Source organism: Talpa occidentalis, unplaced genomic scaffold (genome assembly GCF_014898055.3).
Source record: "Talpa occidentalis isolate TD23 unplaced genomic scaffold, MPIMG_talOcc4v2.1 talOcc4.8, whole genome shotgun sequence".
Classification (NCBI taxonomy): Eukaryota; Metazoa; Chordata; class Mammalia; order Eulipotyphla; family Talpidae; genus Talpa; species Talpa occidentalis.
The window spans coordinates 19,415,323-19,856,134 of NW_023605194.1; the positions used below are offsets into that span (position 1 = coordinate 19,415,323).

At 44.6% G+C, this 440,812-nt stretch overlaps 13 protein-coding genes and 1 pseudogene across 41 annotated transcripts in view; 8 read left to right on the forward strand and 6 right to left on the reverse strand.

Moving 5' to 3' along the window:
- Positions 1-49,146, reverse strand: part of GBF1 (golgi brefeldin A resistant guanine nucleotide exchange factor 1) — a 115,137-nt gene extending 65,991 nt beyond the window's left edge. For 12 of the 13 annotated variants that reach the window (XM_037496032.2, XM_037496031.1, XM_037496029.1 and 9 more), the window contains exons 1-3: positions 48,894-49,146; positions 38,209-38,314; positions 36,180-36,246 (exon numbers count right to left, since the gene is read on the reverse strand). In XM_037496032.2, coding sequence (XP_037351929.1) covers positions 36,180-36,246; positions 38,209-38,304 — 163 coding nt within the window. In that variant the 5' untranslated portion in view covers positions 38,305-38,314; positions 48,894-49,146. Of the gene's footprint in view, positions 1-36,179; positions 36,247-38,208; positions 38,315-44,640; positions 44,997-48,893 lie in introns of those variants that run through there. The other variant, XM_037496023.2, reaches the window with a different exon arrangement.
- Positions 49,147-61,588: 12,442 nt separating this feature from the next.
- On the forward strand, positions 61,589-63,150 carry PITX3 (paired like homeodomain 3). Its single transcript, XM_037497362.2, has 3 exons — positions 61,589-61,706; positions 61,866-62,068; positions 62,558-63,150. The coding sequence occupies exons 1-3, from the start codon at positions 61,589-61,591 to the stop codon at positions 63,143-63,145; spliced, it is 909 nt and encodes a 302-aa protein (XP_037353259.1). The 3' UTR covers positions 63,146-63,150.
- Positions 63,151-63,852: 702 nt separating this feature from the next.
- ELOVL3 (ELOVL fatty acid elongase 3) lies at positions 63,853-66,965 on the reverse strand. The gene is made up of 4 exons (XM_037496541.1): positions 66,712-66,965; positions 65,776-65,907; positions 65,067-65,218; positions 63,853-64,811 (listed from the first exon to the last, which is right to left on the reverse strand). Exons 1-4 carry the CDS (start codon positions 66,810-66,812, stop codon positions 64,384-64,386), a joined length of 813 nt encoding a protein of 270 aa, XP_037352438.1. The 5' UTR covers positions 66,813-66,965; the 3' UTR covers positions 63,853-64,383.
- Positions 66,966-98,305: 31,340 nt separating this feature from the next.
- On the reverse strand, positions 98,306-108,522 carry NOLC1 (nucleolar and coiled-body phosphoprotein 1). Of its 3 annotated transcripts, none has more exons than XM_037496633.2 (13): positions 108,329-108,521; positions 104,990-105,045; positions 104,761-104,897; positions 104,528-104,655; positions 103,597-103,768; positions 102,503-102,630; positions 102,242-102,380; positions 101,806-101,934; positions 101,526-101,636; positions 100,737-101,411; positions 100,480-100,586; positions 100,213-100,305; positions 98,306-100,044 (listed from the first exon to the last, which is right to left on the reverse strand). In XM_037496633.2, the coding sequence occupies exons 1-13, from the start codon at positions 108,446-108,448 to the stop codon at positions 99,886-99,888; spliced, it is 2,154 nt and encodes a 717-aa protein (XP_037352530.1). In that variant the 5' UTR covers positions 108,449-108,521; the 3' UTR covers positions 98,306-99,885. The 3 variants fall into 3 exon arrangements, with proteins under 3 accessions (XP_037352530.1, XP_037352528.1, XP_037352531.1); XM_037496631.2 differs by having other exon boundaries at positions 104,761-104,900; XM_037496634.2 differs by lacking the exon at positions 98,306-100,044 and adding an exon at positions 100,051-100,117 and having other exon boundaries at positions 104,761-104,900; positions 108,329-108,522.
- Positions 108,523-109,451: 929 nt separating this feature from the next.
- PPRC1 (PPARG related coactivator 1) lies at positions 109,452-126,909 on the reverse strand. 5 transcript variants are annotated; one of them, XM_037496274.2, is made up of 14 exons: positions 126,748-126,909; positions 121,884-122,072; positions 121,199-121,345; positions 120,977-121,078; positions 118,010-120,866; positions 115,966-116,019; positions 115,085-115,142; positions 114,249-114,316; positions 112,624-113,341; positions 111,494-111,652; positions 111,321-111,387; positions 111,083-111,204; positions 110,767-110,918; positions 109,452-110,504 (listed from the first exon to the last, which is right to left on the reverse strand). In XM_037496274.2, exons 1-14 carry the CDS (start codon positions 126,898-126,900, stop codon positions 110,401-110,403), a joined length of 4,950 nt encoding a protein of 1,649 aa, XP_037352171.1. In that variant the 5' UTR covers positions 126,901-126,909; the 3' UTR covers positions 109,452-110,400. The 5 variants fall into 5 exon arrangements, with proteins under 5 accessions (XP_037352171.1, XP_037352172.1, XP_037352170.1 ...); XM_037496275.2 differs by having other exon boundaries at positions 111,321-111,381; positions 114,249-114,319; XM_037496273.2 differs by having other exon boundaries at positions 114,249-114,319.
- A 10,735-nt stretch (positions 126,910-137,644) lies between these two features.
- On the forward strand, positions 137,645-150,020 carry LDB1 (LIM domain binding 1). 3 transcript variants are annotated; one of them, XM_037495950.2, is made up of 11 exons: positions 137,645-137,740; positions 145,521-145,623; positions 145,754-145,798; positions 145,918-145,993; positions 146,089-146,191; positions 146,361-146,533; positions 147,002-147,124; positions 147,909-147,992; positions 148,084-148,207; positions 148,394-148,536; positions 149,252-150,020. In XM_037495950.2, the coding sequence occupies exons 1-11, from the start codon at positions 137,716-137,718 to the stop codon at positions 149,480-149,482; spliced, it is 1,230 nt and encodes a 409-aa protein (XP_037351847.1). In that variant the 5' UTR covers positions 137,645-137,715; the 3' UTR covers positions 149,483-150,020. The 3 variants fall into 3 exon arrangements, with proteins under 3 accessions (XP_037351847.1, XP_037351845.1, XP_037351846.1); XM_037495948.2 differs by having other exon boundaries at positions 137,668-137,740; positions 148,394-148,542; XM_037495949.2 differs by lacking the exon at positions 137,645-137,740 and adding an exon at positions 142,911-142,984 and having other exon boundaries at positions 148,394-148,542.
- Positions 150,021-169,357: 19,337 nt separating this feature from the next.
- HPS6 (HPS6 biogenesis of lysosomal organelles complex 2 subunit 3) lies at positions 169,358-172,867 on the reverse strand. The gene has a single exon (XM_037495874.2). The coding sequence runs from the start codon at positions 172,865-172,867 to the stop codon at positions 170,456-170,458; it is 2,412 nt and encodes an 803-aa protein (XP_037351771.1). The 3' UTR covers positions 169,358-170,455.
- Positions 172,868-174,401: 1,534 nt separating this feature from the next.
- Positions 174,402-370,638, forward strand: ARMH3 (armadillo like helical domain containing 3). 3 transcript variants are annotated; one of them, XM_054690559.1, is made up of 27 exons: positions 184,491-184,606; positions 187,185-187,490; positions 187,714-187,826; positions 190,466-190,522; positions 190,630-190,776; positions 193,651-193,758; positions 196,412-196,504; positions 197,261-197,335; positions 197,456-197,542; positions 203,231-203,287; positions 205,294-205,337; positions 206,952-207,012; positions 209,041-209,087; positions 209,603-209,678; positions 212,084-212,177; positions 216,877-216,978; positions 220,502-220,560; positions 222,315-222,380; positions 223,202-223,271; positions 225,248-225,308; positions 240,186-240,274; positions 268,228-268,310; positions 269,227-269,353; positions 282,056-282,131; positions 334,518-334,596; positions 365,447-365,563; positions 367,955-370,638. In XM_054690559.1, the coding sequence occupies exons 2-27, from the start codon at positions 187,319-187,321 to the stop codon at positions 368,045-368,047; spliced, it is 2,253 nt and encodes a 750-aa protein (XP_054546534.1). In that variant the 5' UTR covers positions 184,491-184,606; positions 187,185-187,318; the 3' UTR covers positions 368,048-370,638. The 3 variants fall into 3 exon arrangements, with proteins under 3 accessions (XP_037353302.1, XP_037353303.1, XP_054546534.1); XM_037497405.2 differs by lacking the exons at positions 184,491-184,606; positions 187,185-187,490 and adding an exon at positions 174,402-174,485; XM_037497406.2 differs by lacking the exons at positions 184,491-184,606; positions 187,185-187,490 and adding an exon at positions 178,192-178,457.
- Positions 237,230-238,400, reverse strand: LOC119233382 (spermine synthase-like; annotated as a pseudogene).
- Positions 338,261-338,654, forward strand: LOC119234461 (60S ribosomal protein L39). The gene has a single exon (XM_037497407.2). The coding sequence runs from the start codon at positions 338,335-338,337 to the stop codon at positions 338,488-338,490; it is 156 nt and encodes a 51-aa protein (XP_037353304.1). The 5' UTR covers positions 338,261-338,334; the 3' UTR covers positions 338,491-338,654.
- A 639-nt stretch (positions 370,639-371,277) lies between the features above and the next one.
- On the forward strand, positions 371,278-390,090 carry KCNIP2 (potassium voltage-gated channel interacting protein 2). 6 transcript variants are annotated; one of them, XM_054690225.1, is made up of 10 exons: positions 371,523-371,595; positions 384,993-385,088; positions 385,959-386,057; positions 386,696-386,820; positions 387,359-387,428; positions 387,593-387,663; positions 387,761-387,868; positions 388,038-388,142; positions 388,271-388,333; positions 388,642-389,568. In XM_054690225.1, exons 1-10 carry the CDS (start codon positions 371,523-371,525, stop codon positions 388,687-388,689), a joined length of 858 nt encoding a protein of 285 aa, XP_054546200.1. In that variant the 3' UTR covers positions 388,690-389,568. The 6 variants fall into 6 exon arrangements, with proteins under 6 accessions (XP_037352225.1, XP_054546200.1, XP_037352220.1 ...); XM_037496323.2 differs by lacking the exons at positions 384,993-385,088; positions 385,959-386,057 and adding an exon at positions 387,142-387,240 and having other exon boundaries at positions 389,528-390,090; XM_037496326.2 differs by lacking the exons at positions 384,993-385,088; positions 385,959-386,057 and adding an exon at positions 387,142-387,240.
- Positions 390,091-395,051: 4,961 nt separating this feature from the next.
- Positions 395,052-423,383, forward strand: OGA (O-GlcNAcase). The gene is made up of 16 exons (XM_037495599.2): positions 395,052-395,746; positions 399,755-399,806; positions 400,270-400,367; positions 403,151-403,281; positions 404,883-405,054; positions 406,845-406,943; positions 408,729-409,013; positions 411,882-412,040; positions 412,448-413,061; positions 414,947-415,121; positions 418,176-418,261; positions 419,214-419,318; positions 420,315-420,400; positions 420,676-420,868; positions 421,746-421,905; positions 422,935-423,383. Exons 1-16 carry the CDS (start codon positions 395,548-395,550, stop codon positions 423,069-423,071), a joined length of 2,751 nt encoding a protein of 916 aa, XP_037351496.1. The 5' UTR covers positions 395,052-395,547; the 3' UTR covers positions 423,072-423,383.
- A 2,560-nt stretch (positions 423,384-425,943) lies between these two features.
- NPM3 (nucleophosmin/nucleoplasmin 3) lies at positions 425,944-427,975 on the forward strand. Its single transcript, XM_037495601.2, has 6 exons — positions 425,944-426,083; positions 426,403-426,488; positions 426,707-426,826; positions 426,931-427,024; positions 427,393-427,514; positions 427,604-427,975. Exons 1-5 carry the CDS (start codon positions 425,966-425,968, stop codon positions 427,503-427,505), a joined length of 531 nt encoding a protein of 176 aa, XP_037351498.1. The 5' UTR covers positions 425,944-425,965; the 3' UTR covers positions 427,506-427,514; positions 427,604-427,975.
- Positions 427,976-433,246: 5,271 nt separating this feature from the next.
- FGF8 (fibroblast growth factor 8) lies at positions 433,247-438,833 on the forward strand. 2 transcript variants are annotated; one of them, XM_037496310.2, is made up of 5 exons: positions 433,248-433,284; positions 433,816-433,902; positions 434,127-434,307; positions 437,372-437,478; positions 438,331-438,833. In XM_037496310.2, exons 3-5 carry the CDS (start codon positions 434,283-434,285, stop codon positions 438,619-438,621), a joined length of 423 nt encoding a protein of 140 aa, XP_037352207.2. In that variant the 5' UTR covers positions 433,248-433,284; positions 433,816-433,902; positions 434,127-434,282; the 3' UTR covers positions 438,622-438,833. The 2 variants fall into 2 exon arrangements, with proteins under 2 accessions (XP_037352210.2, XP_037352207.2); XM_037496313.2 differs by lacking the exon at positions 433,816-433,902 and having other exon boundaries at positions 433,247-433,284; positions 434,160-434,307.
- The last annotated feature ends 1,979 nt before the right edge of the window (positions 438,834-440,812 follow it).

Consider the following 440,812-nt stretch of genomic DNA (forward strand, 5'->3'; position numbering starts at 1 on the left):
TTCCTTGACAATGGTCTTGGGGTGACTTTTTGGATTTGACTCCAAAAACAAAGTCAGTAATAGCAAACATAAACAGGGAAATTGTAGACCTCCTCTTGACATTTAATTTTAATGATCTTATACTCATTTCCCCAAAGGCTACTTTATTAGTAGTGACTAAAATAATATATACGTTGCATACATAGATTTAGCATTTACTATTTCAACAATTTAAGAGTGACCTTGAAGATTCAAGACAAATCATAGTTAAAAACTTTTCTGACACAGAAGTTTGAATCCTATTTTTAGGCTAATTTGTAGCAGTAAATTATTTAGCTAATGAATGAGTATGGCATCAGCATCTGCAAATTTAAGTCCTCCCTCTTCTTTTTTAGGAAAGCTTTAAGTTGAAATACATAACACCATTAAATGTATAGCTCAATGATCAGGACAAACTTAAACCATTACATAAGTGACACCCAGATCAAGATGCAGAACATTATCGGAACCAAGAAGTCCCTATTATAACTCCTTCCAGTCAAAAACCCTCCAAAGGTAACCATTATCATCACTTCTAATACTACTGATTTATTTTGCATAATCAATACAAAGTCTTCAAATATATACAGGGTACCATGCCATATGGATTCCTTTATGACAGCTTCTTTTGCTCAATACTGCATTAGAAAAATTCAGCTTTGTTGCAATACATTGTATTTCACTAATTTATCTTGGTGTATAGAATTCCATTGTGAGAATACACCACATTTCACTTATACATTTTATTTTTGATAAATTGGGTAGTTTTCCCCATCTTTTGCCTTCCATGAATAGTGCTGCTATAAATATTCTTATGTACATCTTTTGGTAAAGGTATATATTATGAATGTCTGTCAGGTATATCCCTGGATATGCAATTGCTGGTTAACAGGATATGGACACTATCAGTTCATTTTAGCCATCCTGCTCTATGTGTAGTAGTATTCTGTTGTGGCTTTAAATTTCTTTATTGATTAGTGAATCTGAGTACCTTTTCTTTGTTTACTAACTATTCAGATATCTTCTTTTTTGTGAGGTGTCCAAGTCTTTTACCCATTTTTCTGTTGGAAAATCTACCCTTTTCTTATTGATTTATACAAGTTCTTACAGGTATTTTTTTTCATTTGCCAAGTTTCATGATTTGTGAATATCACTAGAAATATTCCTCTCAAAAATCAGGAATTTATTGTATTTCATACATCTCTCTAATTCTCTGGATAATACAAAACCCCAATTAAGTTTGTATTTTTTTTTTAAGATTTATTTATGTATTTATACAAGCACTGGGGTATAGGCCAGAGGTGCAGGAGGGTGAGAGAATTCACCAGAGACAGAGCATGGAGCAGAACAGTCAGAAGGACCGAAATACACTGCTGAGGGGAGCAGCAGGCGAGACAGGAGAGGTCTGCCACACCATGTGGGAATCGCCCTGGCTAGCCAGGAATTGAACTGGCGTTGCAGAGGCTGTGGACAGCTTCACAGCACTGCGCTCAACCCACTGTGCCACCGGGGAGGCCCCTTGTATTCTGTTTTTTTTTTTTTTTTTTTAAAGATTTATTTATTTATTTATACAAGCACTGGGTACAGTCAGAAGTGCAGGAGGGTGAAAGAATTCACCAGAGCCAAAGCGGGGAGCAGAGCAGGCAGAAGGACGGAAGTACACTGCTGAGGGGAGCAGCGGGCGGCAGGGGAGGTCTGCGCTCCATGTGGGACCCTCCTCCAGTGGCCGGGGAGCAGCCGGGGATTGAACCGGCGCTGCAGAGGCTGCGGGCAGCTTCACAACCCAGCGCTCAACTGCTGCGCCACTAGGGAGGCCCTGTATTCTGTTTTTTAACCTGCAGTTCCAACCTCCAATTCTGTCACCCTGAAGACCTTGGCACCTAAGAATAGTAGGGAGCACTAAAGTGCCAGGTCCCAATAAGAGTTGTAAATCATCTTCCCAATATAACATGGATAAATTGTGGGGACAGAGAAAGAGAGAAAGCAATACTTTTCCTGGGATGAAAGCCCCTATGGCACATAGGCCTGATTAGTAAATGGAAATTCTAGATAGCCCCTGAATAGAATCCTTTTCCACCTTTCAAATAATTTACAGCTTAATGTCAGCTAAACTTAGTAACTCCTCCGATTTGTCCATGGCAAGAAGATTCTTGGCTGGCTTTCCATGGTCATTATAGGCCTTCTCATAGATTCCTGAAATATGATGTGGCCATCAAAATGTCAGCACTTACCTGCTACCCACACTCTGGATACATGGTTCAGTACTCAGTTCAGTGACTGATAACATGAGGAAACAAGACCAGCTTCAGATATGACTCAAGAATAGACACCTGGTAGTGCTCATGTTCTTGATAATATAATCTGATAATGAGTATAATGACTAATTCTCTGACCACATCAAGTGACAGTCCCTCAGTTAAAGAAGCAACATTAATAAGAGCATCCAAATAGTGAAACAGCAGTAATTCTGCCAATGAAAACCCCCATGCTCAGAAAACTTCAATGATATATCACTTCTGATGAAAATAAAATTTGAGTTGTAAGGAAAGAAGTATTCATCCAGTCCACTTACTACCCCATAGTGTGTGTATGTGTATATAAAGAAACTGAAGTCAAGAGAAGTTAAGTCATTTACCCAAGATTATACACTAATTATGACAAAGCCCAGTTTATATCACAAGTGTTCAGATTTCGAGTCAGTTTGCTTTTCTTATTTTTTTTTTTAAAGATTTATTTATTCATTTATTTATGCAAGCACTGGGTACAGTCAGAAGCGCGGGAGGGTGAGAGAATTCACCAGAGCCAGAGCGGGGAGCAGAGCAGGCAGAAGGATCGAAGTACACTGTTGAGGGGAGCAGCGGGCAGCAGGAGAGGTCTGCGCGCCATGTGGGACCCTCCTCCAGTGGCCGGGGAGCAGCCGGGGATCGAACTGGCGCTGCAGAGGCCGCAGGCAGCTTCGCAACCCAGCGCTCAACCGCTGCGCCACGAGGGAGGCCCTCAGGTTGCTTTTCATTGTATCTTGTGGCCTTTCTCAGCTGGCAGTTGAGGCTCTCTACAACATATATCCAATCTACCTATCACCCTTCACTCCCACTAGATTTCTTGTTCTTCTTTAAACCCTGTGCTGTCCAATTTCCATCCTTTTGACAGGAACGATTCTCCTTTCAGCCTTTATTGTCCAGAAGTATGCGACATTCATTAAGTGTAATTATGTTTATATTCCACACAGCAACTAAGTATATGGTATATATTCAATTACCAAAATGACTCTTTAGGAGAGAAACATAGTTCAAAGGACTTTGACTTCAATAGCTGGGAGAGAGATTAGAAGTGGAGTGGTATCTCTTCATACTATTTTACTGAGGGGACAAAATTTAAACCTAACACTTCCTCAGGTGTGTGGAATCTAGAATACAAATTCAAAAGAAAGGGAAGTCTTAACACTTAAGCTGGAAAGAGAAACTAGGGATCAGAGGATAGTGTCACCATTTTATAGGTAAAACAAAATGAAGCAGAGAAAGATAAAGTTCCTTGCCCAAGTTCACCGACTTAGAACATAAAGATTCTGATGAAATATGAATCTTCTCCCCAGAACATCATTTTAGAACATCAGAGGTTCTGATGAAATATGGATCTTCTCCCCAGAGGAGAATTTTAGGCGATTGATATATCTCCTGAAGTCATTTCCTAGACCCCAGATCAGAATGTCTAATCTCAATCCTTCTTGAACCAATCTCTCGTATAAAATTTTATAAATTTATTTACAATCACATAAGGAAGAACCTTTTCATATACCTTATTCCAATTTGAAAACTACGTTCCTAAATTCTTTCAATATTCCAAGACTGGGAATATGCTTTTTATTTTACGTTATCCTTCTTTGAATATTTCAGGCTTTTAAAATTTATATATATATATATATATATATATATATATATATATATATGTATATATTTGATGCTGCAACCAGAATTACATATGGTATTCAAGATGTTGACAGGTTATAATTTTGTTTTCAAAATCCTATAGGATGAGGCCTACAGGATTGTAAAGATCTCTTTTTTCCATATAGCAAACAAGAAGCCAAAATGTTCAGAGAATAGTCTATATTCTTCTCTGACCCTTTCTGGGTCAGAAGATAGACTACAAAGGTCAATAAATCTTAAATATTTTCCCCTAAGTATATATTAGCTTAAACTTAAATCTCTGTCCCAAAACAGATGAATGGATCAAGAAGATGTGGTATATACACAATGGAATACTATTCAGCAATCAAAAAAGATAAACTCATGCCATTTGCAGCAAATTGGATGGAGCTAAATGGGATTATAGTCAGTGAAATAAGTCAGAAGGAAAAAAAATGGATGGTATCACTTATAGGAGGAATATACAGAAACTAATTTAGTGTCCAAAAAAGACAAAACTTGCAAGCTGACCATAGATCTAAGGCATATAGCAGGTGAGGGAGAGGGAGAAAGGTCAAAACAGGGGAGGGAAAAGCACAAAGGATCATGACAGTTTACAGGTGATGTGGTGGTGGGAGATGAACAACGAAATGAACAACAATGTAAGAAAATTTAAAAGTTTAATTGAAAAAAATAGATCGAAGACCAAAATAGCTAAACTCTTAAACTCTTAAAAGAAAACACAGGTGTAAAACTTACAGGATTTCTCAACATTAGCACTAATATTAGTTTGAGCCAGATAGTTCTTTGTTATGAAAGACTATTCTGTAAATTGTAGTATATTTAGCAACATCCCTCCTGACATCTACCCTCTGTACAAGTAGCACACATCCTTCCCAATGCTGACAGTCAAAATTGCCTCAATATAATATATTGCCAGATTTCCTCTGGGAAGCAAAATCGCCCATTCCTTTAGAAAAAATTAAGCGCCTTAGCCTCTTTCCCTGCAAAAGTATAAATGTCTGTGTCATGACAACCTGAATGGTTATTTGTTTAGTAGGTGAAATCTAAGAATTCTTCAAAAAAGTCATTACATACTCCATAATCCAAAGTGCAAAGTACCAAAAGTCCCATTTTGAAAAGTTCTTAGTCCACTCCTTCCATTAAAACATTACAGATCATATGACAATGGTAACAGATTTATTCAGATATCATTGGCATGCCATATAATTCACCCCTTTAAAGTGTACAATTCAACATTTTCAGTATATTCAGTTTTGAAACCAAGGTACAGATCTTCTTTTTTTTATTTTATTTATTTATTTTTTAAGATTTATTTATTTATTTATACAAGCACTGAGTACAGTCAGAAGCGAAGGAGGGTGAGAGAATTCACCAGAGCCAGAGCGGGGAGCAGAGCAGGCAGAAGGACTGCAGTACACTCTGAGGGGAGCAGCGGGCGGCAGGAAAGGTCTGCGCGTCATGTGGGACCCTCCTCCAGTGGCCGGGGAGCAGCCGGGGATCGAACTGGTGCTGCAGAGGCTGTGGGCAGCTTCGCAACCCAGCGCTCAACGGCAGCGCCACCGGGGAGGCCCCCAGATCTTTATTTTAAATCATTGTCCTAATCAACTTTTCAGCATAACTACTAAAAAATGAAAACTAAAATCAAAATCAAAGCAAAACAACTGGCTATTACCTTGGCATTTTCTTCTCATAACCTAGAAAGGAGTAATGTTCATCATAGCAATCAATAACAGCCACATATATAAAGTGAGACAGGCTACAAAAGAAACAAATTGAATGTTAGAACTCTCCTTGAAATGTATTATTATTGCAAAAAAGAAATTAGGAAAAAATAAGTCACTGCTACACCAAAGCCTGTACCAAGAACCCAAAATTCCTTTTTCATTTTCTTGCTTCCTGAAATCCAGGGTTATTTGCTAAAATGAGTGTAATTCACAGACCAGAAAGTGCTAGTAAGACTAGTAACTATTACAAGCAAGTATTGTAAGGTCAGAATCTTTTTTACTACCAATATAACTTGTTTTGACTCAGATTCTGAGCTCTTGTATAAGACAATCAACCTATGTGATGGAAAGGTCAAAGTTTCACTTAGAGCCTCTTTTTCACTGCTAGTACAATTACAATGCCACTTTGACCTTAACTTTTTTTTAGCTCCTGAATAATGCTTCTCCTGCTGCTGTCACTGTCTAATCCAAAGACTGGCTGGCAGGAAGAAATGGCTCTGGAAGCCACAGCTGTTATACAGACCAGCTACCATCTTCCAAGTAGGAGGATCACATCCAGCTCCTCCTTTGATCAGACCACTCAATCAAAATTTCAGATTTAATCTGAAGCTAGTGAAAGAAGTTATGGCTTCTGAGACCAAAACTATTTACCTGAAGAATAAAATCAAGGGAACTGTACATGTAGCCAGAAAGGAAGCCAGCTGCAAGATACTCCAGAAATACTAGGCCTAATCTTCCCCTGCCTCCCAGAAGATCTCAAGTCCCTTGCCAAGTCATGTGAAAACAAATACTCTGACTCACGGTTACTCATTTTTCTCACTGTTTACTGACTGTACCCATGCAGATGGTGTGAAAGTTTATTCCATCTTCCTTTCAATGAATGTCACTATATTTAATATCATACTTTTAATGATAAAAATAACAATAATAAAACAACCATTTAGTCACTGTGTTCTATATACCAGGTACCCTGATAAACACTTTACCTTATTTTTATTTTCACAATGATCTTATAAGAAAGGTTTTACTACTATTCCACTTTTTATATTTGTTTTGAAAAATTTGCAGTAAATTGGCATTTTACACATATTGTTCTATGAGTTTTAATATCTGAACAGAATTATGTGACCACTACCCTCAATGAGGAGACACAATACTCCACCACCTCAAACATTCCCTCTAGTACCCCTCTTTATGGCTGCACCCTCTCTCCACCTAACTCCTGGCAATCATAATTTGTTCCTTGTCTCCACAGTTTTGCCTTTTCCAAAATGTCATATAATTGGAATTATTCCCTCAGCACAACAGCTTTGAGATCCATCCAAGTTGTTGTATCAATAATTTATTCCTTCTTATTGCTGACTGGTATCCCTTACTTTCCTGGTTTTAGAGATGAGGTTTTAGAGATAAGGCAGATGAGGCTCAGAAAGATTAGGTAATCTGCTCAAGGTCACGAAGGTAACTGCCAGTATCCAAACCCAGGTCTCTGGGGTTCTAGACTCCCTCCTTTTAATCACTATGCTATACACTGTCCCTGATTAACCTAGGATCTCAGAAGAGGAGTCCAATATCCTGATTTAAACATGAAGGGTTCTTTTGGAAAAACAGAATAAAGAAGCTTTATATTTACCAAATAAACGGCTGAGAATAGTTTGTCAAGACTTCTATCAATAATTCAAAAATTCTTTTTTTTTAAAAAAGATTTATTTATTTATACAAACACTGGGGTACAGGTCAGAGGCGCGGGAGGGCAAGAGAATTCACCTGAGACAGAGCAGGGAGCAGAACAGGCAGAAGGACTGAAACACACTGCTGAGGGGAGCAGCGGGTGCGACAGGAGAGGTCTGCTGTGCCATGTGGGAATCTCCCTGGCCAGCCGGAATCGAACCAGTGCTGCAGAGGCTGCGGACAGCTCCACAGCACAGCGCTCAAGTGGCTGCGCCACCAGGGAGGCCCTAAATTTTTAATGGAACATGATATGGAGGCCCAAAATTCTTAATGGAACATAACATGGTGATAAAAGCAAAAGCTATACTAGGTGAAACAGGTTTAGGTTGTGAATCCCAGTTCTGGCACTTACGAAGTATATGACCTTATACAAGTTCTTCACTTTCCGAAAACTCAATTTTCTATTCTATTAAATGGGAATAATATTAAGCTGAAATATTCTTGGAAGGGTTAAATGAAATGATAAAGTTCCTGATACACTGCCACCAAAAGTCAATAAAGTCATGTCAAACAAAATAACTAATAAATACGTCATTATTTATTAAGCTCTGAAAGATGTATGTCATTTCTTTGACTACAAGGAACATATACTCTAATTAAAAAGATAAACATATTTTCCTAAAAATAAAATTAATGCCATCATATAATATGATGCCAAATTGTATGGCTGGATCTATAAATATGGTATAAATATTTGACTTCTAGTCTAGAACATTCCCTAGACATAGGACAGAGTCTTTGCTAGTCAATATCTAGAATGCATTCTAAAAATTACTGGTTCTGGGCCTCCCTGGTGGGGCAATGGGTTAAGCACTGCACTATGATGCAATCTGGTGACTCTGCAGCATGAGTTCAGACTCTGCAGCCCCGGCCGGCCAGGGAGAGACCCACATGGCGAGGCAGACGGCTCCTGTCTCAACCGCTGCTTCCTCCAGCAGTGCATTTTGGTCAGTCTGCCTGTTCTGTTCCCCACTCTGTCTCTGGTGGATCCTCTCACCCCCCACATCTCTGGCCTGTACCCTAGCTCTTGTATGCATAAATAAATCTTAAAAAATAAAATAAAAATTATTGGTTCCAACTCTTTCATTCCAGGTATTTGTATCAATTTCAAAATGGTAAGGATTTATCCTAATAATTTTTAATACCCGAGAGGAAAATAATGCACAAATCTCTGAGTTCTGTGACACTTGATATATGTTTGGCTTAATAAAATTTTCAGGTTTTTAGAAAAACAGGGTTACTAAACTAAATATAAAAAAACCTCAATTATCTGCCCAAGGAATTCTGTAAGATCATTTCCTTCTCTCATGTCTCTTTTTGGTGTAAGTAGGAAAATATATTAAACAGAAATAGGGCAGGAATTTTAAAAAAGGGGAGCAGGGAGGAAGAGAATAAGCCAGAATTGTGGAAAGACTATTAAAATTTATCTCCAAGAGTTATTCTACTTTCTTCTTTCTATAAATCCCCTTCCTTTATCTGATGTTTACTATGTGAATCTTTGCCAATAAAGAAATAGTTATTTGAAAGTCATCTCAGGTTTATTAAGCTTTTAAATTAAGCATGTAAATAAAATATATATGAAGTAGGGCCTCCCCTGGCGGCGCAGCAGTTGAGCGCTGGGCTGCTAAGCTGCCTGCAGTCTCTGCAGCGCCGGTTTGATCCCCGGCCAGCAGGTGAGGGTCCCACATGGCTCACAGACCTCTTCTGCCACCCGCTGCTCCCCTCAGCAGTGTACTTCTTCGTCAGTCTGCCTGTTCTGCTCCCTGCTCTGGCTCTGGTGAATTCTCTCACCCTCCCACGCTTCTGACTGTACCCAGTGCTTGTGTAAATAAATAAATAAATCTTTAAAAAAAAAAAAAATATATATATATATATATGAAGTAAAACTGCCCAAATCCTTGTTTTTCAGTTGGAGCTGGGAGCAAAATCTAGTAACATAACAGCTCCACAGCAAAGCACCATACCAAGGCTCTATCACAGCTATTTAGCAACACAGTCCCCATAGTAGAACAGTCTGTACATCTATGCTGCTGTCTCAGTGCTTTGAACTTGAAGAAAACAGCTATTTTTTTTTTTAAAGTTAAAGTCCACACATAGCAGTAGTTTTTAGTGGGTGTGAAATCCCACTTGGGTCTCAAACAAAACCAAGAGGTTCATTTTTCTAGTCCTGACTCAGCTAGTTTTATGCTTATAACTTGACTAAGTCCTACAATTCCTGATCATTCTAAAAAATATAACCATCCCTAGCCTGGATTTCCAAGAGACTTTAAGGCTGAATTTCTTATCCCCAACACAAAAAAGAAAAAAACAAATCTCTAGACAATGTTCTAAAAACAAACAGCTAAGTTAGGAAATTGTCAGGCAAAACCCTAACACTTTTTTCTTATTTAAGTCACTTAGGCAATTGTTCATAAGCAGCAATGCAGATAGAACCAGGAGATCTAAGTTCTAGCTTTCCCCATGGATAAACTGCACAGCCATGGTCAAATTATAATCACTCTCTGCTTCAGTTTCTTCTGTGAAATTGAGAAGGCTAGAAAAGAATGAGAAATCACAAACAGAAAGCTAGGTAAAAAGTGTGAGCTATGTGGGGTTCACATATGTGGGGTCTGTTTGTTTGTTTGGTATATGCTGTTTCATTTTTTATAGCAATAAATTTATTGAGAATAATTGAAACTTCATTTTGAATGACATGCTATTATTATAAATAACATTATAAAATATAAGCAAATATTTACTTAACTGAGTATACAAATAAATATTTAACAGAAAATACTAAATAGGGGCTTCCCTGGTGGCTCAGGGGTTAAGTCTCAGTGCTCTCATGCTATCGCCACTACCTCCTGAGTTCGATCCCTGGCTACGGAGCTAACCCACACATGGTGCAGCAAATCTTTCCTGTCTTGCCCACTGCTCCCCTTAGCAGTCTATTTCAGTAGATCTGTCTGTCCTGCTCCCCACTCTGTCTCTGGTGAACCTTTTCACCCCCTGCACCTCTGGCCTATACCCCAGTTCTTGTATGCATAAATAAATAAAAACAATCTTAAAAAAAAGAATATAATAAATTACAATGATAACAAATATTTAACTGAATAATCTATTAAGAACTTTAAAAAAACCCTAACAGAACAGGCTTTATTACACAAACTTTAAAACCAGCCCTTGAGGGGCCTACCCGGTGGCGCAGCGGTTGAGCGCTGGGTTGCGAAGCTGCCTGCGGCCTCTGCAGCGCCGGTTCGATCCCCGGCTGCTCCCCTGACACCGGAGGAGGGTCCCACATGGCGCGCAGACCTCTCCTGCCTCTCCTGCCGCCCGCTGCACCCTCAGCAGTGTGCTTCGGTCCTTCTGCCTGCTCTGCTCCCTGCTCTGACTCTGGTGAATTCTCTCACCCTCCCGCGCTTCTGACTGTACCCAGTGCATGTATAAACAAACAAATAAATAAATAAATAAAACATGCCTCTATTAAAAAAAAAACAAACACTTAAAAAAAAAAAAAAAAAAAAAAAAAAAAACCAGTCCTTGGGCCTCCCCGGTGGCGCAGTGGTTGAGCGCTGGGTTGCGAAGCTGCCCGCGGCCTCTGCGGTGCCGGTTCGATCCCCGGCTGCTCCCCGGCCACCAGAGGAGGGTCCCACATGGTGCGCAGACCTCTCCTGCCACCCGCTGCTCCCCTCAGCAGTGTACTTCCGTCCTTCTGCCTGCTCTGCTCCCCACTCTGGCTCTGGTGAATTCTCTCACCCTCCCGCGCTTCTGACTGTACCCAGTGCATGTATAAACAAACAAACAAACAAATATAATAAATAAATAAATAAAAACATGCCTATACCTCTATAAAAAAAAAACTATAAAAAAAAAAAAAAAAAAAAAAAAAAAAAAAAAAACCAGTCCTTGAAAGCTAACCATAGATTTGCAGCTTTCAGAGGGAGAAAGGGATGGATGAAAAGGGGAGGAACATATGGACTATGGTGAAGCACTAGAAACACGCTGATGGTGGGAAGTTGCAGTGACTATACCTAAGGGGGGAAATCCTATACTGCCAAAATATCAGCACACATGTAAAACAGTGTGTGCTTCAACAACAATAACTTAAATTTAATTAATTAATTAAAATAGACAAAAAACACACAAAGAATTGCCTTTGTTCTAACCTATTCCAGGTTCTGTTCCTCCTCATTTGAATACTCCTCTGCCAGGGGAGAGAAGGTTCTAAACCAGATAATTCTTTTTATATTTTTTAACATTATGAAAAATTTCAAAATTATATAAAAGTAACAGACTAGTATAATGAATTCCCATGTACCTAACCTAAACATATCTTAAATAATTAGTAACTCAGGGCTAATTTTGTTTTTTCATTATCCCCTCCTATTCCCACATTATTTGGAAGCAAATTATGCACATCATATCATCTAATTTATCGTGAACATAATAACTATGCCATTATCATTCATCTAAAGTAGTATACTATTTTAGTAAAAAAGAGTGTTCTATTTAAAGCTATTCAAATTCTATAATTAACATAAATATGTTTTATATTGTATTTGTTTGAATGAATCAGGATGTAAACAAGGTCCAAGAGTCTTCTAAAAGAGATGAAAGATGTTGCTGCTGGAGAGTAGCATATAATGGAAAAGGAACATATTGGGTATTGATTGCTACTCCACATCCTCACACCTACCTTACAGGATTGTTGCAGTTAGTTTAACAGATATATTTATGTATCTTCATGTAGATTAATAGTAAAATGTAAGATATATTAATGAGTGAAAAAATTAAACCAAAATAAAACTTGTTCATGTCTAAGAACTATGGAAAATTTTAAGAGATACCAAGCTCTTAGAATCATTCAACTTAGAACTAAATGGTCATTACAAAATTACATGACAGGTTTGAAACAGTAGATCTGAAACCTGACCTAACTGGACAATAGAAATATAAAGGAAAATTATGTAGTTAAACTACTTCAAAATGCATAGAAGCAAAGACTATTTATATTTTCTTCTTTAAGTTACCCTCTATAATATTCCAATATAAAAATTTTTATTACAAATGACATGTAACACATTCATATAGAATAAAATCTCTCTGAACCTATTTCCGACCGTGTGTGAGAGGATAATGGACCCAAAGAATCCTAGAACTTTAGGGGGGTTAGAGATCATCTAACTTACTTTTCTCATTTTAGAGAAGAAAATTGAGAGCCCAGAGAGAACACTAGAAACTAGGACCTTAGAGAAAGTCCTAGGAATCTGGGTCTCTAACTCTATGCAGAGAATGATTGGACATGGCAGTCTGTAATAGATTTTTTAAAAGGACCTTGGTCAATGGTGAGGAGAATGACACATGCATGGTCACCAGCTTCCCTTTCACGTCCTAGGCATGGAACTATGACAAAGGGATATAGCGCCTTTCACGCTTTAGAATTTCACTTTCTAACTTAGATACCATGGTCTAGTTAAATTCCCAAATTCACACTTTTTTACTCAGTCATCTCATTCCCACAAAAATGAGAAAACAAAAAGCAGAACTGACTAGTATCAGTATATTTCACTTTTCTGAGAGCTGAAAACAGTAACATTTTCTCCAGAACCCTAATGTCTCCTTTTTTCATGGCCAACCAATAAATAATTTGAGGAAGACAATAAAAATGACCTAATTCCTATTTCAAAGGACAAAGCTAAACCTTAGGTTATTTATAGGTTTTGTGTCAGCCTTGTCCTCATCTCCCCTCCTTATACCTTGGTTAGCCTTGTCTTCACAGAGAGAGGATCCCATGCATACTCTGAGCCAAAGGCTCTCACAGGATCTCTCATTTCTACACTCCAAATGCAAATAAACTAGTTCATGCCCAAGCACCTCTCTTATAAGCATCAAAAATATTACTACCGACCCCAGGTTTCAAATAGCCCACAGTCATATGGGGAAAAAACATACTGGCAATAAACATGAGGATTAAAAAAAACAAAATTATCCAAATATGAAAGGAGCTGATCTAAATCTGAAGGGACACTATCCAATTTCTGTCAAATAAGTGGCCAAGAGTTAAGAATAGGTAATTCATATAGAAATAAACTTCAAATAGTAAAACACTTGAGAAAATGCTAGTAATTAAAGAAATGGAAAAAACAAATAATAAAGGTGCCATCTTGTCAAATAATTAGGAAAATTAAAAAGAAATTAGAAAATTCAATGTAAGATATAACAGAGCTATAAAACTCAGTCTTTCTATGAGTAGGACCTCTTTCATGAAAATACTCAGAAAGAAAAACAATTTTATCAGTATAAAGATGATTAAAGTTGTACTACATATAACAACTTAAAAATTTTAAAAGAATAAAGCATGGCCTTCTAATTTTTTTTTTTAAGATTTATTTATTTATACATACAAGAGCTGGGGTACAGACCAGAGATGCAGGAGGTGAGAGGATCCACCAGAGACAGCGTAGGGAACAGAACAGACAGACCGACCGAAACACTGTGAGGGGAGCGGCGGGCGAGATAGGAGAGGTCTACTGCGCCATGTGGGTTTCTCCCTGGCTGGCTGGGGATCGAACTTGTGCCACAGAGGCTGCGAAGTGCCCCATAGTATGGTGCTTAACCCCTTGCACCACCAGGGAGGCCCAGGCCTTCTAATTTTTATAGCACCATAATAATGATAAATATATAGGCAAATGCATGAAAATTTTGTATTAAATTATGCTAAATGAACAAAAGGAATCAAAAAAGCATGGTATATTAAGCTATTTAAATTATGTACATATAATGATAAAAACTAGAGGAGGTCAGAAAGTTAGGTAAATAGTGATTTTATGGTAAAAAGTTTTCCTGTTCTTGTTTAACTGTTTTGTTACTCTTGTTTTCACTCTTTTATAGATGTAAACACAATTTTGGATCCCCTGTGATTCTGTATATCCCAAGGCAAAAAAAGGATCCACTGGAATTTCCCAGGTGAATTTTCTACTAGGGAAGTCAGTGACAACAGGTCTAAGACCAGAGTTGATTCACTGCTTTAGCTGTTTCGTAGGGAGCCAAAGTTACTCTGCAATTTTTAAGAAAATAAACTAATTCTCCATTTTAACCCCCAAGAGTTGTACAAGTTCAATTTCATTACAGAGATTTCTGTTATTAGGTACAGAATTTAATATATACCAAGGTAGGGGGAAGAGAGCAATGTACAGCATAGCTCACATAGTCACCAAACAGATAGTGTCCCTGGTTAGCTTTAGATTCAACCTGTATATTCTTCCTCACTGTGCCTATATATTTGCTTATTCTGGACAGTGAAGAACAGCAAATAGCTCCTCAAGCTCTTTTCTAACTGGTATCTAAAGAACCAGATGAATCCATCAAGTTACAGACAAGTAATTTAGTTTTCAAATATTTCCCAGGCACAAGGCCTCTCTCTCCATTTCAGAGCTCCTGGATAGAATCCAAGAAGAGCTCATATCATTACATATTTATGTGTGGAAGATTCATGGTGGCCCCGTAACTGGCCACTCTAGCCCATTTGCACCAAGTTTTAGAGACCAGTGGTAAACAGGTGGAGAAAGCACAAAGGATTACTGAATCCAACTGCCTTCACTTGGATTCTCATGAGGAGAGGGCTCCTTGGACCAGCTGCTATCCACATCCCCTGAACAGAAGAGAAGGAGAGAACGGGGAAAGAAAGAGAAGGGGGGGAGGGGGGAAGATGGGAGAAGGAAAAAGGATCAGGAGAAGGAACGACTATGTTTAACTGGCTTATTTTAGGAAAAGAGTGTTTTCATCAGCAATTAAGGCAACGGGAGAGAAAGAGATTCACATGTTGAAGTGATATTTACCATCTACATCCTGGATAATTTCAGAAACATGATGGTTTGGGAAAAGGCAGAGAGAAAGAGAGCTGAATGAAGAGAACACAATTATTCGGGGGGGGGGAATAAATCTTTAAGACCAAGTGCATATCGGAGTATTTCCAATTAACTTCTTGTGAAGTCAGCTTACATCATGACCCTCCAACGATAATGAATACAACAACCTTTGTGCAACCCTCTCACAGATTGCATAAAGAGTTGGTCTGGGTGACCTATAAATTATGGCAGAAGTGCCGGTAAGTTAATTCTGTGATTACAACAGAAAAGAGTATGACCTCTGCTCTCTTTCTTGGATCATTTGCCTATGGGAAGCCAACTGTCATGTTGTTAGCTTCCTATGGTGAGGTCCACACTGTAAGGACTGAGACCTCTCTCTCTGAACAATAGCCTGTAAGAAACTGAGGCTTCTTGGCCTCCCTGGTGGTGCAGGGGTTAAAGTCTCAGATGATAGCTGTCAAGCTATCATCAGCCACTGCGGCCTGAGTTCCAGCCACTGTGGCCTGAGTTTGATACTTAGCCAAGGAGCTAACCCACATGGCCCAGCAGATCTCTCCTGTCTCACCACCTGCTCCCCTCAGCAGTATATTTCAGTAGATCCACCTGTTCTGCTCCCCACTCTGTCTCTGGTGAATCCTCTCACCCTGCACCTCTGGCCTGTACCCTAGTTCTTATATGCATAAACAAATCAAAGCAAATCTTTAAAAGAAACTGAGTCTTCTTACCAGTAATCACATAAGTGAGCTGGAAATGGATCCTACAACCCAGTTCAACCCTGACTTTGAATGTCTGCATCCCTCACTGATATTCTGAGAGACCCTAAGCCAGAACCATCTAGGCTAATTGATTCCTAGATCCCTGATCTTCAGAAACTATGTGAAATTAAAAAAAAAAATTAAGCTGCTAAGTTTCATGTTACGTAGTACAGATAACATAATAATATAACATCAAACTAAACAAGTTTGATGGGAACTGTACCATACTTTATATACTGGTGAGGAAAAGAATCATCTTCAAATTAAAAGTGGTCTACTGCCCAAGATATCACTAAAAGCTAAGTAAGGCTAAAGGAGGGACTCTATCAAAGAAAATGACTTGTCCTTCTCTTCCAACATTAATCTTAGAATTGGTATCATCTAAGAGGACCCATCAGAAGAGTTCAACACTGTTCCTTTCCTCCCACTAATTATGTTATCTAGCATACAGCCATAGACATGAGATTAGTAAGGGTAGGTTTCACTAGCAAGACACTATGAGAGTTTTATTCCATATCAGAATAGTCAAGGGTTAAAGTTGAGACAGCAAACTTATCCTCAGAGATATATGCCTGGCACTAAGCTGAGATTCACAAGATTCTCCCTGAGTTTTCCTTACCTCTAAATGCTGGGATGACTGATACTCACTGAATGCCGATATTTGTATGAATAAAAATGAAGGGATTTAGCAAATCTTGTTCCTGCACACAGTTGTCAAAAAAAATCTGACCTTTACAACAGGAAAAAGAGAGAGGATTTAAAGATTTAAAGAAGAGGCAGTGACTGTCTGATATATAACAAACCTTTGAAAAATTATGAAGCAGTGAAAATCCCCTACAGGTCCCAACAAAATGTGTCCAATTTGCATTCCAGCAAAGCTTTCCATACATACCATTTGGCTCCTGTATGTACTTCCAGGCAAATAAATCCGAGGAATAATCCCACTGGGACCTATGTCTGATCCTTAATATATTACTGCTCCACAACTCTAGACCAGGCTCCACAAACTGCCTTTTTGGTTTCAAATAACTAAATCAAAGTCATCCGGATAAGCTTTGAAAACAGGGAATGTGAGGAGTGGTTTAATGAATGTTACAACTCAACCTATTACAGACCACAGTACATTATTGGGAGAAAAAGGGGGGAAAAAACTCACACTTTTACATTCCCAAATCTCTCATGACCAAATCCAAACACACCTGTCATTCAATCACACCTGACGATAAAGCCTTATTCAAAGCCTGACTTTGATCAAATGGTTAAGATGCACTTGCAAACCTACACAACCGTGGTGGGGAGGGGGAAGAGTGAAGTGGGAGGGAGTAAAAGTCAAGACTATAAACTGGTCCAAACTCATTTTTTAAAAGGCAATTAATAGAAGGATTAAACATTGAAATGTATTGATTTAAAAATAACAAAAAAAAATTACAGTAGCAATATACAATTTTTCTAAAAGTTAAAAAAATCTACCATCCAACACATAAAATGCAAAGAACAGAGTTAAGAAAAAAAGGAAAGCTATATTTATAGAGAAAACTAGAAGCTCAAGCATTTTGTCATAGAGAAAACTAGAAATACAATCATCTAAGATACCAGCTAGCATCAATACACGCACACACACACACACACACACACACAGAGTAGAAATTGATGGACTAAAAAAGAAAAGGTAAAGAAAAGTTAAATAGGAACTCAATAATTTGACATAAGACTTTAAAATAAGAAAACATGGGCCTCCCTCATGGCCTAGAGGTTAAGTCTCAGCACTGTCAACACGATGGCCTGGATTCTGAGGCTGATCTCCAGTCAGAGAGCTGACCCACATATGGCACAGCAGACCTCTTCTACCTCGCCCACTGCTCCCCTTAGCAGTGTATTTCAGTAAATCCACCTGCTCTATTCCCCACTCTGTCTCTGTTGAATCCTCTCACTGCCCCCTACCCCCCGCACTTCTGGGCCACACCCCAATTCTTCTATGCAAAAATATACAAAATCTTACAGAAAAAAAAAAACCCTGCCAGATAGCAAAAAATGCAAACATCAGAATTTTAATATCTATACATAATGTCATGTAAGTAATAAAGGAATCAATGTATAAAAAATATCAGTCACTTATTAGGAATTAGCATTAACCAGCAAGTTATTCAGCAAACAGGAAAATAAGCTGGCAACCTGCAAACAAAGTGAGCCTCCTGTATAGGCAGCAAGACCCATAACACTGCCTGCTCCAGGATTATGATTGCAGATGAAACCAGAAATACTGTCATTTAAAGAACCAAAGGGTAATGGACACTTTTTTTTTTTTTTTTTTTTTTTTTTTTTTGGTAAGGTAGATTTCCTCTAGGCAACCCTTGTCAGTTGTTATCACTGCACTCATTTTTCAGCAAAAAAGCTAGAACCTCATTACCTTGTAAGTCCCAGAAGAGCCATCCAGCTACTTCAAAAGAAGCATGTTAGGAGATCCACAGAAGGTATTTTATCATCAAACTCCTAAACAATTTCAAAAGCATTTAAAGCTATTTGAAACATACGCACACACGCACACACACACACACACACACAACCACAACATCAAAAAACAAACCAGAAAATAACAAGTGTTGATGAGAATGTGGAAAAACTAGAACCCTCACGCATTGCTGTTGGGACTGTAAAATGATTCAGTTGCTGTAGTAAACCATTTGGCAGTTTCTCAAAATTTAAAGTGAATTACCACATTACCCAGCAATTCCACTCCCTGGTATATATCCAAAGAATTAAAAATAGGTGCTCAAATATATACATACACATATATTCCTACCAGCACGTTTACAATAGCTAAAAGGTGGAAATAGCCCACCTGGATAAATGGAAAAACAAATTGTGGTATATACATATAATGGAATAATAAAGAACCATAAAAAGTATTAAAATATTGATTTATACTACAATAAGTATAAACCTCTAAAACACTATGCTAAGTGAAAGAAACCAAACACAAAAGGTCATGTATTACATGATAGCATTTATATTAAATATTGAGAATAGGTAAATCCATATCAAATTGGTAGTTGGGGATAAGAGAGACCAGGAAGCAACTACTTAATGGGAGCAGGGTTTCCTTTTGGGGTGATAAAAATGTTTTGGAACTAGGTGCCTCCCTGGTGGCACAGGGGTTAAAGATAGCGCTATCAAGCTATCATCAGCCTCTGTGGCCTGAGTTCACTCCCTGACCAGGGAACTAACCCACATGTTGCAGCAGACCTCTCCTGTCTCACCCGCTGCTCCCCTCAGCAGTGTATTTCAGTAGATCTGCCTGTTCTGCTCCCCACTGTCTGGCAAATTCTCTCACAGCCTGCACCTCTGGCCTACACTCCAGTTCTTGCATGCATGCATAAATAAAAATAAATCTTAAAAAAATAATATAAGCTCTTCTGGAAAACCATAAACAACTTCCAGTTAAATCTTGTGTTATCTCCTTCTATAGCTTTTTCCAGAGATAAGCAATCACCTTGTGTGGTAGTGCAAAGAGCTCACTTTGGATTCTTGCAAAAGTGCAGTACACCTGGTAGCTTTCTGTTCTGTCAGTGAGCAAACTTCCACTTCCATTGAAGGCTTACAGAATCTGAGTTTCTTCAGCTGGCCACAAAGTCCTTTAAGAAACTATATCTACTGAGATCTCATGAAGATTTTACATTATTCAAGACCATAGTAAGGAACTTTCCCCTCCTTCATCATAGCTCACTGTTGTCAAGAGACAAGTACTTCAGTGACTTATATCTTGGATTCTGAACAAGAGATCCTCTTCCAGTCTTTTCCCTTACATAAAGACAGTTTCAGTCTCACCAATGATAGGATTTTCTGGTAGAAGCATTCTGAATCATCATTCTTCATACTATCATTTTCTCTTTCAAATTGTTGAAGCAAAAGCATTTTCAGAGTATGAGATCCATTCTGTGACGTTTAATACCTATTCTATTGCCATCTTTACTTCTTTTTTTTAAAGATTTATTTATTTATACAAGAACTGGGGTACAGGCCAGATGCACGGGAGGGTGAGAGGATTCACCAGAGACAGAGCAGGGAACAGAACAGGCAGACTGACTGAAATACACTGCTGAGGGAAGCAGCGGGTGAGACAGGAGAGGTCTGCTGTGCCGTGTGGGATTCTCGCCAGCCAGCCAGCCAGGATCAGACCTGTGCTGCAGAGGCTGTGGACAGCTTCACAGCGCTGCGCTCAACCACCTGCGCCACCAGGGGAGGCCCATCATCTTTACTTCTATCAAAAACCTCCCATCCTGGGGCCTCCCTGGTGGCGCAAGTGGTTAAGCACCGCTCTATGAAGCAATCGGTGGCCTCTGCTGCACGAGTTCAATCCCTAGCCAGGCAGGGAGCAACCCACATGGCAAGGCAGACTTCTCCTGTCTCCCCGCTGCTCCCCTCTACAGTGTATTTCAGTCAGTCAGCCTGTTCTGTTCCCCACTCTGTCTCTGGTGAATCTTCTCACCCCCCACATCTCTGACCTGTACCTCAGCTCTTGTATGCATAAATAAATCTTAAAAAAATATTTTATTTATTTATGCATACAAGAGCTGGGGTACAGGCCAGAGTTGTGAGGGGTGAGAGGACCCACCAGAGACAGAGTGGGGAACAGAACAGGCAGACTGATTGAAATACACTGCTGAGGGAAGCAGTGGGTGAGACAGGAGAGGTCTACTGCGCCATGTGGGTTGCTCCCTGACTGGCCAGGGATCAAACTCGTGCTGCAGAGCTGCAGATTGCTTCATAGTACCATGCTTAACCCCTTGCGCCACCAGGGAGGCCCAAGATTTTACTCAGCTTTTTACCCAGCCTCCTTTTGGGAAAAAATCAGGCTATTTTAGCCTCAGACTTAACCAAAGAGGGTAACATTTACTTACTACCAAGGAGGCCCAAACTAGCCTCTATGCTCACAGCTATGCATAATAAAGCATAAACTGAGAACTATCCCCTTTCCCATTAATTAAAAAAATAAACTACTGGGGCCTCCCCTGGTGGCAAAGCGGTTGAGTGCTGGGCTGCGATGCTGCCTGCAGCCTCTGCAGTGCCGGTTCAATCCCTGGCCACCAGCGAGGGTCCCACATGGTGTGCAGACCTCTCCTGCCACGCCCGCTGCTCCCCTCAGCAGTGTATTTAGTCAGTCTGCCTGTTCTGTTCCCTGCTCTGGCTCTGGTGAATTCTCTCACCCTCCCGCTGCCATGTCCATTGCTCCCCTCAGCAGTGTATTTAGTCAGTCTGCCTGTTCTGTTCCCTGCTCTGGCTCTGGTAAATTCTCTCACCCTCCCGCACTTCTGACTGTACCCAGTGCTTGTATAAATAAATAAATAAATCTTTTTAAAAAATAAATAAAACTACTTCAATAAAAATGGTTGCTAATGATATCAACAAACTGTTTGCCCTCCGTTAGCTTACATTGGAACACTTTAAAAGTTACCCGAACCCAAGCAAAATCTTCATAACTACTTCTCTAGGCAAGAGGTGCTCTTTCCTCCCTTAAGATCTGATGGTTGGTATCCAAATACTTTCCATCTTCCTGAGATGATCTTTTAATAGTATCTAGGATCATCAGTAACATACTACTCTACCTCCTCTCACGCCTCCTCCTCACTCATCTTCTGGTTAGAGTGTACAGACTAAGTTGTTGACATATCTTGCCGGATTTTTAATTTTTCTATTACCTCTTAGCACTACAGAATCTAACTTGGGCAGAACCATCCTAGACACTAGAACTAAAATTCTCACGTGCATTCTTCCCAGATAGTTACCTGCATATGTACTATAAATAGCCTGACTGTGTCAGTGTGTATGCCATGGTTTTAGGGCTTCATGTTGAAGCCAGATAGCTAACAAGAGGAACCAGGGAACAGCTTGTAGTCTGCCGCTAGAGAAGCCGGCCCACTGGACAGATAACCCAGGATTCTCTGAAATTAGCTCCTTTGTTAGTCATAGCCAAATCACAAAGAGAAAGGGTGTTCCCCATAGGATTATAAATAAAATAATAATGCTAATTTACATTCAAATAAAAAAGAAAGGTTCAGAGACAAGTAAATTTATATTCACTTCAGTCTCATCCTTCTGCAAATGATTCACCTGAAGGTTAATAATAATTTGCCCTCATCCACACAAAAAGCAAACAAATAGTAACTTCACTATCTTTTTCCAAATCATAATCACATTTAATTTATTTTTTAAAGATTATTTTTATTTATTTATGCATATAAGAATGGGGGTGTAGGCCAGAGATGCAAGGGGAGAGAGGATTCACCAGAGAAAGAATGGGGAATAGAACAGGGATTTACTGAAATACACTGCTGAGGGGAGCAGCAGGCAAGACAGGAGAGGTCTGCTGTACTATATGTGGGTCAGCATCTTGGCCCAAATAGCACTCAGGCCTCAGCAGTGATAGCACAGAGACTTAACACCTACAACACCAGGGAGGCCCTCATAATCACATTTTAATGAAAGCTTTTACCAACTGTGAAACCTTGATCCTAACCTGAGGAGAGTCTGAGTTTTATCTGTTAAAGGGGGATAAAATCCATTTTATGGGTTGTTATGAAACTTAAATGAAAAAAAATATGCAAACTGTCAAAGTCAAGAGGAGCCTAAAGAGACATGACAACAAAATGTAATGTGGTATCTTGGATGGGACCCTGGAACAAAGAAAGACCATCAGGTAAAAACTAAGAAAATCTGAATAAACTACAAACTTTAATATAATATACCAATATTGGATCATTAATTGTGATAAATGTAAAATGTTAATAACAGGGAAAACTTGGTGTGGGCTATATGGGAATTTCTTTACAACTTCTCTAGAAATCTAAACCTACTCCAAAATAAAAATGCTATTTAAAGGAGAAAAAAAATTATGCAAAAGCACTTTATAAACTCTAAAGTTCTAGTCAACTGTAAAATACTGCTAATTTAATAGGCTTAATCTTTTATGTAGATTATTGGTAGGTAGGCAGCCATCTTATGTAGGTCAGATAACAGAGATTACTGAAGAGTTCATTTTGATGTAGAAGAATCTAGCCCCCAGGAACAGTCCAGCTGTTTCCTGCCAGCTGGCACCTCATGTCTGACTTTCAATAGAGTTGATTTTCTTTGTATAATTATTTTGTCTCTAAACCTATACATTTTATTAAAAGAATTGCTATTTAAAAAAAAAAAACAACAACAAGCTCTATGCAGGTATGCACTTTAAGCCTGCAAAGAGTGAACTATAAGGCATTGGTATGCCTATTTATTAGGTCCAGTTCCTAACTGATCTTTTACTCTCAACTTCAAATGTAGAAACAGACAGATACCCAAAGATAAAATACAGCAAATGGACCCAACCACTGCCAACTCCTGTTATGCCCTGGAAAAAAAAAAGAAGAAAGCAAGAGTCCCAGAAGTTCAGGAAATTGTTTCTCAGACGAAAGACAACACTTCCTTTCCCAGAACAATCCATCTCCCACACTGACATCCTGCTCCTGCTATATTTACCCAACCCAAATCTGCCGATGATATACTTCCAGCTGCATTCATGCCACATGGTCCTGTCACTCAGCCACAGCACTCAGAGGGGAATCTGTCCAGAGGACAGAGCCTAGAAATCACTACACACTAATCCATGCTTCCTCTACCAGTAGCCTTCAGAGTAAAGTGAGACAAAATACGGACAGTATTACTCCGTTTATTTTGGAAATGACTGGAGAGACAAGAGGTATTTCATTTTATATAGTTGCTAATTTTAACTGCTCTCATGGTAGCCAATGGAGGAGCCTGAACAAGGGGTTCAAACAGGTTAAAAATAGCTGTTAATATTAGTTGGCCAAAAAGTATCACTAATGGCCTCTTCTACCCCAATTTGCGAGGATCAAGTTTTCAAATCATCTTATTACAAAGTAAACCCTTCAGTATGGGAGGATGGATCAAAGGAGTCAAGATTGGGAGCATTTCATTAACCTAACTTCACCCTATCTCATAGAACACTTTACTGAAATGGAAAAGTCCTAAATATTGGAATGGATAGAGGTAAATTTTAGTACTGACTCCCATTTTTCTATTTTTGCAGTCCCATATTCTTGATTCTTCCTTTCCACTCTTACCCCCATTCCAAGTCCTTGTCTTTAGCTTCTTTATGTTCATTCCTCTTTACTTTTTTGTCTCTCTATTAGCCTTTCTTATCTCTTTTTCTCCCTCAACAAAACCTAACTGATAAGGCTTTCATTAGTTATGTCATATTATTAGACTATTATCCACAGTAATAACAAAAAACCTTAGACTCTATAGTAATACCTTTTTCTCTCTGCCTCTTCTTACAGAGGCTCACTCATGCCTATTGATAAGGTCCTTCAAAGAAAGAAAAGACAAAGCAAAAATGCAGAAAGATAAGCAGGAAAAAGAGGAAAGGGTGACAGTAAAGAAGAATGGGGAAATGCTTTTTTAACCTTTTCTCTTAAAGCTCCTTGATGATGGGCATTTCCAAACTACAGATTTTAAAAAACTTAAGTTCTTAATGAACTCAATCAGGCTTGAGAATAAAAGCTGAAATATGATGAATTAACACTGCGACCCCACTTATTAAAGGAGGAGAGAAAAAAGGTAATCAGCTTTACATGTATGTTTCCAGTCTTACTTAGAAGAGAAGCATTTGGCAGTTCTCCTTCCAGCTCACCTGTGACTATGCAGGTGTTTCTCTTTTTTCCTTTCTCCTTTTCCTAATAAACCGGTCCTTTTAGAATGTAAAAAAAAAAAAAAAATGGGGGCCTCCCCTGGTGGCACAGCAGTTGAGCGCTGGGTTGCGAGGTTGCCCGCAGCTTCTGCAGCGCCGGTTGGATTCCCAGCCACCAGCGAGAGTCCCACAAAAATAAATAAATAAATAAAATGTAAAAAGAGAGAGAGAGAGAGAGAGAGAGAAGCATTTATGCTGTTGACAGAATGGGAAACAAATTCCACTGGCCAATAATGCCATATTCTAGGAAATTACCAACCCCTTGGTCAAGCCTCAGTGAGATACTTTTTTTTTCCTCCAATTTTCAAAACTCTTTTTAGTTAATAGGTTTTGTTTTGTTTTTTAAGTAGCACCACCAATGTCATAAAGAAACACAGATCTTTAGGGCACACAATTATGTTTCTTAAAAAGAAGAGAAACTTGGGGCCTCCCTGGTGGCGCAAGGGGTTAAGCACCACACTATGAAGCAATCTGCAGCCTCTGCAGCACAAGTTCAATCCCCAGCCAGGGAGCAACCCACACGGCATGGCAGACCTCTCCAATATGCCCGCCGCTCCCCTCAGCAGTGTATTTCAGTCAGTCTGCCTGTTCTGTTCCCTACTCTGTCTCTGGTGAATCCCCTCACCCCCCCGCCCCCGCATCTCTGGCCTGTACCCCAGCTCTTGTATGCATAAATAAATAAATCTATAAAAAAAAAAAAAGAAGAGAAACTTGACACAAGCAAATTAGGAAGATAGTTTATGTCCTTTAAGAACATGTATCTTAAGCAACTACTCAAAAGCTACTACTCAAAAGCAACTACTCAAAAGCTATAACTCAAAAATGGTTCAGGTAAAAATCACCAAATGTGTGATAAATGTAATGAGGAACAATATAAGGTCTTAGAGTGTCTCCCCACAGACTGCTTTTGAGTTCCACCGGGAAATAGTGTCTATCCAGTGGAAAAAAAACAAGGTAACGTCTTAGGTAATCAAAATAATAACACAAACGAAGGCTAGCTCCATGTGTGATATCAGAAGGGCACTCTATCAGTAATGGCATACAGATTCATGCCAGACATGCATAACCTTAATCTTACCATAAAGAAACATTAAACAAACCCAAAATGAAGGAAATTCTCTTCAAAAAAAAAAAAGTCTGAAGAAGACTAAAGAAACATGACAACTAAATGCAGTATGTGATCCTTGACTGAAGGGGAGGAAATTTATTACTGGGACAATAATCATTGTTCTCGGGCCTCCCCTGGTGGTGCAGCGGTTGAGCGCTGGGCTGCGAAGCTGCCTCTGCAGTGCCAGTTCAATCCCTGGCCTCTGGGTGAGGGTCCCACATGGCACGCAGGCCTCTCCTGACACGTCCGCTGGTCCCCTCAGCAGTGTATTTCGTCAGTCTGCCTGTTCTGTTCCCCGCTCTGGCTCTCACCATCCCAAGCTTCTGACTGTACCCAGTGCTTGTATAAATAAATAAATAAATAAATCCTTTAAAAAAAAAAAATCATTGTTCTCACCAATGTACCTTAACAAATTAGAATGTAAATAGAAAAATACTGTGTCAATGAATGTTTAATTTCTTGAATTTGATAACAGTACTAAGATTATATAAGAGAATATTCTTGTTCTTAGGAAATATACATTAAGTATTAAGAGGTAAAAGAGGTTATGATATATATAGCCTACTTTCAAATGCTTTAGAAAGAAATTTTATACATATATATATATATATATATGTGCACAGAGAGAAAGAATAAAGGCAAGTAGCAAATGGGTACATAGGACACCTCTATACTATTCTTGCAATGTTTCTATAAGTTTGAAATTATTTCAAAATAAAAAAAACTTTTTAAATTCACCATCAGTTGACCTGATTAAATGACTTGATACCAATTAGATAAAGATGAAATGGGGAGCAACTCACACTCTAGCACTAAAACAACTTTGGGTAGTGGAATGAACCAACTTTTTCTTTCTCTTTAAAACTTTTGAAGGAAGAATATTACCGACATAGTTTCCCACTCTCTGCCTCTGTTATTGCATGCACACAACCTAGTTTTGTTGGCTTCTGAGCATGTAGCTTACCTAGGACTACTCACGACCCTGGCAAAATCTCCCATTCTCTACTAAGTACAGCCTCTGCTCATTTCCTTCCTTATAGAGAAGCTAGAGAACAGAATGAGTCTTTAAAACCTCTGAAATGTGACTGATTAAGATGCTAATCTTGGGCTCACTTGGGAGGATTAATGAGTCATATTTGGATTCTGGCAACAGAAATCCATTTTCCCTTGACTATTTTTCCCACAATGCTTCAGTCCAGGTGAGCATAACCAAGAACTTCTCTTCCTAAGCAAGAGGGAACCAAGGTCTGCTGCCAGAGTCACAAAACTCTGGTCACAAAAAGTTTTTGGCTATAGTCGGTATTAATGATGTATCTTGGATGTAGGAAAAAGATCAAAGGAGAAAGAATTGCATTTTAAAATCAGAACACATTAAGATATCAAGCAAATGATAAGTGATCTATTTTTACTCCAAATCCTATCCAGAGTTACATGGGCTTTATACTTTTTCCTCACATGAGACCCCAGGGCTAAAGACAAAGGGTTGCTGCTAGAAACACTCATGTTATTTTTGCTATAGAAAAGGACTCTCCTCACTCTTTTAGCATCTTTACTAAATAGTCATTAAAATCTATGTTCATGCTGCTAGACTTTAAGATCGTAACAGCTGCGCCAGAAGTCCAAAGCCAAAAGGACTCCAGTGCAAAACTTAATTTTATTAGAAAAGGCAATATCGTCTACGGCCATACCACCCTGAACGCGCCCGATCGTCTGATCTCAGAAGCTAAGCAGGGTCAGGCCTGGTTAGTACTTGGATGGGAGAAAAGGCAATATCAACAACCATTGCTATCTTATTCTATGGTACAGTTTTAGTCAATTCAGTTCTGAGATGTATAGACTAATTAATCAAAGGTAAATGTAAATGGACTAATCAAGTCTTAAGATATCCAAGGCCCTGAAGCAGACAATGAAGTTGCCATGTACTTGGTCACTGTCAGGCAGCTAAAATTAGGCTAGAGGGTGGGGTTGCGCTGACAGTGCAAACACCCCTGCTGTTCTTCTAACCATCCTAAAACTTCTTTCAGCACACCAATGCATACAATTTCCTCAGATCACATGTGAAAGCTAAGCAAACTTCAGTGCATGGTTATCCACTCAAATTCTAGAGTTTCTCAAAATCACCAGCCCGCAGGACCCTAAATGTTATGAAGACAAGTTATCAGTCTTCATAGAATGTTAACAGTGTTTTTAGAATATTATCAGTCTCCTTGAAACTAGATCTCTACTGGGGCCTTAGTGGTGGTGCAGGGATTAAGTCTCAGCGCTATCAAGCTATTACTAGCCAATGCAGCATGAGTTCAATCCCTGGCCAGGGAGCTAACCTACAAAAGGGACAGCAGACCTCTCCTGTCTCGCCCGCTGCTCCCCTCAACAGTGTATTTCAGTAGATCTGTCTGTTCTGTTCCCCACTCTGTCTCAGGGGATCCTCTCACCCCCTGCATCTCTGGTCTGTACCCCAGCTCTTGCTTTAACTATTCTTTTAAAATTTTTAAGTTGTTATATATAGTACAACTTTAATCATGGCGCGACAGACCTCTCCTGCTGCCCACTGCTCCCCTCAGAGTGTATTTTGTCAGTCTGCCTGTTCTGTTCCCCGCTCTGACTCTGGTGAATTCTCTCACCCTCCTGCGCTTCTGACTGTACCCAGTGCGTGTATAAATAAATAAATAAATCTTTTTAAAAAATAAAATAAAATACAAGAAATATATATAGAGAGAGGAACAAGTTTAAATGTTACCATAAGGGTGCAAACAACCAGAATGTAGAACATTCTAAGATAAATGGCCTGGTCTTTTCAAAAGTCAATGAATGCCATAAGGGAAAAAAGGAGGGGAGAAAACTTATATTAGATTTTAAAAGTCTAAAGTATAACTAATGTAATGAAATAAGAATTTTACATTAATTTTGGCTTAAAAAACTAGCCACAGTTGGGGCCTCCCCTGGTGGCGCAGCGGTTGAGTGCTGGGCTGCAAAGCTGCCCACAGCCTCTGCAGCACAGGTTCAATCCCCAGCCGCCGGCGAAGGTCCCACATGGTGCAACAGACCTCTCCTGCCGCGCCCGCTGCTCCCCTCAGCAGTGTATTTCATCAGTCTGCCTGTTCTGTTCCCCGCTCTGGTGAATTCTCTCACCCTCCCGCACTTCTGACTGTACCCAGTGCTCGTATAAATAAATAAATAAATCTTAAAAAAAAAAAAACTAGCTACAGCAACAGAACTGCGTATTAATTAGTATTGGTAAATTATTGTTAAGTTTCTTAGGTATGATATTGGTACCATAATTTTGTAGGAGAATGTCCTTATTTAGGATGTATGCTCAAGTATTAAGGATGAAATGTCAACATGTCTGCACTTATTTTCAAATGATTCATGAAAAACTACATATAATGAAATATATGTGAACACTTCACAAATATATAAAGAAGCAAATATGACTAAATTAGTAATTTTGACTTAAGTATGAAATATAGGTGCTCACTGTAGATTCAGGTTTTGGTATGTTTGAAATCTTTCATAATAAAAAATTGAGGGAAAATGCTACATGACCCTTTCAAATAATAATCACAATCCACTAATGAAATATAACTCGCAGTTTGAAAGATATCACTAGTCCATGGTAGAGTAGTCATAATTTAATTAATCTTAGTTCTGACTTAACTATCAATTTTGAACCAGTTTTCTTAAAAGTATTGCTTGCCCAAAGAGAACAATGAACCTTCATGAAAAGGCTCATGTGGAATGAGGTGTTTTTATTCTGTAATCCCTTGAAATGATTCTCCCAAGTTTTATATATTTTTTGCCAATAATAATTCACTTTACTTGAAAAGGAGGAATAATCAGTAGAAAAAAATCCCACCAGTGTCAAGGAATTTCATTTGTCCTTTTACTTTTAGGCGATTTTCTCTATCACAGATAACATTGATATCCTTTTGATCCTTTCCCCACTCCACCCTCAATTAATGTCCCCAATTACCCTATGCTTTCAGTTCCCAAGCTGCTTTCCAGGACACCTGGAAGTAAGCTGCATGGCTGACTGCAAAAAATTCTTTGCTTCCACATTACATCTGGCCCTGCCTTTCCACCAAATGAAATGCCAATTTATTGCCCTCTGATGTACAGTCTATCGGGCCTCTTTGGAGGTCCCTACTTCACAATGGGCCAGAAACCCAAGGCAATAATGTGAGTTCCACAAATGGGCAAGTAATCGCTCAATAAGCGTGGGACAAGGAAGGTCAGTTGTGATGTGTGCACATGTGGCAGCCCTTCACAACTCAACCTACAGGGTAACAATGATAACAGAAGACTGGTGTTAAGAAGAGGCATGCAATGAGAAGTCAACCAGGAGTGCTTGTCCATTAAGTTCTTCAGGATCTCCAAAGACCAAAGTAAAGAAACAAATGCCTCAAAACTGCTAAGAACCATCTTATCTCCTGGTTTCCGAAGCAAAACTGAGAGCTTATGGTAGTTACTGCTCTCCATCTACCACCCTTTTTTAATGAGATGATCTGAGTTGGAATCATCTAACATTCATTTTGCTCTGTACCTAGCTCTGTCTTTTAATAAGTGCCAACAAAGAAAAGACAAATATACTCATCTGTACCACAAACATATCCAATATCGTTTTAAAATTAAGGTGATCAATTAAGTATCTTTGAGCATGGAGAAATGATTAGAGGGAGGGGGGCAAAGCTTTGACAAATAACACTTCACTGTCTTTCCTAATCAAAACTGCACATTGAATTTCAAACATTTGGCTTCTTTTGAACCCCTACTGGCACTTGCCCTGAGTTTGAGTGGGTGGAAAAGAAGAAAGGGACTCTGCCCGCCTTCTTGTTAAAAACAAAGCAGCAGCTGTCTTTCCCTCTTTTTACTCATCGGACTGCTGTCATAGCAAGTGGGGTGTATACCCAGAGAAAAATGTCAGGCCTCAAGAGGTAGCTATGCTAAAGAGGACAATGGCAATGAGAGCAATACCAGCAACTTTGACACCTGCCACTGTCACACTGTTCCCTAACCTCTACCAGAAAGAAATTAGGTTCCTTTCCCTCTGCTTTCGAAAATCAAGCTATTAAGATGTCCTTTTTTCCACAGTCCCCTTTCAAACACATGTAGTGAAAAATGTGCCAGATGATTAATTTCTATGGCTAAGAGTATTTGAACATTAAGGAGAGAAAAAGGGAGAGCTGAGTACACAAGAAGCCAGACTATACAGAGTCACTTCTTCTCAAGAAAGCTTTCATTTTCTAAACTGAAGGCAAACAAATATTTGGAAGAACACCTTGATTTCAAAATGTCAAGTGAAGAGGGTTCATATTATTTAGGGAAGGTCCCAATAAAAAGAAATGACAAAGTAAAGTCATTAGGACATAGGCCTGTGGGAGGCCTATATTTATATGTTATTTATATATTCCTGGGGCAAGAGAGTAACCTTTATTTCCTCTGTCAAATCTAAGGCCACTCAAGTTACAAAGATTCTAAAGTGCCAAAGTTAATCTGAAAAATTCAAGTCACATCCTAATGTGTTGTTCAACAGTCTTCCATTGTGGCCTAAGGGTTAAGTCTCACTGCTATCACCACTGCAGCCTGAATTAGGGCTACCCGGCCAGGGATCTAACCCACATATGGTGCAGCAGACCTCTCCTTAGCAGTGTATTTCAATAAATCCACCTATTCTGCTCCCCACTCTGTCTCTAGTGACTCTTCTCACTCCCTGCACCTCTGGCCTACACCCCAGTTCTATGCATGAATAAATAAACCTTATTTTAAAAAAGCTAACATAGTCTTATATTTCATTAGAGAACAACAAAGTAAAAAGGGCACAGGAAATAGACACTATATAAGTATAACCAACCTTGTCTCTTCCAACACTCTGCCCATTATATGAATTTTTCTGCCAAAGTTTAGTCTCTTTCTTTCAATCTCTGAGTAAGGCCTCTACTGGAATGAGCTCACACGCTCATTCCAAGTGAGACAAAACTAATGACTCATTCAACCTTCCTTTTTTGATATATATTGCTTACTTTACTATTCCCTAAACTATAGGTTCCTGTAGAAAAAAAAAATGAAAGTATGTATTCAATCAGTATGGGGGCTAACTCTAGCAAAAAAAGTTTTTTTAAATAATGTAGACTTAAATAATGTAGACTCAAATAATGTAGACTTAAAAAGACTCAATGTTTTTCCTGACTGTTACTAAAAGCTCTTTTCCTTGTAACTCCCATCTTCCAATTGAAACACATTAAACTTGAGGTCTCAGGTATCCTTGAACAATTTCACTTTTACCTAAAAGGCTATTTCTAAAAGGCCTAGGCCAGACAAGTGTTTAGTCATAGTTCTTCCCAGGTTGGTTTTCAGAATCTGTTTAAATGTTCTCTGCAAACCTCTGGAGGTTATGTGGATTCAAACCTCCTAGCTCAGACTCTGAATTCACAAAGCTTGAGACAGACAGTACCCTTACAGGTGTGTTTGTCCAGGATAAACTATATTTAAATAAACTCCTGATACATTCACTTTCTCTTGGCACCTGCTTCTCCCTCTTAAACTCAAGCACACTATATCTTACTGTCCAGGTAAGCTCAATAAAGAAATACCCTATCCCTCAGAGTTACTCTGTGCAAGTTTAAAGACCAAGACCAAGGAGCCAAGGAGGCAGGCAGCCTAAATCTGGTGGCAGATAACCATACCAAAACATCACTAATCACTAATTAGAGCCCCTTCTACAAAGCTCTACTGGATGAAGGGTACTAAGGTTTAAAAGGACTTGTCTAGTCTGAGAACAAAGAGATCAAAGACCACATACCATGCCAGCTAGGATTCTTCTAAACTGTCTACTGTCTTCAGAGCAGTATCAAGTAACCTGATATTTTACTTTCTCTTCTATCCCCCTATCCTATGCCACAGACCTTACCACAGAGTCTAGCTATGAGCTTAATGATAACTCCAATATGCAAGAGCCCCTATAAGAGCTCTATAAGGATAAAAGGAAACATATCTTTGCAGTCTAAACTCATGGCAGGACTTAGGCAGAGGTAAGGGAGAGACAGTGGTCCTTCTGCCCCTAAGGCCAGGACATCCCAGTCGTGCAGGCAGCACAGAGTTAACTACCCACCCGCTTTGAGAAGCACAAAGGTACATCACTGCAACATGCCTAACATTTACATTGCCTCTCTCTGCTCATTAAACAGGTTTTGGTTAAATAATGAACAAACTGTATTACAGACTCCGATGAGAATTCCAAAATTATAAATCAACTGGGAAAGCCCAAAGGGGCAGACAGACAGGGAGGGGGGAGAAGGATAATATTGACTAATATAAAGGGCGCAGCTTGACAGTGGATATTCCTGCCACACCTGATCAAACACACTCCGTGGGGGGAGGGGAAAGACAGCAAGAGAGGGGAGATGGGACAAGACAGCCTGAAATTTGCATCCGGAAAAGATTAAAACGGATTCTTTGGGGATAGAGAAAATACATAATATATATTACTATAAATGCAAAACTGTACTAAAAGCTAACTCAAATGTCAAAGATTACAGCTTGAATAAATTTAAATATAAAAGCCATGTGCTTCCTTGAGTTAATGAGAGAGACATAAAAGGACAAACTGGGCCAGGAGACTGAACAGAGCCTTATGCTGCCTTTGCTGGGTAATGGGTTCAAAGCACAGCAGTAACTACAAGGGCTTCCTCCATAGCTCTGAGTCCTGAGAAAGAACTGGTGAAGCCTATCATTTTTCCATCTTACATTTACTGTTTTTTTAAATTAAGACATAATTCATATGCCATAAAATTCACCCTTTTAAAATGTACAATTCAATAGTTTTTAGTATATTCAAAAATTGTACAATCATCACCAGAACATTTGATCATCACAAAAAAGAAACCCTGTACCCATCAGCAATCACTCCTTGACAACAGCCAATGAAACCCCCATTTCCAACAATGATATTCTTACCAACAAATTAAGCAGTGTAGAAAATGCAAACAGCCTTGAGACCAAGCCCAAGTCAGCTTCATGAAGTAAACTGAGTAGAATCCTGCCATACCTACTCCAATCTAAGTACTACACCATTCCCAGTCACAAAGCATGGGCAGTTCCTTTAGTTTCTCTCTCCAAGTTCAAAATCCTTTCCCAGCCTTCCACCATTAACAGGCTTCCAAGAAAGCAGTCCTCCTGACACTGCCAATCAGAAAAAAATCTGTTTGTTCAGTAAAAGAAATAAGAAATCAGTCATGGATTACAGAGTCCAGGACCACAGGGGCAGTTGCCCCATAAACCTGCTCCTAAAAGCCAGCATTGTGAGGGTGTGTGGGTGTAGGTCAAAACTAATCAGAATATCATGAAATGCTCTATTTTGGGTTCATTCTGCCATTTTCTCAAGCAGGTAATATGCTAAAATCCAAGAACAATGAGACAACATAGGCACCTTTCAACATCTGCCACAGCTACCGGTCTCTGGAAAACACTAGCCCCTTCTTCCTTGTTCCAGTGAAACAGGAGCCAACACCCAGTTATGCTCCTAGTACCAGTGAGAGAACTAGCCCTCAGTACATTCTGGTTTTATTAGTTTCAAGCAGCAAATAAACTGTATTCCTAACCAAGGATGTAAGAAAATTAGGCAGTAGACTCAATTTTGATAGCTCTTAAATGGTCTAGGGACCACAAGTCCTGGACTGCACCACTTACCACTTACACGGTCTCTGAATTGAAATACTGGGACATGTCTGGATATAGAAAATGAATGTGGGTTATAGACTAGATTGCAAACAGGCAATGTGGCTGTCAGGATAGCATTAACATCTCAGCTTAACTTGTTTAATTCTCTTAGTATCTCTTAAAAAGGTAGTACACTAAATTCTTGCCCCCAAAAAGAGTTGTAAATTTCTATTCATTACATTTTCTTTCTGGAATATGTGAGCTTTATCTGTTAAGTTAAAAAAAAAAAAAGAGGAAAAAACAACTGTGCAAGCAGTCAACTTTCTACAGAAACCAAATCACTTACAGTACAGGTCATAAAATAAAAACATGCCAAGTTGTAGCACTAGCCCTGCGAACTAGTTAACAACCAATTCCTCTACACTTGATCCTTCTTAACAAACATTTCCAACACTTTTCAATTGAGTGAAATTTGCTCCTTTAAAGAAAATATATAGGGAATTTTCCTTAAATAGCTTCAGTCGAAATAGTCAAATAGCTTATGAAAAGTAAAAAGGATTTTTTTCTGTATTTCTCACAAAAGAAATTTGTTTTGTTTATTTGGTTTGCAAAACATAAAATATATTACAGTTGTGGTCCTATATATGTTCTAGCTAAAACCATACGTGGGATGAACACTGTAAAAATCCTTTACGGTCAACAGAGAAACACAGCTCACAGGATTTCCTTATCTCCCCCATTGAAATACAATGCTGTGACTGCCTCCTTCCCTAACATACATGTATACATAATGTAAGACACTTTCTGTGTAATTCTCTAATTGTATGAATAGAAGCAATACAGAACAGGACACTGAACCAGCATTAGGGTATTGAATTCTAGTTTTGGCTTCATCTTCTTAGAGTTTAAGTGTGACACCTGTTAAACCACTTAAAATCTTTCTGGCTTCAACTTTATTCATGAAAAAGAGAATATATGCCATGTCTCCCTCACGGGATTTTATAAGGTTCAATAAGGTAATAAATGTGAAAGTGGCTTTAGGAATTCTCAACACAAAAATTTTATATAAGGTTATTATAAGGAAAACAAGGGGAAAGGGACAAAAATATTCCGGGAATATATGAAGGAAGAGTCAGGGAGATGCATTATAAAGATATAAGGTCCTAGAAGCAACAATTACTTTCTATAAGGGAAGGGTTTTTGCCGCAAGTACTAAATACTCCACTTGTATCACCAACAACCTACCTCATGGCAATTATGATGAAGAGAAAGTAGTTCAAACCAAAAAAAAAAAAACAAAAAACTGGCTTATAATTTACACAATGAAAGATGCTTATAATTGTATAAACACTGATTCCCCACTAAGATGGGACACTCTACGAGGAATCCTAAGGAAAGGATAAAAGCAATACAATAACCAGGGACAAACTATTCCCATGGGTCAAATGTGGCTTGCAGTCTCCTTTTCTAGAGAAAATGTTATGTATTACTCATTTGTTTAGGTATTATCTATGTCTGCTTTTGAGCTACAATGGCAGAACCTAAAATATTTAGAAATATAAACCTAAAATATTTACTATATAATCCTTTATAGAGAAGTTTATACACCCACATGCAATAAATCAAACATATGGCTTTTTTCTGTCAGGACAAATTCTACATAGATGTGGGGACTCACCTGTTATATTGTTTAAAACCTCCTTTAGATGACTAAAACTATGCAACAGGGGATCCCGTTCTTCATCCTGTAACAAATAGGTTAAAAGAAAGTTATTATTTGGGTGGGAATTGTATAGGGACTATAACCAATGAAAATGCAAATATTGTGCAAAAATGAAAAATGATGTAAAAGTATATAAAATAAAAAATAATAATAAGGGCCTCCCCGGTGGCGCAGCGGTTGAGCGCTGGGTTGCGAAGCCTCTGCGGCCTCTGCGGCGCCGGTTCGATCCCCGGCTGCTCCCCAGCCACCGCAGGAGGGTCCCACATGGTGCGCAGACCTCTCCTGCCGCCCGCTGTTCCCCTCAGCAGTGTACTTCGGTCCTTCTGCCTGCTCTGCTCCCCGCTCTGGCTCTGGTGAATTCTCTCACCCTCCCGCGCTTCTGACTGTACCCAGTGCATGTATAAACAAACAAACAAACAAACAAACAAATAAATAAATAAAAATTCATGCCTCTTAAAAAATAATAATAATAATAATAATAAAATATAGAACATCCCAAAAAAAAGTCATTATTGAGCCAAAGAGGAAAAAGGAAATAAAGAATAGATTAGGGTGCTTCCTAAATCAAACTAGACAATCTACTAAGTTCCTTCTGAGGAAAAGAAAATTAACCTATTCTATAATCTCTTATTTTATAGGAGTATTGCCCAAAATAGTAAATCCTGGAATACTAATCTACACCATGACCACAGCACTCAGCTACTATAAACTAGCAGATCTTTTATAATTGTCTGGTGTGAATGACACAGAGGCATTATTAATGGAATTAATGCTCTTATAAAAGAGACCCAGGAGAGTTACCTTGCCCCTTCCACCATATAGGATACAATGAGAAGGCTGAGACCCGGAAATGCCACTCTCCTGGCATCCTGATCTCAAACTCGCAGCCTCCAGAACTGTGAGAAATAAATTTCTGTTGTTTATAAGCAACCTGGTCTACAGTATTTTGTTATAGCACCCCAAACAGACTAAGACATGTATACTATTCTATCTTGTCTTCTTCATACTCATTAATGTAACTACATGTATTCATTTCAAAGACAAACCTGACTCCACTCTTACTCCTAAAACAATCAATTTTATAAATGAACATAAGATACACACACACACACCAAGTTGGAAATATTTAAACTTGCATATACAAATGTGATAAAAATTATTTTATACAACTGTTCAGAAAAATATCTCCGTACATACACATGCAACAAAAAAGTCAGTCTTATAATAGGCAAGTTTTGTTATTTCTCTGATTGGTAAGATAGGCTGGTTCTATACACGGAACTTTGCTGAACTCCCAATTGTACCATCAACAAATCACCTTCCATGTAGCAATAACTAAGCTCACCTTAAATAAATTTAATACCAATTATTACCCTAAGGAATTAGAAGATAAGGAATTCTTTGACTTTTTCAGACATATAAAAGAAGTCTCAAGTACTAGCTTACGTTGTTTAAAAAAACAGTTAAAAGAATTGTATCATCTTTTGGATCCCAGAGGGAAGAAAAGCAGCCTAAAAATTTGATGCTACTAGGATAAAACAGAAGGGTCCTTGACATCAAGAATAACTCTGGGGCCTCCCCAGTGGCGCAGCGGTTGAGCGTTGGGTTGCAAAGCTGCCCGCAGCCTCTGCAGCGCCGGTTCAATCCCCGGCTGCTCCCCGGCCACTGGAGGAGGGTCCCACATGGTGTGCAGACCTCTCCTGCCGCCCGCTGCTCCCCTCAGCAGTGTGCTCGGTCCTTCTGCCTGTTCTGCTCCCTGCTCTGGCTCTGGTGAATTCTCTCACCCTCCTGAGCTTCTGACTGTACCCAGTGCTTGTATAAATAAAACAAACAAACAAACAAATAAATAAATAAATCTTAAAAAAAAAAGAATAACTCTGAATTCCTACTATTATCATTATTGCTGGTAAAATGATTACTGTTTAACCATGTAGCAAATCCTCTACAACTCAATGACCAAGCTAGCTACCTATCCCCAACTTACCAGAGGAGTATGGGTGCTCCATCGGGCATTTCGTTTGATGGCCCCAACCACGATATTAATCTCTCCTTGAATGATGTAAATATTCTTATCCACCATCCTGGAAAACCTAACAAAACAGTTCAAACTTTTGTCACTATTTGGTTACCCAGAGTAAAATCATGCTTAAATCAGTACCTGATAAGATTAGAATTATATTTAACCATTCAGTACCAGGATTTCCCACCTATAATACTTAGATGGGATAAAATTCACCTTATGATATGAATCCAAACACTTGGCTCTCCTAGAGGCCTCTAGAAGTTCAAGATACAACTCAAAAAGCATCAATCCAGAAAATTTCTTAAGGTACCTCAAGAATCACTAGCAAGAAAGGCAAATTCTTCAAAGTCAATGATTCTGGGGACAAAGACTGTCTCCAAAGTCTCTCCTGTGAGGGTTCGGGTATGAACATCTATCTGTGCTGCAAGTTCATTGTTTTAGATATATTTCAGGTCTTCCCATTTTTTGTTATCCACTCAATAAAGTAATAAAGAAGATTCAAATTAAAAGAAAAGAATAACGGTTGTTAGAAAAATAGCCTTGTTCAACCACAGTTACAATGTCAACTTGTAGACTGCATCCATTCTACCAAGTCAGTTCCAGAAAACTGGAGAGTAGCAGTGATACATACAACCTTTGAAAAGTTCTGAAAATTCAAGTTTCTCTGCTTTATAGCAGAAAATCTCTAATAAGTAGATGGAAAGCTACTAGTTTCTATATGAGACTGAAATAAAGCTAAAATATTACTTTGGTATTTTAAGTACTACCAACTCTACTACCACATAATTTTATTTGCTGCCTAGAACAGCACTTAGAAAAGATATTTCTCCTCCTAGGTGAAAATATAAAAAAAACAGAATTTCTTCTTGCCACAGAGAAAACCCTAGAAGCACATGAAGACAATGTTACCACTTTCCATGACTCTTCAGAAAGACAAAATTTTAAAAGCAGAATGAAAGAGTAGTGGGGCAGATGGGCCTCCCCGGTGGCGCAGCGGTTGCGCGCTGGGTTGCGAAGCTGCCCGCGGCCTCTGCGGCGCCAGTTCGATCCCCGGCTGCTCCCCGGCCACCAGAGGAGGGTCCCACATGGCGCGCAGACCTCTCCTGCCGCCCGCTGCTCCCCTCAGCAGTGTACTTCGGTCCTTCTGCCTGCTCTGCTCCCTGCTCTGGCTCTGGTGAATTCTCTCACCCTCCCGCGCTTCTGACTGTACCCAGTGCATGTATAAACAAAACAAACAAATAAATAAATAAAACATGACTCTATTTAAAAAAAAAAAAAAAAAAAGAGTAGTGGGGCAGAATATGTAGTTAAATATTTGGCTTAGGCTTAAGAAAAGTTAAAACAGTAAGGATATGTGGACAAGGGAAGAAGGAATTCCAGAAATATTTACTAATTAAGCAATTTCTATGCATAAGGCATCTTTCAGAGTACTAAGGATACAAAGCAAGTAAGAAAGGGAAAGAGTTCTCATTTATACTGTGGAATGTAGGAAAAAAAATGTAGTATATAACTGTATGTTACCATTTATGTAAAACCAACCAACCTGCCCTACACAAAATAATTTTGTTTTTAAAAATGTATGATAGGGCCTCCCTGGTGGCGCAGCAGGTTGAGGGCCGTGCTGTGAAGCTGTCCGCAGCCTTTGCAGCGCCGGTTTGATTCCTGGCCAGTCAGGGAGATCCCCACATGGCACGGCAGACCTCTCCTGCCTCGCCTGCTGCTCCCCTCAGCAGTGTCTTCGGTCTGTCTGTCTGTTCTGCTCCCCGCTCTGTCTCTGGTGAATCCTCTCACCCTCCCGCGCCTCTGACCTGTACCCCAGTTCTTGTATAGATAAATAAAAAATCTTTTAAAAAAATTAAAACATAAAAATATTACATAATATTTATGTAAAACCAACCAGCCCACTCTAGGCAGAATAATTTTTTAATATATATTTATTACACAGTATAGCATAAAAAGTAACATAACAGTAAGCATTCAGATTCATAGCACAACTGATGACTGTGTCCTCCCTAACATATCCTCCTTTTTCATCCATCCTAATCTAAATCTAATGTTTATTAAGCTTTTACATAGCTTTATCATTTGCTTCATTGATATGTATGTTTAAGTAATATATAGTATTATGCTCCATATTTTCACACTTTATATTACTAATATCATATTGTATATATTCTTCTGTTTGTAAGTCATCCATGTTGTTAAGTATACTTAGTATATTTTGTACAGGCATATATATATATATATATATATATATGTAAACATAGACTAACAAGTCTAGGCAGATGTACCCCAATCCAATAACTAGTTATATATAAACAAGGCACTGTGAAGTCAGGGTACAATTAAAGGATACTTTAACATTACCTATAATGTTTAATTTTTTTCTAAGAAAAATATATTTTATACTATCAAAAACAATCAAAAATTAATAATGATGAAAGAGGTGATATATAATTTCTGCCCTTGAGGCAATTAAATAGTTTAGTGGAATCTAAAAGAAATCTGAGATATAGCCAGAGAGGTAGAGAAAATAATACACTCCAGGGCCTCCCTGGAGGCGCGAGGAGTTAAGCACTGCATTATGAAGCAATCCCCAGCTGGCCAGGGAGCAATCCACATGGAGTGGCAGACCTCTCCTGACTTGCCTGCTGCTCCCCTCAGCAGTGTGTTTCAGTCAGTCTGCCTGTTCTGCTCCCCACTGTCTCTGGTGAATCCTCTCACTCCCTACATCTCTGGCCTGTACCCCAGCTATTGTATGCATAAATAAATAAATCTTTAAAAAAAAATAATAACACACTCCAAAAAAGTAAGATGTATGAAAAATACTATATATGATAAAGGAAGAAAGAACTGGCAAAAATTTTATCAAGACCCCTAATACTTTCTACAATCCTCAAGGGGGTCCAGTATAAGGCAACATTTATTTTGAGGACAATTTATGTATTTTTTAAATTTTTTTTAAAGATTTATTTATACAAGCACTGGGTACAGTCAGAAGTGCAGGAGGGTGAGAGGATTCACCAGAGCCAGAGCAGGGAACAGAACAGGCAGACTGACAAAGTACACTGCTGAGGGGAGCAGCGGGAACAGCAGGAGAGGTCTGCGTGCCATGTGGGATCCTCGACGGGGGCCGGGGATCCAACCAGCACTGCAAAGGCTGCGGGTAGCTTCGCAGCCCAGTGCTCAACCGCTGCACCACCGGGGAGGCCCTATGTATTTATTTCTAAAAGATTTATTTATTTATATTTATTTATGCATACAAGAGCTGGGGTGTAGGTCAGAGGTATGGGGTGGGTTTGGGGAGGGGGGAAGGATTCACCAGAGACAGAGTGGGGAGCAGAACAGGCAGATTGACTGAAATACACTGCTAAGGGGAGCAGCAGGCGAGACAGGAGAGGTCTGCTGTGCCATGTAGGTGACCACCCTGGCCGGGGATCAAACTCGGTTGCAGTGGCTGCACATAGCTTCATAGTGCTGAGACAACCCCTTGCACCACCAGGGAGGTCCCCCTATTTTAAGGACAATATAAAGAAACAATGAAGTTAGTCTCAGAAGTATCTGATTTCGAGATGCTCTAGGCATTTCAAGATGCTCTTCCAGAAAGGAGAAGAACCAAGACCTAAAAAAAGGTAAACAAGAAGAACTTAAAGAAATAGAAGAAAATAATATAAAATCTACAGTATTACATTATTTAGGCAAGCTATATGTGCTCTAGATGTCTGGAAGAATTTAAAAGAGGGCCTCCCTGGTGGAGCAGGAGTTAAAGTTTCAGTGCTATCAAGCTATCACCAGCCACTACAGACATGAGTTCATTCCCAGCCAGGAAGCTTAACCCACATGGTGCAGCAGACCTCTCCTGTCTCTCCTGCTGCTACCTTTAGCAGTGTATTTCAATAGATCCGCCTATTCTGCTCCCCACTCTGTCTCTGGTGAATCCTCTCACCCCCCGCACTGCACCTCTGGCCTACACCCCAGTTCTTGTTGCATAAATAAATAAAAATAAATCTTTAATTAAAAAAAACTGTAAGGAGAGAATGGCAAAATTAAAAAACTTATAGATGGGAAAATTTAGTATGTATTTAGGAGATCATGACTATCTTCAGACTGACAGGACATTTATTCTAGGGAAAAAATAGGTAGGTTAGAAAAGCAAATGTGGGGGCACCTATCATGGAAGGCCTTCAATACACAGCTTTTAATCAGTTTATCTATAGATATAGAATACCTATCATTGTAAAAAAAAAAAAAAAAAAAAAAAAAAACTTGGGCATGGAGGCCTGGAGGGAAACACTATAAAAAAGAACATCTAATTTCTATTTCAAAAACCAAGAGAATGAAAAAAAAAAAAAAAAAAAAACACCACCACCCATACTGAAAACAAAACAATACTGGACTACAAACTGCAAACAGTACCTATGGGACCCAGTTGAGACCTAATAGGCTCTATAAGCTATTTGGAAGCCTTCCTGGGAGAGATAAATTTTGAACTGGGATTCCTACCAAAGTAATCAACCTAACAATTGATCAGAATTCATTAGGCACCAAAAGCTAATAAATTTCTAAGATACCAAAAACCTAGCGGAAAAATAAACCAAAACACTGTTTTAAGCTTTTCTAACATAAGAAATATCTAGGGAATGAAGGAGAATTATTTTCAAGGACTATGCAAAGATGCCTAATCTCACTTCAGGACTCAGCATTTGCCTCACCACCCTGGGAATCTTCCAAGGGATCTGTCATTCAACTTCAAAGACTATTCACTTCATTATCATTATTCAATAGGAAATTCTGAAGCACTCGCAGTGTGATCACAAAATCCTTCAGGGTCCTCATATAAGTATGATAGAAACCTAAAAAGTTTATCTTATATCAGAAATATCATGAGAAGAACAACCAAGTAGATACCAACTAACAACCCCAGCTAGATATGCTACTGGCCCAGAGATCTGAGCAATGCTTATCACTTGAAAGCACTGTCTGTTTAAAGATGGTTCAAATATTCCCATGGTGCTTTTCAGCATCCCAGTTACTCATCCCAAAAGGATCTAAAGAGGAGTTACTACATCAACTAGCAATTCCCTCTAGATCTAAACAAAAGCAGGAGAAACAGAAATAATAAACTGATATCTTACTACATGGAACACCATATAAGTATGAAAAACAAAACTTGAAAACTTTCCTTAGAAGATAATATATGAGAATATTTTCATAATATCAGCATAGGGGAGAAGCAACTAAACAGGAAACTAAAAGTGCCAGCCATAAAAAAAAAAAAAAAGGTAAACTAAACCATGTTACAACCATCCATAATATAAAATATTAAATAAAAACTCTAATAGACATATAAACCCTCCACCAACTTGGCAAAAGACATGAATAGGCATTTCACAGAATAGGAAATGTAAATGACAAATAAGTATATGAAAAGACTATTCACTTCATTATCAAGAAAATTATAAAATAAGACTGTAATAAGATAACATTTTACCAAAATAGCACAAAAATTTTAATCTGACACTAAGTTGGTAAAAATTTAGGCCAAGCAGCTAGTATGTAAACTGCTATAATTCAGTAGGATAACAATTTGGCATTATCTTGGAAAGTTGAAGAACTTCACATCCTATATCTCAGTAATTCCACTACTAAGACTATACTGCACAGAAATAAAATTTTTACAGTGGTTGGGGTGAAGGTTGGGGGAGGAGGGAGGGTTGTAACTAACATTTTGTTAGTTTTAGCTTTAGTTTTGGTGATGTTCTGTTTTTTTAAGCCAGGTAGTGGGGCCTCCCTGGTGGCACAAGGGGTTAAGTCTCAGTACAATCAAACTAACACCAGCCACTGCAGCAAGAGTTCCATGGCAGCAGCATGAGTTCGATCCCCTGCCAGGGAGCTAACCCATATGGCACAGCAGATCTCTTCTATCTCTTGTGCTGCTCCCCTCAGCGGTTTATTTTGGTAGATCTGCCTATTCTGCTCCCCACTCTGTCTCTGCTGAATCCTCCACCCCCTGCACCTCTGGCCTACACCCCAGTTCTTGTATCCATACATAAATAAAAATAAATCTTTGACCAAAAAAAGCCACGTAGGGAGCAAATGATGCCTCATATATGCTATATTTATTCTTTGTATGCATAAAACAGAGCATTAAAAGTTCCTTCTTTTTAAAGTCATGGTCTTTGATGCCTCTTTGCCAGTGTAGATGCTGCTCCCTTTCTGTTTTGAGTATTTTTTCCCTACTTTTGACCACCAGGTAAACCCTTACTCACCCCATCCAAAAACCCAAGAGAAAATAGAAATACCACAGTGGCTACAGGAACAAGCTTCCAAGTCAAAACAGATTTGAGCTCTCATTCTTTTACTATCCATATGTCTTAGCCATGTTTTCTTTACCTCTCTTAATCCCAGTTTAGTTCTCCACTGTACAATCCATGTGTTGTGAGGCCTAGAAAAGATGCCTGTAAAGCACCTAGCATGATATGCGGGATATTAAAACAAACAAGCAAACAACAACAACAAAATGTTAGCTGTTATTATGATGCCTGCATTGTGAAGTCTTCCCTAGCTAATCCACTGCCTCAAAGAGGATTAGTACTCCTTTTCTGTTACCCCATAACTCTGCATAGCTTTATTTAAATAAATACTAACTCGTAATTTTGTATTTCGTCTGTCCCTCCAAGAGTCTATGGAAGAGACTATGATTTATTTATCATTTTATTCCCAATGCCTGACACACAATAAGAAAAAATAATAAATATTGAATGAAGAAATAAATGAACTAACATCAAAAATGACACGTCAGTACTGGTGCAGCTCACTTCATCCTCTTGGGAGAACGATCACTTCCTGGAAGACCAGGACTCTTACTCAAGGCAGGTAAACCTCTTGTCTTCCTATATAGGTCTTCCTATATCTATTTCTCTGCCAAAAGTTACAAACCTTCTATACAGGGACACACTATAAACAAAAAGAACCCACATTTACCCACCAGTCAAATCACAATGCTTCCATTTCACATCTATCTTCCTGAAGTTTTCTCATATGCTATTTGCATGTTCACATTTCATCTGTGAAATGTATAATCCTTTAAAGAATCAATTGTTAATATATGTGTATGTGTCTTATTTTCTTTGGTTTTAAATAGTTGTAATTAGTACATCATTGTTCAAGCTATTTTTCTTAATTACTTTTAAACTTGTCCTTAGCCAGTAAGAAATTAGATTCTCCACAGGCAAAGACTCAGGGTTTTCAGCTTTTATTTGTTTTTCATGGTGCTTTGGTGTCTAGTACAGAGCCAAGGGAGCTGAATGACCCTCAATTGACCTTTCCAAGGTTTATCTTCACTGAATCTCAACATCCCAGAAAAGCACTAAAAATGCATGGCTTATAAGGTTTCCGGAGGTGGCCAAGAAACCATAGTTCTGTGCTGTATAGAGAGTGCTCAAGAATTATTGAACTAGTAAACAACTTACTGGGCTCAAGAAATTTACTCAAAGGGTGGAGGTAAGAGAAAGTCAATCCAGGAAAAAAAGCTGGTGCCTGACAGGGCATGACTGAAAAATCCTCCCAAACTCAATAATCAGATGACCAGTATTCCTCAACTCTGCCATGCCACCTCCTCCCTCCATGGAGATTACAAATCTATCCCAATAACTATATGCAAGGTGAGCCAATGAGATAGGTTCAAAACTGTCCAGAGATGTCCTTTCTGCCAACTTGGAGGTGAAAAATGAAACAAGGCTTCTCTCTTTCTCATCTTTTAACCACTCAGGGTACCCTAATAATTGGTAGAGTAGGACAAAGATAAAAAGTTAGTCTGTGTGATTATACATAGAAAACCACAGTGACTATGTCTCATAAGGCCTACTCATCTTGTAAGTCAGGGGTCACAATTCACTGTAATCAGAAAAAATCTAATGCACAAATTTTGTTCTGCTTACAAAAGATTGTTATTTTTAACTAGCAATTTAAAAACACAATGATCTGAATTTGCAGCTTCTCTGGAAAAATAAGAAGACTGTTGTACTATGCCCACATTCCACCTGGCTCACTTCACTTACTTACATTACCTGATGATACGCAAACATTTGAGCTTGCAGTCTCTCACAACAAAATCATTTCTATGATCACTTCCACCATGACCAAGATTCTAAATCACTTCACTGTTATATTTTCATTTAATTAAACAACTGCTATTGAATGTTGTATAACACTGAATATAAAGAAAAAGAGGAACAATGAAAGCTAAACAGCTGCCAATTACATTGTCACAGCTCTTGCAGCCTAAGGGTAAAATAAACCTCCCTTCCACTCAACTCCATCACACTGAACTACTGAACCACTAGACAGATTGTGATCAATCAAAAGAAGTGACTTAAAAGGCTAGGATGATCCTTCCAATGAGTATTGTATAAATGCAGTGGGTCTTCTCAAATGCAGGAGCTGTGTCTTTTTCCCAACTCCTTATATTAGCCAGTCTAAGTGTTCTGTTAATGAAGTTATTATTTTAAAATGGTAGTCATCTTGACTTCTTGAACAAAGAGAAATGAAATAGTGGAAACTCTGAGAACTTCAAAATTCAACAGGGATTGTTGACCAGCTGGTCATGAAGAGGTGTGTCTACAGCCTGAGTTCCCACTGTGCCAATGAGCACCACTGTTAAGATCAGAACATAATGTCTGTCTATAGCCACCTTTGAAAAGAAGTTCCAACAAGTCTTGTAAGGAAGAATTATTTTTCTGATTTGGAGTAGGGGTTAGAGGTGAAAAATTATTTTGATGCAGAAAAGTAAAGAAAGGCAAAATCTTTGATGCCTGAATCACTTCCAGGCCCAATTGAAAGGATGTTAAATTGGTCACAATAGTTACACAAGGACTATGTGGCCTATTATGCAAATCATATCAACTTAACACAGCATATCAACCCTGATGAGCATGGCAGGTCCACGAAACCTGGATACTTCTTGGGCTATGTCATATCAGAAGGCATTTTAAACTACTTTTTGGGAATTTGGCAACTTAGATCAGCAAGTTAAAATGCAAATTGTTTCCTGTACCATTTCTACCCCACTTATTTTATTTCTTATTTGTTTGTTTGTTTGTTTGTTTTTAAATACTTAGGGAAGGGGGTCCTTATCCCAGTTATTTTAAATAAAAAAAATACAAACAATAAATGCTGTCCCCCATCAACACACAATTTTAGAAGAGCAAAGGGCAATATGTAGGAAGAAAGTTAGATACTCTTGATCCTAGTTTTCCCTTCTAACATGAAGTTTTCACCCTCCTATTACTACTTAACCATGCAAAAGTCCTGACTACCAGGCCGCAAGTCAGAATCACATACTAAAACTAATCCTAGTTATAAATTAAAATTTTTGAGTGTCCACTGTTAGCTGAAAGGCATTAAGATGATACTGCTTTATCCCTACTACATGCTCTAGATAGGCTCCTATGCATACATGCTACTGCTTTGAAGTTGTGCAAAAACTGAGTAAAACAATCACTAAATACATCTATCCATTTGTAGATAGCTCTCCTCCACCAGGGCCAGAGGAGTACCTGAACTTAAAAATATACGCATTTCTTTGGTGTGCATTAAAAAACTCTATATTCACTATTCCCCATTTCTAAAGGCACTCTTTACCCTTGGGGGACTTTTATAGTTTCACAATACAGCAGTTTATCAAAGGTCATGACAGTGTCATAAACTACACTCTTTGGGGTTATGTTCCATCATTTACTCTGCTACATGATCCTACCACTTTTTAATTGGGTGAACTCTCCTAGGACTTTTATCCAGTAAAAACAATAGGCCAATAGTACCAAACCTCACCAGTATTCAAATTCCTCTCTGCTCTTGGCTAAACATGTCATAATAGAGTGGTTTTCTTATGATTGGACCTCATCTCCTTAGACCAAGTGAAGAGAAGATCTGGATAAGAAATGTCAACCAAAAACACACACCAATAAAAACACACAAAAAAAAACCATACAATACACCAGGAGAATGTCTGTAAGACCATATAAAATGGGCTCGAAGATAAGTCCAGTGTTTACATACAGACCCAGACCTGCAGCAAAGCTGCCCTGTAAGAGGAAAGCTTTCTCATAACCCAGATTCCTCCATTACTGGCCTCAGTCTTTCCACACCTCTTCTCACTATTTGAGGCTAAGTTGCAGTAGTTCATCATCCAGTATTAATGATTCAGCTGTCACACAGAAGCGGACGCTCTACAGAATCTGCCGAGACTCTCACATCTAAGGTCTAAAAAGCAAGCCTGAAAAATAAATACAGTGCTCTTAAGGTTTGCTTTCGATTCTTAAGGTGCTCTTTCGATTACAAAAAGCTGCAAAGAGAGGAGCTGACGGCTAGGTTAAACCAGGGAATACAAGAAGGATTCCGGCAGCCGAACAGGATCATAAATCAGAGTTGAAGTCGCCCCTTCTGCGCCAGGGGCCTGACCTTTGCACCCTGCACGCCTCCCAGCTTTCCCCCACCCCGCTCGTCCCGCCACGACAATCTCTCCCTTGTCATATTCCGGCCCCTGCGTCCTCATCCCACCCCGGCTCGTACAATTTAAGAGCCCTTCTCCCCTTATTCAGGGCGGCCTTCACGTCACTGGAACTCTAAGAAGAGACTTCGCTGACCTGTCAGCGGATCCAAAATGGCGGGGCCTAGTCCCAGGACCAGCAGCCACAGCTCATGACAGCCCGGGTCCCGAAGCCGACTCCGAATAGCCCTCCCGATTCTGGTGGCAGGTGGGATAAGGGAAGGAGCTCGCTTCCTGGAAGTTAAGGCCAAAGCCAGGGGCCACACAGTCGGCCGGGAACAGTGGGCCGGAACGGGCGGTGAAGCCGGCTACCTTCCCTGTCAGCTCACTGACGTGGTAACTCGACTCAGTCTAGCCCGCTGCCTGGTAACTGCGCGAGCCCCGCCGCGCACAGCCAATCATAACTGCGCACCGGGAAAGTGGCATTCCATCTACCCAATCAAAGAAAGAAACTGGCTTTGGGAGGCGGGTAGTACCCAAGTGGGCGAGATTACCAGGGAAAGAAAAGGTAGGTAGGGGACAACCAATGGGTACGAGGATTAGATGATTGACAGTTTTACAAGCCAATTAAAAAGCGAAAAATTGTACTGGGCGGTTGGAGAGGCGGAGTTTGATAGAGTTCGGTTGCAGTGCGCAAACTTGGCCGTGGCTGCTGGGCATTATGGGGAGGAAAGCTATGATTTGCTGCGAAGGGGGCGGGGTCCCTTTTGAGAGTTGAGCGGGCGACCCTGCTTCGCGTACATACCACCCTTTCTATACACTATCAAAGTCTGCTAGGCGATCATTTATTTTCGAGGCAGCTCTGAGCTCCCTCCATCCTAGAATCAGTCCCACAATCTAATTAACTACTCCTGCCCCACCCTCCCACCTGTCTGCGCGATTTGGCTTCTCATAGTTGTGTCTGTCCCATAGCCATACTAAATCTGTTCCTGCATCTTGTGTCCCATTCCTAACATGCAGAAATAGAGAAAATGAGAAGTGTAGTTCAGGTCTCTTCACTTTACAGAGCAGGAAACTGAATCCTGGAGCAGCAAACCCAGAAGTCCTCATACCCAGTTCAGCTGTCTTTTTCACTGTCCCTCACTACCTCTTATACCTTATTTTATCAGACGGTGACTCCCAACTCAGTCCCCCACACGAAACCGTGGACACTTTATATCCACCTGGAAAAAACTAACCACAGGGGTTAGTCCACATCATCAGTGACAGAAAATTGAAGACTTTCCTTTTTTGCTTTATAAATGCTAGGATGGTTGAGAGCTAGATGCCCGTGTCAGTTTTCACTCTCCTCCTCCCAGCTGCCTCTCCTTTTGCAAGAGACTATAGAGGTTGCTAGGATATTTAGAATTTCCTAGAAGTGAGTGTGTAGGATAAGGACAGGAGAATGAGTTTTCCTCTTGCAGACTGAATGGTGGAATTTTCAGTTTGTCTACTGGAATAGAGCCCAGGTGTCCTTAACGACCTGGAGAGATCGCTGGGAGGCAGTGAAAAAAAGAGACCAACTCTCTCCCCATTTCCTCCCACTTATAGATAACCAGAGAAGTTCCATACTTACCAAGAGAGGACAAGCCCCCCAAGAGAGGACCAGGCTCCCCCAACCCCCCAAAAGAGGACCAGACCCCCCCAGGCCCCCAGAGTGAGGACCAGCCCCCCATGGGGCACAGATGTGGCACCCAGTGCTGGATGGGCAGCAGCCCTGGCTTCAGGATGGCCGGCCGTCCCCACGGGGCATGGCCTGGGCAAGCCAAGAATGCAGATTGACAGGTGAACTGCCCAGGCCTCTGAGAAGTGCCCAAACCAAGTCCTGAGAGCCTCCTTTAGTTTTGAGGGATGGAGGGGATAGGGTGGTAGGTTACCTGTCCAAGGTCACTCAGTGATGATGCAGTGCATAAAATGCTTAGACTGAGGCTTTGATGCTTTGTTTCATCCCAAACTGTTTTGTCCACAAAGCCACCTTCCTTGGTGGAGAGAGGAAAGTGGGGAGGGAATGGAAGATAGCAGAGAAAAGAATGAGAAAGATATAAGGAAAAAAAGAGTAGAGAGAAAAAAAGAAATTAGTCTTTCAAAGTGACAGAAGAATGAGGAGAGGGACAAACAGCCGAAACAAAGCAGCAGAAGAGAAAGAAGAAAGACATGGGGGAATTGGAACAGAGACAATGGGTAGAGACAGCGACAAGTGAAGAATTCAGCAAAACTTGAGCGAGCGGCAACAATTTCTGAGTTCTGAGACCCAAAGGCCTCTCCAGGCCATACGCACTTCCACCTGACCCCCTGGAGAGCTTCTACCGACACGGGCGGCTCCCAGGTCTTACGTCGCCGCGGGCGGGTCCGGCCTCTGCGGGTCACCAGGCCGATTCTATTCTCGCCGGCTCGGCTCTGCTGAAAGGATCTTGCTGGAGCGCGGTTTCAGCCACGTGGGAGGGGCGTGGCCCGGCTGTTGAGGAAAGCCTCCGATTGGCCAGGGGGCGGGCTTCTTGGCTTCTGGACCCCTCCTCTGAAGGCGGGGCCTGAAGATTCACAGCTGGAAAGGGTGGAGCCCAGGCCGCGCAGCTGGAAGGGGGCGGACCCCGACGCGCGAGGCTCGCTGCTGCGGGCTGGGGGCGCCCTGGGCTGCCATAAAGTGAATGGGCGCTGGCGGGGGGTGGCAGACCGCGGCGAGGCTCATTCGCTCCCTCTGCAAGTCCGGGAGCTCCCGAGCGGAGCGGCGTCCGGGCGCAGGGGGGCGGCCCCCACCCCGGCCGGCCGGGTGCCCGGCCCCTGGCCCCTGCCTGCCCTCCAGACTGCGGCCGCTGTCGCCGCCGCGGGGAGTTTGCCTACTGCGGGACTCACTGTGAGTGCTTGACCGTGCGGGGGACGGGGGCTGAAGGGGTTGAGGGGTATGGTCGGACTTCGCGAACCCTAAAACGGAGTCTGGGGCGGCTGAACTTGGGAACGGCACTTGGGGGACAAGTGGAGACGGGAATGGAGGACTACACACCCGGGGCCAGGACTTGGGAAAGGGAAACTTAGCTACCGGACTCGGGAGACAGAGAAAGGGGAGACTCGGGGAATCTGAAGGGAGACCAAAAGAAGACAGCAGGACAGGGTCTCCGTGAAGTAGGGGTTAGAGAGAATCAGGGGAACCAGGACCAGAAAGCGCCCTGGAATCCGGGGACGCGGGACAGGCAGCCAGAGAGTGAAAGGGGTTGGCGAGTCCCTGGGCAGCTGGGAGAGCTGAAGGCGGCCGCCCAGCATGGGGACAGTTGGGGCACCCAACGCCCCTCTCGGCTGGTTCTCAGATTCCAGACGCTGGGAGCAGGGGTGCGTCTGGTTCTTTTCCCAGCTGCTTCGCAGTTGGGATGTGAGCTGAGTTGTGAGAGCCCGGACGTTACCGGGTCTGACGGCCGCTGAGCCGGAGGCAGCGTCCAGGCTAAGCAGCAGGAGTGACCAGGCGGCAGGTCAGGCGTGTCTGGCTTGGGATGTCAGGGCCGGGATGGGTCCCAGTCTGGAGCCGCCTCCGAATCAGACGGAATGTCCGCAGCTCACCGCGCTCAGAGCGGACAGAATGTCCGGGGCAGAGAGGTGGGTCTCTCAGGCGCTGTCAGGCAGCAGCGAACAGAATGTCCCTGGCTGAGTGGCATGTCCATCTACCCAGCAGCGCCTGCCCAGCTGCTGCGTGCCTGGTGGGCTTTGCTATAGTGGGTCCCCTCGAAACCCAGCTCGCACTTTATAAACTTGCTTCTGTTCCTAGGGGCTGTGGAGGACAGGAGCAGGGAGTAAGAGTAAAGTCTGTAACTTGGGCCTTGGGGTGGAGTGGCACTGGCAGACATTCCCTCTCCAATCCAGACTAGACCGCAGCATCTTCCAGACTTACAGAATAAGATTATGATGCAAGAAAGTCAATGGTGGGATTATTACTGGAAATCAAGGCCAGGAAAGGAGGAGCCCAGCACAAGCCCCTGATGGCCCTAGTTTCTTCACAAACTTCGAGTCAACTCCTCACTGCGATACAGCTGGCCAGACAACCCCCTGACTCCGTGGTTGGGTGTCAGCAGGATAAAGAATGCTTCCCTCAGGGGCCCAGAGCCCAGGCCTGAAGAGAAAACTGCAGCCCTTTACCAAACCCTATGGTCTTGTTTCCATGTTTGCTTCCTTACCTCCACCAGCCCCAAAGCCTGGTGATTGAGAAGTAGGAAGGAGAAACAAACACAATCCAGATTCTAGAGTCCAACATGGGGCCTATATGATTCATCAAGTCTGGTTGGAAAGGATGTGTCAGCTCTCTCCAATTGCTCCATTTGCTTTCCCTGTGGCTGGGGGAGGGCCCTGATTTCTCTGGATTCACTTGAGGACCACCCACCCACCCACCAACTCGTTAGGGATCCAGTTAAGCTGAAGGGAACAAAGTAGAGGAAACTATCTCAGTCTATGCTAAGTGAACAGAACAAGCTTGTTGGAGACTAAGTTTTCATGGGGATAAGTGCAAGATGATGTGCACTTGTGCTTAGAATGAGTAATCTGAACAAGTAGTTCTCAACCTTTCTCATCTTCCACCTATGAATGATATGCAATGCTATTCCCTACTCCCCCTCCTCAAGTCCTTGATTTTAAAGTTTGCTTATCCTCAGCTAGGACATTGTTCCTCAACCTTTTTGTCCCTTGTTCCCTTTTGATAAATACAGAATCACACTCCAAGCTACCCCCTCCACATTCTGATACCCTTTACAGGGGCTTATGTTTCCATTGTCTCTGAAAATCTGAAATTGTGGATGAAATGAAAAGTTATGTGTGAAGAAAGGAATAGGGAAGGCATTACAGATAGTCCCCTAAAGACCTTAGCCCAAAGTTCTGCTTTTGCCAAAAGGTGAAAGGAACATTATAATGAAGATGACTGGAAACAAAAGACAGACCCTCTTTCCACCCTTGCATAAAACCATGGAGCTGAGTGCACGCCTGGTCACCGGCTCTTAGAATGTCAGGGGCCTAGAGAAGGGTCAGAGAGTGGCCAGAGACCGCAAATTTCAAAGTTGAAGTCCTGTGGAAGATGAGATAGGATGGAAACCCACAAAATAATGAAAGGCTAGAAAAGCAGAAGACTTAATTGCTTCCCCAACCCTGAAACCGGAGATGAGGGGCCTCTTAGAACTGGAGCAATGCAAGTCATGATAAATAGGAAAATACACCTTGGCACACAGTGGGCAGCAAACTTCCAGAACTCATTTCCAGAGAGGTGGTAGAGGCAGGAAGTAGAAATGGAATCCTTCAGGGCTTCAGAGGATCAGAGCTGTCAGAGCCACAAATGGCTGCTGGGGTGGCGGGGGCGAGGAGTGGAAGGAGCTGGATTTGAAACTCTTCAATCTGTGTAACCTTGAATGGGCTGCTCATTCCTGCCACTCAAGGTTTTGTAAGAGTTAAATCATATATATGAAAGCCTTTTGCAAAGGAAGAAGCACCACAGAAATAAGAAACGTTATCGCTATTATTATGCCCAAACTGTAGGTCCCCTGTACCACAGAGTCTTAATTTGGAAGGGTGGAATTTCAAATCTTTGACTGGCCAGATAGCATCCCTGATTCAGCCACAGAAAGCTTCTCAATGACAGATAAGACATCCTATCCCAGCCTTCAGAAGCCAGCCGTTACTCTTGCCCCTCTCTGAGAAGACTTCTAGGGAACTTCCCAAATGTGTAACCCATCTACCAGGCCAAATATCCTGATCGGATCCCTGCCTGCCTCCTCCTCAAAGATGTAAATATGGGCCCAGGACCTATGTCCAGGAAGGGAGGGCAAGGGAAGCAGGCTGGAGGGTGCGTGTGAGAGAATGGAACCACTCAAATCTTGTATTTTACATTCACTCTAGTGGGGAAAGAAGAGGGCAGCTAACCTGAAGGATCCATTAGGTCCTGAGCTTTGGGATTTGCTGGAGTGTCTAGTCCATGGTCATTGACTATGGGCTAAAGTCAATGACCAAAATAAGTGTGACGGGGAAGGGAAAAAAAAAAAAAGAGATAAAGAGCTGCTGTTGAAATTCTTTCTCCACTCCTTTTCCATTGTCCTCCCTGGACCTTCTTTATTTTATACATCACAGTTAATAGTTTCCTCTTTCCTCTTCCCTGCCCAATCCATCCGCTCACCACTGCCAAATAAAGGTTCCCCAAAATGCATTTATGTCATTCCCCTACCTATAAGCCTCTAGTGACTCCTACTGCTAGAAGCCGTGCTTCTCAATAGAGAGGTGGGGCAGGAGAGGGCAAGATGGGAGAGGGAGGAGCATGAGCCCGCGGGATAAACACGCAGGTCTTCCTGGTGTGGTGATGTCACTTGAAGATGTCATTTGGACGTTTGGAGAAAAAACTTTATTTTTATATTAAAATAGACATAACTTAAGTATCGACTATAATGCAAAATGTGCCTCTGTTTTTAACATAAAACTGGAGATCTCAAAGAATTTACATATTGGGTGGCAGCTATTTCAGGTTGTGCCCCTAATTTTCCAGGGGGACATTGTCTCTTACTAGTCTTAGGGTGGTATTTTTTCCCTCAAAAAACTGTAGCCCAGATGACGTCAAATCTGTACCATCACCCTGTGCCCCTCATTGAGACCATCAGTCTGACTTGTTTGTTTTTTTTTTTTAAAGATTTATTTATTTATGCATACAAGAGCTGGGGTACAGGCCAGGAGTGGTAGTGAGAGGATTCACCAGAGACAGAGTGGGGAGCAGAACAGGCAGATCTACTGAAATATAGTGCTGAGGGGAGCAGCGGGTGAGACAGGAGAGGTCTGCTGTGCCATGTGGGTCACCACCATGGCTGGGGATCGAACTCATGCTACAGTGGCTGTGGATAACATCATGGTGCTGTGACTTAACCCCTTGTGCCACCAGGGAGGCCCCCAGCCTGACTTGTTATTCTCTGATGATCTCCCATTGCTCACATGAAGACCCTGGTCAAGACCCCTGTTGCCCTTTGAACCTGCCACCTCATTCCTAACAGGACTCTATTATTTAGGAGACTCTGAGCCTTCTCTGCTTCTCTGATTCCAACTTCATCCCGGCTACATTCTCTGAGCCCCAAAACTTGATATCACCTTACATGGGCTTCCAGCTCTCTGATCTCCCACAATGCAAGATTCAAGCCCATGCAGCCCACTCGTCCAACCTGTGCTCTGATTGCCTCCCTAAACTGCTCTCCTAGAAGTTAGAAGAGTGCCTTATTCTTGGGCATCTCTCTGACTTAGCACCTTAGCTTTCTGAAAAAAAAAAAAAGGGAGGGTCCATTTCTCTGATCCCTGATTTACCCCTTGATAAATTAAGTGCATCTAATCATTGCTGCCTTCATCTGAGTCTTAGGATTTCCTCTTGGGGATGTAAGTCATGTCTACAGCTGTCTCCATTTGTTCCCATTTGCTCACTGCAGTTCAGCAGAACAGACAGTTTGAGTGTTAAACATCCCTACTGAACATGAGGCCATGTGCACTTAAGGATCCCACTTCATTTTCAGGTTTAGTGGATGACTCTTTTAATTTAGGACCCTGTTTTACACCTGTTCCCCACCTTGCTGCTTGCTGCTTGCTGAGCTGAGCTGTGCCATGTATCAGCATTACAAGTCTACCCTCTCTTATCTTCCTCCTTGCGTATTTGGTATAATTAAGAAGAAGGTTTTTTCTGCTTCAGTTCCAGGTATACCTCCTGCCTTGGTCATTATTACTGCAACTACTTGGGGGCTCTCTCGCTGTGGCCCTGGTTTACCCCTTGGCTTCAGGACAAAAGTGGGCCCACATGGCAATTGCCTTCTTGACAATTTTTTGTGTCCCTTAGAAATAATGACTCCCCACTGTGGTTTTTCTGGTCTGTAATAGTCTCTCCTCTCACCTGAATATATCTTAGATGTTTTATTCTTACTGCAATCTATGACAGTTTCCTGGAATTCCAGTCTGTATTTCAGTCAGAGAATACCTTCCTAGAGCTGGGATTGCCTTCTGATCCCTGACTCCCTGGAGCCTGGGCCATTCATCCCCAGCAGAGTATGTTAGAAAGGCTGAGTGTGAGGCAGGCAGCCCCTGCCAGAGCTGGACTCAGCACCACTCTTATTGACTCTCTTTGACTCGGCTCTCTTGACTCTCTTTGGCCCGGCCTTTTGTATTCCTACCAACATCAACCAGACCTGTAGCTTCCAGGCCTATTCCTTGTCCCTGTCCACTGAGTAAGGCAAACTCATTGGCCTCAGGCCCAACTCCCCAGCTTCCTGACCTCCAGCAGTTTTGGGGGAGCTTAATCCTCAGCCAGCCAGTCTCCATCTCAAATAACAGCTTGGCGCCCCCAGCCTCTGCCTGACCAGCCCACCAGAACAAAAGTCTGCTAGAGGACAATGCCCCCACCCTATATCTCTCTATTGCTTGCCTAGCTTTAGTGTTCTTGCATATACTCTTCAGTTTCACAGTCAGAACCCTTCTCAACCTCATCACCTCTCTAGTTACTAATCCAGTCAAGAGCCAGAAGACTTCATTTTTTCCTTTACCAGTTCCTGGTCCTCAAAGTAACTCTCAACTTGTCTTATTCTGTATTTTGCTATTACCTTATTGACATAAAGCATTCTCCTTTATGTTCAGGACAAAGTACATCTGCATGCCTCTCTAAAATACAGTATACTCCCCTTTATTCACCAGAGTAATTTGTCACTGGAAGGTATAAGGGCTTGAGAGGTGAACTACTCTAGTAAGGACAAAAAATAAAGATGAAATGTTATTTACCTGTGTCCTAGTGCCTTGCTCAATGTCCAGCTCATAAAAGGTGCCAAACAAACATCTGTCAATGAAGGAGCAAAAGAATACTTGGATAGCATTTTACCCCTACCCATTTTTACATGTTATGTTTTAGTTTAATGTTAAAACAATAACTGACCATAACCTGAGAAGGGATTATAATCTCCTGAGAGATGAAGAAACATGGCCAGAGAGGTAAATTAATTTGCCAAGTATACACAGCTAGTAAATTGGGGAGTTAGGACATGGCCATAGAACTTTTTATTCTAAACTTAATTCATTTTTTTGATAACAAACACTAATTTATCGTACAAATGCTAAAACCTTAGCACTTCAATGCAAAATTATAATGATGTTGCATGCTACAGAATGCTTTTTTAACAAACTGTGAAACATCATCTTACAATAGATCCCATACAAAACACTGCATATAACCCCCTCATAAAATGTGAAGGGTGTAGTTCATATTTATAATTTAGCTAAAAAATAACATCAATCAATTGAACAACCAAAATGATCGGCTACTTGTACTCTGAGTTATCTAATATTTCTTATTATTGATTTATTGCCATTCTCATTCTTTTCTTTCCTTCTTTTTTCAGTTTTCTTCCCTTCTTCCTCATTTCAATTTTCCAATATACTGCTTGTTAACAGCTAGCATACCTTGATCTTTAACGAAATTATAGCCAGATTCTTTGGGCTATACCATATTGTTTCTCTAAGAGGGGCCTGGACAGTTGCTGTCCCTTCTACCACCACCCCCGTCCTCTTGTCCTCCTCCTCCAGCATTCTCCTGCCTTCTCTCCACTCAATTAAACAGCACCCCCCACCCCAGCAGCCACTGAGTACAGTCTGCTCCCCTGGCCCCTTTGGCCTCCTCCTCCCCCACAGAGTCCTTAGTTCCTGAGACTGAGAGCTGAAGTTCAGAGGGGCCAGGAAAGGGAGGGGGAGGGTAATGGCTAGCTCCAAAACAGCCCAGGCAGCTGTCCCTGTCACAGAGAGAGGAGACTGTGTGACAGTGTATGTCTGTCTGCCTGAATGTGGGAACACATGTGTGGGAGAGTGTGTGTTTGTATGCCTCTAGCTCCAAGTCCAAGTGCTTATTTTGTCTGAGAGGGGGCCCGAGTGTGATTGCATGCGTGTCTGTCTGTCTCTGGAACACTCAGCCTGAGTTCTGCTTTCTCGGCCCATCTTTTACTCTGGACTTTCTCCTCACTCTGCCTCCCTCTGCTGAAATAAAGGGTGAAACCAAGACACAGGTATGGAATGCTGGGGGAAGGGGAGTTTGGAAAAATGAGTCTGAAGGCAAAGCAGACTGGAAGGATGAATGGAAATGGTGGGATTTTGCTTTCTCCACAAGCAAACCCAGCTGTTCTTCTTTTCCCAGGTCTATGTTGTTCCTGTGGCCTCTGGAGAAATCAGGGACATGGTTTGCATTTTGAGGGTATTTTGGGTATGAATTAAGAGGAGACTTCAGAGCACCCCTTTCCAGCTTTCAATTCTAAGCCTTCTCATCTATTCGGGAAGAGCTTCTATCCAGGTTGCCTCAGGTCCCTCCCAAGGGCTCCTGCCTTCTATTGGAGCATTATTGGGCCAGCCCTATATCTGACCTCAGACCTGGAAGGAGAGGTAAGCTGACCCCTCTGACCTGACTTCTTCCCTTCCTTCTCTGGTTCCCTTTAACCCTGTTTCTCAACCCTAGGAAAAGGTTCAAGGTCTAGTCCCCTCTGCCTGTGGAAAGAATAAGGACTGTGTCTCAACCTCCTATATCCACTCTGTCCCACCCCCAATCTCACTTTGCTGGGGGGGGGCAGCTGTCATCTCTGAGCTAGTTGAAGGGGGCATTACCATGAGCAAATACAGGCCATTACTCATCTGTGCCTCCCTGAGAAAGGCTCCTAATAAATTCAGAGCAGCCAAGTGACACACATCTCAATCTAGGCTAATCCGCTACATTAATGCCACCCCACATGGCAAGCATTAAGTCTCTGCTAATGGGGAAGAGATGGTGGAGGCAGATGGGCCCCTCCCACCCAGCTCTTAACCCCTGTTCCTCTGTCCCTCCCCTCCTCTAACCAAGGGGCATCCAGAATTCTTGAATCCCACGAATGCCCTTTCTGTACTTCCTACCCTACCTCAGAGGGGGCTTGGGACAGCCAACAGGAAAGGGGAGGCCTGAAGAGAGACCCAAGCAGGCTCCTGGGCAATGTCAGGTGACATTTAGAATATGGAGTAAAGGTAGCAAGATGGTTTTAAAAAGTTCACATCAGCTGCCAGGGCTGATCCTTGATGGGTGCCTGTATGATAGTGGAGCAATGAGTGGTGAAAGGTGATGTGTGTCTGGACGTGCATAGAAGCAGGCAGGGCCTGAATGCCGAGTGATTTCAAACTTGGTTGTTTTTTTTTTTTTTTAAAGATTTATTTATTTTTTTATTTATTTATACAAACACTGGGTGCAGTCAGAAGCGCGGGAGGGTGAGAGAATTCACCAGAGTCAGAGCTGGGAGCAGAGCAGGCAGAAGGACCGAAGCACACTGCTGAGGGGAGCAGCGGGCGGCAGGAGAGGTGTGCACACCATGTGGGACCCTCCTCCGGTGTCAGGGGAGCAGCCGGGGATCGAACAGGCGCTGCAGAGGCTGCAGGCAGCTTTGCAACCCAGCACTCAACCACTGCGCCACCGGGAAGGCCCTCAAACTTGTTTTTATCCTGGAATGCTTTCTTCAAATGAGATCTCTCCAGAAAGCATAAAGAAAACAGAAAAAAGCAGGGCTGCCCTAGCTGAAGCTGACCCAAGTAAGACCTATCTAGAGTTCTATCCCTGCAGCTAGCCCTCAGTTAGACAGACCTGGTTCAAATTCCAGGGCTTACAAGATCTGTTACCTTAATTAATTTACTTCAAGTCTCAGTTTCCTCATCTGAAAAGGGGTGATAACACTTATTTTTTTTTCTTTTCTTTCTTTAGGTTTATTTATGCATACAAGAGCTGGGGTGTAGGATAGCGGTATTGGGGGGTGTGTGTTAGAGGATTCACCAGAGACAGAGTGGGGAGCAGAACAGGCAGATTGACTGACTGAAACACACTGCTGAGGGGAACAGCAGGTGAGACAGAAGAGGTCTTCTGTGCCTTGTGGGTAGCTCCCTGGCCGGGGATTGAACTTGTGCTGCAGTGACTGCCGATAGCTACACAGTGCTGAGACTTAACCCCTTGCACCACCAGAGAGACTTTATTTTGATGCATTCTTGTGATGGGAGCAATAATGAGGTGAAGGGACATGTGAGCACTAATAACTGATAACAATGACTAGCCTTATGAGAAAAATATTATTCCTGGTTCAAAAATCAAATATGTCCTAAGGAACATGAATAATAAATTGGGGCTGTGTCTCAGGTGTGTTTAGTTGAAGGGTAACTATGAGTTTATTAGGATATTGGGCATTCATGTGAAAGGAATTGACGTTTTTGAGAATTTGGTATAAGGGATGTAGTCTGCAACAGTGTGGTTTTCATAAATTCAATAAATATCCATTGAACATCAGCTGTTCATCAGACACAGGTGTAGGTACCTAACAGTAAAAAAAAAAAAAAAAACACACATGTGCACATAAACCTATGAGTATACACCTTTTCCTCCTTAGGCTGTTGTTTCCCTATTCTATCCAAGGGTACCCCACACAGGGGTAGCTTTACTTTTTTTAAATTTTATTTATTTATGCATGAAAGAGCTGGGGTGTAGGCCAGAGGTGGGGTGTGTGTGAGAGAGACAGATTGGGGAGCAGAACAGGCAGATCTACTGAAATACACTGCCGATGGGGAACAGCAGGAGAGATAGGAGAGGTCTCCTGTCCCATGTGGGTTAATTCCCTGGCCCAGGATAGGGATCCAACTTGTGCTGTCCCTTGCGCCACCAGGGAGGCCCAGGGGTAGCTTTATAGCCACGATTAAGAAAGGTGCAGTGATCTTGTGGAGAAACACTCCTGGGAACAGGCTAATCCTGAGATTTCTATTCCCATTGACTTGGTCTGTGTCTTCTCTTCCCTCCTAAGGCCTTCCTCCATGGAGTTCGGCCTGCTCAGCGAGGCGGAGGCCCGCAGCCCTGCCCTCTCCTTATCAGATGGGGGCACTCCCCACCCCCCTCTTCCAGAACACGGCTGCAAGGGCCAAGAGCACAGCGGTGAGTTTGCTCCCTTCTGGGGTGGTGGTGGTGAAGATAAGCTCAATTCCTATTGTGGGTGGCACCGGGAGCGGAAGCCGGGGTGAGAGTGAGGGATCGGTGAAGAAGAATTCGCTCGGGACTGGGCGCCCTGTTACCTGTGCCTACCCGGGCCCCCAGACTCGGAGAAGGCCTCGGCTTCGCTGCCGGGTGGCTCCCCGGAGGATGGCTCCCTGAAAAAGAAGCAGCGGCGTCAGCGCACCCACTTCACCAGCCAGCAGCTGCAGGAGCTGGAGGCGACCTTCCAGAGGAACCGCTACCCCGACATGAGCACCCGGGAAGAGATCGCCGTGTGGACCAACCTCACCGAGGCCCGCGTGCGGGTACGACCGTCCCAGGCCCGCCCCCGCACCCCACCCGAGCCTCCCTCCCGCGGATCGCTCGGCGAGTGTCTGAGGAGCTAGCAGCCTGGGGCTTTGCCTTGCTCGCCCAACACCCGGACCCAACACCCAAAGTCCCGCGTGGCCAACTTTCCACCAACCTCCACCTTCTGCCCCTATCACTCTAGGCCGCCTTTCTACGCCCCTGACATTGCCTCTCTGCCCCCCCCCGACCCCGTCCTACTGTGTCCCCCCACACCCTGACACCACTGGCGCCATCCCGCCGCCCCCGCGTCAGTTCCCCGCCTGCGCGTCTTCCCCCGCCCGCCGCTCCCGGCTGCGCGCATTCGCGTCTCCGGACGCCTCATCTTGGGGCTCTCCCGCGGGGCCCGGGCTGGGGCCGGGTGGCCCACCCCCCGTCACCCTGACCGGGCCCTGACCCCCACCCCACCCCCACGCTGGGCCCTGACAGCCTTTCTCCCGCGCCCGCAGGTGTGGTTCAAGAACCGGCGCGCCAAGTGGCGAAAGCGCGAGCGCAGCCAACAGGCCGAGCTGTGCAAGGGCGGCTTCGCAGCGCCGCTCGGGGGGCTGGTGCCGCCCTACGAGGAGGTGTACCCCGGGTACTCGTACGGCAACTGGCCACCCAAGGCCCTGGGCCCACCGCTCGCCGCCAAGACCTTCCCGTTCGCCTTCAATTCGGTCAACGTGGGGCCCCTGGCTTCACAGCCCGTCTTCTCGCCGCCCAGCTCCATCGCCGCGTCCATGGTGCCCTCGGCTGCGGCTGCCCCGGGCACCGTGCCCGGGCCGGGGGCCCTGCAGGGCCTGGGCGGAGCGCCCCCCGGGCTGGCTCCGGCCGCGGTGTCCTCCGGGACCGTGTCGTGCCCTTACGCCTCCGCCGCCGCAGCAGCAGCAGCAGCCGCCTCCGCCCCCTACGTATATCGGGACCCGTGTAACTCGAGTTTGGCCAGCCTGAGGCTCAAGGCCAAGCAGCACGCCTCCTTTAGCTACCCCGCGGTGCCCGGGCCGCCCCCGGCCGCCAACCTCAGTCCGTGTCAGTACGCCGTGGAGCGGCCGGTATGAGCAGCCCCGCCCGTCGACCATCCCCGAGGGCGGGGGCGACAGTTCACAGCCTCCCCGGACTGGGGTCTTCTGGAATGGCTTGCCCCCGACCCAGGGTCCGGGAGGGGCGCGGGGGCAGGCGCGGGCTGGAGCGGGCTCAGGAGACAGCCTCCCCGCTCCCGGCCCTGAGGGAGGGGACTGGGCGCAAAACACAGTCCGCCCCCCTGCGACTAACTAAGGCCAGGAACAGGGACCAGCTCCCCGGGGGCCAACTCACCCTTGGCCTACCCCGCCTTCTCCAGATTCCCTCTCCCCCGTTTTCAAAGATAAATGAAATAAACGTGCGCGGACTGTCAAAGGCCTGATGATTCAGAGTTGCGGTTGAGCCTCTCCCTCAGCCTCTCCCATGACTCAAGGAGAGTTGGATGTACATGGACTGGGAAGAGGTGCGGGTTCAGGCTTCTAGAACTTCAGTCCCCCCCAACTCCCGCAACACCAGAATGAGGGAGTCCGGGGATTGCTGGAGTTAAGGGGCGCACGTGAGGGTGCGTTTTTTGCTTCCGGCAAGGCTACTAGCTACTCGGTGGCGTCGGCCAAAGCTGGTGCTGCGGTGCCACCTCGTGGTCTCAGGGAGGAAAAGCAGAAGATCTAGTCTCACGAGCAAGGAAGCCTGCGACCTTAGATGAGTCACTCCGCCTTTCTACATCTGTTTCTCACTGTTCCTATGAGGGGCTTGGTCCTCTAACAGCAATAAAATTCTGGTCTGTAAAAGACATTTATGAAGTGCCTACCAGGCCTAGGATTCTTATTGAGTGTCTGTGTGTGTGCTTCTCATCCTTCCACACACCCTCTGCAGTCTCTCAGCACTCCTCATCCCACTGCAAGCAGTCCTTTCCCGTCATAGCAGTCCTCTTCTTCTCCCACCCTCAAAAGTTCAAAAATATTGTTGTAATCTTTAATTTAAAAAATAGAGCAAGAAGAAGGAAGACTTCTGGATAGAAATATAAATAACTCGGCTCTGGGGATCCCTCTCAGTCCACCCTGGGCCCTCACATTAAAAGCAGTAACATCTAAATACTAGATCACATGCTCATCCCAGAGATGTTGCTTCTTCTCTGTCATAATTTCCTGCCATCTTGGGGCACACATCCGGTGGGGAAGCCATGCAGGGAGGCACTCTAGTCATTCTCCCAAACCCAGGCTCAGCCCTTTCCGGCCCTGGGGAGGAAAGAGCCCAGGGCGCCTTTTCTTCCAACCCTTCACTGACTCTTGGTCTTGGCTCTGTTCTTGGGCTTTATGTATGTTCTGATGAAGAAGTGGGCAAAGAGGACAAAATAGGTTGCATACAAAATGAAGGACCAGAAGACATCTTTCTCTGTGGTGTGGCATCCCTGTTTGTCTCTCCAGAGGTAAGCCAGGATGCTAGTAATGACTCCCACGACCATCTGCAGGATCTGCAGGCTGGTGATAAACATGGGAAATTTCTGGGGGCAGTTCACTTTGGCAGCCCTGAGAGTGTAGTAGGTATACATGATGGCATGCACGCCATAGTTCATGGTCATGAAACAGCCACCAGCAGGCATCTTGCTCTTGAATGCAAAGCTGGTGTACAATAGTACTGTGCTGTGGTGGTACCAGTGCACAAAGATGAGAGGCCGCTTACGGAGGATGATGAAGGCTGTGTCTCCTGGAAGATAGAGAGTCACAGCTAGCACACCATCCAGTGTTGGGATCACCCTTCATACTGGATGTGGAGGAAGTGGGGGATTCTCAGGGTGGGAAGAGGGGTCTTTGTGGCAGAGAATCTCACCCAAGGGGCTTGGGTGAAAGGTGCTATTAGGACCCAGCGGTGATAGGATTATCCATGTGGTGGGTGAGTGGAGGGGCTCTGAGGAGAGATGCAGTTCACCCTGCAGCAAATAAACAAAGCCTTGCCACTCACCAAGTTCAATGATCTTGCTGAGAACAAAGAGGCTAGACCAGAATCTGATTATGGAATTCTCGGCGAAGACAGAGAAGCACACAGATTGCTCTGGGCCCTCCATATGTATCAGGAGCCACATAAAGCCCCATGTCCTTACTGTCGCCAGGATACTGAAATGGAACAAAAGGAAAAGTGTGTAAGACTCATCCCATCCTTTCAACCTGGTCAGGTCACTGTCCCAAGCTCCTCCCCTTCCCCATTTTGGGGGGGGTGGGGGAGATGAATCACAACTTCTGAGACCCTAGGGTCAATCCAACCAGCAGTGTAGAGGAAAAGAGGATGGAGAAAGACCAGGAAACACAGGAGGATGGGAAACTTGAGTCAGAGAATAGGAAGTTATTAGAAGGTCTTGGGAGAGGTTGTTTGGCACGGGGAGTATTAAGTGTAAGGAAATTTGTTGGAAGTACACAGATTCCTTGAGCACAAGAGAACTCACTAGAGTAGAGACTGCCAGCATGGGAAAGAAGAAAAGCAGGATAATAGCGGTAGAAGATGGAAATAGGGAAGGTGGGTTAGAGCTGAGATAATAGGATAGGAAGACAGTTGTAGGGCAACTTGAGAGTTGATGCAATTGAGGCTTCTAGAAAGCTTTAAGGAATCGAATGAGGGTCTGACATCTACAGATAAGCAGGTGTGGGGGAGGTGAGGCAGGGCGGGGGCATCTTACCTGAAGATGGCAAGGCTGAAAGACCAAAGGATGAGAGGCCTCTGCAGGTTGAAGCCCTTCCGTGCCTTCATGTAGTTCTGCCCCACAAAAATGAGCAGCAGGTAGATCACAACTACTGGGCATGAGACTGACCTAGCAGGCAGAAGCCAGAGGGGCATGGGTTCATGAGTTGGTGCTAGTTAGAGAAATGCCCACTCATCTTCCCAGGTAAGTGTTCTGGAGTCCCAGCTGGTACTAGCTGTGTGACCTTGGGAAAACTGCTTCCTCCACTAAACATCAGTTTCCTTATTTGTAAAAGGGAACTAATTCTCCTCTCCTGGCAGTGTTAATGTATATAAAGTTAGGACAAGAACTCTGTCCAAAGTATGTGAGATTACTGCTGTCTCTGTGGGGTTGAGGTTGGGATTAGGCCTGTGACTGGAAGCAACCCAGAGCCGGGGTTGTAAGAAAGTGGCAATAGCTTTTCCCGGCTGAGTTATGATGAACTGGCAACGAAGTCAATGCACACTCTGAGGAACTTGAAGGCAAAGCCAGAGAACAGGAGGAAATATCTGAAGAGCAACCCGGTTTTGCCTCCTTCACAGCAGGATGCTGAAGCATTTGGGAACAAAGTGATAAATGTGAAGGACCGTCTGCCACAGAGGACAGAAAAGAGTCCTCTATAAGGTAGGCAGGAGCAGGAGTTCAAATCAACCCCATTCCTCAGCGACCAGTTCTCACTACACTCTTAACCTTTGGTTTTTGTCTCCTCCCACTTTCCTCTCTCCACCCACTCATTTCTGCCTTTCTTTCTTCCAGATACAGTCTCTTTCAGCGCCACACTACTCGCACCTTCGACAACCAGAATGCGGAAAGCTATTTAAGAAAATCATTGCAGGTAGACAGTGTGGCCTCCGTTTCACAGCCGTCCTCTACCTCCCCTTCCCCAGGTCTCACCAGTATTTCTCCAAAAGGGGCCTCATGTCCTGCAGCAGCTCGAAGTCGTAAGGCTGCAATAGCCGCTCCATTTCCTCTGACAAATTCCTGGCTGTGGCCATTTCGCCCTGCAAAGGTCGAGGTCGCAAGCTTGGGGAATTTGGCGAGAGGTTAAGGAACCTAAGGATGGAGCGAAGCTTGGAGCAGGACCGAATAGACCCAGGGCCAAAGGCACTCCCGGGCTGCGGGAGGACAGTTAGGTTCAGGCACGTGGGCTGCAGTCCTGGCAGCTTCACAGACGCCGCCCTGCAGTATATAGGGCAGAACCGTGAAGCCCGCGGCCGGGATAGCTCGCAGCCCCCTCCCCGCGGGGGGCGTTCATCCAATCTGGACCAATATTCGCCCCTGCCCCGCCCCTGAGCCTCGCACGCCCCGCCCCAAGTGCCCTTGTAGGCGCTCGCCACGCCCACTTCCTCTTCTTTTTCCTCCCGAAAGGCTACGCTTAGACTTTCACCTGCTTGGCTCAGCCACTCCCGACTTGCCAGGTGCCGGACAAGTCATCGTGCCCCTGGCACTGCTAACCATAGCCTTTACCTCAGTTGCTTTAATCATGACCAAATGGCGATGAGGAAAAAGTGGTGTCCTCAGCCTCTGGTGGCAACCAGAGGGAGTGACTTCAGTTTCCTGCTTCCCTGCAATCCCGAAAAAACCCAGGCCTGGGATGAGCATGAACTAGACTGGGCAAAGGGTACAGAAAAGCCTCCCCTTATGCTCATCTGCCGCCAGCTGCTGTGGTTGTTGGTGGAAGGGAGATGAGTATTAATGAATTTTACTGTTGAGTTTGTTGATGTTGATGTTTGGGGAGGTGATGGTTGTGACTGTTGTGGTTTCTTTACAGCTTCCTGAATTCCTGAACTGCTCCAATCAGTCACCCAGTAATAATTCTTGGGAAAGAAATGGGGTCACCTTCTGGGTTTGGGATTATTGCTTTCAGGTATCTGGAAGACACCCTAGGGTTTACCCAGGGTGAGATCCCAATGCATCTCTTCCACCAGTCTGCGCTTGTCTAAATAGTCTACTTTTTCCTTGCCTATGTCCACAGCCACAAAGAAATAAATATTTTAAGGTCTTACTTGTCTGTCCTTATTTCCCACCTAAGTTTTGTGGAAGTGAGGGAGGTACACAAAGCTTGAGTCAGTTTGAGATCATCTGGGGGCTGGCAAACAAGTATTAAGAGAAATAAGTATAAAACCAAGATGTGGCTATAAATGGTCATGTGTGGTGAGGTGCACAGGCTCTGGAGCCAGAGGACCCAGGTAGGAATCCCAGCTCCACTTCGGGAACCTCAGCCAGGAAGGGTGGGAAGTCCTGTCCACAAGATCTAAATGCCTCTCAAGTGCATCCTTTTGTCTCTGTAACTCATTACCTCTCACTCACTTACCACAGCTACCACCTCAATCGCATTAACTGGTTGCAGCACATTCTGTTTCTGTCTTTATTGTGTTAGAATAAGAAAAGAAAAAAAAAAGAATCAGAAAAGAATTTCTAGCCTGCCTGATGGTAAGATTCCTGAACCCCAACCCCAGAGATTGGTAGGTGGTCCCCAACTGTACTTTGAAAATCACCACTATCTGTCCTCTCTTCCAGAAGACCATCCAACTGAATTGTATTGTGCTGCTTTCCTTCTTAAACTCCTTAAATGGCTCTTGATAGTTCAATCAGTAGCCTCACCTTTAGGTGATCAACACATTTCATGGGTGAATGAGTAAATGAAGGAATGAATATTATAAGAATAATACAACCTAGATGTTTTAAGACACACCCCAGGTCCACTCTCAGGTGATTTTAGGGAAGTCATCTAACCACTCTGAGGCTTTAATCCTTGAATCAATAAATGGAGTCATTCCTGCCTGCCTGCCTCACAAGATTGGGGTCAGATAATATCAATGCAAGGATATTGTTGACTAGCAGCATGGAAATGTCAACGTGAATCATTTTGGAAGGTTTACAAATGCATATGGAAATGCATGTAGTTTATATGCTCTTTCCCTGTGAAATTTAATGGTATGAAAAAACAAAAACAAAAAAAGCAATTTAATGGTATGATTTGGGGGAGGGGTACATGGAAGAGGTAAAGAGGGAAAAAAATCTCCAGAATTTATTTCCTAGGGAAAACATTGCATGATCCTTGGACTTAGTCTGGGATACCCAATTACATATAAGTTCCTCTCACAACATGGTATTTCCTTCAATGAAAGTTTATAATTATTCCATTATTTTTGTCGTTTATTGATCAATGCCTGTTTCCCCACTAGACCTTGAGCTCCATACATGCAGGGAATATGTCTATTTTTTTCAACATCATTCTCCTAACACTGGACACATAATAAATGCTTGGGTAACATTTGTTGCATGAGCAATTAATTGAATGGGTGAAATTCTCAGCCTATAAGAAACAGTTTTAGTTTCTTCGGGATGACCACACCAAGCTAGTCAGTCTTTTGTGCTGTCACAGTTTTCTTTTTGTTTTTCCCTGATATTCAGTCCTCTTACAAGTCTCAGCATAAGGGAAGAAGAGGTGGTAAGCATAGGTATGTGAGTAGATGGGTAAGTCAGGGCATGGCTTTGGAAGTTTATAAGACACTAGTCACATGTATTATTAGGTATCAAGTAGCTGCCTGCCATTTTTGTGAGTTCTCAACCCAGCTCCTCTCCCCCGTTCCAATTGTCTGTTGGACATCTCCACCAGCATGCTCTGCAAAACATATTGCAAACAAAATTTATTAACTTCCTCCAAAATAGGCTCTTTTTAACAGCCACCACTTAACATCCCAGGCTAGAAATTGCAAGAACGTGTTTTATTCTCCCACATGACACAAAACCCTGTCATTTCTTTCAGAGGTCACGAAGTCACCAGAATGCCTCTATTTAATTCTATCTCTGCCACTCACTAGCTAGGATAATACATCATCAAAGATCTCTTGTCCTGGGGCCTCCCTGGGTGGCGCAGCGGTTGAGTGCTGGGCTGCGAAGCTGCCCGCAGCCTCTGCAGCGCTGGTTCAATCCTCGGCCACCGGCGAGGGTCCCACATGGGGCGCAGTCCTCTCCTCCGCGCCCGCTGCTCCCCTCATCCATCTGCCTGTTCTGCTCTCCGCTCTGACTCTGGTGAATTCTCTCACCCTCCCACGCTTCTGACTGTACCCAGTGCTTGTATAAATAAATAAAAAAAAAAAATTAAAAAAAAAAAAAGATCTCTTGTCCTCAGCTTTCTCATCTGTACAATAGGGATAATATTCACTTCAAGAATATTTATGAGGATTAAGTGAGATTGTGTGTATATATATATATATATATATATATAAAGAATTTTATTCAAGGTAAAATGTCAAGGAGACATCAGCAATTACCCCAAAAGGTGAATTTGTACACATTTCAACTTCTTTTTAATAAAACTTAACTAAATTAATTTATTTTATAAAGACTTATTTATATATACATATAAGAACTGGGGTGTAAGCCAGAGGTGCAGGGGGTGAGAGGATTCACTAGAGAGAGTGGGGAGCAGAACAGGTGGATCTACTGAAATTCACTGCTGAGGGGAGCAGTGGGTGAGACAGGAGAGGTCCACTACGCCATGTGGGTTAGCTGCCTGGCCGGGAATCAAACTCATGCCACAGTGGCTGGTGATAGCTTGATAGCACTGTCTTGAACTCCTGTACCACCCAGGAGGCCCCCAACTAAATTAATTTAAAAGGAAAGCCATGGCAGCTGAGGGAAACAGCACCAAGCGTGAGTTTCGCTTGCTGCAGGAATGCCCTCCTCTTCCCACACACAGCCCTGCATCCTCAAAACAGGCATCATCCAGCACCTTGCTCAGTGAGATATGAACCACTCCTGAGGGAGGTCTGCTGGGAATTGTTGCTGTTTCCCAAAGAAAGAATCCAAGCCCACTCTTCTTCAGGCTTCGTTAAGCCAGGTATGCACAAAAGAAACTTTTTCATTGTTGGCATTTCTTCCAGTAATATTGCCCATCAACAAGTTGAATGCAACCAGTGCTCCTGTCTCCTCCACAGTGGCTTTAATACTAGTGCTCATAATTATTTTCTCATTGATAATGACCTCCTTCATGACATACTGTTTCCACACGCAGAGGCTGAAAGGTTACAAGCTGTGAAGAGCCCAGCAAGAGTGTTAGAGAGCTCAGGAGAAAAATCTATTTCATAGCATTCCTGATCTCACTTCCTAAAAATGCAGTAAAGTGACAAGTGAAGTCACCATCCATGACAAAGGAAGATAAAATAAGATGACAAGAAATGACACAACATGAAGACATTGTACATAAAATAGTAAATGGTGAAATAAATGAAGTAAAACCTTGGGCAACAAAGTGACATATGGTAAAATGATATAAAGTTAAAAGACAGGAAAAGAATGGCAATTGTACAATGAATTATGAAAACAGATTTTTGTGTTGTAGCTGATCTGTTAATCAAGCTGTTCATTATTTGAAAATTGCCTACAGTTTTAGTAAAGGTTATAAGCAACATGGTGGTAGGTTTATTTTCGAATCTCATTGGTGATGGTGATGGTTGGTGATGGTGGGGTAAAGCAAAACAAAGCCATCACATATTTGACATCTACATTTTATTTACAGTTCATCTTTGATTTAGTGGTGGGTGTGAGTTAATAGAAGTTCTGTACTGCTCACTTACTTATCAAGAGTGGGCAGAAGAATACAGACGAATTTTGTTTAACATCAGACTTATGAGTGGTGGTTTATTTCTTGGCTGCTAATATTTTTTTTTTTTTTAAATTTTCTAGAGGCATGTCTTATTTATTTATTTATTATTTGTTTGTTTGTTTTTGGTTTATACATGCACTGGGTACAGTCAGAAGCGCGGGAGGGTGAGAGAATTCACCAGAGCCAGAGCAGGGAGCAGAGCAGGCAGAAGGACCGAAGTACACTGCTGAGGGGAGCAGCGGGCGGCAGGAGAGGTCTGCGCGCCATGTGGGACCCTCCTCTGGTGGCCGGGGAACAGCCGGGGATCGAACCGGCGCCGCAGAGGCCGCGGGCAGCTTCGCAACCCAGCGCTCAACCGCTGCGCCACCGGGGAGGCCCGGCTGCTAATATTTTTCATGAAGATGGGAAAAAGAAAGACTATGTAATGGTAACACATGTAACTGATATTATATATACTCACTATAACAAAATAAATAAATGTATTGAAATGTAGGCAATATATGTTTTTAGAAAAGAGGGTAGAGGGAAAGAAAAACAACTCCCAAACGACCAATTAATCCATTTCCCTGAAGTTTTGATTAAGCTATGGCTGGCTTGAAATTAATATTAATTAATATCGTATATGTTTGAAGCAGAATTATTTTTAGGTGATAGTGCTGTGCGTATACCTGTTTTGGCAAAAACAAAAGGGTTGTTATAAACCCTAATATGATTACGGAATTGAGGCAACTAAAGAGGAATGGAGGATGATTGTGAACAAGAGGGAGGAGACCTAGTAGTCTAGGGTCAAGGACTAGGGGCCCTTTCATGGGGGTGTGTGGTGGTGACATATATCTAAGGAGTGTGAACCCATTCCCCTAAAGCAATATAGCTTTGTAAGCCAATCTCAATAAATAAATATTTTAAAGGGTCATTATAATATAAATGAGACCATTTTAAAGAGTAGTTGTTATTTTAGTAGTGCTGACATTTGAAATATGATATTTTCCTGGATTTTGTAAATTAAATATATTAAATGATATAGCTGAATTACAGGAGGAGGAAGAAAAACCGTGATCTAGAGATTAGTTGCACAATAATGGTAAATATACTTGGCATGACTATTTGTACACTGAAGTTTTGTATTATGTGTATTTTACCAGAATTTTAAAAAATGTTAAAAGGAAAGCCATGAAATGGGAATGTTATTTTAAGTTGGACTGATAAAGAGTAATGTGCATACCACATAAAAAGTTTATTCTTGGCCTCCCTGGTGGCTTAGGGGTTAAAGACACAGCACTATAAAACTATCCCCAACCATTACAGCATGAGTGCGATCCCTGACCAGGTTGCTGACCCATGTGAGTTAGCAGACCTCTCCTCTCTTGCCAGCTCCTCCCCTCAGCAGTATGTTTCAGAAGCTCCACCTGTTCTGCTCTCTACTCTGTCTCTGGTGAATTCTCTCACCACGCCCACCCCCACACCTCTGGCCTACACCCCAGTTCTTATATGCATAAATAAATAAATCTTTTTTTTAAGGTTTATTTATTTACTTATATAAGCACTGGGTACAGTCAGAAGCACGGGAGGGTGAGAGAATTCACTAGAGCCAGAGCAGGGAACAGAGTAGGCAAACCGACGAAATACACTGCTGAGGGGGGCAGAAGGCGGCAGCAGAGATCTGCGCGCCATGTGGGACCCTCGCCCGCAGGCAGCCTGGGATCCAACCAGCGCTGAAGAGGCTGCGGGCAGCTTCGCAGGCCAGCGCTCAACCGCTGCGCCACCAAGGGAGGCCCAATAAATAAATCTTTTTTAAAAAAGTTTATTCTTAGTCCTATCTCTGATTCTTGGTGAGTGGCTAATACACAAACAGGTTTATCTTACTCATTTCAATTCCTATAGCTACCTCTCATTTGCAGCCAGAAAGATCTTTCTAAAACACTTATCAGCTCATGTCATGCCTCTTTGAGAACCAAAAAAGTCTTTAGGCCTCAGATTCCAAATTTGTTCCTGACTCTTCCTTCCCAGCCACTGTGTTCCACCATTCCACATTGTAGCTATAACAGTCATAACTCCATAACGCAAGTACTATGTTTTTGTTTATTTTCTCAAATTGTATTAACCCGCCAATTATTTTCATAACTACGTAATTTGAGGAGTATGACTTCACATCTCCACATTTACATGTCCTTCAAAGCTCCAGTGTCAATGCCCTATCACTTCCCTGTGCTCCCATCTCCTCTGGCATCAGGCATATTACTCACAGAGTCTAAGAATGGTTTTTTTGTTATTTATATTCTGCAAATGAGCAAAACCACCTAATAACTATCTTTCACCTTCTGACTTATTTCTCTTAGCATAATCATCTCAAGATCCATGCACTTTGTCTCAAAAGGCATTGCATCTTTTTAAATAGATGAGTAGTATCCCATTCAGTATATATTCCACAATTTCTTTAATTGTTTGTTGATGAGCATTTAGGTTGATTCCATGACTTAGCTATTATGTATAATGCTGCTATGAACACAGGAGAGCATAAATATTTTTATATTAGGGTTTTCATTTCTTTGGGTAAATAACTAGTAATAGTATTGCTGTATTATATGGTATTTTGATTTTTTTTTTGAGAAATCTACATACTTTTTTTCATAGTGGCTGCTTCAAACAACCACCAACCATGAATGAGTATTCCTTTTCCCCCCACATTCTTGCAACATTTGTTTCCAGTATTTTTGATGTAGGCCATTCTTATAGGGCTAAGGCGATATCTTCATGGGGTTTTGATTTGCATTTCACCTATGACAAGTGATGTTGAGCATTTTTTTCATGTATCTGTAGGTCATCTGAATATTTTTATGTTTTTAACCCTTTTACTTCTCTCCACATTGTTCCTTCACCCTAGATATATTTTTCTCAACTGGGCAAATCTCACTCATTGTTCAACTCTAGCTCTAAAAGAACTTGCCCTGCAAAAGTCTAATGTGTTTTAGAGAGGGTAAACCTCCTTTGTCTTCATGATTTTGCCCAAATTATCTGCTGGTATTGCACTTCTACTGCAGAAATTGTCACTTTTTTTTCTTTATTGGTCATATTTTCTATGCTATTCTATTCAAATGGTTGTTTTTCTTAGGCCACTAATGCTTGAGGGTAGCACACAGGCCTTGGCACACAATATGACTGTGGCTGTGAATTGAATAGGCACCTAAGAGGTAATACAAATAATAAAAATGTACATAAAAAAAGGACTCAACTTCCTTAGTAATTAGAGAAAGGCAAATTAAAGACTGTATGTACAGTATGGTCCCAATTAACAGTTATTAAACTGAGTAAAAATTAAATACCCAACGCTGATCAAAGCTTTGAGAAACAGATACACTGACACCTGGCTTGTGGCCAGGTAAGTTGACATAATCCTTTAGAAACACACAAAGGTAACACTTAGTAAGAGCCAACTAGTATACTTTGACCCAGTCCCCATCTAGGAATTAAAAACAGCGAAATAGGCAAAAAGAAAACATATTTGTATGTATTAAAATAATTATATCAGTGGGACTTAATAGAGAACTGGCAACCCACTAGTGGTTAAGTTACTGTCTATTAACATTACAGGACAGCTTGTAGCTACCAGAAGATAGAGAAACGTGAAAGCATGTTTGCAAAATAATGTGAAAGAAAACATTTAAAACTGCATCTACCCCATTTATTCCCTCAGTTATCCAAAAGTGATCATGCCCCAAAAAATTGAATTAGAAAAGAAGCACTAAAGTGTGAAATCATTTGATTGGGGTGGATGAGATTAAAAAAAAATTAGAACTGGGCCTCCCCGGTGGCACAGTGGGTTGAGCACAGCACTGTGCAGAAGCTGTCCGCAGCCTCTGCAGCACGGGTTTGATTCCCGGGCAGTCAGGGAGAGTCCCACATGGCGTGGCAGACCTCTCCTGTCGCGCCCACTGCTCCCCTCAGCAGTGCTTTCGGTCTCTCTGCCTGTTCTGCTTCCCACGCTGTCTCTGGTGAATCCTCTCACCCTCCCGTGCCTCTGGCCTGTACCCCAGCTATTGTATAAATAAAAAATAAATCTTAAAAAAAATTAGAACTACTTAAAATTTTCACTCATGGTATTTTTATTTTTTTAAAGATTGATTTATTTATGCATACAAGAACTGGGGTAAGGCCAGAGGTACGGGGCGGTGAGAGGATACACCATAGACAGAGTGGGGGACAGAGCAGGTGGACAGACTGAAATACACTGCTGAGGGGAATAGCGAGCAAAACAGGAGAGGTCTGCTGCACCATGTGGGTCACCACCCTGGCCGTTTGGGGAATCGAACTCATGCTGTGGTGGTGTGGATAGCTTCACAGTGCTGGGTCTTAACCCCTTGCAACACCAGGGAGGTCCACACTCATGGTATTTTTATTTAATCTATTTTTATGTTTTATTTTTACATTCCCCATACAATTGCACCCCCCTTATTTTGGCCCCAGTCTCTCCTTTCCCCGCCCCTCGCGCCATAGTGTGTCTCTGGTTTATAGTTGTTTGTTGATACTTTCTTATAGTTATTCTTTTTCTTGGTCCCTTATTTAGGTTTTCTAGATTCCTGCTATGAGTGAGACTCATGGTATTTTTAAATTGATATCATATAATTTTGGAATGCTAAACATTCAGGGAATTACACTTTTCATGAAACAGGAGTTGCTCAGGATATTAAGCTGTTAAGTAAAGATTTCTCCAACTGAGAAGAAAAATGTCTAGGTAGAGGGAAAAACATGGAAAGTGGTAAAGGCGAGGGGTTGAAAACCTAAAAACATAGTACTTGTGTTATGAAGTTGTGACTTTCCCATTATGTTATGTAAAAACATAAGTGTAGGATGTGAGGGTGTACATATAAAATGATCTTAAATTCATAGAATAAAAATGTGGGAGAAATGTAGATAAAGAATATTTGCAACTTTTTGTAAATTAAAAAATATGAACAAAAACTACATAAAGAACAAGTATCGGGAGTAAATACCCCAAATGCTAATTGAGTTTGTCTCCAGTTGGTGAAATAATAGTCAATTTAAAAATTATTTTTCTAGGGGCCTCCCCGGTGGCGCAGCGGTTGAGCGCTGGGTTGTGAAGCTGCCCGCAGCCTCTGCAGCACCGGATCAATCCCCGGCTGCTCCCCGGCCACCGGAGGAGGGTCCCACATGGCGCGCAGACCTCTCCTGCCGCCCGCTGCTCCCCTCAGCAGTGTACTTTGGTCCTTCTGCCTGCTCTGCTCCCCGCTCTGGCTCTGGTGAATTCTCTCACCCTCCCGCGCTTCTGACTGTACCCAGTGCCTGTTTAATAAATAAATCTTTTTTTTTTTAATTATTTTTCTAGTTAGTCAATTTTCAAAACTAATAATGAATGTACTGGAATTCCTTGGTTTCAAGTCTCTCTTAACAATTGGCTCCTCTACTTCCACCTGTCCTTTTCCAAGGTCCTGCTATCCCCTACCAGACTCTCTCCTTCCACCAGTATGACCACTGTCTTGGTTTTGCTTCTATATTCCTGCCTGTGCCTTGCTGATTCTTCCCATAATTAACACCTCTTTAATGTTATTGTTCCTTAAAGTCCTGTCCCTGTCCCTTATACTTTCTTGCTTGATACTCTTTCTTTTTTAAAAATTTATTTTATTTATGCAAAAACTGGGGTACAGTCCAGAGGCACATGAGGGTGAAAGGATTCACCAGAGACAGAGTGGGGAGCAGAATAGGCAGGCGGACCAAAAGCACTGCTGAGGTGAGCAGCGGGCAAGACAGGAAAGGTCTGTTGTGCCATATGGGTTAGCTCCCTGGCCAGGGATCAAACTCATGCTGCAGTGGCTGCCAATACTTCATAGTGCTGAGACTTAACCCCTTGAGCCACCATGGAGGCCCATGATATTCTTTACAAAAAAAAAAAAAGATTTATTTATGCGTACAAGAACTGGGGTATAGGCCAGAGATGTGGGGATTGAGAGGATTCACCTTAGACAGAGTGGGAAGCAGAACAGGTGGATCTACTGAAATACACTGCTGAGGAGAGCAGCAGGAAAGACAGGAGAGGTCTGCTGTGCCATATGGGTCAGCTCCCTGGCTGGGGATTAAACTCATGATGCAGTGGCTGGCGAAAACTTGATAGCGCTGACACTTTAATCTCTTCATCACCAGGGAGGCCCTCTTGCCTGGTATTCTTTCCAACTTTATACTCTTTCCTAGAGAGCTAGTTCTCTCATAACTATCTAGTAAATGTGATTAAATGATAGCAAATGCTTATCTTCTTTCTGGACCTCTCTTCTCTATTCTTGCTCATATTTCCAGCTACCTATTGTTCTATTCACCTGGCTGACCTTAGTTATAGATAGCTCATACTCATTGTGTGGAAACCCAGTTCACCTTCCTCCCATACCTGTTCTTTTGCTGATTTCCTTATTTTAATTAAGGTCATTACCAGATTCCTAGGCTCCTAGGCAGGAGCCAGGAATCCTGCATTCCTAATTTGCAAGGTCTGGTACAAAATAAAAATGTAAGGTCCCTCACTCAAAAATTATTAAGAATTTCAAGGTGATAACAATGGTACATCAAATCAAGTGCAGGGCACTTCTAAGTGTGGGGTTCTGTGTAGGTGCACAAGTTGCACAGCCATAAAGTCAGCCTCTCCTCTAGGTCTAAATCTTTAATTCCTGTTTCTCCTGTAATCTGGTTTGGTTGATAGGGTAGAGGGTGAATCTACTTATGAAAAAAAGGATGGAAGAATTCCTTTGAACAGTTGGGTATGAAAGAAAACAAGTACAGTTTGGACCTATGAATATAAGGTGTCAGTGCAACATCCACGTCAGAGAATACAATAGCCATTTGTCTAGAACCCAGAGACAGGGTATCACTGAACTGCTGCCTATGGATGAAATTGCATAGCAAGAGAATGTCAAGTAGGCATTTTCTTTTTTTTTTTTTTTCAAGTAGGCATTTTCAAAGTGAGGTCATGGACCATTTACTCTGTAACCTCCAGGTTATTAAAAATGAATCCTCCAGTGCCCATCCCTGATGGGGTGGGCAGAATCAGGCCTCTGATCCTGAATGCATCTGGAGATGAGTAATATTTGGGAATCATAGCTTTCTGGGGGATTCTTATACTCATTTGAGTTTGAGAACTTTTTTTTTTTTTTTTGTGGGACCCTCGCATGTGGCCGGGGATTGAACCCGCACTGCAGAGGCTGCAGGCAGCCTCACAACCCAGCGCTCAACCGCTGCGCCACCAGGGGAGGCCCAGAGTTTGAGAACTGTTGATGTGAGTGAGGAGACTGAAGAAGCTACAACCCCTGGAAAAATATCAATGTATAATGTAGCGGCTTTTATAATTTTTTGATTGAGACAAACATGGAAAAGTATGTTTTCTATTTTAATGTTATACATAAACATGTACTTGAAATAAAAATGTCCAAAATATACATACCTTAGTATTTTATATCTGATAACCTTATTCTATTGCATGTCATTATTTTAAAATGCCTATTATAACCAACTAATAGGCTGTATTCTATAATTTGGAAAACACTGATTTCAGAAATTAACAGAGGGAGAAGGTATTGGTAGAAAAAAATGAATCTAAACTCTCTAAAGGGCCTCCCTGGTGGCACAGGGGGTTGAGCACAGTGCTGTGAAGCTGTCCACAGCCTCTGCGGTGCTGGTTCAATTCCCGGCCGGCCAGGGAGAATCCCACATGGTGAGGCAGACCTCTCCTGTCTTGCCTGCTGCTCCATCTGCCTGTTCTGCTCCCTGCTCTGTCTCTGGTGAACCCTCTCACCCTCCCGTGACTCTGGCCTGTACCCCAGCTCTTGTATAAATAAAATAAATCTTTAAAAAAAAATAAATGAAAACTCTACAGATTCTTCAGAGTCTACGCTGTCACATTTCAAAGCTTTTGACAAACAACCTGTGAGTGAGTGATCTTTGAAGAACTCCCAGTGCTTGATACACAGTAAATGTGACTGGATAGAAAATTCATGGATATAGTGGTTCTGCCATCCTCCCAGCCCTTCTACATGTTCACCAACTCCGAAGCACTAGTGATTTTTGTGTTTTACTTGTTTTTTTTTAATTGGAGTAATATTGTATTATAACATTATGTAAGTTTCAGGTGTACAGCATTAAAAATCAACATGTGCATATACTACATTAAGTATACCACTAAAAGTCCAGTTCCCACTTCACCATACAAAGAACCCCATTTACTATATTTGCCCATTCCCATATCCCTTCCCTTCTGGTAACCACTAGTTAGTCTTACAGTCTAAAAAGTGGTTTTTGTTTTATTTAGTTCATTAGTTTGTTTGGTTTCTTTATATATTACATATGAGCGAAATCATACGATGTTTCTCTGTCTGATTTATTTCACCAAGCAAAATACCCTCTAGTAACATCCACATTGTTGCAAATGGCAGAGTTTTGTTTCTGTAATAGCTGAGTAGTGTTCCACTGTGCACACATGTGTGTGCATGCCACATCTTCATTCACTCATCTGTCAATGGGCACTTAAGTTGTTTTCCAGGTTTTGGGTATTGTAAATAACACTGCAATAAACATGAGGGTGCATATATTTGTTTCAATTAGTGTTTTTGTATTTTTTTGGTAAATACCCTGAAGAGGGTATTTGGTAAATATCCCTGAAGAGGGATAACTGCATCATATGGAATTTCTATTTTTAGTTTTTTTAAGAATTGCTATACTGCTTTCCATAATGCCTATAATAATTTACAATCCCACCAACAGTGTACAGTGTTCCCTTCTCTTCATAGTCTTCCAAACCTTGTTGTTCCTTATCATTTGATAAGTTATTCTCGCAGGTGTGAGGTGATATCTCATTGCTGCTTGGATTTTTCTTCTTTTTAGGAATATCAAGTCTATCTCAAATTTATATTTAAAAATCACATATAGGGCCTCCCCTTGTGGCGCAGGTGGTTGAGTGCCGCACTGTGAAGCTGTCCGCAGCCTCTGCAGCACCGATTCGATCCCGGCTAGCTGGTGAGGGGCCCACATGACACAGCAGACCTCTCCTGTCTTGCCCGCTGCTCCCCTCAACAGTGTATTTCATCAGTCTGCCTGTTCTGTTCCCCGCTCTGTCTCTGGTGAATCCTCTCACCTTCCCGTACATCTGGCCTGTACCCCAGTTCTTGTATGCATAAATAAATAAATCTTTAAAAAAAATCATGTATAACTCTTCTAATATTTTCTGAATTCATATGTATAAATGGGGTGGAGTCGGACTCTAACATTTTTTTAAAGATTTATTTATTTATGCATACAAGAACTGGGGTACAGGCCAGATGTGTGGGAGGGGTTGAGAGGATTCATCAGAGACAGAGTGGGGAACAGAGCAGGTAGACTGACTGAAATACACTGCTGAGGGGAGCAGCAGGCGAGACAGGAGAGGTCTGCCACACCATGTGGGTAGCTCTCTGGCTGGTGGGGATCAAACTTGTGCTGCAGAGGCTGCAGATAGCTTCACAGTGCTGTGCTTAAACCCTTGTGCCACCAGGGAGGTCCTCTAACATTATTTTTTTATAAAAGACCAAGTCCCAACATCATATATTACTCCATTCCGTTTAAAATAACATCTTTATTGTAAACTAAATATCTATAGCCACTTGAAACTTTTTCTGGAATGTGTCTAGATTTATCTGGAAGGATTTTGTATCTGACACTAAAATATATTAAATTATGATAGCTTTAGAGATTGTTTTCATATATAATAGAACCCATTCCCTTTTGTTGCCATTTTTCAAAATTTTCTTGACTCTCCTTACAAATTCACCCTGTGAAATAAACATTAGAATTAGTTGAATTCTGGGCCTCCCCGGTGGCGCAGCGGTTGAGCGCTGGGTTGCGAAGCTGCCCGCGGCCTCTGCGGCGCCGGTTCGATCCCCGGCTGCTCCCCGGCCACCGGAGGAGGATCCCACATGGCGCGCAGACCTCTCCTGCCGCCCGCTGCTCCCCTCAGCAGTGTACTTCGGCCCTTCTGCCTGCTCTGCTCCCCACTCTGGCTCTGGTGAATTCTCTCACCCTCCCGCGCTTCTGACTGTACCCAGTGCATGTATAAACAAAACAAACAAATATAATAAATAAATAAATAAAAACATGCCTCTATAAAAAAAAAAAAAAAAGAATTAGTTGAATTCTATACAATATGCAATTTTGTTTTTCTCCCAGTTTTTTTAATATTAAATAAAAAAATGGAAAGAATAGTAACATGAACACCTATGCACTCTTTATCCAAATCCACCAGTTGTTAACATTTGCTTTATTGCTTTATTTACCAGCAATTACATTCCAGTTGTTAAAAAGAATAAGACAAACTAGAGTGTCAATACATTGTAGGTGAGATTGCAAAATGATATGGACACTTGGGAAATTGTTTGGCAGTGTCTTATAAAATTAAACATAGAGCAATAACACATCTATCCTAATTACCTTATGACCCAGAAACCTTAAATATTTACCCAATAACAATGTGCACGTGTGCCTACACAAAGACTGGATACACAATAAGTTGCTGCCCAAAAACACATAAAGAAATCACTGGCATGCAAATTTTTCAAGCTGCATTATTCACAATAGGCCCAAACTGGAACAACCCAAATATTGGTCAACTGGTAATTGAATAAACTATTATAAAACACTACTCTGTGTGCTAAAAAGAAATGCATTATTGATGTGTACAAGAACATGGATTAATCTCAAAAATATTATGCTAAGGGAAAGAAGTCCAACTCAAAATACTACAAATTCTATGATGCCATTTGTCTGAGATTGTAGAAAAGGAAAAGCTGCTGTGGGTGAAAGCAGGTCCGTAGTAATAAGCATAGAGCTAGGTGTTAGGGAAGGAAATTGGTTGCAAAGGGGAACAAAAAGGGAACTTTTTAGGGTGACAGAAACATTTTATATCTTAATTGTGGTGATGGTTACATGACTGTGTATACAATTGCTAAATTTAAATGTACAGTTCAAATTAATTAATCTCACTTTATGAAAATTATACCAAGTGTATAAATAAACTGTAGTGGGAGCAATCTTTTAAAAAAAAGAATTAAGCAACTCAGTAAATGAAAAACTCTCCAATATACATTGTTATTTTTAAAAAAAAAAGATACATTGCTATGACTTATATTTGTACAAGGAAAAAATGTCTGCATTTATAATTGCATAGAATATCAGGGAAGTGGGGCCTCCCTGGTGGTGCAAGGGGTTACAGCACTATGAAGCTATCTCCAGTTACTGCAGCATGAGTGCGATCCCTGGCCCTGGAGGTGACCCATATATAAAAATAAATAATAAATAAATAATAAAAAATAAATATAAAAATAAATAAATCTTAAAAAAAGACTATCAGGAAAGTCTAAGAAGTTAGTAATCGGGCACTCTATGGGAAGGCAAATTGAGTAGTTGCGAGAAGTGGTAAGATTTTTTACCTTTTGGGAATTTTTTCTGTGTGTAAATATTACCTATTAAGAAACCACTATAATAAAATAAGACAGGCATAAAAATAAACTGAATTTACATCAGAATTTTTTTTTAAGATTTATTTATACAAGAACTGGGGTACAGGCCAGAGGTGTGGGGGGACAGGTGTGAGAGGATTCACCTGAGACAGCAGATTGACTGAAATACACTGCTGAGGGGAGCAGCAGGCAAGACAGGAGAGGTCTGCTGCACCATGCGGGTGGCTCCCTGGCCGGGCGGGGATGGAACTAGTGCTGCAGAGGCTGCGGACAGCTTCACAGCACTGCGCTCAAGCACCTGTGCCACCAGGGAGGCCCTACATCAGAATTTTAAGAAGAGAACTATGCCTCAAATTTTAGACTCAAATTTAGTGAACTAGGTTGTACCAGTTACAGGAACATATTGATAATTTTTTAATATAATACTAATACAACTAACATTTATTGAGTTTTGCCATGTGTCAGGCATTGGTTTAAGAATTTAATAACAATAATTTAAGGCATACAGAAGTTATCTGACTGAGACTGTACAACTAACTAGAGTGTGAACAGCTATAGGATGTCTGGGTCCTTCCAGCATGGAAAATGAAGTAGTTATCTGCTTCTTGTGGAGTAAAGTGTGATAAGAAAGAAAGAGTATTTATTGTGCTGGCCACACCCACTCAAAGGGTCTTGGTCTGAAAGGCTGGGCTGATACAACTAACAGCCCCAGAGGATGGGTCCAGGGTCCCAAAACCTAAGTATCATGTTGTGGGACGAAAGCCAAATCAGAGTTCTCTATGGAACCAAAGGGAAAGAAGCCAGCCTGGATATTAAGAGTTTCTAGTCTGACCCAGGAAAGCCTGCAGTACCTGGAATATAATCCGTAGTATATTGACAACACCTCGATTCAGATGATCTGCCACCTAGCAGGGATGTAGATTTGATGTGTGCCTTTCAGTAGCTGGAAAATCCAGGGTGTGAGAGGCATTCAGGGAAAAGAGTGAAAATGAGGAAATAGTTGGGGGTATAAGCGGTACAAGGTCGGTGATGGAGAAATCTCCCCAATGTGACTTGAAGGTCAGAATTAGGCACAGGGGGACAGCTGCCACATGTAATAAGGTGTTGCTTCAGTAACCCAGACACCTGAATACTTCTATGATCTGTTGTTCTCAATTATCTCCAAATCATCTGTATGAAAGGGTGATTTAAGCCAGTGTTTGCATCTGACATTTCACCTATCACACTCCCTGGTTATCTAGATCTTTCCTAGGATAATTTCAAGAACCTCTATTTTTATTGCTCCATTGGAACACCCTATTTTTCCAATTCCTCTGTGGAAATTAACCAATCCCCCTCCCAACTTCTCTCTTGGATAACTGAGAGGTTGGAGAAGAGTCAATTTGATCCCCAAGACTGGGAGATAGGTGGATTTGTGCACTGATCAGCTTGTTCCAACCACTTTGGAGCTTCAGTCTATAGCTGGACTATAACTAGTCCATACTATAACTACAAATTGTGTGAGTCTGAATCTTGTGACTTTTTCCTAGGCTATGTCCTGTCTCACCCAATTTATGAGAACTTTTCTGAGAGCCAGGGTCCATGTCTGTCACACCACTTAAATGAACAAAATCTCCAGCCTCTACCTCCAAATATATCCACTGGTCTTTCCACTACCTCCACCCTGATCCAAGAGAGGAAACTGATAGCACACTGAAATTAAATAATTCTAGAAAGTTTAGTAAAGTTTAACAGTTTAGTAAAGGTTTTATTAAGCCAGCAAACCACTCTAGGGTAATACAAGTTCACTAATGTGACCATTATACCTATCTGAGGGGTGAGGGAGGGAAGCTTTTACTAGAATACAGAAAGAATTTTGTGGAGAAATTTGTCTGACAGGAACTATGATTTTTCATCAGTGACTATAGATAGCCACAGCAACCCTACAGATTGGGAGCCCAGGGAATACCCTGGTCTCATTCTCCTTTCACTTTCTGATCTCTTGTCATTGCTCCACATTAACCAAATCTCCACAATAGCTAAGTTCAACCCTATGCCAGAGGGTTCACTAATTATATTCAGAATGGGGCCTCTCTGGTGGCACAGGGGCTAAAGTCTCAGCGATATGGCCAGCCACTAAAGCATGAGTTTGATCCCTCCTAGGGAGCTGACCCACATGGTGCAGCAGACCTCTCCTGTCTCACCCACTGCTCCCCTCAGCAGTGTATTTCAGTAGATCCACCTGTTCTGCTCTCCTTTCTGTTTCTGGTGAATCCTCTCACTCCCTGCACCTCTGGCCTATACCCACATTCTTGTATGCATAAATAAAAATAAACCTTTTTTAAAAAAAAAAAAGAATAACCTTTGCACTTTGAACGACACCAACAAAAAGAGACAATCCATGTAAAAAAAGAAAATATGTGCAAGTCCTATATTTGATAAGGGATTTGTTTCAAGGCTATATAAGTCTTCCCACTTAACCGCCAAAAAATAACCTAGTAAAAATGGGCAAAGGATCTGAACAGACAATTCTCCAAAGAAAATATACAACTGGGGCCTCCCTGGGGGCGCAAGGGTTTGTCTCAGCACTATGAAGCTATCCACAGCCACCGAAGCACTGAGTTCCATCCATGACCAGGGAGATAACCCACATGGCACAGCAGACCTCTATTGTCTCGCCATTGCTCCCCTCAGCAGTGTATTTCAATCAATCTGCCTGTTTTGCTCCCCACTCTGTCTGGTGAATTCTCTCAACTGCCTCCCCGACATGGACTACATCCCATAGTGTATGCATAAATAAAATCTTTAAAAAAACAAAAATTTGCTTCACAATTAAGAGGGAAGGAATTTTCTCTTTTATAAATTTCTGTCATTGAATACATCACCTTCAAAAAGAATATTGAATCCAACATATACATAAAATAATAAAAATGGTCTTTATGCTTTATAGATCTGTAAATCAGCTTTGAATATGAAGGAGGAATGCTTGCCTTCCACATTCTTGAAAGACAAACATAGGTTGAGTTTTAAAGTGTTCTGAGAATGAAGTGTTAAGATGCCGTTTTTGTAAGAAAGATCAAACTTACCTGAGAAGGAAGGAACTAAGAGTTAATTCATAAATTCTAAGTATACTGCTAAATAGAGAAATTGAGAAAGTGCTGAATGGAATATTTCACTTTTTAAAGAATGGACTCACTAGTTCTGACCTTTCCAAAACAAACAAACAAACAAAAAAATACCAAAACGAGGCAGCAGCAGGTCTATATTATTTTGACAGTGGCCTGTCTGGCATTAGGACAGACAGGAGCTCTGGAGGGCAACATTGTGTGCCTAGACTCCAGCCAAATTATGTCTTATAGCTAACAGTCAAAATACTACTGTGTTGATTTATTATTCACATGTAAGTTACCTAGTACAAATTAACTAAGAACATTGTTTTAAAGGTTGAGTTGACAAAATGGATTAAACAACTAGACATAAAAACTGAAACCATAAAATATACAGAAGAAAATATAGGTGAAACACTACATGAAATACACCTCAGTAACATCTTTAAAGACACATCACCCAAAGTAAAGATAGTGAAAGGATAAACAGCTGGGACTACATCAAATTAAAGAGGTTTTGTACAGCAAAAGAGACATTAATCAAACAAAGAGACAGCCCACTGATTGGGAGAAAAATTTTGCACACAATACTAATGATAAGGGACTGATAACAAACAGCTACAAAAAGCTGAGGAGACAACAAAAATAAACAACCCAGTCAAAAAATGGGCAGAAGAGCTAAAAAGAAACTTCTCCAAAGAGGAAAAGCAAATGGCCAACAGGCATATGAAGAAGTGTTCAGCATCACTTGTAATCAGGGAAATGCAAATCAAAACTACAATGAGATAACATATTACACCAGTGAGAATGGCACATATTAAAAAAACTAGCAACAACAAATGTTGGCGAGGATGTGGAGAAAAAGGAACTCCACTACACTGCTGGTGGGAGTGCAAACTGGAGCAACCCGCTATGGAGAGCTGTGTGGAGGTTCCTCAATCTGCTAAAGATGGAGCTTCCATATGATCCAGCAATTCCACTCCTAGGTATCTACCCAAAGGACACAAAAACATTAATCCAAAAGGACACCTGCACCCCTATGTTTATTGCAGCACTATTTACAATAGGTAAGCTAGGGAAAGAACCCAAATGCCCAAAAATAGATGACTGGGTCAAGAAGATGTGGTATATATACACAATGGAATATTACTCAGCAATCAAAAAAGATAAACTCATGCCATTTGCAGCAACATGGATGGAGCTGGAAGGAATCATGCTCAGTGAAATAAGCCAGAAAGAGGGCCTCCCTGGTGGTGCAAGGGGTTAGGATGCAATCTATGAAGCTCACTGCAGCCACTACAGCACAAGCTTGATCCCTGGCCAGGGTGGTGACCCACATGGCGCAGCAAACCTCTCCTGACTCGCCCGCTGCTTCCCTCAGCAGTGTATTTCAGTAGATCTGCCTGTTCTGTTCCCTACTCTGTCTCTGGTGAATCCTCTCACCCCACAAAACTGACCTGTACCCCAGTTCTTGTATGCATAAATAAATAAATCTTTAAAAAAAAATAAGCCAGAAAGAAAAAGAAAAATGTCGGATGGTCTCACTTAGATGTAGAGGATCCAAATAAGGGATCAGAAAAAAAAAATAATTATAACAAAGTAAAATCAAACTCAACAGGCATCTATAAACTAGAGACATTCTGCAGTGGGGGAGAAGGGAGTAGGATCAAAACAGAGCTGGGAAGAGCAAAAGGGACCATGGTGATATTTCACGGGTGAACTGAGATGAAAATGCATACATTGGGCCTCCCCGGTGGCGCAGCGGGTGAGCGCTGGGTTGCGAAGCTGCCCGCCAGCCTCTGCAGCACCGGTTCGATCCCCGGCTGCTCCCGGCCACCGTGTGAGGGTCCCACAGGTCTTGCAGACCTCTCCTGCCGCCCGCTCCCCTCAGCAGTGTACCTCGGTTCTTCTGCCTGCTCTGCTCCACGCTCTGGCTCTGGTGAATTCTCTCACCCTCCTGCGCTTCTGACTGTACCCAGTGCTTGTATAAATAAATAAAAATAAATCTTTAAAAAAAAAAAAATGCATACATTGCACAAAAATGAAAAATGATGTAAAAATATATAAAATTAAAAAAAGGTTTAGTTGAATACCTTTTAAAGGGTTAAACTCTGAAAAGATTACAATGCTCCTTCCCATTTCTACACAAATAAAAATAAAAACACTAAATGCTGAATTAAGAAATTTCAACAAAGTTGATTTTCTCCAAGATGATAGATATATCAATGTAAAGAATATAAAATTAGGGCCTCCCTGGTGATGTAATGGGTTAAGCATCAGCACTATGAAGCATTCTGCAGCCACTGCAGTGTGAGTTCTATCCCTGGCCAAGGAGTTAACCCATATGGCATCGCAGACCTCTCCTGCCTTGCCAGCCACTCCCCTCAGCAGTGTCTTTCAGTCAGTCTGCCTGTTCTGTTTCCCACTCTGTCTCTGGTGAATTCCCTCATCCCCAGCACCTCTGGCCTACACCCCAGCTCTTGTATGCACAAATAAAATCTTTTTAAAAAAAGAATATAAAATTATTTTTAAAAAAGGTGTTTCAGGGCCTCCCCTGGTGGCACAAGCAGTTGAGCACTGCGTTGTGAAGCTGTCTGCAGTCTCTACAGCGCCGGTTCAATACCGGCCAGCCAGCGAGGGTCCCAAATGACGCGCAGACCTCTCCTGTCTCACCCGCTGCTCCCCTCAGCAGTGTATTTCATCAGTCTGCCTGTTCTGTTCCCCACTCTGGCTCTGGTGAATCCTCTCGTCCTCCCACGCATCTGGCCTGTACCCCAGTTCTTGTATAAATAAATATATAAATCTTTAAAAAAAATTAAAAAAATAAAATTACATCCTATATATGTACCAATTTTCATTTACTTATTTTATGAGTTTAAGAACTGGGGTGTAGGTCAAAGGTAAAGGGGCGGGTGAGAGGATTCACCAGAGTCAGAGTGGGAAACGGAACAGTTGCATCTACTGAAATACACTGCTGAGGGGAGCAGCGGCTGAGACAGGAGATGTCTGCTGCGCCTTGTGGGTCAGCTCTCTGGCCAGGGATCAGAATTGGTGCTGCAGTGGCTGCCAATAGCTTCATTGCGCTGCCTTTAACCCCTGAACCACCAGGGAGGCCCCAATTTTTATTTATTTATGTATTAGTGAGGCTGAGTCTTTTTATATTTGGCTACTGTTATTTCATTTTCTGCCATCTATTCATGTCTTTTTTATATATTCAGAAGGGCAGTTTATAATAAAAGGGGAAGGAAAGTAAAGGATGCTTGCACAGACACAAGTAGGGAGAAAGAACTGCCCCTTAAGGGACAGGCTTGTTAAAAGAGAGACCTGGGTAATCACAGTAGGACAGTTTTAGGAGAGCTACCTTCCTCTACAGCTTTGCAAAGAGAGAGGACTGGTGAAGCGAAACACTTGCATAGTCTCGGGCGGGCAAGAGAACTGCTGCTTCTATTCATGTCTCCGTGTAATTTTTTTTTAAAGATTTATTTATTTTTATTTATTTATTTATACAAGCACTGGGTACAGTAAGAAGCGCGGGAGGGTGAGAGAATTCACCAGAGCCAGAGTGGGGAGCAGAGCAGGCAGAGGGACCGAAGTACACTGCTGAGGGGAGCAGCGGGCGGCAGGAGAGGTCTGCGCACCATGCGGGACCCTCCTCTGGTGGCTGGGGAGCAGCCTGGGATCGAACCGGCGCTGCAGAGGCTGCGGGCAGCTTCGCAACCCAGCACTCAACCGCTGCGCCACCGGGGAGGCCCCTCTCCTTGTAATTTTTAAAGGATTGTTTTTATTTTTCTTTTCTTCAATTTTTCTTTTATGATAGGGAAATATTTTCCAATATGCCTTCTGTCTTTTGATTTTTTTTTTCACCCCTGGGATGATGTTTTACATTTTTTCTGTAGTTTGCTTATCTGTTCTTTAGCTCCTCATGGCTTAATCATTTGCTATTATGCTTAGAAAGGTATTTTCCATTCAAATATTGTAAAAAATATTCACACTTTATCTTTAAATTTTAACTCTATTTGAAATGTTTATTTTGGTATAACAAGTGACATAGTCCTTCAAATCTTGCTGGTAATTCTGTAAAATGTGCAACCACCTTGAAAAATAGTGTGACAGTTCTTCAAAATGATAAATAATTAGTATATAATGCAACAAGTCCACAACTAGGTAAATAACCAAGATAAATGAAAATTTAACAATCTGTCATAATCCAACTCCAGGATGCCACTGAATGGATTACAAAGAATTACAATGTAATTACAAAAGTACAATATTTATTATTTTGAAGTATAAATGGTCTAACAACCTCATTTAAAAGTACTTAAAAAATAGGCCAAAAATCAATAAAGATATAAAAGACTTGAACATTATTAAACAACTTGTTCTAATTGACATTTATAGAACATTCCACCACCAACACCAGAATACACATTCTTTTCAAGTGTATGTGGAATGGCTACTAAGATAGACTATATTCTGGGCCATAAAACAAATCTCAATAAGTATAGAAAGGGCCTCCCCGGTGGCGCAGCGGCTGGTTTGATCCCCAGCAACCAGCGAGGGTCCCACATGGCACACAGACCTCTCCTGCAGTGCCCACTGCTCCCCTCAGCAGTGTATTTCCTCAGTCTGCCTGTTCTGCTCCCTGCTCTGGCTCTGGTGAATTCTCTCACCCTCCCGCGCTTCTGACTGTACCCAGTGCTTGTATAAATAAATAAATAAATAAATAAATAAATAAATCTTTTAAAAAATAAATAAATATAGAAGGACAGAGCAGTGACAGGGAGCTAGTAACAGTAAGATGTTACCACACTTGGGCAAAAACATATTCAGGATCCCCGAATGAAAAAGTCTGTTAAGTAGACAGCCTGGAGGGAAGCAGTGACCTTTGACTTGAGAACACAATAGGTTGGGAGCTAGGAAAAATAAATACCTGTCAATCCCTTCTGGCATTGATCAAAGGAATGTCCCAGAAACAACCAGAAGCCAAAGGGCACAGAGTCCAATGATGTCAGTCCTAGAGGTTAAACTCCCCAGATAAAAAACTATTGGGAAAAGGTGGAAAGTACTGGGAGGGGGCAAATAGAAGATATCTGGTATATCTGACTAAATGAAAAGTAAGCTTTCTGATCATCAAAATGTACAATAAAAAAAAGTAAGGCAAGACACAGAATCAGAGAAAATAGTTACACAACATAAAACCAACAAAGAAATTGGGGCCTTCCTGGTGGCGCAAGGGTTAAGACGCAAACTATGACACTATCCACAGCGCAGCAGACCTCTCCTGACTTGCCCACTGCCCCCTCAGCAGTGTATTTCAGTAGATGTGACTGTTCTGTTCCCTACTCTGTCTCTGGTGAATCCTCTCACCCCTCACACCTCTGGACTATACCCCAGTTCTTGTATACATAAATAAATAAATCTTAAAAAGAATGACTATAAAATGTTTTTAAAAAGAAAAGAAAAAGAAAGTTATCATAAATAACTGACTTTCAGAATTTCACATATGATAGAGTATAATTTACTGAGTTGGAGAAGACTAGAGAAGGTAGAAATTTGGGGGGAAAGGTGAGTTGAGAGAGGAGTTAAGTTTTCACTATGTTGATGTGTCTGAGACACCCTAGTTCAGATGTCCCCAAATATGAGGGCATTAGACTTGGGTCCACCTCCGCATTGCTCCAATCCTCAGGCTTCCTGCCAATTAAAGGTCCTCTACCTATACTCTTGTTCCACTGTTGCCTTGAGGTCTCTAAAGACAGCGATGTTGATCTCATTCCTTTAGACTCCTACAAGTAAACTTGCTGAGGGGCACTACAGCTTTCACTGCCAGATGACTAGTGTTACAAAGACTGTTTCAGCAATTCTGCAAAATTGTCATGAAATACACTGTGTTATTTAAGTCTATGTAATAAGGATCTGTATGATAATTTATTTTAGAATGAGCACCAACAGGAAAAGTGGTGTCTCCATATGCTTCCTTATCTTTTGGGAATAATTACCTCGCCCATTATATTTCCCCATTGCCTTAACCGCCAGGAAGTTCTGACCTAATTGAATGTTCAATGTCAATAATTATATCAACCTAAATTTATGACGGCTACTTCTTCCTTTTCCCCTCTACAACATAATTTTAAATCTATTTTTAGTTTAATGGCTTTCCTATACATCAAATTGTGAGATGCTTCAAATACCTCTTCGAAATGGCACTTAAAAATTAAGTACTATGTGTCAGTACTTTATATTAGTTATCTATAATTTAAAAAAAACAATTTTGCAAAATAATCTCCATTTTATAGCAACTTTAGTACGATGGTAAGGGCATGGATTCTGGAGAGCAACTGCTTGAATTCAAATCCCAGCTCTCCTTATGTAGATTTGGAGAAGTAACAAAACTCCTTTCTGCCTTATTTTCCTTATCTGTGAAGTATGGGTAATAATACTTAACTCACACAGTTGTTATAAGGAGTAAATGAGATGTTTGGTAAGTTTATAGTGCCTGGCTTGTTGTAAATACTTAATAAAAGCTGGTTATTATTATTATTATTTACATATAAGGAATCTAGGATAAAATTAACAGAGTACCACAGTCAAGTATCACACAACTAGCAGTGCTCAGAGTCAAATACAGGAACATTTGATCCTTTCTGTTGCACTCTGCTGCCTAACAGAAGAAATGAAGCAAAGAAATTAAACTTTCTAGAACTTTCCAGTCTTTGTTTTCCTGGTTAGTTATATGCTCCTGGGACTGCCTTCCTGCTTTCACTTTACCCCTCCAGAACCCTGGAGATCTTGCTTGGGTTTGCAAAGGTAAGATGTGGTTTCCCTCTGCTAATAACCTGGGAATACTACAGTCATCCCTACTTCTGGTCTTATATTTCCCAGAATGCCCTTTGTTCCATCCATTCTTCTTCCCACCATTCTTCTTCCAGTTTACTTCCCCCACATCATCTGTACCAGGTAAGCACTGCACCCTCATTTGAAAAAAAAAAAAGCAAACTTTGTAAAGACCTCCCTGGTGGTGCCAGGGGTTAAGATGCAGCACTATGAAGCTAGCCACAGTCACTGGAGCATGAGTTCGATCCCCAGCCAAGGAGGTGACCCATATGGTGCAGCAGACCCCTCCTGTCTCACTCGCTGCTCCCCTCAGCAGTGTATTTCAGACAATCCACCTGTTCTGCTCCCCACTCTGTCTCTAGTGAATCCTCTCACTTCCCCACATCTCTGGCCTGTACCCCAGCTCTTGTATGCATAAATAAATAATTAAAAAAAAAAAAGCGAAGTTCGTATTGTAAAATACAAGCACAAATGTACAGCTTAATGAATTATTCTAAAACACTGTTTAATTCAATAATATATTGCCCACACCCTACTACCTCACTTTATGCCATTTCTCAGTTATAATTACCTCCCACTTAAGGTAACCTGTGTTCTAGTTTTTATGGTAATCATGTCCTTCTTTGTATTTTTATTATCTAAATACGCATCCTTAAATAGTATAGTTTAATTTTGCCTGATTTTGAATGCTATATTCACAGGCTCACATTGGGCATTCTTTTGTATATGTTAATATAAATTGTCAATTGCGAAATAATCAGGCTGTAACCAAGAAGGCATTTATTTGAGAACAGAAATCATGACCTGGGTCCACAGCCAAGGTGTAGTCTACCTGGGATCGGGGAATAAATAGCAAAGACTTTCAAAGGTCAAATAGGGGAATGGTCTGGCTTTGGGTCATTTGTTTTGGAACTTTTGAATTAGTTCAAATCCAGAAAGCTCAATAATATGGGATCTTTTGTAATAATCGGCAAATGATCTCCTGTTTCCTTCCTAAGGAGATAAGAAGGAGTTGTTATCTTCCCTAGTTGCAGTAAGAAGAAAATAGGAAGTTGTTTTTTCACAGTTGCTGATAAGGAGAAACAGGGAATTACTGAGTCAGTTTGCATTCAGCAATTCACTCAGAATTTTCAACATGGCAATTAGAGAAAAGATGGAGTCTATCTGATTCATAGTAGGTTCTACAAAATACAACTTTTTTTCTTTCAGCTTAGTATTGCTTGTCAATGTGACTGTTGTTGAATGTATTTGCAGTTTGTTCATTCTGATTGCTACATACTATCTCATTGCATGAAACTAGCATCCATTCTGGGGAAGGACACTTTCTACTTTGTTGATTATAATAAAGAATGTTGTGCATGAATATTATTTAATGTCTCCTGAGGCACATATACATTAATTTCCCCACTCCTATCCCACAGAGTAGAACTTCTATGTCAATTTATTTGTGTATGTTCATTTTTTTAAAGTTTTTTTTTTTTCCCCTGGCACTTCATTTATTTACAGGAACATATGTTGGGAAACAATCTCAATGAAAACTCCAGGAAATAGTCCAATAGAGTTCCCATATACATAAACTGTTACAGTGATCAATGAATCAATGGGCATGTACATTTCTTGAGATAATGTTATTCCAGCTTGAATAGAAACTATGAATGATGGGCCTACCCGGTGGTGCAGCGGGTTGAGCACCGTGTTGTGAAGCTGTCCGCAGCCTCTTCAGCACGGGTTCAATTCCCAGCAGGTCGGGGAGAAACCCACATGGCGTGGCAGACATCTCCTGCCTCGTCCGCTGCTCCCCTCAGCAGTGCCTTCAGTCCATCTGCCTGTTCTGCTCCCCGCTCTGTCTCTGGTGAATTCTTTCACCCTCCCACACCTCTGATCTGTACCCCAGTTCTTGTATAAATAAAAAATCTTTAAAGAAAAAAGAAAATATGAATGAAATGATCTAGTGTGCCTGTAGCATAGAATGGTACAATTACTCGGCATTGAATGGACTACTACATGGCAGTGAAAACATGAGCCTCTGCTACAGCCAACCCTGTGGATCATCTTGCCCACGTATTGTTGGGTGAATGAGCCTCTACTTCACTTGGAACGCCCACACCATCTTGTTGCAGCAGGACTCTCGGGTGGTGCTGCCACCGTGAGTCTCGTCCTCGCCTGTCAAGGCTCCCCCAAGACTTAGAGTGAAGTCCGGGTCTGGGCTGAGGACACGGACCAGGCTGCCTCCCTCCAGGGCTACGGAGCTGAGTGTCCCTGTCAGAAAGAGGTGCTGTGGGGACATTTCACAAGGAGACCTGAGGCGTTGGGGGTGGCAGGTGACCTGGGAGGCAGTGGGAACAGCAGGGAATCTCCATTCCCGTTCCCTCTATCTGGCCTTGCCTGTGCAGTGAGCACTGGGGTCGGAGCACACGGCCGGAACCTCCTAGGTGGTACCACAGGGGCCCAGCAGGCTGCCCCTAATTGGGGTCAGGGTTGAGGCCAGGAACCCTTCTTTAAGTTGTTTTTTTTTTAATTTATTTATGCATACAAGACCTGGGATGTAGGCCAGGGGTGCTGGGGTGAGAGGATTCACAAGAGACAGAGTGGGGAACAGAACAGAGAGGTCTGCTGTACCTTGTGTGTCAGATCCCTGGTGGGGGAAAAGGGGGAGCTCCAACTCATGGGGCAATGACTTGATAGTGCTGTGACTTTAACCACTGCACCACCAGAGAGACCCCTCCATATGTCATTTTTAAAAAATGGCAAAATGTTTTCCAAATTGGTTGTATCAATTTACAATCCCACCAGTAGTGTACAAGAATTAACAGCGGGGCCCCAATGTGATGGCATGTGGGTGGGGCCTTGGGGAGGTAATTGGGATTAGCTGAGGTCATGAGGATGGAGTCCCCATGATGGGATAAGTGCCTTTATGAAGTGACCAGAGAACTTGCTTTTCTGTGCCTCCAATGTCAGTTGAGGACACAGCAAGAAGTTGTCTGCAAGCCAGGAAAAGATCTCTCATCAGGAACCAAATAGGCCTGCATCTACATCCTCAACTTAGCAGACTCCAGAACTGTGAGAAATAAATTTGTTGTCTAAGCCACCCAGTCCATGGAATTTTGTTATAGTAGCCTGAACAGATGAGGAACTGACATATTTTTTAAAAGCTTCCCATTGACTTTAGGTTGAAGATTGAAATCTTAAACACGCCTTCCAAAGGTTTTGCATCGGGTCCCTACCGATTTCTTTAGCCTCCTCTTACACAGCTCTCCTTGCTCTTTCAGGTACATGTCTTTTTTCAGTTTGGGATCTCCATTATACTCCCTCCCACCAAAGACACATGCTATTCCAGCTAGAAAATACATAGTCCTGCTCATCCTGCACCCTCGTATTCACTTAACCCTCACCTTCTCTCAACTAAAATATTACTTTCTCACTGAAGATTTCTATTACTGTAGTGATGATATATCCTGGCTTGCCTAGTATAGTCTGTTATGACTGTTTGTCAAAAGCTGAATTGCTATCAAAAGCAACCCAGTTTAGATGATAAATTATTAATACATGGTCATTCTGTGAGGAAGTCCCAACGCCACGAGTCACAAGCTGCTGCCATTATATGTTCTCCTGGCTCTTTGCACCTTGCCTTCATCGTACTTCTCATTTATTTGAGATTAATCTTTGCCTCTCATTTGACTGGGTTAACTGTGAGCACTAGAACTGTGTCTATTTTTCTGTTCCTCAACATTGCCCACAGAATCACATATTATGGCACTGAATCACACATGTGGCACTGATTTATGGATAAATTCCTATTATGGCAAACTAATTTACTGAAATACTCCCTACTCCTTCCATTCTCCAGCCCACTTCCAAGGTGTAAGCCTGGAATTTGTTCTCAATCCTGAGGTAAGAGGGAAGTGTGCTGGGAGAAGACGGGAAGACAGTGGAGAATGCCAGGACTTTGGAGCTCAGATTTAAATTTTCCATTAATGGGGGCATGTGGCTAGCTGCCCTTTTCAGGAAACCAGAGCCCTGTAGGACCTGGGGGTAAGGCTGAGAGTTTGGGTGCCATGGTAAATACCAGGATTCCTCTACAAGCAATAGTATCTGCTACTGAGTTTCAAGTAACAGGTCACCTCTCACAGGTAACAAGGACAGGCTATAGGTCAGAAGGGCCTTCCCTCGCCACTCTCCAGAATTTGGTATCTCAAATGAGGGCCTATGTGTTATTCACCTGTATCCAAAGCCTCACAGCAGGTTCTCCATGTTTCTTGAACTGGATTAAGAAATTTGGCTTCGGGCCTCCCCGGTGGCGCAGTGGTTGAGCACTGGGCTGCAAAGCTGCCCACAACCTCTGCAGCACTGGTTCAATCCCCGGCCACCAGCGAGAGTCCCACATGGCACGCAGACCTCTCCTGCGACGCCTGCTGCTCCCCTCAGCAGTGTGTTTCATCGGTCTGTCTGTTCTGCTCCCCGCTCTGGCTCTGGTGAATTCTCTCTCACCCTCCCACACTTCTGACTGTACCCAGTGCTTGTATAAATTAATAAATAAATCTAAAAAAAAAAAAAAAATTCAGCTTCAACTAGTCTTGCTTATTAGCGCCTGCACAGCAGGCAAGAGCACCACCTACTGGTGTCTCTAGTAACTGCAGACAGCTTATGCAGGTTGTGCCAGGGGAGGAATGAGAATTCAGTATTAACTTTACCATCCTGGCAGCTGAATTGTTGACAAAAGCACTGCTTTGGACTGTCAATCCCCAAAGATAATCAGGTGAACAAAAGAAAGTACTAATTCCTGACTAGGGTACAAAAGACCATTGCCATTGAACACTTAGTCTTAACATTACCTTGACCCTACCTCCCAAACACCCTCCACTTGAATCACCTGAAGGGCATCTTCTCCACTGGAAAATGTCTCCTTACACGGTATGTGCCTTCCTCATACCTCCTGGCATACACCACACACACACACACACACAGAGAGTGTGAGGTGTGGGGAAAGCACATACACATGTGTATGTATGTATCATATTCAGCTTTACAAGGCCAAAGGAAAAAGGCCTGTTAAAGTAAACAAGCAAACAAGATTAGGAAGGTTTATAAAAATGCAAAAGAAAAAACCACAACTTCAAACAATAAGCAGTTTACAAAGCATTTATCTATTTTAAGGAGTAATGTGTGACCTCCCTGGTAGTGCAAGGGTTTACTAGCCACTGCGTTTGATCCCCTGCCCGCCAGGGAACAGTACATATGGCGCAACAGACCTCTCCTGTCTCCACTGCTCTCAAAAGCTCCCAGGGGCTTTTTTTCTACTTTGGGGTACCTTTCCTCTGCCCTACTTTGCCTCATCGCCCCCTTTTGTCTCCCAGAGGTATAAGGCGACCACAAGCACGTTCTTTCCCACACCTCTCCTGTGGCTGCCAGCTCATGCCTGCCAGCTCTGTGGCCGTCAGCCTTTGCCCACTAGCACCACCCTCCTTCAAAGTGCGAAGGGTTCAGACTCACAATAAAAATCCCAAGACACAGTATAAACCAGCAGTTTATTGTTTTGTAGTTGTTTAATTTTTACCATGCAGACTGAAATACCTATGTCAGCATGAATAGCACATTTTCTTCCCAGAGGCAGTTACAAGGAAAACTCAGTTATTATCAGGTTATTCAGAGAGTATGGAATTCATACCAAGGAAGCTAATCTTAAGACCAGATACCTCATCCATGAAGATAGAGCACACCTTCCCACCACAGGGACAGCCCCGCTTCCAGAGTTGGGGGACTATTTCCTCCACATTTTGCTTTGGCTAAGTACTGCCAACTGTTGTCTCCTACAGCTTTACAATCAGCCAGGTTGGCCTAAGAGTCCCATCTCTGCTCATTTGTTTGTTACCCTCCCTATCGCTGACAGTCAAGGTTCTAAAGAGGGCACATCAATTGCTCCCATATACCAACTACAAAACACAATATTCCCCTTAATATGCTCTCCCAATCCCTCTCAAGTTTTACTGATAATATACTTTGTAAAGGCTCTTCCCACCTCTATTAGCACATACATAGGTTACCTCTCAATTCACCTGACTATTGTAACCTAACTCCTACTGAAAAATTGAGGTTTTTAGTTTTTTTTTTCATTAACTTTTTTTCTTAAGTATTGATTTACAACCATTTAGGAGTTAATGAGACCAGTTTTGTGTCACCACTCCTACCAAGACAGAAATATCAAGTGATATGTGCTTTTCAGATTAAATTAACACAACTTTGTACTCTAAAATGTACCAAAAAAAAAAAAAGGAAAAAGTGTAGTCCTCAATTTAGTACTCAACACTAGCTAAGTGTCAAGTCATTAAAAAATCTCTGAACGATAGAAAAGTTTGCTTTCAAATTACAAAAAACCAAATGTGTTGCTGACATACAATGGTAAAATTACAGAAAATAAGCTATTCAAACAGACCCATGACATTCGCACCATACCAGAATTTTGCCTACAATAAAACAGTGACCAAAAAAAGTAGGTAAACCCATGCTGGCTGAAAACTTCAGTCTTAGAGCCAAGGAACGAGTGCATGCTTCACAGACATATGTATTAACCATTCTTCACCCCCTCACCAGGGCTCTGAGAGGTAGGAGGAATGAAGTGTGGATCTGTGTACTCACATAGGCAGAATTCACCAGTTAGACAAATCCATACAGGTGACCTTTACTATGTCTTGAGCAACAGCTAAGATTTTATCTGTGGGAACCCACTTCTAAAAAATCACAACAAAAATCAACAGGAAATGATTTAATATAAAATATACAAATTTCTCAGTATGAGGACTTCCAATGAATAGGGAGAGGGGGTGACAACTAAAATGAATTTTCTTAAAAAAAAACACAACATTCCCCTTGCCTTATCCTTGTTACTTAACACTCAAAACCAAATCTGTACAAAACTACAGAACACAGAAAAAGACCAGAGATGTTATGATGCAATGTTCTCAGACCTATTCTAAATTGCTGTCCTCACCAACACTCTCCCCTAACAGCTGGGAAAGTAAGTGGTCTCAGGTATTCACCCCTGCTTCGAGGGCAGAGTGCCAGGTCACTCGCTGTCAAACTTAATGGAATTGACCTGGACAGAGATGGAGCCTCCCCGGTAGCTACCCCGCTTCTTCTTGGTTTTCTCATGCCGGAAGGATTTGCCTTTGGTGAACTTCAGAACCTGATTGGCTCGCTCTCCCCAGTCTCCGGCTGCACCTCGCTGGTAAGTAGAGAGAAGTGGTTAACAGACATCACCAGGATCCTGTTACTTTCTTCTTCCTGTTCAAGGCAACCTGAACCCAGAGAACTTCTCATCAACCTGAGCGAAAAGCTGCCCTTTCTTCCACCACCCGCTCCCCCTCCAGCATGAACACCCCTCTCTCTTTACCTTGGCATCAAAGGAGTTATCTGCTACTCGGGCATCCACCTCAATTTCCTCCTCCCTGATCCTTCGGAATGGGGATGATGCCCTTTTTTCTCCCTAGAGAATGAAGGAGGAAATTAAAGATGGAGGAATGGCCACTTAACAGAAAAGCCCTCTGAACTACAAATATATGCACATGTGCCAAGCCAGGCAGACAGCAGTCAAGATGATTCCAGATTTTCCTTTCTACTCTTCAAAGGCTAGCTCCTTAGAGAAAAAGAGACAACTTACTTTCTTCCTTTTTGGAAATGTGTTGGGGGTCTGAAGCTTTATCTTCTTGGCGTGAGGAGTCTCCACCTCCTTGGTAGCCTCATTCTGCTTCCGCTTCTTCCCTGAACCTACAAGAAGGCAGACTCAGAAGACCAGGTTCCGTTTGTTCCTCCCAGGCTCTCATACTGAGAGCCTGCAACTAGAAGCCTAGTCATGCGCCTCCTCCCTCAACCCATCCTGATTGAGGAAGACAAACCCTAGGTTCTTTGGATACAGACCTGGCTTGGAAACTGCCACCGTTGCCTTTTTCTTTTCTTCCTCCTCTTCCTCACTGTCTCTATCTGCTTTTCCATTCTGAGCAGTCAGCACAGAAGTACCATTGGTCTTGGGGGTTTGTAGTCTTGGGGTGCCCTTGCCTTTGGGCTTCTCCTCCTCCTCCTCCTCACTGGAGTCATCAGAGGAAGAACTGCTGTCACTCTCAGCCTTTACTTTCTTTGTGGAGGCTGGTTTGGATGGAGTTATAGTTCCTGCTGCCTTCTGTGGCTTCTTTTTAGCTGGAGATTTAGATGTCTTCTCTTCTTCCTCTTCTTCGCTGCTGGAGCTATCTGAATCAGAGCTGCTATTCTCACCACCCTGAGGGGCCTGTTTGGCAGGCAGAGATGGAGCTGCTTTGGCTGTCACCTTAGGGGTAGTCTTAGGGGTGGCCACAGTCTTCTTTGTCTCCACCTCCTCCTCACTAGAACTGCTCTCCTCCTCACTGGAGCTGCTATCAGCCTTTCTAGTCAGAGGCTTCTGGCCACTGCCTGCAGTCTGCTTGGGAGTTATGGATGGTTTAGCTGCAAGCTGCTTAGGTTTAGCTGCAAGCTGCTTAGAAGTGGCAGCTGGTTTACTTGAAGGACTCTTAGTAGTAATGACTGCCTTGGCAGGAGCTTCATCCTCAGAACTGTCTGAGTCTAGACAGAAAGGACAGAATGAACAGCTACCCAATCAGACTGAGAGGAACCCCGGGAGTAACCTACTCAAGGAAGCGAGTATCCCACTGCCCTGAGGGCCGCCAAATGCCTTACCTGAGCTGTCCGAAGAGCTCTCTGCTGCCTTCTTTGCTGGAACTGGTTTAGCAGTTGCTTTTGTGGTGCCTGCCTTAGCTGGGGGTTTTGTTTCTTCTTCAGAACTTGAATCTGGAGAGAACCGATGGCATTGGGTTGGATAGAGTCCTAACCCAACCAAGAGCAATTTAAAAAAGGATGTGAAGCCCTGTCTTGTTTCAGTGAAAAACATCAACAGAAGAATTTTTGTCTTCTTTATTCCACACACACCCAGGCCCCCTTACCACTGGGGGGGACTCACCAGACTCATCACTGCTGTCCTCACTGCTCTCCACAGGCTGGTTCTTCTCTGCAGCTTTTTTGGGAGCCTGGGTTCCAAGGGACTTCTTGGGTGGGGGAACAGAAGGCGGGGGTACTGAACTATAGGGTCCTGTTTAAAAGGACAATATAGCAGTCTTAAAATATATACACAATTTCTTTGATACCACCCCCTCTGAGAAATGGGAGCTTAATTCCCTTCCCTTGAATTGCTGACACGTTTCCAAAAAACAGAATATAGTAGAATATGGACTCACTTCCCAATCTAGGTTATAAAAGGCAATTCAGCTTTCTACTTTCCCTGGAGACGTTAGCTGTCATAGTGGCTCCACAGAGAAGTCCACATGGTGAATGCAGAGCTTCTCCCACAACCTGGCAGTGGTCACACAGTCAGGTAGGTTGACTCCCTATGCAGTCACCTGGCTTTTTCTTCACAGGTTTTTTCTGCTCTTCTTCTTCTTCCTCACTGGAGGAGTCCTCACTGCTGGAACTCTTTTGGGCAGGGACAGCAGCTGCTTTCACTGGGGCCTTGGCTACAACTTGCTTTTTAGGTACAGCCTGCATCACACCAAGAAAATCAGTAAATATAGGAAATTGCTGACCCAACCAATCCTGCCAGGAAAAGGAGACATTCTCCTTCCCCCGTCACCTTTTCCCTGGTAGAGGTTTATAGCCCAGACCTTCTTAGCGGTGGCTGCTGCCTTCTCCTCCTCTGAGTCATCACTACTGCTGCTGCTGCTGCTGCTGCTGCTGCTGCTGCTAGCTGCTTTGCCATTGGCTACTTTGGGTGCTGCCCGAGCTGGAGTACCTAAGAAAAAAAGAATTCATGTATAGTGTATCAAAGAACTAAAGGACAATAAAGGGGGCCTCTCTGGTGCCACAAGAATTAAGTTTTAGCACTATGAAGCTATCCTCAGCCACTGCAACATGAATTCAATCCCTGGCCAGGGATGTGACCCACATGGCGCAACAGACCTCTCCTGTTTTGCCTGCTGCTCCCCTTAGCAGTGATCCGCCTGTTCTGCTTCCCACTGTCTCTGGAGAATCCTCTCACCTCCCCAGGACCCCCCGTACCTCTGGCCTGCACCCCAGCTCTTGTATGAATAAATCTTTAATTAAAAAAAATTAAATGTACCATAAAAATTGCCTTTCCATTAGCTCAGAATATAGGAGTCTATCAATTATCTTGCCTTTAGAACCAGCATGAAGGAAAACTGGTGGTTTACTATGGCAAATGAGGACTTTCCTTTCCAATTCTAAGAATATATAAAAACTATCTCTTAAGAAGTGATACATTGCAAATAATTTAAATATGTTCTCTGAAGTCTTTCACTCTAACTTCCATTCCGAGAAGCTCCTAAAAATCATAACGTAACCTTCATGACTAGACAATTATAAAAGAAAATCTTCATTTATTCTATGGAATGAATGTAGAGGGAGTGGAGAAGAAAAAATGGTAGCAAAAGACACAAAGAACGCATGTATAAATGGTCACAGTAGAATGGGATTGTGGGTCTATAAAACGTCTGTGAAATGTAACTAAAAATGCCAAATTGATAGCGTTTTCCTTTGCTACAGACCATTTCTCTAGTTAGTAGCCCTTAATTGTTTTTTTTTTACTTATTAGTAAAAAGCTTTTTAAAAGGAAAAAAAAACTAATACCCTCTAGTTCAACAACCAGTGCCATTTTAGCCCCGTGCTGAATGAGCAATTTAAACACCAGTCCCCAGGAAACCTGGTCCCCACTCTGGCCTCTCAGCACCAGAAACAGTACCTGGTTTGGGCGGGGCTTTTGCCTGAGCTTTAGCTGTCACAGGTGTTGTCTTTGGCTTCTGGTTCTTTGGTGCCTCATCCTCTGAACTTGAGTCAGAATCAGAATCAGAACTCTCAGCTGCCTTATTCTTAGGAGGAACTTTGACCACCTTGGCTTGGGGCTTAACTACTTTCTGTAAGAAAACAAAGAGAAAAATCAACTGCATCCAGAGACCCAAAGGGCTCCTTTTATTCTTAGGGGTTAATAAAAAGCTAGAGAAAGCTAATAGAGAAAAAGCAACAAGCTCTTAAAAAAAAAAAAGTCACCCTTTTGAGATACTGGTCCTGTTCCTGTCATTCCCTGCCAAGAGTCCCTAACACCTACAAAACACACTCTTCTCTTAAAAATGAGTTTCTCATTGAGCCTCCCTGGTGGCGCAGGCGGTTGAGTGCAGCTCTGTGAACCTGTCCGCAGCCTTTGCAATGCTGGTTCAATCCCTGCCGGCAGCAGAACAACCCACATGGCACGGCAGACCTCTCCTGTCTCGCCCGCTGCTCCCTTCAGCAGTGTATTTCGGTTGGTCTGCCTGTTCGCTCTGTCTCTGGTGAATTCGCTCACCCTCCTGCAAATCTGGCCTGTATCCCGGTTCTTGTATAAATAAAATAAATCTTTAAAAAAAAAAAAAAAGTTTCTCATTTTCCCAGAGAAACTCACCACCCCATGGAAGCAGATTGGGATGAATTTCCTTTAGATTGAGAGTCCAACTCCAACTGCACATATGCTTTCCAGACTTCACACTTCCATCGTTTCTCTATAAGTTCCCAAATTTTCTTCCCCACAATCACCTTTTGAATACCCACCACCATCTCTTGGTCATAAACTAAAAGATCAGACCTTAGGTTTCCTCTTTCCAATTCCTTAAGGACCCCCTTTCCTTCCCAAAGCTGCAAACCTGAACAGGCTTTTTCCTTTTGTCCTCTTCCTCCTCATCACTGGATTCTTCACTACTGCTGCTCTCAGATGGTTTGACTGCACCCTTTCCAACATGCTGAGGCAGATTGGTCCGCTTGGCAGGTATAGCTGAACAAAAGCACAGGCCCCTGAGTAAGAATCAGCCATGTGGTACAGGCAGGTTATAAATCCTTTTCCTGGAACCACTAGCCCCAATTCCCTGCTTGGCCTTACCAGCTTTCTTAGCTGGAGGCCCTTGAGCATTTTCTTCCTCACTGCTGTCTTCACTGCTATCACTGGAGGAGGTCTTCTTAGCCTTCTTAGCCACAGGTCCGTTTGCTTGTAACTTCCGCTTTGGGGCCTTGGGGGACCTGCTGAGGTATATGAGCTCAGAAGATCCCAAACCAAACATAACCCAATCCACCTGGGAAAATACAGTCACAGTGGTACAGGGAGGGCTTACTTGAGCCAGAAGCTATAGATGTCCAAGAGAGAAGAGGCATTGGCATCCTGCTGGGTCTATAGAAGAAAAGAGAAGGAGCTGAGTAAGAAAACTTTATCCTGGTTATTCTAAGGTCGATCAAATTTTGTGTTATTCTCTCACTCAGTAAAAGCGATACACGGGCCTCCCCGGTAGCGCAGCGGGTTGAGTGCCACACTGTGAAGCTGTCCGCAGCCTCTGCAGCACTGGTTCGATTCCTGGCCGGCCAGGGCGATACCCACACAGCGCCGCAGACCTCTCCTGCCTCGCCTACTGCTCCCCTCAGCAGTGCCTTCGTCCGCCTGCCTGTTCTGCTCCCTGCTCTGTCTCCGGTGAATTCTCTCACCTTCCCGCACCTCTAGCCTGTACCCCAACTCTTGTATAAATAAATAAATCTTTTAAAAAAAGAAAAAAAAATGGGAAAAATTGGCCTCCCCAGTGGCGCAGCGGTTGAGCACCGCACTGCAAAGCTGTCCACAGCCTCCACAGCACCGGTTCGATTCCCTACCGGCCAGGGAGAAACCCACATGGAGCAGCAGACCTCTCCTGCCTCGCCCACTGCTCCCCTTAGCAGTGTCTTCAATCCGTCTGCCTGTTCTGCTTCCTGCTGTCTTTGGTGGATTCTCTCACCCTCCTGTGCTTCTGACCTATACCCCAATTCTTGTATAAATAAATAAATAAATATTTAAAAAAGGGGTGGGAATTATTTTTTTTTTAAGATTTATTTTTATTTATTTATACAAGCACTGGGTACAGTCAGAAGTGCAGGAGGGTGAGAGAATTTAGCAGAGCCAGAGCGGGGAGCAGAGCAGGCAGAAGGACCGAAGTACACTGCTGAGGGGAGCAGCCGGCGGCAGGAGAGGTCTGCACGCCATGTGGGACCCCCTCCAGCCACCGGGGATCGAACTGGTGCTGCAGAGGCTGCGGGCAGCTTTGCAACCCAACGCTCAACTGCTGCGCCACCGGGGAGGCCCGGGAATTATTTTTTTTAAAAGATTTATTTATGCTTACAAGAGCTGGGATTCAGGCCAGAGGTGTGGGGGGGGCGAGAGGATTCACCACAGACAGAGTGGGGAACAGAACAGGCAGATTGACCAAAGTACACTGTTGTGGCTTCTTTTTAGCTGGAGATTTAGCGGAGGGGAGCAGTGGACGAGTCAGGAAAGGTCTGCTGCACCATGTGGGCAACAGCTCCCTGGCCAGCCAGGGAATCGAACTCGTGTTGGAGAGGCTGCTGCAGACAGCTTCATAGGTTGCGTCTTAACCCCTTGTGCCACCAGGGAGGCCCGGGAAAAATTATTAAAAAAAAAAAAGGCAATACACTTTGCCATGCTCTCTTTGGTATAAATGTTAGTTTCGGGCCTCCCTGGTGGCGCAGTGGTTGAGCGCTGTGTTGCAAAGCTGCCCGCAGCCTCTGCAACACCGGTTTGATCCCCGGCTGCTCCCCAGCCACCGGAGGAGGGTCCCACATGGCGCGCAGACCTCTCCTGCCGCCCGCTGCTCCCCTCAGCAGTGTATTTCTCAGTCTGCCTGTTCTGTTCCCCGCTCTGGCTCTGGTGAATTCTCTCACCCTCCGGTGCTTCTGACTGTACCCAGTGCTTGTATAAATAAATAAATAAATCTTTTAAAAAAAAAAAATGTTAGTTTCAAAAGACTTTTTTTTTGCATAAATTAGGAGATAAACATTTTTTAATGTATTTCCCAATTTTAGGTATAAAAAACTTGGGTAATTCCTATACATTTTGGCATCTTCTACTCCACCAATCCTATTAACAAAGCCTTTAGTGCTTAAAAAAAAAAAGAGAGCATTTTCTTTGCTTTAGCAAAGTATTATCTAGGACTTACCCTCATCCATGAAGCATTTATACAAGAGGGTGTTTGTACAATGTGGTTTATAATACCAAATCATTGGAAATCAGTGCCCAACAAAGATCGGTAAAAAGGTTATGTCATATATTCAATGCAAAACTGCTTTCAGCTATTAATCACACTTACAGATTGATGCCCAAAAATGGCGAGACATTAATTACAGTGCACTCAGTGTGGATGTGACACTCACCTCTGCCAGTTATTACCATGTGATCCTAAGCAAATTAATCTTCCTAAGATTTTTTTCTCTATAAAATGGAGGTAATACTATACACCTTATTAAGTTGTTGAGATGGTAAGTGATGATGCCTATGAAGGGGTTGGCATCTGGAAACAGTATTTGGCTGCTTAGTAAGACTTCCACAAAGATTAGCTTTTGTAACAAAAAAGAATCCTAAATATGAAAGGCTTAATTCCATCCAGCTCATTGTGGAAATACTTATAAATCAATTCAAAACAGTTACATTATGAAAAGAATTCTATTAAATCGCCTGGCAGACTATCCCAAGTTTTCTGAGGTTGATCTAATTCTCTCCTTTTGCAGCCCGGTTCTGTCATAAAAGAAAAGTCTATCTTCTTAGTCAAAGACTTTTTAATATAATACTGTCAAAGACCACTATTCTGCTCTGCCTTCTCTCAAGTAGTTTTCCCACATAGTCATGTCGACTTTTCTTGAGATGTAGATTCCAAACCGTTCACATGACTGCTTATCTTTCTTTCACTGTGTTTGGAATACCCTAGACTACCATAACTATAACAGCTTTCACTTACTGAAGCTTCCTGAGCAAGTAACTGGGATTATGGCTTTGATTATGTTACTGAAACTCACAAAATCCTATAAAGTGGTTGAAGACACCCCTGTATAAGCAGAAACAGACCTAGAGAGGTCGCAAGGTGCCCCGTCCCAAACCTAGATTTGATTAGTCAAAGATCAACGATCCAAGCTCACTACCATGCTGGCTTGGTAGAGCTACGAAGCTCAATCCTGCTTCAGTATTAACTAAAAGCAGAAACCTCTCTCTCCACCCTTTACTAACGAAAATCCCAACCTTCACTTCCAAAGCAATGTTATTTATGTTCAAATGCCGGGTAATTTAATCTTTACATCAGTCAACGTAAAGCCCAAGGAAGGAACCAGGAGCCTCCCAAAGCTCATGTGGGACTCAGCGCTCCCTCCTCGCCTTACTCCGTCAGCCACGTGACCTGGGCCACGAGGGTCCCACGCTACCGCCGCCGCGGTGCCACTCACCAAAAAAAGCAAGGGGACACACCTCCGTTAAGAGGAGGTGCCGACTCCAAGCACTCTCCGGTCACAGCAGCAGCTCGCACAAAGCCGCCGCCAACAGTGGGCTGGCGGACCCCGCGGACCTGGCCGCCAGGAAACCTGGGCATATCAGGGCCCGAGACCTTCAGTTATTCCCCCCAGTCCGTGAACCCAAGCCCGGGACTCACAGCGCCTGTTGCCTTGGCGAACTTATTGGCCACCTCCGACAGCTGGTTATCGCGTAGAAAGCCGAGCACGAGGGGATACAGGTCGCTGGGAACCACGCGGCGCAAGCCGGCGTCCGCCATCCTCCGGGCAATACACGTCACTACCGTCGCCGACGCGCACGACTCAGGAAAGCCAGGAACCGGGAGGTGGGGCGGGTCCGTGACGCCATCGCGCACGGCGGAAGGGGCGGGCATACCCTATAGGGCAGTCCCGCCTCCACCGCGCCGACCGGGTCAAGGCGAATTCTATAAGCTCTTTCCGGTCCCAGGAGTGTCGCCATTTTGGTGAGGGCGGAGCCCGCTGTCCGCCACTTAGTGAAGGCGGAGCCCTGACGTCAGGGGTCACGCCCCCCGTCGTGGCGGGAAAACGCCGGCCTTCCCGCGCCCCAGCTGAAATTTGGATTCCCGAGTAGTGAGCGAGCCTCCTGACCAAATCATCTCTCTTGACCGCCCACAATGGCGTGGCCAGTGGATTTCCCAGACCTCATCATCCCTACCTCCTGCACCCAGGGAGGCCCTATCTTAACATCCTCCAGACCCCACTGCAGAGGACCCTCAGATTCTCCGTGGTTAGTGGGGTGTGGATCCCCACAATTGCCTCTCCCTCAATCATGACTTACCCCCACTTCAGCGTTGATAAGTTCCATGAAGAGTAATCTGAATGATCCAGGAGCAATCTCTTCAACCCACATTTCTAAAATAGCCCTTTTATTTCCTGGGTAGAATTCAACCACAATGTTAACTCTGCCTATGGGAGAACTAGAAAACCCAACTGCTGCCTCCCTTTGTATCAATACCCAGACCTGCCAATTTCAGTTCTATAGTATTTCAGCTCACATTCGCAGGCAGCAACCCCTTTAGTACTACCCACTACTCCCCGACTACTTGGTCTCTCAGGAAGGGTGAGGATCCTTTTAGGGGACATAACTCCTTTGCCTTTCTCAACACAGGCACTCCCCTCTATAAGCGCCTATGTCTCCCTCTCAAAGAGTTTTAGCAATGCATTTATTCTTTAAAATCTAAGCACCTGTGTGCCAAGCCCTGCGTTCATACTAAAACAATGCATGTACACACAAGCCTCAGTTTAGGAAACCCTTATTTGGTACACGTGAGCTTCCTCTAGGTCTCTGATATTAGAATTCCTTCCTGGGATGCCAGCATTTCCTTGTTTGATATGCAGAATCTCAGGCCCTGGCCCACCAGTCAGACTCCGCATTATATAAAGAACTCTAGATAATTCAATGCCCTTTTTATTTTTTTAAAAAGATTTATTTATTTATGCATACAAGAAATGTGGTACAGAGGTGTGAGGGTAAGAGGATTCACAAGAGACAGAGTGGGAAACAGAACAGGCAGACTGACTGAAATACACTGCTGAGGGGAGCAATGGGCAAGTCAGGAGAGGTCTGCTGCTCCATGTGGGTAGCTCCCTGGCCAGGGATCAAACTCGTGCTGCAGTGGCTGTGGAGAGCTTCATAGGTTGCATCTTAACCCCTTGAGCCACCAAGGAGGCCCCCTTCAATGCCCTTTTAAAGTTTGAGAAGAACTGCCCAAGAGTACTGATTTCACTGACAACACACTATTAAAGAGCCAAGTTTCAAACCCAGAAGGATTCTGCACCTTGACAGGAGAGGTCCTAGGAACTCAATGGAGGTATGCATGTTCTTGATTGTGTCCAGAGAGGCAAAGTGATGTGCCTAGCACTAGCACCATAGAAAGAAGCACAGCAGCACTTGGGAGTTCTTTCTAGTTCATGTTTATTAGTCTGCATAGTGACTTAGATGTTCCAAACACTGGGGGAACCCCACAGCCCCATCCATGTTACATAGGAATGCAAATTAATGTTTCAATGCCTGCTATAAAAAAGAAATACCCCTGTAAAAAAATCTGATTTAACACATTTTTTTTATTTCACTTTTTTCCATTTCTTTATAAAACAGTCATCTCCTCACTAGCAGCTCTCCCCGAGTGGGGGAGGGGGGCGGAGGCTGGGCACCTCCAAAGAAAAGGGAGAGGGGGAGAAGGGCCCAGGGTTACCTCCTGAGGTTCTTCTGGGCCTGTTTCAATAATGTGTCAAAGTCAAGGGAATCAAATTTGCTCTTTACAGGAGCAGGGTCAAAGTCTTCCCGGTTGGAGTCTATAAGGGTAGAAAAAGACAAACAAAGTCTCTGACCACACTTCCCAACCACAGGGTCCTCATGTGGCCAGCCATCTCCCATCCCAATAATCGATGGAGCTAAAATTGCCCTGATTTTAAGTCAGATAGGAAAGTCCCCACTTCTCTCATCCCTCCCCCTAGGTTCTTCTTATGTTAGATGAAGACAAGTCTGCCTTGACCCACTCCCACTCTCAACAGTCTGGGAACCCTTCTGGGGAAAGGTGGTATACCCTCCACTCACCAAGATCAGAATAGCTTCTCTTGCAGAACTGCCTGCGGCCCCCAAAGCAGAGATCAAAGGGCTGTTCATCTGCCTGCCTCAGCTTGTGACCACTCTCGATGGCTGCAAATGCTTCCTCAGCATAGCGGTAAGTGACGAAGCCATAGTTGTCACTGGTGGGGAGGGTGAGGCAGGGGCTATCATGGCTATCTAGGCACATGCCAGGTTACAGAAAGAAATTCCCCAAGTGGCCAACCCTCTGCAGCAATGAAGGTATGTCACATTGCCCAGCACACCTGAGCAAAAAGTCCATTCTAACCTTAGGGTTCAATCTTACCCTTGGACACGGAAGTGGATAGTGCACTCCTCAATCTCTCCAAAAACAGAGAACCTCTGTTTCAGCTCTGACCGAGTCATGCGACCAGGTATCTTCCCAATGAAGACCACTCTTCTCTCTTCCTATGTTGAGTCAAGAAAAATCCACACACCATGAGCCTAGGCAACAGCCTCAGACGGCTCCCTGAGCTTATTGCTCAGAGGCAAGTCCCCTCTCCTCCCAGGACCCTGTAACTCACTATTGCACGCTCCTTCTGCAGCACTCTCTGCCTTTGGTAATGGTCATGTGAACGGTAAGAGCTGTACCTGACAAGAAAGGGTGTCATCAGTCACCAAGACATTAGACAACTCAAGTTTCAGACTCTCAGGCACTTGCGTCCCAGATGCACTGGCTCCCTGAACATGTACTTACCGCCGTCTCCTGTCACTTCTCCGGCAGGGAGATGGAGAGCGAGACCGGCTTCGGGAACTGGATGAGGAGGATGAGGAAGAGGAAGAGGAGGAAGAGGAGGAAGTGGAGGAGGAGGAGGAAGAACATCTTCGGGATCGCCCAGAGGAACTGCAACTAGACCTGAAGAATGAAGGGACATGCAATAATGCTGGAAGTGGAGCAGCTATTTTCCACTTACCTCACCTTGGTCTCTGCCACCCCAACCCTCATCAGGAAGTTCAAGACCAAAAGCAAAGCTGAGGAAGTCTACAAGAACTCTTCACAGATAATCAAACTGAAGTTCTCACAAACTTTAGATGTATCTGGAATGTCTTAACTGTTTGGGCACAGATCATAATTATTTTCAATTATGCAATCAAAAAAATTGAAAAAAGTATCTACCACATCAGAAAGAAGAAAAATAAATGGAGACTCACAAAGACAAAGAGCTGGGTTCTAGGTCTGACAACTAGTAGGGTGGCCAGGCCTGGATCTCCAGGTTCCTGGCTCCCCTAACATGTCTCAAAGGAATGCTTATGACCATGGCATAAAGGGGACATGACTGCACTAAACCTACAATACAGGCAATTAATGAAGATATGCTTCACTGTCAAAAAACAAGAATTCTTCACTAAGTGGAAAATTTGGGTCTGTCACTAAGAAAAAGGTACTACCAAAAAAGAGGTGAGGCCACAATAAGCTCAAAAGCAAATGCCCCAGATTCTTTCCTCAACAAGATTAAAGGACTGTTTGTCATTAACAGCCCCCTATCCTATCTTCCTACACCACCAGTACAGTAACAAAAATGAGGACTGGCACACTATGCAAAAGAATCAACATGGTCAAGATCAAACCCTAGTAGTCTCCCCAACACAGGTCTCAAGGAAGCAGGAGACCTCAGGGATACCCCAAGTTCCAACAGGGAATAGAAACTATCTTCTCAAGTCTGTTGCCTCAATGATCTAGGAAAGAGAAAGAAGATAAAAGCCAAAAACAGAAATAGAAGCCTTAGTGCCTGAAAGTATCAAATTCACAAAAGTTCTCAAAGAAAATCAGAGAAGAGTACATGAACTTCCTAAGTGGAGAGGACCTAACAAGCCCTCAGAGCTCACCTTCGCCACCTCTTGTGTGGGGGGGAGAGGGACCTGGACCGAGATCGGGATGAGGAAGACGACGATGAGGATGAGGAAGAAGATGCTTCGCTGGTCCTGTTGGACCCAGAGTTGACAGAACGGCTGCTGCGGCCACGGCGGCCCTGCCAGCCCCGGCCTGAGGGGCTGGCTGACCTGCAGGCTTTTCGGTAACAGCGCATTGACCGCTGCTTGGCTGAGGGCTCAGAGGGAGTCCTAGTGTCATTCCGGCAGGGCGAGGCCTCAGGGGACATCAAGGCAGACGGGGCAAGGCAAGGGGTGGAGGGATCTGCCTGTTCACTGCTAGTCCTGTAATCAAGTGGCTCCTGGGAGACAGCTGTGCGTGAAAGCATTGGGGCAGCTGGGCCCAGGGACAAGACAGGTTTGATGGTTATGTCCTGATGGCGTTTGACGTTCCATCGGGAGCCCACCTCTGGAATGACTAGGGCAGGCATCTTTTTGGGGGGTGTCCTGCTCCGGACACAATAGTCATGGTCCCCAGAGCCCACATGGATTGGACTAGGGCCATGGACCCCTTCTTGGAGGCGGGTTGCAGCTGGATGTTTGGCCTCTGTAACTCCTTCAGGCTTCAGGGTTCCCTCCTGGGCGGTGGACTTAGGAGATTTGGCTTTGGCCAGCAGTGAGACAGCAGCCAGGGGCTTCCATAACTGGTGGGGAGGGGTAGCTGGTGGGGTGAGCCCTGTGAGGGGAGGGAGGGTTGAGACAGCAGGATGAGATCTGATTCTATACTTCTACACACTCTGTCTATAGGCTCCAGGGCCCCACCTCATCTCCCAAAGTACCCCAACAATGGTCAACAGCCCAACTTGCCCCCACTAACTCTTCACTATTCATTTTCCAAGTTCCCCACCTTGTGGACCAACAATAGGAACCCAGCTAGACCAGGGTCCTCCTAAAGCTATCAATCTCACTGCCCAAACCCAGTGGGTGACCAGGTGCTGTCTGGTCTACTCCATTCTTAAACCCACCCCTCTACCCAGGCTGCACATGGCCTGGACTCATGTAATCATCTCCTGATGGTCTCCTACCTTGGGCTGTATACCTATCCACTTTCTTCTACATTCTTGCCAGTGAGGGCACCCAAAAAAACAATTTGATAAAGCTTTCTCAACTGTTTCTTCAATGTACAGGATAAAATCCAAACATGGCTTAACATGGTGTTCAAAGTTCCCCAAATCTGACCTCCTACTTACCACTCCAACTTTATCTTTCACTTTAACTCTCTGCCCACCACCCTTTTCAGCCATGAACTCCAGCCAAACCAAACCTCTCAATTCCCCAAAACATATCAGACTAGCTTTATTTCTTTAGTTCACTCGAGCTGTTCCATTTACCTAGAATGCCCACCCTCTAAGTCTACCTGACCTCAGAGTGTCCCTCTTCAGGCCAGCATGTATCACTCAGGCTTCTTTCTGATACTTAACACGCTCATCTTTTGTACATCTGCCCCTGGACTGTGAGAACCTCAAGGGTGAGGATCAGATCTGTATACCCCCAACATCTGCACACACTTAGTACAGAACAGGCGCTACAAACATTTGCTGCATAAACTCATCAAAGGCACAGTTTCCCCACCCGGAACCCACCTGCCACGTTGGCCAGTTCTGGGGCTTGTAACCGGTCTAGGGGTCTCTTCTCCTGGGGAGTGTCAACGCTGCTGGCAGGGGAAAAGGGAAAGCCTGGTTCATTGCCTCCTCAATATCTTGTTTATCTGCTTTCCTCACAGAGCAATGGGAGAGGGGTACGTGCAGAGAGGACTGAGATGCACAAACGGCCCCTATCATTCTCCTCCAGCACAAAAGGGGACTTAGTGTAGGTTAGGTCTCACTCAGCTCTGCTCAATTCCAGGAGGCAGGTCGACCTTGAATACTCCTCACCTCCTTCAAGCCAGTGCCTTGTCTGCCCAGCTCAAACCAACCCAAAATCAATGTAGAGGGCAACATGCGTGGCAGAACAGGATGGGATACCATGAACATGAAAAATGAAAAAAGGTCACTGAGGGCTGGGAGACTGGGGAACAAGCAGCTCCAGGGTGCCTGTATCGTCTTAAGAGTCAATGGAGCCCTAACCATGAAAATCTCGCCCGACTTTATTATATGTCATCACCACCACTGAAAAAGCTTAGTTTACAAAATGAAAGAAAGAAATCCCTAAATGCATGACTTTCACAGAAGGTAAAAAGCATCTTCAGGACATTTGGAATTCCAGACTGAAATCAGCTAGAGGATGGTATAAGTCCTTCTACCTCACTATCCAAGACAGTGCCCACTAGTGATGGGCAGAGCAGGGGATGGGAAAGAGGGAAAGAGTCTAGAACTGACTAAACATCCCTGTGATAGAGGCATCCAGTTGATCGTCCTGGAGCACCAGCCGGCTGCTGACCAACAGCTGTAGGGTAACTCACTCATGTCTCCATACTTACCCTGAGTTTCCTACAGCCAAGTTGTCAGCAGGAGCCGGGGGAGGGCACTCCTTTTTGGCTGCAAAGAAATCATATTAGTTTAAAGCCCAACCAGATGTTCCAGACTGAAGAGGTACAGAAGAACGGGCTTTGAGACCCAAAGGGGGAAAATCCTCTTTGCCTATATATTCACTGGGATATCCAGCGATCCTTTCTCTTCCAACAAGTACCCAGATGCTATTTTCAGTAACTATTATACAGTCTCTTCTGCTCAGAAACATCCACACTTTTCACTGAATCTGAGACAAGAGTCCAAACTTCCAAGTCTGGCATTCAGGTTTCTACATGATCCATCTAACTCATTTCCTAGTCTCATTGCCTACTCTTGTGCTGCACTTATATTTTACTAAGTCTATGGGTTTTTCTCCTCAATTAGACTATAATCTGTTCAGAACAGGATACTCGTTCTCCACTGCACCGAGACCCATTGCTAGGTGCTGTACTGAGAAAACCATCCACTGCCTTCCAAACATACCACACACAATCCTTCCTATATTCATGCCTTTATACACCACATATGAACTCTCTTGATCAAGTCCTGTCTTTTTTAAGGTCTAGCTTGAGAGTTAGTTCCCTCTAGAAAAATGTCTCCAAGCAACAAAACCAACTTGGATCTCCATGTCCATCTACTTTTTCACATTTCCTGCCATACTGCGCCACCACCCTCCCCTTGACTAGTCACAGGTGAATCTTGTCTCCCATTCCAATTAGGGGGCTGCTCTAGTCACTGAGACTGCACTTCTCCATCCCCTCCCAGCCCTGGTTTAAACAATTTTAAGGGTTGGGCCCACAGGACAGATTAACAGAAAAAGGTTGGAGCAAAGCTACCCAGGTTCCCTCACCTTCTGACTTCTCAAACTGCTCCAGCAGACTGGACAGGTCTGATGCCTCAATTCCTGTGGAAGCACACAACACAAGATTAAAAACGAAGGCCAGGGCCTCCCTGGTGGCGCAGGGGTTACCGCAGGGTTTGTTAAAGTCTCAGCACTATCATGCTATCACCAGCCACTGTGGCATGAGTTCAATCCCCGCCAGGAAGCTGACCCACATGGCACAGCAGACCTCTCCTATCTCCCCCACTGCTCCCCTCAGCAGTGTATTCAATAGATCCACCTATTCTGCGCCCAACTCTATCTCTGGTGAATCCTCTCACCCCTCCCCCCACACCTCTGGTCTACAACCCAGTTCTTGTATGCATAAATAGATCAGAATAAATCTTTAAAAAAAAAAAAAAGGGCCTCCCTGGTGGCGCAGGCAGTTGAGCACCACACCATGAAGCTGTTTGCAACGTAGCCTCTGCAGCGCGGGTTCAATCCCGGCCAGCCAGCGAGAATCCCACATGGCACAGCAGACCTCTCCTGCCTCACCCACTGCTCCCCTCAGCAGTGTATTTCACCAGTCTGCCTGTTCTGTTCCCCGCTCTGTCTCTGGTGAATCCTCTCACCCTCCCACAAATCTGGCCTGTACCCCAGTTCTTGTTAAAATAAAATAAATCTTTAAAAAAAAAACAAAAACACCACGGGGCCTCCCTGGTGGCACAAGGGGTTACACACAGCACTATGAAGCTAACCACAGCCATTGAAGCACAAGTTCGATCCCCGACCAGAGAGGCGACCCACATGGCGCAGCAGACCTCTCCTGACTCAGTTTATTTCGATCAGTCTGCCTGTTCTGTGCCTCCCCGCTACACCTCTGGCCTGTACCCCGGTTCTTATATACATGAATAAATAAATTTAAAAAAAAAAAAAAAAAACAGGGGGCCTCCCTGGTGGCACAGCGGTTGAGCGCTGGGTTGCAAAACTGCCGCAAAGGCTGGTGGCCTAGGGGTTAAGTCTCAGCACTACCACCACAAAGGCCCTCTGCTGTGGCCTGAGTTCTATCCCAGGCCAGGGAATTGACCCACACAGCACAGTAGACCTCTCCTGTTTCACCCGCTGCTCCCCTCAGCAGTGTATTCTGTGGGTCTGCCTGTTCTCCCCACTCTTTCTCTAGTGAATCCTCTCTCACACACACCCCCACACATACCTCTGTACCTCAGTTCTTCTACACCAAAATAAAATCTTTTAAAAAATTACATCATAAAAAAATAAAGGGGCCTCCCTGGTGGTGCAGCGATTGAGAGCTGGGTTGCGAAGCTGCCCGCAGCCTCTGCAGCGCCGGTTCAATCCCCGGCCACCAGGTGAAAGTCCCACATGGTGCGCAGACCTCTCCTGCCACCCGCTGCTCCCCTCAGCAGTATACTTCGTCACTCTGCCTGCTCTGCTCTCCGCTCTGACTCTGGTGAATTTTCTCACCCTCCCACGCTTCTGACTGTACCCAGTGCTTGTATAAATAAATAAATCTTTATAAATAAATAAATAAATAATAAAAACCAGGTCCAGACAGTTCTGCCTGCTTGTGTCTATGCAAGCATCATTTACTTTTCTTTTCCTTTTTGTAATAAACCTGTCCTTTTGGAAATTAAAAAATAAAAATAAAAAGATAAAAACCAGGACCTATCAACTGAAATCACAAGTCCCAAGAAGTCCCAAAGCACCTCACTTCTCCCTTTATGCTCCACCTGCCCAATACACTAAGTAAACCAGGACCATAACACGAAGCAGGAAGGACTCCTACAAACCCAGACCTTCACCAATCAAGGACCCTCCCAAGAGGGCCTCCCCTGGTGGCGCAGCGGTTAAGCACTGGGCTGCGAGGCTGCCTGCAGCCTCTGCAGCGCCAGTTTGCTCTCCGGCTGCTGGCAAGGGTCCCACCCCCACCCAAAAAAAAAAACAAAAGAACCCTCCCAGGAAATCCAAGAAAAGCCAACCCCATCAAGGTGGTTTTTCCTCCCCTAACACTTATCAACTAACCCATGTTCACACAATTGAACTGTGTGGCACTTACCAATCTCACTGATGAAAGCCTGCACAACGTCCTCAGCACCCTGAGGACGTGGAGTAGGCAGAAAGGACAGTTTCCTTAGACGGGCTGGGTGGATAGCAGGCAGCTTAGGGACAGTGCCCTGCCTTGGTGTAGGTGTGGAAAAAGCCTTGGCAACAGGAGACAGGGGCTTCTCCCTGGGCCTGATCTCCTGGGTCTCAGGTTTTAGCCTCTCTGACTCAGACTCCTCAACAGTCACATTCTCAGCAGACTGACATGGTGAAGCCTTGATCCGGGGGCTTTGCACCGGGGAGGACACCTTGTGTTTCATATGGGGAGATGTGGTTATTGGCTTGACCTCCACCTTCGTGGGCTCGATCTGTGGCACTACCTGGCCAGCTGACTCAAGACTGAGGGGAGGAGCCATCGGCCCAGGAATTACACTTTCAGAAGGGCCTGGTGTGATGCTGTTGGGTTCAGTCTTGGCTGAGGGAATAGCCCCAACAGAGGTTAGAGGCAAAGGAGGTGGAGGTGCAGTAGGCCAGAATGAAGGGTGTTGTGGCCCTGGGCCCCATCCTAAGGGCCCATAGGTACAGCTGGAGCTGTAAGGTGGGACTGGGGCAGGAGGGGGTACCCAAGGCACGTTGCAAGTGGGAGGCACAGCATATGTGCCAGGAGTACCAGACACTAGGGGCACTGTTGGTGGAGGAGGCAGGCAAGGATAGCCAGAAGGGGATACAGAGGGATAACAAGGCCAAGGTGGCACAGGGGCATAGAGAGTATAGGGATCAGGTGGCACTGGCCCCATAGACACTGGAAGTCTAGGAGGCTGCAAGGGAGGTGGGGGCAGACTGGGGGCCCCTTGTCCATTTGTGGTAAGGGGCAGCATAGGGGTCATGCCCAGACCACCTGGGGTAAAAGGCAGAGTAGTGGGCCTTGGGTAGGACATGGGCTGTACAGTAGAAGGTGGAAGTCTTGCTGGCAGTGGCATCTCTTGGGACGGCACCTGCTCAGTGGGAGTTGAAGCCACAGATTTGCTTGCAGGTGGCTCAGGACTAGGAGAAGCAGGGCTGGGACCCACAGGTATGAAGCAAGCTTCAGGAGGAGCCTCAGGGCTTCTTTGCAGAGCTGTCTTCTTGGCTGGGGCTGGTGGGATGACAAGACATGGGATGTCTGCCAGTCCTTTGGGAGTCTCTGGGAGACTGGGCCACTTCCCAGCTGGAGGATGGGAACTCTTCTCTTCTGCCTCTGCTTGGCGCTGCTGCCTTCGCCGCCAGTACTCAGATAGGCTAAGAGGCCGAGGTCTGGCTTCCTGAATTGAGGCACTGCTACTACTATCCACCTTTAGAGGACCCAAGACCTCCTTGACTTCAGGGATGATGGCCTTTGAGGGATCTGAAGACTCTGACTTCAGAGCTGATACTGCACCACGTCTTGGATCGGTTGGCCTAGACTTCACTAGCACAGGGTCAGCTAGAGCTGGGTCATCAGGAACAGAGTCAATTGGTGCTGGGATAGCTGGCACAGGGTCCACTGGTGGCAAATCATCTGCGATGGGAACAACTGCAGGGTCAACTATTTCCGAGTCAGCCAGGACTGGGTCTGCTGGGAGAGGGTCAACGAGCTTTGAGTTGGCTGAAGCAAGGTCAACCAATGCAGGGTCAACAGGTACAGAGTCATCAAGAACAGGATCAACTGCAACGGGACCAGCTTCAGAGTCAAGTGGCATGATGCTGGTGCGAGAAGAGTCACCCAATGAGAGATGCACTGGAACAGATTTGACTTGGATGGTGTCAACTAGGTTTGGATAGAGGTCTAGAGGACTTTCCTTAGCAGGACTAGCTTTTCCAGCACTATTTTCCAAGTTCCCAGAGCTAGGCTTTTCCAAAGCAGCTGCCCAGGCTCGAGCCCACGCCCGGGGCTTCCCTCTACTGCGGGGAGGCCCAACCTCTCTTTTAAGTTCCTCCTGAGGCAAGTTGCTTGCCTGAGAGTTCACCTCTGTAGCCACTTTAGATTGCCCACGAGAGGATGATCTCAGCCTCCTGACATAGCCTTCTGCACAGGTTGCTGGCTGCTCCTTGCTTTTCTTCCTCCTGCCCTTTCGAGCTCTCTGGGAACTCAGCACTGCATTATCCGGTGGGTTCTGAGGCCCTTTGGGCAGCACTGGCTCCGTGACCTCTCTGGGCTCCAACAAGCAGGCTGACTCGAACTTTACCTCTGACTCCAGGGACAACCCGTCTTTCTCAGGGCAAAGGGCTTCCTTGGGCCCAGCAGCCTCTGTTTCTGACTCTAGTGTAGGCATGAGCAGCTGCAAGGCTGGGCTGGTTGCTAGCGAGTCATCCAGGAGCACAGGCTGGGGTCCAGGAGGGATCTGCCGCACCACAACCGGGATCTCCAGGTCATTGCCAGCTGTAGCTGCCTGGCCTACAATCTCTAGTACCACACAATCCTCAGGCAGTGTCAAATCATCCGGCTGTTCCTGAAGCTCATCCTGGAGTGATGTCAGGTTGGTGAGGTTGGGCAGGCAATATGGGTGCATGGCCCGCACCAGCTCACTCAGGGAGGAGATGCTCTCGTCCCCAGCTGCCTGCACTGCCACCTGTGCTGCTACTGTTTTATCTTCTTCCTCGGGGCAAGCCAGGTGCATGGGAAAGTCTGGGATGCTGCTCACAGAGTTGTCAAGCTCCCCAGCAAGCATCTGGCCACTGAAGCTGGCCACCTCCTCCTCTTCTTCCCCATCACTACGCTGCTGGGGAGGAGGGGATTGGCCCCAGCGGGGTCTCGATCTTGGAGGTCTCCAGCTAGGAAGCTTGGGGGAAGAGGTCTCCAAAAAGGAGGGTGGAGAGAAGTCCCAAGGGGGATCTGCAAGAGCCATCTCAACCTGTAGGAGAGAAACCACAGAAATTTTCTTGAGCAATCTATTTTTTCAGACCTGTCCCCACATGGTCCTCCCTCCTAGAATTTCCTTAAGGCTCTCTAGGGTAGACTTACCCCATTCATTCTACTACTGCCTGTGCTGGGCCCCAATGGATCAACAGGTGTTATGAGGTCACGTTCTGGTGGTGTCCGGGAGAGGGTGAGCAGCTTGTGCAGCTGAAAGGGAGAAAAAGACCTGAAATGAGTTTGTGCTTCAGAACTATGCAAATAATCCCAGGTATGTAGTTCTAACCTTTGTACCAACTGCGCATTCCCTGCCCCTAATCCCACACTCACAGAGGTGCCCTCTCGAGGTGACACAAGCAGCTCCGAGTCAGGAATGCTGTCAAACGGAGACAGGTTCTCAGAATCTGCATTATCCAAGATCTCCGTCAGAGCCGTGAGCAGAGACACTTCATTCTGGTCTTCCAAAGATAACATGCTCTGCTCCAGAAAGAACAGGAAAGTGTGACCGACATCCCTAATGACATAATGGACAACTGAAAAGGACTGCATGCCAAGCAAAATCAGTCTCCCAGGCACAGTTCAGCTCAACTGCCAGAGAGAGATTTGAGTACCAGGAGGCATGAGTTACAATCACATTTGCTACCACCCACGATCTGTCTGGTGTCAACACTGAATTCAAAGTTTGTTTCATACACTCCACCTACCCTCAGGTAATGTGGGATACTCAGGAGACAACCTTTGACTAGACTGGAATTGAGCTCAGACATCAGAACCCTCTGGACATGTAAGTTAAGGACACAGGCAAGGAGAAAGGCCCTGGACTATAGTCCAATCCGACCAAGGCATCCTTACGTGGGCTATAACCTGGCAGCCTACAACCCAACTCTCATCTAGAGGAAAAAAACATACTTTCAGGTCTTTGGTCAGGTATGCAAGACCATCAGATCTGGGAGAGTATTGCCACTGAGTCAGAGCCTCCCAAGCCTGAACACCTCCAAGTCCAGCCCCAGTTCACCTCTCCAAGGCTCCCAAAATCTTCAATGAGGGAGATGAGGGAGGCATCCATGTAACTCTGCATGGTCTCCAGCAACGTCTCATCTTGCAGCATCAGCCCCTCTGTTTCCAGGTCCTTGTCCTTCAAACAGGGTCCCAGTCGAGACAGACTGACAAAGCCAGAATCGCCCCCCTCCTCATGTAGCAGCACCTGAGGAAAAGGCGAGAAAGGTCAGAAGGGCACGGCAAAGGTGGTAGGACATAGACCCTCTGAGGTAGCTGACTGATATACTTCCGAAACCAGGGCCAAGCCCTACACCAATGGGCCCAGACTGAGCAGGAACTCCACCATAACCAAACCGTTGCATGTGCTGGGTAGAGAGATGTACAACCACTAGCAAAAGTCCCAACCAGGATGGCAGTATTCAAGGACTCTATCCAGAAACAATCAGAGCCACAGGAAATTATTAAGCTGGGGAGTAAAAGGGGCCTCCCTGGTGGCGCAAGGGGTTAAGACGCAACCTATGAAGCTATCCACAGCCTCTGCAGCATGAGTTCGATCCCCAGCCAGGGAGCTACCCTCATGGCGCAGCGGACCTCTCCTGATTCGCCTGCTGCTTCCCTCAGCAGTGTATGTCAGTCAATCCAGCTGTTCTGTTTCCCATTCTGTTTCTGGTGAATCCTCTCAACTGTCCCCCACCCACCCCCACACACACACACCCCTCTGGCCTGTACCCCAGTGCCTGTATCCATAAATAAGTAAATCTTTAAAAAATAAATAAACTGGGGAGTAAAAAATTCAAAATGATCAAGGTTGCTCAAAGAGCCATCTGCTTGGCATGGTAAAAATAGGTTGTCTAAGGGGCACAGCACAAGAAAGAAGGTCAGCAAAAGCAAGCAATTTCATCTACAACCACCTCACCTCCCCACAAATCTTGCTCAGAGCTCTCTTCTCTTCTTGGCTCAACTCCTACTTCTTCACAAAGACACCCCAGGCTTCTCCAGCCCATGCTACTATCGCCTCACACCCTTGAATTATTTATATTTCTATACCACCAGCTTTTCTGACAATGGTATCCTGTCCCCATCCCACCTTATAACATTCCTTGCATCATTACTAACACTAGATTCCAAGTTCCTTTGGGGTAAATAACCCTTTGTATCTATTAGCTTATATTCTTTTTGGTCTTGTAAGGATTTAAAACTACTTAAACTGGGGCCTCCCTGGTGGTGCAAGGGGTTAAGTCTCAGCACTTTGAAGATATCCACAGCCTCTGCAGCACAAGTTCAATCCCCAGCCAGGGAGGTGACCACATGGCGCAGCAGACCTCTCCTGTCTGGCCCACTGCTCCCCTGAGCAGTATATTTCAGTCAATCCACCTCTTCTGTTGCCCACTCTATCTCTGGTGAATCCTCTCACCCCCTGGGACCATGCCTCTGGCCTATTACCCAGTGCTTATATGTATAAGTAAATCCTTTTTTTAAAAAAATAATAAACCTTTAAAAAAAAAAACTACTTAAACTTCCTGGTTACCCATGATACCAAGCACGATGTCTTACACACAGTTGATATTCACTGTTTCACACTTTAATTTTGAAAGCCTACAGTGTACCACACAAACTCTCAATGGTAGTCCCAACAGGAGAGTCTCTTCCTTTATCCCCACCAGGTGAGAGCAAAAGAGAAAGCTTGATTCTGTAGATGGAGGCAACACCCCACCACTCCCCTGAGAACTAGCAATGTCTTCAGCCTTGTCAAGCAGGGAGGCTCCAGTCCAGGCCTGTCAAAAGTGTGGGCGTGGGTAGGGCCAGAAGTCGCTGGAATGGAGCTGGTAAGGCCAGAGCCACAGCTCTCTCCTCTCCAGAGACAGAAGATGCAAAGGCCTGAGAACAGGAACAACAAGCAACTCCTCCCTTAACCCCCTTCTGCAGCAAAGGGAAACTACACCACTTCCAAGAGAAAAAAAAAAAAAGACAACAGGTGTGACTATGTACCCACACACACCCTCCTAATCAAGTTGAGGAGTTCTGATGCCCAGGGAGAAAAAAAGGCAAGATAGGGACACTTGCAGAGGCTAGGTCCACCAAAAATGTGAAAGGTGGCAGGTTTTAGGCACTAACTCCTCCCAAGCCTTCACAGTCCTGTAATTACAACAAGCAGCTGCTGAATAGTACCTGGCTCAGCAAATCCTGGGTAAGCAAGAAGACTGCATCTCAACATGCCTGCCACCTACCCGGCTCAGCTACTAGACCAGAATCTCAAGACAACGCACAGCTCTAAAAAGCACTCATCACCACCTCCACCAGGCAGGAACTTAAACCTCAGAGACACCCCTCTCTTCACCTTACCTCACTTATCCCTCAATCCCCAACAGCACAACTCCCAAGTTGTCTCCTTGAGTGGAGATAGCTAAAAGTACCAAGATCATGTAGGGGCTAAGACCAGGCTTAAAGTGATCCAGCCAGCACCTCTAACTTCAACCTCCCAAATGGCTTTTTCCAGATCCAATCTTATCCACGAGGATTAAAATCAGCTAAGACTTTTTTAAAAATATTTTTGTTTGCTTATGCATACAAGAACTGGAGTGTAGGCCAGAAGTGCGGGGGTTAGAAGATTCACCAGAGACAGAGTGGGGAGCAGAACAAGCAGATCTACTGAAATACATTTCTGAGGGGAGCAGCGGGCCAGACAGGAGAAGACTGCTGCCGATGTAGGTTAGCTCCTTACTTGGGGAACTAACTCATGCCTCATGCCACAGTGGCTGATGATAGCTTGGTAGCGCTGAGACTTAACCCCTGCGCCACCAGGGAGGCCCAGGCAAAACTTTTAAAAATACTTACCTGATCACTCTGGTGACCCTCCCTAAATTCCTTCAATGGCATTTTAGCATCAGGTTTAAACCCTTAAAATGGCTTACAGGGGTCCTGGTCTTCCTCACCATATTCTTCTGCTCATCTGTATTCCCTTTCAGCACTCTATGCCTGGCTCTCTACACACTATAAAAATACAATTAACCATACAGGTCTCTTCATTTCTCCAATAAACGATATTCTCTCCCACTTCAAGATCTTCGAGTAGTATTCCCTCTGATGAAAGCCCCCACCCCCAGACTTCCAATCTCATCTTAAACTGTTCCCTCACGGATCCTGCAAAGTAATACAAATTTGATTATTACTACTGATTATAACCCAAAATCCTTTTGGTCCATATTATTTATTAACTATCCTGATAAAAACATAAGAAGGAACTGTGTGTGGTCTACCATAGTATCCCCTGTGCCTGAACATAATGGTATCTCACACACCCATCTTTTTGTGGGGAAGTGGGTCATCTCTCCATGAGACCCACTACAACTCCAAATAGCCACCTAACTTGATTTGGAGCTGGATCATGCATCCTTCCTGCATCTCCCTCAAAGGTTGGATAGTAACAGCCCCACAACATGAGCTGAAAGAGGGAAGAAGGGGTGGGCAGCTCCCAAGTACCAGAAGCCATTCTCTCCTGGAAAGGGCTTGGAGGTTTGGATTGGTCTGTTAGAACTCACATTACCTAGCAGGTGGCAGCCCACCAACTCCCACCTAGAAACCCCTTCCCTCCTTGCACCAAAATACTTTCAAGGTTATTTGCTTAAGAGAGATAACAGTTCAAACTATGCCCTGCCCATGTCCATTCTGGGTGGAAACTTCTAAGAATGGGACATAACATTTTGTAAGTACAGAGAACTGAAAGCCAAGAAAGTATCTGACAGAAAGAACTCACTCCCATCCAATAAATATTCAATTAGCCTAGAATAGCTCTCAAATAGCCTCCAACTTTTCCCATCCCCAGCAAAAATTCCTGAGAGCCTTAAACACCGACCATCTCAGTTTTCATGTGAGTTCACAGAAGCAGGTCTTAGCTGCCTCCTCAAAAGTGGGGTTGGAGTAAACAGAGAGGGACGGAGAGAAGATTCCCTTTTCCTTACTTAAACTTGTCCCATGTATATGTTGACACTGCCCATGCCCCCTGAATCACGAATGAGGCAGGACTGCAGGCAACCGAAATGCCAGTGCCAGTGACTCACAACCCACCCCAAGCCGGTCAGACAGAAGCCGCCACAGCCCTTCAACCTCAGTCCTCTACCCTTCCCAACACACTCCGTGATCCGCAGGAAAAGACTCCCCGCACATCTGGAAAGTCCTTCACCATCTGCTGTCGAGAGGCGCTGTGGACCAAACTAGGAGGAAAAAACTCCAAGATTCCGGGCAAAGTTGACTAGCAGCCCCTACCTTCTGTACCGGCCAGGGAACCGCAGCCCAGGCCGGAGATGGCGGGACCGGTCGGGACACACCCAGTTCCCAGCAGTGCGGCCCCAGCGCCCGCACGAGATGCCGGACAGCCTGGGGCGGGAGCCACGTGGACATACCCTCCCCGCCCCCACGTGGACCCGCGGCCCGACCCCCCCACCCCAGGCCAACCCACGTGGGTGCCGGAGCCGCCTTGAGGGGGAGGGGAAGCAGACAAGTTCTCCCGGGAAAATCTCCCCCCTCACCCCACGTGGCTCCGAAGCAGCACTGCGGCTCTGGGTTAGGAGTACCCCGACTCTAAATCTCATAGGGAGGTCTTCAGCCCTCGACTCCAAGTCCGTATCCCTGACTCCCTCCGGCGGGCCATGTTTCCGACACCCGGCTCTGCCCCTCCGGCGTTACCGAGGAACAGCCAGAGGGACCTGCCTCTGTCCACCTCTCCCTAAGCAAACGGCCCAGATCTACTGGGCCCAACCCGTCTCCCGCTACCACCCGGCATCGATTCCCGAGCGCTTCCTCCCTTTGCTGTGGCGTCCACGTGTCACCGCCCGGCACACGCCGCTTTGCTGCCAGCTGCGGGCCGCCCGCCAGCCTCTCACCTGCTCCCCGGCGCTCACCGCGCCAACAGTCCCATGCTGCGCTTGGCTCCGACTCCCCCAGCCGCTGCCGCGGACTCCACCGCCAGGGTCTGGGCAGGGACCCCCACTCGGAGGCGGCGGGACTCCGTCTCTCCGTCCCCGGCGCGCCGCCATCTTGGCCCCTGAACACCCAGCGCAGCTCTGATCGCCGGCGCCGCCTCGCCCAGCCGATTGTGGGAGGATAACTACAATTCCCGAAAGGCATTGCAAAACTACGGCTCACAGGAGGCCAAGCGGCGGGACCTTCTCGCGCCCGAAAAGCGCGCCCTGGCCTCGCAAGGTAGTCTGGGAGTAGTAGTTCCTTTACGCAGAGACCCATATTCTAGGCAAACTAAAACGTTTAGTTTTGTGTTGCGCTGAGGGGGGGCCTACCTAGGGAGTGCTAGGTAGTAAGACCCACATCTTTTATTTTCCTAATTTGTGCAAGTGTCGGAAGGCCCCTTTTGTATGAAGTTCTACCTGTGATGCATTCCTTTCACTTTTTCCAAGTGGGCCTGTGTTTTGAAACAGCACACCCTAGTGGCAGTGGCACTCCAGGGGCTAACCCTCACCTACTCTCACACTGCGGCACTACTTCGAGCATAATCTTAAAACACTGCATTCTGTCTCTCTCTCTCTCTATCTCTATCTCTTTTGTTTATATTTTACTTATTTATTTTCTCCCACCACCATCTCTTTTTTAATTTTTTAATTAAAAAAAAAAAAAAACATTCTCCACGTCTCTCCGAGCTTCAGAAACTCATGCTGGTTTTTTATTACCAAACGTGTTACTTGCTACTCTACATCGCCTTGTTGTCCCCCCAAAAACAACAGGTGTTCTCCTGCCTTTGTTTTTCAGCCCGGAATCCTCGAACCTTGACACATCTTGCATGCCACAGTATATCCACGAAAGCCCTTTTACGCATCCAAGCAAATTGTAATCTCTAATTCTTTTTTTTTTTAAATATTTTTTATAGAGGCATGTTTTATTTATTTATTTGTTTGTTTATACATGCACTGGGTACAGTCAGAAGCACGGGAGGGTGAGAGAATTCACCAGAGCCAGAGCAGGGAGCAGAGCAGGCAGAAGGAACGAAGTACACTGCTGAGGGGAGCAGCGGGCGGCAGGAGAGGTCTGCGCGCCACGCAGGACCCTCCTCCGGTGGCCGGGGAGCAGCCGGGGATCTAACCGGCTGTACGGAGGCCGCGGGCAGCTTCGCAACCCAGCGCTTAACCGCTGCACCACCAGGGAGGCCCCTCTCTCTATTTCTACAGTCCATTACGATCTCTACTATTTTTTAATTTGCCATTCAAAAGCAATTCATTTTCCTATTAAAACAATTATTGCAGGGCCTCCCCGGTGGCGCAGCGGTTGAGCTTTGGGTTGCGAAGCTGCCCGCATTCTCTGTATCGCCGGTTCGATCCCTGGCTGCTCCCCGGCCACTGGAGGAGGGTCCCACATGGCACGCAGACCTCTCCTGCCGCCCGCTGCTCCCCTCAGCAGTGTACTTCGGTCCTTCTGCCTGCTCTGCTCCCCGCTCTGGCTCTGGTGAATTCTCTCACCTCCCGCCCTTCTGACTGTACCCACTGCTTGTATAAATAAATAAATAAATAAATAAATAAATAAATAAATAAATAAATAAATAAATCTTAGGGGGAAAAAATAATTCTTTAAAAAAATAATAAAACAATTATTGCAAAAGTTTAAAAATTAGATCAAAGAGTACAAAACTATAAAGTAAAAGATATACTTAGCCTGCAAATTCCATTTCTACTCCCCAGATTTAATACTTGTCACCTTTGGTGTGTATTCCACCACACTTTTTTTTTTTAAAGATTGATTTATTTATGCATACAAGAACTGTGGTACAAGCCAGAGGTGCGGGGGAGTGAGAGGATTCACCAGAGACAGAGTGGGGAACAGAACAGGCAGATTGACTGAAATACAGTGCTGAGGGGGGCAGTGGGAGAGACAGGAGCTGTCTGCTGCACCATGTGGGTAGCTCCCTGGCTGGGGATTGAACTCCTGCTGCAGATAGCTTCATAGGTTGCGCCTTAACCCCCCGCGACACCAGGGAAGCCCCACACTTTTTTTTTTAAGATTTATTTATTTATGCATACAAGAACTGGGGTATAGGCCAGAGGTGGAAGCTAAGAGGATTCACCAGAAACAGAATGGGGAACAGAACAGGTGGATTGCCTGAAATACACTGCTGAGGGGAGCAGAGGGTAATACAGGAGAGGTCTGTTGCGCCATGTGGGTGAGTTCCCTGGTCAGGGATTGAACTCATGCAGCAGTGACTGCTGATAGCTTCATGGTGCTGAGATGTACCCCTTGCGCCACCAAAGAGGCCCCCTGACACTTTTTCTATGCATATAAAAATGTATAGAGGGGGTCTCCCTGGTGGCACAAGGGGTTAAGGCGCAACCTATGAATCTATCTGCAACCACTGCAGCATGAGTTCTATCCCCGGCCAGGGAGCTACCCATATGGCACAGCAGACTCTCCTGTTTCACCCACTGCTTCCCTTAGCAGTGTTTCAGTTAATCTGCCTATTATGCTCTCCATTCTGTCTCTGATAAATCCTCTCACTGCCCCCAGCACCTCTGGCCTACACCCCAGCTCTTGTATGCATGAACAAATAAATAAATAAAATCTTTTTAAAAATAATTATAATTTCAGAGAGCTATAAGTTCTATCAGAAAATAAATGATGAATTGGAGAATGTAAAAGCTAAGAGGAGGAGGGCTTCCCCGGTGGCGCAGCGGTTGAGCGCTGGGTTGCAAAGCTGCCTGCGGCCTCTGCCGTACCGGTTCGATCCCTGGCTGCTCCCCGGCCACTGGAGGAGGGTCCCACATGGCGCGCAGACCTCTCCTGCCGCCCGCTGCTCCCCTCAGCAGTGTACTTCGGTCCTTCTGCCTGCTCTGCTCCCTGCTCTGGCTCTGGTGAATTCTCTCACCCTCCCGCGCTTCTGACTGTACCCAGTGCATGTATAAACAAACAAATAAATAAATAAATAAATAAAACATGCCTCTTAAAAAAAAAAAAATTAAAAAAAAAAAAAAAAGCTAAGAGGAAAGAATTTCGTATGGTGTGATGACATAAGGCCTCTGAAAAGGACATATTTAAGTAAGACTTGAATTACAATGAAGACCTAGTCATACAGAGAGCATTTTGTTGTTAAAAACAACCAGTGCAAAGGTTCTGAAGAGCTCAGAAGCAGATTCTCCAGCCCCAATCAAACTTTTTAAGATTTATTTATTTATGCATACAAGAACTGGGGTACAGGCCAAAGGTGTGGGGGGTGAGAGGATTCACCAGAGACAGAGTGGGAAACAGAACAGGCAGACTGACCCAAGTACATTGCTGAAGGAAGTAGCAGGCAAATCAGGAGAGGTCTGCTGCGCCATGAGGGTTGCTCCCTGGCTGGCAGGGGATCAAACTCACCTTGCAGAGGCTGTGGACAATTTCTTAGGTTGCATCTTAACCCTTGCACCACCAGGGAGGCCCCCCAGTCAAACTTTTAAGTGACTTCAGACCTGGAGGATAGCTGGACCTTGTGAGAGATCCTGAGTGAGAACGACCAACTAAGCCACTGCTAGATTCCTGACCCTCAGATATTAAATGAGATAATAAAAAATTGTTATTTTAAAATGCTAAATTTGCACACCTGAAACTTTTTTTAAGACTTATTTTTTTTATTTATGCATATAAGAACTAGGGTGTAGGGGCCTCCCTGATGGTGCAAGGGGTTAAGCACAGCACTATGATGCTATCTACAGCCTCTGCAGCACCAGTTTGATCCCCCAGCTGGCCAAGAAGCTAACCACATAGCTCAGCAGACCTCTCCTATCTCACCCGCTGGTCCCCTCAGCAGTGTATTTCAGTAGATCCGCCTGTTCGGTTCCCCACTCTGTCTCTGAGGAATCCTCTCACTCGCCTGCACCTCTGTCCTGTACCCCAGTTCTTGTATGCATAAATAAATCTTTAAAAAAAAAAAAGTAGGGTATAGACTGAAGGTACAGGAGAGGGGTGAGAGGATTCACCAAAGACAGAGTGGAGACTAGAACTGGCAGATTGACTGAAATACACTGCTAAGGGTGTAACAGGGTGGTGCCCAGGAAAAGGGGAGGTTCCAGGTTCCTTGCCCCACCCAAAGGAGGGTAGAGCTGAGCAAGCAAGAGAGGAAGCTGGAGAGGAAACTGAGGAAGGGAGGAAGATGGATGGAGAGCAAGAAAGAGACCTGAAGGAGTTACATGGAGCAGACAGATATGTGAAGAAATTGCGCTTGCTTCTTTGTCTGGAATGGTTGAGACAGATGTGAGAGACCCCCGTGAGGAGGTTAACAATGGTAGCTTTTATCTTGATTTTGCTCTTTTCCTCCCAGACTTGTTTGACTGTTTCTGACCCTGTTCTATGGGTCCCCAACAGAAGGTACTTTGGGCTTGTGGCAGGCTTTTGGACTTTGCTTTGGGCCAATCCTGTCTGGCTGGACTTATACCCATGAGGGGATGGGTAACTTGGGGTGCTTGATTTAGAAACTACATTCTTTGTCTTGTCTGTGTTGTTCACTAATTGTGTTAAAGTTCCTTTCCATTAAAGGCCTTGTATGTTTTGTCTTGATGCGGTGGATGGCAGAACCTATTTAGAGTGGGCAGGTTTGGGGGTTCTGGCGTGCCCCTCTCCCTGCCCTGTAATAAGGGGAGCAGTACTGAGACAGGAGAGGTCTGCTGTGCCATGTGGGTTAGCTCCCTGGCTGGGGATAGAACTCAGGCAGCAGTGGCTGGTGATATCTTGATAGCACAAGACTTAACCCCTGCACCACCAGGGAAACCAATAAATTTGCACACCTGAAACTTTTATAATGTTATGCAGTGTTAAATAAAAATTTTTAAACAAAAATTAAGTAAAATGCTAACTTCGAGGCCAACTTGTTAAGTGGTAATAATACCCCCAGATTGCAGTTTTCTTTCCGGGAAACTGCAGCCCTTCACAAAATAAAATCTCCCTTTTAGTCTTTTATTTGTAGCCTTAACAACCCACATTTGAAGAATGTTTTACAGTCCACAATTTGGTGTCACATACCAATGCATCCTTGCAGCATTCCTAGAAGAATTAGAAAAATGGGGAATGATCCCCTACCACTGAGAAAGAAAATGAGGTTAAATAAGGGTTAAACCACTTGCCTAAGGGCACACAGCCAGTAGGTTGTTTTCTTGAGTCCTTAGTTCCAAGATATTAAATAATAGCTTAGGGAAAGAGATGAATGAGTGGGTTTCACCCAGTTGGTGGGAATGCTCTGGAAGGCAGGGACTCTTTTAGAAGAAAACTTATTGGCAGGCCTAAGAGTTGCCTGAGGAACTTTGCAGATTTCTAGATGCTCTCCTGCTCCAGATTTGAGTTCCTCCTTCTAAGGGTGGGGTCTTCGCCTTTTTATCAGGTCCTGGGAGTTACTTAAACTCTTTGAGAAGTTAACTATGTTAGCAGAGAAAGGAATGTTGATGGTAAAAGGTGATGATGATGGCGAATGGACAAGAAGGAAGGGAAGACCTCCCTGGTGGCACAGGGGTTAAAGTCTCAGTTATCAAGATATAGCCAGCAACTGTGGCAGGAGATCGATCCCCAGCCAAGGAGCTGACTCACATGGAGCAGCTGCTACTGCTCCTCTCAGCAGTGTATTTCAGTGGATCCGCCTGTTCTGCTCCCCACTCTCTCTCTGGTGAATCCTTTCCCACCGGCACCTCTGGCCTACACCCCAGTTCTTGTATGCATAAATAAATTAATCTTTAAAACAAAAGAAGCGAGGGCCCTTCTTTTTTGTGATGGGCCTGGGGAAGATAAATCCTCTATGAATTCTTTTAATGGGCCTCCCTGGTGGTGTTAGGGGGAAATGATGTCCTGAGTTAATCCCATGCAGGCTTTGTGGACCCCACCCCCACTCCAGACTAAAGCCATCAAGACATTGGGAAAGACAAATCCCATCACCACCAAAGGGAGGGTGGCTGGGACCTGAGGGTGGAGTTGGGCAGCCAGGTTGGATATAAAAACCAAACACGTGGGCCTTGGGGTCTCTCTGGCTCGTGATTGTTCGCCTCCTGGCTTCACTGCTCCTGGCTGGCGGCCAACTCTGAGAGCGCCATTTTGGGATTCCTGATCGGTGGATTGGGTAGAACTCATTTAAAACTTTGTCTCCCACTTTTCTCCCAGAGCTGTACATTTCCTCATTTCCCCTTCCCTTGTAAATAAACCTTTTATTAACCTTTCACGTGTGCCTGCAGTAGAGCATTGATAAGTCCTTTTAAGCGCGCGGGTGAGGACCCACAGTCAGGCACCCCGTTTTGTATCGGGGTTGCTCTACAACAGTGGCACAAGGGGTTAGGCACAGCACTGTGAAGCTATCCACAGCCTCTTCGGGTCAAGTTCGAGAGTTTGACTTCTATCCCAGGCTGGCCGGGGAGCTACCCACATGGCACAGCAGACTGCTCCCCTCAGCAGTGTATTTCAGTCAGTCTGCCTGTTCTGTTCCCAACTCTGTCTCTGGTGAATCCTTTCACCCCCCCATACCTCTGCCCGTACACCGGTTCTTGCATGCATAAGTAAATAAATAAATCTTTTTTTAAAAAAAGAATTCTTATAATCATTTTATGGAAGTTATAGGACACACATTAGGTTCCAAATACCCTGGACATAGCCCAGCCAGGAACACAACCATAAACAAGACATGGAGCATTTACTATCTGGTTGGAAAAAGATTCACCCTTCAGGGGCCTCCCTGGTGGTGAAAGGGGTTAAGAAGCAACCTATGAAGCTATCTGCAGCCACTGCAGCACGAGTGAGTTCAGTCCCAGCCAGGGAGCTACCCACATGGCGCAGCAGACCTCTCCTGTCTTGCCTGCTGCTCCCCTCAGCAGTGTATTTCAGTAAATCTGCCAGTTCTGCCCCCTCCACTGTCTCTGGTGAATCCTCTTATCCTATCCCCTGCACCTCTGGCCTGTATCCCAGTTGTTCTTTGCAAAAATAATAAAATCTTTTTTAAAAATGGTTAATTTATGTTATGATTTTATCTCAAAAAGATAAAAAAAGACCTAGAGTTCTGAGTGCTTGTATTAATCTGCGCAAATCGGCTCAGACTGCCACCTGGACACAGTCGTTAAAGACCTTTGCAGAAACTCACAGCTTCCCTGCCATATCCCACGTCTACTTGATAGGTGTCTGTGATTTTGCTGCCCAATCTTGCCTGCACCACAATTTCCAGAGCTGTTTTGAAGATGTTCTCTTCTTCCCCAGACCTGGTCCATATTATAAGGCATGAGAAAGAGCACTAGGTCAAATACTTGTTAACTCTGTAAGTTTGGACAAATCTCTTCACCTCCCCAAGCCGGGTTTCCTCAAAGAGCCAAAGCTACTTACCTTAATTATCCATTCAATAGTATTGTGGGGGCCTCCCTGGTGGCACAGGGGTTAAAGACACAGTGCTATCAAGCTATGGCTAGCCACTGCAACATGAGTTCACTCCCAGGCCAGGGAGCTAACCCACATGGTGCAGCAGACCTCTCCTGTCTTGCCTGCTGCTCCCCTCAGCAGTGTATTTCAGTAGATCTGCCTGTTTTCTCTCTGGTGAGTCCTCTCACTGCCCCCCACACCTCTGGCCTATACCCCAGTTCTTGTATGCATAAATAAACACACTTTTAAAAAAACCAGTAAGGCCTCCCTGGTGGTGCAGGTGGTTTAGTGAAGCACTGTGAAGCTGTCCACAGCCTCTGCAGGGTTCGATCTTGGCCTGCTGGTGAGACTCCCACATGGAGTGACAGACCTCTCCTGTCTTGCCCGCTGCTCCCCTCATCATTTGTATTTCGTCAGTCTGCCTGTTCTGTTTCCCACTCTGTCTCTGGTGAATCCTCTCACCCTCCCACACATCTGGCCTGTACTCCCTTCTTGTATAAATAAATAAATTGTAAAAAACAAAACCAGTATTGTGATGGTAATTCCTAAAGGAAACATGGTCACTGGTCACTAGCTCTGCTTAGTGGAAGTGGGAGGAGGAACTTCCCCAAGGAGGTGAACTGAGGTTTGAAGGAGACATTAACTAGGCATTTAGGCAAAGAAGAGGAAGTATATATTACAGATGCGTTCAAATTTATTAACTTCCCTGAATCTCAGTTTTCTTGCTTCTTCATTGATGATAATAGAAACTTCTTCCAAAGGACCTCAGGAAAAGTAAATGAGATCTCAGATGTGAAACACCGAGCACCCAGCATCTGGCCTATAGCGTATGCTCAACAAATGCTAATTTTCTTCTTACTTGTCTTCACCTTGCATTACATGTGTAATCTAGGAGAAGGGAACCTCAGATTCAGAGATGGCAAAGGCCCCTCTGGGATGGGTAGTAATAATCCCTTTGTCCACCCAGGTGATTGGTGATCACCAGGGAATCTGACCAAACTAGTTGTTTGGAATGAGTGGCCTTAGGGGTAGGTAGTCACAGGATTGGGGGAAGGCAGATTCATGGACAGTCCAGTGAAAGGGGTCAAGACAGGTATTCCCTCTCCTCTATGCTGTTGTTAATCCTGCAGTCAATCCAGCCCCTACTGACATTCTTGAAATAACAGATAACCTCAAGGAAAGTGGCTAATACATAGTCAGTAGACTACAGACTACATGGTGGCATTGGGCTAGGTAACCCAGCATGCTGAGTCTCCTCTGAGACTTGCACCAAGATGTAATTACAGAGGGTAAAGCTCAAACTAAGAGGGGGACGTGGTTGGTCTCAGGTTAGTTAGGGGCAAAGCTGGAATTCAAACCCAGGTATCCAAAGTGCCAGGCCTATTGCTTAGGTTCCCTTTACTCCCTCTAATGCTGATCACTGTCTTGGGAATTGAGAGGAAAAGGTGCACACTGACAGGGGGTGCTGCCAAGGGAAAACTAGAGTGAATGTGGGATTGCAAAGCAGTCCTCTGCCCCCCACTCTGGGGGTGGAGCGCTCCACAAAGAGGTTGGGAATGCTGGAGTAATGGGTGGCCATGTACACAACTCCCCTCCCCCACACTCTTACACCTGGGGGTGGGTCCCCATCCTTTGCAGGACCCTTTTTGCAACCCTGACTCTGCATCTTCCCATCATTTTGTGCTCCCTCAGCAAAAGTTAAGATGGAGAAAAGGGGTCTCATAAACACTTCAGTCTCTACATCTGTAATTCTCCCCCAACTAATCAAGCCAGCTGTGCAGACTTTGGGCCAGAGTGAGGGAACCTTCCCAACCAAACCCCTCCTAAGTAACAAAGGGAAGAAGGAAGCCCCTACCGGGTGGTCTGGGCTACCTGCTCTAGGGAGGGGACAACAGCCCTTGTCCCCAGCCTCCTCCCCTGGAGCCTACCCAGAAGCATAAGGAAAAGAAGTTAGAAGCTGGGGACCCCCCCCAAGAAGGGAGGGGGCCAGCTTGCTTTTCCAGACGGCTCCACTCCCCTTCCTTCTCCCTGCTAATAGGTATTTCCTGTTTATGAGCTGCTAAGGCTGGGCTTTTGGGAAGGGATAGAGAGGGCCCCTGCCCCCCTTCTCGGGGCTGGGTTGGGGAGTCCTTGAGGAGTGCCTGAAGGTCGGGAGGACGCAGTGTTCTCTGAGGACCTAGTGTTGCTTACAGTGACCATCCAGGTCGACTCCCACGTCCCGTCCCCCAGACCACGACCTCAACCCTTATAGATAGTGGGCATTTAAGTGGTCTGCTTTCTGTTCTCCCCTTCTGCCTGGTCTCCGAGGCCCTCAAAGGAGAGCAGCTTTCAGGCTGGGTGGCGGGAGGGTCAGACTGGATGGAAAAAGGGGGAAGGGAGCAGTGAAGTGTCTTGACCGATGAGTCAGAGCCTGCAAGGGGGAATGATGGCCTGCGGATACCCCCTTCCCCAGTCCAGCCAGGCCCTTATTCCGACGCTCCCTCCCCCAAGCAAAACGCAGATCCCAGACCCTTAGGCGGGGGAGGGCGGGGACCCCACATAATTAACCCTTTTAGGTCTAGTCCCAACAGGTTTAGCAGGCACGGGAAGAGTGATTAATTTAGGGAGGGGTGAGTTGAGGGGTTGCAACAAGAATTAGGGTAGTACTTCTTTTCCCCAGCCTAGTTGGGGCGTGAGCCCGCAGCAAGGGGCTTCCTAAACGTGGGCTCTCAGCACAGAGAGCCAGGGGGGTCGGCCGTCCCTTTCTCTCCGGAGCGCGGCCGGGGGTGGAGAGAGCTACACCTCACAGCCCACCCTAGCTCCGCCTCCCCCAGTCCGGGCTCCCGCTCCGGCTAATCGACGCTCCCAGCTCGGCGGCGCCGGGAGAACCGGCCCCGAGCGCGCGGCTCGCCCTCCCCCCGGGGTCTCGGCCCCCGGCTCCCGTCGCCTTTTTAGAAGCTGCGTCACACGCTGGCCATTCCCTGACCGCCGCCGGCCCCTCGCCGCCCGCCCGCCGCGCGGCGCACGCACGTCGCCGCTCGCGACGCGCTCGCCCGGGTCACTTTGACACGGCTCTCCCCTCCCACTCGCAGGCGATTAGCATATTAATAAAGCCCGGCCCAGCCCGGCAGGAGCCGGAGAGCGGGCGCCGCGGAGCCAGCGCGAGGAGCGAGCTGAGGGGGCGCGGGGGGAGAGGGGGCGCGCGGCGGCGCCGGCGGCGGGGAGGGGGCGGGAGCGCACAGACACGCACACGCACACGCGCACACGCGGACACCCGCGCCGGGGACGCACACCCGCGCGCACACACGCAGAGCCGCTCGCTGCCCGCCTGGCTTCCTTCCTGTCTGCTCGGCGCCTGACAGGCCCCTCGCTGCAGCCAGGGGCGCCCGCACCGGGCCGAGGCCGGGCCGGGCCGGCGGCGAGGGCAGCAGGGGCCGCGGGCGGCGGCTGCGGCTCATGCCCGGCCTGTCCCCGCGCGGGGCGGGCACCGTGACTCGGCTGGGCCCCCAGCGGCGGGCGATGTGAAGATGTCAGTGGGCTGTGCCTGTCCTGGTGAGTAGAGCGCGGCACCCGGCCCCTCCCTCTCTAGCCCTCCCCGCAGATACCTCACCCCTTGTTTGGGTAGTACTGGGGGGGGGGCGTCGTCGATGGCCTGGCGGAGGTCGGGGGCTGTAGGGGCCATGAGGGGCCTCAGTCTGAGGGTTTTCCCCAACTGTGTAAATGCGTAGCAGCCCAGAGGCCGCGAAGGGGGGGTGTGCTGGGGTTCGCGTATGTTTTGGGGGGGGAGGCTAGTTGGGAAAGGTTGGGGGGGCTGAAATTCCCAGAATTCCAGGGTGTTAGCCAATCAGAAGTGACTCTGGACTTTTGACCCCCCCCTCAGGTCATCATAGAGTTGTGATTGGATGGTTTGGGGTGCCCCCCCCTTATCTGCTGCCTGTTCCCTCTTAAATATCCTGTGACACCTCCCTCCGGGTTGTTTCTGAGGACCGTGTTTGCGGGGGGGGGGGGGGGGCAGGGATTGCTTGGGGCCCATCTTGCCCCCCTCCAAATTTTTCTGCCTGTTGCCAGGGAAGGTTGGCCCTCCTGTGGGACTGGAGATACTCCTGGGGGGGGCGCAGATAATTGGGCCCTTGGGTCTGGCATCTCCACCCTAGTGGGAGGGGGAATGTGGCAACTTGGAAATGAAGTGATTTGTGAGAGTTGAGTTGAGGGGATCAAGGTTTGACCCTCAGTGAGAACTTCAGCTCCGAGCCCTACCTCCCCCAAACAGGCATCAGCTCTTGCCAGTGACAGCCTAGGTCTGAGTTCTTTTCTGGGGAGGCGGAAGCCTCTACCTCACTGCCAGGAGGAGTACCAGGTGTCCAGAGAGGTCTTCTCTGAAGAAGGGCCTTAACACTGCATATCCCCAAGTCCAGGACCCTGGATCCTGCAGTTGTTTGTAGAACCCCTGGAGTTCCTTTTCTTCTGAAAGTGGGTGTCCTGAATCTCGTCTGGTTTGGAATTTTTGCCCTGTTCTAGATAGCCTGTTCTCTGGAGACCCATACCCCACAACTGGACCTCCGCCCCCTTCAAATGGGCACAAAATCCCCAAGGGAAGCCACTGTCAGCTTCCTTGAAAATCATGTGACACAGGCCAAGCTGGGCTGGGCACACACTTAAAGTACCTACTGAGACTGATGTTTAAGGGGCATGGGGCTCAGAGAGAGGTTAGTGGAGCCTGAGTATTCTGGAATATCTGGGTGTGGGAACCCCTGGCTCCTGCTGCAGGGTGGGGAGAAGAGGAGGGGAAAGAATTTGCCAAGCTGGAATCCTGCCTGGTCCCATCATTCCTCCTCCTAGCTTGGTGTGCACATTTGTGTGTGTAGTTTCTCCTTTATAACTAACTGCCCCATGCTGAGTACCCTGTTCAGATCCAGCCATGCTCTGAGTCCACCCCATGGCGCTGATCCTCCATTACCCCGTGGAGCAGAGCAGAAACTAAGGTTCTGAATAAGCTAGAGGGCTGAGTCTTACCTTTTGATTCTTGGTTTCTACGAATAGTGGGTAGGAGGTGGGTATGGAGGGATTGTCAGGCTGGAGGTAGATGAAAGATTGGCCCTTAAGTTGCACCAGGGAGCCTGGGCCAGTGGAGAAGAGAGGAAGTTTCCCCCTCAGTCACTATGGGAGCGGCGTGGGGACAGGAAAAGGACCCATGACCAGGGGTGTGTGTGGGGGGCGCAACTTTAATCAGTGCCCCGGAAGGCATGTTCCTTTTGTGTGTCTGGTGGCCTGGTTGCCCATGAGGGGGCAAACGATGCCTAAGTGTGGGGAGTCTTTTTCTCCGTGAATGTGAAGAATTTGTGGATTGATACCATACCACAGACATGGACAGAGGTTAGACTTCAAGGAGAACCACATGGGGAGGGACTTGAGAGTGGCCTGGGGGTGGGGAATGGTAGGAGTTGGAGTGAGGGAGGCTTGTGTAAGTGGCTGGGAGCACATGAGTGAACACAAGGGTCTCCTGGCAGCGTGTACAGTTGACGCCCAGAGACCACCCCCCAACCTTGAGCGGCCCTGGGGTGGGGGCCCCAGGCACCCTGGCAGGCTGCCTGCCTGCTGCCTGCTGCCTGTCTGAGTCTCTCCTTTGTGCTCTGCTGTCTCCCGGCTCCTCCTCCCCCAGCCCAGCAGAGACAGCACATGCCCCACACATGTGACTGAGGGAAGCCAGAGCACACGCAGACCCATACACATGCACACGCGGAAGGAAACACCACAAGATACACACGTAAATGCACACCCAGCTCCCATAGTGCTCCTCTGGTGGGGAATCGCTTCTCGGGCTTTGCTCTGGAGCAAGGAAGACCTCTGCGAAAGGGCATCACCCTGGGCAGGTTGCTGAGGGGGCCAGGACCTGGCTGGGGCAGCATGTGGCTCAGAAGGGTTAAGGCAGGGAGGAGTAGGGGGAGGGGAAGAGGCAGCAGTGGTGGCGGCTGGGAGCCAGGAGAGGAGGATGGCAGAGCGCCAGGCCAACGGGAGGCCGGGCACAGACAAAGGAAGGGGGGCAGGCACACTGGAGGCCTGGGTCAGGGAGCCCCAGGGGCCGGGCAGGGGGCAATACTGGTACCTTATCCCGTGGGCTGAGGCAGGCTGCTGCCCTTCAGTGTTCCCACCTTCAGGAGGGGTACTTCCTTTTTCTTTCCCTTATCACCTTTGTCATTCTTTGCTGCTCCCTGCTCTCCCCTACACCCCCAACTTTAGGGTCTTCTAACTCAGACTTGCTCTGCTTAACTGGACCGCAGTCCCTGAGCAATTGGGGAAATTAAGTCAGAACTGAGAAGTGCATTCTTGCTAGAGAAGGGCGTCTGGGAGCAGGCCATTTTGAATGCTATGTCAGAGTTTTGATACCTCTTGGTACTTAAACACTTCTACCCAAAATTTGAAGAGACAGACTGTGTGCAGGTTTTTGAGCTCTGTGCTGGGGGCAGAAGCCAGAGCACACTCCCCTCCCCCTCCCCTAAGTAGACAGTCATTGGGGCAGGAGTAGCCTCTCCTCAGAGGAGAAAGGGAATAGGATTGGCTGCAGTGCCCCAGGGCTGGGCATCTATTGAGTTGTCTAGGGACCCTGTGTCACTGAGATCTGTTCCAGTTAGGGTAATATTTGACCCAGTGTGTTGTATGGATCTCCTCAAGTACTGCCTATGAATGCACTTTGGAAAGTTTAAAGGCATAAAACAAATGACGGGAATCGCCGTCAGTAGGGGAGGAGTGTGGTTAATTCTAAAATTGGGCTGTAAATTTGGGGGTCATTGGGAACTGCTCAAGTCCTGGTGGTAGGCAGTGTGTTGCAGGCTGAATGTCATGGATTTCAATGTGTTTGTGAAGCTGGGGTGTATCACATGACCAAGCTGTCATGGAGAATGCTGCTCGTTTCAGGCAGGGTGGTTTATGGGTAAGACTCTGGGTAGCAAATGGTCAGGCTGTGTATGTCACAGGTTCAGGGAATATATGCTGTTTTGCTGTGTTTACTAGGTTCAGGGCTCATGCATGTCACAGGTCCCAGTGGGTATGGAATTCAGGGTCTGACATAGATTGTGTGTATGTGTGTGTATGTGTGTGTGTCTGTCTGTCTGTCCTCAGTTTGGGTTTATTTAGGGATTAAGGTATGTTACAGGTTGAAGTGTGTATCAGGTACTGATTTCTCTTAAAGTGGGATGTTATTTATGTGTGGCGGTTGGTCCTAGAACAAGGTGTGATATTATTACAGTCAACTGGTGTGTATGCCATGAGAAATCCTGTTGTGGACTGTTTGTAAATATGATGGGGGGGGCACAGAGAATAGGGAGCAAAGACTCAAGTTGCATAGAAGTTAATCTGTGAGCCCTTACCCACCCCCTATCCCTTCTCCCCCGCCCCCCAATCCCTTCTTCCCCTCAGGGTTAGTGTGTCTCTCTCTTGTATATAGGCCCGACCCCAGTAACCACATACCTTTTTCCCTGGGATGGGGGAGGATTAAGCAGCAACTAGACCTCTTCAGGGAGCCCTTGGATGGACAAAACCCTTCCCCCGCTCTGACAGCCCCTCTTTGCCCATCACCCACGTGTCTCTCCAGTGGTGGTGGCGGGGAAGGGAGCTTCTGCTTAGACCTGTATAAGACAGGCCTTAGAACTTAACTGGGCTGGGGACTGGGAGCCTGGAGTGTCCCCCTCTACCTCCAGTGTGTTTACAGACTGAAGTCAGAGTGTTCTCTGTCTAAAACAACCCCCTGGAGCCTCCCCTCAGCTGCTCTGGGATTTTTACCAGGGGCTGAGCCCAGGGTGTCTGCCTAGGCTGGCCTTCACCCTGACAGATCCACAGGGGTGAGGAGATGTGGGGTAGGTTTGGGAGGTGGTTTGAAGATATGGGAGAGTCTCCCAAGGAGAGCCTCTTCCTGCATCCCTGCCTGTGGTTTTGGCTCCCCTGTTTACCCTTGAGCACCACACCTGGGGCTGGGGGCGTTCCAAGTCCTGGCCCCCACAGGTCTCCCCTCTCTCCCGGCCTCACGAACCGGATCTGTTGTGTCTCCATCTCTCAGTCCCCTGTCTCTCCCTGTCTCTGTCTCTCTTTTGTTTTTCTCAGCAGCCCTCCCAGCCTGCCTGCCGCTCTCCCTCCCTCCCTCTCCCTCTTCCTCTTTCCTCGCAGGGAGGGGGCGGGGCCGGTGGGGGCAGCTCCACCCTCCGCCCGCCCTGGGGCCTCATTCTGAGAGAGGCTCGGAGAGAGCGAGCGGGGAGGGAGAGAAAGGGAGAAAAGGAAGGGAGCCGGCGGGCGCTGCGTGTGTCTGTGTGTGTGCGCGCGCGTGTGTGAGTGAGTGTGAGTGCCGGGCCCTGCCTCTCCCGGTGCCCAGCAGAGGAGCCCGGTGGCCTGGGGAGGGCGGGCGGGCTGCTTGGAGGCAGAGGCAGCAAGAGGCGGCGGCGGGGAGAGCCGAGGAGGAGGAGGAGAGAGGAAAGAGCGGAGCAGCCATTGTTGAGGGAAACCTTGCAAACAAAGAAGGCTCCGGACTCCCCGCGGCCCCCCGCCCCCCAGGCCGGCCCCCTGGCCCCAGGCCCCCGGCCCAGTGGCCTTTGTAACTTTCCCCCGGGGCTGTGGCCGCCGCGGGGCGGGCGCAGGCGGTGCGTGTGAGTCTTTGTGCGGCCGGCAGAGTGGGGCTTTCAGCCAGGCCTGCCTGTCCCACTTGGGACATGAGCGGCTGAAGTTGCCCCCCCCAAGTCCTCAACCCTGCCAGGGCCCCTCTGGGCATCCAGCTGCTCCCCACATCTCTCCTGGCCCCCTCAGTTCTCCCAGGTAAGTCTGAGCACCCTGCAAGTCTGTTGGGGGTGGGTGGAATGTCCTGGGCCTGGTTCAGGCCTGGTATGATGGCTGCGGAGAGGTGCCCTAGCTCAGAGGCCCGAGCGCCCCGGCCTGCTGACCTATGATCTTCCCCCAGAGGGAGGGGCCTTGCCCTCTGGTCAGGCTGGTTACCATGGAAATGCCCAGCTGGAGGTGTGCCCCTCCACCCTAGGATGCAGCTTCATCCTGAGAAACTTTACTAGTTCTGGGCTCTTCCTCTAGTCTTGCCCTTCCGAAGGACTCCGATTGCTAAAGGTGGGAGGGGGCCTCTGTCTGCCTCCAGGACTGGATGATACGTCTTTTCACCCCCACCCCCACCTTGCTCCCTCTACCCCTGCTGCTGGGGACGACAGCAACAGGGACAGATGGTCTGGGTGATGTTCCCTCCCCTTCTCTTTTCACTCCTGAGCCCTTGGGCTGGGGCTACTGGGAGTTGCTATGGCTCTGGAGAGATGCTCAGTTTGTTTGCGTCCATTCACTGGAGATGTAAGTAGAGGTCCCAGAGCTTTGGACTTTCGCTCCTCAGAACAGCCCCAGGCTGTGTTCTGAGAGGAATGGAAGCTCTGAAACTTTTTTTCAGAATGAGAGTAGAACCCAGGTGTCCTGCTGCGCCCTTCTTTTTTAGAGTCCTGAACTGACACATTCTTTGAAGGACCCTTGGTGTGTGTGTGGGGGGAACAGGGGCAGTGATACTTTTGAGGAAAGGATTGGCCTCCTTAGGATGAGAGCCAGGTCTGATAATCCAGATTCTTGGGTTTGTTGCCTAAGCCTGGCATCTTGGGCTGTGTGAGCTTTGGCTTCCTATGTCACCTTAGCCTACCTTGTCTGGGGAGTGGGCAGACTTGGGGACTGGGTGGGACTGTCTCTTTACTGAGGGCACAGGCTGCTCATTCAGTCCAGACTGGCGTGTCAAGTCTGTGCTGCTCTGGGAACATGTGGACATGGCCTGTGAGAGCTCATGCATGGGGTGAGGGCCTGTTGTGGGCACCCTGATCCTGCCTGGGGCTGCTGGGTTCCAACCCTTGGCAGGCATGTTGGGGCGAGCTGAGGGTGGAAGCCTGCTAGGCAGGATGAGACACACGCGTGTGCAGGCACACACAGGCTCTGACTCTTGGCACCTTCAGGGACTGTGTAGTATAGGCCCCTCTGGGACCCTCCTTTTGCCCAAATTGTGAGGAGTGGGCCCTAGGGAGAGAATTAAATGACACATGTTGGCACAGGGTCTTCCTTTGTCTCTTCCCTTAAGGAACAAAATAGATTTTGTATGTAAATAGGGGAGGGGGCTCAGATACAGCCAAACCATTACTCTCCTAAATACAAGCAAGTTTTGGGGACCTGAGGAAGCAAATATAAATGGGGTCAGTACCTTTGGAGCTGTGACTCCGTTTCCCCTTCCTGGCAGGGAAGGGGAAAATAGACTTGTGGGGATACCTGGCTTATACCTAACTATGACTGTAGCTCTTCTTCCAGTCACAAAGAAGTACACCAGGAACTGCGCTGTGGAGTGAGGTGGGAGAAGGCACACATACCCGCATGCGTAGATACACACAGGCAGAGACCTCTGTCTAGTGTCCACTTGCCTCCTAGACTGAGCCCCCTGGCCCCTGGGCTCCTTCTCAGGCTTCCTACTTTCTACTTGTAAGTAGAGTGGGATCCAGTGGAGGCCTGTGTACCTCCCTTACCCTCTGCAGGTCTCAGAAATGAGTGAGGTTTGGGGTTTCTGATTTGGAGACAATACTGTACCCTCGGTGGGTGTGGGGGAGGGGGTTGAGCTGATAAGGGGGATGGCCGTTGTTGGGGGAGGCTAAAGGCACAACTGGTTATCTAGTGGGCGGCACTCACCCCCCTTTATCTTTCTATCCCCTGCCTACCCTCCTTGGACCCTGGGAGTGGAGGAGGGGCAGGGACTTGGCAAAACCCCCTTTTTCTCCTCCTATACCTTGGTTTCCAGAGGGCAACAGAGAGCTAGAAATTGTAGGACATAGGCATCAGAAGATCTGGGCTCAAGCCCTAGCTCTGCCAGTTAGCTAGTTCTATGATTTTGGCAAGTCCCCTTGAGCTTTCAGTTACCCTAGCTGGACACAAAAATGGGAATGCTATGACTGACCCTGCCACGTCACAAGGTGGTGACAATTACACAAAATGACATGGATGAAAAGGAGTTTATCACAATTAAATTCTGGGGTTTGGATATTTATTTATTCTGTGGTATTGACGTATTGACATTTTTTCCAAACTTCACTTCCTCTTCTATCATGCAAGTCTCAGCCACAGGAAGAAATGGGATTCTAGGTATTAGGACTGAGTACTTTTAGTTTCTCAATAATACAAGATTGGAGCCAGATTTAGAAACGGAGATAGACACTTCCTAGGTCATTCTCTTCCCCTGCTCTACTCCCTGGGCTCCGTAAGACGGGATCCCAGTCTAGCTGGCTATTAGGAAAGCCTCCCAAGAGGGCCTCAAGGAACCCCTTCTTCCTTTCCTTTCTAGGTTGTTCCTCAAAGTCATTCAAGCTGTACTCGCCGAAGGAGCCCCCGAACGGCAACGCCTTCCCCCCCTTCCATCCCGGCACCATGCTAGATCGGGATGTGGGGTGAGTCTCATGTCCTCTTCCCATCCCTTCTCCAGATGGGATGGGATCCTGTTGGAAAAAGGGAGGGAGTGGTACCCTCTGATAATTCCTGTCTTCCACCACCATTCTCATAGCCTCTTCCCTTACACAGCCCGACTCCCATGTACCCGCCTACATATCTGGAGCCTGGGATTGGGTAAGTGGAGTCCAGGGGGGAGGAAGGTGCTTTCCATTATATGAGTGAAGGCAGAAGCTTGGGGGGGAGGGGGCGGAGGGGCTCTGCTTCTACTGAGCTCCCTCCCTCACTTCCCCCAGGAGGCATACACCATATGGCAACCAAACTGACTACAGAATATTTGAGCTTAACAAACGGCTTCAAAACTGGACAGAGGTATGGCCAGGCCAAGGGGCTTGGAGGGGAGGTCCATCTGGGCACCCCTGTAGGATGTCTTCAGGCATATTTATAACCATCCCTGTGCTCCCTAGGAGTGTGACAATCTCTGGTGGGATGCTTTCACAACTGAGTTCTTTGAGGATGATGCCATGTTAACCATTACTTTCTGCCTGGAGGATGGACCAAAGAGATACAGTGAGTGACTTCTGGGGGTCCTGTGAATTCTGCTGTGAGAGTATATACCTACCATGTCCTAAGATCTGGGAATGGGTATTTGTCCTAGGGAATCTGGCTTGGTAGGGCTGGCATCTGCCTGAACCCTTTTGAATCCTTCTGATCTGAAGAATTTGTCTAATCTCTACAGCCATTGGCCGGACCCTGATCCCACGCTACTTTCGCAGCATCTTTGAGGGGGGTGCTACGGAGCTGTACTATGTACTTAAGCACCCCAAGGAGGCATTCCACAGCAACTTTGTGTCTCTCGACTGTGACCAGGGCAGCATGGTGACCCAGCATGGCAAACCCATGTTCACCCAGGTCAGCAACCCAACTGGATGTGGAATGCTGAAGCACTGGATTTGCTTCCCCTTCTTGCTCCCAAAATGTACTCTGCTCTTCCCCGGGGAGCATAATGGGAAATGGCAAATGAGAAGGGAGGGCAGGCATGCTTTCACATTCATAAACATTTATTGAGTTTTCCGGGCCCCAGGGGTACATCAGTGAACAGGAGCTTGCCCTCATAGAGCTTATAGCAGATGAGAGTGTCACTACCTACATGAGGAGAGGCTGACAATCTATTAAGCATTTCTGGTGTGTGTGTGAGAGAGACAGACAGACAGATAGATAGGTATGTGAGGGGCTAGTCTGTCAGTTTTGCACCCAGATTTTTGTGCAGGTGGCAGAAGTATGTGTGATGGGATAGTTATGAGCATGTAAGGGGAATTGTAGCAGGCACACTTTCAGGTATGTTGGGGAGGGGCAGAGTTGTAACAAGCTTGTCTTCAGGTGTGTGTGGAGGGCCGGTTATACCTGGAATTCATGTTCGATGACATGATGCGGATAAAGACGTGGCACTTCAGCATCCGGCAGCACCGGGAACTCATCCCCCGCAGCATCCTTGCCATGCATGTGAGTTGTGGGCAGATCCAAGACCTAGAGTGAGCCAGTGGGAAGGGTGGAAAAAAGTATCCCTTTCCTGAGACTTTAGACAGAGGCTTAGCTTTCTCCTTCTGAAGACTGGGTCTAATAATAGCCTGTCTTTTCTCAAGAATGTCATGATGTGGGTCTCCCTGGTGGTGCAGGGGTTAAAAGCACTATCATGCTGTTGCCAGCTATTGCCTAGCATGAGTTCGCTCTCAGGCCAGGGAGCTAACCCACGTGGTATAGCAGACCTCTCCGGTCTCTCCCGCTGATTCCCTCAGCAGTGTATTTCAGTCAATCCACCTGTTCTGTTCCCCACTCTGTTTGTGGTGAATTCTCACCCCCTGCACCTCTGGCCTACATCCCAGTTCTTGTAAGAATAAATAAATCAAAATAAATCTTAAAAAAAAAAAAGTCATGGGCCTCCCCTGGTAGCGCAGGTGGTTGAGCGCCGCACTGTGAAGCTGTCCGCAGCCTCTGCAGCGCCGGTTCGATCCCGGCCGGCCAGCGAGGGTCCCACATGGCGAAGCAGACCTCTCCTGTCTCTCCGGCTGCTCCCCGCAGCAGTGTATTTCGTCAGTCTGTCTGTTCTGTTCCCCGCTCTGTCTCTGGTGAATCCTCTCACCCTCCCACACCTCTGACCTATATCCCGGTTCTTGTATAAATAAATAAATAAATCTTTTTAAAAAAAAAAAATCATTACGCTTGGGTGATAGGACAGGTGAGCAGATTCAACCCAGTTGCTGGTATTCTTACCTTTCTCCCCTTCTAGGCCCAGGACCCCCAGATGTTGGATCAGCTCTCCAAAAACATCACCCGGTGTGGGCTGTCCAATTCCACTCTCAACTACCTCCGAGTGAGTCTTCAGCCACTCAGTTTCTACCCCATCCCATTGGTCTAAGCTCCACATCTCTCTCCTGACAAGCCACCTCCTGGTCTACCCCTAGCTCTGTGTGATACTCGAGCCCATGCAGGAGCTCATGTCCCGCCACAAGACCTACAGCCTCAGCCCCCGTGACTGCCTCAAGACCTGCCTTTTTCAGAAGTGGCAGCGCATGGTAGCGCCCCCCGGTGAGTGCCTTTCACCTGCTCTTACAGCCATCTGATGCGGTATCTCTCTCTCCTATGAGAAGTCCTTCTTCGCTTTCGGGTCTGCAAGATTGGGATCAGGGTAGGGTCAGGTTCTTTAGGAGCCAGAATGGGGAACAAGGGTCCTAGGGTTCTGCCCCCCACCTGAGTCTCCTTTCCCTGGCATAGCGGAGCCCGCACGGCAGCAGCCCAGCAAACGGCGGAAACGGAAGATGTCAGGGGGCAGCACCATGAGCTCGGGGGGTGGCAACACCAACAACAGCAACAGCAAGAAGAAAAGCCCAGCCAGCACCTTCGCCCTCTCCAGCCAGGTACCTGTAAGCATCTCGGCTTTCTTCTCTCTTCTGGGCTGCCCCACTGCTGCCCCCGACCCTTGACCCTGTCCCAGCCTGAGCTCACTAGCAGGCATAGAAGCAAAGAGATTTTCCCAGTGTATTCTGCAGCATGGGCTGACTCCTGTCACTGATGAGAGTCCTTGTCAGTCACATGCATGGCTGTGATCACACAGACTCAGACACGTGACAAGGTAGGATATATAAGTGACAGAGATAGCCATGAGAACATACAGACGGACAGGACAGACAGCTTGTAGACACCAGCCCGTCAGAGACATGCACTCACACTGATAGAGGAACACACAGACTTGAATATGTGCAAATCTAGAGTACATGCATATGCACTTGCACACACGTGTCCCCTTTGTGTTTTTGATTGCTCCTTCTCTTTACATGTGGACAAAGTTTAGGAGCCCCCTAAAATTTAGGGGAGATAGGACTAGAGAGAGCTAGGGGAATAGATGGACTTCTCCCAGAATCTAGTGCATATGGGTTAAAGACTACAGTCCTTCAGTGGGAAGAATTCCAGGGGCTAAGAGTGTCAGAGGAGTTGGGATTTTTAATTTGGGTATAAGGAGGGGTTGGGGGTGTTGAGTTACCTGGGTGGGTATTGGGGCTCTGGGGGTATCTGCCGCCCAGGGCTGGGCGAGCCCCTGCCCCGATTATGTTTGGGGACCTCCGCCACTCTCAGGATGTGATGGTGGTGGGGGAGCCCACCCTGATGGGCGGGGAGTTCGGGGACGAGGACGAGAGGCTCATCACCCGGCTGGAGAACACCCAGTTTGACGCGGCCAACGGCATTGACGACGAGGACAGCTTTAACAACTCCCCTGCCCTGGGCGCCAACAGCCCCTGGAACAGCAAGCCTCCATCCAGCCAAGAGAGCAAATCAGAGAACCCCACGTCACAGGCCTCCCAATAGAGGCCTCACCACGGCCACCCAGCGCTCTGCCTGCCTGCCCCACCCCTCGCAGCCCCAGGGAGCAGAAGACAGAATGAAGAGACTGAGCATCTATCTATAGTGGGCAGCCTCCATCTACCCACTTCAGGGAGGAACTGGACTCTCTGGGGGCAGGTGCCAAGATTTGCCCCCCAGTGGCCCTGGGCTGGGCCTGGCCTCTGCAGAGCCTTTTGGGGGAAGGGGTTACTCATGTGGATGCCTATGTGGACCCTGGTCCTCTGAGAAGTGTCCTGGCCGCCCCCCAGGGCATTTGCCTCCATCTTCCCAGGTTCTGGGTTCTCCATCCTCCTGACTCCACCCCCTTCCAGCCTGGGGTTGTCTATACCCACAGCCCTTAGGGACTTAAGGTATGGGGCTTGGTTGAGTGCCCCTCCCTCAAACCTTCCCCCTAGGTGGCTGGTAGTAGAGGGGTAAAGCTCTGGGCTTCTCCCTTCTGCCACCTATCCCAGCTCCAAGTTTTTAAAAAAATAATATTATTAAAAATGTAAGTTAAAAAAAACATGTCCCCCCTTTGCCCCTTATTAAAAGTCCAGCTACCTCCCTAATTGGCAGATGTGGGGGGGGGGTGTCTTAGGGCCCAGGTGGAGGGGAGAATGGGAGGGCAGGGGTTATACATACAATTTTATACAGTTTGAGAGCTTCAGACCAAGGAGACACTTTGCCATCTCTTTCCTTTTCCTCTGGGGAGACAAGCTGGGGATGGTATCCCGTGGGGTAGAGGGCAATTGATGACCTTCCCTTGATGACAGCCCCTTGCCGTTGTCTCTGTCTCCCCCATTCTCCAGAACTCTGGCCTGCCCTCCTAGTGCTTGTGACTCCCTCTTGTCCCAGCCCCCAACACCCTTCTCTCCATGGTGTGTATATTCTCTCCTAGAGCAGCTGTCCTGGATAGGGGGAGGGGAAGGCTCTTTCCCTTAGGGAGTATGGAAGGAAGGGAACAGCCATTGTTTGTCACTGTGTTTTTTGTTTTGTTTAGGTTGGGCAGGCATGGGATGGGGAGGGTTTCATCCACTCTCTCCAGTACTCTTCCTCCAGCCACTCAAACTGCACATCTGTCCCCCCTCTTCCTCACCCCTTCCTCAGTGGCAGGCATGGAGCCCCTGAGGATGCCCCAGCTCTAAGCCCACCAGGGAGCAATAAGGCCTCTGTCCTCCAGCTGAATTAGTCTTCATCTCCCATTATCCTTCCCTTTCCTAGAAGGGAGGGAGTGACAACCAGGATCCTCAGCTCCATTTCACAGTTGGACCCACGGAGGCACCAAGCCCAGGGTGATGCTAAGAGCAGGGTCCCATGTATCTGGGCCCAGCTCTGTGGTTTCGCTGCCTTTTCCTGTGGTCAGTTCCAGAAGTGTTAGCACCACCTCTCCCCACCCTTCCTTCTGGATTCTGGGGTTCCTCTGTGCCCTGTTTCCTCCACTCCAGCTACCACTGTTAGAAGGGGATTGTGTCAGGAGCTGAGGGAAGGGGTGGGAAAGATGGATGTCCACCCCCAACTGTAATGCCTTTTTTTTTCCCTTTGCCATTTGAGTCATGTATGGTACCAATCAATAAAGAGACTTTTTGGTTTGAGAGTGTCCTGGTTGGTTATTGATGCCTAATAATGATTCGGTCCAAGGAATGTTTTCCTCCTCCTTCCTACAGTCCTTAAAACCAGTCATTGGGGGAGGAGGTATGAATTGAACTCCCTTTCACTCTTATGGTGTTCGTCCTCAGGTATCCCAAGCTCAACCGCCTCCCTCAAAAGTTTATTTTCCAGCCTACCCTCATGCTACCACTGTTGTTCCTTACTCCAAAGGGTCATAGTATTGATAGACAGGCAGGGTTCCTGGAATAGACAGCCTTACCTTACCCTGTTAGGGGAGGGGTTGGGGTAAAGGCCCCTGCCTAGGAGGGGACTTGGATTGGAGGAGCTTGGGCTTTTTGAATGCCTGGGGTACTGCTGTTTTTGTCAGTGGGTCTTGCACCCCTACCCAGCCCCAGACTACCAAGCCAGCTGAGATATCTGGTATAAGATGCCTAGACCTGCAAGTAAAAGAACAGCAGGATTGTGTCTCCTCCCTGATTTGATAGGATCATGGAGGGAGGAGGGTACCTTAAGCTCCACATAAAAATGAGGAATAGGATACTTTCCAGATTCCTTAATGTATAGTGATTACTATAGTTCCTGACCCCACTCCATTAGAGAAGATTGGCAAGATCAGAAGCCTTGCTGTGATTGGAGATGGGGTCTTAGCACCTATATAGCCTCCTACCTAACTTCCCTCACAGCTTCAAACCATTCTCCTACTCAGATCTCTGGATGAGAAGTAAGATCTCAGACCTGTACCTATAACACTCACCTCTCCAGCTGAAGGGACTACATGTCTCTCCCCATCATCCATGAAATTACCTTGTCCCAATTCTGCTGCTAGCCCAGCCCCTTTTCATTGCTCCAGAGCCTCAGGAATCCAAAAAACCAAAACCTCCATTTGTACATGTACACACACAAACACACACACACACACACACACACACACACTGCAGGCTTGACCTCACTGAAGGACATTTACCAGCCAGCTGCTACCACCAAGTCACCCTGGGAGTGCTGAGTGGTAACACCTGCAGTGAGTTTGGCACTGGCTTTCTAGTGTACATCTAGCCTCATTACTTTATTATTTATTTATTTATTTTTAAAGATTTATTTATTTATACAAGAACCAAGGTAGAGGACAGATGTGCGTGAGGTTGAGAGGATTCACCAGAGACTAGAGTAGGGAACAGAACAGGCAGACTGAGGAAATACACTGCTGAGGGGAGCAGTGGGCACGACAGGAGAGGTCTGCTGCGCCATGTGGGATTCTTGCCAACTGGCCGGGATCGAACCTGCTCTGCAGAAGCTGTGGACAGCTTCACAGTGCGGTGCTCAACCACCTGTGCCACCAGGGAGGCCCTAGCCTTATTACTTTACTGTGTCCCAATGTATGTGTATATGACTGTTGAGCTGAGAGAGGCCTTGGGGGTGTATGTGTGTGTGTGTGTGTGTGTGTGTGTGTGTGTAAGGGAGCATACATGTGTAAACATGTACTTGGGCTTGTAAACATGTTTATGTATGTGTCTTGGTGAATTCATTTAATCAGCTAGTGTTCATTGAGCCCTTTCCAGGTACCAGGCCCTATTCTAGCTCCTGGTGATACAATGTTGAACAAAGAGAAGGCCTGACTGCTGGGTGAGTAGGGGTGTGCATCAGTCGGGGTGTGTTATTGAATGCCTGGTCTGCAGGTGCAATTGCATTGGGTTGTGGGATGCTGGGAAGTGGTGTCACTGAATTGGACTTGTGTGGTTCATAGCTTTTGTGTTTTAGAAGAGGCAGATGTCAAGGGAAGGGGTAGACTGACAGGCCTGATCTCTCCCTTGCCTGGATGAGGGAGTGGGCCTGAGAGACAGGGGAACCCATTTTTTTTAACTCAGGAAGTATAGTGGCCAGCAACTTCCTCTGGAGCCCCAGATCTGGTTCCTCCCTGTTTGCCCCAGCAGCCCTTCTGGGGAAGGCCCTTTTGTCAGGAGGAATTGCTGAGGTCAGGGAAGGGAGAGATACTTTTAGGTCCTCATGTCTTCTATTTCTAGGTGCAGTTGAGGATCCAGGGTGCTAAGGAACTTGTGTCAGTGTAGCTGTGTATCTCACACAAGCCCTGAACCCCAAAGCTTCTGCTAGGCCTGACTTCAGCTCCTTCCCTGTGTTTCCTATCCCAGGCCAGTCCAGCATGATCTCCAACTGGTACCCCAAAAGTGAGACTCCATCCTAAAATATGTCCAGTTCAGTGTGACCTCCAACCCCTCTCACTACAGTGAAAAGTTCTAAGTGCCCTCCTAGATCCTTTGCCCATCCCTTTTTTCACAAATTAGGTATTATCTTGGGGTTTGGAAGAAGTAGAGGTGAAGGTATGGGATTAGGAGTTACAGCCTGGGTAAAGAAGGAAAGGGCCCAGGATGAGGGTCAGGAGGCTCTCTGGAATTGCTTAGGTGTATTCTAGGCTAGGCAGAAAGGAAAGGGATGTGTAAAAGTTCTGAGTCAGCAGCCCCCTAATCCTTGACTAAATTTCAAAGATACTTGTTTTGTCCCTACTCATCCTCGCTCCCTAGTACCCACCATGCTTATAACAACTCAGGCCACAGACCCATTCTCTTCTAGCCCATTGCTGAGGATCCTCCCCACCCCTCTCTGAGGGCTTTGATGAAGCTAAACAGGAAATGGGTGGGAGACTACACACCCTGCAGTTCTTAGCCTGGCAAGTGGGGGAAGCTGAATGGGAATGGAAGCTGAACCACTCCTCCAGATTCTTCCTGCAGCCTCAGAAGAGGCCATTTCCCCATTGATTTTTGGACTCTTTCTGAGGTAACTAAACCCTGGATAATTCCCCTCCCTGCTGCCCCACCTCAGTGCCAGCAGCTCACCTCTCAGGAAGAAAAACTACAGTCTTGGGGCAGTTCTTGTCTCAAAACTATTCACCTGTGTCTATGCAGGTGTCTCTTAGCAAAAGTTTTCCTTTCAAATGCAGCCCCAGCAACAGCTCTATATGCAGGCCTCTTTTCTCCCTTTCCTAATAAACCAATCCTTTCAAATGCAGGAAAGAAAAAAAAAAAAGGAAGAGAGGCAGCCTTGGAAAAAGTCTCAGAGAGGGTAGGGGTAGAAAAATCTTTTCCCCATAACCCCCAAGCAAGTAAGGCTGCCTGCAGGAGCTATTCATGATTTCTTTCCCTTGCCTTTAAGGGTGCACAGATATAAACTCATCATAACCTTTGTTCATGAAGCATTCTTATCATTTTCCATGCTTAGCATGCATTTATTTACTTATAATACTACCATAAGAAATCAACATGAAAGCTAGGAGCTTGGCAATAACTGAAATCTATGTGGTCTATCCCTATCTCCTTCTTCTCCCAAGGAATCCATTATTATTGCATTTATTTATTTATTTATCTTTTTAGATTTATTTATTTATACTTACAAGAGCTGGGGTACAGGCCAGAGGTGGGGGTGGGGGGTGAGAGGATTCACCAGAGACAGAGCGGGGAACAGAAGCAGATCGACCAAAGTACACTGCTGAGGGGAGTAGCGGACAAGACAGGAGAGGTCTGCCTCACCATGTGGGTTTCTCCCTTGCCAGCTGGGAATTGAACTCATGCTGCAGAGGCTGTGGATTGCTTCATACCCCTTGCAACGCCAGGGAAGCCCTTAAATTTTTATTTTTGAATTTTAGTCTTTTTTTTTTTTTTAAGATTTATTTATTTATGCATATAAGAGCTGGGGTATAGGCCAGAGGTGTGGGGGAGAGGATTCACCAGAGAGAGTGGGGAACAGAACAGGCAGATTGACCGAAGTACACTGCTGAGGGGAGCAGCGGCCAAGTCAGGAGAGGTCCGCTGCACCATGTAGGTAGCTTGCTGGCTGGGGATAGAACTCGCGCTGCAGTGGCTAGGGACAACTTCACAGGTTGTATTTTAACCCCTTGCACTACCAGGGAGGCCCTTACTATTTTTTTTTTTCTTCAAAGATTCATTTATGCATACAAGAGCTAGAGTGTAGGCCAGAGATGTGGTGGGTGAGAGGATTCACCAGAGACAGAGTGGGGAGCAGAACAGGCAGAGCTCCTGAAATACACTGCTGAGAGGAGCAGCAGGTGGTACAGGAGAGGTCCTCTGTGCCATGTGGGTTAGCCCCCTGACTGTAGTGGCTGGCAGTAGCTTAACAGCACTGTGTCTTTAACCCCTTCACCACCAGGGAGGCCCTATGACTTGCTATTTTTATTTTTATTTATTTTTTTAAAGAGTTATTTATTTATACAAGCACCGGTACAGTTAGAAGCGCGGGAGGGTGAGAGAACTCACCAGAGCCAGAGTGGAGAACAGAACAGGCAGAAGAACTGAAGTACACTGCTAAGGGGAGCAGCGGGCGCAGCAGGAGAGGTCTGAGCACCGTCTGGGCCCCTGGCCACCGCAGCCCCGCAGCCCAGCGCTCAACCGCTGTGCCACCAGGGGTGGCCAGATATTTTTATTTAATATTGTATTACTAAGGTTCATATTGTTATATATTGTTTCAGTTCATTAATTTTGAAAGCTATATAGCATTCCATTGCATGTTCTTCATCCTCTTGTCACAGGACATTTGGGTTGTTTCTAGGTTTTTGCTGTCATAAAGAGCACATCTGTGAACTTTTATCCCTGCAGACTTATATATTTAGGTATGATCTCTGCAAAGTTATGTCCCTAGTTATGATGCCCAATGCTGAGGGCCTTTACTCTAGCAGAGGCTCTAGGGATAACTTGAATTAACATTCACATCCTTATTGAGTATTTGCTATTTAAACTGCTTTATCCATTCATTCATTCAACCAATAAGGCAACATTTATTGAGCTTCTATAACATGCCAGGAGTTGGAAATTGAACAGTGAGCAAGGCAACACAGCATATACAGTTGGGAAGGGAAACAAATATTAAATAAAGGGTCACATACATAAACAATTATAATTTATGATTTAACTAGATAATGCAGGATAAATATATAATAAGGAGACCTAGTTTAAACTGGTGAGTTAAGGAAGTCCTCTTTGAGGAAATGATATATCTGTTAAGACTTGAAGGATGAAGAATTAGGCAAAAAGAATGGGGAAGATTTCAGGTAGAGGAAATAGGTGCTCAAGCTGGGAAGTGCTTGGTCTGTTGGAATAAAAGAATACCAGTGGCTTCTGAGCCTAGTGAGCAAGGGAAAATGGTATCAGGAAAGAGAAAGGGTAAGGCCAGATGGGACAACGCCATGGTGTCGATGTTGGTAATGATGTTGGTGATGATGACAGCAGTTGACATTCACTATCCACCAGGTAGTGTAAGAAATCCTTTATATTGATGGCCTCATTAAAAGCTGATCACACTTGGTGCTGTAGGTACTATTATTATCTCTCATTAACAGAAAAGCTAAGGAAATTAACTCAGGGTCAGAAAGGTCAGCAACTTGCCCAAGATCACAGAGCCAGCAAGGATTTTGAATGTCATCCAAATGTAATATGCTGTCACTTGATCTAAGGCTTGTCCCTCTCCTTCAGAAATCCTAAGAGCAGGGGAAAGGCAGATCTGACCACAATTTGAGTAAGAAGCACACATCAGGGAACATTAGAAGTCTGCATGGTGCTACAGAGAGGTATTTGTTTTGACCAAGAGATCTGGAAGACTTCTTGCTAAAGGTAAAATTGGTTGTGGTTGTTGAAAGGAGGTGATTTTGGCAAGAACCAACAGGTATTCCAGGCAGAGGGATAGTTTTAGGGAAGGTATTCAAACACGAGGGGCCAGGCAAAAAATAATTGGGTGAGAGTTTATAGCAGCAAAGGATATACTGTGGGGGTTTGGGATGGGGAGTGAAGGAATGGTGGGTACTTTGCTAGATGAGAGAGAAGGAATCAGTAAGACTCCCCTGTGCTATCTTAAACTGTAGAGCATTTTGAATGACAGATTGAAAAATTTAGGCTTAATTTCATAGAGCGTGAGAAGCCACTACCAGTTTTTGAAAAGAGAAGTAACCTAGTCAGATCTCTTTTATTTTTTATTATTTTTTTAAATATTTATTTATTTATTTATACAAGCAGTGGGTACAGTCAGAAGCACGGGAGAGTGAGAGGATTCACCAGAGTCAGAGCGGGGAGCAGAACAGGCAGAAGGACCGAAGTACACTGCTGAGGGGAGCAGCGGGCGGCAGGAGAGGTCTGCGCGCCATGTGGGACTCTCCTCCGGTGGCCAGGGAGCAGCCAGGGATCGAACCGGCGTTGCAGAGGCTGCAGGCAGCTTCGCAACCCAGCGCTCAACCACTGCGCCACCGGGGAGGCCCTAGTCAGATCTCTTTTAAAATACTATTAGTTTTCCTTCTTTAAGAATAGACCAAATGATTGATGAAATTGGTGCTGCAGGTAGGCCAGCACAAAGGCTAGGAGGTCCTGGAACGGGAGACCAAGGTGGTTGACTTCAATTCTGTTGAGGCTTCAATAGCAGTTGGGGCTAGGGATGGGGCCTCAGCCAGGGTCAGGGGCTGGGGCTGAGGTGGAGGGTTGCCTCCGCCTGGGTTGCCTGGTCAAAGATATGAAGATCAAGGTAATTGGGATGGACTTTTTTTTTTCCTTGGGGCTGTCCCTCAAGGACAAGGTTTTGAAGATTACATCAAGCAAAAGCAAAGGCCCCTTGGCCAAAGGGCCAAGTTCAAGATATGGTCCTTATCCAGGATAACAACGGACATGACTGTCTGGGTGTTAAGTGCTCCAAGGAAGTAGCCACTGCCACCATCTGGGCCAAGCTTCCCATTGTTCCTGTGCAGGGAAACTACTAGGGGAGCAAGATTAGCAAGCCCCACACCTTTCCTTGCAAGGTGACTAGTGCTACTCCTCTGTGCTGGTATGGCTCACTCCAGGGACACTGGCTTCATTTCGGCCACCCCTGTGCCCAAGAAGCTGCTGCTGCTGGCCAGTATCAGTGCTGCTACACCTCATGACCAAGGGTTGCACTGACACCCAGGGCAACTTTGCCACAACTACCTTTATTTTTTTTTTTAAGATTTATTTATGGGCCTCCCTGGTGGTGCAGTGGTTGAGCGCTGGGCTGCGAGGCTGTCCACAGCCTCTGCAGCGCCGGTTTGATCCCTGACCACCAACGAGGGTCCCACATGGTGCGACAGACCTCTCCTGTTGCGCCTGCTGCTCCCCTCAGCGGTGTACTTCGGTCCTTCGGCCTGTTCTGTTCCCCGCTCTGGCTCTGGTGAATTCTCCCACCCTCCCGTGCTTCTGACTATACCCAGTGCTTGTATAAATAAATAAATAAAAATCTTTAAAATAAAAAAAAAATTATTTATGCATACAAGAACTGGGGTACAGGCCAGAGGTGTGGGGGGTGAGAGGATTCACCAGAGACAGAGTGGGGAGCAGTACAGACAGACTGACCAAAATACATTGCTGAGAGGAGCAGTGGGCGAGACAGGAGAGGTTTGCTGCGCCATGTGGGTAGCTCTCTAGCCTGCGGGGATTGAACTCATGCTGCAGAGGCTGCTGATAGCTTCACAGAGCTGTGCTTAACCCCTTGTGCCACCAGGGAGGCCCCCACAACCACCTTTAATGCCACCTCCAAGACCTACAGCAATCTCATCCTTGACCTCTGGATAGAGACCAAGTTCATTTGATCTCCTTATCAGGAATTCACTGACCATCTTGTAAAGACCCACACCAGAATCTCAGTGCAGGTCTTCCGGTGGCATAGGGGTTAAAGTCTCAGCACTATCAAGCTATCGCCAGCCACTGCAGCATGAGTTCAATTCCCAGCCAGAGAGCTAATCCACATGGCGTAGTAGACCTCTCCTGTCTTACCCGCTGCTCCCCTCAGCAGTGTATTTTAGTCAAACCTCCTGTTCTGCTCCTCACTCTGTCTCTGGTGAATCCTCTTCCCACCGCACCTCTGGCCTGTACCCCAGTTCTTGTATTCATAAATAAATAAATCTTTAAGAAAGAAAAGAAAAAAAAAGAAAAAATATCTATTTAGATCCTTTGACTATATTTCAATTATTAAGAGTTTTATTTATTTTTTTAATCTTTATGCATACAAGAACTGGGGTGCAGGCCAGAGGTGCAGGGGGTGAGAAGATTCACCAGAGAGAGAGTGGGGAACAGAATAGGCAGACTGACTGAAATACACTGCTGAGGGGAGCAGCAGGTGAGACACGAGAGGTCTGCTGTGCCATGTGGGTAGCTCCCCGGCGGGTCAGGGATTGAGCTTATGTTGCAGAGGCTGTGGATAACTCACAGTGCTGTGCTTAATCCCTTGCACCACCAGAGAGGCCCTATTAAGAGTTTTAAATACAAGTCTTTTATTGGATATATGATTTGAAAATATTTTACATTCTGTGGCATTGTATTTTCACTTTTTGGAGAGTATCCTTGGAAACACAAGCATTTTTAACTTTGATAAAGTTCAAATTATCTATTTTTTTCTTTGTTGTTTATGCTTTGGTGTTCTTGGTAAAGTTTGTATTAAAGAATAACATACATATCTTAAATGCATAATTTGATAACTTTTTCTGTAACCAGCACTGTGATCAAGGAGCAGAACAGGATCCATTCCAGAAGTCCTCCTCATACTCCTTCTCAATCATTTTTCCCCGTCTAAGTGTAACTGCTGTCCTGATTTTTAACACCATGACTGATTTTGCCTGTTTTTTAAAATATATAAGTGGAATCATGTTGATGAGGCAAGCTTTTCAGTGATCCTACCCAAACTTAGGAAGGCTGTGAAGAAGCTCACACACTTTGAGTAAACTAATCTCTCAGAAAAGCAATTTGTATTAAGGTGCACAAATTTTGACCCACTAATTTCATTTCTGGGAATCACAGCATCACTTGTAATATAGAAAATGTGGAAACTCCAGAACATGATGCATGGGAAAAGACTTGATTGGCCATAGGACTCCTTAACAACAGAATGTTACAGAGTCACCAAAATGATGTTTACCAAGAGCTTAAAAATATGAAAAAGAAATCATTGTGAATGTTAAGTGAAAGGATAACATAAAAAATTATACACAATGATTTTTGTAGGCAATTATGTATTTGACTATAATTATGTAAAAGGGTCTATGTACTGAAAAAATTACATGGGAAGAAAGTACAAAGGTGGTAATAGGATAATTGGATTCTAGGTTTTTTCTTCTCTTTGCCTTTTTTCAAATTTCCTTTAATATACTCTTGTGACTTTGTAACTCAAATACTAACCACAAAATTGAATCTTGGGCGGGGGGCTGGGGGGAGTAATAGCAGGAACATGAATTAAGGTATTTATTGTAGAATTGGGGAGAGAAAAAGGGGGACAGGTACAAGTTGGCTTCTTACTGACTCCTGTGGAGTGAGTGGGTGGCAAGTCTGGAAGGCAATGCTGAGGTTTGGAGAAACTGGGAGGACACTGGCTCCATGGACCCAGGAGTAATCACAGAACAGTGGTTCAGAGCAAAGGCTATTGGTATATTCACCCAACCACTAATAGGTGGGTATCCTTGAACAAGTTATCAAACCTCCTTGAAGCTGTTTCCCCATCTCTAAAGTGGGGATAATGATAACACCTCTTTTGTGGGACTATTAGGAGGATGAATTGTCATAGAGAGAATTTAGAAAGTCTGGGCCTCCTTGGTGGCACAGGGGTTAAAGTCTCAGTGCTATCAAGCTATTGCCAGCCACAGCAACATGAGCTGGATCCCCAGCCAGTTTGCTGACCCACAAGGGGCAGCAGACTCTCCTGTCTCTCCTGCTGCTCCCCTCAGCAGTGTATTTCAGTAGCTCCACCTGTTCTGCTCCCCACTCTGTCCCTAGTGAATCCTCTCACCCCCTGCACCTCTGGCCTACACCCCAGTTCTTGTATGCATAAATAAATAAAAATAGATCCCCTTTTTTTTTTTTTAAAGAAAGTTCCTGGTACAGAATAAGTTTTCAATATTTTCTGTTGTGACATGCCTAGCAACCCTGAGAGATCAGGGGCTAGGACCTCTCTATCTCCAACCACCTGTCAGGCCAGAAATAGTTCCTCTGCCTCCCCAGCCCCAGCCACTCTCTGCTAGAAGGTTGCCCCAGGGGATGCTCCAAAGCCCACAGGAGTGGGTAGTGGGACAAGTGGGAAGATTGCAGTAAAGGAATGGGATAGAGTTAGGAACTATGAAATTGCAAATTAAGAAGGCCAATGTAGCTATAAAGCAAAGGCTCTGGAGCACCCCGTCAGAGCACTCCCATGCCAGGTCAGTATCAGGATGCTTTTTTGGTAATGTAAAAGATGGGGCCAGAAATTGCCCCCTTTGCCCAATAGGTGCCTATTCATTGAGTCAACTTGGCCTCACCACTCTGTTTCGTCTCTTACCTACACCTAGATGTTCTGAGAACATAAAAAACAAGAACAACAGGGACTCCCTGGTGGTGCAAGAGGTTAAGATGCAACCTATGAAGCTGTCCGCAGCCACTGCAGCATGAGTTCAATCCCTGGCCAGGAGCAACCCACATGGCGCAGCAGACCTCTCCTGACTTGCCCGCTGCTCCCCTCAGCAGTGTATTTCAGTTGATCTGCCTGTTCTGTTCCTCACTCTGTCTCTGGTGAATCCTCTCACCCCCTGTACCTCTGACCTGTACCCCAGTTCTTGTATGCATAAATAAATAAATCTTAAAACAAAACAAAACAAAACCAACAAGGACAACAGTGGGACATGCACAAGAAGATAAGGGGAGCTCTGTCTGTAGGTCTGGCCTCCCGAGACCTTCCCTGTGACCAACCCCTCTGCCCTGCACACACAGGAGGTAGGAAGAGAGAGTAGCTACCGAATGTCTGGCTGAAGTCTATGACCACATGCCCTCCATAGCCCTCCCAGATCTTGAAATTTGAGGCTGGCTACATAACTAGCCTGGTGTTTGCCTTCATTTTTGGTTGGGTGCTCTTCCTGTCTGGTGTCAGCCTGTGTGCCTGCTGCCTGTGTGCGCTGCCATGGTTATTAGTTCCATCAGTTCAGTTCCCAGCACCACCTGCCCCCCTCCCTCCCAGCTGACTTCCTTCTGGTTGTGACCAGTCTTCTGAAGGTCGTCCTTTCCCTACCCAGTTCCCACTTCTCTTGTCAGAAAGCTGGTTGCTCAGGCTGGGAGCCACCTCTGTTTCCTCAGGAAAGAAATAACATGTACAACCTTTGCTCCTTCCTTAAGTCCATCCTGCAGGCACTGAGAGAACACAATGCTTATTCCACCCCTGGGAATTTCCCTTTGGGCCCCTGGCTCACAGCTCCCCGGCCCCCAGTGTAGAATCCCAGCCTCCCAGAGTGCCTGTGGTCACACCCAGGGGAGTGTCTGATTCCAGGCATCACAGTCCTAGATACAACAGGACACCCCAGCTCATCCCACCTCATTTCTTTTTCCTTTTCCCTAGGGATTATTTTTTTGGGGGGGGAACTCCTTTTTATCAGACTTTCCCTTACTCCTGATACCTGACCCTTCTCCCTCTACATCTTAGGACATGGATATAGACACCATCTATGGATGGAAGCCTGACAGAAAAATCCAATCCAGCCTGTTGGGTGAGATGGAAACAGCTGGAAGTGAGCCTAGGAGTGGTGTCATCTTGTCTCCCCCAGAATTTGGGCATTTGTTAGGGATCACCATGTGGCTTATTCATGGGCACCTCTTGTGTGGTTTTTTTTTTTTTTTAAGATTTATTTGTGCATCCAAGAACTGGGGTACAGGCCAGAGGTGTGTGTGTGTGTGGGGGGGGTGGTGAGAAGATTCACCAGAGACAGAATAGGGAACAGAACAGGCAGACTGAAATACACTGCTGAGGGCCTCCCCGGTGGCGCAGCGGTTGAGCGCTGGGTTGCGAAGCTGCCCGCAGCCTCTGGAGCGCAAGTTCGATCCCCGGTTGCTCCCCGGCCACCGGAGGAGGGGAGGAGGGTCCCACATGGCACGCAGACCTCGGTCTTTCTGCCTGCTCTGTTCCCCACTTTGGCTCTGGTTGGGTTCTCTCACCCTCCCGCACTGCTGACTGTACCCAGTGCTTGTATGTATAAATAAATAAATAAATAATCTTTAAGGAAAAAAAAGAAGAAAAACACTGCTGAGGGGAGCAGCAGGCGGAGTCAGGAAAGGTCTGCTGTGCTCTGTGGGTTGCTCCCTGGTCGGCCAGGGATTGAACTCTTGCTGCAGAGGCTGTGATAGCTTCATAGGTTGTGTCTTAACCCCTTGTGCCACCAGAGAGGCCCTGTTGTGTCTTTTTCTAATACCCCAAAGCAGTTCTCCAATATCAGCTAGGTGTCCTACCATTCAACTCAATTGTGACAATCTACCTGGAGGAAAGCATCAGATTTCATAAGGGTTCAAGCCTAGAAGACTGCCCTTCCCCCACCCCACAACACACACCAATTGCAAACCCTGACTTCTACCTGTGCTTTTGACTGGCTATAATTAGCGGTTCCTGACATCCCCTCCTCTGTTCGATTAATTTGTCAGAATGGCTTACAGAAACTCAGGAAACCAATTTACTTACTAGATTAGCAGTTTACCACAAAGGATATTAAAAAATGTGAATGAATAGCCAGATGAAGAGATATACAGGGCGAGGTCCTGAAGTGTCCCAAATACAGGAGCTTGGAGTGTGCTGCCCTCATGGCCCCTGTGTTGTTGATAAATTCTGGTTCACCAACCTGTAAGCTCTCCAAACCCCTTCCTTTTGGGTTTTTATGGAGGTTTCATTACAAAGGCATGATCTGTTAAATCATTGGTCATTGGTGATTGATTTAACCTCCAGTCCTTTTGCCAGGAGGTCATGGCATAGGACTGAAAATTCCAACCCTCTAATCCATGGTTGGTCCCCCAGGCAAGGAGCCCCCATCCTTAGGTGCTCTCCAGAAGTTACCTCATTAACATGGTCCATGTGGTTGAAAGGGGATTGTTATGACCATCAAGATACCTTTTCACCTCTCTCTCTTTTTTTTTTTTTTTTCTTTTCACCTCTCTTAACACTTAGGAAATTCCAAGGATTTTAGGAGCTCTGGCCAGAAATGGGAATGAGGAAGACCAAATATACATATTTCTTTTTTTGTTTGTTTGTTTACACATGCACTGGGTACAGTGAGAAGCGCAGGAGGGTGAGAGAATTCACCAGAGCCAGAGCAGGGAGCAGAGCAGGCAGAAGGACCGAAGTACACTGCTGAGGGGAGCAGCAGGCGGCAGGAGAGGTCTGTGCGCCATGTGGGACCCTCCTCTGGTGGCTCGGGAGCAGCTGGGGATCAAACCGGCGCCGCAGAGGCCGCGGGCAGCTTCGCAACCCAGTGCTCAACCGCTGCGCCACCGGGGAGGCCCTATACATATCTCTTAATAAAATCATGATATAACCAAAAGCTCTTGCCAGAATCTTTGAATGAGCTGACTGGGAGTAAGAGGAAAGGGTTTGGGGCATGGCTATGGGTAGATGGCTAAAAGCAGACTCAGGAGAAAGCAGGCCCCCATTGATAAAGTCAGGACCCCTCCCTTGGAAGAACAAATCTTGGGAGGCAGGCACAACTACTAGGTTTGAATCTTTCTTCAACTTCACCATGTTATCGGCACATTTAACTTAGAATTGGTACAGCTATGTGCATTGAGCAAAGATCCATTCCGTTTTATTATTTATTTATTTTTTTAAAGATTTATTTATTCATACAAGAACTGGGGTACAGGCCAGAGGTGTGGGGGGTGAGAGGATTCACCAGAGACAGAGGGGGGAGCAGAACAGGCAGATCGACTGAAATACATTGCTGAGGGGAGCAGTGGGCGAGCTGGGAGAAGTATGCTGTGCCATGTGGGTTGCTCCTGGCCGGGGATCGAACTCATGCTGCAGTGGCTGCGGACAGCTTCATAGCTTGCATGGTAACCCCTTGCACCACCAGAGAGGCCCAATCCATTCCATTTTAAACAGCTGGTAGTGTGAGAAGGGAGATGGCATCTCAGTTGTACTAAGTAGCAGTTCAATGATTCAAGTATTTTTCATACAGGTTGGACCCTTAAAGCAAGTCAACTTGCAATTCTGGTGCTCAACCATTAAAACAGCAATTGGTTCCAAACTGGCTGAGCTGGGCTTACTGAGTAATTGGCTCTACTTTATTTTATGGTTGATATAAAGCATTTTCACATTTGGATTGCTTTCAATTTTTTTTTTTTTTTTTTTAAACTATTTTTTTTTTTTATAGAGGCATGCTTTATTTATTTGTTTGCTGGTTTGTTTGTTTGTTTTGTTTATACATGCACTGGGTACAGTCAGAAGCGCGGGAGGGTGAGAGAATTCACCAGAGCCAGAGCGGGGAGCAGAGCAGGCAGAAGGACCGAAGGACACTGCTGAGGGGAGCAGCGGGCGGCAGGAGAGGTCTGCGCGCCATGTGGGACCCTCCTCCGGTGGCCGGGGAGCAGCCGGGGATCGAACCGGCACCGCACCGCAGAGGCCGCGCGCAGCTTCGCAACCCAGCGCTCAACCGCTGCGCCACCGGGGAGGCCCTGCTTTCAATTTTTGACCTATGCATTGACTTCAGAACCTAACCCCTATCTAAGGTATAATTCTGCTCTACTTGCTTTGTAGTCTTTTCTAAGTCATTTAACCTCTGAGCCTCAGTTTCCTCCCTTGTAAAACAGAATTAGCAAAAGTGCCCTTAGAGATTTCTACGGTTCCTATCAATACCCTCAAAGTTTTATACGCAGGATTTACAACTTACAAGTAATTTTTCCCCCACATTAATCTTCTTTTTTAGTCCTCAAAACTATCCTATAAGGTTAATACTGTTATTATCTTCCCTGTTCATGGCTGAAGAAATTGTGACTCACAGAGGTTAAGACAGTTACCTAAGGTTACATAGCCAATAGGTGGTGAAGGCAGGCTTAAGTCTTGTGAATCCAGTGAGCCTCCAGGTACACTTCTAACAGTTCAAATGCATAAAAACTTAGAGAGGTACGCCAGACTCTTTATGATGGGAGAGACCCTGTTTCCAGCCTGGGCCCTAAGAGTCTTTCTTTTTTTTTTTTGTGGGACCCTTGCCGGTGCCCGGGGAATGAAGCGGCGCTGCAGAGGCTGCGGGCAGCCTCGTAGCCATGTCTTTCACCTGAGACAGACATACAAATGGTTTCAGGGAAGGGATTGGCGTTGCCAAAATCCAGACCACTATTCTCTATGGAACAATATAGAGAGTTGGTGTCCAATTCGTGTTAGGATTTGAAGGAGAGTTTCTGCCTCCACAAGGCAAGGGAGGCAAGCAAAGCACATGGCCCTCATTCTTTGCCCACTGCCTTTTTTTCTTCCTCAAGTTCCCAGATGTTAATGAAGTGATATCATTGTTAAATACTTTTTTGAAAGTGACCCCATGTGATCATGAACAAAGTGTAACTGTTCCCAAGGATGGGAGGAGTCTTAACATGGTGGTGACGCTATCAGGGTTAAGCCCTTAGAAGAGTCCTCTTATCAATCCCTGGCCGTGTTTTCTCCTTTCTTGCAAGGACGTATCCATTCAGTCATGTTCTTTTCTTTCCCACTCTTTGAGTTCTCTTATTGAACTGGAATTCCTGCAAGTGCAAGTTGCTGCAAGTTTCAAGAGCCTCAGCCTTTTGTCTGTCTACCCAAGCAATCTGTGGGACTCCTCATACCTCTAGACTGGATACTGAGTAGGGCATCAACTTTCCCACACCTCTTTGCCTCCCCGATTAAGATTTTCCTCAAGACAAAATTGCATGCCATTTTACCTTTCAAAGGTTTTACAGTTAGTTAATCATTATGAAGAAAGAGATCCAATGTTACCAAGTCACCAATCTGGGAAAGGCTTGAAAATTTCAGAAACCTGGTCCAAGGAATAAAAGGGCAATCAGCCCTTTCTCTTTCTCTTCTTCTCTTAGCCCTGGCCTGGAGACACCACCTTAGTTGGGCCAAATTATCCAGGTCAGGTTGGTAGCTGAGGCAGAGTTTTCTTCTGGGTGATACCATTCTAGGTGATACCATCTAGGATTCCTTACCCACCTCATGATTTTGCTTCCTGAATTCTATCCTAACCTCATTGTCCTTCTCTTTAAGAGAACCTTACTTTACCACTCCCAGAGGATTCCCCAATCCTTCAAGAAATGGGCTAAAGCCTGTGCATGTTTGCCTGTTTTAATGGATGGAGTTGGTGGTGACAAAACTAACCACCAGGGGGAGCCTGTGTCTAAGAGACTGAGTGGGGGCCTGCAAGGCACTCAGGAATTTCTTTTTTTTTTTTTTTTTTAAAGATTTATTTATTTTTATACAAGAACTGGGTACAGGCCAGAAGCATGGAAGGGTGAGAGGATTCACCAGACAGAGCAGGGAGCATAACGGGCAGACTGAACTGAAATACACTGCTAAGTGGAGCAGCGGGCGAGACAGGAGAGGTCTGCTGCACCATGTGTGTTTATCCCTGGCTGGCCGGGAATCAAACTTGTGCTGCAGAAGCTGCAGACAGCTTCACAGCGCTGGGCTCAACCTGCTGCGCCACCGGGGAGGCCCAATTCAGGTATTTCCTTATGGTCTTTCTAAGGCAGTAAGGGTGCCATGCATTTCAGTTTGGGTTCTGCCTACCAGGCTGGAAGTCTAGATCTGCTCTCTCTCTACACTGACTCTCTCCCTTTTTTCCTGATAAACCAGGTCAGTGTGAACCAAATTATGGTGCATATGGCACAGTATGGAATATTTCCAAAGGATGAGTTTCCTGACAGCCATAGTCAAAGTGGCGATCAATCCTCCAGAACCTGACCTTACCCCACAATCCCCACTAGCCCTGGCTACCCATCTCTGACCTAGAACCTCACCCAACCCACGGTTTCTCACCCCTTCTCTTCTCCTTTGGGGATCAATGGGTCCTGGGGAGTAGCAATTAAGTCCATCCCTCATCCCACCCCCTCTACTCTCAAGATGTCCCTGGCTATGCTGAGTAGCTTCCCACCTTCCCACCAGGCCCTAGGTAGCCTGGTTCTTTCCTCAGATCCAGCTGACCTATTTCCATCAATTTCAAGGTCTGGATCAACTAAACAATGAGTCTGGCCTATGGGAAAAAGGAAGAAAGCCAGAAATTCCTAAAGTACAGAGACTTTTCCTTTGGGGGTCACAAGTATCTACATCTGTAATCATAATTGAACCTACTATGAAGCTAGTATTGTGGACCAGCCCCGGCCAAGCTTGAAGGCTACTCTCATTCCCCCAAAAAACTAAGGACCTGTCCATACTCCCATAGGAGCCTAAGGGAACACCTTAAGCCTAGGATGAGGCCAAGAAGGATCAAAGCTGCAGGTCCCAGCTGAGGACAAAGCTGAGTAGCAGTCCTTATCTTGGTCCCAAGTTTTGGACAAGGGGTAGTTGGGGACCTAGAATGATGCTGAGTAGCAGCGTCCAGGGTTTCATCAATGCCCAGGTTGAGGGGTCATTTGGGTAGAAGTAGGCATAGGGCCAAGGCCTCTTCAGAGGTAGTCCTGCTGATTAAATCCAGATAAGCAGAAATCTGGAGACACTCTTGTTTCTTGGCCTAGGGAGTCAGCAAGAATGTGGCTGCTGCAGCCCAGCTACAGTGACACTTGTTACTGAGTTAGAGAGCTCTGCAGGTAGCTGTCCTGTCTGTGCAAATCTCCTACACCAGGGGCTATTCTAGAAATCCTGGGGAGACAGGCATGGGCCCCGGGCCCAACTCAATTTACAGAAGAGTCCTGGGAAAAGGAACAGAGAGAGGCTCTGCAGACGCCCTCCTCACAACAGGTTGGAGAAAGTTAACACTGAGACAGGTATGAAGAGTACATTCCAGGGCCTCCCCGGTGGCGCAGCAGTTGAGCGCTGGGTTGCGAAGCTGCCTGCGGCCTCTGCGGCGCCGGTTCGATCCCTGGCTGCTCCCCGGCCACCGGAGGAGGGTCCCACATGGCGCACAGACCTCTCCTGCCGCCTGCTGCTCCCCTCAGCAGTGTGCCTCGGTCCTTCTGCCTGCTCTGCTCCCCGCTCTGGCTCTGGTGAATTCTCTCACCCTCCCGTGCTTCTGACTGTACCCAGTGCATGTATAAACAACACAAACAAACAAATAAATAAAAAATAAAACATGCCTCTATTAAAAAAAAAAAAAAAGAGTACATTCCAGCCTAGGTGTGCAATAGCTATTAGGCTATACAGTGAGGTGGTTTGAGTCTTAGGGCTGCTACTATCTAGCTGATCTCAGTTAAGTAATTTTTCTAAATCTCAACTTTCTCATCTGTAAAATGGGGATAATATTAATACTTTCCCAGTGAGCTTTTTATTTTTTTTTTAAGATTTATTTATTTATGTATACAAGAACTTGGGCACAGGCCAGAGACGTGCAGGCTAAGAGGACTCACCAGAGACAGAGTGGGGAACAGAACAGGCAGACTGACCGAAATACACTGCTGAGGGGAGCAGTGGGTAAGTCAGGAGAAGTCTGCTGTGTCATGTGGGCAGCTCCCTGGCTGGCTGGGGATCAAATTCGTGCTACAGTGGCTAGTGATAGCTTCATAGGTTGCGTCCCAACCCCTTGCACCACCAGGGAGGCCCAACCTAGTGGGGTTTTTAGAAGCATAAAATGAGGGATAACACAGACTAGCAGGGTACTTGGCACACTGAATAATCCTAAGTGTTAACTGTTTTTATTTTTGAAAGTAGCCACATTAGCCAACAGATCCAGATTCAACCATCCTTTCACTCACATCACTCTGAAAACCTCAGCTATTCAAGAAACACCCACAACCTGTATATATGTCTGGAATGTTTTCCAACACCAACAACCAAATTTCTGTGGACAACTAACCAGGTGTCTTACAAGTCAGTTCTGACACTACCTGGAGTTAGCACTGACTCCACAGGTTAGGGGCTCAGTCCCAGGACTGCCCCCACTTCTAATGCCGGTCATTAGTACTTCCGACTGACTGGTATAAATTGGGAGGTCCCATGGTTCCCCCCTCAGATTTGATAATTTGCTAGAATAGCTCACAGAACACAGGGAAATACTTTACTTACTTTTGCTGGTTTATTAGAAAGCTTATACAACTCGGAAGCAAGCAGACTGAAGAGATTGAACATTCCAACCCTCCCATTACTCGGTATTTCTGGTGACCAGCCCCACCCAGAGGTGATCTAGGGGCCCTACCCTAAGTCACCTCATTTGCATAAATGCAGGTGTGATCTTATGGGTCTCTTAGGAATAACAAGATACTCCTAACACTCAGGAAATTCCCAGTGCTTTAGAAGCAAATATATTTATTGTATTACAATATTTTAAATTAAAATTTATTGTATTACAATTTTTTATATTGCTCCAGAAGAGAAGAATATTGCACACACAGCCCATTTTGGGCCTCTCCAACTCCTAGATACACTTTCCTGATCACTATGTCTTAGAAATGATTTTCAGCCTGAGTCAGTCACACAGTGGCCCTGTCCTGATGGTGCCCAGGCCTCCACGCCTGGATGATCTGATACCTGAAGGGTAGTCATAGGACCCCGAGGTGGGGTGGGGGGTGGAGAGCCTAAGTCCCATAGGATGTCCTCATATAGGCTTAGAACTGGGCCAGAGGGCTGTCCTTGAGCTGCAGTCTGGTCCAGCAGGGCTCTCAGCAAGCCCACAGTGAGAGAGGGCTCTGCCCCAGGTTCAGGGAATGGGGTTGGGGGTCCCAACTCATCTGGGAGATGTGTCCGAAGTAGAAGCAGGAGTTCAGCAGGAGCTAGGTCTGGTGGGCACAGGCGGCAAAGAAGGGGGAGGTGAGCATCAAGACGGCGGTGCCGGGCAAATTCAGCCAACAGTAGTTCGAAGATCTCACTTCGAAGGAAGGGGCTAGAAGGGCCGAGAGCCAGGCCGGCCTCTAAAGCCCGCTCCCACTGCTCCTTTTGCACCAGCTGCCTAATGGCTTGGAGCACAGCTTTAGGCCGTCCACTGCCCAAGAGTAGCTCCAGCTCCAATGCCTCAGGCCTGGTCCCCTCTTCACCTAGTACTGCCAAGGCTCGGCGATACAGGGGCAGCCCTGGGCTTCCTGCCCCCCAGCCAGGCCCACCCTGCTGCTGTGCCAGTTCCACAAAGGGTGGCAACCACTGTGGCTCCAGCTGGCAGAGGCATTGGCACAGCAGTTCAAAAAGGGGCAGTGTCCCATTGGGTGGTTCTTTTTCAGCTGCTGTACCACCTAGTACCTTCTTCCACACATCAGGGGGAGCCTGGGACCTCAGCCTGCCATTCCCATCTGGCTGGAGCTGCAAGACCCTGAGGATGGCACCCCAGGCTGCTGTAGGAAGGACCTGGAAAATGGCATTGAGCTGAGCCAGCTGTTCTCCCATCAGTTCCGTCCTCAGCAGACGGGCCACTTCATGCTCTGCCAGCTCAGTCCAGCCAGCCTCCTCATCATCCCCAGCCACTAGCTGGGCTTTGAGCTGCTCTAAGCCCCGGTAATCCCGAAGCTCAGCTCTCAGCGTGGTCAATAGTGTAGATGGGGACACATGACCCTGGAGGATGGAGGCCAAGGCCTGAGGCGCCCGGAATGTGCTGTTGTGTCTCAGTTCATCTGGGGTGAGCTGAGCACCCCAGAGGCTCCGCCGCTGATAGTACTTGCAGGCCTCCTCAAACACCAGGTCCTCAGCTGAAGGCAACTCAAGGCCCTGTGGGACTTCCCAGACTACTCCAAAGAGACCTAAGGCTGAAAGCAAAGGAAGACATCCTCGGGTCTCCAGCTCTTTCTCAGCCTCCACGCCAGGGACTGGGGGTTCCAGCAAATGTACCCGGTCTGTATTTAGGACCTTCCTCTCCAGCAGTTGCCCGCTGCCCATGTCCAGCAGTTCCAACGTGGAGCCCAACACACAGGCCAGAGTGCCATGAAATGTTCCCAGTGCCGCAGACCCTGCCAGGCCTACAGGTGCCTCCTGCAGGGTGCCTACAAGCCGGATACCACCATGGGATTGCACCAGTCTCACAGTGCCTCTGAAGTCAAGCAACAGAAGGCCTTGTGCAGTTGGGGCCCAGGTATGTACAGTTAATGGCTTCCTGGGGGACAGCAGCCCAGGAAGGCCTCGAAGTAGGGTCCGGAAGTCCCAAGTGTCTCCTCGTCTGGCATTCAGGCTCTTACTGTGGGAGAGGCCAAGACAAGGAGCAGCCACGGTCACCTTGCCCTTGCCTGGGCTCCAGATGAGTAGAATGTGGGCCACTCCTGGCCAGGTGGTGGCAGGGGGCACCAGAAAGAGGTCCTTGCGGGAGGCCAGCAGCTCGAAAGGAGGGCAGTGGTGCAGCAGAATGTGTGTGAGGCCCAGGTTGGCTCCGGCCTCCCGGCAGGGCTCCAGGGTCCTGATGCACACGCAGTAGCTGAAAGCAGGGGCGGGCTGCCCCAGCCGGCCCTCAGCACCAGCCTGCCGCTCCTCACACCACACCAGCCGGCCTCGGGGCGCGGCCACCGCCACCACGCGGGCTCCGCCGCCGGGACACAGCTCGGTGCTTTGCAGCAGCCGCCAGCCAGGCCCCACGCCGGTGCCCCACACCTCGGCTAGGCCACTCTCCCACACCAGGACCAGGGCGGGGCGCACGGGCCACGGCAGGAAGAAGGCGTCCAGCGGCGAGGGGTGGCCGGCCGGCCAGGCACGCTCTAGCTCCGTGTCGGCTCCACGCACCGCGACCAGCAGCTGCGGGGCCGGCGCTCCCGGGGGTCGCAGCAGCAGCAGGTGGCGGCCGTCCGGGCTGCAGCGGACTCGGATGGCTGGGTCCCCAGCCAGCAACTCCCGGAGCCGGGCCGCGCCGCTGAAGTTGCTCAGGTCCGAGAGCAGGCGCAGAGTCCCCGCGCGCTTCATGGTGTCGCCGGCGCGGGAGCTCGCCCAGGGCCGGCCGCCCCGTGGGGCTCCGCTCCGCTCTCCGTCCCGTCCCGGTCCCCGCGGCTGGTTGAGAGCTGGACTGAGACTTCCGTCCCCTGCCGATGAGGTGGGCGGAGGCCGGGTCGGAGAGTCCGCTCCGCCCGTCCCGGAGCTCCGGCTTGCCGGGCGCGCACGCCTCGCTGCCGGGACACCGCCCTCCAGGGGAGGAGCTGCCGCGAGCCTCGCGGGGGAGGAGCCCCCGGCCCGCCCGAGGCTTTGGGCGTGGTGGACTCGCTGCCCAGGACTCCGGAAGCGGTGGAGGGTCCCGGAGGATGGTCTCTGGAAATGGGGTTCCAGTGCCCCCGAGCCCTGGACTGAGCGTGCCTGTCAGAGACACACCTCACTCTCTCACCCCTGCTTGTTCATTCGTTGGTTCATGAAATATTTATTGAACACCTACTAAGTGCTAATCTCTGAATAGACCCTGAGCAAAATAGAAAACCTCCATTTTGTGGTGATGATAATGCAGGGGAAAACAATAATAGCCAATACTTCCATTGTACTTAATGTGAGTCACCTACCCCAGCCCTTTTTACAGATAAGGAAAATGAAGCACCGAGAGACGAAGTAAATTGGCTGAGATCATACAGCCATTAATTAAGTGGGTACAGTAGAGGTGGGATTTCAACTACAGGCTCAACAAAGGTTTGTTAAAAAGAAATCAGGTATGGGAAAAGTGTTCTTTCGGCTGGACGGGAGGCTTTTAATTGGTGTTCAGGAACTATTAGGGTTCACTTCTAGATGCCTTCCTCTTGGGCATTCTCACTCATTTTTATTCTATTAGGGGTCAATTTTTTGCCACCAATCATGTTTTAAGCTACTGTGTCAGCAGACAAGGAAAAAAATCTTCCAAGAAATAATTGTAACATCTGGGTTAAGTCCTCCTTCTTGATAAATCTGGATTAAAACTTTCACTTCTTACTAATTCTAGATTAGACACCCCCATCTGTGAACAAGAACTTTACTTACACACACACACACACACACACCCTGCTCAGCATATAATTTTTAATCTTCCATTTTGCATGTGAGAAAACCGAGACTCAGAGAGGTTACTTACGAGAAGTTAACATAGCTTTACACGGTGCTTTGCATATAATACATATTTAAATTAATGGATTTATTTCCAATCTATCACTTACAAAGTTTGCAAAGAGCGTGGAACATATGTTTTCCCAAACTTTTCCAGTGTTTCTAGAGGATACATTTATTCCTAGAAGTAGAATTGTTGAGCTCAAAGACTGTGCTATGGTTTAAGAAGCCGCTACCGCCGCTTGCATCCAGTAGGCCCGCAATAGGTTTCTGTCGCTAATTTCTCTCTCGCGGTGCATTTCGGGATTTGTAGTCTTTGCGCTGCTTTCTGGGAATCGTGGTCTAAGTCAGCCTCAGGAAGCGGCCGTGGGCGAACTACGACCAGGCGGGCTTTAGGACCCGGCGGGGCACGGCGGGCCGGCGGGGTCGGGAGGGCGTCCGCGAGCCCGGGCTGTGCGGCGTCGGTGGCGTCGGGAGCGAGCGGGCCCGGAGCGGCGCGGGTAGTGGAGGAGGAACCCGGGGCTCGGTAAGCGGTGCCGGCCCGGGCGGGTGCCCGAAGCCGGCCAACCTCAGCAGGCCCTGCCAGACTAGGCCTCGGCCCTGAGGCGGCTCCTGGGGGCGGGCCTGTGCGCTTCTGGGGACGACGGGGTTGATGGGGGTGACGGGGTGGTGGGGTGGGGTGGGGAGAGGGAGGGGGGGAATGCTGAAGAGGGCAGAGGCTGCGTGCCTCCAGGAGGCTGGGCCTGGGGCGGCGGAGCGGGGCTAGAAGTGGGGAGCGCTTTCAGTTGCTGGTGCGGTTGTGCCCCTTCCGCTCCCGGTCCCTGTGGGGCCCTCCTGGCCACCGAAGTGCTGACCTTTGACTCCTGCTGGGACCTGACCCGGCTCCTCCCGCGGGCTCGAGACCTGCTCCTCCTAGGTTGTTGGCGCCCCTGGGTGCCCTTTTGTCCCTCCTAGCCGGGGTTTGGGGCGTGGGCCAGACCTCAGAGCAGGGCTGGGGCGAGGCCGGTCGTCCATAGTCAGCAGGTGTTCCGGAAGGGTCCCCACCCTGTCCCTCTTTTCAGTCTCTAATGCATGGGCTTCTGAGTCCCCTTCACGCGGAATGAATGAAACTGCCGTATTTTCTCGGGGTTACTAGGTGGTAGCCTGGGGAACGACGTAGTTAGCATACGGGTGTCGGGAAGGAAAAAAGAGTAAAAACTGGTTCCATGGGGAAGGTGTGTTGTCAGAAGCTGAGCAGGACTGTCCCTGAGGTATTGGAAAGTAGAAACTTGGGCCGGGCCCATATAAATGTTTCTTGAATATCAGATCCTTCCCAATTCTTCTTCTCCAGAAAAAGTTTTGAGCTTCTTTGTTTGTTATTCTGAGCTCTCAGTGGCTTTGTAAACGGAGGTAAATATAGTTGTGTCCCTGCCCTTAACTTAGCACAAGTTCATTGGAATTATTTTGGGTGTGCCTTTGATTGATTTTTGTGTGCACAGTACTTCCAAAGTGAAGACTTTCTGCATATCATGATTAATATCAGTAATCAGCCGAGGGAAAGGTAGGCCCCTGTTATTAGCATTGTAAAAAAAAATCCCACTCGCAAATAGGAGAACCTTTTAGACTTTCATTGGATGTGTAGGCATTAATATTTCGTTCACTTGTTCAGCATTTATATGATAATAATAAAACTCCTTGAAAACTCAACAGATTTGACATGAAAGTTGGAATTTCATATAGAGTCATATTCAGAAATCCATAAAATTTGGAGAAAATAGCCAAATAAATTGATCTAGGATATATGAGGGTAACATTTATTCAACATACATTTATTGAGCACATAACTATGTAACTGGCAGTGGGGTTAGAAATGAGTGTCTTTCCTCAAGGACACTGGAGAGACATAGTCCTGTGAAAATAGTAGTATTGTCTGTAACAGAATCTATAAAAGGAATGTGTACAGTGTGATGGGAAAATCAGGGAAATCTTCACAGGAGGAGATACTTAAGTTGAGTTTGAAGAATGAGTAGGAGCTTGCCCAAGTAAGGAAGGGCATTTGGAGAGAACAGCATGCACAAAGGCATTGTGAAAGTGTGAGAAAGAAAAGAACATGATTTTAAGTGTCAAGTTTGTCCAAAACAGGATATGCAGTGGGGAAATTGCCAGGAGGTAAGACTAGAAAGAGAGTAGGGAGCCATTGGAGCTTTTTATGTTAGGTAGTGACAGAGTGCAGATTTTTTTTTTAGGTGAACACCTCAGTGTTTATTCACATGCTTCGTTTTCTCTCTCTTTAAGATTTATTTATGCATACAAGAACTGGGGCATAGGCCAGAGGTGCTGTGGATGGGGTGGGGGGGTGGTGTGAGAGGATTCACCAGAGACAGAGGGGAACAGAACAGGCAGACTGACTGAAATACACTGCTGAGGGGAGCAGCGGACAAGACAAGAGAGGTCAGCTGTGCCATTTGGGTCAACTCCCTTGCCAGGGATCAAACTCGTGCTGCAATGGCTGGCGATAGCTTGATAGTGGTGACTTTAACTCCTGCGCCACCAGGGAGGCCCCATTTTCTCTTTTAAGATTCAGAGTTGTTCAAATTAAATCTTTCTGCTAATGTTACGACATATGCCTAAAGAAGGAAAAAAGAAAGACTTAAAATCAGGAAAAGGGAGAAGAGATTGAAAATCACCATGTTACTCCATAACTGTAAAGAAATGAAAAATGAGACAGTGAGACAGAGTTGATGCAGTTGATTGAGAGTCTGAATAAAGTATGGGTTTGGGAATGAAGAGGAAGAGAATGGATTTTAGAAAGATTTCTGAGATATATGCAACAGGACTAGTGGCTGGGGATAGAGAATGGGCTGAGATTTCTAATTTAAGAAATTGGGTGAGTGGGCTTTTTGTGGAATAGGCTATGTGTTAGAAAAAGTAGAGCAGATTTTTTGAGGGATTGGAGTTGTTATGGAAGGAGGTATAGAGGGAGATAGTCTGGTATGCTGAGGCCAGATGTGTGTGTGGAGATGTTAGTAGGCACCTGGAAGTAAGGAGACCTGGTAAGTTTGACATCTCTTCTGACCAAAGCTCTGAGTAAATGAAGGCATATATGAAAAAAAATCCTAAAAGAATGTTTATTTTGCTTGTTTCTAAGGAAGTATCAGAATATACACTTCTTTCAATTTGACAGCGAACACCTCAAGGCAGGAACCATACTTAAAAATGTTGGTCCTCTTTTTTTTTTTTAAATTTTTTATTTATTTATTTTTTAATAGAGGCATGTTTTTATTTATTTGTTTATTTGTTTGTTTTGTTTATTTGTACATGCACGGGGTACAGTCAGAAGCGCGGGAGGGTGAGAGAATTCACAAGAGCCGGGAGCAGAGCAGGCAGAAGGACTGAAGTACACTGCTGAGGGGAGCAGCGGGCGGCAGGAGAGGTCTGCGCGCCATGTGGGACCCTCCTCTGGTGGCTGGGTAGCAGCCGGGGATCGAACTGGCGCTGCAGGGGCTGCGGGCAGCTTCGCAACCCAGCGCTCAACCGCTGGGCCACTGGGGAGGCCTGGTCCTCTTTTTTTTTTTTTAATATTTATTTATACATACAAGAACTGGGATATAGGCCAGAGGTCAGGGGGTGAGAGGATTCACTAGAGACAGAGTAGGGAGCAGAACAGGTGGATTAACTGAAATACACTGCTGAGGGGCAGAGCAGGTGAGACAGGAGAGGTCTACTGAGCCATGTGGGTCACTGCTTTGGCCTGGTATTGAACAGTGGCTGTGGATAGCTTCATAGTGCTGAGACTTAACCCCGTGAGCCACCAGGGAGGCCCCTGTTGGTCCTCTTTGTCTTACATTTCCCCATGTAATTATAAGGCCTTGATAAGTTATTAAACTAGCAGGAAATCAATTTATTTTGCGATGTTGCAGTTACCCTTTGGGCTTTCTTTAAGAAGATTATGGGAGGGGCCTCCGTGGTGGTGCAAGGGGTTAAGACACAACCTATGAAGCTGTCTGAAGCCTCTCCAACACAACTTCGATTCCCCGGCCAGCCAGGGAGCAGTTGCCCACATGGCGCAGTAGACCTCTCCTGACTCACCCGCTGCTCCCCTCAGCAGTGTACTTCGGTCAATCTGCCTCTCTGTCAATCTGTTCCCCACTCTGTCTCTGGTGAATCCTCTCACCACCCGCACCTCTGGCCTAAACCCCCGCTCTTGTATGCATAAATAAATAAATCTTTAAAAAAAAAAGATTGTGGGAGCCTGTCTTAATTTGCATTTTATACTTAGTTGGTATTCATGAGGGTTGTCTGGTTCCACAGGAAGGACATGGAGAAGATGTGCGTGACTTGTGCAGCTTGCACAAGTTCTGGGCTTGAGCAGGAGACAGTATTAATTTACAAGCGTCTCCTGCTCATTGAGAAGAGGATCTTACAATGACTTCTCATTCTGGGAGATGTCAGAAAAAAAGTGATTTTTCAATCAGAGTTTCCTGAAATCCTTTCACTTTGGAGTTGGTCTCTTCTGGAGGTACAAGTGCATTTTCTTCTTGTGTAAAATAATTTGAAAGGAATCCGAGCTAGTCGTCGTTGTTTAAACCTCTTCATCTGTATTATTATTTTGTGAAAGTAGGCAGACTTAGAATATCTTCTTTGAAGTTAGTTCACCTCTAGTAGGTACAGACTACTTCGATACCTAAAGCTAAGACTGGGAAATACCTGGTTTTGCTGCTCACTGCTTAGTGTTGGAAAGTCCCTCAAGTACTTCCACTTTCAAATAGAGACTAAACACCCACCCTAGGTGAGTACTGTCCAGAGCACACAAGAGATGGATGCTGCCTTGTAGTGATTCATGTGCTTACTGAACCAGATGGGTCTGTCCTAGCACCTAGAAACTAGGGATAGTGTTTGTCAGATGATGTCCTGAGTTGACTGACTTCTCTTGGATAAATTGGGAATGTTGACATTATGGCTATTAGTTTGGATTTCTCATAGGATGTTAACTGAAGCTAGAATTTTAATGTTACCAACTCATTTCTTTTTTTCACTAACCGGACAGTCTGATAGGGAGAAGGGCTACCAGTGAGAAAGATTTAGTGACTTGACTTAGCAGCTGTGTTACTTTGGGCAAAGTAAAATTAGGATAATAGTACCTACTTCATCTGGGATTATTGTAATGATTAAATAGAGCATATTTAAAGCACTTAGAACAATATGAAATATATAGTATGTACTCAGTATTATGATTTATTATTATATAGCATTGTGAGTGGGAAACTGAGGCTGTGCTATGAATGGTTTAGAGGAATGAGTGATGAGTCCATCCCCAGGAACTACAAAAATAAAAGTGATAGAACAAGAGGAGGGTGGCCTGTCCTGGAGTTCTCCATGAAAGGAATTTAGAGAGTGGTTTCAAGAATTTAGGTTCCACTCTATTTTCACTTTGGAGATATAAAGGACTTGGCATGTCTAGCAGTAAAAGTCCACTAAAATGAAAAGGAGCTAGAGGCTTATATTAGAGTTAGCCTGTGGGGTGGGCTTGGGGGAACCTGTGCCCCATACTATTGAGAGAAGCTGTGGCAAGGAACCATATGGAGCAGTGAGCTAAACCCTTTGGGCCTTCAGAAAGGAAGAGACATATTAGGAGATATTGTGAAAAAAGAATGGTTAGAGTGTGGAAGTTGAAATAGCCTGCATTCTCTTAAATGCTTATGAGTCTAGTATTTACCTCCAGGGAGTGTACTATATTTTCCAGAAGAATTTAGGCAACTGATAACTTCTGATTAAAGGTTAAAAACAACAACAGGGCCTCCCCGGTGGCGCAGCGGTTGAGCGCTGGGTTGCGAAGCTGCGCGCGGCCTCTGAGGCGCCGGTTCGATCCCCGGCTGTTCCCGGCCACCGGAGGAGGGTCCCACATGGCGCGCAGACCTCTCCTGCCGCCCGCTGCTCCCCTCAGCAGTGTACTTCGGTCCTTCTGCCTGCTCTGCTCCCAGCTCTGGCTCTGGTGAATTCTCTCACCCTCCCGCGCTTCTGACTGTACCCAGTGCATGTATAAACAAAACAAACAAACCAGCAAACAAATAAATAAAGCATGCCTCTATAAAAAAAAAAAAAAAAAAAATAAAAAAAAAATAAAAAAAAAAAATAAAAACAACAACAACCCTTGCATCTAGAGGAATTACAGAATTTTAGGACAATCAGGTTTTTTTTTTTTTTTTTTTTTTTATAGAGGCATGCTTTATTTATTTGTTTGCTGGTTTGTTTGTTTGTTTTGTTTATACATGCACTGGGTACAGTCAGAAGCACGGGAGGGTGGGAGAATTTACCAGAGCCAGAGCGGGGAGCAGAGCAGGCAGAAGGACCGAAGTACACTGCTGAGGGGAGCAGCGGGCGGCAGGAGAGGTCTGCGCGCCATGTGGGACCCTCCTCTGGTGGCCGGGGAGCAGCCGGGGATCGAACCGGCGCCGCAGAGGCCGCGCGCAGCTTCGCAACCCAGCGCTCAACCGCTGCGCCACCAGGGAGGCCCAGGACAATCAGGTTTTGATGCTGTTTCTGGCTTTTTAAATGTATTGCCTCCTCTTGAGTTTTAGATGAGTGGCTTGTGACCAGACAATGGTGATGTTTGACTCAGCCACAACTCCTGGACAGATAAGAATTTTCATTTCCTTCACTAGGAAAGATTACTATAATCCATTTACTTTGTAGTGATCTTTTGTAGATGGACTAACTGTGGTTAAGATCCTAAGGGAAGGAGAAACAATGTTTTTTTTTTTTTTTTTAAAGATTTATTTATTTTTAAGAAATTTATTTATGCATACAAGAACTGGGGTATAGGCCAGTGGTGCGGCGGTAAGGGTGAGAGGATTCACAGAGTAGGGGACAGAACAGGCAGACTAACTGAAATACACTGCTGGGGGGAGCAGTTTGGGAGACAGGAGCAGTCTGCTGTGCGATGTGGATAGCTCCCTGGCGGGCCAGGGATCGAACTTGTGCTGCAGAGACTACGGATAGCTTCACAGTGCTGTGCTTAATCCCTTGTGCCACCAGAGAGGCCCCAGTGGTGAGTTTTAATGTGGACAGTTTTAATGTGGGGGTAGTTGAGGGTTATGCTAGTGTCTTTTCTAGAGACTGCAGAAGTTTTATTTATCCTATCAAATCATCATCTGTCCAGATGCTCATTTCCTTTGAAAGACATGTTTAAGGCTTGGATGAGTACTTTTCAAACTTCAGTGAGTATCAGAATTACTTGAGTGTAGGGTTTCTCAGCCTTGGCATAAGTGACATATTGGGCCAGATAATTATTTGTTGTGGAGATTCTCCTGTGAATTGTAGGATATTTAGTAGCATCCCTGGACTCTACCCAGTAGATGCCAGTAATATCCTCGTTTCCTAGTTGTGACAACCAAAAATGTCTAGTGGGACAGTGATAAATGTCCTGTGTGAGGCAAAATTGCCCCCGTTGAGAACTTGACCTGGATGACTATTAAAAATGTAGACCCCCTAGACCTTATCTTAAAAAATCTGTTTCTGTGGGGGTAGGAGGCTTAAACAGTTAAATTTTCAGGAGACATCCCAGGAGATTCTGAGACCAGTAATCATAGCTTTGCAGTGGGAAAGCTTAGCCTCTCCTAAGCTGAGCTCTGTGCAGACATACTTGACTTGCTCTGTTTCCTCTGTCTTTCGTGCTTTACAGTATCTTTCCCCTCATTATCAAATTTAGGGGGTAAATAATCTCAGAGCACTGACTGGGCTCAATTAAAATAATATCAATTAAATCCTGTAGTGGATATTAGTCTTTTGTTCTGTTTTTTTCTCAGGTCCGGATGTTATTTCTTGACATTTTGATAATAACCATTCTAACCTGTGTGAGGTGAAATCTCGTAATTTTGATTTGCATTTCCCTAATGATTAAGCTATATAGAGTATCTTTTCATGTGTCTGTTGGCTATTTGTATATCTTCTTTGGTGAAAAGTCTGTTTAGATCTCTGTCCTTTTTAAAATCAGGTTGTATCTTTTTTGTTGTGGGTTGTACAAGATGTTTATATATTTTGGGTATAAACTATTTGTAAATATATGGTTTGCAAATATATTCTCCCATTCAGTAGGCTGCCTTTTTGTTTTAACAATGATTTATTTTGCTGTGCAGAAACTTTTTAGTTTGCTGTATTTATAGCTCCATTTATTTATATTCTGTTTTGTTTCTCTGGGAATCCATAAAGACATCACTAAACTGATGTCAAAGATCTTTTTGCCTGTGCTATCTTATGCATACAAGAATTGGGGTACAGGCTAGAGGTGTGGGGCGGGGGCAGTGAGAGGATTCATCAGAGACAGAGTAGGGAGCAGAACAGGTGGATCTACTGAAATACACTTTGCGGGGAGCAGTGGGCGAGTCAGGGGAGGTCTGCTGGTATCGAACTTGTGCTGCAGAGGCAGCAGATAGCTTCACAGAGCTGTGCTTAACCCCTTGTGCCGCCAGGGAGGCTCCAAAGGGAAAAGCTTTGTGAAAAGAAACACCTGCATAGTTATAGGCATGCAGGAGAGCTGCCTTTCTCAGGATTGTTTTGGTTATTCGAGGTCTTTTGGTTTTATGTCAATTTTAGGATTTTTTGGGTTCTGTTTCTGTGAATAATGCCATTGAGATCTTAATAGGGATTGTATTAAATCTGTTTATTGCTTAGGTAATATTGCCATTTTGGTAACATCAACCCTCTGATCTGTGAGCACAGAATGTCTTTCCAGTTCTTTGTGTTCATTTTCTTTCATAGTGCTTTATAGTTTTCAATGTACAAAATCCAAGACTTTTTACAAATTAACTGTAGTTACCCTGGAAGTTGGAGTGCATTTCTGTTAAATTAATTTTCTGATACTGGAGTTGGCATGTATTGTGTTCAAGAAGGCAATACAGGGGCCTCCCTCGTGGCGCAAAGCATTAAGTCGCAGAACTATGAAGCTATTCGCAGGCACTGCAGCATGAGTTTGATCCCCAGCCAAGGAGGCGACCCACATGGCGCAGCAGACCTCTCCTGTCTGCCCTCTGCTCCCCTCAGCAGTGTATTTCAGTCAGTCTGCCTGTTATGCTCCCCACTCTGTCTCTGGTGAATCCTCTCACCCCCCCCCCCCCCCGCACCTCTGGCCTCTACCCCAGTTCTTGTATGCATAAATAAATAAATCTTAAAAAAAAATAAAAATATAATAAAGAAGGCAATACAATAAATTAATGGCTCAGTGCAAGTTGCATTCTTTGTGTATTAGACATGGAAGAGTTTTGCTTTAGGTTTAAAAAATATTGATATTTGGGTACTTTGTCCTCTAGAATTGTGAAGTGATGTACATTTAAGAAGTATATGGTTAGGACTTCCCTGGTGGTGCAGCGGGTTGAACGCTGCGCTGTGAAGCTGCCCATAGCCTCTGCAGTGCGGGTTTGATTCCCAGCCAGCCAGGGAGAAACCCACATGGCGTGGCAGACCTCTTCTGCCTCACCCACTGCTCCCCTCAGCAGTGTCTTTGGTCTGTCTGCCTGTTGTGCTCCTCGTTCTGTCTCTGGTGAATTCTCTCACCCTCCAGTGCCTCTGACTGTACCCCAGTTCTTGTATAAATAAATCTTTTTTTTTAAAAAGCCTTAAAAAAAAGAAGTATATGGTTAGACTGCTTTAAGATATAGTTCTTTTTTTTTTTTTTTTTAAATAGAGGCATGTTTTATTTATTTATTTATTTGTTTGTTTGTTTTGTTTATACATGCACTGGGTACAGTCAGAAGCGCCGGAGGGTGAGAGAATTCACCAGAGCCAGAGCGGGGAGCAGAGCAGGCAGAAGGACCGGAGTACACTGCTGAGGGGAGCAGCGGGCGGCAGGAGAGGTCTGCGCGCCATGTGGGACCCTCCTCTGGTGGCCGGGGAGCAGCTGGGGATCGAACCGGCGCCGCAGAGGCTGCGGGCAGCTTCGCAACCCAGCGCTCAACCGCTGCGCCACCGGGGAGGCCCAAGATATAGTTCTTGAAAAGTTGTATGACTTGGATCTTTCAGAGAGAAGTTGTGCTGCAAGTCATGGGACCAGCAGTCCCTGAGGTTTAGGAACAAAAGACTTTATTGATTTACCATTCAGTTAGGGGGATTTAGAACCATTCCTAAGTTTAATGGTAGATGAAATTAGTATTGAAAAGTCGCCTAATTCTTATTTATTTATTTATTTTTAAAGATTTATTTATTTATGCATATAAGAACTGGGGTACAGGCCAGAGGTGCAGGGGTTGAGAGGATTCCCCAGAGACAGTGGGGAGTAGAGCAGGCAGATCTACTGAAATACACTGCTGAGGGGAGCAGCGGCCAGACAGGAGAGGTCAGCTGCACCATGTGGGTCACCTCCCTGGCCAGGGATCAAACTCATGCTGAGTGGCTGTGGATAGCTTCATAGTGCTGCTCCTTAACCCCTTGCGCCACCAGGGAGGCCCCATCTCATTCTTTTTTATACTTTGTCTACTATGTCTCATTTCTGAGAAACTGTGTTAACACCTAAGATAAATGACCTTTCTATGGGATTACAGTGATCTGTATTTGCTTCTTTACCAGAAAAAATTAAAAAACCTTGTCAGCAGAGATCATGGCATGTAATAGAATGCTGCTTTCTTTTCTTCCATTATGCCTAACTGCTCCTCAGCTGCTGATCATTCTCTCTGCAAGGTAGGATTGTGAAAGTTGAAGAAAGGACTAGGGGTATGTAAACATGCTTTACTCACATTATGGATGTCCTGCAATTTACTGTTCTACCACTCAGATATTTTGCTTTCAAATTTAGGAGTGCAAGCTTAAGTTCTGAGACACTCCCTCTCCAAAAAAATTAATTAAATAAAATAAGCTTTTGTAAGAGTTCAACACTTCTCCCAGTCCACCACCCTGGAAACACTCTTTTTGGCCATGTTCTATGCTTCGAAGTGTTGGCTAAAGGAGACACTATGTAGTCAGTGTGTGGTCACATTTCAGACAGCTTGGGTGGTAAATTCCAGTTGCCTGAGATGATGACAGAGTAATGAGTTGATGCCCTTGGTTGAATCCGGCCCCCCGCCCCCCCCCCCACTCCAAGTGGAAGTAGAATGATGGAAATTTGGTACTTTGGATTGGAATCGTTTTCCCTTACTAGCCTATTCCTTTTTGCTTATTAGAAAGTATTGATTCTGAAATAGAGAAAGTGAGTTTATTAGATTTGAGTTGGGCATTGATTAGCCGTAATCCAATTATAAATCCTCTGAGGAGGATGTTTGTAAACATGCTTTCCCATCCAGGAACCTCGTTCCTGCTATTCCCCTAATCAACTGGTTGAAGCTGAGCACACAAAGATCTATATGCACTAAGCTTAGAATTGCATTGCTTTTGATTTATTTTAATAGGGTCCTCTTGATTTCCAATTTATTTTCCCTCGATAAGGACATCTTCCTCTTGACAATCTATTTAAAAAACACAGCAGTATTTTGAATGGAGGGTGTATTTCATGCTTTGAGGCAAAGCCATGATCAGTATAGTGTAAATTGCCCAAAAGAATCTTCTCTTTGTTAATTTTTCCTTTGGTTTTCTCTGGACTGTAATAGAATTTGAGGACTTAGTGAGGCCTCAATAGAGATGTCTGTCTTTATTTTTAAGTCAGACCTACGGCTTTTTTTTTTAAACACCTTCCCTCTCCCATATTTCAGAATCATTCAATGATGAGCATACACTGAGCATTATCTTGAGCCAAGTGCTTATAAGAAAAAAAATATAAGATGTAGTTCCTGTGCTAAAGATGCTTAATCTCTGGTGGTGAAATTTCCTGTTTTGGTATTTACTCAAAGATGAATCTCCTTTTTGGCTATATATACTCAAGAAAATCAATGTTTGAGATTAATCTTTTGTATTATTGGATGTATCTACTCTTTAAACAAAATTTTGATTTATTTTTCTAAAGATTTATGTATTTATACATATAAGAACTGGGGTACAGGCCAGAGTTGGAGGGGTGAGAGGATTCACCTTCACCAGAGACAGAGTAGGGAACAGTATAAGCAGATCGACTGAAATACACTGCTGAGGGGAGCAGCAGGTGAGTCAGGAGAGGTCTGCTGTGCCATGTGGGTAGCTCGCTGGCTGGGGATCAAAACTGTGCTGAGGTGGGTATGGCATGCTTCATAGGTTGTGGCTTAATCCCTTGAGTCACCAGGGAGGCCCAAAATTTTGATATTTTTTAAAGATTTATTTATGGATACAAGAGCTGGGGTGTAGGCTAGAGGTGTGGAGAGGTGAGAGGATCATCAGAGACAGAGTGGGGAGCAGAATAGGTAGATCTACTGAAATACACTGCTGAGGTGAGACAGGTGAGACAGGAGAGTTCTGCTGAGCCATGTGGGTTAGCTCCCTGGCAGACATTGTATGGCTAGTGATAGCTTGATAGCACCCCAGCTCTTGTGACTTAACCCTTTGTGCCACCAGAGAGGCCCCCAAATTTTGATTTTTGATTAGAAATAAAGTTTCCCAAAACTCATTGAACACAGTTAATTAATTTATTTTTTATTTTTTAATTTTTAAAAAAGATTTATTTATTTATTTGTACAAGCACTGGGTACAGTCAGAAGCGTGGGAGGTGAGAGAATTCACCAGAGCCAGAGCGGGGAACAGAACAGGCAGCCTGATGAAATACACTGCTGAGGGGAGCAGCAGGCATGGCAGGAGAGGTCTGTGACGCCATGTGGGACCCTTGCCAGTGGCCAGTGGCCGGGGATCAAACCAGCACTATGGAGGCTGCGGGCAGCTTCGCAGCCCAGTGCTCAACTGCTGCGCCATCAGGGGAGGCCCTGAACAAGGTTAATTTAAACTGTTGTTTTAGATATTTCTGGAAGTAAATGCAGGCTTCTTGCAACCCCTCATACTTGCCATTGCATGAGATTAGGTTTCACAACTAGACACTAGGCTATAGAGAGAGAAATTTTGTCAGTAATAGAAAGACTCTAGAAAGCAAGGTAAATGGTGTAAATCCATAGGGAAGACCTGTGGCATTGCTAGTTCACAATTGAAAAAAATGAGAATTCCTTGAACCAAGATAGGAAATTTTGGGCATGATTCATGGAACTGTTTTGATATAAAATTGAAAAATACACAAGTTTGATCTGCAATAGTGTTAGATATATATATAATTAAATTTGAAAAGAATATATTGTTATATTCAGTTATTTTGAAATCAAATTTAATTTTTGACCATTTTAACTGTTGTTTTCTGCCTTGGGTCTCTTTCTAGAGGAATTTTTGAAGACAGTCAAGTGCAGTGTGATTTATGAGGCAGTGAAGGCCAAGTACTTCGCTGTGACGAGGAACTACTTTCTTTGGGGAAATCAATGGAGCACATCAGTCTGTAGCACACTTCCTGCCTTAATGGTCCTAAGCTCGATCAATACATGGAATTTAACTTCACCATCAGTCTATGGGCAGTGTGTGCTTTGTGGCCTTCCTCCCATCAGCCTCAAATATATAGCCAGATCCATTATAGATGAAGCTAGTTATACTTTCCTGCTTGGTTTTGGCTCTTCTTTAAGCCATTCCACTGGTATGTTCTAAGGACGTAAAATGTGTTATGCTGTAGGCCAAGTAATGATTTAAACCTTGGTTTACCTGATGGGGAGGGGGTATTGGAACGAGGCAGAAGCCCTGTAGCACAGTTATTTATCATTTTTTCTTCCTGAAAAATTTCCTATTGAGAAGTATTTTAATAGACTCTCCAGAATGCTTTGAGAGCATTTCTCGCACTGACTGTGACTTTCTTTTCACAGATTCTCTAACCATGGCACAGGTAGAGAAACGAGGGGGGTTGCTCCGGAAGTCCTCAGCCTCCAAAAAACCCCTCAAGGAGAAAGTAGTGCTGATGTATGATGAGATCTTTATGGTAAGGCCTGAAGCCCAGACTTTCTGTACAGCCTGACTCCTTAGTTTCTTGTTCCAAAATGAGAAATAATGTCACCTCTGCCTATTCCCTTCCAGTTCTTCAGAGGGTAAGGTAGAGGAAATGAGGGTGAGAATAAGCTGTCTCCTGGTAGGAATTATGATCATGTGTTAATTAATATAGATTATTACTATATTATTATTATTTGCCATGAGCTGGGTAAACAGGTAAAAGGAGAGGGAAGCTTTTTGGAATATTGTTAAACAATCTCTTATCTTCCTAATGATCTGACTCAAGGACCTTCTATTACAGATTTCCCTTGCAGTTCTTTTGCCCCTAGAATTCTGTGATTCAGATATTTTAAAAAAATGCACTGTTACGTTTCAAGTTGTTAGTAGACAGAACAATTGCTCAGTTAAACCATCTCATTCTTTATGTAAGATAATTGAGGAATTATTAGCAGTTGAATTGGGGATTTTTTTGGGCTCTTCATAGAACTGTGGATTGACCATGGTCCAATACTGTGTTTTAAAATTTACCCTTTTGTGGAAATTAATTAGGTACCATGCCAGGGTACTTGCCTTCTAAAATTCTGGTCATAAGTAGTACGTGTAAAACAGAATGATACAAAGAGCATTGAGGTCCTACTGGCATTATTCTAAGTATATCACTGAATACATTAACTCAATTCTTTATTTTTTTAAAAGATTTATTTATTTATTTATTTATACAAGCACTGGGTACAGTCAGAAGCATGGGAGGATGAGAGAATTCACCAGAGCCTGAGTGGGGAGCAGAGCAGGCAGAAGGACCGAAGTACACTGCTGAGGGGAGCAGCGGGCGGCAGGAGAGGTCTGCACGCCATGTGGGATCCTCCTCTGGTGGCCTGGGAGCAGCCGGGGATCGAACTGGCACTGCAGAGGCTGCGGGCAGCTTAGCAACCCAGCGCTCAACCGCTACACCACCAGGGAGGCCCCTCAATTCTTTTTTTTAAGATTTATTTTTAAAATTTATTTATCATACAAGAACTGGGGTATAGGCCAGAGGTGTGGGGGGATGAGAGGATTCATCAAGACCGAATGGGGAGCAGAACAGACAAATCTACTGAAATACACTGCTCAGGGGAGCAGAGGTCTGCTGCACCATGTGGGTCACCTCCCTGACCGGGGATCGAACTCATGCTGCAGTGGCTGGTGATAGCTTGATAGTGCTGAGGCTTAACCCCCTGCGGCACCAGGGAGGTCCCATTAACTCTTTTCTTTTTTATTTATTTATTTATTAATTTATTTGTTTGTTTTGTTTATACATGCACTGGGTACAGTCAGAAGCGCGGGAGGGTGAGAGAATTCACCAGAGCCAGAGCAGGCAGCAGAGCAGGCAGAAGGACCGAAGTACACTGCTGAGGGGAGCAGCGGGCGGCAGGAGAGGTCTGCGCACCATGTGGGACCCTCCTCTGGTGGCCAGGGAGCAGCCTGGGATCGAACCGGCGCCGCAGAGGCTGCGGGCAGCTTCGCAACCCAGCGCTCAACCACTGCGCCACCGGGGAGGCCCCCCATTAACTCTTAATTCTGACAAGAATGCTACATGTGCTATGTAGAAGAACATTTTACAAATGAGGAAACTGGGGATCACCACTGGAAGGTGATGGAACTATGACTTGAACCCTGGCGTCTGGATCTAAAATACTTTGTTCAACTTTGCCACATGACCCAGAATAAATGGATTAAGTAAAACATCTAACTTGGCAAGTATTAGAAGTAGAATTTGACATGCTGAAAATTAATACAGGTCGGTATAGGTGGCTATTCAGAGAAAATGAGTAATACTAGGATCCTTTTAGGGCTATTTCTGTGTTAAATAAGATTGATGTACATATGATTCCTGCTTGAGTGAGCTTTGAGGATGGGAAGTGCCTGTTCCGTTGGTCTCTAGACCCCCCCCCCAAAGATTTATTTATTTATTTGTTTATTTATGCAAGTACTGGGTACTGTCTCGTGGGAGGGTGGGAGAATTCACCAGAGCCAGAGCGGGGAGCAGAGCAGGCAGAAGGACCGAAGTACACTGCTGAGGGGAGCAGCGGGCTGCAGGAGAGGTCTGGGCGCCATGTGGGACCCTCCTCCGGTGGCTGGGGAGCACCTGGGGATCGAACCGGCGCTGCAGAGGCCGCGGGGAGCTTCGCAACCCAGCGCTCAACTGCTGCGCCACCTGGGAGGCCCCCCAATATAGCAGTTTAAAACGACCAAGTATTTTCAAAGTTAATTTTGAAAGATAAGATTGATTATATGTGATTATGTGCCCCTTTTAAATGTATTCTTTTTTTTTTTTAAGATTTATTTATTTATATAAGCACTGGGTATAGTCAGAAGCGCGGGAGGGTGAGAATTCACCAGAGCCAGAGCGGGGAACAGAACAGGCAGACTGATGAAGTACACTGCTGAGGGGAGCAGCAGGCGGCAGGAGAGGTCTGCGTGCCATGTGGGACCCTTGCCCGGTGGCTGGGGATCGAACTGGCACTGCAGAGGCTGCAGGCAGCTTCACAACCCAGCGCTCAACTGCTGCGCCACCGGGGAGACCCTTTAAGTGTATTCTTAATGTTTTGGTGTTTGCTGGGGATGTTTAACCTGCTTATCTTCTGGTTTCAGACAGAGGACCCTAGTAAATGCAGTCCTCGATTTTGGGAGGAGCTCTTCCTCATGAAGGTAAGACTTGGTGGCATCAGTGAGTTTTCCTGGTAGCTGAGATTGCCTCCTTAGCTGTTCTAAGTGCTACTAAAAATGCACTCAGGTCCTTATTGTTTCCTTGGTAGGTGAATTTAGAGTACCTAGAAGGCAAGCTGGAATCTCTCGATGGGGAGGAGTTAATGAAGATCAAGGACAATATCAATTGCTTATTTCAACACTGCATACAGGCTCTTGGAGAGGAACATCCAATTCGAGTTGTCAATGCATTGCAGGTACAAGGCTGGGAGACTGGGGAACCTTGTTTAATAGGAGGAAGGAATTATAATACATCTGTTGGAATCTGAGGAACCTAGAATTTCCCCAACGCATGAGGGTTTTTTTTTTCAAGATTTATTTTTATTTATTTATGCATACAAGAACTGTTGTGTAGGCCAGAGATACGGGGCAGGGGTGGGGGTAGTGAGAGGATTCACCAGAGACAGTGCGGGGAGCAGAACAGGCAGATCCACTGAAATACACTGGAGAGCAGTGGGTGAGATGGGAGAGGTCCTCTGCGCCATGTGGGTTGTTCCCTGGCTGGAGATCAAACTGGAGTGGGTGACCTTAGCTTGATAGTTCTGAGACCTAACCCCTTGTGCCACCAGGAAGGCCCTGCAGGAGGATTTTAAAAAATTTTTTAATTTTAAAGATTTATTTAGGGGGCTCCCCGGTGGCGCAGCGGGTTGAGCGCAGTGTTGTGAAGCTGTCTGCAGCCTTTGCAGCACCAGTTTGATTCCCGGCTGGCCAGGGAGATTCCCACATGACGTGGCAGACCTCTCCTGTCACACCCGCTGCTTCCTGCCTGTTGTGCTCCCCACTCTGTCTCTGGTGAATCCTCTCACCCTCCTGTGCCTCTGGCCTGTACCCTATCTCTTGTATAAAAATAAATAAATCTTTAAAAAAAAAGATTTATTTATTTATGCATACAAGAACTGGGATACAGGTGAGAGGATTCACCAGAGACAGAGCGGGGAACAGAACAAGCAGACTGGCTGAAATACACTGCTGAGGGGAACAGCGGGCAAGACAGGAGAGGTCTGCTGCACCATGTGGATAGCTTCCTGGCCAGGGATCGAACTAGTGCTACAGTGGCTGCGAATAGCTTTATAGGTTGCGTCTTAACCCCTTGCGCCACCAGGAAGGCTTTTTTTCTGTATTTTTTAAAGTAATCTGAAGTGGCACAGCCACGTTAGTTCCTGGTTAAACAAAGTAATACTTATAGTAACAGTCTTGTCCATTTGTATAATTTGATCTAATGCCAAGGCAGATTTTTTGATAGAATACTTATTATTACTTGAGGAAAGGAAGAGAGAGAGTAGAAACTAAAGCAGGGATGTGTCATCTATAGCATAAATTTGAAGAGATTCTTATTATTGTAATTTCTTTTTAAATCAGGAATTCTTAATCTCAGACTTCAGAGGGTTTTTTACTCCCTAAAATTATGTGTAATATTGTCTGTGCATATGTACATTTTTTTATGGAGAGAGGGTGTTTGTCAGATTCTCAAAAGGGTCTGTAACTCTAAAAACATTTAAGAATTTGTATTGTAAATGCTAAGCGGCATGATTATGGTGAGGATTCCTTCAGTGACTGTTTCTTGAATTACTGTTTTATGTGCCACGTGATATGGGGATGATTGATAGATTTTTGAAGGGAAAGACTGAAAGTTTCATTCAATACTTTAGTGTATGAACAGTGTCTGGCAAATAGTCAGCACTGTAGAAATCAATTTTTGTTGAATGGATGATAAACCAAAATTTACGGAGTTTATTGTCTAGCAGCCTTAGATTGGGCTGAATGCCTAAGGCAGTGATTGAAAAATGCATGACAGCATAAAGGATTTATTGGAACTTTTGGTAAATTGGGTTTAAGTTTCTAATTTACTTGACATGCAAATTACTTCTTGAGCCCCAGTTTTCTCATCTTTAGAATATAGAAATTACCTCTTGAGCTGAAGCCCTAGAAAGAAGGACCATACTTATCCTGGAGCCTTGTTATTCTTTGCTATAGTAAGTTCCACATTTTGAGCTCCAAAGTTATAGGGGTGCATTGAAAGTTGGAAATTGCACTTCCGTTTATTGCAGTGGTTCACGTTGGAGACACGAATTGTAAGCTGCTTATTAGTTCAGTGGAAATAAATTGACATGAAGTCATTTGGTGACCCATAAAAATGTAGTACATTATTGTAATAACTGATATACTTACTGAGCTTTAACAAAGTTTCAGGGCCTATTTCTAAGTGCTTTACAGCATTAAGTTACATTCACATGGTCCTCAAAACATCCTGATGAGATGGGTGCAATTGTCATCATTCCCATTTTATAGATGAGAAAACTGAGTGATTGAAGATAATTTTTTCAAGCTATTAAGTAGTGAATGGGGATTGTGTGAATTTTTTTTTTAAAGATTTATTTATTTATTTATACAAGCACTGGGTACAGTCAGAAGTGTGGGAGGGTGAGAGAATTCGCCAGAGCAGGGAGCAGAACAGGCAGACTGACGAAATACACTGCTGAGGGGAGCAGTGGGCGTGGCAGGAGAGGTCTGCGCGCCATGTGGGACCCTCGCCGGTGGCCGGGGATTGAACCGGCGCTGCAGAGGCTGCCGGCAGCTTCTCAGCCCAGTGCTCAACTGCTGCACACCACTGGGGAGGCCCAAGGGGATTGTGCGAATTTAAGATTTGAAGAAATTAGTTGTTATATAGGGACTTCAAATTTGTAGTTATTAAAATAACTATTAGAAATGATAAACTGTGAGTCCTAAAATATATTTAAATAAAGGAAAACTCCACCAGTCCCGTGATTCAAACTCAAGATTTATTTATTTTTCTTTTTTAATATTATTTTCTAGTCTTTGTCTGTAGTGCAATTTTTTAAGAGGATGGCCAAAACCAACGAAAGGATGATGATAGTTTTAGTTGTTATTTTGCTTATAGTTTCTGAATTTTGCACATATTAAGACTTAAACTGTGTTTTGGAGCTCAGAATAGTGGAACAATTGAATGTCAGTAAGAAGGAGTTTCTGAAATTGCAATGTGAGGCTATAGGTCCAGTGCCCTCATTTTGAGACTTCTTTTCTAGAAAGAATTCTTTCTTTCTTCTCTGCAGACCTTGTGTGCACTCATTCGAGGAGTCCATCAGAAAAATAAGTCTACTTCTGGGTTTGACATTATCAACATGCTAATGGGCTTCGACAAGGCGGAGCTGTGTATGAAGGTGAGGTATAAGCTGCAGTTGTGCATGTGATGGTTGCTTCTGACAGCAGTTTAAGGATATCATCTGCAGACAGACATAATAGAAGATTTAGACTCATAGAGATAGATGGTTGAATCTAGCCTTGAATTTGGTTTTTATTTTACAGATTTGATTTATCTAAGTAAAGGAAAATTTGAAATTCAAATTTGAATTGAAGTACCCTTTCCCTGCAGGATAAAGATTAGCAGTTTATTTTATAATTTATAATATGTAATCATGTGTTCTTTCATATATTTATGAATTAAATAACAAATTAATAAACAGGGTTACTTTAATTTTAAATGTTGGGCTTGCTTATATAACACAATGACTTTTATTTTTGTTGTTGTTGTTAGTTGATTTCTTTTATTAACCCATATGCAATTACTTGTCTTCTGGTTTGTTGAAACAAAGGTCAAACAACATTTGCCACAATAATGTTTGTCAGAACGGCTGCCCATAAAAATGCTAACACCACATTCCTGTGATGGGCACTTCTGATGAAGGCAACTGATTTTACCATTCTCATCCACCATATGTCAGGACAGCCAGCTTAACCTTTTTTCTCTTACATTTATTTTCCTTGGGAGTGGTGTGAGACTATTTTCTCAGCACCACCACACAGCCTTAATATAAGATGAAACTCCTGTTTCTTCCTCATTCATTCCCTGTAAGAGTGGGGCACGTGTCTTTATAGTTCCTTAAGCTGGAAACCCAGGAGTCCTCCTTGACTCTTTCCTCTCCCTTATGTTTCTTATCCAGACGGTCACCAATCTCAGTTAATTTTACCTCAGCTCGTAATTCTCATATCTGTCTTTTTCCCCCCCCAACTGTCAATATCCCCATTATCTCTTACTTGAACTATTGCAGTGATGCCTTCATTCAGTCTTCTGACAAACATTTGTTTAGTTCCTATATGCCAGGCACTGGGGATACAGAGGTAAATAAAACATGGCAACTATCCTCAGAAAATTGATAGATTAGTCTTCATTTGTCTCCTTCCCTCCAAGCACCCTCTTTAAATATATCATCTGTACTGACACCACACTTACACTCAAATCTTTTCTGCTTTTAAAACCCCTCATTAGTTTCCTATCACTAACAGGATAAAGACCAAATCCCATAGTTAACCTTATAAAACTTTAATGATCTGTTCTCTGTTTACTTCAGCAGCCTCATCTCACCACTATGCCTTACTCTGTCCTTCCATATTAACAAGCTACTTGTGTTCCAGTTTCATACCTAGGACTGTTTCATCCCTCATATGTCTTTGATCATGTTAATGCCTATCTAGAATTCCTCTCCTCCTCAAATTTTAGTTAACTCTTACTGTTTTTCAATATATGATCCACACTGAGGAGTCCTGGAATTCGTGACTTCTTTGCTAATTCCCTTCCTTTGTGTGTGTTTCTGTCATAGAAGCCATTGAATGAAAGCTATACTTATTTTACCCTCTCAATGGGCTAAAAATACCCTGAGAGAATTGGTGAACAGTAAAGGTCATTGTCTTATTTTTTTCTTAAATGCTTTGAAAGCACAATAGTTAGCATATAGTGAGCCTATGTACTCGTTGAATTGAACTGAATAGTTTATTTTGAATCTTCATTTGCTCTTCCAGCATGTTAAATCCTTATTCTCCATTTATTCTCCCCCTTCATTAATGTAAAATACTTCTTTTCTTCCTACTTCCATTGTAGTTTCTAAGGGTTTCATCTTTTAATTACTTTGGGTCTATCAGTTGCTAGTAAAAATGATAAACTCCAATCACACTATTTAGTAGCATTGACCAGATGGACATGAACAAGCTTTGCTGGACAGTGCATATGGCCAGTAATATGATACTGTCTCTTTGTTGTCTATTCAGTGTACCTGTATCAAATGATATCTTCTCCTTATCAAATAATGAAATATATCTACAGTCATTTAATTATTATTATTAACCTTGAACTTACCCATTTATTTAATTTATTTTAAATTCATTTAATCAAATTTTAATTATTCTATTATTTATTTATCTTTTTAAACTTATGTACTTTGATTTAACCAATATTATTGTTATTTCATTCTAACCTAAATGAAATAACAGTCTCTTATCCTCATATAAAGGATGAAAGACTGCAAGCACTCATTTGGTAGGGTAGTGAATTCTTTATTGTTCTATGCAGTTGTTGTAAAGAACGTCCCCAAATAACCAGACTTTGATGTCTGTCTTTTCTCTCTGTAATCTTTTTTTTAGATTTTTTAAAATTTATGCATACAAGAACTGGGGTGTAGACCAGAGGTGTTGGGGGTGAGAGGATTCACCAAAGACAGAATGAGGAGCAGAACAGGCAGATCTGAGGGTAGCAGCGGGTAAGACAGGAGAGGTCTACTGTGCCATGTGGGTCAGCTCCCTGGCCGGGGATCAAACTCACACTGCAGTGGCTGGGGATAGCTTGATAGCACTGAGACTTAACTCCTGCGCCACTAGGGAGACCCTCTCTTTCTAATCTTGCAAGGCCTAGACCTCAGGGAATGATGGTTCTTTTATTGTGTGCTGCTCACATTACCCTGTGTAACATAACCCAGAGTTGGACAAAGACATAATGGAGGTGTTATTTGATACAGTTTAATACTTAACTGTTCTCTTTCTCAGAACCTGATGGAGAGTTTGGATTCATTGCTTTGTGCAGAAGGCTCTGAAAGTCTGAAGAGTTTATGCCTGAAACTTCTCCTTTGCTTAGTGACTGTAAGTGACCCAGCCGTAGGTTTCTTTTGTCAAGGATATTAACTGACAGTGGGGACAAACTTATTTGAATGTTTTGGGCCAAAGTTAGAAAGTAAAACAAAATTCTTTACTGGGGCATTAAATGTGTGGAGGAAGAAAATTAGTTACATGGGTTTTCACTTCCTGGAAGTTGTTCTCTGGGGCAGCTGCTGGCATTTTAACCTGTAGGATCTGTGGTATTTATCACTTTAGAAGTGCCATTCCTGGAGAACTGCTCTTTTCTGGATTGTCAGATTTGTCCCTTCTCCTCTGGTCTTGCTTGGAAATAGTTTTTGTGATACTGAATATTTTTTACTTATTTCTGATTTTGATTACAGAAGTGGAAGCTGGCCTATGCCTTCCTATGGGAGGAGGGCAGGGTGTTTATGCCCGTCAGGTAGTGCCCTTTCTCTGCTACCACTCCAGGACTTCTGGGTCATAAACTGCTTCCTTTGCATTGGAGGAATGAAACCTAAGAAGCTGTTGAGCAAATGCTTTTGTGAGGGTCTGAGAAAAACATGAGACATTCAATGATTAGGAAGTTTTGTATGTTGATTTTCTACTCTTCCAGTGTCTGTCTGTAAGACTCTGTTGCTGGCTTCAGAGGTGCTAATGGAAGATTTAGTATCTGGTAGAATGTTTTAACATTTCTGTTTCTTTTATATGCTAGGGAAGAGATATACATGAGCTATCAGAGTGCCTCTGTGTAGACTTTAAAAAGCCTTTTATTGCATTCAGGTGACAGATAACATCAGCCAAAACACTATCCTGGAGTATGTAATGATCAACAGTATATTTGAAGCAATTTTACAGGTAGGCCAATTACCTAGTCACTTCTTTCACGTTTGGGTAAACCACCTCCATAATTTTCTCTATCTGCATTTCCAGGAACTAGGAGTTAGCAGTCTCATACATTATTGGTTCTTATTACAGATACTCTCCCATCCCCCAAGTCGTCGGGAGCATGGGTATGATGCTGTTGTCCTCTTGGCTTTGCTGGTAAACTATAGAAAATATGAGGTAAGTTGGTCCCTTAGTGAACTTTTGTTACTTGCTATAATCTTTTCAGTGCAGCCACTCATAGAGGACTTTGCTTAGTGTGAAGACATGTTTCTAGTAAATGATATATAGGTCATCTTTGATATACCAAATTCTGCAAATCCTATATTTAATGCAAAGGATGTAGCTGTTTAAAGGATTCCTGTGCTGCAACTTCTAATAAAATGAGCAAATGTCCCTTAATATAGTAGTTTCTAAACCTGAGGATTATTATTAGAATCACCTAGGAACTTTTTTTTTTTTTTTTTTTTTTTTATAGAGGCATGCTTTATTTATTTGTTTGCTGGTTTGTTTGTTTGTTTTGTTTATACATGCACTGGGTACAGTCAGAAGCGCGGGAGGGTGAGAGAATTCACCAGAGCCAGAGCGGGGAGCAGAGCAGGCAGAAGGACCGAAGCACACTGCTGAGGGGAGCAGCGGGCGGCAGGAGAGGTCTGCGCGCCATGTGGGACCCTCCTCCGGTGGCCGGGAACAGCTGGGGATCGAACCGGCGCTGCAGAGGCCGCGGGCAGCTTCGCAACCCAGCGCTCAACCGCTGCGCCACCGGGGAGGCCCGGAACTTTTTTTTTTTTAAGATTTATTTATTTATGCATACAAGAACTGAGGTACGGGGGTGTGAGAGAATTCAAGGAGAGTGGGGAGCAGAACACGCAGATGTACCGAAACACACTGGTAGGCAGCGGGCGACACAGGAGAGGTCGATCTCGCCATGTAGGCCAGCTCCCTAACCGTCTGGGGTTGAACTTGTGCTGCAGTGGCTGGCAATACCCTGACAGCTCTGTCTTTAACCCCTGCACCACCAGGGAGGCCCACCGCTTAGGAACTTTTTAAAAAGAAGAAATCTCTGGGCTTTACACTTAATACACTGAATCAGAATCTCTGGGCGGGGACCTGGGAATCTAGTTTTTGTTTTTTAGCCTTTTTTTGGATGTTATGATCCCCTGTTGAGTATCATGATTAGCTAAGATTGGGAACCACCTCATGCATCTGTTTCGGAATATTGGACTTTCAGATGTTGCAATTCTTAGCAAGTTCACCTATGTAAGTGTCTCTTTTGATCTGGGGCCTTTTTCTGATTTTAATGGAAGATCGAAGACAAAACCTTATCAGTTCTCCAGTTCTCTTTGCCCTGAGTTAACCAAGGGCAGATTTATAGGTTTTTGAGATGAAGAACAGGACTCAGAGATTTATACTTGGGTTGGTGTGATTCTTTTCAATAGTCAAAAAAGAAAGGAGCTGCCGGGGGATATCAGGAGCCTCACTGAGGGTTGTTTTGGAGGAAAAGGGAACCCTGAACCTATAGCTCAGGAACTGTGTTGGGCAGCCTGGCTTTCTCACTTCATAAGTAGCAGTGCTGTGAGAGGTGGGCCAGGTGGAGGGAGGATTTTCATTTTTGAGCTTTTGGATTTTCATTAAGTTATTAAGAAAAAAATTTTTTTTTTTACTCAATGATTTTTGACGTGATTTCTAGCCAGGTTAAGTGGTAGGTTAAAAGTAAATCTGGGGCCTCCCCGGTGGTGCAGCAGTTGAGCGCTGGGTTGTGAAGCTGCCCCCAGCCTCTGCAGTGCCGGTTCGTCCCCAGCCATGGGCGAGGGTCCCACATGGCGCGTGGGCCTCTCCTGCCACCCGCTGCTCCCCTCAGCAGTGTACTTCGGTCCTTCTGCCTGCTCTGCTCCCCACTCTGGCTCTGGTGAATTCTCTCGCCCTCCTGCGCTTCTGACTGTGCCCAGTGCTTGTATAAATAAATAAATAAATCTTTAAAAAAAAAAAAGTAAATCTGAAGCCTATTCTTTTTTTTTTTTTTAAAGATTTATTTATTTATGCATACAAGAGCTGGGCTACAAGCCAGAGATGCAGGGGGTGGGAGGATTCACCAGAGACATAGTGGGAAACAGAACAGGCAGAATGACTAAAATACACTGCTGAGGGGAGCAGCACGCGAGACAGGAGAGATCTGCTTTGCTATATGGTTCACTCTGGCCAGGCAGGGATTGAACTCGTGCTGCAGAGGCTGCAGATTGCTTCATAGTGCAGTGCTTAACCCCTTGCGCCACCAAGGAGGCCGTGAAGCCTATTCTTAAGGAGGTTTATGAAAGAAGGGGAGAATGTGAGAGAAGAGTACTTAACAAGTATATGTGGAACACTATTAATGTGTTATAAATCTCAGAAGCTGATTGCTTTCATTGTTTTGGAACAACTGGCAAATAGAGCTACTAATAAATATGTAATTTATAACCAAGACCTGTTTGACTGGTGATCCAGAGAGGTTGGCATGGTAGCTGTTTTGATCTCTGTCATGTGTACTAGCCTCTGGGGTCTTATTACAAGATCAAGAAAAATAGCGGAGGAAAAAATGCTGAAGATAGTTAAAAAGAGTTGAGTTATATGTGATAGGAAAGTGCCATCATCAGTAATGAATACTTTCAGAACATTCTGCTGGGTGCAGGACTCTCTGAGGCAATGGTTTGGCTTCTCTAAATGTGACCTGAACCCTGCTCAACCAGGGCTCTCTGACATGTCAGCCTGAAAAATTGGACATTGCTAAGGAACTCGAGAAAATCATATTTCTGGGGTGAAGTATGTATCTCCAGTCTGTCAGAAGTCCCAGAAGAATTAATATAGTAGGCAAGGACAAGCTGGTGGGCATAATTTATCTGGGCTTTACAGTTTTTCATATAAGTCATTCACCAGAAACCATTAAGGAAACCTGGTGGCATGGAACAGGAAGGTTTTTGACAGGAACATGTGGAATTTTGCATGACCATAGGAAAACCAAAAGCTAGTGACGCTTTATGCAAACTACTTTGAGATGGTATGTGCTAGTGAGAATAGTTTTCCAGATGCCACCATGGCCAATCCCATCACCAGTGGGATAGGTTGTAACCTTTCTAGAAAGGTGCAGAGGACACTAGACAGGCTAGGTGCCGAACTGCAGTGATGGCAAATAAGGTTTTGGACTTAAGGAATGGAAATGATGGGAAGATGTCACATAGTAAGTACAGATAGTTCCTCCTTACTTCAAATAATGCATTTTGTTTAATCCTTTCAGCTAAAGAAATAGAGTGAGGCAAAAGAAAAAAAAAAGTCTAGGGGAGAGCAATATAAAGGCTAATTATGGTTTTAGAGGAAATAAAGGCTAGACAGGACACTAACAGAATGATTTTGTGAAGACTCACAAGATCTGTCTTATGGATGAAAAATAGATTGCCTCCAGCTTTAAAACATGACCAACAACACATATAGTGTTAAGGAAAATCAGCGTTTGGTAGAGTAGACTATTTCATAGCCTTGAGATCCCGGCTGTCTAGGTTGGCCAAGTCTCCTGAGATGAAGTGGCTCAGTCCCCAATTGCTGCCCTGGCCATGACATTTTCCAGGAATTACAAAATTGTTTTTTGTGTCCAGTTGCAAGTTGTTTCTTTCGTCTCCTTTTTTTCCACACAAAGAGCTTCCTTTGAATGTGGTAAATACCACTACTTGTTATTGAACCTTTACCATTTGTCAAGTACTGTGCTAAGGATTTTATGTCTTATTTCATTTAAGTCTCATAGCAACCCCAAAGAAGAAAATAGTATCCTCTTTTTACAGATGGGGAAATTGAGCCTAGATTAATCAGTGTGCCTAACTCATCACAGTAAGCAGTGGAGTTAGAACTGAAACCCTCACTTTTAGCCACTTTGCTTTTTTCCTCAGCTGCTGCTAAAGCACAGGCTATTTGGTAATCAGATGACTCTTATTACCTACAAAGTCACCTTTTATGAAAGTGACTTTCAAAAATTATGCCAGGAAGCAGTAGCCTGCTTCTAGTGTTCTCACTGTGATGACACCTTACTCCTGGTTTTCTTTACCAAGGATCTACTTGAATTGGATCTTGTTTAAAGTCTGTAACATCAGCACAGTTATTCTCTTGGTTATAGGAAGATGTGTTGAGAGCTGTCCTCTCTTAGGTCAATTGACAAATTGGGTGGATTGTATGTATCTCCTTAGAGTTGTATTGTAGAAACGTTATAAACATTTGGACTGCTAAGAAAGCAAAACTGTCTCTTTCTCTATTCCCAATTGGTATTCGAAAGATGCACTCCGAAACTTGATTAAATAAGGTCTATGTGGGGGGTTAGCCTTTCAGTTGAGTTTCCAACTTTCTCAGTAATGAGTTTTCTTGGTTGCTGTAAAAACTACCAATCTGAGAACTATTGTTCCTTGCTTCCCTTGGGTTAGAATTGGTGTCTGATCTAGATCAGATCTTTGCTCACATCCCATGGGTGGTGTTTTCAAGGTGAGCAGTTTATTGGTTCTCATCCCACTGGTAGGAGATGGCCCAACTGCTTAATGAGTTTAAATATGTGTCCATTTCCATATGCTGCCCAGCTGAGATGGGTCTGGAAAAACTCAAGAAATCTTCCAATGCTATAAGTGATGGGACAATCATTAAATCCCAGTGTCCTGACCAGATTGTAGTTTGGGTAATTAACATCCTTTTTTTTTCAGTTCCCCTGCAGTGTTATTTGGGAATCGGATCCATAAATGGCCTCTCTGGCTGTTAAGCAGCTGCCACTTTCCACCCCCAAGGTGGCTTTGTTTTACGGGTGGGTGACTCAGTCCTTGCATATAGTTTGTGGAATGGTGTGGTTAGGGAGCCTTTGGGATGAGAGTGTAAGTTAGCAATTAATAAATTTGTGCCCTATGGCAAAGAAGCTTTTATGTTGCCCAAAGGACAACTGTCCCCATGGGGGACAAATTATTGGTAGGACAGGACAAAGTAAGTTTTGTGTTCACATCTTAGAAACAAATAAGAGGGAAAGATGGGAAAAGTGACAGACATAGGTCTGACCCTGATTTAGCTTAGAGGAAAATGCAAGTGGGACAAAACTCTGTGTGTGTGTGTGTGTGTGTTATTGTATGTTTATGCATGCATGCCCATGCTTGGGGAATGCCCATGTACACTGAGAGATTTACTGGAATCAGCTGGCAAAATGGGTTTGCCTGGGTATTAGGAGCATCACTATAGAGAGAGCCTTAAAGAAACTTTTTTTTAAAAGATTTATTTATTTATTTATACAAGAACCGGGGTACAGGCCAGTGGTGGGAGGGTGAGAGGATTCACCAGAGACAGAGCAGGGAACAGAACAGGCAGACTGATGAAATATACTGCTGAGGGGAGCAGCGGGCACAACAGGAGAGGTCTGCAGCACCATGTGGGACCCTTGCCCCCGGCCGGGATTGAACTGGCTTTGCAGAGGCTGTGGACAGCTTCACAGTGCGGTGCTCAACCGCCTGCGCCACCAGGGGAGGCCCGAAAATTTTTTTTTTTTTATTTATTTTATGCATACAAGAGCAGGGGTACAGGCCAGAGATGCAGGGGGTGGGAGGATTTACCGGAAACAGAGCGGGGAGCAGAACAAGCAGACTGAGTGAAATACACTGCTGAGGGGAGCAGTGGGCGAGACAGGAGAGGTCTGCTGTGCCATGTGGATTTCTCCCTGGCCAGCCAGGGATCGAACTCATGCTGCAGAGGCTGTGGATTGCTTCATGGTGTGGTGCTTAACCCCTTGCACCACCAGGGAGGCCCAAGAAACATTTTTGTTAACACTGTTTTAATTAATGTGTTCTTACGCCATACTTACCTTGAGTCTCTCTTCTTGCTTAACAGTCTGTGAATCCATATATTGTGAAGCTGTCTATTGTAGATGATGAGGCCACCCTCAATGTGAGTATCTGGATCCTTGTGTATTGTTTTAATTGCTTGCACTTGGTGGCCTTACTTTCAGTGGACATTTAGAACAGAGAGCAGAGAGCTATTGTATGCAATTCATCTAGCTATAAAGAGGGAGTCAATCAATATTTTTTTTTTTAATTTATCTGTTTATTTATGCATACAAGAGCTGGAGTGTAGGCCAGAGGTGTGGGGGCAGGGTGTGTGTGTGAGAGGATTTACCAGAGACAGAGTGGGGAGCAGAACAGATGGATCTACTGAAATACACTGCTGAGGGGAACAGCTGGCGAGACAGGAGAGGACTACTGTGCCATGTGGGTTAGTTCCCTGGCTGGGGATCAAACTCATGGTGCAGTGGGTGCAGAGAGCTTCATAGTGCTGAGTCTTAACCCCTTGTGCCACCAGGGAGGCCCCACAACTGCTTTATCTTCTATCTTTCATCATGTAAGGAATGTTTGAGTGATTGCTCATCATGATGAAGTGATTGGTTATTTTTTATGTTATAGTGTGTTGAGATTGATTATTCTATAGTCAATAAATTACATTTGCAAGAATAAGAATTAGATAATAATTCACCACCATGTACACTTTAATATCTTGTAATTTTTAAGTCAAGTATACTTCAACAAAGCTGAAATTTAAAAAAAGGAGAGAAGCCCTCAATGACCAAATGCTGGGAGGTATTTTTTTTTTAAGATTTATTTATTTATGCATACAAGAACTGGGGTACAGGCCAGAGGCATGGGAGGGTGAGAGAATCACCAGAGACAGAGTGTGGAACAGAACAGGTAGACGACTGAAATTCACTGCTGTGGGGAGCAGCGGGCGAGTCAGGACAGGTCTGCTGTGCCATGTGGGTAGCACCTTGGTAGGGGATTGAATTCGTGCTGCAGTGGCTGGGGACAGCTTCATAGGTTGCTTCTTAACCCCTTGTGCCACCAGGGAGGCCAAGATACCTTTTTTAAAAAAAATTAAATATTTATTTATTTATTTATACAAGCAGGGTACAATCAGTCAGAAGCGCGGGAGGGTGAGAGAATTCACCAGAGCCAGAGCAGGGAACAGAACAGGCAGACTGATGAAATACACTGCTGAGGGGAGCAGCAGGCGCAGCAGGAGAGGTCTGTCGCGCCATGTGGGACCCTTGCCTGCGGCTGGGGATGGAACTGGCGCTGCAGAGGCTGCGGGCAGCTTCACAGCCCATCGCTCAACCGCTGAGCCACCAGGGGAGGCCCCAAGATACCTTTTTGTAGCACTAACCAGATGATATTTATAGCCTGACTTGGAGCAACTGAAACATGGTTGATGATATATATCTACTATATATACCTTTGAGAATTTGGGAAATAGAATCTAATTTCTGAATACTGAGAGGAAGAAGAGGAGCAGGTATCTGGCTTTATTCTCTTTTCATCTTACCTTCTTCTGTCTTCTAATTTCCTTTATAAAAAAAAGCACATGTAATTCATCTTGTGGCCTTAACTGATCTTGGTGTTATGCTTAGCAGGTTCTCAAGGAAAAGTTGATAATTACTTTAACCTTTATTGAATGATTCTTCAGTTATTCTCGTTTTTACCTGTGGCCTGAAAGAGAGTGACTTGTCTATATGCATCTTCATTTAGCATGGGACTCATTGTCACTTTTATTGAGGCTGTTTTAGAGACAGATGAGAGCTTTTTATTTGATTATTCTAGCTCAAGCTTGTCTTTTGAGGTGAAAATAATCCCAGTGAAATTGTCAGTGATCTGCCTGGTCTTGTTTTATCCCTTGTTACTTTATTTTGATTACATCTGGAAACATGAAGTAAGATAATTATATTAAAGAAATATTTCAACAGAAGTTCCTTTTGATGCTTTGACTTTGTTTCCCAGGATTTCTGTCCTTGTTGCCCACTTTTCAGGTAGAACTTCTTGGGCTTGGATCATGGGAATATAACAGTGTTTTCCCTGCTCTACTCATTGCTTCACTATTTTACTTGTGGTATCTTTTTTCTTTTCTAGGGAATGGGGCTTGTGATTGCTCAGGCTTTATCTGAGTACAATAGGTAAGTTCACATTTCCAGAAGGAAAGGATCAACTTTTCATTTTAATTGGTTGAGTAGGAGCAGGTGTGCACAGTTCCTAGGTCAACTTCTCTTACCTATCCTATTAGTACAGCTGCTGGCAGATGTATTTGCTCTGGCTTGGCTTGATGACTTTAGCAGGGGTTGTTTCTAATACCAAGGGGAAAGTTGCTACGAGGTTAAACTTTTGTTTAAGCAGTTAGGCTTATTCTTTTGCAACCTTTGATATTTTATTGCTGAGCATTTTAATTAGTTTTCTAGCTACAAGTATGCTCTTCCATTTAGCCCAGTGTATCGTACAAATATCATTTTCTTTTTTTTTTTTAAGATTTATTTATTTATGCATGCAAAAGCTGGGGTACAGGCCAGAGATGTGGGGGGTGAGAGGATTCACCAGAGACAGAGTGGGGAACAGAACAGGCCAAATGACTGAAATACACTGCTGAGGAGAGCAGTGGGCGAGACAGGAGAGGTCTGCTTCGCCATGTGGGTTGCTCTCTCGCCGGCAGGGGATCTAACTCGTGCTGCAGAGGCTGCAGATAGCTTCATAGTGCGGTGCTTAGCCCCTTGCGCCACCAGGGAGGCCCTCAAATATAATTTTCTATGTAAAAAGGTTGTGAAGCACTGCTTTTTTGTGCACTAAAAATAGGAGAAAACATACTGAATTAATTCTTGTTCGACAGATGCTTCTTTTTCATCAGAAATGAACTGCAACTTACCAGCATTCATGTCTATTCTTTTTTTTTTAAATATTTATTTATTTATTTATATAAGCACTGGGTACAGTCAGAAGCGCGGGAGGGTGAGAGAATTCACCAGAGCCAGAGCAGGGAACAGAACAGGCAGACTGACGAAGTACACTGCTGAGGGGAGCAGCGGGCGGCAGGAGAGGTCTGCATGCCATGTGGGACCCTTGCCGGTGGCCGGGGATCGAACCGGCGCTGCAGAGGCTGCGGGCAGCTTCGCAGCCCAGCGTGCTCAACTGCTGCGCCACCAGGGGAGGCCCGTTCATGTCTGTTCTTGAGACTCTCTTCAGTGATGCTTGCTTTTTCTCGTTATGGATGGGGAAGAATCTGGTATTCAGTGAATGGAAACCAGAAATGTTTCTAGTCCTGGCAATGGCCAGGCAGGATCTTTCTTGCTCCTCTCCAGACTTCCCTCACACACAGTTGGGTGTTGGAATTTCAGATCTTCCCATTGCCACAAATAGTTCACAAATTTCTCTCCTCTTCCTTCAAAAACAAATAAGATTTTCACTGTTAGAGCCTTAAAGTAATTTCACTGCCACACTTTTCAAGTAATAGTCTGTTTAGGAAATAAGTGGATCAGCCATATGTTAGAGCAGTTTCACACTTTTGCAGTTTGCTTTCTAAGTCTCTCCCAAAGTAGCCAGACATTTTGGGTACACACTACCTCAAGAGCAGATGGGTGTCTCTTAGCTTGCAGGGGAAATGACAGTGGCTGGATTGTCATAATGCTTTTGTTTTCTGGAGCAATTGAATTCTATGAATACCCTGCCCTGACTACTTCGAATCCTGAGGACAAAGACATACTTGATAATTAATAGTAAAGTTCAATTTAGTTATTTTTGTTCAGGCAGTATAAAGACAAAGAAGAAGAACACCAGAGCGGTTTTTTCTCTGCTTTAACAAATATGGTAAGTCCTACTTGTTTTTCCTCTTCTGCTCAGAAATATGTGAGTCTGCAGGGGTAGACAAATCTAGACTTAAGTCCAGATGTCTGAGGTGATGGCTTGATGAAGGGTGAGAGGCTGCTCAGAGCATCCTTTTTTGAGAACTGTATCTCTAAGTGGTTTCCAAACCCAAGTGAAATAGGGGAAAGGAGAGCTCTGGTTTCTCTGGGATTAAATTTTTCAAGTTAATCAGTTTTTAAAGGCTATAAAAAGGCACATATTAAATCAGACTTTGCTTCCTAACGAGTTACTTCTATTTGAGGACCAGAATAGGAAGGTTTAGATCTGAGTTCAATCCCGAGTGTTCCTTGGCTGCCTGCTGTGACCATTTAACCCCTTGTAACTGGTCCTGGAGTTGAAGGATTGGTGGAGTGGGTCTGAGCCACTCCTTTAACAGCTTAGGGTCTGGACTGAGGTGCATGCTTCAGAAAAGTTACTCATCTAGTTTGCAAGGCTCCTAAGCAAGGTTTCTCAGCCATGGCAGCATGGGTTTGGGCCAGATAATCGGACTGATTTTTCTGAGATAAACCTAAGAAGTCTGAGCATCTGGGCAGATTCAAAAAGTCTGTCTTCTTGGGCATTAGTATTCAAGTGATCAGCCCTAGGGCAAGACAAGTTTTGTATCCTTTGTAGGAAGCAGTGTCCCCCTCTCCCTAAAAATGCAACTCTCTGTCAGCTTGCCCGGTCGGTGGCTATGCCTTCTTCCCTTCTTTCTCAGAGCATACTCTCAGGAAAGGGCTTGATAAACTCCTTTTTTTTTTTTTTTAAAGATTTATTTATTTATTTATACAAGCACTGGGTACAGTCAGAAGCGCGGGAGGGTGAGAGAATTCACCAGAGCCAGAGCAGGGAGCAGAACAGACAGAAGGACCAAAGTACACTGCTGAGGGGAGCAGCGGGCGGCAGGAGAGGTCTGTGCGCCATGTGGGACCCTCCTCCTGTACTCCTTTTTTTTTTTTTAAAAAAAAATTTATTTATGCATACAAGAGCTGGGGTGTAGGCCAGAGGTGTGGGGGTCGGGGGCAGGTGAGAAAATTCATCAGAGACAGAGTGGGGAGCAGAACTGGTGAACTGACTAAAATACACTGCTGAGGGGAGCAATGGGCGAGACTGAAGAGGTCTGCTGCGCCATTATGTGGGTCAGCTCCCTGGCTGGGGATTGAACTAGGGAGGCGCTTGATAAACTCTTTAACTCTGAAGCATAAATGAGTACAGGCTCTCAGTGGTCAGAGCAGTATGAGTGCTGTATTGATATTTGGTTAATGAAATAGATGTAATTACATTCTATTACTCCCAGGGACTGTTACCTTTTAGCCAAGAAGAAAAAAATTCGTACCAAACAAATGAAGTTTTAGGTTATTAGTAAGAAGGTGGAAAAGGGATTTTTAGAGTGATGAGCATCTTTCTCAGTGCCTTACATATTTGAGGCAGCCTGTTCCATTTACTCATTTGGTGGTTCTGCCTGGTTTTTCTGCCTGGGACACAAACCAAAGATTCTGTGGCCTGAAAGGTGAACAGTGGGTCTCATGTAGAGAAAATTTTGGCCTGAAACTCAAATGTTTTGGTCTGAAGACAATACTATGTTGGATGAAGGCTTGCTTTCTGTGTTATTCTTCATGAGTTAGTTTCTGGCTTCAAATAAGCAATTTTCAGGAAAGATGAAGAATGAGGATGTCGTCTAGGTTAACATTTACTCACAGTCAGTGATTACTAAACTTATACATTGAAGAGGACAGCTGGACAGAAGTACTTGGAATGTGTAAGTCCCTTTAAGGAAAGAAAATTTAGTGGAGTTCTCATTAGTTCATTTATAACTTCTTATTCTTTTAAGATCTTCAAAATTGGCTGCTTTTGGTGAGTGTGACTGGTGGACTGGAGCTCCAGGTACCCTCAAGCTGCAAGCAGCTTGGCTTTTCACCCACTAAAGGCTTCTTAGGCACAGGCTCTTCTCACATTTCCTGCAGTGTCTGCAATTCCCCTTTCCTCCCACAGGTCGGCAGCATGTTCATAGCGGATGCCCATGAGAAAATCTCAGTACAGTAAGTGCCTGACATTCTTGTAGTGTCTTGAATTTTATGGTGAACAATCTGGATGTGAGAGTAGGAAATGTAACCTGTTGCTAATCTTTTACAGATTCAAGCCTTTTTGGTGATTTATTAAGTATTTCTTGAGTTTTAAACAGAAGTGACCTGTAGGGAATTCTGCTTTGGTCTCATGTATTGAGCCGCAAGAAACTGAAGAATTGTTCCCATTAGTCTCTGGATTGAAAAGAAAGAGGGCTCTGTATCTACTCCAGTTAAGGATTTAACTGGATTAGGATGGAAAAGTGAGAGGGGAAATAGTGAATGAAATAGAGAAGAACTAGTCCTCAGGAATAAAGTTAAGACCCTGACTCTGCCTATGAATCTTTTACATAAACCCAAAGGGAATAAAGAGCATTAGAAACTCAAAGGGATTGATAATGAGGAGCTGGGGCAAAATCTTATCTTGATGGCTTATACTGTTTTAACTCCTCCACTATAAGAGCATCTCCCATTTGTCTTTTTTCCTTCAGAACCAATGAGGCCATCCTTCTGGCACTTTATGAAGCTGTTCATTTAAATCGTAACTTCATCACAGTATTAGCCCAGGTTGGTTATATTAAAAACTCCAGTCCTGTTCTCCCTGAATTTCATACAGATTTTTCCTTTGAAAAGCCTGTATAGACCCTGCTTTGCATTGGTAAGTGGTGGTAGCATCGAGTTGCATCGGTTGCCTTTGCTTCATGAAATCCTCAAATATGTGTGCTCCCATGTGGTGCTGGAATGGTCAGATAACAAGCAAAGTTAATTGTTTCACCAGTTTACTAATCTGTTAACCTAAATAAATTGAGATAACTTTATTTTGCTCACTGGAAATCCCCTGGTATTATTGGCCATGTGGATTTTTGTATCAGGATTTCTTTCTGCTTTCTTTTTTTTTTATAGAGGCATGTTTTATTTATTTGTTTGTTTGTTTGTTTTGTTTATTCATGCACTGGGTACAGTCAGAAGCACGGGAGGGTGAGAGAATTCACCAGAGCCAGAGCGGGGAGCAGAGCAGGCAGAAGGACCGGAGTACACTGCTGAGGGGAGCAGTGGGCGGCAGGAGAGGTCTGCGCGCCATGTGGGACCCTCCTCCGGTGGCCGGGGAGCAGCCGGGGATCGAACCGGCGCCGCAGAGGCCGGGGCAGCTTCGCAACCCAGCGCTCAACCGCTGCGCCACCGGGGAGGCCCTGCTTTCTTTTTTTAAAAAAAGATTTATTTATTTATGCATACAAGAGCTGGGGTGCAAAACGGAGGTGCAGGGATGGGTGGTGTATGAGAGATTTACCAGAGGCACAGCGGGGACCATAATAGGTGGATCTACTGAAATACACTGCTGAGGGGAGCAGTGAGTGAGACAGGAGAGGTCTGCTGCACCATGTGGGTCACCTCCCTGTTCAGGGATTAAATGTGCTGTAGTTGCTGTGGATAGCTTCATAGTGCTGACACTTAACCCCTTGCACCATCAGGGAAGCCCTCTTTCTGCTTTCTAAACCACGTTGGAAATACAGAGAGGAAATAGGCCAAGTCACTTATCGTCTTACCAACAACTTCCAGAGAAGAAAAGTAAAAAATACCCTGTGCAACTTAAGGCTAGCTGTTAACAGAAAATATGGTCTACAGATGCTGAAAGTGGGAAGTCACAGAGCACTGAGTGCTGGGTCACTTGCCTCAAGGATGTATCCTTAGGAACTGGCACAGAGGCGACTATTTTAGGCCGAGAACTCAAGTGTTGTTCATGAAAGCTGTCTTAAAAATGTATAAAGTGTTTTTATCTTAAAGTCAGACTAAAATATATTATGTAGATTCCTTTTAAAGAAAAGTTTTCTTATGCTTTTTTCTCAAAGAGTAGAAGTATATGGAATCCAGTGATTGTGGTGGGTTTTTTTTTTTAAGATTTATTTATTTAAGCATGCAAGAACTGGGGTACAGGCCTGAGGTATAGTGGGGGCTGTGAGAGGATTCACCAGAGACAAAGTGGGGAACAGAACAGGCAGGCTGACTGAAATACACTGCTGAGGGGTGCAGCAGGCGAGACAGGAGAGGTCTGTTATGCCATGTGGGTAGCTCTCTGGCCATAGAACTTGTGTAGCAGAGGCCGCGGATGGCTTCACAGTGCTGTGCTTAACCCCTTGCGCCACCAGGGAGGCCCTGCTGATTTGAGTATTAACAAAAAAGTACGATCATGCTTAAAAAGCAGTGTGCTGGTTTAGGCTCTGCCTAGGAGGACACATCATTTTTCATGATTGATAACATATAAGAGACTATGTCCACTATTCTCACTCTGCTCCTTGTTTGCTTTCCACATTGTATAACTGATCTTAAAGAAAGGTAAGAGGCTGGTAAAGCTATTGGGAGAAGAAGGAAGTAGCTGCTCCTCAGCTTAATTCTCAAGAGCTGATGTGGCTGGGATGGCTAAGGAAGGTCAGAAACAGAAGAGTCATCTGTTGGTTCCCAGTAGATGTCTCCTGATGCCTCCTCATCTTACTCCTGTTTGTTGTCGACCAAGAAGGCTGCCATCGGTGTTGCTTTTTTTATAGTACCTGTTAGCCCCTTGGCTCACCATCATTTATTAGTCAATTGTGTGGTCATTAGGGCAGTCCATAGGTGTGTGTTAGATTGATCTGATGAGAGTAGTTCCTTCCTAGGTTCAGACAGGATGGCAAAGACACTTTTCTTTATATACTACTACTATGTATTTGTTAACACTACTTTTTTATTTGTGTGGTTCTGCAGAAAACTTATGTAATGGGAATTTAGTTGCTTAAAGAAAAACTAGCCCTCAGAGCTCCTTATTAGAGGTTAGCAAGCATCAACAATAATCTGGTACTCCTGGGAACTAAATGCCAAAGCAGTCCCTCCAAGAGCTTTCTGTCTAGTTATGAAGCCAGGAATACCAGAAAGAATATTAAGCAGTGGATATTCAGGTCTGGATTGTCTCTCTTTTTTAACTCATCCGTGTCCTTTTTCAGAGTCATCCAGAAATGGGCTTGGTGACAACTCCTGTCAGTCCTGCTCCAACAACCCCAGTCACCCCTCTTGGGACCACGCCACCCTCCTCTGATGGTAAGCCCACTGTCTCTTTTGTTTTCTTCATTAATATGATATTGAATCTCTGAGGGTAAACGTAACTGTGTTGACAACAGTCGTTGATTCTTCATTTAAGAAGTTGTCTGTCCTTCATGACTCCAGAAGCTCCAGAGAAAACTTGGGAAAGATAGTTTTCTCTGTAAGAAGCTTCATAACTTAAGCTCATCCTCCTCAGAGCATTCGAGGGAATGCTACTGAAAGGGGCTTCAGTGATGCCTGTACTGCCCAAGTGTCAGGGTACTTCTGAGGTCCAGATGAGATATTTTATATATATCTCACTGAAATAAATGTGAAATAATAAGTTTACTTCATGTTATTATTTGTCAAATGAGGGAATTGAAGCCAGAGAAATAGGCATTGTGCTTAAGGTTAGTGAGTTGGGACTAAGAACCAAGACCTGGGATGGTGTCTTTTCACTGCTGTATGCCCAACGAAATGCTGGGTATATTAATCACTTAGTAAATATTTGTTGAATAAATGAGAAAGTGAACCTGGCATTTACTCACTATTATGTGTCTACCAACCATAGAAAATGACAAACTTTGAGTGTATCGTAATAGGGAGATTCTTCTTCTCCTAAAAAATAAGACTTCTCCTAAAAAATAATAATAAAAAAAATTTCCTGCCTTGTAAATCTTATGGCTGGAACATACAAAAAAAGAACAGACAAGAAATTATGAATTTTGTCCAATACGCTTCTTGTCCTGAGAGTTGGTTCTATGGTAAGTTGAGTGTGTTTGGCGGAATACCTTAGCTTAGAAATAGTCTTTGCTTTAATGTTTTGCCTTAAATGTTGACCTCATTCTGTGTAAAGAAGTACAGGAAGTCTAATTTTGATCCCTTCTTTGTGTCTCTCTACTGTCTGAAATAACCTTTGATCTACTTTCTTGCCTTTAAATTCATATAGCACCTATGGCACTAGCATTTCAAGGTAGTGCAGACACTATTGGTGCAGAGCATTTGGCAGAGAGGTGCCATTGATACTCATGTTTATGGTAGCAGATTGTATCTGTTTAGAACTGAAAGTCAAATTCCAAAATATCTTAATGAGAAGAAGCAAGTAGTGAGGTTTGTCTACTTGTTTCTGCTTATTCTGGTCATTAAATAATCCAATGGAAATACTGTTCTTTCTCTTTAAGAATGAAGCCTGCCTGGTTACCATGGATATCAAAAGACATATATGTGTGTGTATGAGTGTGTGTGTGTCTGTGTGTATTCTGAGTTCCATGTGATGTTGGGGTTTAGATGCTTTAGAGAACTGCCTTTCAAACTGTTCATTATGAACACTTCCACCCACACATTTGATTATGCAATGGCAGGATTTGTGCTTACTTACAACCAGTGAGCTTTTTTTTTTTTGTAGTGGGAAGATGGAGTCAGCCCACTTTCAAATGACTGTCTCCCTTGATGAAGGGTGCTGGGAAGAATTATGAAGCCAGAGATCAAGAACTAACACTTCCTTAGGAAGGAGATTTTAGTTTGTATATGTGCTGCAGAAATGAGCATGGGAGATTTTAATTTGTGAGGAATTTTATTCTATCTCTTCTTTTTTGTTCTTTTTCCTCTCTTCTAACTCATTTCCTTTCTGTAAGGGGTCCTTGGTATTATAACCTTGCTTTTAGATTTTGTTTTTTAATTATAGTGTTGCTCAGTAGCCCAGTTATATTTAAAGGTATGTCACTGGAGCCATTATTTTTAACAGCCAGCAGTTTAGCTGTAACATTTGTTCTCAGCTCAGACTTGACATTTGACAATTCAGCCTTGGCATGAGAGGACTTTTTGGTAAACTAAAAATACATACACTTCTATTTTTCTACATATTATATAAGACAGTTTTCCAGTTATTGCTGTGTGTGAGTGGGAAAAAAGTCCCACTTACCAGTTAGTCGCCTCTTTGTATTGGACAAAGGAGTGGTTATGGCTCTGAGTTTCAAAACAGGCTGTAGTTTGAAATGACAGTCTCAGGTCATTAAGCCATAACATGAGTTAAGACCTTTTAGTATTTCAACATAAAAATATATTTGTCTTTTATGAGTTCTTGGGGACTGCGCTGTGGGAAAAAGCCAAGGGTTGGGCATGTTAATTTCTTCTCATAAGGCTTTTTGCTGTGCTTGCTGTGTATTAGGGATACATAATATGCAAATGTTTCCCATTGTTAATAAATATTCTCTGCATACATCATAATAATTCCGGAGGGATTCATTATAATTATGAATACTTATTATGAATAATATCCCAAACTCAGCTGAGTCTTCATGGGTGAAAATACAGCAGAAGGCTGTAGAATCTCTAGCTTCTCTGGGCAATCATGAACCTCCTTTTGCTTATGTGTAATGTCTTAGCACTTAACAAGATTTCTCAGTCTAAAGTCTTAGAAACTTGGGAAATCTACATTAAGATTATTCTGTGTGGGTCACTGCTCATTGTTCACTGGGACTGTGACGTGCTCAGAGAGTAGGGAGGAGGGGAGTAGGTTCTTTTGGAAACTGCAAGCAGCTGAGTATATAAACTCAGTTCCCAGGGCCTCCCCAGTGGCGCAGTGAGTTGAGGGAAACACTGTGAAGCTGTCTGTAGCCTTTGCAGCGCTGGTTCGATTCCTGGCCGGCCAGAGAGATTCCCACATGGCGTGGCAGGCCTCTTCTGTCATGCCCACTGCTCCCCTCAACAGTGTATTTCAGTCAGCCTGCCTGTTCTGCTCCCTGCTTTGTCTCTGGTGAATTTTCTTACCCTCCTGCGCCTCTGGCCTGTATAAAAATACAGGCCAGCTCTTGTATAAAAATAAATAAATCTTAAAAAAAAACAACAACCAACAACAACAACAAAAATAAACTCAATTCCCAGGCTGTCCCAACTAATAATGTTCATTTGTTGTCAGCCCCGTATTCCTTTTGGAGGCAGGGGTAGGGAATTGCTTAAGGAGTGGAATTTGAATGTAGTTCTACCTTAACTTTTTCACCTTCCATCTTGGTTATTTCCAGCCTAATGACTTATTCTCAAAGTCAAGCAAGATTTCTCCTTATTAGGAATGAATTGTCATTTTTTTTAAGCAGGAGACTCATCAAAGCAAGCCTCATTTTTGTTCACTATAGATCTTTCCCTTAAAGGCAGATCAAAGTGTCTTTAAGAAGGGTCCTAAACCAAAAAAAAAGAAGGGTCTTAAACCTTGAGGGCATTATGCTAAGTGAAATAAGTCAGTCGAAAGAAAGCTAAACATATTGGATGATTAAAAAAAAATAAAACAAATGAGGGCCTCCCCGGTGGTGCAGCGGTTGAACGCTGGGTTGCGAAGCTGCCCGCAGCCTCTGCAGCACTGGTTCAATCCCCGGCTGCTCCCCGGCCACTGGAGAAGGGTCCCACATGGCGCGCAGACCTCTCCTGCTGCCTGCTGCTTCCCCTCATCAGTGTACTTCAGTCTGCCTGCTTTGCTCCCCGCTCTGGCTCTGGTGAATTCTCTTACCCTCCTGCGCTTCTGACTGTACTCAGTGCATGTATAAATAAATAAAAATAAATCTTAAAAAAAAATAAAGACTTGGGCCTCCCCGGTGGCGCAGTGGTTGAGCGCTGGGTTGCGAAGCTGCCCGCGGCCTCTGCAGCGCCGGTTTGATCCCCGGCTGCTCCCCGGCCACCAGAGGAGGGTCCCACATGGCGCGCAGACCTCTCCTGCCGCCCGCTGCTCCCCTCAGCAGTGTACTTCGGTCCTTCTGCCTGCTCTGCTCCCCGCTCTGGCTCTGGTGAATTCTCTCACCCTCCCGCGCTTCTGACTGTACCCAGTGCATGTATAAACAAAACAAACAAACAAACAAATAAATAAATAAAACATGCCTCTATTAAAAAAAAAAATATATATCTTTAAAAAAAAAAAAAAAAAACTATCTAAAAAAAAAAAAAAAAAAAATAAAGACTTTATTAAAAAAAATAAAATGAAAAAGCAAAATAAAACAAACACAAGCCCAGACTGTAAAAACAAAATAGTGGGACGTGAGGTGGGAACTGGGTGAAAGGGGTCAATTATGTGGTGGGGGATGGACTTTTGGTAGCAATCATTATATAGTTTACATGATGTCAGAATATAAAGCTAGCTACCTGAAACCTGGATAATGTTATAAACCAATGTTACTTCAATTTATTTATTTATTTTAAAAAAGATTTATTTATTTGTTTGTTTGTTTATTTGTTTATTTATACAAGCACTGGGTACAGTCAGAAGCACGGGAGGGTGAGAGAATTCACCAGAGCCAGAGCGGGGAGCAGAGCAGGCAGGACCGAAGCACACTGCTGAGGGGAGCAGCGGGCACTGCAGGAGAGGTCTGCGCACCTGTTACTTCAATTTAAAAAATAATAATAATAATAAGGGTCCTGAACCCTTTTGGGTTACTAGGAACTCTAATTTGAATCAGAATACCCTTTTTAGAATGTTGGGAGAAAAGCACTGTACTTGGAAAATGACCCTCCTAGGTATGAGATAAGAGCTTTGAACTTAACCTTATGAGTGGGAAGACCTCTAGAGGACTAGGAAAAATAGATTAAGGTTTTATGGTGAGCACTTGGTCATCCCGCTGTTGTAGAAGCCTATTTAGTGACTTCCTTGCCTGCTGGCAAATTGGTTATTTAGGTGGAAGTGTTTGATGGAATGTTACAGGCTAAGTTACAGGCTACTTCATCTGTTCTATTTCAGTTATAAGTTCTGTGGAACTCCCACTGGATGCGGATGTGCAGACCAGTAATCTACTGATAACCTTCTTAAAGTATAGTTCAATCGTCATGCAAGACACCAAAGGTAACACATGCTACTTTGGGGTTCAGGTGTGTCAGGCAACTGCTTAACTAGAATCAAGGAGCAGCATTAATATTTTGAAGATTTGACAAAGGAATCATTGGGGCCTCCTGGGAAGGGTAATGGTCCTGATTACTGGAAAACAGTGATTTCTCACTGCCAGATGGCAATTAGGTGGTGTTGGGAAAACCTGGAGCTGGAGAGAATGTTTCAAAATAGAACGGGGAAAAAAATGGTCTCTACAAAAACTAGCAAGTCTTCTTAGCAGATTTTGGTAAGTAGATGCAAACTCTTTTGTGTGGGAAGTGGGGGGATTAACACACTTCAGGGAATTCCCTTTTGAGGACAAGAACTGAAAGCAGCAACTCATGGTGAGAATTAGAGGACTGTGGTACAGAGTATAGTAGGAAGAGGTGAGATTCAGATGAACTGTGTTCTTAACACTTAAAAGAGAAGTGTCAGTACCCACCCCAGAAATGCAGAGTGGAAGTGGGAGAGAAATGGATATTGGAAAAGTTTGAGTTTCTTATGTCTGGTTTCCTGTTCTTATTTGTTGATGATTTTTCTATGATCTTTTAACTGATGGTAGGGTCGTAGAGTGATTTGTCTAGGAGTGAGAAGGAATGAGAGGAAAGCCATGCAATTATATCTCAATTTCTTTTTAAACTCAGCTTTATTCTTTATACTGGATGTGTATGACTGTTCACAATATTTATTTCTGTTCTTTTTAAAATTGTGGTAAAACATACATACCTTAAGCTTTGCCTTTTTAACTGTTTTTAAGTGTCCAGTTCAGTGGTATTAAGCACATTCACATTGTTGTGCAGCCATCACCACCCTCATCTCCAGAACTCTTCACCTGGCAAAACTGAAACATTGTGCCCATTAAATATAGGCCCCATTCCTCACATCCCCTTTGCTCGAAGTCCCTGGCAATGACCGTTCTGTTTCCTGTCTATGAATTTGATTATTCCATAGTTAGCTTGACTACTCTTTACCTTATATATGTGGCATCTATATAGTTTAAAATTCTCTGGGAACACGCCTCTTATTTCATGGTGACACTGAGATAGCATTTTTCCTCCAATTTTTTGAAATTAAAGATTTCTGATAGGGGCCTCCCTGGTGGCGCAGGGGGTTGGGCGCCACACTATGGAGTGATCCACAGCCTCTGCAGCATGAGTTTGATCCCCAGCCGGCCAGGGAGAAACCCACATGGCGAGGCAGACCTCTCCTGTCTCCCCCACTGCTCCCCTAAACAGTGTATTTCAGTCAGTCTGCCTGTTTTGTTCCCCACTCTGTCTCTGGTGGATCCTCCCAGGCCCACCATCTCTGGCCTGTACCCCAGCTCCTGTATGCATAAATAAATAAATCTTAGAAAAACAAATTTCTGATAGAGAGGTTGAGAGGATCATACAGTGATTGCTCATATATCTATTAACATTTTGCCATGTTTGGTTTGTCTCAATTTTTTTTGTTACTGTCATTTTAAAGTTACTTGCAGACATCATCCTTCTACTTTATATCTTAAGTACTTTGGCATGTATCTCAAAATAAAAGGCATTTCCTAGATACCCATTAATATAGCTAAAAAACAGCAATAATTATATTTTATTTATTTTTAAAGATTGATTTATGCATACAAGAGCTGAGGTACAGGCTAGAGACATGGTGGGGTGAGAGGATTCACCAGAGACAGAGTGGGGAACAGAACAGGCGGACTGACTGAAACACTGCTGAGGGGAGCAGCGGGCGAGACAGGAGAGGTCTGCTTCACCATGTGGGTTGCTCCCTGGCCAGCCGGGGATCGAACTCGTGCTGCAGGGGCTGCGGTTTGCTTCATAGTGTAGTGCTTAACCCCTTGCACCACCAGGGAGGCCCAGCAATAACTTAATACTATCATGTAATAGTCACTCCATTTTCAGTTTTTCCCAATTGTCTCAAAAGATTTTTTTCTTTCATAATTGATGGCTTTAAAATTATAGCTTGCATTTTAAGAAAAGATTTATTTTTATTTGTTTATGCATACAAGAGCTGGGGTGTAGGCCAGAGGTGTAGGGGGTGGGGGGAGTGAGAGGATTCACCAGAGACAGAGTGGGGAGCAGGATAGGTGGATTGAATGAAATACCAGCTGAGGGGAGCAGCTGGTGAGACAGGAGAGGGAGAGATCTGCTTTGCCATGTGGATTAGCTTCCAGGCTGGGGATCTAATTCATGCTGCAGTGGCTGCGGACAGCTTCATAGTACCGAGACTTAACTCCTTGCACCACCAGGGAGGCCCCCACTTTTTTTTTTAAGAGGAGAGAGTTGCAGCCTTTTCTCTGGGAGTTGGTTGTTAGCTTTTGGGGAAAGGGAGGATAGAGCTAGATTGTTAGATAGAAGAGTGGCCAGGGATAGGTAGAAGAGTTTCATGAATCTAGTTTTGTATACATAGGGACATTTCTCTTCTGGCTGATGTAAGCTACAGTGAATATCAGACAGGGACATCATGACTTTTTGCACTGCCTATCTCTGAGGCTAGGCCATGTATTTCTGAACCACAACCTCCATTATACCCTCTAATTGTCAGGTATTAGATGATAGGAAGTAACAGATTAATGTCATGGTGAGTTCTATTATCTCAATCCTCTATCACTAATCTGTTAGTAGAGCTTCTTCTGAATGGACTGTTACCTGGGTCATGTCCAAGCCCACTTGAAACATGATAAGCCAATTGTCTGTTTTGGATAGGCTGGTATGACCACCTTCTTACTTCCACTTCACCCTTTTTACCTACAAAGATCCTGGAAAGTAAATAAGCTTTGATGGTTCTGGTAATTGGCAGTGAAATAGTAACTCTTTCTTGGTCATTTGTGTGGGCTTAGAATCCCGATAGCACAGTTGCCTTCTTTTTAATAACTAGAATGTAAGTTTGAAAAACTAGGCACCTTTCTTTAGTTCAGTGGTATATCTTGAGTGCCTGTTGCATAGTATGTACTAACTAAATATTTTTAGAGTAAATAGCTTTGATGGGAAGAAAATGACCAAGAGTTCAGTTTCCTGGTTATATATAATAGACACAGTGCAAGGACCAGGGTTGGCCCCTGGTCTTATTTTATTGCCAGTTTTTATTAACAGTTATGAAACTTTTCTAGATTTTGTGGTAGATGGGTATAAGTTGGTGGATGGGTGGGGGTGGGAAGGGAATGAACCTGACTCTTCAGAACCAAAGTACTGATATGGAAGCAAAGGGCCAGTCTTGACTTGGCTCATGACAGTAAGGACCATTGCAGTGATTAGATATCTCTCAGGAATGTGGTCAGCTCTCCATCTGATCATCAGAACCAAATTTTTCAGAAAAATGTCCTCTGGGAGAGTTCTTTTGCCTTGGAGAAAAGCAAGAATTATTCTAGTAGTACCTTAATTTTCATTCATGTCTTTGGTGTAGAGAGAAATTGTAAATGTTCTTTCTGATGATACAAATCTTTCTTTTCTATGGAAACTTGATCTGGATGCATTTGAGTGAAGGGTGTATTTTTTCTTTACAGATGAGCATCGGCTTCACAGTGGCAAACTCTGTCTGATTATTCTTACCTGTATTGCAGAGGTATTTTTCACTTTTTAGCTAATCTAAAAAGTGCTGTTGTTTTCAGCCCTTCTATCCCGGTTCCTCTCTCCTGTCTTTGGGTCCTATAACTTGGGACAGAAAATCTTCCTCCTGTACTGTGTTTTTTTTTTTTTTTAAAGATTTATTTATTTGTTTATTTATTTATTTATACAAGAACTGGGGGATAGGCTAGAGGTGCGGGAGGGTGAGAGGATTCACCAGAGACAGTGGGGAGCAGAACAGGCAGAAGGACTGAAATACACTGCTGAGGGGAGCAGCAGGCAAGGCAGGAGAGGTCTGCTACACCATGTGGGTTTCTCCCTGGCCAGCTGGGAATCGAACCAGCACTATAGAGGCTGTGGACAGCTTCACAGCACTGTGTTCAACCCACTGTGCCACCTGGGGAGCTCCCCCAGCCCCATATTGTTTTTTCCTCCTACTAGAATGTAAGCCCCCAAAGTAGGTACTTTGTCCCCTACATCAGCATATTCTCAGTGTATGGCGCATATTAGAGCCTCATTAGTAATTTTTGAATGAATTAATATTGAATTGTGATATAACTACTGTAATTGAGAACTGGAATATTCTAGCTTTTAAGAGTTTTAAAAAAGAGACTTAAGCCTCTTTAGCAAAAATAATTCAACCCCTTTGAAGCTGCTCATCTTAGGTCTTTTGCATTCAGCAAAATGAAAAAGGACCTCAGGTTTCCTATTGGCAGGAATGCAGAGAAAAAAGCTAGAGGGGAATTTGAAACTGAATAAAGTTGGACTGATAATAGTTTAGAAAAGAACAAGAGACTGAAGACAATAAAATGATGTGCTTCGGCTTTGAAAGGACGCACTTTTGTTTGGATTAATTAGGCTTGAACTCACCCAGGATCCTGATGGTAGCACAGGTCTGGTAGAACTTGAGTCATTTAGAGCTAAATTTGTAGCTTCAGTCCCCCTTCACTATTCCTTACTCTGATCTTTTTAAAGAGAAATAGTAAAGGTGGTCCAGGTGGAGCAGTGATCTTTCCCTTTTATGTTCTCTGTGAAAAGATGACCTACTTTTTATCAGGTTAGGGGTAGCTGGTTATAGGAGAGCTGCTTATTAGCAGCGGACCTAGTATAATTGCTTTTCAAAAATTTTTCTAAGAAAATCTTTAAAGGAGTTGTTTTTCACAAATTGTAACAGTTCCTAGTAATTGGAGTCTGTAGTTATGTCAGATCTTCAGAAAAGGTGCTGGGAAAGGGCCAAGGGATGTTATTAGTGATCCACAGTGAGAGGCTTTTGATTTTCTATCACTCTTCAGCAAAGCCAGATAGACGGGGTCTTACCTACTACTTGCTGCCTGGGTAGCAATTTTCTCCTGCTGTGCCCAAGTTCCATTCCCAGTGGAGGGCCTTAATAGTACTTTCTCCTGCAGAGTCTAAACATGCATCCTGCAGCCCCTATGAAAATCTTCAAGCTGTCACAAACAGAGCAGGCTCCTTGGGCAGATGGGAAGGAAGAGAGACTAAGAGAACAGATTTCTCTCAGCATTTGCCTCATGTTTCTGTGCTCTTTAATTTTTGTTATTTGTGATTTGCTTAGAGATTTTTGACCAGTTAGAAACACTGGGAAATTAGGCTCATCCCACAGGCTCTCCAAGTTATCCATAGGAGTTGGTCTAAAAGTCCAAGGATTTGTAGGAAGTGTGGTAGATTATAAATTGAGTTTCTTATGCATAGCTCTTACTCCTTACCTTTTCTCTGTATTTTGATTTTTATTAGGATCAATATGCCAATGCATTTTTGCATGATGACAACATGAATTTTCGAGTAAACTTACATAGAATGGTATGTATGACTCTTGCGTCTTGTTTCTTCTTAGAGAAAATATGTATGATGGCAGGATGGGAAGGATGAAAGTGATCCTGCTACAACAAATGTGGGTGAAAACTTGTGCTGAAGGGCTCTGTTGAGGGTTGTTCAGCAGACCCAGCCTGTTGTGGGTTTTTTTTGTGTGTGTCATGAAGCTATTTGTTACTCAGGAGAGAATGGAAAGGCACACAACCATATACCCATTATAGTAATATTAGAATGTATCAATATTGTAGATTTCAACAGGAAGATGGTTCTAAACCTGTAGCGTGATCTTTGACTAGCTAAGGCTATATAACTGCTTTGATTTATTAATCTGAAAGGTAGGGGAAATAGAAGGTGAAGGTTCAGGGAGTATCCTTAAACTTGGAGGTATGTTAAAAAATACAACATTGAGGCTCATAGTTGAAACTTACTTTTGTTTTTTCTCTAACTGCTACTGTTATTGCCATTACACAGTCACTTCTTCTTTTTCTTAATTGCTATTTTATTACCAAAGAAAAGTACCACTATACCACTTTTGTTGTTAATAAAGGCACTTATGTGAATAAAATCAAAGTGAAAACAACAGCTTTCACATTGTAGTATGCTCCGGTGCCCTTTGGGGGCCGTTGTCTTCTGTGAATTGTGTTTTTATCATAGGCCTGCACTGATAACTGAGAGGCATTTGTAAACCCCCTGCCCTACTCTGTTTAGCCTCTCTGCAGTACTGCTTTTATTTGCATGAAAAACATGATGAGGAACCTTTGGATGTCAGTTTAGGTGTCTGCTAATTTTGTTTGTTTTTGTGTATGAAGCCTATGAGACACAGGAAGAAGGCAGCAGATAAGAATCTTCCCTGCCGTCCTTTAGTCTGTGCAGTGTTGGGTGAGTACCATCAAAATTGGCATTTTTTTGAGCCAGGGACAGGTTTTTATGATTAGTAGGAGAAATGGATCCTGGTTGATGTGCTTCTTCTCAGACACAGAGTTACTTGTGTTTTTTCCCTGACCTAAGAAACCACTTACATTGTTGAGTTTGATAAAGCAGCCCTAATGAATAGAATGCTCAGTAAAAAAGGTGCTGTTGTTCAAGGTTGAGCCTAAGCTTGATACACGATTTAAATTTGTAGAATATTTTGAAATCTGGGAGTGTGATACCTCCATTCCCTTCTTTTTTTTTTTTTTAGGAGACCTTTGGCTATTCTGGGTTTTTGGTGGCTCCATATGAATTTCATCAATATTTGTTCTATTTCTTTGAAGAATGTCACTGAAATTTTTATTGGAACAGCATTGAATCTGTAAATTGCTTTTGGTAGGATGGCCATTTTGATAATGTTAATTCTTCCAATCCATGAGCAGGGGATGTCTTTCCATTTCTTTGTGTCTTCTATTTCTTTTAACAGTGTTTTATAGTTTTCTTTGTATAGTTCCTTTACTTCTTTTGTGAGGTTTATTCCCAAGTATTTGATTTTTTTAATGGACACGGAAACAGTAATTCGAAAGAGTACCTGTACCCCTATGTTTATAGCAGCACTATTTACAATAGCTAAGGTACAGAAACAACCCAAATGCCCAAAAATAGATGACTGGATCAAGAAGATGTGGTACATATACACAATGGAATAATACTCAGCAATCAAAAAAGATAAACTCGGGAAGCAAATATTGTCTAAAAAAATTAAAAATGATAAATGTTAAAAAAAAAGATAAACGCATGCAATTTGCATCAACATGGATGGAGCTGGAAGGGATCATGCTCAGCGAAATAAGCCAGAAAGAAAAAGAAAAATACCGGATGGTCTCACTCATAGCAGGAATTTAGAAAACCTAAATAAGGGACCAGGAAAAAGACTAATTATAATAAAGAAAAAATCAATAAGTAACTATAAATCAGAGACACACTATGGGGCAGGGGCAGGGGGAGGAGAGGGGGGATTAGGGCCAAAATAAGGAGGGTGGGAATTGTATGGGGAATATAACCAAAATGAAAATGCATACATTATGCAAAAATGAAAAATGATGTAAGAATTATATAAAATAAAATAAAATATTAAAAAAATTTGTAGAATATTTTACTTCTGATGAAGATTATAAATTCCTTCCTCCCCTTCTTGGTGCAAATTAAAATGTCAGCTGGCCAGGAGGCTGGAATTTCAGGGTTCAGATATACAAAACTTTCTTAGAATAAATTAAGCTGAGATGAAGCTGACAGCGCTGACAGATGGGGGGACTATATCTTAGGTAATTTTGTCTCCTCAGAATTCTGTGCATTTTCCTTAGGGGAATGATCTGAACTCTTAAACCCATTTCACTTGGATATGCAGCGCTCTGGTTCCTAAATCTACCTGATTTTAGAAACAGTAATTAAGACTATATAATAAGCCTCTATTGACCCAAAGCCCCACAGACCATTTTAGTCAATACCTGTCAAATTGAGCATGATAGTGAGATGAAACAGACTGACATAACTTTACAGCTGAGTCTCTGGTTACAGGAGTGTGATCCATAATTTTTGTCTGCTTGCTTCATCACTCAGTTCTCAGAATTTGATTTCCCTCTGGCATTTCATATTAGTGCCGTGATATGAAATATCTGTACAGTGAAATCTCCCTTGTTTCTGAATTTATTAGCAGTTCAAGGTATCCTGGAAGTAGAAGAGTGAACAAATTTTCTTATTTACAAGTGGCAGGTGGTAAAAAGTATTGCAAGAAGTGCCTTATATAAAATAAATTTAAGTACATGTGAATAAAAATGTGCCATTCACCATGAGTGCAAAGTATAATTAGAAAGGTTTATTCCAACTCAAAGGAAGGAATGAATTTCATTCTGATTGATACCATTTTTTCTCCTTTCCCCATTCAGACCTCATGGTAGAGTTTATTGTAACACACATGATGAAGGAATTTCCTATGGATCTTTATGTGTAAGTACCATTTGTATCATTTAATGTGTCCAAGTCTATTTCACAGAATTGCTAACAAACTTGTAGTCACAAAATTTATATGTAGGACTTTCCTGGTGTCACTGGGGTTAAAGTCTCAGCACTGTCAAACTATGGCCAGCCACTGTGGAATGAGTTCGATCCCCATCCAGGGAACTAACTCACATGGCGCAGCAGACCTCTCCTGTCTTGCCGGCTGCTTCCCTCAGCAGTGTATTTCAGGAGACAGCCTGTCCTGCTCCCCATTTTGTCTCTGGTGAATCCTCTCACCCCTCGTACCTCTGGCCTACATCCCAGTTCTTGTATGCATAAATAAATAAAATAAATATTAAAAAAATTTCTATGTAAACTGTGGAAAAATACATTGGTGTGTGGTGTGTGGATAAATGTTGGAGTATTTTATGGCCTAGATTTATAAATCTTTCCAGAAGGGAGAAAAATGCAAATCACAATTTGGATTCTTCTCACATCATAACTTCCACTTTTAGGCACACTGCATGAATAGCAGCAGGACTGGTTTACTGAAGTAGTGATCATGGGTGGTTATTGTAATCAACAAGTGTGGAATATCATCAGACTGCTTAATCATCTCTGGGCTTTGGCATCAAAGTAGTTAGAAGGTAGTGAAAGTCCAGAAAGATAGGGCTTCTAGTCCATTCTTAGCCTACATTGTTCTAGTGGCTTAGTTAGATGTCACCTAGCTAGGCAGATTATATATATAGCACCCTGACTGGGAGATTCCTGCTACCTGGGGAGAGCAACTGAAAATCATCATATTTTAATAAAGTGTAAGACTTGAGGCTTTTTTACTTTGCTATTTCTGCATTCTTGTCTTTAATGTGCGAGAACAGCTGTGTTACATCAGTGGGATCCAAGTATGTACATTATCTTTATCCCTTAAAAAACATTGAATTGAGTGTGACAACAGAATCAGTACCTCCATTTTGGGATACTGATTCCTTCCTTTGAGTTGGGAGGTGTGAGAACAGTTTGGTGCACAAAAGTTCAGTGTTAACTCACACAGTGCAAAGCCTGGATCTAGGGAGGTAGAAAGGACTTTACTTAGACTAGAGTAGACCTCCAGCTTTTTAGATTGCTTGTAGCCTGCAGAGCCTTGGTCTCCTAAATCTGAAATAAGATGTAAATTTTACTTTTAGTTAAGTAGGTTGCACTCGCATTTTTCCTTATCTTTCTGGGTATGTAGAAGTAAATCTGTTGCTAATTTCAGTTCAAAGACCATGAAAACCTGGTTTTTATAAGAATTATACGAGGAGTTTTCTGCCTATTTTAGATGGAATCTCTGAACCTCAGGACCTTAGGTTGCAGAGGTGTTTTGCCACAGTTTCTTTCTTTCTTTTTTTTTTTTTTTTTTAAAGATTTATTTATTTATTTATTTATTTATTTATTTATTTATTTATACAAGCACTGGGTACAGTCAGAAGCATGGGAGGGTGAGAGAATTCACCAGAGCCAGAGCGGGGAGCAGAGCAGGCAGAAGGACCGAAGTACACTGCTGAGGGGAGCAGCGGGCCATGCGGGACCCTCTTCCGGTGGCCGGGGAGCAGCCAGGGATCGAACCGGCGCTGCAGAGGCTGCGGACAGCTTCGGAACCAGCGCTCAACCGCTGCGCCACCGGGGAGGCCTGCCACAGTTTCTTTCTAAGTTGATTATTTTACGTTCTAGTTTAGGATAGCTATTTATTATGTAGTGTATTATTATAGTTTCAGTTTATCATTTTCTAGGTAAGAAAACTGAGGCTTGGGATATTAAGTGCTTTTCCCCGGGTTATTCTATTAGAAGTACCATTGCCTTGAACCCAAATTTTCTTATTGTAAATCTTAGGGGATTGCCATCCCTTCTCAGGTATATCTGTTGCTGTGAACAAAGTATGCTAAACATAGTGGTTTAAAACAACTGTTTTTCGGGCCTCCCTAGTGGTATAGCGGGTTGAGCACAGCATTTGAAGCTGTCCACAGCCTCTTCAGCACGGGTTCGATTCCTGGCCGGTCAGGGGGATTCCCAGATGGCGCAGCAGACCTCTCCTGTCATACCCGCTGCTCCCCTCAGCAGTGCTTTCAGTCTGTCTGCCTGTTCTGCTCCCCACTCTGTCTCTGGTGAATCCTCTTACCCTCCTGCGCCTCTGGCCTGTACCCCAGGTATTGTATAAATAAAAAATAAATCTTAGGGCCTCCCTTGGTGGCGCAGCGGTTGAGCACTGGGCTGCGAAGCTGCCCCCAACCTCTGCAGCACTGGTTCAATCCCCGGCCACCAGCGAGGGTTCCACATGGCGCGACAGACCTCTCCTGCCATGCCCGCTGCTCCTCTCAGCAGAATATTTCGTCAGTCTGCCTGTTCTGTTCCCAGCTCTGGCTCTGGTGAATTTTCTCACCCTCCTGTGCTTCTGACTGTATTCAGTGCTTGTATAAATAAATAAATAAATCTTTTAAAAAATATGTCTTAAAAAAAATAAAACTACTGTTTTTCACCTCACAGTTCCTGTGGTTCAGAATCTAGGAGCAGTATAGTTGGCTTATTTTGGCATAGGGTTTTTCCTGAGGCTGCAGTCCAAGTGTTATCTGCAGGCATCTGATGCCCCAAGCTTACTTCTCTGGTTGTTGTTAAACCTTAGTTTCTTATCATAAGGGCCTTTCCATGCGGTTGCTCAACCGAGCAGCTGACTTTCCCCAAAGCAAGTAATCAAGAGAAGAAATGGAGAGTGAAAAGCCACATTGAAAATCTTACTGTCTTTAATAATCTAATCTTGGCCTCCCCTGGTGGCGCAGTGGTTGAGTGCTGAGCTGCGAAGCTGCCCACAGCCTCTGCAGTGCTGGTTTGATCCCCGGCCACTGGCGAGGGCCCCACATGGCGCGATAGTCCTCTCCTGCCATGACCGCTGCTCCCCTCAGCAGTGTATTACGTCAGTCTGCCTGTTCTGTTCCCCGCTCTGGCTCTGGTGAATTCTCTCACCCTCCCACGCTTCTGACTGTACCCAGTGCTTGTATAAATAAAGAAAGAAATCTTAAAAAAAAAAAATCTAATCTTAAATGACATACCATTTCTGTTGGTGTCACAGGCCAATCCCGATACAGTGTGGGAAGGGACTGCACAAGGTTGTGAATGCTAGGAGGTGGCACTGCTGGGGGCCATCTTGCAGGATATTGCTAGTATGTTACATTGCTAGTATGTTACTCCTAGTATGTTACAAAACCAAGATTCAAACTCAAGTCTGTCTGACCCAAGAGGGTCACACTAACTTCTTAGTGTGATAAGTGACAAATCTATACTGATTGACTAATACTGATTGGGGCATAAAAGAAGATAGCAGAGAAATATCAGGTGCGGGCCTCCCCAAGTGGCATAGCGGTTGAGCGCTGGGTTGCAAAGCTGCTCGCAGCCTCTGCAGCACCGGTTCGATCCCCGGCTGCTCCCCGGCCACCAGAGGAGGGTCCCACATGGCGTGCAGACCTCTCCTGCCGCCCGCTGCTCCCCTCAGCAGTGTACTTCAGTCCTTCTGCCTGCTCTGCTCCCTGCTCTGGCTCTGGTGAATTCTCTCGCCCTCCCGCGCTTCTGACTGTACCCAGTGCATGTATAAACAAAACAAACAAACAAATAAATAAATAAATAAAAACATGCCTCTATAAATAAAAAAAAAAAGTGTTTAAAAAAAAAAAAAGAGGGCCTCCCCGGTGGCGCAGCGGTTGAGCGCTGGGTTGCGAAGCTGCCTGCGGCCTCCGCGGCGCCGGTTCGATCCCCGGCTGCTCCCCGGCCACCGCAGGAGGGTCCCACATGGCGGGCAGACCTCTCCTGCCGCCCGCTGCTCCCCTCAGCAGTGTACTTCGGTCCTTCTGCCTCCTCTGCTCCCCGCTCTGGCTCTGGTGAATTCTCTCGCCCTCCTGCGCTTCTGACTGTACCCAGTGCATGTATAAACAATGTATAAACAAAACGAACGAACAAACAAACAAATAAAAACATGCCTCTAAAAAAAAAATAAAAAAAAAAAAAAAAAAAAAAAGAAAGAAAAGAAAGAAAAGAATTTAAAAAAAAAAAAAAAAAGAAATATCAGGTGCATTTGACCTCAGTCATAAAAGAACAGTAGGAGTTCTCTCTGTGGAGGAGTCAGGGAGGGATACTCCAAGCAAGGGACCCACATCTTCAGAGGCTTGACATGTGGCTTGTTGGGAGACTAGAAAGAGATTCAGAGATTAGAGTATTGGGTGCATGTAGGAAGTTTAGGAAAGCAAAAAAGAGTTACTTGAGATTAAGTGGATGATGGGGAAACAGTTGAAGGTGTGGGTAAGGTTGTATGTTCAGAACATAGAGTTATAGGTATGTAGCTGTCCACCTAAACCTCTATATTCCTAGCCAGTGAACCTGGTCTACACTAAATATTTTATTTTCCTCCTCCCACTGGTTCCTAACTTTATCCTTAGAAGAGCTTATTGCCTTGCTTTCTGAGTTGCTTTTTCTACCCGATCCCTAATTGAATATCCTGAGGTTAAGGAAGATGGAGAAGATAATGAGACATAATCTGACAGAGGCTGGGCAGAAGACCCCACCCTCAGGCTGAATTCACTTTCTTCATTACTACCCATGAGCATATTTCCAGATCTTCTTCCTCCCACTTCCAGTGCTTTCTAGTTTTTAGCATTTGGAGCATCAAGACATTTTTAGGTGTATTCATTGCCCCTAGCTGGGCATCAGGCCAGCTTGCTGTCTTAATTCTCAATATGTACTGCTTTTCAGCAGCTTTCCCATTGAGAAATTGAAATAAAAGTGAATTTCCACCATTTCAGATAAGTTTATATAATCCTTGTGGTGAAATATGAAGAAATATGGAATGTGAAAAGACTTAATACTCAAAGCCAAAATTTGGATCAGAGTTGAAACTATTCACCTCGGCGTATGAGTGCTGTAGGTCAAGCAAGAGAAAAGTTTTGCTTTGAGCAGTAAGAGGTAGGAAAACCCAGCAAATTAATATTCAGTTGTGATTGTACTTGATTCTTTCTGCTACCCTCATTGCTGCCACAAGATTTGAGAGTAGGGGCCTCCCCGGTGGCGCAGTGGTTGAGCGCTGGGTTGCGAAGCTGCCTGCAGCCTCTGCAGCCGGTTCGATCCCCGGCTGCTCCCCGGCCATCGGAGGAGGGTCCCACATGGCGTGCAGACCTCTCCTGCCGCCCGCTGCTCCCCTCAGCAGTGTACTTCGGTCCTTCTGCCTGCTCTGCTCCCCGCTCTGGCTCTGGTGAATTCTCTCACCCTCCCACGCTTCTGACTGTACCCAGTGCATGTATAAACCAAACAAACAAACAAATAATAAATAAAAAAATAAATAAGACATGCCTCTAGAAAAATTAAAAAAAAAAAAATTTGAGAGTAAGGGGAATTGGTATCTGAGGAGAGTAAATTCTCCTTTAAGTCACTCTTACATGGAAAACTTGAACTCTTTCTAAGTCAGATTCCCAAATCTGTCGTTTACCAGAAGAAAGGTAAACATCAATGGACACACAATGTCAGGTTAAAATAGCACTTGTGTTGAAATAGGAAACCTCGATATACATAAAAGAAACATCCCAAGAAATAGTGAATTTGTAGTCATTCAGCCAGTATATAATTTTAAGATCATAGCATTTATTAACTTTTTCATTCTGCTTGGTAAATAGTGTAAGTTACCGAGACCACAAAGTTAATGATGTTACCTCTCAGGTGACTGTAGAGGTAGGAATAGAGCCGAGGAGCAGTGGAGGAGTGGATGTTGATAGTGTTTGAACCAGAGGTGGTTGTAACATGGAGACATGGGAGACACAGGTAGTATCTCACTGCTGCTCCACAGTAGCTCAGTCTTGAGATGTCGTTGTCAACAGGGACAAGGTACAGGCTGTCCGGATGAAGGGCTGGTGTTTAGGAATGTGCTGTGCACAGGTGGTCATGTTGCTAAATGCAGCAAAGCTTTTAGCATGGGAACCTAAGGACTACAGTGTAATGGGGAAGTTGATAGAAGAGTTTGTGGATTCCTAAGTTAATTCATGGCTCAAACAAGGACAGCTTGTAGGTTGTGACAGTTGCATCAAATAGGAGATCACATTATAGTTTCTAAAAATCAACAATGAGTTGGAAACTATTAGGATTATTTCAACCGCAATTTATAACACTTGGTAAGCAGTTGTTTTTTTTAAGACTTATTTTTATTTATTTATGCATATAAGAACTGGGGTGTAGCCAGAGGTGCAGGGAGTAAGAGGATTCACCAGAGACAGAGTGGGGAGCAGAACAGGCAGATTGACAATACACTGCCAAGGGGAGCAGCAGGTGAGTTTGCTGTGCCATGTGGGTTAGCTTGCTGGCCGGGGATTGAACTCTTGCTGCAATGGCTGGTGATAGCTTGATAGAGCTGCGACTTTAACCCCTGTGCTACCAGGGAGACTGGTAAGCAGTTTTGACATTATTTAGAGAATAAAGGAAATTACTTAAAATTTTTGATATTTATGTATTAGTTTATATTTCTATATGTTTTGTAAGGGTTTTTTTTTATGTGTGTGTGTGTTTTTGTTTTTTGGTTTTTTTTTTTAGTTGAATGAGGCAAGGATTTCTTAGGGACTCAGGCATGTGGGTAAAATATTTGTGATATCATTGCTAACAATATTGAAATATTTTAAGAGAGCTCTGTTTACATAGTCCTCTCATAATATCTTATCTGAAAAGCTCCTAAAAGACCACTTAGATATAGAGGAATTCGGAAGAACATAGAGAGATGTGATTAATGGGACAAGTAGAATAGGCTAGTAATGTATTAGTGCAAGCCCATTACTGGGAATATTTTGAAAACTTCCAGAGATGAGTAATTCTAGAACTTTAACTTACACATTTAGTACACTTTATTTGTGTCTTTGTTAAGTTGTCATACTTTAATCCCTTTAGGTGATGTTTTTAGCTCTCACTCCAAAGAGTGATGTTAGTAGCATTTTTTCCCTGCCCTTTCCCCCTCTGTTAAAGACATTCACAAAATTAGTTATCCCCATTTTTGCTTGAGTCCATGAATTGTCAAGTTGACACCCCACAAATTGATATGGTGCCTGCTGGAGTTAGTAGGATCTCAGGATATTCTTATTTCAGATTAAAGCCATGAAACCTGAGAAACTAAATTTCCCCTCTAAAAGTATTATTTACAGATGGATAGTAATGGGAGGATGTTAGGTGGAGAGGAGCCATTTGTTGCTGTGCCCTTAACCTTGCTTTGTCTTCTCTATTTCTGTTTTCTGTCTCATTTTATTTCAGGACAGGAGAGTCTCTCCCATTTGCCTCAAACTAGCAGGTTATCTAGGTCTAGTTTCCAGAAACTTGAGAGTGTAGTTTTTCTGTTTTCTGTTTCTTTTTTACTTTACTTTTCTTTTTTTTTAAAGATTTATTTATTTATATAAGCACTGGGTACATTCAGAAGGGCGGGAGGGTGAGAGAATTCACCAGAGCCAGAGCAGGGAGCAGAACAGGCAGAGGAACCGAAGTACACTGCTGAGGGGAGCAGTGGGTGGCAGGAGAGGTCTGCGCGCCATGTGGGACCCTCATCCGTGGCCGGGGAGCAGCCAGGGATCGATCCGGCGCTGCAGAGGCTGCGGGCAGCTTCGCAAACCAGCGCTCAACCGCTGAGCCACTGGGGAGGCCCTGTTTCTTTTTTTAAAGATTCCCTGGTGGCGCAAGGGGTTAAGACGCAACCTATGAAGCTGTCTGCAGCCTCTGCAGCACAAGTTGTATCCCCGGCCAGAGAGGTGACCCACATGGCACAGCAGACCTCTCCTGACTCGCCTGCTGCTCCCCTCAGCAGTGTATTTCACTCAGTCTGCCTGTTCTGTTCTCTACTTTGTCTCTGGTGAATCCTCTCATCCCCTGCACCTCTGGCCTGTACCCTAGTTCTTGTATGCATAAATAAATCTTAAAAAAAAAAAAGATTCATTTATTTATGCATACAAGAGCCGGGGTACAGGCCAGAGGTGTGGGGGTGAGAGGATTCACCGGAGACAGAGTGGGGAACAGAAGCAGATCGACCGAAATACACTGCTAAGGGGAGCAGCGGGCATGCCAGGAGAGTTCTGCTGCGCCATGTGGGCTGCTCCCTGGCCGGCCGGGGATCGAACTCGTGCTGCAGAGGCTGTGGACAGCCTCACAGGCTGCGTCTTAACCCCTTGCGCCACCAGGGAAGGCCCCTGTTTGCTTTTTTTGTAGTACTGGGGTGTAGGCCAGAGGTGTAGAGGGTGAGAGGACTCACCAGAGGCAGAGTGGGGAGCAGAACAGGTGGATGTACTGAAATACATTGCTAAGGGGAGCAGCGGGTGAGACAGGAGAGGTCTGTTACACAATATGTAGGTTACCTCCCTGGCAGGGGATTGAACTCAGGCCATAGTAGTGATAGCACTGAGACTTAACCCCTAGGCCACCAGGGAGACCTGACAATGTAGTTCTAATAAGAAGTAATAGATGTTTAGTTGTTATACTGTCAATATTTGTTGAGTGAGTGAGAGAAAAGTCTGACAGTTTCTTTTTTTTTTTTTTTCTTTTTTTTTATTTATACAAGCACAGGGTATAGTCAGAAGTGTGGGAGGGTGAGAGAATTCACCATAGGCCAGGGTGGGGAAACAGAACTGGCAGACTGATGAAATACACTGCTGAGGGGAGCAGCGGGTGTGGCAGGAGAGGTCTGTTGTGCCATGTGAGGCCCTTGCCGGTGGCCAGGGATCGAACCGGCACTGCGAGGCTTCAGGCAGCTTCGCAGCCCAGCTCTCAACCACTGCGCCACCAGGGGAGGCCCACAGTTTGACAGTTTCTTCTGAAACTTTTGGTTTGTGTGATGAGCCTCAAGCTCCAGAGGGATACAGCTGAAGCCTTGGACCTCTAACTTATCAAGCAATCCCTCAGTGATCTGAATTTAAATGCCATTAAAGTATCAAGGACATGACAAAGTGCAGCTTAGAACCTGGAATTAGTGAAGGCATTGCATTTTAGGTATTTCAGAGATTCACTGGTCATTCCAATGGCTGTGATTCTTGTTAATTGAACATTGAATTTGCGAATTTAAAAATGAAAATAGGATATGTGAAAGCTGATGCCCTCAAATGAGAAACACAGTTTATCCACATTATATAGGCCAAACATTAAAGTGGACATTTAATGGTTTTAAACAGGAATCCAAGCATATATAGAATATAGAATGCATTACATTAAATTAATATTATTGTTAGAACTGTAACTTACTTTTCTGACAATTTGGAAAATCTAAGCTGCAAAGTTTTAAAAATAGCTTTATTGAGATACTGTTTTTAATGTTTTTAATTCATCTATTTAAATTGTACAATTGTATTTATTATATATTCACGGGGTTGTGCAACCATAACCACAATCTAATTTCAGAACATTTTGACCTTTCATATAGAAATCCCATATCCATTAGTTCCTTTCCATACCTCCCCTCACTTTGCCCAACTAATCTATTTTCTGTCTCTCTATATTTGTCTATTCTGGACTTTTTTTTTAGTAAATGAAATCATATAATATGTGACCTTTTGTGACTGATTTCTTATACTTAGCATAATGTTTTCAAGGTTCATCCACCTATCAGAATTGCTTTCCTTTTCAGGATGAATAATACTCCATTGTATGTATATAGCACTTTTTTTTAAAGATTTTAAAAATTTTTTTATGTGTACAAGAACTGGGGGTAGGCCAGAGGTAGGGGGGGAGGGGAGTAAGGGGATTCACTAGAGACAAAGTGGGGAGCAGAACAGGTGGCTCTACTGAAATATACTGCTGAGAGGAGCAGCAGGTAAGATCGTAGAGGTCTGCTGCAGCATGTGGGTCAGCTCCCTGGCTGGGGATCGAACTTATGCTACAGTGGCTGGCGACAGCTTGACAGTGCTGAGACTTCAACCCCTGTGCCACCAGGGAGGCCCCCAGCACATCTTGTTTTTCTGTTCATCCATCTGTGAACATTTGATTGGCTTGTTCCATTGGCTGTTATACAGTGCTGCTGTAAACTTTCATGTGTGTTTGTATGATGTGTGTTTTGTTTTCCTCGTGGTTATACCTAGTAGTAGAATTGATGGCTCATATGTAACTCTATATTTAACATTTTGTGAACTTATAAATTGTTTTCCAGAATGGTTGTTCCATTTTACCTTTTTATCAGCAATGTGTGAGGGCTCCAATTTCTCTGCATCCTTTACCACAACCAAAGATTTTGTTTTTGCATGGACTTTGTCCCCTTTGACAAAAGTGGAGATGCCATTTACTTGATTTAAGAAATGACAGTGTAACAGCCTTGAATATTTAGATCCCCAGTTAACAGATTAGCATACTAGGTCCTTCCATATTATTCTCTCATAATCTGCCCATTGTGTTTCTAGACCCTGATTGCAGAGGGATAAGCAGTTGGATGAGTCTTGCTAAATTATATATCCTTGACCCACTGGTCTAGCGAAGATATAAAACATTTTTGTTCTCCAAAGATTTCCTTCATGACCATATCTCGAGAATATTAAAATTTTAAAAATAAATTTATTTTAAATGGTGGGTTTCTTACCTATTAAAATAAAATATAGTTGTAGGAAATGTGGAGAGAGAGAAAAAAAAAAACAACAGAATTCGCCTATAACCTTACTACCCCAAAATGGCAACCATTGTTAACGTCAAAATGAAATATTTTTCTATGCATTTGAATGTATTTGTGACCATCTTCATATACTTAATTGTATATAATTTTTGCCTGCTGTTCTTTCACTTTCCATTATTGCATAAATATCTTTGTCTTGTGAAGAATTCTTCATGAATGTCCTTTTTCAGAGCTTCATGGGGTCTGCTTGGGCTGCAGTAATAAAATACCACAGATTTTGTGGCTTAAACAACAGAAATTTGTTTTCTCATGATTCTGAAGGCTCGAAGTCTCAGATTAAGGTACCAGCAGGTTTGTTTTCTCTAGAAGCTTCTCTTCTTGACTTTCAGATGGCTACCTTCTCACAGTGTACTCACAAAGCTTTGTCCCCTGTTGGGACCGTCCTGTTATCTCTTCCTCTCTTCTTCTTTTTTTCCTTTTTTTTCCTTTGTTTTTTTGTTTTGTTTTGTTTTGTTTTTTCTTTTATCTAACCCTAACCCTCTTCCTCTCTTCTTAAACGGAAGTGAGTCCTATAGGATAAGGGCCCCATCCTTTCGATCTCATTTAATTTTAGTTATCTTCTTACAGACCAAATACAATCACATTGGGGGTTAGGGCTTCAACATAGGAATTTTGGGGGGACAGTATTTAGTCCATAACATATAATAATGATTTCTTGCTGTATTCTTAGCATTGCACATTCTTTTCATAGCTGTTTCTAATTTTCTTTTATTATAAATAAGTTTATGATGGACTTGATTTTGTCTAAAATATTTTTTTATGCATCCTGATGTAAATGGGTCTAAGAGACTATTTTTCCTTCTCTTTTGTAATTTTAATTAAAGTGTTGCTATTCACTTTTTAAGCTCTTTCTAACAAGCACCGAATTTTAATATGTAAGTCAGTGTTTTTGGAAACACCATCAGTATCCTTCCACAATAAAACAATGATGTTCATTCCTCCAAATACCCAAATTGAAAGTCTACCAAAACAAACAAAAAAGGCCCACACATTAAAAAAGTAACAGAAATCATGGTTTATTCATCAGTGCATTTAGTGACTTTCAGTGTGCTCTCTAATCATTCTTCAGCAGACTTTCAAAAAATAACACCATACCTCATCAAAATATACATTTTCCTTTGAAATTAAAAATAATAATTAAAAAATAACTGGAAGGAATTTACAATCAATTGCCTGATGCTTTTGATGTCATATACAGCATATGAGGGTCAGGAAGGCTATTTGCACATACATGGTTAGAGGATATTGATCTTCAAGGTTTAGTAACTTTCTTCCAAGCAGTGCAAAATACCCACAGTTCCAAATAAGAAGGGATGTCCTTTGAGAATTCCACAGAACAATACAGATGCCCGAGTTCTTTGCAGAGCATCAGGGCTTCAGTCAAAATGACAAAGTTCCCTTGTGTAAAACATTTCCCATCCTGTTACAGTGCTTTCATTGAGAGGTCAGGAAACAGTCTGAGAAATTCCCATGTGAAATCTTATGGAGACTTGGAGGTTGGAACAATAGTGAAATCATTCATCACATAATCAGACTCCCTCTTTTCTTGGGAATGCCTCTTCAGTTTGGGAATACAATCTTCTGTTAGAACCTGATAGCAGTCCCTTTCAGATTGTCGTCGCCATACGTTTTCTGAGTATTTGTTCCATCCATCCATCCATCCATCCATCCATCCATCCATCCATCACCATTTGGTCAGTCTCTACCATAGTGACCACCCTTGTTTTCAGTTTGCCTTTTTTATAAAATATGCCCGTCTCCAGGATCAGAACATCTTTGCCATTGTAATCTTCTTTTCCTCTGCCCATGAAAGTCCTGGTATACACCACATCACTCTCTGCCAAATGAACATCCTTGCTAAGGATGAGACTATTTCCAAATTGCTTCGAGTGTAGAATTTTAACATTCTGATAAGATGAATCTTTATTATATACCACTTCATGTATGTTGTACTGCAGCATTGTCTGTGGCCCCTCCTCTAACTATGGGTGGTAATTGCTTTACTTGCCCAGTAATTTCTGCACTTGATTCTTTTGTTCTCCAACTCTGTTCAGAAGACTTTCAACTTCTTTACCTTGTAGCTCTGAAGGCCCGGCAATACCAACCCATGTGGGTAAATCCTCCTGTTGGCAAAGCTGCCATTTTTCTTTATGAAGGTAGCTAAATAACCGTGGTCCTGCTGGGTATGCACTATCTGTCACGCCCATCTGGAAAATGGACTGGGGCCTATTAGAATGGTCTCACTGGCAGCCTTGGCGCTGAGCCTTGCTACTGCGTAGTATGAGGAGGCCTTAGCCAGGACTGGGGGAGACAGTGGAGGGAAGGATAGGGGTCCTCAGGGATGGCACCAGCTGGGGAGGCCAAGGGTCTATTAAGACTCTTAATAGAGATTGTCAAATTACATAAAAGGGCTCTATACCCATTATACTTTCTCTGATGTGTGAATGGTTGTTTTGCTGTACTTTTGTCATTACAAAAAATCTGTATTATTTGATATGCAAAAACAGAATCTTGTTTTAATGTGCCTTTTTTTTTTTTAAAAGATTTATTTATTTATTTATACAAGCACTGGGTACAGTCAGAAGCGCGGGAGGGTGAGAGAAATTCACCAGAGCCAGAGCAGGGAGCGGAACAGGCAGACTGACGAAGTACACTGCTGAGGGCAGCCGGTGGCAGGAGAGGTCTGCGTGCCATGTTGGACCCTCGCCCAGTGGCCGGGGATTGAACTGGTGCTGTAGAGGCTGGGGGCAGCTTCGCAGCCCAGCACTCAACCGCTGTGCCACCAGGGGAGGCTCTTATGTGCCTTTTTTAAGTGAAGTTGAGCATTGAAGAAAATGTTAGCGTTCCATATTCACTTTTTGGGGAGATATGGAAATTTGTTGACTGTTTCCTTTGCTCTTCTTTTTTATTAGGGGTGTTGCTGTTTTTTCTTATCAGTGTGTGTAAACTTTTATACATTAAGCATAGTAACTCTTTGGTGTCATATGGTGTCAGTGTATTTTCCCAAATTATTTGGCTTTTAATTTTAATCACTAAACTTTTCTTTTAAACAAGAGGTTTTCATTTTTAGAAAGTAAATTTCATCAGTATTTTGTTTTGTACTTTCATTTGTGGCTTTTTAGCTTTCCAAACCCTCCCCCATTTGGAGACGAAAACACAATTTTTCCTGAGGTTCATAATGTTTAGAAATATTTTTCTTCTCAACCTCAACTTGCTAACTCCTTATTTGGAAGTACTCTCAATAACATATGTTGTTGGGATGTGAATAATGCTGAATATTTCAGTGATCTAGAGCAGCACTGTCCAACAGAATTTTTTCTTCTGATAAAATAGTTCCGTATATTGGAGCTGTCCAATTTGGTAGCCAGTGTTTAAATGTGGCCATCGAGCATGATTAGTGTAACTGAACAATGGAATTTTTTTTATATATAAGATTGATTTATTTATGCATACAAGAGCTGGGGTACAGGCCAGAGATGCTGGAGGTGGTGAGAGGATTCACCAGAGACTAAACGGGGAGCAGAACAGGCAGACGGACTGAAATACACTGCTAAGGGCATCAGTGGGTGAAACAGGAGAGGTCTGCTTTGGCATGTGGGTTTCTCTCTGGCTGGCCAGGGATCGAAGTCGTGCTGCAGAGGCTGTGGATTGCTTCATAGTGCAGTGCTTAACCCCTTGTGCCACCAGGGAGGCCCTGAAAAATGCAATTTCTAAGTTAACTTTTCTTGCAAATAAAATTGAAGTTAATTTAATTACAAATTAAATTTTATTAAAATTTTGATGTAAGTTAAAAACAAATTTAAATAAGTCTAAAGACTCAAGGTTTTTAATTTTGTGTTTTTGCATCCTACATTTGCAACTTTGAGTGGAGTAGTCTTTATTTTGTTCCTTTATTTTGTATCTTTTCTCTAAGGAAAGATATTCAAGGGTATGGTATCAGTGGTACTACCTAATTGATTGTATGTCGTTATAGCTCCCTTTTTCTAGTGATATGAAGAGTGGGTAGCACAAACATTGGAGGGGGAGGCAAGAAAGGGATAAGTTATTTATCCACCAGAAAGGTACAAATTGAAGTTCCTGTCATTTTGTATGTGGACAGATTCCTATCTAGCCTCTTTAGTGACCTTAGCAAAATTTCTCCAAGGAAAGGGTTTCTGTGGTGAGTTGCACCATTTTCTTAGGCTTACCCTACTTTTTTTCTGTTACAGACGCTGCATTCAGGTTGTACATAAGCTGCTTTGCTATCAGAAGAAGTGTAGAATACGCCTGCATTACACCTGGCGGGAACTCTGGTCAGGTAACTTTCTCTTTTGAATTTATTTTCTTTTCCTATACATTTTATGAGACCCTAGATCTAGACACAGGATGAATTAAAAACAAACCAAAAAACTTTAAGATGCTTTTATTTTCATTCACACTTTTTGTCATTCAGTTTTCTCATCCAGACCTGGGCATATCTCATATCTATTCCCCACTTTCTTGTTCCTTTGCCTTGTTTTTTTCCTCCAGCTGATAAAAACAATTGAATATTTTTAAGTTCCAGTGATTCTTTCTTTGAGTAAGAGTGAGGTAGGAGGAGTCAGTACAAACTTGGATCTCCCTCGGTTCCATTTGGTAGCAGCATATGGACTATAGGGAGGCTTCTGTGTATTTCCTTAAGATGAGTAATCTCAAGAGGAATGTCTTAGGGAGAGGGGGTGGGAAGGGGGTGGAGAGATGGGGGAATCCTGTTCTTTGTGTTACATCTGGCATTATTACTGTTTACAGACAGTGTCAATTGTACCACTCCCTCTGTGCCAGAGACAAAAACAGCAAATTACAGTGTTTACTTTTGTCTTTGTATCCATTTGGTAGCCCAGTAAAATCACTGCCACCCCTGCAGGCGGGAAGTGGCTCTTCTCTAAGGGTACAATTAATGCTGGCTTGCCACCCCTTTCTTTTGTGCAACTAATTGGAGGTTTCAGGAAAGCAGAGGAGACATGTTCCCTAAGGCATTCACTTGCTGATAGGTCCTGGGGCTTTTGTGACCTGATGGTATACAATAAAGTCTTCTCCAGAAGATTATAGTGATGAATAGTTGCCCCACCCATAGGAGAGTATCTCTGTATTCTCTGAAGGGAGAGGGTGTGTTAGTGTCAGAGGTTTTATGAGAAACAGGCCAGTAACCCAGCCCCCTTCCATGGAATTCATCTCACTTGTTGTGACACATGGTTTCCTCCCAACCCAATTTGACTTTCTAAATTTAGTCTTCCATAATGGGAAGTAGAGATCTTTAATTAATGGATTAGCAAGTTCTTTGCAGTTACTGCCTTTGGCAAGTAGGAGAATAACACTAAATGGCAGTAATGGCATTTTGGCATTTCAGGAGAGAAGATTGTTTGAGTTTAAGATTGAGGGAATGTCAGAAGAACTAAAGAGTGATCAAAAGAGATTGAAATGACTAAAGTTAGTAGAATTTCTTAGGTAGGAATAATTACTTCTTAATATACAAGACTACTTTTCTTTGTATATGGATATTTATATTATCAGTAGGCTGTAAAAGCCTGAGATTAAAGAGAAAAGACAAAGTGATGCAAGTCTGTGGATATTGATATAGTTGTATTTATAAGAACTATTAGTGGGCAGAGGGGTATCCTGGGACCCCCAAACTTATATGCTGTAAAGGGGTCCAGCCATCTGTGTATACAAAGACACACTTAGTGTAAAAGCGCTTTGATAGAATTGATGTGCATAGAGAGGAGAGAAAAGGGTAATTTCCTGAAAAGGGTAGGTTCCCTGTAAAACACCTAAAGTTACCCATCCCCCTGGGGTAAATGGCAACCAAACAGGGTTGGCCTGAAATGGGGCCACTGAGGCCCAAAAGCTTGCCACAAATCTAAGGCACTTTCTGGCAGGGAAACATGGAAGGGGGCCAAAAGGGCCAGGCAAGTCTAGAACCAATGGCGAAACACCAAAGTAGCAGAACTAAAGTACAAATCAAGAAAACGGTTGGCATTGTCAGCCTCCCCACGTGTGTCTTCCAAGTGTCTCTGCCTATCTTCTCTTGACATGTCTCCTCCACGCCCCCCAAGTCCCTGCTGTGAGTCCAAAGCCAAGAAGCAAAAGGGTCCTTCTCCGTATGTCTTTCTTCCTATGCCACTCCCTGTGTCTCTGGTATCTCTAAGTGCTCTTCTTGTTATAGGGCAGCCCCGATATAAAATGGGGTGCCTGACTGTGGGTCCTCACCTGCGCGCTTAAAAGGACTTATCAATGCTCTACTGCAGGCACACGCGAAAGATTAATAAAAGGTTTATTTACAAGGGAAGGGGAAATGAGGAAATGTACAGCTCAGCGAGAAAAGTGGGAGACAAAGTTTTAAATGCATCCTACCCAATCCGCTGATCAGTAATCCCAAAATGGCACTCTGAGAGCTGGCCGCAAGCCAGGAGCCGTGAAGCCAGGAGGTGAGCAACAGAGTGAGAGAGCCCAAGGCCCACGTGTCTGGTTTTTATACCAACCCTGGCTGCTTAACTCCACCCTCAGGTCCCAGCCACCTTCCCTTTGGTGGTGACGGGATTTGTCTTTCCCAATGTCCTGATGGCTTTGGTCTGGAGTGGGGGTGGAGTCCAGAAAGCCTTTATGGGATTAGTGCAGAACATCCTTTCCTCCTAACATTCTGAGTCCATCTGCCTTCCATGTTATATAGCTTCATCTGGCTGCTTAGCTCTGTCCCTCAGGTGGGGCAGGGAACATGGGACCTCCTCTTTTTTCAAATTTTTAAAAAAGATTTATTTTATCTATTTATGCATACAAGGGCTGGGGTGTAGGCCAGAGGTGTGGGAGTGGGTTATTCACCAAAAACAGAGTGGGGAGCAGAACAGGCAGATTGAGGGAAATACACTGCTGAGGGGAGCAGCGGGTGAGACAGGAGAGGTCTGCTGTGGCATGTGAATCAGCTTCCTGGCTGGGAATGAAATCATGCTGCAGTGGCTGCAGATAACTTTCAGTGCTGAGCCTTAACCCCTTGTACCACCAGGGAGGCCCCCTGGAACCGCCTCCTTTTTTTTTTTTCAAGATTTATTTATACAATCACTGGGTACAGTCAGAAGTGCGGGAGGGTGAGAGAATTCACCAGAGCCAGAGCGGGGAATAGAACAGGCAGACTGACGAAATACCCTCCTGAGGGGAGTAGCAGGCACAGCCGGAGAGCTCTGCACGCCATGTGGGACCCTCGCTGGTGGCCGGGGATTGAACTGGTGCTGCAGAGGCTGCAGGCATCTTCTCAGCCCAGTGCTCAACTGCTGCGCCACCAGGGGAGGCCCTGGAACTTCCTCTTTTTATGGAGATCCTCTGTTAAAGTATGAATGGTTTATATCTATAATTGGGATGAAGTTACACATTGTAGTACTAAAGAGTTGGTGGTAATAGTTATTACTGCCTTTTTTTTTATTCTCTTCTGGTTTTATATTTTATTTCTTTACCATCTCTCCATCCTGTCTCTGTCCATCCTGTCCATCTCTGTCCATCCTGTCTCTCTTCTACATTGCCTTTTAAGTTGGCTCTAGTCTGTCTCTGGGGCAAGGGTTTCCCATTACTCTCCTACCTCTACCTTGTATGTCCTGACCTTTAATAAATTGACCCCTTTATCATATACACTATCTTTCCTGTCCTTTGTGCTGTTATTTTTTTTAAGATTTATTTATTTATGCATACAAGAATTGGGGTACAGGCTAGAGGTGTGGGGGGTGAGAGGATTCACCAGAGACAAAGTGGGGAACAGAACAGGCAGATTGACTGAAGTACACTGCTGAGGGGAGCAGTGTGCAAGTCAGGAGAGGTCTGCTGTGCCATGTGGGTTTCTCCCTGGCTGGCTGGAGATCGAACTTGTGCTATAGTGGCTGTGAACATCTTCATAGGTTGTGTCTTAACCCCTTGTGCCACCAGGAAGGCCCTATGCTGTTATTGTCATGTATCTTACTTTCGTATGTTGAACACCTCAAAATACCTTGTTCCATCAGTTTTTGTTTAGAGAGGCAATTATCTTGTAAAGAGATTTAAAAATGTCTTTTGTATATTTCTTTTCCGGCTCTTAGCATTTCCCCATTTTGGCTAGGAAATCGTTCTTTAGCTTATGTTGATCAGCTGATCATTGATTTTATGTTTGAATACTTCCCATCATATCTGTTTGTAATTATGTGCTATCTCAGGGGTGACCTGAGACCTTTGACAGGTTGAGAAAAGGTGTGTCTGAGTATCTTTAGTGAGGTCTGGACAACTGCTTGCTGCTAGCCACAGGCATTTGTATTACAGTATTCCACCAAGTGAGGTTAGCTCCTTTTCCTATATAGATTGGATGGGCCCTTCTGAAACTCTGGCTCCATGTGTTTGTACATAGAGTGTACAGTGAGATGCAAAGCAGCAGGTGTTACGGAAAGCTGCAAAATACTTTACTACATCTGATGCATCAGAGCCCATAATGTATAATATTGCAATCAGTGAATATAAATGTGGTGATGGTAGAGCCACCCACTCCTTGGCTGGTACTACCTCTCATATGTTGGTAAGCCCGCATTTTCACTCTTTCATTGCCTTCTAGACTTACAGATTTGAGGGAGGTGTGTGAAACTCATCATGGCAAATATGCCTGTCTGTGTAGATGCTTCTGCACATGTGTTGCATCTTTTAACTGACTCTTATTTAGAAATAAGTTTGGTAAGTTGCGTGCCATTAAATTGGACACACAGAAGCCCTTGATGTCTAGGAAGCAATTGATTAGGGTCCAGATGCCTTTTGTCTTTTGGAATGTGAGTTTTTAGTATCACTGCACTTCATTGGTGAATTTTATTTCTATGCTATTTGACTATAGTAGTCTTTGTTATGGGGAAGGTAGCCAGAGGGTTCCTTCCAAATTTCCATATGTAATTCCCAGGCCTAGTTTTATGGATTCGGAACAGTCAACTCTTTGGTTGGGGGCTTAATCCTGCCTGATATGAATTTCTACTATTGGTTTTGTAGATACAAGCCCTGACCTACTCCCTGCTGCCACTATCTATTTATATGATGCCTGTCACCATGGTATCTGAGTATAAGGGAAATATATTTAGGCTAACTTCAGTAGAATATGAAAGAAACAAGTCCTGCCTCCTCATCGCCCTCTTTTTAGCAATTATTGTTTTTTACCAAGTTAGGGGACGTTCAGAAGCTCTTCTCTGACCTATACGCTACTCAGATCTCTTATTTTCAGTAAAAGATTAGGTCTTAAATTTTTCCTGTGATAGAGATAGAAAACTGGGCTTTAGAATAAGATCCTAGTGAAAGAGTTCTTTATCTTTGAGAATATAATGAAATATGTGGTGTTTGTGTCCAGAAAAATACATTTGCATATAATTTTAGAGAGTTCATGGAACTTCTGAAGCCCATTCATGATCCCATGTTAAGAATCCCTAAATTGGGCCTCCCCTGGTGGCGCAGGCAGTTGAGCGCTGTGCTGTGAGACTATCTGAACCCTCTGCAGCCCCGGTTTGATCCCAGCCGGCCAGCGAGAGTCCCACATGGCGTGGCAGACCTCTCCTGTCTCGCCGGCTGCTCCCCTCAGCAGTATATTTCTTCAGTCTGCCTGTTCTGTTTCCCCCTCTGTCTCTGGTGAATCCTCTCACCTTCCCACGAGTCTGGCCTGTACCTCGGTTCTTGTATAAATAAATAAATAAATTAAAAAAAAAAAAAGAATCCCTGAATTTAGAGTCCATGACTTCCCAATTCTGTTTTCAGAGAACATCTTAGTACTCAGTTAAATATTTTTTGTTTATTTATTGACCATACTGCATCCCTTCTGGGAACTTTAGCTCAATAATCTTGTCTCTAAACTTCTTGTGTCTAAAGATCATATTGGTCACTGTTGTTTTATTATGTGTTTTCCTACAAGCCCTTTGGGCTTCTGTTTTAGCTAATCACATTGTTTTGCTATGTTGGCGTACATCTGTAAAATGATTTGTTAAGTGCTTGTCTTTCCTCTTTAAAAAACTCCTGGGGACCAAGGCCTGTGTTTTAATCATTATTTTATCCCTAGCACACTGCTTGGTCTTTTATCGGGACTCAGAAAACATTTGAGTGAAAATGGTTGAAGGGATATGTTGAATTTCCATTAATAATGAGTCAACATTCTCTAAAGCAAGTATACTGTTGTATTTGGGCCTCAGTACAATAGCAATAATAATAGAATGTTTTTTGTCATGTTTCTGTTGAGCTGACTGTATCACCTTTTTATTTGAGTTGTTGAAGTGAAAGGGAGTGGTGGGTAATTTCTCTTTCCTGTCTCTTTTCCTTCCTTGCTTACAGATACATGGATTCCTTTTAACCATATAAAAATAGAAACTTTGGTGGTTTCTGAGCCAGTAACCAAAGAATAAGCAGAATCTTTAGAGAGAAGACTGTAGTTGTTAAAGTGGGAAATCCTTGAACAGAACATCATGGGTTCAGCTTATTTTACTTCCACTGCAGGCAGATGGGGAATTGGGGAGGCAGCCTGCATGTGAACAGTGCAGTTTGCCACAGTCTGAAAATATGGGCCAATTTAAAGGCAGATTTATACTGGCATTTTGTATTTAACTCTTATCTGTGGGTCACAGTCCTTTTTACCCTTTTACTTTGCCATATCCCTGGGTAATAAGTCATTATTTTAATCACCATTTGTTGGGGAAGGGAATGGAAGTATAGAAGGGTAAGTGACTTGCTAAGGATCATGGAACCAGATACTAAACAAAGTCATGATTAGAACTGAGAGTTCCTGACTTCTATGCTCAGACGCAGATCACTAGGCAACATTTGCCTCCCTGCAGGAAGAAAGGCCCCAAAAGCCCCCAAAACAATCTGTTCAGCTTCACTGTGCTAAGTAGCATCCAAAGCATTCACAGTTTTGTGAAAAAGAGAGAAATTGTATGTGGCCTGACCTTTCATATACCTACTGGGAAAAATGGAAAATCCAGAAAGTGTCACAGTTTTCTGAATCCCTCTGGCTCTCTCCTTGCTGGCAGAAACCCATGACTTCTTGATTAGGTACACCTTGAGGCTGGGGATTGAGAAACTATCATTGGAAACTTGTTATACTGTAGGTATTGTCATACAAGACTAAAATATTCCAAGAGAAAGATTGACCTGTACCATATTTTTTTTTTTTTTGCAGTTCTTTTTTTTTTTTAAAGATTTATTTATTTATTTATACAAGCACTGGATACAGTCAGAAGCGCGGGAGGGTGAGAGACCTCACCAGAGCCAGAGCAGGGAGCAGAGCAGGCAGAAGGACCGAAGTACACTGCTGAGGGGAGCAGCAGGCAGCAGGAGAGGTCTGTTGCGCCATGTGGGACCCTCCTCCAGTGGCCGGGGAGCAGCCGGGGATCGAACCAGCGCTGCAGAGGCTGCGGGCAGCCTCGCAACCCAGCGCTCAACCTCTGAGCCACCGGGGAGGCCCTTTGCAGTTCTTTTTTTTTTTTATAGAGGCATGTTTATTTATTTATTTATTTATTATATTTGTTTGTTTGTTTTGTTTATACATACACTGGGTACAGCCAGAAGCGCGGGAGGGTGAGAGAATTCACCAGAGCCAGAGTGGGGAGCAGAGCAGGCAGAAGGACCGAAGTACACTGCTGAGGGGAGCAGCGGGTGGCAGGAGAGGTCTGCGCACCATGTGGGATCCTCCTCCGGTGGCCAGGGAGCAGCCGGGGATCGAACCGGCACCGCAGAGGCCGCGGGCAGCTTCGCAACCCAGTGCTCAACCGCTGCGCCACTGGGGAGGCCCCCCTTTGCAGTTCTTGTATAGATATAATGTTGACAGTTTTGCAGCCTCTTCTGGTTTGGGGAAATGATCATTTGAACTTTTAATTGCTCCTTTTAGTTTAGTTTCCTTTTAAAACTTTGTATTTTGATAAATTATAGACTGCCAGAAAGTTGCAAAAACAGTATAGAAAGTACGCTTCCCTTAGCCTCCTATGGTGGTAACATTTTATGTAACTGTACTAATATTGCTTTTTTTTTTTTTTTAAAAGATTTATTTATTTATATAAGCACTGGGTACATTCAGAAGCGCGGGAGTGTGAGAGAATTCACCAGAGCCAGAGCGGGGAGCAGAGCAGGCAGAAGGACTGAAGTACACTGCGGAGGGGAGCAGCAGGCGTGGCAGGAGAGGTTTGCATGCCATGTGGGACTCTCCTCTGGTGGCTGGGGAGCAGCCGGGGATCGAAGCAGCGCTGCAGAGGCTGTAGGCGGCTTCGCAACCCAGCGCTCAACCACTGCGCCACCGGGGAGGCCCATATTGCTTTTAGTTTTGAAGATGGTATCCAGGTGGGAAAGAACATAGCAGTAAATAGCTAAAGTAGATGGAAAGAAGAATTTTGGCAGCTGCTGTGCTCTTTTGTATTTAAAATTACTTTTTAAATTCCTCTTTCTCCCAAATTTTCTCTAATTTAAATGATTGTATTTTAGGATTGATGTGCCTAATTAAGACTTTTAGCTTCTATGTAAGAAAGATAGAGGTTTCTTTCTTCTCTGGATTATCAGTTCTTCTCAAAGTTAGAATGTTCTAGTATTAAGGCATTAGAAGATATTTCTCTGTTTTCATGATTTTGTTATGAATGATTCTGTAAAGGAGTGTAGAAAAACCCAGGACTGAAAAAAAATGTCAGGAAATGCTTCTTTCAAATCACCACATTTGGCTAAGTCCAAAATTTACACTATTTAGAATATTTCTCTGGCCTCCCTGGTGGCGCAGCAGTTGACTGCTGGGTTGCGAAGCTGCCCGCAGCCTCTGCAGTGCCAGTTCGATTCCCGGCCACTGGGTGAGGGTCCCACAGGGCTCACAGACCTCTCCTGCCACCCGCTGCTCCCCTCAGCAGAGTATTTCGTCAGTCTGTCTGTTCTGGTCCCTGCTCTGGCTCTGGTGAATTCTCTCACCCTCCCACGCTTCTGACTGTACCCAGTGCTCGTATAAATAAATAAATAAATCTTTAAAAAAAAAATAGAATATTTCTCTCATCCCCTCACAAACTTGGCAGAAGCAAAAGATCAGAATCTCTAATAGGCTTAACTTGTTAGAGGGAGAAGAGGGAGAAGAGAGAGAAGAGGGAGAAAAAGACTCCCATCTAAACACCCCTTACAGAATGAGAAATCCCTCCTCTTTCTCTTTTTTGTACATGAAGTCACTTCTGTCCAGTGAATTATCAACTCTCAGGCCCATCTGCATTTTGGCAACTATATGAGACAAAGGAAGAAATAACTATACTTTTGTTGCTCTGCCAGTGTTAGTTCTAAAGAAACATATTGTTTGGTATCATATGGAATCATCTTGCCCTAAATCTTGAGTGAGCAGGACAGGTCTGTTGTAGGTCTTTCTTATTTTGGCAGAAAGCAAAATTCTTGATTCAACATTGAATGGTCTGAAACATGGTCTCATTGACTATTAGATTTCTTAGCGGGTGATTTTGGCTCTCAGTTGGGCAATCTGGAAAAAAATTAGCAGGTGGTATATGTAGGAAATGTAGGGGAACCTGCATTTCCCACAGTCTAAGTTCCATATGGGAACTTTCTCATAAAAACTCATTTTCATGATGAAGAAGTGGTGGGTGGTAACTGTGAGGATTGCAGTGTCCCCAAGAATCTGGGGAATCTGATATAGTTGAGAATCTAATTTTCCCTTTTAGTAGACATATTTCAATAGCAAGTAAAATACTAAGGCAGAGCCTTATTTCCATTTAAAGAAATCATTTTTTCTTTTTTCTGGTTCATGTAAAGGAATGTAGAGCCTTTAAACAGTGCAGTCTGATGACATACTGACTTTTTATTGTGGTGAAATATACATAGTGTAAAATTTACCACGGTAACCATTTTTTAATTATATAATTCAGTGGTATTACATATATTCTCATTGTTATGCAGCTATCTCTACCATCTGTCCCTGTAAATCATCTTGTAAAACTAAAACTCTATAGGGCCTCCCCGGTGGCGCAGCAGTTGAGCGCTGGGTTGCGAAGCTGCCCGCAGCCTCTGCGGCGCCGGTTCGATCCCCGGCTGCTCCCCGGCCACCAGAGGAGGGTCCCACATGGTGCGCAGACCTCTTCTGCCGCCCGCTGCTCCCCTCAGCAGTGTACTTCGGTCCTTCTGCCTGCTCTGCTCCCCGCTCTGGCTCTGGTGAATTCTCTCACCCTCCCGCGCTTCTGACTGTACCCAGTGCATGTATAAACAAAATAAACAAACAAATAAATAAATAAATAAATAAAAAACATGCCTCTATTAAAAAAAAAAAAAAAAAACTAAAACTCTATATACTTATCAAACAATCACTTCCCACTACCCTTCTCCTCTAGCCCCTGGCAACTACCATTATACTTTCTGTCTTTAAAATTTTGACTGCTCTAAGTAACTCATTTAAGTGGAATCATGTATTATTTTTCTTTTTGTCACTGACTTATTATACTTAACATAATGCCTTTTAGTTTCATTTTGTTTTTTTTACAGTATACTTTTTCTTAAAAAAAATATTTTTTTTTTATTTATGCATACAAGAATTGGGGTGTATGCCAGAGTTGTGGGTGGGGGAGGGGTGAGAGGATTCACCAGAGACAGAATGTGGATCAGAACAGGCAGATTGATTGAAATACACTGCTGAGGGGAGCAGCAGGTGAGACAGGAGAGGTCTGCTGTGCCATGTAGGTTAGCTCCCTGGCCAGGGATCGAACTCAGGCCACATTGGTGATAGTGTTATAGCTCTGAGATTTAATGCCTATGCCACCAGGGAGGCCCCAAGTTTCATTCATTTTGTAGCATATTTCTGAATTTCCTTATTAAGATTAAATAATATTGCATATATGTAAATACCACATTTTTTTTAAGCTGATATATTTTTTTAAGATTTATTTATTTATTTATACAAGAACTGGGGTACAGGCCAGACTCGCGGGAGGGTGAGAGGATTCACCAGAGACAGAGCAGGGAGCAGAACAGGCAAACTGACGAAATACACTGCTGAGGGGAGCAGCGGGTGAGACAGGAGAGGTCTGCTGTGCCATGTGGGACCCTTGCCGGCTGGCCGGTATCGAACTGGTGCTGCAGAGGCTGCGGATGGCTTCACAGCGTGGCGCTCAACCGCCTGCGCCACCAGGGGAGGCCCGTAAATACCATGTTTTGCTTATCTATTTGTCCATCAATGGACACTAGAGTTGCTTCCACATTTTAACTGTTGTGAATAATGCTGCCATGGACATGGGTATACAAATGTTTTAATTTTGGGCGGTATATACCCAGTTGTGGCAATGGTAGGTCAGGTGGTAATTCCAGTTTCAATTTTTTGAAGAACCTCCTTACTGTTTTCCACAATGACTACCATTTTACAGTCATTGTGCATAATGGTTCCAATTTCTTCGCATACATCCTCTACAACACTTGATCTTTTTTTAAATTTAATTTTTTAAAAGATTTTTTTATTTATTAATACATACAAGAGCTGGGGTGTAGGCCAGCGGTGCAGGGTTGGGGGGTGAGAGGATTCACCAGAGATGGAGTAGGGAGCGGAACAGGCGGTTTTACTGAAGTACACTGCTGAGGGGAGCAACAGGTGAGACAGGAGAGGTCTGCTTTGCCATGTGGGTTAGCTCTTTGGCGGGCTGGGGATCAAACTTGTGCTGCAGTGGCTGCCGATAGCTTCATAGTTCTGAGACTTAACCCCTTGGGCCACTAGGGAGGCCTTCTTTTTTTTTTAATGATGGGTGTAAGGTGATATCTCATTGTCATTTGGATTTGCTTTTCCCTTTTGATTAGTGATGTTGAGCATATTTTCATGTGATTATTGGCCATTTGTCTATTTCTTTGGAGAAATGTTCATTCAAATGCTTTGCCCATTTATGGATTACATTGCTTTTTTGTTGTTGAAATTTAAGAGTTTATATTCTTGATATTTATCTCTTATCAGATATTTGATTTTCCAGTATTTTCTCCCATTCTGTGGGTTGCCTTTTTACTCTCTGGATTAGTGTCTCTTGATGTACAAAATTTTAAATTTTTCATGAAGTCCAGATTGTATATTTTTTTCTTTTGTTACCTGTCCTTTAATGTCATATCCAAGACACTATTGCTAAAATCAGTGTCATGAAACATTTGTCCTATATTTTCTTTTTTTTTTTTTAAAGAGGCATGTATTTATTTATTTGTTTGTTTGTTTGTTTATACATGCACTGGGTACAGTCAGAAGCGTGGGAGGGTGAGAGAATTCACCAGGGCCAGAGCGGGGAGCAGAGCAGGCAGAAGGACCAAAGTACACTGCTGAGGGGAGCAGCGGGCGGCAGGAGAGGTCTGCGCGCCATGTGGGACCCTCCTCCGGTGGCCGGGGAGCAGCCGGGGATCGAACTGGCGCCGCAGAGGCTGCGGGCAGCTTCGCAACCCAGCGCTCAACCACTGTGCCACCGGGGAGGCCCTTTTATATCAATGTTTATAAACAATATTGGTCTTTAGTTTTTTTTTTGTATGTCTGTCTGACTTTTGTATTAGGGTTATGGAAGCCTCATAGAATGAGTTATGAAGTGTTCCCTCTTTAATTTTTCAGAAAAGTTTGAGAAGCGTTTCAAATCTTAGGCAGAATCTTTCAATGAAGCTATCAGGTCCAGGGCTTTTCTTTGTTGGAAGATTATTGATTAATGATTCAATCTACTTACTAGTTTTATGTCTTTTCAGGTTTTCTTTTTCTTTATGATTTAGTCTTGGTAGATTTTAAGTTTCTAGTAATTTCCCCATCCCATCTAGTTTATCCAACTTTTTGGCACATAATTATTCATAGTACCTGCTTATGATCCTTTTTATTTCTGTAGAATTGGTATTGATGTCCCCATTTTTCATTTCTGATTTTAGTAATTTCAGTGTGTTTTCTTTTCTTTTTTTCCAAAGACTTATTTATTTATTTATACAAGCACTGGGTACAGTCAGAAGCGCAAGAGGGTGAGAGAATTCACCAGAGCCAGAGCGGGGAACAGAACAGGCAGGCTGATGAAATACACTGCCGAGGGGAGCAGCGGGAGCGGCAGGAGAGGTCTGTCGCGCCATGTGGGACCCTTGCTGGCGGCCGGGGATCGAACTGGTGCTGCAGAGGCTGCGAGCAGCTTCGCAGCCCAGCGCTCAAATGCTGCACCACCGAGGAGGCCCATTTAGTGTTTTTTTTTTTTTCTTAGAGCATTTATTAAAGGTTTGTCCATTTTGTTATTTCAAAGAACCAACTTTTGGTTTCACTGAAAATTTTTTTTCTTTCTATTCTGTTTCATTTCTCTCTGCTCTAGTCCTTGTTATTTCCTTCTGCTTCCTGTACATTTGTTTGTTCTTTTTCTAATTCAAGTTGTAAAATTAGCTTATTGATTTGAGATCTCTTGCTTTTCACTCTTAAGTATTTATAGCTATAAATTTCCCCCTTAGCATTGCTTTCACTGCATCCCATAAGTTTTGGTATATTGTGTTTTTTGTTTTCATCTGTACCTATTTTCTGATTCCCCTTATGATTTCCTGTTGTGATTAGAGAAGATACTTTGTATGATTTCTGTCTTTAAAAATCTATTGAGACTTAATTTGTGGCATAACATGTGTTCTGTCCTGGAAAATGTTCCATGTGCACTTGAGAAGAATGTGTATGCTGTTGTTTGGTGGAGCATACTATTTATGTCTATTAGATTTAATTGGTTTATTCTGTTGTTTAAGTCCTCTGTTTCCTTACTGATTTTCTGTTTGATATTCTATCCATAATTGTGAGTGGAGTATTGACATCTCCAACTGTTAAAATAGAACTGTCTGTTTTTGCTTTATATGTTTTGATGGTCTGTCATTAGGTGTATATTTATAATTGTTATATCTTCTTGCTGCATTGAACCTTTTACTTATTTATTTTTTACTGAGGTAACATTGCATTATAACATACAAGCTTCAGGTTGAGCCTTTAATTGATAGTATAATATTCTTCTTTATCTCTTGAACTTAAAAAATTTTTTTTAAAAGATTTATTTATTCATACAACAGCTGGGGGACAGGCCAGAGATGTAAGGGGTGAGAGGATTCACCAGAGACAGAGTGGGGAACAGAACAGGCAAACTGACCAAAAGACACTGCTGAGGAGAGCAGCGGGTGAGTCAGGAGAGGTCTACTGCGCCATGTGGCTTGCTCCCTGGCTGGCCAGGGCTTGAACTTGCACTGCAGAGGCTGCAGATTGCTTCAGAGTGTGATGCTTAACCCCTTGTACCACCAGGGAGGCCCACTGAACTTTTTAAAATTTTAAGTCTATTTTGTTTTATATTATATAGCCCGTTCTGTTGTCTTTAGTTACTATTTGCATGGAATATCCTTTTCTATTCTTTTACTTTTTTGAAAAAGATTTATTTATTTATGCATACAAGAACTGGGGTGTAGGCCAGAGGTGTGTGTGTGGGGAGAGAGGATTCAGCAGAGACGGAGTGGGGAACAGAACAGGCAGATTGACTGAAATACACTGCTGAGGGGAGAAGTGGGCGAGTCAGGAGAGATCTGCTGTGGCATGTGAGTCACCTCCCTGGCTGGGATCAAACTTGTGCTGCAGTGGCTGCAGATAGCTTCATAATGCTGCGTCTTAACCCCTTGCACCTCCAGGGAGGCCCCCTCTATTCTTTTACTTTTAACCTATTTGTGTCTTTGGTTCTCAAGTGAGTATCTTGTAGACAGAATGTAGTTGAATCATGTATTTTAAATCTGTTTTGACAATCTATGTCTTTTGCTTGGTTTGTTTAATCGATGTTAAAAATATTTATTGAAGAGAGCATATATCCTTCTTTTGTGTTTTCTTTTTTTTAATTCTTTCTTTCTTTTTTTTTCTTTCTTTCTTTCTTCCTTTCTTTCCTTTCTTTTTTTTTTTTTTTTTTTTTTTTTTTTATAGAGGCATGCTTTATTTATTTGTTTGCTGGTTTGTTTGTTTTGTTTATACATGCACTGGGTACAGTCAGAAGCGCGGGAGGGTGAGAGAATTCACCAGAGCCAGAGCGGGGAGCAGAGCAGGCAGAAGGACCGAAGTACACTGCTGAGGGGAGCAGCGGGCGGCAGGAGAGGTCTGCACGCCATGTGGGACCCTCCTCCGGTGGCCGGGGAGCAGCCGGGGATCGAACCGGCGCCGCAGAGGCCGCGGGCAGCATCGCAACCCAGCGCTCAACCGCTGCGCCACCGGGGAGGCCCTCCTTTCTTTCCTTTCTTTCCTTTCCTTCTTTCCTTCTTTCTTTCTCTCTCTCTCTCTCTCTTCCCCCCTCCCCCTCCCTCCTTCCCTCCCCTGGTGGTGCAGACGGTTGAGCACAGTGCTATGAAGCTGTCCACATCCTCTGCAGTGCCAGTTCGATCCTGGCCAGCTGCGAGGGTCCCACATAGCGTGGCAGACCTCTCCTGTCTCGCCCGCTGCTCCCCTCAGCAGTGTATTTTGTCAGTCTGCCTGTTCTATTCCCCACTCTGTCTCTGGTGAATCCTCTCACTCTCCCACGCATCTGGCCTGTACCCCGGTTCTTGTATAAATAAATAAAATCTTAAAAAAAAAAAAGAACTGGGGTACAGGTCAGAGGCACGGGAGGGTGAGAGGATTCACCAGAGACAGAGCGGATTGCAGAACAGGCAGACGGATCAAAGACGCTGCTGAGGGGAGCAGCAGGCGAGGCAGGAGAGGTCTGCCACTCCATGTGGGTTTCTCCCTGGCCGGCCGGGAATCAAACCCACGTTGCAGAGGCTGTGGACAGCTTCACACCCCTGCGCTTAACCCTCTGCGCTACTGGGGAGGCCCTGTGTTTATTTTCTTAGTACCTGATAACTTAGCTGTTTGTCCATTTCCTGTATTCCTGTCTGTTGTGTTTCATTGTTTTTCTGTAGTGAAATGCATAAATTCCTATCTTATTTCCCTTTGTGTTCATTCTAGTTATTTTTTATGGTTACCATGGCAATTACATTTACCATCCCAAAGTTATAACACTCTAGTTTGAATTTATAGCAGCTTAACTTCAATAACATACAAAAGACACTTCTTTATAGATCCATTCCCACACCTTTCTGTTGTTGGTTTCACAAAATTACATCTTTATACATTGTATGACCCCAAATGTAAATTTATATATTTTTTTAAATAGACCATTTTCCTAAATTATGTAGAAAACAAGACTTAGAATTACAAACCAAGTTACAATAATATCCAAGTCATTTTTTTTAAAGATTTATTTTTATTTATACATATGAGAACTGGGGTGTAGGCTAGAGGTGCAGGGGGTAAGAGGATTCACCAGAGACAGAGTGGGAAGCAGAACAGGTGGATCTACTGAAAGACACCATTGAGGGTAGCAGCTGGTGAGACAGGAGAGGTCTGCTGTGGCGTGAACTCATGCTGCAGTGGCTTCCAATAGCTTGATAGCACTGACTTTAGGGAGTATATAAAGATATTAGGGAGGCCCTAATATCCAAGTTTTTACATGAATTATAATCTTTATTTTCTTTAAATACATTAGTCTTTTAAAAGATACAGTAAAACATGTTATAATGATACTAGCTTTTCTAAATTTTTCCCATGTTTTTATCTTTATTGAAATCTTTATTTTTCCATAAGGCTTTTAGTTAATGTCTAGTGTCTTTTCATTTCCCCTTGCAGGACTCCCTTGAGCAGGTCTAGTGGTTATGAACTCCCTCAACTTTTGTTTATGTGAAAATATCTTGTTTATGTGGTAATATTTTGAAGGACACTTTTATAAGATAGAGAATTCTTGGTTGACAGTTTTATCTTTTGTTGCTTTAAAAACATATAGACCCGGGCCTCCCCGGTGGCGCAGTGGTTGAGCGCTGGGTTGCGAAGCTGCCCACGGCCTCCGCGGCGCCGGTTCGATCCCCGGCTGCTCCCTGCCACCGGAGGAGGGTCCCACATGGCGCGTAGACCTCTCCTGCCGCCCGCTGCTCCCCTCAGCAGTGTACTTCGGTCCTTCTGCCTGCTCTGCTCCCTGCTCTGGCTCTGGTGAATTCTCTCACCCTCCCGCGCTTCTGACTGTACCCAGTGCATGTATAAACAAAACAAACAAACAAACAAATAAATAAAAACATGCCTCTATAAAAAAAAAAAAGTGATGATTTTTTTGAGAATCCCTCATATGTAATGGTTTACTTTTCTCTTGCTGCTTTCAAGATTCTCTCTCTGTATTTGACTTTTGAGAATTATGTGTCTTAGTGTTAGATTCTTTGAGTTTTTCTTTCTTGGGATTTTTTTAAACTTCTGGATGCCTATATTCATATCTTTCATCAAACTAAGTTTTCAGCTATTATTTCTCCACATATTCTTTTGACTCCTTTTGGTCTCTCTTCTTCTACATCTCCCACAACATATATGTTGGTCCATTTGATCGTGTCCCACAGGTCTTTTAGGCTCTGTTTACTTTTCTTTTTTTTTTTTTTAAAGATTTATTTAATTAATTAATTTATTTGTTTATTTATTCATACAAGCATTGGGTACAGTCAGAAGCGCGAGAGGGTGAGAGAATTCACCAGAGCCAGAGCGGGGAGCAGAGCAGGCAGAAGGACCGAAGTACACTGCTGAGGGGAGCAGTGGGCGGCAGGAGAGGTCTGCGCACCTGGTGGGACCCTCCTCCGGTGGCCGGGGAGCAGCCGGGGATCAAACCGGCGCTGCAGAGGCTGCGGGCAGCTTTGCAACCCAGCACTCAACCGCTGCGCCACCGGGGAGGCCCAGGCTCTGTTTACTTTTCTTCAATCTTTTTCTTTCTGGTTTTCAACCTTAATAATTTCCATTGTCCTATCTTCAATGGAAGGTCATGATTTCTTCCTCTATTGTTGAAATCTCTGTGAGTATCTCTTCTGAATTTTCTGTATCAGTTTTGTACTTCTCAGCTCCAGAATGTCTTTTTTCTTAGGTTTTCTATCTTTTGATGTTTCCATTTTGTTTGCTTATTGTTCTCTTGACTTTCTTCACATCTTCTTTTGGTTCTTTGAGATCTTTAAGGCTACTCATTTAGAGTCTTTAAAAAATATATCTGGCATTAAGTCTTTTTTCATCGACAGTTTCTTTTGATTTACTTTTTTTTTCTTCTGAATGGGCCATGTGTTCCTGTTTCTTTGTATGCCTTATGATTTTTTTGTTAAATACTGGATATTTGAATCACTAATGAGGTAATTCTGCAAATCAGATTCTCTCCTTTCCTCAGAGTTTGCTGTTTATCATTATTTTTTGTTTAGTTTTGTATATTTGTTATAAACTGTCTTTGTGCTGAAAATCAACCTGAGGGATAAAGTTCTTTGTAGGTGTCTTCTGAGCCTTTCTTTGGGCGTACCCAGTAATTTTACCTGTATGTTCAAGTTGTTTTTGAGTGTCCTATTTAATGTATGGCTTCCTAAAGGGGAAAAAAAAAATGAAGGGCAGAATACATGTGGGGAGGAAAGTGTGCATGGCCTTTACATTTCCTGGAAGTTACTTATTTGGAGGGGGCGGGACTTGTAGCAATTGGGGGAGGTGCAGCAACAATGGCTGCCCACCTCTTTGCACCACTGTGATCAGAAACAGCATTAACTGTTCAGAGCACCATTCCCCTGTAGCTTCCACCAGCTCTATGGACCTGTGGAATATGTACTCAGTCATTGAGGAATAAATGCACGGTGCTTGCTTCTAGCCCAGGGGTGAACTGCCACAGTAAATTATCTGAAATTAACCACAGTTTACCCCTTCAGTTCTTCCCCTGGAAGTTGCAAACCTTCAACATAGTCCAGAGCTCCGTATAGTTGTATTAGACAGATTTTGCCAATGCAGTTGTTGTTGTCTAGGTGGGGAGAGAGATTCCTAGTGCTCTGTATTCCATACTCTTTCCCCAGCCCCCAGACGGATGTGGTGTTTTTTGTGCTTTGTTATTCTAGAGAGGATCATAAGCATATAACCAAAGTCATTATCTTGTTTGATTCATTAGCCTCTGTGTCTGTGAGGTGCTTGGGTTGCAGCCAGACAGATGTCTGTATTCTGAGAAGCCACATAGTGTATTTTTAAATTATTCCATTGGTATTGGCTTCTAAGTTCTTCCTGTGCCACCTTGTTGATTGACAGGCTGCTGGTTGCTGGCAATCTCACCTGGTAATTGGTGATGTTATCCAGAGATGCTAGAACTGACTAGAGTTTATAGTGCCCTGGGGTTTTGAAGGCATTAGCTAGGCAGTAGCACCAGTGCTATTTCCAGCCTGTGCTTTTGAGTTTGTCTCCCTCTTTCCTAAGCAAGTGAGATGCTTCTATCAGTCACTGTGAAATTATCCATTTCCTCTAATGAGCAGATTTTGATTTGGGGTCTGTGGCAACTTATCCTAGCTCCATGCCAGGTCACAAAATAGGGTCTGACTGAGTCTTGTCTTTGCTTTTTATTTCTTTCTTTTCATGGCATGTAAAAGCTGTTCAAACAGATAGCTCTCTCTGACCTGATTCTTTGGAGACATTTATTTGTGCTCTGCTGGAGGCTCCCTGTCTCCTTCCTGTTTTTAATCTTATTTAAATGTCATTCACTTGATTTTGTAATTAAGCCTCCCCTCTGCTTCTCTGAGGCAAGCATCTGAGCTATCTGAGCTACCACTTAATTGTGTCTTCCCATGGTTGGCTTGTTCCTGTCTGCACCTGGTTTACCTCCATGTAGGGGACAGGTTTTAGTACTGGAGAAGTTCCCATATCCATTATTTATTCTACTCTCCTACATAGCAACACAGTTTTCCTTCCCCTTGAATTCACAGCAGCATAGGAAAAAATCTGGGGAAGTCTTTATTGCTATAGGGTAAATTAATGCTTAGAACAGCTCTGCAGACAATATCTCTCGTGCAGTTTTGGGAGGGGATGCTGTGTAAGGTGGCAAGATTCTCAGGTGGATGACACAACTCTTCCTATTTGAAAGATTAGTTTTCTCTTTCTCTGGGAATTTAGAACTCAGGGAACCATCCTGGCTCAGCTTCCCAGAACCTGCCCACTATCCTTTATTTCTTTTCTTTTTTTTTTTTTTTTTAAAGATTTGTTTATTTATTTATTTATACAAGCACTGGGTACAGTCAGAAGCGCAGGAGGGTGAGAGAATTCACCAGAGCCAGAGCGGGGAGCAGAGCAGGCAGAAGGACCGAAGTACACTGCTGAGGGGAGCAGCGGGCAGCAGGAGAGGTCTGTGCGCCATGTGGGACCCTCCTCCAGGGCCGGGGAGCAGCCAGGGATTGAACCGGCGCTGCAGAGGCCATGGGCAGCTTCGCAACCCAGCGCTCAACCACTGCGCCACAGGGGAGGCCCTATCCTTTATTTCACTAGTGTCTGCATGCAGAAAATTCAGACCTCTGTATGGTACTCTCATACTTGATGTGCAAGAGTCCCCTCGGAAAGGAGTATGGACCATAGCTAAGTATGAGACTGACAGTCGCCTCTAGTACAGAGTAAAAAGAGATAGCACTTGTAGCCAATTTGTAGTTCCTGAAAAAAAGTCCAGAAACTAAGTTCCCAAAGTGCCTAGTGAAAAAGACTTTCAATGAAAAAACAAACATTTAATGTGCAACTTAATACTTCAAATATTTTACTGACCTTTCTTTTCTATTTTTTTCCCTCAGCATAGGTTAAGAGTATTTGGAGCCAGGTGTCTAAAACCTCATATAGTAGTTAGTGAAACCCAGTATCCCCAAGTTCTGTTGGTATTTATAATGTTGTCGGTATTTCAGTAAATTGGTAGCTTTGATTGTGAATTTGGATTATTATTCTGAAGACTACTCTAGTAGTGTCTTCAAAGCTGCCCGAAATTCATTGTGAATTTGCACTTGTACCCAGGAGTCCATGGCTCTCTGTTTATTGATTATATTTTGCTCATTTCCTTTCCCTCATCAAAGAGGAAGTACTTTTGTATGTTTGCCCCTGTATCACTATAGTGTACTGTGATATAAATGTCAGCTAGTTAGTTAGGTTGGAGTATAGAAAGTTGGGATGGAGTATTTGTGGGGCTCATGTTAGTGTCAGTGAAAAGAAAAGCATTGATCTCTTGTTGTTTTTAATGTGGTAAAATATACATAATATAAATTTTACCTTTTTGCCATTTTTAAGTATACAATGGCATAAGTACATTCACATTGTTGTGCAACCATCTCCATCATCCACTTCTAGAATAGTTTTCATCCTCCCAATCTGAAACTCAGTACCCAGAGTGCATTTTTCCCTCCCCTTATCTCCTAGCAGTTACCATTCTTTCTGTCTACATGAATTTGACCACTTACAGCTTATGTAAGTCAAATCATTTGGTATTCAACCTATTTTGACTGTCTCCTTTCAGTTAGTATAAAGGCATTAAGGTTCATCCATGTTGTAGCAAGTATCAGAATTTCCCTTCTTTTTTGGACTGAATTCCATTTTGTGTGTAACCTTATTTTGTTTATTCATCTGTCGATGGATGCTTGTATTGCTTTCTGCTCTTCTGCATTCCTGCTTTTGACTACTGTGAGTAATGTTGCTATGAAACCTTGTTTTCAATCTCTTGTTTTTTGAGAACATTAAAGTGTTCCAGGTGAGTGGCGTGAAATTCCAAGATGCTTACAAGCGAGGTGGCCTTGAACTTTAAGAATTTTTTGCTTGGGGGCCTCCCCGGTGGCGCAGCAGTTTAGCGCTGGGTTGCAAAGCTGCCCGCAGCCTCTGTAGTGCCGGTTCAATCCCCGGCTGCCTGCGAGGGTCCCACATGGTGCGCAGACCTCTCCTGCCTCCCGCCTCTCCCTTCGGCAGTGTAGTTCGTCGGTCTGCCTGTTCTATTTCCCACTCTGGCTCTGGTGAATTCTCTTACCCTCCCGCACTTCTAACTGTACCCAGTGCTTGTATAAATAAATAAATCTTATAAAAAAAAAAAAGGGAAAAAAAAAGAATTTTTTGCTTGGCCACTTTGACATGTAAGGGGCTGATTAATGGAGTTCTGACTAAAGTTATGGTTTTGATAGTAAATACAAATACTGGCCCTACATAGCTAGCTCCCCACACCCAATGTTTTTTAAATTGAAATTTAGGAGGAAGCAGTATACAGTTTCACAGACCTCAGCATAGGGAGTTCAGGGACTGCTCATTATGTTGCTCTAAATGCACTTTAGCTCCAACTAGCTGTGTGGCTTCTTGTGACTTACTTGATCTTTCTGAATTTGAGTTTTGTCATCTGTAAATATCTAATAGAAAATATCTGTTTCACTTGATAGGTGAGAGAACTCAGCGAGAACAATATCCTTTAAGTGCTTTGCATAATGCCTAGAATCTACCTCGTGCCTAATGTTACCTCCCTTGTCTTTTATAACCATTGTGTTTCTTCCTTTGAAAAGAGATGAATGCAGTTTGGGGGAGGTGATTTCTGTAGCTAAGTGTCTCTTTTTAAGATTTCAGGAAGAAGCCAGTAGAAAAGAGGAAGATCTGAGATACTGTGTGAGCTTCTGGCACAATTATTAATTGTAGTTGTTACTCAGCAGGAAGATATGTTAGATTCCTGTAGATGATATGTCTTTCTGGTGGTGTTGTTTTGGGGCAGCCTACACCAATGAGAATTGTCTTTTAGGACCAGAAAGGTCTAAACCACCACATATGACCTTATCTGAAAAGATACTCTAGAGGAAGCTTGGCCATTCTGTTTTGTGACTGTGAGGATGAGCAGCCATTGCTCACACAGTTTGCAAAACTGTTTACACAGTCTTGAGTTTCTATAACAAAGACCCTTTGGAAATTCTTTAGAAAAAGGCTCAAACTTTGGTGAGAAAGAGCTTATATTAGTCCCTCCTCTCCTCTTCTTTTAAACCTTTATTTAAAAATTGGAAACATGGTAAACAAATGGTTAAATTGAAATGACCAAAAAAATGACAGAAAAAGTGCACCCTGTCTCTCTTATCTTTACAATGACTGCAACATGTATTGTACTAGATACCAAACTCTTATAGACATATGACTAATTAACAATACTATGTTTATACAACCAGCACTTATCTTTTAGTTATCTTAACTCTTCCCTCTATGTACTGCTACTTCTGTGACTGTCCTTGGAACAGTTTGGCTGGTCATGTGCCCAGATGGCACCAAATGGACAAGTGGTTCAAGGGCAATTTGCTAAAAATGTGTAGGTGTGGAGGGGGTGAACCAAGAGCCAGCCAGCATGAGCTCTGTGCTACTTGTGTGTTGGCACTGAGATCCTGAGTAACTGTCCTCTGTTGTCCTTGAACCTGCCCCTGACAGGAGGCTATTCTCTTCTTTGGCCTGCTGTCTAAACTCTGTGCATATCACTATACCATATAGCTTATGAATAAGCCTGTTGATTGTTTCTTTGTTTTGGTCCTGATTTTTGCATAAAGAAAGGTGGATCTTGTCTCTCTTTCAGATCCAGATCCAATCACATTCCATGTTCACTATGTAGTTCTGTAGGAGGCAACCCTCATGGGAAAAGGAGGGACAGCATATTAAAAAAATTTTTCCTATGTTTTGTAGAGTTAACACTGGTTTACAACACTGTATGTGATTTTGGGATATAGGTTCGCACCTCTTCAGATCTATGTTAATACACTAGGAACAGTTTTAGTTTGAATATCTGAATACCTATGTGATTTTTTATTTTTTGAGATAGTAAGAGCATGCAGAAGCAGATGTGTGCAGTGTGAGAGCTAAAGAGGAGATGAGAGCAGGTATGAGGACCTGCTGAGGTGGTTTGTGCTGGAATAAGCTACTGGGAGTTTTCGTGTTGTAAGAGTAGTGGAAAGGTAATAATATGGAAGTAAGTATCTGTTATAGTAACTGAGGACTGAAAGAACAAAGGGGCCAAATACATGAAAATAACCTGAGCTGCCAGGAGGAAGCGAAAATTATAAATCAGAGTAGAGAGAATTGTTGGTAACAACAGTCACAAGTCTCAGCACACCATTTCTATGTCAGCTTTCCTCCCTTTAACATTTAACTCCATCTGGCACCTTTGTTTATTTTTTTAAAATATTTTTTTTTTTTTTTAAGATTTATTTATTTATTTATACATGCACTGGGTACAGTCAGAAGAGCGGGATGGTGAGAGAATTCACCAGAGACAGAGCGGGGTGCAGAGCAGGCAGAAGGACCGAAGTACACTGCTGAGGGGAGCAGCGGGCGGCAGGAGAAGTCTGCGGCCATGTGGGACCCTCCTCTGGTGGCCGGGGAGCAGCCGGGGATCGAACCGGCGCTGCAGAGGTTGCAGGCAGCTTTGCAACCCAACGTTCAATCGCTGCGCCACCGGGCAGGCCCCTGGCACCTTTGTTTAATCATATCTGAATGGCATAGTAGAAAGAACACTAAATAAGAGTTTCCCACTTTCTTTTCTTTCAGGTCCCAGCTTAGTCACTTACAGGGGGAGGCTTTCTTATCCAAAAATGAGGGATTAAATGATCTCTAAAGTCCCACAAATCTATCATCAGCAATGTTGAAGTCTCCCAGGTTTAGATCTCTCATCACATCAGGTTGGAGTATAGAATAGACTATGTTTGCAGTGGTGTGTAAGACACTGAACAGCTGATAGGATGGGTGCAGCATCAGGGAAGTGAAGAGAAAAGCACTATCCATGGGATACTTGGGGCATTACATTTTGAAGGGGATTGTGGTGCCTGATTACCTGAGACTTGTGGGAGCTAATTTTAAGGTTACTTTGTTTTAACTGCCTATTAATTCCCAGGTAAGAAAATCTTGATTTTTTTTTTTTTGGGGGGGGGATGGTGTTGGGTCTGACCTGAATTATCAGGGGAAGAATGCAGGTCTCTCTGTACTGAGTCACAGAGTATTGTAGTGCTGGGCTCTCCTCAATACCATTTGACTCTGTCAATGTTGGTTGCAGTTGGGACACAGGTCACCTCTTGGCCTCTTTGCTTTCTTCCTCCCCTCATATTTATCACTTTGTCATCCTTGACTCTGAATCCCAGAGATCAAGACTAGCTGTAGTCTAGCAAAGAGGCAATAAATCATTGCTCCCACTTTCTTTTCATCAGGTTTCCTGCCCCTTAATTACCACATATCCATTGCTGAAGCTGCATCTTTGTGCTGTGGGTTCTGGGGACAAAAGCCCTAGTTGATTGGATGTCTGCGAAAGCTACTTTGTCTCTCTTCAGCCATTATGTTTTGTAGAGTGCCACTTGTGTTACCCATCCTCTCCCCTTGTCTTCTGTGAGTTTGTAGAGTCTGATTGTCAGGTAATTTATCCACTACCAGGCTTGTCTAAACTCTGGGGTTAGGGACTGAAGTGGGCAGCCCTTAAATAACTCAAGATGATCTTCATTAAGGAGCATGTTTTGGCTGGGGTTAATTATTTTTATATGGATTTTAGCAAGTCCTTTTCTTTCTCTGTGCCCCTGGTAGGCTATAAATTGGTTGTGTGATCTTGTATGGGCTCCCATGAAGCCTTTTTATATCTATCTATCTATCTATCTATCTATCTATCTATCTATCTATCTATTATCTATCTACCTACCTACCTACCTACCTATCTATTTTGTCCAGTTCAACAGTTAACAGACAACATTGAAGGACCAGCTGCCTCTGATTTGCCTTTCCATTATGAAACCTCAGTGAACTTAGGTCATTGGGGCAGGGATGCAGAGTTTGTAAATGAGGATGCCTTATCTTCTTCATCCCTAGCCAGATTTTTTCTTTTTTTTTTTTTTTTTTGCTATTTGAAGGGAATATTTATGCTGTAGAAACAGAGTATAGACAGACTCTTGTACTTTTTCTTGCCTGCTGTTTCTTTACTATACCTGTGCTTCAGAGGATTGAGAGTGAGGGGTGTTGTGTGGTAGGTAGCAAGTGTCTGGAGAGTGTCATTCCCTGCTGTTTCAAATCAAAGGTCACATCTCTCCTGTAAGAGGGGTAAACTTCACACAAAGCTCAGCCAGCATGGGAGAACAGACTTCTCTGATGGCAAAGAAGCAGATTTGGTCTTTAAAAAGGAGAGGTCAAGCCTTTTATGTCTGTGGAAGTGGAAGAAGATAGAAGGACCACTGATTCTTTATAGATTCACATTGAGTAGGGAAGCTAGATACAGGGGCAGTAGTTAAAATATGCACAGGAGCAGGATTCATTTAGTGATTCTGGGTGATAGAGTAAAATACAATTGATAACTTTTTTTATGTTTAATATTTATTTGTAAAAATATCCTTAAAGCTGCATTGTAAACCCGGGACTTGCATGGTTAAACTAGGAATGCCTCAGTAAGGATTGCCAGACAGAAAGGGGATCTTTTTGGTAAATGTTGTCATGGTTGTGAGAGAAAAGAGCAAGCTGCATTTTTATTTGAATAGTGAGGGCAGCAAGGGCCTTTTTTTCCCTCTTCATTGAGCTCTTTTTCCATCTAGAGCTGAAGCAACTATAGGTTCTACTGTGTAGCTGGCACATCTGGGACCAGTTAAATTGAATTATATCCCTCTTAACAATGATTGAAACAAATATCTAAAACTTGGTGACATGCAGTGCTTGCAGCTTAGGGTGAGAGGGGCCCTCATTTTTACCTGTAAATTAAGCAAATATGATGGGGAAATCATCTGGGAGTAAATTTAGAACGTTAAGGTGTTCATTTTATAAATTTTTGTGCTTACTTGCTTTGTTTTGTTCTTTTTTTTGTTGTTGTTGTTGGCTTATAACAATGTACATGACTCAGAGGTCTAGGTTCACAGCTGTTCACGTGCATGTTACCACATCATACCTGCCGTGGGGACCCCCGTTCCTCTACGAGGGTCAGTTGCACCCCCTTCCCTGGTAGCTACCAGCTTCCTCTGGTAGCTTTGAATATACAGTCAGAGTTTAGGGTTTGCTTTGCATTGATTTTATCTGCTTCTTTGTTTTGTTTCTATTCCACATATGAATGAAATCATCTAGTATTTGTGTTTTTCCTTTTGACTTACTTTTGCTTAGCATAATCCATGCATGTTGTCACAAATGGAAAGATTTCATCTTTTCTTTCTTTCTTTTTATTTTTGTGGGACCCTCGCCGGTGGCCAGGGAACGAACCGGCGCTGCAGAGGCTGCGAACAGCCTCACAGACCAGCACTCAACCACTGCACCACCAGGGGAGGCCCTCTTTTCTTTTTTAAGATTTATTTATTTATGCATACAAGAGCTGGGGTGTAGGCCAGAGGTGGGTGGGGTGAGAGGATTCGCCAGAGATAGAATAGGGAGCAGAACAGGCAGATTAACTGAAATACACTGCTAAGGGGAGCAGTGGGTGAGATAGGAGAGGTCTGCTGCACCATGTGGGTCACCTCCCTGGCCAGGGATCAAATTCATGCTGCAGTGGCTGGGGATTGCTTAACAGTGCAGAGATTTTTTTTTTAAGATTTATTTATTTATTTATTTATACAAGCACTGGGCAGTCAGAAGCGTGGGAGGGTAAGAGAATTCACCAGAGCCAGAGCGGGGAGCAGAGCGGTCAGAAGGACCGAAGTACACTGCTTAGGGGAGCAGCGGGCGGCAGGAGAGGTCTGTGCGCCATGTGGGACCCTCCTCCGGTGGCCGGGGAGCAGCCAGGGATCGAACCGGCGCTGCAGAGGCTGCGGGCAGCTTCACAGCCCACACAGTGCTGAGATTTAACATCTTGTGCCACCAGGGAGGCCCCTCCTTTTTTTTTTTTTTTTTTTTAAAGATCTATTCATTTATGCACACAAGAACTGGGGTACAGGCCAGAGGGTGGGGGTGAGAGGGTCCACCAGATACAGAGTAGGGAACAGAACAGGCAGATTGACTGAAATACACTGCTGAGGGGAGCAGCGGGCAAGTCAGGAGAGGTCTGCTGCGCCATGTGGATCACCTCCCTGGCAGGGCGGGAAAACTAACTTGTGCAGTGGCTGCGAATAGCTTCATAGGTTGCGTCTTAACCCCTTGCACCACCAGGGTAGCCCCCCTCTTTTTTTTTTTATAGCTGAGTGTAATATTCCATTGTGTTTATATACCACATCTTTATCCACTTGACAACTTAGGTTGTCTCCATAACTTTGCTATTCTAAATTGCTCTTAGTTGCTATTTAAGAAGTAGCAAAAAGAAGCAGATATAAAGAAAAAACAAAACCTTCTTTGGGTAGATAAGTAGACATGTACTTGGGTAGGTCATTTCACATGTATCCTGCCTTACCTGATTTTTAAAATCTTGGTAGCTGTGACTTACTCTTTCCACTCTTATTTGGATTTCTGGGGAGCTAGTCTGCTTTCATTTAACTTTATTGATTATGCTTTAAATAGCTAAATAGCTTATTGTCTTTTTTTTTTTTAAGCCTTGATAAATTTGCTGAAGTTCCTCATGTCAAATGAGACTGTGCTTTTGGCCAAACACAACATTTTTACATTAGCCCTTATGGTGAGTAACAAAATGTTTCTTTTTCTGAAATCATCCCTTAAGACAGAGCTAGGTCAGTTTGAAATAGGAATTGGTGGTCTGGTAACTAAGTCACAGGGAGAATCAGCTTTACTTTGTTCTTGGGTTAGGTTAGTCTTTTTGGATCCTCCTCATTTTTATCTGTGTCTTAGCAAATCTGGGACTTTCTCTTTCCTGAGAGCATACTATCTGGCAGGGGCAGATATAGATTAGATCTCTGTGTATAAATAGTGAACTGTGTTCCCAGTTGGGAGACTGTACTGTATTACTACAGTCTCTTATGTAGCTAAGTAGCAAAACCTCTAGAGGTATCCCAGTCAGACTCGTGAATCCTTCATAGTTGTACTTGGCTACTGGGGAACATTTCAGGTGCTTCCTCATCTTACTGGTTATTTGGGTTAGAAGAAAGGCATTGTGCTCTTGACTGTCTTCTTCAGGAAGTGTTTGTTTATAAATGCTTAACATTTAGTGGGGGAAAGCCCTAGTATTTACTGATTTCCATAGTAGAACTGAAGCCATAATGACCAAGGTCAAGATAATCAGCATAATATCATTGAGGGTAGAGTTTGGAAAAGATATGCAGTAACAATCCATTTTATGATATTCCTACCACAGAGATATAAAGTATAAATTAATCTCAAATACATGGATAATAGTAAAAGAAAATAATTAGGAAGTGATAAGTTTTGAGTTCATTTTAATATAATTCATTTAGTTGTAAGTTTATGTAAGTTAAGTTTTACTAATGGCTGTATTTAACGGCCCGTCCACCAAATTCCTGAAAATTTAACAATCATCTCACACAAGCCAGTGAGAAATGGCTACAGCATACCACTGAGAATACCCTTCCGGTTTTTATAGCATGATGCCTATATATGGACTTTTGTTTCTTTTTTAGATTGTGAACCTATTTAATATGTTTATCACATATGGTGACACATTCCTGCCCACCCCCAGCAGCTATGATGAACTCTACTATGAGATTATTCGCATGCACCAGAGCTTTGACAACCTCTACTCCATGGGTAAGCAGTTTTTTCTATTTACTCTTTCCTCATCGTCTGTCTGATTTTTGGCATGTGGGAGAAAAAGACTATGAAAGAATTCCTCTAGTTACTTGGTGCCCTTGCTTGGCAACAAAACATAGTACTCTCCTCTTTTCAGGCAGAAGGAAGGTATATGTGGATGTCTTTGCCTTAGGAACTTAGAATTAATATTAGTGGAAAATTTGGTGGAAAGGGCTAGCAACTTTTAGCCCTTGATGCTTGAGAAGGGAGGCTTGTGGATTTAGTGACTGCTGTTGAGAAGGGAGTGAAAGAGTGGGCGGAAATTGACAGCGGCAAATAGAAAAGCTTGGATCCCAGAGGAACATTGTGTGATTTGAGAAGGTACAAGATTTTAAGGAGTTTTAATGTACCTATGTATTTTTAGCATAACTTATGAGAGGAAGTGGATATTAGATAAAAATCTTTTTCTAAAACTTTTTGGCCATTGGCTCCTTGAAATTTAATTTTTCAGCCTTATGAGTTGACTTAGTTTCTGAAAGAGGTCATGTATCTTTGTAAATTTGGGTAAAGTATCTAGTCACTCCTACCTGGAGTTTGAAAGGTCAGGAAAGATTCCTTTACACTGCACAGGAACAGAAAGCCACTCAGTAAAATTAGCTATTATAAAACCTTAGCTTTATTAAGCCTTTTTGAGATATAATTGATATGTAATAATTACATGCATTTAATGTATACATATTTTAATAAGTTTTGACATATGTATATATATGGATATGAAGCTATTACAGTGATTAAGGTAAAGAATGTACCTGTCATGTGTATATATGTATATGAAGCTATCACTGTAATCAAGGTAAAGAACATATCTGTCACCTCTCCAAAATTTCTTTGTATCCCTTTAGAATCCTCCTCTTGTGTTCCCCTTACCACCTCTATCCCTTATCCCCTCCATCCCTTGGCAACCACTGATCTGTTTTCTGTCACTATTGATAGTTTGCTTCATCCCTTCTGTTGAGACTGAAAACTCTTATCTCCTGCTTGGGACTCCTGTATCTTGAGAAAAGTGGAGGGGATTTGGAACAAGTACCCTAGGAGAGGAGTAGAAACAAATTGTAAAAAAGAATACTTGTTTAGGAAGAGAAAAACCTTTTCTAATAGACTTTTAAGAGCAGAGAGGAAAACTTATAAGAGAACTATGTTTAATTTTGTTAGGACATCTTAAGCAGTGGGATTATGGTTTTTTGATTAGTTCTTTTTTCCAATTGCAAGTGTCAGAAAACTCCAACTTATTAAACTATCTTAAACAATTGGAAAATCATTCCACTTTCCAAGAATTCCAAAGAGTATCAATTCCCAAATGATGTGACCAGTTGCTCAACGGTGTTTACCAGGGTCCAGGTATTTTTTCTATTTCTCTGCTCTCTCTTACTCAATATAATACAGTTTTGGTGTCAGGGCAGCTCCTCTCAGAATGGTAAATTCCAGTTGTCACATCAAGACATGTCTTTTTCTTTTTTTCTTTTATTTCTTTATTTATTTTTTTGTACAAGAGCTGGGGTACAGGCCAGAGGTGTGGGAGGGTGAGAGGATACACCAGAGACAGAGCAGGGAGCAGAACAGGCAGATGACCGAAATGCACTGCTGAGGGAAGCAGGCTCGACAGGAGAGGTCTGCCATGCCATGTGGGAATCCCCCTGGCCATCCGGGAATTGAACCTGCACCACAGAGGCCACAGAGAGCCTCATAGCACTGTGCTCAACCCCCTGCGCCACCGGGGAGGCCCCTTTTTCTTTTTTTAAAGGGACCAGAAGCCTCCCATGAGTACTGTCCCACAGACTTCCCATTGACCACATGTGCTTTATGTGCCCTGGTGGTTTTGCATCCACCCTGCTTTACTACCATGCTTGTTTTGAGAATGTATAATTTTCTGAGGATGTTAAACTGCCCCTGAGGCTTTTAACACCCAATTATAGAGAAATAAAGATATCTTTCAATCAGGAAAGGAAAGAGAGCTGGAATGGGAGATACATTTTATAGAAGCGTATGTACCTGCCCAGTGGGGCTATGTACCCAGATGAGATAAATAAACCCTTAGTAGCTATAGTAACAGAGATATTTGGTAATTCTCAAAGCTGCCAAGAGAACTAAAATGTTTACCAGGATAGATCAAATAGGAAAGTGAAAATTTTCACTAAATGAAATACAACGGTTAGTAGTAGCATATTTTACTGCTTTCCATTTTACATAAAGTATGATGAAACTTATGATGGAAAAAAGCATTTCTTAAAAAGATTTATTTATTTATGCATATAAGAGCTGGGGTACAGGCCAGAGATGCAGGGGGAGAGAAGACTCACCAGAGACAGTGGAGAATAGAACAGATAGACTGACTGAAATACACTGCTGAGGGGAGCAGTGGGCAGACAGGAGAGGTCTGCTGTGCCATGTGGGTTTCTCCCTGGGAATGGAACTCGTGCTGCAGAGGCTGTGCATTGCTTCATTGTGCGGTGCTTAACCCCTTGCACACCAGGGAGGCCCAGAAAAAAGCATTTTTTAAGAGTCAATTTTTTTGGAGTATGATTAACATATATATAGTAAAATTCACTCAAAGTTTGAGTTTTTTTTTTTTTTTTAAGATTTATTTATTTATTTATACAAGCACTGGGTACAGTCAGAAGTGCGAGAGTGTGAGAGGATTCACCAGAGCCAGAGCAGGGAGCTGAGCAGGCAGAAGGACCGAAGTACACTGCTGAGGGGTGCAGCAGGCGGCAGGAGAGGTCTGTGCGCCATGTGGGATATCCTCCTCTGGTGGCCGGGGAGCAGCCGGGGATCGAACCGGCGCTGCAGAGGCTGCAGGCAGCTTCGCAACCCAGCGCTCAACCGCAGCGCCACCTGGGAGGCCCCAAAGTTTGAGTTTTAACAATGCATACAGCAGTGTAATTATCACAAAAAAATCAAGATATAGAAGAGTTGCATTATACCAAAAATTTCTCTTCTACTCCTGGGAGGTCGTTTGTATGTGTTGCTGAATTTGATTTGTTAATGATCATTAGGGATATAGGGCTGCAATTTTATTTTCTTATAATGTATTTTTTAGTTTAATTTTCTTTTTTAGTTTATTGAAATAACATTGGTCTATAACATTGTATAGGTTTCAATTGTACAGCTTTATAAATAAATGTCTGCATATACAACACATGTTCACCATTTAAATTCTAGTTTCTGTTCTTCACCATATACACCCCTTTTCCCAATTTACCCATCACTCCCCTTCCCTTCTGGTAACCACTGTCTTGTTCTTATAGTCTAAGAGTTTGTTTTTATTTTGTTTTGTTTATTTCCTTTGTCTTGTCCACATATAAGTGGGAATTATATGGTGTCTTTCTTTTGATTGATTTATTTCATTTAGCCTAATACCATTCAGCATCCATGTTGTTGCAAATGACGGGATTTCATCCTTTTTTTTTTTTTAAATTGGCATGTATTATTTATTTATTTGTTTGTTTGTTTGTTTGTTTGTTTGTTTGTTTATACAAGCACTGGGTACAGTCAGAAGCGCAGGAGGGTGAGAGAATTCACCTGAGCCAGAGCAGGGTGCAGAGCAGGCAGAAGGACAGAAGTACACTGCTGAGGGGAGCAGCGGGTGGCAGGAGAGGTCTGCGTGCCATGTGGGATCCTCCTCCGGTGGCCGGGGAGCAGCCGGGGATTGAACCGGCGCCGCAGAGGCCGTGGGCAGCTTCAAAACCCAGCGCTCAACTGCTGCGCCACCGGGGAGGCCCGATTTCATCCCTTTTTATAGCTGAGTAGCATTCTATTATACCACATCCTGTTTATCCACTCATACATTGATGGACATTTAGATTGTTTCCAACTCTTGACTGCTGTGAAAAATGCTGCAATGAACATGAGAGTGCTTATATCTCTTGGAATTAGTGTTTTCATGTGCTAGGGATAAATACCCCAAAGATGGATGACTGGATTGTATGGAATTTCTATTCTTAATTTTTTGAGCAATCTCCATATTATTTTCCATGATGGCTACACCAGTTTGCAATCCCATCAACAGTCTATGAGGATTTCCTTTTGGGTTTTCTTTTTCTCTACATCCGCGGCAGCACTTTTTGTTTCTTGGCTTTTGGATGATAGCCATTCTCACATGTGTAAGGTGATATATCGTTGTTTTGACTTGCATTTCCCTTATGATAAGAGATGATGTACATCTTTTCATGTTCCTGTTAACCAGTTGTATCTCTTCTTTGCACACATGTCTATTTAGGTCCTCTGCCCATTTTTCAATAGGGCTGTTTTTTGGTTGTTGAAGTGGTTCTTTAACAGGCTTAATCCACTTTACTTCTCTAGTATAAAAATTTTGTGGTGGTCACAGCTGGAACCTGGATCCTCTGCATTGAGACTCTGGTTTGGGTCTTCACAAGATGGTCAGTGAATTCCTGTTAGGGAGATTTAGTGACCACAGTCTTTCCAGAGGTCAGGGGTAAGATAGCTGTAGGTCTTGGAGATGGCATTGAAAGTGGTGTTGGCAAAGTTGCCCAGGTGGCGGTGCAGCCCATAGTTAGTCATCAGTACTAGCTATCATCAGCAACTTCTTGAACACAGAGGACGAAACTGCCAGTCCCTCTGGGCACAGGGATGAGAGGCACACCAGCACAGAGCCAGTGGCCTGTCATCTAGCAAGGGAAGGTATGGGGCCTGCCAATTTTATTCTTGCCTCACCTCATGGGAAGGATGGAGAGTTTGACCAGAATGATAGTCCCTTGGATGGCAGTGGCAACCTCTTTGGATCACTTAACATTCAGATCAGCATATCCGTCATAATCACCAATAATGATAAATGCCTGCTTCACAAACCAGCCTGGGCCTGGTTTTGCACAGATATAATCTCCTCACCCTGGGTTGGCCCAGAAAAAAAAAAGTGATCGCAGATTCCTTGATAGACAAGGAAAGAGTAGAGCTCTCCAGAGACTTGATCTTCATGCTCTTGACCAGGCAGCCCAGCTTAGTGACAGCTTAATTCAAGAGCTCCATGCTGGGGGCCTGGCCTGACCACAACTAAGACCCCTGTCAAAGCCTCCACAAGGGCCTCCCCGGTGGCGCAGCGGTTGAGCGCTGGGTTGCGAAGCTGCCCGCGGCCTCTGCGGGGCCGGTTCGATCCCCGGCTGCTCCCCGGCCACCGGAGGAGGGTCCCACATGGCGCGCAGACCTCTCCTGCCGCCCGCTGCTCCCCTCAGCAGTGTACTTCGGTCCTTCTGCCTGCTCTGCACCCCGCTCTGGCTCTGGTGAATTCTCTCACCCTCCGACGCTTCTGACTGTACCCAGTGCATGTATAAACAAAACAAACAAACAAATAAATAAATAAAACATGCCTCTATAAAAAAATTAAAAAAAAAAAAAAAAAGCCTCCACAAAAGCCGCCACCACCCCTGCTACCACTTCCCACTCCAGGACCCTCAGACCCTCCCTCAGCACTATTGTTGTCCACTGTTCGGTGTGTTCACTGAGAAGAGGCTTGTTGAGTTGTAAAGCTCTTTATATTGTTGGATACTAACCCATTTTTGGACATATGATTTACAGATATCTTCTCCTGTTCAGTAGGATACCTTTTTTAGTGGTAGTTTCTTCTCCCATGTGGAAGATTTTTCAGTTTGAAACAGTTTCATTGTTTGTGTTGCTTTTTTTTCCCTTAACTCCCTTTGGAGCCAAAACTCCAAATGTATTTATCTCAGGGAGCTTCTTTTTTTTTTTTTTTTTTTTTTTTCATTTTTTAATTTAAATATTTTATATAATTCTTACATCTTTTTTCATCTTTGCACAATGTATGCATTTTCATTTTGGTTATATTCCCCATACAATTGCACCTCCCCCCTTTTTTTGTCTCTAGTCTTTCCTTTCCCCGCCACTCCCCCTCCCCAATGGTGTGTCTCTGGTTTATAGTTGATTGTTGATTTTGATTTTTACTTTGTATTGATTAGTCTTTTTCCTGGTCTCTTATTTAGGTTTTTTAAATTCTTGCTATGAGTGAGACCATCCGGTATTTTTCTTTTTCTTTCTGACTTATTTCGCTGAGCATGATCCCTTCCAGCTCCATCCATGTTGCTGCAAACTGCATGTGTTTATCTTTTTTGAATGCTGAGTAATATTCCATGGTGTATATGGACCACATCTTCTTGATCCAGTCATCTATTTTTTGGCATTTGGGTTGTTTCTATAGCTTAGCTATTGTAAATAGTGCTGCTATAAATAAACATAGGGGTGAAGGTGCCCTTTGGAATTACTGTTTCTGTGTCATTTGGGTAAATACCTAGGTGTGGAATTGCTGGATCATATGGAAGCTCTATGTTTAATAGTTCAAGAAATCTCCACACAGCTCTCCATAGTGGTTGTGTAACAGGGTGGTCCCCAGGAAAGGGGGAGGTTCCAGGTTCCTTGCCCCACCCTGTTACAGTTGGACCAGTTTGCACTCCCACCAGCAGTGCAGGAGAGTTCCTTTTTCTTCACAACCTCGCCAACATTTGTTGTTGCTAGTTTTTTTAATATGTGCCATTCTCACTGGTTTGAGATGGTATCTCATTGTAGTTTTGATTTGCATTTCTCAAGGAGCTTCTTTTGGTTTCTGTTTTCTTTTATGTATTTTAGAGTTTCAGGTCTCTTGTTCCCAACTTCAATCCATTTTGAATTAATTTTTGTGTACCATGTGAGATAGTGGTCCAGTTTCATTTTTCTCTGATTCTAATAAGTGGTAATAGTGACCTTAAAAAATGAGTTGGAGAATGTTCTCTCATTCTGTTTTCTGGAAGAATTCTTTAGAAGTGGTATTATTTCTCTTTAAATGTCAGCATTTAAAGACGCTTGTCAGTAAAGCCAGCTAGGCCTGCAGTTTACTTTCTTGGAAGGTTTTTACCTGGCAATTAACTTATACAACTACTTAAGTTATCCATGTCTCCTTGAGTAACTCTTGGAAGTTTGTGTCTTTTAAGGAATTTGTCTTAGATTGTTTCAAGTAGTCAGTTTTATGGGCATAGAATTGTTTGTAATATTTACTTTTAATGTCTGCATCTTTACTGATTTCCTTTCTTTTATTTCTGATATTGATAATATGTATCTTTTTTTCCCTTGGTCAGTCTAACTACATGTTTATCAAGATTATTGACTTTTTTTTCCCCCAAAGAACCAGTTTGCAGTTTTATTGAATTTTTTTCCTCTTGTTGTTTTCTCCTCTACTCTTTAAAAAAAATTTTTTTAGATATACATGTTTTTATTTTTTTAAAAAAGATTTATTTTATTTATACAAGAGCTGGGGTACAGGCGAGAGGCACGGGGGATGAGAGGATTCACCAGAAACTGAGTGGGCACAGAACAGGCAGATCGACTGAAACACACTGCTGAGGGGAGTAGCGGGTAAGACAGGAGAGGTCTGCTATGCCATGTGGAAATCTCCCTGGCCGGCTGGGACTCGAACCCGCACTGCAGAGGCTGCGGACAGCTTCATAGCGTTGTGCTCAACTCGCTGCACCACCAGAGAGGCCCAATATATTTGTTTTTAAAGAATTATTCCTTTGGGCCTCCCTGGTGGCACAGGCGGTTGAGCGCAGCGCTGTGAATCTGTGCGCAGCATCTGCAGTGCCTGTTCAATCCCCACCGGCCACAGAGCAACCCGCATGGTGAGGCACACCGCTCCTGTCTCGCCCGCTGCTCCCCTCAGCAGTGTATTTCAGTCATTCTGCCTGTTCTGTTCCCCACTGTCTCTGGTGAATCCTCTCACCCTCCCGCACGTCTGGTCTGTTCCCCGGTTCTTGTATAAATAAATAAAATCTTATAAAAAAAGAATTATTCCTTTATTGTAAGATGTGTGCGTGTGTGTGTGCGCGTGTGTGTGTTTGTGTGTAGAAGAACTGGGTTGTAGACCACATGTGAGGGGGGTGAGAAGATTCACCAGAGACAGAGTGAGGAGCAGAACAGGTGAATCTACTGAAATACACTGCTAAGGGGAGCAGTGGGCGAGACAGGAGAGGTCTGCTGTGCCATGTAGGTTAGCTCCCTGGCCAGGGATCAAACTCAGGCTGCAGTGGTGATAGCCCTGAGATTTAACCTCTACGCCACCAGGGAGGCCCCTTCTCTTCTGCTCTTACCTCTATTTCCATCCTGTTGTATGTGTTGAGTTTAATTTGCTCTTCTTTGCTACCTTAAAATGGAAACTTACGTCATTGATTTCTTTTTGTGTAATATAAATATTTAGTCTTAAAGATTTTTCTCTAAGTACTACTTTTTGTGCATCTTACAAATTGCATTTGTTGAGTTTTCATTAACATTCAGGTCCAGCATATTTTCTCATTTCCCTTGTGATTTCTTCTTTGACCTTTGGGTTATTTATAAAAAGTGTTGCATTTAAGTCCCAAATATTTGGAGATTTTATGGATATCATTCTGTTAGTAATTTCTAGTTTAATTTAGTTTTTGCTCCAAGAATATTTTTAGTCTGATTTCAGTCCTTTGAACTATATTGAGATGTTGTATAACCCAGAATATGGTTCATCCTGGTAAATGTTCCTGTGTACTTGTAATCTGCTCTTTGGGTAGAGTATTCCATATGCTTCAGTTTGGTCAAAATTTTTGATAATGTCCTCTGTTCTCAGATTTTTCTGCCTACTTGTTCTAAAGGAACAGAGAAGACTGTTAATATCTCCAGCTGTATTCAGCTCTCCTGCCCACCTGTGACTATGCAGGTGTTTCTTTTCACAAACTTTACCTTTGCAAATCAGCAGCAGTAGTTCTTTCTGCCCACTTGTGTCTGTGCAAGCATCTTTTCCTTTTCTTTTCCTAATAACCCTGACCTTTTAAAATGTAAAAAAATACCTCCAACTATAATTGTAGGTTTCTCTATTTCTTCTTGTAGTTCTTTCATTTTTTTCGGTTCATGTATTTTATGACTCTGCTTTTAGATGTATACACATTTAGAATTATCATATCTTGGTGAATTAATCCTTTTATTATAGGATAAATTCCTTCTTTCGCTCTGGTATATCCCTTTTCTGAAGTCTGTTTTGTCCAATAGTAATATAGCCACTTTCTTTTGAGTAATGTCTGCATGTCTACCTTCTTCCTATTAACTTATATATTTATATTTATATTTAAAGTGGTTGTGTTATGTAGAGTTGTTATGTAGAGTTCATAGTTAGGTTTAGTTGTTTGTAATTCAGTTTGACAACCTATGTCTCTGACTTGATATTTAAATGTATACATTTAATGTAATAATCGATATAACTTCTTTTAGTTCTAGCATTTATTTTTGTCTGCTTTTATTATTTTGTCTAGCATTTATTTTGTCCCTCCACCCCTTTTTTGGACAATATGAATATTTTTTAATATTGCATTTTAATTTATCAGTTGCTTATTGACTGTGTTTCTTTGTTTTGTTTTGTTTCTTTTTTTAAAAAGATTCATTCTATTTTTTTTATGCACAAGAGCTGGGGTATAGGCCAGAGGTGCGGGGTCGGGCGGAGGGTGAGAGGATTCACCAGAGACAGAGTGGGGAACAGAACAGGCAGATTGATTGAAATACACTGCTAGGGGAGCGGTGGGCGAGTCAGGAGAAGTCCGCTGCGCCATGTGGTTTGCTCCCTGGCTTGGGGATCGAACTCGTGCTGCACTGGCTGCCAATAGCTTCAGAGGTTGCGTCTTCACCCCTTGCGCCACCAGGGAGGCACTGTTTTGTTTCATTTTTAAAAATTTATTTATTTATGCATACATGAGCTGGGGTGTAGGCTAGAGGTGCGGGCAGTGAGGGGGGGCAGTTTGAGAGGATTCACCAGAGGCACAGTGGAGAGCAGAACAGGCAGATTGACTGAAATACACTGCTGAGGGGAGCAGCAGGTGACCCAAATGCTGCACCATGTGGGTAGCTCTCTGGCTGGGGATTGAACTTGTGATGCAATGGCTGCTGATAGCTTTATAGTGCTGAGACTTAACCCCTTGTGCCGCCAGGGAGGCCCATTGGCTGTGTTTCTTTGTATACCAGTTGTTCTAGGATTACAATTATCTGTTGTAGTCTACTTGGAGCAGCATAGTGCCCCTTCAATGAAATATAAAAGCTTTGCTACTATAGGTTCTTTAATCACCATGCCCCATACTTACTTTGATGTTATACCTATCATATGTGTTTACATATATTTAAAACCTACCAGGCAATGCTATAATTTTGGTTGTGACAATCATTCATATTCTAAAGAATATTAGAGTGAAAAATATTTTTTATGTTTAAAATTTTTTTTTAAGAATTCATTTTTTTTTTTTAAGATTTATTTATTTATGCATACAAGAGCTAGGGTGCAGGCCAGAGATGCTGGGGTTGAGAGGATTCAACAGAGACAGTGGGGAGCAGATCAGGCAGATGTACTGAAATACACTGCTGAGGGGAGTAGCAGTTGAGACAGCAGAGGTCTGATTTGCCATGTGGGTCACCTCCCTGGCCAGGGATCGAATCTGTGCTGCAGTGGCTGTGGATAGCTTCATAGTGCTGTGTCTTAACCCCTGTGCCACCAAGGGAGGCCCCTAAGACTTCAGTTTTTTATTGAACATATTACAAAAGCGGTTTATTCAAAAAGATCAAAACCCATGTCATCATCAGGCTCCTCAGATTCTTCTTTCTTTGTCAGGGTGTGTTTACTGCTAAAATCTCTCTCTTTTTTTTTTATAGAGTCTTTTTATTTCTCTCAGTGGTTTATCCTCAGGGACCAGTCCTGCATACATCACTTTGTACATGTCTTGGGTAGTCTCATGCTAGCCTCTCCCTCTAGGCTGTGATTGAGTATTAAATGTAGTAATGGGTAAGGATGGTATTTGAGACAGGGCCACAAGCCAGGGAATGTTCTCTTCACTTTCAGAGTCTTGCCCCAGGATGCTTGTTTCTGTTATTAAGATCCAGGTACTTAAGCTCTGGTTAGTGAGAACAATCAGTTGTCATATTGGTTTTGGCCTTAGGTTGGGGGTAAGCCAGGTGTTTGAGGCTGCAGTAGTTGCTTTTTTTTTTTTTTTTTTTTTTTTTAATAGAGGCATGTTTATTTATTTATTTATTTGTTTGTTCGTTCGTTTTGTTTATACATGCACTGGGTACAGTCAGAAGCGCGGGAGGGTGAGAGAATTCACCAGAGCCAGAGCAGGGAGCAGAGCAGGCAGAAGGACCGAAGTACACTGCTGAGGGGAGCAGCGGGCGGCAGGAGAGGTCTGCGCGCCATGTGGGACCCTCCTCCAGTGGCCGGGGAGCAGCCGGGGATCGAACCGGCGCCGCAGAGGTCGCCGGCAGCTTTGCAACCCAGCGCTCAACCGCTGCGCCACCGGGGAGGCCCTGCAGTAGTTGCTTTTATGAGGTGATGCAGGTGATCTAACCTGGCTCTCCTCACTGTTTAGGGCTCCACCTATTCTAGATTGGGAGCCTCAGGCTCAAGCCAGTAACATCATTCAACCCTCTGCTCCTTCAGTTTTCCAGTAGTGCACCTTCTGTCCTGCACACCAACTCTGTGCATGCCCTTCTCCAGCAGTGGTGCATGATCTCCATAGTCCCTGGTGTGGGTGTGTGCCCCTCAGAGGCACTCCATACAGTAGTGACTCCTCCCTCGTGTGGGTTGTACTGCCCCAGCAAACATAGTTTAATTACTGTCTTTCCTACCCCTTCCTGCAACTCTCTTGCTTCCAATATATGTGGTAGTGTTCTGTTTATCTTTCAAGGTTGTTTGCTTTGTTCTGTTGTATTTAGTTGTGAATATGTAGAGGAGGTGAGCCTGGTGTCTTCACTTTGCCACCATTCTGCCAGAGTCCCCCAATATGGATTTTAAAAGAATGTAAAAACTAAGTATGGAACCCAAGTAAAGGGGAGTGGAGGGCAGAGGGACCCAAGGCAGAGAAGGAGTAGAATATTTGATAGAAAGTGGGGAAAAATTCCCTGTTAAAAATAGTTGGGAATATGTCTTAATATTTTTCTCTAGGATGAGGACATTTTAAAAAGAATGTTGGGGGCCTCCCTGGTGGTGCAAGAGGTTGAGCACAGGTCTGTGAAGCTGTCCGCAGACTCTGCAGCACGGGTTCGATCCCGGCCTGTGGGGGAGATACCCACATGGCACGGCAGACCTCTACTGTTTCGCTCGCTGCTCCCCTCAGCAGTGTATTTCAGTCAGTCTGCCTGTTCTCTTCCCCACTCTGTCTCTAGTGAATCCTCTCACCCTCCCACACATCTGGCCTGTACCCTGGTTCTTGTATACGTGAATAAATACATCTTTTTTTTTTTTAAAGATTTATTTATTTATTTATACATACAAATACTGGGTACAGTCAGAAGTGCAGCGGGTCGGGGCGGGGGGGGCCGGGTGAGAGAATTCACCAGAGCCAGAGTGGGAAACAGAACAGGCAGACTGATGAAGTACACTGCTGAGGGGAGCAGCAGGCATGGCAAGAGAGGTTTGCATGCCATGTGGGGCCCTCGCAGGCGGCTGGGTATCAAACAGGCACTGTAGAGGCTGCAGGCAGCTTTGCAGCCCAGTGCTCAACCGCTGCGCCACCAGGGGAGGCCCTAAATAAATCTTTTTAAAAAATAAAAAGAAAAAGAATGTTGGCAGACAAATTATTCAAATAGCACTATTCATAGATGTCTCCATTCCTCATATTTGTGTTTTATACTAAGAGTCTGACAGATCTTTGTTCTTCCCCTTCTTTACAGTCCTGAGGCTTTCTACCAATGCAGGCCAATGGAAAGAAGCAGCTAGTAAGGTGACCCATGCGTTGGTTAATATCAGGTAAGGAGTGAGAATGTGCGTCTTTTGGAGTCTCTTGGCTCATCTTGAGGTTTATTTTACCTTTCTAAGTGGAGTGTGTTGAACACTACTACTATTTTAAGCCCTGATGTCTGTAGGAGTGAAAGAGATTGTCATACTTGATCAAGAAGAGCAGAGTGCGTGAGTTTGACTTTGTCACTTTGAAATAGCTCACAGTGCTATTCTATGAATTCTTACCAAGAGGTGGTTGCAAGCTCTTTTCAGGCATCTTTGTTGCCAAAGTGTTTTCCAAGTATAAGCCATCTGAAAGCTTTTCTCTGAAATTTTGTTCTGCTGTTCTCTGTGAGTTCAGTGAATGACTCATGGGGATCTGGAACTTTGACATTTTGCTTCACGTGGTTATTTCTATTTGTGGTAAACAGAGGCAAGTAGAGCTCATGGGGCTAAGTCATTATAAGTTCCTCATGAAATAGCAAGACAATTAGATTGCTGTACATACTGGATAAGACGGAATCAGACATGGAGTTGTTTTAGAGTCTTGAGGAAACACCATTCTCACATGGGAATGAGCTGTTTGTAAATGGAGGGAATATGCCCTCAGTATTATGAAACATAAAAGCTGGTTTTTCCTACATTCCTTGCTCCCTCTGTGTCTATCATTTTCCATTTTCTCAACAGTTATTAAATTGTTCTTGCAAACAATTGAAAAATTAATGTTGAGTAGAGAGGCAAACCCAACAGATGGAGAAACTTGATTTAGCTCCAGATGTAAGCCTTGCCAGACATTCCCAGTAATAGTAACGCACATTTACAACTTGCTATAGAATGTAATGTGTGATAAAGCTGGGATTCAGTATTTGTGTCTGTGTCTTTCTTTCTTTCCTTTTTCTTTTCCTTAAAATGTGCTATGCCTGCGCTAATATACTACATTGTTTGGCACATCTGGAAACAAGAAGAAAAGTGTGAAAGGGAGGCCTGGAATGAGGGAGTGTCGGGGTGAGATGTGCTAACAAGACTGTACTGAAGGTTGATCTGCCTTACCTGACCCCAGAGACATTTTGCCACAAACACAGTTTTATAAATCTCAGAAATGAATGCATATCTACACTTAGTAATAAACCCGATACTGTAGTAAGGTCTTTTGATAAATGTGATTTTCTGTAAGTATTGGGAATTATAAGCTGCCTTCTCCCAAATATCCCTTTGTGACCCAAGGGCAGTATGACAAATGTGGGTATTTGAAAGAAGCACCAGATTCTGGGCTAGAGTATGAAGTGCATATGGATATAATTCATGTTGTGTTTATTTATTCATGTATTTACTTAGGCCTTTCTGGCAGCTCCTTTTCATCTGGGGCCTGTTTCCTTGATCACATTCCTTTATGCTTGCTTTATCTCCTGCTTTGTTGCTTTTCCTTTCAATGGCTTCTGGCTTGGCTGTTCTTAATCTTCCCCAAGGCCATCAAATAGCTAACTTAAGTTCTTGTCCTGTCTTTTTTCTTAGCCCAGGAAGGACTGGATTGAGCTTAATAAAAAATGGTCTGACTATGAACTCTTCCTTCTCTTTGGAAGCCTCTGTCAGGTCTATACCTTTATATTCCTAAAACTTCTTTGATAAACTTGCTATAGAGAATAATTATATCATCTTCACTGTTCTTAGTGGATTAGACTCAGAATATGTCAAAAATATAAAAAATCAGGGCCTCCCTGGTGCCACAAGGGGTTAAGACACAACCTGTGAAGCTAACTGCAGCCACTGAGTACGAGTTCAGTCCCCGGCCAGGGAGCAACCCATATGGCGCAGCAGACCTCTCCTGACTCGCCCGCTGCTCACCTTAGCAGTGTATTTCAGTCAATCTGCTTGTTCAGTTCCCCACTCTGTCTCTGGTGAATCTGTAACAGGGTGGTCCCCAGGAAAGGGGGAGGTTCCAGGTTCCCTGCCCCACCCAAGGAAGGGTGGAGCTGAGCAGGAAGAGAAGCTGCAGAAGAGACTGAGGAAGGAAGCAGGATGGAGCCAGGAGACCTGGAGGAGGCGCATGGAGCCTAGAGACATTTGAAGAAACTGCGCTTGTCTCTTGGGCGTGGACTGGGGTGAGACCCATGGGGAGGTGACAATGGCAGCTTTTATCTTGATGTTGATTTGCTCTTTTCCTTCCGGGCTTGTCTGGTTGTTTCTGACCCTTTTCTGTGGGTCCCCACTGGAAGGTGCTTTAGACTTGTGGCAGGCTTTGGGGACTTTCTCTGGGCCAATCCCATTTGGATGGGGTTTTACTCACGAGGGGACGGGTAACTTTGGGTTCTTGATTTAGAAACTAGACTCTTTGCCTTACCTCTATTGTTTCCTAGTTTTATTAAATTTCCTTCCCATTGAAGTCTTATATGTTTTGTGTTGCTGCGGCGGATGGCAGAACCCATTTAGAATAGGCAGGTTTGCGGGGTTTGGGCTGCTCCTCTCCCTGTTCTATAACAGATTTGGCGACCACTGCCCCTCTCCCTGTCCTATAACAAATCCTCTCACCCTCCCCCACCACACACCTCTGGCCTGTAACCCAGTTCTTGTATGCATAAAAATAAAATAAATCTTTAAAAAAATATATCAAAAATCTAATAAGTTATCTCAAGAAATGACTGTAAAGATGTGTTTGAAGTCCAGATCAGGGGAAAATATTGGTGATGCTGTCACCAGATGGGATTGGCTTGAGGCCCCTCAGGCTGATCTCTTCCTTGCCCACAAAACAGGCAGATAAGCTAGCAGCATACCAGCCACTGTCCACTGCTTCACCCACGAGGAGCAGAGGGACCAAGGGGTCTCGCTAGCAGGCTGCATGATGGGCTCTTGAGACCCTCTGGTCAAGATTGAAAATAAGATTCCACAGACACCAGCAGGCTAGGAGTCAGCGTTTGAAGTGCAAGAAAAGAGCGCTCCAGGGAGGCCTCTCTGGGCATGAGAGAGTCTTGAGGAAGTGCTAGGGCGAGGGGTTTAAGTACGTTTTAAATGAATGGGGTTTGAGAACAAAGGAATTAATTGAGAAAGAGTGTGGACTTGGCTAAAGTCCATTTGTTGTTCTAGCAGTGGGCACCAGTCAGCTGCAACTCAGGAGTAGTGCAGGGCTCCTGACCATCTCCCAGGTGAACATCTCTTGGAGCCCATGTGCCCACAGCTCCAGTTTGAACCTGTCTGGTCTCAAGATCTGTGACTCCCTTTTTCTTCTGGCTCTTTTAACTACCCTTTTCCCATGGCACCCAACTTGATAAGCTGTGGATTAGTGAACAAAACAAAAAGCAGTGAGCCCAGGAAATTTATGGCAGCAGGTGCCCAGGCCTAAAGTCATCAGTTTTTTTAAACCTCTTGTTTATATGAGAACAATAAAATTCTTGAAAAATCTTTGTCTTTGATTCCTGTTCTTGTCCCTATCCCGATCCCAGATCCTTCCTGTCTCAATGCTAACTAAGTCTGCAAAGTATACTTTTTTTCCTTTCTGACATTTATTTTCCCTTAATAAGTACCCAACTTTGTGCTGTGCTTTCATATACTTTCTTCAATCATCAAATTCTACAGAGTGTAATATTAAGTTAAAAAAAGTAGACTTTTTAGCATTGAGAAAACTGATTCTTAAAGATATTGCGAGTGGGCCTCCCTGGTGTAAGTCTCAGCACTATCAAGCTATTACCAGCCACTGCAGCACTAATTTGATCTTGCATGAGTTTGTTCCCTGGCCAGGGAGCTAACTCACATGGCAACCTCTCCTGTCTCACCTGCTGCTCCCCTCAGCAGTGTATTTCAGTAGATCTGCCTGTTCAGCTCCCCAGTCTGTCTCTGGAGAATCCTCTCATCCCCCACCCACACCTCTGACCTACACCCCAGTTCTTGTATACACAAATAAATAAAAATAAATCTTTTTTTAAAAAAAGATACTGTGCATTGCAATGATTTCCACAATTGTGTAGCAAAGCTGGGAGTTGTAGGTCATCTAACTCCCAAATCCAGGCCTCTTTTCTGCTATGCTGGAATGCCTCCCTGCATAGAATTGTGCTAAGGGCTACCATTGAGGCAAACAGAAAATTCAGCATGATGTATTGAACGGAACATGGAAATTTGAGTTAGGGGGACTGGATTTTTAAAGTTTTTGTCTGTTATTACATCATGTGTTATAACCTTGAGCCAAATTATATAGCTTCTGTGAACCTTTTCCCTCTACCTGTGAAATGATGATATCATCAACTGTTTCACAGTGGAGTGAAGAATTATATAGTATATGTGAAAATACTTAGTAAACTGTAAAATACTGGTCATTTCACTTAGCACAATGTCTTTAAGGTTTATGCATGTCAGAATGTGTGAGAAATTCCTTCCTTTTAAAACTGAATAATATTCCATTGTATGTTTGTGTCACGATTTGTTTATCCATTCATCCATTATAGTTGCTTCCACCTTTTGGTTATTGTCTTTGGTTATCTGTGCTAGTGTATAAATATCTCTTAAATCTGTACTTTTAAGTCTTTTGTGCATATGCCAGAAATGGAATTGGTGGGTGCCTATGGTAATTCTATGTTTAATTTGTTGAGGAATTGCCAAACTGTTTTTCAGGTTTAACATTTTGAGCCTTCCTTAGAACATTTCCTTTGTCTTCATATGTCCCTTTCATAAATTAAGATTTTACCCTTAACTTTGAAAGATGTTTCACTTTTCTTTATAGGTAGACTTTGATACTTTGAATGAAGTTTGTCCAGGGAGTTTTCTTTTCTCAGAGTTTGCATTCTCTTAGCTTTAGGGCAAAACACAGTATGACTAAGAAGGTTGCGTTTCACAGAACCATTGGTAACCAGTTGTAAGGGGGCAGGACTGGACACTGCAGGTTTTCTGATCCCATGCAGACCAGGTAAAGGAGGAGTCAGAGTCCTCAGTGGTTTTGCAGGTTTTTATTGGGGTTCAGCAGGTACATGACAGGCAGGGGTGCTGGGAGGCTGGCAGTCCTCCCAGCCCCCAGCAAATCTTCACTCTATCTGGGCTCTCTGGCGTTCTCTGCTTCTGCTTCGGGCTTCTTCTCTTTCGGCTTCTGCTGCTGCTTTCTCGGCTTCTTGCGTCCCTGTGACGCCGCCCTTAGAAGCACAGTCTTAGCGCAGGTGTACCCACTTCAGGTGCACGCCATCAGGCATGCATTCAGGTTCACAGGGTTCCCTCATCTATCCTGATTGGCGGGAGGGCAGAAAAGCCTGATACCTTTTACCTTACCCTACACCAGTGCTGCCTTATGTTCCTGTGCTCTTTCCGAAGAACTTAGGTGGTACACCCACGAAGGGTGAGTTGGTTTAGAAAACAAGAGGCTTGTCAGAAAATTAGTCTCTCAGGGATATTGTGGAATATTTAACTATTGGCTATCAACTTGGTTATCAAGAGTAAGTAAAGACTTAACAGTAAAATTGTAATGATATACATTTACCTTTGTTGTTTATAAAGGTTATAAACACCTGATCTCACACCTGAAAAAATTTCTAAGATAGTGGATAAACTCTTAACCAACCACCTCTCCTTGTAGCATGTTCTCTGATAGCTATGGGGAGGGATTCAATTGTATGTGAAATTTTCAAACACATTAACAACAGCTGGAAGGTCCTCTGAGACTGCTTTGCCAGTTGAGGATGGCTACAAGGCTGCAAGTCTTTGGGATCTTCTGGAATGCAGTGCATCTAATGGCAAGCCAACATAGTCTTTCCAGCAGGCGAAAGGCAGCCTGCAGATTTTTCTGTTTGGAATTTAGATTGTGACAGTGAAAATTAACAGTACTTCCACATGCTTGAAGGCCTAACTTTGCTCAAGTGTCAGTCTCTTTGTTTGTCTTTCACTTGTCTTTCATAGCTTAGTCATGCTAGTTCTTTAATTGTCAAGGTTATTTGTGTTTAAACAATTTGTCTGTCTCTTCCTGTTTGATCTTTCAGAAAGGTTCTTAAAATGCAGCTGCTTAGAAACTATTTTTATTGAAACACCTGATATCATTAACATCCCAGGCCCTATGTTTGTTCCTCCCCATTGGAGGATTGTCCCATTGCTTTAACACAAGAAAAATAAAATACTATTGCTCCACATTTAGAATTACATTTGTTGGTGTAACTGTTATTTCAGCTGCCACCACAGATCTACTGGTCCACAAAGGAAAAATAGTATGAGAGCCATATGCAGGGCAGGAAGGAAAACACTTGGAAAGTTTTATTTGAACATTTCTATACTAAGTATTTCCTGCTACTACTCAGCAGGCTACCCCAGTGAGGTCCTGTACTTTAGGAAGATGTCTGCTGACTATTAACCTAATTAGTCAAAAGAGAAAAATATTAGAATATAATCTGACCTTCATCTAGCCAAACAACTTTCAAGGTAAGTAATTTGAAGCCCTTAATGAATCTCTTCAAGTTACCATCTTAATGCTTTTCACTTAATGAGCATTTTATTAGCATCAAGTTCACAATCCTATTCTCTGGTTTCTCAGGGAAAGAAATAGTGGCTGAATTGCTGCAAATAGGTTTTTCTCCTGATCTGTAATTTTCTAAAGGTGGATAAAATTTTTACTCTATAATTAATGTATTAATTTCCTCCTTTATTTGAAATGCATTGAACTAAAGATTAGTTTTCCTTTGAGAATGACTTTTTAGATATGGCTGTGGTTAGCAACAAGCCTGGTGTTTGGAATGACAATTCAGTACATTTCTTTTTTTTTTTTTTTTTTTTTTTTTTTTAAAGATTTATTTATTTATTTATACAAGCACTGGGTACAGTCAGAAGCGCGGGAGGGTGAGAGAATTCACCAGAGCCAGAGCAGGGAGCAGAGGAGGCAGAAGGACCGAAGTACACTGCTGAGGGGAGCAGCGGGCGGCAGGAGAGGTCTGCGCGCCATGTGGGACCCTCCTCTGGTGGCCGGGGAGCAGCCGGGGATCGAACTGGCGCTGCAGAGGCTGCGGGCAGCTTTGCAACCCAGCGCTCAACCGCTGCGCCACCGGGGAGGCCCAAATGACAATTCAGTACATTTCTCTGTAAGTCTCTTTAATTGTTCGCCTAGTGAGTTTTCCTTTTATTCCCATTTGTTCCATGGTCTTTTTATGCCAATGCTGAGTTGTTTCTCACTTCTCTTCTTTCAGCACCCCCTCCCCATTTTGTGCTTATGTACTTGTTTTCCTTCACAGGAGAAAAAAAAAAACTTCCTCAAGAAAAAAAAAAAAAAAACAGGGAAACTAAATATACTCTGCTGCAGAGGCTGCAGAACAAGAATAGCTCTCAGCAGCTTCTAGATAAGGAGGTTCATGGAGCATAACACCCTTTGAAGCAGGCTGTGTAAAGAATTCTGAATGTCACAATAAAGCGCTTAGGCAGTAATGAGGGAGCACATACTCACTGTTGATGGCCACAGAGTTAGGGTTGGAAAGGGAATGTGAGGATGTGAGGTATCAGCCAAGCAAAGTATCCCCAACTTCCCTTGCCCAATTACTTGTTTGGGCCAGAATTCTCTTAACAGAATGATAATGAAAAGTTGGGAGGAAGAACAATTGACACTTAGGCCCTTCAATTTGAAGGATACAACTTAGCCTAGTGAAAAGTAAATATGTTAAAATGATTAATGATAGGAACAAAGGCTGATGACTGTTGAGTAGCAGGGAATACATGAACATAATCTAGTCCAGTTGTCTGCTCTGAAGTGGCAGGCAGACGAGCTCAGATTATCCCCTGGGTTAGAATTTATCAGTAATGACCTTTCTTCTGTTAATCAGACCCTGCTGATCTCCCATTATCTAGAATGAAAAGCATTATGCAGATTAAAACAAAACACCAAAATGAGGCTGCTATAATATGGTTTCCCCAAAGACTGGGAGCATTGCATATTATTCTAATAGTTGCTGTTCCCTAATCTCTTAAGACTACAGCTAGAAACGAAAAGCCAAACACTGAATCCCATGTGGTTAGTCATATGTTTTGCCCTAACTTGGTTTATGCTGCAAAGTGAGGCTTTGCATTAGGTCATAGCTGAGCTTGGTAAACTGCAGTGCGGAAAAGAAGCCTTAGTTTAGGAGATCACATATTTATAATGAAACACTGAGATATTTAGGTGGGGCTGCTGTGATTTTAGGTGAGTGACTAACATGTAAAACCCTCTTACCTCAGTCTGAAATCCCCTAGGGGTCTTCCCACTTCCCTTTTTTTCCTTTTAATTGTGGAGAAATATACATAGCATTTTAACCTTTTTTAAGTCTGCAGATCTGTAACATTAGGGATGTTCAAATGGTCATGCAACCAACAACCACCTCCAGAACTTTTCCTCTTCCTCAGCTAAAACTCATTAAACAGTAACTCCTTACTTCTTCCTCCTCCCAGTCCCCAATAATCACCATTCTACTTTCTATGTCTATGAATTTTGACTACTCCAGGAATTCCATGTCAGCAGAATTATATTTGCCCATTTGTGACTTGCTTATTTTCCATAGTATAACATCTTCAAGATTCTTCCATTTGTAACACATGTTGTCAGAATTCCCTCTTCCTGCTTATTTTTTTTTAAAGACTTATTTATTTATTTATACAAGCTCTGGGTACAGTCAGAAGCGTGGGAGAGTGAGAGAATTCACCAGAGCCAGATTGGGGAGCAGAGCAAGCAGAAGGACCGAAGTACACTGCTGAGGGGAGCAGCGGGCAGCAGGAGAGGTCTGCGCGCCATGTGGGACCCTCCTCCGGTGGCCAGGGAGCAGCTAGGGATCTAACCGGCGCTGCAGAGGCTGCGGGCAGCTTTGCAACCCAGTGCTCAACCACTGTGCCACCAGGGAGGCCCTCCTCCTGCTTTTTTTAAAGACTAATGTTCCATTGTAATAGGTTTTTTTTTTTTTAAGATTTGTTTTTTTTTAAAGATTTATTTTTATTTTTTTTTAAGATTTATTTATTTATGCATACAAGAGCTGGGGTACAGGCCAGAGGTGCAGAGGGTGGGTAGATTCACTGAGACAGTGGGGAACAGAACAGGGAGATTGACCGAAGTATACTGCTGAGGGGAGCAGTGGGCAAGTCAGGAAAGATGTGCTGTGCCACGTGGGTTGCTCCCTGGCTGGCCCGGGATTGAACTTGAGCTGCAGAGGCTGCGGATTGCTTCATAGTGTGGGTGCTTAACCCCTTGCGCCACCAGGGAGCCCTCAAAGATTTATTTTTATTTATACATACAAGAACTGGGTTACGGGCCAGAGTTGTGGGGAGTGAGAGGATTCACAAGAGACAAAGCGGGGAATAAAGCAGGCAGATCGACTGAAATACACTGCTGAGGGTAACAGCAGGCGAGACAGGAGAGGTCTACTGCGCCATGTGGGTATCTCCCTGGCTGGGGATCAAACTTGTGCTGCAGTGGCTGCGGTGAGTTTCATAGGTTGCATCTTAACCCCTTGTGCCACCAGGGAGGCCCTCCATTGTAATTGTATGCGACATTTTGTGTTTCCATTGATGAATGCTTCCATTGCTTCTACATTTTGGCTATTGTGAATAATGCTTCTTTGAGCATGGACATACAAATATTTGAGAACCTGCTTTTACTTCTTTCAGGTATATCCTCAAAAATATAATTGCTGGATCTTACGGTAATTCTATTTTTAATTTTTTTAGGAGTCACTTTTCCACAGCAACTGTACTATTTTGCCCTTTCTCCATATCCTCACCAATACGTGTTGTTTTCTATTTTTTTGATAATGGACATTCTGATGGATGTGACATGATATTTCATTATGATTTTTATGTGCATTTCCCTAATAACTAGTGGTGTTGAGTGTCTTTACATGTGCTATTGGCCATTTGTCTATCTTCTTTGGAAAATGTCTATTCAAGTCCTTTGTCAATTTTAAATCGTACTTTTTGGGTTTTATTGTTGTTGAGTCTTTGGAATTCTTTATAAAATCTGGATATTAATCTCTTATTAGAGATACGGTTTGCAAATATTTTCTCCCTCTCCATGGTTGACTCTTCATTCTGTTAATAGAAATCTTTTGATGAATGTTGGGGCCTGCTGCCCTAAAGGGAGCTGGAGTTGTTGGAGAATACCTGTTTACTCTTCATAGGGAGTTCCAGGACGTCAGAAGTTCTGCAAACAGAACTTCTTCCCAGAATTTACTCCTTTTCTCTGAGGATGTGCTGGCTTGTGCACATGTTCCCTGCTAACCAGGAAAACTTATTATCAGCAGTAACTTATTTATCTGTATAAGCAAAAACACAATTGCATGCTATTTTCTTGTTCCTTTGTTCATATCTTTAACAAAAGCTTGGACTGGGAGAGTGAAAGGCAGAGCTGCTGTCTACGGTACTCTCCCCAGCCTCCCCACACTGCAAATTCATTTAGACTCCAAGTCTTCATTATTGGCAGAGAACTTCATCGGCTGTCCTGTCTACAACAGATGAACAAAAGTTTTTAATTTTGATGAAGTCCAATTAGTCTTTTTTCCTTTGTTACCTGTGCTTTTATTGTTATATCCCAGAAATTACTACCAACCCAAGCCATAAAGCTTCCCTCCTATGTTTCCTTCTAAGAGTTCTGTAGCCTTAACACTTACATTTAGGTCTTTGATCCATTTTGAATGATGTTTTTGTCTATCGGGGAAAATGTGAGTCCAACTTCCATTTTTTGCGTGTGGATATTCAGCTTTCACAACATCCACTTTACCTTTTTGAGATAACCATGGTTCTGATTTCTTAATTTGAATCAGAATGAATTTGGAATTTAACTAATATGGTATATAATAGAGACTCTGCACATTTTTTTCTGCATGTTCCTATTCCTTTTTGTTTTTTAGGTTTGCTTTTTCCTCTGCTTGTTTAAGAGATAACTGTGGTTAAGAGCAAGGACTCCAGAGTTAGGTTGTCTTGAGTTTGAGTCTAAGCTGTCATTTACCTTGAACAAGTTTCATAAATGCTCTTTGCTTGTATTTCCTCATCTGTAAAGTGAGGATAACAATAATGGAACCTGTGTCATTATGGAGATGATAAATGACAATATACGTAAAGCACTTAGAATAATGCTTGGCACGTAGTCAATGCTGTTGAAATGTTCATTTTTCAAAGTTATTGTCCTGAATGTACAGGTTATGGGCAGGGGGTAGGGCAGCTCTTAACAGCCTACATAGGACTTCATTCTAGATAAGCAAGTCCCTTCCATACCCAACTTTGTTCAGTTACCCTGGCCCCAATCATGTAGACTTAGAAAGGGCCAGAGTTATAAAATGATATTACTTATTGATATCAGCGACAACACTAGAATTTGGTATGTTAGTCTGTGTCTTTGTATCATTGATGGGAAAATAGTTTGGGTGGAGAAAGTTTGTTTTCCATCACTTTCAGCTTTTTGAAGAAAATGTTTGACATTGAAACCTTGGCTTTCTTATTTTAAGGTGAGTAGTCTGCCTTTTCTAGGACAAATCTCATTTGTTTACGATATATAATTTCTTTTTATTTCTGTAAGATCAGTAAGAAAATGATACATGGGAAAATTATCCTAATTTTGTCCAGTTTACCTGGCACTATAACAAGGTAATAATAGGGGGATAGTTTGTATTTAGAGTTTACATACATACATTCTCTTTGTGAGAGATTTTCTCACATGTTGGTGTTAAACACAGTATTCTAGATCTTGCTTGCTCCATTTTGTGGTGAACTAGTAAACCACGGCTATTTCTTTTCCTTTTTTTAAAAAAAATATTTATTTATTTATTTAAGCAAGCACTGGGTATAGTCAGAAGCACGGGAGGGTGAGAGAATTCACAAGGGCCAGAGCGGGGAACAGAACAGGCAGACTGATGAAATACACTGCTGAGGGGAGCAGCGGGCGTGACAGGAGAGGTCTGCCACGCCATGTGGGACCCACACTGGCGGCCTGGGATCGAACTGGCACTACAGAGGCTGCGGGCAGCTTCGCAGCCACCAGGGTAGGCCCTGTTTCTTTTCCTTTATTCAAAATGCTAGCAGGGCCTCCCCAGTGGTGCAGCGGGTTGAGCGCCGCGCTGTGATGCTGTCCACAGCCTCTGCAGTGTGGGTTCAATTCCAGGCCGGCCAGGGAGAAACCCACATGGTGTGGCAGACCTCCTGCCTCGCCCTCTGCTCCCCTCATCAGTGTCTTCGGTCCATCTGCCTATTCTGCTCCCCGCTCTGTCTCTGATGAATTCTCTCACCCCCCTGCCTCTGACCTGTACCCCAGTTGTTGTATAAATAAATAAATCTTAAAAAAAAACCTCCAAAATGCGAGCAGTCAGAACTCATTGACTCTTTTTTTTTTTTTTTTTTAAATAGAGGCATGCTTTATTTATTTATTTATTTATTTAGTTTGTTTGTTTATACATGCACTGGGTACAGTCAGAAGCGCGGGAGGGTGAGAGAGTTCACCAGAGCCAGAGCAGGGAGCAGAACAGGCAGAAGGACCGAAGTACACTGCTGAGGGGAGCAGTGGGCGGCAGGAGAGCTCTGCGCACCATGTGGGACCCTCCTCCGGTGACCGGGGAGCAGCCGGGGATCGAACCGGCGCCGCAGAGGCCGCGGGCAGCTTCGCAACCCAGCGCTCAACCACTGCGCCACCGGGGAGGCCCAGAACTCATTGACTCTTGATGACTGCATGTTGAACTTTATAACAAAGAAAGAGTATAGGTACAAAAATAACAATTGTCTTGAAAGTATTTAATTTTGAGAGGACAATGTATTTTGATGTGGAGTAGTTGAGGAGTTGTTAAGTGTGTTCTTGTATGTGTGTAGTCTTATCTGGTGCCCTGTCTTTTGTACCTCATTTTCTTCCAGAAAGGTAAGGGCTGCCTGATTGTGGTCCATTTTTGTTGGAGACCTCTAAGGCATGAGGTACTGAGACAAGGAGAATGTCAAGGTTGTGACTGGAAGACTGGTCAGCATGGGCTGGAAGACTGGCTCATGTCCAGACCAACATGTCTTTCCTTTCTTATGTCAGCAAAGCTAAACCTGAGAAATAGACAAGATTAGAAAGGAAGTAGAATATACCTGATAATGCAGAACCTTGGCAGTGAATGTGTTCCCCGGACAAGGCTAAATACTTAGAGAATGATTCATTGTCTAATAACTAACATAGAGGGGAGAGGGGCTATTTGTATCAATAAAAAGGAGTTGCACCTAGCACTGGGATGCTTGAGCCCGGAATGAGCGGCCTTGTGTTCCCTGGGTCCTGCTTCTCTTAAACCCTAATTTGTGTCTGTCAGTTCTTTATTTCCAAGTTCTTTCGGTGCCTCTCCTCAACCCTGTTCACTGGTGCTGGTCTCTGGCACATTTTTATTGGTTTAGATAAGGAGTCTGACTCCAGGGAGAAAAGTGATCAACCATATTCCTAGCCCTCTATTCTGAATCTAGCTACTGGACTGTGAAATAGGCGGAGCTTGGTGGATTCCAGATGCTGGCTCTGAGAGTGTTAATTGAGGCCTCCTCTGTGGGGTCTCCCCTTTTGTAAAGGCTAGGAATGTGAGTAGCCAACTTGAGGAAGCTTATAATTGTAAGTTAGTTGAGAGAGATCTTATATGTATGGTGACATTACTTTGAATGTTGTTTTGGCAAACAAATAGACAATCTTTTTGCTTGTTAATTACTTTGACATTTTTCTTTTTCTAAATGAATTATGCCAATTACTTATTTGAGCCTTTGGAGGTGGATTAGAGGGACTAACTGCCTTTCTGACTGAGCCAGTGATAATGGAGTAGTTGCTTCCTATTGATAGAAGGTAATTAAGGGACCAGGTCTTTTAAGGTAAGTTGAAAGGGCTTTACTCTGAGCAGACCGTTGCAGATGAAATTGCTGAGATAAAAGAGGACTTCCTCTTTTTTATTGTATATCTTGTAGATTATCAGTGCCCGGATCATAGAACCTTAAAATCTGAAAGAACCTATGAGACCTACTCTGGTATCCTTCCCAAAGCATACATCTTATTTGTTGGGGTACTGTCCAGCCTCTGCTTGTACATTTGGTGATATAGTGTTTACTCCTTAAACTATTTAATGTTTTTAAAGATTTATTTTTTATTTATTTATGCATACAAGAACTGGGGTGTAGGCCAGAGGTACAGGGGGGTGAGAGGATTCACCAGAGACAGAGTGGGGAGCAGAACAGGCAGATGCACTGAAATACACTGCTGAGGGGAGCAGTGGGCAGTCGAGACAGGAGAGGTCTGCTGCGCCATGTGGGTTAGCTGCCTAGCCAGGGATCGGACTCATGCTACAGAGGCTGGCAATAGCTTGATAGCACTGAGACTTTAACCCCTCCCTCCCACCAGGGAGGGCCAGACTACTTAATATTTTTTTAAAGATTTATTTATTTATGCATACAAGAATTGGGGTATGGACCAGAGGTGCCGGGGGTGAGAGGATTCACCAGAGAGAGTGGGGAGCAGAACAGGCAGATCTACTGAAATATACTGCTAAGGGGAGCAGCAGGTGAGACAGGAGAGGTCTGCTGCACCATGTGGGTTGCTCCTTGGCTGGCCGGGGATCGAACTCATGCTGTAGAGGCTGCGGATAACTTCACAGTGTTGTGCTTAACACCTTGTGCCACCAGGGAGGCCCAAGACTGCTTAATTTTTTAAGTGATGAAATCTCTCCCTCATCTTGGAATGTTGCCTTTATAACCTGAACATATTGATTCTATTTATACTGCAGATACAACACTCATAATTATACTCTGTCCTCTACATGTTAACTTCTTCAAAGGGCTGATGAGTATACTACTCCCTCCTATATATAAGCAGTACATCCTTTCCTCTTCAGTTGTTTTTCATATGACATGATTTCCAAATCTTTGGCATTTTATAATTATCTTTTAGACATTTCTAGCCCCTCAATATACCTCCAAAGTATAGTGTAAAAGTGCACAAAGTAAACATTCAACAGATGTTTATTGATTGAATAACATCTAGCTCTAGATTCAGATATGATCTGAATAGCTCAGATTATGGGGCATATGGACATATTTGTAGCCTCTGATTGTATTAGTTTTTCAGCAGCTGAATTGTGCTGCTGACTCATAATAAACTTATATCCCAGTAAACTCTTCAAATCTGCTTAAAGTCACTTGCTGTTGAGCCAGCTCTCTCTCATCCTATAATTGTTCTGTTGATAGTGCTATTTGGCTTTGTGGTAATGGTTTATTCTGTTTGTTTCTGATATTTGTTTATTAAATTAAAAAATTTCGAACAATGTAGAAAAATACAATGAACAAAAGTAAATTAAAATCATCTAAAAAATCTCACCATTCAGAGATAACTACTGTTACTCTTTTTGTGAATCTCTTGAACTTCTTGAGTTGATTTTTTAAAAAATCACTAACCTGAATGGAACTCTTTATCCTTATTGAATGTATCTTGCTTGTTGCAACCCATCATTCTAGTTTATCAGGATATTCTTGGAGACCTGATTATGTCATTTTATGTATTGGATTTTCTTTGCAACTTTGTATCATCAGCACATTTGGTAAATATATCTTCTAAAATTTTGTCCAGATGATTTGATCTAATCCTGACTCTGCTACTTATTTGGTGGATGAGTTGGTAATAATCTCCTCTTTCTGGGTTTTGGCTTGCTGCTGTTATATAAAATAGCCTTGAAAACTTAAAAAAAAAATTCCTTACAAATCAACTGCAAAGCTCATTGTAAAGAATAAATTTGTGAAGAAAAAACTGTGGGTGGGGAATCATCAGCCAGGGCCAGACTAGAAAAATAAAATCCTTTAATAGAAAAATCAAAGATAACAACCTTCATAGAGTGGTTCAGATCTTCCTCTGTCCTCCTACCCTTTCGAAACCCCAGCACAGGGATATACCACCTGAAATATTTAAAAAACAACAGAATAGCCCAACAAACTGTAGCGAGCATTAGGCCTTAGGTTGAGATATTAGAGAAGAAATAGAGATAAAACATAGTAAAAAGGCAGTTTGGAGTGAGGGTAGGTGGGAGAGCTTTACTGAGAAAGAAGATGCTCTTTACTGTTTTCTCTTTTAATTAGTCGTAAGCTTGGTGGTCACAATAAAGGCTTTTCTGAGTTGTGGTCCATTGGGAGAGAAAAGTGTGAAATTCACGGCTGCCTCCTACTTCTCTCCTAAACAAGCCTTGCCTTGTACATTGCCATTTCCCTTGGGTTTTTAAAGAAGGTGTGTGATAATCTAAAACTGAAACTGAAGCAGCGTTTTAAGCAGGCAATTAATGACATGGTAAGAATTTTTAGCTCCACTAGATTAATTGTTAAATGAATTGTGTCTGCATTTTACTGTCATTTTACTGTGATATCAGCCTAATTATAAATATAGTGTTACATAGTAGAAGATAATAATAAGCAGAATTATGCACTCAATGATCATACTTCAAAATTTTCTAGCACTGAGGAAAGATTTTCTTCTTAAGCTGTCTCTAGCTCTTCTTTTTATGTAGGTTTTGATTAATTTTACCTCGATTATACATTTCTCCCTGGAGCCCAGATATTGTGCATGCTCCAGCAAAGTGGGCTCCTGTTGTAAAAGGTTTAATGAGACTTTTTGTTCTAATTGGTTTCTATATAATTTCTTTTAAAACCAATAACATGTGAGTGGGATGTCAAACACAGGATGTGCTGATGTATTTTCGCTACCCTGTGCACCAGAGAACATTAATTTCTCTCTCATTTGACACTATTTTCATATGATGAAAATTCTCAATCTCAAGGAAGCACCAGAGACGGTTGGTTTTCACTGGTGTCTCCTCTCCTGCATTCCTCTTGGTGACTCTGAAAAGGCAGCAGGAGTAAGACATCTATAGTTGTAATGCATTCTGGATAGAAAGGGGTGGAAGGTTTCTGACCAAGGTTTTGACTGTACCTCATTTTTTTATGGGTTATTTTACTGGATAGCATTCAGATAGGGAAGGATTAAAATCTGTATCTTTTGGGGCCTCCCTGGTGGTGCAGGGGTTATAGTCTCAGCATGGTCAAGCTATTGCCAGCCACTGAGGCATGGGTTAGTTCCCCAGCCAGGTCCACATGGAGGACCTCTCCTGTCTCACCCACTGCTCCCCTCAATTGTGTATTTCAGTGGATCCGCCTATTCTGCTTCTCACTCTTATCTCTGGTGGGTCTTCTTACCCCACCCCATCCCCCCACCGTACCTCTGGCCTACACCCCAGTTCTTGTATGCATAAATAAATAAAAATAAATCTTTAAAAAAATAAAGTAAAATCTGTATCTTTTGCCCATTTAACCTAAACTGATGCCTACTTACTTAAAAAAAAAAAAGTACTGGGGTCTCCCTGGTGGTGCAGGTGGTTGAGCACAGTGCTGTGAAGCTGTCCGCAGCTTCTGCAGTGCCGGTTTGATCCCCACCGGGTGCAAAGCAACCCACATGGCACGGGGGACCTTTCCTGTCTGGCCTGCTGCTCCCCTCAGCAGTGTATTTCGGCCAGTCTGCCTGTTCTGCTCCCCACTCTGTCTCTGGTGAATCCTCTCACCCTCCTGCACATCTGGCCTGTAACCTGGTTCTTGTATAAATAAATAAATCCTAGAAAAAAAAGTACTATATTAATGTATTTTTGAAAAATTTGAAAGAGTACTGTATTTGAAAAATTGGAAAGTGTACTGTATTAATGTATATTTGTAATAAAGGTTGATCATAAAGTGAGCATCTGTGGACCACTCACCCTAAAAAATTGAATATAACCGACTCACTAAAATGCTATCTTTGTCTCTTTTTAATTGAGTTGTTTTATATGTAAAATTTGCAAAATCTTAGGTGTGTAATTGAACAACTTTTTATGTCTGTGTAAATGTATGTATATCCATCGAGATAAAGACATAAAGCATTTTCATTACCAGAGAAAGTTCCCTCGTGATCTTCCTTTTCCCCAGGATTATGTACCTTTCTGACTTCCTTCACCATAAATTTGGGTTACCTGCTTTTTTTTTTTTTTTTAATTAATTAATTAATTAATTTGTTTGTTTATACATGCACTGGGTATAGTCAGAAGTGCGGGAGGGTGCGAGAATTCACCAGAGCCGGAGCGGGGAGCAGAGCAGGCAGAAGGACCGAAGTACACTGCTGAGGGGAGCAGCAGGCGGCAGGAGAGGTCCGCGCGCCATGTGGGACCCTCCTGCGGTGGCCGGGGAGCAGCCGGGGATCGAACCGGCACCGCGGAGGCCGCGGGCAGCTTCGCAACCCAGTGCTCAACCGCTGCGCCACCGGGGAGACCCTGGGTTACCTGCTTTTGAGCTACGTATAAACAAAATCATATAATGTCCTCTTTTGTGCCTGGCTTCTTGCACTCAATATGTTTTTGAGATTCATCCACTTTGTGGTATATAGAATTCATTCCTTAAAAATATGGGTGTGTGTGTATATGTACATAAAATATATATATATAAACATTTTGAATTGTGGTAAGAAACATAAGATTTACCATCTTAACCTCTTCTAAGTGTGTAGTTGAGTAGGCTTACATATATTCATGTCATTCTACAGCAGATCTCAAGAACTCTCATCTTGTAGAGCTAAAACATTATACTTACTAAACAACAGCTCTTCCATTACCCCTTCTCCCCTGCCCCTGGCAACTACCATTCTACTTTTTCTCTATGAATTTGACTACTTTGGGTATTTCATATAAATCTTTTTGTGACTGGTTTATTTCACTAAGCATAGTGTCCTCAAGATTTATGCATTATGGAGCATGGTACAGGATTTCCTTCCATTTAAAGGCTGAATAATAGTCCATTATATGTGTAAACTGCATTTTGTTTATTCATATGTTTATGGATACTTGGGTTATTTTTCACCTTTTGGCTATTGTGAATAATGCTGCCATGAACATGGCTGTACACATTTCTAGTAGTTCACTCCTTTTTCTTTTTCTTGCTGAGCAGTATTTTATTTTTGCATAAATATACCACAGTTAATTTATTCATTCTCCCCCCCTCCCCTGCAACTTCTTTTTCAGCTGGTTTCTCTAGGTATCTAGTCTTATTTGTCATCTTCTTAGCCTCTTTCTTGTTCTCCCCTTCACTGGTTCCCTCAAAACCTGCAGATTAACATTTAAGCTCTGTAGCATGACATATAATTCCATTCTTAATATGCTTCCTGGAATCTCTTCCTTAATGCAGTTATGCCAGACCATCTCTAGACAAACCAGAGACACTTATAGTTATCTGGAAATTTTATACTCCTGACTCTAAATATGTCATTCCTCCCTTCCTTAGCTGTCCTTTCCCAACTTGTCAGCTTATCCCTTGAAATAATATATCTTTTTTTAAAAGGTTTATTTATTTATGCATACAAGAGCTGGGGTGTAGGCCAGAGGTGTGGGGTAGGGGGTTGAGAAGATTCACCAGAGAGAGTGGGGAGCAGAACAGGCAGATCCACTGAAATACACTGCTGAGGGGAGCAGCAGGCAAGACAGGAGAGGTGTGCTGTGCCATGTGGGCTATGTCCCTAGCCAGGGATCAAACTCATGTTGTAGTGGCTGGTAATAGCTTGAAAGCACTCTGTCTTTAACCTCTGTGCCACCAGGGAGGCCCCACTGAAATAATACATCTTAAGCATCATTTCGTCCTTCGAGCCAGGCCTGGCCATAATACAGTGGTAAATATTTACTTGTCTATCATCTTTACTTGGCTTTAAGGTCTTTGAAGGTAGGTAGCATCTATGTCTCACACTTCTTAGTAACACAGTGCCTATTTTCAATGAATGTTTGTTGAACAAAGATTACCAGAGTCCCACTCAGTGTCTTGGACAAGTGGAGATTCAGGATCCTGATCTTGAATGGGCTAGTCCTAATAGTACCTCAGTTACTCTTTGGCTGACCGAGGCAGTAGAGCAATTCAGCAGCATCTCAGAATCACTGAACAAACATGCCAGGCAGAGTGGAAGAATTCAGGTACAAGTCAGTGGTACAAGCCAGGGTTAACAGCAAAGAGATTTGAAGGTGAGGAGAATTAGGGTTAAACTCTAGAGGAAAATGCCCCGGTGCCAAGTAGAATATCTGCAATAGCTTTTCTCAAATTGTGAGCACAGTCTGGGTGGAAGTATGAAAAGCGTGTATAGTTGAGTAAGTACTGAATGTTTCCTGGGACCCAGCATTTGAGGTTGTGCAGCTGGGTAAAGAGAAATCCACTTTGGTTGCAGACAGTAGATGCCTGGGACTCTGTCAGGTGGTTTAATCCACAGGGGCTTGCTAAAAAAAAAAAAGAGAGAGGCAAGAAAACTCTTCATGTCCAGTGCAAGAGAGAAAAAACACTCAGCAGATGGGAACACTAAAGGAAAGGCTTTGTAAGTGTCTTTGTCTTCCTTGGCAGAAAAAAAGTGGTTCATCTAGTCTTAAATATAGCAGAGATGGTAGCTAGGAAGGAAATATGAAGATAGCCTCTTGTACCTTCTTAGCTAATATGCGTCACTGTGTCTTTGAAAATTGAGGCTATTCAAAAAATCAGCCTGTTGTTTTTTCAAACTGGTGAGGGTACCAGGGCTTAGGGAAAATGGATTGTTGTTAAAGAAGGAAGGAGGCAAGGAGAGAGGAAGAGGAGAGGAAGAGTAAAGAAAATTTCTTTGATATGTGCCATTCTCACTGGTATAAGATGGTTGGTATCTCATTGTAGTTTTGATTTGCATTTCCCTGATTACAAGTGATGTTGAACATTTTCTCATATGCCTGTTGGCCATTTGCATTTCCTCTTCAGAGAAGTTTCCTTTTAGCTCTTCTGCCCATTTTTTGACTGGATTATTTTCTTTGTTTTTGTTGAGTCTCATCAGCTCTTTGCAGTTTTTTGTGATCAGTCCTCTATCATTAGTGTTGTGTGCAAAAATGTTCTCCCAGTCGGTGGGGTTTCTCTTTGTTTTGGTTACTGTCTCTTTTGCTGTGCAGAAGCTCTTTAATTTGATGTAGTCCCAGCTGTTTATCTTTGCCTTCACTATCACTGCTTTGGGTGATGTGTCTGTAAAGATGTCTTTGATGTGCATATCATGTAGTAATTCGCCTTTATTTCCTTCTATGTGTTTTATGGTGGCACATATTAAAAAAACTAGCAACAACAAATCTTGGCGAGGTTGTGGAGAAAAAGGAACTCTCCTGCACTGTTGGTGGGAGTGCAAACTGGTCCAACCACTATGGAGAGCTGTGTGGAGATTTCTTGACCTACTAAACATAGAGCTTCCATATGATCCAGCAATTCCACTCCTAGGTATTTACCCAAAGGACACAGAAACATCAATTCCAAAGAGCACCTCCACCCCTATGTTTATAGCAGCACTATTTACAATAGCTAAGCTTTGGAAACAACCCAAATGCCCAAAAATAGATGACTGGATCAAGAAGATGTGGTACATATGCACAATGGAATATTACTCAGCGATCAAAAAAGATAAACTCATGCCTGCAGTTTGCAGCAACATGGATGGAGCTAGAAGGGATCATGCTCAGCGAAATAAGCCAGAAAGAAAAAGAAAAATACCGGATGGTCTCACTCATAGCAGGAATCTAGAAAACTTAAATAAGGGACCAGGAAAAAGAATAACTATAAGAAAGAAAATATCAAAATCAACAAACAACTATGAACCAGAGACACTCTATGGGGGTGGGGGGGAAAGGAGGGATTGGAGTCAAAATAAGGGGGTTGTAATTGTATGGGGAATATAAAAATAAAATTTACATTAAAAAAAAAGAAAATTTCTTTGAGTTCATATGATATACCTCTCTTCCAACCCCTCCGCCCCCCCCCCCAACATTTGCTTGTTCCAAAAATCAAAAGCTGTTTTCCTTTGTTGTCAGCTGTTGAGGGTCCTCCTTTGGGGGTTTGGTAATATCTATAATTGTCACTCCTAATACTAAGTGTTTTCTTTTCATGAGTCATTTAGCAGTTATCTATGGATTTGACTAAACTGATCTAGATTTAGAACTCTTGAAGTTAAAACTTCCATGCCTCTTGACATGTACCTCTGCCCTATACCCCTGAGCCATTTGGGGGCTCAAGGACTGTAACTTGATTTGAAAAGCTCAGTGTTCTTATTTTTTTCCCCAGAAACCTGTGTTCTCCTAAAGCTGATAGACCATTGTCTTCTGGACAATTTTGTGTCGGGATAACGAATTAGCGTTTGGGATACACTACAGATGATAAATGTGACTTCCTTAAAGGGAAATCCATTTGTTTTGCTTAGTGTTTCTGTGATTAATTACTTGCCAAATTAAATTGCTCTATAAAAATGCATAGTATTTTATTCGATTGCTCTTCACGGTGATTAATTAGGCCATACGGTTGCTTTGTATGTTAATTATGCTGACATTTTCCCCCCTGTTCTCTAGTTTAATTAATACAGTTTATTTGAAATACTGTTTTTAGGATGGGACACTGCTTTAGGAAGAACAAACCCAGTGTTGATTTTAGGCTGGTTTAGGGCATAACACCTCAGATGTTCTAAGTGTGCTCTCTGTTATTCCTTGTTTGTATTCACGGTCTGCAGAAATACTACTCCAAATGAGTTGGGAACAACTGCTTGGTTTTCCTGTAGTTATTAAAGGTGATATACTGAAGATTCTTTGCTCAATTGAAAAATAAGAATGTAGAGGAGAAGCTATTATTGCAACATGTACTGTAAAACAAACATAAAGCTAACTGGTTATGTGTGTGGGTTGGCAAAGAGTAGTATTTCCTAGGATACTGCAGGGTGTTCATGAGGAAAGCAGGCATATTTAGTATTGTTATTAATGATCTAAGACTGAAAGTAAACAAAGTGTTAATGAAGTTTGGAAGTGATACTGATTTGGAGATGTTGTCTATACTCAGGAGAGCAGAGAAATAATTTAGATGGAACAGGAAGAGAAGTGTCATGAAAATAACATCACAGCTATTCCACTGGGGAAATGCATATCTGTTGTATAGAAATAGAGCAGATGGAGTCAAGTGGGTTTTCAAAAGTAGATCTCTTCTGCAGCCCACTCCTAGATATTTACCCAAATGAACCTCAGCTGAGGAGTGAATAAGTGGTGGTACATTGATATAATGAAATACTACTCAGCAATAAAAAGGAGTAAACTACTGATAATTGTTACGGGGAAATGATGTCCTGAGCTAATCCCATACAGGCTTTGTGGACCCCACTCCCACTCCAGACTAAAGCCATCAAGACATTGGGAAAGACAAATCCCATCACCACCAAAGGGAAGGTGGCTGGGACCTGAGGGTGGAGTTAAGCAGCCAGGTTGGGTATAAAAACCAAACATGTGGGCCTTGGGCTGGCTCGCTGTCTCTTGCCTCCTGGCTTCATGGCTCCTGGCTTGCAGCCAGCTCTCAGAGCGCCATTTAGGATTCCAGATCAGCGGATCAGGTAGGACTCATTTAAAACTTTGTTTCCCACTTTTCTCCCTGAGCTGTACATTTCCTCATTTCCCCTTCCCTTGTAAATAAACCTTTTATTAACCTTTTGCGTGTGCCTACAGTAGAGCATTGATAAGTCCTTTTAAGCGCGCAGGTGAGGACCCACAGTCAGGGACCCCGTTTTATATCGGGGCTGCCCTATAACAATAACATGCAACAACATATAGTCAATTGAATTATGGAATATGAAAGAAGCCAGACTCAAAAGACTATATGATGTATGATTCTGTATATGACATTAGGAAAGTAGAGAAGTGGTCAAGGACAGAATTCAGATCAATCAGGGGTTGGGGTTGGGAGGAGAGGCACAGAGAACTTTTTTGGTGATGGAACTGTTCTTTATTTTGATTGTGGTGTTGACTACATAATGATGTACATTTTTCAAAACTTGTAGACTATGCACTAAAAGAGTAAATTTTGCTATATGCAAATTGTACCTTAATTGAAAATTAGGGGAAAAATAGATCCTCCTGAGGAAAGGCAGAAAATCCAACTTTTGACCTATATCATATTTTATATTGCTAACTTTTTTTTAAAAGATTTATTTATTTATTTATAAAAGAACTGGGGTACAGGCCAGATGCGCAAAGGGTGAGAGGATTCACCAGAGACAGAACAGGGAACAGAACAGGCAGACTGACGAAATGCACTGCTGAGGGGAGCAGCGGGTGAGAAAGGAGAGGTCTGCCACGCCATGTGGTACCCTCACCGGCCGGCCAGCCGGGATCAAACCACCGCTGCAGAGTCTGCGGACAGCTTCATAATGCTGTGCTCAACCGCCTATGCCACCAGGGGTGGCCTGCTAACATTTTTTTTTGTAAAACAAATATTTATTGAATACCTATCATGTGACTATGGTACGGCTAGACAGCTAGGCATTGGGAAAAAAAATAGCATATTTATACTTTTCTCTGATTAGCTAGTATATTTTTAGTTAGTTTGGGGAGGCATTGTAGTGTGGAGGAAAAAGACTGAACTGTCAATTTAATAATTCCGTGAAATAAGTTTTTTTTGTTTTTTTTGCTTTTTTTAAAAGATTTATTTTATTTATACAAGAACTGGGGTACAGGCCAGATACGCAGGAGGGTGAGAGGATTCACCAGAGACAGAGTGAGGAACAGAACAGGCAGACTGACGAAATACACTGATGAGGGGAGCAGCAGGTGAGACAGGAGAGGTCTGCCGCGCCATGTGAGATTCTTGGCCGGCGGCTGGGATCAAACCCTCACTGCAGAGGCTGCAGACAGTTTCACAGTGCGGCCCTGAACCACCTGCGCCACCAGGGAGGCCCTGAAATAAGTTTTGATCTAAATATCCTGAGAACAAAAACAAATGAAGTCGTATTGGTAGATGCTTAGGCCAATATTAAATAATTTTTAAATGAGACTTTATAGTGAAAAGGATATTCATTTTTAAAAAAATGTTTGAGGTAAAGGTGAATATATGCGGCAATTTTGAAAATCATTTTGAGTAACAGGAGCTAGAAATGTAGGGTTTGGATATTGTTCATACTGCATCCAAACTCCAAGGATTTTTTTGTTTTTGAATGGAAGCAGAGATGGGAATGTGGTTTGTGCTGGTTTTCCTTCAATGCCAGCATTATATAAACATGTATACTACTGAGAGGGTTATTTTGAAAAGAAAAGCACAGTTAAGGAGCTCTTGGACCTTGTTGATAGCTATTAACAAGATCTTCAACATAAACAAGAGGATTATTTACCAATTTATGGGTGAATTCCAGTTATTTAGGATTCTGTAGATTTTGTTTGTTTTAAAATCTTGTTAATTTGTTCTTTCTGGGCCTTACCTCCTTTAAACTGTTAGAAGACTCAGGGTTGTTCCTGTCTTGGAACTGACCTCAGAAACTACTTCCACACCTCTCTGCACCGTTCTGGAACAAAAGCTTTGTGACACTATGGGTTTGTAAGGCAGGTTTGCACAATGTCAGTACCCAGAAATAAGTGAACCACTAATGCTAAACCATTGCTGAAAACTGCTGTGCCTCTTCCTCTCCCCCAGTCTCCAATGATCTGAACTGTTTATAGTGCTTTCTTTTCATGTCCAACTTTAAGCACCTCTCTGAATGCCAAATAATCTCTATTCAATATCTCTAAAAATAACCCAATGGGGGAAACTATATGGTGGTACTATTACTGCATTACTTGCAGCAGTGATACTCAAATAGCTCTGTGAATGCAGCTTGGTGTGCTAACTGTGACTATCCTGAGCAGATGTGTGGCCCAGACTGGGCCGACTACATTTAGCAAGATGCTGATTCCCCAAGTGATGTGCTGAACAAATGTCTCTGGGTCTTCCAGTGTTTTCAGCTGAATGACTTTCAGCACTGGACCTGAAAGGACTGCTATTGCCCCCAACCAAGACCCCATCTGTTAAAACCTCATATTGATTTGTATCCCTATTTATAAAAACCTGTCCCTTCTCTTCCTTCAAGTGTGATAAATAATGCAGATATACTAGATGAAGCCTGCTATTGGAGCAGAACGCTAATCATTTTGCTCAGTGTTGAACTAAACAAATTTAATCAGAAATGGAACTTTCTCAGATAGCCATATATATCAAGTGGCTTATTGTTTTCTTATTCTTACTTAGCAGATTCACCAATACTTGTAGGGTCTAGCAAGTAGCTATTAAAAAGCTGTAATTTAATGAGCCTCCCTGGTGGCACGGGTGGTTGAGCGCAGCACTGTGAGGCTGTTCATGACCTGTACAGTGCCGGTTCAATCCCCACCTGCCGCAGAGATACCCGTGTGGCACGATAGATCTCTCCTGTCTCGCCCGCTGCTCCCCTTCACAGTGTATTTCGGTCTGTCTGCCTATTTTGTTCCACTCTCTCTTGCTGGTGAATCCTCTCACCCTCCCGCACATCTCGCCTGTACCCTGGTTCTTGTAATAAAAATAAATTTTTAAAAAATCTTAAAAAGCTGTAATTTACTATGTGAAAAATGGCAAGTTTTAGTAGGAAAGAAACCATAAGATGATGTTTAAAATTTTTGAGATGATAAATAGGTGATAATGAAACACTATGACATTATGTCCACAGTGTATCATATCTCAATCCTGTGTCGTTAGGCCCCTTCAGCCCAAAATGAATTTACAGTGCAATTTGCTATGTATACACAGCACTTCTTCCAGCTCAGAAATGCAGGTCCATCTTGTCTAACTCCTAAATAGTCAGTACTTACTGTGTATTTCCTGTGTCCCCAACCTTATGCCCTTATCTCCTGAACTGCACTGAGAGTATTTCCACATGTCAAGACTTCATAGAGTAGAATGTCATTGCAGTTAAGACTTTAGAAGGACATCTGAAAGCAAGGGTACAATTATGCTGTACCCAAGATAGAATGTGACCAGGACAGCTGTGCTCCCACAATAGCCCCTTTGAAAATCTCCATGAGATGACAGACTATTGCTTACCATCCATAATTTGCTTCTGGAAAGTTTCTGTAGTGTTCAGTCCTTCCTGTGCAGTCATGGAAGTCACTACTTCAGGGAGAAGGAGGCCACTTTAAGGACTAAGCCAAACAGTATTGAGGACATTTGTCCACTAGAGTTTTAGGGCCTTTGACTTTGGTCAAGATTCATGTGCTTCCTTCTGTCTGTCTTTTAAAACAAAGGCTCTCTCCTAGATCAAGAATTCTTCCTCTGGGGCCTTCCTAGTGGCGCACGGGGTTAAGACACAGCTATTCACAGCCACTGCAGCATGGGTTCAATCCCTGGCCAGGGAGCTACCCACGTGGTGCAGCAGACCTCTCCTGGCTTGCCCACTGCTCCCCTCAGCAGTGTATTTCAGTCAATCTGCCCCTTCTGTTCTCCACTCTGTCTCTGGTGGATCCTCTCACCCTCCACACCTCTGGACTGTACCCCAGTTCTTGTATGCATAAATAAATAAATCTTTAAAAAAAAAAAAATTCTTCCTCTGACCCCTGTGCTGTTGTGGGTATTTTTCTAGATAATGTGGACACATACACAAATACATTGTTTTGGGGAGGATTGTTTATCAGTTATTTGGAAAATGCAAATCTAACATCTATTCTGGATTAAAAATTCTCGGCATAATGGGCCTCCCCGGTGGTGCAGCGGTAGAGCCCTGGGTTGCGAAGCTGCCCGCGGCCTCTGCGGCGCTGGTTCAATCCCCGGCTGCTCCCCGGCCACCGGAGGAGGGTCCCACATGGCGCGCAGACCTCTCCTGCCGCCCGCTGCTCCCCTCAGCAGTGTACTTCGGTCCTTCTGCCTGCTCTACTCCCTGCTCTGGCTCTGGTGAATTCTCTCACCCTCCTGCGCTTCTGACTGTACCCAGTGCATGTATAAACAAAACAAACAAATAAATAAATAAATAAAACATGCCTCTATTAAAAAAAAAAAAAAAATTCTCGGCATACTAAGATGGAAGATAGCTTCCTTAAACTGATAAAGAACATCATGAAAAACTTATATTTTGCCATATTAATGTGAAAGACTTAATCTTTTCCCCTAAGATTAGGAATAGCACCTCCATCCAACATTGTGCTGGAGGTTCTCAATGGTGTAGCTAGTCAAGAAAAAGAAAAAGCATCTAGATAGGAAAGGACATAAACTGTCTTTATCTGCAGACAAACATGATGGGCTAAGTAGAAAAATTGATAGACTACCAAAAGGTATTGAAAGAAGTTAATTTAGCAAGTTTGTTTTCCCTTACTATATACCAGAGATGAGAGTTCGGGTCAATTTTAATTCTTCTTGTTAATAGTGTCAGTAGCAGTTAGTCAAATACATTTCGTATAGTTTAGCATAGTTTTTAGAAATTTTTTTTTTTTTTTTTTTTTAGAGGCATGTTTTTATTTATTTATTTGTTTGTTTGTTCGTTCGTTTTGTTTATACATGCACTGGGTACAGTCAGAAGCGCGGGAGGGTGAGAGAATTCACCAGAGCCAGAGCGGGGAGCAGAGCAGGCAGAAAGACCGAAGTACACTGCTGAGGGGAGCAGCGGGCGGCAGGAGAGGTCTGCGCGCCATGTGGGACCCTCCTTCGGTGGCCGAGGAGCAGCCGGGGATCGAACCGGCGCCGCAGAGGTCGCCGGCAGCTTTGCAACCCAGCGCTCAACCGCTGCTAGTTTAGCATAGTTTTTAACTTACCCAGGACTCTATCGCTGTAATGATTTCCTACTTTGAAATATGGACCCAGTAAGAGGGAAAACATTTGCAATATATTTAGACAGCACAGTCCAATATAAATATATTCTGAGTCATATGTAAACAGTTGAAATTGATTTTAATAATATGTTGTTTAATGCAGTGTATTCAAAATTTTATCATTCCAATATGTAATCAATATAAAAATTTTAATGAGGTATTTTAAAATTTTTTTATATACTAAGTCTTTGAAGTCTGATACTTTACACTTTGTACATCTCAATTTAGATGGTAAGTTTTCATTAGATATATTTGGTCTCTCTTTAGATTACATAAAATTTATAATTGCAGGTCAAATATTCCAAACATACTTAAAAGTTTTCTAGTCACTGAATTAAATACATAAAAACACTTTCTTTTAACATTTACATCCACATCAATAAAACTGCTTTTTGTTTGTTTGTTTGTTTGTTTTTAGGATCCATTTGACTTTGAAACTAGGTTTGTCCAGGTTAAGGAATTTCAGTAATTCTTGTGTTAACACCAAATTCAAAGCAACTTAAAATTTATTATTATCAGTAAAGCATTTTTCAAACTTTTCTCATGGTTCTTGCAACCAGTTTATAGCGCTGTCAATTATAGTTAAAATCTACATGTTCATAGTAGATACCTTTTATTTCTTTTGCTTGATTATTTTGACTTGGACTTCAAGACTATGTGCATAAAAATGGCAAAAGTGAGCACCTTTGTCTTGTTCTTGATCTTAGAGGACAAGCTTTCAGCTTTTTATCATTGTGTATGTATGATGATGTCGCTTTGTCATATTTGGCCTTTATTATGCTGACATATGTTCCCTCTGTACCTACTTTGTTGAGAATTTTTATCATAGATGGATGTTGAATTTTGTCAGATACTTTTTCTGCATCTATTGAGAGAGTCATAATTTTTTATTCTTCATTTTGCTAATGCATCCCTGGAATATATATCCCAGTTGATGATGATGTATCATTCTTGTAATTTTTTGTTGAATTCAGTTTGCTAATATATTGTTGAAGATTTTTGCATGCACATCTGGAATATTGGCTTGTAAGTTTCTTGTGGCTTCCTTGTCTGATTCTGGTGTCAGGGTAATGCTGGCCTCCTATAACAAATTTGGAAGTGTTCCTTTCACATCTGATTTTTGGAAGAGCTTGAGTTGGATTGGTATTCTTCTTTGGTAGAATTCACCAGTCAAGCTATCTGATCCTGGACTTTTGTTTGCTGGGAGAATTTTGATTATTGATTCAATCTCCTTTAATAGTAATCTGTAATCTGTCTTTTCTGGTTTTGTTTCTTCATGATTCAGTCTTGTATGTTTCTGTAAATTCAACCATTTCTTCTAGGTTGTCAAAATTTTTGGTGAATCAATATCATGAAATATGTTTTGTATTCTGTAGGCAGTGGTTTGGTGATTTTTTTTTTTAAGATTTATCTATTTATGCATACAAGAGCTGGGGCACAGGCCAGAGACACGAGGGGGTGAGAGGATTCACCAGAGACAGAGTGGGGAACAGAACAGGCAGATTTACCGAAGTATACTGCTGAGGGAAGCAGCGGTCTGCTGCACCATGTGGGTTGCTCTCTGGCCGACCAGGGATCGAACTTGTGCTGCAGAGGCTGCAGACTGCTTCACAGTGCAGTGCTTAACCCCTTGCGCCACCAGGGAGGCCCGGCTTGGTGATTTAATTGAAGATCTTTCACTTTTTATAAAATGATTTTTAAAAATCTTTACATCATAATTTTCAGACAATATGTCCATAATTGATGTTATTTCTTTTACCATGTTTCCAGCTAAGAAATTGTATAGTGGCCAAAGATACAAGCTCATTTTTTTTTTTCCTAAAAGATTGATTTATTTATTTATGCAAGCACTGGATACAGTCAGAAGCATGGGAGGGTGAGAGAATTCACCAGAGACAGAGTGGAGAGCAGAACAGGCAGATCTGCTGAAATATACAGCTGAGGGGAGTAGCCTAGCCAGCGAGACAGGAGAGGTCTGCTGCACCATGTGGATCACCTCCCTGGTAGGGGATTGAACTCATGCTGCAGTGGCTGCCGATAGCTCCATAGTGTTGTATCTTTTTTTTTTTTTTTTCAAAGATTTATTTATTTATTTATTTATTTATACATACATACATACATACATACAAGCACTGGGTACAGTCAGAAGCGCGGGAGTGTGAGCGAATTCACCAGAGCCAGAGCAGGGAGCAGAGCAGGCAGAAGGACCGAAGTACACTGCTGAGGGGAGCAGCGGGCGGGCAGGAGAGGTCTGCGCGCCATGTGGGTCCCTCCTCCGGTGGCCGGGGGCAACCGGGGATCGAACCGGCACTGCAGAGGCTGCAGGCAGAGGCTGCAGGCAGCTTCGCAACCCAGCGCTCAACTGCTGCGCCACTGGGGAGGCCCAAGAAGAAACTTCTTATTCACTTTATATTTGCTGATGTTTCTCTTTTATTTAGATTTATTTTATTTATGCATATAAGAACTGGGGTATAGGCCAGAGGATTGGGGGTGAGAGGATTCACCAGAGACAGAGTGAGGAGCAGAACAGGTGGATTGATGGAAAAACACTGCTGAGGAGAGCAGTGGGCAGCATAGGCGAGGTCTGCTGCGCCATATTGATTAGCTCCCTAACCGGGGATCAAACTCGTGCTGCAGTGACTGCCAATAGCTTCATATTGCACCAACAGGGAGGCCCTATTTGCTAATGTTTCTTAATAGTGTTTGTTGTACCAAATTCAGGAGAGTGTTTAGGTCTGGGAAGACAGAGACAGATACAAATTGTTTTGCAACTATTCCAGGCCAGGTAGGTTCGTCTTCAGTTCTCACAGATGAAAAGATAATTTTAGAGCCTTCAGTAGATTTTTAAAGGCTTTTAATGCTGAATCAGGGGACAGACCAGCTTTCTTAGTAATTCTCTGGCTGCCCCCTCTCCCTATGTCAGTGTGATGCCACCCTTTTTTCTCCTCACTCCTTCGGCATTGGTGTCACCATTTGCATATATGCATGCCCTGTGCTCTCTGGCCCTAGTTGTCCATAATTACAGGTGACCCTGCAAGACCGCAGGTGCTGGTCATAGATGCTAATGCAGGTGGCCAGAAAAGGCCTGATTTTTTTTTTTTTTTTCTTTCCATAGAGGCATGTTTTATTTATTTATTTTATTTGTTTGTTTGGTTTTTACATGCACTGGGTACAGTCAGAAGCGCGGGAGGGTGAGAGAATTCACCAGAGCCAGAGTGGGGAGCAGAGCAGGCAGAAGGACTGAAGTACACTGCTGAGGGGAGCAGTGGGCGGCAGGAGAGGTCTTCGCGCCATGTGGGACCCTCCTCTGGTGGCCGGGGAGCAGCCAGGGATCGAACCGGCGCCGCAGAGGCCGCGGGCAGCCTCGCAACCCAGCGCTCAACCGCTGCGCCACCGGGGAGGCCAGAAAAGGCCTGATTTTTAACTCGTTGTAGGGTAAGGTGAAAAGTATCAGGCTTTTCTGCCCTCCCGCCATTAGGATAGATGATGGAACACTGTGGTCCCGAATGCATGCCTGATGGCGGAAGAGGGTGTGGGCATATGTAGATGGGATTTACCTGGGCTAAAACTGGGCTTTTAAGGGCAGCATCACGGGGACACCAGCAGAAGCCGAGAAGCGGAAAAGCAGGAGAGCAAAGAAGCAGAGAATGCCAGAGAGCTCAGAAAGAGTGAAGACTTGCTGGGAGGCTGGCAGTCCTCCCAGCCCCCTAGCACTCCTGCCTGCTGTGTACCTGGTAAATCCAAATAAAAGCCTGCAAAAAAGCCACTGAGGGCTCCAGGACTTTTTCCTCCTTTACCCTGGTCTGCAAGGGATCATAGAAAACCTGCTGAGTGCCCCTTCCTGCCTCTATACTCATTTACCCTACAACAATCAAGAAAGGTACTTGGAGGTTTGAAAGGTAATTGTAAAGCTTTGTTCAGTTAGTGGGTACATAAACATTCAGTTTATTTTCTATGCCTTTTGTACATCTGAAATAATTAGAAAAGTCATCAAATTTTATTTTGTTCTTTAAAAATTAAAAAAAAATAGGGCCTCCCCGGTGGTGCAGGGTTTAAGACACAACCTGTGAAACTATCCGCAGCCACTACAGCATGAGTTTGATCCCTGGCCAGGGAGCTACCCACATGGCACAGCAGACCTCTCCTGACTCTCCCGCTGCTCCCCTCAGCAGTGTATTTCGATCAGTCTGCCTGTTCTGTTCCCACTCTGTCTCTGGTGAATCCTCTCAGCCCCCACACCTCTGGCTTGTACCCCAGTTCTTGTATGCAAAAATAAATAAATCTTTAAAAAAATTAAATTAAAATTAAAAAACAACCAGAGTTTAAATGTTGTGTGATTCCCTGTAATTGCTAATGATAGGATAATGTCCAAGTTTTTTTTCATGACACCTTGACCTCAGCCTACAGTCTAGCCTTATTTGCTGTCTCCTTCTAGTCTAAGATGTGGCCAAATTAGACGTGGCTACAGAGTCTCAGATTTCATACTTCTGTGCCCTTGTATATGTTTTTATCTAGAATGTCTTCCCATTTCTCTTACCAAAATCCTGTTTATGCTTCAAAATCTAGTTTAGATGTCACCTTCCTTGAAAGCTTCCTGGATTAGATGAGGCAAAATGATTCATCTCTGAAATGCCCCAGGACTTTGTACATTTCTCTCTTAGAGCATTTAACACATTGTGGTATGGTTGTTTACATGCCTGTCCATCATTAGATGATAAACTCCTACAGAGACCATGTTTTTTGTTTGTTTCTGTTATCTCTGCCCCAGTACAGTGCAGTATGGTACAATAAATGTTTGCTGAGTCAGTGAATAGATGGCTAGAGCGAATGGTTTCATTTCTAAGACATTATATTGCCATCATTGTCTTCCAAAATCATGGGCTAACCTGATGCCCTAATCTAAGGAAGTGAATATTGAGATGCCTAAGAAGTGCTTCCAGGGTCCCCTCTCTGATTGTGTTCCCAAATGACACTGTGGAACCCCGTTATAAAAGTCTGCTTCACATCTTATAGACAACAGGAAATACCGTTATGACAGCTCCTAGATTAACCTAGTATAGCCAGGAAGTATGCTTTGGAATTGTTACCAGAGAGTCCAGTCCCCTTTGTCAACAGTGAGCTGAATTGTTTATTTCCCAACACAGTAGAATTTACTGGCTTCTAATTCCCTCCAGGCTAACAAGAGGACAGCCAAAAGGTTTTAATTATCTGAAATGGGGCTTTGAGACAACTAAAGCCACTTTGAAGTGAATTATTGATAGCATTATGCATTGTTTTTTCTTCCTTTTTTTAAGTAACAAGTCAAGGCAATTAATGCTATTTTTATCTTGCAGATTTACTGAACTATAAGTGATTTTAAGGGTTTCTCTCATTGGCTGAGTAATAGGTTACTGTCAGTTATGTAAGCTATAGGCCCTCTGAAGAAATCTGTGTTCTGATGCTATTTTACATGCTACTGTTACAGGTATTTGCATACCTTACTGTTCTTGGCAGTAAGATTTTTTTTTTCCGGGAATCTGTAAGATTAAAGGTTTTCTTGTGTTTCTTAGGACCTTCTCAAATGTCTATTATTGTTTTAAAAGTCAAAAGCAAACTAAGGAAACTGTTAAAAATAACAGGCAGCTGTAAAATAGAGCCATTTAGTCTCTTCAGTGTGGTTTGGTGAAGATCAGAGACTAGAGGCTTCAGTGTGGCTTTAAGTGAAGCAGGTGCATCACCAGCTGGAGACTGATACACTAAAGAGAGTGGGCACAGCACAGCTGAGATCCTTGCACTCCCATAGGAGATTGAAAGACCTGCCTTCAACATTTACATTTAGTTTAGGTGAGAGGAGGCACAGAACCTGCCATAGCTATCTCCACAAGTATCTTGAATCAGCACTAAGCAAAAAGGTGCGTATAAGACCCCAGCAGGCAAAGGTTTAATGGCTTTCATGTACAAAGGTATCCTGCTACTCCTTAGCTGGAAAAAAACCATAAAATAAGACCCTGGAGAAGGGAAAGGAAGCCATAACTATTCTCTTTGGTTTACTGGGAAAATGTGGCTAGCTGTTTATTGAATGTTTGATCTAATTTAATTAACTAGTAAGGTTTCTTTAGTCTGATTTAGTTTTTCAAAAAAATGGGTATTAGTCTCCTTCCCTGTTTTAAAAGCATGCCAATACATTCTCATGTTTCCTTGCCTGATTAAATTAATTGATGTACCAGCCTTCTGCTTAAACACTATTTCCTTCAAGGTGCCTTTTCCTAAGCCCCTGACTGGGCTAAATACCCTTTCTCTGTGTTCCCATCTGTAGGATAAGTGAATTAATCTGGCTTTTTATGCCACTAGCTTTTGTGGCTATCATCTGCAGCCTTGATTGTGTTGATACAGAAGGTTTTGGGAGCATGGGTGTGGGGCTCGCCTGTCTGATTGTGGACACCTGGAGCATGGGTGGGGGGCATGCATAAGTGTGCACACCTGATCCTAGAGGCCATGGATAAAGGGACAGCTATGAGGACAAGCAGTGTGACTACCCTTTTTTTACTCTTATCACGTCATAATGAAAATGTCTGTGGTGTGTGTCTCTTTCTTTAACCTGTAAATTCTTTGCCATCTGGGATCAAATGTCATCCATCTCCCCGATGGCCCAGAAGGTATTCACATATTTGTTAAACAAATGGAACTATCAGGAGCCACAAACTGCTAATAAATCCTTTGCCTCAGATACCATAGGACTTTATTCTAAGGATCAAGTTTTCCTTGACTATGTGAGAAGGCAATCAATTTGCAGAGTAAGGGAGAAGAAAATACAGAAGTTCTCTCTACAGTGGTACTTATAGGATAAACAAAGTTCTGGAATCACTTCAAGACTACATTTCTTCTTTTGGTAGCATCATCTTTTTCAGAAAGGGGAAAACTTAGCACTACTTCTGGTATATTGGAGAAAAAGCAGCTAATAACTTCTTCGTGAGCATAAAACAATTACACCCAGTCTCCTATAGAGACAATCTGCCAGAACCAACTGCTTCACCCTCCACATGGGCTTCATTTTCTTACTCTAGAATTTCAGACTCTCCCCTAAAGACCTTCATCTTGTTGCACTATTATGATGAATGTTTGCAGCTCACTCTCACCCCCTGCTTTACTAGCTGTTACTGAAGGTGCTGTCAAAGAATCGGGCCCCAAATTTATCCTCCCATTAAGTCCTCTCCTGGGCAGCACTGCTTGGTTCTGAGTAGTCATCTAATCTCCCCACTGCCTTTATAAGAAAACTGCAAGCGCTTTGCAAACAAAGGGCTATGGTAGAATTAAGGTTGCAAATCACTTTCCACCACAGCTTTTCATTTGCTCTTATGCTAGGCCTAGAGAAAAGCTCAAATGTGTGAGTGCTTGTACATGCATGGACTGTGAGACCTCCAACAGCAGTTTCAGTCCCAAGCCCATCCTGTGTCATTTCTTCACTTGGGTGGTCAAGTCTGTCAACAGTGCCTTTAGGATCTCCTCTCTGTAATAAGTTAGAGATGAATTAATTCCTACCGGGCCTTCCCTGAAAATCTGCACTTACCTACTCCTCTGAGTGATAGATATATGGGTCTTCGATGAGTATTTAAAATGTGTTATATAATTTTTTAATTTGTCGCTTCAGGTACTCTTTTTTTAAAGATTTGTTTATTTATACAAGAGCTGGGGTACAGGTCAGAGGGTGAGAGGATTCCCCAGAGAAAGAGGGGGGAGCAGAACAGGCAGAAGGACTGAAAGCACTGATGAGGGAAGCAGTGGGCGAAACAGGAGAGGTCTGCCGTGCCATGTGAGTATCTCCCTGGCTGGCCAGGAAATCGAACCCGCACTACAGAGGCTGCGGACAGCTTCACAGTGCTACGCTCAACCCACTGCGCCACTGGGGAGGCCCTAGGTACTCTTAAAACTTTCTCCTTGTGAGGGTTTCTGTTGAATAGAAGCTTTCTGGGTCTCTGACTTAATAAGCTGCCATTTAGTCAGTTTGAAGTTTTTATTTTGACTCACAGTTGTCTGTAGAAAAAAATAGGGCCTAAAGGTGTTTCAGGCACCATTTATAAATCTTAGGATAATTGATAAATACCCATTTCCTCTAGCAAACAGTTGGTTTTGCTCATTAATAGATACTATGTTGTTGAAAATCTGACCCTTTAGCTTTGGAGTGGACTCATTAATAAAACTGATATTGAGGCTTCCATGAACATTGAAAAGTCTCACTCCTCAGTAATACTTCTTTTCTTGTGGAGAAAGTATGTTACGGTGAAGTTTTAACTTTTTCCTTTTTCAGTGAGATATGGTCAACCTCACTCAGAATGATTCAGTACTTTGAATGGATTGTTTATTCATGATGTAATAAACTATCACTTTCTTCTTACCCTACTAACCAACGTGCTATCCAGTTCCCCTGCTTTCTTCCACAGCTATCCTCACAAGGCTTTTTTCTCTAGCCAATGAGAGCGTAAAGCTTTCCGTCACAGTGGGCGGGCCAGCAGCCAGGGCTAGCATCTCAGTGGTGAGCACCTGCAGGCTCAGAGCTGACAATGCACCGTAATAAGATTCATCTCTGTTCACTTAACTGATGTGGGTTTTATGGTAAATGTTCACTTGCTTAATTACTTTGGCAGACTCACTGATTGCCTTTCCTGAGGAGTTCTAAAAGGTCCCCCTGGGATAGAGTATAAACCTCTTTCCATGTCTTTTAATTTCATTCTTGGAGTACTTGAAAACTAGTGTGTGATCCATGTGGCCACCATCCCCTCCCTGCTGTGTATGAACATCAGGACTACTCTTTTCCAGTGTGATGCCCATATGGCCCATGTTTGATCTCCCAGAAATCTTGATGCCGCCTTCTTCCTCTGTCCACATGAGGTTCCCATTCCTCATCCACCACTGAGGTATATGCCTGGCTCTTCCTATTTAGTTTGTTATCCTTGTGCCTGTTTTTCTCTTAACTAGTATGGGATCCACAGAACATTTTTTTCTCTCTCTAGCATGTGCCCCACTGAAATAATTTCCCTCTATTTTTGAAATGACAGGAAAGGAAGCCTAGCAAAGAGAGTTGACTGCTAGTTTGTTTTTTCCCTTCTGCTCCCCCCACATCCCTGCTTAAAAATTAAATGTCATAATAAATTGATTAATTGGGCTAATGAAAATGAGGTGTAATTAAGATATTTCATGTTTTTAATTATGCCAATTTTTAAGAAATATATTATATATATATATATATAATATATATTTATTTTTGTATAGAAGAACTGGGATGTAGGCCAGAGGTGGGAGAGGAGAGGATTCACCAGATATAGAGTGGGGAGCAGAACAAGCAGATCTACTGAAGGACACTGCTGAGAGGAGTAGTGGGTGACGCAGGAGAAGTCTGCTGTGTCATATGTGGGTTAGCTCCCTGGCTGGGGATTGAACTCAGGCCATTGTGGTGGTAGCGCTAAGACTTAACCCCCAGGGCACTAGGGAGACCCTATGCCAGTTTTTTATAAAGTTCTCAGCTCACATTCAAGGGATTGGAATGCTCATTAATTATAACTAGATAAGGCCTCTCCGGTGGTGCAGGGGTTTGAGTGCTGCACTGTGAAGCTGTCCGCAGCCTCTGCAGTGCTGGTTCGATTCCCAGCTGGCCAGGGAAAAACCCACATGGCGTGGCAGACCTCTCCTACCTCGCCCGCTGCTCCCCTCAGCATTGTCTTCAGTCATCTGCCTGTTTTGCTCCCTACTTTGTCTCTGGTGAATTCTCTCACCCTCCTGTGCCTCTGACCTGTACCCCAGTTCTTGTATAAATAAAATCTAAAAAAAAAATTAAAACTAGATCATTTCTTGGGGTTTTGAACTGATTTTCACTGCTTCAGAAGTCTTCCTAAGTCCGTATGAGGATTTTCTTGTTGTCTGTAGTGGGACAGAAAATCTACTAGACATTTTCACATGGCCTGTTTTGTTCCTTTATATTTACTAGATGTTTCTGATAGTGTAAGGGACCTTGCTTTTGGAGATAGGGAATCCACAGCCAAACTTGCTGCAAAAGCTATCAGACTCTGCCATCAACTCCTGGCCTGCCACTGGAATTAGTAAGGGAATCTGAAGTATAAAGTTGTGGATCTGAGCAAGGAGGGATAGGCTAACCTGGAAAGGTGTTTTATCCCTTGAAAAGTTTTGTTTTGTTTCCTCTGTTCATTTATTGAGAGAAAGCTTAGTAAAGAGTAGACATTTCTGAAGGGAAATGATCATAGGAAAGTAGGGAATCATTTGAGTTATAAGCTTCCTTCTTCATGGAGTCAACTCCATGAAGTTCCTTCAACTCCGGTGGTTCATTCTTCTTCACTTACATTCATTGTGATTATGAAAACAGTGAAAAAAAAAGTCAGGCTGGTATCTAAAGAAGGAAGGAATTCATTCCTCTTTTACATTCTTTTACTCCTTTACAGTGCTACAGGAGATAATTTAGCCAAAGCATAAAGCCCATGGCATCTCACTTGGCTTAAATCTGTGGTTTGAGGCCATAGTAAGTAGAAATTAGCTCATTTTTCAAACAAAGTAGCTATAGCCAATTGCTTAATTTCCAGCAGCTGATGAGGTGGAACCCTAGTTGGACAAAGTCATGCATCAAGGTAGAAAGCCCAGGCTGCCAAAATAGGCCAAAAAGCTGTAATCATGCACAGAGCTTCAGAAAATGAGGCAGCTGCCCCTCAAGCATGAGGACATACATTTCATACACAGTAACTTTTTCCTCCATTTTAATGAGTTGTGAACCTTCATTTGTCCAGTGAAGAACCTGGATGATAATGTCATCCAATAGGTGAATGGTGTTCTTGGTGTGACACTTGTTTCTCACCTAGAAATCAAGAAGAATGTTGACCCAAAATGAGATTAAAATGAGGATTACTGTAATGTAGTCATAATATACATCCTCTGTCCCACCCTCTCCAAACAATGAATTTGTGTGCACAATTCAACTACTCTTTAGTAATTAGGCCACTTTATATAGTTGGATCCTTAGCTAAAGCAAGCAATTTTATAGTCCTTCTAAGGACTATAGCACTGGCCAATAGCTAGCTCATCCTTCCTGATGGTTATCAAAATGACTTTCTATATAGTAAGGTTGATTCTGTTGTGCCGTTGATTCTGAAAAGTAAGACCTAGTGCATGGGGGTTAAGTTAGAGGAACAACCCTAAAAGGTCAGTTGCTGAAGTTTTGACTAGATAGTTTTCAAAGTGAAAATGTTAGAAGGTATTCTTATTTGAGGTTTCATTTTGTTTAATGTTAATCAGCAGAGTCTCTGAGGCTTGTAATGCACTGCTGTTAACAGGCATCAAGGGAAATTGCTTTTTTGTTGTCGTTGTTGAATTGGATGGGTTGAAGATTCATTGACTCCATGAAGAAGGAAGCTTATTGCTGCATGAAATGGAAGTATGTGAGGCAATCCTGAAGGTGAAAGAAATGTGAGTCTAAAATTAAATAACTCAACCTCAGGCAAACTGTTTAAACCACGGCCACAAACTATTCAGTCATATTTCATTCCTTCTCGGAAGTAGTCTTTTACCTGTATATTTGTAGATTCCCAGGAAGAAGGAATTATGAATGATGGTTTTCTTGTGTTTCGTCCCAGATATCTGAGACTATACTTTGAAATTTAGGTCTCTGAACTGCTTATTTGGGGTCTCGGAAAGGAGTAACTGGTTGGGTGGGAAAAAACCTTTTAGGACAAGTTAGATGATATCTAGGAAAACACAGAGGAAACCTTTGGAAAGGAAATCTTAACCAGATGGAGGAACTGATGGTACTCAGAGAGGTTGGTCCCTTGTCCAAGATTACACAGCCTAGAAGTAGAGGAATCAGGATTTTAACCTGTAGCCCATAAAGCCTTGCTTTTTACATTATATATACCACATTGTTCAGGGAAGCAATGATGTCTTACCTGGGCCTTTAAGGAAAATAAGCTTTAGGCTTTTTAGTAGTGAAGGTGACATTCCATATGGAGAAAAACAAATCAAATAGTATGATTTTGAGGTGTGCTTTGTTAGCAAGTACTTGAAACTAGAGGGCTATCACTTTTTTTTTTTTAAGATTTATTTATTTTTATACAAGAGCTGGGGTACAGGCCAGAGGCACGGGAGGGTGAGAGGATTCACCAGAGACAGGAACGGGAGCAGAACAGGCAGACAACAGAAATACACTGCTGAGGGGAGCAGCGGGCACGACAGGAGAGGTCTGCCACGCCTTTTGGGATTCTCACCAGCTGGCCGGGATGGAACCAGCACTGCAGAGGCTGTGGACAGCTTCATAGTGCGGCGCTCAACCCGCTGTGCCACTGGGGAGGCCCAAGGCTATCACTGTTATGGGGTTAGAACTTAAGATTCATATTTGTTTTTATTTATTTATTTATTTATTTTTTATTGTTCTTTGGATCTGTTCTTGAGAGTAAAGTATTGAGTTTCCCTGATCACTGTATTTCTGTCTATTTCTCCTTGTGTTTTTTGAAGTTTGTGTTATTAAGGAAGTTACTGTGTTATAAGGTGAACATATATTGATAGCCATTTCTTCACTGTAAACTGAATCCTCACCATTATGAAGCAAACTCTTCATCTCATTTAGTATTTTTTTTTAAACTTTTTATTTTTTTATTTTTTATAGAGGCATGTTTTATTTATTTATTTGTTTGTTTTTTGTTTATACATGCACTGGGTACAGTCAGAAGCGTGGGAGGGTGAGAGAATCCACCAGAGCCAGAGCGGGGAGCAGAGCAGGCAGAAGGACTGAAGTACACTGCTGAGGGGAGCAGCGGGCGGCAGGAGAGGTCTGCACGCTATGTGGGACCCTCCTCTGGTGGCCGGGGAGCAGCCAGGGATCGAACCGGCGCCGCAGAGGCCGCGGGCAGCTTCGCAACCCAGCGCTCAACCACTGCACCACCGGGGAGGCCCCATATTTGTTTTTAATCAGGCTTCAGTATTAGACTCTTTAATGTAAGTCTGATTACCCTATAGGAATAATTTTACGGTGAAGCATTTAAGATTCTTCCCAGAATGTACCATCTTGAATGTACAAGTTATGTTCCCTTTTTCCTTAGAATAAGAGCTACAGAAGCTTCTCCTGTAAATAACCTTTGCCTTTTTTTCCCCCTTCCTGCCTTTAGGATTTACACAGCAGGTTTTAGAGAACACCCTGTTTCCCTTGAGTATCTCAGTAAGGAAATAATCACTGTTTTGGGCTCCTGGATGAATAAATTTTATTTATTTATTGTTTCACAAAGACCTTTTTAGATGCTTCTGTCTATGGGAGATAGCTGGGATTGTGGGCAATTGCATTTTGGGGGGATTTACTTTAGATTCACATTGGATATGAGGAAAAAGCCACATTTTCTCTTGAACTACTTCGCCTACATTGTTAAGTAACATGCCCATGCATTTCTTGGATAAGTTGGGCATGAACTATGTGTCTCAGCCATCATGCACCCAACACTGGGGAAAAGAAAGCTACTTGCAGAGTCATGAGTCAGAGAGAATAAGTTAAAAATGGACCAAGAATTCCCCAGCCAGTTCGCAGCTCAGCCTTGCTGTTCCATCTGTCCACTTCACTTTGCTTCAGTTTGTATAAGTGACCCCTGTCTTCAACAGTCAGAAGTTGACAGTTGCATTGGAGGATGGCCCAGATTCCTGCCCTTAAAGGTGCTTTGGTTGCAGAGCCATCCCTCACCATGGCTGGCTTTAGCAGTTTCTCTTTACTATGACATTGTCTATTTCTTTTCTCTTTACCCCTTGAGACTTTCTAATTCAGTGGCATTAACAGACCCAGTACCAAAGTATAATGTACTCTCCCACTCCTCAACCACCACCCCCCAAATAAACAAACCAAAACTTAGGCTTACTTTTAGAAGATACTAGATAACTTTAAGAAATGCCAGAAAGCTTTTCTCTTTCTTCCTGGCCTGACTTAAGGGAAAGAGAAAACTTGACTCTCTTCAATGACAACTTTTGTTCCTGTTTTGGGGACAGCTGTTCATGCATGAGCCATGTTTTCTCTCTGTTATACTTTCAGAGGTTGACCCTGATCATGGACCTCTTACTTGTGGTGAGACTGGATAAAGCCTTAGATTTTCATGTATTCATTCAGTTTTAAAAATTGAATCTAGGGGCCTCCCTGGTGATGCAGGGGGTTAAGCCTCAGCACTATAAAGCTATCCACAGACGCTGCAGAACGAATTCGATTCCCTGTCAGAGAGCTAACCCACATGGCATAGTGGACCTCTCCTGCCTCGCCAACTGCTGCCCTCAACAGTGCATTTCAGTCAATCTGCCTGTTCTGTTCCCTGCTCCTTCTCTGGTGCACCCTCTCACACCCTGCACATCTGGCCTGTACCCCAGCTCTTGTGTGCATAAATAAATAAATCCTTAAAATAATAAATAAAGGGCCTCCCTGGTGGCGCAGCGATTGAGCGCTGGGTTGCGAAGCTGCCCGCAGCCTCTGCAGTGCCAGTTCGATCCCCGGCTGTTAGGGGGAAGTGATGTCCTGAGTTAATCCCATACAGGATTAACTTTGTGGACTCCACCCCCACTCCAGACTAAAGCCATCAAGACTCTGGGAAAGACAAATCCCATCACCACCAAGGGAGGGTGGCTGAGACCTGAGGGTGGAGTTGGGCAGCCAGGTTGGATATAAAAAACCAAACACGTGGGCCTTGGGCTCTCTCTGGCTCGCGATCGCTTGCCTCCTGGCTTCACCGCTCCTGGCTGGCGGCCAACTCTGAGAGCGCCATTTTGGGATTCCAGATCGACGGATCGGGTAGGACTCATTTAAAACTTTGTCTCCCGCTTTTCTCCCAGAGCTGTACATTTCCTCATTTCCCCTTCCCTTGTAAATAAACCTTTTATTAACCTTTCACGTGTGCCTGCAGTAGAGCATTGATAAGTCCTTTTAAGCGCGCGGGTGAGGACCCACAGTCAGGCACCCCGTTTTGTATCGGGGTTGCTCTACAACACGGCCACCAGGCGAGGGTCCCACATGGCGCACAGACCTCTCCTGTCGCCTGCTGCTCCCCTCAGCAGTATACTTCGTCCTCCTGGCTTGTTCTTTTCCCCGCTCTGGCTCTGGTGAATTCTCTCACCCTCCCGTGCTTCTGACTGTACCCAGTGCTTGTATAAATAAATAATAAATAAATAAAAGTTGAATCTCTCCGTGTGCTAGGCATTTTTGCTAAACACCTGAGAATATATTGGTGAGCAAAATAAATTTTGTTCCTGCTCTCATGGAGCATTTAATTTCAGTTTGAGGAAAGCTGGAGGTTTGGTTAGAAATTATATTCCCTTTCCTCACTAAGTTCTTCTTCCAGACTCCTCTTCATTTCCTTATTTCTTTAAGCCCTCTTCCTATTCCTGGATGGGTAGCTCTAAGTAATGTAGGTAACTTAAGCTGTTTCTCCTATCACCCTTCCCCTCCCAAGAGAAAAAAAGGTCAGGAGTGTTGAGAATAAGAGAACTTCCCCCAACATTTATTCCAGAGTTCTTTGTTCAACCTCAATGTAGACATTCTCTGCCAAATGCAGACCTTTTAATCTAAAGATAAGTATATAACCAGGAATTGAACTTTTCTTATCTCAAGGTGGGATTGGTCCGCCCTGCACATATGCCTTCCAGGAAGTGCCAGTCTTATGCACCTCTCCGCCATTTGTACTACTGTGTCACAGAGGTCTCTCTAGAAGCTCAAGCTCCACCTGCTGTGATTTACAAATTAGTCAATGACCCAGTGAGCTCCTTTTCCTCCTGCTGCCAGCATGGCTGGCATCAACAAACTCTAGAAAAGTTACTTAGTGAAACACCTTGAGATCTGTGAATTTTTTGTGAAATTGGTTGCTGGAGAAAGCTGCTTACTCAAGAACTATTGGATTCAACAGGGCTTAACCATTTTTCTTTTTGTAAACAACTTATTCACATATGATACCTACTTTTTCTTTGTCACTTGTGCTTTTGGTGTCCTATCTAAGAAATCATTGCCTAACCCAAGGTGATGAAAATTTACTTTTATATTGTTTTTTAAGAATCTTACAGTTTTTAGATCTTATATTTAGATCTGTGATCCATTTTGAGTTAATTTTATGTATGGCATGAGGTGGAAGTTCAACTTCATTCTTTTGTAGGTATTTAGTTGTCTCAACACCATTTGTTGAAAAGATTATTCCCAAAGGGAGCCTTAATCTTTTCATAATGGATGTGTTTTCACACTCATTGTCCACTCATACCTTCCTCATCCTTAAATTTGGTACCTTATCTTTCTCCCACTGAGAGTCAGGTTTGAGTCCTAGTCTCAGACTATGGCCGGGTGGGATAGTGTGGAATCACAACCCAGGTGAACCCTGGTAGCCTCCAAACTTCCTGGGAAGGAAAGGGTATTTCAGTCACTACAAAGACATATGTCACTCATTGAGGGCTGACTTAGCCTGGTTTCACTGTTTTGACATTTCTTTGCTATCTCAGAACATATTACTCTTTCAACAGTATGAAGTTCTGAGAACCTTAATGGGAAACTTCCAAACCCTCTCTAATTCCTTGTCAAAGAGTGGATGGAGGTATAGTGTTTCGCCTATATTGCCTTCTATATATTTTATGGTTTCTGGTTTTATGTCTAGTTCTTTAATCCATTTTGAGTTGGTTTTTGTGCATGGTATGAGGCAGTAGTCAAGCTTCTTTCTTTTGCATGTAGCAACCCAGTTTCCCCAGGACCATTAATTGAACAAACTTTCTTTGCTCCTTTGTCAAAGATTAGTTTACCGTAAATCTGTGGGCTTATTTCTCGATTTTCTATTTGGTTCCATTGGTCCATGTGTCTGTTCTTGTTCCACTACCATGCAGTTTTGATTATTATGGCTTTGTAGTATAGTTTGAAATCTGGGAGTGTGATGCCTCCATTCCCTTCTCTTTTTTATTTTTTTCAGGAGAGCTTTGGCTATTCGGGGTTTGGGGTGGCTCCATATGAATTTCATCAATATTTGTTCCATTTCTTTGAAGAATGTCACTGAAATTTTTTTTAAAGATTTATTTATTTATTTATGCAAGATTGATTGATTGATTGATTGATTTATACAAGCACTGGGTACAGTCAGAAGCATGGGAGGGCAAGAGAATTCACCAGAGCCAGAGCGGGGAGCAGAGCAGGCAGAAGGACCGAAATACACTGCTGAGGGGAGCAGCAGGCGGCAGGAGAGGTCTGTGCGCCATGTGGGACCCTCCTCCAGTGGCCGGGGAGCAGCTGGGGATCGAACTGGCGCTGCAGAGGCTGCGGGCAGCTTCGCAACCCAGCACTCAACCACTGTGCCACTGGGGAGGCCCTGTCACTGAAATTTTTATTGGAATAGCATTGAATCTGTAAATTGCATCTGGTAGGATGGCCATTTTGATAATGTTAATTCTTCCAATCCATGAGCAGGGAATGTCTTTCCATTTCTTTGTGTCTTCTCCTATTTCTTTTAACAGTGTTTTATAGTTTTCTTTGTATAGGTCCTTTATCTCTTTTGTTAGGTTTATTCCCAAGTATTTGATTTTTTTTATTTCAATAATAAAAGGGATGACTCATCACCCAAAGCAGTGATAGTGAAGGCAAAGATAAAAAGCTGGGACTACCTCATATTAAAGAGCTTCTGTACAGCAAAAGAGACAGTAACCAAAACAAAGAGAAACCCCACCGACTGGGAGAACATTTTTGTACGCAACAGTAATGATAAAGGACTGATCACAAAAAACTACAAAGAGCTGAAGAGACTCAGCAAAAACAAAGTAAATAATCCAGTCAAAAAATGGCAGAAGAGCTAAAAAAGAAACTTCTCCAAAGAGGAAATGCAAATGGCCAACAGGCATATGAACAAATGTTCAACATCACTTGTAATCAGGGAAATGCAAATCAAAACTACAATGAGATACCATCTTACACCAGTGAGAATGGCACATATTAAAAAAACTAGCAACAACAAATGTTGGCGAGGTTGTGGAGAAAAAGGAACTCTGCTGCACTGTTGGTGGGAGTGCAAACTGGTCCAACCACTATGGAGAGCTGTGTGGAGATTCCTCAACCTACTAAAGATAGAGCTTCCATATGATCCAGCAATTCCACTCCTAGGTATTTACTCAAAGGACACAGAAACATCAATTCCAAAGGGCACCTGCACCCCTATGTTTATTTTTTTTTTAAGATTTATTTATTTATTTGTTTATTTATTTATACAAGCACTGGGTACAGTCAGAAGCGCGGGAGGGTGAGAGAATTCACCAGAGCCAGAGCGGGGAGCAGAGCAGGCAGAAGGACCGAAGTACACTGCTGGGGGGAGCAGCGGGCGGCAGGAGAGGTCTGCGCGCCATGTGGGACCCTCCCCTGGAGGCCAGGGATCGAACCTGCGCTGTAGAGGCTGCGTGCAGCTTCGCAAACCAGCGCTCAACTGCTGTGCCACCGGGGAGGTCCTGCACCCCTATGTTTATAGCAGCATCATTTACAATAGCTAAGCTATGGAAACAACCCAAATGCCAAAAAATAGATGACTGGATCAAGAAGATGTGGTACATATGCACAATGGAATATTACTCAGCATTCAAAAAAGATAAACTCATGCCTGCAGTTTGCAGCAACATGGATGGAGCTAGAAGGGATCATGCTCAGCGAAATAAGTCAGAAAGAAAAAGAAAAATACCGGATGGTCTCACTCATAGCAGGAATTTAGAAAACCTAAATAAGAGACCGGGAAAAAGACTAATTAATACAAAGTAAAAATCACCAAGCAACTATAAACCAGAGACACAGTATGGGGGTGGGGAGCAGCGGGGAAAGGAAAGACTAGAGTCAAAATAAGGGAGGAGGTGCAATTGTATGGGGAATATAACCAAAATGAAAATGCATACATTGTGCAAAGATGAAAAAAGATGTAAGAATTATATAAAATAAAATATTTAAATTAAAAAAGTTAAAAAATAAATAGATATAATTATAGCAAGAAAAAAAAAAGAATGTACTTTTGATACAATATGATGAAAATGGCATGTCCCCTCTGGGATTTTCCTTTAAAGTCCCATAACTAACCTCAATTTAATCATGAGGAAAAAAAATTAATTCTAATGAAGAAATAGTCTACAAAATCTCAACCAGTATTTCCCAAAACTGTCAAGGTAATCGAAAAATAGGAAAAGTCTGAGAAATTACAGGCAAGAGGAATCTAAGAAGACCAGTAGACGTAATGTGTTTTCTTGAAAGATACTGGAGCAGAAAAAGACATTAGGTGAAGATTAAAATAAAGTATGATCTTTAGTCAATAATAATGTATTAATATTGGTTGATTCATTGTATTAAATAAATGACATTAAAATGGGAAAACATTAATAATGGGAAAACGAGCATGGGGTATATGGAAATTTTCTGTATTATCTTGCCAATTTTTCAATAAATCTAAACTGTTCTAACATAAAGAAAAAAAGAATGTGGTACATATACACAATGGAATATTACTCAGCAATCAAAAAAGATAAACTCATGCAATTTGCAGCAACATGGATGGAGCTAGACAGGATCATGCTCAGCGAAATAAGCCAGAAAGAAAAAGAAAAATACCAGATGCTCTTACTCATAGCAGGAATTTAGAAAAGCTAAATAAGGGACCAGGAAAAAGACTAATTATAATAAAGTAAAAATCAAAATCAACAAGCAACTATAAATCAGAGACACACTACAAGGGTGAGGGGGAGGGAGTAGGGTCAAAATAAGGGGGGTGGGAATTGTATGGGGAATATAACCAAGATGAAAATGCATACATTATGCAAAAATGAAAAATGATGTAAAAATATATAAAATAAAATAAACCACAAAAATAAATAAATAAATAATAAAGCAAAAAAAAGGCAAAATAAAAAAAAAGCAATTGGTTAGACATTGAAAAAAAAAAAAAGAGTGGATGGAGAACAGCCAGTGTCAGACTATTTTTCTTACCTCTCGATTAAGACTAGGCCCTGCTCTAATAAGTACTCAGATTTTACAGATAGTGGCAAGGAAACTTAGGCAGAGGCCTATACCCTGTGCCCTTTCTGGGTCCTAAGTTAGAGATTGCTAACTAGATTTAGACTGTTTTCCTCTCTCAGGTTTCCAAACAGTCCCCTGACTTGCCTGGTGGGAAATTTTTTTTTTTTAATATTTTATTTTATATAATTCTTACATCATTTTTCATTTTTGCACAATGTATGCATTTTCATTTTGGTTATATTCCCCATACAATTGCACCTCCCCCCTAATTTTGACCCTAATCCTTCCTCTCCTCGCCACCCCACCCCCATAGTGTGTCTCTGGTTTATAGTTGCTTGTTGATTGTGATTTTCACTTTGTATTAATTAGTCTTTTTCCTGGCCCCTTATTTAGGTTTTCTAAATTCCTATGAGTGAGACCATCCGGTATTTTTCTTTTTCTTTCTGACTTATTTCGCTGAGCATGATCCCTTCTAGCTCCATCCATGTTGCTGCAAACTGCAGGCATGAGTTTATCTTTTTTGATCGCTGAGTAATATTCCATTGTGCATATGTACCACATCTTCTTGATCCAGTCATCTATTTTTGGGCATTTGGGTTGTTTCCATAGCTTAGCTATTGTAAATAGTGCTGCTATAAACATAGGGGTGCAGGTGCCCTTTGGAATTGATGTTTCTGTGTCCTTTGAGTAAATACCTAGGAGTGGAATTGCTGGATCATATGGAAGCTCTATCTTTAGTAGGTTGAGGAATCTCCACACAGCTCTCCATAGTGGTTGGACCAGTTTGCACTCCCACCAACAGTGCAGCAGAGTTCCTTTTTCTCCACAACCTCGCCAACATTTGTTGTTGCTAGTTTTTTTAATATGTGCCATTCTCACTGGTGTAAGATGGTATCTCATTGTAGTTTTGATTTGCATTTCCCTGATTACAAGTGATGTTGAACATTTGTTCATATGCCTGTTGGCCATTTGCATTTCCTCTTTGGAGAAGTTTCTTTTTTAGCTCTTCTGCCATTTTTTGACTGGATTATTTACTTTGTTTTTGCTGAGTCTCTTCAGCTCTTTGTAGTTTTTTGTGATCAGTCCTTTATCATTACTGTTGCGTACAAAAATGTTCTCCCAGTCGGTGGGGTTTCTCTTTGTTTTGGTTACTGTCTCTTTTGCTGTACAGAAGCTCTTTAATATGATGTAGTCCCAACTTTTTATCTTTGCCTTCAGTGTCACTAGGATACCTTGAAGTTCTCTGTTCTCCAGACAACCCTAGTTCAGTTTACTCAGAATTTTTAAAAAACACTTTTTTAAATGTTTACTAAAAAATTGAAGGGGAAAAAAATACCCACAAAAACGTACACATGAAATGGATACATTTACAAAATACAGATTCTTTTTTTTATGATACCTAAGGACTAAAGTAGATTCGTTTGACCATTGGACTTCCTTTCCTTCAATCCTATTGCTCTTGAATGCTAGACGCTTTGACTTTGCCAATGGACTCTAAGTTACTAGGTTTGGTGGAATTCTCAGTTCATCTTTAAAGCTGTCCCTCTCCCTGGTCTTCTTTTTTTTTTTTTTTGTGGGACCCTCGCCGGTGGCCGGGTATTGAACTGGCGTTGCAGAGGCTACGAGCAGCCTCGCAACCCAGCACTCAACCGCTGCGCCACCAACTCCCTGGTCTTCTTATTGGGTTTAGGCTCCAGGTTTTCCTTCCTGCTCCTGAATTGTGGTTATCTCTGCAAATGTGTTCACACTCACCTTCTAAGTGAGAAGAATATTTCACCCTCACGGTGTCACAAATTCCTACCCACTTTGGATTTAGACCAAACCACCATGTTAGTTTACAGATAACATCTCTACCCTTCTTGTTAGTTTCTGGAAAAATAAGTTGTTGGAACTCTTCTCTTGCTCCTGACCCATTTCTATCTTATTTGATTTATTCATTCATGTAATATTTATTATCATCTGTGTGCCAGGAAATGCACTAAATGTTTGCCATTGCTGTATTATATAAGTATTGTGAGAATTCACTGATTTAGTCACTGTTTCAATAAATATTTATTGTATGCCTAGAAGTGCTATCCTAGGTATTGTGCTAAGTGTTAAGTTGTTAAGTATTATTCCTACTTTTTCCTTCAATGAGACATGTAGCTTGCCACAATTTATTCCAAATAACAATCAGCCAAACTAGGACTCCAAGCCATGTTTTTTATTTTATTTTATTTTAGATTTATTTTATTTATTTATTCATAGAAGAGCTGGGGTATAGGCCAGAGGTGCGGGGCATGAGAGAATTCACCAGAGACAGTGGAGAGTAGAACAAGCAGATTGACTGAAATACACTGCTAAAGGAAACAACAGGCAAGACAGGCGAGGTCTGCTGAGGCATGTGGATTAGCTCCCTGGCTGGGGACTAGACTCAGGCCATAGTGGTGATAGCACTGAGACTTCACCCCTAGGCCTCCAAGAAGGCCCCAACCTTGACAGTCTTAAGGTGTACTGGCCAGGTATTCTATAAAGTGACCCCCAACCTGGGTCTTTTTGATGTTTTTCTCATGAGTAGATTGAGGTCATGGGGTTTTTGAAAGTATACAACAGAGGTCAAGTCCTTTTCATCAGACCCTACCAGGGAATACATGACATCACTGGCATTGTTCACCTTCATCTCTTAGTTAAGGTGGTATTCACCAAGTTTCTTTAGTTTCTCTATCCTTTGAAAATAAGTCACTAAGTCTAGCCCACCCTCAGTGAGAATGAGTATTTTTTTATAGATTTACTTATGCATGCAAGAACTGGGATGTGTACTCCAGAGGTGTGGGGATGAGAGAATTCATCAGAGACAGAGTGGGGAGCAGAACAGGCAGATGTACAGAAATACACTGCTGAGGGGAACAGCAGGTGAGACAGGAGAGGTCTGCTGCGCCATGTGGGTAGCTCCTTGGCCGTGGATGTAACTTGTGCTGCAGTGACTGCTGATAGCTTCATAGTGCTGAGACTTAACCCTTGTGCTTCCAGGGAGGTCCGAGAATGAGTATTAAACTTCATCTCCTAAAGGGGAAAATATCTACACATAATATTGGAAATTGTTCTGTTAGAAAAGTAAGTCTGTTTTCCCCACTGATTTAATAAATTTTGTGGCAATATGTACTTATACTAAACCCTAATCTAAAGGGTTTAGATTAGAGTGGAGTGGAGGGGCTACACTACACAAGACATGACTCAGAACTATACTAAAGCATTGATTTCATAGAAACTTATTTCCAATTTAGAGAATTTTAAGTGGTAAGTTTGATAAGACTTGGTGACTTTGAGTGGAAGGCAGTGGTGGAAAAGGGGGTGTTTGAAACCATACTCTGATTTTGGGTTGAATAGCTGGAAATAAAATTTTGATTTTAAATACTAGCAAACAAGTATGAAGATTGGTGCTAAGCTTCAATAAAGCTCAACTTCTTCAGAGACTGTTTTTGTCTTGTTTTACTGAGTGTCCTGTTCTCCCAAGTCAGAGGAAGCTACTTTCTGACCGAAACACAGGGCCCCCTAGTGGAAAGGCCCCTGGGTCCTGTTTCTTATATGAAGGACCTTTGTGTTTTGTTTTTGTAGGGTTTAGGGGCTTTTACCTAGTTCATTTGCAGAACAGAGATGCTTGATTCTGTCTTCTGTCTAGCAGATCGTTAAACCCTTTCCATTTTAGAATTACCATTTTACCCCCATATGACCTCATGTTCGATAAGAGGATTGTTGCCCTCTAATACTCATTCCCTTACTCTAGTATTCTGAGCCAGAAGATTCACATACTTGTTTTTTTTTTTTTTTTAAACTCATTTATCCATCTGGTGCTATATTAATGTTAATTCTTTGTTTCAGAGCCATCATCAACCACTTTAACCCCAAAATTGAATCCTACGCTGCTGTGAATCACATATCCCAACTGTCAGAGGAGCAGGTAAGCCTCTACTCTCTCCATAGTGACCTAGTTGGTGGCTCAGATCAAGCAGTTGCAGTCTTTCTGATGGCAGAGGAATTCTGTGACTGAGTTTCCAGTGGGAGTGGCAAAAGCCAGGCTGCTAAGAGGAATTAGTAAGGGATTTGTTGATAGTACTTTAAATAGAGTGGTGGTTTCTGCTTTGTGTTATATGAGGGAGTTGTTTAATTACATAGAAGATATGTAGGTGAAAATGTGGTGAATTATTATTTTAAAGTGGGTGATAAGGCATTTCTTTTTAACATTTTAGGCAGAGAATCATTTGATTTTTGAAAATAAGAAAGGAGAACTTAGAAATGGATGAAACAGTCAGTTAGAAAATTCTTGAGCTCAGTTTAATTTAAGACTGTTTGGCTTCCCTTTAAAACATGAGCCCTTGCTGGTACAGATTTTCCTTAGTAATTGAGTTCTGTTTGCCTTGAGCAATTATTTTTGAGCAGATTTTTCTGTGGTGTGGACTAAGTTGGAGATGCAGATAGTGTTGTGTGTTTGTTTTCCTTGAGTCTGGCCTGATTTCCCCTTTTCCCAAAGTGCTTGCACTTGGCTCTGTATTATATAAAAGTACAAATGGGGCTTTAACATGGCATGGGATTGAACTTGATGCTGCAGAATGAGACTCTTGAGTCCTAAAAGTACAAAAGCACAAAATGAGATATCCTATTAACACAATCCTCCTTCTTCCCCCATTATTCCCCAGTTGAAGGGGCCAGGGTATTCCAGAGGTGAGAATCTAGGTAAAGACTCCAAGTTAATTAAAAAACAAAACAAAGAAAGAATATATGCTGTGCTCTCCCTTCTTTGCCAGTGTATGGTTGTAACCTTCTCTGAGCCTTTTGCTGGCTCACAGCTATGCTGTGCCCATGTATTCCAATGTTCCTGAAAGCTATTCAGCTATTCAGCTCTCCCAATGAGGCACCAAGCAAGCCTTTTTCCCTAACACACAGACTTCTCAGTATTCTCTCCAGTGGCTCTTTCCTCAGCCAGATGGATAGGACACTGTTAGTCTATCAGTTGTTCCTTTTGACATATTTGTTCTCTTTTGTGAGGCCAGCTGTGAGACTCCATCCTCATATTTAAACTGCTTTTATGAATGGCTTTCATTTTCTTTTTTCTTCTTCTGCCTGTGGATCAGTCATGAGTTCCATTTTTTGATGCTGCTGTTCCTCTGTGAGGTGCTTCAAGATGCTACTCTTCCTGTTGGGTCAGTTTAAATCAGTGTTTCTCTATCATTTTTATGCAAATGAATTCAACATCTTGAGTTTTGTACAGTGAAAGGGTGACTTTCCAACCACAGTAAGCTGTGGTTAGTTTAAAAGCTTTAAAGGAAAAAAAAAGAAGACACATTTTCCCTGTCAGCCACGTGCAGTTTTCATCCCCCAGCAGCTTGGGAAGGTCAAGCTGAAATCTTTCTACAGCAGTTGCAGCCACAGACCAATAATAAAAATCCATTCTGGTGCTGAAGGCAATCTGGAAAGGGATGATTAGCAAGCACGTGTCCTCACCCTCCTCCAACTTCTTTCAAAGTTAAATGAAGTGATGAAAGTGCCTCTCAAAGAGTCTACAAATCAGAGATGAAGCTATTTTTATTGATCTGTAGAGGGAGAATCCATGGTCTTATTTGGGAATCTGGAAGGGATAGAAGCTCTCAAAAGATTTATTTACTTAGTCAAGAAATAATTATATGCCTCCCCTATACAGGTGTGGGGTTGGATAGTGGGGAATCAGTGGCGAATAATCTAAATGTGTTCTTGCTCCCACACTCCTGACCAATCTTACCAATCTTCTTGCTTAGGGAGGAGGAAAGGGTGATACTGTTAGTTGTTGCTTCTCTTCCCTGACTTTGAAGGGTGCTAAATGACAGCATTAGGATATACTTAGCTTTATTCTCAGCACTATCAGATTAGAAATATTTGACTGCTTTGTGAATCATGTGTGGCAGCACTTCTCTCTCTTCACTTATGAACACTAATACTAATATTAATATCACTTAATGTTAAGTGTATTCACACCTTCTCCAAGAGCTGGCTGTGGGATGCAGTAGGGCCTGCTGTTGTTAGCAGCAAACTAAATAAAAAGAAAAAAATTAGGAACTTAATCCCCAAGTTGATTCTAAAGTACTCCTAAAATAAAACCTAAAGACCATGGATGGGAGTTAACTGGAATTTATAACACTTAATAAGATGGCAAACAAGAGAGGACTCTTTGCTAGATCTGCCTGCCCAGCCTGCCGTTTTCTCTGGCAAGAGACTGGTGATTTTTTAATTTCTGACAACCCCTAGATACATTCTAGCCTCTATTTGAGGCATTTCAACTTGATGATTGTAAATTCATTATTGCTAAATTTATTTATTTATTTTTTTTATAGAGGCATGTTTTTATTTATTTATTTATTATATTTGTTTGTTTTGTTTATACATGCACTGGGTACAGTCAGAAGCGCGGGAGGGTGAGAGAATTCACCAGAGCCAGAGTGGGGAGCAGAGCAGGCAGAAGGACTGAAGTACACTGCTGAGGGGAGCAGCGGGCGGCAGGAGAGGTCTGCGCGCCATGTGGGACCCTCCTCTGGTGGCCGGGGAGCAGCCGGGGATCGAACCGGCGCCGCAGAGGCCGCAGGCAGCTTCGCAACCCAGGGCTCAACCGCTGCACCACCGGGGAGGCCCCATTATTGCTAAATTTAAAAAGCCCAGTGTTTCAGTGTTTCACACTGGGGTTTCTTTTCAGATGTCCAAAAGATAAATGACATTTTTTTCCTATTAATTCTCACTGGCTTCGAGGAGGATAAAGCTGTTTAATCACTTAATACCCTCAGCATGACTGAAAGGCTGTGCATTTTGTAGTATAATAAATTGCTTGCATTTTTATATCAATACACAGGTATCATATTTATCTGGAGTTGATTGTAAAGTTTGTTCATTTAACTCCTTTTTGTGTATGGTAAAATATACATAAAATTTACCATCTTAATCATTTCTAAGTATACAGTTTACTCGCATTAAGTACCTTCATGTAGTTGTGCACCCATCACCACCATCTAGCTACAGAACGTTTCATCTTCCCAAACTAAAACTCTGTTCCCATTAAACAGTATCTACCCCCATCTCTCCTCCCTGCAGCCCCTGGTAACTACTGTTCTACTTTCTGTTTCCTTGTATTTGACGACTCTAGGAATCTCATGCAAGTGGAATCATACACTATTTAGAGAATTATTGAGTACTCTGGAACTGTGTGTAAAATATGTACCTATCTTTTTTTCTTTAAGAGGGCCCATCATTCACAAAATTTACAACCAGTATTTGACACAAACCTGCAAATTTCTTCCTTAAGAATCACTAGCTTTGGTGGGCCTCCCCGGTGGCGCAGCGGTTGAGCGCTGGCTTGCGAAGCTGCCCGCGGCCTCTGCCGCGGCTGCTCCCCGGCCACCAGAGGAGGGTCCCACATGGCGCGCAGACCTCTCCTGCCGCCCGCTGCTCCCCTCAGCAGTGTACCTTGGTCCTTCTGCCTGCTCTGCTCCCCGCTCTGGCTCTGGTGAATTCTCTCACCCTCCCGCGCTTCTGACTGTACCCAATGCTTGTATAAACAAAACAAACAAACAAACAAATAAATAAATGAATAAAAACATGCCTCCATTAAAAAAAAAAAAAGGGAGCTCTCGCTCCTTCCCGCCGCCATCGCGCTGTGTGCGCTTACCTCTTCCCCGCCATGTCTTCTCACAAGACTTTCAGGATCAAGCGATTCCTAGCCAAGAAACAAAAACAGAACCGTCCCATTCCCCAGTGGATTCGGATGAAAACTGGTAATAAAATCAGGTACAATTCCAAGAGGAGACACTGGAGAAGAACCAAGCTGGGTCTGTAAGGAATCGCACGGAGATGGCGCGCATATTTATGCTGTATTGAGATCAGTAGCATCTACCATGTCAGTAAAAACATCACTGCTTTGTGGACTTGTGTTCTCTTGGTACACCTCTGTACCTGGCTCTGTAATAAATATGTGAGCTGTTTAAAAAAAAAAAAAAAAAGGGAGACCCTCCTCTTTAAAAAAAAAAAAAAGAATCACTAGCTTTGGGCCTCCCTGTGGCATAAGAGGTTAAGTCTCAGCACTATAAAGCGATCCGCAGCCAGCTGCTGTGGCATGAGTTCTATCCCCAGCCAGGGAGCTGACCCACATGGCACAGCAGACCTCTCCTGTCTCACCAGGTGCTCCTCTCAGTAGTGTATGTCAGTAGATCTGCCTGTTCTGCTCCCCACTCTGTCTCTGGTGAATCCTCTCACCCCTCCTCCCCCACTCTTATGGCCTACACCCCAGCTCTTGTGTGCATAAATAAATAAAATAAATTTTTTTTTTTTAGAAAAAAAGAATCACCAGCTTTAGCTGCTTTGAATAGTAGCTCATACTTTCATGCCCCCAGTGCTATCAGATCTTTGAAAATGCCCCTTGAGGTTCTTGAGTTCCTTTTAGGCTGTTCACTATTTGTTTAGTTTTATAAATGCTTTTTTTTTTTTAATTTTGTTTTTGTTTGTTTTTGTTTTTGTTTTTTTAAAGATTGATTTATTTATTTATACAAGCACTGGGTACAATCAGAGTCAGGGGAGGGTGAGAGAACTCACCAGAGCCAGAGCAGAGAGCAGAACAGGCAGAGTGACGAAGTACACTGCTGAGGGGAGCAGCGACAGCAGGAGAGGTCTGCGTGCCATGTGGGACCCTCGCCCGGCGGCTGGGGATTGAACCTGCGCTGCAGAGGCTGCAGGCAGCTTCACAGCCCAGCGCCCAACTGCTGCGCCACCGGGGAGGCCCAATGCTTTTTTTTTTTTTTTTTAAGAAAAAAATTATTTATTGAGCCTCCCTGGTGGCACAAGGGGTTGAGCACAGCACTATGAAGCTATCCACAGCCTCTGCAGCATGAGTTCGATCCCTGGCTGGGGATTTCAGTGTATTTCAGCACATCTTCCTGTTCTGTTCCCCACTCTGTCTCTGGTGGATCCTCTCACCCCCTGTACCTCTGGCCTGTACCCCAGTTCTTGTATGCATAAATCAATCAATCTTTTTTTTTTAAGATTTATTTATTTAGTTATACAAGAACCGGCATACAGGCCAGATGCGTGGGAGGGTGAGAGGATTCACCAGAGACAGAGCAGGGAACAGAACAGGCAGACTGATGAAATACACTGCTGAGGGAAGCAGTAGGCGCGACAGGAGAGGTTTGCCACGCCACGTGGGACCCTCGCCGGCCGACCTGCTAGAATCAAACCAGCGCTGCAGAGGCTGCGAACAGCTTCACAGCATCGCGCTCAACCGCCTGCACCACCAGGGGAGGCCCAATAAATAAATCTTTAAAAAAAAAAAAAGAACTTCAAGTTTTATGAGGAACATGGAGCCCGACACTTCAGCTGTGCACTTTTTGGCCCTTATTGTGCTTGGTCATTATTGAACAACGGCAGAGGGTGTGGGTGGTAGGCATGAGTGCTTTCGCCACAGCTACCAGAGTGAAGCCAAGTGGCTCGCGCAGGGCTTGAAATTTTAATCATCATCTCTCATAGGCCAAGGGTGTGGGAGAGGCAGCTCCAGCACACTGCTGGTTGTTGAGGAAGACTGCTAGTGTGGCTTTCTGAGTGGGAGGTGAGTGTAGTTCACTTTTCCCATGGGCACCACCTATATAAAGGTCTCCCCAGAGCAATCACCTCTGAGATCCCTGTGATGTTTTCTCATCTTAGAACAGGCCTTAAACACCATGCAAGGCACCCTTGGCAGAGACATCTGCTGGAGAGCTGAGATTTGAGACACCCACAATAGTCATAACTCAGTTTCCTGTAATACAGCCTGTACTCTTTGCACTGCCTCTCTGTAGCCCTGAGTGATGGTTGCTGTGGGAACCCTTGTTGAGTGTGAGCATGTGACAAAGTGCTAGCTGTCTGACCCTGCTTCTCTTGTTGCTTCTGTTTAGATTCTGGAATTTTAGTTGACCTGTTTGGCAGAAAAAAAAGTTTGGTATGAGTTGTTTGTTCCCTGGATTCACTATAGCAGGAAAGATGCAGATTCAGAAGCAGAGGAATTTTCCTACAAGCTGCTTAATCTCAGAAATCAACTTCATGTTATATATGGTATCTTACGATGTCCACATAAGAGGTTAAGCTCATTGTTTGCTGCTCAGATGATCATTCTTTTCCTGGGTACAGGAGATAAGCTGTCCTACCAGAGGCCCTAGATCAGGGGAGAATGTCTTGGATTTCAAATGGATGCAAATAAATAAAAGGAAAGGAACAGCTTGTAATTTTCAAGCTAGGCACTTTTACATAGGTTATTTACTTAATTCTTACATCAACTATTTGGGGTAAGGGCAATTATCTTTTTTTTTAGATGAGGATGCTAAAGAGACCAAGTAATTTATCCAAGGGCACACAGCTGTTAGTAGTAAAGCCATAATGTGAACCACGTCTGTCTAACTCCAAAGTCTGAGATTTTTCCATTTCCTCAGACTGGGGCATGTATAACAACCTGAGCTTGTCAGATTTTCTGAAGGAAGAGACAAGTCTAGGATAGGAAGGTGGAGGGATAAGCAGAAAGAGTGAAGATATCAGGAGAGTGAAGAACTTATTCCTGGGGCTTATGGACGTTCTTGGTTTGGGAAGAGTACTAAGCAGGGGCCTGTAGAGTTTGCCTGACCATTCAGCAGAATTGCCTAAGTAGAGGCCCCCTGGCACAGCATGATAACTTTATAAATGAGGGGAATCTTTATTCCACCCCAGCATGTCAGGAAGGTCACTGAATAATAAAACTTTTCCACATTCAAAGAGAAGATGGTGGGCCTCCCTGGTGGTGCAGCAGATTGAGTGCAGTGCTGTGAAGCTGTCTGCAGCCTCTGCAGCGCAGGTTCGATTCCCAGCTGGCCAGGGCGCTACCCACATAGTACAACAGACTTCTCCTGTCTTGCCCACTGCTCCCCTCAGCAGTGTATTTTGGTCCGTTTGCCTGTTCTGCACCCCACTCTGTCTCTGGTGAATCCTATCACCCTCCCACACCTCTGACCTGTATACCAGTTGTTGTTTTAAAAATAAATAAATCTTTTAAAAAAGAGAGAAGATGGTAGCTTTTGAAATAGTTTTTATTTAATAGATAACATATTTATGTGATTTAAAATCTAAAAGGTAGGGGCCTCCCCAGTGGCGCAGCGGTTGAGCGCTGGGTTGCGAAGCTGCCCGCGGCCTCTGCAGCGCCGGTTCGATTCCCAACTGCTCCCCGGCCACTGGAGGAGGGTCCCACATGGCGCGCAGACCTCTCCTGCCGCCCGCTGCTCCCCTCAGCAGTGTACTTCGGTCCTTCTGCCTGCTCTGCTCCCCGCTCTGGCTCTGGTGAATTCTCTCACCCTCCCGCACTTCTGACTGTACACAGTGCTTGTATAAATAAATAAATAAATCTAAAAAAATAAAAATAAAAAATAAAAAAAAAATCTAAAAGGTAACATTAAATTTTAATTGTTTTTAAAATAGTTGTTCCAGGCCTCCCTGGTGGCGCAGGGCTTAAAGACGCAGACATTTCCTCGTTCACCCACTGCTTCCCACTCTGTCTCTGGTGAATCCTCTCACCCCCCTGCACCTCTGGCCTACACCCCAGTTCTTGTATGCTTAAATAAATAAATCCTTTCAAAAAATAAAAGAATTCCATTTTGTTTGAAAAAGAGCATACTTTAGACTCTCAAAATTAATGTTTCACAGCTGAGCTGGATGAATGTAAGGTCAGTGGTGAAAGAGCTCAGCTTATTATTCACCTCTGCCATTGTCAGCGTTTTCAGTATGAATTTTGAAATGCCCATCACATAGAATTCTGGTCATCTTCAGTGAAGCTTCATTGGCAGTGCATAGGAGAAATCGTTTTGGAGCTTAAAGGAATTCCAGTGGTTGTCAGCTTATTTTTTAAAGATTTATTTTGTTTATTTATGCATACAAGAGCTGGGGTGCAGGCCTGAGTTGGGGTGGGGGGTGAGAGGATTCACCAAAGACAGAGTGGGGAGCAGAACAGGAGGTGGATTGACTGAAGTACACTGCTGAGGGGAGCAGCAAGCAGGACAGGAAAGGTCTGCTGCACCATGTGGGTCAGCTCCCTGGCTGAGGATCCAACTCATGCTGTAGTGGCTATGGATAGCTTTATAGTGCTGAGACTTAACCTTGTGCCAACAGGGAGGCCCCATTGTCAGCATTTAAAGAGGTCACAGGAGACAGCAGTCCTTGCTTTCTTGGTTAAACCCAAGAAGGATCCTTTATCCCAGTTATTAATGATACACATAGGTAGCATTAGTGTACACATAAGACTTTTCTCTTCAGCTTGTTGTTAGCCACTATCCTTCTTCCAGAAAGATCTTTGGGAACTTTTTATTTCCACCATGACCTCTTTCCCAGGAGTTGGCTGTATGCTCTGCAAGCATACCTTACCACTGTGGTAACCTCAGAAACCAGAAGTATCCCCCAGGTAAACTTTTGTCTCTGTTTTAAGCTATTTTAATTGGAAAAGTTTTGGTTAAGTACCAACAGCTCTTTGATTTTTACAACTACTCAAAGGAAATTGTAATTTTAAAAGTGATGCACCCCACTAGAAGGGAAACTATAGCTAGACCACAAATTCTATTAAAGAATTCTGTTAAGAAGAAGTACATGATTCCTGGCAGGGTGGCAGAGATTCATATCAACTTGTGAGTTAGGAGTAGAGACAGGGTTTTGGGTTGTTTGTTTGGTTTGATTTCTTTTGGGTTTTTGTTTTGTTTTGTTTTTTGTTGGGTTTTTTTTTTTTTTTTTTTGGTCACCCTCTAAAATGTGATCTGTTTCCAAGGCAAGAAACCTCATGTGGGGAACACAAAACATCTGCCTCCTTGTTTGAGATGGATGGGTTAACCTGCTTGCAGCAAACCATAAAGAAAAAGGCCTGCTAGTATTTTGTATTCTGTTTCCCCCACTCCATGTACTCTGGCTGTCTCTTAGTGTGATTCAGTGCCTTGCTTATGCATGGTAAGGACCTGGGCATGTTGGATCTGTAAGTAGTGCATAAAAAAGCTTTATAAGGGGTGTCTAGGGCTTCAACCAAATAAAGTCAGGGAGGTGGGGCAGCTGCCCAGGGAAATTAAAGATAGTCACTGTCACCACTTCTTTAACCAACTGATGACCTCTCACTAATCACCCACTGTGAGGTTCATTATCTGGTCCACCTTGCTGAAGGGCAGAGCCCATCTGTCAGATCAGTAAATCTCAGGAAAGTAGAGAGTCTTTTGGAAGTAAGCTTGAAAAGAAAGCATGGATGGACTGGGACAACTGGCCAGCTTAATTGGTTCTGAAATTGAGTTGGGTCCTGAAGTACAAGAAATGAAAATAGAATTTAAAAAAGGGGGTGGGGGAGGAACCTTTTACATGTTATAAACAGAGTGGCCGTATAGAGGATATAGTTACCTTTTAATAGGCATCATCTTTTTAACCTAAGAGATTTGTGTTCACCTTTTAGATCCTTGTTTCCAAACAATTATGTTGGATGATTGTGTCCTAGAGAGATATTCAGGTTATCTTGAGTAGAAGTTACTGTAAGTACCCAGTGGAGAGAGAAATGTTCACTCAGTAGGGTTTATGGTTTTATTATCAGTTTGCTATTTGTTCTAGCTTTTGTGCTCTTGGCTCGTTTTCTTTCTTTTTTTTAGCTGCTTTGAACTAAAGTGTTCAGAAAGAGAACCAATCCTGGGCTCCCAAGGATGCCCTGCGAATCTGCCAAGACTAAGAATTCTCTGTTTCTATTCCCTTTCTCTATTCCCTTCTCTTCCCTTAGTGCAATAAGACAAGGAATGGGTGCCCTGGATCAAGTTCCCTAGATTTTTTTCTTTTCTGTGCAAAAGCAGAGCAGTATCTGCATTACCAAGTGAGAGACTTATAAAAATGAGAAAATCTGGCCTCCCTGGTGGTGCAGCGGTTGAGCGCTGGGTTGTGAAGCTGCCCGCAGCCTCTGCAGCGCTGGTTCAATCCCTGGCTGCTCCCCGTCCACTGGAGGAGGGTCCCGCATGGCGCACAGACCTCTCCTGCCGCCTGCTGCTCCCCTCAGCAGTGTACTTGGGTCCTTCTGCCTGCTCTGCTCCCCGCTCTGGCTCTGGTGAATCCTCTCACCCTCCCGCCCTTCTGACTGTACCCAGTGCTTGTATAAATAAATAAATAAACAAACAAACAAATCTTTAAAAAAAAAAAATGAGAAAATCACATTAGCTCTTAAGGACTTCCCAGAATATTAATCAGAATCACCGCTTTCTTGCTTAGACTTTGCCTGTGTTTTCTCCTGTAGACCTCATTGAACTGATGTACCTGCAGTGCTTGCAACAGATCCCACACCTATGCTTTATAAACCTAAGAAGGACAGATAAACCTCCCTCTTCACCTTGTACCCTAGAAATATTGTCTCATTGTAAATCTATAAATGGTTGGCTGATAATAATGTATTTAGAGTGGGTTTTCAAAAGAAAAGACATTGTTCATCTCTGCCTCAGTTTCATAGAAAAGACAAAAGCAGAACATTTGTTAGATGTCTTTAATACAGTGGAACCTCTAAGTCCCTTAGCTTGGCAAATGGTTGAGTTTGCCAGAAGGTTGAGGTAAGTACACCCACTTAAAAATCCCCATGTGGCTAGTGCCTTGCTGAAAATTATTCTAAACACAGTTGATTGCTACCCAGAGTTCAATCAGGGAGGATTGCCAGGAATGGATGAGAAGATCACAAGAAAGGGAATCTCTGGCATTGTCAAATCACTAAGAACTCCTAGCTTAAAGTTACTAATATATCAGTCTGAATTGCTATTGCCCCAATCAAAAATGGAACAGTAAGGGCCTCCCTGGTGGTGCAAGAGGTTAAGACGTAACCTGTGAAGCTGTCCACATCCTCTGTAGCATGAGTTCGATCCCCGGCCAGCCAAGGATAGATTGAGAAAGTTCTCTTATCCCTGAGTCTGGGGCCTAGGCAACTGCCAGTGTGATTTCTGTCCTTGTAAATTACGTTTGTCTTTTCTAGAATTTCACATAAGTAAATTCATAAAATATGTGATTTCTTATGTCTGTGATTCATCAGTGTGTTCATCCAAAAGAAATATATCTCCACGTAAAAACTTGTACACAAATATTTATAATAGCATGATAACCAAAAAGTAGAAACAACCTAAAATGTCTTTCAACAACTGAATGGAAAAACAAAGTGTAATGCATCAATATAATGGAATATTATTCAGCCATAAAAAAGAGTAGAAGTAGGGCCTCCCCTGGTGGCGCAGTGATTGAGCGCTGGGCTGTGAAGCTGCCCGCAGCCTCTGCAGCACCGGTTTGATCCTGGCCACCGGCAAGGGTCCCACATGGCACACAGACCTCTCCTGCCGCGCCTGCTGCTCCCCTCAGCAGTGTATTTTGTCGGTCTGCCTGTTCTGTTCCCTGCTATGGCTCTGGTGAATTCTCTCACCCTCCCATGCTTCTGACTGTACCCAGTGCTTGTATTAAATAAATAAATAAATCTTTTAAAAAAAAAATAGAGTAGAAGTACCAATACATCCTACAACATGGGTAACTCTTGCAAACATTATACTAAGTGAAAGAAGTCAGTCACAAAGTTTCCACTGATTTAAACTGCCCTGTTTAGGCAAATGTAATCACACAGAAAATAGATTAGTGGTTAGCCAGGGCTCGTAATGGGGAGCAAGCAGGGTGGGAAATGACAGCTAATGGATGTGGGGTTTCTTTGGGTTGATGAAATTATTCTAAACCTAGACCATGGTGATAGTTGCACAACTAACCATTAAATTGTACATTTTAAATGAGTGGATTTCATAGCACATAGATTGTATCTCAATGAAGATTTTTTTAAGAGTAATTAATAAACATTAAAAAAATCAAGTTTAGGGCCTCCCTGGTGGCGCAAGGGGTTAAGATGCAATCTGTGAAGCTGTCCGCAGCCACTGCAGCACAAGTTCTATCCATGGTCAGGGAGCTACCCACATGGTGAAGCAGACCTCTCTTGCCTCGCCCGCTGCTCCCCTCAGCAGTGTTTTCAGTCAATCTGCCTATTCCATTCCCCACTCTGTCTCTGGTGAATCCTCTTCACCTCCCGCATCTCTGGCCTGTACCCCAATTCTTTTATGGATAAGTAAATCTTTAAAAAAAATCAAGTTTAATCATACCATCTAGATGTCATAACTTAAGATTTTAGTCAATCAACTTTAGAATGTACATAGATATACATACTTTTTTAAAATATTTTTTTAAAGATTTATTTATGCATATAAGAGCTGGGGTGCGGGCCAGAAGTGTGGAAAGGTGAGAGGATTCACCAGAGACAGAGTGGGGAGTAGAACAGGCAGCTCTACTGAAATGATACTGCTGAGGGGAGCAGCAGGAGAGACAGGAGAGTTCTGCTGCACCATGTGGGTCAGCTCCCTGGCTGGGGATAGAACTCATGCCACAGCAGCTGGCTGCAGATAGCTTCAGGGTGCTGAGACTTAACCCCTTGCGTCACAAGGGAGGCCCTAAAGATTTTTTTTAAAGAAAGAAGCTGTCAAACTGTTTTCAAAAGTTCTACCGTTTTTCAACCAAGACAGAGTTCCAGCTCTTCCACATCCTTTTCACATTTTGAATTGTGAATCTTTTAAATTTCAGCCATTCTGGTGGGTATGTAGTGCTGTTGGTATACTGTAAATATTATAGGTATTTTTAACTTATTACTCATTTTGTACTGAGCAGTTTTTCATGTGCTTATTGGGCATTATGTATCTTTTGTGAAGTGTTCAGATTATCTGTTTTTTAAAATGTGGCTGTCATTTTGTGTATGTTATTGACAAGTTTTTGTGTATTTTTGTATGCAAGTCCTTTGTCATATATATTATTGAGAATTTTCCCCTAGTCAGTGGCTTGTCTTTGCATCTTCTCAGTGGTGTTTTTCAAAGTCCAGACATTTTTATGATGCCGAATTTTCATTAAATTTTCATGAAGATTAATTTTTTAATGGTTTGTGTGTTTGTATTCTATTAAGTAAATCCTTGCTTACTCCTAGTCATGAAGTTTTTCACTTGTATTTTCTTCTCTGTATTATACAGTTCTGGCTTTTACATTGAGTTCTATGATCCATCTCATTTGAATTTTTTGCCTGGTGTGTGGTAAATGTAAATGGCCCTTTTTTCTTTCCCAAATAAGCAATTGTTTCATCATTGCTTGTTGAAAAGATTCTTCTTTCCCTTATTGAAGCACCTTGACACATTTGTGAAAAAAGGTCAACTGACCATGTCTATAAGTAAATCTTTAATATCTTTAAAAAAAAATCTGAAGTATTAGTTTTGTTCTATTAGTCTACTTGCCTTAATGTCTGCCTTACATTGTCTTGATAATGTAACAATGGGTCTGTAGTAAATCTTGAAATCAGGTCATCTAAGTCTTCTAATTTTATTCTTTTTTTTTTAAGATTTATTTTTATTTATTTATTTATATAAGCACTGGGTACAGTCAGAAGCTTGGGAGGGTGAGAGAATTCACCAGAGTCAGAGCCGAGAGCAGAGCAGGCAGAATGACGAAGTACACTGCTGAGGGGAGCAGCAGGTGGCAGGAGAGGTCTGCACACCTTGTGGGACCCTCGCCAGTGGCCGGGGATCGAACTGGCGCTGCAGAGGCTGCGGGCAGCTTTGCAACCCAGCGCTCAACTGCTGTGCCACCGGGGAGGCCCTAATTTTATTCTTTTTAAAAATTGTTTTGAATGTTCTAGGACTTTTGCATTTCCATATAAATTGTAAAATTTTCTTCTCCACTTTCTGCAAAAAAAGCCTGCTGAGATTTTGATTGGAATTGTATTAACTATAGATCAACTTGGGGAAGAATTGACACCTTAATATTTTTAAATACATGAGCATGATATATCTCATTTATTTAGATCTTTTAAAATTTCTTATCAATGTTTTATAAGCTGTTTTAAAAAGATTTTATTTATTTATATAATAGCTGGGGTATAGGCCAGAGGCGCAGGAGAGTGAGAGGATTCACCAGAGACAGGGTAGGGAGCAGAACAGGCACATTGAAATACATTGCTGAGGGGAGCAGCCTTTGAGGCAGGAGAGGTCCGCTGCACCATGTGGGTCACCTCCCTGGCCGGGGATCAAACTCGTGCTGCAGTGGCTATAGATAGCTTCATAGTCTGAGACTTATCCCCTTGCGCCACCAGGGAGAGGCCCCTCAATGTTTTATAGTTTTCTAGCATATTATTTTATACCTATTTTGTTTAATCTCTTCCTAAATTCTTCATCTCTTATAGTCTGTAAGTAGTATTTTTAATTTCAATTACCAATTGTTTTTGCTATTTTACAGAAATATTTATTTTTTAAAGATTTATTTATTTATGCATACAAGAGCTGGGGGATTAGGCCAGAGATGCAGGGGAGGGATGGTGGTGCAAGAGGATTCACCAGAGACAGAACAGATGGATTGACTGAGATACACTGCTGAGCAGTGGGAGAGACAGGAGAGGTCTGCTGTGCCATGTGGCTTAGCTCCCTGGCTGGGGATGGTACTCCAGTGACTCTGGATAGCTTCATAGTACTGAGACTTAACCCCTTGTGCCACCAGGGCAGCCCAGAAATACAATTTTTAAATTGTAACCTTAATAAACTTATTTATTAATTCCTTTTTTAGAATCCTTAGAATTTTTTATGTTCATGGTCATATTGTGTATGAATAAATTTATTTTTACTTCTGCCTCCCCCCCCTTCTTTATTGCACTGTCTAGAACACCAGTATAATAATGAAGTGGATCTTCATTATTACCAGATCATCAGGTAAAATCATTGGTATTTTTCCTTAAGTAGTGAATGGGCTGTGAGTTCTCATAGAGTCCCTTTATTGGGTTGAGGAAGATACCTTCTATTCCAACTTTGCTGAATTTTTTTTTTGTTTTGTTTTTTAAGATTTATTTATGTATGCATAGAAGAACAGGGGTGTAAGCTCAGAGGTGGGTAAGAGGATTCACCAGTGAAGAGTGGGGAGCAGAATGGGCAGATCTACTGAAATACACTGCTGAGGGGAGCAGCGGGTGAGACAGGAGAGGTCTGCTGTGCCATGTTGGGGGTGGTGGGCGAGATGTTTATAGTACTGAGACTTTAACCCCTGCACCACCAGGGAGGCCCCTTTGCTGAGTTTTTATTATAAACGAATGTGTAGTTTCGCCCATGTATCTGTTGAGATGATCAGGATTTTGTTTTATTAACTGCTAATATGGTGACTACTTTCTGAATATTAAACTCACCTTACCTTCCTGTGATAAACCTCTCTTGATCATGATAAAGTAATTATATATTACAGAATTTGAGTCGCTAACTTGTTTAATGTCAGTGTTTATGGGGAATTTTATTTTCTTGTGATTTCGCTGTCTGGTTTTGGAAATAGAATATGCTGCCCTATAAAATGAGTTGGAGTGTATTCCTTTCTCTTTTTTTATTTTTTTTTTTTTTTTTTTTTTTTTTTTTTATAGAGGCATGCTTTATTTATTTGTTTGCTGGTTTGTTTGTTTGTTTTTGTTTATACATGCACTGGGTACAGTCAGAAGTGCGGGAGGGCGAGAGAATTCACCAGAGCCAGAGCGGGGAGCAGAGCAGGCAGAAGGACCGAAGTACACTGCTGAGGGGAGCAGCGGGCGGCAGGAGAGGTCTGCGCGCCATGTGGGACCCTCCTCTGGTGGCCGGGGAGCAGCCGGGGATCGAACCGGCGCCGCAGAGGCCGCGCGCAGCTTCGCAACCCAGCGCTCAACCGCTGCGCCACCGGGGAGGCCCCCTTTCTCTTTTTTTAAAGAGTTTGTGTAGGATTGGAAATAGTTATTGCTTAATGATTCATAGAATTTATCAGTGAAGCCATCTGGGCCTGGAGTTTTCTTTCTGGAAAGAATTTTGTTATGAAAATTTTCAAACACACTTTAAAGTTGAAAAAATTATATAGTGAATGCTGATATTACAATACTGATGTAACCACCACTTAGATTCTGTCATTTACATTTTCCTAAACTTGCTTTATCTCATATCTGATCCAAAGGGTGGATCAATCCACCTTACTTTTGTTATGCATTTCAAAGTAAACTGCTTCTATCAGTACACTTCCGTGGGAAGCATTATAGCTATTCAGTTTCTTTCATAGATTTAAAGATAATTTTTCTACTTGTTCTTGAGCCAGTTTTAGTAAGTTGTGTCTCCAAGGAAATTTTTCATTCATATAGGCTATTTAATTTCTTGGTACATAAGTTGTTCATAATATTACCTATTTTCCTTCAAATAAATGCCTGTAGTGATGTCCCCACTTTCACTGATGATATGGGTAATGTGTAACTTCTGTTTTGCTCCTGATCAGCATAGCTCAAGATTTATTAATTAATCTTTTCAGAGTATCAGTTTTCAGATTAATTGATTTTCTATTGTTTTTCTGCTTGCCATTTCATTGACTTCAAGGAATATCTTTTTTGTTTTCTATGTTTCTTTGGTACAATTTTTCTACTTTTTCTAATATCTTTCTTTTTTTTTTTAACTTTTATTTTTTACTGAATTTATTCCCAGTCTATAAGTTTTTGTTTCTTCAGTTTATTCTTGGATATCTTTTTCTTCTGTGCAATCTTCGCTTCTGGTTTAATCTGTTCTTTTTCTTTTCTTTTTCTTTTTTAAAGATTTATTTATTTATACATACAAGAACGGGGTTACAGGCCAGAGGTGTGGGGGATGAGAGGATTCACCAGAGACAGAGTGGGGAACAGAACAGGCAGGTTGACTGAAAATGCTGCTGAGGGGAGCAGTGGGCAAGTCAATAAAGGTCTACTGCACCATGTGGGTTGCTCTCTGGCCGGGATCAAACTCATGCTGCAGTGGCTGAGGTTAGCTTCACAGGTTGCATCTTAACCCCTTGCAATGCCAGGGAAGCCCTCTTTTTTTTTTTTAGAGATTTATTTATGTATACAAGAATTGGGGTTCATACCAAAGGTGTGGGGGCTGGTGAGAGGATTCACCAGACACAGTGGAGAACAGAACAGGCAGATTGATTGAAATCCACTGCTGAGGGGAGCAGCAGGTGAGACAGGAGAGATCTGCTGTACCATGTAGGTTAGCTCCCTGGCAGGGGATTGAACTCGTGCTGCAGTGGCTGCAGATAGCTTCATAGTGCTGACACTTAACCCCTTGCGCCACCAGGGAGGCCCCTAATCTGCTCTTTTTCAATAATGGTCATCTCAGGGTGGAAAGGAGAGCCTCTGTATGGGTAATCTGACCACGAGCTCTATAAATTATGTGGTGCATCTTGGGGGCTTTGTTCACCTGGCAGTGCTCAATGATCAGAGAATCTACATTTAAACCCTTAAGTTCAGCATTACTCTTGCAATTTTAGCATGTGCCGTGAAACTTCTATTTGAGCCACTGACCCTGGGTCCATGTCAGCTGTTGGGCCTGGGCACACCTACCACTTCCACTGAGTGACACATATTGCTTTTATGAAGTGACATACTCCAGATACTTGATCACTTTTCAGATGTATATATTCTTGATGGCCTAGGCAGTTTCACCAGTGTTCTTAAAATGAACACAAACATTTGAACCTCCTGATTTGCATGACTTGATAGGTATTTCTGGGCCAAGTAAACAGCAAACCATTTTCAGAGATAACCTAAGGCCACTTAATGGGAAGAATTTATAATTTCTTTGCTTTTTTAATTAATTTGTCAGTCATTTACATACTTATACAACTTTGGGGGTACATTTTCACACCTCCAGATGGTTAGAAAGAGCTTCTAATTTCTCAGGGTTTAAATCTTGATCTTTAAAGTTTTTCTTGTTTTCTAATATAAAAATACACTGCTACAGGGGCTTCCCTGGTGGCACAGGGGCTAATATGCCACACTATGAAGCTATGCGCAGCCACTGCAGCCCGAGTTCAGTCCCCACCAGCGAGGTGACCCACATGGTACAGCAGACCTCTCTTGTCTCCTTTCTCCCCAGCTGTTCCTCTCAGCAGTGTATTTCAGTAGCTCCATCTGTTCTGCTCCTCACTCTGTTTCTGGTGAATCGTCTCACCACCACCCCCACCTCTGGCCTGCACCCCAGCTCTTACATGCATAAATAAATAAATATTTTTAAAAATAAATAAGTACTTCTTGCACCCCAGCTCTTATATGCATAAATAAATTTTTTAAAAAATGAATAAGTAGGGCCTCCCCGTTGGCGCAGAGGTTGAGCGCTGGGTTGCGAAGCTGCCCACAGCCTCTGCTGCGCAGGTTCGATCCCCGGCTGCTCCCCGGCCACCGGAGGAGGGTCCCACATGGCGCGCAGACCTCTCCTGCCGCCCGCTGCTCCCTTCAGCAGTGTACTTCTGTCCTTCTGCCTGCTCTGCTCTCCGCTCTGGCTCTGGTGAATTCTCTCACCCTCCCGCGCTTCTGACTGTACCCAGTGCATGTATAAGCAGAAAGAAAGAAAGAAAGAGAGAGAGAGAGAGAGAGAGAGAGAGAGAGAGAGAGAGAGAGAGAGAGAGAGAGAGAGAGAGAGAGAGAGAGGGAGGGAGGGAGGGAGGGAGGGAGGGAGGGAGGGAAAGGAAAGAAAGGAAGAAAGAAAGAAAACATGCCTCTATATATAAAAAAAAATGAATAAGTACTTGAACATATTTATAATAGCTCTTTGTATGTCCTTGTTGCTAATTCTATCATCTCTCATTTCTCAGCTAAATTTCTATTGATTGATATTTTACTTGGTTATAGGCCACATTTCCCTGCTTCTTGACATATGTTGTAATTTTTAATTGGATTTTGGTCACTGTGAATTTTATCTCCTTGCATGCTAGATTTTATTGTCTTTAAATGGTGTTGTATTTTCTGTAGGTATTTTATATACCTGTCTTGTAAATTATTTGTGGAGCAACATGATCATTTTGAAACTTCTTTTTAATTTTTCTTTGAGTAGTTTTTACTCTAGGAGTAGTTTAGTTCCTCTACTAAGCTGTGATCATTTGAATGCCCTAGGTATTCAACAGGTACTTTTCTTTCTGGTTGGGGAAAATTCACACAGCTCTCAGTCCAGTGTGAGTTCTAACTATTCAACTTATAAATCCTCATTTTTTGTGCAGCCTAGTTGAATTTTACCCAGCACATGTATTCCTTATTTTTCAGGAACAAATTGGATGGGAACACCATGCAGACTTCCAAAGCTCTTTTCTCTGCTTTACTCCCTCTTCTCTGGTAATCTGCCCCCAGGGTTCCAGCCACCTCTGCCTCAAAAAAAAAATTTTTTTTTAAGATTGATTGATTGATTGATTGATTGATTGATTTATACAAGCACTGGGTACAGTCAGAAGCGTGGAGGGTGAGAGAATTCACCAGAGTCAGAGAGGAGAACAGAACAGGCAGACTGATGAAATACACTGCTGAGGGGAGCAGCAGGCACAGCAGGAGAGGTCTGTCACGCCATGTGGGACCCTCACTGGCTAACCGGCCCTGCAGAGAGGCTGCAGGCAGCTTCCCAGCCCAGCACTCAACCGCTGCACCACCAGGGGAGGCCCTCTGCCTCGAAATTTAATGTATTTCCTTACCCCAGCAAGACCTCTTGCTCACCTATATTTTCTGTTTCTCAGGATATCTGTCCTGCATAGTCTGTTACTCAGTATCTAAAAAGAGTTCTTTCTTTCCAAGTTTTTCAACTTCTGTCATAAGTAGAAGTGGAAGTTCCACACTATTTAGAATACCAAGCTAAAATTTTTTAATTTCACTTTTTAGAAAACATTTCCTAAAATTAACTATTAGTATATATTGTCTCATTACTTCATTCTCTTCCTTTCTTCCTCTGGAAGGAATATTGAAACTATACATAGTGAGCAATTTCTGGGTCTTTTTGTTTTTTTGTTTTTTTGGGTTTTTTAGATAACCCACTGTGAAAGGTGTCTCTTCCGTTTTTCTTTTTTTCTTGGCACCCAGGTCCCAGCCTTAAATCGGTTATTTACAAAGGTTCAACCCTCAAATCTCTCAGACTATCAAGGAGCATTTATATATATAGCCTTTTGGTAGCTGATACTTTGTTCCTTTTAGCTATCTGCTTGCTCCCTGTGCCCTAGGCCATATCCATCAGGACATGGACCAAGCTTTGTCCTGTATAAGAGATCAGCAGACAGCTTCTGAAGGAAGCTAGCAGTTTTTACTGGGTACTGGCTCACCTAGGAACTCAGGAATCCCTAGTCTTCTAAGATGCAAATCTGTTGGTTACATATGCCAACAAGTGCTAAAAATAACTCAGGAAGACTTTGAACCTGGCTAATCAAAGATCACCATCTGCATCTGCTTAGATTGTCATGGGCAGTTATCTAATACAGAAACTACTCAGTGGAGCTGAATTTGTGCAGTTGAAATTCCTTGTTAATTTGAGCACACCTGGGACTCCCTGGTGATGCAGGGGTTAAAGTCTCAGCGCTGCCAGCCACTACAACTTGAGTTTGATCCCTAGTCCGGGAGTTGGTCCACAGGGCGCAGCAGACCTCTCCTGTCTCTCCTGCTGCTCCCCTCAGCAGTGTATTTCAGTCAGTCTGCCTGTTCTGCTCCCCACTCTGTCTCTGGTGAATCCTCGTACCTCTGGTCTACACCCCAGCTCTTGTATGCATAAAGAATGCCATTGAGAGGTGAGATTGCAAGGTGAGGGACAGACCTTTTATTGCTTCTGGGAGATAAGGGGTTATCTTTCATTGGGAGATATATAACTAGTTCTGGGGAAAGTATAGAAAAGGTGGGAGGCTAGATTAGTTACTTACAGAGAAAATGAAAGATCAGACCTCCAAGTTCTCTTCAGTCTCTTGCCAAAATAGAGCGTGTCAACCCTATAACAAATACAGAGAATAGAGTTAAGCAATGCCCTGAATGGGTTATTTTCAATTTTTTTTTAAGATTTTTATTTTTTATTTATTTGTGCATACAAGAACTGGGCGCAGAGGTTGAGCACTGGCTTGCGAAGCTGCCCGCAGCCTCTGCAGTGCCAGTACAATCCCCAGCCTCCGGGCGAGGGTCCCACACAGTGCGCAGACCTCTCCTGCCACCCGCTGCTCCCCTCAGCAGTGTACTTCATCAGTCTGCCTGTTCTGCTCCCTGCTCTGGCTCTGGTGAATTCTCTCACCCTCCAGCGCTTCTGACTGTACCCAGTGCTTGTATAAATAAATAAATAAATCTTAAAAAAAAAAGAAAAAGAACTGGGGTGTGGGCCAGAGATTGGGGGTGAGAGGACTCACCAGAGACAGAGTGGAGAGCAGAACAGGCAGATCTACTGAAATACACTGCTGAGGGGAGCAGCAAACAAGACAGGAGAGGTCTGCTTCGACATGTGTGTTAGCTCCCTGGCCAGGGATCAAACTCATGTTGCAGTGGCTGGCAACAGCTTGATAGTGCTGAGACTTAACCTCTTGTGCCATTAGGGAGGCCCAGGTTATTCTCATTTTTCTAGGAACAGATATTTTCCTTTGAGTTTGGGGAAGTTTACTGCATAGCAGGGGGTAAAAGGTTTCAGCTTCTTGGCTAAGAACTGTTTTATAATTGACCTTTGAATGACACTGGTTTGAATTGTGCACGCTCACTTGTAGGCAAATTTTTTTTCTATCTGCATTTCCACTTCACTGATTCAATCAATGAAGTGTCAGTTGGTTGAATCCCCGGAGGCTGAACCTCTGACTATGGAGAGCAGTCTGTAAGTTATATGGGGTTTTGACTATATGGGAAGGGAATAGGAATGGAGGATGTCTATGCTTAGGAGTGTTATTCAAGGATCAACTGTTGCTTGTGCGTCTGCAAGGAGATAGAGACAGGGAGATCTAGGTCTGCATTTACCTTCAAAACTGCGTATGGCTATTTGGACCTTCCTTTCCTCTCTAATAATTCACTTGCCCCTCACCATTATCAAAGGTCTGCTCTGTGCTCAGCACTATTCCATTCAGATATAGGACGTTATGCTAAAGCAGTGAAAACTTTAGAGGATTGGCGTGGAGAGCAAATCTGATTACTCAGACCTTGGTTTTCTAGATACCAGGACAGGTTTGTTGTGAGGTTGTTGTGAGACTTGGATTTCAATTCCCAACAACCAAACTCTCATCATTTCACCATTATCATCTTGTAGAATAAGTACTACCAGCTTAGCTTCCTCTAACTGATGGACAGAGAGGTGAAGGCAGTGTCCAGACTTAACGCCTGGTAATGCTCTTGCTTGTAGTTTCAGAGCTTGATCCATCAGGCTTTCCTTTCCTATTTTTTTGGAAGAAATGGGGCAAAACATTTTCTTTTTCTAGTGAATAACACCTGAAATAGAGCAAATGGATAGAATTCAGTGGGAGAAATGGATGGAGATTATCACGAAAATCTTCTAAAAAGCCTTTGTCTTCTTTCCTCTGTTTAACTACTCTATCTGTTTCAAACCATCCAGAGATTAATTTTTCTATGATTAAGGGTCTGGTAAGTGTAAAGCAGAACAGCATGGAATAGAGGTATTATAATCTCTTTGGGAGAATGGAAAATTGTGGTATGAGCATTCATTGTAAAAGGGATTCATTGTAAAAGGGATTCACCCCAAGCCTGGAGACTACCTGATAGCTGTGACCAGAGAACTCCAATTGAAGAATAAACACTTTTCAATTTCACACTTCTAAATGAATATTAAGTAATTAAAGTAGTAACCAAAGCCAGAGCTTTTTGATAGTGAATTTGAAGTAGTCTGTTCTGGTTTGCTAGTGAGTTACACGAACTGTCAGTAGGGCTGAGCAGGGTCTTTTTTTTTTTTTTTTAATTTATTTTTATTTAGTTATTGTAAAGGCAGGACATGGGCACAGGTGCAGGTTTTCTGATCCCATACAGACCGGGTAAAGGAGGAGTCAGAGTCCTCAGTGGTTTTTTGCAGGTCTTTTATTGGGGTTCACCAGGCATATGGCAGGCAGGGGTGCTGACTGGGGGGCTGGGAGGCTGGCAGGCCTCCCAGCCCCCAGCAAGTCTTCACTCTATCTGGGCTCTCTAGCGTTCGTTCTGCTGCTTCTCGGCTTCTCTTTCGGTTCTGCTGCTGCTGGCTGGGGCTGCTGGCGTCCCCCCCGTGACGCCGCCCTTAAAAGCACAGTCTTAGCTCAGCTGAATCCCATCTACCTATGCCCACACCCTACTCCAGGTGCCCGCCATCAGGCATGCATTCAGGACAAGGATCCATCATCTATCCTGATGGCGGAAGGGCAGAAAAGCCTGATATTTTCTTTACCCTACAGTCCACCCCCTCAGGGTTTTCTGCCATACAGTCTATACATACATATACAATTTTCTAAGCAAACAAACAATGCAGCCATGGCCCACAAAAGCAAATACATCAAATATAACAAAATACAATATAACAAAATACAACAGAACACAAATAAGTCCAGGCAGGGCACCAACCAAGTGCAAAAGACAATTATTGGTACCAGCAGATGAGCCACCAAATCTGCTGCCGAAGGCACTGCTCATACGAGGGAGGGGAATCACTCACGGCATCTACTATAACATACCAGGAGCCGTCAGGCTTCCTGGCCTTCTCTGGCTGTAGTCTCGGCTACAAGGCGCACACAGCATCCACCCCCAGGATGCACTAGCTCTGGGATTGGCAATTTTATTCTGTTGGGGGTAATCGCCAACCCTTAGGGTTTTTGTCTGCAGTCGCTCCAACACTCGGCCTTCATGGCCACCCATGCGACTCGCAGACCCCTGCACTCAAGCCAACCCACTGCACAAGCACATGGGTCGGGGATCCAAACTCTGCATTTGGCTTGGGCTCCACCCCAAGCCACATTCCCCACCCGTCCCCCAAGGACAGGTTCCTCAGCTCCTCACCCTCGCTAAAGAATGAGCAGGGCATCACCCACAGGTGATTTTACGAGACTCACAGTTCTTCAGCATACCCAGGCTGCTTAACAGCCGCTCAGGGCTTCTCAACTTATCATCAGTACCAGCTTTTGCCTTCTTAGTTGGCTTTTCTCCTCCACCTGGCTGCTGGGCATGCACAGGCTGCTTTTGGCCATCAAGGCCCACTGGCCACCCCCAGATTCCCATCTCTTGGGGTTTACAAACAAAACTGTTCCACCCCCAGGGTCCCAAAACATATCAACCTGCAAGGTCCTCCGCCTTCTGGCGGCATTGTCAGTCCAAGTTTATCAGTCCATGTCCATTGGCCTCTCCCTGCGTCAGCAGCGGCCTGCTGCCTCAGGGGTCATTGGCTGGTCCTTTCCGGTGTCATTGGCTGGTCCTTTCCGGTGTCATTGCCTGGTCCTCTCGGGCGTCTCCTCCTTGCGAGGTCTCGTCCCACAGCTCCGGACCGTATCCACCTTCTGTGCCGCCATGGTGCCTCCAGCGTCATCACAGGCAAACAGTCTGTTCTCCTTAGTCCCTCCAGGTCTTCAGAGGGCTCCAATACCCGTCTACATGGATCTTGCCGACTTACGCCAATTGTAAAGGCAGGACATGGGCACAGGTGCAGGTTTTCTGATCCCATACAGACCGGGTAAAGGAGGAGTCAGAGTCCTCAGTGGTTTTTGCAGGTCTTTTATTGGGGTTCACCAGGCATATGGCAGGCAGGGGTGCTGACTGGGGGGCTGGGAGGCTGGCAGGCCTCCCAGCCCCCAGCAAGTCTTCACTCTATCTGGGCTCTCTAGCGTTCGTTCTGCTGCTTCTCGGCTTCTCTTTCGGTTCTGCTGCTGCTGGCTGGGGCTGCTGGCGTCCCCCCCGTGACGCCGCCCTTAAAAGCACAGTCTTAGCTCAGCTGAATCCCATCTACCTATGCCCACACCCTACTCCAGGTGCCCGCCATCAGGCATGCATTCAGGACAAGGATCCATCATCTATCCTGATGGCGGAAGGGCAGAAAAGCCTGATATTTTCTTTACCCTACAGTTATGCATACAAGAACAGGGGTTCAGGGGATGAAAGGAATCAACAGACAGATCTACTGAAATACACTGCTGAGGGGAGCAGCAGGTTAGCTCCTTGGCTGGGGATTGAACTATGCAGCAGTGGCTGCTGATAGCTTAATAATGCTGATACTTAACCCCTTGCGCCAACAGGGAGACCCTGATCAGGGTCTTTAGCAGCTGCTGGTGGAAAATAACAAGCCCTGGAGCCCTGAGTACCTAGTAGTCATTAAGGCTCAAAGAACAAACCATGTCTCCACCAGGTTGCTTTCCCAGCTCTCACCAGATCATGCTTCCCATTTCTTAGGCATGAGTTTGAATTCTATGAATGTTTGTTTTCTGAAAGATCAGGCTTAGCCTTTAAACTCAGAAACATGCCCTAGGTCAGACTAGCCAGCCAGCAGAGGAAGGAAAGAGCACTGGCTTGGGTATCAGAAGACTGTCTAATCCCAGCTTTGTGTCTGAGGGCAATTTATAATCTTTCTGGACATCAATTTCTTCATTTGTGAAATCATGACCAAGGACTAGGTAGGTGATTTCAAAATTTCCCTCCAGAATTATAATTTCTATAGCTCTGTCTCTAACACTTTGTCAGAAAGAGATATGGTTGGTTGCTTTCCATGTCACTATCCTCAGATATTGGTGGCAATGCCACCACCATTTTGCCACCTGATTCATCTTGTTTGAATACATCAGATACTCTGTATTTCCATTTTCCCTCCTTGTTTCTCAGCAACCTTCAGTTGTTTGGCATCTTCCATTTATAAGATCCCATCACTATAAGAACATATAATGGTGGTGATGATTATTTTACAGATAAAGTAACTAAAACTAAGACAGGTCAAAATCATATAACTAATAAGTTATGTTGCTAAGATTTGAACTCAGGTTTCTCTGATTCCATAGCTTCTTTTCATTACATCCACGACAACCTTGATAGGATCCATGTGTATTTCCTACTCTATGAGATGTCTCATTAAGTTTCCCTTTTGGTAGCTTGTGCTTTAGTAGCTTAGCAGCCTGGCCTCTAAGGAAGCACCATGCTTACCCCAAATAAGTTATACTGTAGATGTCAGTTCAAATTAAAAACAAATTTGCTGTCAGGTCACATTCTGTTACTTAGTCATCCCCTCATTCTTACTCTGCTGGGAATTCGGTCCAATTTGAGACAAAACAAAATTTCAGGCACTGTTCCAAGCCCTCTGATATCAAAATTGGATAGCCATTGCCAAGAGCTTTTCCAACCTGTCAATTCTCCTTTGCTGCTCTCTTTAAGGAAGTTATTCCCTGTCTCAAAGGCCCTGCCTTAAAAAGAGGGGAGAGGGCCTCCTTGGTGACACAGTGGTTGAGCGCTGGGTTGCGAAGCTGCCTGCAGCATCTGCAGTGCCGGTTCGATCCCCGGCCACGGGCAAGTCCCACATGGTGCGCAGACCTCTCCTGCTGCCGGCTGCTCCCCTCAGCAGTGTACTTCGTCAGTCTGCCTGCTCTGCTCCCCACTCTGGCTCTGGTGAATTCTCTCACCCTCCCACGCTTCTGACTGTACCCCAGTGCTTATATAAATAAATAAATAAATCTTAAAAAAAAAAAAAAGAGGGGAGAGGCACAGTCCACTGAACAGTTTGTGCGGAGTGCCTATCGTGTGTACTAGGGGAAGGGCATGTGTATATCTGGGGTCTCATCAGCAATTTTGAGCTAACTTCATGCACTAGATTCTCTTTCCTTCCTTATCTTGATGTGATCAAGAATCTCACAACCTTTATCATATAAGGCCTTTCTGTGCCTCTCTGCCCTGATTTTCTTTAGTATAACCTATACCCCTTTGTACTACCAGGATTGTTAAGGTTTGCAGTATACACTGGGTATTCTCTGACTTCTGCCTGAAGCACTGCCATTTACACCCAGGACAGTGGGGCATTCTGGGAAGCCTGCTTTCACATTGAATAGAGAAATTAGGTTTCCTCTTCACCAGAATCTGCCAGAGACTAAATATTGATGTGCAAGCCCTGGCTTATGGTTACATCTATTTGCAGATCAACAGAACTATCCAAGGCCCACTGTCACCAGAAAGAGGCTTTCATCATAGAATTACTAGTAACATATTAACTGTTCATTACGTGCCAGACATTGGGCCATCATTGTGTCACTCACTGCATCCTCACATCAGGCATATGTGATAGATTTTACAGATAAGAAAATGAGGCTAGGGCCTCCCCGGTGGCGCAGTGGTTGAGCGCTGGGGTTGCGAAGCTGCCCGCGGCCTCCGCGGTGCCGGTTCGATCCCCGGCTGCTCCCCGGCCACCGGAGGAGGGTCCCACATGGCACGCAGACCTCTCCTGCCGCCTGCTGCTCCCCTCAGCAGTGTGCCTCGGTCCTTCTGCCTGCTCTGCTCCCTGCTCTGGCTCTGGTGAATTCTCTCACCCTCCCGCGCTTCTGACTGTACCCAGTGCATGTATAAACAAAACAAACAAATAAATAAATAAATAAAACATGCCTCTATTAAAAATATATATATATATTTTAAAAAAAAAGAAAATGAGGCTCAAAGAGATTAAGTTATGTGTATAAGTTCACATAGCTAATTTCTGGACCAAAATTTGAAGCCTGACCTCAAAGCTTGTGTCACGCCCTTCCCTTCAGGGACCTCGGGGAAGCATTTAGGTCCCAGACCCCTCCACTTTGTTGTTCCCTCACCTGAGACAAAATATTTCAAGGCAAATAAGAGGCATAGGATCTTTGAAACTGAAGTTAATTGTGTCCTTTACTTAAATTCCAAAGGTTATTCTTTGTGTCAAAGAAATATTTATGCACATAGGATCTTTGGGACAGTCTGAAATAGGTAGGTATTTCCTGGACTGTGATCACAGTTATATTTAGTCCTAGGAACTATCGAGGTAGCTGTGTAGCCATTGAGTGACATTTCCATGAGTTGTATGTTACTTTCAGGAACATAAAACTTTTATTCCCATATTGTTTTAAGAAGGAGTAAAAGTTCCATTTTATAGAGAGAAGGTTGAGATTCAAAGAGGTTAGGTGAGTTGTCTGAGATCAATTAGTAAGAGTAGGATTCCAGGTCTCAGTCTGTCAGGCTCTTTGTGAGGACCCAGGTTCCTCTCTACTGAGAGTCACATGTGGGGGTATAAGGATTCCTTAGAGAGTATGTGACTTACAGGCAATTCACTGACTTTGAAGCTACCATGAGCTGAGATGGTGGCCATGGTTCTTGGCAGTCAACAAGTCCAATAGCTGATAATGAAAGTGGACTTGTACTTTGGGGTTAAACTATTGTCTGTGGATTAGGGAGGCATCTCAGCCTAGGAGAGGCCTTTGGAGTTGCACGGGAGCCAGAGTATGAGACGGCAACTTAGGGTAAAAGCTAAGGCATTTAAGCACGAGGGCTCTGGGAGATTGCTCTCTGCCTAGGGCCTGCCCTTGCATGTCCTAGGTCAGTGTTGGGTATGAGGCTCTAAATGGGATATGTTCCTAAAGTCTGAAGCTACAGAAAGCAAAACCCCAGACTAGGAAAGTGCCCCTTGTGCTCTGAAGTCCTGGGACTAAGCCCTGAGCTTAGCATGTGGTCTTCTTGGGAATTTAAGAGAGGTCATAAGGGCAGGCAATGGCAGAAGCAGGGTGAAGGGCCGCTTTCCCTGGGCAAAAGAAGACGAAAGGAAGGAAGCATACAGAGCCAGGGAAGGAAGTAACAGTGGGCAAGGTCTAGACAAGAGGACGACAACTGAGGTCATGCCCTAAGTCTAGTCTGGCCTCTGGTTTCCTTCCAAGAAACTGGTAAATCAGGAACATCTGCTTTCCTCCTCTGTACAAGTAACCGAACTAAGCTGTACTAGCAAAAAACAACTTTACTGGGAAAGGAAAAATTCCTGTTCTGAGTAGTGGATAGAGATCTTGGCCCTTCTAGTCTGCCCTGGCAAGAAGAGAAAGCCCAGATAATTGAGGCAGTGTTGTCTCAGGCCTGAGGCTCTCAGGATGTAGCATCTCTTGACATGCTATACCTTCTCAGAAATTGGTTTTAGCATGGTATTTGTCTTTTGGCACCTGACACCCCTCAGGGAAAGTCATGCCTAGGTTCCTGGGTCATAGGCATTGCTGAGGCTACCCCAGAGTTCAAGGTTTGGGAAAGCATTCTTTTCTGACTGGTTCTTAGTGGCTGGTTCCATCTTGGAGGAATTTTTCCTTTTTTTTTTTTTTTAAAATTTATTTATTTATTTATGTATACAAGAACTGGGGTGTAAACCAGATGTGTGGAGGGTGAGAGTATTCACCAGAAAGAGTGGGGAGCAGAACAGGAAGATCTATTGAAATACACTGTTGAGGGGAGCAGCGGGCAAGGCAGGAGAGGTCCACTGTGCCATGTGGGTCATCTCCCTGGCCGGCCAAGGATTGAACTCCTGCTGCAGTGGCTGGCAACAGCTTGTAGCACTGTCTTTAACCCCTGAGGGAGGTCCCCTGTATTTTCCCTTTTTCTGGGCTTAAGCCACTTACTTCTGCGCCAAGACCTTGGCTGTAGATATTCCAGCCACAAGCACAGCCCACGTGCATGAGAGGGCTGGATTATTTTGTGGGTGACTGCTGTTGCTGGGTAGCAGTCCTTCTGCCACCAGAGCTGACAAATGGAATTAGAAGCAAAGAAGTCAGCCTATATGAGGATCTGTAGGGAACAGCCAGGAAAAAGGGACCTTGAAAAGCTGGGTGTCTGGAAGGTAGGAACCTGAACCTGAAACCGAGGCCAGACCTTTGCCCTAGTTGTCCCTTCCCCCCAAACTTGGGACACAGCCTTCCATGTGTTCTCCATTCCTACTCTCTCCTCAGGAATTTTTGGCAAGTATAAATGCTTGCTACCAAGTGTCTTGGCACAGACCTGAATTGGTGAAGGAAACAACCCAGAGCCACTTTTCTATCCCTCAGGAGTCTGTCCTCAGCCCTTCTGACTAGTCCTGATTATAGCATGTTCTTTTTTTCTGTTGGAGCTGAGCCTCCCTCCTCACTTGCTCATTCTTCCCAGGCTCCCTACTTTGCTAGGAGCTCTCCATGACATTATAGGCTACCCTAATTACCATAGTGAACAGTCATTCCCTCTCCTGGCCTCTCCTTTCTGCCCAGCTCACTTCTTTTAACTTGATGTAGTGCCCCTCCTACTAATAATCCTTGCCTTTGATAACATGTTCTTATAAACTAAAGTCACATCAGTGACTTTGGTAGTCTGGCTTTGGTAGTCTCACAGAGATTCAAGGTTCCTGGAGTCAGCAGAGGTCTGAATCCACCCCCATAGAAAGTTAAAGGCATGGAGGGGGCGGGGCCCCTCATCAAAACAAAAGATGAGGTTGGCTCTAGTCTAGAAACTCTTTTCTACACTCAAGGCTGGAATGCCCAAAAGTTCGATCCAGGCAATGGATAGGAAGGCTGAATTGGCATTAAGAGATGAAAACAAGTGGCAGATGGTTCTGAGGAACATCCCAGAACTGAAGAAATGTGGTTCCCAGAAAGGGAAAAGGAAGAAGATATTGGCAAAGTCATACTCAGCAACTGTGACAACCTGGCCAGAGAAAGCCAAGAACACATTATGGTATCAGGAATACTTTTGAGCTTAGACACTCACTGTTCTGTCACCTCTTCTCATGCTCCATCCCCAGAGTAAACAGCCTTGGTGGCCAAACTGGGCTGGTCAAGAATGTCAGGAAATGGAAGAAATTAGCAAGGGGTCCCAGAAACCTGAGGAATTGCTCCCTATGACCAGGCTTTTTCCTGGATGATAAGCAGTGAGCAGAGTCTCTTGGGAGTGTAGCCCCAGACTGCCAAGCCAGTGGGACAGCAGGAGGGACATGGGGGCCAGGTGACTTGCGGTTCGTATGGCCTGAGCCCTTGACCTCCCCTAGGTGCTGGAGGTGGTGCGAGCCAACTATGACACACTCACACTGAAACTGCAGGATGGCCTCGACCAGTATGAGCGCTATTCGGAACAGCACAAGGAAGCTGCCTTCTTCAAGGAGCTGGTAAGTCTGCCCACCTCCATCTCTGCCTGTGTTTCTTGGGTATCCTTTTCTAGCCACTGGGTTCTACCATGCAGGTGGCCTGTAGGGAACAACAGCAGTTTGCCAAAGGCTGATGGTATGAAACTTAAAGGTCTGCTGGGTCGGCCGTATGACTTCTCTTCCAGAACAGCCCAGGGCAGGGAGTCAGGCTCAGGGTGTTATGCCAGGCTGGTAAGGGAAAGAAGCCTGAGGTTGCAATGCTCACCTCTCCTCATCAGCCAACCGAGATGGCACTTGCTCAGCTCCAGCAGGACTAGGGTTTGATCTACGTTGCCATAGGCAGCTCTGGCTCCTTATCTTGTCCTCAGAGCAACTAATGAGAGTCAACAGCTCTTCTCCCTATGCAGTTACTTCTTGCTCAGTTCTTAACTGGCTCCTGATCTGAGGGCCTTCCCAACCTAGTGATATTGTCTTCACTCCCTACCCCTGTTCCCACTTTTCCTGCAGCCCCTATACTTGGCCAGTAAGCATTTGCTCTGCCTCCCACTCTCTCTCCCTGTCAGCATCTCCACAGAACTGGGTTCCCACTTTGATAGTCCTTTGCTGCCCAGTGCTCACAGCTATGTCAGGAAAAGCTCAACCTCCCTGTGGTCTTGCCACTCCACCTACCTGATCAGACACACACATCCTGGTGGGAGACTGAGACCAGAATACATAAGTCTCTATGCCCACTTCCCACGTCTTCAGACCTCCCCCCCCACACCCTGAGGCAGAACTTGAATCTGCCCTACTTTTACCTCCCCATGCCAAGTCTGTGGCTGGAGTTTAAGTTCATCTCTCTGTGCTAAGCACAGCCCAGCTGTGATCCTGACATTCCTAGGATTTTGAACTTCCCCAGGGTAGGGGGAACACTAGTGTGGGGAGATAGCAGAGTATTTTTATTGGGTAATTAGCAACTCTTTAAATTGATGTGGGGGGGGGGCTTCCTGGTGGCACAGCTGTTGAGCACTGGGTTGCAAAGCTGCCCGCAGCCTCTGCAGTGCCGGTTCGATCCATGGCCGCAGGGTGAGGGTCCCACATGGTGCCCAGACCTCTCCTGCCGCCCTCTGCTCTCCTCAGCAGTGTACTTCGTCAATCTGCCTGCTCTGCTCCCCATTCTGGCTCTGATGAATTCTCTCACCCTCCAGGGCTTCTGACTGTACCCAGTGCTTGTATAAATAAATAAATAAATCTTTAAAAACAAAATAGATGTGGGGGAATTACTGGGATCAAGACTTCACAAAGGACAGTGAGTTTTCAAGAGATGTAAAGGGTTTTAGAAGAGAGAGTGAGAGGGGCTGTCTGGACACTCTGACACTAACCTCTGCCTTACTCAGTTCTCCTTGTATCTGTCTCTGACACTGCAGTGAAGAGGGTCTGGTCAGGTTTGGAATTAGAGAGCTGCCCGCTGTTTGTCATGCTGCCCTTTCTTCTGCTTCCCACCTGGTGACATCATCAAGTTTCCTATAGCAAAGCAGAAATTTGAAGCCAGGTCTGTTGGACTTTGGGACTCAGGAGAGATTCTTTTTCTCTCCCACTCCCCTTTGTCTCTTATACCATTAGAACTATTTCTCATGGTGAATCTCCCTCCAGAGACTTCTGGACTCTTCTTAGAACCCACTCAGAGTAGGGAGCTTGGCCTCTGGCCCTTCTCCACAGGTCTTTTCCCTGGCTGACTCAGACAACACTTCCTGCAAAGTTCTTTCTAAGTCTGTGGGTAGAAAGCCAACGAGGTGAGCAGTGGGGTCACAGAGACACTCTAAAGTAAGGAGGCATCTTTGTGCTTTGGGAAGAGTCGTGGACTAGGAGTTAAGCAGCTGCATCTTGCTTCCAAGTCCAGCCTCACTTGCTGTGTGACCTGATTCTGGTCTTCGACTTTCTGGGCTCGTTTTCCTACTCTCTGCGCAGGCCATGGTTGCATCTCTAAACACATTCTCACCCGAGAAAGGAGATAAATAGGGAGAGTATAGACACTAGAAATGCATCTGAAGAGAGGTAGCTCTAGAGCATGAGTCCTCGGGCCTTAGTTTCTTGACCAGACCTTCTGTATGGTCAAGGCAAGGACCACGGCCTGACCTTAGCCCTCCTTCCTGTCTGCACTTCCTTCTACCTTCTCAGGTACCCAGATGTTCTTCTCACACCCACTTGAGTTTCTGTCTCTCAGCCCCTCTTTTCTTCCACTGTCATGGAACTGTTTGCTCATTTGCTTGTGTGGCTCATTTGCCTGTGGGGATGATAGCTGTTAAGGGTTCATTTCCTAAGAGAGAAACTTCTAGCATGGCTTTGTGTCTCAGGCCATCTACTGTTTTTAACCAACTATCTCCTTGTTTTCTTTCTACCTATGCCCTCTTACCTCTCCCCACCCTTTCCCAGGTTCGATCCATTAGCACCAATGTCCGGAGAAACCTGGCCTTCCACACACTCAGCCAGGAAGTCCTGCTCAAGGAGTTCTCCACTATCTCCTGAAGCTACACACATCTGAGCAGCCACTGACTGCCCTTACCCATGAGGCTCCTGAGCTGAAGGGATAGTGAGGGGAGAGGGGCTGTCCCCCAGGCTGGAGAGAACAGATCCCGAGTCCTCTCGGTGAAGCCAGCACTTCAGTGGAACTTGGACAGCAGGGGCCAGAGGGGCAAGCCAGGGATAATCTTACTTGGGGAGGGGTGGGTGGGCAGAGGGAAAGCCTTCAAGAATGAGGGACTTCCAGGGTGGCTTTCCTGGATACCCCCTCATGTTTCCAAATGAGATTACACATTGTGACTCCTGACAAATTTTCAGGAGCTGTTGATGCAAACCTTAGGGTGATGCCAGCAACCTGAGGGGCAATGGTTTTCTTAGGCTTTTGAAAACAGACTAACTCTCAGATGTAGTGGAGCTGCATTCTTTTTCCTTTGGGCATGAAGCTGAGCTAAGTTTGAAATCTTTGTCCCTTTCCCTCTCTGGCATTCTGTCCAGTCTTTAGGACCCTTAGCTCAGGCTTAGGGTAGGATAGGAATGGCGTTACCTTTTTTCTATTTTCTAAATCCAGAGCTCCTGGGAGACTAGAAACTAGAATCCATCCAATACTCTGCTGCCCGGCCACCACTTTCTGGATTTCATTCTTAGCACCAGGAGTACCTGTTAGCTTTCCCCTGCCTTCCAACCCATTAACTCACCCACACTATAGGGCTACAACCTTAACTTTTTATTTGCAGTCTGGTTAAACTGTCTTTAGAATGTGTGTGTGAAATAAACATTGACAGGTTCTCTGGAGCCCTCAGGTGCCTACTTTGCTGGTTCCCTTTCCAGCAGCTCTCCCACCTCTCTAGCTACCCCCTCCTCTGGGAGCCTCTCCTGCCTGAGCTGAGCTCCCCTCCACGTGTTCCACCCCCTCACCCGGCTGTTGTTTACATCCAGCCTGCCTGAGAATTTCCTCTGGGGAGGAATCTGTTCCTGCAGTGGTCTGGTGCCTGGGAGGGAGAGAATCTGCCAGGGGCCAGACCCCTGCCATCTGAAAGAGGCCAGGTGAGCATGGAGGAGAGGCCATTCTGTCCACCTGCATGGTGGATGAACAACAAGTAAGTCTCCTGACCTTCAGGAAGTTGGCTGTAGTTCCCGTTTCAACAACCTGCATTGGGAGTACTGCAGACTTTTCCTCCCCAACTGCTGCCTCCCTTTCTAAAGCCCTCCGGATGGCAGGGAACAGGTGGCACTGGAAGTATTTGGGAGTAAGTGCAGGCCTCCAGCAGTGGGAGCAAGTCTGGGAGCCACCCAGCTGCAATCCCACTTAGACTCATCTCTTTGGGACAACTTGCTCTCCAGGAGAACTAGAGTTCTGGCTCCAGCGCTGAGCATTGATACACTAGTTCCAGAGACTCCACCGATATGCTGCCATGTATAGGTGTAGATTTTTAAGAAATCAAGGATTTCTGATCACTAGATGGAGAGTTCAACCTGGGCGTTTAGTGTTTTTCACTGTGAGAAACCCCAGAGGAGCCAGAGCTGGTGGCAAGTTTGAAGTTATTAAAAATTGATTTGTATGGGACAGTCTTTTTAGTGTCTTTTTTTCCCCTTAATCTCTATTACCCAGAACTCATTTCTCAAAGACAGTTAAGATCATTTACCAGATACTGATCCCATCTGGCTAGAGGACCCCTGCCTGTCCTTATAGGTAGGTTCTCCTCTTGAGTCTCCTGACCCTAGTGGAAGCCAGTTTAGTCTAGAGAGTTGTAGCCTTCCCTTGTCTTCTGCTTTGGATTCCTGCCAGCCTTTCCTATGAAGTGAACAAGGGCAGGTCTAGGACATGAGGCACTAAACAGAAGATTCCCTCCATTGTAAAGGCCCACTCCTGGCCCATTTATATACCTTTCCTAAGGATTTCAGACAGGAGTTCCATCCTGTCCTAGAAATCAACCCCAAAAGAAGTTGCCCATGCTCTGTCCACACCCCAGTGTCTGAGCCAGGGTGAGACAGGAGCCAGGCATTGCTCTAAAAGACAATCCTTTCCTCAGCTGTTTGTCCCTGTCTCATGCCTGAACTCCCACCACAATTCCTGCTGGGCTAATTGAATCAAGTGGTTGGAAATTAAATCCAATTGAAGAGATTAAATGTGCAGGGGTCACTTTAACTGAAGCTTTCAGTCTCAGCAGGCCACTCCTCCAGAGGAGCCATGGATGGGCAGGCAGGACTACCTGGGACATTGTCACCATACCATCCAGAACTTCGGACACTCTGCTTCTCATGGTGGAGGGAGGAGGGGGCCCTTCTAGGCTAGGAGCCCAGAAAGCATTTTGGAGAAGGTCAGACAAGTAGGCTCAGTCATTCAGTAGCCTTCCTGGAAGCCTGACATAGCCCAGCTCTGTGTCAGCCCCTTGCCTCAGAGAAGCAGCTGATCTAATGAAAGGGAGCCTCATAAGAAGGGCATTTCTACCCACCCAGTCCTCACCTGGATTCCCAAGGCCTCAGTCACTCCCCAGATCTTCTGGAAAACAGAAGAAATCTAGGGCAGGTGAGAGAAGAGCAGGAATGTTGAAAGAAAAAAAAAATTAAAGAATAAAAGAGCAAGAAAATCTTGAGAAACAGAAAATTTCTTCCCAATTGGCCAACGTAGGTCATTAGATCAGGGAAGAAGGTACTCTGAGAGTGATTGGGACCCAGAGCCAGGGTCTTGAAGTGGGTGAGGGCTGGGGTCCCTATCAGAGAAGAGAAAATTGTAGTCCACTGGCCTGAAAGTAGCCTGTATTAGAGGCTGGGTTGACCTTTCTCTCCTTCAAGCAGGGTGAGCCCTGGGGGTGAGGGTGGGGGTGGGGGTGGACCCACAGAGACCCTTACATGGGATGGGAGCAACAGAGAAAATAGGGGCTGACATGGAGATTGACAGAACTGGAGGCTCTGAGACCTACCCCTACTGGGGCTTACGCTGGGAGGAGTGCTTGAAAATTGGGGGTGGGGTTTCCTCACTGTGAGATCCTTTCTGTCCCTACTCCCTTCTCCCTCAAGATTCGCGGCTTCTGGCTTTGGGGGTAGTGTTGCCTGAGAGTCAGTCTTCCTCCCGCACTTCCCAGCTCACCCTTTCACCGGGTGCCTCCTGCGAGCTGCAGAGAGGAGGGGGCGGGGGAGGGGAGCCAATCCCGGCAGCGCCAAAGGGGGGAGGCGGCGGTGACAGTCGCGGGGAGGGGGCGGGAGCGGAGAGGCAGCTCGGCTCTGCTCAACGCTCGGCTCTGCTCTGCCTCCAGCTCTGCACTCACCTACTGCCCTAGCCACTCGCTCCTGCCCCAGGACTCCCTGGTGGGTCCTAGACCCCAGGCCCAGACCCAGAACTCTGCCCTAGCCCGGACCCTCCCGGCCCCCAGGCCCCGCTGCATTCTACGCCGCCAGGGGGCGCCCTGTGAGCGCCCTATCTCGGCCACCTGGCGCCCCCTCCCACGGCCCCAAGCGGGACGGGAGGGGGGCGCCGGGGGCCATGCGGGGCCAGGGTCGCAAGGAGAGTTTGTCCGATTCCCGAGACTTGGATGGATCCTATGACCAGCTCACAGGTGAGTCGGTGGCTCAGGAGGGAGGGCAGAGTAACCCCCCTACACACTCCCCCTTATTCCCCTTTCTGACCCCTGCCAGGCCCTTACCCACACTCTGACCCCTTCCCAGGCACCCTGGTAACTATTCTGGGGCAAGACAGTGGGATTCAAAGCCTTGGGTCCCAGGGTGTGTGTGTGGAGGGGGGAGTGAAGGGGAGCAGGCAGGGCAGGTGGGGAGAGGCAGCAGGTGTGGGCGAGTGTGACACAAGGCTGGGAGGGTGTCTGGAGTGGGAGGTGTTACGTGTGTGAGCACCTGTCATTCTTTGTGTGTATCGGTGTGTGCACCTCCAAGAGCTGGTTGCCATGTGCCCTGAGCTTGGTGACAGCCGGGATGAGTGTGACTCTGTGTGACTGTGCAAATGTATGATCTTGTCAGATGTTTGAGGTCGTGTCTGACCCTGCCTGTACTAGTGAAGCTGTTTTGCCCATGTGTCTCTGTTCTATGTGCAGCCTATGTGCTTTGAGTGTGTGCTTCTGTATCAAGTGGCATATGGCTCCCAGACTGTAGCGGGCTTCACTTTATGGTAGTATGTCTCTTTGTGAACATCCTGGGACAAGAATTTGTTAAAGTGAGTTCTGTTGTGTTTTGTGATCTACGACTGTGTGCTATGTTAGCATTTGCTGTTGACTGTATACTTTCACATGGTAATGTCTGCAGTGGGGCTCTGTGTCTGTGACGTCTCTTGCCCTTGCTGCCTCTCTGGCTTCCTGGTGCAGAAGAGGTCTTTGGTGCATTGCACTGCTTCCCCATGTTTTCCACAAATAGCCTAGGTGGACCCAAGAATGGACTCTGGTGCCCAACTGCCCAACCTAGCTCTCAGGAGCATCTCCCAGCCTAGCTCCCTGACTCCTGAGAGAAGACTGGTTAGGACGGGGGCAGCCTCTCCCCGCCCCCCAAAAAAAAATGTGTTCAGAGGTCATTCTTACACCTGAAGTTCCTTCCATCTCCAGCAACTGTCCCCCATCCCCAGAACTTCATAAAAACCTTTTGCCTCCTCTCCAGACCCAGAGATCGAAGCTCTAGGCTAGGAAGTGCCATGTGGCCTCTCCTTATGTCCTCCCAAACCACTTTGCTGCCCAGGCAGCCTCTCTCTCCCACATTGGGGAGGTATGTGAGAGCAGTACATCTGTGCCTGTGCATATTCCTGGGTTTGGTAGGCAGATCCATGTGTTTGTGTGGGTGACTGTGTCACCTTGTGTACATTTCCATGTCCGTGTGTTTGTGTCTCTCATCATGCAGCCTACCCAAGAACTCCAACAAAGAATGGGCGGAGGGAGACCATCTCCCTTGGGTCTGGAACAAGCTGGGGAGATGGATGGAGTCCATGATCCTTGTCAACCCTGAGGAGAGTGTGGTTAATCATGGAGGTGAGAGAGAGGACTAGGTCATAAAGTGTTGAATATCCCCCCCACTCCCTGACTCTGGGGAAGTCCTAGTCCCTATACCAAGGTCCCCAGAAGGGGGAGCCCTCCCACTCTGGCAGGAGCAGATGTAGGAAAGTGCCAGATGTGCCCTGGATGAGCCTCAGAAAGACCTCAGTGAAATCCAAAGGTCCAGTTGTCTGGCTGTGCTATGGACTCCCATTCACACCACCAGCTCAGGATCCTTAAGAGTAATGAAGACCCCAGGGCCCTCATTAGCATCACATTGTCAGTGTCTGCTTCCTGCTTTTAACTGAGATTCCCCTTTAATGGGAATCTTCCCCTCCCACTTGGCTATTTGACATCAGAGATTTCAACAAAGCAGAGGTTTGGGTGAAGTTCTGAAAGTACTTGTATTGGAAAGTGGTGCAGAAATGGAAGCATGAGTTCCAGCTATGTGTGACTTTAATTCTCTGGGCCTCACTTTTCTCATCTGTAAAATGTGGAATACTATTTCCTACTTGCCTGTCTTCCTAAGAAAATGCTGACAAGTGTCGAGAATGGTGGCACGCCATCAGCATCCTCACTGTAGAGAGCTCCACACACGACTTGGGAAGTAGAAATAGTACTACCAGGAGCTCTCCTTTCGAAGGAGGTCTTTGAGCGGGCGACAAGCAAGGCTGGGAGGCCGGTGCAGTCTCGGCCCAGGTGGCGCTAAACGTTCCCTGGTCGCCGGAGCTGAAGCCCGGAGGGGAGTCGTTGTCCGCGGTGCTGAAGAGCGTGCCGGGCCGGGTGCAGGGGGACCATCCCTGTGCGGGCGGGACTCCTGAGATCCTTCTGGCAGGCGTGTTGTGCTGCTGTCATCCCAGCTCATCAAACTGTTAGGGAGGGCGCCATAAAGTTAACTGAGGGAATCCTAGGTCGCCCTCAACTGCCCACCTTCCCCACTCCCACCCCAGACTCAAAGCCAGGGAAAACTTTTTTTTTTTTAAAGATTTATTTTATTTATACAAGAACCGGGGTACAGGCCAAATGTGCAGGAGGGTGAGAGGATTCACCAGACAGAGCGGGGAGCAGAACAGGCAGACGGGCCGAAGACACTGCTGAGGGGAGCAGCGGGCGAGACAGGAGAGGTCTGCCGCGCCATGTGGGTTGCTCCGAGGCCGGCGGGGATTGAACCGGCACTGCAGAGGCTGCGGACAGCTTCACAGCACTGCGCTCAACGGCCTGCGCCACAAGGGAGGCCCAGGGAAAACTTTTTAGGGAGGAAGCACAGCTGCGCCCCACCCCAGTCCGCGTGTGCCGCGCGCTGTCTTCCCGAAGGTCAGTGATCAGCCGTGGGGCATCAGCTGTGGTGCTCTCCGAGTCAGAAACAAAGAAAGGACTGGATTCGATGCGGGGGGAGTTTGGGACTGACTAGCCCAGGCCAGAGCGCGCTTCCTCGGGCCTGGGGTCTCCGTCGCCGCGTCCCTCTGGCCGTGAACGCCGTTCCCCGGAGTGGGGCGCCCTCGTGTGGCCCAGCGGAGCCTCGCTTGCGGGTCTGATTCCGAGTGGGGATGTCACCAAATCTGGCGGCGAGGTTCGCGTGTTCCGGTTACCTGACCTCATAAATGTAGGGTTTTCGACCAAATGTAGGGATCCCAATCGGAGACGGAGGGGCTGTCTCTCCTGTAGACTTTCGCAGGAGTTCGAAGGCGTTGGCGGGTCTTGGGAGGGGGTTCTCTGGGTCTAACCTGAGACGGAGGAGTCCCCGAAAGAGGTCAGAACAGGGACTCGGGGGGAGGGGCTTCTCCTCGATGCAGTTGGCTGGCGGGAAGCCTGCGCCGCGGGAGTCTGCTCAACTCCCAGGACCAGGACAGACACACACGGACAGTCATGAAGAAAGGGATGCGGGACCAGGAAACAGGCCGCGAGGCCACATTCCTGCCTGCCGCCTCTTCTTCGCCTCTCCAGCAGCGGCCAATTCCTCCTCCTCGCTTCTGCTCTCCCAGGAGTCCAGAAGTATGGAAGTGTGGGGAGTTGCCATGACAACTATGGCCCCTCATCCTTTCAATCTCTGTGCCAAAATGGGAGGAGGCGAGAAGGAGGGGCTGAAGAGCGACAATGAAAGATCAGGTTCATTCCTCCTGCGGCTCCTTTTTCAAAACCTCTATGTGTCCCTTTTCCCCGCCAGGAATCCAGAAAACATTCCCAGAGAGGGTTGTGGGGAGAGTGCGTGCCTCTCCTGGCCCTGCCCGCCCCAATCTGAACTTTAGGGACTGGCGCGACAGATGATGGAGTCAGGGTGAGTTCCCTGGAGCGGCCGGAAGGAGACCCGGGAGAGAAAGAGGCTCGGCCCTGCCAGTCCGGCCCTCCCGCGCCGCCCACGCAGGGCCACTGGGTGGGGGCGGAGATGCGAGCGCCCCAAGCCTTGGGGGTGGAGCTTGGCCACTGTGCTCTCTGCCGAGCCATGAACCGATGCCCGGGCAGGTGCCGGAGCCCGCTGGGGCAGGCAGCGCGATCCCTCTATCAGCTGGTGACTGGGTCGCTGTCGCCAGGTATGAGGAAGGGAGGGAGGGGCAGGACCCCTCAAAAGTGAGCAAAGTGGAATAGGAGACTTAGAGAGGTGGGGAGGGAAAGGATCCCTCACAGAAATGGAGGGAGCAGGATCACTCCAATGATAAGGTTTAAAGGGTTCGACCCCGCAGAGATGGAGCTAGGTGATAGGGCCACTTACAGGGAAGGTGGAGGAGATAGGGGTCGTCAAAGAAGAAAGGAGAGGGGGCATCATGGTCCCTGACAAGGATGGAGAAGGGGGGCAGGGCTTCTCACTGAGAGCAGAGGGGGCCTCCTGCAGGTGGGTGAGAGACAAAGCCCCTTACAGGGAGGAAAGGTGGCAGCTTGCAGCAGACCAGGGAAAAGGCACGGGCTTTTACCAAATTGCTTAGGTTAAGGGGGCCCTAAGATCCCCGGAATCATTGTCCAGAAGGAAAAAACTCTGAGGTGGGACCAGACCGACAAGAACTCGCTAGTGAGTTCATGCGTGATGAGATGGACAAACTTGCGTGACATAGGATTGCATGTCACCGTTCTGTCTGGCTCTGGAATATACAGTGCCGGGGTTGCGCATCACTAGGCTGTGATCTCTGGGGTGGGCATTTCTGTGACACTGTGACTGCATGTGCCCGAAGTTCTATGCTTTAGTGTTGGGTTGGGGGTTCCTGAGTGGCTCTAAATTAGTTGTGTAGCCTTCACAAGGTTGTACCTTGGTGTGGGATTTGTGGAATTTCTGACATGTAGTTTGAGTACTATATCGTGGCACTGCTGAGACTGGCATGCAACTCCACTTGGGTTTCCTTTGGGTGTCCTAATCGGGGCCAGGAGAGCCCCACATCCTCTCCCACTTGGCCTAGGGAGACCAAAACAACTTGGTTCATGGCATTCTGGGATCTGTAGTTCTCTGGCTCGTTCCATGATATCTTCTTGAGCCCCCTGGAGTGTTAGCAGGGCCTGTGGCCTCTTTTTCCCATGTGCTCCCCAGAAGGAGAGGAGATGGAGGGTGAGCCAGAGCCTTGCTTGGGGAGCATGCATTCCCCCAAGCCCCCTGCTTGGGCCTGTCTCCAGTGACAGATGGCTGGAGCCAGGCAGAGCCAACTCTCAATCACAGCAGGCAAGACTTCCAGGCCCCAAAATAGCCCCAAGGCCTAGGGAGGTCATTAATCACCTGATGCAGCTGGGGGCTGCTGTGTCTTCTGGTCTGGCTGGAGATGGAGTGGAACTGGAGGAACTGCGAGCGAGGGTCTGGAGTCTTCACTGGCTGGGTAACAGTGGGCCAATGGGAAAGTAGAACAAGTGGCATAGGGTGGGTCTCCCCACCAGTCAGTGTTACTCCCCATTTTATCTGCGTAAGGCTAAATGACTGCATGATAGGAGTATCTCTGTGGTGAGATTTGAGTCACCTGGGGAGGGCTCACTTAATGCTTCAAGATAGTTTTCTCTTGAACCCTCACTCTGCCTGAAGTGCACCATTGAGACATCAGTCCTTTAAATGGATAGCTAAGTGGCACTGGGATGCTAGAAGGAAAGACCTGGTCAAGTTTCTCACAGGGCCCTGAAATTTGAGAGTTATCTGGGTAGTGAGAAAGGGAAGCCTGAAAAACAACTGGCTCTTTCATTTCTGACAGGCCGTCACACCAGAGATATATTTGATTGAGGACCTGAGTCCCTGGGAGGCTGGGTCAAGGTCACGGAAGGCTGGGGATGGAGGTGAGAGAGGAAAGAGGAGGGTTCAGGGACTGGACAACTGGCTGCAAGCCTATGAATCAGGAGCAGAGTGCAAGGAGGGGCTGCAAGCCTGCCTCTTTCAACCTCAATAACCTAGCCTGGCATTCAAATCCCCATGGAATCTGACCCTCGGGTCTTATCACTCACCACTTCCTTAATGTGAATTAAGCTACAGTCACCCAGGATTCCTCAACACCCCTACATACACTGAGGAGACAGCCTGAAGAAATTGACAGATCATTGCTTCTGTTGTCTTGATGCATCCTTTATCCTCTGTGTTACCTTGGGAAAGTCACTTCTCTGAGCCTGTTTCCTCAGCTGCACCCTCACCATGTCAACTATGAAAACAGGAATATAAACCCTTCCTTTCAGGTTTATTATGAGGACCAAGTGAGATAATTTATATAAAGTATCCAGGACACAAAATGTACTCAATATATGTTGATCCCTTTGTCAAAGTGGACTGTTGATATTTTAGCCATCTTTTAATAACTAGCTCAAAAGTTACTCTCGCCAGGTTTGTCCTAGCCTCCCAGTTAGAGAGCTTTTATTAGCATTCATGTCATGGCCTACTTAGAACAGTTCCTACCTTGTAGTAGGCACACAACAAATATTTTTTGATGTCTTATAGTTCTCTCAGAGGGCTGTTTCTCCCCGCCCAGTTAGGAACTAGAATCCCGTTCGATACACCTTCGTTTCACAGGAACCCCCTGTGCCTGGCATTCAATTGGTATAGGTTCAATTTGTAATCTTTGCCCTCTAGGAGCTTAGAATCTAGTTGAGGAAAAATAACTGATCTGGAAAGACCTGGCTTCAAATCTGCATCATTTCCTCTTAGCTAGATGAACTTAAGCAATTCCTTTGCCTCTCTGCACCTTCTTTACCGCATCGCTGAAATGGGTACAATGCTGTTCACTCTGCCTTCCTTCTGGGATTGTCTTGCCATCAAGATAACAATGTGGAATTGTGTGTGTGTGTGTGTGTGTGTGTGTGTGTTTTAATTTTATTTTTGCGTATAAGAACTGGGCTGTAGGCCAGAGGTGCGGAGTGGTAAGAAGATTCACCAGAGACAGTGTGGGGAACAGAACAATGTAATGAAATACGCTGCTGAGGGGAGCAGCAGGCGAGACAGGGAGGTCTGCTGCGCCATGTGGGTAGCTCCCTTGTAGGGAACAGGCCAGGATCAGGCTACAGTGGAGATAGTGATGAGACCTAACCCCAAGGCCACCAGGGAGGCCCCTCAATGTGGAATTACTAAGAGCTCTAGAAATGTGGCAGGGAGGTAGGAAGGGGGGTATGTTAACAATAATTTTAACAAACACTTTAGCAGTTATTATTGTGTCAGGAGTTAGTCCACCAGATTTCCATATATTTACTACTCCCAGCAACCTTGAGCTGGGAAACTAAGGCACATAGAGGTTAAGAACTTGCCCAGGTAGGGGCCTCCCTGGTGGTTCAAGGGGTTAAGACACAGCACTCTGAAGCTATCCACAGACACTGCAGCACGAGTTCAATGCCTCTGGCCAGGGAGCTAACCCACAAGGCGCAGCAGACCTCTCCTGTCTCGCCAGTTGCTCCCCTTAGCAGTGTATTTCAGTCACTCCTTCTGTTCTATTCCCCTCTCTGTCTCTGGTGAATCCTCTCACCCCCCAAACCTCTGGCCTGTACCCTGGTTCTTATATGCATAAATAAATAAATCTTAAAAAAAAAAAAAGAATTTGCCCAGTTAAATGCAAGTGGCAAGCTGGGATTTGAACCCAGGGAAACTGGCACCCTGCCCCATGCTGTTTATTACCTATCTCCTTTTACTGTTATCATTAATAACACTACGGAACAAGGTGCTGAGTTTTGAGGGCCTAACAGTGAGTTCAGTAGAAATTCAGCAGTCAGGGGGCCTCCCCGGTGGCGCAGCGGTTGAGCGCTGGGTTGCGAAGCTGCCCGCGGCCTCTGCAGCGCCGGTTAGATCCCTAGCTGCTCCCCGGCCACCAGAGGAGGGTCCCACATGGCGCGCAGACCTCTCCTGCCGCCCGCTGCTCCCCTCAGCAGTGTACTTCAGTCCTTCTGCCTGCTCTGCTCCCTGCTCTGGCTCTGGTGAATTCTCTCACCCTCCCGCGCTTCTGACTGTACCCAGTGCTTGTATAAACAAACAAATAAATAAATACATGGAAAAAAAAAAAAAAAAGAAATTCAGCAGTCAGGAGACCACTGTTGGCTGGAGGTTTTGAAAGGAAGGGAATTAAAGCTGCCTCTAAAGAATAGATAGTAACTAGACTAGAAAGAGAGCAGAAGGGAGAGCATGTCAGGCAGAGAATGGCAAGAGCAAAGGCACAGAGAGAGCACCGAGTTTGGTGTATTTGGGGAACAGTGAGGAGGCCATATTGACTGGGGGAAAAAGAATCTGCTGATGGCGGTAGGGGCAAGGATGTTAAATGGCACATTTGGAATTTGGATGGGGAGATCCTCGCTGGTTTCATCTGTAAATCTGTAACCTCTAAGATGTGAGAAACCAAAAACGGTCCTTGAATTGACCTTTTCCTGGGATGGGTAGAGGGGCAAGCAGAGGGTGAAGCCTGCCTGAGACAAACCACTCCCCAGCTCACTCCTTTCCAGCCTTGCCTGGGTAAGGGCACGGTGGGGCTGGGTGTTGACGGGAGAGGAAAGGGGTAAGATCTAGTGTGATGTGGACGACTGACCCCTGGCGGTGACTCTGTAGAACTGCAGGTCAGTGAACTTCACATGGTGCTTTTCAGCACTGGGGCACCCTGATCGCCACGCCACAGTTGTCACTGAGACATCATCCCAGAACTGGACAAAGGGGGAAGGCTTCCTCCAGGGACAGTCCCCCTACACTGGGCCTCGTGGGTGGGCAAGCTGTCTAAAAGAACCAGTATAGTGTGGTGGTTTCAAGCGAAGGTTCAGAGTCAGACGGAGTTCAGTTGAGTTTCTGATCTTAGAGATTTGCTTTACCACCTTTTGCCTTAGTTCTACCGCATGCAATGTGGGAATAACAGACCTTCTTTCATAGATTTGTTGTGAAAATTCAATGTGATGTCTGTAAGCACATGGCACAAAATCTAGCACAGTGAGTGCTCAGTCAACAGTAGGCAGCAGTGGCAGAAACTCAGAGGCCAACATCTTCTGGCTCCCTGGTTCTGCAGGTCTTTCCCCACCACCTCCCCCACCCCCACAGCACGCACACACCCCTCCAGGAAGGAGCCGGGAAGAAGGGGGAGGGGCTCCAAGAATGCTCTAGCTGGGTAGTGGGTGGGTGGTTCCCCTGGAGGGTTCAGATTTCTCCCCTACTCTGGGCTGCTCCATCAGCTCTATAAAGGTTCCCAAGGAGCTGGCAGACTTTGACAGCTCCTGGGTGAAGTGTCCGCCAGGAGGAAGGAAAAGTATAGTCCCTCCTCCTCCCAGGCACTTGAGGCTCTAGGTCCCAAAGCATCTATAATAATACCCTCCCCCCTAGGGTGGTGATTGGGCCAAGCAGCCTTTTTCCTCAGGCTAATCCTCCCTCCCTTGGGCCTCAGTTTCCCTGTCTGTGGCCTGCGGGAGGGGAGTGCTTCCTGCCTCTCAGTCTCCATGGTAACCACAATCGATACTGTGGTGTCCTCCTGCAGGGAGAGGTCACTGCTTCTCCTCCAGCCCCCCCACCCCCCTTCTCATACAATTCATGCAGTTACAGCTGCACAACCATAGACCCAGACTTCTAATTATAGGACACATTCATACTACCCATCTTCAGACCCATGCCCTACAACGCCGCTAAAATACAGGTACCTTACACCTCATATACACTCAGAAATACTCCAGAACACATATATACATAGACACTCAGTTCACATACCCATAAATACAAGACACATGCATAAGAGGAGACACACATACTCTCCATACAGACAAACACAGGAACACACGCTGGAAGCACCCAGCCACACACCTGACATGTTCTGACCTGTACATCTGCTGCTATATATGTGCAGATCATGGCTTCTCACACTTACACACTACCCTTCTCTGCCTTCTCCCTAAGCAGGCTCCTCCCTCTCTCCCCTCCCTTTGGTAGAGTAGCCACAGGACCAGAGGTTGGGGGGGCAGTTACAGAGGCAGATCACAGCTTCCCTCTTCTTCCTGTCCTGTCCGGGCCCATATCCTTTGTGCCAAATGCTCCTGAGGAGGTGCCAGTCCTTAGACTAAGGTGGCCCTGTAAAGAGGAAGAGGCTGTGGCTGGAAGGTGTGTGGGGCAGAGGCGGGGTGAGGGAGGGGAGAGGGAGGATCCAGGGAGGGACTGGGGAAAGGGAGGCTGCAGTCCATCCTACTGCGACTGGGGAGCCTGAGGGGAAGGTGGAGTGAGGAGGGCAGGTGGGCTGGTTAGCCTCAGCAGGGGGCCATGCCCCCAGCTCACCATGAACCTGGAAGGGCTGGAGATGGTCGCTGTGCTCGTGGTCCTCGCTTTGTTTGTCAAGGTCCTGGAGCAGTTTGGCCTCTTTGAGCCTGTCTCCTTGGAAGGTAACCCAGTGTCTGGCATGTCAGGGCTGCTGGCTGGCAGGACAGCCACCTGAAGTGTTGGGGTGGGGGTTACTCTGCCTCTTTGACAGGGAGCAGAGTGATGGGATAGGGCATGTGAGAGGTGAGCAGGGTGCTTGGGGAACAGGATGTGTGGGAGAGGTAAAGAAGTGGACTGGAGGGCTGGATCTGGGGGAGGTGGAGGGAACATGGGGTATTATTGGCTGTCTGAAGAGAGAGAGCCAGGGACTGACGGAGTATTTGGGGAGGTGATGAGGGTGCAGCATAGAAGGACTGAGGTATGGAGATGAGGGGACAGGAGAGGTCTGGGGGGACATGATGAAAGTTCTATAGATAAGCAAAGAAGGAAGTTGCAGGGATTGTGGGAAGACATCAGACTTCTGGGGAGTCCCTTTTGGGTCCAGGGACCCACAATAGTCTGAAGATGTGTGTGACTCTCCACACCTTCATCCTTGTGTGACACAGTGTGTGAGATACAGGGGATGTGACTGTTCGTGTGTGAGAAAGGACAAAGAGTGTGACCATGTGAGCCTGTGTATGTGTTAGAATGACAGGGTGTATGACTTTGTGGCATGCTGTGACTGTGCCTGAGGAGGGCTGGCTGTATGGCTGAACCTCTTTGGGTATCTACTGTGTGTGCAGCTGTTCTTGGAGTGCCCTGAGTATATACCAGCTCTATACTCAGGGCTTAGGTTGGGGTGGCTTCTGGGGTCAGGACTGGGAACAAGTTGTATCTTGAATGAGATACAACTAGATCAGCTCAGGAGAGAGGGTGAGGGATGGATCAGATCAGCGCCCCTGCTTCCCAAGCCCCCTGCCTCTCCCACTTCTTCCCAGGATCCAAGAACAGAATGGGTTCTAGGACCTAGACATAGAGAGTGGGAAGTCAACTCTCCACCTCAACCCAAAGCCAAGTGGGGAGAGTGATGCTGGAGCTAGAGTGGGGAGCATGTTCTGCCGTCTTCCTCTTCCACACAAACAACTATGCAGCTCCATCGCTTGGCCTTCCCCAGTTCCACCAAGGACAGGGAATCTGACAAGAACCAGGGTAGGACACTGCAGGGTAGACTCCCTGGGGAACTGAAAAGGTGTGAAGGGAGCTGGGGACAGGGGAAGGTGCCTGAACTGCCTAGTACTCAACAAGAGCAGACAACTCCTAGCCCATCCCACAGCCTCTGCTGCATTTATTGGCGTGATGTGGGAGCAGGCATTGCTCTAGATGAACTGGGAGGCTGGACTGAGCTTGTTTTCATCCAGTCCCTAAACGGTAGGCTCTAACTTGTCATACCAATTGGACTATTTGGTGGGAAAAGGGTTGATCCAGAAAACCCAAGCAACCTGAAAAATGAAGGCAACCCCTTTCTCTTCCTACCTGGGAGAAGCCTAGAGATAGAATCCCAGAGCAGGATGCCTGGGGCCAGGTGGTGAGGAGGATATGTGAAGCAGGGTAAGCTGGGGGAGGCTTGTGGAGTCGCCACCCCCCCCCCCAGTTCCATAGCAGCAGTGACTACACCACCAGAGGCCCCAGGCACAATCCGGCTTTAAGAAACCAAAGTCTAAACTAATGGAGGCCTGGGCAGGAGGCCAGTCCATCATCATCGATCTCCACCAGGCCTACTGCCTCCCTCCCCCTCTCCCTACTTCTGGTGAGCATGTAAGGGAGGGGAGGTGGAGACAGTAGTGGGGAGGGGGGAAGCTATGACTTAAAGCAGTTATCTCCTGGGAGCAGTACCTTGTCCTGAGGCTGGGTACTGGCTTGGGAGGGCAGGGCCTTTCTGGAGGTGATCTGTGGGGGGCAGCCACAAGACATAGACACATACATAGGAACTTGGAGGGAGGATCCTGGGGCGCAGGTAGAACTGTAGGATCCTGTACAAATAAGGGGAAGGTCGTGGAATTGTGATCAGTGATCTCTGAATAGCCCCACATTACATCAAATATTCATCTCCAGGCTCTGTTATTGTCTCAAAGTTTGCTGTTGTTTACCTTCAAAGAGGAAGCCCTATTGGAAAGGGCTGGGAAGGACCACACTTTTAGGGTGGATGAATTAGCTGAGGAAGAACATGTTCCTCTGGCAGGAAGATTCTAGGTGACTTGGGTGAAGGTTTATAGGAAAGAAAGGTGGGTATCCCCAGGAAAAATAAGGGTCTTGTGGATGAAGTGCAGTCTTCAATATCTGGGTGCCAAGGGGACCAGGGCCGCAATATGGGTGTCATGGTGACCTTGATATGTGTTGTGTTATTTTTTTTAAAGAGTTATTTATTTATGCATACAAGAGCTGGGGTACAGTCCGGAGGTGCAGGGAGCGAGAGGATTCACCAGAGACAGAGTGGGGAACAGAACAGGAAGACTGACTGAAACACACTGCTGAGGGGAGCTGTGGGCGTGACAGGAGAGGTCTGCTGCACCATGTGGGTTGCTCCCTGGCCGGCCAGGGGATCAAACTCATGCTGCAGAGGCTGAGGATTGCTTCATAGTGCTGTGCTTAACCCCTTGCACCACCAGGGAGACCCCTGTGTTGTATTATTATAAGGCCATAGTGTGTCATAGTGTACTTAACACACATGTCATGATGTCCCAGGGTCTTTGTTTATGTGTGGCTGGATCATGCAGTGTGTAAGGATGACCTGTATTTCCCCATATGTGTCATGTTTCTCCTAGTTCACATTTCTCCTAGGTCACACATGTGGGCTCACATGCATGTGTTGGGGTCTGCTCATTAGGCCATCGTGTTTAAGTGAATTGCTAGGTATCAAGATGTCACTGCATGGCATCTATCATCTGTGATTTATCATTCCACGTGTCACTGTTCACCTCTTGCTCTGTGTGTGTGTGTGTGTGTGTGGTGAGAGAGAGAGAGCAGGGTTCCTACAGAGGCAATCCTTGGGTTGGACCCCTCCTGCAGAATTTCTAGCATAGCACTGGAGCCAAGGGCACTAGGTCAACAGACCAGTGCCACCCCCCTCTTCCCCTCGCACCTCACTGTCCCCAGCCGTGTCCCATTATAGCAAGGTGCCTTGGCGGATGTTTCATGCCTGTGAAACCCACTGGGCTCATCCCCAGCTACCCTGCCGTTCCCCCTCTCCAGTCCTTCCCCCACTCCACTCCAGCCCCAGCCGGGTTTATTTGTGACTGGTGGGGAGGGGACAGGGAATGGAGGGACAGTGGGGGTTAATGTGCCCTCCTGGGGTCTTCTCTCTTCCCAGGCCACCCTCCAGGGCCCACTAAAAAAGCGCTGAAGCAGCGGTTCCTCAAGCTGCTGCCTTGCTGCGGGCCCCAAGCCCTGCCCTCAGTCAGTGAAAGCAAGTGCCTCTACTGTGCTTCCGGGGGCGGGGCCGTGTGTGTGTGTGTGTGTGTTCGTCTGTGTGTGCGCCCAGTGTGGTGTGTGTGTGTGTGTGTTCGTCTGTGTGTGCGCCCAGTGTGAAAGAGGCGGCCCTGCTCAGGTTGTGGGCGTGGCCACCGTGGGGTGAGCGCTGATTGGGCGGGCTTGGGGGCGTGGCTACGGAGCGCACAAAGCCTGCGCGTGTGGGCGTGGTGAGTGGGGGCGGGGCCCGAGCATCCGCGCCGCAGGTGCGCCAACCAGGCGGAGCCCGCTCGCTTGAACTACCTGTGTGGGCGCGCTGAGTCGAAGCGCGTGTGCGCGTGTGCGCGTGTGGGACCAGGCGGCGTGCGGGTCTGTGCGTGGCTCGGCTGGGTTAGTGTCTGCACTGCGTGGCGTCCCGCACCGCCCCCGGCTGTGTGTTGGCCTGGAGATGTGTGTTGTCCCCGCCCCGACTGGGCGGCTGCGGGTGTGGAGGACAGAGCCTGCCTGCCTCCGGACGCTGGGACATTTGGGTTCGCTCGTCTGAGCCTGGTCCCCGTTGAGTGGCCTCGCTTGTCTCTAGGTCTGTGTCCTGGTTGGGCCTAGCCCATTGCTAGCATCATACTGTTCTTTGCAAGCTACAAAGGCCCGTCCGGTAGCTGCTGGAGTGTCGTTGCGATTGCGCCCCACGGGGTGTCGGTTCGGCAAGGGCAGGAGTGAGTCCCGCCAACACGTGTGCGTGGGGTCCATGTCGTGTGTCAGTGCTCGTCCGTTCCGTGTGCCTTTGCCCGCGGGGCCGGGGTATGTGTATTGTAACACGCAGGTCTGTGAGATTTGCCGTGAGTGTGAGGGGCGAGGTGTGTGTCTGCAGTTGGCCGCGTCTTCCGCTTTCTCGGTGACAGTTCACTCCCTTCAGCATTAGCCGCCCCAGCCTCCCTCCGCCCCCACAGACCCCGCCCGCTGGACCCAGGTGACTTACTCTCCTGGTGGGGGCGGGGGGAGCTTCTCGAGCGTGGTGGGGGCACTTGCCTGGGGACTGGATGTTGGGGGCTGGGCGGCACCGAGGTGGGGCGGGGCGGGAGGGGTGGATGGGGGCTGGATGTGGCTTGGCCGGCGCTGGGCGGGGCATGGCTTGGGCATGGCTGGATGGGCGGGCCTGGGCTGCAGGGAAGGAGGTGGGCGGGGCGAGGCCGGGGCTGGGCTCTGGACAGATCTGAGTCGGTCTGCGGAAGGTCAGAGCTCAGACATTCCCTCTACAGTCTACTTTAATTGTCCTTCCTTTTCTGGGCTGATGGGGTCGGGGCCTTCCGCTCGAACCAGGGATCAAGGACCCTGGGGCCAGCGCCAATTCGGACCCTGGCTCTGGGACCACGCTTGGCCTTGGGTCTGCCAACTGATAAGACCTTGAAGCTGACCAGCATTTTCTCTCCTTGCCTTGATGTCCTTGGCTCAGGGCCCAGGGAACTGACAAGATACTCTTCTTAGTTGGAGATGAGGGAAGGGATGGGTGGGAAGATGAACGGGTAGGTGACTTAGAAGGGGTGTGGGGGTCGGGCCTGAGGGTCGGCTGTCCCCCCTCCCTTGCTCCCTTCACCCCCATCCCAACAGACAGCGTGGAGGATGAATTTGAACTGTCCACCGTATGTCACCGGCCCGAGGGTCTGGAGCAGTTGCAGGAGCAAACTAAGTTCACACGCAAAGAGTTGCAGGTCCTGTACAGGGGCTTCAAAAACGTGAGTGTGTACGAGTGTTCTGGAATCTGAATGCTAAGGGAGGCCAAACGGGGTGGGGCAGGAGGGGCGGGCCCTAACTGGGACTTTTATTCGGAAAGGATGGACTGGAAGTTTTGAGGAGAGGGGCGGAAAGAAGGGTCCCTAGCCTGAACTTGTAGGGTGGACCATTTGGAAGTGGCAGAAGCTATGGACAGGCCAGTTAGCTTGGTGTACTTTTTTTTTTTTTAATTTATTTATTTTTATTTTATTTTTATATTCCCCATACAATTGCAACCCCCTTATTTTGACCCCAATCCCTCCTTTCCCCGCCCCCACCCCCAGTTTGGTGTACTTTTAGGGAGAAATCTTGCCTCCCATTTAGAAGAGCTACGTGATGAGCCTCCAGGAGACGTGAAGATTTCCCTCTCTGGGAGTCTCAGGGCAAGAAGTTGTGTGTGTGTGTGTGTGTGTGTGTGTGTGTGTGTGTGTGTAGTGGGTGGGTGACTGGAAGGGGAATTTGTCTCTGCCTTCAGTCGGGTTCTCTCCCCACTCCCTCCAGGAATGTCCCAGTGGAATTGTCAATGAGGAGAACTTCAAGCAGATTTATTCCCAGTTCTTTCCTCAAGGAGGTGAGGGGTCAAGGAGAAAGCAGCTGTTCATCTCTAGGCTGAATGGGGGAGAAGGTTCTGGTGGGGCCAGGAATGCCAAGTGATAAGAGGGATTTGGGGAGTGCCAGGGAGGTGTGAAGCCCTCTCCTGCCTGGAAGCCAGGCTTATCAATGTTTGTCCTATAGATTCCAGCACATATGCCACTTTCCTCTTCAATGCCTTTGACACCAACCATGATGGCTCAGTCAGCTTTGAGGTGAGCTGGAGAAGTGGGCTAGGCTTTACAAAACAAATCCAGAGTGGGGGCTGGGTGAAGGGTATCTGACACAGCGTCCCCTAACCCTCCTTCCCAGGACTTTGTGGCTGGTTTGTCAGTGATTCTTCGGGGAACTATAGATGACAGGCTGAACTGGGCCTTCAACCTGTATGACCTCAACAAGGATGGCTGCATCACCAAGGAGGTGTGGAGCAACTGAAGAGCCCGAGGGGCTGCATGTGTGTGGGGAGGTGCAAAGGGCCTCAGGAAGGAAATGACCCACATATGCCTCACCAGGAGGAGTAAGTTCTACCCTAGGCCCTAGGCCTCCTGGTTTGGAGATTGGAGGCTCTTCTTCTCTCTTGGTCTAACAGGAAATGCTTGATATCATGAAGTCCATTTATGACATGATGGGCAAGTATACATATCCTGCGCTCCGGGAGGAGGCCCCAAGGGAACACGTGGAGAGCTTCTTTCAGGTGCCTGGACTGGGTGGGTCCTGGAGTAAGGGAATGAGGCAAGGTTTCAGCAAAGAACTTACACAAGTTCTGCTTGCCTCTCTCTTGCCATTCCCTCCTATTCTCCCTACCTAACTATCTTTTTGCAGAAGATGGACAGGAACAAGGATGGCGTGGTGACCATTGAGGAATTCATTGAGTCATGTCAAAAGGTATAGGCTCCTGCCCTTCTCATTTGCCTGGTCCCGACTCAGGCCTCATTCAGTAATGTAGGAGAAGGCTTCCTTGGGCAGAGCACCACCTTACAACACCTGCCTTCTTCCCCCTATTTCCCAGTCCTATTCCTTCACAACTTGGAGAACCATGTCCCTTCCCTAACTCAGGTCTCTGGGTGTCTCCCTCTTCTCGGCCTTACTGTGTCATGAATGTCACTATTTCTGACCTGGTGTTGTCCTCCCTGTTTCTGACAAGTTCTTTTCCTTTCTCTCTCCAATCTGCCTCTCTCACACCATGGCTGCAGGATGAGAACATCATGAGGTCCATGCAACTCTTTGACAATGTCATCTAGCTCCCCAGGAGAGGGGGTCAGTTGTCCTGGGGGGGGGGCTCATGCTCTAGTCCTAGTCTTGGTGGACCTCACCCTTCTCTTCCCAGGTCTGTCCTCATTTTAGCCCTGCCCTGGGGGCTGTAGGGATCCAAGAGCCTGGGGATTCAGTGGTCCAGATTGCTGGAGCAGAATGGGCCAGGAGTGGGCAGAGTATATCTGTAGGGTATTCCCAACTCCCAGCAGGTCCCACCTCTTTCCTGCCTAATACTCAGTGTTGAGGGTGCCTCTGCTATAGAAATTGAGTGGTTCTCCACCTCCCAACCCCACTCTAGAACCACAACAATAGACACAATGTCTCCTGCTATGGTGCTTTCCCTATCCCTGAGTCCCATAAACATTTCCCCTAAGACTCCTTTCTCAAAGAGGATGCTCTGTTCTTGGCACTGACTGACCTTTTTAACTAACCTTTGAGATACCTGTAGGAGGAATGTAGAGGGAGGAATCTTGGGCCTGAACCAGTGGTTAGGTCCTAGGAGGTGGCTGGAGTTGAGCAGAAATCCTGGCGATTATCAGTGAGAGCTCAGGCATGCCAGGGTGAAGTTCTGAGTCCCACAGGTCTGCCACCCCAAGCCATTAGAATAAGAGTTGCCAGGTTCTTCAGAAGACATAGTACCCCAAGAGAGCCTGAGATCCTGGTGTCTGGCTCATCCCTAGAATTTTTTCCTCTCCTTTTCTGTTTATGTGTGATAGTGGCAGCAGGGGAAAGTGGGTGGGAGATATCCTGGCTGATACCTGCCAAAATTCCAGCCTACCTTACTGGACAACTACAACTTGAGTTTTCATTTACCATTTCCTCTAGACTTGGAGGCATGAAGTAATTCAGGGACCACCCAGTGGATGCCTTAGAAGAAAAGGGAAGAGGGAGGGAGGCACAGCATCTGAACCCAGCATGGGGGCATTCATTAGAATCTTGGGAGAACCCAGGCTCTATTCCAACTCCCCATATAACCTCGGTTTCCACCTAGGGTCTCCTCTTGCTCTATTCACTTTACCCAGAGATGCCCCTGAGCATACCTAGAAGGCAGGGACCATAGAACCCAGGTCCCACCTTATTGTCAGCACTCCTGCCATGCTGCCACTCTTAATATACCTGCTTGTCCCATTTAGCTCATTCTTTCAGTCTGCCAGGATCTGAGGGGTAGGGCCCCCAGGGAGTCCCTTTCCTATCAGAACACTGTTGACTGCTTTGCATTTTTGATTCCTCTGTATATTTTGTAAAAGAAGAAATACAACAGATCCAATAAAACACAATGGCTATGCACGGGCTGCTGTCTCTGCCTTTTTGTCTGTCCCACTCCATCACATACCCCTAACATGTACACCTGCAGCCTTTTAGTCCCCAAAGAAAATGTTTCTCTCTCCCATAAAATGGACAACCCTCAAAAGGAGATTGAGACACAGGTATTGGAAGTGTTGAAAACCCACCTGACCTCAGCGAGGCTGTCATGTGAATCACGTCCTGAGAGAAGACAGGAGGAGACCGATATCCATGTCCTGAAGACTGTTGTTTAGAGAATAAACATCCTTCTTAATCTCAGAGTGTTTTCTGTTCAGGGGGATAGTTTCCTTTAATTTCTAATGAAAGTTCCTTTGTGTAAATATTGCAACTTTGCCTCAAGTATGTCCATACTCCAGCCAGGAATGATGGGAGTTAGATGGAAAGGATCCAAGGTAGGTCCCCATGGAACAGGTAAACCAAAAGGTTACAGAACCTTTCTTTGTTCTGTTCCTCCTTTACTTCAGGCTCCATTATGTGATGAAGGGCCAGGCTTTCTTTTTCATTATCTTACACATTGAAAAGGTCAAGGGAGGGAGATACTGTCCAAGAAACAAAAAGTAACTTCCAGAGTTCATCGGTTTATCAGCTGTGTTCCCTGCTCACATCATCAGCCAACCATCTATTCCTTAGGTCTCTTTGGGTCATAATGCCCTGAAGGAGCTGATGAAAGTTGGGACATCCTTGGTGGACTAGGGGTTAAGTCTCAGCGCTATCACTCTGATGGCTGGAGTTCAGTCCCCGGCCAGGGTCAGGGAGCTAACCCATGAAGGGTACAGCAGACCTCTCCTGTTTTGCCCACTGCTCCCCTTAGCAGTATATTTCTGCTCCCCACTCTGTCTTGGTGAACCCTCAAAGCACCCCCCCCCAACTCTGGCCTACACCCTCGTTCTTCTAGGCAAAAATAAATCTTGGGTCTCCCTGGTGGTGCAGGGGTTAGGTCTCAGTGCTATCTGGTTATCACTAACCACTGTGGCCTGAGTTCATCCCTGGCCAGGGAGCTGACCCACATGGTGCAGCAGACCTCTCCTGTTTCACCAGCTGCTCCTCTCAGCAGTGTATTTCAGTAGATCCACCTGTTCTGCTCCCCACTCTGTCTCTGGTGAGTCCTCTCACCACCACACCTTTGGCCTACACCCCAGTTCTTATATGCATAAATGAATAGAATAAATCTTTTAAAAATAAATAACACCCCCCCCCAAAAAAAAGCAGTGTAGCGTATCTCTGGTAGCATAGGGATTGTCTCAAGTGCTATCATGGTGTCACCACTGTGGCCTGAGTTCGATCCCCAGCCAGGGAGCTAACCCACATATGGTGCAGCAGACCTCTCCTGTCTCACCTCTGACCTACAGATCTTCTATGCAAAAAAAAAAAAAAAAAAAAAAAGTTGTTGTGGGTCTACTATCCAGAAAGAAAAGAATGCACACTTTTCCATATATTTTTTTGTTCCTGAAGTGCATGCATAGGTCCTAAGTTAAGAACCTGTGATCTAGTCTATCAGCCTTCTATTGTACAGAAAAGGAAAAAAGTCCAAAGAGGGGCAAGGACTTGTTCAGTGTCAGCAGTGAGTTTATAGGATGTCTAATGTGATCTTGGGGCACAGTAAAGAGTTTTACATGAAGGGTAAATGCTGTGTATATTGTGCATAATCTATTTTTTTAAAGATTTATTTATGCATGCAAGAAATGGGGTATAGGCTAGAGGTGTGGGTGGTGAGAGGATTTACCAGAGACAGTAGGGACCAGAACAGGCAGATCTACTGAAGTACACTGCTGAGTGTACTCTCTTGACAGAGAGGTCTGTAGTTGCGCCATGTGGGTAGCTCCCTGGAGGGATGGAACTGGTGCTGCAGTGGTTGTGAATAGCTTTATAGGTTGCATATTAACCCCTTGCACCACCAGGGAGGCCCTGTCTGCAGAATCTAAACAAGGTTACACTGTGACAGCTCTCATGGTACTCGATACTTTTTCTTTATAACACTTCTTAGTTTTTAAGCCTGTATTTATTTGCGTGATTGTCAAACCACTTTAATACACTGTGAGCTAAGCACTGGAGTGCCAGGGCTAGGTTTTTTCCCCATCACTATCCTATCCTTGAAACTGGCACACAGTCATTGTAGATTGATTACATGAATGAGCATAGTGAATGTATGTATAAAATTGGGTTAGGTATGGATCCAGTCTTTTTTGTTAGGGTAAATTCAAGTTTGAGGGGAGTTGAAATCTGGAACTGAGAATTGCTAGTGAGATGACATACTCCATAAAAAACAACAAACTGGCATTCTGTGCATTTTTTGGCCACTAGTTGTATTAAACACACCTTTCTTACCTTTCAAAATTTCATGATTTTTTTTTTTTTTCTGCCTTTCTGGCTACCCCTCCTCAGCTCTTCCTTGCATCCTTCTCACCTGGAATTCTATTTTTTTTTTAAGATTTATTTATTTATTTATTTATTTATTTATTTATTTATTTATATAAGCACTGGGTACAGTCAGAAGTGCAGGAGGGTGAGAGGATTCACCAGAGACAGAGCAGGGAACAGAACAGGCAGACTGACGATATACACTGCTGAGGGGATCAGCAGGCAGCAGGAGAGGTCTGTGCGTCATGTGGGACCCTCGCCTGCGGCCGGGGATCGAACCTGTGCCGCAGAGGCTGTGGGCAGCTTTGCAACTCAGCACTCAACCGCTGCGCCACCAGGGGAGGCCCTCACCTGGAATTCTAAAGGAGCACTACAGCTCAGATAATGTTCAGTTCCATGGTCTTAAGTACCATTTACATGCAAAGGACTCCTAGGTTTGTATGGCGGGAATTCTTCTCTGAGCTTCAAAATCCATATATCCAATTGCCTGTTTAACATATTCACGTGGACCTGTATGGTCAAACTTCACATGTTCAAATGGAGCTTCAAGTCACACACTCCCAATGTGCTTCATCTCAGGAAGTGACACCATCTACCTACTCAGACAAAACTTAGGAGACTTCATTTTTTCTTTTTCCTTAATCTTCCTCAATCCTCCTTAAGTCAGTCACCAGTTCTACCACCAAAGGCACACCATCCATCTCTCTCCATCATTACCTAGCCTAAGACACTATCTACTATGTCGCGCACCTGGATTACTACTTATTCTCCATCTGTAAAGTAGCTCTTCCTTGCTGTGGTTATTGTTTACCACATCCCTCTATTTCCTCCTTTCAGTTTCTTTTCATATATTGAATTTGTTATGATTCTGCAACTAGAATATTCCTTGCCCTGTGTAGGCAAGGCCCTATTTCATTCATTTTGCAAATATTAATCATACTCTTACTAAGCTCTGGTTCCTGTTTTGTAGATGCTGAGGTTTGGAGGTCTGGTATGGAGAGAGAGGGTAAGGCAATTGTGTGTCAAGAACTGCCTTTCAAGTTTGTAAGGTACAATGTGGAAGGTGGATTTTGACTGGGCCACAGACCCCAGAGTCTGGACTGTGGAGAGCAGATGAAACTGTGACTTCTGACTCCCTAGCAGATGAGGTGTGAGGCAAAGAGTAAAGTATCATGAGATTAAGACTGGCATTCCAGTCAGCTGGAATGCCAGTCCCCCAATTTCCCAAAGGGATCACAATATCTAGTAAAGCTGCTATGGCTCCCATGTGTTATCAAAGAAGGTCCCCTCAGAAAAGCTTGCCCCAAATCCCGATCTCGACACTCCACGACTAAAAAGAAGAGGAACTTATGAGTCCTGGGAGTTAAGGTTGGGCTACTGCTGGAGGAGTCAAATATAATTCTGTCTTAATTAGAATGAGACAGATTTTCACTTCACATTTATACCTGAGGAGTTGAGATAGATCTTGCAATAAACATAACTAAAATTCATTATGATAGAACTAAAGGGAGTTCTGAAAACATACCAAGAGGAGCCAAGCCCATCCAACTCTTAGGGAAGATTCCCCCAAGAAAATTATGTTTATGCTGAGGCCAGGGGATCTCACTGCTCCCTTGTGTTCCCCATTTCCAAATAAGCAGGCCTTTTCATCCCTCTCTAGCTCCCATTTGCCGGGAGTGCTCTCCTCTTTCCACTACTCAGACTAACCCCTATTCATCCTTTAAGATTCATTTCAAAAGTGAAGCTATGGCCATAGTCGGTCCCCAAAGAAGAATTGTTAGTTCCTCCTCTGAGCTTCCGCCACACTTGGGTACACAGCATGGGGATTGTGTGTGTACCTTCACGGCAATTACTGTGAGCTCACAGTGGCCCAAGAGTCCAGCGCGAGGCAAGCTCAATAGGTGTCTGCAGAATGAAGGAACGAACGAATGACTGAAATTTAATTTAAAAGGGTTAGCTAAGCTGGAAGTAGGGGGAAATGATTCAAGGCAGAGGGGTAAGCTGAGCTCGTTGGAGTGTTGTCTTCATAGAACCGAGCCTGGGGCCTCCCTGGTGGTGCAGGGGGTTAAGCACGGCAATATGAAGCAATCCGTAGCCTCTGCAGCACGAGCTCGATCCCTGGCCGGCCAGGGAGCAACCCACATGGCGCAGCAGATCTCTCCTGTCTCGACCGCTGCTCCCCTCAGCAGTGCACTTCGGTCCGTCTGCCTGTTCTATTCCCCACTCTGTCTCTGGTGAATCCTCTCACCACCCCACCTCTGGCCTGTACCCCAGCTCTTGTATGCATAAATAAACAAATCCGTAAAAAAAAAAAAAAAAAAAAAAAAAAGAACCGACCCTGGATCGTGATGGTGCAACGAGGCAACCTATTAGAAGACTCTCAATAGAAAGTAGGTCAGGCCCCGCTGTTTCTTTAAGAACTAGAGGGTTCGTTTCCGCGCCTGCGCACTGAGAGAGTAAACACCGCTCCTTTTCACCCTCTACCCCCCTTGCTCCCAGTTGCCCCTACCGGCTGTAGCCTCCTCCCATAATCCCCTCCTTGAGGTGGAGTAATGGTTCGTTCCGGGGCGACAGACTCGTTCTCGAGGGTGAAGCGCGCACATGGTACATTCCACCGCCTTCACTACCTTCCGCTCTTCGGCTCCGCCCAGTTCTGCTTTCCCCTCCCGAAAGCAGCTCAATAGGCTAGCCCAGAAGAAGGCAGGGGAGCCGGGCTGAGGGGACCGGTCTGAGCCGGTCTCCGGCGCAGGCGCAGTGCGGATAAACAGGAAGCGGGCGGTAGAGGCAGTGGCAGAGGAGACCCAGGGGCTACCGGGGGGAAATAGCGGAAGGACTAGGATTACTGGGAGGGCGGCCGCGGCTGAGACTGAGAAAAGGCCCTTGGCCATCTGCCTCAAGGAAAAGAGAGGTCGTGGCCGCGCTCTCCACGTCGGCTTCCAGCTCCCCAGCTTAGGCTGTGGCAGCGGCTGACAAAGGGCTCGCGCCGGTGCCGCCGCCCTTCTCATCCGGGCATCCGGGTCCCTGCGGCGCGGGAGGGGGAAGGGCAGAGGGGGAGGAGGAGGGGCAGGAGCGGGAGGGGCGCGCGCTTGGAGCCGAGGCCCTCTCCCGGGCTCCGGGCCGGCGGCCCGACGGACGGAGGCCGAGGAGGACCCGCAGAGGTGGCGACTGCCGTGGGCAGGAGGATGGTGCAGAAGGAGAGCCAGGCGGCGCTGGAGGAGCGGGAGAGCGAGCTCAGCGCCAACCCGGCCGCCTCCGCGGGGGCTTCGTTGGAGCCGCCGGCGGTTCCGGCCCCCGGAGAAGACAACCCGGCCGGGGCGGGCGGCGCGGCCGTGGCGCGGGCGGCTGGAGGGGCGCGGAGGTTCCTGTGCGGCGTGGTGGAAGGTGAGCGCCCCGGCGCGGGCGGGGCGGGGCGGGGGCGCCGCGGGTCCCGCTCGGGCGCTCACACATCCTCTCCTCCTAAGAGGGGGTGGCGGCCGCGCTTCGGGGCGCTTTGAAAGGTTTTCACGCCCGTGGGTCTGCAGTGTGACCCTGCTTTAAAAAAGGGGGGTGGTGGGAGACGAGAGGGTGGGCAGATCTCCCCTCGTGTCCGTAAACGGCGTCCAGTTTCCCTTTGGCGACTAACAGGCCTGACCGCACCCGCCTTAGGCTGGGAGCCAGGCAGGCTCCTGCGGAGGCGCCTGTGAAGAGCCCTGTGTTTGGCTCTGAATTCTACTTCTTTGTACTTTGGGATCGAATTTCCTAGGGTGTTCTGTGTTCAAATGGAAAAATGTCCACATAGATGTGCTAATTCTTCCGGAGTGAAGAGAAGGCCAGGCGGCCCATAGTTTCACACATTACTCTTTTGCTTAGATTTTTTTTGCTAACCAAAAGTCCCCAAGCCTCGCCCTTTGGAGATTTATTTGCATCCTTGAAAATTGTGATTTGCTAACTCCGGCACTTTACGTCTCCCTCCCACCCCTCACCCCCACCCCCCCGTGAAGCTTTGGCTTTATTTTTTTCTTTCCCACCGTATTTAGCATGAAAGATTATTCTTTAGTCCCAATGTTCAAATATTCATGTTTCATAGTTCAGGAACGCAGGTCAGCGACAAACTTGAATTAGAAGTCAACCCAAACAAATCCTTTATGTTTCAAGATTATTTTGCATTGTGAAAGACGCCAGCCTAACTCATCTCTCCTGGAATCGTCATTTCTGTGGTAGTCTGCGTTTGCCTTCTTAATTGGTTCAGCTGCTGCAAACTTAGGAAAACTGCAGCCCTCGGGCGTGTAGTGAAAGCTTCAACAATATGAAATCGCAGACACTTGGCCAGAGGGCCTTGCATCTGAGCTTTCGACAAAGCGCTGGAAGTCATGGTAGTTATTTCCCTCAACAGGGACTCTTTCCACACTGGAGGAGAAATGGAGAGTGAAGCTTTGACTTGAATAACAAATTCTGAAAATATTTGAGATAATGCAGTTTGAATTTAGTGACTGCAAAAGAGGTCTAAAATTCTCTTTTAATTTTCCACCTTCCTATTTCCATTTAAAAGGGATGATGGACAATTTCTGTAGTTGGGGGAAATCACCAGAGGATTGTATCAGTTTTTAAATACAATGAACAAGTGTCAAACTGTATTCTGTGGAAGCTTGAATCGGTTACATTATTGCTCTTTTTCAACTATAGCGTATATTTGAATTTTCTGGAGTGTTTTGCCTGACATTGTCCTCATTCTTTATGTAGTGGTGTGCACAGGAGTAACCCTGGAAAATTAGTTTTTGTAAAAAATCAAAAAGGTTTGGAAAAGGAAAGAAGGGTTGAGAGCGGAAAGAAGGATTGAGAGCTTATCCAGTGTCGTCAGCTTATATATTCATTTGAGAGATAAGTGAATATGGTCTTTCACTTTCAGATAGTTTAATTCTTTTTTTTTTTTTAAGATTTATTTATTTATGCATACTAGAGCTGGGGTACAAGCCAGAGATGTGGGGGAGTGAGAGGATTCACCAGACACAGAGTGGGGAACAAAACAGGTGGATCGACTGAAATACACTGCTGAGGGGAGCAGCACTAGTCAGGAGAGGTCTGCTGCGCCATGTGAGTTGCTCCCTGGCTGGCTGGCTGGGGATCAACTCGTGCTGCAGTATCTGCGGACAGCTTCATAGTGCTGTCTTAACCCCTTGTGCCATCAGGGAGGCCCTAAAGTTCAATTCTAAGGGAGAACAGACTTAATTTCAACTAAAGTAAGGTAATGAGGTGTCCAGGTTTGGCAGAGTAAATCGTCTTGCCGAATTTGGAGGAAAAGACTGGAAAAGTATTTTATTTGACTGGATTTGATGCATGGAAGCATGATTGCTTTGTGTATATTTTCTCTTGGTATATGTATTTGGGATTCTTTCAATGCAGGTAGAGTCTAGAAAAAACTATTTTGTTACCAGAAATTTTTGGGTGGTGGGTGGCTAAGGAGTGCAGGGCAATATAGAAGTATTAGAGCTAGACTCCAGTGAGTAAGAAAACTTGCCACTTAAGTCCTCAGTAACTATGGAGAAAAGATCATTGTGATTTAAATTGGTTTGTGTTTTTGTACGGTTTTAAAAGAGAACTGCTCTTCCCTTAGAGAATAGAGTTGCCTTGTGTTCCTTCCTCCTTCCCATTCACTTGTATATTTTTTTTGGTGACTGAGCATCTGATTTTGTTTTTCCTTGTACTTCTAATTTGGCACCATTCCTAAAATGAGCAAGGATAGGAAATACTGAAGGCGTTGCCAATATTCCTTTTTTCTCTCAGAACTTAGTTGGTTTTGACTCCTAATAGCACTCCTTCCTTTTGTGGTGCCTGTTAACGAAAATCATGAGCTGAGCCTCAGAGTCTCAAAGAAGTTTCTGAAGATTAAAGTGTTAGACACTTGGAAAAAAAAGTTTTTTATATTGAAGCAACTCTAAAGGGATGTTTAATGCCTACTCCTTTAATAAGAGAAAAATGATAATGCTAAATGTTGGAGGACTTACAAACTATCAAGAGTTGTAGTAAATTAACCTAATTAAAATCACCTGATAAAGGGTACATTGAATTGTCAAGATCTAAAGTACTACTGTTTCACACCTTCATATCTTTATTGGTGTGGTGCAGAGTAACCATCCTGTCAGAGATTTGAGCTTAATACATTTCAAAAATTTCTGTTCTATATCAGTCTGTTGTGTAGACTGTGTTTGAATGTGTGCAAGTGTATGATGGGCATTTTGTACTCAGTGGCAATTTAACTATTTTCATGCAGTTCCTGGAGGTGGTTCTTATTTCTTAGAGAAGATTAGCCTGAGACAAGTGGAAAATAAAGGTTAGGCAAACTGTCAGGTGTTTGTGGTTGGAGCTGTGATTAGCACATTGGGAGCTCCAAATAGCAGTTTGGTGCTTATGCCACTACTTAAGTCATCAAATCTGCAGCTTTGTTTTCCTACAGTGTATGTTACTAGTGCTTTGCTCCCTTGTGGAACATTCTGAAGCAAGTCAGATTCTTGAATTTTTGGTTGTTCAAACCTTTGTTCTGGAATTGGTTGCTTCAGAGATTTCCAGTTTGGGTCAATTCCACTGTTGGGCTTTACTATGAATATAGTTTAAGGCATTTTAGGAGTTCCTTTTAGTTTTTCTTCTTTTTCTTTTTAAAGTCACTTCCTGATTTTTTTCCCCTTGGCTTACTTGTTTTTCATCCTCCCCCTGCCCCCAAGGCAATCCAGCTCCCCTCCTAGGCAGTAATTATTAGCAGTTTTTGGATTAATTTGCTTCCCCTTTGTTCATTTTAAGGTTTAGATACGCTTATAAATAGATTTAAATATATCTGGCTTTTTTGGGGGGGTAAATGATGTGGTTTAGCTGTTTTTTGTTGTTTTTTTTTTTTTTAAGATTTATTTATGCATACAAGAACTGGGGGGTAGGCCAGAGGTAGGGGCTTGGGGTGAGAGGACTCACCAGAGACAGAGTGGGGAACAGAACAGGCAGACTGACTGAAATACCCTGCTGAGGGGAGCAGCATGCTAGACAGGGGAGGTCTGCTGGTGCACATGGGTTAACTCCCTGGTGGGGGATCCAACTCTTGCTGCAGTGGTTGCTGATAGCTTCATAATGCTGAGACTTAACCCCTTGTGCCACCAGGGAGACCTGGTTTATCTGTTTTTAAGTAACTGTTGCATAACTAATAAATGTTCATAGTAGAAATTTACTTAAGCAAAAGGAATAAAAAATCACCTTATAATATCATCACCAAAGATACCTTAATGTTTTACTATTCTTCAGATTTTGGGGTATTGTATACATTTTTTTGTAAGATGGGATTGTGCTGTGTGTTTTATAACCCACTTTTCTCAGTAAACAGTTACCGCATTTTGAAACTTGAAAATAATTTCATTCTTTCTTTGAATCTAGGGTTTTATGGAAGACCTTGGGTTATGGAACAGAGAAAAGAACTCTTTAGAAGGTAAATTTTTATTATATGAAGCATAGTCCTAAAATCTTAACATTTCCTTTTTGTTTGTAGAAATTCTAATACTGAGCAGGCCAGGTTTGATAAATTTTCTGTTTGATGATTTCTCATTTGTGGAAGTTATTTTCTCTTGGTCATTTACATCTCTTCCCCATAGCCATTGATTTTCAAACTTTTCTGTTGAAATCCCAAATAGTTTTGGGACTTTGCTTGCCTCACCCGGGGCTGTTTTGTTTCTATTGAAAATTGTTTAATATGTTGAAATTCCTTGGATAATGTAATTTTTTCAATAATTCCACTGTTCACAAAAAGATTAAAAGATACTGTTCTAGAATATTATTAGAGATGTTAGAGATCTCTTTATGAAAGTTGGAGATGATCCAAGGAAAGGAAAGATATGAGATTTAAAACCTCATACATGGTTTATTTATGCATATGTAATTTTTTTTCTCTTAAGGCTCCAGAAATGGGAATTAAATACATACTTGTATGCTCCCAAAGATGACTACAAACATAGGATGTTTTGGCGAGAGATGTATTCAGTGGAAGAAGCTGGTAATTTTTTAATTTTTAATCCACTAATTCAGAATATGTGAAGTTATATTTTAGATAAAGCTGCACAAAATTTTTCTCAAGTATTTATTTTTTCTTTGTAGGTATTTTTCTTTTTTTCTCTCTGGTAACTATGTGATTTAGTGCAGATTAAGGTGTAGCTCTAACAATGCAGCCATGGGTGCATGTGATTCATGGGTATGCCAGTTGATTCCACCTGTTCTCTGATCATAGCGTGTACTTTTTACTTTGCCAGTAAAGTCATACCATAAAAAAAAAAAAAGTGTTTAAACATAAAAACTTTAAGTTTACTGGCAAACACTAGACCACAAACAGTGCTAAAGCAGGCAGTAGTCCTAGGGCAAAACAAATGAGGCCCCCATGTTGCAAATTTTAAGAGACTCAAAAAAAATTAGTTAAGCTAAATATGCAAACTCTTTTTTGAACATAGCATTTTTTTTTAAGATTTATGTATTTATGCATACAAGAGCTGGGGTGCAGGCCAGAGATGCGGGGGGCGGTGGTGAAAGTATTCACCTGAGACAGAGTGGGGAGCAGAACAGGCAGATCTACTGAAATACACTGCTGAGGGGAGCAGCGGGTGAGATACGAGAGGTCTGCTGAGCCGTGTGGGTCACCTTCCTGGCATGGATTGAACTCATGGGGTAGTGGCTGTGCAGTGCTTCATAGTGCTGCATCTTAAGCCCTTGTGCCACCAGGGAGGCCCTCTTACGCAAACTTTTTCTTTTTTTTAAAGATTTACTTATTTATTTATTTATACAAGCACTGAGTACAGTCAGAAGCATGGGAGGGTGAGAGAATTCACCAGAGCGGGGAGCAGAGTGGTCAGAAGGACAGAAGTACACTGCTGAGGGGAGCAGCGGGCAGCAGGAGAGGTCTGTGCGCCATGTGGGACCTTCCTCTGGTGGCCAAGGAGCAGCCGGGAATCGAACCAGCACTGCAGAGGCTGTGGGCAGCTTCGCAACCCAGCGCTCAACCGCTGCACCACCGGGGAAGGCCCTCTTATGCAAACTTTTAAGCCAAAATAAATGTAAAAAACCCATTAACAATTTTTTTTTTTAAAGGCAGGATCAGTATTACTGATTTTTTTTGCTTCAGATTCAGGTATGACTTGGTCTTGACCACTTGATTACTGGTACTGGTTCTGTGTTATTTAAAAATAAAGATCTCACTCTAGTCCAGGCCTATACTGAGGTGAGAAGCCATACAACTGTATTCCTCTGTGTGCTCTTACTTTGAGTTAGTTACATTAAATTCAGAAATAAGGTAGTATATCACACAACTTCTTTGTAAATTAGATGAGGTACCTTTTTTTGGGTATTTGAGTGAATGGGGAAATATTTTTATGGTTTGAATTAAGTAGTATAGGTATGTGGCTTATAAAATACTTGGTGTGAGGGCCTCCCCGGTGGCGCAGCGGTTGAGCGCTGGGTTGCGAAGCTGCCTGCGGCCTCTGCAGCGCCGGTTCGATCCCCGGCTGCTCCCCGGCCACCGGAGGAGGGTCCCACATGGCACACGGACCGCCCCTGCCGCCCGCTGCTCCCCTCGGCAGTGTACCTTGGTCCTTCTGCCTGCTCTGCTCCCCGCTCTGGCTCTGGTGAATTCTCTCACCCTCCTGCGCTTCTGACTGTACCCAGTGCTTGTATAAATAAATAGATAAAATAAAATAAATCTTAAAAAAAAAAAAAGTTTCACTTTAAAAAATAAAAAAAAAAGATACTTGGTGACATGGTGACAGAGCCCAGCCAAGGCACTGAAGGTGAAAATTTTCCTAGAATTATGAAGACAATTAAAATTTATCCCATCTTCATCTAGTGTTGTTTACTATATAACTTAAATGTGCCTTAGCTTTAAATATTTTCTGGTGGTTATGGTAATGAAATTTAATGTGATCAAATAACCAGAATATGGTAAAACAACTAGCTTGAAATACTACCGAATGATATATGAGGATTATGTCCTTGGTATGGAATTGTATTTCAGTTTACTTACCACATTTTGAAAATTCATATCTGTAATGAATATTTGTTTGGTAATTATAAAGATGAAGGATCAGGATTATTAAAGTATCATTCATCTGTGTGTTTTTTTTTTTTTTTTTAAGATTTATTTATACATACCACAGCTGGGGTACAGGCCAAAGATGGGGGTGGGGGTGAGAGGTTCCACCAGAAACAGAGTGGGGAATAGAACAGGCAGATTGACCGAAGTACACTGCTGAGGGGAGCAGCGGGCGAGTCAGGAGAGTCTGCTGTGCCATGTGGATTGCTTCCTGGCCGGCTGGGGATCGAACTTGTGCAGCAGAGGCTGTGGATTGCTTCATAGTGAGGTGCTTAATCCTTTGCGCCAGCAGGAAGGCCCTATCTGTGTTTCTTAATGTGTTTTTCTTCCAAATTATAAAATAGTTTCATACATATAATTACTATGTAGGAATTTCTGTTCAGAGGTTGCAAAAACAAAAAACATACCTCTCAGTATAGGAAATAAAAGTGGTTTATATTTAATAGGAATTAATGTTTAATTCAGTATTTTTGAGAAATGACAATGAAGAGAATGCTATATTGAGTTTAGTGTGATGTTAAGTCACATCAGGCTTGTGCTATTTTTTAATGGCCTCTTGTCACATTGGACATGATAATTTTGTGAAATTTTAGAAACTTTTCCTTTCTTTCCTCATTGTATATTGGAGAAAAATGGTCTCTGGTTGAAAGGTGAAGGTTCTTTTAGTTGTCAATGCTTTCTAAAAATATGTTCTTTTTTTTTAGAGCAACTTATGACTCTCATCTCTGCTGCACGGGAATATGAGATAGAGTTCATCTATGCTATTTCACCTGGATTAGACATTACCTTTTCTAATCCCAAGGAAGTATCCACATTGAAACGCAAATTGGATCAGGTAATATACTTTTTTTTTTCCCACTGTTTTCCTCTGAATTAGTTCTTGTAGCTAAAAGTTTTCTGAGTTGCTTCTGTGATGCTAAAAAGAAAGCCAAATTCATGTTTCTGTGTGAGTATTTTACTTTAATGCTCTTGATGAGAAGCAAAGTTGAAAGCTTTACTGCAGGTATTATACTTCTGAAACTTCATATGCATAAAAATTTGTTAAGATTTATTTTTATTTATGTGTACAAGAACTGGGGTGCAGGCCAGAAGTGCAGTGAGGGTGGGATAAGAGGATTCACCAGAACAGTGAGGAGCAGAACAAGTGAACATACTGAAATACTCTGCTGAGGGGAGCAGTGAGCAAGACAGGAGAGGTCTGCTGTGCCCTGTGCCTCAGCTCCCTACCCATGGATGGAACTCATGTTATAATGGCTGGCTATAGCTTGATAGTGCTGAGACTTTAACCCTTGTGTCACCAGGGAGGCCCCTGCATAGAACTCTTAATTAAAAGAATGCTTCGAAGTAATGCTTAAAAGAGTGTTAATAGGCTTCATTCACAGAAACTCGAGACTCTTACACTGATTATGGATAGGGACCTGAGAATCCAGGTGATTCTGAAATTCTTTGATTTGAAATCATGTTTTGAAAAACTATTGGGTGCTTGGCTGCATTTATGACTGAGGTTATAGAAATAGGGTTTTACCCATAGACATCATTCTCTTGGTTATATAAAGAAGAGATCTAATTCAGCCTGGAAACGATTGGCTAGTTTCCCGAGACGAGAAGAAAAATAGACGAGGTAACACAAGTAAGACTGTAGTAGTGAACCAGGTTTTGGAGTGTAAATTTTACCTAACAGGGCCTCCCCGCTGGCGTGGTGGTTGAGCACTGGGCTGCGAAACTCTGCAGCTCCGGTTCGATCCCCGGCTGCTGGGCGAGGGTCCCACATGGTGCGCAGACCTCTCCTGCCGCAGACCTCTCCTGCCGCCCGCTGCTCCCCTCAGCAGTGTACTTTGTCACTCTGCCTGTTCTGCTCTCCTCTCTGGCTCTGGTGAATTCTCTCACCCTCCCATGCTTCTGACTGTACCCAGTGCTTATATAAATAAATAAATAAATCTTTTTTTTTTTTTTTTTATAGAGGCATTTTTTTTTTATTTATTTATTCATTTATTTGTTTGTTTGTTTTTGTTTATACATGCACTGGGTACAGTCAGAAGCGCGGGAGGGTGAGAGAATTCACCAGAGCCAGAGCGGGGAGCAGAGCAGGCAGAAGGACCGAAGTACACTGCTGAGGGGAGCAGTGGGCGGCAGGAGAGGTCTGCGCGCCACGTGGGACCCTCCTCTGGAGGCCGGGGAGCAGCCGGGGATCGAACCGGCGCCACAGAGGCTGCGGGCAGCTTCGCAACCCAGCGCTCAACCGCTGCGCCACCGGGAGGCCCAATAAATAAATCTTTAAAAAAAAAAAAATAAAAACAGCTTTGACTTTGAACAGTCTGCTGAGGGGAAAAAATATAATTATTAAGTATATGCAGTTAAATATTATTTGCAATCTTATATTTTCTTATTCTAAGTTAAGCTGACTAAGAACCTCTCTTTCCCTTTTCGTTTTTCTAGGTTTCTCAGTTTGGGTGCAGATCATTTGCCTTACTTTTTGATGATATTGACCATAATATGTGTGCAGCAGACAAAGAGGTATTCAGTTCTTTTGCTCATGCTCAGGTCTCCATCACAAATGAAATTTATCAGTATCTCGGAGAACCAGAAACCTTCCTCTTCTGTCCAACAGGTATTGTATATCATAGTTTTATTTATTTATTTTTATTAAAAATTTATGCATACATGAATTGGGGTACAGGTCAGAAGTATGGGGGGGGATGAGAGGATTCACCAGAGACAGAGTGGGGAACAGAACAGGCAGATCTACTGAAATACACTGCTGAGGGGAGCAGTGGGCGAGTCAGGAGAGGTCTGCGCCATGTGGGTCTCCTCCCTGGCTGAGGATGGAACTCGTGCTGCAGTGGCTGCGGATAGCTTCAAAGGCTGTGTCTTAACCCCTTTTGCCACCAGAGAGACCCCACAGTTTTATTTTTAAGTCGTCGTCTTGAAATAAATAATTTTCAGATGACCATGTATAAACTCTGTTGTGTTGTTCCTCTCCCCTCACCAGAAGATATTTCTCAAGATCTTAAATTGGAAAAACTATATCACTAAGTGACAGCTGAGTAGGCAAATGATATACTGGAAAGTATGTGAACATCACATTTCCAGGATTTAAAGGAGGGATGGTATTAAAATGAAAACTAAAATTTTACATTACTTTTAACTTAGTCACTTTTCATTTCCTCCTACTGTTCCTTTTTCCTGCCTGTGCATATCTTTTCACTCCGCCCACTCCCGTCTGGGCTCTTATTTCCAGTAGTCATCATAGAGAGCTTAATAGTTTTTTTTCCCTTTTTTCCCTCTTTTCCCCCCTGGTTCCTTCCATTGAAAATGCTTTTGTTTTCCTTAGTTGCCTCTTAAAATTATGCTTACAAGAAATTTTCTTTAGACTTTTCTTGTTCAGGAAAAGATCAGTAAGTTCTAGGAAATTTTAGACTGAGTTGTATTTAATTTTGCCTGTATATCTATTTTAGAGTATTGTGAGCATGAACCTTACTCAGTAGTCTGATACTGCATGAGTACTCAAATAATGTTCATTAAGATTATACTGAAAATTAATTCATTGCAGTGTAATGCATTCTTTCTGTTTATGTTACTGTCAGTTCATTCTGTGTGGCCTCTGATTGCAATGTGAATGTCGGCAATACAGAATAGTGAAAATAATGCAGAAGTTTTTAATTATTTTTTTTAAGGTTTATTTATGCATACAAGAACTGGGGTACAGACCAGTTGTGTGGGGGGTGAGAGGATTCACTAGAGACAAGAGTGGGGAACAGAACAGGCAGACTGACTGCAGACACTGCAGATAACTTCATGGTGCTGCACTTAACCCCTTGAGCCACGAGGAAGGCCCAATTTTTAATTATTATTTTTTAAAGATTTATGTATTCATGCATACAAGAACAGGGGTACAGGCCAGATGTGCGGGAGGGTGAGAAGATTTACCAGAGACAGAGTGGAGAACAGAACAGGCTGACTGACTGAAATACACTGCTGAGGGGAGCAGTGGGCGAGACAGGAGAGGTCTGCTGTGCCATGTGGGTATCTTACCGGCCAGCTGGGATCAAACCTGTGCTGCAGAGGCTACAGACAGCTTCACACAGCTGCGCTCAACCCACTGTGCCAACTGGGAGGCCCCAATCTTTAATTATTTCTTTAGTGAACTTATATTTCTAGTAACTGGGATCAAAACGATCTTTGCTACGATTGAAAGAACATCAGATTTCATAAATTCATTATTTTTCAAAATTATTTCTTAAATGAGCTCTACCCATTTGAGTTTTACTTTTGGTGGGCATGCCATGGAGGCTTATTATTTGAATGAAAAGAATTTAGAATTGGTAAACTTCTTTTTTCCCATTCAAACAGGTATCACCATTCCTCTCTATTTTACTTAATTTTTCCCTTTCCATTCAGAATATTGTGGCACTTTCTGTTATCCAAACGTATCTCAATCTCCTTATTTAAGGACTGTGGGTGAAAAGCTTCTACCTGGAATTGAAGTGCTTTGGACAGGTAAGTCTTTGAGATTTATACCGTAAACTCTAACTTGAATCTAGAGAAATTGGTGGTTCTGATTAATTGGTTCCTTTTTATTTTTATTTAAGATTTATTTATTTAGGCATACAAGAACTGGGGTGCAGGCCAGAGAGGTGTGGGGGGTGAGAGGATTTATCAGAGACAGAGTAGGGAACAGAACGGGCAGATCGATGGAAATACACTGCTGAGGAGAGCAGTGGGCAAGTCAGGAGAGGTCTGCTGTACCATGTGGGTTAGCTCCCTGGCTGGGGTTTGAACTCATGCCACAGTGGCTGGTGACAGCTTGACAGTGCTGAGACTTTAACCCCTGTGCCACTGGGGAGGCCCCCAAATACCCATACTTTTAGTATAGAAATACCTGAGAATTTTGTAGTGAATCTGAATATCAGTTACTAATAGATAACATAGCTCTGTAGGAAACTGGGCTAAAGGTTCTTTTTTTTTTTTTTTTTAAGATTTATTTTATTTTATTTATTTATTTATACAAGCACTGGGTACAGTCAGAAGCGCGGGAGGGTGAGAGAATTCACCAGAGCCAGAGCGGGGAGCAGAGCAGGCAGAAGGACCGAAGTACACTGCCGAGGGGAGCAGCGGGCGGCAGGGGCAGTCCGCGTGTCATGTGGGACCCTCCTCCGGTGGCCGGGGAGCAGCCGGGGATCGAACCGGCGCTGCAGAGGCCGCAGGCAGCTTCACAACCCAGCGCTCAACCGCTGCGCCACCGGGGAGGCCCTGGGCTAAAGGTTCTTGCTCCTAGCCCTAGGAGACGGCTCTGTGTCATAAAATGAACTGTCACATGCTAGATCCATAGCTAGCAATTAATGAACTGTATTAGCTTTTCTAACAATTAAGGGCAGGGGCCTCCCCGGTGGCGCAGCGGTTGAGCGCTGGGTTGCGAAGCTGCCCGCGGCCTCCGCGGTGCCGGTTCAATCCCGGCCGCCGGGTGAGGGTCCCACATGGCGTGCAGACCTCTCCTGCCACCCGCTGCTCCCCTCAGCAGTGTATTTCTTCGGTCTGCCTGTCCTCTCCCCTCTGGCTCTGGTGAATTCTCTAACTCTCCCGCGCTTCTGACAGTATCTAGTGCTTGTATAACTAAATAAATAAATCTTTTAAAAAAAAAAAATTAAGGGCAGTATCTTCATCAGAGTTTAGGTTAGTTTAGGTTAGTTGAAGTTTGTCTAGTTGAGGATATACTGAATTATAATGGATAAATTGTTTACATGAGTTGTTTTATTAAAATAATCAGTTTGAAGCCACTTGCCCCAGTCTAAGATTATTTATGCATACAAGAACTGGGGTACAGGCCAGAGGTGTAGGGGTGTGAGAGGATTCATCAGAGATAGTGAGGAGCAGAACAGGCGGATTGACTGAAATACACTGCTGAACGGAGGAGTGGGTGAGACAGTAGAGGTCTGCTGTGCCATGTGGGTAGCTCCCTGGCTGGGGATCAAACTCTTGCTGCAGTGGCTGCGAATGGCTCCATAGGTTGCAACATAACCCTTTGTGCCACTATGGAAGCCCCACTTGCCCAATTCTTGAGTATTCAAAATACCTTTTGACTACTAATTCCCATTTCTAGAGATCTGATCTGAGGAAGTGTGGGGTGGGGGCAAATAAAACTGAATAAAAAAAAATTTATGTTTAAGATGAAAAATTATTAGAATGTATACACATAAGAAGTAAAATACAATAAAATATTATATGCTTTATTTTTTTGAGAAACGCACGTGTGAAGGTCTTTTAACAAATGCTCATTATTTCTAGGTCCCAAAGTTGTTTCTAAAGAAATTCCAGTAGAGTCCATTGAAGAAGTTTCTAAGATTATTAAGAGAGCTCCGGTAATCTGGGATAACATTCATGCTAATGATTATGATCAGAAGAGACTATTTCTGGGCCCATATAAAGGAAGATCTACGGAACTCATCCCTCGGTTGAAAGGAGTTCTCACTAATCCAAATTGTGAATTTGAAGCCAATTATGTTGCTATCCACACTCTTGCCACCTGGTACAAATCAAACATGAATGGAGTGAGAAAAGATGTAGTGATGTGTAAGTAGACTACTTAATCCTCGACCTTGAGAGGAGAGCTGGGCTTAACTAAAACACTTGACAAAGTTGTGTTCTTTTGTCAGTTTAAGGGGTTTGATTAAGGTGGGTTGTTTAGTCCTGTGAAGGAGAGATATATATTTTAGAAGTAGGGCTAAGTGGCTTTGACATGTTACTCAACCTCTTGGCCTCAATTCTTTGTTCATAATATGTGACTGAGCTTTTAATACTACACAAGGTAGTCTTTTTACTGTTCCCATTATCCCTAGATTTACTTTTTTTTTTAAGATTTTTTATTTATTTTCCAAAGATTTTATATTTATTTTTATATTTTATTTATTTATTTCCCAAACTGGGATGTAGGCCAGAAGTGCAGGGGTGAGAGGATTTACCAGAGACAGAGTGGGGAGCAGAATAGTACTGAAATACACTGCTAAGAGGAGGAGTAGGCAAGACAGGAGAGGTCAGCTGCGCCATATGTGCGTTAGCTCCCTGGCTGGGGATTGTACTCAGGCATGGTGATAGTGCTGAGACTTAATCCTTAGGCCACCAAGGAGGCCCACTAGAATTACTCAATATATGTTTTCAGGTGATTTTATTATATGGTGTATGGTATTAGATATTCTTGTGTGTGTGCGCGGAAGAACTGGGTATAGGCTAGAGGTACGGGAGTGTAAGAGGATTCACCTGAAACAGAGTGGGGAGCACAACAGTGTACTGAAATACCCTGCTAAGGGGAGTAGCAGGAGAGATAGGAGAGGTCTGCTGTGCCAAATGTGGATTAGCTTTCTGACCAGGGATCAAACTCAGGCTGTAGCAGTGATAGTGCTGAGACTGACCTCTAGGCCACCAGGGAGGCCACATACTAGATAATTAATATATCATTTAAATCCAACCTGCATTTATGGAGCATGCTCTCATTTTAGACATTGACCAACTGATTTTTTATTTATGAAAATTCCTCATTGGTTTCTAGCTACGAATACTGGCTACTAATATCTAAACATTTACTATTGGCAAGTATATCTTCCCAGGCACTAAAGATATAAAGAATAAAGTAATCCCTTACTTTTGAAGAAGACAGTCTAATATGGGATAATCATATATGCAATTGTACTATATGGTCATAAGAGTGCTGAGGCAGTTATCAACAAAGTGCTGTGGGAATACAGGAGGGATCAGAGTGGTGTTAAACAGTTTCATAGAAGAAAGGATATTTAAGCTTGACTGGAGTATGAGTGATGTTTGCTGGTCATTAAAGTGTTGGTGGACTGAAGGTGAAAAGACTAGGTGTTAAGAAAAAAACTTTGTTGAATTTTGGCCCAGTTTAGGGGGCATTGAATTGTCTCATTGTGATGATAGGTGGTATATAGTGGTATAATGTACCCTATTTGTCAGTTCTTTACTCCTACTTCTAATTCTGTATATTGACTTAATGCTTCTCTTTAAGAGGCATAAAATCTCAGTACCTTTTGCGTACATAGCACTTAAATCCTACTTCTTTTAAGGCAGAACATGAAGCATGTTAAAGAATAGTAGACATAAGCTAATTTGGACCAAATACAGAGAAATAAAGAAAGCTAAGAATAGAGTTTTTTTTTTTTTTTTAATTTATTTATACAAGAACTGGGGTACAGTCAGACACAGGAGGGTGAGAGAATTCACCAGAGACAGAGGGGGGAGCAGAACAGACAGATGGATTGAAGACACTGCTGAGGGGAGCAGTGGGCAAGGCAGGAGAGGTCTGCCCCACCTGCCCCCTGACCGGCCAGGAATGGAACCAGCGCTGCAGAGGCTGCGGACAGCTTCACAGCATGACGCTCAACCCGCTGCACCACCAGGGATGCCCAAGAATAGAGTATTGAACACCAAGCCAGAGTACAGACTTAATTTTCTAGACTATGTCCTGATGCAGAGATTGCCTTACCTATGCTCATATGTAGACTGTTGGTTTTATCTTCTTCCCCCTCTGCATTTATTATTTTGCCCATTATTTTATAATTATTTGACCATTTACTTCTTTTTTTAAAGATTTATTTTTATTTATACAAGAACTCAGGTACAGGCCAGTGGCACAGGAGGGTGAGAGGATTCACCAGAGACAGAGTGGGAAGCAGAACAGGCAGATCTACTGAAATACACTGCTGAGGGGAACAGCGGATGGTACTGGAGAGGTCTGCCACACCATGTGGGAATCTTCCTGGCCAGCCGGGAATTGAACCAGCCTCTGCAGCACTGTGCTCAACCCGCTGCACCACCGGGGAGGCCCCTAATTGTAACTCTTTTATACATACAAGACCAGAAGTGGAGGGGTTGAGAGGATTCACCATAGAGAGAGTGGGCAACAGAACAGGCGGATCTACTGAAATACACTGCTGAGGGGAACAGCGGTTGAGACAAGAAAGGTCTGCTGTGCCATGTAGGTTAGCTACCTGTTCGGGGATGGATCTCATGCCGCAGTGGCAATAATTTGATAGCGCTGAGACTAAACCCCTGCACCCTAAGGAGCCTCCCTAATTATAACTCCTGAAGGGTATGGACTGTTTTGTTTTTGGAAAACATGCCTTTAATCTTGCTTTCTTAAAAATTTGTATTTAGTGGACTTTTATAAATGATTTTTTCCAGTGATTCTTAAGTTACTGCTTTTTATTTCTTTTGAGATTTTAAATCTTGATGACTATTATAGGTAAAAAGGGTCAGTGAACAGCCTTGCTCATGTTTGCATTTTTATATTTATAGTTTGTTCTTGTTCCATTTCATTGCTTCTTTGATTATACTCTAACAACTAAATAGTGTTTTGCATTTGTCCCTCTATCTTGTCAGGAGACTTTTGTAGTCAAAACTTTTTTTTTTTTTTTTTTTTTTTTGCAGCTGACAGTGAGGACAGTACGGTATCAATTCAGATAAAATTAGAAAATGAAGGCAGTGATGAAGATATTGAAACTGATGTACTCTATAGTCCACAGATGGCTCTAAAGCTGGCTTTAACAGAATGGTTGCAGGAGTTTGGTGTACCTCATCAATACAGCAGTGAGTCTGGCTCAAGGGGCTTGGATCACATGGTTGTGTTACAAAGTAAAGGACTTGTGACATGCCTTTCATAGGTCCTCCAAGGAAAGTGAAATAATGGAAATATAGTAAATAATAAGATTTATATAATCCTAATTTAGATCTTAATGGATTGCTATTTTGTTTTTTAAATAATTAATGATTTTAATATGTCTTTAAAAGAGACTATAGTATGTTTGGGGATGTTTATCACCTGTTTCTTCTTTTCCCTCCTCACCTTCTGGGTAGTAGAGAAATAGTGCTTTTCTCAGCATGCAAATCATTTGGAATCTCAAATTGAAGTTCCAGTTACACATAGGAAAACATTTCTCTAGATCTAGTTTGTTGTTTCTAATTTTGATTATCTTTGTGGCAATTTGTTTTTATAGGTAGGCAAGTTGCACACAGTGGAGCTAAAGCAAGTGTAGTTGATGGGACTCCTCTAGTTACAGCACCCTCTTTAAATGCCACAACTGTTGTTACAACAGTTTACCAGGAGCCCATTATGAGCCAGGGAGCAGCCTTGAGTGGTGAATCTACAGCTCTTACCAAGGAAGAAGAAAAGAAACAGCCAGATGAGGAACCTATGGACATGGTAGTGGAAAAACAAGAAGAAACAGATCACAAGAATGACAATCAAATACTAACTGAAATTGTTGAAGCTAAAATGGCAGAGGAATTGAAACCGATGGACACTGATAAAGAAAGCATAGCTGAATCAAAGTCCCCAGAGATGTCTATGCAGGAAGACTGCATTGGTGATATTGCCCCTATGCAGACTGATGAACAGACAAACAAAGAGCAGTTTGTGCCAGGTCCAAATGAAAAGCCTTTGTACACTGCAGAACCAGTGACTCTGGAGGATTTGCAGTTACTTGCTGACTTATTCTACCTTCCTTATGAGCATGGGCCCAAAGGAGCGCAGATGTTACGGGAGTTCCAGTGGCTTCGAGCTAATAGCAGTGTGGTCAGTGTCAATTGCAAAGGAAAAGACTCTGAAAAAGTGAGTATATTTAATTTACCTGCTGCTTTAGACTGGATGATTTCCCATGCTGGTGATTTGGGCAGAGAATTTTTTTTTTAAAGATTTATTTATACAAGAACCAGGGTACAGGCCAGATTCAGGGGAGGGTGAGAGGATTCACCAGAGACAAAGCAGGAACAGAACAGACAGACTGACAAAATCACTGCTGAGGGGAGCAGTGGGCGAGACAGGAGAGGTCTGCCGCGCCATGCAGGACCCTCGCCGGCCGGCCAGGATCAAACCAGCACTGCAGAGGCTGCGGACAGCTTTGCAGTGCAGCGCTCAACCGACTGCACCACCAGGGGAGGCCCCAGAGAATTTTTTCTAAGATTTATTTATTTATGCATACAAGAACTGGGGTGTAAGCCAAAAGTGCAGAGGGTGAGAGGATTCACCAGAGAGAGTGGGGAGCAGAACAGGCAGAGCTACTGAAATACACTGCTCAGGGGAGCAGCGGACAAGTCAGGAGAGGTCTGTGCCAAGTAGGTTGCTGTGGCCAGCTGGGCATTAAACTCGTGCTGCAGTGGCTGGCAATAGCTTGATAGCGCTTTTTATTTTTTTATTTTTTAAAGATTTATTTATTTATTTATACAAGCACTGGGTATAGTCAGAAGCGCGGGAGGGTGAGAGAATTCACCAGAGCCAGAGCGGGAAGCAGAGCAGGCAGAAGGACCGAAGTACACTGCTGAGGGGAGCAGCGGGCGGCAGGAGAGGTCTGCGCGCCATGTGGGACCCTCCTCCGGTGGCCGGGGAGCAGTCGGGGATCGAACCGGCGCTGCAGAGGCTGCAGGCAGCTTCGCAACCCAGCGCTCAACCGCTGCACCACCGGGGAGGCCCGATAGCGCTTTTTAACCCCTTCGCCACCAGGGAGGCCCTGTGTAGAGATTTTGACTGAGTACACTGATAACTAGCAGAAAACTGTCGATATCTTAGAATATGTCCTAAGGCATATGGACTCTGGATGTGGACTCTGCTGGGTATGGTATGGTTAGTTCCATAACTTGACCCTATAGTTAGGAGTGGAGGAAAGTCCAAGTTGATTGTTTTGGGAATATTTGTCAGTTTGGGGAGACATAGACTTCATTAGCTTATCTAAAGAGTTTAAGCCCAGTGATTCTTCAGTGTTTAAGATAAATTGAAGGTATCAGATAACAGTTGATAACTTTTATTTTTTAATTTTTTTTTAAGTAACCATTCCTACTTTTTCTTTTTTTTTTAAAGATTAATTTATTTATGCATACAAGAGCAGGGGTACAGGCCAGAGGTGGGGGGCGGACAGTGAGAGGATTCACCAGAGACAGAGTGGGGAACAGAACAGGCAAATTGACCGAAGTACACTGCTGAGGGGACCAGTGGGCGAGTCAGGAGAGGTCTGCTGCGCCGTGTGGGTTGCTCCCTGGCCGGTGGGGGGATCGAACTCATACTGCAGAGGCTGTGGAAGCTTCATAGGTTGCATTTTTTTTTTTTTTTAAATAGAGGCATGTTTTTTATTTATTTTATTTGTTTATATATGCACTGGGTACAGTCAGAAGCGCGGGAGGGTGAGAGAATTCACCAGAGCCAGAGCGGGGAGCAGAGCAGGCAGAAGGACCGAAGTACACTGCTGAGGGGAGCAGCGGGCGGCAGGAGAGGTCTGCGCGCCATGTGGGACCCTCCTCCGGTGGCCTGGGAGCAACCGGGGATAGAACTGGCGCTGCAGAGGCCGCAGGCAGCTACGCAACCCAGCGCTCAACCGCTGCGCCATCTGGGAGGCCCCATAGGTTGCATCTTAACGCCTTGCACCACCAGGGAGGCCCAATAACTGTGTTTTAGATTATTCTCTTAAGCTTGCAATTTTTTGAGTTCCTGTATTGCTTCTCAATAGATTGAAGAATGGCGATCACGAGCAGCCAAGTTTGAAGAGATGTGTGGACTAGTGATGGGAATGTTCACTCGGCTCTCCAATTGTGCCAACAGGACAATTCTTTATGACATGTACTCCTATGTTTGGGATATCAAGAGTATAATGTCTATGGTGAAGTCTTTTGTACAGTGGTTAGGTAGGTGCACCAGGAATAATCTCTTCTCAGATATATTGTCCTTAAAGAAAAAAAAGACAGATTATCCCATAGGGAGAAAAACTTAGGAATTGGGAAATTTCCAACCCTAAATCTTTGCCTAGATTTCTTTCACAGTTGTAGCCATTATTGCAGACTTGAGGTACAAGTCTCAGTAAATACATGTACCACGTTGATTTTTCTCCCTTGGGCTAATTCAGCATAAATATCTTGAAAAAATGTGTTAGAAAGTACTGACTTTAACTTGCACTGACTGAATGCTTCCTGGATGGAACCTGTATACCATGTTTATCTGATTTGGAGATGAGACACTATGAAATGTGACTCTGTAAGCTCTCTGCTGCTTGCTGTGTCTTGATAACATTAATGCTGTGTTTAACAGAACAATTGCTGAGATGACTAAGGGCCTGGCAAGAGGAAGCCATCCTCCCAGCCCTGTGCGCATGCGAGCTTTAGTGTGAGGCTATTCTGGTGCTATTTGGTATATTTCGCTTGACTTTATCCTTCTACCAAGTAATTGGTTTTAGCAGGGGATGAAAGTTGTAGTCCCCTAAAAACTTTCTGCTTCATTAAATAGACTTCCATATGTCTCCTTGGAATATGATTTTTTAAAATTTCTCAAACTTGGTAAAAAGCACCAGCATGGCCAAGTTTCTCCAGGGACCTCATTTCATTTCCAGGTTTTCAATCCCTCTATAAGGAATCTGTAATGAACTTACAGCACACAGCAGGCAGCAAGGCTAACTGACATGTCATAGTTTTCATAGTAGTCACAAATACTATAATGGGTCACATAGTCTTGGTTATGAAATAAATATATGAAACACCTTGAGCTTAGATTAAGGAAAAATAGCGAGAATTTTTACTTCCTGCCCATATACTTTTGGACTCTTAAATATTAAAAAGTATTATTTTCTAGCGTACAACTAAAAGTAGAGTCTCTGTTAATTTGAAAATAAAGAACTCTGAGTTTCTGTGTATATAACACAACAGGTAGAATTTTGACCACTTCCTGTTTTAAAGGTTCCAAAGTACCTCTTTTCTATGATAGCCATCTGCCCTTAGACTCTCAGACTTCTGTCCAACAGGTTATAATTAACCCTTTCAGGGATTTCAGTCTGTAAATTTCCAACCCGGAATTCTGGACTGTTGAGCTTGAGAAAGTAGTAAAACATTTCATATCCATCTTTTCATTCAAGAATTATTAAAAATTCTTGATTATCTACAGCCATGCTTCTTTTTCCTCTCAGGCTTTACCTCTGTATTATGCAATTTGGGGGCAACTTTCCCAAATTGTATATATAGATAGCTGTTGTACAAACTCAAGGTCAGAGCGTTTTGGGAGTTTTATTAGTCATTTTGGCATCCACATACCTTTTACAAAAACTCAAAAGGATAGTATTTTCATGCTTCTATAGTAATTTCAGGGAGTTACTAATTAGAACCCTTTGTTTTCTTCCTTTCTCCGGTCCAGCTGGCATTCAGTCCTTTAAAGAATGTGGCTATGTAGTACTTTTGATTACTAACGGCTTCTATTATCTTCTTCCCCATTGTGTACAGATGGGAGAACCCTCAGCACAAGTGTCTACACTATTGGATGGACAGCGGCAGATGTTCACAGCGCGTCATGATTAATTAGTTTAAATTGAAAGGTTCTGTCTGTGAGGTAGTTCAGGTAGATTTAAGGGCAGTAGGCATGAACTGAAGTCACGTTTGCGCAGCGACTGAGGCATTAACCATATTTTCATTTACACAGCTCTCCGTACATGCAGCTTTTTATTGTAATAGTTGGAAGTGCTAGTTATGTTGTAGTCTCAAAGTTGGGGGGTAGGGGAAATTGGCTGATCTTAAAGTTTTGAGAGGTACAGTTATTTCCTGCAGTGTAAATTCACACTGAGTTATGGAATGGGGCAGGATCTCTAAATAGCTTTAAATTTGACCCTATTTCATATTTATTTTATATTTTTTTAAGTACCCCTACCCCTAAAAAAATTATAAACCTGGATTATAATCTCTTAATGGGCCTGAATTGTGAACAAAAAAATTGTTTTGCTTTGGGACTGTCTGACTAGCACACTATCTTGTACTGATGAGACTGTTAACTTGAACAGGAGGTAGAATGCTGTCTTCAAATGGAAAAGAACTATTTTGCGCTGCTTTATCTTGTCAGAAGACTAGGCAGGTGATTTTTGATTTGGTCTCCAAATATTTACCTTTAATTATCTCTTTTAGCTGTTTTTATTAACTGTGAAATTGATTGAGTGGTGACCTTAAAGCTCACGTATGGACCTCAAAGCCTGCTACTTCATGCTTGTGTTCAGTGCACTGCAAAAATTATAATGTAGTCCAGAGGACCCAGATGTCATACTTTTAAGAAAAGTATGTCTTAGCTCTGCACAAATGGGGAGTATCAATTGGCTCTCCTTAGTTCTCAGCATCTGCCAGACTAGTATTAGTACTAGCCAAGTCTGAATTTGGATTGTCCTTGTCAGGAGGAAAAAAAAAAAAATTGTGTTTCATTGTCAATTTACCGAACAATTGCTTCTATTTATTCTGCTGACCTTAGTTTTCTGACAAGATTAACCCTTTCCCTTCTTTTTCCCTTTCCTATATCCTTCCTCCAAATGTAAAATGTGACTTCAGACAGGTTTAATTCCTTCATGGGCTGTGATAATAAAATGACTCACTTCATTTAGTTCACTGTACTCTAATCTCAATACAGAACAAGCAACTGGCTTGATTTTTATAACTAGGGAGTACATAAATTTGACCCAGCCAAACAAGAATTTCCTTCCAATATGTAAAGAAAGGATAGAACTCTTTAATAGTGATTATTCATTAGTCAGAGGAAGGAAAATCAATCTGGAATTTCCATTGCAAATTAAAAAAAATTATTATCACAGCCTTGTCCTGAAACCCTGGATTATTATTGTTAGAGAGCTATTTCCACAAAGTGTTTGTTAGTTTGTTGGACGTTTGAGACCCCAGGAAATCCCCTTTCTCGTAACATTCTCCGCTTGGATCTGATCTCAACAGGGTGTCGTAGTCATTCTTCAGCACAGTTCTTAATTGGAGACCAAGAACCCTGGGCCTTTAGAGGTGGTCTAGCAGGAGAGTTCCAGGTATCAATATGAATTCACAACTGAATTGACATTTTCTTTGTTTTATGAGAAAACTTATGTTGCGCATCAGATGGCTGGAAGGATTGGTCTGCCGAAGGCTTTCTGGTCCCAAATTCAATTTAGTTACATAGCTGGATTTTAAATCAAATTTTCCTCCTCTTTCACAGTAATTTCTGAAGGAGATGCTGCCAATTCCCCCCGCGCCTGCGAAGCGCAGCGGCTCTAGGTATACACCTCACATTGTTTCTTTGCAGGTCGCACAGCATTTTAATCTGCGCCCGCAATGCACAATGCGCGCATGCTTATCTGCCAGTGGAAACTCCATGAGCAAAAAAGCTAATTATGAATGTGAATGGTGAAAGAACCTTTGGATAATTTTTTCAATTATTTTGTAAATAAGACATACTTGAAAAAAAGTTGATTAATGAAAATTTGGACATAATATGAAACTATTGGTGTTGTAATTTGTTCATGGACTTTTCAGGTGCTCTACTTTTCTCCCCCCAACAGGTGCTCTGCTGCGCACAGCAAACTGAAGCGCATTGCTTTGGGGATAAAAGCGTCTCCTGGACAGATAACCCTCTTCAGACCAAACCTCTCCTCCTGACATTGTGTTCTGCCATCTTTTAATAGAAAGATGGACTATATAAGATTGGTTAAAAAAAAAAAAGATTTGTCATAATTGGAATAGTTTTTTTTTGGTTTTTTTTTTTACTGTAAATTTAAATCTCCACTAATACGTCACTAAAGCTATGTAACTCAGTTTGGGTAATTTCTATTCAGAAGCATTCCCCTCCCCCAGCGAGTGTTTATATTAGTATAGTACACCCCTCTTCTTTAGGTCTGCCTGCAGTAGCCAGTTAATGTTAAGTTGGTAATCTGCAGTGCACACCCATTTAAAAACTGGTTATCTTCCCAACACTAATTCATTTCCTTTTTTTTCTTCCTACAGCGTTTGCTGCCAATTGATGGGGCAAATGATCTCTTTTTTCAACCACCCCCACTGACTCCTACCTCCAAAGTTTATACTATTAGACCGTATTTTCCTAAAGATGAGGTAATTGTTTGCCTACCAACTTGGTGTATGGTCGTGGTATACACTTAGTTCTTTCCTTTGAACTCACTGGTTAAAGGAATCAGTTATGTATCTTAAAATATGAACTTCAGATGGAAAAAGTTAAGTGAAACATTGAACATATCAGAGGAAAATTAAAGGAAGACCCTAGGAGTTTAGATTCCTTGTATCTCATCCTAAGTCCTTTCCTCCCTTTAAAAAAACTGATGAAATATATTCATAGTTGGAATTACTAAACAGTATGATGTGTTGTCCTTGACTGATTTCCTCCAATATTCTGTAATTTTTTAAAAAAATTTTTTAAATATTTATTTATTTATGCATACAAGAGCTGAGATGTAGGCCAGAGGGGCGGGGGGTAGGGGGTGAGAGAATTCACCAGAGAGACATTGGGGAACAGAACAGGTGGATTGATTGAAATACACTGCTGAGGGGAGCAGTAGGCGAGACAGGATAGGTCTGCTGTGCCATGTGGGTCAGCTCCCTGGCGGGGGATCGAAGTTGTGCTGCAGTAGCTGCAGATTGCTTCATAGTGCTGACTTAACCCCTTGCTCACCAGGGAGGTCCCCAGTATTCTGTAATTTGAGGTTGAAAATGCTTGTAGGTGGTGAAGTGCAACAGGGTGCTTACAATTAGACTGAAAAAAACAAGACTGTTGAAAACATTTAACTTGCTTAAAACATTTTAAATGTATAAAGAATTAACTATATATAGCATAAGTAGATTTTGAATCCACTACTTTATGCTTGAAACCATCCCTTGCAAATGAATTCTTAGTGTTCATTATAGTCATGCTGTTTTCTACTAGTTTGACAGAAATGAGATGATGGATCTTTATTTAACAAAGCAGAGATGATCTTTATTACAAGTCATTTTATTAGTTTCTCTCCTAGAGATCCAATATGGCATGTAAGTCATATTGTTAAGTTTCTGTTGCCATTTTTCTTGATGTGTTGCTTAACTAGATTATATTTTCAGGCTTCCGTGTACAAGATTTGCAGAGAAATGTATGACGATGGAGTGGGTTTGCCTTTTCAAAGTCAACCTGACCTTATTGGAGACAAGTATGTGATGAAATGTTTGGATATGTTAGATGTGGGAATAGACATTTCACATTCAGGTTTATCAGGTTGAGGGGAGGTGGAAAATGAAAATAATTTTTTTTTTAAAGTCCCAATTTAGTTTTAATAGAATCTGAATATTGATATGTTATATTTCTAGTTTCTTTTTACATTGAATGTAATTTATATAGGTCCTTTGGTATATTGGACCTTACTGAAGCTGGAGGATTTTTGTTAGTTACTTAGAAACTTACTCTGGCCTCTTTTCTTCTGAGCAGGTTGGTAGGAGGACTGCTTTCCCTCAGCCTGGATTATTGCTTTGTCCTGGAAGATGAAGATGGCATATGTGGTTACGCCTTGGGCACTGTAGATGTGACCCCCTTCATTAAAAAATGTAAAATTTCCTGGATTCCCTTCATGCAGGAAAAGTATACCAAGCCAAATGGTGACAAAGAACTCTCTGAGGCTGAGGTAATACAGGTGTAGAAATACACTATGGTAATTCTTTAAAATAAAGAAAGACACATTGGTTTAAATTCTTTAAAGTATTAAAAAAGTAAATAGATGTATCATAAAATCTCAGTGGCTTCTAAATATCTTACAGCAAAGAATCTTGGGGCTTATTATTTTCCACTATTCCCTTAGCAGTAGGATGGCCCATGTTGTAATACTTCCTCAGGTAAAATACAATACAAGCAACCTGTTTTTTTTCTCCCTGTTTTGAAGCACCAAGCATGTTAGGGTCTTTTCTTTGGGCAAGGTTAGGTAATTAAAATTTGGTTGGTTGTCAAAAGCTAACTTGCTTTCTCACTGATGCATTTCTCATTGTAATGACAGTCTATTTTCTGGTAGAAGCACTTAGTATATTCTTGTTCCAAGTTCAGTGAATTTTTTCTCAAAAGTGGTGTGTTCCACATTGGTCAATTAGTTCTTTTTACTTATACATTATAGCATGTGTATTTTTTAAAAGTTTCTTGAAGATAATTTTTATGCTCAAATATTTTTAGATCTCTAACAACTGTAGTTTCCAGTGTAGGAGTGGAAATAATAACCAGTGTGTCTGTTACAAACTTTAAAATTTGTGGTAAAATAAAATTTATTGCCTTAGCCATTTTTAAGTGTACAGTTCATTATGTTAAATACATTTTTTGTGCAAGTAATACACTCTAAAATTTTTTAGTAATTTTAGATTTACAGAAATTAGATGATACACTGTTCTAGTATCCAAGAACAGGTTTTACGTTTGTCCAAGTCTTAAGAAATCAGCTTTGTTATATTAATATAAACTCCAAAGTTTACATGTAAGAGTAGCTACTGAAAATCAAGAGGTTTTTCTTAATATTTATAGAAAATAATGTTGAGTTTCCATGAAGAGCAGGAAGTATTGCCGGAAACTTTTCTTGCCAACTTTCCTTCTCTAATAAAGATGGATATTCACAAAAAAGTAACTGACCCAAGTGTAGCCAAAAGCATGATGGCTTGCCTCTTGTCTTCACTGAAGGCTAATGGTGAGTACATACTTGTGGAGTTGTTGATGTTTTGTCATGATAGGGATAAGATTAAATTTTAGAATTAAAGGTGAATTTACATTCCTTTCCCAACCATTTATGGTGTGGTTTCTGAATAATCAATGGTATAGGAATTGCATGTGTATTAATAATATAAAATATTGCTCTTTTATACTGTGATTATTTTGCGCCTCAGTAAAGTGCAAAGTAAATGCAAGAGATTATATTTCGCAAGGAGACTCAAATGATAAATTGAAAATTAAATGAAACTGGGCCTCCTCCCTGTTTGCCTAGGGGTTAAATCTCAGCGCTATCACCACTTCCACCTGAGATATGAGTTCTATCCCCAACCAGGATACTAACACACTCAAGGCTCAGCAGATCTCGCCTGTCTCCCCTACTGTTTCCCTTAGCAATATATTTCAGTAAATCCATCTGTTCTGCTCCCCATTCTGATCTCTGGTGAATCCTCTTACCCCCTGCACCTCTGGCGTACACCCAGTTCTTCTACACAAAACGAATTAAATGAACCTTGGGGAGAAACTTCATCTAAGGATTGCCAAATAGTTGATCTAAACTCAACCTTCAAATATACTTTGCTTTACCCTAGTGATACAGATTTTTTTTTCTTTAAAGATTTATTTTTATTTATTTATACAAGCACTGGGTACAGTCAGAAGCGCAGGAGGGTGAGAGAAATCACCAGAGCCGGGAGCGGGGAGCAGAGCAGGCAGAAGGACTGAAGTACACTGCTGAGGGGAGCAGCGGGCGGCAGGAGAGGTCTGCGTGCCATGTGGGACCCTCCTCCGGTGGCCGGGGAGCAGCCGGGGATCGAACCAGCGCTACAGAGGCTGTGGGCAGCTTCGCAACCCAGTGCTCAACCGCTGCGCCACCGGGAAGGCCCTAGTGATATAAATTTTAAATATTGTGAATGAAATTATATGATCACTTTGTGAAATAAAAGATAAATCACAATTCATAGCCATAATTTTACTTAAGTGATTGTTTCCATATTTGTTTCATTTCCAGGCTCCCGGGGGGCTTTCTGTGAAGTGAGACCAGACGATAAAAGAATTCTGGAATTTTACAGCAAGTTAGGCTGTTTTGAAATTGCAAAAATGGAAGGATTTCCAAAGGATGTGGTTATACTTGGTCGGAGCCTGTGACATTTGTTGGCACTATGAACTGTCCAAAAGTCTTAACTTCACCTGGTGGGCTGGTGGTTGGGGTCTTCATATAGTTCAGTCTCTGGAGAAGCAACAAATGAGCCAATTGGGATTGGAAACAAAGAAGATTATGTAAAACCCATCACACTTTGAGACTACTCACTGGTTGGAAGAAGATAGTATTGCTGCAAATCCTGTATGAAACAGGGATGTGGGCCTCCTTTTTGGGTCTTGTGTTAGGTGTCAGTTGACTTTTACAAGGGCTTATAGGGAGGGGGTCTTCAATAAATGTAGTCAGCACTGTTTTCTGCATCCAGTGTGGTTGCATTTCTCACCCAAGAGTAATCAAAATCATTTGCCATCCACTCTGACCTATTTAATGAGATGTCTCTTAGGGGACATGGCAGAGATGAGAAAGATACATGGGTTTTAGAGGTTTCAGGGCATAGATTCCAATTGGGATGGTTGTGGTACAGTTTAAACTGAATAAATGATTTAAATTTTGGACAGTTTTTCTGCTTTGTAAAAGCCACAGCCACTTTGCTGTAGTGACCATTGGTTCAAGCATGTTGTGCTTTGTAGGGACAAATGTGCAGTTTGTGGCAAAAGCCTAAAAATGACAAAATTGTAAATTTTTTGTATATAAATTGGCTGTGACCTATGTGTTAACTGTTTCTGTAATATTTTTTCTTTTTGAAAATGAGCGGGTGTGGTTCAGGGATGGCACTTTGAATAATGTAAATCAGTGAAAGGTGGATTTTCTTTTCTTTTTAGAAATGTTATTTTTAAAGTGCCTCCCACTGAGGGGTAGGCCATGACCACTTTGGGTACCAGGCCTAATTTCATAGGACTCTGTTGGAAACTGCAGTCATTTCTGGAAGTTAACCTCAATGCAGGTCAGCATGTGAAATGTTAATTTTTGACATCTGTCAAAGTAGGGTTCAGGGATTAATTAGTCCCAATTGCCCTCTGATCAGTTGTCCTTTACTTTCAGGACCTGTTACTACTACTTTTATTAAATCAGAGTCTTTAATTCTTGCATGTTTATCTATTTTTTAAAAGAATGAGCACACTTTAACCAATGACTTACGGTTATCCCCCTCCCTCCAACAGATTCTGAAAGCTTCATGTATTTTAATTTAAATTTGGTGTTTTTAAGGTTCTGAGCATGAGGCTAGCAGGTAATCTCTGCAGGATTCATTATTCATCATGGCTGGTTTAATTTCTCCATAGGTTCTTAACAGTTGTTTGATATCTGCGTCCCTGCAATTTTTTGTATCAGCTGTTTACCTTTGAGGTGAGATGGGAGGAACAGAGAAGGAAACTTAAAAGATTTTCCATCATAGAATTCCATCAGTGTAGGCTTTGGGAGAGTCTTAAAGCATTGTCTCTAATGGTAGTCCAGGCCTGTGATTTGCTGAAATGAAGGGAGTGAAGGAAAGAAAGATGACGATTTTCAGGGTAGACACCTTCAACTGATAAAAGGATTTAGTGTGTTGCAAAATGTATCAAGGACTAAGGTGAAGATTTCTACAAGATATTTTAAATGACAATGTCATTGGTTTTCTCTTTACATTTGGTGCAGTAGTGGACAATTACAGCATTTTGTCTGGAGGATTTCAGGGTCAACCAATGGAATTATGATTTTTAGCAAGTTTGCTTATGGCTTTATCTTGACTTTTAATAATAACTTTAGCTGGTCTTCTGGTCACAGATGCTAAGACAGATGTCCAGACATATCTTTATCACTGTAGGATCATTAAGTGCTGTTATCTATGGTTAAGAATATTTATTAAGGTTGAAATGACATTTCATTGATTGTTCTAGATCTCAGCTCAGTTCCTGTAGAAAATGAACTGTAAAACTATCAGAAGACCAATGCAAGAGGCAAAATAAAACTTGAAGTGAATGTGTGTGGTGGTGTACTGTGTAAACCTACTCTTTCTTCTTCCTACCTTTTCTCTTACCCTTCATGCCTCACCTACAAGCAAATAGTATTCTCTGTGCCTATTCAGGGACTGGATCTTGAAGGCAGTCCTCTCCCAGAACCATCGATTAGAAAAGGACTTAAAGATTTTTCTCAAGGCAAGGCTTAAGACTAAGGAAATGAGACTGGTTTTGCTACACCACTCGTCACAGTTAAACTTCCGTGTAGTTTATGGTGGGAACTAATTTGAGTTTCCACCATGTAACAGTGTAAGTGACAGTTTGCCTAAGCCTTTGGCCGTAAAGTTAAATGGGGGGAGTATCCCAAATTATGAGACCTAGGAGTCCAAGGCAGAAGAATGTGCCAGAGCTGACTGGGATTTATAAACCCCAAATTCTAAATGTGCCAGGAGCACCAGTCAGTTCACCCTGAACCAATGTCCTCCACACTACTAGCTAGCACCAGCATCCAGTCAGGTGTCGAGGCTCAGAAAATGTCTGCCATCTGTATAGATAAGGTGCAGGCTAGGCTGAAAGTAGTCCTAGGAGAGGTCTGAGTAATTCTTGGGGAAAAGTCTTGCCTGACCCTCGGAGCAAAGGCAAATCCGAGCGTACTTTGGCTTTTACTAGAAAAACATTTCCCTGAAGCTGGCCTTTGCTGGGGAAAGGACGGAAAAGTTTCTGCATCTCCCCTTAAGGAAACTGTCCCCGGGTTAGAGGAGTGGGAGGCACTAAAGGATGCGAGGATGGTCATCCCAAGTCCATGCTTCTGTGATGCTGCTTTTCCATGTCGACACAGTTCCGAGGCGAGGTCAAGGGCTCCTAGGGGAGACTGGGCCAAGAAGCCCTGGACCAGTCGCCTGTCGGGGTCTGTGGTGAGCGGCTCCTTTAAGAGGCGGGGCCGAAGTCGCAGAGCGTCCCCGGCTTTGTACGTGTCGGGGGCGGGGTTTCATCACGGCCCTTGCAGCATGGCCGCTGGCGCTGCCGCCGCCTTGGCGTTCTTGAGTCAGGAGAGCCGAGTCCGTTCCGGGGGTGTCGGGGGTCTGCGGATCCCGGCTCCGGTCACGATGGACAGTTTTTTTTTCGGTATTGGGGACGAGGGTGGTGCTGGGGCGGTAAGAGGCAGGACTGAGGAACAGGAAAGCAGACCGTTGCACGGCCTGGGAGGGGGCCTGACACATGGCAGTTCGAACGAAGTGGGTGGCGAGACCCCTGCCCCAGAAATGCGGGGAGGGGCCCAGGGCTGTGCTCCCCAACTGTTCCTGTGGAGATGTGGGCGTGTAAATGGACTTTAAGCCCTCGGCTACACGTGTTGGAGGTTTGGTGACACCTCTCCCCCCCCCCCCCCGCCCCCGCTCCCCCTAGCGCGCGTACACATCTACGTATCTCAACGTATTTCTTCCAGGCTGTGAGCTCTCTGGCCACACCCGCTCTTTCACCTTCAAGGTAGAGGAAGAGGATGATGCGGAGCACGTGCTGGCTTTGACCATGGTGAGGGGAGGGGGTAAAGAGAGAGACTATGACTAGCTCGACCTTAGCAGGCGACTGTTGGACCTCTAAGCCCACCCCACCTTCCACCCTCCACCCCTAATCCCACACGGGCGGCCCCTCTAAGTGATTTAGCGACTGGGAAAGTTAGGGCTGATATCTCCACTGGCGGTTTTAACCCTCTCTTGGAGAGACCCGCAGTACCTGTGTACCGTTCGCAGCTCTGCCTCACCGAGGGGGCCAAAGATGAATGTAATGTGGTGGAAGTCGTGGCCAGGAACCATGACCACCAGGAGATTGCAGTCCCTGTGGCCAATCTCAAGTTGTCCTGCCAACCCATGGTGAGTTCCCTGGCCATACCTTGGGAGGGGACATAGGATTTGAGAGCTTCAGAACTCACAATAAGATGGAGTGGGCCAGCCCTTCATCCTTGTCTTCCTTCCAGCTCAGTTTGGATGACTTCCAGCTCCAGCCACCTGTAACCTTCCGCCTGAAGTCAGGCTCTGGCCCTGTGCGGATCACAGGGCGGCACCAGATTGGTGAGAGCTCTTTTCTTTGCCTCCAGTGGATTTTCCATCAGGTTCCTTATTTTTGCATTCCTGCTTCATTCCAATGTTATCTCTTAGTGTACACATGTGTGCTCATGCACACATGCCTTGCATGATGTGCCCTCCACTTTCTGTCTTACTCATGCATACCTCCTTCATGGAACCCATCTAAGCATCTTCTGCTCCAGGGATGTGGATTTCTTTGACTTTGTCACCCACGTTAGTATCTGAGGTTCTTCTTATCTAAACCATAAGCTCCAGGAGGTCAGGGTTCCCAGGACATGAATAAATGACTTATGGTAAGAAGGGGGTGTCTAAGTTTAATTGCCCCCTCTTTTTACTGCTTGTGTATCCACCAGTTTCTATAAGCAATGATCTTTCTGAAGAAGAAGAGAGTGAAGAGGGGAGTGAGGAAGAAGCAGTTGAATTGTGTCCCATCTTGCCTGCCAAGAAGCAGAGAGGCAGGCCCTAGCCCTCTTTGGTGAGTGGGGGGAGGGGTACCCAGCAGGGTCTGGGAGTGGGCAGGAAGAGATGAGAGCCAGATGCTGACCCCTTGTTTACTCTCCTCAGGTCACCTAGCTGCCTGCCACATGCACCATGTTCCTGTACAAGTTTCAAGAATTTCAAATGTGTCTTCTCCATCGAAGAGGAGGGATGTGGGTTTGGGTTCTTTGGGCGGTGCTAGAAAACAGAGGGTCTTGTTCTGCATAGGCCCAGTTATTCTAATCTAATACATTTCTAGGCCTCTTTTTACTCCAGGAGCGGAAGGAACTTTAAACTTCTGTCCTGATGTCCTCTTCCTACTTGCTTATGAGTTTGAAGGTCGGTGTCTGAACCTCAGGACTACACGTTTTTAACACTTTTTACATTTTTGGATAAAGTTTGAAATAAAGTGGTGTGGAGTTTTTTGCAACATATATGTGTTTCTGCTGGGGTGGCATTCCCCTAGGGACCACCAGGTGGCATTGTGGCAGCACTGAGGGTGGGCCTGGGTCTGGTTGGGGGAGGATGAGAAAATGTGGGATCCTGTTATCCTCTAGGGCCAGGCCAAGCCTGAGCCCCAACTGCTTTGCTGGAAGAGGACCTCCCAACACTAAGCCCATCCCCAGTCCCTACAGGTGGGGGAGGGCCATTCCAGGAGGTTATCAGCATCCAAACAAGGGGTCTGGGCCTCTGTCAGCACTCAGGCTGATGGGCAGGGGGGCAGATAAAGGGGCTTAAGCAGCCAGAGGAATGTGCATCCCTAGCCCCATGAGGGGGCTCAGACCCTGAGAGGGCCTGTGAGGGGTAGGGCTGAGGCTGGTCTTTGCTTTTTCCAGTCTTGCAGGCTCTCTTTGAGCCTGTCTGGGCCCTTAGAAACCTGATTCCAGGGGCCAGATGGAGGGAGCTGGCCAGATTGGGTGACAGGGAAACCAGAATCCGGGTGGCCTGGCATATGGGGGCAGACAGGGCCCCTGGGATTCAATCTCCTGGGCTAAGGGGTCCCTACCCCCCAGCACACAGCCTGATCTAGGATTCTCTATGCTTGGAGTCAGGTGGTTCTGGGCTTGGCTACTGCTGTGCCAGGAAGAGAAAGGGATGTATCTGGTGTGAGTATGAGTGTGTATGTGAGTAACTGGGGTCAGCAGTTCAGCAGCTGTGTTGATAGGATGGGGGGCTGTGGGATCTCAATGCCCCACAAACAAACAAACAAACAGAAGGTTACCTCCTGAGACTGCCTGGGGCCAGACACACTGAGGATGGACAGACAGTGCTTGATGGGACCAGGCCCACTCCTTCCCACACCCCTTGCTGGGCAAATGAGTGAACAAGTGGGAGGGCCCCCTTGATAACAGGAAGGACCTGGTATTCCACAGGTAAGGCGAACTAAAGAGTGTCCCAACACCACCAGAAACGCTCCCTCTTCAAATCCCTAGAGGTTTCTCCCTACCCAAGATGAGGCGCAGAGGTCCAATTTTTAACCTTCCTTTTTCAAGTTGAGGATAAAGGAAGATGATCCTTGTGTTGCAATGATTGGGGTCGCAGGCCCATTCTCCAGTTTTCTGAAGTGCTCACCCTGGGAGCCGGGGTGCTGGTGGCAAGCCCGCTTAGGATCAGCCCTTCACCTTCCCGCAGCCGTTCGGGAAGGAAGGGGAGGTGGGGCTGGCGCCCTCTGGTGGGTGAGGTTGAAACCGCCTGTGGCTGTGCGGCCGCCCTCGCCGCTGGTCTAGGGGATCCAGGCTCGCGCTGCGTACTGGGGCCTGCTTCCAGCGAGCGTCGGGGAGACCGACTTTCAGGAACACGGCGCTGAAGTTAACTTTATTCGTCCCTTCGCTCGTTCCCGCATTCATTCACCGGAAGAGCCCGCCCTCCTCTCGCCTACAGCCGCCAAAGCCTCGGCACGTGCTTGGCTGGAGGCGCGGGAGACGGGCTGCACGCCGCGAAAAGCCGAAAAGGCGTCTCTCCGAAAGCCTTCCCAGCTCCCCACCTACCCCCCGCGCGCGGCCCCGCCCCGACACTCCCCTCCCCTCCCCCCGCGACTGGTCCCCCCTTGTGTTCCTTGGCTGTTTCCTCGGGCCGTGTCCCCGCGGGGCCCGAGTCGGCGCCGAGTGCTCTCCTGCCCGCAGTGGGGGCCCAATCCACATCTGCCCCTTGGGCCAGGCGCTTCCCGGTCCGACGGGGCGCGCCGCGCCCAGAGCTGGGGGCTGTTTTCCTTTCTCTCCAGCCCGCCTCTCCACGATCCCGCCTCGCGCCCGCCCGGCACACAGTGGGAGCGCTGTCACTTCACTTTAGCCTCGGAGCGCGGAAGGTTGGAAACGTGCGCCACGGCTTGCAGACCGCTGGAGGAGGGGCAGGCCCGTGGGGGGGGGGGGACTCCCAGACTGGGGCCCTAGTGCTTAACGCAGTCTCGGCGATTTGCATTTGAACGGTAGGCGGAGAGCCCGTGACGCTTTGAACGCCGAGCGCAGGAGGCGCGCGTTGGTGCTCTCGGCTGTCCGGGTGGTCAGAGCCTCTGGATTTGAGGGGCCCGGGTTGGGCGGAGGGGCGAGAGATGCGTTTGGAAAGGGACTGAAGATGTGTGTTTGGGTCCCCACGAGGGCGTGTTTGCAGAGAGGGACTGTTTGTGTTGGCGAGGAGTGTGTGTTTGTGTTCTCAGGAGGCGAGGGAGTACGTTTGTGTGTTTGCGGAGTGTGGGGCAGCCGAGAAAGGTGGCCGGGCTGTCACTCAGCGATCTGGTTGACAGGCGCTCCCTCATCAGGGCTCAGGAGCTCTGATTGCAGATTCGAGGAAACAAAATAGCAATTGTAATTACGGGGGTTGATAAGATAAAGAAAGGAGCGAGCTGGCCAGGAGGCAAAGGAGCGATCCTGTAAGGGAGAGAGCGGCCTGCTGTGGCCTGGATGGAATAGTTGCATCTGTCACTCACTGCGCGTTCCCGGGCCCACCCGCGCCTGTTGCTGGGGTATCCCCATGCTACCCCTAAGAGATACGGACTTTTGAGGAGATGAGGAGGAACCAGTTCCTGGGTAGTTCTCTATATGTAAAGGCATTCTGGTCCTACAAGAGGCCCCTTAGCGGAAGTTAAGGTGTCAGTACTGAAACCCTGACCTCCACACTTGTAGGTTCTAGGGAGAGGGAAATGTCTGGATTAAGATCACTAAGGTTCATTCAGCCCAGGGCCCTCAAACCTTTTGCAGCTACAGAACCAGGGGCAGATGCTGGTCTGAACCAGGTTCTCTGGCCCCCACCCCTATTCCAGGAACACAGAATAACTCTGGTTGAGACTCTAGAACTATATACACACTGAGCAAGAGCTGGTCACCCAGACCCTTGCCTGTGTCCAGCTCACAGCTGTACTCATCAGACTGTTTTCAAAGGACTGGTGTCCCTGGTGGGGAGAAGGCCTTTCCCCTCCATCTCTTAGCTCATTCATTCATTAACACACACAAACTTTCCCAACGGCTTATTCCTGCAGGCCATGAGGTTAAGATGGTGAGCATCTTGCCTGCTTGAAGCAGCGCAACTGGAGAGGTAGAAACTCAATAAACCCCCTCACAGGCCTGTAAGATACAGAGCAGTTCAACGAAGGAAAAGGGCTCTCTAGGCTATGGGTACTGGAGTCCACCTCATCTGTCTTCTGGCTAATGGGCCTACCTCCCAGGGGGCTGAGAGGAAACAGTGCAAACCAAGCCTTTAGCAAATACAAGTGTTCAATAAATGGTGGTGTTTATTACCTGTTGGGAGGGAGCTATAGGTGTGTGTCCCTGTGGAAGCTGTACATGGGATGAAGCCCCATCATTCATTCATGGATTACTAACTGCAGAACAACCCTCCCCGCTCTATGCCACCAGCTGCAAGTAAGACATGGCCTTTGCCTGGAGGGCTGTGTGGGAAAGAGCCAGCTGAGTGAAGACTCCTGGAGGGGGGGTCACAGGGGCTCAGGAAGTCTACTTTTAAGAGGAGGGATGGGATCTTGGGACAAGTCCTCTGTTTCCCCATGGATTCAATGGATTCATGGTGCAGTGCTAGCATGATGACTGGGAGTGGGGAAAGGTGGGGCAGAGATTAAGGGGAAGTAGGTGTGACTTGCCTGGGCTGCTGGACTGGGGCCTGCCTCTGTCTCTGGGACCATCCCAATTCCTCCAGCCCTACTCCCAAGGACACGGGCGGGGAGAGAGCAGTGAGGAGAGAAGGTCATGGGCAAAGGCAGCCACTGGGTAGGGCATCCGTGGCTCCAACTGCTCCTCAGAAGTATCTATCCCAGGGCACCTCTGCCATCCTGGCTGTTCCCAAGGACGCACCCTGACTTAGTGTCTCTGGAAGACCCTGAGGTAAGCAATGCAGGGCTGGGAAAGGCTTCGACAAGTCCCATCTCCTTTGGTTCTCACCCCCTTCCTCCTCAGGTAGTTGACACAAAGCCCCAGCCTAGGTCTAGAACATAGAACATAGCAGAATGGCAAATACCTGTTAAGGGCGCAAGTAATAGGACTCTGAGAGGGAAAGGCTGGGTGCCCTGCATCTGTCTCTTTCCCAGGAAGTACTTATTTCTTCCGGCTGCTTAGAGGGGAGGACAGTGACTGTGGGTCCTGCCAGGGACCTCTGGGCTTTCCCACACAAGTGGCTCAGGATTCCTCTAGAATTTCAGGCTAGTATTTGTGTGTGGGCCTGGGTCTGGGGTAATGGTGACAATGGGGGAAGGAGAAGGAGACATTTCTCACTCTAGGAGAGATAGGCCAGAAGAGGTACTCAGCAGAAAGAGGGCGTCTTGGGACCCCATCACACACCCGCTCACTGCGGGAGAGGGGGACGCACAGCCATTCATTCAGGGCTAGCCTGCCTCCAGGGGACAGGCCCCGCGGAAGACACAGTAGGTAGCAGAGAGGTGCCCAGGAGCTGGAGCCATAAGCCTACAGGGCCCCACGGTGGAGACCGGGCACCTTCAGACTCAGGCGCACCGGGCGGCGCGAGGAGCCCCAGCCGAGGGTCTCCAGACCCCACCGAGTAGGCGACCGGCGATGCCTCCATTCCCGTGTGTCCAGACACCAAGAGCGCGCGAGGGGACAGGTCGGGGATGGGGGAGGCGCCCACACCGGACGCCCCGGCCCCTCCCGTCGGTTCCCAGACCCCTCCCCTAGCTCAGACCCCCAATCCTAGACCCGCCGGCCGCCCCGCCCCGGGCCGCCCCGCCCCCGCCCCGGGCTGCGTCCGGGCCCCAGCTCCCAGCCGGGGGCTGCGGGCTCCGGCCGCCCGCCCCGCGCTCCCCCCTCGCGCCCGGTGCGGCGCCCCCCGCCTCCACCCCTCCCCCTCCCTTCCCACCTACCCACCCACCCTGCCGGCCCGTTACCCTCCCGCCCGCTCCGGCGTCTGAGCAGCCAGCGGCCACCGGCTCCGGCAGCGGCGGAGAGCGACTCGGCGCGGCGGGGCGCGGGGCGGCGCGGGAGCCGACGTTCCACGGGACCCGCGGGGCCGCGTCGGGGTCGCCGCCGGGGTCCCGCGCGCGAGGCTTCCTCGGCCGCCGCCGCCTCGGCTCGTCCCTCCGCGGCCGCCCGCGGGACGGCGTGATCCCGCCGGGGCGCTCGGTGCTCCGGGGCCGCGCGCCATGGGCAGCCCCCGCTCCGCGCTGAGCTGCCTGTGAGTAGGGCCGCCGCCCCCGCGCCCCCGCCGGCCCGCGCGGCCGCGTCCTCCGCGCTCACCCCGCGCCCCTCTCTCTCCCGCCCGCTTTTGTCTCCCGCAGGCTGTTGCACTTGCTGGTCCTCTGCCTCCAAGCCCAGGTAAGGCGCGCTGCGCGGAGGCGGGAGCCGGGCGGGCCGGCGGGGCCTCGGGCTGGCGAGGTCGGGCTGGGGCGCGAGGAACGACCCCGAGGCCGGGGCGGCGGGGCTGGAGGGAACCTTCGAAAGCCAACCCCAAACCAGCCCGCGGAGGGGGCGCATCCCCGGAGAGGTAGTCCCGTCCCGGGGCGCACGGCCGTGAGTGGCGACGGGAGAGCCCGAGGTCTCGGAGTCCGGCGCTGTCCCCACGCCTCCTGGCCAGGTCGGGGCGGAGGAGGAGCTCGACGGGCAGCCTCACCTGGCCGCCGAGGGAAGGGGCCGCCGGGGCCCCCGGGACGTGCGTTGTCAGAAGACGGCAGCGGGGACCCACCCTCGGCGGCTCTCGGGGGAGGCTGGCGGCGGGCGGGGGTCTGGCTGAAAGATCAAGTGCCCAGGTCTTCTGCGCTCTCAACATTTGCTCCGTAAATTTGTCTTTATAAATGTCAGGCGTCGGGGAGCGCTGACGCCCTACTTAAAAGCGCCCTGCTCTTCTAGGAAGGCCCGGGAGGGGGGCCTGCGCTGGGCAGGGAGCTGGCTTCCCTGTTCCGAGCTGGCCGGGAGTCCCAGGGTGTTTCCCAACAGGTGGGTCCAGAGCCTCCCCATCCCGGCTCATCCATACTAGGCTGGGTCTGCCCGACTTTCCTGCTGGGGGGGTGGTGGCCTGAATTGGCATGTGGGGGGGGTCCCCAGCCCCTGCCTGCTGCCTGGGGCAGTGGAGGGGGGGGTGCAGGGCTATGGGGGCCACTCAGGCCCCTGGGCAGAGTAGCATTATAATGGCGTGTTGTGTATTTTTCAATTTCCTAAAGGTAACTGTTCAGTCCTCACCTAATTTTACACAGCATGTGAGGGAGCAGAGCCTGGTGACGGATCAGCTCAGCCGCCGCCTTATCCGGACCTACCAGCTCTACAGCCGCACCAGTGGGAAGCACGTGCAGGTCCTGGCCAACAAGCGCATCAACGCCATGGCAGAAGATGGGGACCCCTTCGGTAAGGCTGGCGGTACTGCACAAGGGTACACGTAGCTTGTGGATCACCCCCCTTCCCTCTGTTGTCCTGCTGTGACCGAACCCATCAACCCATCGGCCCCATCAGTGCTGGCCTGGGCAGAGGTCTGCAGGCTCGCTGGCTCAGAAAGGAAGGAGTTAAGGCAGAAAAGCATCTTAGGGGTCAAGCTGGAGAAGAGAGAGCTGGGGAAGGGACCTCAGGGAGTACTTGGCCCACAGGTGCCCCTTCCCTACCCGGCAGATGAATGAATCCAGGAATCTCCCTTTACACTTCCCCCTTTCATACACCCCTCCCCAGCTGCAGGTGGAGCCTGAGAGTTCAGAGGGAGGGGGCCCAGATTTCAGGGAACCTCCTGAAAGAGGATATGTCGCCAGGGCCCACAAAAAGAGAGTGGGAAAGAGAAGGGAGAGAAATCCCCCCAACTCTCCCAGCCTGGGGGGTGCTGTGAGCCTTTAAATACTTTGATCAACAGTGGGGTCAGTTACGCATGAGGACTGGGCTTAGAAAGGGGCCCTTCCTTCTCCACACACCCAAGAACCCAGGAGGCCAGTCTGAGCTCTAAGAGGGGCTCCCAGCTCCCAGTGGGGTGGTAAGTATGGGGAGCTACTGGCGCTGAGAGGCTGAGGACTGATTGATTTCTTAAACATTCAATAGTCCTGCCTTGAAAGGAGGCCAGTTTCCAGAGTCCTGGATGTACCGAGAGAAAAGCAAGCCCTCTGGGCGGCTGGTGTTGTTTTTAGAGAGCGATTATTGTGAGTTTAAAAACCTTTAAATAATGACCAAGTTAAACAAGCATGAAAGGAAAGGGGAAGACTCTATTAAAATGTAATAAAAAGGTGAGGCATTTTAAGAGCTAAGGAGAAAAATGAAGAATGATATAAAACAGAAAAAGAACAAGGCTTTTTTCAGATGTGGAGTTTGAAAGGAATTGCAAGTCTGTAAATGTTAAAAAAGAGGTTCAGGATTGTTCTGTATGAATCTCTGGAGAGACCCCCACGTCTGGCAGAGCGATTAAAACTCTTCTTACTTTCACCTTTTTTAACATTTCCTGAATACTTTCTCCTCTTCTCGAGCCAGTTTGGGGGGATCGAGTATGTCTCGCTGCATTTTTTCTGCATCGACGTAGCTGACTTCCCTTTAAAGCTGGAGAAGGAGACATAATTTTCCTGGGATAAATCTGTCACTGGGGTGGAAGAATAGGTTTGAAAATGTTAAGCTTTCCAAAAACCCAGTAGAGAAAGCCGCTGCAAACTGTGGCTCTGGCTGCCCGGATTCATCGGGGAAGGAGAGTGGGGGCTCCGGCGGCACTGGTGGGGTGGGTGGGGGTGGGGGCGGCCTGCCCGGTGGCCGAGCTCCCCTGCTGGGCTGGCAGGGCCAGCCTACCGTCCCTTTGTCCCTCCACACTGGCTGCTTACTGCCCTTCTCAGCTTCCGAGGAAAGGGAAGGAATGCCTGCTTCCTCCTAGGTCTGCTCCATCAGAGCCAACGGTCCAGCAGTCTTGTTCTGGGGAGGGAAGGAGCGTCCAAGGTGGCCGTGGGGGGATTCATCATCAGGCACCAGAAGACTGATGCCCACTTCCCTCCTGACAAGAATAGGAGGCTGCCCAGGTTCTCTGGTCCCTGCAAGCCCAGCGGGAGGAGAAGCTGGAGGCTCCAAGAACAGAGGCTTAGGGAATACAGCCAGGGCAGGGCGAGTCCCGGGGAGAAGAGGAGAGAGTTCGCAATGCTTCCTTACAGGCCCCGGGAAGGGGCTGAGGGCCTCCTCCTTCCTCTTCTGCCCCTTTGGCCAGAATCCTCAGAGTGGGATCCTCGCACCCCATCCCAGTCTGTGTCCTTCTGGCCCTTAAAAGCTGCATCTCCTTGTCTGGGAGGCAGACCAGGAGAGGGATGAGCAGGCTGGCTGGGTCCAAGAGGAGGTGGGAGGGGAGGTGACAGATGCATTTCCCGGCTGACTTGAAGCCAGACTGGGGACTTGGCCACTGGGCCCCGCTCTGTGCTTGTGTGAAGGGGAGTGGTCACAGGCTGCCTTGCTGACCTTGGTGCCCATCCCACCCCCTCCCATTAGTTTCAGGGACAGAGAAGGGGCCCCCATGTCAGTGCAGGGTTGGAAAAAGCTGGGCTCTGCACTAGGGAGGGCAGGAGACCTCGCTATTCACCCTCCTTTCTTCGGGACAGACTCAAGGGAGGAGTTGAGGAGAGAGGTGGACAGTGATTGGGGCTTCTGTGGCCAAGTGGTTGTCTAAGCAGAGCGGTGAGGGGAAGAAAGCAGAGAATTCAGCACCCTGTCTCCTGGCTGAGAGGGAAGCACCCCTGATTTTCTCCACACCCCCCTCACCTACAGAAAGTGTTTGGGCACTGGGGTGAGACACCCAGCCATTGATATCTGAACACTGGGGCCAGGGACGGAGGAGACTGGGCAGAGGTAGGTCTTCCCAGCTAATGTCTGAACTTCTGGGAAAGCAGAGGACTGTGGGCTGCACGTGTGGGGAGAGCTGGCCCCACCTCTGCCACCTTCTCAGCCGAGCAGGGATGGGTGAAGAGGTGGCAGACTGTGAGTTAGAGCCTGAAGTGCCACAAACAGGAGAGTGCTTTCACATGGGGCCTCCGGACTAGAGGTTGCCACTGCACCCCACATGCTGGTGGTGATATGTGGGGCCTGTGGGCATAGCGGTTTGAGTCAGAAGCCTCAGCAGAGTGCTTTGAACTGGCAGTGGGACTCTGGTCAAATCAAATTTTGATGCCTCAGCATTAAGTCATTATCCTCTGGTTTTAAAGAAGGTCTTTTTGGTTTGATGGCCCCAAGGGCCCTCTGCAGAACTCAATGTGTACATGATGATATCATCCACCCCCCACCCCTGAGCACCCAGGTGAGGGGCTTGAGGCCCCAGGCTTGCACAGCACATTAGTAGCTAAGCTGGGACCAGAGCCCATGTCTCGTGTGTCTGGACCTGGGAGCAGGTGCTGTTGAGATAGGGGCCAGCAGGTGAGGACATGGCACAGTTGGGGTCAGGGGCTTCCAATAATCGCCCCCTCACCTTCCCCCACAGCAAAGCTCATTGTGGAGACAGACACCTTTGGGAGCCGAGTTCGAGTGCGAGGAGCTGAGACAGGCCTCTATATCTGCATGAACAAGAAGGGGAAACTGATTGCCAAGGTGAGGCCCCAGAAGGAAGGTGGAGCCTGGGGGGACTCGGAGGAGGGGGGCTGGGCTGGCTGAGCTCCTTTCAGATCTCGACAAGGTGGGCAGAGAGATGCAGGCCCACCTTGGGGTTACCTAATGACGAGGGGGGGAGGTGTAGGAGAAGGAAACTGCTTGAGGGATGAAAAGCTATAAAGGCAAAGGAGGAAGAAGGAAGGCCAGGGAAGGAGCTAGGGGGGGCAGGGGGTGGTAAATTCCATATATCTTTTTAACAAATCGCCAAATTGCTTTGCTATTATGTCCAATTACATGGTACCAGCATTTGGAATGTTCAGTAAGCCGCAGGCCCAGCCCCTCGGCAGAGCTCTGAAATGGCCCCATTAGTCACGCTCCTCTCCAGCCCTGAGCTCCCCGAATCCTGAGTTTCTGGGGCTTGGGGCTCAGCAGCGCCTCACAGACCTCCCCTCCCCCATAGGGTGGCAGCCAAGGTGCTGGGGAGTTAGAATCATGAGGGACCGAGGGGGGCAGGTGGGGAAACGGGTGCTAGCAGCTCTGGCCAGACTGGTGGGCAAGAGGCCAGGGCAGACAGGGTCTAGGCCCTCTCTCTGCCTCTCTATGTGGGTCTGGCCCCTCCGTAGACAACCATGTGTCACTGCTGCCCAGGAGGACAGGAAGTTGCCGGGTGGGCTGCGGGCTGTGAGGGATTAGAGAGCGGGTGCCCGGGCAGGGGGTGGGGCTGCAGCTCCTGCCCACCTCGCCATCTGCTGGGGTGCCCACCTGCTGTCTGGGGCCGCCTGCCCTCTGCCTCTGATGGGGGGGCCGCCGGACAGAGCCCAGTAACAAGAAGTCTGGCTCCCCTACCTGCAGAGCAACGGCAAAGGCAAGGACTGTGTCTTCACGGAGATCGTGCTGGAGAACAACTACACGGCCCTGCAGAACGCCAAGTACGAGGGCTGGTACATGGCCTTCACGCGCAAGGGCCGGCCGCGCAAGGGCTCCAAGACGCGGCAGCACCAGCGCGAGGTCCACTTCATGAAGCGGCTGCCCCGTGGCCACCACACCACGGAGCAGAGCCTGCGCTTCGAGTTCCTCAACTACCCGCCTTTCACCCGCAGCCTGCGGGGCAGCCAGAGGACTTGGGCGCCGGAGCCCCGATAGGCCTGCCGGCCCCTCCCCGCAGCTCCCCCCGACGGAGACGCTCATCTCGTGGGAGCAGAAAGGAGAAGCTCGAGCGGGATGAGGTCTGCGCTCCTGAAGGCTGGGGCGGAGTGGGGGAGCCCCGGGTTCTAGTTGTTGATAATTGTTTGCCGTTGGGTTTTGTTTTTGTTTTTGTTTTTTAAACAAAAGAGAGGCTCTATTTTTGTATTCCACTTGGCTGTGGTGTCTGTCTTCTTCACTCTCAGGAAGATCCCGTGGTGGCCTAGCCGGGACTGGGGGCAGGGGGCTTTCTCTAGCCCAGCAGAGGTGCTCCCCAGCCCCGGCACCTGCAGGGCAAGCTAGCCTGGCAGAGACACACTCCGCTGCACCCCCAGGAGGGGCCGGGAGGAAGGGGTCCTAACTTAGGTCAGGTCTTTTACTGGTGGGTGTCAGTGGGGGTGGTCGTGTTCTAGTTACTATTAAATGACTGAAATATTTATTTAACTCGCGTATGCAAAGTGTGTGTTGGAGAGTGAGTCCTGCCAGGGTGCTTGTGCTCCCCCTGCCTGCCCCACCTGGTGGGCAGCGGGGAAAAGTAGCCAACGGGGTTCCGAGCTCCGATGCTAGCCTCCCTCCAGCGTAAGGACCGTAAGCCGGCCCTGCCCCAGCACTGTTGCCAGAGGGATGTCCCGGGAGGATCCAAGCAGGGAGAGGGGCAAGAAGAGGCTCTTAGCTGGTGCTGGGAGCTCAGACATGGACCTTCCGGGTCTTAACGGGGCCGCTGCTGACACCCCCCAGTCCAGCCCTGAGCCAGACATGATGACTCTGTAGGGCCAGAGCTTCAATCACGGGTTCGATGTCCAAAAAAGTGCCTTCTGTGTGTGCCTCCGGTTTGTGGGAGACCAGTTGGAGATTCAAGAGGTGGTTCTTTCTGAGTGTCGGGCTCCACAAAATGAAAGCAAAGAACAGCTGTTAGGACCTAAGGTGGGGGGGTGTCAGGGTGGGGACTGCCAACGGCGGTGTTGACAATTGTGACACGGAACAAGTGTTAACTTGGGGCGATCTGGCTCAAGAGCTGTGAGCCGAAGGTGCTGAGTTCAGGTGCAGTGGAGGAGCCCAGGGCACTGTGCTCCGGGGAGCAGCTGCTGACGGTGGAGACAGGGCTCAGAGGGAGGTGAGCGGGGACAGCAAGGGACGCACATGGACCAAGAGCAGAACTCAGATTCTGGCCTAGAGGAGAAGCATCAGGTCATCGGTCAGAAGGACTAGCCCTTGAGGGAGGAGTGCTGTGGAGGAGGAACAGGTTGGGCCATGGCATTGGTAGAGCAAGTCTTGGTCTGCGCAACAGGCATGGCCACAGGCGGGTGGACGTGGACTGGTGGGGTGGGTATCATCGCACCTAGGAAGAGTGCAAGCCCAGGAGCAGCAGGTCTCCTGAGGCAGGGCTGGCTTGGTCTTCAGAAGTGAGGCCTCCCATCCTGGCTCCTTTTGCTGCCTTCTCTGAGGGTGCTCCTGGGTTGGCCCCACAACCTACCTGCTGGGTCAATCCAGAGACCTCTTCCCTCTGGGTCTCTGTTCTTTGATACCTCCTTTGGGAGGGGGATACCCCAAGGCTTCCTAACCACATGGGCCTCTCAGAGTTACAGCCAAGCCCTAGTAGACTCAGGTCATCCAGGTGGATCAGGAATTCCAGGGTTCAGTGGGAAGCCTTGGAATAGGAGCTTGGGGATACCATGGGGTCTTTTCTGGCTTTCTATGAGGATGAGGGACTCCGGAGAGAGTAGGTTTCTCCTGGCTCATGGACACTGGAGACGTGGGGAAGGGCTCTAGACATCTCCCTTCCAGCTCCCCCAGCTCTTAGTGCCTTCCTCTGTTCCATCCTCTCCCCTCCCCCTTTAATTAATTCTGGGTGAGCAGCCTGGCTTTATTGTGCAAGGAGCTGGGGTCTCACTGTGGGAAAAGTCACACCTTCTGAGCAGCTTCTGATGCCATGCAAATGAAGAGACCGTCCAGGAAACGCTTTCATCTGCACGGCCGCCTGTCCAGCCCCCAGCTCAGTAATTACCCACATTTCATTTGTTTGAGAGCAATTCCTGGGGGAAGGCACAGGGTAGGAGAGAGTTTGGGGCGGTGTCAGGCTCTCCTAGCCTGTGATCCTGGCCACAAAGTATGGCTAGGCTGGGCCAAGGCTGGTCACTGGCTAGGCCAAAGC

Bases quoted from the DNA above. Each gene is read 5' to 3' on its own strand.
- PPRC1 (XM_037496273.2), bottom strand. From the start codon at position 126,900: ATGGCGGCGCGCCGGGGACGGAGAGACGGAGTCCCGCCGCCTCCGAGT. The intron at 120,867-120,976 runs GTAAGTCTACCC...TCTCTCCTACAG, and splicing joins GCAGTAGTAGAATGAATGGG to GTTGAGATGGCTCTTGCAGA. The intron at 113,342-114,248 runs GTGGGTTCCGGG...CTCCCCTCACAG, and splicing joins AGAACTGGCCAACGTGGCAG to GGCTCACCCCACCAGCTACC.
- HPS6 (XM_037495874.2), bottom strand. From the start codon at position 172,867: ATGAAGCGCGCGGGGACTCTGCGCCTGCTCTCGGACCTGAGCAACTTC.
- NOLC1 (XM_037496631.2), bottom strand. From the start codon at position 108,448: ATGGCGGACGCCGGCTTGCGCCGCGTGGTTCCCAGCGACCTGTATCCC. The intron at 100,587-100,736 runs GTCTGTATCCAA...GCCTTCTTGTAG, and splicing joins GGTGGCAGTTTCCAAGCCAG to GTTCAGGGAAGAAGCGGAAG. The intron at 100,045-100,212 runs GTAAAGAGAGAG...TCTACTTACCAG, and splicing joins ATAACTCCTTTGATGCCAAG to CGAGGTGCAGCCGGAGACTG.
- ELOVL3 (XM_037496541.1), bottom strand. From the start codon at position 66,812: ATGGCCACAGCCAGGAATTTGTCAGAGGAAATGGAGCGGCTATTGCAG. The intron at 65,219-65,775 runs GTAAGATGCCCC...GTTCCATTTCAG, and splicing joins TTCAGCCTTGCCATCTTCAG to TATCCTGGCGACAGTAAGGA. The intron at 64,812-65,066 runs GTGAGTGGCAAG...TCTATCTTCCAG, and splicing joins CAGCAAGATCATTGAACTTG to GAGACACAGCCTTCATCATC.
- FGF8 (XM_037496313.2), top strand. From the start codon at position 434,283: ATGGCAGAAGATGGGGACCCCTTCG. The intron at 434,308-437,371 runs GTAAGGCTGGCG...CTTCCCCCACAG, and splicing joins AGAAGATGGGGACCCCTTCG to CAAAGCTCATTGTGGAGACA. The intron at 437,479-438,330 runs GTGAGGCCCCAG...CCCTACCTGCAG, and splicing joins AGGGGAAACTGATTGCCAAG to AGCAACGGCAAAGGCAAGGA.
- NPM3 (XM_037495601.2), top strand. From the start codon at position 425,966: ATGGCCGCTGGCGCTGCCGCCGCCTTGGCGTTCTTGAGTCAGGAGAGC. The intron at 426,084-426,402 runs GTATTGGGGACG...TATTTCTTCCAG, and splicing joins GATGGACAGTTTTTTTTTCG to GCTGTGAGCTCTCTGGCCAC. The intron at 426,489-426,706 runs GTGAGGGGAGGG...TACCGTTCGCAG, and splicing joins ACGTGCTGGCTTTGACCATG to CTCTGCCTCACCGAGGGGGC.
- LDB1 (XM_037495948.2), top strand. From the start codon at position 137,716: ATGTCAGTGGGCTGTGCCTGTCCTG. The intron at 147,993-148,083 runs GTGAGTCTTCAG...GTCTACCCCTAG, and splicing joins CCACTCTCAACTACCTCCGA to CTCTGTGTGATACTCGAGCC. The intron at 148,543-149,251 runs GTAAGCATCTCG...CGCCACTCTCAG, and splicing joins CCCTCTCCAGCCAGGTACCT to GATGTGATGGTGGTGGGGGA.
- OGA (XM_037495599.2), top strand. From the start codon at position 395,548: ATGGTGCAGAAGGAGAGCCAGGCGGCGCTGGAGGAGCGGGAGAGCGAG. The intron at 403,282-404,882 runs GTAATATACTTT...TCGTTTTTCTAG, and splicing joins TGAAACGCAAATTGGATCAG to GTTTCTCAGTTTGGGTGCAG. The intron at 412,041-412,447 runs GTGAGTCTGGCT...TTGTTTTTATAG, and splicing joins TGTACCTCATCAATACAGCA to GTAGGCAAGTTGCACACAGT.
- LOC119234461 (XM_037497407.2), top strand. From the start codon at position 338,335: ATGTCTTCTCACAAGACTTTCAGGATCAAGCGATTCCTAGCCAAGAAA.
- KCNIP2 (XM_037496323.2), top strand. From the start codon at position 371,523: ATGCGGGGCCAGGGTCGCAAGGAGAGTTTGTCCGATTCCCGAGACTTG. The intron at 371,596-386,695 runs GTGAGTCGGTGG...CCATCCCAACAG, and splicing joins ATCCTATGACCAGCTCACAG to ACAGCGTGGAGGATGAATTT. The intron at 387,429-387,592 runs GTGAGGGGTCAA...TTTGTCCTATAG, and splicing joins CCAGTTCTTTCCTCAAGGAG to ATTCCAGCACATATGCCACT.
- PITX3 (XM_037497362.2), top strand. From the start codon at position 61,589: ATGGAGTTCGGCCTGCTCAGCGAGGCGGAGGCCCGCAGCCCTGCCCTC. The intron at 61,707-61,865 runs GTGAGTTTGCTC...CCGGGCCCCCAG, and splicing joins CAAGGGCCAAGAGCACAGCG to ACTCGGAGAAGGCCTCGGCT. The intron at 62,069-62,557 runs GTACGACCGTCC...CCGCGCCCGCAG, and splicing joins TCACCGAGGCCCGCGTGCGG to GTGTGGTTCAAGAACCGGCG.
- ARMH3 (XM_054690559.1), top strand. From the start codon at position 187,319: ATGGTCCTAAGCTCGATCAATACATGGAATTTAACTTCACCATCAGTC. The intron at 197,543-203,230 runs GTAAGTTGGTCC...CTTGCTTAACAG, and splicing joins TAAACTATAGAAAATATGAG to TCTGTGAATCCATATATTGT. The intron at 223,272-225,247 runs GTGAGTACCATC...TTCCCCATTCAG, and splicing joins TTTAGTCTGTGCAGTGTTGG to ACCTCATGGTAGAGTTTATT.